The sequence below is a fragment of the Schistocerca cancellata genome, chromosome 2, assembly GCF_023864275.1.
Source record: "Schistocerca cancellata isolate TAMUIC-IGC-003103 chromosome 2, iqSchCanc2.1, whole genome shotgun sequence".
Lineage (NCBI taxonomy): Eukaryota > Metazoa > Arthropoda > Insecta > Orthoptera > Acrididae > Schistocerca > Schistocerca cancellata.
In genome coordinates, this window is record NC_064627.1 from 211,764,280 (window position 1) to 212,340,995 (window position 576,716).

Here is a 576,716-nt window from a genome sequence, read left to right on the forward strand (position 1 = left end):
AAAATACAAAACATTAACACCAGATCACCAATGACTAGTCTTAGATAGGAGGCAAAAGTAAATTTTTAGGTTTTATAAAATGACGACAAGCACTCCCATAGATTGTGTAGCAGAAAAGACAATCACTCACTCATTGAAAATACACTGATTGAAATACATTTTATTTGGCTGCATGTTGTGCTTAAAGATCCCACAGTTATACAACACTTGAAGTCTCAAAACTGCACAGTTTTTACATTTTCTGGTGTAGATTTTAAGCTGTTTTGTACAACACATTCTAACAATTTTTCTGTAGGAATTCATCACTGTGGCTCTAAAGTGTTTCACTGTAACCTGTCATACATTCATTCAAAGTTGGATCACAGATTTCATTGTCACTGTGGAATTACAGTTTAGGTACAACAATCTATACCTTTTCATGTGCCTGTTCGCTGCTCGATACTTCCACATGGGGCTTTCCACTGTCATATAAATATAATGATGGCTATTTTTGTATTGTTGGTTGGTTCGTTGGTTGTTTGGGGAAGGAGACCAGACAGCGTGGTCATCGGTCTCATCGAATTAGGGAAGGATGGGGAAGGAAGTCGGCCGTGCCCTTTCAGAGGAACCATCCCGGCATTTGCCTGGAGTGATTTAGGGAAATCACGGAAAACCTAAATCAGGATGGCCGTTTTGTATTGTTATTTAAAATAAATATTTGTTTGCGATTTTGTCACTATTAATGTTCTCTGCACTCCCGTATCAAGTATACCAGTCTTAGAGGTTTTAAGAAATGTAAAGGTCTCTTTACCCAGAGGAAAGAAACATCTGGTTGTCCAAAGCGCTTGACATGACTACAGGTTTTCTTCTGTTTTACTGATACTTACAATTACTAAAGCCAAATTGGGCAGGTATTACCATTTTCCTAAAGTCAACATAACTCCACTGGTTTTACATATGGAACACACAAGTGCATCAACTTATGCATTTAAATGTTGATACGTCATAAAATTATGAGACAGGACTGCTGGCCATTACATAACTTCAGGAGCTGAAATTTCAGTAGTGGCACAGGTAGTGAGAAAAGTGTACACTATCCTAGTGTTTTGTACTAATAGTTCCTTCCTTGCAGAAGAAGGAGATAGGGGTGGTGATAGATTAAAATGAAGTCAATTGTTAAAAATGAAGGCAATGTCACTGAGACATCACTATCAATAGAGACAAAGATGGGTCCCTTTCATCCTGCAGTCTGAGAGGCCTGGCCTTCCTCTTCAACCTTCCCCCACCTATCGCTCTTTCCTTTGCATGGAAAGAACTATTTGTTCAAAATTTTGGGACTGTGTATGAACTTTCATATGTGTGTATCAGCAGTACTAAAATTTCACTTCCTGAAGGTACAGACAATCAGCAATTCAGTCATAATTCTATAGATTTTTTGAGTGAATTTTCCTTTTGTTAAACTGCTGATATGTCAGCTGCCTTACTGTATATTTCATACTACCTAAAAAAGTTGAACATTCCTGAGAAGAATTTCATATTATTAATTGATAAAGCTATAAATAAAGCATGTCTTCGTATTTATTTGGAAACGCATAGAAATATTTATAACTTTCTTCTGTACACCAGTAAATTAAAACATATTACAAAGTCAAAAATTAATTTTATAATTGGGAACTCATGTCGCATCATCATTAAATAGACTTTTAATATTCAAGACCAACAAATTTTTGACATCTACCTTTATAATAAATGTGACGGAACCTGATAGCCAGTTACAAAACCATCAATAAACTATATTTGTAGCCACATTAAAGATCCCAATGAAATAAAGTTAATCGATCTCAAAGGCAAACATAAGCTGATTACTTGAAACATATTATTATCTGACTTGTCCTATATTACAAGCACACACCTTTTACAAAATGTTGTCAAATGGGAGAAAATAAAAATCAGTCAATCTGTCACCACAATTTAACCAATTCAAGGAATTCTAGTAATACTTGTTTATGCATTGCCTAATATGATAGCAATCCTTAATGCAGGTTTTAACATGAGTGTTGACATTTGTGTCAAAAACAAAAATAATGAAACTTAATTTACTAATATAAATGGTTGATTCTGCCTTAAACCATTAGATAACATGTCTGAAAGAGATATATTGGGATGATCATATTTCTTCACTTAGTACTGGTTAATGAAATTAGTCATGACACAGTCACTAGTTCTTTTTAGGTAACTAAAGCATACAACGTTTGCTTTGCGATTCACAAGCTTCACTACAGAAGTTAAAGTATTGAAATGGACTGTTCAGTGTTTCTTTGAGACATCATAAAGAAACACTGTTAGTATCACAAAATGTGATGCATTAGTCACCTGCAAGAGTCTTGCTGTTGTAAACAAAACTGTGTTTTTATTTAAATGTTTCATATTTTTATGATTTAAGAATACAAAAGTCAGACATGTGAGTTCCCCAAACAAATTACCTGTAAAGGGGGTAAAACACTTGTGTGGTGTATAAATCATGCTCATGCAGTGGTTTACAATGAACTTAAAAATATAAACATAAGGTATCAAATATTCACATTTGCTGTTGGTCCCAATCTGCAAGTAAAACAGCCATAAAACCCTATAGTTTTATCCTTTTAATAATGAAACTGATACATAAAATAATTTTTTTCAGGGTTACTACCAGCACAAGTATTTTTTTAAGTGTTCACTCAAAGCACAGTCTTTTTTATAGAACATTAAATCATTAAATAATCAATGTTTTCTTTATGTAGAATATTAATTTCTAAGGAAGATTACATAAAATTTATTTTAAGTTATTGTACACTGACACACATTCTTCAAATACATATGCCAATAGTAAAGAATTGTGGTTGTTAGAATCACTTAACATTTTACTGGAAACCATTTTCTGAACTGATGCACATGGACTCAGATTTTGACACAAAAATGAAACTTTAAATGGTATTTCTGACCTTTCCGAAGTCTGTGGAATGGAATCATCCCTGTAATATTTATTAAGTCCTGTAGTGGAGCATAGTTTTCACCAGTATCCATCTCCATAACTAGTTTTTGCAGTGTTAATAATAAAAGTTTATGTGGAAAGGTATATCAAATAATCAATAAAATAAATAATTACACTATTATAAAAACATTACAAAACTCTCCATGTTCAGTTGAAATCAAAATTATTAAGGAAATTATGCACTTTCCAATTCTGATCGACATGCTGCCATTCTGTCATTATCAAAATGCTATGGTTTCCTAAAGCTACAAATTTAACACTAAACAAATTAAAATGTAATGTGGTGCACCCAAAGAAAAATGTAACACTCAAGGATTCATCAAAAACAAGTACTGTGGTGTCTTTTGAACAAAAAAGTGTTTGATGTTTATTGCAAAGAAGATTACGTAATGTTTCATCTCAGTGGTGTAAAATAACCATCAGGAAAAATGTTATAGATCACAGACAGAATGAAAAAAAAGGGAATGTCAATTTCATGTTTTCTGATGTGATAGATGTACATCCGGTCCGAGCACTATTTATTGCAGTAAGAAGTGACAGTAAAAGGTGTAGAAGATTTGTAGTTCTAAGGTACAATCACTTGACATTACAGCTTTCACTTTGCATCAGCATACATAAATGAACAAAATAAATAAACAGAAAGCTCGAGGTATAGTTTTGCACACTGGGAGAGAAAAAGAAAAAGTCATACTTTTTTGCAAAATTAAAAAACTGTCAGCATGCTATACTTCACAGCAGGGGATGCAGCAGAATGAAGGTCAGAAAACATTCCACAGCCACATTTGCAAACAAGGGATTTCCACAGCGAAGATGAAATGGGTAGCAAGAGAATATGTCCATAAATGGTTTCCTGTCACAACCACACTTCTTCACTATTGACTACTAGTCAGACACGTTCACTAGCACCATCAGTAGCTGAGACAATGCAGCTTTCCTCAGCTCCAGAGCTCTTGCCCACAACAAATCCAGATGTTTTTCCCAATGGACTCTGCAAAGTCACTGCTGTACTGGCAGCATTGAAGTAGCCACCAGGTTTAGGCTTTAAGTGCCTGTTGTTCATCTCCATATGAACGATCTTCATAAATTCAATCTGAGCAGCCAGCTTCTGAATCTCTTCCTGCGGAATGCGATTAACAACTAAAAATCTGTCACAGTGTGCAAAAGAACAAAAACAGTAAATTTTTACTGGCATTTTTATACTGCCTGATCCCCAAAATTGATCAGTTAACTCAATTATGTATGAACGCATTTTCCATTGTAGTAATAATCCTGATAACAACATTAGTACTCCAAAAGTGAAAATGCAACAGCTTGTTTATATGATGATTTGATAGTAAATGAGGAATGAGAAGCAACAAGTCCAGTTATGAAGCAGCCTGTCACTTTTACAGCTTCAAAATACTGTTGTCTTATTAAGAGCAGGAGAAATATTTCACCACAGTCTCATTGTAGTACATATTGAGATAAATGGGGTAAACTAGCCAAAGAAAGCTTCAGTATACACCTGCCAATAACATACTTTTATATATCAAAGTATAGAAATCATCAGCAATATATATGTTGTATCACTCATATGCATAGTACATGAGTGTTCCTCTCATAAAACTTGAAACACAAAGATTCCTATACATGTTAGAACTTGCAAACTTACATGCATCTGAACAAGGTAGCACATAAACTGGGGATGTTACAAGATTTCTAAGATAATCACGGCCCCACAAACACACTAAAACTTACAGTTTTGTATAGTACCAAAGAATGATACTTGGAAACTGTTTGGAAAGCTATAAGAACATTAAATGTATCTGCAGTATTGTCCTGGATGATTACTAAGTGTTTAATGCACCGATAAACTACCAAAGGTTGCAATTATTTTTTATTTATCTGACTAGTTTCACCTCATCAGATGTGGTCATCCTTAGATATCCATTGCCCTGGTGCCAACATATCAGAGACTTAAAACACAGTTTAGCAACATCTTGGTGATGGTGCCAAGTGGTGCTTCAAAACATGTAATGCATTGGCACTAGGGTAATAAATATTTGAGGATGTTCACATCTGATAAGTGAAACTTGTAAAATCAGTCAAACAGTGTGTGACCTGCAGTGATTTACCTGTACATTAATTACTATGATGACTTTGACCCCTGCAGGCAATGCTAGTGTTTGCAGTGCATGAAGTAACTATTTTCCCGTGATTTAGTTAATGTCCACTATACAAAAGATTCCCATTCCTTCATCCCAGATACATAAAATTCTATGTTTCTAAGAAAACCAATTCTATAAATAACAATCAAAATACTTCCAACAGTAAGCAGAACCAAACAAATATATAGTTGGCATAGATCTATAAAGTGGAATAGGTGAAAGTAGCAAATAAGAAACCATTATCTTTGAATTGCAATATAGCATCGCTAATTCCATTTAACTGCATAATTTCAACTCCTCATTACACACAGAAGCCTGATTAACATGTTGATCACCATGGGACAACCTGCAGACTCAGCAGGGGTTCACGCCTGATACCGTATGCCCATCAGTGGCCACATACTCAACTCTGTTTAGTACAGTATACTTTTGAGAGGTGTGTTAATTCCAAAAAACAATGTGCAAATATTGAACAAGACATTGTACCTGATTTTTTGTACACCAGTATCAACTCAATGAAGATATAAAAATTAATGCGCAGTACTGCACTATACACTGTATTAAACAGATTCGAGCACACGGCCACTGGTAGACACATGGAATCACGCATGAGACTGTGGCATGTCTGCCAGCAGCCTCATAGCAGTCGGCATGTTAAATAGATAATCAAATGGGGAAAGCCAGTAACTTTCTGATAGTAAATACATGCATTGCATTTTTTCAAGAGGTAAAGCATGTCATACAAGTCCAAGCAAGAGACATCAAGCAACTACCAATACTCAAAAGCAATTTTCACATGGCCACCATTCATGGAGGTAAGCTCTGCAGCTACAGTTAAGGCAAGATTTTTAATCTCTCACTTGAAAAATTGTGTGCTGCTAAAAGCAAGCATGGTTTAAATACGAAGTGCAATTCATGTACTACTATGTTACTTGTAAGGCATTTCTGTTCAGTTAAACATCAAGCTAGTTATTGGTAACAATTAAATGAAAACAGAAATAAAAAATCAGAAATCTTCAAATTGCTGTTCATTTTGACTGCATTCCAATCCTCCCAAAAAATGTACCTTGTTGTTATCTCTTCATATCATTTGTTGAGTTCTTTTTGTTAAATAGTATTGGCAGAGACTTATTTTTCCCTGTAGCATGTATCCCACTTTCATTCATCATGTTAGTGCCTCATTAAAATGCTTGTTTTTCTGAAACCTCAAGACTTTATGAACTACTTTTATTGCTGCATCCTATGCTGCCAGAGATAACTTCAAAATGTAATATTTCCGAAAAGCATACTGTACATGTAATAAAGATAAAAGTGATCTTCAAGCTTAGTTACTTAACGAAACTGAAATGTGTTCAGACTATGTGTAAAATTTAGTAGACAACCTTGCTGCACATTGTCATCCATCTTAAGGTGTACTTCACTCGTAAATTACTTCTGTCACATAGTTTATTTAAATAAAGAACAGAATATTTCATAATTATGTAAGATCATATATATATAAATCTCTTATTTTGTCCCTTGCAGTTAAACGCATGGCTCTAGTGACAGATCAGAGGAATGAATAGTTTTTAAAATCATAATGGAAATGATTGGATCATGAATTGTGATCACCAAAAATTTGTAGAAGACACAAAATCTGCCCTCATATTTTTTTATATTTGCAAAAAGTAGATTAAAATTAAAGGTAAAATCATTTGGGTAATTAATTCACATCACGTTCCTCTTCAATAGATTTGTTTGGAAAAGCACAGGGAAATATCTTTTCATAAGTGGACATGGCACTGGTTTTCAACTGTTCAGGGAACAACAGAAGACACCTGAGGAAGATTCCAGCAGAGGCTCTGAAACATTAAGTTTTGGTGAAGAACTCTGAAAAGGAATATGGTGGCCAATCAACCAGAAGATTTTACCATGAATGACAACAGGCATGAAAGCTAGCAGATTTACATACATTACAACTGATCTGATAACTACCAGAGTCTAGCCTGATGAACGAAAAAAAGAGGAGCAAATGTTACTCTCATGCTGAGGAGTCTACTGAAGTTGAGTAAACAGTGAAATTCTGAAAGTAAATATTTCACACATAACAGTTTTGTGAAATACAACACATAACATAGGGTTGCAAATATATTAAAATCCAAGTTGTGCAAGTACTAATCGAAAGACATATACAGACAACTGTCACAGTACTAGCAGAAATTATGAGTATCCAGTCACACATCATGAATATGATGAATTTTAGCAGTAGCAGATGGACATGTAAATCAATAAATCATCATCTTCTAAGATATGCAGAAGTTTTGCATCAAACAGGACTATAAATGTGACTCATAAAAGATAATATGTAGCACACAATGACTGTCATGAATATACTTGAAAGATCATTTATTACCCTTCTCTGGTCTCCCTACAAATGTCAAGGGAGAATACTATCAACAGAATACCAGTTCACATTAGACGAATGAAGCATTGTTAAGAATAAAAGCCAGAAAACAAAATTTAAAAAAAGCCACAAGAAAGGCAGATGCTTAAATACACACAATAAGTTGTTATGCCACCAAATATTTCCATATCTGTTCCTTAAAATTCTATTTAGAATGATATATTCAAATAAAACTGTGAGCTACACTGTCAGACAACTTACACACATCATGTAAATTTTTACATCTATGTTTTTATTTGTTGTCTGCTGTCCTGGACAATGTAGCTACCTAGATTATGATGGCATTCCTGTGTTGTCTACCAGAATATTTCTCATAAGAACTCAATAATTTGTATTTCTCGGACAACTCTATTGATATTTATTGTGAATGAGGCTGCTATGGCATATTCAGTATGAGATTTACGATGATACTAAGATACATGACCAAATAAGAAATGATTGTTTAGTCATGGTTGCAAATCCCTGAAATGCATGATGAAACAAAGATATCTGAATGACAAAAACATAGGAATCTGGCCAGTGAGTAATGAAAGTCAAGTGAGAATTTTGTCATTACTAGATGTTTAAGAACAGGAAAGTGGAGGCAGATTATATCTTAGAAGCTGAAATGTCCAAGAATTTAGAAGAGCAATATTGCCATTTAATATAAACAATATTTTGAGACAGCACCTTATCTTTAGGATTATTAGAGGTGAGTCAATTGAAATGCAACCTCACTACAGAAACATTGACATGAGGAGGATAGGAGGGGATTTAATGTCATCCAGAGCACCTGCAAGAGAAAGGCATCATAGATTCTACCCTGCATAGCATGGGATGCACAGCTGCAAGTCATGGTTCCCAACATACGGGCTTAGGAAATCTGCTAGTGTTTAGCCATGGTACCAATGCTGGTTGTCAGGATTTGGTGAAATGAAATCTCATGGCTCTGGTGATTACAGTAATTTGCTATATGTATTTTGTGTGTTTCTTTAATGATGGAGGTTTAGGCAGTGAGAGGATCTTGGTCTCTGCATAGTCAATTTTGTGTCCCTCATCTAGACAGTGGTCCACAGCAGTGGATATTTCTTGCTGATGTATTCTTCTGTGATGTCTATGTTATTGCACTAGTCTAACATTGTGGCATGTCTGCCCATGTATGATTTTCCACACTGATTGAGGCCAGCATCTTTTGTGCTCACATAGGATGGAAGCGGTTTTTGAAACACCTGTTGATATTGAATGACACGCCAACCGAAGACTGTTTTTCTGCTATATGTTGACAGTGTGTCATTCAAGACAGAAATTAAGTCACAAATTCTCTCATTAGTCTCAACCTCCAAGGACTTTATCATTAAAGGAACACTCGATACAGGTATAACAAACAACTTAATCAGCAGAGATACATGATTTCCACCCACCAACACATAGGAAACAAAAGTGGTAGTGCTAAGAGAGTGTCAGCCAAAGAGAAAAGAATCTGGCAAAAACATACATTTGAAGCCAGAATGCTAGTGAACAGCATATTCTTTCATCCATGACTTATGGCCAGGATTTGCATACCATACAGTGCGTAGTCTGTAGCTCATTTTCCATTTGAGGTCTTTGGGAATCTAGATCCCTTTTGGTCATTTTAAATTCACTCCCTTCTTCTGCTACATGCACTTTTCTACTGAGCTAACATATAAACTGGCTTGCCCTTATAAATAGCCACAGTTGCTCCTGAAGATGATTAGTGGACAGTTATTTGAAGGATTTGCAGTTTCCACAATTTCAGGTCCTACATTTGAGAGACTTTCACGCAGTTACTACATTGAGAAAACCTCAAACAGCACGCCTCGTCTATTTTCACATTTCATTTTGCAGCACATTCTTTGGACAGTTGTGTTTTGCAGTCTTTCTTTTTGGCAGTCAGTGTACCTTATAAATTCAAACACTTTCTTCATTTTCTATTTTAGGTCCCTCTATGTATCTCATCAGAAAGAAATCTTAGCCTTTTGTTTGTCTTCTCAAAAGATCAGTGCAGTATTGTAATAACAGTATTTCCTAAAGGCCCTGAGACCAGTTCATATTAATGTATCTAATAATAAGCTACAATCTAGACATGTAGTTCTCTTTTTTAATCAGTGTCTTTGAACAGAAAATCATGTACTCATTTTATATGCTGCTAGCTATGGTCACTCATTCCACAAATGGAAAATCTTCTGCATTTCAGTTTTAATCCCGCAGTTGTTATAGATAAATCGAGTAATACAGTGATAATCAGTCTCATTTTAAGATCTACAGTTCAGCAAGCAAAGGAGATCTCATGAATTGTTTAATTAATGATAAATGAATAACTTCAAGTAATAGTCTACAGATGACTAAAGATAATTTAAAATATTTTTTCTTTGCTTTGGCTATGAAATTAATATTAATAAGCTAATAGATGACAAGTTCTGGCATTCAATATATACAAGTGTGTGTGTGTGTGTGTGTGTGTGTGTGTGTGTGTGTGTGTGTGTAAGCGCGTCACGCAGCTCTTCATGTATATATGCAAGACAAATAATATGTCTAAACATTTATGCAGAGTTACTGCAAGTCTATTATAAAGGATGCTTTGTAATCTGGATTTGTGCAAGTAATAATTTGTCATTTACCATGTCAGTGAAATCAGTTCAACAGATACTGCATGAAGTTAATGAATTTATAATTTATTGCTAAACAAAAGAATGAATATTGTTCTTAAAACATCATCAGAAACTTTATGATTATGTGCATTCAGATTTATAATGCATGTTTTTATGGTAAGAATGAGAAAATATTTTACCTCATGTTGATGAAATATTGTCATTGTTTTATTTTAAGTATGAAGAACGTGTTTGCACGATCATATCATCTCTAACAATACTCTGATTTACATATATTTACCTACTACTCAAAATGTAAGGGAGCTATACAACAAAGTATTAAAATAACAGTCATATTGTAAAATAAAATTTTCTTTTTCAGCAATAATAAAATGCTTTGCCTTTCTTATGTTTCATGTCACCATCCTCATTTTTCTATCTTTTGATTAACTGATAGTTTTCAGCAGGGAGCTGCAAACACAAATGTTTTATTTTACCAATAAGTACTGTAAAGAGCTTTGAGTCAGAGTAAGCATCATTATTAATTTCTGTTATGTGTTGTAGGTAAGAAGTGCAGTAGATACAGTGAAGTTGTGAACACGCCTTTGTGACATGTCACTAACATTACTGTGCACATGCACTGGCACTCTGTGTAATCTTGTCCTTGCTAAAGCTACCTTCAGTTCCTCATTTTCCTGGTACAGATCTGGAGTCTCTTCCGGCATCAATCCAATACCATTAAGAGAGAAAGATGCTGTTACTCCCCGTGCACGTGCACGGTTGTCCCATTGATCACCCTGACCACGTAGCACACGCACAATCTGTGTGAAAAAAGCAACACATCTCAATTTTTACCATTTTGAAAAGAAAATCACACTGAAACAAATCATAATTATGATACAACATGCATGAAACAGCTACAAAACCAGTGGGACAACTACCATTCATTCAATACACAGGAAATTGTATGGAGCAAACATTTCATGACCATTTCTTTCTAAAAATGACTTAGTGAGATCATAATATCCAGTAAAGCCTTCAAAGGCAGCCCCCATAAATTATTCTTACTTTGTTTGCATTTCTTATGGAGCAATGTTTATATGAGAGAAGGAACTTTATGGTTTAATGTAAATAATAATTACCAGAGGAGTAGTAATTGGACTGGCCAAGGAAGGTGAAAGAAATAGGCTATGTCTTTCCACTTGACATCCTATGTTACAAATTAAATTTTCAGTCTTAAATATATAATTAGGCTTTGTTGTAAGCATACTATTTGCCTTAAATACATCTCAGTAACTGACATGAAAGAGTAATGTTAGCTAGTTATGAATATATGTCACTGAGTAACTGGTCATTTGATAAGTCCAGATTTTAAATTCACATCCTTGTACTAAGTTTGGTACTGTGTGATTATGAGTTGCTGTTTGTCTGCCTCATAAGGTTTTAGAAGCTCCTGACCATCACAGCCTCAGATGAACCAAAGTATCTGTGCAGTGTCTGTGACATGTAATGTACTGTACCTCATGATATAACATTCTGCATTTAGTGAATTCACAGCAGAACAGTATGAATGTGTTAAAAAACCCTTTGAAACTGACCTCACATAATTTACTGAATGCTAGGTGTTTTCCTGCTCTTAAGTTATTGTCCTGGAAAAATTCAGTGTGAAATGATTAAGGAAAGAGCATTATGAAGAGAAATAGGGAAAAAACTGAAAAGGATAAGAAGAGCAGAAAAAAAGATAACCCTGTGCCACCACACAGATGGAAAATATTTTTAAGAGATGAAGAAAGTTGTAGGAGGATGAGAATCAATAATGCATAGCTTTCAATACTTTCTACAGTAAAGGTTACAGCAAGAATTTCAGGCTGCATCACAATAGCTATTGTCAACTTGTTTTCAGGTTAAAATATATTCAGATATGTGTTTTATCTGACAATGATAGTCAAATGAGAATAAAACGTGATGAGCAGATGGGTTTAGTAAATATTCATACAGTACTTTAAATATTGTTTCCAATTAAAATAAACACAGGAAATTTAAACAGAAGGAAGGACAATGAATGGAAAACACACGAGATTAATACCCATCCTATAAGAAAGAGAGAGCATTGTCTAAGTCAGAGAAGAAGCTGTAAAGAAGAGTTAAATTGCCTTGACAACAGTATTTGAAAATTAACCAGTGTGTTATCAAATAAAGTGAAACATATCTATCATGCAGAAAAAAACAAAATGCTCAAAGATTAACACAAACACAACCATCAGAATGATTAAAACATGAATTAACATAGGTTCCAGGACACTAACTGTGACAAAAATGATGACACATCAAAATATTTACTCACCAAATTCAGTAACTAGTTTTTGGCAATAGCACTGAGAGTAAGATCTACCAACAAACAACTGAATATACATGCGTCATCTCTGGCTAGCAATATTTACCACCATCATACATTAATTTAAAACGATCAACCCCTCTGGTGATTTCAAAAAATAATAGTTGTGTTCCTAATATTAATCATTCTTCATGTTATGATAGCGTACCCAGCAGAATATTGAAATATGATGTTCACCATCCCCCCACCCTGCATGACTTATATTTCTAATCAACAATAAAATAAGGCATAGTTCTGAAAGGCTTAAACGTTAACGCAGTAAACAGACTGCATTTTCCTGTATCTCCACAAATTGTTATGCCCAAGTTTTTGTATAAATTCACTGAATCCAGTTGTGGCTCACTGATATTTGTAGTCATAGGATACAACTCTTTTTAGTTTTATTAAATACACAATTTTACATTTCTGTACATTTCGAGGATGAGGTCAGAGTTTAATTGCATCACTTAGAGGAGCTGAAAGTGCTTTTCCCAGATTCCTTATGGCAGAGGGCATCATCTTTAGTCTATATTTGGAAACCAGGTCATGCATTACACCTTTGTGGAGATTTCAAACAATACTGTACACACCTCATCGATTGTGGAATCATATCCTCTTCCATGTTCTGATGAATTAATTTTGAAACTGCCTGGGGGTCAGAATTTCTCAGTTAGAAGCTTATTTTGCACTTACTTTGGATGAGATTTCCAAAGTCATCCTGGCATTAAATACTCTTTTTGGGCTCCATCAGTATAAAAGGTTATCTTTCAACACTGCTATTTAGTCACAGTGTAAATGAACTATGTCCTGCAGCTCTGTCATGGCATTAGTAAAAATGTACCTGTAGATGCACACGCACACGCACGCGCCCACACACACACACACACACACACACACACACACACACACACACAATAGGTGGCTGCGGGTCACTACAGCTAGCTCACTAGCAATATTTCAGAAATTTCTAGAATAAACTATGGCCAACAATGCACAATGTGTCAATCATCTGGGTGGTATAGTAATGACAGGAATACGTCAGATGCAGCATGCATCAAATCTCCAGCAGTATTTTCAGTTCTTTTGAAAACCATACGAGGGCGGTTCAGAAAGTAACCTCCGATCGGTCACAGTGCGGGTTGCGGGGGGAGTAGCGACGCCATCTGTGCGTTCACGCACTCAACAGGTCAGTCGGCATCAAGCCGTGGTCGAGTGAACGTCGTACCTGCGCTAGTTTAGTTTTTGTGGCAGTTTGAAATGTGTGCTGCAATAGAAAACCCCGCCAAATGTGAAGTGCGTGCTGTCATAAGGTTTTTTACAGGCAAAGGATATTCTGCAGCAGCTATTCATCGTGAGCTTTGTGCCGTGTACGGACCAAGAGTTATGAGTGAAGGAGTTGTCTGTGAATGGGTACGTTTATTTAAAAGTGGACGAGAAAACGTTCATGATGAAGAGAGGAGTGGTAGACCATCATTGGTGACTGACGAACTCGTTCAGACAGTTGATGCAAAAGTTCGCGAAAATCGACGTTTCTCAATGTCGGAGTTGTCTACTGGTTTTCCACAGATTTCTAAGACTCTCTTGTACGAGATAGTGACAGCAAGATTGGGTTACCGTAAGTTCTGTGCACGATGGGTGCCCAAAATTCTTACCGACCACCACAAAACTCAAAGAATGGCCTCTGCATTAGACTTTCTGTCACGTTATGAGGACGAAGGAGAACCATTGTTAAACAGAATCGTGACCGGTGACGAAACCTGGATTAAGTACGTGAACCCTGAGACAAAAGAACAATCAAAGATGTGGGCACATTCAAATTCGCCTACCAAACCAAGAAAAGCCTCGCAAGATTTTTCTGCCAGAAAACTGATGGCAACGGTGTTTTGGGATGCCAAAGGGGTGTTGTTGGTTGAATTCATGGAACGTGGTACGACCATTAATCAAGACGTGTACTGTGAAACAATAAAAAAGTTACGACGGGCTATACAGAACAAACGCCGTGGTATGCTGACTTCCGGTATCGTTTTTTTGCACGATAACGCCCGTCCTCACTCTGCTCGCAGAACTACGGCCCTTCTTGAGTCCTTCAAGTGGGATGTTATCAACCATCCACCTTACAGCCCAGACCTGGCGCCAAGTGATTATCACCTCTTCATGCATTTGAAGAAATGGCTCGGGTCACAGCGGTTTGATGACGACGAAGAGCTCAAAGATGCGGTCACAGGCTGGCTCCAGGCACAAGCGGGTGATTTTTATGCAGAAGGAATTTCAAAGCTTGTGAAGAGATACGATAAGTGCCTCAATCGCTATGGAGACTATGTAGAAAAAATAGTGCAAAGATGTAGTTGTAAGATGTATATATTAAAATATTTTTATTTAACTTGGTGCATTTTTTTAAATCAACCGGAGGTTACTTTCTGAACAGCCCTCGTATTAAAGAGTAAGTTGTCAAAATTCTCCTCCTTTCAGTCTTCTGTTAAGTATGAGGACTGTTCAAAAAATTCCGGAACATTCGTAATTTTGTGCCAATGGTGTTTTGGAGTGTAATGCATTTGGCATCCGTGAACATGCCTGTGTTTAATGTCTAACTGCAAGAAGTTTCATTGTTGTATGTCTGTTAGGCATTGTTCAGTGCTGCACTCAGTAGAATTTTGTCACACATTTTGAGAATTTTAAGATGGCATAGCTAGAGGAGCAACGTTTCTGCATTAAATTTTACATGAAACTCAAGAAAACCTTTACAGAGGCACAACAAATGATCCAGGAAACCTATAGTGATGAGTGCTTAAGTTGTACTCAGTGTCACACATTAGTCACACAGCTTAAAAATGGCTGGACCCAAGTTAAAGACGACCCTCAATGTCTACCAACAGCTCATGTCAGGAACATCGACGAAGGTGTGCATGCCAATCAAAGACTGACTTTCTGAGATATTGCAGAAGAATGTAACATTTCAGTTGGATCATGTCATGACACCCTGACATGGCATCTTGAAATGTATCATGCTGCCACCAAGTTTGATCCACAGTTCGTGAGTCAAGATCAGAAAGACATTCACCTCGCAATCTGTGAGGAGCTTCTGGAGCATGCAAATGAGAGTGAGATGTTTCTTAAGAGAATCATAACTCATGATGAGATGTGGTCTACAGTTATGATGTTCAGACTAAGGTTCAATCTTCACAATGGGTGGGGAAAGGTTCTCCAAGATCAAAGGAACCTTGTCAGGTCAGGTCAAATGTCAAAACCATGCTGATAGTTTCCTTTGACTTTGAAGGATTAGTTCATCATGGATTCATGGAAAAGGGACAATTGATGGTACTATCAGGACGTGTTGTAATGACTGCAAGAAAATGTGGGAAGGAAATGGCCAGAAACGTGGCGAGACAATTCATGGCTCTTGCATCACAATAACACACCTGCACATTCAGCACACAAAACGAAATCACTGTGCTGCCTCATCGTCCATACTCTCCACACCTGGCCCCTGTGGACTTTTTTTATTTCATAAGTTGAAAACCCAATTGAAAGGACGAAGACTTGCAACAGGCGATATGAAAGAAAACTCGCTGACAGCACTTTACACGATCTAGCAAGAGGTGTACCAATGCTGCTTCCAGAAGTGGAAGTGGCACTGGGAGCAGTGTATCAATGTTGTGGGAGAGTATTTCGAAGGACACCATGCACAATAAGTAAAAGGTAAGTGTAGACAAATTTTGTGGACAAAATTCTGAAATTATTTGAACAGAGCTCATATGTACGATATATTCTTAGGTGGAAAGCCCTTAAACTGACATCAGGGAATGTGCCAGCCATTTCTCTTATTCCAACAATGAACAAGTTAAGGTAACCACAGGTCTTTATGGACAAGGTTACATATTATCTGAGTTATTCCTCAAATTGAAACAATAGCCCAATAGTTGAATCAGTTGCAGGGAAAAGAGGTCCCTTTCCAATGGCCCACAGGTTGTCACCAAGCATTTCTTAAGCTGAAGAAATTTCTCCAAACTGCTTCTTTCACGACCTTGTATTAGCCACATTTACCTCTAATGTTGGCCACAGACATGGTGTTTGGGCTGTTCTATCACGCAAGTACCCACATGGTTCAAAATGGTCTATCGCATTATCCTCTAATACATTCACTACAGCACAAGAAAATTATTACCAGATAGAGAAGCAGGTACTGGCAAGTGGTGTCCAGAAGTTCTGCATTCTCTTGTATGGTAACAAATTTCATCTGGTCACATATCATGAGCCACTGTTGCTCATATTTAGCCCCATATCAATGATGCCTTACTGGACTTCTCAGAGGTTTCCAAACTGGGCACTTTTTATATAAAATTATCAGTATTCCATTTATTACCACACATCAACCCAGAACGCAAAGGCAAACGTACTATGGTTCCCTATGGATGTTGATGAGGATTGTGATAAACAAGAAACTCTTCACTTTCACACTGATTCACAACTGGAACAGACAGTAGAAGGTTTTCCCATTGCTTCCAGGCATGTCACAGCAGTCAGCCATAAGGATCAGTCCTTGAGATACCTTTACCAGTTTGCACAACTGGCTGGCTACAGGCCTTTCCTTTGGCAGCTTGCCCAGAAATTCACTGTTTCTTTTCATGAAGCCCTGCTCTTCATTTTCTAAAAGGCATCCTATTGATGAATCAATATGACTGTCAGTGTTGAGTGGTGATTCCAGAGGTTCAGCACTCCTGCGTAAGTCCTACTAGTACATTTCGAGCACAAATAATCATGCCTGGTGACATTTGTGTTAGCTATGAGTTTATGAGGATATTGTGTATATGGCTCAACAATGTCAAACTTGTCAAAAGCAACAACCTACATCATCCCAAGCCCCCCCCCCCCCCCAAGACATGGGTCTACACCTACCCAGCCATGGGATTGTGCACCTGAAGATTTTGTGGGTTCATTCCATGGGACCATGTGTTTGATTTTAACAGACAATTATTCTCATTTCCCACGTGTCATCAGAATGCAACAGACAATGATTGATAATACCACTAACATCCTCATCCTCATTACCGATTCTTCTCTTGAAGGAGCCCAACGAAACCCTTGTCAACAATAAAGGACTGCAGTTTGCATCCCCCTTTCAATGGTTTTCCACCCAGAATGGAAACAAGCATATTACCACAGCTCTGTTTCATCCTGTCTCTTAAAGGTATGGCCACACATTTTGGGTGAACATTTAAAACACAGAAGTTAAAAACTGTTAACATCCAAATGTATCAATTTAGCATTGTCTTCTTTTTTATTCTCTTAACAGTGCAATAATGATCTACAATCAAAGCCCGGTGGAACTCTTGCAAGGATGCACTCATCCTTCCTTGTTAGATCTCTAGCACCTACCATTCATAGAAGTAGGAGCAGTTGCACCCTTTAAAGGCAACATCTCCATCTGGGCACACGTTTGGGCATATGCGTGGCTAGATTCAGGGCCTCATTACTGCCCAGCAAGGCTGCCAGCTGAACTTCTTTTCCTCATTATTTTTGACATATTTCCTATTTATCAATAAATTTTAACACTAATTCATAATTTCCAGCCTTCCATAGTTTTTTGTGTGCCAAATATTTTACTAATGATTCATCTTCCCAGTATTTTTAATTTATTTGGATTATAGTGCAATGATAGACATGTACTTACATATAGATATTCTGGCTTCATTACTGTATTGTAATGTCTTGGTGTTGCATTTGTAGACAGGATTTTTATTGTAAAGGTCTTTAGTTTTGGCACATGCCCTTCACATTTTATGTATCCTTTCTTCAGTAGCAGCTTTTTCCAGGCTATTTCCTTGCATTTTCAGTCCAAGGTATTTAAGTTTACAATTTTCTATTTGTCCAACATCAGTTTACAGAAATTTAGGTGCATTTTTAATGGTTACAATTTTTTTTCTTTACATGTTCTGCTGGCTATTTCTTTTAAATTTTAAAAGGTTAATTTTCTGATAGGTGGCACTGTTTATCACAGGATGCAGTTTTTCCTGTGTGCCAGAATGCATAATACAATATGTCATTCAGTCTGTTCATTGCTCTGAATGGGGCACATATCAATATTCTTGACTGATACTACATTATGGCTGCACATCTGTTCCTTGCTCTATATTGGGCATATAAAACACATTTCCAAAATGAAATATTCACTCTGCAGCAGAGTGTGTGTTGATGTAAAACTTTATGGCAGATTAAAACTCTGTGCCAGATGAAGACTCAAACTCAGGACCTTTGCCTTTCACGGGCAATTGCTCTAGCATCTGAGCTGCCCAAGTATGACTCACTACCCATCCTCACAGTTTCAATGCCGCCAGTAACGTGTCTGTTACCATCCAAACTTCTGCCAAGAAGTTTCATATCAGCGCACACTCTGGTGCAGAGTGAAAATTTCATTTTGGAAACATCCCCCAGGCTGTGGCTAAACCATGTCTTCGTGATATTCTTTCTTCCAGGAGTGCAAGGTTTGCAGGAGAGCTTCTGTAAAGTTTGGAAGGTAGGAGACAAGGTACTGATGAAACTGCAGCTGAGAGAACAGGTTGTAAGTCATGATGGGTAGCTCACATGGTAGAGCACTTGCTCACAAAAGGCAAACATTCTGAGTCTGAGTCTCGGTCCGGCACACAGTTTTAATCTACCAGGAAGTTTCATATCAGCGCACACCCTGCTGCAGGCTGAAAAATTTCATTCTGGAAATTTTCCCAGGCTGTGACTACGCCAAGTCTCCGCAATACCTTTTCTTCCAGGAGTGCTAATTCTGCAAGGTTCGCAGGAAAGATTCTCTGAAGTTTGGAAGGTAGGAGAGAAGGTACTGGCAGAATTGAAACTGTGAGGACGGGTTGCGAGTCATACTTGGGTAGCTCAGATTGTAGAGCACTTGTCCACGAAAGGCAAGGGTCCCGAGTTCGAGTCTCAGTCTGGCACACAGTTTTAATCTGCCAGGAAGTTTCATAAAACTTTATGCTCAAGAATTATGATGTTTTTGAAAAATGAACATCTCCTCTATAAAAATTAACATGGATTCTGCAAACAGAGATGCTGCGAAACCCACCTCACTCTATTCCCCCATGAGGTCCAAAGCACAGTGGACAATGGCTCTACATCTACATCTACATTTATACTCCGCAAGCCACCCAACGGTGTGTGGCGGAGGGCACTTTACGTGCCACTGTCATTACCTCCCTTTCCTGTTCCAGTCGCGTATGGTTCGCGGGAAAAACGACTGTCCGAAAGCCTCCGTGCGCGCTATAATCTCTCTAATTTTACATTCGTGATCTCCTCGGGAGGTATAAGTAGGGGGAAGCAATATATTCGATACCTCATCCAGAAACGCACCCTCTTGAAACCTGGCGAGCAAGCTACACCGCGACGCAGAGCACCTCTCTTGCAGAGTCTGCCACTTGAGTTTGTTAAACATCTCCGTAACGCTATCACGGTTACCAAATAACCCTGTGATGAAACGCGCCGCTCTTCTTTGGATCTTCTCTATCTCCTCCGTCAACCCGATCTGGTACGGATTCCACACTGATGAGCAATACTCAAGTATAGGTCGAACGAGTGTTTTATAAGCCACCTCCTTTGTTGATGGACTACATTTTTTAAGGACTCTCCCAATGAATCTCAACCTGGTACACGCCTTACCAACAATTAATTTTATATGATCATTCCACTTCAAATCGTTCCGCACACATACTCCCAGATATTTTACAGAAGTAACTGCTACCAGTGTTTGTTCCGCTATCATATAATCATACAATAAAGGATCCTTTTTTCTATATATTCGCAATACATTACATTTGTATGTATTGCGATGGCGTGTTCCTTGATTTCAGTAAGGCAAATGACACAGTTCTGCATTGCCATTTAATGGCAGAGTATCAGAACAGACCTGTGATTGTTTCAAGACTTTCTTGCAGATGGAACTCAACACGACACTCTTAATGATACTAAATCAACAGATGTAAAGGTAATATCCGGAGTACCACAGGGAAGTGTGATAAGGACCATTGTGTTTCAGGGTGTATATGCAGACAAGGAAAAAAAATTCCCAGAATTCTCCTGGATTTCCTGGTTAAAAATACACTTTCTCCCGGGTGGAAACATAGTTTTTCCCTGTTAATTGACAGTATATTTTCTCTCAGAACTGTATAACTTCTCAATTCTTTGAGTGGTTATGGTTTTATATATGCGCGTAGAATTTCCTGGTGGTTTAGAAAACGAAGCTCGTGAAAAAACACCTTTAGGAAAGATGTTTGATGTGCAGTAACATGTATGCTGCATATTTTCATATTACGAAAGTATAAATTCGAATTCCACCAAACACCACATTTACTTTCCGAAGCACTGAAATCGAGATTGCGATGCGTATTCGTAAGCCAGTCATAGCTCATGTCTCGTGATCTCGCCAGCCGATGATAGCGGATATTCATAGCTTCGGACACGTGGTGTAGTCAGCCAATAGCAACATCACTGTTAAATACCGCGAACACACGAACAGGAAAAGTTAATGGTTTAAATAAATATATATAATGTTGCTACAAGAAAAACAAAGCTTTCACATATAATATTGGTCTCTAAGGCCAATACGCAGCAAGAGAAGCTAAGCTTTCACATATAATTTTGGTCTTTTATACACGTATTACATTTAAAGATGTATCACACAACTGTGCCAGTAAATTTTTAATAATGACATAAAATTGTGATCTTCTGGGCTATAAATTCTTCTACATGGCTCGTCATCAAAGAGCTGATTTTTAAATGAGTCCAGATTCCCAGTGAAGTAGGCGTCAACCTGATAAGCTTTTCAATGTGGTTTCAGGATGTAAATTTCCTTGGGTACCAGTACTTTGTTATCTCATGTCTGGTTCTTTGTTATGGCATAATGCTATACGTGCTAGAAGACGAAAATGTACACTTAAAATGCACCGAACAGTTGAAACCAACCAATAGTCTGAAATTAAACGCTTTTTTTCAAATACATTGACTGCCTCAGTGGAAAAGATTAATAGAAGAAAATTTCTTCAGCAAACCGATAAAAATAACTTCATTGTTTTGCATGGCAATTAATGCTTGACTGTCAGATAGGTGGAAATAAAATAAAATCTGAAACTAATAACGTATTTTAGCCTTCCGTAATTATGTGATTGTATTTTAATTCACATGATAGCTTCCGGCCAAAGAAATCAATTTTGTTTTCATTTGATGTGAGTGCAGCAGACAAAGAGGAAACAGCAAAATCACTAAATGTAAACACGGGTCACGTGGAGACTACCCGTTTCCCTATTATAACTCAGACTGCTCTGTGCATCAGACCCATATCTACAGTATTTCTGAACCGGGGCAATAGTAGATAGTGGCGTCTCTCGAGCATTTGAGATAGGATGTCAAAAATTAAAAAAAAAAATCGAATTTTCAAAAAACGTTAATTTTGTAGCGCACATCTTTCTGAAGAGTCTGATACATAAAACATACTTGTCTGAGGAATTGTAAGACATCTTTTTTGATCTTAAGAAAGTGCAGCGCCACACCTCTTCACACAGCATTCTTCTATCGCACATCATTGTATTTCGGTCTGTGGAAATGAAACGTGTATATTTTGTACTGGATGCCATCAAACTATATTCAGGACAGTGGAAATTAAAATGTTCTATGGTGCCTCTCCTGCTTCCAGATGGCCTCTTAAGAAAATTTGCACTCTTTACTCCCTATTAGCTAAAAACTTGCTGCTTTGTGTGACATAAAGTTAAGTATAGGATACATAAAACCAGTAAAGAGAAGAGACAAGCAAGACAGTACACATTTCTTCAATGCTTAGCTCCTAGAATTTTTTTTCTCTCTAATCTTCCTACAGCTTTACATGGCATGCTTTCCTTTCTGCAAAAGGATCATCAAAGTTCATCAAATGCTTTGCTACATGAAAAATCGATATGTCGCTGTCTAATACTGAAAAAGCTGTAATTACAAATAGGCCCAAGACTGGTGTGGTTTATGGACCTGATTACCTGTATTTTGGTCACTGTCTGCGAGATAAAACTAAATAGGCCTTAATAATACTGCAGCAATTGTAACACACGCCAAATAAACGAGACTGTTTTGGCAGAAATGATCATTTTTATAACACGGCAGAATATAATTCACAAAGTACCAATATCAAATGCCTATTAGGCCTACTACAAGCAAAAAGCTTTACGTTAGGAAATAGTTTTACACTTCATTCATACGCTCCAGTTTCTCAAGCATGAGATCGAAAAGTAGTAGTGCGAAATTTTTATATAAATTTGGAATTGTCATATTCTTCCATAATTTAAGTGATGTTACCGTTTCTTCTCCTTCCTCATTCTAACAAACGATGTTGTCATTACTAATTCTGTATCTATTCCTGCCAGTGTCAAAGCTTATTCACCGGTTAACTTGACTAACTCTGCCAGAATCACCAGTTTAGTTATCCCGTGATTATTCTCCGGTTAGGTGTCATTACGTGTTCGTACAACGCGTTTTCCACACTACTTCCAGAATAGACCTTAAACCGGCTGCTAGCCGGAGACTGTACAATTGGCCCTTGCTAGTATATTGACATGGCCAAAAATTTTCTGTCAAAATTCCATTTTCTTGGATACACCGAGAAGATAATACGTAATCTTTCTTACCTGTTATTCTTGTTAGTCGTTTATTCGCACTCTGGTAGTCTGAATCTATGGATTTCACTGGTAATCATAACAATGCTCATCATTCGCAAACCCAACGAACCACATAATCAGACAGTGGTTGGCTTTCTTTTTTCGGCTATACTCTGCTCAGCTCGTATAGCCTCTTTTGTCTGCAGGAAAGTTTATTTCTAGTTGTGACGAGGATTCCACTGACAGAGACATCACGTACATTATGCATACATTCAGAAATCAACTTATGATTCATTCAGAAATCAACTTAGAATGTGTTCAACAATGTTCAAAAACCGACAGGGACACGTTTCAAAGTCATACGAATAATCGATAGACCAATGTGCGCTGGGTGCTAGGCGCTTTGTGAAACAAGGTTTTTTCCTCAGGAATGTGAATTGCCTCCCCCCTCCCTCCCATACACACACACACACTCCTAAATCCAGGGCTGCTGCGCAATGTGGCAGCTTGGCCATGCCAGCTTTTTTACACAGCTAACAGCCACGTTTCTATAGCCACAAGCGGAAGAAGATACTACTCAACTGCGCATGCTCATGATCCCACTCGTAACTGCTAAAACAAATCTAATGTTGTGGCATCATGCTCATTGGAGGCAATTTGTTGTTACGAAGCATTGCATAATCTTCCTAAAGCCTTTGACACATTTTGCTGTTGGCAGACGCTTGTATGAGCACTGTGTTTTGTTACTGTATATGGCGCATTTCCTTCGCAATTTAAGTTTTATTTCAGTTTTTTCTCTTGTTCATGTTTTATTACTGCAGTATTATTCTGCAGTAGCAGGATACAGTAATATCCTTTGTTAGAGTATTGTTTCTTACCAATCAAAATTACAAAAATTTAACTGAGAACAAAAACAATGAAAAATTCCCGGAATTCAAAAAAATTCCCGGGTTTTTCCCGGTTGTCCCAGGTCATAGAAACCCTGTGTTTACAATATATATAAATGACCTAGTAGAAAGCATTGTATGCTCTTTAAGGCTATTCGGAGATGATGCAGTTGTCTATACTGAAGTAGCAATGCCAGAAGATAGTAAGAATTTGCAGAACAACCTGCAGAGAATTGATGAATGGCAGTTGACCCTGAATGTAAATAAAGGTAACATACTGCACATACATAGGAAAAGAAATCCACTACTGTACAACTACACTATTGATGACAATCAGCTAGAGACAGCATCTGCCATAAAATATCTAGGCCTAACTATCCAGAGTGAACTTATGACCATATAAAACAGGTAGTGGGAAAAGCAGACACCACACTCAGATTCATCAGAAGAATCTTAAGGAAATGTAGCTCATCCATGCAAAAAGTGGCTTGTAAGGCACTTTTTCACCTGATTCTTGAGTACTGTTCATCTATCTGGGATCCCTGTCAGGTAGGACTGATAGAGGACAAAGAGAATATCCAACGAAGAGCGGTGCATTTCATCACAGGATAATTTAGCTGGCAAGAGAGCATTACGGAGATGCTAAACAAACTTAACTGGCAGACGTTACAAGAGAGCAAGATAGGCGTTGTGCATCACAGAGAATTTACTACTGAAATTTTGAGACAGCACTTTTCAGGAGTCGGACAACATATACTCCCCCCTGCCACACATACATCTCATGTACTGACCACTAGGAGAAAGGAGAAAATTCGAGAAATTACAGCCAATGCAGAGGCTTACCGACAATCATTCTTCCTACGCACTATACGCAAGTGGAACAGGGTTGGACGGATCAGATAGTTGTACCAAAAGTACCCTCCGCCACACACCATTAGGTGGCTTGCGGAGTATGATGTAGATGAAAACCCGTTGTTATTAAGTGGTGTGATGTTACTGCACAGTGTGTATGACATATTTACGAGTTTCAATAACAAAGGTTTGTCTTCCTAAACATACACTGGTGTAATGACCCATTATGTCATGTTTGCCATTACCTGGTTTATCTACTTCTTCAGGTAGTGCTTATGTAATGTTTCATCAAATTATAACTTGCAAAGCTCTTTCTTTTAGTCACTTTCTTTCACAAGTATGTGTTTTACTGATGACAATGATTCTTTACCTAATCTTGTGACAGACACTGCACTTATTATATTAGCTGCTAGTAGTATTTTTCTTCATTTACCTCTTGCTAAATTTGCCAACGTGTTTTACACCGTTTTCCCTTTTATGTGCAATTTTCTGTAACATTGCACATCTGAAGATTGCTACTGGCTCAGTCAAAACTAATTATCAATGACTGTTAAAATAATGTGATCTCATCTATAAAGGATTTTATATAAAAAAACTGCATGTTTAACATTTTTATAAATCACTTCTCTCCACCCTGGACATGTCAGGAAATAACTCCACTTTTAATTTATTTGACTTTTTTCCCCAAATCATGTTCCAAGAAATTAGAACTTTTTTAAATGAAAAACATCCTATAACGAATGACGTTACACATAAGCATATAAAGAAGGCTTTGAAAGCTCAGAATAACGAGTTACAAAATTTTCAAAATTGCCAATAGTAAAATCCTGAAATATTCGTGCATTGGATTTTGACCAAAATATCTGTGTGGCTATGAAGTCAAACCATGTATTTCCCAATGGTTTCCTGTGAATAAACATCTTGGAGGAGCTGGCTGGAGCACAGCGGGAAACACTTGTCACTGGCAAACACTTGTCACTGAACTGACAAACTGTCATCACTTTTGGTCTCTAACGAAATAAAATCACATTCTTCTTCACTTTCTGAGGTGTTGAATTCAATGACAAACAAAGAATCAGAACCATAATCCTTTTTTGAAAGCATTGTCTAAACAACAATACAGGAGAGTCTGAAAGGGCTGTTTTGTTGTCGAGCATCCAAAGCTACACACAGTACAGATGATATCTCGTGCCAACCACCTAAACCAAAACACAACAGGCAAGAGAGATAACAGTTTTTGGTTAAGAGATTAATCCAGTATTACTTCTCACTCCACTCTGTCCTTTCTATCATCCTAGAACAAGAGGTGGCACCTCATGCTCTTTCTGACACTTTCCCTACCTTACCTTTCCCTCACAATAGGTGGCTCCCGTTCAACTGAGCCTGAGTGACATGTTTCCTTCCCCTCCCCTTTTTCACCCCAGTCCTTTCCATCCTGCCCCAAGGAATTACTCTTTCCTCCCAAGAGATGTGCAGACAAGCACTGAAAGTGTAAGCTAAGATTAGTATTATCTGCTTTTAAGAGTTTCTGTTGTTAGTACCATGGAATTTCACATCCTGAAGGTGAGTGATGGCCAATCATTCTATCTCCTTGTGACAAAAGGATTGTCTGACAGGTTTGCATATTGGCTGTTGTTCATAGGCACCTCAAAACAGACAGGCATTCTCTTTGGTTACATCTTGATACATTTACTGTTAAACATATTCAAAGCTAATAATAAAATTTAGTTTCAGATTGACTCTGACATGAATAAGAAAACAAGATACAAAATCATATCTGGTGGCCACTCTGTGCTCCTGTTAGAGTCATGAAATGGAGATCTTTATTCTAGTGCAAACATTTGTTAAGATGTTCCCCACTGACATTGTCCAGAAATTCTAGACACTTAAAAAAAAAATTACAAGCATGTCTTAACAGTCACTTCTACAATTTAAATGAAAATCTGAACACTTAACCCTACAGAATTACCTTCCCATGGTTAGGCTGCCGTTTACACCAGAAAACTAATGGCTGCACTCGGAGCGGTGTCATGACTGGGTAGCATGGAATGATGATAAATCACACCACATTGTGTCCACAATGAAATGTGGTTCCACACGCTTCCCCAGATGACCACCATCAGTGAATGTGGGAGTGACCTATAGAGAAGTCTGATACTTCCAATGTTTTGGAGAGGCAGAGCAGTGTTACTCCTGGCATTATGCTGTAGGAAGTCATTAGATATGAATTCAAGTCATGCCTGGTAGTGACTGAGGGAACTGTGGTTGGGTAAAGGTACATAACAGGCATCTTGCTTCTTCATGCATTACCGTATTTTCGAATCTAAGCCACACTCAAATCTACGCCGCACCTGTAAAATGAGACTCGAAATCAAGGAAACAAAATTTTCCCGAATCTAAGCCGCACCTGAAATGTGAGACTCGAAATTCAAGGGGAGAGAAAAGTTTTAGGCTGCACCTCCAAATCGAAACAAAGTTGGTCCATTGTAATATGAGACACAATTTAGCTTGAATGAATGACGATACAGCTACAGTAGTTCGGTTCGAGTCATAAGCTTAGCAGTTCAGCTTTATCAGGTAGCCATTGCTATGCGTCAGGCGCTCCGTCCATATTTATACGGGTAGCCTTCCTTTTTCACGTGCTTAGTCTGGTTTGAATTGACTGCTTATTTTTCTTTGATCTGATAAGTGCCGTCTTCTTTGTTATACGTGTTTACGTCACTCTAAGCTGAAAATGCATTACTGTACTGTGTCATGCATTATTTGTCGCATTCTGATAATGTGTGTTTACGACCTGTCGCCGCTCGCGGCATGGCTTGCTTTTGTACGCGCTACCGCTGCTTACAATTAAAAAACAAAAGAGAGCAATTGTCTCATTAGCGAAACAATGGCAAGAGACTGCTATTTGTTGTGACTTACACTGCTGCTTTCTTCGATAATGATCAACAAGAACCAAATAATAGACTGTATATGATAGAAGATGTTCTGAATGAGAATTTAGTAAAAATTTTTCTCCGTTTGAAAATCTTTGCAGATGCCTCTTTAGTACATTACTTTCTGCACAGAAATTAGAGTCATCTTAGATTTAAAAAACTAGTCAATTGCCGTGCTTCATTTCTGACTGTACCACTATTAGGCATAAGAATAATACCAATATAAACGTGACATGATATGTATATTCTTCCGCGCTTGCTGTTGGCTCACTCTAGTTTCGTAGTTTATTAGGCAGACAGGATTTAAATGAGATGGCAGCAAACACAAAACAATACATGGCAAAATGTTTATATTCATATTATTCTTATGGTGAAGAGAATACTGCATGTGATTCACAATACATAAAAGTTCCTATTAGCAACCATCTCTTCTCACAGGTAGGAAAAAATTCAGAACGTAGAGTTGGCCATATTGACAAACGTCCCAAACAGTCTTGCCAGTCAGATTTTCGTAGTACATTGAAATGCTGCTACATTCAAATATGAACAATATGGAATTTGTATTTACTTCGTTGGATAATGTATGAAAATGCAGCGGTCGAAACTCGGGGCGGAGAAAAAAAGCTCATCTTCCACCTTTTCTTTAAATTTATTTACTGACGCAGAAGTATTGGCGCCAGTATTTATCTTTGTGCCTGCAAAGCATGCCTGTGTAGTGCTACATATATTTGACGGCAGAACTTAGTTGTGGTGGCACCTACCAACATTTTTCAGAACTTCCGCTTACTTTGCACTCGATTCTAAGCCGCAGGCGGTTTTTTGCATTACAAAAACCAGAAAAAAATGCGGCTTAGATTCGAGTAAATACGGTACCTCTCAGGTGACAGTCTTGTGGTGCCATTTTTCAATAGAACAGTGCTCATCCACACACAACACACATCTGTCTACAAGATGCTGAGATACTTCTGTGGCCAACTAGATCCCCAGATCCGTCTCCAATAGAACATGTGAGGGACCAGATCAGACATCAGCTCTTTGAACTGTCTAGGAACATTGTGCGTAAAATATATACTATAGCAAGAGAAAACAAAATACAAACAGAATTATTAGGTAAACTCAGTTGTGAAAATGAAACGGGGTTTAGTGATTTTCCTGATGAGATCTACTTTGAAGCTCATTCTCTTGTAGAAGTTATTATTTATGACAAAAATGACTTGTCTGCTGAGGCATCTTCAGACACCAAGACAGAAGGCACAGCTGAATGCATCATCCAAAGGAAGAAATTGTAATAACTGGAGAACAAAACTTCCTAGAAGAGCTCATCCTGTTGCTGATTACATTGTAGTTCTTGCAAAACCATTCATGGAGAACATTCCCAAACCAACTAAATGAGCCACCAGCACAAGAGAGATTTGATATGTCCACATTAAAAGTGTCAGTGTGTGGGGAATGCGGCAACCCTTACTGCCCTCAACATAGTTGATTCATTCGTTCATTGAGATTTGTGCACGGCATCGCAGACTTTGAAAACAGCCACTACTCCTCATCCTTTACCACTTAGCTGCATTTTTATCTAATACTTCAAACAAAGCATTTACGTAACTTTATGGCAGACCACTATCAGCTGTCTATACACTGGCAAGGTCAGGATCTATCTAATACAAAAATTAGGATTATCCAGAATTTACATTCTTAAGCCCAAATATTCCAATAAATTGTATAATGAGTGACTAATCAGCAATTCTTTTACTTTGTTTTTTTAATATTTAGAGATGTCCAATTTCCTGCCTGATGTTCACTGGCAACCAAAACTCTATTCTGAATCAAGAGAGGGTTGCATACTCTATTTGTAAATTACTTCTTCTTTTAGTATTATAGTTATGTATTGCTGATTTTGTCCTAAATTCGCACTTGTTATTAACTGCAACTACCATTAAGGAGTCTATGTATATTGAGGAGTATAAATGTAAGAATTCCTCGACCCCCAAAAGGTTTCTGCACGACATTCGGTTATCAGCTGTGCACAATATTTTTATTGTACCATTCTGTAGAATAAATACTTTTTTCACCTAGGGTGCAATGTCCCAGATGATAATGACAAAGTACAGAAATGAGTGAAAATATACTACAAATACTGTCTGCATGTCAATACAATGAGCTTTTTGGTTCACTTATCCACATGATGCTGCCATTCAGTTTATTACTCATCTGAATGTACAGAAAAATTGCACATGATGCCTCATCCAGTGTCTGTGCATTCTAAGATGTGCTACAGGTGCGGAAAGAGTAACGGTCGGATGCATCCAGTGTATGTGCATTCTAAAATGTGCCACAGGTGTGAAAATACTAATGGTCGGTTTTGGATAAGAAAACATACCTATACCATTAATGAGTTTCATTGTAATTTATTTAAATTAAATTTATTTTCTTCTATATCACTACTGTGTGTTGGTCTCATAAAATATTGTGAATATTCATCTTATTTGCATAAAGTAATGGTGGGTCACTGCAACCAGTGTACACTTTGAGTGTCACCCGAGAGGTGTACAGTACTAGCATTAACATACATAGGTTTCAGATTAAATGTTGCAGTACAATAAGCCCTCACTAAACTGAACTTTGCTGATGTGAAATTCACAATAATTCAGACTGGTTGCTTATCACAAAGTGAAAAGCTGTCTTAGTATACTAGAAATGTTTGCTCCAAGCCCATTTATTACAAAATGTTGAACACATCCTCTTCCCTTTCCAATCACTTCATCAATGGTTGATAATGAATACGGTATGTATCAGTGTTGGTCGTAAGCATGCAAAGAAGTTTGTGATATTATTGGATTTCAGACATTTTGCATATGAGAAAAGGATAGCCATCGAGCTGCAGTTTGTAATGATACTAAGCATGACAACGCGAGAGTAAAGAAACAAAATCTGTTTATAATGTGCGCCTATACAAAGACGCGCGGCCAGCGTTTAAAAGGTACTTTTAAATACTATGACTCGCTGGGCGCAGATATTTAAAATCATTGCCGCAGCGCTTGATAGCAAGAAGCTGCGAAACAGAAGAAAGAACAATTTATCATTTGTTAGGAAAACTCTAGAGTCTTTATAGTTAGCTGTACTTCTGGTCGCCGATATGTTAACATGTACTTCATTACCTTTGATGTTTGGTTGCCGACTTGTTAAGACGTGTTGTGTAGCACCGCTACAAGTTATATTTCTTTTGGTGTGAAAAACCACGTTATCACCAAGAAAACAAAAACGCTTTTATAAACTTTGTGACGATAAAAAATATTTACGCGCACGCCAGGACATTTAATTTTTATAAAATATCACACATACAGAAGCAGCGATTGTTGGACTGCTCCATGTACGAGAAAAACATAAAAATGTAAGTTTTGTATACATTGTAAATTTGTTAATGTTTATAGTTTAACGCCTTTGTTCTTTACGAACATATTGAAGCTTCACTATACAGAAAATCTATGCTTATTCTTTTCTTTAAATCAACCACAAATAATGTTTATGTTTAAATGAACTTTGTTACAGGTTCGCTCTTTATCGCGGTGTCTCGATTGTATTTGGGAGACCATTAACGTGTTCAATTTCCGATCTGACAACTTTTCTTACAAAATTTCACTGTTTTGCATTCATTTCCAATTTTTTTATTATTCAAATAGGTCCCTTAGGTAATTTCATTGAAGAGTCTGATTGCGTGAAAGCAATCCGGGTTAAGAGGTCATTTGAGAAACTATTTTCACGCAATCAATCCGTACGTCTCCTAAACACAACCGAGAACCGACGCATCGTCGATCATTCATTAATTTTTCTCTTTTTCCAAGTCGTACCAAGAAACGGCCAAGGAGAACTGCCGTGAGTACGCAATCTAGTGTTAAAAGGTTGCATTCTTTATCTTGTCGGCAAACATTGCCATGAATTATCAACATCAATGTTATATTTGGTTAAATATGAAAAGCCAAGACAACAAAAAAAAAAAAAACTTTTAACGCTAGATGTGGCGCCCGAACAGGGACTCGACTAAAAAACTAATTTGTTCTTTTTATTTTCATGCTACCATCTGGAGAAAATTGGAAGCCTAAAACAGTGATAAAAAAGGACGTATATGCAGAAAATCGCAGTAAGAATCCACAACAGCAATAAATAGCAGCGCGCAAGACAACTAATGTGAGTACGATTTTTCATTCCGTTTGAAGCTTTGCGTACCGAGCATTCAGTCGGCTCGTGACATTCACTCTCTACGCTTTTTTCCTTTTCCTCAAGCAATTTAATTTCCAAATTTCTGTTTCCTTTTGCTATTATATCCGCCTCTATCACATCATTTCGCTCACAATAGTTAGAAATAGTTAGCAAGAATTTCCATTGTTGTGCATTTTAGTAAATCACAATGGCCGCCAGTTTCAGTGCTCTATAAGTGTTTTTCATTTATTTTATCTCTCTCGTTGCCATATTGGCATTTTCGTGTGTCAGAGTTTCAATTGTTTATAACGCGCAAGCAATATCTGTGAAATCAGGACGCGAAATCCTTGGCGCACCTGACAAGTGAAAATCATAATTTAAAAAAAAAATTATCTTTTCTAGCTCGTGCAGTGTAACTACTTTAAATTTACGATGGCTGATGAGCAACCAAGGCAACTTAGACCGCGCGCGGGTGTAAACAAACCTGAATCTCGTAGTGAGGGAACAACAGACGACGAAGCGACACGTGAGCTGTCGGCGCCACAGACCGCGTCGCAGTCACATGAATGCTCGCTGTCAGATATACTAAAATTGTTTGCTGATATGAAAACCAGTTTTGAAGCAAACATGGCACAGTTAAGAAACCAAAGTGACAATATTGAAACGCAAATCAGTCAGTTAACAAACCAAAGTGACAATATTGAAACGCAAATCAGTCAGTTGACAAACCAAAGTGACAATATTGAAACGCAAATCAGTCAGTTAGCAAACCAAAGTGACAGCAGGTTCAACAGTTTAGAATCAAGGGTAGAGGACACTCAAGTGCGAATGAACAATATAAATTCTGTTATTACCGACATCCAAGCACAAATCAAAAAATCGAATGACACCATGGAGGAAAAAATTAAAGCCATTACCACTGCTTACGCAAGCGAGCTAAACGCAACCGTACGCGCAAAAATTGATAGTGTTCTTTCGATGGTGGAATCCGCCGAGAACAATATTGGTAGCAAGTTCATAGATATGCAGGCCCAAATAGATGTGTGTAAATCAACTGCGAGTGACTCTTTGAAACATTACAGTGATGTTTCAAAGAGAGTAAGCCAATTGACAGAAAGTGTCAACCACGTTGACGAGCGAGTCGAAGACCTTGCTCAGCAAATATCCGATGTCAATATTGACAAAAAGATCGCAGATGTCAACACCGGTATAAGCAATACACTTAATAGGGAATTTGAAGAGTGGATGCAATCCAAAGAACAGTACATTGTCAGCAAGGTACACGCTGAACTAAAGGGTACGGTTAAATCTGCTACAGCAGAAATCTTAACCGCTCCCGGTACTTCTGGTGACACTTTAACCAGTGAATTAGGTGAAATCAGACGAGCATTTAGCCACGATCTTCCGGAATGGAAACGTCAGCTAAGCAATGATATAGATCAACTAAAACGACAAGTTACGGAATTGCAAGGTGACAATCAAAGTGAGTATTCGCTACCGCCAGAACACGATAATCGTCAATATCGCGAGTGTCAGGTACAATTCTCACCAACAGTAAATAATACGCGTTGCGAAACTTCTACGTCACGTAGTCATGCCGATCAACTAACATTCGTTGAACTAATGCGAGACGAGAGTGTGCTAAAACACCGAGTTTTTCAGCCATTTATACCTGAAAAACGAAATATACATCCCATAGTATTTCTAAAATCATTCACAGGTGCTTTTCCAGAATCATGGAACGACAGGCAGCGGATACAGTTCATCTTAGGCTATGTACACGGTGAAGGATCAATTTGGGGTACAGAAATAATAAACAAATGTCACACCTATGCAGATTTTGAAAAGCATTTTTTGAATAAATTCTGGAGTTCAGGTATACAACAAAGACTCCGAAAAGAGGTTTACAACGCCGAACCTTTCAACACCAAAGGAGGAGGTTTGAGACGTTATTTTGAAAAATATCTACGTAAAATTCAGTATTGGGACACGCCCATTTCAACCAAAGATGTAATTATGATCTTAAAGTCAAAACTTCCTGTGTCAATAAGAGAAAAACTAGTTAATGTGAGTGAAGAAGACCTAGAAGCCTTTCTTTCTGTTCTTGACAATTTGGATATGATCTATGAGGATGTGCGTGCGAGCGCGCGGAATAATTATAATAATGGACCGCCCGCTCCGCAGCAGCACATAACAAATTGCGTCAATGGAATGTCATACCAACATAACACGGGACAACCAAACGCTCAGCCTTACGGCAATCATAACAGTTTTAACCGCCGTAATGGAAAACAATATAACAAATATCCGCACCAGAATAGATACAATCCGATTTATCAAAACACACAGCAACAATACGGTAATTCACCGATAAATCATAACGGTAATTACCAGTACCAGAACAACAAGACGAATAATGGAAATCGTCACAAGGGAAAGAAATGGAACAATTATAACAATCCACCACAGTACAGTCAGCCGAGTCACTTCACTCCCTCTCAGCAAATAAATTTTTCACAGCCGAAAAATGCGACATTTTCTCACCAACCCAACCAACAGTTCAGGAACAATAGTCAGGACAATTCGTCGGATGCTTTTCCTGACACCGCCGGTTATAATAACCAAGGAAATCCGACTATTGTTTACACACAGGCGAACCAAGCACCAGATGCGATGTCAAATAACACGCAATCAACAGATGCACAAGTCGTATGGGATACGAACGCAAATTTTCGACCTGGTAGGTCGCAAAATACTAGTCAAATAAAAATAACTGACATTTCAGCTCCACCCCAGTCGGAAAACCATTAGCAGCTCCTTTAGGCCTCCACGGGGAAGCTGCGGAACCAATAAGCTCTCTTATCTTTAACCACTCACGCCAACCTAAGAAAAATGGCGCATGACAAACACATTAGCAAAGTCTTATCGTATCGTATAAATGAACGAGTGCTATTAAAGACCCACTTCAAACCATCTTTGATTCATTATAAGAATCGCAAGTGGCAGCACTTGTATGAAGGACCATATATTATCTTAAGAAAGCCGCACATTGGTTGCTATCTATTAGCTGACCCTGTATCTGGACGAATAAAAGGATTGTTTCATCACGCAGACTTGAAGAAATACCGAGTCAACCATTGAAAATATCTGTTAAGTTAAGCTGCTAAAAGAAAATATACACACACACACACTATAAGTTGTCATACTATGTGTGAAGTACCAACGTATGTAAGAGTAATGCACAGGACTAACACCCTGTCGACCTGCCACAACAAGATAAGTAATTTATATGAGCACCTTAAGTAAAACACATTTATTGTAGGAGAGCAAGATTTGCCTTAGATGTAAGTTAGTTTTAAGTTAATTGAGCCATGAACGGCCGCAGCCGAAAGAGCTGACATATATTATAGTAGGGACGTGCTAAGTGCCACCTGCTATCACTAGTTTTAAGTATAGCAAAGCTCTCTCCTCTTGAATGAAATAAATTAAAATGATCATTCAGACCAAAATGATTGCTCGTAGGTTAAAAAAAAATTATTAATGTCGCTTACTCTAATGAGGTAAATGTTATGTTATGCATAAGGAGTGTGTGACAACAAATTTTTTGAGACCACCTATGAAAAGCAGCAGGCAAAAAGCAGCATCTTAGCACATAAGAATCAAGTAAGTCAATACCGATCCAGGTAGTAGGAAAGAAGTGCGCAACTCAATTATTTTATTATAATACGGAGGAAACCGTATACTCTCATAACAATTATACGACACAGTGCAGCTGAAATACAAAGATCATTTACAAATAAATTAGTTTAGTACTAGAAATATCTATTTCAGGTCCTCGAGCTACGACGATAAAAAAAAAAAAAAAAAAACAATTTTACGATACATGGAACAGAAGATAGTTAACAGACACAGTTCACTGCTAATGCATGGTTTAAGTAATTTTAGATATGCATAGAAAATTGTTTAGAGAGCTGGATCAGACGACACTGAAACTACTGTATCGATTTAATTATACTATTTGTCATGAAAAACTAAGGTGATAATAATTTATGTTAAGCTCATCATATCATACGTCATTAACACTGTATCTTCAAATTTCTTCACTCCATAAAAGTCTTTTGTGTTTTCCTCTAACCAGTATCCTTACCATCCTACCTTATCCAGTAGAGAAGTGAATTTTACGGGCTGGTTGCATGATTGGTACATACAGGCTATTCGAATGGATAGTCGTGACACATTGGTTGTCGACGGGCTATGCTTATTCTTCGCAAATTGCGAGTTCAATTAAGATTTGTTATGTGCAATTGCACGACAGGGAACACCAAGCTTCCCAATTACCCTAATGGTAGTTTGAACACGAACTGTTCATCACGTAAACGAAGCCACATTGACTATGTCTTCAAACTAACGACGTAATAGAGAGAAAATAAAAGAGCTGAACTTGCGAAAAGAGTAACTATTGTAAAAAGAAAAGAATAACAAGATTTCGAACAAAGTGTAAACCTAAAGTGCCTTGGAAGCACAAACTACGAACAAGAGACACGCTTTTCGTCAGGCCTTGTAGTCACAGAGACTAAACATTTCTTTGTAAATAATTTTTAGACATGATATGTATACTAAATGTTAACTGTACTTTGTAGTAATAATGCAGTCAGTAATAAATGGACACGTATATGCTGCTGCGTGTGAACCGACTATAGACAAGTAATTAATGGACACGTATAAAAGTGGTGCGTGTGAACCTTAACATGACGACCAAATAAATGTGAACACGAATTAACAATAACGTGTGAACTGAAAAGGTGATAACTCCAAGGGCACGTGTGAAATACCGCGTGTGAAGTAATGTTATAAGTACTTGTACCACGAAACCGCGATGTAGAAAGCCGAAGAGTGAAAGTGAATAAGTGTTGTACTTACCACAAACGATACTGTACGCCTTTCCACGGACACATTCTTCGAAACAGCTGCGGGAGTCGCCGCATCTGGCTGCTTCCGTAATCCAGAGTCGATGAAAAACTGTGTATAAACTCACACCACGGCTAGTAGACACCTAACGCTCTGCTTCTCGCAGAATACTGCTGCTAGCGTTGTGGAACTGTCAAGTTATTATCACGTGATTGTGACCAACGGACGTAACACTGTGTACGCTGAGCGCTCAACAATCATTTTTCCTTGCACAACGAGCGCGGATGCCAAATGTGTTTCAAATGCATTCAAAATAAAATATGATAAAGCAATGAATTAAGCACTCATGTACCTTGTGAAATTATAAAGACACTAATCGGAAGAGTCTTAAGCTCGATTTTGACAATAGCTACCGAATTTACTGACCAGGCCGAGTAATGACGAAAACGTGTCGAACCAAATAAAATCAGAAAAATAGATAAATATGAGAACTAAGCATTCCTAAGAGAATGAGACCTTATGTACATAAACAATTGTTATCCTTACCTAACCCAATTTTCTTTTAGACTAAGTTATTAGTAAGTAAGCACATTCTAATACAGATTTTTTTTTCTGTATTTTTCATGTACGAAAACATAAATGGAAGCACGGACAAGTGTCAAGTGAAATAGAGACCGCCACCATACGGCTCAACATGTTGCAGAACCAGTCTTCCAGTTCCTGACCCACGACGTATTTCCAACGCAACATCACACCCCGACCACTCCAACTTCCACAGTGAAAGTGATGCCCTACTTTTCCTCCACTGTGAAAGTGTAATCAATTTCCCCACTCAAGTGCAGTGCTATCATTTATACCCGAAGTTCTACCACTCTCAGTGCAACTCATACCTACCCAAGTGTAGTGAAACATTTTTTTTGCAGGTCATAAAAGCCACAAATAAGTAAAGTGCTACGTATTTACTGCAAGAAATCTTCGACGAAACAACGACAAAAATATTCCTGTAATATGCCATTGTAAAACAAGAATGTCAATCTTTTGTAACATATTTTTTCCACGAGTGCACACAGCACCCAGACTTCCTGCGAAGTCAAGTAATTTATTTCTTTGTTATTTTTTTAATATTTATTATGCCATGTATAATGTATCGATGTATGTGTATCTTTATCTTAATTTCATTATCTTTTACCGAGAAATGAACATTTGTTATCCTTGTACAATACATTAGAAAGGGCACCGTTCAATTGTCATGTAGTTACCCTATGGACAAATTACTATCAATTTCAGTCGTACGAATATACTTACCTGATACTCTGTATGTTAACCACTTTGCCTGATGTAGCGTGTAAAATCTATTGTAAAGAATTTTTGCAAGTAATACTAACTTGTTTCACGAAAGCAATAATATCACGACTACGCGTGAGTCGCGATGATCCTGACGGAGTCATCGCTCCTCACGCGGGAAGCAATGTGATATTATTGGATTTCAGACATTTTGCATATGAGAAAAGGATAGCCATCGAGCTGCAGTTTGTAATGATACTAAGCATGACAACGCGAGAGTAAAGAAACAAAATCTGTTTATAATGTGCGCCTATACAAAGACGCGCGGCCAGCGTTTAAAAGGTACTTTTAAATACTATGACTCGCTGGGCGCAGATATTTAAAATCATTGCCGCAGCGCTTGATAGCAAGAAGCTGCGAAACAGAAGAAAGAACAATTTATCATTTGTTAGGAAAACTCTAAGAGTCTTTATAGTTAGCTGTACTTCTGGTCGCCGATATGTTAACATGTACTTCATTACCTTTGATGTTTGGTTGCCGACTTGTTAAGACGTGTTGTGTAGCACCGCTACAAGTTATATTTCTTTTGGTGTGAAAAACCACGTTATCACCAAGAAAACAAAAACGCTTTTATAAACTTTGTGACGATAAAAAATATTTACGCGCACGCCAGGACATTTAATTTTTATAAAATATCACACATACAGAAGCAGCGATTGTTGGACTGCTCCATGTACGAGAAAAACATAAAAATGTAAGTTTTGTATACATTGTAAATTTGTTAATGTTTATAGTTTAACGCCTTTGTTCTTTACGAACATATTGAAGCTTCACTATACAGAAAATCTATGCTTATTCTTTTCTTTAAATCAACCACAAATAATGTTTATGTTTAAATGAACTTTGTTACAGGTTCGCTCTTTATCGCGGTGTCTCGATTGTATTTGGGAGACCATTAACGTGTTCAATTTCCGATCTGACAACTTTTCTTACAAAATTTCACTGTTTTGCATTCATTTCCAATTTTTTTATTATTCAAATAGGTCCCTTAGGTAATTTCATTGAAGAGTCTGATTGCGTGAAAGCAATCCGGGTTAAGAGGTCATTTGAGAAACTATTTTCACGCAATCAATCCGTACGTCTCCTAAACACAACCGAGAACCGACGCATCGTCGATCATTCATTAATTTTTCTCTTTTTCCAAGTCGTACCAAGAAACGGCCAAGGAGAACTGCCGTGAGTACGCAATCTAGTGTTAAAAGGTTGCATTCTTTATCTTGTCGGCAAACATTGCCATGAATTATCAACATCAATGTTATATTTGGTTAAATATGAAAAGCCAAGACAACAAAAAAAAAAACCTTTTAACGCTAGAAGTTGACGTTCATTCAGTTTGATGCTGAAACCCACAAGATACATTGTGCTAAATTTCGTCTCTGTGATCAATTAAAAGACTTTTAAACTGCTGTACAGCACACACAGTAAACAGGATGAGTGTTAGGAGTAAATGCAAAGCATTAAATGAAGAAGGTAAAACAAGTGAGGCTTGATAAAATCCATGCCAGTACTTCTGTCCATATTCTTCTGACAGTTTAGCACTGGTAATTTGATATTTTATGATGTTAAGAAAAACAATAATAAATCTTTGGACTTGGTGCTAAAACAAGACAAACAAGTCAAGAATAAAATCAATCAGGAAAAACAATAATAAATCTTTGGACTTGGTGCTAAAACAAGACAAACAAGTCAAGAATAAAATCAATCAGTTGGACCAAAACTGACTACCACTGACAATGCTGTCTAAATTATGTACAAACAAGAACACACTGTCAGAATTATTGTAAGTGTGTAGTACTGGAAGGCTGTTTTGATTCTATAATCGGCACAATATCTCTAACAGACAAGTGTGTTGAAAATGTTTAAGTGCAGATGTTGCAAGTGTTCAACCATTTTCTAAAGAATTAAAGACTAGTTTAGAAGAGAGAAATCTCTCTTTGGCAATGTTCTACAACACAGATGAAACTGGCTTGCTTAGGAAATTCACTCCTGATAATACACAGACAAGTCAACACCTGTAACTGAGTTAGAAAGAATCACTGATCTTTAGTGTGCTAATGCTGTTGATTCACACTGTTTAAAATCACTTGCAACTGGGAAATTTGCAAAACTGATGGCACTCAAAAGTATTATGTAGCATCTCAGTTACTGACACGGCTAATGGAGCTAATAAAAGAGTAATTTTTTTCCAAAAGATAAATGGAATTTATTCTTGAAGGAATAGATGATTCAGATTTCCAGGGTTCATTTGGAGCTATAACCATGGAGGACATTTGACGGTGGCTGGATAAAGATGAAGTTTTGTAATCAAATACTGAGGACAAAATAATGGATGGTGTACAAGGTGTTTCTAGTGATGAAGAGGAAGTCAATGATATTAGTGAATGTAAATGTAACAGACCAAATCCAACATTTAACACTTTGTTGACTAAGCCTGTTAACAACTTGGGCTACAAAGGACCACATATGAGTATATCTCAGCCACAATGTACAACAAAGCATGAGCCACCGGCCACTCGAAAAATGGACTGGTTTCTTATGAGACCACTGTATGAACATCTCACTACTTGTCAACTGACAGGTGCTGCCCTATGTTTTTAGTTTCTGAAGTTACTTTGAAAGAAGCAGTAGCAAACAAAAGATATGTTATTATGGCTGACTGAACTATTGTGTGCTTGCTTTGTCATGAGATTTGTGCGTGTATTCACTACGTTTTGCTGTTTGCTGTAATTCTACTACAAATATGAGACATTTTCTCAATGAGCAAGACATTTCAGAAGTTCTAGATGATGAACTGAGTGGTTCTGGTTTGGAGGGAGAAATATCTCAGTGGGAATAGACTGAAGAAGACTTCTATTCGGATAAGCTGTGGTCTGACATATTTTTTGTCACTAATATTGTTGCTGCAGATGCTGCTGCCATAATTACAATTTCATTCTGTTTTATTTATCTTCATATCATCTTTCTTACAGATGAATCTGGTGACAATGCACCATCCAATATAGGTTTGCTAGATTTGTTTGGAGAAGACGAAACAATCTTCTGGAAAATTAAGCGGGAAGGGACAAATTGCTATTGTAATGAAAGCAATGTACCTCTCTGCGGGCCAGAATACTTCAGACTTTTACATAAAAATGTCAGTTATGTGTGAAATTGCTCAAGAACTCACCTCACCCTTTTTGAAGGATGTTTATTCTTTTTGTCATCATTATTGTAAAATTTGAAGTCTGTCATAGAAATCAAATGAAGATGAAGCTTGAATTTTGGTTTTTCTTTCACGTGTATTATCCTACAAGATATGTCACCCACAAATCTACAACTAACAATTTAAATAATAGTATAAATGGCTTGTTTCCTGGTCCTAAATTTTTCTAAGTGACTGGAGCTCAAAGTGTTAAACTGTCAAACCGTAAGGGATAATTCTGACACTCTTAGCAATTTTACTGGCATTAATCCAGATTGTCAAAAGTATTACCTTTCTAAATGTTAATAACGAAAGTTTACAGGGTTTTTTCTTATTTTTATTGTTAATCAAATGCCCACTTTCTTATCTATCAGTTTTTTTCCTGTTTTACTAATTGGTATGCAGATGTGGCTCTGCTGCCTCAGGCATTATTAACACCATATCCTAAATTTCATTCTCACAAGGATAATTGTTATTTAAATGAGTGATAAGTGGAAGAGCTATTCATATACTGTACCTTAGGACCAAATACGAGCCCCACTGTGACAGATGTACTCAGCTGAGTTCGGATGAAACCTAGCAGATACTTGATGTCAGGGCCAGCATGAGGAAAGATGAACAAGCTGTGGAATCAATGAAAATACATGATTAACACAAACACAAGAGTAGGTTAATCTTCATGATATATGATTACACTTGCATCAATAACCGTTTCTTGTAACTGTTATGAAGATACAAGTCAGATAAAACACAAGAAGTTAGGATAAATTACTGTGTTAATATAATTGACTGGATTTTAAAAAAGCCAAGTAGCTGCAAACAAACAGGTAGTAGACGTTCCTTGGTGCATTTATTCCAAATGACATGTTTCCGGCTCTGCCCATCATCAGATTCTGTGGTGTAAATAAAGTACCAAATAATTAGTTACACATTATTTTAAACTCCAAATGTTAACAAGGGTGCGCAAAATTGAACTAAGTGTCAGAATCAATACATACCATTTCATATCAAAAATAACTTCGACATTGTTTTCCTTACTCATACGTTCAAGAATCTATTTGTTTGTGACTATTCAGCTTTTCTAAAATCCAGTCAATCATATTAATAATAATGGTCGCATACCTCTACCAGTAGTTTCAGACCAACTTACATAAAATTACTATATTTTCTTAAATAAATCAAAATGAAAAGATGTAAGGACAGACCACATCTTAAGGTACAAACAAAGCATTCAAAGTGGGAAGGTAAGTAATGAAATGATTAAAGACATAAGTAGGTAATGTGTGTTATTCAATGACTTACAAAGTTTTTAAACTATCAGGAAAATAATATTTATACCACAATGTAAAGTGTCTGTCTGTTTCATCACATGCTGCAAGTCTCTGTCCACTTAACTGGGTTTAAGGATGAAAAATGATAACTGGAACACAAATCCATTGAATATGGCATACATAATTGTTCTTAAGAATAAAGCTCATGCACTTTAGCAGGAATGACATGAGGCCACATTATCATGATGGAAGACAATTGTCTTCTGCATAGTAAGTAGCCATTTTTATCTATACAATAACTTTCATTATCTGCAGGAGATGAGGATAAAACTGTGAAGCAACCTTGTGGACATGGACTATGAGCATTAGACCATAAGTATGCTTGTTGTTGTTGTTGTTGCAGTCTTCAGTCCAAAGATTGGTTCGATGCAGCTCTCCATGCTACTCTATCCTGTGCAAGCCTCTTCATCTCTGAATAATTACTGAAACTTGCATCCAACTGAATCTGCTTAGCGTGTTTGTCTCTTGGTCTCCCTATATGACTTTTATCCTCCACACTTCTCTCCAGTACTAAATTCGTGATTCCTCGATGCCTCAGAAAGTGTCCTAGCAACCAATCTCTTCTTCTTGTCAAGTCGTACCACAAATTCCTCTTCTCCCCAATTCTACTCTGTACCTCCTCATTAGTTATGCGATCTACCCATCTAATCTTCAGCATTCTTCTGTAGCACCACATTTCGAAAGCTTCTATTCCCTTCTTGTCTAAACTGTTATCGTCCATGTTTCACTTCCATACATGGCTACACTCCATACACATACGTTCAGAAAAGATATCCTGACACTTAAATCTCTAATCGATGTTAACAAAATTTTCTGTCAGAAACATTTTCCTTGCCTTAGCTAGTCTACATTTTATATCCTCTCTACTCTGACCATCATCACTTACTTTGCTCCACAAATAACGAAACTCATTTACCACTTTAAGTGTCTCATTCCCTAATCTAATACCCTCAGCATCACCTGATTTAATTTGACTACATTCCATTATTCTCGTTTTGATTTTGTTGACGTTCATCTTATATCCTCCTTTCAAGACATTGTCCATTCTGTTCAATTGCTCTTCCAGGTCCTTTGCTCTGCCTGACAGAATTACAATGTCATTGGCAAACCTCAAAGTTTTTATTTCTTCTCCATGGATTTTAATTCCTACTCCAAATTTTGCTTTTGTTTCCTTTACTGCTTGCTCAATATACAGTTTGAATAACATCGAGAATATAATACAACCCTGTCGCACTCCCTTCTCAACCACTGCTTCCCTTTCATGCCCCTTGACTCTTACAACTGCCATCTGGTTTTTTTAAAATTGTAAATAGCCTTTTGCTCCCTGTATTTGACCCCTGTCACCTCCAGAATCTGAAAGAGAGTATTCCAGTCAACACTGTTGAAAGCTGTCTCTAAGTCTACAAGTGCTAGAAACATAGGTTTGCTTTCCTTAAACTATATTTTAGTCGTAGGGTCAGTATTGCCTCACATGCTACAGCATTTCTATGGAATCCAAACTGATGTTCCCCAAGATCAGCTTCTACCAGTTTTTTTACTTCCCTGTAGAGAATTTGTGTTAGTATTTTGTGACTATGACTTATTAAATAGACAGTTCGGTAATTTTTACATCTGTCAACTTCGGCTTTCTTTGGGATTGGAATTATTACATTCTTCTTGAAGTCTGAGGGTATTTCACCTGTCTCATACATCTTGTTCACCAGATGGAAGAGTTTTGTCATGACTGGCTCTCCCAAGCCTATCAGTAGTTCCACTGGAATGTTCCCTACACCCAGGGTCTTGTTTTGAATTAGGTCTTTTAGTGCTCTGTCAAATTCTTCACACAGTATCATATTTCCCATTCCATATTCATCTACGTCCTCTTCCATTTCTGTAATATTGCCCTCAAGTACATTGCCCTTGTATAGACCCTCTATATACTCCTTCTACCTTTCTGCTTTCCCTGCTTTGCTTAGGATGGGTTTTCCAACTGAGCTCTTGGTATTCATACAGGTGGTTCTCTTTGCTCCAAATTCTCTTTAATTTTCCTGTTGCCAGTATCTGTCTTACCCCTAGTGATACACGCTTCTACATCCTTACATTTGTCTCTAGCCATCCCTGCTTAGCCATTTTTCACTTTCTGTCGATCTCATTTTTGAGACATTTGTATTCATTTCTGTCTCCTTCATGTACTGCATGTTTAAATTTTCTCCTTTCATCAATTAAATTCAATATCTCTTCTGTTACCCAAGGGGTTTCTACTATCCCCCTTCTTTTTACCTGCTTGATCCTGTGCTGCCTTCACTATTTCATCTCTCAAAGCTACCAATTCATCTTCTACAGTATTTCTTTTCCCTGTTATAGTCAATCATTTCCTAATAGTCTCTCTGAAACTCTCCATAACCTCTCGTTCTTTCACTTTATCCAGGTCTCATCTCCTTAAATTCCTACCTTTTTGCAGTTTATTCAGTTTCAATCTACAGTTCACAACCAATAAATTGTGGCCAGAGTCCACATCTGCCCCTGGAAATGTTTACAATTTAAGACCTGGTTCCTAAATCTCTGTCTTACCATTATATAATCTATCTGAAACCTTCCAGTGTCTCCAGGCCTTTTCTATGTATACAACCTTCTTTCATGATTCTTAAACCAAGTGTTAGCTATGATCAAGTTATGCTCTGTGCAAATTTCTACCAGGCAGCTTACCCACTGTCCATATTCGCTTATTACTTTTCCTTCTCTTCCTTTCCCTGCAATCGCATTTGAGTCAACCATGACTACTAAATTTTCATCTCTCTTAACTACCTGAATAATTTCTTTTATCACATCGTACATTTTTTCAATATCTTCATCATGTGCAGTGCTAGTGGGCATATACATTTGTACTACTGTGTTAGGCATGGATTTTGCGTCTATCTTAGCTACAATAATGCATTCACTATGCTGTTCATAGTAAAATATCCACGTTCCTATTTTTTATTCATTATTAAACCCACTCCTGCATTACCAGCATTTGATTATGTATTTATAGCCCTGTATTCACCTGACCAGAAGTCCTGTTCCTCCTGCCACCGAACTTCACTAATTCCCACTATATCTAGCTTTAACTTATCCATTACCCTTTTTAAATTTTCTAACCTACCTGTCCGATTAAGGGATCTGACATTCCATGCTCCGATATGTAGAAGGCATTTTCTTTCTCCTGATAACGACATCCTCCTGAGTAGTCCCCGCCCTGACATCCAAATGGGGGACTATTTTACCTCCAGAATATTTTACCCATCATCACTTAACCATACAATAAATCTGATTGCCCTCAGGAAAATTACAGCTGTAATTTCCCCTCGCTTTCAGCCGTTTGCAGTATAAGCACAGCAAGGCTGTTTTGGTTGATGTTACAAGGCCATATCAATCAATCATCCAGACCGTTGCCCCTGCAACTACAGAAAAGGCTGCTGCCTCACTTCAGGAACCACGTGTTTGTCTAGCCTCTCAACAGATACCCTTGCATTGTGGTTGCACCTATGATACAGCTATCTGTATTGCTGAGGCATGCAAACCTCCCCACCAACGGCACTGTCCATGGTTAGTGGGGGAGGGGGATCACAGAAAATTATAACCATTATTTTTCCAATAGGTATAACCAAACGTTGATTTCTTTGGTGAACTTTTAATCACCTAGTTTTAATTGCTGCTCTGTCTCTGACATGCTATGATAGATCCATTTTTTAATTATTTTTCTGCAACTCTTGAGAAAGTCACTACAACAGTACTTAAACATGTTTAACAATTCTTGAGCAGTATTGCTTTTACGTGTTGATGTTTACAAAATTGCAACATCCAACCAGCTGAAAGCTTAGTAACACCCAAAACTTCTTTGTAATGTCAGCAAGTTTAAGCACCTTCAATTAACAATAATTGTGAATTCTTACTCTGCTCTCATCAGTTGTACGTATATTTTTATGTCTTTGTACACCTTTAGCAATCATCATCTTAAATAGGTGAACAACATCATTTAAATTCAATGGCCCAGGTAGCAACAGTCAAACACTAAGGATGAGATCCTTTAACATTGAATCTCATTTCTCTATCATATTCATAAGGTGTGTATCAGATGGCAGTAGAAGCCTGACAAAAGTTATCTGGTTGCATATAATAGGTCTAGGTAAAATCAAGTTAGTTGTTTAATGTTTTACTGGCTATTCAATTCTGCTGTCATCATTTCAGAAAGTCTATAGCTAGTGGCGCAGATATACTAAGATCATGCAGTATTAATTGGAAGGGACTTTAACGTAGCAAGCATAGACTGGGATGCATATGAATTCATTGCAGGAGCACATACAAGCAGTCTTGCGAAGTTATTTTCAACACGTTTTCTGAAAACTGTCTTGCACAGTTCTACAGCCCACACAAAATGGAAAAGTTTTAGACCTTGTTGCTACAAACAGGTCTGATCTAATCGACACCATCAGTACAGAGATAGGGAACAGTGACCATCATGTTGGTTACTGAAGTTAGTAAATCAATGAAGAAGGCTAGAAGTGTAATTCACTAAAAAGAGCAGATATACCGTTGTTAGCATCCCACTGAGACAATCAATTGACAGCATTTAGTTCCAGTATTATGGACATAGAGGATTATGAGCAAAGTTTAAACAGATTGTAAATATGGAAAACTACACACCAAGTAAGTGGATTGTTGTTGTTGTGGTCTTCAGTCCTGAGACTGGTTTGATGCAGCTCTCCATGCTACCCTATCCTGTGCAAGTTTCTTCATCTCCCAGTACCTACTGCAACCTACAACCTTCTGAATCTGCTTAGTGTATTCATCTCTTGGTCTCCCTCTATGATTTTTACCCTCCACGCTGCCCTCCAAGGCTAAATTTGTGATCCCTTGATGCCTCAGAACATGTCCTACCAACCGGTCCCTTCTTCTGGTCAAGTTGTGCCACAAATTCCTCCTCTCCCCAATCCTATTCAATACCTCCTCATTAGTTATGTGATCTACCCATCTAATCTTCAGCATTCTTCTGTAGCACCACATTTCGAAAGCTTCTATTCTCTTCCTGTCCAAACTATTTATTGTCCATGTTTCACTTCCATACATGGCTACACTCCATACAAATACTTTCAGAAATGACTTCCTGACACTTAAATCTATACTCGATGTTAACAAATTTCTCTTCTTCAGAAACGCTTACCTTGCCACTGCCAGTCTACATTTTATATCTTCTCTACTTCGACCATCATCAGTTATTTTGCTCCCCAAATAGCAAAACTCCTTTACTACTTTAAGTGTCTCATTTCCTAATCTAATTCCCTCAGCATCACCCGACTTAATTTGACTACATTCCATTATCCTCGTTTTGCTTTTGTTTATTTTCAACTTATATCCTCCTTTCAAGACACTGTCCATTCTGTTCAACTGCTCTTCCAAGTCCTTTGCTGTCTCTGACAGAATTACAATGTCATCGGCAAACCTCAAAGTTTTTATTTCTTCTCCATGGATTTAATAACTACTCTGAATTTTTCTTTTATTTCCTTTACTGCTTGCTCAATATACAGATTGAATAACTTTGGGGAGAGGCTACAACCCTGTCTCACTCCCTTCCCAACCACTGCTTCCCTTTCATGCCCCTCGACTCTTATAACTGCCAATTTACAAATTGTAAATAACCTTTCGCTCCCTGTATTTTACCCCTGCCACCTTTAGAATTTGAAAGAGAGTATTCCAGTCAACATTGTCAAAAGCTTTCTATAAGTCCACAAATGCTAGAAACGTAGGTTTGCCTTTCCTTAATCTTCCTTCTAAGATAAGTCGTAAGGTCAGTATTGCCTCACGTGTTCCAATATTTCTATGGAATCCAAACTTATCTTCCCCGAGGTCGGTTTCTATCAGTTTTTCCATTCATCCATAAAGAATTCGTGTTAGTATTTTGCAGCCATGACTTATTAAACTGATAGTTCGGTAATTTTCACATCTGTCAACACCTGCTTTCTTTGGGATTGGAATTATTATATTCTTCTTGAAGTCTGAGGGTACTTCACCTGTCTCATACATCTTGCTCACCAGATGGTAGAGTTTTGTCAGGACTGGCTCTCCCAAGGCCGTCAGTAGTTCTAATGGAATGTTGTCTACTCCCAGGGCCTTGTTTCGGCTCAGGTCTTTCAGTGCTCTGTCAAACTCTTGACGCAGTATCGTATCTCCCATTTCATCTTCATCTACATTCTCTTCCATTTCTATAATATTGTCCTCAAGTACATCACCCTTGTATAGACCCTCTATATACTCCTTCCACCTTTCTGCTTTCCCTTCTTTGGTTAGGACTGGGTTTCCATCTGAACTCTTGATATTCATACAAGTGGTTCTCTTTTCTTCAAAGGTTTCTTTAATTTTCCTGTAGGCAGTATCTATCTTACCCCTAGTGAGATAAGCCCCTACATCCTTACATTGGTCCTCTAGCCATCCCTGCTTAGCCATTTTGCACTTCCTGTCGATCTCATTTTTGAGACGTTTGTATTCCTTTTTACCTGCTTTATTTACTGCGTTTTTATGTTTCCTCCTTTCATCAATTAAATTCAATATTTCTTCTGTTACCCAAGGATTTCTACTATCCCTCGTCTTTTTACCTACTTGATCCTCTGCTGCCTTCACTACTTCATCCCTCAGAGCTAGCCATTCTTCTTCTACTGTACTTCTTTCCCCCACTGCTGTCAATTGTTCCCTTAAGCTCTCCTGAAACTCTGCACAACCTCTGGTTTAGTCAGTTTATCCAGGTCCCATCTCCTTAAATTCCCACCTTTTTGCAGTTTCTTCACTTTTAATCTGCATTTCATAACCAATAGATTGTGGTCAGAGTCCACACCTGCCCCTGGAAACGTCTTACAATTTAAAACCTGGTTCCTAAATCTCTGTCTTACCATTATATAATCTACCTGATACCTTTTAGTTTCTCTGGGCTTCTTCCATGTATACAACCTTGTTTTAAGATTCTTGAACCAAGTGTTAGCTATGATTAAGTTATGCTCTGTGCAAAATTCTAACAGACAGCTTCCTCTTTCATTTCTTACCCCCAATCCATATTCATCTACTATGTTTCCTTCTCTCCCTTTTCCTACACCAAATTCCAGTCACCCATGACTATTAAATTTTCGTCTCCCTTCACTATCTGAATAATTTCTTTTATCTCATCATACATTTCATCAATTTCTTCATCATCTGCAGAGCTAGTTGGCATATAAACTTGTACTACTGTGTTAGGCGTGGGCTTCATGTCTATCTTGGCCACAATAATGCGTTCACTATGCTGTTTGTAGTAGCTTACCCGCACTCCTATTTTTTTATTAATTATTAAACCTACTCCTGCATTACCCCTATTTGATTTTGTATTTATAACCCTGTATTCACCTGACCAAAAGTCTTGTTCCTCCTGCCACCAAACGTCACTAATTCCCACTATATCTAACTTTAACCTATCCATTTCCCTTTTAAAATTTTCTAACCTACCTTCCTGATTAAGGGATCTGACATTCCACGCTCCGATCCGTAGAACACCAGTTTTCTTTCTCCTGATAATGATGTCCTCTTGAGAAGTCCCCGCCCAGAGATCCGAATGGGGGACTATTTTACCTCCGGAATATTTTACCCAAGAGGACACCATCATCATTTAACCATACAGTAAAGCTGCATGCCCTCGGGAAAAATTACAGCTGTAGTTTCCCCTTGCTTTCAGCCGTTCGCAGTACCAGCACAGCAAGACCGTTTTGGTTATTGTTGCAAGGCCAGATCAGTCAATCATCCAGACTGTTGCCCCTGCAACTACTGAAAAGGCTGCTGTCCCTCTTCAGGAACCACACGTTTGTCTGGCCTCTCAACAGATACCTCTCCGTTGTGGTTGCACCTACGGTATGGCCATCTGTATCGCTGAGGCATGCAAGCCTCCCCACCAGCGGCAAGGTCCATGGTTCATGGGGGGAAGGTAAGTGGATTAAGGAAAGAAAAGTCTCACCGTGGTTCAACAACAAAATTCAAAAAATGATAAGGAAGCAAAAGATGTTGTACTCTTGGTTCAAAAAAGAATGCACAAATGACGACACGAAAAAGTTAATAGAACTTTGTACGTCTGTACAAAGATTGATGCACAAAGATTTCAACAACTATCACTTTCATAACTTAGCAACAGATCTTGGCAACAACACAAGAAAATTCTGATCGAATGTAAAATTGCTACGTGGGTCTAAGGCTTCTACCCAGTCACTCGTTGACTATTCTTATGTGGCAGTAGAGGACAGCAAAATGTAAAGCTGAAGTTTTAAATTTCGCACTTAAGAAAATGTTTATGCAGGAGAATCATACAAACATACGAGTAGAATCATACAAACATACCATCAGTTGACCATTGCACAGGGTCTTACATGGAGGACATACTAATAAGCATCACTGATGTGGAGGAACAACTGAAAGCAAATATGTCACCAGGTCCTGATGTAATCCCAATTCAGTTCTACACACGTTACTCTACAGCACTGACCCCTAAATGAGTTTGCATTCATCACGAATTACTCGTCCAGTGGAAATTCCCAAGGGAATGGAAAAAGTTGCAGGAGGAGGATAAAAGAATATGTAAATATGAGGAGGATAAAAGAACAGACACACAAAATTACAGACCAATATCTTTAACATCTGATTGCTGCAGTAGTCTTGAAAATGCTCTCAGTTTCAATATAATAAATTTCCTTGAGAGCGAAAAGCTTCTGTCCACAAATGAGCATAGTTTTAGCAAGTATCATCACTCATGTAAAACTCAGCTTGCCTTTTTCTCACATGAGATCCTGTGAACCATGGATGTAGTGCGACATGTGGATTCCATATTCTTACATTTCTGTGAAGCATTTGATACCATGTCACACTGCCGATTGTTAACAAAGGTGCAAGCATATGAATAGGTTCCCAGGTATGTGAGTGGCTCGACGGCCTCTTAAGTAACAGAAATCAGTATGTTGTCGTTGATGGTAAGTGTTCATCAGAGACAAGGGTATCATCAAGAGTGCTCCAGGGAAGTGTGTAGGAGTAGGATAACTGTTACTTTCTATGTACATAAATGAGTTGGTGGTCAGAGTAAGCAGCAGTCTGTAACTGTTTGCTAATGATGCTATGTTTTATGGGAAGGTGTCGTAGTTGAGTGACTGAAGGAGGATACGAGATGACTTAGACAAAATTTCTAGTTGGTGTGTTGAATGGCAGCTAGCTCTAAATAAGTTAATGTGGATGGGGAAAAACAAACCCATTACCTTTGAATACGGAATTAATAGTGTGCTACTTGAAAAAGTCATAGCGATTAAATATCTACGAGTAACATTGCAAAGAAATATGAAATGGAATGAATAAGTACAAACTGTAGTAGGTAAGGCAAATGCTCAACTTCAGCTTATTGGGAGAATTTAAGGAAGGTGTAGGTCATTTGTAAAGAACATTGAATATAGGATACTAGGGCGACCCATTGTTGAGTACTGTTCGAGTGTCTGGGATTCACACCAGTTTGGACTACAGGAAGGCATTGAAACCATTCAGAGGTGGACTGCTTGATGTGTTATCAGTAGGTTTGAACAACACGTAAGCATGATGGAGATGCTTCAGGAACACAAATAGGAATCACTGGAGGGATGGCAAAGTTCTTGTCAAGGAGCCGACAACATCCATTTTGCATTAGATCCATGAATGTAAGATTAGAGAAATTAGGACTCTACTTTGAGTGGGACAGAAAAGGAAATGACTGGTAGTGATACAGGGTACCCTCCACCACGCACCATATGGTAACTTGAAGAAGTACATATGTAGATGTAGATGGTTGTTCACATCATGACCGTAAACCAGTAACTAGACATATGTCCTTGGAACTTTACAGTCAATATGGGTAAAGAATTATATGTTTCTGAAAGATCATACTATTTTTGTTGCATTCATTCTATCTTTTGGGTAAGATGAGAATGTTTTGCACATCCTTCTAGTGAGGAAAATAAATTACTCATACAGTGTTGATGAATTTTTTTCTCTGAAATTGTGTGTACATGACATTCTGATGCACCATTGTGTAGATAATATACTGTGTTAGGAAATTTATTTTTCATTCTGCTGTTCAGCGTACATGGCATGAAGTACAACTGGCACATTAATATTATCCTTGACTGGGGTTCAAATCCAAGTTCTCCCTGAGAATAAAGGAATCAGACGTGGGGTTTAAGTATTTGTTTGTTGTCTGGAGTTTGATTCCTGACAAGGAAATGTTCACAATTGTAAAAAAAAAAAAAAGATTTTTACTTTTCACATGCATTCACACTGATGGACGCTGGATAGCTAATAAAATAACAGCACTGCTTGCAACAGGCAAGGTACTGCATTTGACTCCTCATCAATCAAACACAGATTCGCCTCAATGAGCAATGGATCCACCACATTCAGTGCGGTTGCACAATTACATCCGACCTCCTATGGGAATCTCTAAGTAGTGAGCATGAAGGACATGGACAGGGTTTGCAGATAGGTCATGCTTGGTGGGAATGTGGGTCAGCCGAGAGGACTGCCAAGATAGTCTGTGCAGTTGGAATAAACTCTTTGTCTGGGTGGAGCAGTGGTTAACGCAACTGATTAGCAAGCAGGAGATCCTGGACTTGAATCCTGGTCCGGCACACACTTCCACCCACTACTGTTGATAGCACATGAAGTCCTGATGTAGATGATATAAGCAATCCCTACCCTTTGCTTCCTTTCTCGCCCCACCTCCTTCAGTTTACATAACAGGAAATTATTTCACTTAACATTTATTGTAATACACACGGATACACATATTTTGCAAGGGAAGATTGCACAATTACATTAAATGAAAATTGGAAATATCACAATGTTAAGTGCAGTTGAAACTTGTTACAAATGTGTGCCAGAGCAGAACTTGAACCACATATTTCATGAGGCAGAGGCTTGGAATTCATCTGCTTCAAGTTGAAGAGACTTTTGTAGCAATTATATCAATAGCTGTTGCTATTGCACCAGCTGCTGCTGTTGGTACAGAAACAAACCAATTCAGAGTCCATATTACCGAACAACTATCTTTTTCCTCATTGCAAATGCTATACCCACAATAAGTGGATATCAATGCAAGTGTCAGAAACTAGGAGAGAAATGGAAATGGCAAGGTGAAAGTGCAGCCTGCAGAAGAGCAAATGATACCAAGCTGTAGTCAAGTTTGATAAAACTGATCAATGGCAGACATGACACAACTAGGACAAGCCCAAAGCAATCGATGCAGCAACAACATACAAAGTGAGAACCTTCACCACAATGATATCAACAGACCAGGAACAAAGAGAGAGGCAATCCAAACATGACTGTAAAGAAGAACCAAGTGCCAAGTGAGGTTATTATCAAATAGTCCACTGTACAGTGCTGATAGCAACTGATAATATCAGGTGCAAGTACAGAAGTGGTCCAGTACACATTTCCATTCGCTGGGTTACAGTATTTATACAGGCCATCAGAAACACTATTGGCCAGCATATTCATGTGGCGAGATGGATGGCATGCTCGTTATGCAAGCACAGCACTACTATTCCTTCCAATGACCATCTTGGTGATTTACAATGGCAGTCATTCAGCTTCCTGGAGTTCACTACCAGAATACCCTTACCAAAAGAAACAAGAAACAAATCACTAGTCCCTCATCAGTAATACACAACTCTTTACTTTTAATAGCTCTCCATTTTGAACAAGCACATTTACCTATGTCATATATATTCTATGCACTAATTATCAAATTTGTAGACCTGAGCTACATCAATCCAGAAAAGGGAAGGTATCAATACGTATGGCTAAAACTCAAAAACTACTACAAGAGCAGACAGTTCATTCACTGTACAATTTAAAATATTGAGTAATGTGCTGCCACATCATCAGAAAGTAAATGGTGATTTCTCCAACAACAATCAAAGACGAGTTGATACAAAAAACATACATACCCCACACTCTTCATTCTCTCTTTTTTCCTTTCCCCACCCCCTCACCTACTGCCACAGTGTGAGAAGTGTTTCCAAATTTAATTACTGTGTGTGTGTGTGTGTGTGTGTGTGAACGCACACAAGGTTGTATGTCTGTTACTTTGTACTGGGAATGGTTGTCTGTCATCATAGAATTGTTTAACAAAGAATTTATTATTTTCTTTACTATATTATGAGGCAATTTAGTTTTTACTTATTTCTTATTTAGTTTGTTCTATTAGAATTTCTCACATACTTACTGGAATGCAATCATAGTAATGTTCACAATTGCAATATTGTAAATGGCATAGCTGATGAGTCGGGCCTCATTGTACAGTGATTCCGCATTGCGAACATTATAGCAGACTCTTATACCCCATGCCAGGAAAAGCACTTCACCTGTTTGAAACAACAATAGTGCCTTAAACATAACAAAAATTTTATTTTGCACATGGAAACTAAAATCAAATAATCATATGGCAGTTCTTAGTTATGTTCAAATCAATTAATTGTTTGTGCTAATCATGAATAGCTGGTGAAAAAATGCTGTATGATATAAAAAAAAAAAAAAAAAAAAAAAAAAAAAAATCCTTACAAACATTCACAGTTTATATCTGTAGTTTTCATTATCATTTACAGTATTCATAGTTTTTGGTATGGAGACTGGATCCACTAGTTATGAAAGAACTTATAACAGACTTCTTGCAAACTTGCTTAAATGACTTGACAACATTATTTATTATTTTAGAACCTACCTATAGCTAGACTGTGATCCCACCAGTTGTAGGAGCATTGCTTAAACCTAAGGCCTATGCTATCATGTATTTCTTCTGCTGTAGGTGGAGCACTCAGAGTCCATGTTCCCAAGTAGATGAGCATAACTAGCAGAATGGGAAACATCCACTGGAGCAATTGTTTGTCTGTCAGCTTCACCTTATGTGCTGACTTTACCCTGTATGTTAGTGATACCCTAAAACACAATGAAACTCATATTAAAACATTATATTTGATATTGGAAAAACACACACACACACACACACACACACACACACACACACACACACACACACACAGAGAGAGAGAGAGAGAGAGAGAGAGAGGGGGGGGGGTGGGAGATGAGGTGTGCTAGTGCACAGTCTGCTACATGTTCTCAATGCCAGTGCAAGTTTACAAGCTGTGCTACCATGCTCCTTTTCTGTGCATGTTTGTACCTGTTGCATGGTGAGTGGTTATCTTAACCTCTTCTGTTTTGACAAATTAAATATAATCATTAAACAATATTTTCACAATAAAGAAGAGAAATATTAACATAGAATACATTGTGCAACACTAAATATTCTAAACACTTTGATGGTTGGTTGATTTAGGAGATTCTACACACTATGGATAGATACATTAGCCTCAAAAGTGAAATCTAGGATGACAACATCTGTAAAAAGTTTCAAACATTACTTTAACAGGCAGTATGGACAAAACATCTCCCAGAAAATGAAAATCAGATTCAAGTAGCTGATGCTGGTGAATAATTTTGTTAGTTCAGTCATACATTGGTTTTTGTATCATTTGTTGTTTCTCATATATGACTTCTGGAAATAAGCTCTACTGTTTTCTGATTTAGTAATCATAATCCTTGTTTCTCATCATTTCAATATTAGGGCGGGTAATTTCCTGGTTAGGCCACTATTTTGATTTCTCCTTGACTTAACAAAAAGTCATCCAATCCAGATTAGGTAGCATGTTAAAATCAAGTGCAAACCTGACAAGCCAAGCACATTTTGAAAACAGTATAACATTTACATGAGAGTGGTATTGGGAAATTGGCTTACAAAAGCCAATTTTGGGATTCCCTCACAATCATAGTGTATGTGAAAGATACACATTGTATTCAACCACAACACATGATCGAAAGCATGAACTAAAGCTGATAAAGTGACAGATCATTACTGGACTTTTTGACATAAACAGTTAGTAAGCATAAATGCCATTTTTGCAGTGAACCTTGGTTATTGTACAGCTGATCACATTTTTGCCTACAGACCAGAACACATTGTCATTTTCAGTAATAAGAGGTCCAAAATGATCTCCGTAGCGTATCTGAACTTCTTGTTCTGACCTGGGATTAAATGGAAGTGAAAGAGATATGCTTAAGAGAGTTTTATATCGATTTAAGCAATTGTTTCAGCTGTATACAGTATGATTTTGTTAAATGGGAATAAATTGCAGGAAATGCTACTTTAGAGGAGAAGGAACAAAAAACATCACAGGAACACATGGCCGAAAATGCATTCCAAGGGGGTACACCCACATGAAGGCGAAGATCTTTCACAGTCTAGATTTCATTGACTGAAAGCTCACAACAGAACATGTCATGCAAGTAAAAATATTCTTTCTGTATAGTGTATTAAATCCACTCTCAAGAGGGCAGTGAGCTGGAGCACCATCATGTGGTAATCATATTGTTCTTTGGACCACCAAACCCATGTCTTTCAGTAGGGGAGGCCAGGTCACCTGCAGGAAGCACAGATATGTCTAGCTTGTGAGACACTGTGGAAGGATGACAGGTCTCACAACATTGTCCCCAATAATTCCTACCCACATGATGAAGCTGAACCAATATGTATGGTTTGCTGCTTCCATAACATGTAGATTCTCCATAGCCCACAGGTGGGTGTTGGTAAGGTTGATGATCTCACTTCTTGTAATGATAGCCTCATCTGTGAATATGGTAGATGAAAGAAATCACAGCACTGCAGTAGCCTGTGTGATCAACTAATGACAAACCATCACTGCTGAGTAAGTCCAGAGGTAATAAGGCCTGTACACTTTGTAAGTGACGTAGACAGTTGTAGCTGGCGTGGAGAATGTTCCACACAGTCATCTGGCTTACTCCTTTGCTGGTGGGCCGCCTGCCTGGTACTGATACTGAGGTCACTAGGTAAGATCTTTTACCTCCAATTTCAGGTGGATGTACCTCCATTGGAATGCATTACTGCCCATGCGACCATTTCACATTTTTTGTTCCTTATCCTCCCACGCACCATTCCTTACAGTTTGTCCCCATTTAGCAAAATCATCACGTATGTGACTTACCAATCACTACAGAATACGTGAAAAGCATTTTTCAGGAAAAACAAAGTTAGGCCTAGTTATTGTAGGGTAATAACACATTAAAAACGTAAATAGTACCAGTTTTTTTTTTACTGATCCCATGGTGTAGAAGAGGGTTCATAGAAACTATGGGCATAAAGAAGAGTCCCATATGGAATGAGCACTGGGTATATTGGTGTGCAATCGTACAGTATTTAAATGGAACTAGACTATTGTCTTAGTCCATGATGGTTCATTCGGTAGGTGACTGCATCATATTTATGACTAATTAAAGGTTCTGCTTGGTTCTGGCACATACTCTGAAACTTTGCAAAGGATCCACTCTCTTATTCTGAGATACACCTACTGCAGGGAGATGCAGAGTTTCACTTAGGATAGGAAATGTACACTCCCAGCCCCTTATCTCTCTGCTACGTGATATGTTTATGTAATATGTATGAAAATAGTCATTGTAAAACAAAAAGAAAACTGTATCTGTCAATCCAAAACATTTCCAATGTTGATGCTATAGCACAATGTAAGAAATACTGCAAAATATTAAAGACTGTAATACAGATGTCAAAGCAAATATATTACAAGGAAAAGATAGTCATATCAGATAACAAAATAAAGACAATATGGGATATAGTGAAGGAGGAGACCGGTAGAACCAGACATGAAGAGGAACAAATAGCATTAAGAGTAAATGATACATTGGTGACAGATGTGTATAGTGTTGCAGAACTTTTTAACAAACATTTTATAACTGTTACTGAAAAGATGGGGTTGTCAGGTTCGGTAGATGCTGCTATGGATTACCTTAGACCAAACATTTCAAGGAACTTCCATAATATGAATTTGACCCTCACTACCCCAACAGAAATAATTTCCATCATAAAATCTTTAAAATCAAAAACATCTAGTGGGTATGATGAAATATCAACAAAGTTAATTAAAGAATGTGATTCTGAGCTAAGTAACATATTAAGCTATCTGTGTAACCAGTTGTTTATCAGTGGAATATTTCCTGAATGGCTGAAATATGCTGAAGTTAAGCCACTGTTTAAGAAGGGAGATAAAGAAATAGCATCAAATTTCCGTCCAATTTCACTGTTGCCAGCATTTTCAAAAATTTTCGAAAAAGTAATGTACAGTCGTCTTTATAACCATCTTATCTCAAATAACATACTGTCAAAGTCACAGTTTGGATTTCTCAAAGGTTCTGATATTGAGAAGGCTATCTACACTTACAGTGAAAATGTGCTTAATTCATTAGACAAAAAATTGCAGGCAACTGGTATATTTTGTGATCTGTCAAAGGCATTTGACTGTGTAAATCACAATATCCTTTTAAGTAAACTAGAATATTATAGTGTAACAGGAAATGCTGCAAAATGGTTCAAATCTTATATCTCTGGCAGGAAACAAAGGGTGTTATTAGGAAAGAGACATGTATCAAGCTATCAGGCATCATCCAACTTGGGGCACTTACTTTCTCTTGTGTATATCAATGACCTTTCATCAGTAACATTACCAGATGCCAAGTTTGTTTTGTTTGCCGATGATACAAACATTGCAATAAATAGCAAATCAAGTGTAGTCTTAGAAAGATCAGCCAATAAAATATTTGTGGACATTAATCACTGGTTCCTTGCCAATTCTTTGTCACTAAACTTTGAAAAAACACACTACAAGCAGTCCAGAACTTGTAAGGGGTGTCCCAAGAGTATATGTCTAACATACGATGACAAGAAGATAGAAGAAGTGGACAGTGTTAAATTCTTGGGATTACAGCTTGATAATAAATTCAACTGGGAGGAGCACACCACAGAACTGCTGAAGCGTCTTAACAAATCTCTGTTTGCAATGCGAATTTTGTCAGACATAGGGGATATAAAAATGAAAAAGCTGGCATACTATGCTTACTTTCATTCCATAATGTCATATGGGATTATTTTTTGGGTTAATTCATCAAGCCAAGCTAAAGTTTTCCAGGCACAAAAACGTGCAGTAAGAATTATATGTGGTGTGAACTCAAGAACATCCTGCAGAAGCCTGTTTAGGGAACTAGGGATACTAACTGCAGCTTCCCAATATATTTATTCCTTAATGAAATTTGTCATTAAAAATATATCACTTTTTCAAACCAACAGCTCAATTCATGGAATCAATACTAGAAATAAGAATAATCTTCACAAGGATTTAAAGTCACTTAGTCTTGTACAAAAAGGTGTGCATTATTCAGGAACACACATTTTCAATAACTTGCCAGCAGCCATAAAAAGCTTAACAACCAATGAAATTCAGTTTAAGAGAAGCCTAAAGGATTTATTGGTGGCCAACTCCTTCTACTCCATTGATGAATTTCTTAGTAAAACCAACTGATTTGTATATAAGTACAACATAACTTCTGCACAATTTCAGTGCAGTAATGTGTTCACTCAAAATTTGTGTGTCTGTGTGTGTGTGTGTGTGTGTGTGTGTGTGTGTGTGTGTGTGTGTGTGTGTAAGTATAATCTAACTTCTGCACCATTTCAGTGCAGTAATGTGTTCATTGTAAATAAGTATTACAGTAGTTGTATTACATGTTTATTACCTTATAAATAAATAAAAAACTTTTTTTGTTTTAAATTCAGTGCATTATTATCTGTAAAATGACTCTTAGAGTTCATTAGAAAATGACGATCATTCCACTTGGGACCTGTGGAATGGTACATTAGCTTATTTGTTTTAGCTGTAAATATTTGTCATGTATTGATGTTTTTCTGACATGTTCCACATCCTGGAGGACCTCCTCACTACGGATCAATTGGAATGAAAGTAAATCTAATCTAATCTAAGAGATTTCGCTGTCACGTAATAACACTTTTCTGAATTTAGCTTGCACTTTAAAGTACACATAAAGAGAAGTGTGTTAAATATGGAACAAAAGGGATAAATTAATAACCACTTTTCAGGGGCTAAAGAACTGACCAAAAAGTTTTTATACCTGTTAACTCCAAATTATGTAGCATGTTGTCCTAAAAGCTAGATGAAACCATCCACTCTGATTTACTGAACTAAACAGCAAAATCGAAAAAAATTATACACTCCACAGCTAAGTAAAATACGAATCACAATTCAACCCAACGTTCTACCATGTATGCTGCACTGTATATGTAAAATAAGAATATTAATTCCACCTGACATTCTAACTGTATATTTTGTCAGTCCTCACTCATATGAAAATGTCACGGAGAACGTCAGTAAGGTAGAAGAACTACTGCACTGATGAAAAATAAGCTAAATGACAGCTATCGCTGGATTCACGCTATGGAGAAGGTGGACAATGAATCAGTAGCTGAGCTCCATTAATTCTGGAGCAGAGGATACTACAGCCTCTCAAATTAAATTATTAAATATATAAGAAAATAAATTCTAATCCCATAGACACAACAAGTAATAAAAGTTTCAATCAAAGTACTCTTCAAGAACGTTTGACAATACACTACTTGTATCCAACCAACACATAAGAAAGGTGATGTATCATCTCTGTATAACTATCAATCTCTATCACTTACACCAGTCACATGAAAAATGATCGTATGCTGCATGCATAAAACGATAACACAATATTTTGACTCTAATGATATACTCAGCTCCTCACAACATGGATTCGGGTCAGCCTTTCTACAACCAAGTCGATTAAGTGGTAGAAAAGGCATAATATGGTGTTTTGAAAACATAGATTACCTTCGCAACAATGTAGGACCTAAGGACAGCAGTGTCGCCAATTTAATTGTTTCCCAACTAGATCTAGTTTTTCTAAAGGCCATCTGGTTGACACATTGTAGATCTGGTTGTTAGTGGGAAATTTAGTCTTTTTAAAAATATTGTCTGGTTGAATTCTAGTCTTTTTAATATATTCTTCGAAAAAATTATTTTGTTCATTTCCAAAGATTAGTGTTGAATTTCAATATCTTCAACTTGCTCTTAATAGGTTATAGAAAATTTGCTTTCCTGTAACTGCTTAAACAATAAAATCATTTAAAAAACACAAGCGTAATTACTACTGGTACTCAACAAAGTAACTAACGAGTTCAAGAATACGATACGTTAGGTACGAAACTATTATACTTTATTTTGTATTATTTAAAGGTATAAGCGTAACATTCAAATTTCTAAAACAAAATGTTCAGTATTTTAAAAGTTGGAAATAGTGATTTGAATAATGCACGATGCGATACAATATTTCAATTATAATTATTGCATTTCCATTGCCGAGGACCGAGCAGTTGAGCCAAATGCAACTTCGCGAGTGCTGCATGTCAGTAGTAGCCGCACCTGTGCTAGTCAGAGCGATTGATTATAGTTTTGTTGAAATGGGTAAAGTTAAACCCCAATACACCCAAAAGTTTAGGGAAGAGTGGTTAAGAAATCCGAAATTTGTGCATTGGCATTCCGTAAAGTGTGCCGCTGTACTACAAGAGCTCGGTTAGCTGGTGCAGAAAATCGCGCAGAAAGATAAAAACATAAATCTGCAGTTTCTTTCTTTTCCTCCCAAGAGAGGCAAAAATTATTTTCAAAGTCGTGGAGGATTCCGTAGGATGAAACGAAACTGAAGAGTCACATCCGGGTTCAAAGATGTTGTTATTACAAACTGGATTAAGTAACATCGTACGAAGTGTAGTGTTGTTATCAAGAATGTTCTTGGGCCCTATTTTGCGAAAGATCTCGAAATTGATGTTGAGGCTATGTACAGTATTTTAATTGACGAATAAACTGATATTAGTGTCATTGAAGTTGTAGCAAAACATCTCAAAAAACACTTCTTACACTAGCCGAGCTTGAAAAATGCAATGCTGAGCCTACTGTATCAGCTGCTAAAGTAGCTTTGAAGGAAGTTAACCTACGTTTAAAGAAATTGCAGGGAATAGGAACAGATAATGCTAGTGTGATGGCTGGTATTAATAATGGAGTGTATGAAGTAAGTTACTTAAAATGGAGGCTCCACATTCGATACTTATAAAAGAATAGGGACATATAATGCTAGTGTGTTGGTTGGTATTAATAATGGAGTGCTTGAAGTGCCTAAATGGAGGTTCCACATCTGATACCGTACTTATAAAAGTGTCTGTCATTCCATTCTGTTGGCAACGTCTGCAGCAACTGTAGAATGTCTTACAGGAAAAATGGACTTCTCGATTAGGGAAAGCTACGACTGGTTTTCTTGATAATCTTCACGACAGCTCTTTTACCGCCAGATTTTCCCAGTCCTAAATGGTGGGGAGGAACTACTGAAAATCCCCCAAGCTTGTGACAGTAGATGGTTATCTACTAAACCTGCGGTATGTGGAATAATTGATACATGGCTCTATTTAAAAACTCTTGAAATCGTTAGACTCAGCGAAAAATGCTACATAGCTGAAACACCCTTTACGATGTTCAGTGACGAACTTAATTTAGTATATTTTGCTATTTTTGTGACCTAACCTTTCATGTCCTCAGAGAGTCGACAAGCAATTCAAGTCAAATGGTATGGACCCATGCAACTTACTAGAGGACTTGGTAGTTCTCATTCAAGCTTTTCTTGTGCAAGTTGCCATTCCTACCTACCCCGTTTAAGAAAATATCTTGCCAATGATATCGAAAATCAGCTAGATTCAAAGCCATATCTTGGATACTCGTTCGAAAAAGAATCTGAAATTAGAAATAAAATAACCGAAGAAGAAGAAAAAAATTAGAGAAAGATGTGGGAAATTTGTTTGTCGTTAAACAGTTACAGAAAAGACTGCGTGATAAAACTGAAGTCTTGAGGAAATTACCTCTTTTCGTAATTTCAAAGGCGCTTGTAGTGACAAAAGAACCCTTAATTCACCTCTTAGAAAGCTCTCAGTTGGATAATGATATAGTCGCCAGAACTGAATTACAGTGACAAAAACTGACCATCGTCCAATAGGATAACATTAACAATTCTGTCAATTTCTGGTGTGAGCTTTCCAATTACCAGGACGCCAATGAAGAAAATCCTTTCAAAGAATTTGCATTATGAAGGCTCGTACTTCTTTGGTCGGACGGCAGGGTCGAAAGACTACCTTGTGAGTGTGCCGTGAACCGTATAGTCTTTTCACTGGTTCTTCTGTGAAAACCAAGCATTGCAAAATGAATCAGCTAAATCTGATATTCACATTTTATTTTCTCAAAAGACAATGATGTCACCTTTGATTTGATGTGTGTGGAATTAGGAGACCACAACGAAAATCTTTTTCTCGTGGCATCAAGCACAAGAATCGAAATTAATTGAAGACCTCTATTGTAAACAATGATATGGGACAAGATGGTTGTCTGGGGAAACTGTACAGTAAAGAGTCAACAGAATCTCACAAATAAAATATTTCAAGTACATCCGTTATGATTTTTTTTATTCAAGTAAGTAGTTTTCAAATATTTCTAGAGTAATGGCAGATTTTTAAAATCGTAAATTCTGCTCTGAATTTTATTCTTAAGAAGCCAGTACGTCTGAGCGACTTTCCATTGTTTACTTGCAAACTGAGTACATTTAACACGAGTTACCGTTGACTGACCAATGTTTACCTGTGTGGTGAGTTAACGAAACATTGTGTGAAACCTCTCAAAAATAAAAATTTAAACGGTTCGAATTGTTTCAGTTTAGGATACCAAGATTTCCATTACCATGTTTTGAACCAATGAACTATAACAACCTCCACAATCAATCCATAGGGGTTTCGACAAAACCATAGAAGCACCACAAAGACAATGCACTACCATGCCTAATACGGTGTAGGAAACCCTCTGGCAGTTAAAACCGCTTCCTGTCCTTTCGCAATGGATAAATACAGGTTCGGGCTTGTTTCTCAACCTTGTACCATTCTTTCTACAAAACAATGGCGAGTTCAGGTAACAATGATGAAGGCGGATAGTGTACATGCACCTTCTCTCCAAAGTAGACCAGAAAGACTCAATAATATTGAGATTTGGTGACTGTGGTGACGATGGGATGCGTGATGATTCATACTCACAAAACTAGTCCTGGTTGATGCCAGCTGTATGAATGGAGGCCCCGTCGCCTTGGAACACGGCATCACCACTGGGGAACAAACACTGTACCATGGGATGGACCTGATCAGCCAAAATCGTTAATTCTTGGCGGCACGACAATACTGCTGCCCAAATCACCACCGAACCCCTATCACGTTTCACTCTTGGAACGTAAACTCAGCCAGAAGTTGGAAACGGTAATACAAAACTCATCTGACCACAAAATCTTCTTTCATTGCTCCATAGTCTAGGTTTAATAGTTTTGGCACCACGTTTTCCTGTTACGGGCGATTGTATCACTGATGAGTCGTTCTATAATTCCAGCTTTTCCTACTGTTCCCTGCTTATGCAGCTCACTTCGTGTTGTTAAAGTGCTGACAGGGTTCGCGAGCGCGAATTTAGTCCTGCGGTGACTTTACAGCTGCCGTCCTCTGTCCCTCTCTTTCTTTCTCTTATCCGTTACAGCTTCTTCAATGATTGTCCCATAAGATTTCACACCCAGGTGCTGTTCGTGGACAAATACAACAGCGTAACCTTCAGGCTTGTCTAGCATCTGCATTTACCGTATGTTCAAGAATACATTTCTCAGGGTGCTGCATATTTTTGTCCAGCCCCTGTATGCTATGTATTTCTGCCATCACAGTGTCCTGTAAATTCAAAGACAAAATATTGTTTACTTCCTTAAGGAGTTATTCATATTTACCAGATAAGCAACGCCTTTTGAAGCGCGTTTGCATTCAGGAACATATTTAGGATCTATATCTGAGACGTAGTTGTCCTCTTTATCCTCGGATTTGTCCAAATCGTCCCTGAAAAGCATTTTCCTGTCACGGAAACCGCACGTTTTACTACTACTACTACTGCTACTACAGTGGACTATTGTAGCCCTCACCAACATACATATTGCAGCAAGGATGGAGGTCAGCAGTATCTGTACGTTCAGTGTTTCCATGCGATATCGTGTGTTCACGAGTGATTTCACTCTTTTAGAGAAAGATCAGTGTGTGTTTTGTAGTGAGAGTAAAGCAGGAGCAAGGGCCTACACTTGTCGGTGTGCGTAAAGGGCGACAGACAGACGACAATATATTAAAATTGTCGTACTGAACATACTTCACTTTTTACCCATCTGTCCATCTGTGAAGAATCAGGGAATAACGTAAATTTTGCTCAGATTTATAACTGACAGCAAAAGCTTGGTGTGCTCCGTATTAAGAGTGCAGTAACATCAGCAGAATCTCCAAATGTAAGCTCGTGGTCTTATTTTTCAAGAAAGACATGTAAAAGAAAATGAAAAACTGCAGAATTTAACGATTTTAAAGCATAGTTAGTGCGTAGAACTGCACTTGATTACTAGGAGAGAGAATAGCACCCGACGGCTAGAAAAATATAGGCTGACGTCATGAAAAAATTAGTTATTGTGGCTCAGTGAGCTCTGTTCCTCGTCTTCTCCAAAATTGTTCAAATGTATGTGAAATCTTATGGGACTTAACTGCTAAGGTCATCAGTTCCTAAGCTTACACACTACTTAACCTAAGTTATCCTACCAATATACAGTCCATGTTTTAGAAAATACTGCGAATAACTACTTAAACATAAAAAAGACTATATATAATCAAGAAAGAGTCAGAGTACATGCTAAAACCACTTTTATATTTATGTCAATGGCTTTATCACAAGTTACATTTGGCGATGGGTATGAAGAGCAGGACGTGCGAGGAGGGAGGGAGCGAAACTTTCACACTTCAGCCGGGGCCAGGAGAGTCTAACCAACTAATGTTTTTTTTTGCTGTGAAGAAAGTAATGATTAAAGTCGATCGTTGTGCAATCTTACCTCCACGTCTTCATCAGGAGAGCCGTGTACGTTATGCAGAAACCAAGGTGCCGACTCCACTTCGTAGCGATGCAGGAGTACATATCCAGCACAGGGAAAATGGCGGCCATCTGCAATCATCATACTGCTGTAAAGATATTAACAGTAACGGAAAACTCGAGAAGAAAAGCCTATTTATTCAGTATTGCTTAAGGCCCGTCCGCACGCAACGATCTGTCTGCGCAAATGTCTGTGCACCTCACATCTGCGCAGACAGATAGTTGCGTGTGGATAGGAGATTTGCACCGACATGAGGTGTGTGCAAACCTGGAAGTTGGAGTTGGAGTTTTGAGCGAATCGTCTCAAATCTGTGGGTTCAAACCACATCTGCGCAGACAAGGTGGAGCATGTGGACAGGAGATCGCCGCAAATCTGGCGCGAAACAGCTGCTTGTTCAGTCTAGTGTTTGTCTTTGTGCGCACGGAGCATTAAAATGGCTGACGCTCGTCAGTGTTCTAGACAGTTTATCACTGAATTCATTGAACTTTATAGAAATGACCCATGTTTGTGGAAGATTAAAAGTAAAGAGTACAGTGACCGGAACAAAAAGACAGCTGCATACAATGCATTAATTGAAAAATTACTAGAAGTTGACGCACTGGCGAACTGAGAAACGGTAATAATAAAAATCGTTGTGGACTGTTTACTGTAAATAGTTATCAAAAGTTCAAAAATCTCGAAGATCTGGAGTTGGAGTGGATGAAATATACCAGCCAAGTTTGTGGTATTTTGTGGCTCAAGCACGTCTAAAACGGCAAAAATATTGTGATTCTTCATCAGCAAAAATGTTATTTGTAACTTGACAGAATTAATGTACTTGACTTGCCTTCATGAACTCATCCTTCAGGACAGCGTAAATAGCTTCACTTGTGTTGGGTATAATTGCACTCAATGCTTGTTTAGAAATTGCAGTTGAAAATTTAAAGTCCTTATAGCTCCTTCCTGTTGCCAGGAATCTTAATGTTACCGTCAGCCGTTCATGGAGAGAAATTGCTCTTCTCATTCAAGTACACTCCTGGAAATGGAAAAAAGAACACATTGACACCGGTGTGTCAGACCCACAATACTTGCTCCGGACACTGCGAGAGGGCTGTACAAGCAATGATCACACGCACGGCACAGCGGATACACCAGGAACCGCGGTGTTGGCCGTCGAATGGCGCTAGCTGCGCAGCATTTGTGCACCGCCGCCGTCAGTGTCAGCCAGTTTGCCGTGGCATACGGAGCTCCATCGCAGTCTTTAACACTGGTAGCATGCCGCGACAGCGTGGACGTGAACCGTATGTGCAGTTGACGGACTTTGAGCGAGGGCGTATAGTGGGCATGCAGGAGGCCGGGTGGACGTACCGCCGAATTGCTCAACACGTGGGGCGTGAGGTCTCCACAGTACATCGATGTTGTCGCCAGTGGTCGGCGGAAGGTGCACGTGCCCGTCGACCTGGGACCGGACCGCAGCGACGCACGGATGCACGCCAAGACTGTAGGATCCTACGCAGTGCCGTAGGGGACCGCACCGCCACTTCCCAGCAAATTAGGGACACTGTTGCTCCTGGGGTATCGGCGAGGACCATTCGCAACCGTCTCCATGAAGCTGGGCTACGGTCCCGCACACCGTTAGGCCGTCTTCCGCTCACGCCCCAACATCGTGCAGCCCGCCTCCAGTGGTGTCGCGACAGGCGTGAATGGAGGGACGAATGGAGACGTGTCGTCTTCAGCGATTAGAGTCGCTTCTGCCTTGGTGCCAATGATGGTCGTATGCGTGTTTGGCGCCGTGCAGGTGAGCGCCACAATCAGGACTGCATACGACCGAGGCACACAGGGCCAACACCCGGCATCATGGTGTGGGGAGCGATCTCCTACACTGGCCGTACACCACTGGTGATCGTCGAGGGGACGCTGAATAGTGCACGGTACATCCAAACCGTCATCGAACCCATCGTTCTACCATTCCTAGACCGGCAAGGGAACTTGCTGTTCCAACAGGACAGTGCACATCCGCATGTATCCCGTGCCACCCAACGTGCTCTAGAAGGTGTAAGTCAACTACCCTGGCCAGCAAGATCTCCGGATCTGTCCCCCATTGAGCATGTTTGGGACTGGATGAAGCGTCGTCTCACGCGGTCTGCACGTCCAGCACGAACGCTGGTCCAACTGAGGCGCCAGGTGGAAATGGCATGGCAAGCCGTTCCACAGGAATACATCCAGCATCTCTACGATCGTCTCCATGGGAGAATAGCAGCCTGCATTGCTGCGAAAGGTGGATATACACTGTACTAGTGCCGACATTGTGCATGCTCTGTTGCCTGTGTCTATGTGCCTGTGGTTCTGTCAGTGTGATCATGTGATGTATCTGACCCCAGGAATGTGTCAATAAAGTTTCCCCTTCCTGGGACAATGAATTCACGGTGTTCTTATTTCAATTTCCAGGAGTGTATTATTTCGTATAATATGAGAGGCTACGAGCGTTAAGAGACATCCATCTGTAAATAATTACGCCAGTCGGGGTGGCCCTGCAACTCTCGCAGAAAATGTACGTGCGAAAAATGCTTTCGCTTTAGCAGCCACTATGTATACAATTTTGAACGCTCTCTCTGTTTCCTGCGTTTTGTCTGAATGTCTTTTGCAACACAAGTTGCGAGCACAGACCACAACAGAATTTCTTCAATTCCTAAATTTCAAAATAAATTAATTAAACTTTCGCTTGCCACTGATATTTCTTTTCTACATCGACAGATGGCAGGCGAGTAGTAGATTGGAGTTTGTGTCGTGTGAACACAACACATTTGCAGCGATCTTTTGCATGTACAGACATCTGCGCCGATATCTGCACAGACAGATCGTTGCGTGTGGACCGGCCTTTACAACATGTAAGGATTCACTGAATATTCTGTATAGTGAAAACGCAGAACTCTTAGTATGTTGTAATGGCTCGACCCTCTGTTAGGTGACATTCTTCGAAGACAGTATTATTATTTATTTTAAGTTATATAACATGTTTAAAATGTTTGTTTTTTTACCTATGCAGCAGTATGTTCATGTTACCTGTAAATTTATTTATTTCTCTGGGGGATATTTGTAGTGGGTATTACACCTGTCTCATACATCTTGGATACTAGGGGGAATAGTTTTGCCATGGTATGTTCTCCGAAGGTTCTCAGTCGTTTTGTGGAAATGTCTGCTCCAGGTACCTTATTCAGACTTAGGTCTTTCAGTGTTCTGTCAAATTTTTGTCGCAGTTTCATATCTTCAACCTCATCTTTACAACTTCTTCCTTTCTATAACGTTCTGTACAAGTTCGTTTCCGTTGTATTACTAATACTTTATATTTTTTCTACCTTTCTGATTTCCCTTTTTTTATTAGCACTAGCTTGCAACTCAAGCTTTTAATACTCACACAATTGCTTCTCTTTTTTTCTAAAATTCTCTTTAACTTTCTTAAAGACAGGGTCTATCTTTCTCACAGACGCGTGTCCTTCTACAACTTTACCTTTTATCTCTCTCCATTCCTTCTTTGCCATTTTCCACTTACTGTCAAACTCATATTTTAGATGCCTGTATTTCCTTTTGCTTGCTTCTTTTGCTGAATTTTTATATTTTTTATTTTCATCAGTTAAATTTAATATCGTAGGTGTTATCCATAGGTTTTTACAGGTCCTTGTTTCTATTTTTGCCTATTTCTTACTAATTTGATTTTATAAGTGCCAACGATAGTTACATATGTAAAGAAATTACACATTTATTTTTATACCAATAATGAGCTTGCTCACAGGCTGCTAACCAGTCTTGTTCTCAGTCTCTTTTTTAATAACAGGCTCTTTCAGGACTCCGTCGCAACTGCAACTGTGTTAACATGTCAGCGAGGTGAAACATCCAGCAAATAATTGAGGACGTGGTTGCAAGTGCTAATCTGTGATGAAGAGGTTAGACAGGAGAGGAATTTTTTATCAAACGAGTAAGAAGCTGTGTAAACTTCGCTTTATTTTGGGAACAAAATTTAATATGGCAACAAGAGAAATGCATGTGTCACTGAGAATTCCCCACAGATAATGCTTCTAAGTCAGGAGACCGAAAGGCCACGGCTGTTGCAGTTTCGTCGGGATATTGTGACTCAGTGTGTTTTTTTTAATGAGCAAGTAGCACTGAGATCTGCCAAATGATTTTCTTTTTGCACTTCAGTGACATGGGAAATATGAAAAAACACAATAAATGGTATATTATCTTTTTGTTCGTTTGTTCGTATGCCTGTAAAGAGTGAATGATTAACTTATTTCATTTCAAATGTCTTATAATTGGTCATGGATGTCGAGAATCTATTTTTAGCTTAACGAGTAGTCAATAGAGAGACCTGCATGTCGTCAGTGTGTATCACAGCTTCAGCGACATAAATTTTTCATTGCAAACTATTCGAATTTCATGCGGTGGCGTCCTTGATTTCGAAATATAACAATAACTACGATCAGTAAAGAAATGATTAGTAGTTCACATGCTTGAATAAGATAAATTTTTGAAATAAAATATTTTAGAATTTGTCGCATTTTGTGGAACTTAATCGGGAATTTCATCAGATTTTGTACTACTTCTACATCGGAATAACATGGCTTTCGGAACAATCTTTTTCTGCAAAAAACGCTAAAGGTAAAGTTGTCATGAACCCAAAGATTGGTTTAAAACCCCAGCGTTTTTCTGGGGAAAATACTATTGGAGGCGGTTTGCCTTCGCCTCCTGCAGCATCTGAATGATTAATCCAGCCAGTTATAACGGGAACTGCTGCTTAACATGGACTCCGAACTACGGTGAAACTCGGCATTTGTTACATTAATAACATTAGCAGAGGTGGGACGAGTGAAAAGTGACTTACAGAAACCCTATGACCAACTGTGAGTCGAATCCGGACCATGTAAGTTCTCTTTGCACTGCAGCGAATGAAATCGAACGTAAGTGAATGTGCATTCACAGACAATTCGTCAGTCTTCACAACTGTTAGCTTATATTTGTGATCAAGCCTTTATACTAGATGGAACAGAAGACAACACTAAATACCTAAAGTAACCTGACCAATGTGTTACTGTTTTTTGGCGCTAATAATCGGCACACAGGATTCTACAATGCGGCTGAATGAATTAATTTCTGCAATTGGTTAGAAACCGTTACAAATGTTAAAAATTATTCTTTGCTATTTTCCAGATTTTGATAGGTCGACTTACAAGGTTTTTGTCGCTAAACAGCCTTTCTTAATTTTTGATCTTAATATGCCTTGAAGATAAAACGCTGTGGAAACAGTAATCCACTCTTACTTATCAGTGGCATTGTTCTATACGGATGTGTCATAGCATTAATCCATTGAAGAGCAAATTCTATCCTTTTTCGCTTCGAAATGATAAAGTGCAGTTTGCTCGCAGTTCTTTCACGAAACCTGACCGATCGGCGTTAGACACAGACGATGTGGAGATAAAAGCAAGCCTCGTCTTTACGTCAGCTAGGAATTAAATGCACCTCCTCTACACTTTTACTTGAAGTAAATTTCATTGTTTTGCGACTTGCTATACTGCATGTTCTTTTTTAATTTGCTTAACCAGTTCGAAGAAAACTTGAAATCAGCAGTAAAAACAGTAATCTCACAAACTGAGTCCGCCTTGATGCAAAATATTATTGAAATCAGCAGTGCATATCTCTGTCGGGATCGGAGGGCCAAGTCTAGCAGATCTCCAGCGATAGTGCTCCATTCCCTCTCACTAGCAGCTCTACATATTTCACATCTAAAAAAAATCTTGTAAGGAACTGTTGGTTATTAATGGGGGAATGGTACTTTGTGGCTACCCTGTACAGCAAATGTTTCAGACACTTTTGCTTTCACACTTTTGCGAGTTTAATTTTGGTGCATGTTTATTACTTCGTGTAAGTCTTTCTTCAATTCAAACAGTTTACAGTCAGATTTTACGAAGTGGAACCGAGTTTCGACACCGCTTAACATTAAGTGTTAAACACAGTGAATATTAATCCAGTTTTATCTCCGTTATTAAGTTATGCTAAGGGAATACAAACGTCTCAAAAACGAGATCGACAGAAAGTGCAAAATGGCTAAGCAGTTAAGGCTAGAGGACAAATGTAAGGATGTAGAGGCTTATCGCACTAGGGGTAAAATAGATACTGCCTACAGGAAAATTAAAGAGATCTTTGGAGAAAAGAAAGCGACTTGTATGAATATCAAGAGCTCAGATGTAAACCCAGTTCTAAGCAAAGAAGGGAAAGCAGAAAGGTGGAAGGAGTACATTGGGGGTCTATACAAGGGCGATGTACTTGAGGACAATATTATAGAAATGGAAGAGGATGTAGAAGAAGTTGAAATGGGAGACACGATACTGCGTGAAGAGTTTGACAGAGCACTGAAAGACCTGAGTCGAAACAAGGCCCCGGGAGTAGACAACATTCCATTGGAACTACTGACGGCCTTAGGAGAGCCAGTCCTGACAAAACTCTACCATCTGGCGAGCAAGATGTATGAGACAGGCGAAATACCCTCAGACTTCAAGAAGAATATAATAATTCCAATCCCAAAGAAAGCAGGTGTTGACAGATGTGAAAATTACCGAACTATCAGTTTAATAAACCACGGCTGCAAAATACTAACGAGTATTCTTTATAGACGAATGGAAAAACTGGTAGAAGCCGACCTCGGGGAAGATCAGTTTGGATTCCGTAGAAATGTTGGAACACGTGAGGCAATACTGATCCTATGACTTATCTTAGAAGGAAGATTAAGGAAAGGCAAACCTACATTTCTAGCATCTGTAGACTTAGAGAAAGCTTTTGACAATGTTGACTGGAATACTCTCTTTCAAATTCTGAAGGTGGCAGGGGTAAAATACAGGGAGCGAAAGGCTGTTTACAATTTGTACAGAAACCAGATGGCAGTTACAAGAGTCGAGGGGCATGGAGGGGAAGCAGCGGTTGGGAAGGGAGTGAGACAGGGTTGTAGCCTGTCCCCGATGTTATTCAATCTGTATATTGAGCAAGCAGTGAACGAAACAAAAGAAAAATTCGGAGTAGGTATTAAAGTCCATGGAGAAGAAATAAAAACATTGAGGTTCGCCGATGACATTGTAAATCTGTCAGAGACAGCAAAGGACTTGGAAGAGTAGTTGAACGGAATAGACAGTGTCTTGAAAGGACGAGGATAACGGAATGTAGTCGAATTAAGTCGGGTGATGCTGAGGGAATTAGATTAGGAAATGAGACACTTAAAGTAGTAAAGGAGTTTTGCTATTTGGGGAGCAAAATAACTGATGATGGTCGAAGTAGAGAAGATATAAAATGTAGACTGGCAGTGGCAAGGTAAGCGTTTCTGAAGAAGAGAAATTTGTTAACATCGAGTATAGATTTAAGTGTCAGGAAGTCATTTCTGAAAGTATTTGTATGGAGTGTAGCCATGTATGGAAGTGAAACATGGACAATAAATAGTTTGGACAGGAAGAGAATAGAAGCTTTCGAAATGTGGTGCTACAGAAGAATGCTGAAGATTAGATGGGTAGATCACATAACTAATGAGGAGGTATTGAATAGGATTGGGGAGAGGAGGAATTTGTGGCACAGCTTGACCAGAAGAAGGGACCGGTTGGTAGGACATGTTCTGAGGCATCAAGGGATCACAAATTTAGCCTTGGAGGGCAGCGTGGAGGGTAAAAATCATAGAGGGAGACCAAGAGATGAATACACTAAGCAGATTCAGAAGGATGTAGGTTGCAGTAAGTACTGGGAGATGAAGAAGCTTGCACAGGATAGAGTAGCATGGAGAGCTGCATCAAACCAGTATCAGGACTGAAGACAACAACAACAACAACAACAACAACAACACAATAGCAACTGGTAATCACTATGGATATTAAATGAGTTGCGAATTCGGGCGATCAGTAACGGTGTACATTTGTTTTAGAGAAAGAATCAACGAAAAGTGAAATTTGCTTCGAAAATTGCCATCGTGCCGAGTCGAGTTACATGTTCGCCAATACATGGTTAACCAGCCTGCCATGTTGCGCATACGCCGTCGGCTACAGCTCCTGTAGGGGATGTACCTTCTCCATCCGCTGGCGAGCCACGAATTTGGCAGCTTTCAACTTTTTTTCTTATAATACTTGCAGTGCGTCTTAGCAGATAAAATTTTGTCAGGATCTTTCTTTCGGTGTATTCTTCCTGTATACAGTATTTTAGGGCCTGTCTTACCATGTCAGATTGGACCATTCTCTTGTCAGTTGCTGGTTGCCTATCTACCGACTTCCAGGAGCAACAAAATCTGATTTTCGGTATTGACCGAATTTAAAGTCTAAAATGCCGTCATAATCGAAACGTCAGAATCAACTAGTGATTTTAGTTTAGAGGTTTAAGTCATACATTAAAGATAGAAACTAGGTGTATATCTTGAGGCATGGTAACTCACAGCGCCCAAATTACCAAGACTGTATTCATCACGTATTTGAGAATCAGAGCACTTAGCGACTTACTACAAACTCTATACAAAAAACCGTCTCAAATTTTTGTCTCGATGTCACAACCTAGAAAAGAGAGAAAGGGAAAAAAAAGATTGTTGCTCATAATAATTTTGCTGTCCATGGAGTAAAAATTCAGTATCATGCATGATGTTTCAATTTACATTTCTTCACTACTAACTCTATTCGCAAAACATTTTACAGACAGTATCCACATATTCCACTGAATGTAACTGCAAAATTATATCATTGTACGACTCATAGTTCAGTAGATATGACGTCATAAGCACTGAAATGAGTGAAAAATTATCTTTTCTTAAAACAGAGCACAAATTATCCAGATTATACTCATGCATTGTTTGATAATGAGAGTACTTAATTAACTCCAACAAACTTTAAACATAATTTATAATCATTCTTAAGCTTACAGGCCACAAAATAATGAAAGGAAAACAGTTTATCGCTTACTAAATTTTAGTCTACGGGTGAGTAATCCGAAATCAATAAAGCCAGCATAAGTAGAGTTTTTCCTATTCTACCATAAAGATTTTAATGCTTAACGTCAAATGTAAAGCATATTAACTTATTTATAAAGTAATCAGACTTCTAAAGAAGTTTTATACATTCTTCAAATATTGCAGGTGAGGTGTTAGATATTATTTTAGAATGAGCGAAGATAATTACTGATTCCAAGTAGATATTGTCCGACCACTATATTCCAACTAGAAAAGTATTTCCACCGTGCAAGAAGTTATCATTTGGTGTTAAGTGAACATCATAATTTCCAACATCATTTGTCTTTGAAGGGTCGGAAGTATGTCTTTCTCGGTAGTACTGAGAAAGTAGGAATTTCCTTTTCAATTTCATCCGCTATTCATTGTAGTTTGGCAACGGCCTTGTCGCAGTGGATACACCGGTTCCCGTAAGATCACCGAAGTTAAGCGCTGTTGGGCGTGGCCAGCACTTGGATGGGTGACCATCCAGCCGCCATGCGCTGTTGCCATTTTTCGGGGTGCACTCAACCTCGTGATACCAATTGGGGAGCTACTCGACCGAATAGTAGCGGCTTCGGTCAAGAATACCATCTTAACGGCCGGGAGAGCGGTGTGCTGACCCCACGCCCCTCCTATCCGCATCCTCCTCTGAGGATAACACGGCGGTCGGATAGTCCCGGTACGCCACTCGTGGCCTGAAGACGGAGTGCTTATTCATTGTAGCCTACGCTCGTTGAAAGCGGTATGTATTTTTTTTAATACTCTTTCACTATACATTTGTTGCAAGATTCTTTATTTGTTACGTCAATGAAACAGATGTTGTTCATGCCGGTTCGAATGGCTAGTACGTGACGCCAAGCTCCATTTTTATTGTAAAATATCAAAAGGCACCTAGTTTAAGCTTTTCTGAGTCTATGTACACAAAAAACGTTGTTGCATACTGTCACAGGGCGTGACATTAGTACTTTACCTCGAGATACATGATGGAACATCCGAGTAACGTGATGCCCAGGAAAATGGGGCTCGCCACCTTGAACACCTTGAGCCTTCTGTGCTGGTAGACGTAACAGACCAGGCCCAGGGTGCACAGTGCGCACAGCACCGAAAACGACAGCAGCGTCAGCCTGGAACATAATAGCGAGAATGCTTACTGTTCGTAGTCTATCCCAGCTTGTGCCGAGCAATTGCATTAAATGCAACCGCTGAAGACAGCTGCCTACGAGTACATTACCTTCTCATATGTGAAGTTGAAACAGTACTACATTTAGATTATTATCTCACTTTTCTGTCATGATAACTTAATGTCAATTGTATTTTGTATACCTCGACTATAAAACCAAGGATTAACTTGTGAGTGTGTGTCTGTTTTATTTTGTCAAGTTGTGCAATGGATTGATCTAACAAGTACCCTTTGGTTCCTGCAAGAAACAATTTCCACCTCACACTACTACAGAAGTCAGACAGACACTCCTAATTTACTAACAAGAACTGCTTGAAAAACAATCAGCAACAAATATCTTCTGAGGTCATCCGCTGTAATGACACGACACAAAAATATTCTTTATTCTTACGTAACTAGTGGTATACTTGGGTACTGGAGTATTGCTAGTTAGTGTAAGAAAAACATTAAAAGAAGGCAAAATATTATTTATTGCAAAAAATTCTGAGAAATCAAGTGAAAGTTTTTCTTAAAAATTTCCTAACTGCCAACGGGTTCCACAGTAATGTTGAGTTATAACGTAAGGAAGTCAATTTACTTTATGAAATTTATAAATTACTTTTACAATAAGTTGAGGCATATAATAACAATAATTACTTAGCAAATATTTTATGGCAATATTTTATGAAAACATAATTAAAATGTTTTTCGAAACTCCTCCCACCTACCACCCAACGTGAAAGGGTCGACTACCAACGAATACATGCTTCTGTACGGCGTCTGATTTCCCTTATCTTGTTTTCGCAGTTCTTACGTGAGATGTACATTGGTGGTAATACAGTCCTTTCGGTCTGTCAGGAAAATGAGGCATTTCTAAACTTTCTCGACAGTGTTTCAGGAAAAGGACGTCTTCTTCCCTCCAGGGTTTCCCATTTGAGTTCACGTAGCATTGCCGCATTACTCGCATGGTGACTGAAAGTACCGGTGGCAAATCTATCATATCATCATTATAACCTTTTTCCAAGGACTCATCTTCCCGTTTAACTGATCGTCCAACTCCTTTGCCGACTCTGATAAAACTCCATTGTTACAGGTAGACCTCACAATTTTAAATTTTTCTCCCAGAATGTTAAATCCCTCTCAAACTGCTCCTTGGTTTCCTTCACAGCTTTCTCAATGTACAGATTGAATAACAGCTAGTATACGCCAAAAATTAGTCGCATTCTTTTCTCAATTACCGCTTCTTTGTCATGTTCTCGACTTGTCGTTTATAAGGCGCTGTGAGCTGTGTGTTCATTTCACTTAAACCAAGATTCCGCCACCACAAATTTCGTCTGAAGTCAGGCAGTTATATACCGAATGTCGAATTCACCCCTACGAAAGTTTATGGCTCCCCAACAAAAATTAATATAAATTTGACTTTAACTGATATGTACAGATAAGATATTGCAGTGCTTGTGTTTGTAAAAATTATGATGCAATGTTCCTTCCGACATGCATACATGTGCGAAGTAACATTACATGGTACTTCCTACAAACACAGCCACTGCAATATCGTACTCATCCGCCGATATCAGGCTAGCGGCTTTTGACTGTATGTCTGCTCCATAAAGGAATTAAGGTAAGTGTATAAGTGTACGAGTGCACGACACATGGACGACACGCATTGAAGTATAGGTCTGGCCGTGAAGCGTGCAATGACAGCAGAAATTTTTCAGGCGACAAGCAGGAAATCTGGGTTCGAGTACCGGTCCGGCACAAATTTTCAATGTCGTCATTCCATTCTACAGTTAGAAGTTGCCCGTATTCGCATCTGCGAATATATTTCCTGGTTTTGTACAGAGTTGGTTTAAATACATCAGCAACATGAGAGAAAAAAAAACATGTTCTATTTAAAAAAGTTATGAGTCCTTGCTGTAACTCTTTGGCAAATAACTAAATAAACTACGTTCATAACTCCTGGAGAGAGAATAACATTCCTAACGTTTACCTACCTAAATAAATATTCCTTTCACATATTATGTTGTAAGTTACAGGGAAAAATACCCACCTGACGCACCGTGGAGACTCTTTCGTTCGTGTGTTAGTCATGTCGTTAATTATTTTTCTCCATTCCCTTCGTCACATAAAGCTACCTCTTTGCTGACTTCATTACGTAAATGGATCCCTGTTCACTTCATGCAGTACTCCGTCATAAACGAAACCAAAGGCATACGAGCGCGAAGCCGTTCTCGCACGTAATAACGACGTGAAAAATTCACAACAATAAGGCATGAATTAATGAGTGCTCCACACCTGAAATACTTCTATGTTAGCTGCAGTGAATGTCGATTCTATGCTTGAGCTGTAGTAAATTTTCCGAAGCGTGAGAAGGTGGGTAGAGCTGAAGGGGAGGGGGGGGGAGGAGGTTATAAATCGATATTTGTCTATTAGGGCCAACGCTTTAACTTTCTACCAAAGGTGTCATAAATTTCCACCGCTACCTATTGATTGCGGTAGCTGTTCCCGATTGGGAAGTGTATTTATATAACCACTAAAGTTGACGTATTTTATTCGACGATACGACTAAAGTACTTCTACGACTTCAGAAAATCTCGTAATATTTCAGCAAGGGTGTTGGCTGTAAATTATTGTCTCTTTAAATTTATCCCCCCCCCCCCCAAATTAATAGAATAATGAACTTCCATGCTGTTACAAGTCAAACAGTGCACTTAACGGACTATTAATTTTATATTGATGACAGTTGTTTATTTGGCAGCATATTAACAGGAAGAAAGGTTAATCAATTTCAAACTGATGAAACGCAACTTAATGTCGTATCTGCGTCGAGATTTCGGGTATGCGATAATGTATGTTTGCATCGTGAAGTTGCTCCCTTCGTAATATGATATATTAAGTAAAGAAGCTACATGGCGAACAGTCTACCTACATGACATTCCTTCTTATTATATTCGACGTCACTGGCACAAAATTTAGTTTACTGCTTTTTTACAAAACGCATACATACACTTTTCACTTCTGACAAGTTTAGTGGTGGAGTCAAGTGTGGTCTGATTAAGAATATATCCGCCTAATTCATAGTAAATAAATAAGAACTGGAATTCTCTGTTTTTGAATACGAATCAATCTTGTTTTATCTGAGTCATCCCAACAACATAAAGAAACTGTCTTCCGTAGATGTTCTTTTTTTTTCGTACGTGCTTCGAGAAGCAAAATTACTTTTCCCTTCCAAATACAATCTACGGGTGAACGATTCATTTCTAAAATAATTCTGTGGGGTAGGAGGTATACATCACGCCTCTATTGTTCATCAGGTAACATACAAATGTAGGCTACTTTGGAATATTACTATACTGAAACACTGCTACTCTTTCTGGAAACATACAAGAGAGCTTTAATTATGCACAAAAGAGTGGAAAAAATACGTAGGGAACGCTTGACATGCGGTAGTGTGATTAATGGACCCACCCTCAACCTTTTATTAGTAGCGGAGTTCAAGACGGCCGAAAGTTCTCTACTCGTCAAGTACCACCTCTTCGTGCTGTACACACTATCTTGCGATGTAGTGTGCTTATCCACGCTTACAAATAACTAAGTGTCACTAAATGTAATTACTGACTGACGCTGATAATTAACATGCTTAATAAAAACATGGGAGGATCCGGTCGATCTGCTGTTCGATCGTCAGTTACTACTGCAATATCCATTTCAATCTGTTCACTATATTCGAACCTTGGCCTCTTATCTATAGCTTTTAGTCATCACACCTCCCTACACAACCAAATTAACTATTTCTTGATATCTCAGGATGCGCTCTATTAACTGATACCTTCTTTCAGTCGTGCTGTACCATTTTTTTCCTGAGTTCGATTCAGTGCCTTCTCAACACTTATTCGATCTATCCATCTAATCTTCACCATTTTTCGGTAGCATCCCACATCAAAAGCATGTATTATCTTCTTGTCTCTGTTACTTACGTCCGTAGAATGTTACACTCTAGAAAAGTACTTTCAGAAAATACTTCCTAATACATTTATAATTGATTAGCTATTACTTGGAGTTGCATTCGCATACCAGTAGTTTTGTCATGATGAGTGATGGTGCGTAAGTAAGCTATCGTAGGTGCAGTCACGTCAGCTGCCCTCGTATGTTCAGGTAAGTATAAGTCATGCATTCCCAGTCGCTGCACAGCGGTGCGTGTGGAGGTGTGTGTGCAGGAGTGCAAGTTTGTCGACAGCCCTGTTTGAGTATCTATACGTTATACAACGTGTACATTATACAAGAAATTTAATAATTTTTTAGCATGGTTTATGTTCAATGATCTTAAAAAAATTCCATTCCCTGCTTCGCCCTCTAAGTGGTCTATTCTTCAGGGTTTGAGCTGTCTCCTCTGGATACAAAACTTCATCGACATCGGTTCAGCGGGTTGGGAAACGTAACATACAGAGTCGCTTTCGCATTTATAAAATTATTATATATGATAAGACATTTCTCCTTTTCGGAAATGCTTTATTTGTCTTTCCACGTCTGCATTTTATGTCCTCTCTACGTCGGCGATAATCACTGATTTTGCTATCGCAGTTCCTGATCCAGTTCTCTTATCACCGCGTGACTGAATTAGGCTACATTCTATTACCCTTGTTTTACCTCCACATCCTTTAACGTTTACGACAGAAATACAATGCCATCAGCAATTCTCATAGTTTTTATTTCTTCTGTCTGAATTTTAGTTCCCTTTCCAGATTTCTCTTTGATTTCCTTCGCAGCTTGCTCAGTGTATAGGTTGAACAACAATAGCAAAGGGCTACAACCTTAACTTCCCTTAATGACTAGTTCCCTTTCATATCCTCTAACTCCTTTAAATGCAGCCTGGTTTCTGTACAAAGTGTCAGTAAGATTTTCCAGTTTGTGTTTCTCCAGTCGGTATTGTCGGAAGCTTTCTCTAGATCTGCAGATGCTATAAACGCAAGTTTTCCTTTCTTTAACCTATCACCTATCACCTTCTTCGTAACACAAACTGATCTTTGCTTAGGTCAGCCTCTACCAGTATTTCCAACAAGTCCTGTCACTATTTTACTAAACTGGTAGGTAATTCCGTAATATTCAGACTTGTCAGTGTCAACACCATCACCTTTTTGGAATTATGATTATAACATTCTTCTTGACAATCGAGAGCATTTCACCTGCTTCATATATCCAGCATACAGGTGGAATAACCTTGTCTCTGGCTCTTCTAAAGGTCTCAGTAATTCTGAGGAATGTCACCTACTCCCGTTGCCTTATATCTTTCAGTGCTCCGTCAAATTCTTCTCGCAGTGTCATATATCCCGTCTCATATTCATCTACACCTTTTTAGAGTTTTCCAATTCATTCAACATTTACTGTCGCAACACTGCATGTGGAGTACGTGAAATAATTGCTGTTACACATCAGCAGCACAAACTGTTCCGAGGTACCAAGTACCGACCGATGCTTAAACACCCGTATTACTACGTGAGGCAGCCTCCTCGCGTGGTAGTGCAGGCGCTGACTGTGGCATCCAGTCGGTCGTACAAATGGCGAATACTGTCCTAGGCTACGTTATGCCAGATCTGCTCGATCTGTTCGCGTAGGTCTTAAGAATTGTTCGCAGACAAGACGCACGAGTCTCTTGTCGCATCGTATCCCACACATGCTCGGTTGACGGTAAGTCCGGAGATCGTGCTAGCCAGGGAATTTGCTGCACGTCTCGCAGAGCACGTTGAGTTTAACGGGCGAGCGTTATCCTGTTGGAACAACACATCATCTTCCTGTTGCAAGAACGCCAGAAGAACGGATGTAACAACATTCTGCACGTACTGAGCGCTAGTCAGCGTCTCCTTCAGAAACGCCAAAGGCGAACCAGAGTTGTAACATACCACACCCCAGACCATAAGACGTGGGGTGGGCCAGAGTGTCTTGGATGGATGCACTTTACGGGACAGAGCTCACCAGGCCTACATTGTACACGCTAACAACCATCACTTGCGTGCAGGCAGGATCTGCTTTCATCACCGAAGACTACGACGACCCATTCTGTCCTCCAAGCGATTGACGGCACAAGCTGAGCCGCGCACGTAAATGCAGTGACGTGAGTGGAAGACGCGCTGGAGCTGTGTGTGCCCATAGTCCTGCTGCTAATAACGGGTTCGCAACAGTTCGTGTTGACACGTATGGGCTCACAAGTCCTCTTACCTGTTTTGTGGTAGCTGTACGATCTGCCACTGTTGCCCTTACAATACGACGATCCTGGCGGGCGTCTGTGCTGCGTGGACGTCTAAAACCTCGTCTACAAGTGTGAGAATGTTCACGTGACCACTGATATTAGAGCCGTCGCACAAGTGACGCAGTACGTCCAACTTGTGTGACAGTTCTCCAAAACGGCCATCCCGCCACTCGGGAGGCCGCAATTTGACCCCTTTCAAACACACTCGGTTGACTATAGGAAGTACTAGTGCGTCTCCATGGCGTGGTTGCCTGCTTGCTTCACATGTTTGTACCACACTGAGTCTTTTGCCTGTGAGCACTCTCTATTAACCGGCCGTGGTGGCCAACGGTTCTAGGCGCTTCAGTCTGGAACCGCGTCACCGCTACGGTCGCAGGTTCGAATCCTGCCTCGGGCATGGATGTGTGTGACGTCCTTAGGTTAGTTAGGTTTAAGTACTTCTAAGTTCTAAGGGACTGATGACCTCAGCTGTTAAGTCCCATAGTGCTCAGAGCCTTTTGAAGCATTTTTGGACTCCCTATTAAAGGGTAGACACATATGGCGGTCTGGTAGCTATGTCACTACGCCATCTGTTTACGGACGACGTTGAAACCATTATCAATAGGTCTATTATTCCCCAGGTGGCAATATGCGGTCGTTGTTTTAGTAGTCTTCAGTCCAGGGACTGATTTCATGCAGCACTCCATGCCACTTTATCCTGTGCAAGCTTCTTCATCTCCCAGTACCTACTGCAACCTACATCCTTCTGAATCTGCTTAGTGTATTCGTCTCTTGGTCTCCCTCTACGACTTTTACCCTCCACGCTGCCCTCCAATACTAAATTGGTGATCCCTTGATGCCTCAGAACATGTCCTACCAACCGATCCCTTCTTCCAGTCAACGCGTGCCACAAATTTCTCTTCTCCCTAATTATATTCAATACCTCCTCATCAGTTATGTGTTTTACCCATGTAGTCTTCAGCATTATTCTGTAGCACCACATTTCGAAAGCTTCTATTTTCTTCTTGTCCAAACTATTTATTATCCACTTTTCACTTCCATACATGGCCACACTCCATACAAATACTTTCAGAAACGCCTTCCTGACACTTAAATCTATATTCGATGTTAACAAATTTCTCTTCTTCAGAAACGCTTTCCTTGCCGTTGCCAGTCTACATTTTATATCCACTCTACTTCGACCATCATCAGTTATTTTGCTCTCCAAATAGCAAAACTCATTTACTACTTTAAGCGTCTCATTTCCTAATCTAATACCCTCAGCATCAACCGATTTAATTCGACTACATTCCATTATCCTCGTTTTGCTTTTGTTGATGTTCATCTTATATCCTCCTTTCAAGACACTGTCCATTCCCTTCAGCTGCTCTTTCAGGTCCCTTGCTGTCTCTGACAGAATTACAATGTCATCGGCGTCATCGGATCAAAATCTTCCCAGGTGAGCTAATTTTTTTTTTTTTTTTTTTTTTTTTTTTTGTTGTTCGATGGAATACTTCCCCTTCCCGTTCTACGTATGATACTGCTTCCCTAGTATAGCGCTTCTATACATTCCTCCTATTTTTCAACTTTCTCTTCTTTCAGTACGAAACGTCAGCCTACGGTGGAAAGAAATGAGTATTGAGACAGATCTCAGAGCACGCACGGTTCTTGAGCGTCCACGAACAGCTGTCCTTTAAGCGGTCGATGCGTCGCGACCGTTTGGCGACAGTACGGATGCACTGGCGCCAGTTCTTTTCGCTGGTGGCGGTTGGCGCTTGCCGCGGGACGGTGGGAGATCAGGATGCCCGATATCGCTGTAATGGCGCCATTAGGACCAGCGCGGCCCACCGACTGAAGCGTCCTCGTTGCCGGAGCCATCTGGCGAGCACCTGGCGCCCCTAAAGCCCTCTAGCCACGGATATAGAACAACAAATCTGCGAGGCGCCTCAGTCCGGCAAACAATCGACTTCTCATACAGTGCTGGCCTTTAAAACTGCAACGACAGGAAGGTGAGCAAATGACAGTTTGTGCGTATACAGAATAGTGGAAAAATATTGGCTTAAATTTTTATGTGGTCTGAAGGTAATGAAATGCGAAATTTAGTGTACAAAACTGCCACTTCTAGCTGCTGCTACAATATCACACCGGCTGGGCATCGGGTGTAACAGAAGAGAATGAAAGGTATGTAATCCCTTGTAAGGAGTTCGTATACCACTAGGGAAAAGCTAGATACCACCTACAGGAAAATAAAAGAGACCTTGGAGAAAAAACAAGCAGCTATATGAATGTACTAAGCAAAGAAGGAAAAGCTGGATGGTAGAAGAAGTATAGTGAGTCTATACAAGGGAGATGAAGGCAGTATTATATAAATGGAGCAGGACTTGTTGTCAGATGGACATGAGATGGGAGATATGACACTGAAAGAAGAATTTGACAGAAAACTGAAAGACCCATGTCAAAACAAGGCCCCGAGAGTAGACGACATTCCGCCTTGAGAAAGATGTATGTGACAGGCGAAACACCCTCATATATCAGGAAGAATGTAATAATTTCAATTCGAAAGAAAGGGGGTACTGAGAGGTGTAAACATTACCGAGCTATCAGATTAATAAGATATGACTGCAAAATTCTTTACAAAAGAATGCAAAAACTGATAGAAGCCGAAGTTGGGGAAGATCATTTTGCATTTCGGAGGAATGTAACAACATGCGAGGCAATGCTGACCCTGCGGCTTATCGCAGAAGAGAGGTTAACGAAAGGCAAACCTACGTTTGTAGCAATTGTAGACTTAGAGAAAGCTTTTGACGAATGTGACAGGAATATTCTCTTTGACATTCATGAGGCACCAGTGGTAAAATGTAGGGAGCGAAAGGCTATTTACAACTGGTAAATAAACCAAATTGTAATTAAAAGAGTTGAAGGGAATGAAGGGGAAGCAGTCGTTCAGAAGGGAGAGAGACAGGGCTGTAGTATTACCGATGTTATTTAGTTTGTGCATTGACCAAACAGTAAACGAAAACGAAAGAAAGATTTGGAGCAGGAATTGAAATTCATGGAAAAGAAATGAGAATATCGAAGTTTGCCGACGGCATTGCAATTCTGTCGGAGGCAGCAAATGACTTGGAAGAGTTGTTGAACAGAATGGACAGTGCCTCGAAAGGAGTATATAAGATGAAAATTAACAAAACCAAAACAAGGATAATGGAATGTAGTCGAATTAAATCAGGTGACGCTGAGGGAATGTTATTAGGAAACGAGACACTTAAAGTAGTAGTGGAGTTTTACTTTTTTGGTAGTAAAATAACTGGTGATGGCCGAAGTAGAGAGAGTATAAAATGTACTGGCAATTATACGAAAATTCCTTTGACGAAGAGATGTTGATTTAAGTGTGGGGAGGTCTTTCCTGAAAGTATTTGTATGGCATTTAGCCATGTATAAATGTGAAAACTGGAGGATAAACAGTTCACACAAGAAGAGAATAGAAGCTTCTGAAAATAGTGCTACAGAAAAATGCTGCGGATTGGAAGGTTAGATCACGTAACTGATGAGAAGCTACTGAATAGAATTTGAACTTCATCTTTAAGATGGGATCGATTAATAAGGCATATTCTGAGACATGAAGGGAACATCAGTTGAGTATTGGAGGGAAGTGTGTATGTGGGGGGGGGGGGGGGGGGGTGTAAGCAGGTTCGAATGGATGAAAGTTGCAATAGTTATTCGGAGATGAAGAGACTTGCACAGCATAGAGCTCCATGGAGAGTTGGATAAAACCAGTCTTAGGACTGAATACCATAACAACAGTAACAATTACATGCTACTTCAGCTCTTTGTCAGAGATCGTCAGTTACACTTGCTAGCGAGTGTAGGCATGCAAGTCTCTTGGCACCCCATGATCAGATGCTTCAAGCTGGTGTGAGACTTCGAGAACTTACTGGTCAGAACAAGAGTTGAACCCCTCTGCATCAACGTAGGTCAGGACAGCAAGAGCATGAGGCGTTCTTAGGTTACTGAGAGATATCATCATGGAGACTTTAGAGATAGAGCATAGCCGGCCTTACGAATCAGAAATGTGAACCAGAGGCGAAAGCGTGAACTCACAGGTAACCCTTACCATCACTCCACGAATACAATTTGGCAGTGTTCGTTCTCCTCTGAGCCTCTGTACACCGATGTATTCATCGTGATGCTTTACACAAAACTGGGACATGTTTGAAAGGAGGACATGGTGCCACACCTGTGGACCGGTGTTGTCACTTCGCACAATTGTGTTGGCGCATCTCGCTCTGCTGCCATGACAAGAAAGGTTATAAGCAGCAACGTTTGCTTTTCTGATAGACCAGAGAGGCCGTGGTACTACAGATATCGTCGAAATGTTCATCTGAATACTTGTCGTACTACAAACAAGCTCATTCCCAGACTCATGAGACATGATGGTTGCTGAATGATCCTCCACAGCCGAGTGACCAGTATTTCTGTCTTCTTACACGCTAGTCACATGGGGCCATTGAAATCCTGTATAGCGTTGAGTGTGGCTCTCCTGAATATAATGAGCCCTGACTGGTGTGCAGCAATATCGCGGAATGAGAAACAGCGATCTCAATAGCATACTATCCTACGACTGTCGAGTTCTTATGTGCGCTTTCTCCTTCTTACAACAGGCGTAACACCATCTCCCTACAAACATCCTTAACTAACATCCGATTTCTGAATGAAAAACTGTCTGCGCCTGCTTTCCATACACACAGAGAATGTACATGGCGTCACTGCTACCCACTTTGAGCTATTGCACTGAAATTGTAATAGTTTGCATATTCACACATACAGTACACTTTATGCTAATTTTACATGTGTAATATTCTGCCTTCGTAGTGTTGCAATTTAAGTTGCTTGCTGTGTACGTTACTATCTGAAAGATGGGTACTGTTGGAAAAGAAGGGAAATTAGAAGACAAATAGATGGCAGAGTTGTATACATAGAGGTGACATTGTTGGGAGATCGTTACAAATTGGAAAGAGACTTGCAGATGAGTGGTGCCTGGCGTGAGGACTGGCAGCTGACACTTATCATACATAAATGTACATCCATATTGTAGCAGTGCCAGGAAAGGCAAGGGCCCATTGCCTTAATCATACTGCTTGCAGTAATCGAGTGGCACAATGTCTCGGCATATTCCCTGTAACAATGCAACAACACGACTGTCCAGTCAATGATCAGTGAAGTTACCATAATCTGGGACGCTTTGTCAGCATTTTGGCAAGTGGTGTAAGCTGTTAGGTGTCAGACAAATAACACACCTTAAACTGAATTCCTGAGGCAATTCTGGTTAAATCGATATGTCACACGACATAGTTAGGTGAAAGTGTACGAATTTTATTGATAGGGAAATCGACTAAACAATCCAACATTTCGTGAATATAAACCACAAACACTCACACTAGCAATTGCATGGAAGTAATTTCAAAAAACCGAGCTATGAGATGCAGTTATGAGGAAAGGGGAATTTTACAACGGCAACATCTGTCCCGTGCTCGGCCGAAACCTTCAGAGTGGGACATAACAGCGGACAGAATGCGATGCCAGAGCCACTGCGCAGGCTGGCGGCAAAAGCTGCTCTTGTCACTGCTTTTAACAACGACACTTCGGAAAGCCTTTCTGCAGGAACACGGCTGGAGATGGCAGATAAACGCCCAGAGAAGTCCAACGCAAAACATTGGTGACTCACTGTGGCCACCTGCGTAAAAACCCACGTGGAAAAAACCTGTTTGTCTCATTGTCAGTATTACGTAGCAGAAGTTAAACCCTGCCCTACAAAAGAAACGACGCCTTTGATAGGCTACAGAAACCTAAGTTAGTGGAGCTACAACAAGTACGAACGCTCTGATTGATCAGAAAGAAAATGCGTGGCTCCTAGCTTTGATATAGGCAAAATGCAGACAGAAACATTCTCTCTTCTCTTGCAGCAAATAGTCGAGTGTTTGAGCAAGGCGACTCGCGCCACGGTGAGACGATAGGGAGAACACTTGTTCACAGGTTCGTCTTATCTCTTAACGAGTTAAACTGCAAAGTCTCCTAATATGGAGAACTGCACCGAGCACTGACAGTTAACGCTTGCGAGCGATTTGAGGGCAACGACGTACATGCTATTCCAATCAAATAGCGCGTACCATGCCAATAAACTTAGTTAGGGAAAAGGTAGGAGTCTCGGTTTCACCGAAGATGTAGGGAATGTATCAGACATACGTTTAACAGTCGAGAGAGATTCAGAATAGATTCTCAGGTTCACAGCTCATGTTGACAGCAGTAACTGCCGCCGCTGACGAAAGGTAAACACGAGCACTCGCACTACGCCAGCAAGTGATATTCAATTGACACTGAGAACTGCAGTCGTCTCCGTCTCTCCAAATTTTTCGTACATTCAACCATGACCTGTAGTTAAACATATTCATGACTGTCGGGCTTAATTGAAGCAGAAACGCGAGATATCCGATGCAACGGAAAGAACTGACCAGCCTCTGCAGAGTACTTTATAATCTGAAATTATTGAACTGTTGTTGTTGTGAATTATATTTGCGGTGATGTTTACATACTCTGTACATACCCCATTCAATTTTGGGTATTTTCATTGTGCTTTTTTAGCTAGATATCTGTGACCCAAATTGTATTTAACTTGTTTGTATTTTATCGACCCCAGACATGTTCTCCAACCGTCTTACTATTAAAGAACCTCAGAATAGTTAGGAATTTCGCTTTACAGTTGTGAATACCCAATATCAATATTTTCCCATCCTGTACATATTATAATTATGATGGTCGGCTGATGTCTTCCTGCACTGCAGGCCGTAGGTTCAACACAAATTCCTAAAACACTCACAGCGTGTCCTTGCGCAGCTGTGATAGGAAGACAGATCAGAATCAGTCTCACACTTGTTAGAAAGTGACACCTGGAGCGACCACTCAACAGCAAGCCCACTCTGGCATCTACAAATACTGGTCGACAGGCCAGACTGGGCATGGAATCGGGGTCAGGGATTTTCTCGGCCTCGTGATGACTGGGTGTTGTGTGATGTCCTTAGGTTAGTTAGGTTTAAGTAGTTCTAAGTTCTAGGGGACTGATGACCATAGATGTTAAGTCCCATAGTGCTCAGAGCCATTTGAACCATTTGGGCATGGAATCGGTGGTTTTTCGAAACTGTTTCTGTTGTAATGTAGGCTCTGACTGTGAGGTTGCCATCTCTCAGCTGTCATCCTGACATGATCAGCTGTCTGGGAAGCCAACCAAAGCATTGATGGGCTGAGGGTTGAATTGACGGCCTCCAAGCCACTGAGCCACTGGGCGTCCACTGGTACCAGACACTGCCAGCCAGATGCAGGTGAAGGGTCTGTACCAAGATGCCTCTACTGCCAATGCTGGAGCTAGCCACCAGCCAGTCTCGCCTGTGGCCTAGCTTGGCCAAGTCTTCTCCACCACAACCGATGGACTCATTTTCAATTATCCTTACCTTCGATTTGTTTTGTACTTTTACCTACTGCGCACAGAGGACAGTTCTCGTTCCCACAACCGTCTGTTATTCTTCTTCGGCACTAAGGCCCTTAGTGGGCTTTAGCATCCTGAGCAATCTTCCTCCATACTCTCTGTTCTCAGCTTTTATCTTCCATCTACGGATCCCCATTGTTATACGCAGTAGGTTACACTTACTAATACTGAGAGATAACTGCCAGTCATTACACCAGACATTTATTTTTTGCAAATCCTCATTGTTTTGTTCACAACTTTCGTGTGATACTTCTTTCCTGTAGACTACAGCATCATCGGCAAACAGTCTAATGCCGCTGTCAGTACCATCAAGCAGATTGTTTACGTAAATCGTAAAAAGCAGCGGACCTATTACGCTGCCCTGGGGCACACCTGATGTTACGCTTGTTTCTGTTGAAGTCTCCCCATTCAGGACGACATACTGCTCTCTATCTGTTAGAAAACTTTCTGTCCAACAGCATATGCCATCGGATAGACCGTAAGCGCGCACTTTTTGGAGCAAGCGATAGTGCGGAACTCAGTCGAACGCCTTTCGAAAGTCGAGGAATATCCTGCGGGGGTGGCTGTGCAGACCTTACTTTCAGCCGTGGAGGCACACAACCTAATTATAAAACGAACGGGGACGTCTTGCTTCCTCTCTTCGTGCTCAGCCGTGACTCGTTCGTTTACCGAGCCTTATTCGTTCTTTCTTCCCACCATGAACCATGGACCTTGCCGTTGGTGGGGAGGCTTGCGTGCCTCAGCGATACGGATGGCCGTACCGTAGGTGCAACCACAACGGAGGGGTATCTGTTGAGAGGCCAGACAAACGTGTGGTTCCTGAAGAGGGGTAGCAGTCTTTTCAGTAGTTGCAGGGGCAACAGTCTGGATGATTGACTGATCTGGCCTTGTAACACCAACCAAAACGGCCTTGCTGTGCTGGGACTGCGAACGGCTGAAAGCAAGGGGAAACTACAGCCGTAATTTTTCCCGAGGGCATGCAGCTTTACTGTGTGGTTAAATGATGATGGCGTCCTCTTGGGTAAAATATTCCGGAGGTAAAATAGTCCCCGATTCGGATATCCGGGTGGAGACTACTCAGGAGGACGTCGTTATCAGGAGAAAGAAAACTGGCGTTCTACGGATCGGAGCGTGGAATGTCAGATCCCTTAATCGGGCAGGTAGGTTGGACAATTTAAAAAGGGAAATGGATAGGTTAAAGTTAGATATAGTGGGAATTAGTGAAGTTCAGTGGCAGGAGGAACAAGACACGCCCACTACAGTAGTACAAGTTTATATGCCAACTAGCTCTGCAGATGATGAAGAAATTGATGAAATGTATGATGACATAACAGAAATTATTCAGGTAGTGAAGGGAGACGAAAATTTAGTAGTCATGGGTGACTGGCATTCGAGAGTAGGAAAAAGGAGAGAAGGACGCCATCTGGTAGAATTTTGCACAGAGCATAACTTGATCATAGCTAACACTTGGTTCAAGAATCATAAAAGAAGGTCGTATACATGGAAGAATCCTGGAGATACTAGCAGGTATCAGACTTATTATATAATGGTAAGACAAAGATTTAAGAACCAGGTTTTAAATTGTAAGACATTTCCAGGGGCAGATGTGGAATCTGACAGAAAGGTGGAAGGAGTATATAGAGGGTCTATACAGGGGCGATGTACTTAGGACAATATTATGCAAATGGAGGAGGATGTAGATGAAGATGAAGATGAAACGGGAGATACGATACTGCGTGAAGAGTATGACAGAGCACTGAAAGGCCTGAGTCGAAACAAGGCCCCGGGAATAGACAACATAGGCCTTGGGAGAGCCAGTCCTGACAAAACTCTACCATCTGTTGAGCTAGATGTATAAGACAGGCGAAATACCCTCAGACTACAAGAAGAATATAATAATTCCAATCCCAAAGAAAGCAGGTGTTGACCGATGTGAAAATTACCAAACTATCAGTTTTATAACTTACAGCTGCAAAATACTAACACGAATTCTTAACAGACGAATTGAAAAACTAGTAGAAGCTGACCTCGGGGAAGATCAGTTTGGATTCCGAAGAAATATTGAAATACATGAGGCAATACTGACCTTACGACTTATCTTAGAAGAAAGATTAAGGAAAGGCAAACCTACGTTTCTAGCATTTGTAGACTTAGAGAAAGCTTTTGACAATGTTTACTGAAATACTCTCTTTCAAGTTCTGAAGGTGGCAGGGATAAAATACAGGGAGCGAAAGGCTGTTTACAATTTGTACAGAAACCAGATGCCACTTATAAGAGTCGAGGGGCATGAAAGGGAAGCAGTGGTTGGGAAGAGAGTGAGACAGGTTGGTAGGTTCTCCCCGATGTTATTCAATCTGTATATTGAGCAAGCAGTAAAGGAAACAAAAGAAAAATTCGGAGTAGGAATTAAAAGACATTAAAATCCATGGAGAAGAAATAAAAACTTTGAGGTTCGCCGATGACATTGTAATTCAGTCAGAGACAACAAAGGACTTAGTAGACCAGTTGAACGCAATGGACAGTGTCTTGAAAGGAGGATATAAGATGAACATCAACAAAAGCAAAACGAGGATAATGGAATGTAGACGAATCAAGTCGGGGATCCTGAGGGAATTTGATTAGGAAATGAGACACTTAAAGTAGTAAAGGAGTTTTGCTATTTGGGGAGCAACATAACTGATGATGGTCGAAGTAGAGAAGATACAAAATGTAGACTGGCAATGGCAAGGAAAGCGTTTCTGAAGAAGAGAAATTTGTTAACATCGAGTATAGATTTAAGTATGAAGAAGTCATTTCTGAAAGTATTTGTATGGAGTGTAGCCATGTATGGAAGTGAAACATGGACGAAAATAGTATGGACAAGAAAAGAATAGAAGCTTTCGAAATGTGGTGCTAAAGAAGAAAAAAATGGTTCAAATGGCTCTGAGCACTATGGGACTTAACTTCTGAGGTCATCAGTCCCCTGGAACTTAGAGCTACTTAAACGTAACTAAGCTAAGGCCATCACACACATCCATGCCCGAGGCAGGATTCGAACCTGTTACCGTAGCGGTCACGCTGTTCCAGACTGAAGCGCCTAGAACCGCACGGCCACACCGGCCGCGCGCTACTGAAGAATGCTGAAGATTAGATGGGTAGATCACATAACTAGTGAGGAGGTATTAAATATACACTCCTGGAAATGGAAAAAGATCACATTGACACCGGTGTGTCAGACCCACCATACTTGCTCCGGACACTGCGAGAGGGCTGTACAAGCAATGATCACACGCACGGCACAGCGGACACACCAGGAACCGCGGTGTTGGCCGTCGAATGGCGCTAGCTGCGCAGCATTTGTGCACCGCTGCCGTCGGTGTCAGCCAGTTTGCCGTGGCATACGGAGCTCCATCGCAGTCTTTAACACTGGTAGCATGCCGCGACAGCGTGGACGTGAACCGTATGTGCAGTTGACGGACTTTGAGCGAGGGCGTATAGTGGGCATGCGGGAGGCCGGGTGGACGTACCGCCGAATTGCTCAACACGTGGGGCGTGAGGTCTCCACAGTACATCGAAGTTGTCGCCAGTGGTCGGCGGAAGGTGCACGTGCCCGTCGACCTGGGACTGGACCGCAGCGACGCACGGATGCACGCCAAGACCGTAGGATCCTACGCAGTGCCGTAGGGGACCACACCGCCACTTCCCAGCAAATTAGGGACACTGTTGCTCCTGGGGTATCGGCGAGAACCATTCGCAACCGTCTCCATGAAGCTGGGCTACGGTCCCGCACACCGTTAGGCCGTCTTCCGCTCACGCCCCAACATCGTGCAGCCCGCCTCCAGTGGTGTCGCGACAGGCGTGAATGGAGGGACGAATGGAGACGTGTCGTCTTCAGCGATGAGAGTCGCTTCTGCCTTGGTGCCAATGATGGTCGTATGCGTGTTTGGCGCCGTGCAGGTGAGCGCCACAATCAGGACTGCATACGACCGAGGCACACAGGGCCAACACCCGGCATCATGGTGTGGGGAGCGATCTCCTACACTGGCCGTACACCACTGGTGATCGTCGAGGGGACACTGAATAGTGCACGGTACATCCAAACCGTCATCGAACCCATCGTTCTACCATTCCTAGACCGGCAAGGGAACTTGCTGTTCCAACAGGACAATGCACGTCCGCATGTATCCCGTGCCACCCAACGTGCTCTAGAAGGTGTAAGTCAAGTACCCTGGCCAGCAAGATCTCCGGATCTGTCCCCCATTGAGCATGTTTGGGACTGGATGAAGCGTCGTCTCACGCGGTCTGCACGTCCAGCACGAACGCTGGTCCAACTGAGGCGCCAGGTGGAAATGGCATGGCAAGCCGTTCCACAGGACTACATCCAGCATCTCTACGATTGTCTCCATGGGCGAATAGCAGCCTGCATTGCTGCGAAAGGTGGATATACACTGTACTAGTGCCGACATTGTGCATGCTCTGTTGCCTGTGTCTATGTGCCTGTGGTTCTGTCAGTGTGATCATGTGATGTATCTGACCCCAGGAATGTGTCAATAAAGTTTCCCCTTCCTGGGACAATGAATTCACGGTGTTCTTATTTCAATTTCCAGGAGTGTAATTAGGGAGAAGAGGTTTTTGGCGTAACTTGACAAGGAGAAGGGACCGGTTGGTAGGACATGTTCTGAGGCATCAAGAGATCACAAATTTAGCATTCGAGGGGAGCGTGGAGGGTAAAAAACGTAGAGGGAGACCAATAGATGAATACACTAAGCAGATTCAGAAGGATGTAGGTTGCAGTAAGCAATGGGAGATGAAGAAGCTTACACAGGATAGAGTAGCTTGGAGAGCTGCATCAAACCAGTATCAGGACTGAAGACCACAACAACAACAATAACAATTCGTTCTTTATTAACACAAAGATCGGCGTCGTTAGGTAACAGCATCAGGAATCACAAACGATGTCCGTATACTCGCTTTAAACTTGCGAGCAAGTCCTGTGGCGTCATTTCTGAACTCACCGTCTTTGTGTGCCCGTAGACTCGACTCGTGGGTCTGCACCCCAACTCTCACGTCACCTGAGGCTGTTGTCGGGCATACAAGTGAACTCTACGTACTTAGAAAGGAGAGCGAATACAGGAATTCGCAAGTATAAACGTGCTCTAGTTGCATTCCCGCTACATATACAATCGCTTTTGAAAGAAATTTCTGCCATTAAACAGTAAATTACTATTCCTTTACTTCGTAAAATCATGATTTCGGCCTTACATCTATTCTCAAATGCAAGCTGAAATGTCACAAAATGTCCGGTCTGCCGAAAAAGTTATCTACCAACAGAACGACCGACCGGTTAGCAGTGAATATTGTCCTGCTTATACATAAATTTATATAGATAAGACTTTTCGAAGAAATTTATTTTAATATGTAATATCTATTCAGAGCACATCCGCCGGCCGTTGTGGCCGAGCGTTTCTAGGCGCTTAAGTCTGGAACCCCGAGACTGCTACGGTCGCAGGTTCGAATTCTGCCTCGGGCATGGATCTGTGTGATGTCCTTAGGTTAGTTAGGTTTAAGTAGTTCTAAGTTCTAGGGGACTGATGACCTCAGATGTTAAGTCCCATAGTGCTCAGAGCCATTTTTGAAGAGAACATCCAACGATTACGATAACATGTACAAATTTTCGATGTGTTGCCGGGTCTGTAACGACAGCACCAGAAAATATGAGATGAGATCAAGTATAATCTCTAAATTGTGATTAATTATTATTAAAATACATTACGTAAATGAATGATAAGTTATACATCTCGCTGCTAGCCCATAAACGCAAGTTGTCATATCCAAATGAATACAGAAATAGCGCCCTTTTTTGTAGCAGGGATATAACACTGACGCTGCTCTGTGCCCAATTTTCGTTTGAAACAGCACATAGACTATGTTTTCTCATCAAGAAGGTGGAGTAAACAAGAATACAAACAATTTATTTGCATTGGACGAAATTTGTATTATTTTCGTCTGAAGCGTGGACTATAGCGTATTCCCGGCATCAACCTCACTCTCATGGAACACATTCGCAGTTGTGGACTTTGCTTCAGTTAACTTTCGTCTTTCACCCTCCACAGTCTTACAAAACCACAACCCGTCATTTCGCCTTGTCAGTGCTACTTTACAGCAGCAAGATTGTGTACTCACCTCCAGTGTTAAAGTGAGTCACAACTAGCTTTACACACCTCCACGCTTCAGTAAGAGAGAACGAATCGACGAGTAGGAAGTGAGTGCAGCGCCAGAGTTCTTACGTTAGATCCGTCATACTCGCGAACTACAGCGGGCACGAAGGACTCCCGTTAGCACCGACGCAACATCGGCGCCTTGATTTGTGAAATGTGAAGCCCGAACATTAGACACGTACTGGCACCGTTTCTAAGATGCACCCCGAACGTCAGACTCGTTCTGGCTCAGTATCTAATCTATAAACAGCATGCTATAACCTCCATTACCCCGGAGTCAGACTTGCAGAGTCAAACCTTGTTATCAATTCAGTGTTTGGGATCGACGTACGCCAGAGTTTAAGCCACACACGCCTGGGGTCGAAGCTACAAGCTACCGGCAACCCACGTGTTGTAGCTAAGCTATGCCACTCTTTGCAACGAATCTCGAGAACTCTAGGCTACTTAACATTCCATTTCTCTCTGTGTGAAGTCATCCCCTCCCCTCCCCTACCCCCACTCCCCTACCACCCTATCACCAGAGTGTGAAGCATCGTGTTTGTTTCCTCCACAAGGAAGGTAGTTGCTTTGTCTGCTAGCATATTGCCGTCCCGTTGTAATATGATATGGGCTCGGATGAGTAAACTTCAATGTCTTCAATGTTTCATCTCAAGTATATCCTCGTGTGTAACGGGGCTATTTCCACAGATAATCCGGCATTGTGAATTAGTGGCTCCATTAATGAGAAAGCTGCCTGATATTTCGTTTGTGTCGACGAATATATCCAAATTATATAACTGTTTATTGCATGTAACCGTCCCACCCATCCCAGTATATTCATTCATACAGCACATTTCAGCAGAAACGCCTGCAGTACTATGAGGAGTCTGACGCTTCGAGGATCAGCTGACAGGAGAAGACAGATAAGATACTGCTTTCTGGGATTAGGGAAGGAAGTGGCTGTCAGGGAAAGATCAGTCTCAAGATCTACAAAGGGTTTGTTTAGTCTACGCTAAGAGTCATAAGATTGCTCAGTAAACTGCAGTGGGAAATGTTAAGGCGCTGTACATCGCGTAGAGCCTGAAAAAATTACGGAATCTAAAGTTCCACAACAAGTCAATAAAAATACTATCTTGCTTTTGGAGTCATAAGTCACCTGACTGGTTTGATGTGGCCCGTGACTACTTCCTCTCCTGCGCCAACCTCCTCATCTCAGAGTGGACATTACAACCAACGACCGCTTTTATTTGTTAAGTATATTCCGATCTCTGTCTTCTCCCACAATTTTTATGTTTGCAGATCTCTCTGGAACCGTGAAAGTTGCTTTCTGATCTCTTAACAGATGTCGTGTCATCCCGTCCTTTCTTCTTGTCAGTGTTTCTCGTCTGTTCCTTGACGGTTCTGTGGAGAACCACCACATTCATCATCAGCACTCGTAATTTTCAACACTTTTTATAGCTCCACATCTCAGGTATGCTTTGATTCTTCTTATTTCCCCCACAGTCCATGATTCACTTCAATGCAGTTATGAGCTCCAAACCGACATACTCAGAAATTTCTTTCTCAAATTAAAGCCAATATTTTAAACTAAAAGATTTCTTTTGGCCAGGAATGTCCTCTTCCTGTGTGCTAGCCTACTTTCGATGTCCTCCCTGCTTGGTATGTTTCGTGTTAGTTTGCTTCCAGTGTAGCAGAACTCCTACAACTCATGTATTCGTTGGTCATCACTTTTGACGTTGTCAGCTAATGTCATTTCTGTTATTGCTCATTAGTTGGGTCTTTCTTCCATTTATTGTCTATCAGTATTCTGTACTCATTAGACTGTTCATTCCATTCAACAGATTCTGTAGTTCTTCTTCCCTTTGACTGAGAACAGCAGGTTCATCGGCGAATCTTACAATTCATAAAACAACTTCGTTCTTTCTCTTCCATACTTCTTGCACCTTCCTGGTTCTTGTACATTTAGTTTTTTAACCGATTTTCTGTATAGCTTACTCATATGTCTCTCATAATTTCCAACATCTTGCACCTGCCGAAAACGTGTCTAATTTTTCTTAAGTATTGCTTCCATTATCAGGCTGTGTCAGAACTGTCTGTCTTGTACCTTTACCTTTCCTAAAGCGAAACTGATCCTCATATAACAGATCTATCAGTCCAGTTTTGTCTTTCTCATTCTTCTCTGTATTATTCTACTGAATGCTTGAGTTGTTAGATGACTGTACGACACTTTTCACACTTATCGCCTTTGCTATCTTCGGGATGCGCTATGGTATTGTCAAGTCTCAGACATTCTACAAATCAGACTGAGTTGTCGTTTGATCCCCAATTCTGTCACTATTTTATAAGTCCGAAGGAGCATTATCTGTGCCTTCCTTTTTATTTTATCTCTTGTCCCCCAAAAGCTCTGTTAATACTACTCACTGCAGCACACATGTAGCGTAATGACTACGACACTAAAATTAGAGCATTTAGGGCTCATACAGAAGGGTCCTGACAGTCCTTCATTCCGGCTGCTATTCGTAAGTAGTAACTGAAAAGGGCAAAATGAGACTGGTTCCCTGTGTACCGTCCACCACAGACTGCACGTTCGTTCGCGGAGTACCGATATAGATGTTTGTCGTGAACATGTTCAAATGCATCGAATATTTGTGTGAGATGGAAAACAAATGGGGTACCCACTGAGAGATAGTGTGGGAAGGCTCTGTCGCTAAGTTTACTGTCAGTCCAGTCTAATGCAATTTCTCAAATTTGCGTATCTTCAACATTCTCGTGGAGGCTATAAACGAAATAATGAAACTCAAATTGCAGCATTGTGGAAACATTCGGCCATTCGGAATGAGCTCGGGGCAGATACGGAATAAGATCTATCAAAATGGAAATTAAAATATCGATCCCATCTGTAATGAATACTGGGGGCTATCAAGCATACATAACATAAATGGGTCACCTACCAGAGTGTTTAATATGTAATGAAACAGATCACGTTAAATAAAACTGTCCCAGAAGAAAACTCCGCCTTTAACTCGATCTAACTAAACCTAAACCTTTATTTTTTATCCTCTTAGTAGGAATAAGTAGTGAACCGGATGAGGACAGTGCCACTCTAAATAATAAGCTTGAACACAGTAGTGATGTTCCAAACGTGCCAATAGAAAGCGTTTCTCCGCCTTTATGGGTACGTGGAAAGAGTCAGACCGATTTAGGAACGGGTGAATACTGACCTATTACCTGATGGTCACATTTATGTCAGTAGTATAGCTAAAGATGACAACGCAGCTGATATTAGCCCAGTCGAGACAACAAACGGTACACTATCCGACTCTCAAAGAACATTGCAGTTGCGGTCACACATTTTCCAACAACCAACACAGAAATGACAGCGATGGACGTAGTGCTTTGTGACGCGATAGGCGGTGCTCAGGAGCCAAGCCTTGAAACTGTATCGATGATACATCCAGCGGAAACATCTGCGGATTCACCGTCAGAATCAACAGAAAAATCGCAGTTGGACGCAACTGTGTCTTCTGGTACGGAAAAGTTGCGCCACGTTCCGACTAAAAAGTCTAAGACGAAAATCTCAGTGAGTAGTAACAAAGGGGGGATGGGGGAAGTGGACGAAACAGTATAAATAAGGAGTACAACCCAATTTCCATTAGTGACCCAGGGTAAAGCGAGATTGAAAATATAACAATGTCTGACTCAGGAGCTAACTCACATGCGAACATAAATTGTCTGTGGCCAATTGTACTGGAGGAAAGAAAGCACAGAAGCTGGGAATCGCGGGGTCAAGTAGATCAAGAGGAAATATAGGTAAAGAGAAGCGAAGCCTACTCTCAATCAAAAATCAAAACAAATTACAAGCTCAGGAACAAGAAGTGTAAACATGGAACCTGAAAAACAATAATTAATCGAATACTAGCCGTGTCACTTTTTTTCTTGTGCCTTTTAAACTAGCATTCACCTCTTTATGAGGTGGAGAAACGCATTTCAAAATATGACAATTTCAGACTGTCAAAATCTGCTTCCCTCCGATTAGCAATCGCAATTCTTACTCTTAATTCATTGCAAATTTTTCGAACAACGGGCAGTGAGTTACCCTTCTCCGAAGTATCGAAATAAATGTGACCAACAATAAAAAGATAACCCCCTGATCAACAGGGTGTGAAGTGGGTGCTACTAATTAAAATAATCAAAGGCATATTTAACCAATAGTTTCTACATCTACATCTATATCCACACACCGCAAGCCACCTGACGGTGTGTGGCGGAGGGTACTTTGAGTACCTCTCTCGGTTCTCCCTTCTATCCCAGTCTCGTATTGTTCGTGGAAAGAAAAATTGTCGGTATGCCTCTGAGTGGGATCTAATCTCTCTGATTTTATCTTCATGGTCTCTTCGCGAGATATATGTAGGAGGGAGCAATATACTGCTTGACTCCTCGGTGAAGGTATGTTCTCGAAACTTCAACAAAAGCCCGTACCGAACTACTGAACGTCTCTCTTGCAGAGTCTTCCACTGGAGTTTATCTGCCATCTCCGTAACGCTTTCGCGATTACTAAATGATCCTGTAAAGAAGCGCGCTGCTCTCTGTTGGATCTTCTCTATCTCTTCTATCAACCCTATCTGGTACGGATCCCACACCGGTGAGCAGTATTCAAACAGTGGGCGAACAAGTGTACTGTAACCTACTTCCTTTGTTTTCGGATGCATGTGCTTAGGATTCTTCCAATGAATCTCAGTCTGGCATCTGCTTTACCGGCGATTAATTTTATGTGGTCATTCCATTTTAAATCACTCCTAATGCCTGTTCTTGTTGTGGTTTTCAGTCCTCAGACTGGTTGGATGCAGCTCTCCATGCTACTCTATCCTCTGCAAGCTTCTTCATCTCCCAGTACCTACTGCAGCCTACATCCTTCTGAATCTGCTTAGTGTATTCATCTCTTGGTCTCCCTCTACGACTTTTACCCTCCACGCTGCCCTCCAATACTAAATTGGTGATCCCTTGATGCCTCAGAACATGTCCTACCAACCGATCCCTTCTTCTGGTCAAGTTGTGCCACAAACTTCTCTTCTCCCCAATCCTATTCAATACTTCCTCATTAGTTATGTGATCTACCCATCTAATCTTCAGCATTCTTCTGTAGCACCACATTTCGAAAGCTTCTATTCTCTTCTTGTCTAAACTATTTATCGTCCATGTTTCACTTCCATACATCGCTACACTCCATACAAATACTTTCAGAAACGACTTCCTGACACTTAAATCTATCGTCGATGGTAACAAATTTCTCTTGTTCAGAAACGCTTTCCTTGCCATTGCCAGTCTACATTTTATATCCTCTCTACTTCGAAAATCATCAGTTATTTTGCTCCCCAAATAGCAAAACACCCTTACTACTTTAAGTGTCTCATTTCCTAATCTAATTCTCTCAGCATCACCCGACTTAATTCGGCTACATTCCATTATCCTCGTTTTGCTTTTGTTGATGTTCATCTAATATCCTCCCTTCAAGACACCATCCATTCCGTTCAACTGCTCTTCCAAGTCCTTTGCTGTCTCTGACAGAATTACAATGTCATCGGGGAACCTCAAAGTTTTTATTTCTTCACCATGGATTTTAATACCTACTCCAAATTTTTCTTTTGTTTCCTTACTGCTTGCTCAATATACAGATTGAATAACATCGGGGAGAGGCTACAACCCTGTCTTACTCCCTTCCCAACCACTGCTTCCCTTTCATGTCCCTCGACTCATATAACTGCCATCTGGTTTCTGTACAAATTGTAAATAGCCTTTTGCTCCCTGTATTTTACCCCTGCCACCTTTAGAATTTGAAAGAGAGTATTTCAGTCAACATTGTCAAAAGCTTTCTCTAAGTCTACAAATGCTAGAAACATAGGTTTGCCTTTCCTTAATCTTTCTTCTAAGATAAGTCGTAAGGTCAGTATTGCCTCACGTGTTCCAGTATTTCTACGGAATCCAAACTGATCTTCCCTGAGGTCAGCGTCTACTAGTTTTTCCATACGTCTGTAAAGAATTCGTGTTAGTATTTTGCAGCTGTGGCTTATTAAACTGATTGTTCGGTAATTTTCACATCTGTCAACACCTGCTTTCTTTGGGATTGGAATTATTATATTCTTATTGAAGTCTGAGGGTATTTCGCCTGTTTCATACATCATGCTCACAAGATGGTAGAGTTTAGTCAGGACTGGCTCTCCCAAGGCCGTCAGTAGTTCCAATGGAATGTTGTCTATTCCGGGGGCCTTGTTTCGACTCAGGTCTTCCAGTGCTCTGTCAAACTCTTCACGCAGTATCGTATCTCCCATTTCATCTTTATCTACATCCTCTTCCATTTCCATAATATTGTCCTCAAGTACATTGCCCTTGTATAGACCCTCTATATACTCCTTCCACCTTTCTGCTTTTCCTTCTTTGCTTAGAACTGGGTTTCCATCTGAGCTCTTTCCTAATGCCTACTCCCAGATAATTTATGGAATTAACTGCTTCCAGTTGCTGACCTGCTATATTGTAGTTAAATGATAAAGGATCTTTCTTTCTATGTATTCGCAGCACATTACACTTGTCTACATTTGAGATTCAATTGCCGTTCCCTGCACCATGCGTCAATTCGTTGCAGATTCTCCTGCATTTCAGTACAATTTTCCATTGTTACAACCTCTCGATATACTACAGCATCATCCGCAAAAAGCCTCAGGGAACTTTCGATGTTATCCACAAGGTCATTTATGTATACTGTGAATAGCAACGGTCCTACGACACTCCCCTGCGGCACACCTGAAATCACTCTTACTTCGGAAGACTTCTCTCCATTGAGAATGACATGCTGCGTTCTGTTGTCTAGGAACTCTTCAATCCAATCACACAATTTGTCTGATAGTCCATACGCTCTTACTTTGTTCATTAAACGACTGTGGGGAACTGTATCAAACACCTTGCGGAAGTCAAGAAACATGGCATCCACCTGGGAACCCGTGTCTATGGCCCCCTGAGTCTCGTGGACGAATAGCGCGAGCTGGGTTTCACACGATCGTCTTTTTCGAAACCCATGCTGATTCCTACAGAGTAGATTTCTGGTCTCCAGAAAAGTCTTTTTACTCGAACATAACACGTGTTCCAAAATTCTACAACTGATCGACGTTAGAGATATAAGTCTATAGTTCTGCACATCTGTTCGACGTCCCTTCTTGAAAACGGGGATGACCTGTGGCCTTTTCCAATCCTTTGGAACGCTACGTTCTTCTAGAGACCTACGGTACACCGCTTCAAGAAGGGGAGCAAGTTCTTTCGCGTACTCGGCAGAAAATCGAACTGGTATCCCATCCCAGTTCGATTTTACACGTTGTACGCGAAGGAACTTGCCCCCCTTCTTGCAGCGGTGTAGGTCTCTCGAAGAACGTAGCGTTCCAAAGGATTGGAAAAGGGCACAGGTCATCCACGTTTTCCCGGTAATCGTCTGAGAACAGTTATGTAGTCCACAATACTAGGTATTTTATTTTTTTATGCTACAAGTTAAACGTTTTACGAAACACTACTTCAGCAACTTCGCTTAGTTTACATATTTGTTCTTTCTGCAGCATAACAGATGACTCAACTTTCAGCTTTCTGCTTTCATTGAATCAAACCTACATGTGGACACGATTATTTGTTTGGTACGGCAAAGAAGTCTGTCATAAAGAGTGCACGGCAAAGGATTGTAGCCTTGAATATCAACAGAGCATCACAGTGTGTACTAAGCCTCACAGGAGGAGTGCTTGAACGCAAGCTAAACATGTTTTTTTCTTATTTATTCTTTTATTTGTCGGAAATCCTTCAATACATATTGAAATACTAGGATGGTTCAAATGGCTCTGAGCACTATGGGACTCAACATCTGAGGTCATCAGTCCCCTAGAACTTAGAACTACTTAAACCTAACTAACCTAAGGACATCACACACATCCATGCCCGAGGCAGGATTCGAACCTGCGACCGTAGCGGTCTCCCGGTTCCAGACTGTAGCGCCTAGAACCGCACGGCCATTCCGGCCGGCTTCTTCTAGTGAGACACACGCATGGTGCATGTAGTATCAGTGAGCGCGCTGTCAGTGTGTAGAATGGGGAAGACGCGCGATCTGTCTGAGTTTGGCCGAGGACAGATTGTAATGGCACGGAGGCTCGGCACGAGCATATCGGAAACTGCACGACTTTTTGGGTGTTCGAGGCGTGCCGCCGTGAGTGTCCTCGACACGTGGCGAAACAAAGATGAAACGTCGTCCAGACGTCGTGGGGTCGGGTGGCTACCCCTCATTACAAATATCGGACGTCGTAGGCTGGGCAGACTGGTAAAACAGAACAGGCGGCGAACGGTGGTGAAACTGATATCAGACTTTAATGCTGGGCAGAGTACAACTGTGTCTAAAAACGTAGTGCATCAACATTCCTAACGAAGGGCTTCCGCAGCCGACGACTCGTGCATGTGCCAATGATAATACCGCGACATCGGCAACTACGACTGATAAGGGAACCTCCCCACCGCACCCCTCTCAGATTTAGTTATAAGTTGGCACAGTGGATAGGCCTTGGAAAACTGAACACAGGTCAATCGAGAAAATAGGAAGAAGTTGTGTGGAACTATGAAAAAAATAAGCAAAATATACAAACTGAGTAGTCAATGCGCAAGATATACAACAACAAGGACACTATAAGCTCAGGAGCGCCGTGGTCCCGTGGTTAGCGTGAGCAGCTGTGAAACGAGAGGTCCTTGGATCAAGTCTTCCCTCGAGTGAAAAGTTTAATTTTTATATTTTCGCAAAGTCATGATCTGTCCGTTCGTTCATTGACGTCTCTGTTCACTGTAATATGTTTAGTGTCTGTGTTTTGCGATCGCACCGCAAAACCGTGCGATTAGTAGACGAAAGGACGTGCCTCTCCAATGGGAACCGAAAACATTTAATCGCAAGGTTATACGTCAACCGATTCCTTCACAGGAAAACACGTCTGATATATTCTATACGGCATGTGCGTCACATGACAGGAATATGTTGTCTACCCATCTATCTTGTGTACTTGGCGAGTGGGTAAAAAGATTCTTCTACCTTGCCCTATTTAGGTTTTTTTGTGCATGTGATAATCACTCCTAAAAAAGTGATGAGAACATAAGAGTTTGTCACATAAACTGCAAAAAATGAATTGTCTGAATATTAAAAAAAATTAAACTTTTCACTCGAGGGAAGACTTGACCCAAGGACCTCTCGTTCCACAACTGCTCACGCTAAACACGTGACCACGGCGCTCCTGAGCTTATTCTGTCCTTGATGTTGTATATCATGCGCATGGACTACTCAGTTTGTATATTTTGCTATTTTTTTCATAGTTCCACATAACTTCTTCCTGTTTTCTCGATTGATCTGTGTTCAGTCTTTCAAGGCCTATCCACTGTGACAATTTATAACGAAATCTGAGGGGGGTGCGATGGGGAGGTTCCTTTGTGAGATGGGTACGTGACCATCGGTACTGGACGTTGGCGCAGTGGCAGAGCGTAATATGGTCTAATGGATCCCGATACCATCCTCGTCATGTCGATGGCAGGGCACGAACCCGTCGTTTTCCAGGGGAACAGCTCCGTGACACCTGTACTGCCGGACGGAGAGAAGTTGGTGGCAGCTCCATTATGGTTCTGGGGAACATTCACGCCGGCATCCTTTAGTCCAATGGAGCATCATGACGGCAAGGAGTGTCGTACACTGATTGCAAACCACGTACATCCCGTCATGACGATCATGTTTCTCGACGGCAGAGGCATTTTTCAACAAGATAATGTGCCATGTCACAACGCCAGGAGCGTGATAGAGTGGTTCGAGGAACACAGTGGTGAGTTAAAATTGATGTGATGGCTACCCACCTCGCCAGATCCGAACCCGATCGAACACATCTGGGACGTGACTGGACGTGGCGTCAGAGGTCATCGCTCCCCTCAACGGAATTTGCGGGAATTAGGTGAGTTTTGTGTGAAGTGAAGACGTGGTGCCAACTCCATCCGGTGACCTACCAGGGCTTCATTGCTTTCATGCCACGACGCGTCACTGCTGTAATCCGTGCTGAACATACCGGCTATTAGGTAGGTAGTCATAATGTTCTGACTGATCAATGTTAGACCTCTGTGCACCTAAGTGCTCGCCCCTTAGGCAGCAGCCTTTCTCACAGAAATCAGAAGACAGCTGAGTGCCCTTCACATCCATGCAATGGAAACGCACTTGCCAATACTTTCAGTTTTCCGTTGCTGAAGAACAGCTTTACTGAACGACAATGATCGGTCTAGAAATCATGCACGCAACACACTTAAAACTCCCGCTCCGGTAGGCTAGACATCGGATATCTGTTACAAATAACAGTGATTGAGAAGTCGCTGTTTTTACAATGGCAGCTTTGCAAAATGTGGCTCCATTTCAGTCGCTACTAGAAGTCCGTGTAGCGACTGGAAGTAGCATTTAACAGTCAACGCTGTGTACCATCTGTTGAACGACGTTTATACTTTTTTATATCAACCTTCTGCCTCAAGCTATGGATGTGTACCCTAATTAACGTAGAAGAAATTAACCAAGAATCTAATTTTCCCTGCGAAACATTTTACAGTAGGTGTTTTATTTGATAGCAACATTGATGTGTTTGACTAGAGTGTTGGACACCTCTCCTTTCCCCTCAACCTACTCCTCGCCCTCCCTCCCTCACCCAACCAGTCCAGACTCTACTTAGGTTAAAATACGATTGAAAGTTGGTCAAGCCAACAAATGTGAACGCCAAATAAACGTTATGATAATACATAGACATACAGCGTACATATTCACGTCACGTTTAAGTGCGCTTAACGCACATCTCTTCATAAAAACTAAAACTGCAAGATTATTTCAGAGAACGTATGTTAGATAATGGACAAGGCTGCGACGAGTATACTGGAATGTATTATACATACATTTCGAAACTAGTAAAAACGCGAATTTTTCCAAATTTTTAACAACGGTGTATTCAAAGAACGGGTATTTTTCAGCACTACGATATGTAGGTGACCTTGTGTGTGTTGCTAAGTATTCCACTGAAACTATTCCTGACGAAAACCGTAGTCAAAAATTTACCGTTTGGAAGAAAAGTAAGTTTGAACATCGGATCACTTTCAACTCTCCCGCATCACAGTAAGAACACAAATTGAAAAGAGGGCGCCATCATCTACCACTGTTGTAATTATAACCTCACATACAATTTTTGTCTGACTACATTCTCTCAACTGGCATGTTCACAACTAGGAGGCTTACTTGTGGGCCATACCTTCGGCTTTGTAGAGGGTGTCCTTCGCCACGTAGAAGAGAATCTGACGACTAGAAACACTGCTCCCCCACGGGTTCCTGAAGAGCACACGGGTCAGAGTTTGTTTGAAGTGGGAGATTTGAAGACATACGATTTTCACACCTATTTTACACCCAAACGATAAATTTCCTGACTTGGGTTCCTTATTAAAACTTTATCTACTGACTCCTCTGCACAATCCCTAGAAGTATGTAATACAAATCCTAAAACACACAGTACAGGTATGAGTGAAAATTAAATCCTGACCTAATTATTACTCAGTTGTCCTGCACTCTTAGAGCAATAATGCTGAGATGTCCTGATTTTGCTTAAAAATAATATGCGACCCTACATACGCAATAGTGCAGCGAAGCCTGTTAATCAATGGCAACACGCAGAAGACGCGTTATGTTTTAGATAATGTGACGAAAGTTCCGTAACATGCGGCAGCAGCACGAAATCGTTAACATTTCGATTCCAAGATGGCGTATAAGCGCCAGAACTCATTTATCTTCTGTGGAGCAACAAACGCTGCGGATTACAAGGCTTGTAGCTGACAGTTTGATGAAACTCGGTACGGCTGGCGGGCAATCGTTAATGGAAATCCAAATATCTGTCCGGAAGATGAATTGTTAAATATTACAGAAGAGAAGAAGACAAAAAAAAAATGGTTCAAATGGCTCTGAACACTATGGGACTCAACAGCTTAGGTCATAAGTCCCCTAGAACTTAGAACTACTTAAACCTAACTAACCTAAGGACATCACACACACCCATGCCCGAGGCAGGATTCGAACCTGCGACCGTAGCAGAAGAAGACAGTAAATATCCAGATTACTGATAGTTACAAAACACTGAACTAGACAAAGCTGCAAGAAAAATTCATTAATTAGCTATTCAAATACCATCGCCTTATTTTATACTGATATCTCTTGGTTTCTTAAAGTTTTCTTATCTAACGTCTGTGATAACCCTATTTAGAGATGCCCATTACTCCACAACTGGACTGTCTACTGTGATATTCACTGTCTCAGTATCTACAGCTTTAGAGAACTTGAAACGCGCCTCATGTTTCTTCAGAATTACTTTCGACGCAGCGAAACGACATGATATGGAATGAGCACATATGATAAATATTGTCGAGAAGAAGAATGGACGACTTCGGTTTCTTGGGAGAAATTTAGGAAAGTGAAACTGATCCATAAATGAGACCGCATGCAGAACGCATACGTATGCGACACGTTCCTTGAGAACTACTCGATTGCTTGGGGTTATCACCAGCTCCGATTAAACATCAAAGATACTCAGATGCTTGCTGCTGGAGTTGTTAACAGTAGTTTAGATCAGTTTGAGATCCTTAAGCAATTGTTCCATGAGTTTAGATGGTGACTCCTGAATTAAAAAAAAAGAAAAAAAAACACTATTTCCTCAAAACAGATGATTCTACAGGATGAGGATAAAGTCTCCCACCTCCCTCCCTCTGAGGAAGCATGCCAGGCGCAACTATGCGGTTTTTTGACAATCGTGGTGGTGGTGGTGGTGGTGGTGGTGGTAGTGGTTGTGGTGGTTGTGGAGGAGGAGTAGGAGAAGATTAGTGTTTAATGTACCGTCGACAGCGAGGTCATTAGAGATTAAGAACGAGCTCGGATTAGGGAAAGATACCCTTTCAAAGGAACCATTCAAGCATTTGCCTGAAACGATTTAGGGAAATCACAAAAAAACCTAAATCAGGATGGCTAGACAGGGGTTTGAACCATTGTCATAGCTAATGCGACTCAAGTGTGCTAACTACTGCTCTACCTGGCTCGGTGGCAATCTTTAGTTAACTCACACTGCCTTTTTAGTGATATACTACAACATTTCTATGAGGATTTTTGCAAATGGTAGGTTAACTCATGTTTTTGTGGATATACTTCAACAGTTGCTCTGACAGCATGGGATTTCCTTTCACTCACAGATACTGCAATTTAGGAGTGTTGCTGTCACAATGGAGTCCATTCAGGACAAAGAGCTATGTGTTTTGTGGTTTCATAAAATACGATCGTCTGTTACGTTTCAGCGACAGTTCACTATGTTCACAGGTACCGCAATTTAGTTCAGTTGTCGAAATCCACCAGATGTAAAGACTCTGGAAGGATAGTATCAGAAGTTTAAAGAAAATGTTTGGTTCACCATTTTCTGTTGTGTAAAATCTTAACGGCAAGAATACGAGATACTGTAGAGGCGCCTACGAAAGAGATTTTGGCAAAGCCACGAAAAGAAATTGTGCGTAACTCAGACATTCTACAGGCAACAAAAGCAACATCTGCGGATGTGTACACATGACAAACTTCATTAGTTAAGATCCTAAGTGCAGACTATGTGGCGTGGTGGATGAAACTGCACCAGTTAAATCTTCCAGTGGGAACTCTGGAGGGCATATGACACAAAATATTGGGGTCAATAATTCCTGAAGAACCTGTGTTTAACAAAGATCTAGTAAAGGGTATCCTACTACTTTTCAGTGGTACTGGCTGGTTTTACTAGGATGACACGGAGAGATTCCGTAGAATCGGTGTGGGCAACAGAGGGATAAGGTCGCTTTGTTTTGTAACCCTGATTAAATCAAATGAAGCTACCATTTTCAACAAACTGCGTAACTGTATCTAGCGCAGTTCCTCAGAAAGATTTTTTTTTATTCAGGGAGAGATCTTATGTCTATCCTGTAGAACTTCCAACGGACCGTAAAGACAAGGAAAGTAATATTAGAGCTTGTACCAAGGCTCACAGGCAGTTGGGTGACCAACCAGTTTGGCTAGAGAAAAGTTTATATAGTGATTTTAGTGCTTCAGGTGTTCTACACAATCTCCTCTCCATTTGGGCAAAACGCACAGAACGTTCATACAACCAATTGAAAACCGTCAGAAAATTTCTTTTTTGGGATGTTTTTCAAGTACTTTTTAATGTCGTTTACGTCTTCAAAGAGCTGATCTTTCTTGAGAATATCTGCACCGAGTCGTATCGTAATCAGTTCATGTTAGTACAACAAGTCTCGTCACCCGTGATGATTTTTTTGAGAAAATGATTGTCCACATTTTGCATATCAACCAGGTCGCAGTAGACGTCCCCGCATCGTTGTTATTGTTTAGCAGTGAAGGTGTACGGGACAAACTTTCCACGCACTTTTCTCATCTTCAGTACATTCTGGAGTATGTTTGCACTTCTGATTTACAGGGAGACCACACGCCAATCTGATTTTTATATGTTTTTTTTATATTTATGGTACGTTAAGTTCATAGCTCAAGTATGTCCACCTAAGCAGATTCATACAATTCTCAAAAGTTCTTTAGAAAATTTACTTTGAAATTTTCTTGGCGCCTCAAATACCCAAAAGTAAGATAAATTTTCAGCAGGCAGCTTGGCTTTGTGGTAGACTGCTTGTGTCGCACATGAGGGTGTGGAATCTATGCGTGGTTGATGTGGAATTTTTAACAAAAATACATATTTTACGAGCATTTCAGTGATGCGTAAAATAAATAAAGATGAAAGAAAAGTTTAATTTGTGATCTTTTTCTTTAAATTTAAACAATCGTTATTAACAGTCTTTTATAAAAGGTCGGTAATTAAGAATTTATATTTGCAACGTAAACAGGATATTTATGTGCGATGTGTAATTAGAAATAAGAGCAAGTGCATTTTTCATAAACGTGACAGTTATACATGTGATAATTAGCATATATTTGAGGAATTATTATGCACATATCAAAAAAATTTGCAATACCCCAGTTCCCAGAACTCCTGCAGATAGACACTGACTGTGGAAACTGTATAGCAAATACAGTCCTTTTGACTATTGAAATATGTCACTAAACCCGCCCAAAGATGTAAAGAACCATGCATTAGCAGCGCCTATTAGACGGAGGGAGGCCGACAGCCGATCAGTTGCAGTCATTCCACCAGGAAGGAGGTACACGGCTGCGATGTGTAATTGTCTGTAGTTCAACTATCCCTAGACGGGCAATACCGCAGTTTGATCACGTCCGCATTGTTTGAGTCAGGAAGGGCTCTCGACAAGGGAAGGGTCCAGGCGTTTCGGAGTGAACCAAAGCGATGTTGTTCGGACATGGAGGAGGTACTGAGAAATAGGAACTGTCGATGATATGCCTCGCTCGAGCCGCCCAAGGGCTACTACTGCAATGAATTAACGCTACCTACGGTTTATGGCTCGGAGGAACCCTGACAGCAACGCCACCATGTTGAATAATGCTTTTCGTGCAGCCACAGGACGTCGTGTTACGACTCAAACTGTGCGCAATAGGGTGCATGATGCGCAACTTCACTCCCGACGTCCATGGCGAGGTCCACCTTTGCAACCACGAGAACATGCAGCGCGGTACAGGTGGGCCCAACAACATGCTGAATGGGTCGCTCAGGAGTGGCATCACGTACTCTTCACCGATGTGTGTCGCATATGCCTTCAACCAGACAATCGTCAGAGACGTGTTTTGAGGCAACACGGTCAGGCTGAACGCCTTAGACACACCGTCCAGTGAGTGCAGCTAGGTGGAGGTTCGCTGATGTTTTGGGGTGGCATTATGTGGGACCGACGTACGCCGCTGGCGGTTATGGAAGGCGCCGTAATGGCTGTACGATACGTAAATGCCATCCTCCGACCGGCAGTGCAACCATATCGGCAGCATATTGGCGAGGCATTCGTCTTAATGGACGACAACTCGCGCCCCCATCGTGCACATCTTGTGAATGACTTCCTTCAGGATAACGACATCGCTCGACTGGAGTGGCCAGCATATTCTCCAGACATGAACGTTATCGAACATGCCTGGGATAGATTGAAAAGCGCTGTTTATGGACGACGTGACCCACCAACCACTCCGAGGGATCTACCCCGAATCGCCGTTGAGGAGTGAGACAATCTGGACAAACAGTGCCTTGATGAACTTGTGGATAGTATGTCACGACAATACAGGCATGCATCAATGCAAGAGGACGTGCTATTGGGTATTAGAGGTACCGGTGTGTACAGCAATCTGGATCACCACCTCTGAAGGTCTCGCTGTATGGTGGTACAACATGCAATGTGTGGTTTTCATGAACAATAGAAAGGGCGGAAATAATGTTTATGTTGATCTCTACTCCAATTTTCCGTACAGTTTCCGGAACTTTCGGAACCGAGGTGATGCAAAGCTTTTTTGATGTGTGTAGGAGGGGCATTCAATAAGTAATGTATAACATTTTCTGAAAGGGGGTTGGTTTTATTCAGGATTCCAATACACCATATTATTCCCCACTCTTTTGGCTACAAAACCCTCTGTTTCAGTATAATCTCCGTTCAATGAGGCAGCGTTACGCCACCTTACTGGGAGGTCCTGTAAGCCCGCATGGTTTCACTCTACTGGACGACGCCAAAGCCAAAGTCTTGTTGGTGGACGAATGTGTCAGCACTATACACATATATGTCCACTGGCGCAGCGAGGTGTTTGTTTGTGATCCGTCGATCTCTTCGAACGAGAGTATCCGCACGTTTCAGCATTTCGGTAGACACAGCTGTGTCCAACAGCCTGGCACTCGGGAGATCGGACAGGTTTTCGCGATCTTGTTGAGATAATGAAAGAAGCCTCGTCCTATGACAAGCCGTGATTTTGTTCACTACCAGGTCTCCATAGACATTCTGCAGACACCTATGAATATCTACAGTGTTCTGGTTTTCAGTTTAAAGAAACTCAATGACAGCACTCTGCTTGGAACATACCTCCGTTACAGGCACCATTTTGAAACCTACCTATAGCGCCGACACCTATCGGAACTCCAAGGAACTGTAGCAGGTGAAGCGGGAATATTCCATGAAGTCTCGTTACAAATTCCGCATTTTTCAACGGAAAATGACCGAGAAATAAAATGTGTTGCATTACTCATTGAACACCTCATTTAAATGAAATAGGTGTTTGAACTGAACAGAAAAAAAGGAAAAAATAATGACTGAACCGTGGCTCGAATCAACGAATACCAGTCTCGAGCTCCACAGATTTTCTTCGTGTTTATGCATATTGTGGCTCACGGAGATGCATGTACTCACGCAGTTTTTTTAAAAAATTTGGATCAATTGGGAACTGAACCCACGGCCCTCACATGACAGGCTAGCATTACACCACAGAGACACACTATCTCCCAAAATACTGATCAAACCTTAGGGTATTGACTTCAAAGTCGATTTTCTCCAGAATTTACGGGAGTTGCATCGAACTGCTTTGGTTATTGATATTTGGGTGCTGAATTTCACGTGCTACGGGTGTAAAAAATTACAAAAATCCGATTGCCTTGTGGTCTCCCTGTTAAGAAATGTTGCTCCTTTGCGATTTGTGACACAACAACGTTGACACCCCATAGCTGCATGTCCACTTTCTACACTGCCTGCTCATAACCCAGCTGGTCCCGGCGGAAGTTCGAGTCCTCCCTCGGGCATGGGTGTGTGTGTTCGTCCTTAGGATAATTTACGTTTAGTAGTGTGTAAGCTTAGGGACTTATGACCTTTGCAGTTAAGTCCCATAAGATTTCACACACACACAAAATACGCTCATAACTAAGTGGTCGATTGCTCATCTGTTGTTTACAGATGTTGGTTCGAGCTGCCACCGAAGTTATTGCCCTGACGTCACTCATACATCACGAATAAAATCAGTGTCGGAACTTTTCAGACGCACGGTGTAGAACTGGTACCGGGCGGTCATGCGACTGACTCTCCACCGCTAACGCGAGTCATGGCATTGAAGTGGTGTGTGTGCGGCAGTGGGCTGTATGGAAACAGCGCTGTAAAATGGGTCGGCTTGGGGGGTGACTGAATAGCAGAAAAGAGCTGCCGTTCTTCGACGCGCAGGCGACGACACCTCGAAATAAGTTGCCCAATTTGATAGTGCATATAGGTCTATCTCAGTCAGTTTCCGAGTATCATTGTAAAGGGAACTGCATGCAATGGGCACCTCGCAAAAGCCCACTGCTCATAGCAGTTCGTAGAGCTGTACGTTATCAGTGTCCCAAACAGCACAGAACTTGGATGATATCTGACTAGAGCCGAGTAGTGTGGCTCGGCTACTAGCAATGTTACCTTCTTTATAAATGATGGATTACGTTGACTGAACCGGCGACCCATTTTTATAGTTACAGTTCAAGCCGGAGGTGATTATGTCATATTTTCCGACGTGATTTTCGTACCATGACTCGCGCTCACTAATTAAAGTTAACACAGACATGAACCAGGTGTTTATTTCAACATTCCTGGTAACCAAGAGTTGTCCTTTTTTTCTGCCTCTTCGTGAAGAGGGGCACTCCTATCTTCCAAAATGATCACAGCTGTGTTCACAAAATGGCATGCGTGTGTTCCTGATGTGCCGAATAATCAGGCACCAACTTCATCGCATTTCTACTAACCCGCTAAATCACCCAACGTTCCCACAGGAAAATTCTGGGGTTATTTTGACAGTGGGTGAAACGTCGCGATTAGCGTCCAAGCGGTTTGGTATCTCTGCTTGATCTAATCATCAACGGGTGGCTTTAGCTAGATACGGCATTACCGTAACTTGTTGGCTTTTCGAACTGAGACCATTATCAAGACTTCAGACGATGTTACGAGGTATTAGGGTGATGTCTTCTTGTCTACTGACAATATGATTTAGAATATCACATTTGATCCTCAAATCACACTTACTATTAAAAATAAATACCTTTACGCAAGAAATACTTTGGAACATATGTGTAAGACTCTTAAGGTCTTTGAAGGGTCTTCTGCAAGATGTCCAGTTTTCAACTTAACGCTATATATAGGGTGACCATTAATAAAAATTGTAAATTTGTGGTAAGGTCTTATGGGACCAAACTGCTCAGGTCATCGGTCCCTAAGCTTACGCACTACTTAATCTAACTTAAACTAACTTACGCTAAGACACACGCACCTATGCCCGAGGGAGGACTCGAACCTCCGACGGGGAGTCACGCGGACTGTGACAGGGTGCCCCAGACCGCGTTGCTTCCCCCGCACGACCGTTAATAAAACCGACAAACTGCAGGGACAAGTTCCTGTCTGGAAATGGAGGGAAAAAGGCCCTGTGAACATGCGTCCGGAAATGCATCACTGCCACGGTAGATGGCGCTGACGAATGCAAGTTCCTCTGGCCACATGTCGTGTGTTTCTTGTGTGTTGCAGTATGTGTGATTGACGCAGCGTAAGCAGCAGAATGGTCCGGTATTCATGTGGGGAACAAGCCGCGACGGTGTTTGTGTGCGGCCAAGCAGATGGAATCTCTCGAGAGGCAGCACAGTAAAGGCAAAACGAGTAGCCTCACACACACCAACCACATCACACAACATTTCAAGTTATTTTTGGACGTTTGTGTGATCACAGGTCCTTTCAGAGAGATGAACGTTCAGGGGGGCGGCGGACCTTGTGTGCAGTTGGTCTGGAAGATCAGGTTCTGCCTCTCGACCGTTTCCACCTACTTGGCCTACACAGACACGATCTCGACTTGTTCCCTACATGAATATCGTACCATACTGCTGCTTACATTACGCTGCGTCTGTCACACAAACTGCAACAGACAAGGAACACAAGGCACGTTATCGGAGAAACTTTCATTTGTCAGCGCCATCTACCTTGCCAACGATGCATTTCCGGACACGTGTTCATAGGACTTTTTTCGTCCATTTTCAGTCAGGAATCCGTCCCTTAAGTTCGTCGATTTTATTAATGTTCACCTCGTATCTGCTTATTCCAGTCATCTGTAGAATACTTTTTATACTTTACCTGCATTTTCCTGAAAAATTATATCATAGTAGCCGAGAAACCCAATATTGTCTAGGTATGTATCCATTTACAGCTGTGCTGAGACTTCGTATTCTTGGGATTTATTTTTGACCTGTAAACCTTTTTTGTATACAACATTCGACGTGGTATGATCGGGAACATGAACAAAGAGCTTGTTTGCTTCACTAATACGGGAGAGAACCATACAGAGTTGCCCGTGTGAAAAGCAAATAACACTAAGGGACTGCAACACGCAGCCTCAGAACTTGAGCTGTGTTTATTGCCATGTCGTAACATAAGCTCATCGAGCGTTGTTCACGTTTAAAGCAAGAGGATAGATCGTTTGGAATAACTGGAATTCGAAATATGAAAGCTCGAGTGCACGTGCCACTTTTTCGCTTCTACGATGTTACATTAGAGGGAAGTAACTTGAAGCCTCTCTGAATGAAGAGTTCTGAGGAGCGAGGTAAACCATGACACTCCCCAGCAGAGAGACTTACGTTGCCCCTCGCTGTCAGAAGTAGTATCCAAAGAACGAGTAAAAGCCAGATATTTTCAGCTGGAACAAGTCGCGTCTCAGTATCTTCATTGAATTTTTAATCATTCTAATGTATTCGGAAAGACTCGACCGTCTCCTAGACCCTTTTATTCATAAACAAAACGAAATTAAAATGTAATGGGTAGCCACCCTAATCAAAAATCAAAATTAATAAATTAGTTTTTCCTAGTAAAGAATATAAATAAAACCTATCGTTATGTTTTTAATATACAAAAACAAAATAAGTAAATCCGTTTATCTTAACCACGCAAATCCACTGTTAGTTTGTATTTATAATGATAAGATTACGACAATTAAGTCTGTCTCTGACGTAAACTTCCGAAACTACATCTGTCAATGAATTAAAATAACACTAACAATGCCGTCTATTGACTCTCTGGTGTACTACATAACTACCAGTGCCATCTGTTGGTTCCTTAGTGTACTATGCTGTGACGATTAAACATCCGAATTACCAAGCTGAGCAGACTATTTTAGAAAATATTAATTCCGATATACATTTTTCTTTCGTGTTTCGATTTTGACGAAATAAGGCCCGTGTGCTACCCCAAGCTACGATCAAGTTACCGGTGAAAACCGTGTGAAATTCGTATATTTGTTTTGAAGACTAGCACGTTCAAACAGACAGACAGATATGACCATTTTACGTAATACTTTTATCTTTTTCGTTCTCGGGAAACGATTTTGGCGAAATAAAGCCTATACGTTGCCCAAAGCTACGCTCAACTTACCTGTGGAAACGACATGAAAATTCATATAGTAGTTTCGTAGATTGGCGTGTAGAAACAGACAAACTCTCAGACACGACGGGTTTAAGGTTTTATTATTGGTATACCGTACTGAGCAAGAGTATATGAATTAGGCTGGCGATCTTGTGCGTGGGGAAACACAACGAAATTTCTATGTGTAAAGCAGCGAGAACTGAGCATTTTGCATAACTTACGACAAAAGGCAAAAAACCACTCTCTTAGAAAGCAGTAAAAAATTTAACGTGAAACTAGGTTTTGTGAAAGGGTTTTAAACCGGGACGTAGCCCACCATGTTGGAGAAATTTAATTAACGTTCGCCCAGCCACTGCAAAAAGCAATATGTGAGACCAAGCGATAGTTGAGGTGCGCCAGAAAATTTCTAATATAAAAACGGTATACCGGCAGGAACACTGTTGTTAGCAGCCCTCGCAACGTAACGACGTATTCTACAAGAAATGCTTCTTCCAAAATACAAGCCTCCGAAGACGTATACTACGTTCCGTTACAGTAACTGGCAAGTGCGTCTTGAGGAATACCAAATATGGATTTGGGGTAACGCCAGAAACACAATCTGCTGAATGGCGTCGAGAGTATGAGAAATTCACAGACAAATTCTGTTAGAAAATAGCAAAAATTTTCAGACTACACAACATTAACATTGCCTTGACAACACATAACATAAGCAACACACAGCGAGACACAACGCCGGTCGGTGTGGCCGAGCGGTTCTAGGCGCTTCAGTCTGGAACCGCGCGACTGCTACGGTCGCAGGTTCGAATCCTGCCTCGGGCATGGATGTGTGTGATGTCCTTAGGTTAGTTAGGTTTAAGTAGTTCTAAGTTCTAGGGAACTGATGACCTCAGATGTTAAGTCCCATAGTGCTCAGAGCCATTTGAACCTTTTTTAGACACAACATGTTCATACAGACAGATAAATACACACAATCAAGCATTTATAGAATCGTATGTAGTATATGCAAAGCCAAACAGTACGATTTCGAGAAAAGATGAAATGGACATATAAATGCCTGCTACACAGACGATTGTAATAAATCAGCAACAGCTACCCACGTAAGGACACTGGCGACTCATTCCATGATACCGTGAATGATCTTCGTATCTTACAGAAAATAGTCAAGGAACACCAAATGGACTTACGTGAAGAATTAGAGATTTTTGTTCATGGCGCAGTACATGGTAACATGTTACGTAGTTGATAATATAGAAATTAACCGTATCAATGTCTTAAAAAGCTTTTTTAGTGGTGAATGCTTTTTTTTTTAAATTGTTCTTACAAACTAACAGTATTATCTAATATGTGCCATGAAATAAACGTATCCAGATAGAAAAGGGTTTCATCACCACTGTATAGTACTATCTCAGCAATCAAAACTACAGTACCTTATCTTAGCAGTTAAGACTCTTTACAGCGGTTGTAAAAATCCTGTATGTGGAAGTGTTAAGTTGTGGCGTGTTTGTCACCGTGCTCTATGTGCCAGACAAGTAAGCTTCCAACAAAACTGTAAGTAAGTGTCATAATGAAATGATCTACACATGCAAATCATTTAATGTACACACTAAAAGATGTGGATCTTTCTGTATATCATTGTATTCCCATACATAATCTCACTGGCACACGCAGAAAAAGAACCTAATCACACTTCAGATTGTTGTATTGTACGTGTAACTGGCATTCACCTGATGACGGAAGCATGCTGCCGAAACGCGTTGGCCGGCCTGAGTGGCCGTGCGGTTCTAGGCACTACAGTCTGGAACCGAGCGACTGCCACGTTCGCAGGTTCGAATCCTGCCTCGGGCATGGATGTGTGTGATGTCCTTAGGTTAGTTAGGTTTAATTAGTTCTAAGTTCTAGGCGACTGATGACCTCAGTAGTTAAGTCGCATAGTGCTCAGAACCATTTGAAACGCGTTGTGCTAATTAAGTATTAGTAATATTTGACTGAAGCAGCAGAAATTATTTCATAAATTTACAATACAGTCGCAGTTCTCAAAACATTCCACATAGCACGGATAAATTTAAGTGGGAAATTCTATTAAAGGAATTCACGATTGCGCTGGTCTTACATATAATTCAAGTATAACGCAATGTTCAAGTAATATGCAGCATCGACAGAACCATGACTGCTTTTAATTGCTGTTTCTTGAGCGTAGGCCGAAGCAGAAATAAAAAAAGACATGGGAAATTCGACGTCACTGCCGACTAATGGCGCTGAATGTAATGGTGAAGAATGGAAGAATATCAGCTGGGAAACACATACAGGCTTAAATGCGTAATCAGTAGGCATGCATATTAAAGTTATTCGTTGTGAAGACATTTCAGATTTTAGCTTCCTCGGTTTGTCCAAACTCGCTTTAGGAGTAAGCCAGGATGGAGACTTGCTGAGATCACAGAAATCGTGGTCCATCCAGTCATAAAAACAGCTTTCGCTTATCTCAGTCTCAACGAAATCTTAAATATTTTGAGAAGGGAGCAAGGGTATACTCTGTAGGCCTTTAAAATTACACCGTGAATACTAGATGCAACAAACGTCAAATTTGCGTAAAGTGTTCTTCTTCGTCGGATACGCGAATGATTACTATTTCTGCGCAACTGCTCGAAGTGGTTACGAGTAATGCCATCTACACTTAGCTGGATGCATTACGAGTGGGTTTCCAGTCGGAAATTGTTACTCAAGGCATTTCTTTGTGAGGAGATAGTGTTGCTACTCTTATAGGAAACAAAAAAACACGTTTCGGAATTTGCCAACATTGTGGTCTATCGTGATAGCAGTTTATCGTACTGCTGCTGGCGTTGATCGGTATCCCACAACTGTGATGTGAATATACGAGGTGTGGCTAGAAAAAAAACCGGACTAGTACTGGTGAAACAATAAAACGAATACAATAAGGCTGAAAGTCGCGTGGCCTGTCACGTGACTCTCGCTCCGACTACTGCTCGAGTTTCATCTGCCTCCTGCACTCAGTCTGCCCGTGGCGTCTGTTTTAAGTAGTTGACGTTTTGTCTGTGCGTCGGAAAATGTTGAGTGTACAGAAAGAACAGCGTGTTAACATCAAATTTTGTTTCAAACTAGGAAAATCTGCAAGTGAAACGTTTGTAATGTTACAACAAGTGTACGGCGATGATTGTTTATCGCGAACACAAGTGTTTGAGTGGTTTAAACGATTTAAAGATGGGCGCGAAGACACCAGTGATGACACTCGCACTGGCAGACCATTGTCAGCAAAAACTGATGCAAACACTGAAAAAATCGGTAAACTTGTTCGACAAGATCGCCATTTAACAATCAGAGCAGTGTGTGAGTTAACAGTTGACAAGGAAAGTGTTAGGCATATTCTTCATGAAAGTTTCAACATGAACAAAGTGTGTTCAAAAATGGTTCCAAAGTGTCTCACAATTGAACAGAAGGAACGCCGAAGAATGATTTGTTCTGACATCCTGGAAAACATTGAAAGTGATCCCACCTTCTTACAAAATGTTATTACCTGCGATGAATCGTGGATTTTTACTTACGATCCCGAAACTAAACGCCAATCGATGCATTGGAAAACGCCTGGTTCTCCACGACAAAAAAAAGCACGAATGTCAAAATCGAAATTCAAGGCAATGATGATTGTTTTTCTTGACATCAAAGGGATTGTGCACATTGATTGGGTACCAGAGGGACAAACAGTGAATCAGCATTACCACATTAGCGTCCTGGCTACCCTACGTGAGCGAGTACGGAGGAAACGGAACGATTTGTGGAGAAAAAAGTCATGGATCCTTCACCAAGACAATGCCCCAGCTCACAGTGCGTTGTCAGTGAAGACGTTCTTGGCAAAACACAACATTCCCATCTTAGATCATCCACCCTACTCGCCTGATTTGGCCCCCTGTGACTTTTTTCTTTTCCCTAAAGTCAAGTCAGCTTTGAAAGGAACTAGATTGGAGACTGTTGAAGCAGTAAAAGAAAAAGCGACGGAAGTAATGTATGGACTTACCGAAAATGATCTGCAGCATTGCTATGAACACTGGGAAATTCGTATGGAGCGGTGTAGAGACCGAGGAGGAGAGTACATTGAAGGAGATAACATGAAATTGTAAATAAATGTTTTTTCCAGCATCAGTCCGGTTTTTTTCTAGCCGCACCTCGTAGAATCGATTGGTTGAGGTGGGCCACACTTAACGCCGTGCAGGAACTCAAGCGCCCCACGTGACTAGCACCCAAGAGCACATACATGTTACTTGCTCGGCTGTGCTGCATCTGTACAGTCATGCCACGTATTCTGAACCAGGAAATGAGGGTCCATACATCAAGTATCCGCATGAGCAGTGCGATAACGTGTGGAGCACCAATTACTGTCAGCACGGCAACCACTGCGGATTCCATTGATGTGGCAGCAGAATTGATGGACACGGCGGTGGCTCCATGTCGTCTCTCGAGACTATTTTCGGTTCTGCATACAGCATCACGATCGACATATGTGTGTATAGAGGCTCGGAAAAAAAACGAACCTTGCCAGATACTCTTCGTCATCGTCATACGGAAGCAACATCTGGATGGTGGTTCGAGGTGACACTCTGTAGAAAAAAACCGTCACCTCTGGTTCATACACTTGAGAATTTAGACGGAAATTCTTACATTTCTGACATCTCGGTGACTGTGCGCTATCTTCGCGGTCACCGTAATGTAATCTTGCATAAAGACAACGCAAGACTGTACGATGCCCGTGCAGTCCCGATGAAAGTCGATAAAGAGGTTGTTGCTGTTGTCCTGGCCAGCACGTTCTCAAAATCTCTCAACCACAAAAAAGAGCGGATTATGCATTGCCGAGAGCCTGGCACTCCGTAACTCGTCAACCAGTACAACTGAATTCTGACTGAGATGAAATAGCATGGAGTGACGTACTTATATCTGTCATCCAAGATAAATTTGTCTCGACACCCAGCCAAATTAGTGCAGTTGTTGCTGTCAGGACTAGTAAAAAATGGATCAAATGGCTCTAAGCACTAAGGGACTTAACATCTGAGGTCATCATCAAAAGAAAAAAAAAAGTTCAAATGTGTGTGAAATCTTATGGGACTTAACTGCTAAGGTCATCAGTCCCTAAGCTTACACACTACTGAACGTAAATTATCCTAACGACAAACACACACACCCATGCCCGAGGGAGTACTCGAACCTCCGCCGGGACCAGCCGCACAGTCCATGAGTGCAGTGCCTAAGACCGCTCGGTTAATCCCACGCGGTCATCAGTCCCCTAGACTTAGAACTACTTAAACCTAGCTAACTAAGGACATCACACACATCCATGCCCGACGCAGGATTCGAACCTGCGACCGTAGCAGCAGCGCGGTTCCGGACTGAAGGGCCTACAACCGCTCGGTCACAGCGGCCGGCGTCAGAAGTAGGAACTCCGTGTAGTAAATTTCGGAACCTTTTCACCACCATATCACCTACGAATTTAATCATGTATTATTCGGACTGTACTGTATATGCACAATATTTAAAACTTCGTTAATTTCAATCTTTCGTGGTGCTGCTATTTCAACGGCCACCAGTGAAGATTTTCGCGTTTATTAACTTAAATCACTCTGTACTCCTAGATATTTTTACCTCGTCGTTACTTTTAGCTCTTTCTTGTAATCGCTACATAGAACAACGAGAGGAACCGACTGAATTTTTTATAGTCAGTATTTTCGAGATGGCGTTGTCTGTCCAGTAGCATGTCACCTCAGTTCAAGTGCACCAGCGTAGTGTCGGAGAGCCGGCTGCGGTGACCAAGCGGTTCTAGGCGCTTCAGTCCGGAACCATGCGACTGCTACGGTCGCAGGTTCGAATCCTGCCTCGGGCATGCATGTGTGTGACGTTCTTAGGTTAGTTACGTTTAAGTACGCTAGTGGCCATTAAAATTGCTACACCAAGAAGAAATGAGGATGATAAACGGGTATTCATTGGACAAATATATTACACTAGAACTGACATGTGATTACATTTTCACGCAATTTGGGTGCATAGATCCTGAGAAATCAGTACCCAGAACAACCACCTCGGGCCGTAATAACGGCCTTGATACGCCTGGGCATTGAGTCAAGCAGAGCTTGGATGGCGTGTACAGGTACAGCTGCCCATGCAGCTTCAACACGATACCACAGTTCATCAAGAGTAGTGACCGGTGTATTGTGATGAGCCAGTTGCTCGGCCACCACTGACCAGACGTTTTCAATTGGTGAGAGATCTGGAGAATGTGCTGGCCAGGGCAGCAGTCGAACATTATCTGTATCCAGAATGGCCCGTACAGGACCTGCAACTTGAGGTCGTGCATTATCCCGCTGAAATGTAGGGTTTCGCAAGGATCGAATGAAGGGTAGAGCCACGGGTCCTAACACATCTGAAATGTAACGTCCACTGTGTTAAGTGCCGTCAATGCGAGCAAGAGGTGACCGAGACGTGTATCCAATGACACCCCATACCATCACGCCGGGTGATACGCCAGTATGGCGTTGACGAATACACGCTTCCAATGTGCGTTCACCGCGATGTCGCCCAACATAGATGCGACCATCATGATGCTGTAAACAGAATCTGGATCATCTGAAAAAAATGACGTTTTGCAATTCGTGCACCAAGGTTCGTCGTTGAGTACGCCATCGCAGGCGCTCCTGTCTCTGATGGAGCGTCAAGGGTAACCGCAGCCATTGTCTCCGAGCTGACAGTCCATGCTGCTGCAAACGTCGTCGAACTGTTAGTGCAGATGGTTGTTGTCTTGCAAACGTCCCCATCTGTTGACTCAGGGATCGAGACGTGGGTGCACGATCCGTTACAGCCACGCGGATAAGATGCCTTTCATCTCAACTGCTAGTGATACGAGGCCGTTGGGATCAAGCACGGCGTTCCTCATTACCCTCCTGAACGCACCGATTCCATATTCTGCTGACAGTCATTGGATCTCGACCAACGTGAGCAGCAATGTCGCGATACAATAAACCGCAATCGCGATAGGCTGCAATTCGACCTTTATCAAAGTCGGAAACGTGATGGTACGCATTTCTCCTCCTTACACGAGGCATCACAACAACGTTTCACAGGAAACACCGGTCAGCTACTGTTTGTGTATGAGAAACCGGTTGGAAACTTTCCTCATGTCAGCACGTTGTAGGTGTTGCCACCGGCGCCAGCCTTGTGTGAATGCTCTGAACAGCTAATCATTTGCGTATTACAGCATCTTCTTCCTGTCGGTTAAATTTCGCGTCTGTAGCACGTCATCTACGTGGTGTAGCAATTTTAATGGCCAGTAGTGTAGTTTTAAGTTCTAGGGGACTGATGACATCTGCTGTTAAGTCATATAGTGTTCAGAACTATTTGAACCAGTGTCGGAGACAACTACACAAATAAGCAATCAAAGTACAATAAATCTGTTTATTAAAACACTCAAGCAGAACGTAGATCTGTGGTAGGACTGCACACAAGTAGCTATTCCTGGACTTACTAACTTTCAATTAGTTATTCCTCAACTTGACAGTAAATAGAAGTCTGATAGCTCTTCTTTAAAGTCCGTATCTATGTAGTTAAGTTCTCAGTTGGCTTCCTGGAATACAGTGTACTGGCGATGGTACCGTTCTCTGATGTCTACCGCAGACGGTAGCTCGCTGGCTTGTTAGCGTTTACTGTAGCCGTGTACTGGTCGCACCTGAACTCGCTGTGGACTGAGTTTATATTCTCTGCAGAGGGCCAGCGCCGATAGTTAAACTATCATGCGGATGAGTACATTGGCTGCCGCAGGCTGGGATGACAACTGTTTGTTCATTAGCTCTCCGCGTAACGTGATGTCATCTGGAGAGTGATTGTCATCAATGGAGAGCTTGGCAATATAGTTCCATCGTCTGCGGTGCCCACTTGAGGCAACCGTCGCTGTCAGCCTTAGCGAACAGCCGCGCCTGCTGATTAGGCATCCGGTGACGGAACGCGCCGGATGGGGATGAAATGATGATGAAGACAACACAACACCCAGTCCCTGAGCGGAGAAAATCTCCGACCCAGCCGGGAATTGAAGCCGGGCCCGTAAAGCGGCAATCCTTCACGCTGAGCACTCAGCAATCGGGACGGACAACACATACGCTGGTGAGCCATAACATTTTGACCATCAGCTTAATAGCTTGTTTGTCCGTCTTTGGAAAGAAATACATCACTGCTTCTGCGTATCAGGGATCCGACAGCTTCCTGATAAGTTCGTGGAGGAATGTGGCATTAGATGCCTAGGCACAGGTCATGCAATTCAAGCAAACAACGGGCCGTTGATATGCGTACGCGATGATGGCGCCCGATAGCGACCCAGATGGGTTACATAGGATTTACATCAGGCGAATTTGGTCGAAGAGTTATCAACGTTAGCGCCCTATAATGCACGGTTCCGGCTCAGAGAGACGGACAGTCATACTACTGTAAGATGATGTAGCTGTCGGGGAAGGCATCACGCATGATGGGGTGCAAGTGGTTCACAGCTGTCTGCATGTCTTCATGTACGAGGTGCATTCAAGTTCTAAGGCCTCCGATTTTTTTTCTCCGGACTGGAAAGAGATAGAAACATGCGCATTGTTTTAAAATGAGGCCGCATTCATTGTCAATACATCCCAGAGATGGCAGCACCGAACGGCAGATGGAATTTTACCGCCAGCATCGAGAATGAGAACTGTTTTAAATACTTAAAATGGCGACGTTTTCCTTACTTGAACAGCGTGCAATCATTCGTTTTCTGAATTTGCGTGGTGTGAAACCAATTGAAATTCATCGACAGTTGAAGGAGACATGTGGTGACGGAGTTATGGATGTGTCGAAAGTGCGTTCGTGGGTGCGACAGTTTAATGAAGGCAGAACATCGTGTGACAACAAACCGAAACAACCTCGGGCTCGCACAAGCCGGTCTGACTACATGATCGAGAAAGTGGAGAGAATTGTTTTGGAGGATCGCCGAATGACTGTTGAACAGATCGCCTCCAGAGTTGGCATTTCTGTGGGTTCTATGAACACAATTCTACATGACGACCTGAAAATGCGAAAAGTGTCATCCAAGTGGGTGCCACGAATGCTGATGGACGACCACACGGCTGCCCGTGTGGCATGTTGCCGAGCAATGTTGACGCGCAACGACAGCATGAATGGGACTTTCTTTTCGTCGGTTGTGACAATGGATGAGACGTGATGCCATTTTTCAATCCAGAAACAAAGCGCCAGTCAGCTCAATGGAAGCACACAGATTCACCGCCACCAAAAAAATTTCGGGTAACCGCCAGTGCTGAAAAAAATGATGATGTCCATGTTCTGGGACAGCGAGGGCGTAATCCTTACCCATTGCGTTCCAAAGGGCACTACGGTAACAGGTGCAACTACGAAAATGTTTTGAAGAACAAATTCCTTCCTGCACTGCAACAAAAACGTCCGGGAAGGGCTGCGCGTGTGCTGTTTCACCAAGACAACGCACCCGCACATCGAGCTAACGTTACGCAACAGTTTCTTCGTGATAACAACTTTGAAGTGATTCCTCATGCTCCCTACTCACCTGACCTGGCTCCTAGTGACTTTTGGCTTTTTCCAACTATGAAAGACACTCTCCGTGGCCGCACATTCACCAGCCGTGCTGCTATTGCCTCAGCGATTTTCCAGTGGTCAAAACAGACTCCTAAAGAAGCCTTCGCCGCTGCCATGGAATCATGGCGTCAGCGTTGTGAAAAATGTGTACGTCTGCAGGGCGATTACGTCGAGAAGTAACGCCAGTTTCATCGATTTCGGGTGAGTAGTTAATTAGAAAAAAAATCGGAGGCCTTAGAACTTGAATGCACCTCGTACTATCACAGACCCCATGCAAGTGCATAATACTGCTCCCACCAGCCGGCGTCAGTGGCGCGCTGCACGTTTCGAGTCGCCGTTCACCTCGATGACGGCGTTTGTGGAGACGACCATCGGCCTAGTGTAACAAAAATGTGATTCACCCGAAAACCCGATACGTTTCCATTGATCGACGGTCGAACGTAACTGACGACATCGTTGGGTTAACATGTGAACACGTAGGAGTGGTCTGCTGCGGAGCACCGTATTCGACAATGTACGATGAACATTGTACTCTGGAATACTTGTGCGTGCACCAGTATTGAGCTCTTTTGGCAGAGGTGCCACAGATCACCATTTATCCTATTTTACAAAGCAGACAAGCCTCCGAACAAATTCTGTGATGAGTCGTAGACCTCCAACCATCTAGCGCCTAGTGGTAGTTTCACTGTCCTACTGCCTCTTCCCATAGATGCTTACTATTGTAGCACGTAATATTCGACCACCTTCGCCATTTTCGAGATATTCGTTCACAGGATCTGCGCAATAGTAATCTGTCCTTTGTCAGAGTCGCTTATCTCAACGGATTTCCGCACTTGCAGCCCATATCCTCGCTAGTGTGATCCTCCGTCCTTGTCTGGTCAGCTTGCATATATTTGTTACCAAGTGCCCGAAACGCCACCAGGTGGTATCCAACGTCGCAGCAGGCAGTGGTCATAATGTTTTGGGTCGTCAATGTTCGTAACAGTGGAAGTTTGCGATAAAATGTTTCAAGAGAACTATCATCTCTCGCACTTTGAGTTTCTCTTAACATATAGTGTTTTCCCGGATGTTCCCCAAATCGCCTCAGGCAAATGGCGGGATGATTCCTTCGACAGAGCACGGCCGACTTCCTACCCCATACTTCCTAATCCGATGAGACCGATGACCTCGCTCGCTGTTTGGTCTGTTACTCTAAATCAGCCCCCCCCCCCCCCCGGATGTTCTACCTCCCCTTCAGTCGTTCTTTAAACTCGCCTAGTCCGCCTGGCACATTTGCAATCTTCTCACAAAATAATATCTTCTTTTTATGACAGTGCTAACTCCTTCTGGCAAAATAATTCTTCTCAGAAAGACGAAAATATGCTAACAGAAACACATATAAATTACAATAAATTCTTTAAAGTCTCTTGATTTAACACTTTTCCGCAGCAAGTAGGTAAATATTCGTTTAATAATTAAAGCACTTTTTCTTACTCCGATATTACCATTTAATTTCCGAACGCTTTACGCTTTATATATACCATGAGTCAATTTTTTGTTAGGTTTTGTCTGTCCTTCATTTCCCGTCTTGATTTTATAAGTTAAAAGATGCATTTCTACTTTACTAAAGAAAATTCTAACCATATTCGAGTTGCAAATTTTGATTTCCTTGTTTTTCCACACCTTGTTTTGTACACACAACGGTGTGGAACACGAACACATTGATAAATGGAAGACGAGGTGCTAAGGTGCAACACCATGTAATCATCTAGTATTGAAATATTTATAAAAAGCAAAGAGATATCACATTTATTTTGCTGTAAAACTAATGACATCTGCGTGAAATTAATCGACTACATTTATATATATATATAAAAAAAAACATGCTTCCTGGGCAGTAATCAAAGTGAAACGGATGAATATCTTGTTTAGCTGTTTAGCATCTATATCTAGATCTATATTCCATAAACCACAGTCAGGCACTTGGCAGAGGGTACAACCCACTGAAACAAGTGTATTTTCGTCCGCAGTTCGTGGTCTAGTGGCTAGCGTTGGTGCCTCTGGATCACAGGGTCCCGGGCTCGATTCCCGGCGGAGTTGGGGATTTTCTCTGACCGGAGCTAGGTGTTTGTGTTGTCCTCATCATTTCATCATCATCATCATTCGTGTAGTGGCTTGATTGTCCTGCGCAAAGAATTGGAGTGGGAAAATTTGGGACTTTGTACTGGCGCTGATGACCACGCAGTTGAGCGCCCCACAAACCAAACCAAATATCATCTATTTTTTCCCGTGCTATTCTTGTATGAAGTGCGAGCAAAATTACTACTTAGGTGTCTAATCTTGTCTCCGCTGTCTGTACGGGAGTGATAAATAGGGAGGGTAGTAGTTAGTTAGTTACAAGTTCCATAGATTATATGTACGATTTTTTTATCGAAATATCGTGGAAGGAGCCAGTTTGCATGATACGTATACATGATTAGCGTTAACATTAATCAGCCCTACTCATTCAACTACATTTAAAAACTAGGCCTCTTTTTACAGATTATCAATATTTAAATAAAAAGTAACCTCTGGAACAGAAAGAATCGTCCAGATAAATGATTGTAGTTTACATCTGAAGCTTGCTTTGTTACCTGATAGATATTTTAGGAGTATGTAATGCGGCAAATGATTGAATATTTTTGTTCTTGCATACTAAACCCCTTTATGAGCCATTGACAGCTTTAATAACTGATTATAAAGGTCGTTCTTTTGTCTAGTGTTGTAGGGCTGGACATCACTATTCTTCTGAAGTTGTGATGGAATCTTCACCTTTTCCGAATTTCCGTGAAGCTCTCCCGTGAGTCAAACAAACCCGTGACAATTCGTGCTGCCCTTGTTTGTATACATTCTATATCCCCTGCAAGCTCCATTTGTTTTGGGTCGGCACTCTTGATTAATATTTTAGGATGAATCGCACGATTGCTTTCTCAGCAGTCTCTTTGTAGATACCAACAAAGTAATGCAAATCAACCATCAGATTTACCAACGACTAAGCCTACACACTAATCCTCTAGAAATCTTTACACACAAGCAATTATAAGAAAGACTGATTTCATTAGGACTCGTTCGTATTGTTTCTACGTTTTCTGAAATGCCCAACTGAATCCTCGGAATTATTATAACAAAAAAGAAACTATCCGTATCCTACAGTGCATTAGCATCTCAGCGACTAATCTGTGCCAGCGGTATGAAGGCTGCTCCGGCAGAACGTATGGGTAATCTGCATCGAGCGCTCACCATTGGCAAATCGCTTTGGAGCCGGCAAATCCGATTACCTAATAACCGACTCATTAACAGCATGTTCGCATAATCGGATTCGCATCGTTTCATACATAACTGATAACTGAAGAAAGTATCAGTACAGTAGCCTAGTCCAATGGACCATCCTGCACTTCCTACACTTGATTTGTGTTATGTCTGACACATTTTGTAACGGTAGTCAACAACATCTTTGTTAGAATGAATACAGGTGGTCTTCTAATTGCTAAGTCGTGAGTGCAGAATTCGAAAATGAAATCAGGTTTTGGCTATTGGATTCTGTTACATTGTGACACACTGCCCTCTAACTACCGAAATCCTTGAAAGCGCTACATTGTTGGCTTATGGTTTTGATTTAAAAATTCTGCACATTTAAAAGTCGCAAAATTACCAAAATTTCTACAAAGAATTATCATACATTACTCTCAGTTCAGAAATCTTCCTCCGGGAAATGGAGGTGGTTTGGTAGGACACGATGAATTATGCGTCAACGCTTAAGACCACGACGTGTTTGTTGCTACTTGCGTCTGAGCCTTGAGAGTTCTGACAACTACTGGAAGTAACTACTTGTTGTGCGAAGTGAACATTTGTTTGGGAAGTTGGAAAGTTGTGGTAAGATCTTATGGGACCAAACTGCTTAGGTCAGCGGTCCCTAAGCCTACACACTACTTAATCTAACTTAAACTAAATTAAGCTATGGCCAACACACACACCCATGCCAGAGGTAGCACTCGAACCTCCAGCGGAGTGAACGTTTTTGTTTTAGGTCAATAGAAGAAATGCCTCGTGCCAGTAGAGATAGCGCAAATTCGTTTTATTATATCGATGGGGAACTGAACGGAACCTTCATCGTCCAGGAAACAAGTGCTACGAACTTCATTTCGAGTGTTAGGTTGGCGACCAAGACAAAAATCGGGTCCCCCATATATCAGTAAAGCCTGACATGGTCAGGAGGGAAAGACGATGGTTTTAATATGGTGTATTAAATAAAAAAGTTTTAAAAATAAAAATTTTAATGCGTAGACAACAATTTTCCTATCAGAATTAAATTTCGATAACTAGTTTCGATTTCTCTCTGCAACCATCTTCAGATCGTTCAAAATATGAAAATGCGGTGAATAAGCTTCGGAAAGGATCATTATATGAATTCTTTTTGACGTGCATTGTCAGAATGGTGGCGTGCAGCATTCTCATATTATCTTCCAAGTTGTACATATTTTGTAAAGACGACTATGGCATACGTCACGTAGGATGATTCTTGTGTAAGGCAGGCTACGGAACAGCTGTTAGCTTTTGGAACAGTTACCTACACAGCTCTCAAGATAATACCTCAAAAAATGTTCTAATGTGTGTGAAATATTATGGGACTTAACTACTTAGGTCATCAGTCCCTAAGCTTACACACTACTTAACCTAAATTATCCGAAGGACAAACACACACACGCATGCTCGAGGGAGTACTCGAACCTCCGCCGGGACCAGCCGCACAGTCCATGACTGCAGTGCCTTAGACCGCTCGGCTAATCCACACGGCCATGATAATACCTGATACACTATTGCAACTAATGAGTTTTTAATCCAACTTCTACTCGTGCAACTAAACAATTTCTTATATGGACGTCAACCTGCGAAATTACAGTCTACAACCTGGCTTGCTCACGGCGACATTTTCAGCTATCTATTATTATTGTTTTAGTACGTACGAACGCGTGTTGTCGCATGACTACAAAAATTGGTTCAAATGGCTCCAGAGCACTATGGGACTCAACTTCAGAGGTCATCAGTCCCCTAGAACTTAGAACAACTTAAACCTAACTAACCTAAGGACATCACACACATTCATGCCCGAGGCAGGATTCGAACCTGCGACCGTAGCGGTCTCGCGGTTCCAGATTGTAGCGCCAAGAACCGCACTCCCACTCCGGCCGGCGCATGACTACCGCTTACGATTCTTTCCAATGCTTATTCACAACCTCTTCATATTTTGAACGATCTAAAGGTGGTTGCAGATAGCAATCGAAACAAGTTATCGAACTTTAATTGCGGTCAAGGCAGTAAAAATTTTTATTTGTAAAATGTTTTTATTTAATAAATCCCCCATATATGTTTTTCGTCGTGTAGGACTCTCCTAACAATCTAGATAAAAGGATAACCTCACATGTCCTTCGCTGTTCCCATGATCTGATTTTTGCCACACAATGGACTGTTATTTTTGTCTGGCAAAAATAGGTGGAACTAATTTTATTAATTTAACATCTGCTATACGGTCTGTATATTGCAGTGTATAATTGTCAGAGCCAGTATCTCATGAGAATGTGACTTAAAGCGGGAATGCGCCTACTCGACACCACCGCTTGCGCCCAGATTTATGGTATATACAGGGATTGGCTAGAAATGAAAGTGACAGAAGTGGAAGCTCCAAATAGTCAAGCGTTTAGCGAAAATAGCATTTTATGGTGCGGGTCGGACGAGGCTCGGGCCATTTGTATTCGCGTGGTTTCCAGGCCCCAGAAGGCACAACGGAAAGCGTACAGAATGGTAATCCGAGGGTCGTGCATTCGACTTCCTATGCGAGAATTTCCTTTTATATAAAACTTTTTGTTACTTGCATTGGAAATAAATTGATGTAGTGCTCAATATAAGCACTCCGTCTTCAGGCCACAAGTGGCCCCTCGGGACCATCCAACCGCCGTGTCATCCTCACCTGAGGATGCTGATACGAGGGGCGTGTGGTCAGCACACCGTTCTCCCGGTCGTTATGATGGTTTTCTGTGACCGGAGCCGCAACTATTCGGTCGAGCAGCTCCTAAATTGGCAACACGAGGCTGAGTGCACCCAGAATAATGGCAACAGCGCATGGCTGCCCGGACGGTCACCCAACCAAGTGCCAGCCACGCCTAACAGCGCTTAACTTCGGTGATCTGACGAGAACCGGTGTACCCACTGCGGCAAGTCCGTTGCTCGCTCAATATGACGTATTTATTAATATTTTCATGCAAGGCATTAAAAGGAATGGCGGAGGAAAATTCTGGACCGAGGATTCCAGAAACGGTGGATGAACACCCTGAAAAATATAGGAATGCCATCATTACTTGTATTTGTGTTATGGTACATGGGAGTTTTTCGTGGTTGGGGTACTGTCCACTTATTGCGGTTAAGAAGGTTAAGAAACCGATAGATGCGGAACGATATGAGCACGGTTTACACCACTGTGTACTGCGAACTGCAAAGGAACAGTTCGGAAATGATGATTGTATTAGCATGACAGTGCATCGTGTCATAAAGCTGCATGTGCAAGAATACAGCTTATTGACAATAACATTCCTGAAACGGACTGGCCTGCTCAGTATCCTGACCTGAACACAGTGGAACACCTATCTTCTAGAACGTCTCTCCAGACCCCTGTGTCTGGTGTCTGCTGTTGAAGAAGAATGATTTGCCATTCCTCCACAAATTCAGACACCTCATTGAAAGAGTCCTCAAGAGTTCAAGCAGTCATAAGGGCGAGGGATGGACACACCCCTTATTAATGCCCACTGGTGGGTGTCTGTATACTTTTGATCAAATAGTGTTCTTCTTAAACTGGTTTATTGTCGGGCACAATCACATACTATAGAGCCAGGGAATCACCGTTTCCGGCCATCACGACCACGTTGAGAATAAAATAAAACTTCCGAGAACATCGAGAAAGCTGTACTGAAGGGGTGGTCTTTCGTCTTAGGTTTTATATAAGGACGGTGACAGTCGAATTTCTACACTACAGTATTGCCGTTCCTTTGTTATTCAGAAGTACGTTTAAAGTTCCTTCGGACATGTATGCATGTCCGAAGTAAACAAGCACTGCGGCGACAACAGCCATCATGAACTGCACGAAATTTTCCGCATGTTGCAAATATGGCTAACCATCAGTTGTACGATGGAATGACGACAATGAAAATTTGTGCCCCGCCGGGACACGAACTCGGATTTGCCTCTTATCGTGAGCTGTCCGAGCACGACTCACGGTCTGACCAGACTTACATATGTCGTCAACCATGTGTTTACAACTTGTATTCGTACATCCATTACGTATATTCCTGTACAAGGAAGACGTTCTAATTGAATGTCACCTGATTATTGTCGGCGGATGAATACAATATTGCAGTGCCTGTGTAGTTTAAAAGTATGATGTAATGTTCCTTTGGACGTGTGCACCCTGTAGAGATACATGTTCACTTCCACAGAGCTATGTTTACAATGGAGTCAAAGATGATTGTACTAGTAATAATAAATCTGACCGGTATGTCATCTTTGTCTCAGACATAAATGTAGCCCTGCGAAAATTGAAACAACGTTACTGCTTTCACTAGGTGCTCTGAGTACTAGAAATCGGAAAAATAGATTCTCACCATACGTACGTATAGAGTTATATAACTCAACATATGATACGTAAAAGTACAAAAACTGTCGGATCGTAACTCACAGTAAACTTCTCATCAGACATAACCTCACTGGCATATTCAGAAACAACAGGAACACCACACTTGTGATAAATATAGACGTACGAATTACTCTTCCATTAACAGATTGCCACTACATGATCTCAGCACGCTGCCGAAACGCAACGTGCCAAACTAAGGATGTTTATTAAACGAGACTGAAGCAGCAAAATGTGTCTATGGGACTGGGCGCTGATATGAATGGTGAAATCGCTAAAATTGGTGGTAGAATTGGAGTCTAAAAGGCTGCTTGTAACATAAAATATAAGCAACGGAGATAAATGGTTCAAATGGCTCTGAGCACTATGGGACTTAAGTTCTGAGGTCATCAGTCACTTTGAACTACTTAAATCTAACTAACCTAAGGACATCACACACGTCCATGCCCGAGGCAGCCGAGGCAGGATTCGAACCTGCGACCGTAGCAGTCGCACGGTTCCAGACTGTAGCGCTCAGCAACGGAGATAACAATCAGATCTGAAGAAATAAGTGCACATGTGAATAACTGCGATATCAATAAATGATTCGCACGGTATCTCTCGTTACAATTATACAGAGGAGAAAAGGCAGTAAAGGCTTAACAGAGGTACTGCAACTTCTGAGTGAAGCTCAACGCGATTTCAGAACATGTCTTGGCATTCAAGAAGCAGTCATCAACAGAAAGAAAAGATAATCGTCGATTGATAGGAGTTTTATGGTTAGATAAAAACCTACAATATTGTAAGACAAGAAAAAAAATCCTAATCCTCTTAACAGTTTGAAAATGAAATACCAGCGACTAGGGAGTACTTAAAGACGGATAAAAAAGTAACTGGTAAAACTGGAAAACCGGGAAAGTCATGGTTCTAGTACGAAGAGTTTAAGCCACACTACGCCGAAGAGACTATAAAAAATCTGAGAGAGCTGTGAAAATCGAGAACAAAAGTGTAATGTGAAATAGATACTAATGTAAAGTTCTGCAGATGAGACATCACTTCGGCAATAACGTAAAAAGCAGATATGATTTTTAATGTAACGGAGAGTTATTTTGAACAACAAACGCTTTAAAGAGAAAATAAGATAAATTACGATGGTACAACTGAAACAGGTGCTATTGCAGCATATTAAAATTAACTGGTTAATATATAAATGGGAATTTGGACGAGATAGAGAAGAAAACAGTCTTTTGAAAATAATCACTACAATAATTGCCACTTTGCTACGACGTTTCCTTTCACGAGTACTTAATTTCGCTCAGAAGAGGGCCATTGCGAAGCAAAATAATTGGAAGCAAAAAAGAAAAACCATCTTGTTCTCGTGCGAAATAATTAATCAGAACATCAAGACGTAATATGCGAATAGCACCCTTGACTTCAGCACACAGGAAACTTGTTTTATAATTGGTAACACTGAACTGATGACACTTCCGCTGCACATTATAAATTCTCAAAATATAAGAAGCGCACTGTGCCTCACTCGTCATCGTATTCTGTGAAAAAGTTCTAAGATCACTGCTAGTGGCCATGACAGCAAAGACTAAGGCCAGTTTTCTTCTCCTTTGTAACGCATAACACAGTCTCGGAGCTTATAATTACTGAGAGTAATCTGAGAAACCTCATTAATGAACAAGAGTCAGTATGGTATTACTTCACGGAAGAGGGGTATTTTTAGCATTTTTTCCCTAGACCATTCAGTATGTTATACCAGCCAGCCTTCTCTAAACTCTTTAGACCGCTACGGAACCAATACACCGTGTGTACAGCGAATCGCTTTTGCGCAATAAAAGGTTCTGTCACCCATGAGAATGGCGTGTGTTGTCGAAAATTATGATGAGCGATGGGTGGTCATGCACGCGAGATAACATTACCGATGGTGAATGCATTACTGGCTGGCCGAGGGGATATGAGCCGCGAAATTCGAATCGCTTCACAGCAAATGTGATCACGTTTCGATCTACAGGGGGGCCATAAAGTCCCGTCACCCTTACGACAACCCGTTTCGGATTTGTTTCTCTTCAGACGAAATTTCGTAAACAGGTTATGTGGGGAGTGACAAAAGCAGCGGCAAAGAATGCAGAACTGTAGCGTGCTGGTGGAGAGACCGCATGAACTATATGATGGTTGAGGTACGCTCCGGTCAACATTCTACAGCTAAATCATCTACATTTAAATCTAAACCTACGTCAACACTCTACAATCTAGTGTAATGCACATGTCAGAGGGTACTTCTCATTGGAACTCATACTAGGGTTTCTTCCCATTGCCTTCATGTATGGAGCGTGGCAAGATTGATTATTTAAATGCCTCCATGCCCGCTATCTATATTACTAAACCGCTACCCTGGAACCCGGTAACAGTTGCGGGTTGTCTATCGAAAGGAATAAAATTTTATTTTTAATATTTTTTTTGTAATTATTGACCGAATTTAAAAATTTAAAATGCTGTCATAATCTACTCATGAAGCGGTGCAACCTTATGTTAGAGCTTTAACCCAATTAGAATGGTATTACAATTAGAAACTGTGTTTTTCTTGAAGCAGTGCAACCAACAGCCCGCAAATACGCGGACTATATTCATCAAGTGTCTGAGGATGGGAGCACTTAGAAGCCTGCAACATACTTTACACGTAAATTGAAACCTTTGCAAAACTGTTTCTTTCTGACATCCCCCACAAAATGTTGAAAGGAAAGAAAAACGATTATCGGTTACTTCATTTTCGCTTTTCACGCGGTTAACCTTCAACATCAGGCATGACGTTTTAATTTGTTACTGCTGTACTGCCGACACTGTACAATATACAGCTCAGGTGATGAGACGTCATAACTATTTAGAAGCTTTCGCATAAAATGGCGCGCAGGTAAACTCTAGTATCAGGCATGATGTTTTAATTCATTACTCCTTTACTACTGACTCTATTCGAAGCATACTTTGCAGAAACTGTCTACGTATATCACTTAATCTATCTGCAATATTATATAATTGTACGACACATAGTTCAGGAGATATAACGTCGTAAACATTGAGAGGCCTGAAAAACTTGCTTTTGCTTAAAATGGAGCGCAGATTACCCAGACTACATTCACCCAGTGTTTCATAATGAGAGAACTTATCGACTTACAAGTTTGAAGCGTTAATTTCAAATCTTTGCTAGACTTCTCTCGCTTACTCGCTTGAAGTCAATTATTTATTACACTAACTCATATGTGAAAGAGTCAGACGTTTGAAGCAGTTTTATACAAGGGAGTTCGATTCTTTAAATAATCGAGGATTTACCAGTAATTATTCTAATCTACTCTTCACGGTATCTGCTAGTAGATTCCTCATTTATAATTCTCGAAAATATGTAAGAAGGCTTTCGCCAGACGCTTGACGTCTATCTTCGTATGCCTGCCAGACCTGGTCTGCTGCATTTTCGGTGACGCTCTACCTTGGGTCAAACGGATCTGTGTCCATTAGTGCTACCTTTCTTTGTATACGTTAGATATTTCCTATCTGTCCTATCTAGATGTGTGTCCGATGCATAGATGTGTGTCCCATGCATTTGTGCAATAGCCGGCCGGTGTGGCCGAGAGGTTCTAGGGGCTTCACTCTGGAACCGCGCGACCGCTACGGTCGCAGGTTCGAATCCTGCCTCGGGCATGGATGTGTGTGATGTCCTTAAGTTAGTTAGGTTTAAGTAGTTCTAAGTTCTAGGGGACTGATGACCTCAGATGTTAAGTCCCATAGTGCTCAGAGACATTTGAACCATTTTTTGAGCAATATTCTATGATGAATGACACGATTGTTTTGTAAGAAATCTCCTTTGTAGACTCAATGTATGTTTGCAGTATCTTGCCAATGAGCGGCATATCAAACCAGTTCTCATCATCCTCATCTAAAATCCACCTACGGGCTGTTATGAGCAGATTTGTTTGACGAATCATTGTATTGTGGGCTGTTAGAAGTCTGATTCCCTAATATGGGGATAAGACACATTGCAGAGGTGATAAAAAAGTTAGCAGTACAATTGTTTATCCATCAGTTGCAAATGGAAAAATTTCTACTGACCGGTTACTTGACTGGCTCTTTTAATGGCACGTAGCGTCCAAATTTAATGGGCTGGATAGTATAACAAATCAATGAGCTCATTGAAAACCACACCAACGGGGATTAAGAATTTTTTCACCACAAATTCTATATTATTATGTTGATCTTCTGTTTTGTTCTTAAGCGTAACTAATCGTCTGTTTATGGCTGATGTCTTCTTTTTCCACTATTTTACCAGTGGCATAACTGTTTTTGAGGCACCTGTTGCATTGCAATGAATTTCACGTGTTAATGGAATATTTCACAATTTTCAATAACAGAATTTTTTGACATTGTCTCTGAACCGCAGTGTGATGTTCAGGACTTGGTGGATTCTTGAACTAGCGCACGGATCAATCTGTCTGTACTCTCATAGCAGAGTGTGAAATATTTTTATTTATTAAACAATATGTGCGCATTGTTAAGGACGTTATATTTCGCCAACCATAACTGGCGTCATTTTAGTCAGTAAGCTGGAAGTTATCAAAAAATTAACCTGACAATGCGAAGGGTGTGTGGTCTTCGGCCATACACTTTATTAAGTACTTCTGGGCGAAATGTGCAAATTAAGAGAGTAGGTTTAGGTTGCAGTGAGAAACAATTTGGAAGCATCAGGTACACATTATTATAATTCGACGTTGTGAATAATTTCAGCCTGAAAATCGCAGGTTAAGATATTTCCATTCTGTAATGTAGTTTCGTTTACGGCCGCTGATATTCATGTGTGGTGGTTACAGCGCTGGATAATGCGTCTGACCCGCTGTAGTGGCGTTACGCATGCATAACTTCTCCAATTACGAAGACAATAGACGTTAATCCGGCCTGAGGGTGCGCAGAGCGCTGTTATGATCGGCCTGCTAAGAGGATTACACTCCGCCCCTGAGATTCTCGGAAAAGCCGTTGTTGCGAGCGCGCCCAACAATACAATAGTATCATATCTCCTTTGTAGCTGGTCTAAGCTACTGAGCTGTCGTCAAGCCCTCGCAGTAATCTACAACAGAATCTTCTGTTTTGTACACCGTGCTGCAGTTCCCTTTTTGTTCTCTCTTCTCACGTGGAAAACGCACTGCATCGTGTGACGGTCATTGGGATAACCTGGAAGAATTAACCAAATTTCTGTGTCCTCCGGAAGACACGAGACACAGACATACACAGAATAGTACCGAGCTGCCAAGTATTCAGCTGCATCTAACAAGGAGACAACACGACAATCGGATTTCGTATCCATACATACTATAGAACTGGATGTACGTATACACACTGAAGTGACGAAAGCCATGGGATACCTCCTAAAACCGTGTCGGCTCGGCGTAGTGCAGCGACTCAAAGTGGCATGGACTCCACAAGTAGTTGGAAGTCCCCAGCAGAAATACTGAGCCGTGCTGTCTCTATAGCCCTCCATAATTGCGAAAGTGTTGGCGGTGCAGGATTTTGTTCACGAACTGACCTGACGATTGCGTGGCCAAATCGTCACGCTCGAATGGCCCAGAATGTTTTTCAAACAAACCGTGAACAATTGTGGACCGGTGTCATCGCGCATTGTCATCCACCAAAATTCCATCGTTGTTTGGGAACATGAAGTCCATGAATGGCTACGAATTGTCTCCAATTAGCCTAACGCAACTTTCCAGCCAATGATCGGGTCAGTGGGATCAGACGATCCAGTTCGTTGCATGTAAACACAACACACACCATTATGGAGTCAACACCAGCTTGTACGGTGCCTTGTTGACAACTTGGGTCTGCACCACACTCCAATCCTGCCAACTGAAATCGGGACTCATCTGACCAGACCACGGTTTTCCCGTCGTCTAGGGTCCAACCGATATCGACACGAGCCAAGGAGAGGCGCTGCAGACGATGTCTTGCTATTAGCAAAGGGCAATCGCGTAGATCGTCTGCTGCCATTGCCCATTAACGCCAAATTCTGCTGCATTGTCCTAACGGGTATTATCGTCGTATGTCCCGCATTGATTTATGTGGTTATTTCACGCAGTGTTACTTGTCTGTTAGCACTGACAACTCTACGCAACGCCACTGCTGTCGGTAGTTATGTGATGGTATCAACCACTGCGTTGTCCATGGTGACTGGTAACGCCTGAAATTTGGTATTTTCGGTACACCCTCGACACTGAGGATCTAGCAATATTGAATTACCTAACGATTTCCGAAATGGAATGCTTCTAGCTCCATCTACAATTCCACGTTCAGAATCTGTTAGTTCCAGTAAAGCGGCCCTAATAACGCCGGAAACCTTTTCACATGGATCACCAGGGTACACATGATGGCTCCGCCAATGAATTGCCCTTTTACATCTTGTGTACGCGACACTACTGCCACCTGTGTATGTGCATATAGCCAACCCGTTACTTGTGTTACCACAGCGTGTGTATGTGGTCTAATTGTGCTGCAGTTTGTCGCCTTCGTGCAGCACTGGTATCCATCTTTTTCACGAGTGCCTTTGATCGCGTTAGACGTCCATTCCTCCTCATGGTGGCGACACGTATGGGGTCCCCATTACTCTCTGTCGATGCCATTCGTCGGTTACTATTTCCCGCGGTCTCGATGGTACAAGTCAATGGGAGGCTTGTAGGACCGATTCCTATACGCCGCTCTGTGCGGCAAGGATGCCGTATGTCTACTTTACTATATGCCACTGCACTTGAGCCCCTCATCACTGGTCTTTCCTCTAGACTGCAGGGTCTCACTTTACGTGACTGCACCTTTCACCTCAGGGATTATGCGGACGACCTTCTCTTTCTCACCTGCTCCTCCACGGAACTCGGTGACGCCATCCAATGGATCCACCAGTATGGACGTCTTTCTGGTAGCATTCTTAATGTCCGTAAATCTACTATGATGCACATTGGGTGCGGCCTCCCGGCTATGGTGCCTACCCCACTCCCAATCAGTACCACCCTTCGTTACTTGGGTAACGAATTTACGAGCTCCACACACCGCACATTGGCTCTCCTTTACCGGCGGCTTTTGCAGTCGATTCGGCACCATGTCCGCGGTCAAGTGCACCGTAACTTAAATCAACTCCAACGTGTGTCCTATGTCAACAGGTATGTCGCCCCTAAACTGGTACACGTCGCCCAGATCCTCCCAATGCCGTTACTCCTTCGGAACCGCGTGAATGCTACGGTCGCACGTTCGAATCCTGCCTCGGGCATGAATGTGTGTGATGTCCTTAGGTTAGTTAGGTTTAAGTAGTTCTAAGTTCTAGGGGACTGATGACCATAGATGTTAAGTCCCACAGTGCTCAGAGCCATTTGAACCGTTACTCCTTGGCCGCAGCATCCAATCAGCCTTTGGATATTTCATGTCAGCAGGGGCACTTTTCAAAGTCCGCTACAACACTCTGCCTCCTGCAAAAGGTAGCCTCGGACTCGTCAACGTGCGGGCACGATCTTCTGCACTCTTTGTCCATAGTATGTTGCGGCACTGGCGGGGGCCGATCACGTCCTTAACACGCAGCCATATCCTCCGACCAGCTTCACTCGATCCACCGATCAATGTGACACCTATTTCTCCATTATTGTACCACGTCGCTAAGTGTTTCATAGAACTCAGCTACGTTCGGGCCGATCTTCCAGTCACCCGTCCTCCCCGTACAAAAGATTATTATCGTTTGTTTATGCTGTCCAACCCTTGAGACACCATGGTGCTACAGCATCCTGACATTAACTGGCGAACGGTTTGGGGGTGTGTGCATGCACCCTTTTTACCGTCGTCTGTCTCTGCACTCTGTTATGTTTTAGTCTATGGCAAATTCCCGACTAATAGCCGACTTTATCGCATAGGACTGGCCACCTCCCCACTCTGCCCTGACTGTCAGCTCGAAGACACCGACGAACACCATCTGACGCGCCCCCTCAAACGAAACGTATGGCTCCTCATCCAACGAATCGTGGGCTTTCACCTCCGTGCCCCGCCAACGACGGTAACCCCAGGTTTCTTGTTGTTGCCCCAGACATTTCACTACCCTCTTGCTAAGCACCATACACTCATCTGGTTTCGGGGACAGGCTTTAGAGTAACTCTTTCAGAGTGGTCCGCATACATTTCTTGACTTCTCGTACAAAGTTGTGGCAGCGCATAGCACCCTCACCCGAAAACCATTTTACCGCCAAACCTTTGCCGGTTATCTCCACAGCGTCTTCCTTGACCCCCCTCAAAGTTGGGGTGTGCCATGCCTACCCTCACACGATGCAACACCCTTATCCACGTTCTTATGCATCGACCAGAAAAAAGCAGACAGAATATGTTGTATTATTTTATATTTTGTTGTATTTAATGTTATTCTAATATTTTTGTTTAACTAACAATCATTTGTATATGGTACTTCGAAGAACTGTTGCATTGTGTGTATATATACGTACTGTTAGTTTGTTTAATAAAGATTACGGCACAAAAAAGAGTTGCTAGCGTTGCTGCCTCTGGATCATGGGGTCCCGGGTTCTATTCCCATCCGGGTTGGGGATTTTTTTTTCTACCCGGAGACTGGGTGTTTGTGTTGTCATCATCATCATCATCATCATCATTATTCGTGACATTGGCTCGCTTGGACTGTGTAAAAACTGAACTATGCAAAAATTGGGACTTTGTACGGGCGCTGATAACCGCGCACTTGAGCGCCCCACAAACCGAACATCATCATTATCATCACAGCCTATATATATTCCACATCTCTCCCTAAACCACAGGATTGATTCCAATCTAACTTGGTAAACGTATCACTTCCTGTCTGGAAAGATACCTCTGTGGGCGATAACCACGTATCGAGGGACTGCGGTGGGGGTGAAAAAGTAGCGTAGCTCAGGGCGTGCAAATTCGCAAAGTGAGAATGAGAGCACTTGCAACGAACCTTACACATCATTTCAAACCTTTGCGAGTCTTTTTTAGCTGACAATCCCGGTAATATGGTACAAGGAAAAAAGTTAATGCTTACTGCATTTTCACTGTTCATGCAGCAAAACTACCGGTTCAGGCATTACGTTTTAATTTATCACTTCAGTGTTACTAATTGTGTGGACGACACATTTTGCAGACAGTATTAACATGTACCATTAAATGTATCTGCAGAATTACATCTTTGTACGACACACAGTTCAGCAAATATGACGCGATAAACACTTAGATGCGTAGACAACTGCCACATCAGACATTCTTTACTAACAACTTTATTCGCAACAGATTTCACAGTTAGTAACTACATATTCCAATAAATGTTCCTACTAAAATATATCATCATCAGTCACGTATTTCAGAAGATGTGACGTCAAATATTGATATGCGTGAGAAACTGCAGCATTGTGTTTGACGTTTTAAGTTATTACTTCTTTATTACTAACTCTATTCAGAACACGTTTTGAATACACCAGCCATATATACCACTGGATGTACGTGCAAAATTATATCACTGTGCGACTCAGAGTTCAGGAGATATGACGTCATAAACATTTAGCTGCCTGAAAATGAAACCGCAGGGTTTAATTCACTAGAGATGCAGGTGAAATATGTGTAGCAACACATGTGAAATATCTTAAATATATGTGAAACGTATTTGACATGAGGATACGTGGGGAAAGCCATATGTAACAAAAGCACATCCTAAATATGTGGAACTATTGGTTGAAGATTTCAACCATATTTGGTACATATATTAATTACAATCTGGAAAGACATATTGTTGGGGATAGAACCACCAGCCTCCTATTGATGTGAGGGTGACAACGTGGAGAGATAAGGGGGGCGGCGAAGAGGAGATGGCCTGACAGAGATGGGGAACAAGGAGGTGGACAGAGATAATGGGGAGAAGAAGTTCGATAAAGAGAGGGGGAGAGGGGAATGGAGCGAGAGGAGAAGAGGTGATGGACAGAGAAAGGAAAGAGGAGTGATCGGAGACAGGGGTAGGAAAAGACAGGCTGAGGGAGAGGGGAGACAGGAAGATGAACACAGAGAGGGGACGAGGAAATGTACACAGAAAGGCAAGAAGAGGAGAGGGACAGAGAGACGGGGAGGAGGGATGGGCAGAGTGGGAGAGGTGGAGATGGACAAAGGGAGAGAAAGGGGCAGATGAACAGGATGAGGGGGTGAAGGAGATGGATATACAGGGGATGCAGGAGGAGATGCACAGAGAGAGGAGGAAGAAGGAGGTTAACTAATACGTTGTTGGAATAAATACATGCCCAGACAACGCCAAATATTCAGCGATTTATTTTTCATATTTATGTTACGTGAAGTTCAGAAGTTAAATATCAATCAGTCCAAGCAACTCGATGCAAGATGATAAGCATTTTTCGTAAGAATGAGAATTCGGTGTGTGTTATTTATGACATATTTTGAAAAGTCTATGATCAAATGACGTAGCTGTTCAAACTGAGAGAAGAAAAAAAGCAATCAAAAAAGCTAATGGACAGAGTGAGACTCGAACCAATGACCACCACTCTCAAGCGATACTGATTTTTTTCCGTCTTCATGTATTTACGCTTCACGGAAATGCTAGTAGAACATGCAATTTTGTTTAAAAATCTGCATGATCTGGGAATAAAATATAGAGCCCCAAAACGGCAGGCGAACGTTGTACCGCACAGTTATATTGCCTGTCTAGAATATCGATCCTACCTCAGGGTATTAAAGACGATCGGAAAATTTCAAAGTTGATTTTCTCGAGAATGTTTTAGAGCTGTGTCGATTTGCTTTGACAATATCTGAATTCTGAATTTCACGTGCCATAAATATAAAAAATACAAAAATTCGATAGCTTTGTGATCTTCTTATGAGCCTATAACAGTTAGCAGTATCCGTGAAGGCCTATTGTATGCGTTTCTCCTTAAGTAATAGAAATAGCTTCCAAGTGACGCCAGTCCACCAAACTTGGATATAAGCCGACACACGGCTTCACTAAAATCAGTAGCAACAGTATCGTACAGTGCCATAAGTATGTCAGGACAGCATCAGGACAAAACTACAGTAACCCCAAGAAGAGCAAAGCTTGACATTGTTCAAATGATGGCAGTTATCGTTCACAGGATTCAGGACTAGGCCAAACTTAAAGACGGATCAGTGCAGGTGAACCTTGAACTACTGTCACACACCATCTTGCTACTGCAGTAAATTAATATTTGTAGTCCGCAGCTCGTGGTCGTGCGGTAGCGTTCTCGCTTCCCGCGCCCGGGTTCCCGGGTTCGATTCCCGGCGGTGTCAGGGATTTTCTCTGCCTCGTGATGACTGGGTGTTGTGTGATGTCCTTAGGTTAGTTAGATTTAAGTAGTTCTAAGTTCTAGGGAACTGATGACCATAGATGTTAAGTCCCATAGTGCTCAGAGCCATTACATTACATTAATATTTGTAAAGTTTATTTTGATAAATTATTCTGAACTGTTGGTAATCTGTTTTGCAAACCTATTTGGCCCTACGATGAGGCTGTAGAGTTTCTGCAGGCAAAGAAATCACCTAAGAACAGAAACTGCTTTCAGTTGGAAAGGGACTCTCTTCCAGCCAAGTATTTAAGTTGGACACCAAGAGTATTTGGTGAATACAACAGAAATGTAAAAAAGATAAAGTAGCAACAGAAGATCAGCCATTTTTCCGTAATTTGGACGTAGCCGAAAGTAACACATTCCCTGAAGTCAGTTTTTGTAAACGACAGGCTTTCTTTAGCAAGTTTGGTTGGGATACAGACGTCATTTCAGTGTTCTGTAAGCTCTGAGCATCAAAAGAGAAGCTTTGGTTGCAAACGGAAGTGCTCTCTTATTGGAGTATACCATTCTGACAGCGGTGAACAAGAAATTACTTGAAAATATACATCAACTAATTACTTTTTGTAAAAGTTCATTTTTGCTTAAACACGTTATAAGTTTTCATTTTCTTCCAATTTATGTAATACATTTAAGACTTCATCATTGTTGTCTTTATTTATATTTTATTTTGAACGCTGCAGCTGTTCTGAGCAAAATAACATTTTCTTTACCAATCACATTAGACAGGAATTAAGAATTGTAAATATCCTGACGTCTGCGATGATGTAAACGATTTGTATAAGTTTTCGCTAGAACTATCCCCGAAGTTAATTCATAACTGTGTGTGTTACACAAAGTTATACATTATTCTTGGACAAACAACAAGGCATATTCTCTGATAAACAAAAGATAAGTGTACAAACAGATTTTCATGTTCACAGAAGAGGAAGCAGCTGGAGTCATTTTTAGGCCTTTTGGTCACTTTATAGATAACAAAAAATAAAAGAATGCCATGTGGACTTCGTTAAGATAAAGGCCTATCCAAAACACATGCTATATCATCCTGCTGTGAGTACCGGTTTTTCTCTAGCGACAGATACCTCATCGATAGGTTTCTCATGCTGTTTATTCCAAACTAAACAAGTGAATGGCAAAACTGTCGTCCATACCATCAGTTTTTCGAGGCTTTTTTCTATATTTATGCACGTACCTATTCCACAATAGTGTTAGAAACAATTGCAATAGTGAAGGCATTTAAGTGTTTCACCTATTATTCAACTGGACACCACAGGAAAGTATACTATGACCGTAAAGCTCTAAGCTCTTTGATTGTACGCTTTTGCACTTGTGGCAAGTGCATTGTTCACTGTCACTGTTGCAATACGATTTTGAGATAACATGCGTGAAGTGAACAGCTAAAAGCCAACACAATTTTGAGATGATCACAAGAATTAATAAATCTCATTTGTAACCTAGACGACGAAAATGATATTCAAGTGTTGCTCATGAAGTACACAACGTACAGAACATGTTTTCCGGATCATTTCAGTAACTTGTCAGAACTGAAAGATACTGATTGTACCAAACAAGAGTATTTGTGATACATTGTATGTCGTACAGCAAGTGTCGTCGCTCCTCATAACAAATTCACTTTAAATGAAACAGCGTTTAATTCTGTGTGTATCACTAAAATTTATTTTATCCACTACGCGATTCGATGAATAATCTTTATCGTCAAGTGGAAGGCGACCTCTACGTAGTCGTCGTTAGTGGAAAGTTTTGATGATCTTGTGCAGTAATATGAGAGACGGCCATGAGGGTATATTGTGACTGGCTCAGTTGATAAGTAAGCGATCATCCACAGAACTTACAGATGCGATATAGCAGGTGGTTTAAAGATATTGTAGGTACTTACAGAGCAAGTGAAGCAGTATTTGTGGTACATTTTGCCACTTAAAATCACAGTTTCTTCCCGCTGTGCAATAGTCACGTAAGGTTTTTTTTTTACATAGCAAAGAAGTTACATTTTTTGGCAAAGATACTCAAAACTACAGATTTTACACAATTGAACCATTGAAAAAGTGAGACTGATTAAGGCAAGTATGTACATTTCCTATGTTACTGAGGCTCAGTGAAAGAAACATGTTCTAAATTTATTTAACAAGAGTATGAATTGAAAAAATTACTTCTGTATGTTGCACCATCCAACTGTTATAAATTTCGATATAATAGCATAATGAAAATGAAATATAGCTATGTAAATTGTGAAACTTTTTACAGGTGCACCATTATAGTAATAATTGTTATCACTTAACCATAAGACTAAAATTCTGTACATATAAAAACATGTAACTATACTGTCATGGCCGGCCGCGGTGGCCGAGCGGTTCTAGGCGCTTCAGTCCGGAACCGCGCGACTGCTACAGTCGCAGGTTCGAATCCTGCCTCGGGCATGGATGTGTGTGATGTCCTTAGGTTAGTTAGGTTTAAGTAATTCTAAGTTCTAGGGGACTGATGACCTTCAGTCCGGAACCGCGCGACTGCTACAGTCGCAGGTTCGAATCCTGCCTCGGGCATGGATGTGTGTGATGTCCTTAGGTTAGTTAGGTTTAAGTAATTCTAAGTTCTAGGGGACTGATGACCTCAGATGTTAAGTCCCATACTTTGTCATAACATTACAACGTAGAAATTTGTAAGTGCCTATTGCTGTAGATATTCCCACATTTTACAAAGCTATATTTCATTTTCATTATGCTATTACGCAGAAACGGGCAACACAAAGAATAATTTAATCAGTTCGTCTTGTTATTAAATGTATCTGAAACATAATTCTTGTCAATGAGCCACTGTGACACAAGAAATGTATACACATTATTTATTCAGTCTCCAGTTTGCAATGGTTCTGTTAGATAATAGAGATAAAAATTTATTTGGCGAAAAATGTAACTTTTTGGCTATATTATAACAACACTGCGAGACAGATGTAGAACGGAAAGGAAATGCGATATTCAGTGCAATTTTTTTTGCACAAATACTACCTCAATTGCTCTGTAAGTACTTATAATATCTCTAACCAGACAAGAGCAAACTTTTGTGACTTGCAGGTCTGATTCGCATAATTAAGCTCGTGGGCAGCCTCGTCACGTGACTGGACAGCAGCGCTCTTAGTGCATGAAGTCAGAACTATAGCGTTCATGGAGTAATGCACCGATCTGAATGGCACCCGTTCCCGACACGCCATGCCAACAAATTATGCCTTAAATCTGCCGTTTTTGAAAGAATATTCATTTTATGTTCATCCAATCTTGAGATGTTTACATTTATTTAAGCATCGTGAACAATGACATTTTACAACAGCTGTCTTAAGACTTACGCTGCGAAATTCTATAACGCCGTTAGTGAAGAAACAATGCTCAAAATGTAAACACCGAAAACTGAATGTCAGGCATCTTGAAATATCAGAATGGAAAAATAAATGTCTATAAAAGTAATTGGTTGCGGCCAGTTCATTAAAAATTCCCTTTAGTATCAACAGCTGCAATATTCTAACACGTCCATGCGCTGTCTTCCCCGAATTTTTTTCCGCGGGCCGGATTTAAACGAACTGCGAGCCGGATCTGACCCGTCGGCCACCGGTTGCCCACCCGTACTCTAAACCGGTATACCGGGTGATCAAAAAGTCAGTATAAATTTGAAAACTTAATAAACCACGGAATAATGTAGATAGAGAGGTAAAAATTGACACACATGCTTGGAATGACATGAGGTTTTATTAGAAGCAAAAAAAACGAAGTTCACAAAATGTCTGACAGATGGCTCTGGACAGCAAAACGTCAGTGACTGCGCATGACAATCGTTTATAAAAGGAGCTGTAATGAGAGAGAGAATCAGATGCGCCAGCAGTCGCAGCATGTTGACGTTACCTGAAAAGGCGCTTTTAGTGAAGCTGTATTATCAGAATGGGGAATGCACTAGTTCATCGTTACGAGCCTATCGCCACAGAATGGGGATTCGAACGGGTAAAGGTCCGTTGGCAAATGCAGTTGTGACGAGAATGATTTCGAAGTTCGAAGCCACGGGTTGTTTAAACGATAGACCCCGTAGTGGCCGACCGAGCGCAAAGCGTAATGCTGTTGAGACAGTTCAGGAAGAAATGGAGACTGTAGCGGGTTTGTCTATGCACGGGGAAGTCAGCGCTCGTGCACCGGCATTCCATACACTACTGTTTGGTTGGCACTTAGGCGTACCCTCCGATGCTATCCGTACAAAATCCATCGACATCATGAACTGTTACCTGGCGATTTAGTGAAGCGGAGGGCATTTGCGGTGTGGGCGTTTCAAAAGATGGCGGAAGATGACGATTGGTTGAGTAACGTGTTGTGGACCGACATTTCACGCTCCGAGGATCTGTCAACGCCCACAACTGCAGAATTTGGGCTACCGAAAATCCTAGAACTGTCGTGGAAACTCCATTGCACGACGAGAAAGTCACGGTATGTGTTGGATTTACCACATCTACCGTTATCGAGCCATTTTTCTTCGAGGAAATGCGTGATTCTGGTTTTGTAACACCGTGACGGGTGATAGGTACGCCGATATGTTACAGAATCTCATCATTCCCAGCCTGGCTGATAAGCACATGCTGGAACGTACGATGTTTATGCAGGATGGCGCTCCACCCCATATTGCTAGACGGGGGAAAGATCTCTTGCGCGCAACGTTTGGTGATGATCGTGTGCTCAGCCGCCACTTTCGTCATGCTTGGCCTCCCAGGTCCCCAGACCTCAGTCGTTGCGATTATTGGATTTGGGGTTACCTGAAGTCGCAAGTGTATCGTGATCGACAGACATCTCTAGGGATGCTGAAAGACAACATTCGACGCAATGCCTCACCATAACTCCGTACATGCTTTGCAGTGCTGTTCAAAACATTATTCCTCGACTACAGGTATTGTTGAGGAATGATGGTGGACATATTGAGCATTTCCTGTAAAGAACATAATCTTTGCTTTGTCTTACTTTGTTATGCTAATTATTGCTATTCTGATCAGATGAAGCGCCATCTGTCGGATATTTTGTGAACTTCTGTATTTTTTTCGGTTCTAATAAAATCCCATGTCATTCCAAGCATGTGTGTCAATTTGTACCTCTCTATCTACATTATTCCGTGAATTATTCAGTTTTCAAATTTGTACTGACTTTTTGATCACCCGGCACACTGGCCCTACGGTTACATGAAGGAAAGAGAAATCGTCACTGAAGCAGGCATAGCGGTGGCGTCTCACCTGAAGGGCCAGTTGTAGGGCGCCAGGCAGGGCGAAGGGTCGCGGCAGGTGGCACAGCCGGGCGCGCAGCGGAAGCACCGGAACAGCTCGTCGTACAGCGAGCTCACGTTCTGTTCGCGCTCCTGCCATGCCGCTGCAACACCATTTGTCTGCGTTATGGACTGTTACACATGATATCTACCATAAGTTGTATTTTCTACAGTTACGTTAAGTTGAACAATCACGAAGTAGCTACAGCAAAATAACACTGTTACTGTTACTACAGGGTGGACATAAAGTTCCTCCTTCACTTCTTATTCTAATATTTTTATAACACAAATTTTTTGTAAAAAAAAGCAAATTACCACATTTGAATACATGATATGGGCAGTCATCTGTCCATTTTTTCAGTATTTGCACTGCGTCTCGCTTGCATCCTAAAGTCTGGCCCACAGACTGCGCTATAGGATTTTGGTCGGGTCTGCTTCCAGGCCAGTCATTCCAAGCATCAGCGAATGTTCTCTTCCGAAGCACTGTTATTTGGGTGTGTTAGCTGTTGCTTCGTCTTCCATAAGAAGAGCGTTGTCTGGCTTTGGGGAAAGATCATTCTGGAGTGCTTCAGCATAAGACGGGAGCAATCCTTTCCTGACAATGATCAACACTGACGGTCTTTTTTGCATCAGCCGCGTGCAGTCTAAGGACTGCCAGCAGTGAATATTATCTTGTTTTCGTTTGTGGACTGGGGAAATTTTCTCTGGATCATGTATAGGATTAGGCAGTTTGATCGTTTGACTCTGCATAGACCTGTATCTTTAAACAAAATGCCCATCCTTTGGCTCTTTCCTTCAGCGTTGGCATCGCTGGGACCATCAGACATTCTTCTTTCGCAAAATGCCTGATGATCAACAATTTTTTTCTGACAGCATAGGTTTTGTTGATAGGACATAAGTGTGTTCTTTTATGCCCATCTTTCTGACAAGGTTTGAGGGACTTCGGCCGTTCACTTATGTAACTAAATGGAACATCCACAGTCGTCCTTTCGATGTTATTTATTATATGGCTACCAGTTTCGGTGATTCAATACGCCATCCTCAGGCCTTAACAGACGCTGAGGGGGCTAACTACAATTATCAGCTACCAAATAGTTGATGGTAGGAGACACAGCCTCTTTGTTATAGTCTACGGAAACCAGTTCACAGATGTTGGCCCCTGATGGAATCGTAAACTATTGCAGTTAAGCCCCTCAGCGTCAGTTGAGGCTTGAACATGGTGTATTGAATCTCCGAAACTGGTAGTCCAATGATAAATAATATCGAAAGGACGGCTGTGGGTGTGCCATTTTACTACGTAAGTATGTTTTGTCTATCTGTTACAGTTGTCCAACGGATGGTCTGCTGTGTTTACTGTCAGTCAACTGCTCGACTACCAACGCCATGTCCTTTACCATTTGCCTAATTTTATTTAATGTTTTGTGGGACTATTGTTGGTCGTCTAACTCTGTTCCTGTTTCTAACATTACAGTCACCTCTGTGTATCCAAATTCTGACGGTTGTTGAATCAACGTTGGATGTTTTAGCCATTTCTGTATTAGAAACTCTAGTGGCAGGGTGGCCTTGAATCTTGAAACGAATATGTTCTCGTTTTGGTCCTGTTTTTAATTGGAGCCTTAAAATAGACGAAAAACACAAATAACCATACAGCAGCAAAAAGACAACCTTAAAAATTAATTTAAATAAGCAGTGTGTAAATCCATTAAATTGAAGAAACTTAATCTTTTACAACAATGTCTTTTTTATCTCCTTAATTAAAATTTAGAGGTGACATTAATTTTTTCCGTTCTTCCATTGGATAAATACATGAGAGTACCTAACGAAACTATTTAGCGATAAATTTTCGTTAACTTCTCAGGTACAAGTGTGTTAAACATATAAAAATAATCTTCTAAAAAGAATTGCACCACAACAACAACATTTACCAATAGCAGACAAACAACTGTCGGAATGTGTTCATTACTATTCATCAAGTAAAACACAATAGCATAAAGTTCATACAGCCAAAGTGGTAGTAACATCAAACGTTGGTGGCTTTGTTTACAAAAAAAGGGCAACTGCTAGTAGGACTCGTCCACTGAGGGTTCCGTGAAAACTTAACTATCTATATGGGAATCGAGAATCGCAATGATTTTTACCTTTTATCAGTATAGATCCTGGCGGGATACTGGTCCTGGGAATTCCAAGACCGTATCAAAATCTCTACAGTAGTTCCTCAGACTAGCCTGGACATACAAAAGGAAGTGAGGAAGGGACTTCAGCTTATGCACATAGAGGGAGAAGATGTAATAAAACATTTTTATTTACTTACTAAAACATGACTACAACTTCTATTTTATGTCCACGTGCAATAATGTTCGTCTATTATGATTTGACGGATGATGAATGCAGTAATTGTTCAAACTGCAAAAGATACTTTTTGTGTCATATCAACAATTCAACAAGTTAAAGATTTTTTTTACTTTACTTGTGCTATGAATCCTATCTTCCTGCCGAATTTTTTGATTCCAGGTCAACGGGAAGAATCATACAGGTTTTTGTGAGTGAATTTGCTGATATCAAAATTTGTGGGATAAATGACCGAATCTTTTGGTTGCTTATGGCTTAGTAGCTTAAAATTTTTACACCGCCAAACAACCATAACTTAAATATGTGACATAAATCTGAACTCGATACGCCAACCTGTCCCAGAGAAAAAGACGTTTTCAAATACGGTCAGATAGACATATGGGTAAACAATGAGAAAAAAAGTCCTATGATATTTTCGGATGTTGTCCTGAACGTGTTCTGTGAAACCTTGCATCTTGCCAAATTTCATGATTCTAGGTCAACAGGAAGCACCCCACATCTTTTGATGAGTGAGTTTCGAGTATAAAAATATGAGATATAAATGGTCGTATCTTTTTGACTGAAGTGACTTAGAAGCTTAAAATTTTTACACCTACAATGGACAACAGACGTAAATACGTAATACGTGACGTAAATTTGAACTCGATCCGTCGGTCTGTTCCTGAGAAAAAGTGTTCTTAACAGACAGGCAGATACACAGACAGACAGACGAAAAAAGGAGCGATCCTATAAGGGCTGCGATTTCATAGATTGAGGCACGGAACACAAGAAAGGGACAAACTTTCCGTCAACCCTGTATTAGTAATGTTAACGACCATATTATTACAGAATGGCAGTTAATTAATTAATGATCACATCGGCACTGCATGTTCTGTGGTAAGAATTTTGAGCCATGTACGCCTCCGATACGTGTCGAAAGCGCGGTTAGTAACAGCCTACGCACGTGGTCCGTCGCGTCGACTTAACGCTGCACAGAATCAACTCGGCCTCAGTTGCTGTCGATTGTTAACAGGAGGACGGCCATTCAACAGCAGCTCCTTGCAGTTATATGACACATGGCCGCCGCGATCAATTGCCGGATCTGAGTAGCACTTAGAGAGTCTGCATTACTGATGTGTGAATTACATGCCTGAGAAATGTGACACTCGAATTTGGTGGAAGACGACCTTGGTACTGAGTGTGTTGTGTCACAGCTACATACAGTACAGACAGGGTGGAATATCTGTGCCATATGGACTTGATTCGTCTATCTGTTCCTGAGAAAAAGGGTTCTTAACAGACAGACGGTTTGTGACCATCTTTGTGTGTAAACTCTACGTGAAGCTATTTGTAGTTACCTGTCGTGCCGAGTGGTTACCGTTTGTGTGTTTTGAGTTTCCTTTAACGCCAGTGTTGTTAAGATGCGTTTGTCGGTAGTCTTGTTGATAAACTTGCCTTTGCTCTACGCTTATTTCTTTCTGTTGCCTTTGTGTTCCCTAGATAATTTATGAATATTACTAGTCATTCCTGTAATGTGTGCTCAGCATAGAGGCAGATTCAATTTTCTGTCTTAGTGCAAGCTGTGTGCGTGTTATTGTTTAAAATTTTATTATACACCTTTCTAACGGAATATGAACACAAACCCCTGGTCTCCGTCTGTTCATGTTATAAATATTCCTGCTGCAATTTTGTCAAATAAAGAGATGATTGGTGACCGTGGCTGTTATACGAAAACTGCTGACGGTGTACAGCAACCAGCCACAAATTGGCTTTAGGTTACTTTATACAAAAGGTAGCGGTGCTGGTTTCGAATTTATACGGCTGATCATCAGACGGCTTTCCTGTTTTCGTCAAACGCATGAACGTAAAGCCTAGTTTACACTACTGCAATAAGCCGGAGACGTAAGTACAGAAACCCGTACCTGTATATTACAAGTACTGACTGTGGCTGTTGAGACACTTGTCCCACTGTGACACAAGGCGGTGAATGGTTGTCTCACAAAGTTCCCGGGCCTGCGATGTTAACCAGTTCCACAGGTACAGCTGGATGTCGTCGTCCGAGTTGAATCGTTTGTCCCTCAGAGCCTTTTTAAGGGGACCAAAAATGGCGTAATCACAGATAGAGAGGTCCGGGCTGTATGGAGGGTGGCCGAGAACCTCCCATTTGAATTTCTGCAAGAGTGTTGGCGATATGAGGCTTTACATTGTCGTGGAGCACAATGACCCCACGAGTGAGATTGCCTGGTCGTTTTGATTTGATCGCTTGGCGCAGGGTGGTAAGGTTTGCGAGTAACGCTGGGCACTCACTGTTATCCCGTGCTGCAGGAAGTGAATCGGAAGGGGCCCGTCTTGCTGAAAGGAGAATGTCAGCATAACCTTTCCTGCACTCGTGTGGACGGCGACGTCTAGCTGTACGTGCGGAACTGGTTAACATCGCAGCCCCGGGAACTTCATGAGACAGCCGTTCACCACCTTGTGTGTCAATGGGAAAAGTGTCTCAGCAGCTAGGGTCAATACTTCTAAGATACAGGTCTTGGTTTGTGTAATTATGCCTCCGGATCGTTTCTCTTCGAACGCCCCTTATATATGTATACACATAATGTAAAGCACCATTAACACACGATGAAGATTCACCGCATATATGGAAGTGCTTCATATAGTCTTCGCTGCTGCATGAACACAAGCATTCAACACTGGAATGCAAGGGCGCGCATTTTTCAAAGGTACCACCAACCCAAGGAAATTTTATCATTTGGGAAAACAAAAAGTGAAAGCTAATGTAAAATGTATCTTAACGTGAACGAGCCATCTGATGATGGACCTGTCGGTTCTAAACCGTTAACGGCCGTATTTAAATAATGAATAGCATTATAAAAATACCGAGCAAGGTGGCGCAGTGGTTAGCACACTGGACTCGCATTCGGGAGGACGACGGTTCAATCCCTTCTCCAGCCATTCTGATTTAGGTTTTCCGTGACTTCCCTAAATCGCTTCAGGCAAATGCCGGGATGGTTCCTTTGAAAGGGCACGGCCGATTTCCTTCCCCATCTTTTCCTCACCCGAGCTTGCGCTCCGTCTCTAATGACCTCGTTGTCGACGGGACGTTAAACACCAATCTCCTCCTCCTCCATTATAAAAAGTGGCTGTTTGCTGCTATCTTCTCTGTAGGAGCCCACCTATATTCACATTTCCTTTTATCCAGTTACGTGAATAAACAGAATGTTTGATCACGGTCTGGACAAATCCCACGTGAGATTCGTGAACGCCCTTTACATTTCATAGACGTTACCGTATGGTGCGCAGTATGAAGACCAAGGATAACAGGCTCATAGATTTTTGAAACGAAAATAGTATTACTTTAATTGTTAATGACGACCGTTAAAAACAGATATCTAGAGAATATTTAATTTCTGAGCTATAGAGTCGGAACTCCTAACATGGGAACATTTTCTTTCAGCAAGACGTTTCAACAAGCCGTGAAAGTCTTTAGACAAGGAAATTATTGCAAAAGACATTTGCAATGTGATCAAGTATTTGGAGATTTGGTGACATTCATTGGCCTCCCAGATATTTGTTGTGGGGTTTAGTCTAAAGTATATGTCAATAAACCAACAACTAAGAGGATCTGAAAATAGCAATAAGAAATGAAATTCAGTTGATACCAATGGTAAAATCTGGAAAAGTTATGGAAAAAGTATTTGTTTATAATTGTTTGGAAGGCTTACGATTCAACAGACGGTACCCAAATTCTGCGATTTTCAAAAAATAAAGATGTTTACTACTTTTGTGCATTTTCGCTTATCATTCTAATTACTACTTCAGTTTTTTAGCTGAAAGTGTAAGACGAATAAAATTACAATAAATATAAATGCGGTCGTTAGTCGTTATCGGACACTACAACCTGTTCTCCACACGCTAAGTTTCAAGGGAGATAGTAGCAGACAAAGGAATCTCCACCTATCTGCACCAAACATAGGGATGGTTCGGGTAAGAGTGACCGTGTGTGTGTGTGTGTGTGTGTGGACGGGGGGGGGGGGGGGGAGGGAGGAGGGGAACAGGCTGCGCTCTCTTCGCGAATTCCTGGCACTACACACTTACTTACTGCTTCTGCATGGTTCGCGTGATATAAAAACGGAAATCATTAATATGAAATACGTATTTGCCTTAGAAGTAGGTAGATATGTAGGCGAGTATATTACTGGTACAACAAGGGATTAGCGCTTGTTTTAAAACGCTGATCTCTCACTCTCTCTCCCACTCTCTTGTCGGGACCTCTGTACTAGAAAGTCGCAAAAGACGGGAGCGCTGAACGCAGAATGATATTATTACAAAGAAACATAACAATGTATAAATAATACTAAATAAGATCAAATACTTAAAAGCTTCAAATTCTGCGTCAGCGTTATTACTTGCCATACCGAACCTACGACTTATCTTAAAGGTTAGCTTAAGGAAAGGCAAATCTAAGTTTATAGCATTTGTAGACTCAGAAAAAGCTTTTAACAAAGTTGACTGGAACACTCTGTTTGAAATTCTGAAGGTAGTAGAGGTAAAATACAGGAGACGAAAGGTTATTTACAACTTGTACAGAAACCTGACGGCAGTTATAAGAGTCGAGGGGCATGAAAGGGAAGCAGTCGTCCAGAGTGAGTGAGACAGAGCTGTAGCCTATCACCAAAGAAATATTTGGAGTAGAAGTTGAAGTTCAGGGAAAAGAAGGGACTGCCGATGGCACTTTAATTCTGTCAGAGAAAGCAAAGGACTTGGGAGAGAGTTGAACGGAATTGACAGTGTCTTGAAAGGAGGATATAAGATGAACATCAATAAAAACAAAACATAATGGAATGTAGTCGAATTAAATCAGGTGATGCTGAGGGAATTAGGTTAGGAAACGAGACACTTAAAGTAGTAGATGAGTTTTAGTGTCTGGGCAGCAAAATAACTGATGACGGCCGAAGTAGAGCGCATATAAAATGTAGACTGTATATAGCATGAAAAGCATTTCTGAAAAATAGAAATTTGCTGACGTCGAATAAGTGTTAGGAATTCCGTTCTGAAGGTGTTTGTCTGGAGTGTAGCCATGTATGGAAGTGAAACATGGACATTTAACAATGTAGACAAGAAGAGAGCAGACGGTTTTAAAATGTGGTGCTACAGAAGTATACTGAAGATTAAAGGGGTAGATCACGTAACTAATAAGAAGGTACAGAACAGAATTGGGGAGAAGAGGAATTTGCGGCACAACCTGGCTAGAAGAAGGTATCGGTTGTTAGGACACATTCTTAGAGATCAAGGGATGACCAGTTTAGTATTGGAGGAAACTCTGGGGGCTGAAAATCGTAAAGGGAGACCAAGGGATGAACGCAGTAAGAAGGTTCAGAATGATTTAGGTTGCAGAAGTTATTCGAAGATGAAGATGCTTGTACAGGATAGAGCAGTGTGGAGATCTACACCAAACAAGTCTTCGAACTGAAGACCACAACAACACCCTCCTCTTCCTCCTATACAACTATCTTTCACGATTTTCAAACAATGCATTAGTAAAGCAAAGCCCCTTATCCTGGCCTTCATGGTCCAATTGGACCCGACCGACAGCCGTGTCATCCATTGACAGTTGCGTCATGGGATGTGATGTGGAGGGGACGGGGTCAATACTCGGTTCTCCTAGGTATTGGCGGCTTTCTTGACATCGGAATCGCTATTTCTCATTCAAGGAGCTCCTCAGTTATTTTCACGACTCTGACTCCTTTCCATACCAACCCTCCTGCCATGGAAAAATCCCCAGCAGTACCGGGAATGAAACCCGGGTCATCCGAATAGTAGCCAAACACGCTGACCAAGGAGCTACGTAAGCTGACCAACAAAGTATTAGGAATTATTAAATTGTCATCTGTGAAAAACGCTTCTCGGCAACATTCGGATCCGTTCCTCTCTCCTCTTTTATTCCTTTCCCCCAGCCACGTTCTCTTACTACTTTCCATTTTGTTCTATTTCATACCATCGGATTCCAGTCCCCTACCACAATTAAATTTTCGTCTCGCTTCACTATCTGCAACGTACTTCATTTGAACACTGGCGGTGAAAGTGGCCGCAAGTGTAAGAGAAAAGAATTACTGAGGGTTGGTAGTTTGAGACTCCACCACACAACCGTTCGCATACGATTATCTAACAGAGTGAACGGTTACGAAATGTAGGTTCCGTAACGTCCAGAGCTCACACAGGGCTTTGTGGACAATCTGACGCCATTCTGCTGATACGAGCTTATTCTCAGCATTATTGCCGAGACACTATCGATGGGACTGTGATAGCCACATTCTATCACAAAAGGCCCTCGCCTTAGCGGAGAGAAATGAGAGAGAGAGAACAAGTAAATGCAGTGTTCCGTGTCCGTACCTCTATGACCCAGGTAGGCGTTTGAAAGTCCCTGACCAGATCGCACGCCAGCCTAGAGCGGAAAGCTGTGCCACGGGCCATTAGTTGGACTTTCGCTGTGCCGCTGAGCCGTCCAATCTGATCAAAGTCTGGCTGGCGAGGGAGCAAATTTCGTACAGCGCATTGCATCGAGTGATCGATGTTTCTGGCTGTACTCTGCACACTGCAGAAGTCCGTTGGCGGCTACTGCCTGTTTCATCATTCATTCGTTCCAAAAAGATTGTACTCACTCTCAAGCGTGTCCTCCCATCACAACATTAAACAACACAAATGAAGGATGTTAACAGCTGAACATGATCTGTAGAAATATTGAAAAGTTATATAAAATGTGAAACAGCGTCCCAGTCAAATCAGCTATACACGAAGACACCTTAATTAAACGTTTCTATGGTTCACGACATCGAGTGAAACAGGTGTTTGATATGCTCTCACCGAACTACTTTGATTTAACCTCACAGTTCACAAACTTATGTTACTTAGACTTGTTCCGTAGAGAATTAGAAGACAATGTAATTGCGATGAGCTTAGTTACTCAATACGCTTAGGTATAATCCATCAAGGGGATGTACAAAAAGACATATTTCCAAAAGAAAGAATTCTAAAGATTATCGTCATTGTTCCTTTTGAGCCAACTGCAGAGATTTTTGCGCATCGTCAGATTAAAAGTGTCAGCTTTTTAGGTGCTTTTACATACATACTCCAGCCGCCTTTCACTTTTTAGGCTTCATAGCAGTAAATCGTATATGACAAATAATCAGTGCGAACAATGAAGTTCTAAAACGACAATCAGTCAAGAAAACGTTTGTAAGAATAATAGGCTATTTTTAGATGAGAATTTTCGATAAGAGAAGTAGTATAAAATACTGTAATTTGAAGTGAGATATACAAATTATTCGCCAAACAAATCTTCTTATGCAGTGTGAAAACGAGCAAGTGTTACAAGACCTTTGAATGGAATTTATAATCTGTTGAGCACAGGATATACGTCGAAAGTAAATCAAAGTAATACAGAAGTATTAAGGAGCTCATGGATTGAGATAGGTAACAAAATTAATATCGAAAATGGGGTCTTGTAGTGCACAAAATGAAAAAAATTCGGTTACCTTCAAAGAAGCAACGAGGACATAACTACTAAACTAGCACAGACAAAAAGAACATTTGTCATCAAAAGGTGCCAACCAGAATCAAACATATCTCATAAATTGAGAACGGAATTTCTCAGAATGTACATCTGGGGCGCAATATGGTACGGAACTTAATCATGAAATGTTGGAAAACCAGAAGACAAATGATGTTTGAGACGCTGTATTAAAGAAGTACGCTGAAAATTAGGTGGTTTTATGCAGAACTCGCGAGTAGAGGAATGTGGAGAAAAATGAAATTAGAAGTACGGATAGGTCGGTAGGTCATGTGACAAGACAGCAGGCAACAACTTATACGGTACTAGAAACAACGGTGTATGGTAAAAATTGCAGTGAAACCCAGTAACTGCAATATATACAACGTATAATAGATACAATGTGTGTAAGTGGTACTCAGAGATTAAAAGGTTGGAACAAGAATGGAAATTATAGCAGTTCGTATCAATGGAAAAATAATACCGAAGCTAAAGTTGTGCGACTTGTTACACATGTTGTTGTCTGATGCAACTCTGCACGACAGTCTACATGCATAAGCCTGTGTATCTCTGCGAAACTACTGCAACCGACATCCATTTGAATCTTCTTGCTGTGTTCGAGCCTTGGTCTCCGTCTACAATTATTACCATTCACACTTCATTCCACACCGAAATTGACAATTTCTTGATGTCTGAGAATATGTTCTATCAAAGTAGCTCGTCTTTTGGTCAAATTGCGCCACAGACTTCTTTCCATTTCCATTAAGTACCTCCTGAAGTTATTTGATCTATCCGTATGATATTCAGCATTTTTCTGTAGCATCACATTTGAGAAGCTTCTTGTTCTACTGTTTATCATCCACGTTTTACTTCCTCAGAGCGTCCGCCTCCGTAGCGAAGCGATAGCGTTACCGCCTACAACGCAAGAGGGCCCGGGTTCGATTCCCGGCAGGGGACTTGGTGTTGTGTGTCCTTCGTCACCATTTTCAGCATCACTGACACGAAGTCGCCGCAGCGGAGTCAATTAAAAACACTTGCAATACGGCGGCCAAACCCCGAAAGGGATATCCCGCCCAAAAAAAGCCATACGATCATATCATTTCCTCACAGCGTTATACTACAAATGTTTTCAAAATACACTTCCTAACAACCAAATTTATATGTGATGTTGAAAACTTCCGGTTTTCTAGAAATGTTTTCTTATGGCGATTGCCAGTCGGCATTTCACAGTATATCTCCTCTAGATCTACCCTCAGATATCTTGCCACCTGACTAAAAAATCTCATATATACTCTTAGTGTCCCATTTCCTAATATACACTCCTGGAAATTGAAATAAGAACACCGTGAATTCATTGTCCCAGGAAGGGGAAACTTTATTGACACATTCCTGGGGTCAGATACATCACATGATCACACTGACAGAACCACAGGCACATAGACACAGGCAACAGAGCATGCACAATGTCGGCACTAGTACAGTGTATATCCATCTTTCGCAGCAATGCAGGCTGCTATTCTCCCATGGAGATGATCGTAGAGATGCTGGATGTAGTCCTGTGGAACGGCTTGCCATGCCATTTCCACCTGGCGCCTCAGTTGGACCAGCGTTCGTGCTGGACGTGCAGACCGCGTGAGACGACGCTTCATCCAGTTCCAAACATGCTCAATGGGGGACAGATCCGGAGATCTTGCTGGCCAGGGTAGTTGACTTACACATTCTAGAGCACGTTGGGCGGTACGGGATACATGCGGACGTGCATTGTCCTGTTGGAACAGCAAGTTCCCTTGCCGGTCTAGGAATGGTAGAACGATGGGTTCGATGACGGTTTGGATGTACCGTGCACTATTCAGTGTCCCCTCGACGATCACCAGTGGTGTACGGCCAGTGTAGGAGATCGCTCCCCACACCATGATGCCGGGTGTTGGCCCTGTGTGCCTCGGTTGTATGCAGTCCTGATTGTGGCGCTCACCTGCACGGCGCCAAACACGCATACGACCATCATTGGCACCAAGGCAGAAGCGACTCTCATCGCTGAAGACGACACGTCTCCATTCGTCCCTCCATTCACGCCTGTCGCGACACCACTGGAGGCGGGCTGCACGATGTTGGGGCGTGAGCGGAAGACGGCCTAACGGTGTGCGGGACCGTAGCCCAGCTTCATGGAGACGGTTGCGAATGGTCCTCGCCGATACCCCAGGAGCAACAGTGTCCCTAATTTGCTGGGAAGTGGCGGTGCGGTCCCCTACGGCACTGCGTAGGATCCTACGGTCTTGGCGTGCATCCGTGCGTCACTGCGGTCCGGTCCCAGGTCGACGGGCACGTGCACCTTCCGCCGACCACTGGCGACAACATCGATGTACTGTGGAGACCTCACGCCCCACGTGTTGAGCAATTCGGCGGTACGTCCACCCGGCCTCCCGCATGCCCACTATACGCCCTCGCTCAAAGTCCGTCAACTGCACATACGGTTCACGTCCACGCTGTCGCGGCATGCTACCAGTGTTAAAGACTGCGATGGAGCTCCGTATGCCACGGCAAACTGGCTGACACTGACGGCGGCGGTGCACAAATGCTGCGCAGCTAGCGCCATTCGACGGCCAACACCGCGGTTCCTGGTGTGTCCGCTGTGCCGTGCGTGTGATCATTGCTTGTACAGCCCTCTCGCAGTGTCCGGAGCAAGTATGGTGGGTCTGACACACCGGTGTCAATGTGTTCTTTTTTCCATTTCCAGGAGTGTAGTTCCCTTATTATCCCTGATTTATTTCCAATTTATTCCATCATGCTCATTTTACTTTTGGTTACATCTTATAACTTCTTTTCCGTACACGTCTACGCCACCTCGTATAATGTCGTCTGCAACATATAATTTCTCGTGCCTGAATATTAATTCGCTGTCCAAACTTCTCCTTAGTGTTTCTCACCGGTTGCTCGAAGTAACGTCAGGGATTTGTTACAAATATATCTCACTCCCTTTTTCAACCACCGTTTCCACTTCATGTCCTCTGACTTACATAACTGCAGTCTCGTTTCTGTACGGTTTGTAGACAACCTTTCGCTCCTCGTGCTTATCTATGCTACTGTCATTATTGTAAATGGTGCGTTCTTGTCAGAATTGTCAAAATGTCTGACTAAATCAACGAATTCTACAAGTGTGGGTTACCTTGAACTGTCTTCTAGGATAACTGAACTAGCGTGTTGCTATAATTTTCCGGAACCAAAATTTATATTCCCAGAGATTGGCTTCTACTACAGTGATCAAAATAAAAGTTGCACATTGCCGAGACTTTGATACGTGTATGTTACTATGTGATCCAGAAATACGTTCTGATATCAATACATTAGTTTATTTCTGATGTTATTCCAGGGGAAACAGTCCCATGCTTCTACCACGAGGGGGCAGTATGTGCACTCTACGGCAAACGTGTCACATATAAACATTGTAGTACATGTGCAGTGTGTTATTACGAGGATTCTGTTTCTTCAGGATGATTCGGAAAACAATAATTAACGGTCAGAGGCTCAGTACAGACACTTCAGTGGAGCAGGGAATGACACAGGTGGACGTCGCTGTGAGTCAAAGTGATGTCTCTAGAAACTGGAAGAAGTTTCTCGCCACAGGATCAGTTGAGGAGAGTCGCAGAAGTGGCTGTGGAAGGAAAACAGTAGGTGTGCAGGTTCGATATCAGAAAGCCTCAACACGATGCTACAGCAGCAGTTACAAACAGCCACACGAGTGCAATTGTCAACACAAACGATACGAAATAGGGTCAGTGAGCAGGGATTAGGTCCCGAATGTCCTCTCAAGGCTCCTACTCTAAATCGGGTACGGTATGGTTCAAACGGTTCAAATGGCTCTGAGCACTATGGGACTCAACATCTGAGGTCATCAGTCCCCCAGAACGTAGAACTACTTAAACCTAACTAACCTAAGGACATCACACACATCCATGCCAGAGGCAGGATTCGAACCTGCGACCATAGCAGCAGCGTGGTTCCGAACTGAAGCGCCTAGAAGCGCTTGGCCACAGCGGCCGGCTCACATTGGCATGAAACAGCTTTTTGTGGACTAGGCAGCAGTGGGACACAACGAGCCGGCCGCAGTGCCGAGCGGTTTTAGGCGCTTCAGTCTGGAACCGCGCGACCGCTATGGTCGCAGGTTCGAATCCTGCCTCGGGTATGGATGTGTGTGATGTCCTTAGGTTGGTTAGGTTTACGTAGTTCTAAGTTCTAGGGGACTGATGACCTCAGATGTTAAGTCCCATAGTGCTCAGAGCTATTTTAACCATTTTGGGACACAACGCTCTTTTTTGATGAAACCCAAATCAGTCTCCACCCTGACAATATTAATATTGGTGTGGGGAGGCATCGAGGGCAACTTTTACATCGTAACTATACCGCATACAGCTACCCTTATGAAGGTGGTTCAGTCACGTTTTGGCATGGAGTCATGAGTGGCCGCAGGACACGTCTTTTGCCAATACGTGGGTGGGTGACTGGTGTGAAGTATAGGGACGACATCCTTGTTCGCGTTGTGGCTCCATTTGGTCAACATATTGGAGCGGGATTTACGCTTATGGACGGTAATGGTCATCCTCATCGTTACAATCTTGTGAACACCTTCCTAGTGGAACGCAGAATCAGTGGGTCGGAGTGGACTCCAAATCCTCCAGATCTTAACCTCGCTCTGAGTGCATGGGTCATGCTAAAACGAGCGGTTTGCAATAGTCTCGTTACAACACCAAAGAACTTACAGGGCATCAAAGAGATCGCTGTGAAGGAATACAGCAATATGTCACAGATTTATCTGGACAATTTGGGAAGAAGCTTGCTTAACTGCATTAGAGAAGTGTGTCCAGTTACGAGGAGCCGGCCGGTGTGGCCGAGCAGTTCTAGACGCTTCAATCTGGAATCGCGTGACCGCTACGGTCACAGGTTCGAATCCTGCCTCGGGCATGGATTTTGTGATGTCCTTAGGTTAGTTAGGTTTAAGTAGTTCTAAGTTCTAGAGGACTGATGACCTCCGATGTTAAGTCCCATAGTGCTCAGAGCCATTTCAACTATTTTTAGTTACGAGGAGGGCGTACTGGTTCGTAAACAATGTGTTATGCAATATGACACTGAGAAGAAACTGTACTGTTCAAAGTGGAATCTATTGTTAGGATTTGTTTTTATTATTTATCACGTGGAATTGTGCCGACGGCCATCCCACAGTGGTAGCTCCGCTCCCCGTCAGATCGCGGAAGTTAAAAGTTAAGCGCTGTCGGGATGGGCTAGGATTTGGATGGGTGGCCATCCGGTCTGCCTAGCGGTGTTGGCAAGCGGGGTGCACTCAGGCCTGGTGAGGCAAACTGAGGAGCTGCTTGATTGGGAAGTAGCGGCTCCGATCTCGTAAACTGACATGCGGCCGGGAGAGCGGTGTTATGACCAAATGCCCCTCCATCTCCGCATCCAGTGACGCCTGTGGGCTGAGGACGAACGGCGGCCGGTCGGTATCCGTTGGGCCTTCCAAGGCCCGTTCGGAAGTTAGTTTAAGTGAAATTGTGCTTATCTTCTTTGTTTTTGTCTTCTTATCACTCGACTTTAGAAAAATCAAGTAAGCTTTGTTTATTATTATGTCCAGTATCACAAAAAAGCAACAACCAACACTATTTTAACCACTGCACTTTTTCTGCTGTTCTGCAAACAGCTGTGTCGGCACTTTGCAACGACGAGTCACCGGACTGATACTACGGTGTCATTTACACCAGTCAGAACCTGCCTTCTTTAGAACTGGTTATTGAACTACGTAACGTGTATCCACAGGACATGTGGCCTGTAATTGAAGAAGTGTCATGATGATCTCTCCATTGGCAAAAGATTCCGGAATAGTCCCCATTCGGATCTCCGGGAGGGGACTGCCAAGGGGGAGGTTACCATGAGAAAAAGATTGAATAATCTACGAAAGGATAACGTTCTACGAGTCGGGGCGTGGAATGTCAGAAGCTTGAACGTGGTAGGGAAACTAGAAAATCTGGAAAGGGAAATGCAAAGGCTCAATCTAGATATAGTAGGGTTCAGTGAAGTGAAGTGGAAGGAAGACAAGGATTTTTGGTCAGATGAGTATCGGGTAATATCAACAGCAGCAGAAAATGGTGTAACAGGTGTAGGATTCGTTATGAATAGGAAGGTAGGGCAGAGGGTGTGTTACTGTGAACAGTTCAGTGATTGGGTTGTTCTAATCAGAATCGACAACAGACGAACACCGACAACGATAGTTCAGGTATACATGCCGTCGTCGCAAGCTGAAGATGAGCAGATAGAGAAAGTGTATGAGGATACTGAAAGGGTAATGCAGTATGTAAAGGGAGACGAAAATCTAATAGTCTTGGGCGACTGGAATACTACGGTGTTACTGTGAACAGTTCAGTGACCGGGTTGTTCTAATCAGAATCGACAGCAGACCAACACCGACAACGATAGTTCAGGTATACATGCCGACGTCGCAAGCTGAAGATGAACAGATAGAGAAAGTGTATGAGGATATTGAAAGAGTAATGCAGTATGTAAAGGGGGACGAAAATCTAATAGTCTTGGTCGCCTGGAATGCAGTTGTAGGGGAAGGAGTAGAAGGAAAGGTTACAGGGGAATATGGGCTTGGGACAAGGAATGAAAGAGGAGAAAGACTACTTGAGTTCTGTAACAAGTTTCAGCTAGTAATAGCGAATACCCTGTTCAAGAATCACAAGAGGAGGAGGTATACATGGAAAATGCCGGGAGATACGGGAAGATTTCAATTAAATTACATCATGGTCAGACAGAGATTCTGAAATCAGATACTGGATTGTAAGGCGTACCCAGGAGCAGATATAGACTCAGATCACAATATAGTAGTGATGAAGAGTAGGCTGAAGTTCAAGACATTAGTCAGGAAGAATCAATACGCAATGAAGTGGGATACGGAAGTACTAAGGAATGACGAGATACGTTTGAAGTTCTCTAACGCTATAGATACAGCAATAAGGAATTGCGCAGTAGGCAGTACAGTTGAAGAGGAATGGACTTCTCTAAAAACGGTCATCACAGAAGTTGGGAAGGAAAACATAGGTACAAAGAAGATAGCTGCGAAGAAACCATGGGTAACAGAAGAAATACTTCAGTTGACTGATGAAAGGAGGAAGTACAAACATGTTCCGGGAAAATCAGGAATACAGAAATACAAGTCGCTGAGGAATGAAATAAATAGGAAGTGCAGGGAAGCTAAGACGAAATGGCTGCAGGAAAAATGTGAAGACATCGAAAAAGATATGATTGTCGGAAGGACAGACTCAGCATACAGGAAAGTCAAAACAACCTTTGGTGACATTAAAAGCAACGGTGGTAACATTAAGAGTGCAACGGGAATTCCACTGTTAAATGCAGAAGAGAGAGCAGATAGGTGGAAAGAATACATTGAAAGCCTCTATGAGGGAGAAGATTTGTCTGATGTGATAGAAGAAGAAACAGGAGTCGATTTAGAAGACATAGGGGATCCAGTATTAGAATCGGAATTTAAAAAAGCTTTGGAGGACTTACGGTCAAATAAGGCAGAAGGGATAGATAACATTCCATCAGAATTTATAAAATCATTGGGGGAAGTGGCAACAAAACGACTATTCACGTTATTGTGTAGAATATATGAGTCTGGTGATATACCATCTGACTTTCGGAAAAGCATCATCCACACAATTCCGAAGGCGGCAAGAGCTGACAAGTGCGAGAATTATCGCACAATCAGCTTAACAGCTCATGCATCGAAGATGCTTATAGGAATAATATACAGAAGAATGGAAAAGAAAATTGAGAATGCGCTAGGTGACGATCAGTTTGGCTTTAGGAAGAGTAAAGGGACGAGAGAGGCAATTCTGACGTTACGGCTAATAATGGAAGCAAGGCTAAAGAAAAATCAAGACACTTTCATAGGATTTGTCGACCTGGAAAAAGCGTTCGACAATATTAAATGGTGCAAGCTGTTCGAGATTCTGAAAAAAGTAGGGGTAAGCTATAGGGAGAGACGGGTCATATACAATATGTACATTAACCAAGAGGGAATAATAAGAGTGGACGATCAAGAAGTAAGTGCTCGTATTAAGAAGGGTGTAGGACAAGGCTGTAGCCTTTCGCCCCTACTCTTCAATCTGTACATCGAGGAAGCAATGATGGAAATAAAAGAAAGGTTCAGGAGTGGAATTAAAATACAAGGTGAAAGGATATCAATGATACGATTCTCTAAAGACATTGCTATCCTGAGTGAAAGTGAATAAGTATTAAATGATCTACTGAACGGAATGAACAGTCTAATGAGTACACAGTATGGTTTGAGAGTAAATCGGAGAAAGACGAAGGTAATGAGAAGTAGTAGAAATGAGAACAGCGAGAAACTTACATCAGGATTGATGGTCACGAAGTCAATGAAGTTAAGGAATTCTGCTACCTAGGCAGTAAAATAACCAATGACGGACGGAGCAAGGACATCAAAAGCAGACTCGCTATGGCAAAAAAGGCATTTCTGGCCAAGACAAGTCTACTAATATCAAATACCGGCCTTAATTTGAGGAAGAAATTTCTGAGGATGTACGTCTGGAGTACAGCACTGTATGGTAGTGAAACATGGACTGTGGGAAAACCGGAACAGAAGAGAATCGAAGCATTTGAGATGTGGTGCTATAGACGAATGTTGAAAATTAGGTGACCTGATAAGGTAAGGAATGAGGAGGTGCTACGCAGAATCGGAGAGGAAAGGAATATGTGGAAAACACTGATAAGGAGAAGGGACAGGATGCTAGGGCATCTGCTAAGACATGAGGGAATGACTTCCACGGTAGTAGAGGGAGCTGTAGAGGGCAAAAACTGTAGAGGAAGACAGAGATTGGAATACGTCAAGCAAATAATTGAGGACGTAGGTTGCAAGTGCTACTCTGAGATGAAGAGGTTATCACAGGAAAGGAATTTGTGGCGGGCCGCATCAAACCAGTCAGTAGACTGATGACAAAAAAAATTGAACTAAAATCTCCGGAATGGCAAACAGCCTCACACGCGTGCTGTTTTAGTGTGACATTTCCCCCGTAAGTAGGTTGCGGGCGAAGTTAAGAGAAAAGAGAATTTAGTGGCGAGCGACAGGCGGTAGAACATCAGAAAACGCAACAGGAACGCGTAATCGAGTTTCCGCCGGCGAGCGCTCCGCGGTCCGCCCGCTTATCTACTTTCCGCCTAATTTAAAGTTTCCACTGGCCGTAATTTATTTAATAGGAACCGCCCAGCCCCCTGAGCGTCCTGCCATTAGCGCGAGATAAGGCCGCATCAGATCCACTTAGGGCCCGGCCCTGTCCGCTAACGCCCGCCTGTTCCCCGTAATACGAGGGCCGTCGCGGGACGAGACGAGCAGGCGCAGAAGCTTGTTGACGGCTCCAGGCCGGGGGGAACCCCGACTGTGATCTCCACAGCTGTCAACATACAGCACAGTGAGCTGAACGACGGAGAGGCGAGGAAAAAATTATACCGCAGAAACATATACACTGAGGTGAGAAAAGTCATGGAACGCCTCCTTACAACGCGTCGGACCTCCTATTGCCCGGCGTAGCGTAACATCTCGATGTGGTATGGACTCAACAGGTCGTTGGAAGTTCCCTGCAGGAATATTGAATCATGTTGCCTCTAAAGCTGTCCATAATTACGATAGCGTTGTCAGTGCAGGATGTTGTGCACAGACTGACCTCTCGGTTACGTCGCATAAATTTTTGGTGGAATTTATGTTGGGGGGGGGGGGGGGCCAATCTGGGTGGCCAAATCATTCGCTCGAACTGTCCAGAATGTTCTTCAAACCAGTTGCGAACAACTGTGGCCTGGGGAATGGCGCATCGTTGTCTGGGAACATGAAGTTCGACAATGGCTGCAGATGATTTCCAGGCAGCCGAACATAATCATGTGCAGTGAATGAACGGTTCAGTTGGACCAGCTGACCAAGTCCATTCCATGTAAACACAGTCCGCACAATCATGTAAGCACTACCAGCTTCCACAGTGGTTGCTGACAACTTGGATCCACGGCTTCGAGTGGACTACACCACACTCGAACCCTACCATCAGCTCATACTAACTGATTTAATTTCTTTTTTTTTTGTCATCAGTCTTCTGACTGGTTTGATCGACTCGCCACTAATTTCTCTCCTGTGCTAACCTCTTCACCTCAAAGTAGCACTTGCAACCTACGTCCTCAATTATTTGCTAGATGTATTCCAATCTCTGTCTTCCTCTACAGTTTTTGCCCTCTACAGCTCCCTCTAGTACCATGGAAGACATACCCTTATGTCTTAACAGATGTCCTACCATCCTATCCCTTCTCCTTATCAGTGTTTCTCACATGTTCCTTTCCTCTCCCATTCTGCGCAGAGCCTTCTCATTCCTTACATTATAAGTCCACCTAATTTTCAACATTCGTTTGTAGCACCACATCTCAAATGCTTCGATTCTCTTCTGTTCCGGTTTTCCCACAACCCATGTTTCACAACCATACAGTGCTGTACTCCAGACGTACATTCTCAGAAATTTATTCCTCAAATTGAGGCTGATATTTGATATTAGTAGACTTCCCTTGGCCAGGAATGCCCTTTTTCCCATTGTCAGTCTGCTTTTGATGTCCTCCTTGCTCCGTCCGTAATTGGCTATTTTCTGCCTAGGTAGCAGAATTCCTTAACTTCATCTACTCTTGTCCTAGGGGTGGGAAACTACCCCTAAAGGCGGAAGAATCAACAATGATCAACGGTAAGAGGAAGCAGAAAGCAACGTAAAGACACGTAACGTGTATCCATAGGATATGTTGCCTGTAACTGAAGAAGTGTCATGATGATCTCTGCACTGGCAAAGTATTCCGAAATAGTCCCCCTTTCGGATCTCATGGATGAGACTGCCAAGGTGGAGGTTGCCATGAGAAAAAGATTGAATGAACAACGAAAGGATAACGTTCTACGAGTCGGGGCGTGGACTGTCAGAAGCTTGGACGTGGTAGGGAAACTAGAAAATCTGAAAAGGACAGAATCTAGATATAGTAGGGGTCAGTGAAGTGAAGTGGGAAGAAGACAAAAATTTATGGTCAGATGAGTGTAGGGTAGTATCAACAGCAGCAGAAAATGGTGTAACAGGAGTAGGATGTTTTATAAATAGGAAGGAAGGACAGAGAGTGTGTTACTGTGAACAGTTCAGTGACAGGGTTGTTCTTACCAGAATCGACAGCAAACCAACATCGCAAACGATAGTTCAGGTATATATGCCGACGCCGCAAGCTGAAGATGAAAAGATAGAGAAAGTGAATGAGGATATTGAAAGAGTTATACAGTATGTAAAGGGAGATGAAAATCTAATAGTCATGGGGTACTGGAATGCTGTTGTAGGGGAGGGAGTAGAAGAGAAGGTTACAGGAGAGTATGGCCTTGGGACAAGGAATGACAAAGTAGAAAGACTAATTGAGTTCTGTAACAAGTTTCAGCTAGTAACAGCGAATACTCAGAACAAAAATCGCAAGAGGAGGGGGTATATTTGAAAACGGCCGGGTGATACGAGAAGATTTCAGTTAGATTACATCATGGTCAGACAGAAATTCCGAAATCAGATACTGGATTGTAAGGTGTACCTAGGAGCAGATATAGACTCTAATCAAAATATAGTAGTGATGAAGAGTGGGCTGAAATTTAAGACATTATTCAGGTAGAATTAATACGCAGAGAACTGGGATAATGAAGTACTAAGGAATGACGAGATACGGTTGAATTTCTCTAAGGCTATAGATACAGCAATGAGCAATAGCTCAGTAGGCAGTATAGTTGAAGAGGATGGACATCTCTAAAACGGGCCATCACAGAAGTGGGGAAGGAAAACATAGGTAAAAAGAAGGTAACTTCGAAGAAACTATGGATAACAGAAGAAATACTTCAATTGATCGATGAAAGCAGGAAGTATTAGAATGTTCCGGGAAACTCAGAAATACAGAAATACAAATCGCTGAGGAATGAAATAAATAGGAAGTGCAGGAAAGCTAAGACGAAATGGCTGCAGGAAAAATATGAAGACATTAAAAAAAGGCAATGATTGTCGGGAGCACAGACTCAACATACAGGAAAGTCAAAACAACTTTCGTTGACTTTAAAAGCAAGGGTGATAACATTAAGAGTGAAACGGGAATCCCACTGTTAAATGCAGAGGAGAGAGTGGATAGGTGGAAAGAATACATTGAAAGCCTCTATGAGGGAGAAGATTTGTCCGATGTGATAGAAGAAGAAACAGGAGTAGCCCGCATCTCGTGGTCGTGCGGTAGCGTTCTCGCTTCCCACGCTCGGGTTCCCGGGTTCGATTCCCGGCGGGGTCAGGGATTTTCTCTGCCTCGTGATGTCTGGGTGTTGTGTGCTGCCCTTAGGTTAGTTAGGTTTAAGTAGTTCTAAGTTCTAGGGGACTGATGACCATAGATGTTAAGTCCCATAGTGCTCAGAGCCATTTGAACCCAGAAACAGGAGTCGATTTAGAAGACATAGGGGATCCAGGATTAGAATCAGAATTTAAAAGAGCTTTGGAGGACTTAAGATCAAATAAGATAGAAGGGATAGATAATATTTCATCAGAATTTCTAAAATCATTGGTGGAAGTGGCAGCAATACGACTATTCACGTTGGTATGTAGAATGTATGAGTCTGGTGACAAACCATCTGTCTTTCGGAAAAGCATCATCCACACCATTCCGAAGACAGTAAGAGCTGACAAGTGCGACACGTATCGCACAATAAGCTTAACAGTTAATGCATCCAAGTTACTTACAAGAATGATGTACAGAATAATGGAAAAGAAAACTGAGGCTGCGCCAGATGACTATCAGTTTGGCTTTAGGAAAGGTAAAGACACGAGAGACAATTCTGACTTTGTGGTTAATAAGGGCAGCAAGACTAAAGCAAAATCAAGACACGTTTCATAGGATTCTTCGACTTGGAAAAAGCTTCAGACAATGTAAAATGGTGCAAATGTTCGATAGTCTGAAAAAAAGTAGGGGTAAACTATAGCTGAGACGGGTAATACACAATATGTACAATAGCCAAGAGGGAATAATAAGAGTGGACGACCAAGAACGAAGTGCCCGCATTAAAAAAGGGTGTAAGACAAGGATGTAGCCTTTCGCCCCTACTGTTCAACCTGTACATCGAGGAAGCAATAATGGAAATAAAAAAAAGATTCAGAATAGGAAGTAACATTCAAGGTGAAAGGATATCAATGATGTGATTCACTGATGACATTGCTGTCTTGAGTGAAAGTGAAGAAGAATTACATCATCTGCTGAACGGAATGAACAACCTAATGAGTACAGAGTACGGACTCAGAGTAAGTCGAAGAAAGACGAAGGTAATGAGAAGTAGCAGAGATGAGAACAGTGAGAAACTTAACCGACTGATGCAGGGATTCATCTGACCTATCGACCAGAGTTTTACAGTCGCCTAGGGTCCAACAGATACTGTCACGAGCCCAGGAGAGGCGCAGCAGGCGGCGTCGTCCTGTCAGCAAAGGAACTCGCACAGGTCGCCTGCCCAGTCATAGCCTGTTAACGCCAAATTTACTCGCACTATCTTAACGGATACGTTCATCGTACGTCCCTGATTGATTTCACGTTGATTTTCCGTTAGCACTCACTGACAAATCCAGGCAACGCCGCTGCTCTCAGTCGTTAAGTGAAGGCCGTCGGCCACTGCATTGTCCGTGGAGAGAGCTAGTGCCTCAAATTTTTGAATTCTCGGCACTCCCTTGACACTGTGGATCTCGGAATATTGAACTCAGTAACGATTTCCGAAGTGGAATGTCCCATTCGTTTAGTTGCAACTACCATTCCGCATTAAAAACTTGTTAATGTCCGTAGTGAGGCCATAATATCGTCGGAAACCTTCTCACGTGGCTCACACGAGTACAAACGACAGCTCCGGCAATGCCCTGATGCCCTACCCTTTTACGCCTTGTGTACGCGGAACTACCGCCATCTGTATATGTGTATATCGCTATCAAAAAAATGTTCAAATGTGTGTGAACTGCTAGGGGACCAAACTGCTGAGGTCATCGGTCCCTAGACTTACACACTAATCAAACTAACGCTAAGGACAACACTCACACCCATGCCCGAAGGAGGACTCGAACCTCACGCGGGAGGGGCCGCACGACTTGTGACTTGGCGCCTCTAACCGCGCGGCCACTCCGCGCGTACATATCGCTATCCATGACTTTTGTTACCTCAGTGTATAGACTGCTCACGCCACCTGTATTATAAATTGGAGTCACCCGTTGCGTTTTCTTGAATGTGTGTGAAGGCTAATCTCAAAACTGTTGTAGAAATTTTGATACCGTTCTCAATAATTGATGGAATGTTCAAAAGAAAGGTTTGCGTATACATTTATAGCGAAGGTAATGAGGATTGTGTAAAATATGAATTGTTATCTGTTACAATTTAATTGGAATTTGGCGTGACATCCTGTGGCGATGACTGAAGCTGTAAGCTGGTCATTTCTAGAGCAGGTGATATCTGGCGAGAAAAGCAGTAAATCGACTTCGCAGCTCCAGAGAGCAACGAAAGTTGAACAGAAATTCTACATTTGTACATATTATAAACTAACTGAGAAACCAGCGTTGCCGTTCTACACTACTGGCCATTAAAATTGCTACACAACCAAGATGACGCGCTGCAGACGCGAAATTTAACCGACAGGAAGAAGATGCTGTGATATGCAAATGATTAGCTTTTCAGAGGTTGGCGCCGGTGGCGACACCTACAACGTGCTGACACGAGGAAAGTTTTCAACCGATTTCTCATACACAAATAGCAGTTGACCAGCGTTGCCTGGTGAAACGTTATTGTGATGCCTCGTGTAAGGAGGAGAAGTGCGTACTATCACCTTCCCGACTTTGATAAAGGTCGGATTGTAGCCCATCGCGATTGCGGTTCATCGTATCGCAACATTGCTGCTCGCGTTGGTCGAGATCCAATGACTGTTAGCGGAATATGGAATCGGTGGGTTCAGAAGGGTAACACGGAACGCCGTGCTGGATCCCAATGGCCTCGTATCACTAGCAGTCGAGATGACAGGCATCTTATCCGCATGGCTGTAACGGATCGTGTAGCCACGCCTCGATCCTTGAGTCAACAGATGGGGGCGTTTGCAAGACAACAACCATCTCCATGAACAGTTCGACGACGTTTGCAGCAGCAAGGACTATCAGCTCGGAGACCATGACTGCAGTTAGCCTTGACGCTGCATCAAAGACAGAAGCGCCTGCGATGGTGTACTCAACGACGAACCTGGGTGCACGAATGGCAAAACATCATTTTTTCGGATGAATCCAGGTTCTGTTTACAGCATCATGAGGGTGCATCCGTGTTTGGCGACATTGCGGTGAACGCACAATGGAAGCGTGTATTCGTCATCGCCGTACTGGCGTATCACCCGGCGTGATGGTATGGGGTGCCATTGGTTACACGTCTCGGTCACCTCTTGTTCACATTGACGATATTTTGAATAGTGGACTTACATTTCAGATATCTTACAACCCGTGGCTCTACCCTTCATTCGATCCCTGCGATATCCTACATTTCAGCACGATAATGCACGATCGCATGTTGCAGGTCATGTACGGGCCTTTCTGGATACAGAAAATGTTCGACTGCTGCTCTGGCCAGCACTTTCTCCGGATCTCTCACCAGCTGCAAACATCTGGCCAAAGGTGGACTGGAAAATGGCTCGTCACAATACACGAGTCACTACTCTTGATGAACTGTGGTATCGTGTTGAAGCTGCATGGGTAGCTGTACCTGTACGCGCCATCCAAGCTCTATTTGACTCAATGCCCAGGCGTATCAAGGCCGTTATTACGGCCAGAGGTGGTTGTTCTGGGTCCTGATTTCTCAGAATCGATGCACCCAAAGTGCGTGGTAATATTATCACACGTCAGATCTAGTATAATATATTTGTCCACTGAAAACCCGTTTATCATCCGCATTTCTTCTTGGTGTGGTAATTTTAATGGCCAGTAGTGTATACTAAAAGGTATCAGATAGATTATATAACGGTAAGACAGAGATTTAGGAATCAGGTTTTAAATTGTAAGACATTTCCAGGGGCAGATGTGGACTCTGACCACAATCTATTGGTTATGACCTGTAGATTAAAACTGAAGAAACTGCAAAAAGGTGGCAATTTAAGGAGATGGGACCTGGATAAACTGAAAGAACCAGAGGTTGTACAGAGTTTCAGGGAGAGCATAAGGGAACAATTGACAGGAATGGGGGAAAGAAATACAGTAGAAGAAGAATGGGTAGCTTTGAGGAATGAAGTAGTGAAGGCAGCAGAGGATCAAGTAGGTAAAAAGACGAGGGCTAGTAGAAATCCTTGAGTAACAGAAGAAATATTGAATTTAATTGATGAAAGGAGACAATATAAAAATGCAGTAAATGAAGCAGGCAAAAAGGAATACAAACGTCTCAAAAATGAGATCGACAGGAAGTGCAAAATCGCTAAGCAGGGATGGCTAGAGGACAAATGTAAGGATGTAGAGGCTTATCTCACTAGGGGTAAGATAGATACTGCCTACAGGAAACTTAAAGAGACCTTTGGAGATAAGAGAACCACTTGTATGAACATCAAGAGTTTAGATGGAAACCCAGTTCTAAGCAAAGAAGGGAAAGCAGAAAGGTGGAAGGAGTATATAGAGGGTCTATACAAGGGCGATGCACTTGAGGACAATATTATGGAAATGGAAGAGGATGTAGATGAAGATGAAATGGGAGATACGATACTGCGTGAAGAGTTTGACAGAGCACTGAAAGACCTGAGTCGAAACAAGGCCCCCGGAGTAGACAACATTCCATTGGAACTACTGACGGCCTTGGGAGAGCCAGTCCTGACAGAACTCTACCGTCTGGTGAGCAAGATGTATGAAACAGGCGAAATACCCTCAGACTTCAAGAAGAATATAATAATTCCAATCCCAAAGAAAGCAGGTGTTGAAAGATGTGAAAATTACCGAACAATCAGTTTAATAAGCCACAGCTGCAAAATACTAACACGAATTCTTTACAGACGAATGGAAAAACTGGTAGAATCCGACCTCGGGGAAGATCAGTTTGGATTCCGTAGAAATGTTGGAACACGTGAGGCAATACTGACCTTACGACTTATCTTAGAAGAAAGATTAAGGAAAGGCAAAACTACGTTTCTAGCATTTGTGGACTTAGAGAAAGCTTTTGACAATGTTGACTGGAATACTCTCTTTCAAATTCTAAAGGTGGCAGGGGTAAAATACAGGGAGCGAAAGGCTATTTACAATTTGTACAGAAACCAGATGGCAGTTATAAGAGTCGAGGGACATGAAAGGGAAGCAGTGGTTAAGAAGGGAGTAAGACAGGGTTGTAGCCTCTCCCCGATGTTATTCAATCTGTATATTGAGCAAGCAGTAAAGGAAACAAAAGAAAAATTCGGAGTAGGTATTAAAATCCATGGAGAAGAAATAAAAACTTTGAGGTTCGCCGATGACATTGTAATTCTGTCAGAGACAGCAAAGGACTTGGAAGAGCAGTTGAACGGAATGGATGGTGTCTTGAAGGGAGGATATAAGATGAACATCAACAAAAACAAAACGAGGATAATGGAATGTAGTCGAATTAAGTCGGGTGATGTTGAGGGTATTAGATTAGGAAATTAGACACTTAAAGTAGTAAAGGAGTTTTGCTATTTGGGTAGCAAAATAACTGATGATGGTCGAAGTAGAGAGGATATAAAATGTAGACTGGCAATGGCAAGGAAAGCGTTTCTGAAGAAGAGAAATTTGTTAACATCGACTATAGATTTAAGTGTCAGGAAGTCATTTCTGAAAGTATTTGTATGGAGTGTAGCCATGTATGGAAGTGAAACATGGACGGTAAATAGTTTGGATAAGAAGAGAATAGAAGCTTTCGAAATGTGGTGCTACAGAAGAATGCTGAAGATTAGATGGGTAGATCACATAACTAATGAGGAAGTATTGAATAGGATTGGGGAGAAGAGAAGTTTGTGGCACAACTTGACCAGAAGAAGGGATCGGTTGGTAGGACATGTTCTGAGGCATCAAGGGATCACCAATTTAGTTCAAATGGTTCAAATGGCTCTGAGCACTATGGGACTCAACATATTAGGTCATAAGTCCCCTAGAACTTAGAACTACTTAAACCTAACTAACCTAAGGACATCACACACACCCATGCCCGAGGCAGTATTCGAACCTGCGACCGTAGCACCAATTTAGTATTGGAGATCAGCGTGGAGGGTAAAAATCGTAGGGGGAGACCAAGAGATGAATACACTAAGCAGATTCAGAAGAATGTAGATTGCCGTAGGTACTGGGAGATGAAGTAGCTTGCACAGGATAGAGTAGCATGGAGAGCTGCATCAAACCAGTCTCAGGACTGAAGACCATAACAACAACAACAGTGTATTTATTTATAGTTGTCCTCGAGACTTGGTATGCGTGGAATTTAATTTTGACTTATAAAGCTTTTTTGTAAACAATGTTTGGAGTAGTATGGCTGGGAACATGAGCGAAGAGTAGTTTGCTTCACTAACATGGGAGAGGCACATAGAACTGGCCGTGCAGATGCAAATGACGCTAAGGTCCACTCGTGCGACAAGCAGCGTCTGGCCTTTTGTTCGCTTTATGAGATAACATAAGCACACCGAGAATTGTAGAAGTTTAAATCGAAATGGTTAATTGGCAGGGATAAGAGGAATTTGTTGTTAAAAACTGCGCAGCTTCCCATCAAAATTACCGCTTCTATGATGTTATGCTGGAGCATAGTAACCTTAAGCCTCTGTGAGTGAAGGGCTCCGCGGAGCGAGACAGTGCATAAACACTCTCGACCAGAGTTGCGCTGCGCCACGCTTTCCAAGGAGCGAGTTAAGGCCTGATATTTTGAGCAGCAACAAATCTGGCTTCACGTTCTTTAGTGGTTTCTTAAGAGCGCACATTACTCAGTCTGTTAACCATTCTGGTGTATCAGAAGGATTAGGACGTTTTCTAGACATTTTTGTTCACTAACGAAACGAAATCATAATGTAATGAGTAAGCATAAAATCACAAAGCAGACTTAATTATCTCATATTTTTTATAGCAAACAATATAAATACAACCTATCGGAAGAAGCAAAGAAATATCGTGAATGTTTCCAAAATGAAATTTTTACTCCACAGCGGAGTGTGCACTGACATGAACCTTGCTGGTAGCCGGCCGGAGTGGCCGAGCGGTTCTAGGCGCTTCAATCTGGAACCGCGCGACCGCTACGGTTGCAGGTTCGAATCCTGCCTCGGCCATGCATGTGTGTGATATCCTTAGGTTAGTCAGGTTTAAGTAGTTCTAAGTTCTAGGGGCCTGATGTCCTCAGATGTTAAGTCCCATAGTGCTCAGAGCCATTTGAACCATTTGAACCTTCCTGGTAGATTAAAGCTGTGTGCTGGACCGAGGCTCCAACACAGAACCTTTGCCTTTCACGGGCAAAGGCTCTACCAACTGAGCTACCAAAGCACGACGCGGCGTGAAACTTCCTGGTAGTTTAAAACTGTGTGTCGGACCAAGACTCAAAATCGGGACCTTTGCCTTTCGCGGGCAAGTGCTCTACGAACTAAGCTATCCAAGCACGACGGGGCGTGATTCGTTCTAGGCTCTAGAGTGAAAATTTCATTCTGGAAACATCCCCCAGGCTGTGGCAAAGCCCGGCCTCCGCAATGTCCTTTCTTCCAGCAGTAGTAGTTCTGCAAGTTTCGCAGAAGAGCTTCTGTGAAGTTTGGAAGGTAGGAACAAGGTACTGGCGGAATTGAAGCTGTGAGGACGGGGCGTGAGTCGTGCTTGGGTAGGTTAGATGGCCGACTTTAAATTGGAAAGTTGCAGCAGAGAAAGAGAATTTAACTCGATATACGAACCAAGTTCAAAGGACAAAGTATATCAACTTTTGCATCTTTGCTAAAGCTTATTATATTTCCCAACTGTTTCCAGTACCAAGAACGACAGCGAGGAGAATAATGTCCAAAATCACAAACCTTTTGTGGAAAGATAAAGTGTTAGAGTACCTGCTAAAGTAGCCACATTAGATCCTAAAAAATGGTTCAAATGGCTCTGAGCACTGTGGGACTTAACATCTATGGTCATCAGTCCCCTAGAACTTAGAACTACTTAAACCTAACTAACCTAAGGACGGCACACAACACCCAGTCATCACAAGGCAGAGAAAATCCCTGACCCCGCCGGGAATCGAACCCGGGCACGGGAAGCGAGAACGCTACCACACGACCACGAGCTGCGGACTGATCCTAAAAATGGTGGACTGATATAACGGATAAAGCGTCTGCACTTTTTATCAAAGACAAGTTAATTTAATAAGAGACTCTCGAGGGAGCATAACCAGCCAACGTTTCGCGATCAGTAAACCTCGAAGCCTACTTCCCCCGACTGACGCGCAGAATATCAACAGTTGTTTACAGCATGTGAGGGTTTCCTATGTTGAATTCAGTTATGTAAGTGCCGAAATCAGTCAGTGACGACACTTAATATCAAGAGCCGTACTGGGGGGACGAAAGAAAAGCGAAGGACAGTTTCCAAACGTTGATTGGACTGAGTTTTGGAAAAACTTTAGTTCTAATGTGCTCACGTCTAATATAAAAACGTCATGGTACAAGACAGTTAACAACATAGCACCAACGAAAGACTGTACGCAGTCGGACTCTGTGAAACAAATTTATGTCAACGATGCCATCTAGTCGACACAATAATTCATAGATAAACTTACAGCGGCCACGTGAATAGTTGGCAGTGGATGCGAGAGCAAATAGCTCGGATTACAAGGACCACCCTGGAGAATATATCTCTATCATTGGTACACAGACGTGAAGTACGCTTTTTCCCAGAGGCAAAAATAATGCTGTATACTGATTGCTGGTAGATTTCGTTAATTACGTCATTAACAAACTAGGATCGGACAGCACCGTAGAGTTCAAGGTACACTAGCTGTGTGAATACTACAAAATTAGTAGGTATTCGAATCACAAGAAACAGTTCGGCATTATTGGGTTAGATAGAGCAGCAATCAGTCGTAGAATTAAGTTGCTTTAATATAACATTTATAGTCACAACGCAGATCAGATTTCGACGTGTGTCAGGTCATTATCAATGCTAAAACAAATACAAGAGTATATATTACAATGTGATTTACAAAAGTTATAAGTCCATCACATCGTTGTCTTTTAATGTTAACATTACATACCAGTGCGGAATTGTAGCAGTTGTTCGTGCTCAAGTGAATGCTTACACAGTTCAACCATAACTGTCGTAAAATTATATGTTGGTTTCACACTACACATCGGTTTTGCGTATGGCGTCCTCTATGAGCTGCGCCTGAAGTTTACTGTTTTGACGACATTTTTTGTAATATTTATGTTGTATAGTAACTAAGTAGTAACATGAAATTATTATGAGTAAAACTATGTAAAATTACAATTCTTACTTTTTCTCATGTCTATAATGTGCTAGCTGTTTAAAATTACTATAGCACGTAACAGTGACAGTTTACGCCTCATGGGCTAAAATTAATCATAAAACTGATATGGCTACGTAAAGTATGTTATAGGAAGTATTGCATGGAGGGCAACCTGATGAAGTTCGGCATTATGTTAAATATTATATTTGAAAGAATGCGCATTCGTTAATATAAAGAAGAAGACTGTTGACAGTGATGTACTGTATTTACCTTAAAGATATTATTTAAATTTTTACTGTAAATTTTTGGTGTGTGCTTTTTCTACTTCAGAAAGTAGTTTTCGAAATTTCTAATCTACAGAACTTATGTGATAGTCAGATTGTGTGTCTAACAGTGTCAAAACACAAAACGTTAAAGCTGCACTATTGGTTTATAGTATAAATATGAAAATTGACAGTTTTCATGTAATGCCTTTGTCGATTGGTTAAAATCGTAAGCTTGTTACTGATATAATGTAATATTTATTCAACGGCTGGCAGATTGCCCTGTTCATTTTTTCACTGTGATGTGTAAGACAGTTTTCTCTTATATAGGTCTGATCGCTTCAGATAATTAACATTCCATTAATGTCCACAAAGTGTAATTGGAAGGCTAGTCATCTTTATAACATATTTCTTCCACCATTGTGAAGTATTTAAGAAATTGTCTAATGTGATTTGTTTTTATGTGCGATGGGCATAAATCTTCCATATTCTGTATAAGTTTTGGTGACTTCCATACAACTGTGTGAAATGCTCATAGCTAGTCTGACTGAGCTGAGAAGGTCAAAGATCAGTTTCTTCCCTTAATCTGTCTCTCACTGAGACGATTTCAGGCTGATATCCTTCAATAAAGTGCTGTTTATGCTTCTGTAAAGATTGGAGCACATGTCATTCAAAGTGCAGTTTTTTTATTTATTCACGTTTGAAGAAGTTTGAATGTCTTTAAACAACTTTTCTTGATGTTCAAATTAATTCGTTTTGAAAAGTTAGTCAGAAACACAATTTTCTATTGTATTTCTTTAACATCAGCTTAATTGCCAAGATCAAGCAGTTGTTTTTTAAATCTTTTCATGTATAAGATGTGTGCATGGTTAGTACATGTACGTAGTACGTATTTGGAATGTGTAACATTGTTCCTTAAATAAATGTTAAAAAAAACAAAGATGGTAGAGCACTTGCCCACGAAAGGCAAAGGTTCCGAGTTCGAGTCTCGGTCCAGCACACGGTTTTCATCTGCCAGGAAGTTTCATATCAGCGCACACTCCGCTGCAGAATGAAAATTTCATTCTGAAAACACCCCCAGGCTGTGGCAAAGCCATGTCTCCGCAATATCCCTTCTTCTTGGAGTGCTGGTTCTGCAAGGTTCACAGAAGAGCTTCTGTGAAGTTTGGAAGGTAGGAGAAGAGGTACTGATGGAATTGAAGCTGTGAGGGCAGGCCGTGAGTCGTGCTTGGGTAGCTCAGATGGTAGAGCACTTGCCCGCGAAAGGCAAAGTTCCCGACTTTGAGTCTCGGTCGGGCACACAATTTTAATCTGCCAGGAAGTTTCAACCACTGATTTTAACAACTGAACTGCGTGTTATATTAGTATTACACATGTGTTAGTTTGGTTAACCTGGTTTCTACGAAATTCCCAATATCAACGCGATGATTAATTTTCTGTAGCTGGGCAGGTGAAACATTGAAACTTTGTACTGACACTTCTTTATATTTTTTTACTAACAACAAAATTACAGTCCTTCATTGAACTCCTGTCACTGTTGCACTGTAACTCATTTAGTTCAAAGTTTTACAAGAGTAGAAGTCGAAATATTAGTTTGGCAGGAAGCATTTAATTCTGTGATGATTCCTCAGCAATCCGTATAAAACGTTTTATTACCTTTTATAAGAAATAAGTCCATTTCTATCCATAATGTCCTCTTTTTACACAAACTAACTGTTTCTATTTCATGACTTTTGCTTTATCCAGTACAGATCCCGAAACAGACTGTTGTACCAAACTTAGACGAAAGTAGCTTTCGCTTGTTGTTACTGGCAAGTAACATAGCTCGATGAAGCTTGTACCATACTTAGGTAGAGCTGATATAGTGTAGAACAGAAAGTAACCGAAAAAAAATTACGCGATGAGAAGAACGGAAACGACACCTTCATTCAAAGGCAATAATTAAACTGAAATTACCACGATTCATGCTGATCCCTTGGACGTTACAAACAGGGGAATGCATGCTCTGCAACTTATTTCCATGGTGGCCACAATGTTGGTAAGGAGTTCTTGTGGACTGGCGGTCCATTCCTCCACCAACGTGGTTAACAACTGCTGGCTGGTCGTGGAGTGCACATGTGGGTATTTAGGTTAGAGAAATCCCTCCCTAAGCCCGACAAGACGCCTCCTGAGACGTGAAAAAGTAGCAGTAGGCAAAACGCAACAGGAAAAGACAATATTAATGTGGTAATAGTAAACTGCAGGAGCGTCTATAGGAAGGTCCCAGAACTGTTCTCATCAATAAACGGTCACAATGCCCACATAGTACTAGTGACGGAATGTTGATTGAAACCAGATGTAAACAGTAATGAAATTCTAAACTCAGATTGGAATGTATACCGCAGGGGCAGGCTGGACAGTGAAGGGGGAGACGTATTTATGGCGATAAAAAGTGCAACAGTATCGAAGGAAATTGACGGAGATGTGTAATGTGAAATAATTTGGGTGAAGGTCACGGTTAAAGCAGGCTCAGACATGGTAATTGGATGTCTCTATAGTCCCCCTGGCTCAGCAGCTGTTGTGGCAGAACACCTGAAGAAAAATTTGGAAAATATTTCAAGTAGATTTCCCGACCATGTTACAGATCAGGGTGGAGATTGTAATTTTTCCAGATTTAGACTTGGAGGCTCAAACGTTTATAACGGCAGGGACAAAGAATCCAGTGAAAATTTTTTAAGTGCATTATCTGAAAACTACCTTGAGCAGTTAAACAGATAACCGACTTGTGGCGATAACATATTGGATCTTAGACCTTCTGGTGACAAACAGACCAGAACTCTTTGAAACAGTTAATGCACAACAGGGAATCAGTGCTCACAAAGCGGTTACAGTATCAGTGAGTTCAGCCGTAATTAGAAATATTAAAAAAGGTAGGAAGATTTTTCTGTTTAGCAAAAGTGACAAAAAGCAGATTTCAGAGTACTTGACGGCTCAACACAAAAGTTTTGTCTCAAGTACAAATAGTGTTGAAGATCAGTGGACAGAGTTCAAAACCATCGTTCAATATCCATTAGATGAGTATGTGCCAAGCAAGATCGTTAGAGATGGATAAGAGCCACAGTTGTACGACAACCGAGTTAGAAAACTGCAAAGGGAACTTCACAGCAGACATAAACACAGCCAAAGCCTTGCAGACAAACAAAAATTACACGAAGCGAAATATTGGGTGAGGAGGGCTATGCGAAAGGCGTTCAGTGAATTCGAAAGTAAAGTTCTGTATGTACTGACTTGGCAGAAAATCCTAAGAAATTTCGGTCTTATGTCAAAGCGGTAGGTGGATAAAAACAAAATGTCCAGAAACTCTGTGACCAAAATAGTACTGAAACAGAGGATGTCCGACTAAAGGCCGAAATACTAAATGTCTTTTTCCAAAGCTGTTTCACTGACGAAGACTGCACTGTAGTTCCTTCTCTAGATTGTCGCACAGATGACAAAATGGTAGATATCGAAATAGATGACAGAGGGATAGAAAAACAATTAAAATCGCTCAAAAGAGGAAAGGCCGATGGACCTGATCGGATACCAGTTCGATTTTACACAGAGTACGCGAAGGAACTTGCCCCTCTTCTTGCAGCGGTGTACCGTAGGTCTCTAGAAGAGCGTAGCGTTCCAAAAGATTCGAAGACGGCGCAGATCATCCCCGTTTTCAAGAAGGGACGTCGAACAGATGTGCAGAACTGTAGACCTATACCTCTAACGTCGATCAGTTGTAGAATTTTGGAACACGTATTACGTTCGAGTATAATGACTTTCCTCGAGACTAGAAATCTACTCTGTAGGAATCAGCATGGGTTTCGAAAAAGACGATCGTGCGAAACCCGGCTCACGCTATTCGTCCACGAGACTCATAGGGCCATAGACACGGGTTCCCACGTTGATGCCGCGTTTCTTGACTTCCGCAAGGCGTTTGATACAGTTCCCCACAGTCGTTTAATGAAGAAAGTAAGAGCATATTGAATATCAGACCAATTGTGTGATTGGATTGAAGAGTTCCTAGATAACATAACGCAGTTTGTCAATCTGAATGGAGAGAAGTCTTCCGAAGTAAGAGTGATTTCAGGTGTGCCGCAGGGGAGTGTCGTAGGACCGTTGCTATTCACAATGTATATAAATGACCTTGTGGATAACATCGGAAGTTCACTGACGCTTTTTGCGGATGATGCTGTGATATATCGAGAGGTTGTAACAATGGAAAATTGTACTGAAATGCAGGAGGATCTGCAACGAATTGACGCATGGTGCCGGGAATGGCAACTGAATCTCAATGTAGACAAGTGTAATGTGCTGCGAATACATAGAAAGAAAAATCCTTTATCATTTAGTTAAAATATAGCAGGTCAGCAACTGGAAGCAGTTAATTCCATAAATTATCTGGGAGTAGGCTTTAGGAGTGATTGAAAATGGAATGACCATATAAAATTAATCGTCGGTAAAGCAGATGCCAGACTGATATTCATTGGAAGAATCCTAAGTAAATGCAATCATAAACAAAGGAAGTAGGTTACAGTACACTTGTTCGCCCACTGCTCGAATACTGCTCACCAGTGTGGGATCCGTACCAGATAGGGTTAATGGAAGAGATAGAGAAGATCCAACGGAGAGCAGCACGCTTCGTTACAGGATCAACGCGAAAGCGTTACAGAGATGATAGATTAACTCCAGTGGAAGACTCTGCAAGAGAGACGCTCAGTAGCTCGGTACGGGCTTTTGCTGAAGTTTCGAGAACATACCTTCACCGAGGAGTCAAGCAGTATATTGCTCCCTCCCACGTATATCTCGCGAAGAGACCATAAGTATAAAATCAGAGAGATTGGAGCCCACACAGAGGCATATCGACAATCTTCCTTTCCACGAACAGTACGAGACTGGAATAGCACACGCCGTCAGGTGGCTTGCGGAGTATGGATGTAGATGTAGATGTAGACCATATGGACGTGCTGCAATAGGTCTCCCAAACGCATCCCACATGTGCTCGGGGAAATGAGCAGGCCAGTTAATTCCCCGAATATCGTTCCAAGAGTTCCTCCATCTAAGCTTTCGCGCATTGTCATCCATAAAAATCAAGTCAGAGTCGAATGCACTCCTGAAGAGTCGCACGTGAGGAACGAGTACGGTGCCACAGTACCGTTGACAGGCGTATATACCATTTCCAAGATGGCATGCCCCCCTGACCCCAATGAACCATGGACCTTGCCGTTGGTGGGGGGGGGGGGGGGGGGCTTGCGTGCCTCAGCGATACAGATGGCCGTACCATAGGTGCAAGCACAATGGAGGGGTATCTGTTGAGAGGCCAGACAAACGTGTGGTTCCTGAAGAGGGGCAGCAGCCTTTTCAGTGGCTGCAGGGGCAACAGTCTGGATGATTGACTGATCTGGCCTTGTAACAATAACCAAAACGGCCTTGCTGTGCTGGTACTGCGAACGGCTGAAAGCAAGGGGAAACTACAGCCGGTATTTTTCCCGAGGGCATGCAGCTTTATTGTACGGTTAAATGATGATGGCGTCCTCTTGGGTAAAATATTCCGGAGGTAAAATAGTCCCCATTCGGATCTCCGGGCGGGGACTACTCAAGAGGACGTTGTTATCAGGAGAAAGAAAACTGGTGTTCTACGGATCGGAGAGTGGAATGTCAGATCCCTTAGTCGGACAGGTAGGATAGAAAATTTAAAAAGGGAAATGGACAGGTTAAAGTTAGATATAGTGGGAATTAGTGAAGTTCCGTGGCAGGAGGAACAAGACTTTTGGTCAGGTGAATACAGGGTTATAAATACAAAATCAAATAGGGGTAATGCAAGAGTGGGTTTAATAATGAATAAAAAAATAGGAGAGCGGGTAAGCTACTACAAACAGCATAGTTAACGCATTGTTGTGGCCAAGATAGACACGAAGCCCACGCCTACTACAGTAGTACAAGTTTATATGCCAACTAGCTCTGCAGATGATGAAGAAATTTATGAAATGTATGATGAGATAAAAGAAATTATTCAGGTAGTGAAGGGGGACGACAATTTAATAGTCATGGGTGACTGGTAATAGAGAGTAGGAAAAGGGAGAGAAGGAAACATAGTAGGTGAGTATGGATTGGGGGTAAGTAATGAAAGAGGAAGCCGTCTGTTTTAATTTTTCACAGATCATAACTTAATCATAGCTAACACTTGGTTCAAGAATCATAAAAGAAGGTTGTATACATGTATAGCTAACACTTGATTCAAGAATCATAAAAGAAGGTTGTATACATGTAAGAATCTCGGAGATACTAAAAGGTATCAGATAGATTATATAATGGTACGACAGAGATTGAGGAACCAAGTTTTAAATTGTAAGACATTTCCAGGGGCAGATGTGGACTCCGACCACAATCTATTGGTTATGAACTGCAGATTAAAACTGAAGAAACTGCAAAAAGTTGGGAATTTAAGGAGATGGGACCTGGATAAGCTGACAAACCAAAGGTTGTACAGAGTTTCAGGGAGAGCATAAGGGAACAATTGTCAGCAGTGGGGGAAAGAAGTACAGTAGAAGAAGAATGGGTAGCTCTGAGGGATGAAGTAGTGAAGGCAGCAGAGGATCAAGTAGGTAAAAAGACGAGGGCTAGTAGAAATACTTGGGTAACAGAAGAAATATTGAATTTAATTGATGAAAGGAGAAAATATAAAAATGCAGTAAATGAAGCAGGCAAAAAGGAATACAAACGTCTCAAAAATGAGATCGACAGGAAGTGCAAAATGGCTAAGCAGGGATGGCTAGAGGACAAATGTAAGGATGTAGAGGCTTATCTCACTAGGGGTAAGGTAGATACTGCCTACAGGAAAATTATAGAGACCTTTGGAGAAAAGAGAACCACTTGTATGAATATCAAGAGCTCAGATGGAAACCGAGTTCTAAGCAAAGAAGGGAAAGCAGAAAGGGGAAGGAGTACATAGAGGGCCTATACGAGGGCGATATTATAGAGATGGAAGTGGATGTAGATGAAGATGAAATGGGAGATTTGATACTACGTGAAGAGTTTGACAGAGCACTGAAAGACCTAAGTCGAAACAAGGCCCCCAGAGTAGACAACATTCCATTAGAACTACTGATGGTCTTGGGAGAGCCAGTCCTGACAAAACTTTTACCATCTGGTGAGCAAGATGTATGAAACAGGCGAAGTACCGTCAGACTTCAAGAAGAATATAATAATTCCAATCCCAAAGAAAACAGGTGTTGACAGATGTGAAAATTACGGAACTATCAGTTTAATAAGTCACAGCTGCAAAATACTAACACGAATTCTTTACAGACGAATGGAAAAACTGGTCGGGGAAGATCAGTTTGGATTCCGTAGAAATATTGGAATACGTGAGGCAATACTGACCTTACGACTTATCTTAGAAGGAAGATTAAGGAAAGGCAAACCTACGTTTCTAGCATTTGTAGACTTAGAGAAAGCTTTTGACAATGTTGACTGGAATACTCTCTTTCAAATTCTAAAGGTGGCAGGGGTAAAATACAGGGAGCGAAAGGCTATTACAATTTGTACAGATACCAGATGACAGTTATAAGAGTCGAGGGACATGAAAGGGAAGCAGTGGTTGGTAAGGGAGTGAGACAGGGTTGTAGCCTTTCACCGATGTTATTCAATCTGTATATTGAGCAAGCAATAATGGAAACAAAAGAAAAATTCGGAGTAGGTATTAAAATCCATGGAGAAGAAATAAAAACTTTGAGGTTCGCCGATGACATTGTAATTCTGTCAGAGATAGCAAAGGACTTGGAAGAGCAGTTGAACGGAACGGACAGTGTCTTGAAAGGAGGATATAAGATGAACATCAACAACAGCAAAACGAGGATAATGGAATGTAGTCGAATTAAGTCGGGTGATGCTGAGGGAATTAGATTAGGAAATGAGACACTTAAAGTAGTAAAGGAGTATTGCTATTTGGGGAGCAAAATAACTGATGATGGTCGAAGCAGAGAAGATGTAAAATGTAGACTGGCAATGGCAAGGAAAGCATTTCTGAAGAAGGGAAATTTGTTAACATCGAATATAGATTTAAGTGTCAGGAAGGCGTTTCTGAAAGTATTTGTATGGAGTGTAGCCATGTATGGATGTGAAACATGGACGATAAATAGTTTGGACAGGAAGAGAATAGAAGCTTTCGAAATGTGGTGCTACAGAAGAATGCTGAAGATTAGATGGGTATATCACATAACTAATGATGAGGTATTGAATAGAATTGGGGAGAAGAGGAGTATGTGGCACAACTTGAGAAGAAGAAGGGACCGGTTGGTAGGAAATGTTCTGAGGCATCAAGGGATCACAAATTTAGCATTGGAAGGCAGCATGGAAGGTAAAAATCGTAGAGGCAGACCAAGAGATGAATACACTAAGCAGATTCAGAAGGATGTAGGTTGCAGTAGGTACTGGGAGATGAAGAATCTTGCACAGGATAGGGTAGCATGGAGAGCTGCATCAAACCAGTCTCAGGACTGAAGACTACAACGACTACGACAACAACAACATGCCCATGCAACATTATGCCTCTCCACACCGTAACACGTGGACCACCAAAAACGATCATGTTCCTGCGTGCATTACACCCCCCTCTCCCCCCTACCTACCCTCCTTATGTTCCATCTGTAGAAAATGATCGTTTTGGTGCTCCAGGTGTTAGGTTGTGGGGAGGCATAATTTTGCATGGGCTTGCTGACCTCCAGACCCTTGATAAAGGTACACCCACTGGTCAACGTTGTTTTGACACTGCACTTCTTTCCCGTGTGAGTTTCGACGGCACTGAACAGCGCTGGAGAAGGGGCTCTTGGAACAAGAGAATATTTTGCGAATGGGCTGGCCTACCCGTTTTCCAGGCTGAAATCGCATCGAGCACGTATGGGATGCGTTTGGGAGACGTATTTCAGTATATCGACACCCACCAACGACAACCACAGTTGTCAACCGCGCTCGTAGAGGAGTAGAACGTCGTACCGCAAGAATTCCTTAGCAACCTTCTGGCTACCATGGGAGCAGTTTGCAGAGCATGCATTGCTATCCGTGATGATCTCACACCCGATTAACAACCATGTCCTGCCTTTTGTAATGTTCATAAATCACGGTAAAGAAAGTGTAATTACTGTCTTTCTGCTCGTCTCATGGCGTATTTCACTTGAGTAGCTCTTTCTACGTATGGTCAAAGTTTTGTCGAGCTATGTTACTTGGCAGTGACTTCATGTGAAAGTTACTTTCGCCCTGAAGTTTTTCACAGGATTGTAACATCACAATAAGAATCATAATGTAATAGAAAATGTTGGATATGGAACATCTCTTGCATGATTTAGGTATTAACATCAAAATCTTGTCCTTCGTCGAGCATTATATCTGAGGGAACAACATACGTTTTAACTTTCAACTGATGGAAACAGATTTTTAAATACTCTTTGTATATAGTTTGGTTTAGTCATTTGTCTTAAAATTCTCGCTTTTCAAACCATGGATCCAAATATTCGTTCATGCTTCTTCAGATGGAAAACTGTAACCGATTTTAAAACTATTTAGAAACAAATTTATGGAGCTGAACAGAAAACACAATCGAAAAAATACCTTACAATTAATATTTCATTAACTTCAGCATGTATGTTTTCGAGACAGGTATATAATGACATTTGTGATCCATTTCGTAAGTTTTAGACATAAACAAATGCTTTCAAATAGAAGGCCATTCGCATGTGCCTGATAATGATATCACTCCATAGCTTCAGCCAGCAGATTTACTGACTTAATCTCGAAAAATATGTTCTTTTTTTTGTATTTTTGAATCATTACTCGTAGAACGAAATATTACTATGTGCTGCATATCTTTCGAGGCAACGAGATTTGACCATTGTAATAAGAAACTTTGCTGAAAATAGTATAATTAAGATAGAAATATAAGACTCGCTAGCAGATTAAAGCACTTTGATTTTCGCGTGCTAGCGGTCTGCCTAATGAGCTACCCAAGCACGACTCTCGACCTGTACTTACAGCTTTACTTTCTCTATTATCTCGTCTCCTACCTTCCTAACTTCAAGGACTAAGGTTCCGGGTTTGAGTCTCAATCCGGCATACAAGCATAATCTGCCACAAAATTTCATATAAACGCACATCGATACCGTTTCCATTCTTCTATTTATTATCCTTTCCAGCAACTTGCAAACATAATCTGCTAAGTTGATTGTACGGTAGTTCGCACATTGATTTCCGTTTGCTGTATTCTGGAATGTGGGTCTCGTCATCTCTCCTAAGTAGAGCAACATACATCCACCACTGTGAGTCATCTACCGAGGGCAGCAACACTTTGGTGACAGGGATCTTCGTCCAATGTGACCTATTGTAACATCAGGACAGAAAACCACAGAAAAGCACTCGGCAATATACTACTGAGCAACATCCTGTGAGCAGCCGTACCATCCAGAACCACTTCGCTATGAAGTACAGAAGACTCCCTCCCAAAATATAACACTTGTTCCTCACGCCACAGACTGTGTAAAATCACGCAAAGACAGAAAGATCGGAATGGATGCAGGGAAACTGCCACTTGGTAACTGAAACGTGAATACATGAAATCTCCGAATCTCCAAGCAGGAAATAGAGGTATTCTAGAAGTAGGAGCTATACTTGGAATGTATCATAAGGCAGCATCATCTGGTGTACCAAGCCACATGCTACTGCCATATGATGATCTGACAGACTTGCGTATGTATAATACATCGATTACTATGCTATGTGCCTGAGACTGAAGCCTTTTGTGCTTTGAGACAGATCTCCATAATGAATAACAATAAATACGACTGAATGGAGAAAAATATGTAATAAAAGAGAATCAAGTGCAACTATCATACTCGAAATACATTTAAGTTAGGCAGTTGTTGAGCAGGGTGTGAAACAGGTTTCCAGACTATCATCAATGTTATTACATCGCTACACTAAGCAGGAAGTGAAGGAAGCCAAAGAGAAATGTGGACTGGTAATTTAAGTTTAGAGGGAAGAAATAAAAATGTTTTTGAGTAACCAATGAAATTGTAATTCTGCGCGATACGGCTAATCGCTTGGAAGATCAGCTGAACAGAATGGGTGATATCTCGGGCTGAGGATATGAGACGAATATCAACAAAAGCTAAACAAGGGTAATGATGTGCATAAAATCAGGTAAAGCAGAGGAAAATTAGTTGGGTAATGAGACCGAAGAGGTAGACGAGTTTTGGTATTTGGCAATCAAAGAACTAACTACGGTTAACGTAGGGAGTAGAGAGGATATTAAAAATGCAGGGTGGCAACAACAAGGCAAACTTTTTTGGAAAACGATATATAAATTTCAGAGTTAGAATGTATTCGTATGGAGTGTAACCTTGTAGGAAAGTGATATGTGGATGATAAGTAGTACAGAAAAGAACTGCAGATTTTGAAACGTGGTCCGACAGAACAATGCTGAAGATAAGATGGGTCGATTGAATAACTATTGACAAGGTACAGACTGGCAGTGGCGAGGAAACAAATTTATGGCACAACTTGCATACAAGAAGGGATCGGTTGGCAGGACACACCCTAAGTCATGGAAGGGGAGTGTGATGCGTAGAAATTGTAGAAGTGATTCAAGGTTTGACTACAGTAAGAAAGTGCAGGTAGATGGAGATGATGAGGTTAAGGTGTACGAGATCTGCGACCATTATGTATACCTGAGCACGCAAGGTCGCTAAAATCAACAGATCACTTGTTAAAAACTTTACAGGATTCTGAAACAGTCTGAAAAGCTTGTAAGAGCATTGCAGGGTAGGTTGTGCTGAGAAATTATCGTTAAGGAAAAAATCCCGTAAGTTGCGCCGTTCCCGAGTTAACTGAAGTTAGCCAATCAGGCCGATGCACTCGCAAATTCAAGGGCCCGCCAGGTGCAGTTAGAGTCAATTGTTCTTACAGTTACGATGAAAGCGCGCGAGACTGCTCAGCCTTGTGGCTCGGGTTCCATCCATACTATCTTCCCATGTCTAGATTTTGTATCGCTCTCTTGTTCGGTTTTAGGAAACCAAACGGAGAATACCATCTGTGGCGGGGCGCTTCAATTTACGCGAAACTGCCAGACTGGCTAACTTCAGTGATAATTAACTCGGAAACGGTGCAACGTATCGAATTATTTTCTGAACCATTATTTCTCAGCCGAATCTACCCTGCAAAACCCTAATAAACTCTTCAGTCCCCTTCTGACTACCATGCACAAATACCCGAGGCAACCCTCCCCCCCCCCCTTCCCCACTAAGCCGTGCCCAATCAGACGACACATCATTACCTTTCTCATTACTGTGAAGAATGGCCTTCTGCCGTCCTTAAAGTATTAGGGTAACTCATTGTGACTTACTTCTCTTCAAATGGCTCTAGGCATTATGGGACTTAACACCTGAGGTCATCAGTCCCCAAGACTTAGAACTACTTAAACCTAAATAACCTAAGGACATCACAGGCATCCATGCGCGAGGCAGGATTCGAACCTGCGACCGCAGCAGCAGCGCGGTTCCGGACTGAAGCGCCTAGAACCGCTCGTCCACAGCGGCCGGCTTAATTCTCTTATTCAACAACAGTCCAATTTCTGCTGTAATATTTTGTGATTAGACAATCTACATCTACATCTACGTGACTACTGTACAATTCACGCCTAATTGCCTGTCATAAGGTTCACAGAACCATTTTCACATTATTTCTCTACGTTCCACTCTCCAACGATGGGCGGTAAAAACGAGTACTTAAATGTTGCTGTGGTAGCTCTGATTTATTTTATTACGATGATCATTTCTCCGTATGTAAAAGGGCGTCAACAAAATATTTTCATGTACAGAACGTGCCGCAACGAAAAACGCCTTGTTTTAATAATTGCCAATGCAACTCGCGTATCATGTCTGTGACACTCTCTTCCCTACTTCATGATGCACAAGATGAGGTGTCCTTCCTTGCACTTTTTCGATGTCTTCCCTCATAGTATTCTGTCACATAATTACATTCTCTACGTTGGCGCACAACTAGATGTCATGCATGTAATTACACGACGAAATACTAAGTATTAAAGCATTTCATACGATTTTCTAATGGTGGTTACGCCCGAACCGCAGCATCAAATGTAATTATTAACAAGTAATTCGTTGACTTGACCGATCTAATAAAGTAGTGATATAATGCGTGAAGAGGATTGCACAAGACAGAGTAATGTGGAGAGCTGCATTAAACCAGGCTTCTGACTGAAACTACAACAACCACAACAACTCCTCTCTATAGTAAGATATGTAGCAGCTGACGTCCCCATTACTTCCAACACTATGGAAGCAATAAGACAGCAGAGGCTAGTCTTAACCATTTCCCTGTTTCCCTCGATCCCACTCCAAAAATCTACGACAGCAGTGCTGTATCCAGTACTGTTAAGGCCAATGGAAAATTTATCAATTTTGTTGCGTCAAACGTTTGCGAACACCTAATGTTCCTCATTTTACTATCGTGACGCAGGTGAAATCGAATATTTTATAGCGTGTTGCCCGTTCTCAGTTTAAAGTCAATGCAGACACACGTAATAATGGCTCAAGTTTTGTGAGAAAATATGCTCTCAGCGTTCATGCTTATTACCAAAACGCCATATGTGTTTGCGGAAAATGTATGTTTTCCACAGTTCCTTACGTCTCACCATTACTTTCGGCTTCGAGATTACCGAACACAAGTCGTGAAAATGATGTAGCCAACTCATTTCGAACCTTCTCCGTTCTCCTTTAACGTTAATTAACTTGCGTACTCAAACTGCCATCTTGGAACTGTGCCAGTCGCGACCTCTGCCGCTTTCAGCTTTAGCGCTTTCAGCTTTAACTGTTTTCTTAAGGCGTATTCAGTCTGGTTGCTAAATATGTGAGAATTCTGGCAAGAAGCAGGAACACTAGGGTTTAACTTTACATCGACGACAAGGTCGCTCGCCACGGATCGCAGATTGATACTGGACAAGGACGCGGAGGGAATTGGTCGCATCCTGTTTAATCACTCATTGACTTATCCTGAGTGGTTTATTGAAGCAACATAAAATCTGAAAGTCTCCCCAAGTGTGTGTACAATGGTTTAAGCAACCGTGCCCCAGCACAAGGTACTACTCGGACGAACAGCTATGGAAAACAACATCTGAAAACCGCCATGACACATGGCAGTTATACGATATATCATATACCAACTCCACCATTACGTCTTAAACAACTATGCAACCTACCAGCAGCAAACATATTCCTTAAAACAGGACCGGCCACGGCTTGCCAAACTCCAGGTGGTGGTGGTGGTGGTTAGTGTTTAACGTCCCATCGACAACGAGGTCATTAGAGACGGAGCGCAAGCTCGTGTTAGGGAAGGATTGGGAAGGAAATCGGCCGTGCCCTTTCAAAGGAACCATCCCGGCATTTGCCTGAAACGATTTAGGGAAATCACGGAAAACCTAAATCAGGATGGTTGGAGACGGGATTGAACCGTCGTCCTCCCGAATGCGAGTCCAGTGTGCTAACCACTGCGCCACCTCGCTCGGTGCCAAACTCCAGACAGGCAGAGTGTGCCGGCCACAAGCGGGCCAAGGATCTGCTTGTCTCTGCTTTGCTCGTTCCTTCTCGTAAGTACTCGGCACAGCGCAACGTTTAGTACTGATATGTGGCATTTTTCGGTCGGCACAACTCTCTTCAGTTCGGCAGAATCGTGATTAAAGCTCTGTTTACCCACTGCTATTTGTTCGTGGTATGAAGTACGTTCAGGGGTCCAATGGATGGTTGCACGAAAAGAAGCAGTGAAGCGATCAGTAGTCATAAGCCTTTAAAAATGCAGCGGAGTGACAGAATAGAGGGATGAGAACTCTCGGTATTTATTAAGCATTCGCATTACTGCAAATGTACTGCAAATTTTCTGTGAAACAATAACACCATGCAGAAAGAATTTGAAGAACTAATTGAAGATGAAGCAGCAAGAAATTACGACTGACAGACGGGATTATTTGTTCAGTAGATCAAGAATCAGTATATGCGAAATTGGCAGGCATGCAGCTTGTGAAGAAACATGTGGTAAGAATAGTGAAGTTTTTGAAGTAACATGCATTATTCCACTCCGGGTTGCAACAGTGTTCAGTGAAATTGAACAAAAAGTATGGACACTTTAAAGGAGGCGTATTCGGAAAGTCAGATCCAACTTGGCGCGAAATTGAAACCACTGTGAAAATCTGATGAAGCTCTGCACAGATGTGTTGGGCAGTGTCTGTAGTATGCCCACGATCTCGTCACATTGCTTTTTTCAGTTCTGAGGGCACAGTGAGCGCGTAGAGATGCCTACAACAACAGTGCCTCCCACCAAGTATGGGAGCCTGGTGAGAGGTTTCGCCTGAAGCTATGCAGCCCACATAACATAAATGTCATGCGTTTCTTTCTTGAAGACAATTCTCAGCCGCATTCTGCAGGGGCAATAAAGACGCTCTTGCAGCGTTTTAGATGGGAAGTGTTTATCACCCATAATACAGCCCTTAATTGGTTCCTTTCGATGTTCATCTATGCTCACATGAACCTCTGGCTACGAAGACAACACTTTGGCACAAACAACGAAAGGCAGACGAGCGTAGAGAACTGGTGGAAAGCACAGGCGGCTGCTTTCTGTGGTGAGGGTATTGGAACGTTTGTACAGCACCACAACAAATGTCTAAGTCGGAGTGGCGAATATTTAGAGAGGTAGCTGGAAGGTGTGGCTAACAGTTGCGAATAAAAATTTTTTGATTTTCACTGTTTTTTTTTTTTTTTCATTTCGCGTCCGATCGGACCTTACCTACCGAACAGCCCTCGTATATTACAGTGAAGTTCGTTGTTTAAGCGAAGAGACATGCCTGGAACCATTACGAGACGTAATGGTGGAGTTGGTATATGATATATCGGATAACTGCCATGTGTCATGGCGGTTTTCATTTCAGTGAGACATCTGTGTGTGTCTCGCCTGATCTTACTATTCAACACATTTACTTGCGACAGTAATGTGGTGTCACCGCCAGACACCACACTTGTTAGGTGGTAGCTTTTAAATCGGCCGCGGCCCGCTAGTATACGACGGACCCGCGTGTCGCCACTGTCAGTGATGGCAGACCGAGCGCCGCCACACGGCAGGTCTAGAGAGACGTACTAGCACTCGCCCCAGTTGTACAGCCGACTTTGCTAGCGATGCTACATTGACAACTACGCTCTCATTTGCCGAGACGATAGTTAGCATAGACTTCAGCTACGTCATTTGCTACGACCTAGCAAGGCGCCATAGCATTTGATATTGAGATTATAACATGTACCGTCAAGAGCGATGTACACAAATTATGGATTAAAGTTAAGTATTATATCAGCTACGTACTTTATTTGCTACTATTAGTTCCCTTAACTGTTCCAGACCTCGCGCCAGTCAGCGTGTAATTAAACGCGTGCATTTCGGCCTCCTCTAGCAACACTTCAAGTAATGTGTTCTTACCCCTTGAATCATATTCTATGAACAATGTATAGTATGACAACTGCCAAGACTACAGAAAGAGAGCAAACATTTCAGTGACCGGACGGACAATGTTGTGGAAAAAAAAATTGCGCGAGGGTTTTGAATGCGGCTCGCCCGCATGGCATTCCTTTACTTAGTTTTTTATCTCAGAAAACAACCAACCGTCTGACAGAATACGCTCATCAATCGATCCGGCTCCAGTTAACCACGGCCGCTCTTTATTACACTTCTTGTTCTTTGAACGGTCACTGTTTCTGTTTTGCTTTTTTTCAGAGTTCAGTAAATCTTCTTCCTGTTTTCATGCTTGATCCGTTTTCAGGTTTTGATGGGCTATTCACAGGGCCATGTTACCACAAATCTCATGGGGAGTTTCCATTGCAAGTCGAATTGACTGAACACTGCGCACAGTAAGACATGGCAAGATGAGAAACAACGTAATGTAAAAAGAGAGAACAGTTTTCAGACACAGATTTTAACTTTATGTCAAACAATAAAACTAGGACACACGACGTTTTATAGATCAAAGACTGCCTGACTACAAATCCATAACAGTACCAAAAGATTAACAAAATATGCTAACAAGAATTAAAATATTATATTAACAATCAACACCATAGTAGAGAACAGTTAAATAAGCTAAATAATGATACACCAAGGTTAAAAACCAAACTTCAGAAATTGTATTGAATATTGACGATCGGATTTTTAACATATACAATTGCAAAAATTAACAACACTAGCTCCCCTTTTACAAAGAGTATCAATTTTTGTTGTTTAATTTGGCTGCCATTGACATCCATCTTGGTACAAGAAAATCTAGCTATATCCTCACATACAGCATATGCAGTACATGAAACAAAGCAATGATTTACCTGAAACAGTTCATAATGAGGCACAGAACGCAGCAATCCTCTATCAACATTAATAACGTGCATGTAGCCAGTTATACCCTACAGCCGGTCTCTTTAATACACTCTGTTGTAAGAGCCTGCGTTTAAGAATTTACTTAACATTGTCTGTGACGAGTTAGGTATACACAATAAGTTACGGAAGTCTGCTCTTGATAAAACTGTTTCCATGGCCTTACAAAAATCTCAGTTCACTTTAACCGCTCAAACACTTTCTTTCTTAGAACAGCTAGTCATTTCCATGTATTGGTTACGCCATAGCACAGCGTGTCCAAAATGGTAGAAAACGCGGCCGTTTCTGGAATCCAACTTAAGAAAGCCATATGTTCCGCCACTCCAAGTGTGTGCTTTTCCAACAAGGGAACGAAATAGCTTCACTGCGTTCGCGCATTCTCAGAAGTGGAACAAATCCAGCATTCAGCTCGCAGCAAACTTAGATATTGTAGGCCGAATCCACAGTCAACAGACTCGCAGTTCAGCTCACAAAACACTCTCTTCTTACCCACTCGGTGCCACCACGTTCTACATCTTCCGTAAGAGAGGGCTCATTGTCTTACTGGAGTAGTGCCAACCTCTCTACTAATAGGAAACAAAGCGCTACCCTTGGCACAATGTCTATGCCAACATCACTTCCGTAACTGCCTCTATAGCATCACTTATTCACGCCGCAGGAGTTTACATATCAGCAGCTGGTAAACTGATCACTTTATCCTTTATGTAACAGCATAGAAAAGGCGGAACGGGTTTTGTCTGGTGAACATGTTAGCCATGATGTTGGACCACCTCTGCCAATCCATCTGTCCGGAAACGTTTCATCCTAGAACACTTACTCAGGCGGTGCTCAATCTTATCGAAACGCTATTCACGGTTGAAATTTCTGTAACTGGATGCAACGTGAAGTTCCAACACGTCCCAGTAGACCAGGCTGTTCCAACCGAGCTCCAGGGAGCCGGAGCGCTCCGGAGCGCTCACTGCGGCAGCTCGGAGCCCGCGTGGAGGGGGAAAGCGAACTCACTGCCCCCTGGCCGCATGCAGCCGCAACTGACGCAATAATCCGTGTTCAATGACAGCTATGATTAGCCGCGGGAGCCCTGTACCTCTATTGGAGGATACCTTAATATTCATTGAGAGGGATGGTCGTCCGCAGTGTCTTGTATGTCATAAAGTAATTAATTCTGCGAAGAGGTACAATATACAACGACATTATACACGTCTTCATGCAGCGCACTACGATCAGGTAGAAGGCGTTGCACGCAGAGAACTGGTGGCCAGGCTTAAGAACGACATACCAGGAGACATTAAGTTTAAAAACGGTTTCGTAATACGGAGGGTATCAAAACATGCAACATAGTTCGTGATCTGTAATGCGTTTATAATTTTCAGGTGAATGAGAGCGGAGAAAACACTACTGAGTCTGCAAATCGAGCAAGCTGCAGGGTGGCTCACATCACTGCGACGAGTGGCAAGCCGTTTTCGGTGGGACCACTCGTAAAATCGTGCATGGTAGCCGTTGCAGAATGTTTGTTTCCAAGGGAGGTGCAGGCAATTGAAGGGGTTTGCCTGTCGAAGCAAACAATGTCTCGTCGAATCCTAGACATGGCAGCGGATTTAGAGACACAGCTCAGGAAAAAGGCGGAGAGCTTTGTTGCATTTTCGCTAGTGCTTGACGAAAGCACCGACATATCGGACTGTGCTCAGCTTGCAGTTTTTGTGCGTGGAGCTGCAAGTAACTCAAGAACTCTTGGATGTGGTGCCACTCGATTACACCGCAACAGGACGTGACATTTTTGAAGCTGTTTGTGAATCAGTGGACAATATGAATTTGCCGTGGGATAAGCTCCATTCTGTAGCGACAGACGGTGCACCACAAACGATCGGGTGTCACCAAGGTTATGCTTCTCGTTTGAAAAATAAACTCAGGGACGAATTCGGGAAAGACATTTTGACTCTTCATTGTTTTATTCACCAAGAGGCACTGTGCGCTGAAACAATAGAGCTAGGTGGCGTAATGAAAGATGTCGTGAAGTGTGTGAATTTTGTGCGGCGTCACGGTATGAATCATCGCCAATTCAAAGGATTCCTGAAAGATATGGAAGCGGAGTATGGGGATATACCTTACCACAGTACAGTTCGTTGGCTGAGTCGGGGAAAATTTCTTGATGTTTTCATTGCCATTCGTGAGGAAATAACCCTTTTTCTCGAAATGAAAGGGGAAGAAATGAGTTTTCTGAAAGATATAAAATGGATATCAGAGCTGGCGTTCCTAGCTGACGTAACTATGCATCTAAATAATGTAAATCTGTCATTGCAGGGCAAAGGGCAGCTAATAGTTGACATGCACGACCAGATCAAAGCGTTCATGCAAAAGTTACGTTTATTTGAGAGGCATATGAATAATGGACATTTAACGTTCTTCAATCGTCTTGCTTCTTTAAAACTACCTGAAGGTACTACTTTCGGCGATTACCAAGCAAAGTTAAAGCAGCTCATCACGTCGTTTGAAACACGATTCCGAGACCTCACTAGTTTTGAAATGGAACTTAAGGTGTTCAGCATTCCTTTTTCAGTTTCCCCCGATGACTTGTCATCATCACTTCATTTGGAGATTATTGATTAGCAAAATTCAACTTTGTTGAAAGACAGGTGCTACAACACGTTGGATTTGTCATGATGGTATCGTTCATTACAGCAAAAAACATTTCCCAAGCTTCACAACAATGCTGCTTAGATCATGGGCATGTTTGGATCTACGTATTGTTGTGAGCAGCTTTTCTCAGCAATGAAAAGAGTAAAAAGTAAGGAACGATCGTTTCTTCAGGATGCAACAATGAAGGCCATCCTCCGCATTACCGCTGTGAACACTTTGACGCCTGATATTTTCGATCTCGTAATGAAAAGAAAAGTCAAGCTACAGAGGCACAATAAATTTAGTATGCAATTTCTTATAAAACAGTTGTTTCTTATTTATTTCCTGAACATCGTATTTCCTGGTGTAGCATGTCACCACGTCTTAGGAGCTAAAAGTATGAGGTTGTCGATCTTGTAAGACGCAACTGGCACATCAAAACGCTTGCCTTGCCGCCTGCCTCAGCCTGCCGTGCCACCTGCCGGCGTGCGGGCCCACTTGAATGGTCACAGCGAGCGACACGGCTCCCTGGAGCAGGGAGCGCTCCGCGGCTCACAACGGAGCCGACGAGCTGGAACAGCCTGCAGTAGACTGTTACCATAATGGTAGGCTCAGTCAAAAATAATTGTGTTGTTCATTGAGCCGTACCACACATTCACTTTTCTGCTGTCCCTTACCTTCTGTGCCACAATTTGTGGAGTCGGAGGGCATTATGCCTGTTTTCCTCTCCGCGGATATGAAACACCGCTTCAGCAGAAAAACGAATTTTACTAAACTAGGCATTGCCAACACCGACTCGTCGCACCGTCTTCTTAGCACACTTTCCACTTCTGGGTCTATCAGCTAGCTGCAAAGTTTGCAGGAGTTAAAAAAAAATGATACAGATGGCTCCAAACACTATGGGACTTAACATCAGAGGTCATCAGTCCCCTAGACTCAGAACTATGGAAACGTAACTAACTAAGGACGTCACACACATCCATGCCCGAGGCAGGATTTGAACCTGCGACCGTAGCAGCCGCGTGGTTCCGGACTGAAGGGCTTAGAACCACTCGGCCACAGCGGCCGGCTTGCAGGAGTTAAACTTTAGATGCATGTAAACGTAGCTATTTGTGTCAAATCTTCACCAGTGTGCTCTGAGGCATGCCTGTTACTTGGAAACAAGGCGCTTCGATTTTCGCGGATTGCGTTGAAATGTTGTGCCCACAGTTCAACAGTGTCGTAACTCGCTCCGGGTCTGCCGCTTCTGGCGTGTCACTAACACTGGCCGTCTCTTTATATGTTTCGTTGCCGTCCTCCGATGCTCCCCATATCTGGCAGATCTTGAACAGAGGCGTATCGCATTGAACTGTAATAGGCGACCGTGTTTCACTACACCTCAAAACACATTGTGCTATCTCCTCCAAAGACAATGCTGCTGCTGCTGCAGCAATCGTAAACAACGCTGCTTGGAACAAGAGAGAAAGAAAAGATATCCGATGCAGTCATAGCACATGTGTAAGTGTGCCCATGACATTTCATCACTTTATCTACTATTTGCAGCAAACCGCATAGCTGTATTTACCGCAGTCGTGCCTTACAAAATAGTTTCTGGTAATCATGGAAATACTTTGTGCTTACCTGTGCATTCACTAGCAGTCGGCTACTTGAGTTCAGTACATAGTACGTTGATTCACATTACATACACAAATTCGCAGTTTCAAAAGTGTGATAATGATGGTTGCACTACAAACTCGTGCTAGGACGCGGCTTGCGTGGAATAACCGCCGAGCGCGTTTGTTTTCGTCTTCCTTCAACGAACGTAAACAATAATATAACTATGCCTAATGTGAAAACTCCAAGAGCAATATAAACGTTATACATCGGAGAACCACGGTGAAATCAAATGTTGTAACCAGTCATTTCGCAGAAGCTTCATTCGAACTCGACTTTGTAGATCAACCATAATTCTCACATTTTTGAAACTGTGCACTTCTGTTGATCCTGAGAAAACTCGCCAATAAACGAACTTGCCACGTATTGTGATACAAGCAGCTATGCCGTCTGACGGTGGATACATACGCAGTAACTTCAGAAAGCAAGCTACATTTGTCGCCCCACACGCTACAGTCGCCGAATTACAACACCGAATTTATTTATTTATTTAATCGAACTACGCAAGTTTTTCTGTGGCATTTGAAAGAATTTTCAAATTCATAACAGCGCACCAAACCACTGTCCCGCCCACAGGAGAAAAAATTGACTCTGAGCACTATGGGACTTAACATCTGAGGTAATCAGTCCCCTAGAACTTAAAACTACTTAAACCTAACTAACCTAAGGACATCACACATATCCATGTCCGAGGCAGGATTTGAACCTGTGACCGTAGCGGCCGCGCGGTTCCAGACTGTAGCGCCTAGAACCGCTCGGCCAATCCGGCCCCACAGGAGAAGAGATGTTCCAAAAAACATCTGCCCCTTATACCTAATGTAAGTAAACACGTAACGCAGGTGTGGTTCGTGTGTTCATTATCATGGCTGTCATAACCAGTGGTCAAAATGTTGACCTTGAGCATTGCTGCACACTGTGAAGTAATTCTGGAGAAACAAAACTGCATGTTGAGTTTCATCTGGAGTTACGGGAACACGAGCCTGAGATACAAAGCATGTCATACCTTAGGGAGTTTCGTAATAGACCTCTTGCTTTAATTTTCGCCGCAGATAAAAGTATAGAAGCCTTAAGTTTCGTGAATGTGCAGACCATTTGGTGTTTCCTGGACGACCGTTCCAACACTCTCCACACGTTTTCGTAAGAGGGCTGTCTTTAAATGAGAGGAGTAGGATGGACATCCGTCATGTTGGTACCACACTGATTACCTTATGTCCAGTACGTCCAGTGGGGTGTCTCGGAATAACTGTGCCAGCGGCATATTTTAGGAATTCGAACTATTTGGGTGTATTTACATTCCCATAAATAAAACGAGGATCAATGAGGCAGGCCTTGAAACATAAGCACCAGATGCTGACATACCAAGAGTGATGTTTTGACCCACATCTTTGAGTCAGCGTGTATTTTTAACTGAGTAGCAGTGCCTGTTGCGAAAGTTGACTTGCGCATGGTTTATGAACGACGTTTCTTCCTTAAACAAAATTATACGTAGATGTGCCGCATCACTTTGTACTTATGGTAGATAACATTCGGAGAAATGTAACCAATTTTGGAAGTCATCGCAATGAAGCCGCAGATTCAATGAAATGTGAAGAGGATGAAATGTGGTGGAATGCAGAACACTCGTTTCGTTCTTCCATCTCGAACTTCCGAGATACCTCTTAACGACATCTGTATTGTGTATTGCTGCTGCTGAAGTGTTATTTTTTTATCTTTCAGCACTTGTTCTTTTTTATCCTTGGTGTATTTTAAACATCAAAAGTCCGGTTTTTAGAAATCTTTGCACGTATTCTACGCAAAGAAAGATTCTGAGTGCTAGGTGCGATCTGGATACTTTTCAGCGTACAACCGTACGTTAGTCTAGCAGTTTGGCGATATTCGCCACAAACGATATTCACTTTTTCGACTGTCGTATACACTGTGAATGACTCAATGGTTTTACGAGCAATTTATCTGAGAGATATAACATAAGAACATGGACCGATGGACTTCAACCGCGATGGTAAACACAAGTACAAAACCAGAGTTACGTGTCGGCTCACATTTGGAATAATAGGGCAGACGTTTGTGGAACCTCTTCTCCTGGTGGCATGATACTGATGCGCGGCGCTGTTGTCTTGATGCTATTTTATCAAGTCCCTTACATGTTATATCGTGGAACTTCTGTCATAAACTTTTTTTAAATTCCATAGAAAAAGATATATAGTTCCATCAGAAAAAAACGATAAAAATTTATTGTAAACGTCAGGAAATTCGCCATATTGTCTGCCATAACTTGGCGAAAACTGCACCTCGATGTATTAATTCATTCTCGATATATTTGAGGTGGCCTGTCTTAGCTGCCTCTTCCTGTGTACAGTATGCAGATGACGCCATATGGCAGAGAATCACAAGACGGCCAAATATCACCCATACAGTCTTCTGGGCCTCACTGCTAAGTTACTTTACATATAGTTTGGCTGTTAGTATAGTCTCATGCTGAAACTGACAGCTAAGTGTGAGAGCACCAGTGCAGAAGCTTGAAACCAGTTCAGAAAACCTATGATTGCATCGTGGAGGATAAGGACGTTTGAAAATTATTCGATCTCGGTTCACTGAGATGCGCAGAAATAGTGTCCGTGCACACAGGCTGGTTTGTGCTAGCGGGCGTATTCCTTTACGACAGGTAGGAGCAGGAATGCGGCTTGCGAACCGTGCCCTGCTACGAATGCCATAGGCACAACCTGGCTACACATTTGAGAGCGAGGAAGGGGAAGAGGGAAAACTGCGAACTGGCCGCATTTAAATGCCGGTGCCGCCACGCTGCATGAGATTTGGATTTATATTTCGTAACTACATATATCACTTGCAAAACACATTTCCAGTATTATTTAGTTAATTTTGGTGCCTGGAAGATATAATTTTTATCCGGTACAAACTATCGGCTTACGGGCAGACACACAGAATTTCATAGATTTTCACACACAGTTTGCCACGTGCTGTGATCAGACAAAACTACTTTGATCCAGCCATAACTGTGGGTTCGTTGATTGCTCTGGGAGACAGCTTATCAAATTTGAGCACGTGAAATTTTAGTTCACTTTATTACATAAAATGAATAAAAGACTTACTTCGACACGGTTCTTTGCCACCGGAGTGCTTGATAATTTACAACAGTAACTGACTATGAAAGATTAATAAACTGTTCTCTTACAGTACAAAATGCGATATTTATTAAAGTATATTTCATGAGAAACTTTAGCTATCATTGTCCTACATGATGATGTTGACTGCTGCAGCAGAGTTAACGAACTGGGGCAGAGCTCTTGCACACTCGACACTATATTGACCACAGCGCGATGGCGCTGGCGTGTAGAGAGGGAGGCATGGTTTTCTGGAGCGCCTCCTATTCACTTTTGCGGGTCGCAGCGCCACCTTGCTAATGCCTGGGGCCTCGATTCGGTTTGCTGACATCGGTGTGGCATCGCGATCTATGGATGATACCACACCACGTAATCGTGATATATTTTGTTTCATAAGCGGAAAAATGTCTTCCACACCAATATGTCGATCGAATTATTGTACAGTTTTGAAATATCATTACGGAGACGTGGAAACTCTACATGAGGAAAGCAATGTAGACGTCCTGGACAATGTTAACGTAAAAGGATTTGTCATCAAATGGGAATTATCTTGCAGATTAATCAGTTCCACACGCACAAGGGCGCTTTTTGTTGAAGCGGCAATCGGTCTCGAAAACAGCACGAAAACGGATGTAACAGTGGCAGCGTTCTCAAAACGTTTAGGAAGTCGTACGAGTAATTATTTGAAAGTCCCAACGATTTCTTATTCAAAAATATATAATTACTTTCTGGTATCTCGAACTCAGTCAATCGATACAGTCCTTTCATCCTACTGGCCAGTACCATCGCAAAACAGTGGTAGCAAAGTGTGGTTGATTGCCTAATTAGTGGTATAGTATAATGAATTAATTTCGCTTGATATTCTGATTTGATATTTTTCAGACTGCCTAGTATTGTAAGGAATCCAGCATTCCTTAACTGGTTTACGAAGTACTAAGAAGCAGGTTAGAATCAGGAAATGTTCATAATCTAGTTGAGCCAGTACTCCAGAATGGTAATTTGTTTGTCATACAATGGATTATCAAGCCCATTGAGGTAACTTTGGCTGCTGCAGCAATTTGTGCCGCTTTGGGGGATATTTTGTAGATTATGCAATGTGAAGGTAGGATTTAATCAACCCAACCTTTAACCCTACTAGCCAATACTGCCACAATATCGAGAAAGTTAAGTACTGCGTAATCGTTCTACGGGCAACAAACAGAACACATGTGGGAGTGTATACACAAAAACTGCACGGGTTAAGCTACCGTTATCTACAAACCCTAAAGCTATACCTAGCATAGTTTCTGAGAAATATTGTTTTTTTAACCAGGGAAAGACTATATGTTCACTCAGAGCAAATACGTAAGTGCTAAAAACGTAAGCCAAAGATTGAAATACACTTCTGGAAATGGAAAAAAGAACACATTGACACCGGTGTGTCAGACCCAACATACTTGCTCCGGACACTGCGAGAGGGCTGTACAAGCAATGATCACACGCACGGCACAGCGGACACACCAGGAACCGCGGTGTTGGCCGTCGAATGGCGCTAGCTGCGCAGCATTTGTGCACCGCCGCCGTCAGTGTCAGCCAGTTTGCCGTGGCATACGGAGCTCCATCGTAGTCTTTAACACTGGTAGCATGCCGCGACAGCGTGGACGCGAGCCGTATGTGCAGTTGACGGACTTTGAGCGAGGGCGTATAGTGGGCATGCGGGAGGCCGGGTGGACGTACCGCCGAATTGCTCAACACGTGGGGCGTGAGGTCTCCACAGTACATCGATGTTGTCGCCAGTGGTCGGCGGAAGGTGCACGTGCCCGCCGACCTGGGACCGGACCGCAGCGACGCACGGATGCACGCCAAGACCGTAGGATCCTACGCAGTGCCGTAGGGGACCGCACCGCCACTTCCCAGCAAATTAGGCACACTGTTGCTCCTGGGGTATCGGCAAGGACCATTCACAACCGTCTCCATGAAGCTGGGCTACGGTCCCGCACACCGTTAGGCCGTCTTCCGCTCACGCCCCAACATCGTGCAGCCCGCCTCCAGTGGTGTCGCGACAGGCGTGAATGGAGGGACGAATGGAGACGTGTCGTCTTCAGCGATGAGAGTCGCTTCTGCCTTGGTGCCAATGATGGTCGTATGCGTGTTTGGCGCCGTGCAGGTGAGCGCCACAATCAGGACTGCATACGACCGAGGCACACAGGGCCAACACCCGGCATCATGGTGGGGGGAGCGATCTCCTACACTGGCCGTACACCACTGGTGATCGTCGAGGGGACACTGAATAGTGCACGGTACATCCAAACCGTCATCGAACCCATCGTTCTACCATTCCTAGACCGGCAAGGGAACTTGCTGTTCCAACGGGACAATGCACGTCCGCATGTATCCCGTGCCACCCAACGTGCTCTAGAAGGTGTAAGTCAACTTCCCTGGCCAGCAAGATCTCCGGATCTGTCCCCCATTGAGCATGTTTGGGACTGGATGAAGCGTCGTCTCACGCGGTCTGCACGTCCAGCACGAACGCTGGTCCAACTGAGGCGCCAGGTGGAAATGGCATGGCAAGCCGTTCCACAGGACTACATCCAGCATCTCTACGATCGTCTCCATGGGAGAATAGCAGCCTGCATTGCTGCGAAAGGTGGATATACACTGTACTAGTGCCGACATTGTGCATGCTCTGTTGCCTGTGTCTATGTGCCTGTGGTTCTGTCAGTGTGATCATGTGATGTATCTGACCCCAGGAATGTGTCAATAAAGTTTCCCCTTCCTGGGACAATGAATTCACGGTGTTCTTATTTCAATTTCCAGGAGTGTATTCTGTACCACACAAAAGCTACGGTTTTCTGATAATGACATTGACAAAATCCAAGTGCTAGTCGCCAGCATGACTAATTCTGAGTATTAAAACAGCTGGCAGAAAAAGCAGCTTCCATTTGTCTTGGAATGGATAAATGTAAGTCCTGTATAGTTTTAAAGGGAATCGTTTACAAAGCTTGCTGCAAAAAGGTCACTAGTTCAGGTAACGGTGGTGGAGGTGGATAGCGATTACGCATCCTTCTCTCAAGAGTAGACAGCAAAGGCTGAGTAATACTGATATCTGTTGCGTGTTGTGGCCAGGGGACACACAACAGTTCAGTCTCGTGCTCACAAAACCAGTCCTGGACAATGCGTGCTGTGTGAAGAGGCGCTCTGTCCTCTTGGAACACATCATCACTTTGTACCATTGGATGAATCTCAACCATAATGGCTACACAACCCTTGGCAGTAATGCGATCTAACAGAGTAACGAAAGGGCTCATGGAATACCATGATAGGTTGCGCAAATCATCACAGAACACACGCCACGTTTCACCCTTTGGACGTAAGATTAACCAGAAGTTGGAATTAATGTGTAACAAGAGTCAACAGTTTAAAGGACACTTTCTTAAAACGCTCCATAGTCCCGGTTTTATGGCTTTGCCACCTCGTTTTCCTGTTACGGGTAATCATTGCTGAATAACTTTGGAACTCCAGCTCACTCGGAAATTCCGTTATTATGGAGCTGCCTTGGTTTTTTTTGGTGCTGACGCGGTTCGTGAGTGCGATATTCAATTCTGCAGTGAGTTTTTCAGCTGTCGTCTTTCTATTTTTCGTCGCAATGCTGTTTAATGATCGTCTGTCACGATTATTCACCATACACTTTCGTCCGCGTCCGCGTTGTGACATGTGGATGATGTTTTGCTGCTTTATAAGTATCTTTATTTATTTTTTATTTTACACGTCTAGGTCCATAGGACCAAATTTAGGAGCAAATTTCCAGGGTCGTGAACGTGTCAGTACATGAAATTACAATAATATATAAAATAAAATGCTTATGAACCGATAGAAGACAAGTTATAAGTTTATGTAAACGCAATCAACAATATAACACAAGAACCAGCTTAATTTTTCAAGGAACTCCTCGTCAGAGTTGAAGAAGTGACCAATGAGAAAACTCTTAAGTTTCTATTTGAAAGCGCGTTGATTACTGTTAAGATTTTTCTATTCATGTGGTAGCTTACTGAAAATGGATGCAGCAGTATACTGCACGCCTTTCTGCACAAGATTCAATGACGTACAATCCAAATGCAGATTTGATTTCTGCTTAATATTAACCGAATGAAACCTGCTAATTCTTGGTAATAAGCCGATGCTGTTAAGAAGAGACGACAGTATATATTGAGAGGACAATGTCAGAATACGCAGACTAATGAACAGGGATCGACAAGAGGCTTGCGAACTTACACCACTTATTGCCCGAACCGCTCCTTTCTGAGCCAAAAATATCATTTCGGAATGGTAAGAGTTACCACAAAATAAAACACCATAACTCATACGCGAATGAAACTAAGGAAAGTAGACTACTTTTTGTGCTGAACTATCACTTACATCAGATACCGTTCGAATAGTAGAAATGGCAGCATTAAGTCTTTGAACAAGATCCTGAACGTGGGCTTTCTACGACAAGCTATATGAACACCTAGAAATTTAAACTGTTCAGTTTCACTAATCATATGCCCATTCTGTGAAATTAAAACGTCAGATATTGTTGAACTGTGTCTCAGAAACTGTAAAAACTAAATCTTACGGTGATTTTGCGTTGGTTTATTTTCTGCAACCCATGAAGTTGTGTCTTGAACTGCACTATTTGAAACAGTGTCAACGGTGCACACATCCTATACTACCAAGCTAGTGTCATCAGCAAACAGAAATATTTTAGAATCACCTGTAATACTAGAGAGCATATCATTTATATAAATAAAGAACAGGAGTGGCCCCAACACTGGTCCCTGGAGCAAGCCACGTTTAACCGTGTCCTACTCAGACCCCACGTCATAGCCAATCTCAACACTGCGGAGAATGACCTTTTGCTGTCTCTTATTGAAGTAAGAGGTGAACCAGTTATGCGTTACTCCCCGTATTCCTTAATTGTCCAACTTCTGGAGCAATATTTTGTGATCAACACAATCAAACGCATTGATTAAATCAAAAAAGATGACTGCCCTTTGTTTAATCCATTCAGCATCTTACAAAGAATAGAGAATATAGCATTTTCAGTTGTTAAACCAATTCTAAAACTGAACTGTACATTTGATAGCAAGTTAAGCAAAATAAAATGATCAGTTACCCTTACATACACAACATGTGGTGTCTTTTGAAACACCAAACACTTCGGCTACTTTGGTTACGAAAGCACGCACCATACGAGCACCAACAGTTTGCCAACGTTCGAATTCACTGAAGTCAGACGTAATGCACCATAACAACATTATTATGACCACGACTAGCACTTCCAATGTACTGACGGCATTCAATTGGCGCCATTCGTGGTCAAATGCAACAGCACCATCTAAAGGATTGACTAGCATCTGCATTTAAGTTCGAGTATGGATTTCTCGCTGTTTTTCCGTATTTTTGTCCAGCACCTGTATACCCGACAGCTGATACCCACAGCAGACAGACAAGTACTCACCTTCCACCAGCGTGCCGTTGAAGACGCCGCCGTGGTGCGGCGAGTAGAAGCCCTCCCGGCAGCGGCAAACGTAGCCGCCACGCACCCAGCCGGGGCTCGGCCGGAGCTCGCACTGCAAAGTGAACACGAGAGAGCGTCGAGTAGGGGTGCACCTTAAAAGTTCAGCGTGTTTAAGAAAATTCAAAGATTCCAACATTAGGCAGTATTAGGGAAAAGTGGGAGAAAAATTCTTATAACTGCACTATCCAGTTACACTCGCCTGTGATTATCATCACCGTGGAATAACCACTCACAGACGGCGCGTGATAGCACTAGCAACGGAGGGTAACAAAGGCGTATGGGGGACGTGGAAAATCGTGCAGTTGTCGCTGTAAGCGGAAACGGAGCGATTTATCTGACGTCCAGAAGGGCATGGTCATTGGCTTTCGGCCCAACGGTGGGAGCATTTCCGAAACGGCTAAGTTTGTAAAAAGGTTGGCTGTCTCCATGGTTAATGTATACCCTCTAGGGTAAAATGGCGCTACGTAAAACCGACGCCGTGGTGCACCACGGGCCATAGATGATACGGGTGAAAACGGTTGCGACAGATGGCCGTTGGCTTGTAGGGCGCGAATTATCTGAAAGCAAACAACCTGGAACTAGGAGGGAGTATTTCGGTCTGGGGAACGTTTTAGTGGCATTCTGGAAGCCACAATGGATCAACACAGGCATGCAGTTATCATTGGGGACCATGTCCGCCCCTTATGTGGGGTTTGTCTTTCCTCGGCATCTTCCAGCAGGACAATACAACGCTCACAGTGTACGTGCGTGGTTCGAAGAGTACTGGATGATTTACTTTTCTCCCCTGGCCACCAGACTCACCATCTCGATTTGGCTTTTGGCGCCATGGATCCTCAACCAAGAAACCTAGCTTGGCTGAGTACAGCACTAGAGTTGCATGGGTCCACGTTTCTGTCGGTACCTTTCAGAACCTCACTGACACTTTTCCTGCACGCCCTGCAGCGGTCCGCGCTGCAGAAGTGGATACTCAGACTTTTGAAAGATGGTCACATTAAGGGGGGGTAGGACGTCAAAAGGGCCGACTTGGAGCAGGAATGGCCCTAGAGTACATTTAGTTTCCACTGTCTCTTCTTTTACAAATAAATACATAAAACTTTGTCAGCATGACCAGGAAGGATTCAGAATTCACACTCATAGCAGTGGAAGTTCAAAAACATAACAAAATAATTTTTTTGCATGTGAAATTTCATCATTTTTTTCACTTACTATTGGTTGCATTTGTTGCTATAGGTACACTTTTCTACATAAGTAAGAGAGATTCTTCGATGAATTTTGCACAGCATACAAACCATACTTACAGGTGTATGAAACTCAAGAATTTATTTAATTTATGAAAAAATGAATGTGCTGTTACAGTTTAAACTTCATGTTTAGAAAGAACTCAAATTTCATAGTTTATTAAAATGTAATGGCTCATTATTTTTTCATAAATTAGATAAATTCTAGAGTTTCATACACCTGTAAGTGTGGTTTGTGTACTGACAAAATTCGTCGAAGAATCTCTCTTACTTATGAAGAAAGGTGCACCTGTAGCAACAAATGCAGCCAATAGTAAGTGAAAAAACGATGAAATTTCACATGTAAAAAATTATTTTGTTATGTTTTTGAACTTCCACTTCCGTGAATGTGAATTCTGAATCCTTCCTGGTCACGCTGACAAAGTTTTATGAATTTATTTGTGAAAGTATAGACAGTGAAAATTAAAATGTCCTGTGGTGTCCCTCTCGCTCCAAGTCAGCCCGTTTGTCGTCCTATATCCCTTAATAAGACTGGACAGTTGGGAAACCAATAGCTGTAGAGAGTAACGTGTAGTACTGGATGCGGTAGGCTGTCCGAAGTCTGTAATTTGCAGGACTCTGATGATGGCGCTGGTACCAGTTACAGCAGGGCAACAATCTGCTACTTGAAACGTTTGAGGTTGTGCTGCTCCTTCACTACCTTAGAAGCACAAGATCAATTGTTCCGTTCAAAGTGAGCAAACTGTACTGTAAACAGTTGCAAGAAAGCCTTCTGTTCCACGAGGGAAATGGCAGGCATGGACTTCTCTTACGTTTTAGCTGAAGGTAGTAATCGTCAAGCAAGTGGAAGGTATGCCGAACGACATCCAAAAAGCGCCATTCCATACGCAAGAATATAATTGCGTAGGCTTCCGCGGCCAGAGCCAGTCGACATAAAAGTTATCTGGGTATGGTACCGCGTCATAATGTAAAACAAAAAAATACTGCTGCTGGAGAAAAAGCTTCGTTTCGGCCACGGTTGCAGCGGCCTTCTGGGTCTAATGGGCCGCTGCAACCTTGTCTGAAACGTTGGTATTTTCCAGAGCAGTAATTTTTTTTTTACTTTATGACGCGGTACCATACCAAGAAAACTTTTATGTCGACATACGCAAGAATGTTCAGCAGGCTATTCCAGCGGCTTGCGAAGACTAAATCGTTTGCAGCAAGGACAACGGACCACGGCAGGTCTTGCACAATTCGCACACTGGAGATGAAGATAGAGATGTAGAAGATGATGGTCAAAGAAGTGTGCGTATGACTGGAGTTGCCGTGGTCAGTTCCGCACGAGCAGTTGATTTATCCATACCGCATGAGACTTCCGCATTTTCTTCTACTAGTAGAACACCATGACCGATTACAGAGTGCCACCAATAATTTATAGAACGATCGCTGAAGATCCGTATTTCACAGATTGCTTTTAGTTTACATATGAGACAGAACTCACAAAATATGATATAGTAAACTATCACAATGCGTACATGTGCGCAGACTCAGATCCTTCAGCAATTATGAAAGTGAAGCATCAGGATCGCATCAGAATCAGTGTGTGGGCAGGATTGTCGGTGACATCGGCGATGGATTAATCGAGGAGGTCCAGTTGCATGGCGACAAATCTGAGTCTTTTGCATTTCCGGCCATGGAGACATTTAAAGGCATTAGTGCATGCCAAAACTAACGATAATGTGTAGACGTTATAGTAGCGTATGACTAATGCATGTAACGCAACCTGAATGGAATCCAACGTGTCTGAAAGAGGGCATGATTCACAAGGAAGAAGGGCTGAAGGATGTGTCAGGATATGAAATATCCACTCACAGGACTTTTCCATCGTGCATAAATCCACTCCAGCTGTGCTTGACAAAGGCTTTATTTTGATAAAATCGTATACACAACCAGGGTTACAAGATGTAAATCCCGTTTTCAGGAACATGATTGCGACCTGGGCTTCCACGACGTGCGGAATGCTGGTACTTATATCGCCCCGTTTACACCATGCTCACTGATAATTATACTGGACTTAATATGCGTCTAGTACGATTTAATTTTACGCAGTGAAGCGTCTGAAGATGAAATTTATATCTGGAATATCGGGTCGTCTGTACGATTTCCCCAAATACAATATTTAGCAAGTACAATCGGAGCGGATTTATTCATCATGAAAAATTTTTTCAACAGTTGTGGGTATCCCCAAAAGAGAGTGTTATTTACAGGACTGCCTATAATGATTGCTTCAACGTCAAAAACGTATGGGATTGAGAGGACAGACTGGCCCACATATCGACAGGTTTTGGTTTCTGGACATCTCACTTCTTAATCTTCTTTGATCAACATTACTTCTTGTGGGTATATGTGCCACTTCTTGTTTAAACACTTGTATACATCGATATTTCTTTCGATGGAGTATAATGCATGGCGCCATCGATACTGTGTCATTTACCAAAAAATGTATGGATGTTTCCAATAAATTGATTGTGTTTCTACATATGGATACAGATATGGTTTAGCTTGAAAGCTGAGGAAAACAGATAATTTCATAAAGTTTAACACCTTTTATAAGAAATGACTAAGACACTTATAACAAAAACTAAAGTTCTCTAAAAATCTCAATATTTTTTTCTACGCATCGCAACAACCGGGTTTGACTCAATCTGTTGTCATCTCGGTCAACCCATGCCGATCCTGTACCACTGCGTGACAAATACACAAGAGAAATCAGGGGAGAGGATTCAATATGTTATCCTTCTATAGGTTTCCTTGTCCATCTAAAACTTACACCACCTGTGAAAAAGTCTCTCAGATTGAACCGATGTCCCGAGCACTGTCAAATATTTAAATGCGCTTTTATAATTTTTGGAAATTGTATTTTAAAATGTTTCTGAATTACCAAAGGATTTTCGTCTTTCTTTAAGAGTTTTGAGATAAACTGAAAGTTCATCAGAAAAAGTCTTCATTTATTACTCTTCCAGGTTCAGTGTACTAATTTTTGGTGAAGAAAACTGGGGACCTATTAGATGACGATCAGTTTGGCTTTTGGAAAGGTAAAGGCACCAGACAAGCAGTTCAGACGTTATGCTCGTCAACGGAAGCGAGAGTCAAGGAAAATTAAGATACCTTCATAGGATTTGTCGACTTAGAAAAAGCATTCGGCAACATACATTGGTGGAAGATATTCGAAATTCTCCGTAAAAGAACAGTAAGCTGTAGGGAAAAACAGGAACTGTGCAGTTCACGCAAGAAACCAGAGGGAAAATTAAGAATGGAAAACCAAAAATGAAACGGTTGGATTTAAAAGGGTGTAAGACAAAGATGCAGTCTTTCGGCCCTATTGTTCGATCCATACGTCTAAGAAGCAATGACGGAAATAAAAGAAAAGTTCAGATGTAAGATTAAAACACAGGGCGATAAGATATCAATGATAAGGTTCACTGATGAAGTTGCCATCCTCAGTGAGAGGACAGAATATGGATTGCGAGTAAATCGAAGTAAATCGAAGAAAGACGAAAGTAATGAGAAGTACCAGAAATGAAAACAACGAGGACTTAGCTTCGTAATTGGTAATTACAAAGTAGACAAAGTTAAGGAATTTTGCAACCTAGGAAGCAAAATAACCCGTGAAAGAGGACATAAAAACCCGACTAGCACTATCAAAAAGGGCATTTCTGGTCAGGAGAAGTATGCTAGTATCAAACGTAATTTCTGAGAATGTACGTTTGGAACACAGCACTGTTTGGCATTGAGGCATGGACTTTGGGAAAACCGGAACGGAAGAGAGTCAAGGCGTTTGTGATGTGGTGCTACAGCAGAACGTTGAAAATTAAGTGAACCGATAAAGCAAGAAATGGAGAAAATGGGGAGAGGAATACGTGGAAAACATTGACAAGAATAAGTGGCAGGATGAAACGATACGTGGTACCATATCAAGGTAGAGCCTCCATGGTACTTGAGAGTGCTCTGGAGATATTCAGGAAATAATGGAGACCGTCAGTGTTAGTGATTGCGATGAAGAAGTTGCCCAGAAAAGAAGTTCACGTCGGTTCACTACAAACCAGTTTGAAGGCTAAGACACAACCATCCCTCCCCCACCCCCACCCCCAGAAAAAAAATGATGTAAACAAACTAGTCACGGCTCGCACAACCTGGTCACACCCCAGCGCCCCCTTTTCGTCTCACCTCCCTATCGGTAAATTAAAATGCCGCGGCCCCTCACTCACTCCCTTGCCCCTCGCCCTCAGAACGACAAAGTCCAAGATGAGGACCACTCAGACATATTTTGGTTAGTAAATGTCACACAACGGTCTCTGCGGACTTACCTGCGTGGTGTCATTGTGGCACTTGTGCGTACTGTGGAATGCCCGCAGCTCGGAGCGCGGAGGTGGCTCGCTGCTTGCCTCGCACTGGTTCACCTCCAACGGCGTCACGTTCACGTCAAGTGACAAGTAGCCCTTCGTCCTGCAACACAAATAGGTCCTCGGTTCTAATAGCGGTACACTGTGGCTCTGGGATGTGACGCAACGGGTATTATGCCGTATCGATACACGAGAAAAATTACTCACTCCCGCACCCAGTGTCATTGACGCATGCCTGTGTGGTGGCATTCGAGGAGGGTACTAATTAAACGAAATGAAACTTCACGGATTGAGATGGTACGTAATGTTATGTCAGTGAGTGTAAAATCGAATGTACAAAGGACTTGGGAAATACGACGTCGCATCCTATCTGATCAGGATGCATGCTCATATTCGGATGGGAAAGGGGTCAAAAAACCGTTGTTACTTATCCTGAGGCAACATGGCCCACAACTATTGTACTGTGTCAATGATATGCTGAGTACTGGCCCTCGGACGGCATTGAAGTCTGAGCAGGTCCACACATGCTCTGCTAGGGACAGTTCAGGAGATCTTCCTGGTCACGGCAGTACCCGTCAACATCAAGCAGACAGTTCACAGAGACATGCACCATTTGTGAATTACTATTGTCCTTTTCAAAAACAGCTTCACAGTAGTATCGCATGAGACGTAACACATGAGGACAAAGGACGTACGTGACATACCACTGTGCCGGCCGTGGTGACCGAGCGGTTCTAGGCGCTTCGGTCCGGAACCGCGCTGCTGCTATGGTCACAGGTTCGAATCCTGCCTCGGCCATGGATGTGTGTGATGTCCTTAGGTTAGTTAGGTTTGAGTAGTTCTAAGTTCTAGGGGATTGATGACCTCAGATGTTAAGTCCCATAGTGGTCAGAGCCATTTGAACCATTTTTGAACACACCACTGTGCCGGCAGAGTGCGCCTAGTCACTGCCAGTCACGAACTGAAGTCATACTCGATGGCTTCCCAGATTATGACGCTAGATGTGACACCGCTGCGACCTTACAGACACTGGATAATGGGGTCTCGCCCAGGTTACCTTCACACCCGTCGACGATGGTCATCCGGAGTGGTGTAGAACCTAGATTCGTAGCTGACCACATAACAGTGTGACGCTGTCCAACAGCAGTCCATGCTCCCCTGTCGCGGCACCACTCCAAACGCACCTGTTTGTGCTGTCAGGTTAAGGGCAGAGTATACATAGGATGATGATTTCCTAGTCTGGCTGCTGGCAATGTCCGACCAGTGGTGCATGATGACACATAACTTTGCAGGAAGTCCACTACTTGTTCTCAGATGGCAGGCGTTTATGTTATGTTATGTACTTGGTGCACAATACGGCGATCGTTCCTTGTGGTGGTCAGACGTTGTCGACTAGAACCTTGAATTACGAGTCCTCTCGAATCATGGACCATAACATCAGATCATTGTCACATCCAAACACTCCACAAATCGGAATACTGCACGTTTCGACGATCGGGCCAAATAGAGATACAAAATTAGACCTCTTTCACCCTCTGGCAGGTGTTGGTTACGCTGCCTCACACAAGTACGTGTCATCTTCGTGTTCTTCACTGTGATGACTGGAGATCTGACCCTGTTTCTGCCGGCCGCGGTGGTCTCGCGGTTCTAGGCGCGCAGTCCGGAACCGCGCGACTGCTACGGTCGCAGGTTCGAATCCTGCCTCGGGCATGGATGTGTGTGATGTCCTTAGGTTAGTTAGGTTTAAGTAGTTCTAAGTTCTATGGGACTGATGACCACAGCTGTTAAGTCCCATAGTGCTCAGAGCCATTTGAACCATTTGACCCTGTTTCTGCCCGTTAGATATCCTACCAGCGCTGATAACAACACCTAACACGAATACCACTAATGCACTCTGGTAGCTGTTAATTGCATCACAGAGAACAGCAACGTTCCTCCTTGATGATGTGTCCCTCTACGAAGTTACTTTGATATCCGACCGTGCCTTCTTGGTGTTTAACCTTTTTTGTCAGTAGTGTACAATGCTACGTGACTTAAAGAGGCATCAGTGCTTGGATTAAAAAAAAAAAGAGACCGATGAAACTTATTTTAACATAGAAGTGTTGCAATAGCAAGGTTCGAAACAATACACCATGAAGGACTTATCCGAATGGGACTGAAATCGGTAGATGCGACATACATGTACAGACATACAAATGATTACATTTTCAGAAAAACTGGATTATCTATTCAAGAGAATAAGTTTCACAAAATTGAGCAAGTCAAGAACGCGTCGGTATACGTTTTGCGGCAGTTAGTCGCCTCGGCATAGATTGACAGAGTTGTTGGATGTCCTCTTGAGGGATATCGTCCCAAATTCTGTCCAAATGAAGCGTTAGATAGTCAAAATCCCAAGATGGTTGGAGGGTTCTACCCATAATGGTCCAAACGTTCTCAATTGGAGAGAGATTTGGCTACTTTGCTGGCCAAGGTAGGGTTTGGCAAGCACGAAGACCAGCATTAGAAACCCTTGTTGTGCGCGGGCGGCCATTATATTGCTGAAATGTCTCCAACATGTCTTCGCTGGTCATCGGGGCTCAGGCGGAAGCGGGACTCATCACTGAACACAGTTCTACTCCAGTCAATGAGATACGCGTGGCGACGCCTCGGACTGCGGTGTGATACCAACCTGCCTGTCGTCCACCATACGATCAGACAACCAGAAGTGATATTTGGGGTGCCACTTCATTTCATAGCAGGATCCCACTGGTTGTCATCAGCAAGACCCTTACAGCCCAGTAGACGATATTCTACACCGCGTTTTGTTGCCCTTCATGGTAATGCATACTGGGTTTTACATTTCAGTAAAACAATGCCCGCCCATACGCGGTGAGAGTTTCTACTATATATTTTCGTGCTAACCAAACACTATCTCGGCCAGCAATGTACCCATATCCGTCTCCAATTGAGAACGTTAGGGGCATTATGGGGAGGCCCCTAGAAGCGGCTCGGGATTTTGACGACCTAACTCGCCAACTGGACAGACTTTGGTACGATATCCCTTAGGAGGATATCCAACAGGTCTTTCAATCAATGCCAAGTCGAGTAACGCAATTTGTGTTTATATAACTGTAAGTTTCAAAACAGTAGGAAAGTATTTGCTTTTTAACATTATTGCCCATATCTGTCAAGAACTGCCTGATAATTCGTGTGAAATCATGGAGAAATTTGGAAACGACATTAAAGTTCAGGGGAAAAAAATAAAAATAACACTGCAATTCTATTAGAGACGACTGAGGACTTGGAAGATATTTAGTGCTTATGGAATTAAAAAGAATACAGAATGTACTTTATTTTTCTCTTGTAGTGTGACATAACTATTCGTATTTAAGTTTTGTGAATGAAATTAACTAATACCAGCTGAATTCTGAGATCTTGTCAACTCGTAGGAACCAACTAATCGAATATCTTTCAAAATACATATGATTTATTTTTTAAAAAAATGTGGTTGTCAGTCCATCCCAGCAAGTTTGATGATGCAATAACATTATATATAGTTAAATTGTTAAAAGATCTGGTCTTATAGCTTAACTCGCAGCGGGTTATCTTGCGAGACAAGGCGCTGAGAAAAACGAGTACGCAGATCGAATTCATACAATGATTTATCGACCGTTGGTATGTGAAACCGGTCAGTCTTGGTTGTGGTTGTAAGCGGTTTTCCGTTTTGGTATGCTGAGCTGATGCCTAATCTCCGCCTCAGAAAATACGATATGAAATCACTTTAAATACCATAACGCGAAGAACGAAGTTTACATAATTCACAGACAGATGGCCCAACTTCTCTCTCTCTGGCGGCAAGAAAGGCATCCGCACCACAAAATATGGAGAAAACATGTAATAATGTAAACTCCGGACCCCATATGAAAGAGAGAGGTTTAAAATTAATACGAATATACGTTTGAAAAATGTATACGTTTCTTAAAGCATGAAGCAGTCTGGAGGTCACAGCGTATGATGGCAGATATGGCTCTTACGCCTGCAAAGTATGCATGCAGCATATGTAACTAGGCACTAGAGAGTATGAGAAACACACATAGAGGTCATCCACCATTCTTAGCTGAGAGATATGAATATTACCGAACCATCACTTTAATACGGTAAGTCACGGCTGAAGTATACTAAAACGAGTTAATTACAGAGGAATGAGGAAACTGTCAAAACTCGCTCACGAGAACGATCAGTAAGAGCTTCCAACGAAATGTAGGAACACTGGATGCAGTACTGATCCTACTCACATTTATAGTATTTGCAGGTTTAAGAAAACTTTTGATAGTTTTTTGACTGGCGTTCACTTCGGATAGATCAGAATAAAATACGTGGGTGGGGGGGAGGGGTCAATTGTTATCAACAACTTCTAAAGAAATCAGTTTGTAATTTTGATAGCCAAATGACATCAAAGGGAGGCAAGTGCTTGAAAAGGGAGTCAAAGAAGTTAGCAGCCTATCCATTATGACGTTCAGCCTATGCACTGGTCGTGCATTGAAAGAAACCATGGAGAAATTTGGAAAGGATATTAAAGTTCAGGAGTAAGAAATAAAAATGATTAAACGGAATGGGTAGCATCTTGAAAAGAGGTAAAGAGGTTATAAGGTGAAAATCAAAGAAATGAAACAAAGATAATGGAATGTAGTCGAATTAAATCAGGTGGTGGTAACGGAATTAGGTTAAGAGATTTTTGCTATTTGGGAAGGAAAATAATGGGAAAAGTAAATATAAAATTCATGTATGCAACAGGAAGAAGAGCGTTTCTGAGAATGAGCAGGTTTTTAACATCAGTATAAATATAATTCTAGGAAGTAAATTTAGGGAGTCTTACCTGAAAGCGTTTCTTTGGAACATAGCCTTGTACAGAAGGGAAATGTGGACGATAAACGGTACAGATAGAGAGCAGAGTAGCTACTCAATTGTAGTGCTACAGAAGAATACTGAAGATTAAGCTGTAGATCACATAGCTAATGAAAGGATGGTGTATCTAACAGAGAAGAAAATAACTTGACGGCACAACTTGACTAAAAGAAACGATAGGTTGAGGGCACACATTCCGAAGCATCGAGCAGAAGTTGACATGCTCATGCAGGGAAGTCTGTGGTGTAAAAATTGCATAGGAAGATCAAGGCTTGGTTGGCGTAACCAGGCCCAACTGCAAATAGGTTGGAATTGTCATGCCGAGATGAAGAAACTTGCAAAGAATAGAGGCAGGCTATCGCACAGAGCTCTATCGAGCAAATTTTTGGACTATTGACCACATCAACAACATTTAATATATAGCCGTAGCGGAAATGTGACTCATTTAATTCCTTTGCTAATAAGTACAGAAACACTAAAAAATTTAGATTCATGCACTTTCTAAATCTTAGTCATTCACTGAATTTATCACTGGCATTGTACTCTCCTCATGTGCAGAGTTCAGTATACGCGGGCTATTCGGAAAGCAGGGTCCGACCGATCGCGAAATAGAAAGTACTGCAAAAATCAAAAATATTTTCCATTGTTCCTTATCTGTGCCACAACGGTGTTTTTCATAGCCAGCGGTTCACGTGAGCACAGATGAACATCAAAGGGAGCCAAGTCGGACTATATGGTCGGTGGTCAAATATTTCCTATCGGCAACGCTCCAATGGCATCCTCATTGCCCCTGCAGTGTGAGGCCGAGAATTGTCTTAACGAAGTAAATGCATAACAGGTCCATTTTCGAGGGTTGCATAAAATCAGGCGAAACATCTCGGCGGGCACCCATACTTGGTGGGAGACAATATTGTTTTAGACATCTGTACATGCTCACTATAGTCTCAGAACTGTAAAGAGCGACTTGGTGCGATCGACACTAGAGACACCGCCCTACACGTCTGTGCAGAACTTCATCGGATTTTGACGTTGGTTCCATTTCGCGACTTATCGGACCTTATTTTCCGAATAGCCCTAGTACTTACTTTATGAGAATTAAGGGAGAAATCGTACTGAATACAGTGCAATAATTCTTTTAAGTACGTCACCTTTAATGTCGTTTGTTGTTCTGATATGTCATCTGCCCCTGAACATCATATTAAAAAGAAAGACGTTCTCGAAAAAATAATTAATTAATTCTTGTAGAATACGATTCATTTTTACACTAGTCAGAAAGCTGGGTTCTTCCCCTATAATAGGACTATTTATCCTATATTACGGTTTTCTTCTCAGTTTGTTCTAATGAGATTCGAACTTTATTCACTCTCTGTCTCGTAAAATCTACTTCTGTTGGGCCCTAAATACTCTGCTACATTGCACCAAAAGTGTCAGTTGCAATTTATCATTTACTGTGAACTAAACGTTAAATATTGTTTGTGACTACATTTCTTCTACCTCGACGTCTCTAGATGCAAATTCCTCTTTGCTGATTGGCATCTGAAGTCGATGAGCCAATGTGCGTCAGCGTCTGTCAAATAAAATGAGCGCCATTAAAGGGCTGTGACGACCCTCGGCGATAGCGATTCGATATCGGAAACATGTAACTAATCAGGAATCTAAAGACCAGGAATATCCGGTAGTAACTGACGCTTGGGTGGAATGAATTTTTACCAAGCGAAATATTCGTAGCTCGAGCCACTAGATAATGGATAAAAATAATCATCACGATTGGCTACAGATATGTTTACTTCTGCTGAAATCAAACAAAAACTTAATACAAATGTATAAAGGTGCGGAATTCAACGCGTAGATAATGCTAAAACATCTATCCTCGCACATTAAATGTGTTGATGCAGAGTGATTTATACGAGTATATGCTGCAACGCTTTTTATTCCTTGAGTTCTGCACCAGTGCCTTTATCGCATTCGGGAGGACGACGGTTCAATCCCGTCTCCGGCCATCCTGATTTAGGTTCTCCGTGATTTCCCTAAATCGCTTCAGGCAAATGCCGGGATGGTTCCTTTGAAAGGGCACGGCCGATTTCCTTCCACATCCTTCCCTCACCCGAGCTTGCGCTCCGTTTCTAATGACCTCGTTGTCGACGGGACGTTAAACACTAATCTCCTCCTCCTCCACCAGTGCGTTTATTGCGTCCTAGGTGTTTTCACCATTTCTTATAAGTTCAAGACAATTTATTCATGACGGTATGTCAGAGGCTGCAACCGTCTCTCATACCACGACAACTTCAAGCATCTTTCCACTGATTCCTCCTAAAGTAAGTGAATGTTTGTGTATCTCCAAGGCCATCCGTCGTAGGTAAGAAGCAACACTAAATTTTTAACCTTTGCTGTCGACAGACATGATTAAACTATTCACTGACAGATCGAAAATAACTGATCATGCAAACATGAGTGTCACTTCATTTCTCCTGACCTCTAAGCAGACACATTCCCTCCTTCCGAACAAACCAGCATTTACCGCAGAGGCAGTGGCTATCATGTATACAGTTTTGATGGTCAGGTCACCTGGACTATACAAGATACCTGACTAATTAGGTGTAGTATCGACGCTCAACACCCAGCAATTCGGACGGACAACATCGTTCATCTTATGAACATAATGCGGAAGGTGAATGAGCTACAGTGCGATGAAACATGGGTGAAATTCCTGTGATGACATCGCACTAAGGTCTCCAACAAAATGAGCACGTGGTGACACCACATCATCTGGCTACGTCAAAATTGATTGAAACTGAAATTCGTGATTGAAATTCTCACTGTCTTTCGCAATAATGGGATGTTAAATACTGTATAATGACTATAGAAGATTGTTATTTTATAGTACTTTATGTATGAAATATCAAAATATTTGACTATATTTTTTGTAGTATGTCTCATGAGATTTAAATATGGAAGTGACGGATACCACTAAACTGAAACCCTGTCCGAACATACCTCAGAAGGCACAACGGTACCGACCGACCGTAGTGTCAATCTCAGCTGACAGTCATCAATAGGTACGAACATGCAGTGGCTTGTGGCTAGCACATCTTTCTCCCGGCCATATCGATTTTCGTGACCAGAGCTGCTACTTGCCAATAAATTAGCTCCTTAATATTGGCCTCAGAAAGGCTAAGTGCACACCGCTTGTCAAAAGCGCTCAGTGGATCGGGACAGCTTGCGTCCAAGTGGTAGCCAAGCCTGACAGCACTTAACTTATGTGATCTGATGGGAACCGGTATTACCACTACGGTAAGGCCGTTTTCTGGCGAATGCCACAATTACGTCATATTGTATGCCAGTACCACGTCACACCCATCTGCTAGCGGTTAACAGAAACAACAGTCGATTACTAAGAATTTGAAATCAATAAATGCGGTACTTAGGAGGCTAGACAGCAAGATTTGTCAGGTCATATTATTAAATCCGAGGTCAAAAATGCTAAAGATGAAAAATTGCTGTATATTGCCTATTTACATATACTTCTACACGACTGCTCCGCATTTCACACTTCGGTGTTCTGACATTATTTCTCGAATAGCACGTTGGGTACATAACACTTAAATCTTCCCGTGCGAGCTCTGGTTTCTCTACTTTATTACGATGGCCATTTTATCCTATAGAAGTGAGAGCCAACAAAATATTTTGGCATTCGGAGGAGAAAGTTGGTTATTGAAATTTAGTAAAAAGATATCGCCACAAAGTAAGACATCTTTGTTCTAATGATTACCACACAAACTCTGCTATCATATCCGTAACTCTCTCTCCCTCATTTCACTATAACACAACTCGAGCGGCCCTTCATAGAAAAAGTTTGATGTTCTGCATCATCTGTAATTAACTGATTGGTTCAAATGGTTAAAATGGCTCTGAGCACTATGAGACTTAAGATCTGAGGTTATCAGTCCCCTCTAACTTAGAACTACTTAACCCTAACTAACCTAAGGACATCACACTCATCCATGCCCGAGCATGATTCGAACCTGCGACCGTGGCAGTCGCGCGGTTCCAGACTGAAGTGCCTAGAACGGCTCGGCCACAGTGGCCGGCACCTAATTGGAACCAGAAAAAAATAGAAGATCGCTGAAAATGGGGTAATGCAAAAACGAGTATGGATGTATTGCGGCTGATGGCCCACATTTCCACGCAACATCGGGACATGGATTTACCAGGTACTGCGGTAGACTAGCTGCAGCAAGAAGACCAGATTGTGTCTACGCTGAAATCAGCGGGACGCTTGTAGCAAGCGCTACTATGAAAAAAGTTAAAAAATAAAGTGTGTGTGCTAGGGACGGCACCAACAATAAGTATTGTAAAGCAGACTGGCTTGATGAAACAAGGTTTTGCGTCTGAAGGTGAAGCATTCCTGTAGTCGATTGATGCTACTTGCATTATGAAGAGTGTTCCTAGGATCTCAACTGGGGAGCGTGTGGGAAAGGGGCCACTCATACAGTATTAGCTTCGTGGGAGAGGGATGGATGGAGTAAGCGAAGCACAGTTTCTTATAAAATGAAATGCAAAACTGTTGAAATACTGTGTTTATTAATCATCAAACATATTAATCGAATATAGCAACAAGTTTACTGTAACCTGTCACGATTTATTTCCTTCCATGACTCTTTTAGTGGTTTAAATCTCAATCATCAGTTAGGTTTAAATCTCCATCATCAGTTGTGTTATATCAGTGGCAGTGTCTCATAGAAGAGGAAAACAAAATTTTTTGTGTATGGTTCGTAGTTTTCTAGAGGTCTTTGATTGAAAGGATGAACGAAAGCATTATTTAAAACTAAAAATACTTCCAACGAACACAGATTCTTTTTCCTGTACTGTTACATTATATGTAAAATCGCGCTTTGTAAACACTGAAGGGAGCAAAAATTGCGTGTAGAATCTAATAAGTGCAAAGATCATACACCAAAACAAATGTTTTTTGGCAGAATAACTTCATTCATCACTGGGGTCACTCACTACCGACTTCATACATCCAACACTATTAGTACATCAGCTCTGCCCTACAGGATCGTTGAGGATCTCGGTAGCAGTATTCAAGTACTCTTTTGTAAATTCGTTGCATATTCCGTTTTGCTAACAAAACGCAGTCTGGTTCGCCTTCCCGGCAGCATTTTCTTTGTGACTATCCCAGTTTAAGTTGTTCGTAGTTGCGATCCACAGGTATTTTGTTGACACGTTGTTGTTGTGGTCTTCAGTTCTGAGACTGGTTTGATGCAGATCTCCATGCTACTCTATCCTGGTTAAGCTTCTTCATCTCCCAGTACCTACTGCAACCTACATCCTTCTGAAACTGCTTAGTGTATTTACCTCTTGGTCTCTCTCTACGATTTTTAGTCTCCACGCTGCCCTCCAATACTAAATTGGTGATCCCTTGATGCCTCAGAACATGTCCTACCAACCGATCCCTTCTTCTAGTCAAGTTGTACCACAAAATCCTCTTCTCCCCAATTCTATTCAATACCTCCTCATTAGTTATGTGATCTACTCATCTAATCTTCAGCATTCTTCTGTAGCACCACATTTCGAAAGCTTCTATTCTCTTCTTGTCTAAAATATTTATCGTTTATGTTTCACTTCCATACATGGCTACAATTAACACAAATACTTTCAGAAACGACTTCCTGACACTTAAATCTATACTCCATGTTAAAAAATTTCTCTTTTTCAGAAACGCTTTTCTTGCCATTGCCAGTCTACATTTTATATTCTCTCTACTTCGACCATCATCAGTTATTTTGCTCCCCAAATAGCAAAACTCCTTTACTACTTCAAGTGTCTCATTTCCTAATCTAATTCCCTCAGCATCACCCGACTTAATTCGACTACATTCCATTATCCTCGTTTTGCTTTTGTTGATGTTCATCTTATATCCTCCTTTCAAGACACTATCCATAACGTTCAACTGCTTTTCCAAATCCTTTGCTGTCTCTGACAGAATTACAATGTCATCGGCAAACCTCAAAGTTTTTATTACTTCTCCATGGATTTTAATACCTACTCTGAATTTTTCTTTTGTTTCCTTCACTGCTTGCTGAATATAAAGATTGAATAACATCGGGGAAAGGCTAGAACACTGCTTCCCTTTCATGTCCCTCGGCTCTTATAACTGCAAATTGTAACTACAAATTGTAAATAGCCTTTCGCTCCTTATATTTTACCCCTGCCACCCTCAGAATTTGAAAGAGAGAATTCCAGTCAACATTGTCAAAAGCTTTCTTTAAGTCTACAAATGCTAGGAACGTAGGTTTGGCTTTTCTTAATCTAGCTTCTAAGATAAGTCGTAGGGTCAGTATTACCTCACGTGTTCCCATATTTCTATGGAATCCAAACTGATCTTCCCCGAGGTCGGCTTCTACCAGTTTTTCCATTCCTCTGTAAAGAATTCGCGTTAGTATTTTGCAGTCGTGGCTTATTATTCTTTGGTGAGACGTCATAAGAGCGTGACTGCGTGTGAGATCGCTCTCCAAGTTTTTATATATTTTTAGGTTTCAGATACATATTTTAACGGTTTTTGTGATAATATTTACTATATAAGTGACTTATTAGTGGTTTCTTCATTCACCTCCACCTTTCTTGTGTTGTGACCTGATATTTGTGAGTGTTTCGTATCGAGCAACTTACCTGTGTTTACATTCCACGCTGACCAGTTGCAGCTGTACCGGCATATCGAAAGGTAAGTATTAATTAATTGTTTGTGTATAGTGGTTTATTTGGGAACTTTAGTACTCTTCAACCGGTGTTCTTGGTGTTTTCTGGTGAAATAATTTCAGAAGAAATTTTCGGGAACTGTTTTCAGTTTCATTACTGCGTCATTCATTAGACGTCTGATTTTCTTTCTGTGTTAGTCTTTTGTTATATTCTCATTTGCTGTTGATTAATACTGTTAATAATAGTAGTTACTTCCCTTGCAGAGTAAGTTTGTGATTATTGTAGTCAGTTTTTTAACATCCTCTTATTGTACTAGGGGAACTTAGATAAAGTAGTTTTCTTGTTCCAATAACTGTAAAATTTTACCATGAGTGAGAAGTGTGGGCTTTGCCGTAGGTTCGTGAGTAGTGAATTGCGGTGTGAGACTTGTTCGAAGTATTTTCACTGGGGGGAATGCAGTGGGGAAGCCAGTGGGCATTCTGGTGAGATCCTCTCCTGGAACTGCAGGTTATATAGCAAGAGTAAGTTGATAGAGGAACAGGAGTGTAAGATCTGTGCCCTTCAGGTGCAGTTGAAAAACGCACAGGAGGAGCTAGATAGGATGAGGAGGGAGAAGGGGGTTGGGGAATGGGAGCTGGCTGTTGGCAAGAGATCTGCTAGGAGAAGGAGATTTTCAGATAGTTTTACTATTGGTGTTTGCAATGGATATGACCAACTATCAGAGTCTAGTGGAGAGGAATCTCTAGTAGCTGTAGATGTAGGAAGTATGCAGCAGACCTCAGCAATTACGGTGGCTAGGACAGTTGCAAAGTCTAAGAGAAAGAAGAAGATTCTGCTGTTAGGTAGTTCTCATGGTAGAGGTGTAGGCCAGCAGTTGCAGGAAGTGTTGGGGAGTGAGTACCATGTCACCAGCATTGTGAAGCCTAATGCAGGATTGGCTCAGGTGACTGTTAACATAGGGGGGTTATGAAGGGATTTTACTAAAGAGGATCAGGTAGTGATTGTGGGTGTGGCTGGTTGTAGTATTGATAGGGATGGGGAGTATGACATGGATGGTGACCTGGAAAAGATAGCCACTCAGACTGGCAACACGAATGTACATTTCGTCGAACTGTTCCAGCGTCACGATCGGCCTCATCTTAATACAGTCGTCAAGACTTGGGGGTGCGCTGATGACAGAAGGCATGAGTCACATTTCAGTGGTGTCGGTGGAGTCTATCAGCAGGACGGGTTTCACTAGACATGGCCTGCACCACAACAGGTATGGAAAGGGGAGGTTGGCAAAACTTATAGGTGACAGCATAGGTGGGGGTGGTGGGATCACTCATGGGAAAATTCCTGTACTAGTGGGTGTTAGAGCTGCACCTTTTTTTTAGATTGAAGTCAGCTGATAGGTATTCCTGCTTGAGGGTAGTCTCTCTAACAAAGAAATCACTTTCGACAAAGCTTAGGTATCCGAGTAATGAGGGAATTAGTATATTTCATCAAAATATACAAGGTATTACAGATAAAGTTAGTGAACTGCTTATAGATGTTGACTCTGAAATTATTGGTATATCTGAACACTTCTTAAATAAGGAGATAATTCAGAGGCTTCCTTTACAAGGGTACAGGTTGGCTGGCAGCTTTTTTAGGAGCTCTTTCCGGTGTGGTGGAGTAGCCATATATGTGAAAAACGGTATCCCATTTGAGTCAATTGATGTTTCAAAGTACTGCACTGAAAAAGTGTTTGAATGTTGTGCAGGTGTGGTTAAATTTAGTGAGTTAAACTTCTAACTGTTGTTATTTATAGATCCCCAGACTCCGATTTCACAACATTTTTGCAAAAGCTAGAGGAGGTTCTTGGTTCACTTTATAGGAAATACAAAATGTTAGTTATATGTGGTGACTTCAACATTAATTGTATAAGTGATTGTGCAAGGAAAAGGCTGCTGGTAGACCTCCTTAATTCATATAATCTTATGCAAACCGTATTCTTTCCAACGAGAGTGCAAGGGAACAATAGAACAACCATAGACAACACTTTTGTTCATTCCTCATTACTAGAAGAGCAATCTGTTAGTAGAAAAGTGAATGGCCTTAAAGATCATGATGCACAAGTTTTAACTCTAAAAGATTTTTGTGCTGCAACACATGTCAAATATAGTTATCAACTTTTTAGGAAAGCTGATTTAGTTGCTGTAGAGACCTTTGTAAACCTTATCAAGGAACAAGAGTGGCAAGATGTTTATAGTGCTGATACAGTAGACGATTAATATAATGCTTTCCTCAAGACTTTTCTCGTGCTCTTTGAAAGTTGCTTTCCGTTAGAACGTTCAAAACAGGGTACTAGCAGAAACAGGCAGCCTGGGTGGCTGACTAGAGGGATAAGAATATCCTGTAGAACAAAGTGGGAATTATATCAAAACGTTAGAAACAGTCAAAATCTAAGTGCAGCAGACCATTAGCAACAGTATTGTAAGGTGCTTAAAAAGTTATTAGGAAGGCAAAAAGTATGTGGTATGCAGGTAGAATAGCTAAGTCTCAGGATACAATTAAAACCACATGGTCAGTCGTAAAGGAAGTGGCTGGTCTGCAGAGACAGGTCGAGGATGTAGAATCAGTGCGTAGTGGGAATGTCTGTGTTACTGATAAGTCGCATATATGTACAGTATTTAATAATCACTTTCTGAATATAGCAGGTGAACTAAATAGAAACCTAGTCCCAACAGGGAATCATATAGCGCTCGTAGAAAAAAGTGTTTCGAGACTGTTACCTGAAATGCTCCTCCATGATACTGACAAGAGGGAGATTGAGTTAATAATTAAACCACTAAAGACCAAGAACTCTCATGGATATGATGGGGTATCTAGCAGAATACTGAAGTATTGTTCTATGTATGTTAGCCCAGTACTTAGCCATATCTGTAACTTTTTCTTTCGGAGTGGTCGATTTCCTGAGCGAATAAAGTACTCGGTAGTGAAGCCACTTTATAAAAAGGGAGACAGGGATAATGTTGACAATTATAGACCTATTTCTATGCCATCGGTGTTTGCTAAAGTTATCGAGAAGGTTGTATATACAAGGTTACTGGAGCATTTAAATTCATATAATTTGCTGTCAAATGTACAGTTTGGTTTTAGAAATGGTTTAACAACTGAAAATTCTATATTCTCTTTTCTCTGTGAGGTTTTGGACGGATTAAATAAAAGGTTGAGAACGCTAGGTGTTTTCTTTGATTTAACGAAGGCTTTTGACTGTGTTGACCACAAAATGTTGCTGCAGAAGTTGGACTGTTATGGAGTAAGGGGAGTAGCTTACAATTGGTTCGCCTCTTACTTTAAGAACAGAAAGCAGAAGGTAATTCTCCGCAATATTGAGAGTGGTAGTGATGTTCAGTCCCAATGGGGCACTGTTAAGTGGGGCGTTCCCCAAGGGTCGGTGCTGAGACCACTGCTGTTTCTTATTTATATAAATGATACGCCTTCTAGTGTTACAGGTGATTCAAAAATATTTCTGTTTGCTGATGACACCAGCTTGGTAGTGAAGGATCTTGTGTGTAATATTGAAACATTATCAAATAATGTAGTTCATGAAATAAGTTCAGGATTGTGGAAAACAATTTGATGCTAAATCACAGTAAGACTCAGTTTTTACAGTTTCTAACTCACAATTCAACAAGAACTGATATTTTGATCAGACAGAATGGGCATATTCTAAGCGAGACGGAACAGTTCAAGTTCCTAGGCGTTCGGATAGATAGTAAGCTGTTGTGGAAAGCCCATGTTCAGGATGTTGTTCAGAAACTAAATGCTGCTTTATTTACCATTAGAACAGTATCTGAAATAAGTGACACTTCAACACGAAAAGTAGTCTACTTCGCATATTTTCATATGCTTATGTCATATGGTATTATTTTTTGGGGTTATTCTTCTGATTCAAAAAGGGTATTTTTGGCTCAAAAACGGGCTGTTCGAGTTATATGTGGTGTAAGTTCGATAACCTCTTGTCGACCCCTATTCAATAGTCTGGGAATTCTGACATTTCCCTCACAGTATATATTTTCTTTAATGTCGTTTGTTGTTAGCAATATTAGCTTATTCCCAAGAGTTAGCAGCTTTCACTAAGTTAATACTAGGCAGAAATCAAATCTGCATGTGGAATGCACTTTCTTGACTCTTGTGCAGAAAGGAGTGCACTATTCTGCTGCATCCATTTTCAATAAGCTACCACAAGAATTCAAAAACCTTAGCAGTAGCGCAAACGCTTTTAAGTCTAAACTGAAGAGTTTCCTCATGGCTCACTCCTTCTATTCTGTCGAGGAGCTCCTGGAAGAGCTGGAAAATTAAGCAAATTCCGGTGTTACATTGTTCATTTTCTTTACTTAAACCTACGAATTGTCGCCTGAATACGTTTCTTGTATTTCATTTTATCTGTTTCTACTATCGTGTTATAATTTCATGTATTGACTCGCTCCATGACCATGGAGACTTCTCCTTAATTTGGTCCCACGGAACAATAAATAAATAAATAAAAATAAATAAAATAGTTCGGTAATTTTCACATCTGTCAACACCTGCTTTCTTTGGGACTGGAATTATTATATTCTTCTTGGAGGCTGAGGGTATTTCGCCTGTCTCATACATTTTGCTCATCAGATGATAGAGTTTTGTCAGGACTGGCTCTCCAAAGGCTGTCAGTAGTCCTAATGAAATGTTGTCTACTCCCGGGGCCTTATTTTGACTTAGGTCTTTGAAACAATGAACTTCAAAAGTGTGTGATCCATCGTGTAACCGAAGCATAAAGTAATTTTTTAGTACTTATCCGGAGCACTTCCCTGAACGGTTAACGGTATCATCATCTGAAACAATCTAAACTAGCTACTCAGATTGCCTCCTAGACCGTTTATAAAGATTAAGATCAGCAGAGGCCATATAACACTTCATTGGGCAACTCCATGTATCACTTCGGTTTCACGAGGTGCCATCTCATCTATTTGTTCGAACTGTGACCTTTCGGGAAGAAAATCACGAAATCAGTCACTCACCGGATAAGCAATACGACTGTGAGTAATGGTGTGAAAAACTTTTTGAAAATTTACAAATACGGATCAATTTGAAATGCGCTGTCGATATTCGTGTGAATAAAGAGACAGTTTTGTTTCACAAGAACGATATGTTCTGAATTTCTGCCGGTTGTGCCTCAATACATCGTTCTCTCGGAGGTATTTCATTATGTTTGAACATTCCAAACCATTAAGCAAATTTTCAGAATTTGCTTGTCTGTCATCTACAATTCTCGCAATTACTTTAAATTTATTAACATTATTCGGTTTTTTTGTGTACGTGACAGGTCATAAACTTAGCTGCTGCGTCGAATGCCAGAAAATGAAATTGCAACGTGTGAGAAAACGTCCATTTAGATACGCCAGCGGGCATCAGTAGATTTGCCTGGTGCATTACTAGCTACTGGCCGGTCCGTGGCAGCGCGCCGCCTCACTTGGGAGTTAGTGCGTAGCGGCTTATCTAACTGCCACGGGCCTCAGCGAGACCTAACTTGGCGGCTCAGTTTTACGACTGTGCACAAGTTGCCCCGCCCCAGTTGAGAGGGACGCGAAACTACCGCCAGTGGCTCGCAGCGAAATGACTTTGCGGCCGACTTGAGTGGACAGCAGTCCATGGATTATCCACTGCTACTGCTACTGACCAAACACGCTGGGGACCTCGGCACGTGAAGCCGCGTTATGTAACTGAGTAAACTGTGACGACCGACATTTAGAAAGTGCACGCGATGCTTAAATGTGCTCAAAAATATTTCAGTCGCGTTGCAGCTAGGCTGATTCCTTGGAGAGACTTCACGATCGAGGTTGTATGCCACTGTAAAAAGTAATTGCTTTGAAAGGTCGTGATATAACAATTTGACCATATGCTGTCTATCAGTCATCTTTCAGAAAATACACTACTGGCCATTAAAATTGGTACACCACGAAGATGACGTGCTACAGACGCGAAATTTAATCCAATGACTGTTAGCAGAATATGGAACCGGTGGATTCAGGAGGGTAATACGGAACGCCGTGCTGGATCTGTACAATACAGAGCGTAGGAGCCCCTTGTTCTCGAGCCAATCTTATTTTCAAAATAGTTCAGCACACCCTATCCTTTAGCCTACTGTTTACATCGATAATAAAGTACCTTTATGTTCTGATGTATAATAAATCTCATTGTAATATTTAAGCCACATATCATTTCGTAGATAGATACACAATCCCATTTCCTGTCCTTTATTATGATAAAATTCCCTTCTTTAAATGAGTAGATTACGATTTTTTTTTAAATTATTGTGAGTGCGCACTCCTTATTTTGCCAACTGGCAGGGTTCACCATAAATTCCTTTCGTTACCGTTGTGCACATAATTAGTTAGGTAGTAGGTGAGGAGGGGGTCGATTGCATGTCTAGTTCTCACGCAAAATTAGCCAGAATTAAAGACGTAAAACTCTTTTTCACCCTGGCACCTCGCACACTCAAGACCTCAACGTGCAAGATACACTAATGTCTCTGGTTTCGGCTCTTGAGGAAGAATGGGCTGCCACTCCTCCACCCTCCCCGGTCATTCAGACACCTCGTTGAAAATGTGTCCAGGAGAGTTGAAGCAGCCGGAAAGCCGAAGGTTGGACACACCTCAAATTAATCTCCACTAGGGACTGATAACCTCAGAAGTTAAGTCTCAGTGCTCAGAGCCAGCCAATCTCCACTAACAGGTGTCCAAACACTTTCGATCAGAAAGTAAATGTAGCGTTCCTATCATCTGAATATATAAAACTTAAAAACTTTCCACCAATCAGAGCTACATTTTGCAGCTCAATACTTCGGATATGTCTGGGAAAAATTACCACTGCTTTAGCACTCCAATAATATTAATATCATTAAGAAAACGTGTTTAACATTTCCGTCCGACAAATTAAATAATTATTTACTTTCTAGTCCGTCACGTCGCGGTATGTAAGCTACAAATTTTACCATGGACGTCATTAGATGGTGGATACATTAGCGCCACATGGTCATAAAAATCCGAATAACTAGCAGCAGCCAGTGAGTTAATCGTTTTATCGTAGTCTTTAGTAGAGCTTACAAAATAAATTGAGGATGAAAATCGATTCGAACATGACGAAAAGGAACAGGGTGGATTGGAACGTCGGAAAAGTCCACAATGCAGTTCAAGTGGCGGCATTTTAAGAGGCGGGGAACGGAACGGGTTGGAACGTAACTGGAGTCAACGTCAAGGCTTTTGAGGAAGAAATATGTTGACGTTGACGTTGGGGGGGGGGGGGGGGGACAACGGTGTCGTCGTTTGCTAAAATCGGAAGTTAATCTAATCCCGTCGCGCTCACCCTTGTTATAGCAGTGGATTTTGTGCTTTTGTTTCTTCTTAATCTTTCCTGAACATATTGAGATTCACAGCTGATAATGGTTAATATTAATAAGAAATCACCACAGATCCGTTGATATACATCTATTGCGTCATGACTGGTTTCCTGCAAAAGAACATCATCAGTTCACAGTGCCAAAACTCAAGGTATTAGCACAGCTGTGTGGAAATTTGTTATGAAGAATGTTGGAAGTTTAACCCGCTGATGTTCTGGGTGCTTTCTCATAAATATCCTTATCTTTATTTTATAATTTGTTTTGTTTTCGTGACGTTGTGCGAATGCTTCATCAGCTATTGGTTATTTCTTTCCATTTTTGTACTTCCAGAAACGAGGTCAGATATCTGAAAATGAAGAATTATTTCGGCTTTACAGTGCCTGGGCAAAGAAAAACCGTACAACATACAAAAATAAGAATACGACTAATGAAACAATTTTCGTTAAACTTTTTTTAACAATGAGAAATTCAGCTCTGTTGAAGGAGAAAAATTCATTTACTTTTGATTATGGTACTTAGGAGAAAATACGTGAATGAGGTAAAAATGCTTTATGTATTGCCTTATAAATACTGTTTGATGTGACTCGGAAGTTAGCTGGTTCGAATCCTGGTCGTGGATGAAAGTGACACTGCCAGTATTTGGCCGGCAAGTGGAGGAGAGGTGGTCGCGTAGTGTTCCTGATCACACATCTCTGCACGAACGTCCTGGATAAAAATCCAAAGCTCTCCGCAGCGTCTTATGAAGTGAGGGCATGCGACACTGTTGATGGTGATCCGTCCTGATGGGGACGTTAACCTCGGCGGCCCCCTTGGTAATATTCGAGAGGAGTAGGGTACGTGCCGGCACTGGGTTTCCCATTTCCCCTTCTCATCATTATCGTCATCATCATTATCAACATCATCATCATAACCTTCATCATCCAACACAAGTATAATACTACACTATACACGCATCCATTACACTCACTTACGCTCCACGAATACACATATGACAGCTCTCACATATGCGCATGGAAAGGGGCCAGTGTGCGTGGAGGAGGAACAACTTTTCCGGCTAGGCGGCTGAAGCCACCTCGTGTGATTTCCCAGTCAACATACCCCAAACGATATTTAGCTTAATTTGTGTATGTTTTCTCTAGAAAATAAATGTCGATGTTGTGATAGAAACAAAAAATCCCGACACCAATAAATAATTAATGTAGAGAAACGAAGTTTCGAGAATACGTTTGTCTAGGTAACATATTTACGTTATTAACGTTGCAAGATTACAGATTAATGTAAGCGCGGGATAAGCCTTTGCCAGTGAGAAATTCTGGTGCATTAATAATCAGTGTAACCGCCAAATGTTGAATGCAAGCTTGCAGACCTGTATGCACTGCGTCGCAAAGGTGCCGGATGTTGCATTGCGGGGTGGGGCTCCACGCCTGTTGCACATAGTCGGTCACTACAGGGACAGTTAATGCTGGTTGTCGATGGCACCGAAGCCGTCGCCCGACGATGTTCCATACGTGCTCGGTAGGGGACAGATCTGGTGATCGATCAGAACACTGTGTACAGCATGCTGGGCTACAACAACGGTATGTCGGCGAAAACACCGCGTAGAATTCTATTCATGAATGGCACTACAACAGGTCGAATCACCAGACTAACTTACAAATTTGCAGTCAGGCTGACTGGGATAACCACGAGAGTGTTCCTGCTGTCATACTAAATGGCGCCCTAGGCCATAACTCCAGGTTTCACAAGTTGCGACATTGTCGCGAATAAAACAGTGACCCGTAAATACAAAAAATTACCTTTAATTTACTTGTATGGTCACAAGCTTTTTGTTAGCAGATTACCGGTTTAGTTCTATAATGACCATCATCAGATCTGTTTTCATCTGATGATGGTCATTTTAGACCGAAACCGGTAATCTGTTAAGAAAAAGTTTGTGACCATAGACTTAAATTAAAGGAAACTTATTATAACCCCAAGAGTAGGTCCAGTGTGTCTACGCCGCAGACAGGTTGGTTGAAGGCGCTCACCAGGCCTCCTTATAAACAACACACAGCCATCACTGGTACCGAGGCAGAACGGGATTTCATCAGAAAACACAATGGACCTCCACTCCGTTCGCAAATCATCTAACTCGTGACATCACTGAAGTCACAAATGGCGATGGTTCGGGGGTAGTGGAATGCACTCTACACGGCGTCTGTCTCGGAGCCGTGCTTGAACTAACAGACTGATTACGATTCCTTGTGTCACTGTGGTGACAACAGCTGCTCGAATTGCTGCTGCGGACGCAGAACGATACGAACGGCCATACGGTGAACATGATGGTCTTCCCTGTCGATAGTGCCAGTTAACTGTCCACTGTACCTTTCCGTGACCACCACTGCCAGCAATCATGTACAGCGGGCACATTCGTGCCAAATATTTCTGCAGTGTCGCGGAACGAATCTCCAGCTTCTTCTAGCGACAGCAGTACCTTCCCGTGGCCACCACTGCCAGTAATCATGTACAGAGGGCACATTCTTGCCAAATATCTCTGCAGTGTCGCGGAACGAATCTCCAGCTTCTCGTAGCCCTGTTACAGGATCTTGTTCAAAGTTGATGATAATGGCGTTTTCGTCGTCTTAAAGGTGTTCTTTACTAACATCAACTCGTTATGTCCAGTCTGCAAAATAACTAACGTACACGACGTTACAGTACATATTTAAAACAAATCTGATTTGCAACCTCATATCGGCGCTACTAGCGCCACATAGAGTGGAGCGAAATTTGAACAGACGTCATCTTTCAGATGTAGTGAAACAACTACCAACTTTCGTTTGTCTCCCATAACTGCTTCTTGGTGTTGGAATTTATTTTTCCGTCCGTGTGTATTAGGACTGCACTTTTTCTATTGTTTTACTTCTCAGCAGTTCTGCAAAAACACTGTCAAGAACACCCAGAATGAACACGCCAACATTGGATGGCGATGTCTCCTTGCGTTTCAATGCTGTCGACCTTGAATCGGCCTGAAGTCTTACAGAGCCAGTGGTGCAGGTTCAAAGCGAGATCGCACAGTTCAAACAAACAACAAATATACAGTTAAGTAGGATATTAATATAATAAATGTTTCTTTTGTATTCCACTGCAGACGTCTAATGTAACTGGGTGAAACATCTTCGGTTAAAGGCAATAGTGAAATATCTGGAAGGGACAATTAATAATTTTTATTTCATACAGAAGGGCAACAGCCTTGCCGCAGTGGATACACCTTTTCCTGTGAGATCACCGAAGTTAAGCGCTGTCGGGCGTGGTCGGCACTTGGATGGGTGAGCATCCAGGCTGCCATGCGCTGTTGCCATTTTTCGGGGTGCACTTAGCCTCGTGATGCCAATTGAGGTGCTACTCGACCGAATAGTAGCGGCTTCGGTCAAGAATACCATCTTACGACTGGGAGAGCGGTGTGCTGACCCCACGCCCCTCCTATCCGCATCCTCCACCGAGGATGACACGGCAGTCGGATGGTCCCGGTAGGCCACTCGTGGCCTGAAGACGGAGTACTTTTATTTCATACAGAAAGATAAACAACGTTTGATTAATGGTAATGCTGATTATTTAGACAAATGATACTGACAGATAAAAGTTAACATTCAAATCCCTTGCAACTGAGCATTTGCTCAAATGTCTCACAAAAGTCAAATTATCCACATGAGAGGTTAAATCCGTGTGAATGAAAGTTGTAATGGTAGACGGGGCTGCGGAATTAATTAATATTTTTGTTTCGGCTTCTACATCAAGGCAACGCCCTTGTGTGGCCACAGTACCATATATCATCTCTCTTATCAATGACGTGGAATATCTGTGAACTTAGGTTGCATTGTTTACTTGCGTTGCTTAATCTGTGTAAATTCGTACATGGGCTAAATTATTAATAATCTAACGGTGGGACTAAATTCTGTTTCTATTTTCATGTAACACATAAGTAAGATTTCATTCCCAGTTCAATAACTACGATATTTTCAACATAACCTGTTATTAAGATCTTGATTGACTGATAATAAAAAGAAGTGAGTTTTAGAATAATACTGACATTTCGGTAATAAGTTTAGCTACAACGAATTTTTGTCATAGGTACTGGGAAACTTCAAAATTACGATAGGGGACAAATGACAATTTTGTAAAATGTATGATGTGGAATTCGTAGCTTTTCGGCCGAGGTTTGATTAAATCTGAGTTGCAGACATATTCTAACCTCAGTTCAGACCATTTTAATTTACTAAACTGAAAATCAAAAAGCCTTCCAAGTCTGAAGACACATCTCGTGTGTGACGAACGTACTACAGTTTTGAGTAGGACAGAAATTATAGTAGCAGTCAAATAAAATATTTAATCAGCTTAAAACAAGGGATCCATATGAAGAATTACTATATTGTTTAGTTTTAGTTATTACAATGACAAATGCAAGACTTCCTAAAAATATAATTACGAATAATGAAAAGATCTTTCTCTATGGTACGTGAGCAATGTAAACTGAATTCGGTGCCACCACTCGTCTGTTGATGACATGACCTGAATTTTTAAACTAGTTACCAGAAATTCTCTGTGATATGTGAGGTTAAGTATAAGAAATTCGAGTGTACTCTAACGCTTGTTAGTTACATTTTGTATTATTATTATTATTATTATTATTATTATTATTATTATTATTATTATTATCACCCAACAACATTTTAAGAATTTTGTATGTAATATGTTTACCGCATTTTTCTCAAACTTTCAGAGTATGTGCACATCTAGAATCGAATTTTTCTGTAACATTAGATACCATTTGGACAGTAATGGGATAAAAATCGTGCTTTTTTGCAATCAGATGTGATCTATATCATACATCTAAAGATCTGTATTGTTTAAAAACGAACTCTGTTTTGTTTATTTCATCCGAAGTTCAAACCAGCATTTCCTCTGTAAAAGTAACTACCGACATTGTTGCTTTTTTTTTTCTTTTACAAATAGTCTTTGTTAGTAGTACGACATAAGTGAAATAAAATATCATCAATTATTTGTTGGATATATAAATGAACCATTAGTGTTCAAAGTTCTATATTTTCCAGAGTGTTACTTGTAGAAATATAATTAATGAATAAACAGAACCGAAAACTTACAGAGTTGGCATTGTTTCCATCAGTCGCCGCTACGATGGCAGCGCGTTGACGAAATGGCGACAAAGCAAGACAAGAATTTTTGTGTGTTGAAATATGCGACGTATTTATTCGTTATAAAAGCGCAGAGTGCATTCAAAAGGAATTTAGGAACAGGACCGCCATGTAAACAAAGCACTGTACGTTTGTATTTACAATTTAGGCACGCTGGTTGGCTCTGTAAAGAGAAAACTATCTATCGAACAAATGTACCATATGCAACCGTCGAGAGGGTGATGGAAAGTTTCATATGCAGTCCAAAACTGTCAATAGTCAGTGAAAGCCACAAATCAGGATTACCCCAGAAAACTGTGTGGAAGATTTTGCTGCGGCAACTGTAACATTTAAAAAAGTACTGTCTGCGGCTCGTGTAGCAATTAAAACCGAAAGGTTATGACCGATGCCTTCACTTTTGCATGACAATGTAGGAAGCACTTGAACGTTTCGCCACGACGCTGATATTCGGCAGTGAAGCAACCTTTCATTTATCTGCAAAGATTAATCGCCACAATGTGAGAGTGCGAGGCTTGGAAAATCCTCAAGGAGCTCAGGACGAGAGCCGCTGAAAGTTAATGTTTTCTATTCAGCGTCGCAGACGAAGCTGTACGGAAAATTATTCTTCTAAGAGAATACTCTGAGGGGTATCTCTTTCACGGATATGTTGTAGTTCTGGTTGTTTCCAAATTGACTGTTGTTCCCGACAATTTCACCTTCCAGCAAGACATGGCAGCCCCTCATTGGAGCATCGATGAACTTCCACATGGCTGGTTTGCGCGTCATGGCGAAGATGACGGGGCTGTGTTCCCTTGGTCCGCTAAACCATCTAACCTAACGCCTAGTGACTTTTTCCTTTGGGGATACATCAATAAATATGTTTACGTACCTCCGCTGTCAAGAACAGTCCAGAGAGCGCATCAATACAGCTGTGATGACGACTGAAAGGGTGCTAATACATAGGGTATCGAACGAACTTTACTACCGCTTGGACGTCTGTTGTGTGACCAGAGAGTCACTCAAAATAGAGTGAAAAATTCAAACTTGCAAACTTGGTAAGTTACGGTTGTGTTCACGTATCAATTATTTTTTTACATGTAATACTTTGGAAAATATAGAGCTCTGAAAGCGAATCAATCATTTATAGTAATCTTGTATTCCGGTCTATGTCTTCCGCTATACTTTTTACCTTCTCCTACTCCCTTAAGTGCCACGAAAGTTACTGCTTGATGGCTTAACACATGTTCTACAATTCTGTGTCTTCTACCTGTCAGTGTTTTCCTCATGTTTATTTCATAGCCTATTCTGCGAACAACCACTCTGTATCTACTTGATGATGACGAGACGGCAGGACTGTGAAATGATTTAGAGCAGATACAGCTATCTACGCAGTCCTCTTAGATCGTTTGCACATTATTCCGTCGTTTACTGTCCGGTAAAGTCATAACAAGATCAAAAACAATTGCGAGCTTATTTAAAGATACACACTGCCCTCCATAAGTATGGAAACAAACTACTGCGTATTACAACGGAGCAAAATGGAAGTGATCTATGTGAGTTATTGGTTAGAATACGGAATAGCAAGCTCAAATAACGGTTAATAATGACACGTGCAGTATTCCACACTTAATTATTGTACATATACATACATATTGGAACATACTAGTATTGCTCCGTTTTATGTAAACCGACGTTCTCCTAAACACGGCAGGTGGCGCGAGTAGACCGCATGGCTATGTAGAGGTACGATGTTTACATTTCTGTTCACTTGTAGTTGCGTTTCCATAAAGGTGTAACACGCCGCGAAAGTAATTGCAAATGGCCCCAAAGTACCAGATTCATTATGAATCGCGGGTAATGATAATCACTTTGCACCAAGAAGGCAATAGTGTCCGACAAATAGCAAAGAAACTGATGATTTCCATCAGCGGAGGTGTCAAAACCATACACCGGTATCGAGAAACAGGCTCCTATGGAGATCGTCCTCGCTCAGGAGCACCCAGGAAAATATCAGAACGCCAGAAAAAGTATTTAGTAATGACCAGTAAACGTAACAGATTAAAAACTGTCCGTGAATTGACTGCTGAACTAAACGCAACGAGGGATACACCGGAGAGTGAGTCAACAGTGAGACGAAGCCTGGTAGACAACAACCTCCGAGGTTATGTAGAAACAAGGAAACCACTGTTGCGCCCTGTTAACAAGAAGAAAAGGCTTCAGTGGGCTAAGACATACCAACATTGGACATCGGGGGATTGGGAAAGAGTCTTATTCACTGATGAATCCAAGTTCGAAATATTTGGAAGTAAACGCCGTCATTTAGTACGCCGTTTACCCCATGAACGCTTGAATCTTCAGTGCGTAATTCCAACTGTAAAGCATGGAGGGGGTTCTGTGATGGTATGGGGATCCTTTGGAGGGAATAAAGTCGGAGATTTGGTGAAAATAGATGGAAAACTGAGCCAAAAGGATTATCACGCCATTCTACAGTGACATGCGAAGACATCTGGTTTGCGTCTGATTGGGAAAGGGTTTGTCTTGCAGCAAGACAACGACCCGAAACATATGTCTCGCTTGTGTCAGAACTACGTGAAGTCTCTTGAGGTTCGTAAAATATTGAAAAACATGGAATGGCCGCCCCAATCCCCTGATTGTAACCCAATCGAGCTGCTATGGGATGTATTGGACAGAAGGATCCGAAAACGAGAAATCAGGAGTGGGTCACAATTGTGTGAGGTGCTGCAGCAAGAATGGAAATTAATTCCAACTGAAACCTTGGCGTAAGTGACATGCCGAGAGTATGCAAGGCAGTGATGAAAGCAAAGAGTGGCTAATTTGAGGAATCGAAAATTTAATTGTTGCATCTTCCTGTGTATTATTTGAAATTTATAAACATTTGGAAAAGAACAAAATGCATTTTTATAGTGTATTTCCTTTCCATTGTCTATAATTACTAGGTGTTTCCAGACTTATGGAGGGTAGCGTATGTATGGTGCAAAAAGTGTTAACTGAATATAAAAAAGTGGGAGGCCAACCACATGAGTACTAAAAGGAATCGTTTAAAATTAGGCTACACGATGAATCACACCAATCTAAAGGCTGTCAATCGAACTAAATACTTAGCGACTACAATTTAGAACAACTGAAAATGGAATGATCACACAGCGAGTTTTGTCAAGAACGCGAACCAAAAACTGTGTTTCATAGGAAGAACTCTCAGAAGATACATGAGGTCTATTAAAGAGACTGCCTACACTACGCGGGCCTTGCTCTTCTGGAGTACTGTGGCGCGATTTGGGATCCTTACCAGATCAAAGAAGAGCAGTTTGTTTTTTACTATCGTGAATTGGAGGAGAGAATATCATAGATGTAATGCACAAGATGACTTTTCACGAAATTTCAATCATGGTCTTCCTCCTCCGAATGCGAAAACATTTTGCTGACGCCCAGCTTCACAGGGAGAAATAATACTCGTAATAAAATAAGAGAGAGTGGTGATTATACAGCGTGCTGTTCGAGGGAGTAATGGTAGAAAAATAGTCTGAAAGTGGTTCAATGAAACCTTCGCCAAGCACTTAAGCGTGAATTGCAGAGTAGTCATGTGAATTGCGGCAGGAGCACTTTATACATCTCACTGCGGTGCAAACGATAGACTCGGCCTGTGCAATAGTGCTCACATTTACATTACACTTGAAATGCAGCTTATTTCCCAACCGCCTGATGTTACCGTTACAGATGGAGATACGCAAGTTACTCTGTCTCCAAATGTTCCTCAAAACCTGGAAATCCATTTCGCAAGCTCCGGGGAGAGAGATTAATAGCCCTCCGGCGGGAAGGTCGGACATTTCCTGGCTCGAGTTCTTCTCTAGATGACATTCCGAAGGAAAATCCCATTTACGTTCGGAGCACAAGAGATTTTTCCTCGCAGTAATCCATTTCACGCAAGACAGAGCGTCTAAATGAAAAACACGGCGGAAAATGCAGAGCTCCGATCGGCGAGAGTCGATCTTTCTAACTTCAGGCAAAGTTCCACAGAATTGAGGAGTTTGGGACTTAGAGGCACAGATACGTATCAAGTGGCTGCGAAGAGTTACTCATGACTCCCCAGCCTTCTCAGCGGGAAAGAGCAGAGCGATGAAAGGTGACGGTGTCAATTGCGATAGCGCCACGTGGATGAAGCAAATTCGAACGAAACCGTTTTTATGAAATCATAAGATCATTCCTCCGTTTTCTTATCTTGAGGCGGAAGCAATAACTACTATACAGTTTACGGGGGCCACAACGTGGCTCAGGCCAAAAAAAATCGATTTTCGGTTTTCATCACATTTCGATGGATTAAGTACTCTGAAAAGGATTTTGCTGAAAAAACTTTTTTTTAAAGTATTTAAAGAGCATTTTCCTACCACGTGTGTTTATGTGCCACCCCCCCCCCCCTTTTCTGTCACCCACTTTTCTGTATATACACTCCTGGAAATGGAAAAAAGAACACATTGACACCGGTGTGTCAGACCCACCATACTTGCTCCGGACACTGCGAGAGGGCTGTACAAGCAATGATCACACGCACGGCGCAGCGGACACACCAGGAACCGCGGTGTTGGACGTCGAATGGCGCTAGCTGCGCAGCATTTGTGCACCGCCGCCGTCAGTGTCAGCCAGTTTGCCGTGGCATACGGAGCTCCATCGCAGTCTTTAACACTGGTAGCATGCCGCGACAGCGTGGACGTGAACCGTATGTGCAGTTGACGGACTTTGAGCGAGGGCGTATAGTGGGCATGCGGGAGGCCGGGTGGACGTACCGCCGAATTGCTCAACACGTGGGGCGTGAGGTCTCCACAGTGCATCGATGTTGTCGCCAGTGGTCGGCGGAAGGTGCACGTGCCCGTCGACCTGGGACCGGACCGCAGCGACGCACGGATGCATGCCAAAAAATGGTTCAAATGGCTCTGAGCACTATGGGACTCAACTGCTGAGGTCATTAGTCCCCTAGAACTTAGAAGTAGTTAAACCTAACTAACCTAAGGACATCACAAACATCCATGCCCGAGGCAGGATTCGAACCTGCGACCGTAGCGGTCTTGCGGTTCCAGACTGCAGCGCCTTTAACCGCACGGCCACTTCGGCCGGCGATGCATGCCAAGACCGAAGGATCCTACGCAGTGCCGTAGGGGACCGCACCGCCACTTCCCAGCAAATTAGGGACACTGTTGCTCCTGGGGTATCGGCGAGGACCATTCGCAACCGTCTCCATGAAGCTGGGCTACGGTCCCGCACACCGTTAGGCCGTCTTCCGCTCACGCCCCAACATCGTGCAGCCCGCCTCCAGTGTTGTCGCGACAGGCGTGAATGGAGGGACGAATGGAGACGTGTCGTCTTCAGCGATGAGAGTCGCTTCTGCCTTGGTGCCAATGATGGTCGTATGCGTGTTTGGCGCCGTGCAGGTGAGCGCCACAATCAGGACTGCATACGACCGAGGCACACAGGGCCAACACCCGGCATCATGGTGTGGGGAGCGATCTCTTACATTGGCCGTACACCACTGGTGATCGTCGAGGGGACACTGAATAGTGCACGGTACATCCAAACCGTCATCGAACCCATCGTTCTACCATTCCTAGACCGGCAAGGGAACTTGCTGTTCCAACAGGACAATGCACGTCCGCATGTATCCCGTGCCACCCAACGTGCTCTAGAAGGTGTAAGTCAACTACCCTGGCCAGCAAGATCTCCGGATCTGTCCCCCATTGAGCATGTTTGGGACTGGATGAAACGTCGTCTCACGCGGTCTGCACGTCCAGCACGAACGCTGGTCCAACTGAGGCGCCAGGTGGAAATGGCATGGCAAGCCGTTCCACAGGACTACATGCAGCATCTCTACGATCGTCTCCATGGGAGAATAGCAGCCTGCATTGCTGCGAAAGGTGGATATACACTGTACTAGTGCCGACATTGTGCATGCTCTGTTGCCTGTGTTATATGTGCCTGTGGTTCTGTCAGTGTGATCATCTGATGTATCTGACCCCAGGAATGTGTCAATAAAGTTTCCCCTTCCTGGGACAATGAATTCACGGTGTTCTTATTTCAATTTCCAGGAGTGTATTTTAGATATTTACATCCCCTACATTGCACGTGAGGGATTTTTTTTTTTACTCCCGAATGTGTTGGCTATCCTTGGAATGCAATGGTCAGTATTCTTTTGTTTCTTCTGTTTGTAAACAACACGCTTTCAAACACGCTGTTAGTTTTGTTCAAATGTGATTGCGAGTAGTTGTTACAGAGAACTTGAAGGTATACTATGGCTAGGCAATTAGGAGAAATAAAGAAAATCTGGAGGCAATGAAGAGAGATGTTTGGGCCATATTCTTCCATAAGTCCTCTACTGATGATAAGCCATGTCATGGATTGTGTCTATCAGGAGAAAATTCGTGAAGCAAATACAATAGGGCTCAGGCAACTGGAGAATCGTATTCTCACCAGCATTCTCTTCCTGCTGCTGTTATTACAGCAATTAAACCTATTTTCAGAGACTTGGCTCATCCTGACCTTCTAAGGTAATGTCTGCATGGGCAGACACAGAACACAAATGAATGATTCAACAGCATAATTTGGAACTGGCTTCCTAAAACTGTATTTCTAGGCATGCATGCAATGAAACTAGGAGTTCGTGATGTTGTTATTAAATTCAATTGTGGTAATGTTGGGAAGTGTTCGGTACTGAAAAAGCTGGGAATTAATCCTAGTGAAAATATGATCACTGGGCTGCAACACTGCGATAAAATGAGGATAGCCGATGCAGATAGGTCTTCATCTAATATGGCCAAGAAAGCAAACATCCAGGAAGGTGAAAAAGAAGGTGGAAGACTTGCTAGAGGTCAAAGAATTGCCATCATATGCAACAGGATAGTTTTAGTTAACTGTAAGTAACAAATTTCAAAAGTTTTTTCTTTAAAGTCAATTTCCCGCACACTAAAATTTTCAGTACATACGCCCCGTTATATAAGAAGCTGTCATAGATAAATGAATGAAATTTTCAGAGACTTTGCATAACATAAAAAGCCACCTCTCGTGCTACATTCATTAATATTCCCCCATTAGGAAGTTAAAAAAATACTTTCTGCAGAAAAAACTTAATATTTTTTGTTAATAAATTTAAAAAAAGTATTTCTTAAAAACTATAAAAAGGATAAAGTAGATTTTAGTACAGTTGACTCTGTTAGCATCATGTGATATACAGTAAAATTTTTAAGGTCCTGCATCAAATAGTTTTTTCAGAAATGGGTCAAATACTTGCCTAAATTAACATGGGTTGGATAGGCAGGGTGTGGTCCCCTTAAGTGTGAGTTATTTTATTTGAGATATAATGGTGATTAAGGGCAGATAAATGCGAGAACTTTAACACAACCAGCTTAACATCTCTTGCGCCCATGTTGCCTACATGAATAATATACAGAAGAATGGAAAAGAAAATTGAGGCTCTGTTAGAAGGGGCTAAGTTTGGATTTAGGATAGATAAAGGTACCACGGAAGTGGGTCAGACATTGCTTTTGATAGTGGAAGCAAGACTGAAGAAATATTAATATACTTTCATAGGACTTGTCGGAAGAGAAACACTGACAGTGCGAAATGGTGCAAGATGCTCGAAATTCTGAAGAAAATAGGCTAAGCTCTAACGAAAGACAAGAACCGAGAGGGAACAATAAGACGGAAGATCAAGAACGAAGTGCTCGGATTAAAGACAGTTAAAGAGAGAGTAAGAAAAGAATGCAGCCTTTCACCCCTGCCTTTAAATCTATACATCGAAGAAGCTATGGCGGAAATAAAAGATAGGAGTGGGTTCAAAATTCAGGGTGAAAGTGTGTAGTCCTAAGGCACCGACTTTACACCGACTAGGGCAGCGCCTCGAAACGTCATCAAGAAGCCGCGGATTCTCTCCAGTCTTGTTTGCGTCGGTACTGACTACCACAGTAGCCGACACAGCAGAAAGGACATCAGTGACAAAATTCTCTGATGACGTTGCTTTCCACAGTGAAAATGAACAATTGCAGGACAGACTGAATGGAGTGAATAGTCAATGAGTACAGACTATGGGTTGAGAGTAAACAGAGTAAACCAAAGAAAGTCGAAAGTGATTGGGTGTGGCAGAAATGAGATTATTGATGAATCTAACATCAACCACAGAACAGACGAAATTAAAGAATTGTGCAGAAATGAGATTATTGATGAATTTAACATCAACCACAGAACAGACGAAATTAGAGAATTGTGCTTCCTTCGAAGCAAAATTACTCTTGTTGGACGAAGCAAGGAGGATATACAGGGTCCAAACGCGTTGATATGACCAATTCCCATGTACGACGTCAGCGTGCAATAATCGCTCACAGACATTAGGTGTCACCACACAAGCAATGGAGGGTATACGAGTATAGTCACCTTAGTACAACAACTAAGTTACTTAAAGTAGCTGTTACTGAAAGAAATGCGTTTAAAAATTTCACTGTAAACGAAGTGTTTGAAATAATTTAGATCTAGTGTTCTTATTTAGTTTCGAATAGCCAGTACTTTGGGTTATTTCTCATTTTCCTTTCAAACCTGATTTCTTTTTACTAAAGAAGGGGATATCTACTTCATATATTGATCCAGATGGCGTGTTACCTACTTGTGATTCCCAAAATAAACTAACTGCCAACTGCGAGGTACAGTTGCTGTGCTGTGAGGCGATCGGTATGGTTGAAAATGAACACACTTCGTACGCCGCAACCGCAGTGTCGACATTTTTATTGTTCCAAGATGACCGGTTTCAACAGTCTTATGTTGCCATCATCAGACCCCACGTACACATATCTTGATAAAAATCCAGCCGATAAAATGCACACAGCTGATAAAATTCACACAGTTTATAAAATGCATAGGTGACAAAGCTTGTGAGAATCATGTTCGCCACCAGGATGTATGGACAATACGAGGATTGTGTCTACTGTGTGCATTTTAACCATCTGTGTGTATTTTGTCAACTGTGAGCATTTTATCAACTTGATTTTTATCAAGACATGCATACCTGGATGTACCACATGATCACAGGACATTAATCATTACTTTGTATCCATATACCTGGAACATTGCCCGATAATTGGTCTAAAGGGGGAGTATTTCTTTCAGGATGACAGGTGGGTGTCTTCAGTCATCTGTGCTCATTCCCCAATCTTTGTAAGGAAGACGATGACGCCTGATTCATATATGAGACTAGATGTAGTAAGTATGTTTTTATAAATTTTGTGATAAAGATAGTCAATTTATTTTTCGATTTAGGTTGTTCTTTAGGTAGAGTTATACATTCAGGTTACGCGATTTTAGAGATTCTATTATGTCCCTGGAAGATTAATAAATTTACAGTAAGATCGTTGTTGTACAATGGTTCATATGTTTTGAATGACCGATGTGACTAAATTAAGAATCTTTTACATGACGATCAGTTTGGCTTTAGAAAAGGTAAGTGCAACTTCAATCATTGTGGTTGATAACGAAAGGAAGGCTTCGACAAAATCAACACAGGTTCATAGGGTTTATCCACGAAGAAAGAGTTTTCGACAGTACAAAGTGGTGGAAGATGTTTGAAATCATTAGAAGAGTGTTTATACAGTACAGAGAATGATAGATAGTATAGTATATGCTGTAGAGAAAAATAGATAACATACAATCCTTATGAGAACTTAGAAGGAAAAACAAGAATATAAGACCACGACCAAAATGCTCGGATTCCGGCTGCGTTATCCAGTAATGCAGTCTTTCTCCTCTCCTGTTCAGATTGTATATCGAAACGGCACACAAACAAAATACAGGACAGGTTCTTAAGAAGAAACTTATGAGAATGCACGTCTTGAATACAGAAGGCATGGAAGTCATTCATGAATTGTAGGGACACTGGAAAAGAAGAGGAAGCATTTGAGGTATGATATAACAGAATTATGTTGAAAATTAAGTGGACTGATAAGAAATGATGAGTTTCTCGACAGAAGTAGGCATGAAAGTAATGTATGGGAGTTTCTTTCTGTTGAATTGAAGAGCATTTTTTTTTGAATATTTACAGTATGGGAGAGAACAACAGTCGTATTAGAGAACAGAGGCCTTTGAAGAGTGAAAATTTCAAAGACTTGAAATTATCAACTACACTGTATGGAATATTTGCAAGTGTAATACTCAGAATTGAAATTACAGATGAATCTTGCAGGCTGAATGGCGGAGACGCTAAACGTTTCTTAACGAGTTTTCTTTCCGTTTCTTGAAAGTGACGGTACATTATTTTCTTTTCAGTCAAGACATATTCACAAGTTTCCAATAGTAAAGCTATATGTCAAACAACTGAGCTATTAGCATGTTCGTGTTTTCGAGGAGCAGCGACTGATCCATTAAATTTCTAGCCTGCCGCTTCAAAATTATGTTTCTTCTCCTAATATTTGCCCATATAGCTTTAGGCCATCATGAGAATGAGCTCACAGAGTGACTTTACTTCTTTCTGGACAATGATGATAATTTTTTAAAAGTTTACGGAAGTCATTATATTAAAGTTAAAATATGCTCATTAATGATAATGAGAATGATGCTATAGTGTAATAGTGATTATGTTGTTGTGGCGGAGGTGGAATGATGAGTATGACTATGGGGCTCTGTGGAATCGTAGATTCAAAGTGAGGAAAGTGGAGGGATATAGATTGAAGCATGGTGTGAGGAGAAACATTGTGACAAGTGTTGGCAAGAGTGATGGATTTTATCATTGGGGAGAGGGAGCTGATTGAAATTCTGCTAGAAGAGGATGGATAAGGCATGAAAGTGCATGGAAGGTGGAATATGGATATAATAGCGCAGGAGGGTATTCGTATTGGCGATTAATGGGTGGGACATTGTGCAGTGACTAGGCTTTCCTGACATATGAGGGAAGTATGTTGTCTAAAACAGGACAAATCTTAACCAAGCACAAAAAGAAAGTGATTTTTCGCCATCCACCGGAGACAGTAGCACGTTAGCTTTATGTCAAAGATGATTTGATGGTCGGAAACGCTGAGGTTTATCAGATCCCCTGCAGGTGTGACTTTTCGTACATATTTCAGTTCATTACAGACGCACGCAACACCGTAGGCATACCAGGCCATTAAGACCCAATAAATCGATTGTGGAAGGGCACTGAAACGGTGTCACTAAAGGAGGTATGAAAGTATCGAAATTCTAGTGTTCATCTTTTTCCGACTCGGCGGTGAAAGAGGAAGCTGAAAATTTGGCCAAGAATTTAATTAACAGAGATAACAGTTTCAATTCGGACATATAATGGAATCCGATGCATTCTTTAATAAACTTGCAAAGACATCCCTCCAGTGCTGCTCATAATGATACATCGATATCCCAGCATGAATCAACCGCGTAGCCACAAATTCAGTTATGCATACTCCTTTGCCACCGATCTACACGAGCTTGCTGAAAAGTAACACCTCCCAATTTTTACGTGAAAACTCTTACAGATTTTTAAATGAAACAGACGTTAATAACATTCTACATCGTTATCCTTCATGTTCACATGTTTGCAGCCCTCTGTTGCTAGATGGCTTCGAACTGTAGCATGTGACAAGGCGGTGTGCGAGAAAAGCGTGCTGTAATCGAGTTTCGAATTCGAAGAGTTCGTCAAGACATGTAGCACCTGTTTCGTCATCATGACAATGCTAGACCACACACGAGCGCTGCGGCATCAGTCCGATGTCTTGGGTTCACTGTCATCGATTATCCTCCAAGCAGTCCAATCTTGGCCCCATTCGATTTCCATCTGTTTCCAAAACTTAAAGAACACCATCGAGGACTTCACTTTGTTAGTGATGAAGTGGTGCAAGCAGAGGTGAGATTATAGCTCCATCAGCCGAGTCAAAAACTCTACATTGATGGTACCAACAAACCAATCTCTCGTTGGCAGGACTGTGTTCGCCGCCACGGTGACTATATTGAGAAATGAACATGTAGACATGAATAACAGAGATGGGGAATCTTAATAACTTTAATTTTATTTAAAAAACTTTAAGAGTTTTCATATAAAATATTCTGGGACATTACTTTTCAGCATGCCCTCGTACGTATCAATGGCCGCATGCGTAGAGGGACAGTCCATGGGTTGGAAAGGATGGAGCGACTGCTGTAGCGTCAGTCTGTAGGCTCAATCTGAAGATGACTCGAAGGTGTACGGCTAAAATATAAGGAGAAAAATACACTTTATGCGGCTGCACGTGTGAAATTTAATGGATCAACTGAGCTACGATTCCGAAGTAGCGTAAACTGCATTGATGCTTGTAACGGTGGCAAGAGATGTTGCGGACTGACGTACTCTTTTATATCCAACGCATAGCTGCACTTATGGGCACACAGATTACTAAATGACCAATTTTCAATATAATTTTGAAGTTTCCAGGAAACTATACCAGGTTAACCGACAGCTAGTGAGTAGCTTTATGCGTCTGTACTCTGGCTGTGCTGCAGCGATGTGTGACTTGGTTATTACAGATTAAACTGATTAACCTATTGGAAAGTATTAGGACATCGACGTTCAGGCGTTTCGCAAGCGATGTTACTCGAAACTTACTTTCCCAATAAAGTAGTGGTAACACTTCTACAGGTAGCAGCAGCTAGGTAAACACTGGAAAATACTTAAATGCTTAAAATACATGCCTACTTACTTTAATACAGGTAACAATATTCGTAACTACACAGTAGAATTAGAAAATCATAAATAATCTCAGTCATAAGAGCGTCCGTGAGTGGAGACAGACTTCCCCAGTGAGTCAGAAAGTAAGTATTCCAAAATTTCTAATAAGTAGAAACGATGTCTTTAACTTGCTACTCTTTACAAGTGTTCAGATAAAATATACTGCTAAATGCAGAAGTCAGTTAAAATTGCTTTACTGCAGTTGATAGATTCGACCTGGAATCTCATTGACTGGAGTAAATTGTCTTCAGTGTCTCACTTCGAGTCCCCAGCACGTGGTCTCGCCGTCGCGTTCTCGCTTCCCGAGCGCGGTGTCCCGTTTTCGATTCCCGGCGGCGTCATGGATTTTCACCTGCCTTGAGGTTACTGATTGTTTGTGTTGCCCTCATCGTTTCACCATCATTCATGAAAGTGGCGAGTTTGGACTGAGCAAAGGCTGGGAATTTGTACGGGCGCTGATAACCGCGTAGTTGAGCGCCCCACAAACCAAACATCACCACTATCATCACTTCCAATTCAGCCCTGATGATCGGCGAAGACGTGTCCGGAGACGCTCCTTACAGCACTGCGTTACCAACCTGACCATAGCGAGCCGTAAGGCCTGGCAATCTGGAGTGATGTTCCGGGGTATCATTTATTTTCACAGCAGGTTCTCCTTGGTTGTCATCTGCAGCATCTTTACAGCCCAGCTGTAAGGCGACGTTATTCTACGTCCCGTTTTGGTGTACTTCGCAACAAGGCATAATGGGCTTAGATTCCAGCACGATATTGCCCTCTCGCACACAGCGAGAGTCTCTACTGCTTGTGGTCATGCCTGTGAAACCGTTCTTTGGCCAGCTAGTTCGCCGGATCTCTCCCCAATTGAGAACGTCTGGAGCATTATAGGAAGGGCCCACAAACACAGCATGTTGTTCTCAATGGAGAGACGTCTACAGGCGTTAAAGTAACCTCTGGTGTGCCGCAGGGGAGTGTTATGGGACCATTGCTTTTCACAATATATATAAATGACCTAGTAGATAGTGTCGGAAGTTCCATGCGGCTGTTCGCGGATGATGCTGTAGTATACAGAGAAGTTGCAGCATTAGAAAATTGCAGCAAAATGCAGGAAGATCTGCAGCGGTTAGGCACCACTTGATGCAGATAGTAGCAACTGACCCTTCACATAGACAAATGTAATGTATTGCTAATACATAGAAAGAAGGATCCTTTATTGTACGATTATATGACAGCGGATCGAACACTGGTAGCAGTTACTTCTGTAAAATATCTGGGAATATCCGTACGGAACGATTTGAGGTGGAATGATCATATAAAATTAATTGTTGGTAAGGCGGGTGCCAGGTTGAGATTCATTGGGGTTGGGTTGTTTTGGGGGAGGAGAGCAGACAGCAAGGTTATCGGTCTCATCGGATTAGGAAAGGAAGTCGGCCGTACCCTTTCGAAGGAGCCATCCCGGCGTTTGCCTGGAGCGATGTAGGAAAATCACGGAAAACCTAAATCAGGATGGCCGGACACGGGATTGAACCGTCGTCCTCCCGAATGCGAGTCCAGAGTGCTGGCCACTGCGCCACCTCGCTCGGTGAGATTCATTGGGAGAGTCCTTAAAATACGTAGTCCATCAGCAAAGGAGGTGGCTTACAAAACAATCGTTTGACCTATACTTGAGTATTGCTCATCAGTGTGGGATCTGTACCAGGTCGGGTTGACAGAGGAGATAGAGAAGATCCAAAGAAGAGCGGCGCGTTTCGTCACAGGGTTATTTGGTGAGCGTGATAGCGTTACGGAGATGTTTAGCAAACTCAAGTGGCAGATTCTGCAAGACGGGCGCTCTGCATCGCGGTGTAGCTTGTTGTCCAGGTTTCGAGATGGTGCGTTTCTGGATGAGGATTATATTGCTTCCCCCTACTTATACCTCCCGAGGAGATCACGAATGTAAAATTAGAGAGATTCGAGCGCGCACGGAGGCTTTCCGGCAGTCGTTTTTCCCGCGAACCATACGCGAGTGGAACAGGAAAGGGAGGTAGTGACAGTGGCACGCAAAGTGCCCTCCGCCACACACCGTTGGGTGGCTTGCGGAGTATAAATGTAGATGTAGAAACGAGTTAGGAATTTTGACGGTCTTACGCGCCAATTCGACAGAATTTGGCACGATATCCCTCAGGAGGACACTTAACATCTCTAGCAATCAATGCCAAACTGAATAATAGCTTGAATAAAAGCAGAGGTGGACCAATGCGGCCACGCGGATTGGCCTCGCTGTTAGAAGTGCCATGTCACGAATCGTGCGGCCCCTCACGCCGGAAGTTCGATTCCTCCCTCGGGCATGGGTGTGTGTTTTTCCTTAGCGTAGGTTAGTTTAAGTTAGTTTAAGTAGTGTGTAAGTCGAGCGAGCGACGACCTCAGCAGTTTGGTCCCTTAGGAATTTACACACATTTGAACATTTGGACCAAGGCGTTGTTGACTTGTTCAGTCTGTGAAGATCTTTCTCTCGAATAAATCATCAAATTTCCATTCTATTGGGCTAATTCCCTCATGGTGTGTCGTTTTTTTCTGTGTTAGAGTCTATATGTGAAGCACAAAATGTTTTTTTTTTAGCAAGGCTGGTGTTGGAAAATGACGCAGTGGTGGATGCTGCGCGCCGCTGCAGCGGCTGCAAACTCACCCCCGGTGCGACGAGGGCTGGATGGCGATGCTGTAGGAGACGAGCCAGAGGCGCACGTGGCACGAGTAGTAGGGGTAGGTCCACCAGCCGCGGTACGAGGCGTTCACGGGCGACGGCACGAACTTGGGCGAGCGGAGCGCAGGACTGGAGGCGGCATCCTCGAACCAGGGCAGGTGTGCGTCGGGGCGGCGTCCAGCCACGGGGGCGGCGTCGTCGCGCGTCGGGCCCGCCAGCGCGGGCGCCGGGCCGCGGGCGCGCTGCCACGCTGACACCGCCAGCACCGAGCCGGACGAGTCGTCCAGCGACAGCAGCCGCGCCGCCACCACGTGCCGGTCCGACATCACCAGGCTGCGCACCAGCGCGTCCAGCAGGCCTGTCAACAACGCAAAGTACTCCCTAAATCATCACAGCCCGTCAACAGTCACGATAACATTACTAGCACTGAGCCTGAGGCGTCGTCCAGCGACTGTAGTCGCGCCGTCACCACATGCCTGTTAGGCATCACCAGGATATGCACCAGCGTATTCAGCACGCCTGCCAACAATGTAAAATAGTCCCTCAGTCATCAGCGCCTGCAAACAAACAATCACTATGACACCACCACCACCAAGCCTCAGGCGTCGTCCATGCAGTAGCAGCCACGCTGTCACCACGTGCCGGTCCGACATCACCAGGCTGCGCACCAGCGCGTCCTGCAGGCCTGTCAACCACGCAAAGTAGTCCCTAAATCATCACAGCCCGTAAACAGTCACGATGACACCACTAGCACCGAGCCTGAGGCATTGTCCAGCGACTGTAGTCGCGCCGTCACCACATGCCTGTTAGGCATCACTAGGATATGCACCAGCGTATTGAGCACGCCTGCCAACAATGTAAAATAGTCCCTAAGCCATCACAGCCTGCAAACAAACAATCACTATGACACCACCACCACCAAGTCTGAGGCGTCGTCCATGCAACAGCAGCCACACTGTCACCACGCGCCGGTCCGACATCACCAGGCTGCGCACCAGCGCGTCCTGCAGGCCTGTCAACCACGCAAAGTAGTCCCTAAATCATCACAGCCCGTAAACAGTCACGATGACACCACTAGCACCGAGCCTGAGGCATTGTCCAGCGACTGTAGTCGCGCCGTCACCACATGCCTGTTAGGCATCACTAGGATATGCACCAGCGTATTGAGCACGCCTGCCAACAATGTAAAATAGTCCCTAAGCCATCACAGCCTGCAAACAAACAATCACTATGACACCACCACCACCAAGTCTGAGGCGTCGTCCATGCAACAGCAGCCACACTGTCACCACGCGCCGGTCCGACATCACCAGGCTGCGCACCAGCGCGTCCTGCAGGCCTGTCAACCACGCAAAGTAGTCCCTAAATCATCACAGCCCGTAAACAGTCACGATGACACCACTAGCACCGAGCCTGAGGCATTGTCCAGCGACTGTAGTCGCGCCGTCACCACATGCCTGTTAGGCATCACTAGGATATGCACCAGCGTATTGAGCACGCCTGCCAACAATGTAAAATAGTCCCTAAGTTATCACAGCCTGCAAACAAACAATCACTATGACACCACCAGCACCAAGCCTCAGGCGTCGTTCACACAACAGCAGCTACGCTGTCCGCACTGAGGCAAAAGATGACTTGTCCGTCTTCAGCGTCGGCGCATTTGAGGTCGCCACGTCAGTCCAGTGGGCCGCGCCGTATAGCGAAGGGTAGTGGCTTCGCGGCCGACACGAGAGCAACAGAAGTCAATCCACGACATCGGTCTGGTCGGGGCGAGCTGCGACGCCGTGACACGCGAGGTCGGCGCGCCTTCCTGCGTCCGTTGAAGCGGCTGGCAGCGGACGTTTCGGGAGAGCGTTTTGGGGGTGCTACGCCAGGTCTTCGCCAGACATCGCAGTTTATTAGAAGTTAAGTGATTCGTGATATGTTGTTTCATTTACTTGTTAAATTCTACCTTGTCCCCAGCTTCCTAATCTGTCTCCCGTCCGCATTTGTTAGACAGTTAGTGCCTGCCTGTCTGTCTGTCGTTCTGCCGTACGTTAATAGCTGCCTCTGTCGTGTTTTCCGGATTCGGTGTTAACGAATTTATTGCTTAAGGTGTAAAGGCCAAATTCCTGAAATACGTTTTTATCTTGCCTATCATCTTGAGAGGCGGTGTATGTGTAATGTAGAGCATGTTTGTACATTTTATGTAAGACTGCATTTCATGGGTTTTTATTTAAATGGTCATTTTAGTACATAAAGTTTCCACCCTTCCACCGTAAGAGTTTTCTTTTAAAAACAAGTTACACTTTCGGTGGCAAGTATTTTTTTAAATGTCAGTGTTTTGTACCATTTCCATCCCTCCTAAGGGGTGCATAGTTTATGTGTTTGTGTTAGTTGTTAAAATTTTTAGTTTAAAGCAAAAAAAAAAAAAATGGCTCTGAGCACTATGGGACTTAACATCTATGGTCATCAGTCCCCTAGAACTTAGAACTACTTAAACCTAACTAACCTAAGGACATCACAGAATACCCAGCCATCACGAGGCAGAGAAAATCCCTGATCCCGCCGGGAATCGAACCCGGGCGTGGGAAGCGAGAACGCTACCGCACGACCACGAGCTGCGGGCGTTTAAACCAATCTGGTATGTTGCAGATTTGCGCCGGCCGGAGTGGCCGTGCGGTTCTAGGCGCTACAGTCTGGAACCGAGCGACCGCTACGGTCGCGGGTTCGAATCCTGCCTCGGGCATGGATGTGTATGATGTCCTTAGGTTAGTTAGGTTTAAGTAGTTCTAAGTTCTAGGGGACTGATGACCTCAGATGTTAAGTCCCATAGTGCTCAGAGCCATTTGAAACATTTTTTAAAATGTTCCATCGAAATAGCAATCGCGAGCTCGCTTAGGGCCAAACACTGCATCAAACAACCGCTACCGTCACAAAAGACGGCCAAAAATGCCAAGGCACCGACGAGCTGGACACGAAAACAGATTAGCGTCATCTAGCAAAAAGTGCTCGAATCACAGACAAGAGCAAATGAGGCACTGCAGAAACAATTTTAAACATTACAGGCAACAACAGGACCAGTGCATGGAAGTTACAACATACCGTAACGGTTTTATTTTACAAAAGAATGTACATACAAAAGAATGTACATAGAAAATATGAAAATGTAAAAGAAAACGGCGTTTAAGAGTCTACATTGAGGAGAGTATCGCCATTCATATCGTTTTTAGGTTATCGGCTCTATACCTTGAAAAAAGTTTTTGCTGCGTATTTGCAACTGTTCGTTAAGTATAAGACCGTCGCTCAGAAATAGGTGTTTAAAAACCTCTAACTCTTGTAAGATGTTAAGCCTAAAGCCTTTTTTCTCCGGGTACAAGACCTGGACGTCTTTTACACCTTTAGGATTACGTCCTGTGATTAACAAATGGTCAGCGAGAGTTGAATTGTGAACACTGGTGACTTTTTTTTTTGCCTAGAAGCTGTTCCTTGAAATTTGTCGAAATAGCTCGGCCTGCTTGGCCTATGTAATAGGCGAGACGATTGCCGCAAATAATTGTATAGATATCAGAATTCGGCATGGGGACAACGTAGGTTTCAAGTTATGTATGATGTTACTTTTTAAAGAATTATTAGTGGAGAAGATTACTCTACAGCTATAATTATTTTTAAGCATACCAAGAACTGGTATAAAGAAGATTTTTTTTTTCATTTCATTAGGTTCGTTATTAGCAAGGCCGTTCTTATTGGTTTTCCTGTTAAGAATACTATCTACTATAGAGGGATTATACCATTATTGGCAACAGCAGTTTTAATCAGATTGAGTGCAGAATTGAGTTTTTCAGAAGAAAGGCGGGGGTGGAGGTGGCTCTATGAATAACTGAATGAAAAAAGGCTATCTTACGAGAATGCGGGTGTACTGAAGTGACTGGTATAGTATGATCAGAACTGGTTTCCTTATGGAAGACCATGCTTCAGTCACCTCGGTTGCAAAAAATTGTTGTGAAATTGACCATGGTCGAAACCGTGGCCAATTTGACAACAATTTTGTGCAACCGAGGTGACTATACATATATTTTGTAATTAAGTTAAAGCACGGTTGCTGGATCTCCGCCAATAAAAATGCTTAATACTGAAAAAATACTAATTACTTCAAAATATTGATGCAGGCCCCCGTGATCTTATCTGGAAGGATAGAATTTGAGATTCGCTATTCAGACTAATTTTTATTATTCTGATCGATGAACGTTCCACACGTGCTAAATCTAAACATTCAGCTTAAGGCCTACAATAATTAAAAAAGTTATCCAATACCAATTGGTGCCGGGAAAGACGGGTGTTACTGTCTTACTGAATGCTAGTTCTCGGGAACGAAGCCGCGCGGTGTGGCCGTGCGGTCTGAGGCGCCATGTCACGGACTGCGCGGCTCCTCCCGCCGGAGGTTCGAGTCCTCCCTCGGGCATGGGTGTGTGTGTTGTTCTAAGCAAAAGTTAGTTTAAGCACTGTGTAAATCTAGCAGTTTGGTCCCTTAGGAACTCACACGCATTTGAACATTTGAACATTCGGAAACAAAGCACAGTTCTCGGCAAGCGTTATTGTAATATGACACTTTTCTGAGTTCATGCATATTATTAAGTGGTTAATCCGACAATGTTACCGAAGATGCAAAACCGAAAATGCTTCCTAACCGTGGCAATCCAACTTTTGCAATGGTACCACACGCATAGGCATATCCAGATATTACCTTATTTACTATTTTCGCAGCTGCAGCATTACAATTCCAAAATCAGGCCTCCACATCAAGTTTAGACCAACGCTCGACACAAAGTGCTCACCAGGGGACAGACTACTCGACATCAGCTTAAACTTTGGAATCCAGAGTTTCTCCTTTGTACAAAGACTTGCAAAAGTGCTTTCTGTGGCAAATATGACAAATATCACAGACAGAACCACAGTCTAACACAACAGTGGCGACTCTACGACTCTTTTTTGTTACCCACAGAGATAGCAGCGCACCAAGCGGTCAGCAAGTGGCGCTCCTGATTACGATATCGGATGAGAGCGAGTGCTAACGTTTACATTGATTTCTAACATAGTTTGTACATTAAGGTGTATTAATAGTGCCGCAACAATTGACAATTACTAAAAATGACGTCACATTTGTCATCATCTAGTTTCCTAAGGACCCTGACAAGTACGAAGCAGTACATTACAGGACAGTCAGTTTACGATTCTCTTATAATTTACAGGCATTTACTGAATAATGTCGTTTTTCATTAGTAACAAAAAATTGTTAGTAAACACCAGACAACCTGACCTTTTTGTAATACCTACATTATTTAACGTTCCAAATAAACCACCACAACCTTAAGGGAACCCCACATACACGTGATAAAAATGGTCAAAACAAACAGAAATATTTCCCAACACGGAAGAAAGAAATTCCACAATTGTTGTTAAATCTGAGCCACAAACGGCAGGAATCTTCACTACACTCGCCTTTGAAGAGAAAATAATTACATTTACAAAAATATTCGCCTATTAGAAAGTCGAGTGAAGCGCAAGAATAGTCGAATCATTATACTCTATAAAAATACAACAACTAGTTCGTTAATTAAGTAGAAAAATAATTGAAAACAAACGTTATCCTTGCGGCGCATTTGACTTTCTCAATGCTTTTCAACGCTATAGTGCCACCCCAGCTGTAAAATTATAACAACTTTCGCTTCAGAGTGTCGTGACTGCATGTATTAGACTCTGGACAGAACTATCGCTTCGCCTAATGTAGAAGACTTACACACTTGATGACCACAAACTTCTTGAACTCAGTTTTATATTGCACTGCATTTATAGGTGTAAGAGTGGTGTATTTCTCGAAAGAGTTAATAAAACTAAAAGTAGTGCTTGAGGTGTGTGTGACTTGCGTTCATGTCGTTTGGTCTTTGGCACTTTGTCACATTGAGTGGCGTCTTGTTTCTTCCTCACTTACTGGCGTAACGCAGTTGCTGGATTGCCTCCTTGTGTGGCAGCAGCAGCGCCTGTCGTTGGTGTGACCGCTAGTTTTTTTCGGGTGGTGGTGGTGTGTGGTGGTCAGTCAGTTGGGACAGATCAGCGAGGAAGTCTCCATGGTGCGGGGCCAGGCCAGGACTGCTGGCAGTGTGCATGTGCTGTCGAGTCGTGAGGCGCTAGCTGTGAGAGCGACAAAGTTCGTTGCCCACCGAACCTGGATGCTGAAGTTGAGTGATCAGTTATGAAACCTCAACTATTGGGACATCTCTTCGTTCATTTGTGGGTTGTTGCTCCATGGGTCGTTTGGGCTAGCAGTTCGAGTCGGCGAAATCTTGCAGCTATATTCCTATATTGCGATTAATTACTAAATTGACTGTTACTTGCCAGTGAAGTGTACCAGTGGTATTTTCTGCCCTGTGGCCATTAATGCCCCAGCTACCTGCCCTGGACGTGAGCGTAATTTTCCTGCAGTGCACCTTTCCTCGTCGTGTTGATGCTGTCGGGCATGGCATGTAGTTCGACAGCCTTTTAAGTTGTTTGGTTCATATTTTGTTTAGAGTGGTTATTGTTCCCTTGGCTGTTTTTGGACGTCAATTTCTGAAGACGTAGTGCTGTTCGTATCCTCGTCCCCGGCCGATATTTTCCATCGTTGTGCCGTTGGTCGGACGGAAGGGAATTGGTTAAATTGTTGGTCGGTCCTTGGGCCGTCCCTAGTCTGGGTTGCCATCCGATTATTTAACTTGGCTGCCTGTCTCATCTCACATTACGTTTGAGGTACCTTCTCAGGCGACCCTTGGAACACTTTTGAGTACTACTTGTTCTATTTGTTTTACATTGTGATTTTAATTTTAGTTTGAAGCATTGTGCGAGGCATCCGGCCTTGTATTAATTTAGTTCTTTTTAAATTTTGTATAAAGGCCTTCAGTCATGTTAAATAGAAATTTTGAAGATCGATTTTATTCTTTAAAAAATAATTTTCCTTAAAATTTGTTCTATCTGAAATTGTTTGTAATCCAGACCCTAAGCCGTTAGTTGTTCGATGTGTTATGTCTGGCCTTCATCCAAGGGTTTACGTGAACCTCTTTTAATAAGGCCTTTAGACGTTCGTATTCTTTAAAGGAATTTTTTTTTATTAGAAGGAAGGGGTTTATTTTAAATTGTTTGTGTGACTTGTTGTCCAGACCTTCAGCCGTTGTTTCAAATTTGTTTGTGGCCTTAAGCCGTGCAACAAGTTAATATTTCTTTGATTAGGCTTTCAGCCGTTCTGTTGTAAGTTTAAAAAGAAATTTCTTGGTTAGAAATAAATGTTTATTAGTGTATTTTAATTATAGTTGTCCTTCAGACGTGTAGTGTAGGCCTTCGTCCGCTAATTGTTTTCAATTGCATGTTTTTTTTTTAATTACCTTCTACTTTTAATAACTATTGCTTCCTAAGCCTTCAGCCGTTCTTGTTTTTGGTGTGGTTTTGGGCCTTCAGCCCAGAAAGCATCTCAAGTTTTCTTTAATTAGGCCTTCAGCCGTATTGTCTAATTGTGGTCTTTTAAAGCAGTGTGTAAATAAGTGGTTCTTAGAAAAATAAAGTTGTGTTTTTGATTGTGCAACTCACAGTAACTGTTTACGGTCCCATCCACATCGTAACTTTATCCTGTGCGCTCTCTGAGTACCTACCAACCAGGTTTCAGTGCTTTTGACAATAGTGAACTAATACGACGGGACTTCAAATAGTAAGTTACACATTATTATAGCACGCCAAGCTACTTTTATTGAATGCTGCACCAACTTGAAAGTGACATAGATACATGACACTATTTTCCAACGTAGTCACCAAGTCTCTGTAAAAAACAGTGGGTACACTCTACCAATAATTTATTTCCTCGACAAGAGATATCCGCTCTTTGGCCACAGAGACATTCCAGGGCCTCCATGTGGACGTCATCACCTTAGAAAGACGTCTTTCCCCCAAGATCTCCTTCCAGCTTGCCGAAAACTGGAAATCGCATGATGTAAGATCAGAATTTATATTCAGCATCACTCATATCTGTGCAGCCTTCGTCAAATTGTTGGCTACAGCTGGACGCGACTTTGCGTTTGGTCCGTATATCACGAGAATTTCACGGTGGGTCTGTGTGCAATTTAGACTTTCTGCCCACAAGAATCGTAATGTCCTGCGTACGTCAGCCTTAGAGTACCTTTCCAGTTGGTACGCCATTTCAATCACACACTGCAATGCACCTGGTATCTGTACCGAAGCAAAACTGTATCTGCAAGAAACCGGGAACTTGCAATCTCTTGTGACAGTGTGCCACTCTTGTTGGGCAGCAACGGCCTTACTGTGAGACAACATCTGTAACTTACTTTCTGAGGCACTATGTAATATTTCTTCCGGAGCCCCTAGCATAAACTAAAAACAAATTGAAACAGCGCCTAACTCTAGTTGCGAAATTCTCTCCTGTTAAGTGTAAACACGGGGAAAAGAAAGCACTGAAAAGAAATAAGATGGAATGCGTCCAAGTTTCGCACCCTCTTCCGGAGCACCTCTCGAGAGCGAAGTAGCGGCATATGGACGGTGGGAGTTGGCTGGAAGTTTGTTCGCGAGCAGGGCCACAGTTCATGAGAGCGGAGACCTCTCTCTCGCACGAAATGAGTTCTTGCCGGGCTAAGACCTCGAAACACTCAAACGACACTCCGACTTCACACTTGCGATAACCAACGTAAAATAATGTATTCACAATATTCCATAGGAAAGTTCTTTATCAATATTTCAAAATAAGCGTTAACACGCGACCTGAAAATAGTAAACAGTTCGTTACTCCCACGATTAAATAATTAGGAATTTATGTTGGAAAGTGAAGTTAGAGTTTAGCGACCCGTCGATATCGTCGTGATTATAGACGCAGCGAAATATAAGCGGATAAGAGCGGGAAAGCCTAGCCATTGAGCGAAGGAACACTACAGTATTCACGTAATGCGACTCTGGAAAATACAAGAAAATCAGGATTGCTACACGAGACTCTGAATCGCAATACTCCGGAATTTGAGCCTTGTGTAGCACACACATTCATTCTCTATTTAAAAAATTTCCTACAGTGGCGTACCGATGGTAACCACCACCTTGGTACACTGCTCCTTGCATATCTACTGGCACGGGCTGTGCATTTTATAGCACTTGTTATTAACATCTGAATCAACCGCGTTCTCATAAATTTTCGATTTCACATTTCTGAAACTTGTACAGAAGCTGCCAATCTTCGACCATTGTGGAATCTGACTGTATACTTCTTCAGTTTGTTTTTCAGGTAGTACTTCATTACACGTAGCTCCATCATCTGGAAAAAGTATGTGGTTATTGAATGCCCGGTCACTGAAATACAACAAGGACAGCAAGGATCCCAACACAAGATAACGTGCTGTATCCTCTCTGCCAACAAATCCGTAGTGCAGTTACATATTTTTCTCATACCCCATTTAATCGTACTTTCGCTAATACTCATTGATACGCTAACGACTGTAATGTTGCTGGGAAATCAAGAAGTACTGCAGCCATCATCACAGATATACACGGCTTTCAACATATTATGTGAGAACAGCAGAAGTTGGTTTATAACATGACTGATGTTTTCGGAATGCATGCTGGCTGCCACGGAGGCGGTCATTTTGTTCGAGATTCCTTATTACGTGTGGTAACTGAATATGATGCGGGATTCGACAATAGATGGATGTCAGTGAGATAGGACGGTAGTTCAAATGGCTCTAAGCACTATGGGACTAAACATCTGAGGTCATCAGTCCCCTCGACTTAGAACTACTTGTACTTAACTAACCTAAGGACATCACACACATCCATGACCGAGGCAGAATTCGAACCTGCGACCGTAGAAGCAGCGCGGTTCCGAACTGAAACGCCTAGAACGGCTTGGCCACAGCGTCCGGCTAGGACGGTAGTTCTGAGGGTATCTTCTGCAACTCTGCTCCATAACCTAATTAATAATCCACTACTCCAAATTAAGACTAACAAATCAATTGAAATTATTACTGACGCATCAAAGTGCGGATGTAAGTGAAAGAAACACCGGTAATTGCGAAACTAACAAGCGTTTTCCGGTTTCATTTCTATTCGGTGAAAGATAAGTGTCACATTTTTCTGCAAGCTGGGTCCGCTGGCTGAATGTGTAAAGGTTAATACTGCAGGGGTACAACGGCAAGCGAGTCGTAAAACTGTTCCTCGTACACAGGATGATTTATGAGCTAGGCCGACACGGGAAGGACGGGCTCTGTCCCAGACGATGTCCCACGCTCCGATAAGAGCATCGGGAGGGCTAGACGTGGCATTTACCAGGCTGTAAACCGTTGTGAGAAGCAGCGTAAAGAGAGCTTTCTAAAGATAGAAATCTACGCAGGGGATGGGAAAATAGCTGTTGGGCTCAAAGGAGATCAGCAGCAGCTTCTGTTTGAATTTTGTAAGGGAGTTCTAGTAGCAGTAGCTGCTGTTTAAATTTTTTAAGGAGAGCCGGAGGTGGTCAAATCCAAAAAATTACGATTTTTTTTTTGCTACCGAAAATTAATTGGAACATTTCTCTCTAATGTAAACTTTGAATTATTGTTCTACTCGCCCTAGAAGTGGAGTTGTTACCATTTTCCCCCACGCCTGCAGAGGAAATGGCAAGGCGCTGAATGCATCTAACACCCTCTCGTGAGTTCCTGGCGAACTGCTTGACATTTTTTTTGCCTGTTACGCATACAGCGCCTTATGTTACGCATACAGCGAGTGTGCAAGGGTTGGCTACATTGTTTTCTGTGACAAATGAAGCGCTAAGAGCGCGGAACATCGTCTCCTCGCTGTTTACCGTTTCGAATTAGTTCAGTGTTGCGCCTGTTGTTGGTATTATTATACTTCTTGTATAAAGCGTTGTTCTGGTTACGATGCCACGTTTTAGTAACCGTGTATATAAGAAGAGGAAGAACGTAGGTAAAAGAAAATTAACACTAATACCAAGTTGCGATACTACAATTACTGAAACAGTGCGTTCTTCTGCTAAGCAACACATGGCCGGCCATAGCCCTGTGACATCTTCTAGCAAGAAGCTGACTGGTGGAAGTGACAGATTTCGTGAATATGTTAGTGACAGTGATGATATTTTTCATGACTTAGCACAGCCAATACACAAATGTCTACACGGAAAGACGCAGAATCCTAATGCGAGCATAAATAATTTGATTTGGAAAGTGATTCCTAAAAGGGTGTTTGTAAGCATAAAAACACTGCACTTTGGCATTTATGATGCAATAGCAACCTACAACCAAGGGAACAGTGTGAAGTGTGAAGTTCTGAAGGCATTAGGATTTACAGCTGGGGTGTACGAGCACTAAGAGCACTAAGAAATATTGATAGAGAAAGGATAAGAGGAGCAGAAAGAAGAGAAAGGCATATGAAGTATGATGGAACAACAGGCCAGAAAAGGAGACAGAAGAGGAAGATTTTGGAGGATGAAGAAGAAGACCCTGATAATCGATGCTATAGTGCAGGAATGTATTGAGAAACTTTGATAGCCATTTCCCGTAAATTAGAATTTTTCGAATATAAGGAACATTTTCTCAAAATCCACTCAAGCTAGAGAGATGAAATTTTTATACAGCACTACTAGTGGTCAAAATTACATTGTAACAAAGCCATTTGGCAATATGTTCGGTAGTTTCATTTCAGTTTAATTATAAAGCAATTATTTGTAAAAAAATTTGGCTCATTAATAAAAAAAATAATTGGAAGGAAACTAGAAAAGATACTGCAAAATCCCTCTGTCATAACTGCAATACTAAACCACTCTATATGAAAAAAAATTCAAATTTTTCTATTTGGTAGTTTATTCATAAATGTTCCTCAAACTTAGTGATTTTAACATGAGCAGCATAGGCACCTCCGGCTCCCCTTAAGGGAGTTCTGAATTAGTTCACCAAAATTATTTTTAGTGCAGGATGAAGACTCGAGGGTACAATCGTGCAGGACGTATCACTGAATAAAACATGAAGTCATTATCGTAGTGGGAGGGAATTTCTGTTTCACTTCCACACTCTAAAAGACAAACGTATGTTAACTGGTTAGTCACAGCAGATACTTTAGGGGAAGGGAGAGTGTTGCTATTGTTCTAAATTTTTCGTTGGTTGCAACTTGGAAGGTCTACAGCGAATTGTTAACGCAAACCCTGTACTGGCAGAACCAGCAAGATTTTGAGAAGCAAATGAAAAATAGTTCAGCTGGCCGGTGTGGCCGTGCGGTTAAAGGCGCTTCAGTCTGGAACCGCGTGACCGCAACGGTCGCAGGTTCGAATCCTGCCTCGGGCATGGATGTGTGTGATGTCCTTAGGTTAGTTAGGTTTAATTTGTTCTATGTTCTAGGCGACTAATGACCTCAGAAGTTGAGTCGCATAGTGCTCAGAGCCATTTTTTGAAAAATAGTTCAAATGGCTCTGAGCACTATGGGACTTAACATCTGAGCTTATCAGTCCCCTAGAACTTAAAACTACTTAAACCTAACTAACCCAAAGACATTACACACATCCATGCCCAAGGCAGGATTCGAACCTGCGACCGTGACGGTCGCGCGGTTCCAGACTGTAGCGCCTAGAACCGCTCGGCCACTTTGGCCGGCTTTTGAGAAGCAGAGCATATACACATTCGTCTTAGGTCTCCAGACTGGGAACTTCTTCGTCTTGAAACCGCAAGAGGGTGATATACCTTCTCCATATAGCTGCTGAGAGGAGGAGTTCGTCCTAGAGCTGATCATCGATAGGGCTGAACTTGTATGTCTCAGCTACTACTTCAGATATCCTCTGAATTTTGGAAGTGTTAAGCATGAACGACATTTGCGTGACGAGGGGACCATGAAGTTGTTTGTTCCAAATTAGTGTTGTGCTTTTCAAAATTAATTTAAGGAGTCAGATAGTTGAAAATATGCGCTTAGGCAAGGGAACTTGTATGTACTTTTCTTGGCCTTTTCTTTAATCTGTTGACTAATTCAGCAGTCACGAGGAGGTTTACGTTAACACAGCTAATTATATCACTTCATTCGCAATCATACCCACCTGTACTAAAATATTATCGTACATGTTCAGTAATTCATTTGAACCTTGAGCATTTCATAATTAATTGTTTTGCCTAACTAATGACAGGAATCAAGTTAATCTTGGTAAAAAAAAAAAGGAACTGGATTTTTGTGTGACCATTGGTTTCATGTCGTAGTTTGATGAGACTCGTATCTCATAAAACACTGACGGAAAAAAATTCACACCACCAAGAAGGAGTTCTGCGCCATAAACGAAAGTTGGGAGACGTGTTTATAAACTTCAAAAGTAATATCTATTCATACACTCCTGGAAATGGAAAAAAGAACACATTGACACCGGTGTGTCAGACCCACCATACTTGCTCCGGACACTGCGAGAGGGCTGTACAAGCAATGATCACACGCACGGCACAGCGGACACACCAGGAACCGCGGTGTTGGCCGTCGAATGGCGCTAGCTGCGCAGCATTTGTGCACCGCCGCCGTCAGTGTCAGCCAGTTTGCCATGGCATACGGAGCTCCATCGCAGTCTTTAACACTGGTAGCATGCAGCGACAGCGTGGACGTGAACCGTATGTGCAGTTGACGGACTTTGAGCGAGGGCGTATAGTGGGCATGCTGGAGGCCGGGTGGACGTACCGCCGAATTGCTCAACACGTGGGGCGTGAGGTCTCCACAGTACATCGATGTTGTCGCCAGTGGTCGGCGGAAGGTGCACGTGCCCGTCGACCTGGGACCGGACCGCAGCGACGCACGGATGCACGCCAAGACCGTAGGATCCTACGCAGTGCCGTAGGGGACCGCACCGCCACTTCCCAGCAAATTAGGGACACTGTTGATCCTGGGGTATCGGCGAGGACCATTCGCAACCGTCTCCATGAAGCTGGGCTATGGTCCCGCACACCGTTAGGCCGTCTTCCGCTCACGCCCCAACATCGTGCAGCCCGCCTCCAGTGGTGTCGCGACAGGCGTGAATGGAGGGACGAATGGAGACGTGTCGTCTTCAGCGATGAGAGTCGCTTCTGCCTTGGTGCCAATGATGGTCGTATGCGTGTTTGGCGCCGTGCAGGTGAGCGCCACAATCAGGACTGCATACGATCGAGGCACACAGGGCCAACACCCTGCATCATGGTGTGGGGAGCGATCTCCTACACTGGCCGTACACCACTGGTGATCGTCGAGGGGACACTGAATAGTGCACGGTACATCCAAACCGTCATCGAACCCATCGTTCTACCATTCCTAGACCGGCAAGGGAACTTGCTGTTCCAACAGGACAATGCACGTCCGCATGTATCCCGTGCCACCCAACGTGCTCTAGAAGGTGTAAGTCAACTACCCTGGCCAGCAAGATCTCCGGATCTGTCTCCCATTGAGCATGTTTGGGACTGGATGAAGCGTCGTCTCACGCGGTCTGCACGTCCAGCACGAACGCTGGTCCAACTGAGGTGCCAGGTGGAAATGGCATGGCAAGTCGTTCCACAGGACTACATCCAGCATCTCTACGATCGTCTCCATGGGAGAACAGCAGCCTGCATTGCTGCGAAAGGTGGATATACACTGTACTAGTGCCGACACTGTGCATGCTCTGTTGCCTGTGTCTATGTGCCTGTGGTTCTGTCAGTGTGATCATGTGATGTATCTGACCCCAGGAATGTGTCAATAAAGTTTCCCCTTCCTGGGACAATGAATTCATGGTGTTCTTATTTCAATTTCCAGGAGTGTATTTCGCATCTGTAGCATAAAACTGGAGTTAGCAGGCAGGTTTGTTTTAATTGCACGCTGTTACGGTCGTGAGCGTTAGTCTGAGATTGGATGTGGTGAACTGATGTTAGTCAAGTATACCATCTAAGGAGACAAAGACGCCATTAGCAACACCTCAGTGAGTTTGAACAATGGGATACGAGAAGCCGGAAGGTCCTTCTGCAGTACTGCAGAAAGATGTGGCAGGAATTTAGCCACTGGACATGACTGCAGGCAGCGGTGGTCAGGAGAATGTACGGTCTGCAGACGACCCCATGGCACCACCAGGGCGGAAGACCATCGTGTTCGGCGTATGGCTCTGGCGCATCGTGCTGCATCTGCAGCAGCAGTTTGAACAGCAGCTGGCACCAGAGTGACACAACATACACATCGGTTACTTTAAGGACAGCTCCGAGGCAGACGCCCTTTGGCGAGCATTCCACTGACCCCAAACCTCAGCCGTTTGCGACTCCAGAGGTGCCGAGTGAGGACGCATTGGAGGTCTGTTGTATTTTCTGACGAAAGCCGCGGTTCTGCCTCGGCGCCAGAGATGAACGTGTTTTGGTACGGAGGAGGTCAGCTGAGCGCCGGAAATCAACCTACCTGTGTGTCAGACACACTGGACCTATACCTACAGTTGTGGTCAGGAGTGCAATTTCATATGACAGTAGGAGCACTCTCGGTGGTTATTCCACACATTCTGACTGCAAATTTCTACATCAATCTGGTGATTCGACCTGCTGTTGTGCAGCCTTTCATGAACAGCATTGCAGGGGGTGTTTTTCAACAAGATAATGCTCGCCCACGTACCGCTGTTGTAACCCAACATGCTCTGCAACGTGTCGACATGTTGCCTTGGCCTGTTCCACCACCACATCTTTCTCTAATCGAGCACATATGGGACATTATCAGACGAGAACTCCAGCACATCCACAAACAGCACTGACCGTCACTGTATTGACCAATCCAGTGCAACAGGCGTGGAACTCCATCTGACAGGCTGACATCTGGCACCTGGATAACGCAGTGCATAGATGCTTCCTTACTTGCATTCAACATTCTGGCGGTTATTTCGGTCATTAATGTACTAGCATTTCACATTTCCAATGACTTATCTCGAGCTTAATTAACCTATTATCTTGCAATGTTAATAATTTACATATGTTAACTAGAGAAATGGATTCACGAAATTTCATTACTTTACATTAATTATTTTTTGGTGTTGTGTTAGAGTTTTTATGTTGTGTCAGTCTACCTATGTGAGCTATGGTACCCATTTTCATTTTGAATTGGGCCACCAATGTTTAGATTCCGATGGTCGTTAGCTTCCGTTGACCGACTTTTTCCTAATATTTTTGTGGTCTCATGGTGCGGCCTGTTCACAGCACAGGTCATCAGTTTCAGATCTTGTTAACATCTCAGGGGCGTGGTTGATGCTCAACTGTAGTCTGCCCGCATCTCGTGGTCGTGCGGTAGCGTTCTCGCTTCCCACGCCCGGGTTCCCGGGTTCGATTCCCGGCGGGGTCAGGGATTTTCTCTGCCTCGTGATGGCTGGGTGTTGTGTGCTGTCCTTAGGTTAGTTAGGTTTAAGTAGTTCTAAGTTCTAGGGGACTGATGACCGTAGCAGTTGAGTCCCATAGTGCTCAGATCCATTTGAACCATTTTTGAACTATAGTCTCGCGTTGTAGGCGAGGCTGATTGTCGTTTCTTTAAATGACTGGACACAGTTTTTTGTGTAGTTATTTACAGTATATTGTTGCCAAACTGGGAGCTAAGTCAGTTGAAAGCTTTGCATAGGATCTAATAGGGATCCCATCGCGCCCTGAAGCGTTACTTGATTTTAAACGACTTCAGTTTTTTACCAACGCCAGTGAGAGTAATATCGACATCACTCATCTGTGCACTCATTCCAGAAGTAAACTGGGGTAGTACTTCGGGATGTCTGTCCTTATTGTAAGTCATGTCAAATCTGAAAAAAAACATCATTTTGGATGATCGACCTAATATTTACAGGTCACACAATTTCTAAATTTGTTTTTAATTTGTAGACGGGCCATTCGAGCTCGTGTTCTGTTTTATGTGTTACAAAAATATCGGCACCATATAAAAGATTGTTTACAACTGTATCCTTACTTGCTTTTGTGTCAGAATTTACCTCTGTGTTGTATTTTTTTTAAATACTGTCAGCCTTCATATTAAAACGAGTGAATGATTTACTGCACCCTTGTCCTAGTCTGTGTGCTGCTCATAGTTTACTACCCTTATTCTTATGATATTAGCAGTCATGTGTCCTAAATTTTGTTTTGAAAATTCGAATGAGATGATGCCAGTATCCTTCGGCATTCAGTAAGTTCCACATTTTAGTTCTGTTCAGTCTTTCAAAAACTTGTAAACACTATAAATCTACCGTGTGTAACATCATTCTCGACTCTTATATTTCTTTAAAATTGTGCACTGTAGCCATGAAAAAAAGATGCAGTTTATTATGGGCTAATCTTATGAAATGACGAATGTCTGTTGCTGCTGCACACACACACACACACACACACACACACACACACACACACACACACACACACACACACCTACCCAGCTGAAGATGGTAGCAGTCTAAATCATTTAAGAACATGAATCTGTTTCTCAGGATGATGAAACATGTAAGACAATCATCGCAATGGAATAAAGAGAATTCCACTGCAAACATAGGGTAAAGAGACAATAGATGTACTCACGTTAAATTTTCAAAACAATTACGTATTAATGTTATATGCTGCGATAAGTAAACAACAGCGGAATGTGAACAGTAATCACCAGTAACTAGTAACTGTGAGTGATCTCGTAACACTGTTCTCATCTTCATAAACGGCATTCTTGTAATGTATAATGTATTTCATGCAACAAGACTGTGTTGAAACACAGTGAGCTAATGTTATGAGTCTAAGTATAAAGCCCCTCAAAAAGGAGAAACACTGTACTAATGTCGAAATGCAGGCTAATATTCTGTATTCAGGGGGTTCGTAGACGACAATGACTTGCACCAGGCGAGCGGTCTACCTGACGGGAGGCCCTAGCCACACGACATTTCACCACAGCTTGCTACTCAGAACTTAGTACGTAAATGCATGGAGGATGAGAGCATTTATCTGCTGTCGTTAGTGGGCTTTCAACATCACTCGGAATTGCATCGACGAAAAGCTGGACTAATTAAAACGTCGTATCGGTATTTACGCGCTATTTACGACTAGTCCTGCATTGTATAACATCCTCGTCAGTGACGTACCATGTTATGAATAAATAATTTACGTTTCTGCAGCCACTATGATTTTAATGAATCACGTTTGGAACGCGTACTGATTGCTTTTCGGCGTCACAGCGAATAATGATCTACTTCACAGCCGAGAGGGTGAGACGATTTGAGCATATGCCAATTAACTTTTCCCCGCTCATTATTTAATTCAGTCTGTTGGAATTAGTACTTCAGAAGTACTTTCTGTTTTTTGTTTCTTACCTTTCGCCTAATCCCCATATTCCTTTTTCCACCTAAATCTCAATGTGACACTGCGTGCCGCTTTGCGGTACCTGGAACTATGTCATTCGTTTGAAGTAATAAAACGTTAATGAAATTTTTTCTGTTACGTACTTTAAAAAGGAAGAGCTGCAAAAATTGATAAATAATACGTGTACCAAATAAAGTTTCACAGGAAGTATAGTCTCTATCTAACATTTATTCCTTCCTACGACACAAGAACCTGAGAAGTTTGAATTTACGAAGCTTCTTTTACGCCTCATTAATAGTCTAATTTTTTCATGAAGTGATGAGCGGAACTTTCGACGACCAATTTGCGAGGGAAGGAAAGGAATGGAATTCTTTTAACATTTATTACACGTATCAGGGGAAGTTTCACACTACGAGACACTGGCGTTAATTAGTTCTGCTTGTATTTAGCTAGCACGAGCAAGATATAGCAGTGAAGTTTGAAGCTCTCTGGAGATATTTTTTCGTGCACCGTTGAAACTGTAGCAACGTCTTGTCTCAAGGGAAAAAAACGTAATGGAAGACCATCATGAAGTTCCTTGACAGATATTTTAGGTGGAGAGAACAGCAGAAAATGAGTTTCTAGAGACGTGCAAAAGATGCTACTTGCTGAGTTCCTTACAGCCATTTTCGCCATTTTAGTTTTCAGCAATTCGTTTCCTGAACGGGAGCGAGAGACTGCAGCTGCCGCCTTCTCATTAAAAATAGACAGCGTTAGTGTACAGCTCGGTGGGTTGAGCAATTAGAGAAATGAATATTTGACACGCAAGGTATCGATTGATACTAGATACTAAACTAAAAGTGAACTCCATCCGAATAGGCCTTGGAAAGCCCGACGGTACCTACCGGCCGCCGTGTCATCCTCAACCACAGGCGTCACGGGATGCGGATATGGAGGGGCAATGTGCTCAGTACACCGCTCTCCCGGCCGTATGTCAGTTTACGAGACCGGAGCCGCTACTTCTCGGTCAAGTAGCTCTTCAGTTTGCCTCACAAGGGCTGAGTGCACACCGCTTGCCGACAGCGCTCGGCAGACCGTATGGTCACCCATCTAAGTGCTAGCCCAGCCCGACAGCGCTTAACTTCGGTATTCTGACGGGAACCAATGTTACCTCTGCGGCAAGGCCGTCGGCATCGTTGCGAAATAATTAATTAAAATGGCTAGTACTTGGAATACAATTTTGAATCTTATACGCAATAATTGTAAATTGACAGAACAGCTTGTCATCTCATTGAAACTGTCACCTCAGTTCTACTTTCGTCCCGTTAAGTGCAATATCGACGCCACGTTTATTTGAATTGTCAGTAATGTTGCATTTAAGGGCAGGAAACCTACTCCTAAAGTGTAGGTGCGGTAAGAAAGGCCAAGATTTTTGCCGTTAGGCGCATAGATATCTAGATTCCCGACAGCCGTGCACGTAGGGAAGAGCACAGCACTCGGGGTGCCCCACGTCTTCCCAACGGTGTGAGTTGCTTGCCTTTGACTTGGGCAAGATTGGAATCGGAATTGGTTGCCTCAAGTCACTCTCTTGGTCTCGAATCAGGAGCCAGGTGGTGGAGGACATAGCAACGACGCTATAAAGGCTTAAGTGTCTCGTTGTTAAAAGGTCAGTTAAGATATATTCACATCACAGAAATCTGACGCGCTTGTTCGAATCGCGCGTTCATACGTCTTACATTCAGCTTACTGAACTCACATGATCGCATGAGCAACGTTTACGCTAAAAGTCTCTAGATGCTTTCTATCGCGCGTTGACGCGTGAATAAAAAGATAGACAGTGGCTGTTTGCTGTTCAATTGACCGAGCTTTTCCGTCGTCACCAGACGTGTTTTGTGAGTGTTTCTATTACTTCTGTTTGTTGGACTTTGCGGAAAGTGTGTGAAACCGAAGGTGGGAGTGTTGACATCGTGCTACTAACTGACGAAGTAGGAAGAAGGCCAGCAGTTTGGAATATAGCATGGGAAATGTATAAAATATATGAGAGATCTAGTAGATGCTTCAAAGTCCATGAATACAGGTCACAGAAGAATTAAAACAAATAATTAATTTGAACATGTTGATGAGGCAACACAAATCAAGGGCCATGTCGGGGAGGCTATGAAACTGAGGGCAAGGAAGATGGAAATGGCTTTTTCGTTGACGGAAGAGATCAGTTTCTCTTAAGCAAAGCTATGGTATTATGTCACACTAGATAATAAAACCAGCAGTCGAATGCTTGGACTTGAGTAATACAACTACAAATCTTCGAAAAGAAAGCTAAATAGTGGGGCCAGCAATTGCAATTAAAGTCAGCTTATGAGCTATCCGAACCCATATTTTTCCCTTGGATCATTTTCCACACAGAAGATAAAAACCACAACTTCTCAAGTTTGCGACCCAAAATTTTATTTTTATACGTCTCGTATCTCATAGTGTCTGCCTGCAAGTGAGCGCTGCTTTTAGCCCGAAAAACCGTTGGCCTTTCTTTAGCAGTTGGCTTCAGAAAAATTCTGCGGCCATGCATCCGAATGGTGTCTTTCCAGATCTTCTGACCACTTCTCTCCAATATTCTTTCCTTTTTTATTTTTAAGTTTTTTTGAGATATGGGAATCTAAAAGCTTCTATCGAAACGTATTCTCATCCGAACTAGACGACCGTAAAACATCATTCTACATTTCCTCATAGTTACCTTTAGTTGTTCAGCTTCCGTGTACAGATGTTCACTACTTTCCTTCGTATACTCACCGTTGCGTTTTGCTGGCCCCACTATTTAGCTTTCTTTTCGAAGATTTGTAGTTGTATTACTCAAGTCCAAGCATTCGACTGCTGGTTTTATTATCTAGTGTGACATAATACCATAGCTTTGATTAAGAGAAACTGATCTCTTCCGTCAACGAAAAAGCCATTTCCATCTTCCTTGCCCTCAGTTTCATAGCCTCCCCGACATGGCCCTTGATTTGTGTTGCCTCATCAACATGTTCAAATTAATTATTTGTTTTAATTCTTCTGTGACCTGTATTCATGGACTTTGAAGCATCTACTAGATCTCTCATATATTCTATTTTCGCATAAGGTGTGTGAAGGCCTGGATTTGTTGCCAGTGTTCCTAAATGCTTATTTTTCTTGTTAACATAGCAGTGTCTCCGAACAGTATTACCAGATCACAGGCAAAATCTAAACATGAAATTCTAAGATTTTTATTTTTATAGTTCACTTTTTTGGAGAACTGTAGAACTCCTCTTGATAGGTCGCGGCTGAACAAGGCAACGGAAACACCTACTGGAGTAGCAGGGTACTTGTGGAGTACACATAGGAGTTTTCTAGGCCAGGCGGAAGTTTGAGATCCTCTGATGAACACTCGACAGTCGAGACGCATGTGACAAAATCAGATCACGTTCAGAGTGAATACGGCGGGGTCAAGGATTTTCACGTGCCTCGAGATGACTGGATGTTCGTGTTGTCCTCATCATTTCATCATCATTCATGAAAGTGGAGAGATTGGACTGAGCAAAGGTTGAGAATTTGTACGGGCGCTGATAACAGTGCAGTTGAGCACCCCACCAGCCACACATCATGATCATCATTCAAAGAAAGTCCATTCTCAGTAGCACAGTACTAATTGGACGAGACTTTAACGTACAAAATATGGACTGGGACATCTATAGTTTCATTGAAGTGGATATAGACAGGCAGTCTTGTAAATGACTTTTGAACATCCTTTCCAGAAACTGTCTTGAACAGGTAGTTGAACAATCCACACGCAACAGAAATACTTTAAACCTTGTAACTACAAACAGGCGTTACCTTACCGACGGTGACAGTGTGGAGACATAGATAGGTGATCATGAGGTCATCATAGCGACGCAGCTTATTAATGATAATAAATCAATTAAGAAGGGTAGGAGAGTATTTTTGCTAGAAAGAGCAGATAATCAGTTGTTAGCATCCCACTTATACAATGAATGGACATAATTTAGTGCCAGTATCTTGGACGAGAGGAATTATGGACAAGGTTTAAATGGACTGTAAATCGCACTCTGGAGAAGTATGTGCCTAGTAGGTGGATTTAGGACGGGAAAGACAAATTGTCGTTTAGTAACAAAATTTGGAAAATTCTCAGAAACCGAAAAAGTTGTACTTTCGGTTCAAAAGAGAATGCGCAAGTGACACTAGGCAAAAGTTGGTGCAGATGCGTGTGTCTGTAAGAAGATCGATGCCCGAAGAGTATAACTACCACCGTCATACCGTAGCACTACACTTGCGGAGAACCCGAGGAAATGTTGGTCCTACATAAAATCTATGACCAGGACAAATTCAATCACTTGTCGTCTAGTCCGGTGTGACAACGGAAGGTAGAAAAAGAAAAGTTGAAGTTTTAAATTTCGCATTAGGAAGTAGTTCACGCAGGAGGGCCGCGTAGACATATCGTTGTATGATCATTACACAGGCTCCCCCATGCAGGACATAGTAATAGGCAAACCTGGCGTAGAGGAAAATCTGAATAAGTGGAAAACAAATAAATCGCAAGGTCCACAGGTCCAGACGGAATCCCGACTCGGTTTTGCAAAGAGTATTGTACGGTACTGGCCTCCTACTTATCTTGTATTTATCGCGAATCTCTCGCTTAGCGCTAATTCCCAAGCAATGGGAAATCTTCCGTATATAAAAAGGGTGAAAGAACGGATCCATAAAATTGCAGACGAACGTACGTAATATCTTTTGCTGCAGAATTCCTGAACATATCCTCAGTTCAAATATAATACATTTCTTGAGACGGAAAAGTTTTTGACCACTCTTGCGAAATCAGTTTGTCCTTTTCTCAAATTAACCGTGAATAAAGGGCAATAGGCAGATTACATATTCCTAGATTTCAGGAAAGCGTTTGACACAGTGCTTCACTGCAGACTGTTACAGAAGCTAAGAGCATACGGAATAGATTCCCAGATATGCGAATGGCTTAAAATCTTCGTAAATAATAAAACACTGTACATTGCCCTCGGCGGTGAGTTTTCGTCAGAGACGAGAGAATCCGGAGTGCCCCAGGGAAGTGTGATAGGACTGCTATTATTTTCTTTCTACATAAACGATCTGGCGGACAGGGTGGTCAGCAACTGCGCTTATTTGCTGCTGCTGATGATGATGATGCGGTGTCCAGGAAGGTGTCGTAATTGAGTGACTGTAGGAGAATACAAGATGGCTTATACAAAATTTGTAATTGGTGTGATGAATGGCAGCTTGCTCTAAATGTAGAAAAATATAAATTAATGCAGGTGACTAGCATAAACAATCCTGTAACGTTCGAATACAGCATTAGAGCAGTAGTAGTGAATTTATGCAGTTGACTGGCATAAACAATCCCGTAAAGTTCGGATACAGCATTAGGAGTGTGCTGCGCGCTATAGTCATGTCGATTAAATACACTCCTGGAAATGGAAAAAAGAACACATTGACACCGGTGTGTCAGACCCACCATACTTTCTCCGGACACTGCGAGAGGGCTGTACACGCAATGATCACACGCACGACACAGCGGACACACCAGGAACCGCGGTGTTGGCCGTCGAATGGCGCTAGCTGCGCAGCGTTTGTGCACCGCCGCCGTTAGTGTCAGCCAGTTTGCCGTGGCATACGGAGCTCCATCGCAGTCTTTAACACTGGTAGCATGCCGCGACAGCGTGGACGTGAACCGTATGTGCAGTTGACGGACTTTGAGCGAGGGCGTATAGTGGATATGCGGGAGGCCGGGTGGACGTACCGCCGAATTGCTCAACACGTGGGGCGTAAGGTCTCCACAGTACATCGATGTTGTCGCCAGTGGTCGGCGGAAGGTGCACGTGCCCGTCGACCTGGGACCGGACCGCAGCAACGCACGGATGCACGCCAAGACCGTAGGATCCTACGCAGTGCCGTAGGGGACCGCACCGCCACTTCCCAGCAAATTAGGGACACTGTTGCTCCTGGGGTATCGGCGAGGACCATTCGCAACCGTCTCCATGAAGCTGGGCTACGGTCCCGCACACCGTTAGGCCGTCTTCCGCTCACGCCCCAACATCGTGCAGCCCGCCTCCAGTGGTGTCACGACAGGCGTGTATGGAGGGACGAATGGAGACGTGTCGTCTTCAGCGATGAGAGTCGCTTCTGCCTTGGTGCCAATGATGGTCGTATGCGTGTTTGGCGCCGTGCAGGTGAGCGCCACAATCAGGACTGCATACGACCGAGGCACACAGGGCCAACACCCGGCATCATGGTGTGTGGAGCGATCTCCTACACTGGCCGTACACCACTGGTGATCGTCGAGGGGACACTGAATAGTGCACGGTACATCCAAACCGTCATCGAACCCATCGTTCTACCATTCCTAGACCGGCAAGGGAACTTGCTGTTCCAACAGGACAATGCACGTCCGCATGTATCCCGTGCCACCCAACGTGCTCTAGAAGGTGTAAGTCAACTACCCTGGCCAGCAAGATCTCCGGATCTGTCCCCCATTGAGCATGTTTGGGACTGGATGAAGCGTCGTCTCATGCAGTCTGCACGTCCAGCACGAACGCTGGTCCAACTGAGGCGCCAGGTGGAAATGGCATGGCAAGCCGTTCCACAAGACTACATCCAGCATCTCTACGATCGTCTCCATGGGAGAATAGCAGCCTGCATTGCTGCGAAAGGTGGATATACACTGTACTAGTGCCGACATTGTGCATGCTCTGTTGCCTGTGTCTATGTGCCTGTGGTTCTGTCAGTGTGATCATGTGATGTATCTGACCCCAGGAATGTGTCAATAAAGTTTCCCCTTCCTGGGACAATGAATTCACGGTGTTCTTATTTCAATTTCCAGGAGTGTATATAGGCGTAACGTTGCAATGTGATACGAAATGGAACGAGCATATGAGAATGGCAGTAGGGAAAGCGAATGGTCGACTTCGTTTTATTGCAAGAATTTTAGGAAAGTGTGGTTCATCAACAAAGGAGAATTGTAAGAAAGAGAGGTTCATCTGTAATGAAGACCGGATGCAGAACAGTCAAAGCATTCTTGATTACTGCTCGAATATTTAGGTGGCCCACCAGGTTGAATTAAAGAAAGTTATCGATAAAATAGAAAGCTAACTCACAGATTTCTTATCGGTAGGTTCGATCAATGCTCGAGCATTTCGGAGAAGGATCATGAACTCAAATGGAAATCGTTGGAGGGAAGACGAAATTCTTTACGCGGAACACTATTGAGAAAATTTACATAACCGGCATTTGAAACAGACTCCAGAAAGAATTCTACTGCAGCCAACGTACATTCGCCTAAGGGCTACATAGAGAAATTGGCCCTCGCACAGAGGCATATAGACGGCCAATTTTCCACCCAATCTATTTGCGAGTGGAACAGGTCAGAAAATGACTAGTAGTGATACAAGGTACCCACCGCCGCGCACCACACAGCGGCTTTTGGAGTACGTATGTAGATGTAGAGTTCCACCTGTTCATTTACACCACACTTTTTGAGTTCTGCTACCTAGTCTCTCATCACCTTTTCAAGCAAACCACTGAAAAAATGTGGTATAGAGCACCTGCTTGTCTAAAATCTGTTCGCACATCTAAAGCTTCAGATCATCTCTCATAAATATTTACCTTTAGATTTTGTGTTTATTTTTCTTCTTCCTTTATTATAATGGGCAATTTCAGGTGGAGGCTGAAAGAGGGGTACACCCGAAAAGTGAAAGTTTTACAGACGGTTTCATCGACTTTCACATTATCGATATGTGAAAAGCAAATTACATAGAGTGATATGAAGATCGAATTAATTTGGTTTGAAGATGGCGTATTCCTCTATTTTATTAAAGATTATCTGATAGTGACTGCCAATACATGAAGTAATTATCGGCAATTTTATTTCTTGAGGATTACGTTTGGCTGGGCTGGTCATTTCAGAGACAGACAGCGGATAAAAGCAGGCCTAATGGGATCATCAACTTAAAGCGGTTTGATGCATATAAAGCAAATGTAGATCTCAAGAGCGGTTGTAGGAAGCAACATGCTGTAACACAGTTGGTTCAAATGGCTCTGAGCACTATGGGACTTAACATTTGAGGTCATCAGTCCCCTAGAACAGAACTACTTAAACCTAACTAACCTAAGGACATCACACACCCATGCCCTAGGCAGGATTCGAACCTGCGACCGTAGCAGTCGCGCGGTTCCGGACTGAAGTGCCTAGAACCGCTCGGCCACCGCGGCCGGCAATCACTATCGTCAAACCGAGGAAACGCATGAGTGTGCTAATTACGTAATTAACTACCAGTCGGTTCCTTGTTTTGAATCTCTGCCAGCCTTAGATACTTCGAAGTGTTTCACGTTCTTATGATAATTTATCATTTAATAGGATGTTATTAAACATGTTCATGTACTTCAGTGCAACTATTGTGCTTGTTTTGCCTGAGGAAGTATAATCAACAATAGTTACAGTAACTTTGACTTTCATTACATATATACACTGAAGCGCCAAAGAAACTGGTACACGCATACATATTCAAATACAGAGGTATGCAAACAGGCCGAATACGGCGCTGCGGTCGTTAACGCCTATATAAGACAACAACTGTCTGGCACAGTTGTCACATCGATTACTGCTGCTACAATCGCAGGTTATCAAGATTTAAGTGAGTTTGAACGTGGTGTTACAGTCGGTGTAGGAGCGACGGGACCAACAGCTCCGATGTAGCGATGAAGTGGTAATTTTCCCGTACGAGCAGTTCACGAGGGTACCGTGAATATCAGGAATCCAGCAAAACATCAAATCTCCGACATCGCTGCGGCGGCCGGAAAAAAGATCCTGCAAGAACGGGATAAATGACACCTAAAGAGAATCCTTCAACGTGACAGAAGTGCAACCCTTCCGCAAAATACTACAGATTTCAGTGTTGGGCCATCAAGAAGTGTCAGCTTGTGAAACGTTCAAGGAAACATCATCGATATCGGCTTTCGGAGCCGAATTCCCTCTCATGTACCATTGATGACTGCACAACACAAAGCCTTACGACTGGGCCCGTCAACACCGACATTGGGCTGTTGATGACTGGAAACATGTCGCCTGGTCGGACGAGTCTCGTTTCAAATTGTATCGAGCGGATGGATGTGTACGGGTATGGAGACAACCTCATGAATCTATGGACCGTGCATGTCAGCAGGGGACTGTTGAAGCTGATGGAGGCTTTGTAATGGTGTGGGACGTGTGCAGTTTCAGTCATATGGAATTCCTGATACGTCTAGTTACGAGTCTGACAGGTGACACGTACGTAAACATCTTGTCTGATCACCTGAATCCATTCATGTCCATTGTCGATGGGCTTGGTCAATTCCAGCAGGACAATGCTACACCATACACGTCCAAAATTGCTACGGGGTGGCTCCAGGAACACTCTTCTGAGTTCAAACACCTCCGCTGGCCACCAACCTCCCCAGACATGAACGTTATTGAGCATATCTCGGAAGCCTTGCAACATGCTGTTATCTCCATCCACTGGTGAGTGGATTTATGGACAACCAGCAGGATTCATGGTGTCAGTTCCCTCCAGCACTACTTAGGATATTAGTCGAGTCCATGCCAAGACGTACTGAGGCACTTCTGCGTGCTAGCGGGGGCTCTGCGCGATATTAGGCAGGTGTACCAGTTTCTTTGGCTCTTCGGTGTATTTACTGATACAGGTTAATGACATAATGGCGAAGGCGGTGGAGTAGTACAGGTTGTTCCTCGAAGTAAGATGTACTACTGTACCGTGTCATTGCTTAACGTAAAGCCTGATCTGCACATAGTGACAGAGGCGGCATAGTTCCAGAGATGTGGCTGAAATATTCGATGTAGCGAGCGCTCAGCGTAGCGCGGCTGTGCCGAGTTAACCAATTCGGACAGCCTGGTGCAAAAGAAAACAAGCGACCAGCTGATTCAGCAACTAAGTGGCACAGTAATTGCATTCGCTGCGCAGGGGTGGCCCTACCCAGGCCTCTCGTCGCCACGGCTGAGGGGCTGTGACGGAGGAGGATGGAGGAGGGCACTTTAACGACTCCTCCCCTCTCCTCCCTCGCAAAGCTACCCCCCAACCCTCCCAGATGGCGACCGAAGCGTTCCGCGCAATAATATTGCAGCCGCTCCGCTCGACGCGCGCGCCGTAATCCGTTTACGCGAAACAAGTTTAACTGGCGTTCTTCTCCCTGGAGGCGGCGGAGGCGGCCGCAAGCGCTGAACGCCGCCCCACCCCCAAGTCCTCGCCACGTCATCAGGGGCGGCAGAGTGCCGTGGCAGATTTTATTTTTTTCGGCCGTTGTTAAATGCGGAAATGTCGGGCTGGCAGGCAGTGTCCCCTGCGACCAAGCTGTTATTACGCACTTATCTTGTTTGTAGGCTCCTGTAACGCGGAATGATTTCAGACTGCCGTGCAGTTTCGTAAGTCTATAGAAGAAAACCACTGCATGCAAGCAACTGATAGTCCAATGAAGGCAAGAGTCGGGGGAACCCGAAGCACCGCTGAATATTTCCAGCACAGCTGTGGACGAAATAGTAGTAATGGATAAGTTTCATTGCGTATGGCCCTTCGACCCTGAATACTCAACAAGCTAGAAACAATTGTTGACTTTCCCACCCTTGCAGGGTTTTTATAAATTAGTTACACAAAAATGACCTGTAATTGCTGAAAAGATTAATAACTTACAGAAATCTCTGATACAGCACTGAACGCAGTGTATCTTCAAGTTTTATTTACAGCTCCTCGTCATAAATATGGCGCTGATTGCACTGTTGTCAGGGATGTGCAATCCATTTTTGCAGCAGTCATTGTGCATATGTTTTTCGCAGTTTGAATCCACTAGGTGCTGTCAGTGAGTGTTTGGAGAATGGTATAGTCAACAAAACGGTTCAATGTGGCTATCTTTCCCTTTCGTAACACAAAAAATGTCCCTCCTGTAATTAGTTTCTTTCCAAATCCTATGAAGCAAGTGTGGATGTATGGTCACAACTGCTTGTGTTATCATTTTTCGCAGCTCGTCGATCTCTCCTCACCGGCCGGAGTGGCCGTGCGGTTCTGGGCGCTGCAGTCTGGAGCCGAGCGACCGCTACGGTCGCAGGTTCGAATCCTGCCTCGAGCATGGATGTCTGTGATGTCCTTAGGTTAGTTAGGTTTAAATAGTTCTAAGTTCTAGGCGACTGATGGCCTCAGAAGTTAAGTCGCATAGTGCTCAGAGCCATTTTTTTTATCTCTCCCCAGAAGAGCAGGAACAAATATTCTGTCTTTAATGTAACACCATACACAGAAGTCCATTGGGGTTAAATCAGGTGATCGTGGTGGACGCGATATTGTTTCATCACATCCAGTCCAAGTTGCCACACTCCTATGGAGACATACGTCAACTTCACGAAGATAGTGTGGTGACGTGCCAGTTGGCTGGAAAATAAATTCTGTGCTCATAGTCTGTAGTAAGTGAGGCAGTAGATAATTTCCAGTCATGTCCAGGAACGATATGCCTGTTACGGTATACTCAGTGAAAAAGTAAGCATCATAAATTTTATTACAAATGATCTGCGTCCTATACGATACACAGGCGGTTTCAGTGAAACGACTGTACCAATTAATGACAGTTTGTCTTTGAGGTGGTGGCTTTCCCTGAAATGTCTCTGAACTGTAGTACCGGATTTGGATTCATGAAACAGTAAACAACACTGAGCACGCTTTGCACCGTTACACGACTCCATGATGACTGTTGGACTAACTCATTTGCGCATGCCACCTAGCGGAAACGTAGGGAACAAACAGTGCTAGGTGAGGATAAAACTTGAAGATATACTGCATTCAGTACTGTATCAAGCATTTCAGTAAGTTATCTACACTTTTCACAATTAAAGGTACTTTTGTGTAACAAATTTATAGACATTCTGTATAAGGAACATGCATTCTTTATACGACAACTTCGTGGTACAAGTAATACTGTCTTTCTCCCCTGCTGCGCAACCTCTGTAAGCAGTAACACGCTGCTGGCCTCTAAAATTGTAAGATCAAAAAGAATAGCAAATAAAGAAATTAGGGTATGTAGATTGTGAAATTTTGTTTCAGAAAGGTGTCCACACTGGTAACAGCACTGGCTTTCCGCTGGGTGGGCACAGAGTCGAATCGAGTTTGAACGACAGATATGACTAAGCGATTCCATGTTGCTTCATTCTGTGCTACAGTTTTAACAGTCGTGGTTCTGAGTGGGTGGAGATCTTGAGAATCAATAGAACACTTCACGAACGCGCGGTCCTATGTAGCCTTCTTAAAAGTCATAACAGCCATCGGTCTTTAGACGTCAGAAACTACTAACTACTGCTGTCCAAGTTAGTTGCTATGCGAAGAAGAGATGATGGTATTGTGTGCCCAGTGCTATTCCACACCATCACACCAGTTTCTGGACATGTATGACAATGACGAATGCAATCTGCAAACACTCGTTGTTCTTGGAGGCTGTACACATGGATACGTCCGTCCTGATGTTGTTTGCAGAACGCGGTCTCATCTGAAGATATTATGTGGCGCCCCTCCTGTGTCTAGGATAGTCGTTGGCAGCACCACAGTTGACTCATAGCGATAGTGGCTCTGAGCACTATGGGACTTAACATCTGAGGTCATCAGTCCCCTAGAACTTAGAACTACTTAAACCTAACTAACCTAAGGACATCACAAACATCCATGCCCCTGGCAGGATTCGAACCTGCGACCGTAGCAGTCGCGCGGTTCCGGACTGAAGCGCCTAGAACCGCTCTGCCACCGCGGCCGGCCAGTTGACTCAAAAAGAGTCGCAACAATGATAAACATTTATGTATCCAAGCATGAGTGACATCTCATACCAGACTGACATTCGTTGTATGCTGCTTTAAGGTATTGCAGTTGTAATGGTCACTATAAAATTTTCAAATGAAACTATATAGATCCAGAGAACGTTTGAAATCTCCAACACCTATGATGCATATAAGGAAGCAGACGTTATGAACGAAAATTCGCACCAAGGCTCGAATTTGAAACAGGGTCACCTGCTCACTAGGCAGATGCGCTAACCAGTCTTCCACCCTGGAACAGCGGCTTTGCACAACCGCACAGACCTACCCTAGCATGTCTACAATCCACATTCCGATTGATGTCTCAGATTACTTGGTGTTATCCCTCAAATGCTGTTCGACTGTAGAGGGAATACCAGCTAAGACGTCAATGAAAATTTGTTTTCAGGAGGGAGGCGTGCTAGTGTAGTCCGTGCAATTGTGCAAAACAACAGTGACAGGATGGCCTAGTGGTTAGTGCATCTCCCCAGATAGCAGGAGACCTGGATTCGAATCCTAACCTTGGTACAAATTTTCATTCTTACCGTCAGTCTGCATATATACACACTCTGTGAAATATCCGGAACCGCCCCCCCCCCCCCCCCCAAAAAAAAAAAATTACGTTCTTCATGTTACGTGCATTGTCCCGCCACCTGCTGCCAGGTACTCCATATCAGCGACGTCAGTAGTCATTAGACATCGTGAGACAGCAGAATAGGGCGCTCTTCGGGACTCACGGACTTCGAACGTGATCATGTGATTGGGTGTCACTTACGTCAAACGTCTGCACGCGAGATTTTTACACTCCTAAACATCCCTAGGTCCACTGTTTCGGATGTGATAGTGAAGAACATGAAGAGACACGTACAGCACAAAAGTGTACAGGCCGACCAAGTCTGTTGACTGACAGAGACTGCTGACGGTTGAAGAGGGTCGTAATGTGAAATATGCAGACATCTATCTAGACCATCACGCAGGAACTCCAAACTGCATGAGGATCCATTGCAAGTACTATGAGAGTTAGACGGGGGTGAGAAAACTTGTATTTCATGGTCGAGCGGCTGCTCATCAGCCACACATCACGCTGGTGAATGCCAAATTACGCCTCGCTTGGTGTAAGGAGCGTAAACATTGGACGATTGAACAGTAGGAAAACGTTATGTGGAGTGACGAACAACGGTACACAATGTGGCGATCCGTTTGCAGGGTGTAGGTATGGCGAATGGCCGGTGAATGTCATCTGTCAACGTATGTAGTGCCAAGAGTAAAATTCGGAGGCGGTGGTGTTATGCTGTGGTCGTGTTTTTCGTGGAGGGGGCTTGCACCCCTTATTGTTTTGCGTGGCACTATCACAGCACATGCCTACACTGATGTTTTAAGAACCTTCTTGCTTCCCATGGTTGAAAAGCAACGACACGACTTTGTAAGTGATTTTCAGCCAGGTGTCCGGATACTTTTGATCACATCGTGTATATCACAGATATTTGTGACTTGAAAAGGTCTCTGGTACGAAATAGTTTCGTTTGATTAAAGATTAGATTAGATTAGATTGTAGCGGGTGTGGAACATGTCAGAAAGTATAGCATAAAAAACATTTGAATATAATACTTACTACCCTGATCATTCGTCAGTACATTCTCAAAAAAAGATAAATACGTTACAGTAAGCTGGAACAGCTAATATTTACACGATTAATATACTGTCAAAATGAAAACTTTTAATAAATTTATCATACACAAAATACCTAACGTCGACTGTTGTGATCAAGTGCTGTCAAAATTTAAATCTAATAGTAATTTTTTCTTAATCTTATATGGCAGTCCCTCTTAAGATATTCATCTATAGAGTAGAAGGGGTTGCCCATCAAAAAGTGTTTCAAACCCTCTTTAAACCGTGCTTTATCTGAAACCAAGTTTTTAATGGATGCTGGCAATTTATTTAAAATGTGTGTTCCTGAAGATTGGACCCCTTTTTCGACCAAGGTAAGTGATTTTAGGTCTTTATGAAGACTGTTCTTATTCCTAGTATTGGTAAAACGTAATGAGCTACTGGTTGGAAATAAAGATATTCATTAAGGAATAAATATACTGAGAAGCAATGGTTAGAATACAAAGTTCTTTGAACAAGTTTCTACATGATGTTCTTGAACTGACGTCACAAATGATTCTTGCTATACACTTTTGGACGCTAAAAACTTTTGCTCTGTTAGATGAGTTACCCCAGAAAATTATCCCACATGACGTAATAGAATGCAAGTAAGCAAAGTATGCAAGCTTTTTTACATTGATATCTCCTACATCTGACATCATTCTCACTGCAAATACACGCTTCTTTAAGCGCTTCAGCAATTCTGTGGTATACTCTATCCTACTGAATTTATTATCGAGTTGTAATCCCAGAAATTTAACAGTATCAGAACTGCGTATTGTAAGCCTTTTCAAGGTTTAATGACAGTAAATTAGCTTTAAACCATTTATTAATGTCACTGAAAATTTGATTAGCAGCTTGCGTTAAATGCTCAGCTGCAGTTCCAGTACAGTTAAAGAAGCTCTTCAATATCAATTGGGCTGAGGTGTGAATGGGAATTTGGACTGAGGAGGAAGACTGCTAGGATCATGCACCTCTGATTTCTCTAATTTTATTATGATGGTCATGTCTCCACACAAATTGTGGGGTTGAGCAAAATATTTTCGCAATCGGGGGAGAGAGTTGTCTGTTGAAATGCTGTGAAAAGACCTCACTGAAGGAAAAAAAAACGCCTTTATTTTAATGATCGCGTGTCATATCCGTAACATTCTCTCCCCTATTTGTGATAATACAAAACGAGCTGCCCTTCTTTGAACTTTTTCGACGTCCTCCGACAATCCTATCCAGTAAGGTGCCCATACCGCACAGTAATACACTAGAAGAGTTTCGACAAGAGTAGTGTAGGCAGTCTCTTTCGCAATTGTATTGCATCCTGCAAGTGTTCTGACAACAAAATGCAGCATCTGTTTCACCTTCCCCATAACCTTCTCTAAGTGACCTCCATAATTTAAGTTTTTCACACTTGTAAACCCTAGGTATTTAGCTGAGTCGACTACTTTTAAATTTATGTGATTTATCTTGTAATCGAAATTTAACGGATTGTTTGGTACTCTTGTGGATGACCGCACACTTTTATTATTAATTGTCACTCTTCCCACCATGCAGATATATTAGCTAAATTACTTTACACTACTTTTTAATCTAATGACTTTACTGGGAGGGGTTCTCAGATTGACTCTTAAAAGCATCATCCAGATTAAGAACTAGATGGCCTACAACACTTTCTCAAGGAACCTCAGATATCACGTAGTTTCGCTCTATGACTTCCCGTCACTCACTCCGAATTGCGACCTTTCCGACAGAAAATCAGGTATCAGTCGTACAAATCATACGACACTCCATAAGCCCGCACTTTGAAGCTGCTGGTGACGAATTTGTCAAAAGCCTTCTGGAAATCTTAAAGTATGGTATCAACTTGAGAGTAGCTGTCGATGCTCTCGTTGCCTCTTACGAATAATGAGCAAGTTGTCTTTCACAAGGAGGATATTTCCCGAATCCGTGCTGGTCATGGGTCAATTCATGTTTTTTTTCGAGGTATTTCTCAACGTTCTAGCAAAACACATGTTCCAAAACCCTACTTAAAAGCGATGTTAATGATATCGCTCTGTAACTCACCGAATTGCTGCTGTTTTTATTTAGTCTGTGTGTTCAGGTGTTTCTCACGTGCCTTTCAAAATCGTGATAAATTTATCCTGTTTTAGTCTACGTACGATCCTCCTCCGACTAATATTTGGAAAGCATCCCTCATGCCCTATAATTGTACGTGTTGCTAATCGTGTCAATGTGACTGGGCAGAAAGCCTAGACGTCACTTCATCCTGCCAGCGGGAAAAGAATTCTGTTGCTTGGGTATGACGCTCCTGACAGGATGCTTTTCAGCCAGGATCCTAGTCTTAGTAGAGCTTAGCCATGGGCAGGCGGTACTATTCTGTCGGAACAGGGAAAGCGACTGCCTCACTTTAGTGTGAAGAGGGTGAGATTCACCCGGGACAGCTGAAATTCTTGATGTCCATCGCACTTTGTTCGTAATGGTTCACTTGTGGCCTTGTTGAGCAAACTGACTTTACGTTAAACGTCAGAAAGAATCGTGCTTAGATCTAATTCCTAAAATGCTAAGGTATCATACAGGGCAACAAGTTTCCTTCCACCAATTCGATCAGCTAGCAGGTTTTCAGCTTCCTCCAAATTCATGCCCATGGACTGAACTCCTTTGCAAAAGTTTATTTCCAGGTGTTAAAGGTCTGCCTCTACTTCTCTATCCATCCAATAGTTCCCACAGCAGTGTTAATTGGAAATTCTTCCATCTGTCATGCGTACAATAAGCACCGAAATCGTCAGTTGCTTTGTGCAAGCTACGTACATGGCACATCTCAGGACTTCAGATTTGAAACTGATTTTCAAAATTCGCTTCAAGCGTTGTTGATGAAAAACACTGAGCCCGTAATAAAATTTTCCATGTCTCGCATGAGTGTACGGCGGTAGGATGACAGAGGAGTGCAGCCGAAGCTTTATGGATACACTTGTGGAGTAGCACTTAGTTTATTCGTATCCGAACCACTGAGTAACTCAGTCCGCAGCGTTTTCAGCACAGACCGCTTTGTGGTCGTATATTATACCCACAAAATATGACTGACGGTGTTACACAGCGATCCACTGCGCGGCTACGAAGCAAGCACGACTGATAGTCGAGAGATACCGAGCCACGTAACAACATGACGATACGCTAACTCAACATCGCTACAGCTGCCCCACCCACATCATATCACTGATATGCATGAATAAGAGCCTAAATTATTTTTGCTACACCAGGTTAGACTGGCATGAATATTTGTGTGACATCTTCTTTCTTTCATGTTAGCAGAAGGTACACGAACCTTACCTGCTCAATACTTAATAAAGACAGTAATATATTCCTTACCTACAGTTATATTTATTGGTATTAGTTTTATACACTATCGTTTTCAAAGCAAGGTAGCTATATATTCAAGTGCCTTGGCCGGACTCATGATTCAATGAAGAACAGCAAACACCGAACATATACTAACACCGAGTGTATACTCCCGATTAGCATGTACCAACTTGGAAGACCATATAATTACGTAACTGCCGGAAACATTCAGACAAATGTTATATTGCAGAACGACTAGCTGAAGACAAAGAAATAAATTTACCTTTCATCTGTTTGACTTTTAAGGTAATATCAGAAATTTGTTTGACAATAAGTTATGTTAAAAAAGTTCTTAAGTTCTCACTTTTCACTTTCAAAGGTAAGGGGAATGAGTCGCAGTCAAACAGTGCTTTCAGCCGCCCGAGCAGCCCTAACCCTCTTACTTGTTGGATTTACGTTATTTTGTGAGGTACAAAGGAGACTTTATATTTTTTAGTTTGTGCGGTACATTCTCAAAAGTTACGATTCTCACGAATTCGAAAACTTCAAGAGAAAAAAACCAGATAGAATATGACTCGTCAAGACCAAATCGAAGACACTGCAACCTCTTAAGAAGGAATAGCCTAATGAATCGCTGGAAAGCATTTAGTATTTCAAAGCCCTAAAAAATTTCTAAACAGAAAAAATAAGAAGTAACACATCATAGTCTAATTGAAACTTATTAACACAACTACCGTAAGCCACTTAAAAATCGGAAGAAAAACGGAAATTCTGCAATAACAGAACCTGCCGATATTGATTTCAGAGGAGGACGTCTGGTTTTATCACAACATAAGACAAGGGTATGTAAGTCTAGATGTGATTACAAGGAGCTACAAAGAAAAGAGTTGATGCGAAAACCCCATTTTTAATGTCAATAAAACGACACCAATCTAGACCGTTTGCAGTAACATAGTCACTTTAAATATTTCAAGAAATCAAACAAAGTTTTAGGAAGGTGAGTGCACAAAAAATGATGAGTATTTTGTTGCATTATAAACGCTCGTAACATTTTCGCCTATCGAGGTATCGAAGAAACCAATCATTTATTATTTTTCTTCATTAATTGTAGAAGAGGAAAACCACTAAGACTCTTGTCAGATTTGAGCCTGAATGACAAAAACAGACAATTTTTTTTTTAGGGTCATCAGTCTTCTGACTGGTTTGATGCTGCCCGCCACGAATTTCTCTCCTGTGCCAACCTCTTTATTCCGGAGTAGCACTTGCAACCTACGTCCTCAACTATTAGCTGGATGTATTCGAGTCTGTCTTCCTCTACTGTTTTTGCCCTCTACCGCTCCCTCTAGTACCATGAAGTCATTCCATGATGTCTTAACAGATGTCCTAGCATCCTGTCCCTTGTCCTTGTCAGCGTTTCACACATATTCCTTTCCTCTCCGATTTTGGCAGAACCTCCTTACCCCTTACCTTATCAGGCCATCTAATTTTTAACATCTCAAATACTTCAATTCTCTTCTGTTCAGGTTTTCCCACAGTCCATGTTCCATTACCAAACAATGCTGTGCTCCAGACCTACAGTCTCAGAAATTTCTTCCTCAAATTAAGACCTACGTTTGATACTAGTAGACTTCCCTTGGGCAGGAATGCCCTTTTCGCCAGTGCTAGTCTGCTTTTGATGTCCTCCTTGCTCCGTCCGTCATTTGTTATTTCGCTGTCTATGCAACAGAATACCATAATTTCATACATTTTGTAAACATCATTTCTGATGTTAAGGTTCTCGCTGTTGCCATTTTGCTGCTTATCATTACTTTCGTCTTTCTTCAATTTACTCTCACTCCATATTCTGTACTGATTAGATTCCATTCAGCATATCATGTAATTCTTCTTCTCTTTCACTCAGGGTAGCAATGTCATCAGCGAATCGTATCATTGATATCCTTACACCTTGAATTTTAACTCCACTCCCGAATAACGAACAATCAATTATTCGATAGGGCAGGCTATATTAGCGTATTATATTTCAAAGATATTCTACTTCAAAATTACTAAAAACAAAGCAGAAGCTACATTTATTTCTCGACTATAAGCAGCTGTGATAAACAGCTTTTTTAAGCATATGACGCTATCTACTGGGAACATGCAGGAACGAAAACTAGCGCTCCACTGAAAGAACAAGGTGTAGTATATGCTACAATCAGGCTCGGCGTGTTTGGTTTATTCCCCGAGCCGGGAAAAACGAGAAAAAATGAATGTAGTGTAAAGGCAGGTGAAAGCTTGCTTACAGTGCTTCAAGAACCAGGATTGAGTGAACCATCGAGAAATGTACTCATACAGGAGTACAGAAGGGCTAATTACGGCACTTACAGAAGAATCCAAGGAGTCATTCTCCATCCATGAATGGGGCAGGAAGGGACCCAAACAGGTAGTACCGTGGGTACTACCTGCTGCAATGCACCTCACAGTGGTTTGCAGACTATGAATGCATATGAAGATGATGTAAAGAAACAGAACATTTTACTTTAGATGCAGCAGTGTTGAATTGTGCGATCTGATGAAGTACAGGGCCCTCGCTGGCTCGAATTCTCTTGCGTTGAGTAACACCGGAACGCCCAAGTACTCACAGCCAAGAGCAGCGGCAATGTAAGAACTCTACGGTAGGTAGGAAGGAAGGATGGAAGAGAAGCATTGCGGGCGAATGGCTTTTCCGGGTCGACCCAGTTCCGTGTGCGGCCGCGGACTCTGCAGATAACGGCCATCGATCGCTTTGTTTACGCCTCCCAGCCAGGCCAGTCAAAACTTTCCAACGCATATCGACTGCTCGTCGGCTGGTTGGCTCTTACCTGTCTTCCGTCGGTCTGGCGTGAGGCACAAAAAGTAAATAAAATAAACATAACTTGCAGTTTCGCTTTGTTTACTAGTCTCACAGTCTACACAAAGCATTTCAGTCAGAAGAGTCTTAAACAATGTGTAGCCAAAGGAGAAGAAAAAAGAAAAGAAAAAACTTCAGCCAACTGGTATCGCTTGACACCTTTGAAGAACTTCACAAGCAGGGTACCATTTTACCAAACAGCCTCCAAGCAGCAGTAATTTCGATATATTCTTCTACACAAATGAAACTAGATGGAACCTTTCCATTACGGAAAGGACTGTTAGTGGAAATAGCCGTGTTACACATGGGAAAATAATGAAATTGAAAAAGTTGTATTGGGCAGAAATTTATATCCGTGCAATAATGTTTTGTTGAACACCATCAGCATATGCACCTGGATCATATAACGGTACTTTGCGGGCAGGCGTGTCAGTTAGCACCACATTAATTAAAATCGGGGATCAATAGACTTTATTTTGGAAGAATTAAGAAGGGGAAAGTAACACGAAACTTTAATAACGCACAGTATTACTAAGAATCAATATAATGAAAAGTAATAAAAACCAAAGTAGCAAAGACCAAGCGGAACAGCAAGATATTGGGGCGCGTTTGTTTTTTAATTCATATAAAAGAACATGTAACACATTATTGAGCTCTCTGGTTCAAATGGCTCTGAGCACTAAGGGACTTAACATCTGTGGTCATCAGTCCCCTAGAACTTAGAACTACTTAAACCTAACTAACCTAAGGACATCACACACATCCATGCCCGAGGCAGGATTCGAACCTGCGACCGTAGCAGTCGCGCGGTTCCGGACTGAGCGCCTAGAACCGCGGCCGGCAATGAGCTCTCTACCTTCAGTTATCGCGATCGGGCTAGTCGATGAAAAGATGGTACGCGACTGCGAAATTCGTTAAGGAGATTATTTAAAGACTCTTCAAGCACGTTTAAAATACATTACGTGTGACGAAGTGATCAGAGACGTTTATTGTCGGGTGAAGTGAAAATGAATCCGACAACATAATTCGAACTTTGTGTTAGCTGCGAAAAATACTCTTGGGAAACTGTTATGGTTGTGGAACCCACGAAAGCTGTGCGCAACGGAAAGCTATAGTTTACGTAATTCTGCATTTTATAAAATGGTGAAACGCGTGTGCGCCGAACATTAATAGAATCTTATCCTTGGACGGTTGCGGGGGTAACTGATACAAACAACGCGCCAGGATAAAAATAGTTCGCTTATTAACTACCAGATATTAATTAACGGGGACCTAAAATACTAAAAAAGAAGGATAGGATCATCACCTCCAATCCCGATTCATATTTCATATGTAATTAGTGGAAAGAGAAGTGTTAATAAACAAACTACATTTCAATTTTATCCACGATTTTGGCTTCATTACGTAGTCTCGACTACATGATAAACAATGTGACTTCTGAAGTTTTCCCGGCGTATTTCTTCTTCTAATAATTTCCGGGTATGCAGCTGGATCCCGTCGACATTCTGCCACGATATTTCGGCCCAGAGACGTCCGGCCATCATCAGGTGAGTACACAACTACTGAAGAGCCCAGGTGCAGTCGCGGTATTTATGCCGAATATCGCGCATGTGAAATATACTGGCATCCTACAGCGCATGCGTCAGATGTTGACATGCGCAGCATAGCCCAGTTGTACGTGCTGCCCTCGGTGGTGGAAATAAAGTTTCATCTAGTCATTGAGCATCGAATGACACTGTCGATTCCGCTGTGATTGTATAATTTTAATAACAGGATTCCAATTTTTATCCAGCTGAAAGCCGTTGTCACGATTTATAAGATTATTGGCAAGACGTATTTCCACTGATTCCTTGATTACGGAATCCCAAAAACCGGAAACCGGGGATAAAATTTTTGTTACATTGTATTCCATTGAATGTCCCAAAGAAATACAGTGCTCTGCTACTGCCGATTTTGACGGTTGCCGCAGACGGGTGTATCTTTCATGTTCTATACATCGTTCATGGACAGTTCTTGTCGTCTGGCCAATATATGCAGCGCCACATTCACAGGGAATTTTGTAGACGCCTGCCTTCTTCAGTTGTAAATCGTCTTTAACGGATCCAACCAGGGCCCGGTTCTTTGCTGGTGGACGAAAGATAACCTTGATTTTATTTTTCTTCAGTAATCGGCCTATTTTCGACGACACATTCCCGGCGTATGGAAGGAACGCAGTTGATTTAAAGTCATCTTCTGCGTCCTCAGTGCGTTGCTTCTTGTTATGATAGTTGCGCATGGCCTTCCTTATTTGGCGAGAAGTGTAGCCATTCTCTTTGAAAACCTTCTCCAAGTGTTCTAATTCTGCGTGGAGGCTTTCATCATCCGATATTATATGCGCTCGATGTATTAAGGTACTGAGAACACCGGCTGTTTGTGCTGGGTGATGGCAGCTTGACGCCTGGAGATACAGATCTGTGTGAGTCGCTTTCCTGTACACAGAATGTCCTAATGACCCATCATTTTTACGGCGTACTAGCACGTCTAGAAATGGTAAAGTGCCCTCTTTTTCAATCTCCATCGTAAATTTGATGTTCTCATGTAATGAGTTTAAGTGATGAAGGAATTTCTCCAGTTCCTGTCTGCCATGAGGCCATACAGCAAAAGTATCATCTACGTACCGCCAGAAGACCGTAGGCTTTAAAACAGCAGACTCAAGTGCTTTCTCCTCAAAGTCCTCCATAAAGAGATTAGCTACCACAGGCGACAAAGGGCTCCCCATGGCGACGCCGTCTGTTTGTTCAAAGAATTCGTCATTGAATAAAAAGTACGTTGAGGAGAGTATATGTTCAAACAAGGCCGTCATTTCTGCACTGAATAAGTTACCAATAAGATGTAATGATTCCATTAAAGGCACTTTGGTAAAAAGTGAGACCACATCAAAGCTGACTAATAAATCCGAGCTGCTAAGCTTAATTTCCTTCAAGCGACTGACAAAATCCTCGGAATTACGTATATGGTGGCAACACTTACCCACATACGGCTTTAGTAACGAGGCCAGATATTTTGCTGTAGAATAGGTCGCAGCACCAATATTACTCACTATTAATCGTAGTGGGGCACCATCCTTGTGTATCTTCGGAAGACCGTAGAGTCTTGGTGGTACTGCATTGTGTGGTCTCAAACTCTTGATAACTTCTTCAGGTAGAGAACAGTCGTTCAAAAGGGTAGTAGTTTTCCTTGATATTCGGCTTGTTGGGTCCTTTTCAATTCTACGGTACGTAGAATCATTTAGCTGACAATATATCTTCTCGTTGTAGGCTTCTCTTGTCAGAAGAACTGTGGCGTTACCCTTATCCGCAGGCAGTACGACTGTGCTAGTATCTTCTCTCAGGCTGCGGAGAGCAGCTCTTTCAGCTGGCGAGATGTTACTCCGTTGTGGCGCACATTTCAACAACGTTCGGCAAGATTCACGTCGAATTTCGTCTGCAGAATCCACAGGGAGACGTCTAATGGCTTCCTCAATGGAACTGATGAAATCCGTTAAAGGCAGTGAGGCAGGTGTAGGAGCGAAGTTTAAACCTTTCGCAAGCACTGACATCGTCCCATCGTCAAAAGATTTCTCCGTGAGGTTCACCACGGATCGTCCAGAGATAGCTTCTTGCGGTTTTCGTGTTACGAGTTGGCTAAACTTCGCACTTTGTCTGTTCGTACTGTCCCAGTGAGCCCAGTCTGCCTTGGCCCAGGATTGGGACTGGATTGACGGCGTATCCTGAAGCGCCTGGAAACGCTCGGCCATACCGCCCGGCCAATGAGACTTGTTAATTAGCTGTAAGAAATCTGGTTAGTCGTTGCAGAGGCAGCATAGTCCGTGGCGCTTACCAGCCTAGCAACAGCACGTATACGTTTTCATCTGGAGAGAACCAACAGCAGTTAAGTGCTTCAGAAAATACATTTTTACCATCAGCTGTTTTATTTAATCTATGTATGATCTACCAGTTCTTGTCACAGACCATCACCAATGGATGTAAGGTAAAACAGATCAGTTAAAAGCATATCCCGTTTCCCTTTCAAGGTGTCACAACATCAAGGTTGTCACAGTGACACCATCTAAACAATTATCGTAACCCGTCCCTTCAAATACTAAGCCGGCCGAAGTGACCGAGGGGTTCTAGGCGCTACAGTCTGGAACCGCGCGACCGCTAGGGTCGCAGGTTCGAATCCTGCCTCGGGCATGGATGTGTGCTATGTCCTTAGGTTAGGTTTAAGTAGTTCTAAGTTCTAGGGGACTGATGACCTCAAATGGCTCAGACCCATTTGAACCATTTTTCAAATACTAAAGAACGTATCTCACAATCCTTCAAGTCAAATAGACAGCGTTCCATAGAAGAAAGAGACTAACATATAAGGTATGCACTTTCTAAAGCACGTAGCTGTCCAGCAGCACATGGCATTGACTGCTGGCATGTGTGGTTTCAACTCTGGCAACCTACGATACCATATTCTTACGACGCGTCTGAATTTATAACTTGGCTGGACTGTGCAGGTCTTACTCCAAGGTAATGGAGGTCGGAGCACGCTTTCATCTAGCATGGAAGCAGACTGCTCTGCAAATGTTCACGGCAACTAAGATCGAATCATCAACTGCAAACGAACGAGAAGCATGAGCGGAGCATGTTGTCTCAGGTTGTTTAATGAACTGCGTAGTGTGCTTACATGGATAAAGACGTAGTTCACATTTCTAACTTGCAGTCAAGCAGCGCTGATCTACTCCTATCACGTCTTCATTGTGGGAGAGAGGACTTTTTGAGCTTTAGGGTTGTTCCTCCCTGTGTGGCGCCAACGCTTGAACATGTGGATAAATGTTTCCCTCTGCGATCTATTGGAAGTTTTAATAAAAATTTTTCATGGCAATCGCACAATTTTTGTGAAGTCACAGTCGTGTAGTCGTATCTTTCCACAATACATTGTTAGTCCCCAAAGTTTACGCAGTATTAATTTATTCATAGATAAAGCATATTAGTTTTATGTACGAGCGTGATGTACAAGAAATCAACCTGTGATTGCTGCCATTTGATGCAAAATTTCATCAGCTGTCCGGATCTGTGATTGGAATTCAAGTGAAGTGATTTATAACTCGCTGTTTCTTCTTATGGAATAGACGTAAAGGTCGGCTTGGCTTCGTCAGTGTGAGTATGAATCGGTCTGGAAAAACCCTGTGATTTAGAACCTACTGATTATTACTTCCTTTTATCCGGAGTTTATACTGTCGTTAATTGCCCTATATCATTTTGGTATGTAGAAGGGACGACGGAGCTGGCAACCGAAAAAATACTTGTTTTTAAGATAAGACTGCTGAACTCTCAGTATTACTTCTGCTAGATATTTGAAGACATTTACGTTAATTTTTATGACTGTGTGCTAAGTTCCAAAAGATAAATGTTCGTCACACTGCTGAAGGAAATAAGAATAGGTGAATGTGAGAAGCACCGCGCAATAAGTCTGACACTTCACGTTTCTTACCTACAGGTTACAAAAACGCAGTAATAAGAGTAACCATAATTAAAAGGTTGCAGAAGAGAAAGTAAATGTCTATTTTTTAAAGAATGTTGGACATGTAATATTTTAGTCCCGCGTAAAGTTTCACCATAAACAGCAAAACCATTTATAACAATAACAAATGGCAATGACAAGACCGTATTTTTAGCTATATAACAATAAATTTACGAAGTTCACAACGTATGAAAACTTTACAAAACTAACAACAGTCGAGAGTGTATCATTAAATAATTTACAGTACTCTGACGTCACACTCATGTGCTTTTTGGAAGTATCTGCATTTCTGAAATTACTTGATCTCACTGAAAATGTCTGACTGCCAACAGAGTGGCTGCATCTAGAGACCATCAATATTGTTAAAAGTTGTTAGCCGGCCTCTGTGGCCGAGCGGTTCTAGGCGCTTCAGTCCGGAACCGCGCTGCTCCTACGGTCGCAGGTTCGAATCCTGCATCGGGCATGGATGTGTGTGATGTCCTAAGGTTAGTTAGGTTTAAGTCGTTCCAAGTCTAGGGGACTGATGACCACAGATGTTAAGTCCCATAGTACTTAGAGACATTTCAACCATTTCTTGAAAAGTTGTTGGAAACTCATTTAAATTCCACATTAGTGTAAACAACTACGTAGAATGTGAAAAAACGTCATAGTGCTTCATTTATGCAGTATCTTGGTTGTGAAAATAACGGTAGTTGCTTCCTGAATCTTTCAGTGAGTTGTGAGACTGAGTGACATGATCAGGTGTTATTGTAAATCATTTAAAAATACATTTTTCCCAGACATATTGAAATATACCATGGTTAGGCCCATCTATGAGAAAGGGTGACTCCACAGATGTCAATAACCGATAACTACCATCCAGCGATACCCCTTACATTACTTCTATAATTTTTAAAAAGTGTTATTATCTGAGTAATAAAGGAATACATGCAGAAAGTTACCCTAGGCTGTTGAAGTAGTACAAAAGGCGATTTCACATCATCTACATGGAGAGGAATTACAGTGGGAGTCACAAAGTTTTCGATCACTGGTCCAGTAATGTTCTTGTTTTATGTTAATGAACTGCCACTTTATTTGAATCAGAAGGCAGAATTAGTCTTACTATTAAGACAAGCATTTTTGTGAAGTCGAACAAAGAAGCATGGGGTATTGTGAAAGATCCTGAGTGATTTGCACAAATAAGCTATCGTAAAAATTTGAATAAAAAAATGGCTCAAATGGCTCTGAGCACTATGAGACTTAACATCTATGGTAATCAGTCCCCTAGAACTTAGAACTACTTAAACCTAACTAACCTAAGGACATCACACAACACCCAGTCATCACGAGGCAGAGAAAATCCCTGACCCGCCAGGAATCGAACCCGGGAACCCGGGCGCGGGAAGCGAGAACGCTACCGCACGACCACGAGCTGCGGACAAAATTTGAATAAACGTCATCCAATTTTATCTTCACTTTAAAAAAAATGGTATGCATTGTACAAAAGGAAGAAATTCGAATTGTGTGAGGGATTCACGCATGTACAGTTTGAGACATCTTTTGAAGCTTGTTAATCATAGCCTCATAATATATTTATTCAGTTATGAAAGTTGTCATCAACAATCCATCTGAGGTTGAGAGTAACACAGCCACTTACAGCACTAGAAACTATTTGATAGATAGCTGAATTGTTTTCAAAGGTAGATTAGAAATGTTTTCCCTTATCCAGTTTTTCTGTACCACAGAGGAAATCTTGAATAACAATAACTAGCCGTTACTGTGGATAAAACCTGTAGCAATGGAAATTTTTCATCTTTTTTTAAGACACACTTCAAGCCCAAAAAGAAAAAAAAATCCCCACGAAGTAATTATCCGAATTGGACGGAAATAGGTAGCTGTGAGGGGCATGTACTAACAAATAGATTCCTAAAATTTCAGAAAACAAATTGATGATTTATTCAAGATAAAGAGCTTCTCAAATTTAGCAAGTCAATAACGCTTTGGCCCATCTCTGGCCATTTTGGAAGCAGTCATGCAGCTGACAGAGTTGCTGGATGTCCTCCTGAGGGATATCTTGCCAAATTCTGTCCAATTGGCAAGCTAGGTCGTCAAACTCTTGAGCTAGTTGGTGGGCCCTGCCGATAACACTCGAAACGTTCTCGACTGGGGAGAGACTCGGTGACCTTTCTGGCCAATGTAGGGCTCGGCAGGCACTGAGGTAAGTAGTATGAAGTCTCGCAGTACACGGGCGGGCATTATCTTGTTGAAATGAAAACCCAGGATCGCTTTCGATGAAGGGCAACGAAACAGGGTGTAGAGTATCGTCGCCGTACCATTGTACTGAAAGGGTGCAGTGGATGACGACCAAATGAGCCCTGCTATGAAATGGCATTCCAGACCATCGCTCCTGTTGGTCGGGCCGTATGGAGAGCGATGGTGAGGTTGGGGTCCCACCACTGTCCGGAGTGTCTGCTGGTCGTCGGAGCTCGGTTAGAAGCGAGACTCATCACTGAAGACAATTCTACTCCATTCAAACAGATTCCAGGTCCAATGTGCCCAACACCACTGTGGATGGACTTGTTGGTGGACAGAGGTCAGTAGTAAGTGGTGCAAGAGGCGCCTTGAGCTCAGCCATCTTTCTGTGAGCCACTATTAATGGCCGTTGTGGTCACCGATGCACAATTGCACTTCGGATCGATGGTAACGTTGAATCCTGGGCCCTTAGCGCCTCTCTGGAGATTGCTCGATCCTCACATTCTGTCATCTCTGTTGCTCGACCGCTTCCTTCTTGACACTGTGCGCGGCCACGGATCACCCTTTCCTGTGACACTGTCGGATAGTGGCGTCGCCTCTACTTAAATGTCGAGCTATTCTCCGATTACAAAAACCGACTTCATTGAACCCAATTACACGTGCTCTCAAATGCTGACGTCCGCGTATATTGTTCACGCGCCCGATGCGAGGCATGGTTACTGTTCAGGTGAGAACGCCGAGTGAGATTCGCAAAGACTTCTTGCCTTGGTATCGACATGTCCCCGATTTACTATCATTGCCAGGTTTGAATGAAATTGCGCTGCATCGTCGCACATTCATCCACATCCATCGGCTGCCAAATTTACATTCTTATCATTTTCCGTAGATACCTGTATGAACATGTTTGTGATCAATTTGCATAACTCCTTCATGGTGCGTGGTTGCATTCTTTTTTTTTTTTACCTTAGGATGTATTTTCTATTACTTCATTCCTGATGTGTGTGGGGTAATATTCTGGGGTAACTCTTCGTTTAGGGAAAAAGTATTCATTGTACAACAGAAGGCAATTAGAATTATGTGTACGTACCTACAGCTCGAGGCATCTGTTCAAGCTAATACCAAACATTGTCTCGCAATATATACATTCACTTAAGAAGTTTGTCATCAAAACCCTGTATGAGTTTGAGAGTAACAGAGATATTTACAACACTAGAAGCAAAAATGGTCTGCATTACCGTTTAGTGAATCTAACTGTTGCACAAAAAGGAGTGAAACATGCATCTATAGTACTCATTGAGTATCTTCCCATGGGAAAAAATAACAGACAGCGGAATTCTTTTCAGCAGTAGAATAAAATTATTATTCCTTAACCATTTCTTCTATGCCATAGAGGAAATGTTGAATACTAATATCTAGTCATTATTACAGAAATACCTTTAAATGAAGGACTATAAACTTTTTTCATCCTTTTTTAAGGTAAAATGTATATGTGTTGTATGTTTTGCTGACGCGTTCCACGTCATGAAGTCTGGTATTAATAAGGTCCATGGAAACTAATACTATGCGATTACCAAAAAATAACTTCTGTATCATGCAGAGACTTTTCTCATATACAAAGAGAAAAGTAAATAATCTTGGACCATAGTTTTTACTTTCATGCTAGTAAAATAGAATAAAAGAGCTAGCTACTGCGTGGTTTACTAGATATTTATAAAAATTTAAAAGGCTATCATATTAGCTTTGAATGTAGTACTTATTTAGTTAGAAATCAAAAATACGAGCTCATATTCATAAAGTGTCTAACTCTTATCGCATCGGGAGGTTAGTATTTTACAGATCTTTGAAACGAATCAAAGAAGTAATATTTGGATGTACTAACTTAAACTCTGGACAATCGCCGAAACTCGGTATGAGGCTTTAGCACTGAAGCTTGCAACAAGACTTTCCTCGGTCTAAGAAACGAAGAAGTTAAACTGAATACCGTAAACTCGTCGCTTATTGTTTTTCCGGTAGCATTTTTGTCTTATTTATACTCTCAGTGTAATATCCGCCATACATAAAATGGCATAAAAACAGTTGAATATAACTTTACAACTCGCCAAAATATTAGTACCATCCACTCTTTTACGGCGTGCCATTAAATTTTGAAACGCTCGCGGCTCTGAACTTGGAAGTACCGACGGCGATGTTGCGCCTTCTGCGGCGTCTGCAAGAACGACCCTCCGGTTGTTTGGAGGGCGGTGACCGCGACGAGGAGCGTGGTATTATTTCCGTCTAGTCCTCGGCGGCCCACTCCCAAGATTGAACAATATCTCCTCTCTCCACATTCGTCAACGACTGGCGTAGGACAATGCCGCCACCCGTTCCTTTAAAGTAGTTTGACTGCGCCTGATCTCCAGGTTTAATGCTTCGAGGTCCAGCCCGTTTTATTAACTCCTCTCTTGTTTGCATCTGTTCCCGCGAACAAAAACGGACATTTGCTCCCGGCGCGTCGTCGACGCGGTTTTTACGACATGGAGGGCCTCGGGCAGACCGGGTGAGGGGTCGAGGGTAGGGGGGAGGGGGGGAGAAGATAAAAGGTGCCCATACCGCGCCCGGCAGTGCAGGTCGTAAAATTGCCCTGTGGTATGTCAGAGGTTATCAGTGACGAGCAGTGTCAAGGACGGTGGCTGAGCGCGCTCTCCGTCAGTGAGGACTCAAAGCTGACTGATTCTTATCAGCTGCACGAAGGCGTAAGGCCTTGCAATACCATCAGAGACAGGCACAAAATGCCACAATAGCGTTATTCTTCCGAGGAAGTAGTCAGGATTTTGTCAAAGGAGTGGTACGATTTCCGAGTTGTACATACTTTTCTTCCGAGGGGGGGGGGGCAATATACAAATAGCAATTGGTCTATAAAACTGAGCAAGAAAAGTTTTTCACCATCGGTGTTTGGCCGATATTTCCTTTGATCAACACGATTTTTGGGCGACACAAGTTAATCCAAATGTATTTTTATGTACTGCTTTTAATATAATGTTCTTTTTAATTATGTTTACAGTTCCACTGCCTTATGAAATACTGAAATATTGCAACCCCAATGTTCTACCACTTTCCAAATCACGACTTCAGTGCTAACATTAAACCTGTAGATAGGTAATTACGCTATTGTAGGAATGGGTACGTATTTTTTAACATAACGCTCGTGGACGAATCAAAATTGGTTTTCTTCGTCGTTCTTGTCACAAACGTATCCATAATTAGAAACTTCCACAACAACACACGAACAATAAAAGACGGCACGTACGTTATATTCAAGTGCAAGTAAGAAATGAGCTGAGTAACAAAACAACTGACCTCGAGTAAGACAACAATACACATTAGTTTGTGTTGCCCAAAATAGCGGTGGGCGATCACCGATAGTGCTATCGGTATATCGTGAGGTTTAATCTATCGATCGTCTTGTTTCCTATCAATAACGCCTATCTGAAACTTCCTGGCAGATTAAAACTGTGTGCCAGACCGAGACTCGAACTCGGGACCCTTGCCTTTCGCGGGCAAGTGCTCTACCAACTGAGCTACCCAGGCACAGCTTTTACTTGTGCCAGTACCTCGTCTCCTACCTTCCAGACTCTACTCTGGAAACACCTATCTCTTTCGGTCGTACGACCGGAAATCAAAATACCTTTCAGTTCCAATACACGGCACCTAGGTCGTGCATAACTTTATTTAGGTGACATGGTGATGTCCGGACCCCTGACACGCCGCCTCCCTTTGGCTACGTCCTTGTTTCCTGTGTCGTTACTATGGGATACTGTGGCAGTGATAGTTTGGATTTCAAAAGCACCACTGCTTTGTGTTAGCTATTAATACACTTACTGAGCTCACAATAAAATTTTTAATGATAAAATTTCACCATTTGGGATGTTTCGTGACTTATCGAAGTCATTTGATTATGTCACTCATTGCGCTCTGTTGGAGAAGTTCTTTTGGAATATATACTTCAGCACACAACTGGCTCAGTTCTTATTTAAGGAACATGAGGCAGAAAGTTACCATAAGCTGTTCGAATAGTACAAAGACGGACTACTCCACATCACATGCGTGGGGAGAAATTACAAGAGGTGTCTCAAAGGATATGATCGTTACCCCACAGGTATTAATCCATTATGTTGATGATCTGTCATATTATTTGAATCAGGAGGCAGAATTAGTCCTATATGCAGATGATAAAAGAATTTTTGTCAAGTGAAGCAAAGAATTATCAATAAAGAAGACAGTAGTGAAGTTTTTTGAAAGCTGATGACTGGTTCTGCACAAAAACACGGTAGCTATAGACTTTGTAAAACCGCCTCACCATGTTTTGTACCGTCAGAAAGTTTCCCATCTCCTAGAACGTAGTATTAGGCAACGGCCTTGCGCAGTGGATACACCGATTCCCGTGAGATCACCGAAGTTAGGCACTGTCGGGCGTGGTCGGCACTTGGATGGGTGGCCATCCAGGCCGCCATGCGCTGTTGCCATTTTTCGGGGTGCACTCAGCCTCGTGATGCCAATTGAGGAGCTATTCGACCGAATAGTAGCGGCTTCGGTCAAGAATACCATCATAACGACCGGGAGAGCGGTGTGCTGACCCCACGCCCCTCCTATCCGCATCCTCCACTGAGAGTGACACGACGGTCGATGGTCCCGGTAGGCCACTCGTGGCCTGAAGACGGAGTGCTTTATAACGGTAGTATTACAACAAGAAATAATTAACAGAATAGAAAATTCTAAGTATTTACCAATGCATATTGATGAAAACGTAAAGTGGAAAAAAATGTGGTGGACCTTTAAAACTTATAGATGTTGCTACCCATACCGGTCACAGATCTAGGAGAGAGATACTGGGAGTCATGAGCCATGCACCCCACCCCCCCTCCCTTCCGCTCCCAACCCTGAGAAGTGTTTATATTTCGACGTATACAATATAAATTTCCCAATATCTCAGCCAACATTCGGAGAATGAAGTAACATGAAACGCAGAAGTCTGAAAATGGCGAGCAATTCTAGTAAATTGCAAGGTGTGTTCGAAACAGTATAATTATCAGCTTATTGCCCACGTGGATGGGCTTGCGCCCTGACTACCTACGGAGAACATTGCGATCAGCTCAGTACACTCCTCCGCAGGCTGTATGCAACTACTGCTGACAAGATGTGACGACACAATCAACAGGCGGAATCGGCAACAACTGGAAGAAGAAAATCCCTCCCCTCCTGCCTCCCTCTGCTCACCACCTCAGCCGTAAACACACACACACACACACACACACACACACACACACACACACATATATATATATATATATATATATATATATATATATATATATATATACGGCCAAACTTTCAGGAAACATTCCTCACACACAAATAAAGAAAAGATGTTATGTGGACATGTGTCCGTAAACGCTTACTTTCCATGTTAGAGCTCATTTTGGTATGTACTGTACTTCCTCGATTCACCGCCAGTTGGCTCAATTAAAGGAAGGTAATGTTGACTTCGGTGCTTGTGTTGACATGCGACTCATTGCTCTACAGTACTAGCATCAAGCACATCAGTACGTAGCATCAACAGGTTAGTGTTCATCACGAACGTGGTTTTGCAGTCAGTGCAATGTTTACAAATGCGGAGTTGGCAGTTGCCCATTTGATGTATGGATTAGCACGGGGCAATAGCCGTGGCGTGGTACGTTTGTATCGAGACAGATTTCCAGAACGAAGGTGTCCCGACAGGAAGACGTTCGAAGCAATTGATCGGCGTCTTTGGGAGCACGGAACATTCCAGCCTATGACTCGCGACTGGGGAAGACCTAGAACGACGAGGACACCTGCAATGGACGAGACAATTCTTCGTGCAGTTGACGATAACCTTAATGTCAGCGTCAGAGGAGTTGCTGCTGTACAAGGTAACGTTGACCACGTCACTGTATGGAGAGTGCTACGGGAGAACCAGTTGTTTCCGTACCATGTACAGCGTGTGCAGGCACTATCAGCAGCTGATTGGCCTCCACGGGTACACTTCTGCGAATGGTTCATCCGACAATGTGTCAATCCTCATTTCGGTGCAAATGTTCTCTTTACGGATGAGGCTTCATTCCAACGTGATCATATTGTACATTTTCACAATCAACATGTGTGGGCTGACGAGAATCCGCACGAAATTGAGCAATCACGTCATCAACACAGATTTTCTGTGAACGTTTGGGCAGGCATTGTTGGTGATGTCTTGATTGGACCCCATGTTCTTCCACCTACGCTCAATGGAGCACATTATCATGATTTCATACGGGATACTCTATCTGTGCTGCTAGAACATGTGCCTTTACAAGTACGACACAACATGTGGTTCATGCACGATGGAGCTCCTGCACATTTCAGTCGAAGTGTTCGTACGCTTCTCAACAACAGATTCGGTGACCGATGGATTGGTAGAGGCGGACCAATTCCATGGCCTCCACGCTCTCCTGACCTCAACCCTCTTGACTTTCATTTGAAAGCTCTTGTCTACGCAACCCCGGTACCAAATGTAGAGACTCTTCGTGGTCGTATAGTGGACGGCTGTGATACAATACGCCATTCTCCAGGGCTGCATCAGCGCATCAGGGATTCCATGCGACGAAGGGTGGATGCATGTATCCTCACTAACGGAGGACATTTTGAACATTTCCTGTAACCAAGTGTTTGAAGTCACGCTGGTACGTTCTGTTGCTGTGTATTTCCATTCCATGATTAATGTGATTTGAAGAGAAGTAATAAAATGAGCTCTAACATGGAAAGTAAGCGTTTCCGGACACATGTCCACATAACATATTTTCTTTATTTGTGTGTGAGGAATGATTCCTGAAAGTTTGGCCGTACCTTTTTGTAACACGCTGTATATGCATGAAGACTAAAGAACGATTGAATGAAATAGCGCTTCCCTCATTTGCAGACCTTTGTTCTCGATCGAATTGCTGTGTAATGTACTGAAAATGACGAATACACATTGTCATCTTACGTTCTGAAAATTTTGATGCTGTCAGAGCTGTGAGAATTTGTTGCTACTGTGCTACGTATACCAAAAGCATATACGTATAAAAAAATTTTGAACGATTGTTATTCAAATACTGTATTTTTCTTATCTACAAATTCCTTGGAAATTATACTGAAGAGATGTACTAAACACCGATGTAAACATAATATGATGATTATTTTTATAATAAACCATTTCATCGTCATCGTTATTATTATTATTATTATTATTATTGTTATTATTATAGTGAAGGAAAATACGTTTGTTGGGAAGGGAGAGGGGCGAGGGGAGGAAGAGTGTAACAATAATTTACACATCCCGTTCGATGCTATGAGTGGCGAACTGTCAGAAGACACCATATACCTGGAACAGTACGATGCTTGGAGGCCAAGCATCGAAACTCCAGACAGATCGCAGGTGAAGTTCTGGCCGTAAATGGATCAAACGTAGTGTCGCGTCTGCCCGCAGTGAAATGGTGCCAAGAATTTGACCAAGACCACTTATAACGTGAGTGATGCTGGTCAGAAAGGGAGATCATCAGCATCGACCACAGACGACATTGTCCAGACACTTGTGGACATTGCTCAGCAGACTCGATCTCGATAGGTAGTGCTCATTCCATCGCCCGAGAGCCTCTGCAGTGCCACTAACTGTGCTCAAGACGAGTTCCACAAAAAGGCACAGGGTTTGTTGTCTCTGTGGACTTCCTTGAGCGCTACTCCGTGACAGGCAATGGTCTTCTAAGCAGTACCATTTCGGGCGATGAGACCAGCGTTTCACACCTACAACAATGAGAGCGTCTGTGAGACAGACACACTTCCCCGCCTCCGTGGTGAGAAAGCAGTCATGCCGTCAACAGTTGTTGTCAAGTCATCGACGTACACACTCCACAAAAAATTCACGGGATACAGGCATTGATGACTCTGTTAAAGCATGCATCGGTGTTTTTGTGGATAGGGGCCTAAAGATGGTACTAATGAGATGCCGAAACTGGTACCGCACATAAATTCTGAAAACATATGGCTGATTGATGATTTTTCTTTGGTAAAAATCAGCTGGCAACGTGAAGACCCCCAGTTTCTTCGACTATGAAAGAGCCGTGTACACTGAGACTATGGCAAAATGTACAAAAATTAATGCCGATGCTTACTGTGAAACACTGACATCGTTACGCGACGGCATAAGGAACAAGGGCTGTGAAAAACTAAGCATTGTTCTCGCGCAAGAAAATGCTACACCACGCGCACAACACGAGCTTTCTTTAGGAGCATCAGCCATGAAGTCCAGATGTTGCATCATGCGATTTCTATCCTTTCCGTAACCGCGAGTGGCGGGGGTAGGGGTGGGGGAGAGGGGGAGATTTTCCATTGATGAGGATGTTCACACAGCAGTTCTCGAATGCCTCTCTGACGAATAAAGAGCAGATTTCCGTTACCGAGGAACTGAACACTGTTAGACGCTTCGGCCGTTAGTTACAGAGCTTTGTAGACTATGTTGAAAAATAATCACGTGTCTCACCTCGAACTGTAGTGCGGCATTCAACAAATCTTATTTGGGCTGTCATAATAACGCGTAACTTATTGTCTGAAATCCCCTCGTAATACAAATTACTGATAGCACTTTTGTATCAGATGAGTTAACCTGACATCCTCCAGTAATTTAAAGCGAAAAAAATTCAACATAATGATGGAGAAATTGGAAAACGAAGCTATAAAAATTTCTCAAATGATATCTGCGTTCGTACGCCAATATTGTGGTCAAATGGTAGCGTGTTTAACAACCTTTCGCAACTGACTGGGTACCAGATTCCAACCAAATCATTAGATTTTGATTAAAAAACAATCCGCGTTGACTGCATAAGATTATCGGCGTAGGTAATCACCTAAGATTATCGGCGTAGGTAATCACACTCATTTTACCAATGACCTTATCAAAAGAGGACGGAGGATCTTAAAGAGGTTCAGTGCATGATCTTGCCCTTGAGGTCTGAATGGTGACGGTTGGGGGTGAAATTGTACTAAAGGAGAAGGAAGAAGTGATCAACGGGATGCAAAAGGTAACTGGAAACACTGCGTAAAAGATACGTAATTTGTATTTGCAGGAAATGGGGCTCCAATTAAAAATATTTGCCATGGCTATCCTTCGATTCGCGGAGGATGCCAGATTAATCCCTCGTGCGTCTCTCTGGGAGGGTACTGCTTAGAAAGAGGCAACCACGTGTAGAAGGTAGAAGAACCAACGAAACGGTTAACATTCTAGCAGTCGGAGCGTGGAATGACATAACTCAGAATGTGATGGGAAGCTGGAAAATCTGAAAAAGAAAATGGAAAGGCTTAGGACTCAAGAAATGGAAAAAATATAATGATTGCTGATAAGACAAATGTATAGGGTACTACCAACATGTGGTGCCGTAAACACAGAATGCACCATCAGGCAGCACCACAGGCATCGATAGGTCGAGAACCCACTCCAGAGAAGGCATATAGTCCAGAGATTGCCGCATCAAGAATTCGCAGCGGTAGCGCCGCCAGAGAAGTGATACACGCCGGCGCTACTGGAGAGTGGGCATTTCTAAGTCAGCTCGACTACCGAGCAGACCGTCTTTTACTTGTGTACATCTCGCCACATCGTTTGTTTCCAGCGATTCCTCACCAGCCAATTTTCAGTGAACACTCTAGTGGGACGAGAACTGTTTACTATCCAGTCTTAGCTTCTGGAGTAGTAGTTTAATTTCAGGATCTGCTGCCTGAGCCGATCTGTATAAAGTTGAGTATTCGCCAATAAATGTGTGTGATATTGTCACTAAACGTTATCAGTGTTACAATGTTCTTCTCGTTCACCTTAGGGGACTATAAACGATTCAGAGTAGCAACGAGTAAAACCTCCTTCTGTAGTTGTATCAAAAGCGCGATACAACACAACAGCAGCAGAAAATAGCGTAGCAGAAGTACGATTTCATCTAGACAGTCTTGCCTGCAAGATGAAGCGCATCTCACTATCTGTAACTTCGTCGACAGGGCAGACTGCGAAGCTTTGACACAGAGACGAGTGGTGGGACTGAATCAAGCGGTTCTGCAACAGTACAGTTGTCAGATTTCTTCATTTTAACCATAGGGTGCAGTGGTATCAGGATCCTCTTAATAGTTTAGGAATTGTTACGCACGGGAGAAGGCTACAGGTGTGGGGTACACTGGCCCGTTTTTCACGTTGCAGAGTTCGGAAAAGTACAAACAGGGCTTCAATATCGACGGGCGCAGGTGAAACACAGGACACGGTAAACAGTGGTAATAGTCACTGACGGAACAATGCATTTGACTAGGTAACATATTTAAGTGATTAACATTGCAACGTCACTGGTTAATATAAGTACGAGAAATATAATCGCAAACGTGAAATACTGGTACATTAATTGCTGCAGTCACCACAGACGCCTACTGCAGCGGCAACACCTCAGACCTATGTGGGTTGCCGACTCCGCTGCGAAGTCTGGCCGACGCAAGGGTGTTTACAAGCAAGTCCCACAGTTGACAACAAACACGTAGGTGCGGCGAAAGTCCAACAGAGGGCATCAACCAGCAGCAGAGGAAGGGGGCGCGACGATCAACGAACTATTTCCTGGCGATCACGTGGTACAAATAGTCCCGGAAATATTCTTCCGCCCTGGGCTAAATAAGCCGGCGCCGGGCCGTTCATCAGGTAGTTGTCCACTCGCCGAGTGAGGAGAATATCGGCCATCTCCTCATCTGCAACGATTGTGATACGTCGCTTCCGTCGTGTTAAGGTGTCTACCAGCTGCTAATAGCAGACTTCGATGGCTCAAATGGCTCTGAGCACTATGGGACTTAATTTCTGAGGTCATCAGTCCCCTAGAACTTAGAAGTACTTAAACCTAACTAACCTAAGGACATCACACACAGCCATGCCCGAGGCAGGATTCGAACCTGCGACCGTAGCGGTCGCGCGGTTCCAGACTGTAGCGCCTAGAACCGCTCGGCCACCCCGACCGGCGCAGACTTCGATGTGGAACCGTTGTACGGATATAGAGTCCACGGAAACCCTGATTATAGGAATTAGTTATTTGCTTGATCCGCAGAAGGGACTCTTAGTATTTTTTGGTTTTGCAGAGTGTGTTACTGTTTGTGGTTAGTTGTAGTTCCCTTAATAAAAAAAAGTTGGCAAAACAAGTTGGTTTTTCCTGTGTAGATTTAGTGTTAATAGTCCGTGTAACCGCTTGACTGATGAATGCAAGCAAGCAAACGTGCATGCATTGTGTTGGACGTGTGCCGGATATCAGTTTGTGGGATGGAGCTCCATGACTGTTGGACTTGGTCGGTCAGTGCAGGGACGGTTAATGCTATTCGTGGATGACCTGGAATTGTCGTCGGATGATGTCCCACGTGTGGTCGTCTGGAGAAAGATCTGGTGATCCAAAGACAACGCCGGCCGGAGTGGCCGAGCGGTTCTAGGCGCTACAGTCTAGAACCGCGCGACCGCTACGGTCGCAGGTTTGAATCCTGCCTCGGGCATGGATGTGTGTGATGTCCTTAGGTTAGTCACGCTTAAGTAGTTCTAAGTTCTAAGTGACTTATGACCTCAGATGTTAAGTCCCATAGTGCTCAGAGCCATTTGAACCAAAGATAACATATTGACACCCTCTAGAGCATATTGGGATACAACAGCGGTATGTCGGCGAGCGTTACCCTGTACGAACCCCCCCCCCCCCCCCCCCCGGAATGCTGTTCGCAAGCAGCAGCACATCAGGTCGAATCACAAAACTGATCTATAAATTCACAGTCAGAGACCGAAGGATAACCGCGAGAGTGCTCCTGCTGTCATACGAAATCGCATCCCAGACCGTAACTCGAGGTGTAGGTCCAGTGTGTTCGGAGACAAAGAGCGCTCCAGCTGCTCGTAGAGAGCACTGAACAAGTAGTAATTTAGAGGCACTATAAGCTGGCTAAAGCTGGAGATTAGTTCAGCGGAAGTTCTTACGAAGTACCTAACGGTGTCCAAAAGGAGGGAATTAATTCAGGTGGCGGTGGTGTGTTTTTTTATGGTTGCTGCGGCTAGTAATGGATAGAGGATATAATGGACAAGGGGTATAAGTTAACAACTGGCTCCTTTTACCTAGACATGATACAGATGACATAATTGCTGGAACGTTCAAGGAAAATTTGAACATTTCGAACTGATAGCGAACTCTACTTCAATCTATTCTCGACATTTTGGGGAAAATTCATGTTTAAAGTCTGTGGTAGGCATACTTTATCTAGGAAATTGTATTAAACGCTTTCTCCCTGAATTATTATGAGCAACTAATTCAGAAGTCCACACTTAGGATAAATGGTTGCATTAATGAACTAGACCTCTTAACAGCAAACAAAACCGAAAAAATACAGAGCATCATGTCTGACACAGGAGATAGCGACCACATGGTCGTAGCAACAAGTGTGTGTACCTTAAATCCACTAAAAATAAAGGCAAGGTACATCTACCTAAAAACGCACATGAGAATTTCCGTGACGCCTTTCTAACAGGCAGTCTGAATTTCTTCCAAGTCGAGTCAATGAGAGCGTCGAACAGTGTTCACGGGAAATGAGATTTTCTTACAACGTAAATTAATAAGAGAGGGAACATATTCCCAACGACACACATAACAGGGCAGGACACTGTTGCAAAAGCAAAGAAGAAAGAATGCTAGATATAAAAGAACGCAAAATCTCCATGATGACAATATTTTACGGAAACTTGAAACTTAGCGAGGACTTCAAATGCGAAATGTTTTTAATAGTTCCCACAACGAAACTCAGTCTAAAAATGTGGCAGAGAATTCGGAGAGATCGTATTTAATGCATACCAGCAGCAAGCCATACTGCCTGATAGCAATGGTAATGTTAACGACGACAGTGGCTCTAAAGCGGCGTTGCTAAACACGGCTTTCCGAAATTCTTTCAGCAAAGATGAAGTAAATATTTCGGAATCCGAATCCAAAACAACTACCGACATGAGCAATATGGAAGTTGGTACCGTCGGTGAAACGAAACGACTTAAGTGACTTAATAAAAGCAAGTGCTCCGGTCCAGATTGTATAATAATTAGGTTCCGTTCGGAATACGCATTCCGTTCGGAATACATATTGGGACTGGTAGCAGAGAAGTGTTGAAACAGTAAGTGTAGGATTCAACCCCACCTGACAAGAATATAAGATTACCACCGTTAAAAATAGTCGTATGCTGGCAATGGATAAGGAACAAAACTATTCAACAATTGTGTCCATATGGACACTCCGGGAAGTTAAACTTTTTAATAATTGTGATACTCACTTCCAGCCTTAATCTGTCATCACACCTGCTCTGTTCCAGTGTGATTGTGAAGACAGTGTCGTATCACTCGTGTAGTACTCGATGAAGTCGATGTTATAGGCAGGGTCAGAGTAGCGAACAGGGTAGAGGGTGTTAACTTCAAACCAAAATAGTTGGATATACTTTCTGTAATATACGGGGTTATTCAAAAATTAGGAACAGATTTTAAGTATTTACCTCTCAAACAACACAAAAAATACAAACACAACTCTAGTATTCCTACACAGAGAACAGATGAAAGTTCTGAAGAGTCCATGTAGAAATTTAAGTCAAAACCACAGGGGCGCTGTTGCTTGTGTGTATGGAACTGGTGAGACCACTGGAACGGTAGTTTTGTGTGCTGCATCTCAGCAAAATTACAGTCCATTGGTAATGAGCAACGTGCGCCTCTCCGGCAGTTCCACAGAGAGCCGTCTTGTCATAAGAAATTTAATGGGGTGCATCGTTAACTCGTAGATGGTTACATGTGCAGACGGGAAAACACGGGTCGTCCACGCAAATCTGATGAATATATCTAGCGTATCCGCGGAACTTACGAAAGGAGCGCTACGAAATCCACAACACGAGGAAGAAATGGACTTAAAGCGCCTCAACCAACAATACGGCGTGAGCTGAAACACCGTACTTCATCTGCAGTCATATAAACCGCAGTCATTTGAAGTACTGCATCCTGACGACCACAGACAAAGGTTCAAATGGCTCTGAGCAGTATGGGACTTAACTTCTGAGGTCATCAGTCCCCTAGAACTTAGAACTACTTAAACCAACTAACCGAAGGACATCACACACATCCATGCCCGAGGCAGGATTCAAACCTGCGACCGTAGCGGTTGCGCGGTTCCAGACTGAAGGCGCCTAGAACCGCTCGGCCACTTCGGACGACTCACAGACATATGTACGAAATTTGCATAGCGTTTCTAGAGGACATGGAAGAGGACAATTTTTTTAAGCAATTAATTTCTTCTGATGAATTCACTCTTCATCTTTCTGTTACAGTTAATCTCCGCCATGTCAGATTTTGGGTGAGTGAAAATCCTATGGTAGTTACTCAGCATGAAAGAGACTCGCCCAAGGTTAACGCCTTCTGTGTCATTTTCGTAAGCTAAGTCTGGCCATTATGTTTTATTGAAAATACTGTCACAGAAATCTTCTCTACAGAGATTGAGCTGTGGCGGCATTGAGTTAGTTGACTGTTCTGTCTGGTGCCACTCGCTCAGGTTTAGTATCTCGGCTATCCCCCTTGCGGCCCCATTGCCATTATTTATGAGGAAGAGTTCGTATCTGTGGTTTGTGTCCTTAGAAGGTCTTATCTTGCATATATATATATATATATATACAGGGTGTTACAAAAAGGTACGGCCAAACTTTCAGGAAACATTCCTCACACACAAATAAAGAAAAGATGTTATGTGGACATGTGTCCGGAAACGCTTAATTTCCATGTTAGAGCTCATTTTAGTTTCGTCAGTATGTTCTTCCACCTACGCACAATGGAGCACGTTATCATGATTTCATAGGGATACTCTACCTGTGCTGCTAGAACATGTGCCTTTACAAGTACGATACAACATGTGGTTCATGCACGATGGAGCTCCTGCACATTTCAGTCGAAGTGTTCGTACGCTTCTCAACAACAGATTCGGTGACCGATGGATTGGTAGAAGCGGACCAATTCCATGGCCTCCACGCTCTCCTGACCTCAACGCTCTTGACTTTCATTTATGGGGGCATTTGAAAGCTCTTGTCTACGCAACCCGGTACCAAATGTAGAGACTCTTCGTGCTCGTATTGTGGACGGATGTGATACAATACGCCATTCTCCAGGGCTGCATCAGCGCATCAGGAATTCCATGCGACGGAGGGTGGATGCATGTATCCTCGCTAACGGAGGACATTTTGAACATTTCCTGTAACTGTTTGAAGTCACGCTGGTACGTTCTGTTGCTGTGTGTTTCCATTCCATCATTAATGTGATTTGAAGAGAAGTAATAAAATGAGCTTAACATGGAAAGTAAGCGTTTCCGGACACATGTCCACATAACATATTTTCTTTCTTTGTGTGTGAGGAATGTTTCCTGAAAGTTTGGCCGTACCTTTTTGTAACACCCTGTATATACAGGGTGAGTCACCTAACGTTACCGCTGGATATATTTCGTAAACCACATCAAATACTGACGAACCGATTCCACAGACCGAACGTGAGGAGAGGGGCTAGTGTAATTGTTTAATACAAACCATACAAAAATGCACGGAAGTATGTTTTTTAACACAAACATACGTTTTTTTAAATGGAACCACGTTAGCTTTGTTAGCACATCTGAACATGTAAACAAATACGTAATCAGTGCCGTTTGTTGCATTGTAAAATGTTAATTACATCAGGAGATATTGTAACCTAAAGTTGACGCTTGAAACCTCCGACGTTCAGTTGCGTGTTGTAACAAACACGGGCCACGGTCGGCGAACAGCATCTGCAGGGACATGTTTACGATGACGACTGTGTTTACGGGTGTCTCTGTAGTGCACTGTTGTGGTTTGGTCTAGCTGTCGCAGTGTCCGCATGTAGCGCTTGCTACTGTTGTTATTCTGCTGTCTTCTCCGCACGCAGACCAACTGTAGTACACCGTGTTACCAGATGTATGTGATAGTGTAGTGTTGTAGGAACTGTGACCATGGTGTATTTGAACTCTGCTGTTGCCATGAACCCACACATGAGTACACGGGACATTGCGAGAGCCGGTGGACTGAGTCAAAGTAGTGTCATGCGCATACTGCATCGTCACCGCTTTCACGCATTTCATGTGTCGCTACATCAGCAATTACATGGTGATGACTTTAATCATCGAGTGCAATTCTGCCAATGGGCATTAACAGAGAATGCGTTGCAGTTCTACCTGTTTACCGATGAAGCGGGTTTCACAAACCACGGGGCAGTGAATCTACGGAATATGCATTACTGGTCCGTGGACAATCCTCGCTGGCTTAGACAGGTAGAGCGACAGTGACCGTGGACTGTAAATGTATGGTGCGGAATCATTGGCGACCACCTCATTGGTCCTCACTTCATTGCAGGGGCCCAAACAGCTGCAACATACATCGCGTTTCTACAGAATGATCTGCCAACGTTGCTCGAAAATGTCCCACTGGAAACGCGTCGACGTATGTCGTATCAGCATGATGGTACAACTGCACATTCCGCAATTAACACTAGGCTGACCCTTGACAGGATGTTCGACGGGCGTTTCATAGGACGTGGAGGACGCATAAATTGGCCAGCCCGTTCTCCTGATCTTACACCTCTGGACTTCTTTCTGTGGGGTACGTTAAAGGAAAATGTGTACCGTGATGTGCCTACAACCCCAGAGGATATGAAACAACGTATTGTGGCAGCCTGCGGCGACATTACACCAGATGCACTGCGGCGTGTACGACATTTATTACGCCAGAGATTGCAACTGTGTGCAGCAAATGATGGCCACTACATTGAACATCTATTGGCCTGACATGTCGGGACACACTCTGTTCCACTCCGTAATTGAAAACGGAAACCACATGTGTAGGTGTACCTCACGCCTCATGGTAATGTACATGTGCGTCAGTGAAAAAGACCAATAAAAAGGTGTTAGTATGTGGACGTAATGTGCTGTTCCAGTCTCTTCTGTACCTAAGGTCCATCACCGTTCCCTTTGGATCCCTACGTAATTCAGTGCTCTCCGAAACACACAATCGAACAGCGGGGGAGTGGTACTCAAGCGTCAACTTTAAGTTACAATATCTCCGGATGTAATTAACATTTTACAATGCAACAAACGGCACTGATTACGTATTTATTTATATGTTCAGATGTGCTAACAAAACTAACGGGGTTCCATTTAAAAAAAACGTAGGTTTGTTTTAAAAAACATAGTTCCGTGCATTTTTTTATGGTTTGTATTAACCAATTACTCTAGCTCCTCTCCTCACGTTCGGTCTGTGGAATCGATTCGTCAGTATTTGATGTTTACGAAATATATCCAGCGCTAATGTTAGGTGACTCACCCCCTGTGTATATATATATATATATATATATATATATATACGGGGTTCGCTGGCCCGAGAAGGAGGCACGAAGTTTGGGGACTGGCGGTAGCGTCGCGACGAGAGGTGGTCACGAGGTCCGAGCGGCCGAAGCCACCGACAAGGAGGGCCTGCGCAGAGCGAAGATACCGGAGTACTTCACCGGAGTCAGCGTCGTCTACAAGCAGCAGGCCGACATCCCGTAGGTTGGTTGGCAACATTCGTGTCTGACCGCTCGTGGCCTGGCTGCCCTCTTCTACCTGGCTTTCATAGGCACCGCTCAGTGACCACCGCGACGCATCGTGGATCCATAGAGCTGCTTGCTGATAAAGCGGAGTACCATTCTGTAATCCTCGTGGTGATTTGTGTCATTGTCTACCTGCCCTCATTATTTTCTGGTTTATAACCGACCCACAGTGTTTTACTCGTTCGGCTCTTTCGTCGTAAATACAGACACTAGCTGCCGTTTGAAAAATTGTTCCGCTATTATACTGCTTTTCCTTTCTGGTTTATACTCGATCATTAATGTTCTAATGAATCAGCACCTGGTCGTAAATACTGCCGGAGCAGTTATACTAAGGCATAGATTGCCGTTAAACAAAACAGGGGCCTTGTGGTTAGATTTAGACGTTAACCGGTTCAATTCTTTGATTGTTAATGCATTTCTCAGTCATTAATTATAATCTGAATAACCTGTTGTAATAAGCTGTGCGTTGCAGTGTTTCAAAGACCTGGTCATTATTGGTGTATTTTAACTGGATCTTGTGGTTCTTCCGTCTGAGTTCTCTTGTAATAAGTGTCCACAAGTAATGTTTTAAGACTTTCCTTCAGAGCGGTCTTAATAACTGACAATCGGTTTAACTTTGAAAATATTAACAGCCAACTGTTACCAGTGCTTTAGTCAAAATAAAATAGTCAGAAGGGACGGGTTGGGATCCAGTAGCACCTTGGTTGCCGATTGAAATTAAGAGGTTGGTTGCCTTGCAGTAAGCCTTATCATTGTCATATTGTTTCCTACTCTGTTTAACCTTTAAGCACAGGTGCGTTTCTTAACCCCGAACCTTTCGACATAGAGCTTTCAAATTGAAAGTTACATCGTCTGTTTTGAGTAACTGAATCACTCTTGTCATCAAAGGTGCTTATATAGTTTGCATGTGTTGCATAAGGGCATTTAATAAGAGAGACTGCGTCTAGCGCTGTAGTAACAACCGCTGTTTCACTCGATAACGGGCGGGCTGCAGGTTCGGCCGTCTTGTAATCATTGTCATATTGTTTGCCGCTTTGATTTCTTCTGCAAAAGGTTATTCATCTTAAGGTTTAAAGTCGAAAGAATTTTGCAAATTTGTTCACTTTGTAAAAAAAAATATCGTTAATATTGTTAAATAAACAGAGTGTGTTAAAAGAAAGTTATATTGGTGTGTCCTCCCTTCCACGTTTTCCTTAACTCAAGTAAGTACCACGTCTTAGAGATGCTACAAAATTGGCATTCTTCGCAATGTCAAAGTGATTCACGTAACTTCTTCAACCATGCCCGACGATACCTGAGTAAAACCATTCCAGAACGTTGGACTGGAAGAGAAGGAGAATAAGACGAGTTTCATCGACGGTGGCCTTCCAGCTTACCAAGCCCTCACCCCCTGCGAGTCTTATCTGCGGGGGTGCTTGTGTCCCAACTACGCCTCATACTCTTCAAAATCTGGTACATCGAATTGTTGAAACTGTGAATGCGGTAACTACTAACCAAATAATTCGTGTTTGGCAAGAACTGGGCTACTTCGGCTACAGCGTTATATTATAGTGAAATATGGACTCTGGGGAAACCGAAACATAAGACAATCGAAGCATCTGAGAGGTGGCTCTACAGAAGAAAAAAATGGTTCAAATGGCTCTGAGCATTATGCGACTTAACATCTGTGGTCATCAGTCCCCTAGAACTGAGAACTACTTAAACCTAACTAACATAAGGACATCACACACATCCATGCCCGAGGCAGGTTTCGAACCTGCGACCGTAGCAGTCGCGCGGTTCCGGACTGAGCACCTAGAACCGCTAGACCACCGCGGCCGGCGCTACAGAAGGATGTTGAAAACTATGTAGGGAGGGGGGGGGGGATAAAGTAAGAAGTGAACAGGTTCTCCACAGAATCGACGAGGAAAGGAATATGTGACAAAGACTGACTAGAAGAAGGGACAGAATGATAGGACGTTTCTTAAGACATCAGGGAATAACTTCCATAGCACTAGAGGGAGCTATAGAGGGTAAAAACTGTACAAGACTTAGACTGGAAGACATCTAGCAAATGGTTGAGGACGTAGGTTGTAAGAGTGTCACTCCGAGGTGAAAAGCAGCAGTTCGTTGCGTGCCGCATCAAAGAACTCGGGAGAGTGATCACTCAAAGAAAAATGTCATACATCGTTCTCTCCTTGAGCATATAACCGTTTCAAACTTGAAATTTGAACCAAAGTTGGAATGATGCTTCTACCCTTTGCAGTTTGAACAAAAGAATTTTTTTGAAATCTGCTCCTCGTTTTTGAGTAAACTTGTGTATCTGGTGTAATGACCATGACCCTAAAATTAGAGAATCTCAGACTCCTACAACACGACAGCAACTTAATTTCTTCTCGTGTGCTGTCCGCGAATGGAACATGAAGGCTGAGTGGGAATGACAGTGATATATTGTGTACCCTCCGCCACGCACTTCGCGGTGGCTTGCAGAATACAGATGCAGGTGTAAAAAGAAAGAGATGGAGAGAGAGAGAGAGAGAGAGGACGAGCAAGCTGAGAAGGTCAAGTGCTACCTTACGAGGCCGCCTCCTAATGGCCGCTTCTCTTGTTGAATAAAACGGACACGTACAGCTTCCCTTTAGCGAAAGAGTTGCATAGGTCAAGCGCAACTGTTCCTCTTTATGAAATGAGAACGCCAGGCAACTTGCGCTGCTGGTCTTCTGGCAGACGCTTCGCCCTCAGATAATAGCCCTTAACTTTGCATACGTCTGTCTTAGCCAGCTCGTTTAGCTCTGGATTAAGTTTCGTGACGCAGAACTAGAACCACGAAACGATGGACAGCCGGAGAAGAGCTGCAACACCTGTCGACCTGTAAGCGTACCGAATTCTAGCCGTCTGCTTCAAGAGGGAGTTCAAAGGAGAAAGACAAACACCGCCCTGAGTAATGGTAGACCAACGATGGGAGGCCTTTTCAATAAAAGCGGCTTTATCTTGTGGCTTGCTGAAACTTAACATAATGCCAAAAGAGGGGTATTACTCACCATTTTTTCTTACAATTAACACAGGGTATAAGAACCCAGTAACTCCACCCCCGTATTCTTTAAATAATCAGAGTCCCACATAGAAAACTGCTTCAAAGGTCTGATAACAAGAGAGATGAAGACGCAAAACTCTAATTACTTTGGTTTTATCAGTTTCGGTTTATTCATCCGTATACTATTGAACAAGACCATAACGCGTAAAGAAAAAAAATTAATAATGACTTCATATATTCATGTAAGGCCTAGTTTTTAATAAGTAGTGCGTACTACTGGAACTCGCTAAATATTTCATTATTGAATAGTGTATGAGTAGAGTTTGGGTAATTTCCACTCCATTTTACGAAAAGTTGGTTCTTCGCACATCCCGCTGTTTATGACGTCATATCTCGTGAATTATGTATCACAAATGGATATAGTTTTTCAGGTACGTTCAGTGGTAAAAGCAAATGTCTTGCGATGGGAGTTAGTAGTAAAGAAGTACGAGGGTGAGTCATATGAAAACCTTAAATATTTTTTCAAATATTGTTTATTGTGCAGAACTGGTACAAAGCTGTATCACTTTTCAGCATTATGTCCCCCACGCTCAATGTAAGTCCTCCAGCGCTTACAAAGTGTATAAATTCCTTTAGAAAAATGTTGTTTTGGTAGTCCGCGCAACCACTGATTCACCGCGTGGCGTACCTCTTCATGAGAATGGAACTTCTTTCCTCCCATTGCGTCTTTGAGTGGTCCATACATATATAAATCACTTGGTGATGAAGAATGGCGCCATTCCTTGCTCGCTTCTTCGTTTCCGGTTGGTAGAAGTGAACCCAGGTTTCGCCTCCAGTAACGATTCTTGCAAGAAAGCCATCACCTCCTCGTTCAAAGTGCCGAAGAAGTTCTTCACAGGCATCAACAAGTCTCATTTCAGGAGTCAGCTGCCGTGGCACTCATCTTGCAGACACTTCGTGAAACTGGACCACATAATGCACAATGTGGTGTGCTGACCCATACTAATCTGTAATCATGCTGCTATGTCATTAAGTGTCACTCGGCGGTTTTCCTCACCATGGCTTCAACTGCTGCAGTGTTCTGTGGAGTCACAACTCGGTGTACCTGACCCGGACGAGGAGCATCTTCCACTGAAGTCAACCTTCGCGAACTTCCTACTCCATTCATAGACTTGCTGGTGTGACAAACCTTCATTCGTCGATGAATTTCAATAGGTTTCACACCTATGTAAAAACCGAATAACAGAACGCTATTCTTCCCAGGTGCAAGTCGCAAGTGGGGTGGCCATCTTTATACTTAGTCTGCGACGGTATGTGCGCATCTGCACTACGCTGCCACCTACAGGCCAATCTGCACTCTCTTTGTAGCACGCTTACCAACTTACAGGATAGCTGCGTGAAATTTCGATTTGTTATTACAAATTTAAGGTTTTCATTTGACTCACCCTCGTAATAAATTAAACTTCACGTCTGATACTAAATGTTACTATATGGACAGTAATCTTTTCTATAGGAGGTGTCAACAAGCAATGTTTAAAAAAGTTTTTACATTATGCATAACGTCTATTGGCATTAGCTCAGTGCTGTCATTCTCAAATTCTGGATGGATACAGTCTGGGTAATCTATGCGCCGTGAGTTACGCTGCTTCGAGACATAGACACAGTTTATAGGTTTAATTACTGACTTCTTGTGTTAAACCATTAACGTAAGATTATATCTCTTAGTGAGTAGATTATGAGAGCATTTTCAATGTTTAAATTCAGTCAGTAACTACATGAAATACTGAAAATCGATTTTTTGCTGCCCCTGGAAGCCAGGTTCCTGATTACGGATTTAAGGGGACTGAACATCTAACGGAAATAAAGTCTACTAGTCACACACATGACGGTATACGTGTACTCCAAATGTTTGCGTCGACAGTAAATTCCATGTTAGTGCGACGAAGATTTTTTTTTTAATGTTCGCATATTATGTATCTGAGGATGCCAGCCCGGTATTCATATGTCCCGACATGGGAAACAGCCTATAAATCACGTCCAGGCTCTTCGTCAAGCCACCGGGAATATTCGAACCAGTACCGCCTGTTTCTCCTGCCGGCCGCGGTGGTCTCGCGGTTCTAGGCGCGCAGTCCGGAACCGCGCGACTGCTACGGTCGCAGGTTCGAATCCTGCCTCGGGCATGGATGTGTGTGATGTCCTTAGGTTAGTTAGGTTTAAGTAGTTCTAAGTTCTAGGGGACTGATGACCACAGCTGTTAAGTCCATAGTGCTCAGAGCCATTTTTTGAACCTGCTTCCCCTTCGCGGAGGCGGCCGCTTTAATGCTCACGGCTGTCTGGGCGGGCCCCTGGATGTCGTTAGATAGCTATACTGCCACTTTGGATGGTCATTTAATGATATAGACTGCATTTTAGCTATTTTAACAGCATTTAATTCACTATTTCAGTTAATAATAACGTGAAATGGAAATATCTGTAGCAGTGATTGGATTGGTTAACTATGTTTTCTAACGACTACATCAAACCCTTTTTGTGTCTTCTTTTTGCGAAAGAAACTCACGAACTCCGCCCCCTCCTGCCCCGCTCCCCTCCCCCGCCCCTTTGTGATATCCTTAGCCATAGATGGAGATTGTTTCAGACCGAACATTCGAAAACTAGTGTTTCATTCCGGGCATGAATTAATAATAACTGTGACTGAGAGGGAGGCTTGCCTGTCATTCAAGGAGGCAACAAAGGGAACTGTAGGTTGTTTGCTGGGAAAGTTCTACATGTGAGGCTGTTTGGTAAGTTTCCAGAATCACGTCTTGGTTAGTAACCTCGATTTTTTCCGTTAAATCTTACGGGGTGTGAGGTACAATGGGGAGCGCTTTCATCAAGACATCACGTGAGTTTAATTCAGTATCATTGCTGCTTGAACACTGATATGATGGGACACTACTGTTGGCCTCATCATCGAGACCTACAAGTAAGTTATCTGCGAAAGAGCAATATTAGATGCTTTAAAGAGAAAAGTGAAACGAAGCATAAGTCAAACGACACATAATTCCTGCGTAATAAAGAGGTGTTCTAGTTTATACTTAAATGAAACCAATCACGAGTACGTATCATTTGCTAACAAAGAGACTGTGTGAGGAAAAAATGAAAAACACTTTACATATGCTGTGCCACCGCTCATTAACTTGGCATTTCTAACCCACGGCTAACCAAATGGATAGCTGTCACAACGTGCTGACCCAAAGTACGTGAACGAGCCACAAGAAGCATCAGTCGGACTGTGCTGACTAGGATTGTTGATATTTTCAAAAATATCGGAATTCCAGTAAATCAATATTTAAAAAATTAACATTATTGGCCATCGACAAATCGACAAAATGTATCGGTGTATCGAAGGAAGAAACATCGACATATCGGCCTATAAAACTGTCGGCTGCACATTGTAGATATACTGTCTGTTTCAGAGTTATATATTTAAGTATTGATTTATTACTGAATATTCCGTACATCAACAAGATAGCAGTCTGCCTGTTTCCCTTAGAGCGAGGAAAGAAATAAAAACACTTAATTTGAAAATCTGGATGTTAATAAGGGAATTTGTGCAAATAAAAAGAATGTCGTGTGACGAGGGCTTCCTGTCGGGTAGACAGTTCGCCGGGTGCAAGTTTTTCAATTTGACGCCACTTCGGATACTTTGGCGTCGATGGGAATGAAATGATGATGATGATGACAACACAACAACCAGTCCCTGAGCGGAGAAAATCTCCGGCTCAGCCGGGAATCGAACCCGGGCCCTTAGCATTGACATTCTGTCGCGCTGACCACGCAGCTACCGGGGGCGGACATGTCTGTAAATGAAAAGCTTGTATTAGAATATTTTTTGTTCGGCTGTTGTGTAGTTAATTAACAACTGTGTACATGGTGTACTGTAATCAATTATATCGTTCCGGTGAATCTATCATACCTTATTTTCTTAATTTGCCATTGGCTACATGTCGAAATAAATCTTTTTTCACGATAATGTAGGAAAATTGCCTCATGGAGATAAACACTGAAGTTTCTCTTGGTAACACCGATCACCGATTACGTCTGAATTTCACTTCACACGTCTCCACCTGCCGCAAAGACCAATCCTACCATGTAGATTTTTGTTCATCATTTTCAGCAAATGATTTTGAAGAAACTGAGCGCTATCGGGTTTGGCTAGCAGTTGGATAGGTCACCGTCTGTGTCTGCCGAGTATTGCAGCTGAGGGGAGTGCACTCAGCCCTTGTGAGGCCAGTTGAGGAGCGACATCGGGCACGGAAATTGACAACGACTGGGATAGAGGTGTGCTGACCACATGCCACTCCGTGTCCGCATCCGGTGACGCCTAAGGGCTGGGGATGCCACGGCGGGCGGTCGATACCGTAGGACCTTCAAGGCCTGTCCGGACGGTGTTTTAGTTCATATCCTTAGGGAGTTTCTGAGAGAAAGTAGTCGTGGGCTGCCCCTACCCAGTTTACTTTGAGAGCGAGCACTGGACGTACTTGCGTGGTGTGTGAGGCCCAGGTCCTGCAGCATGGAGGCGGCCATGTCGGCCTTCTGGCGAGCGCCCTCGTAGCGGCTGGTGTCGAGCCCGGCGGGCAGCGAGCGGTAGGGCTCGGTGACGCACAGCGCGCCCAGGTTCTCCGTCGCCACGTCGTGCACCACCTGCAGCGCCGCCTCCGCTCTAGCCTGCAACACAAAGCGCTCGCTAAGTCACCACGTAGCGGCTCGTGTAGAGTCTGGCGGGCAGCGATCGGTAGGGCACGGTGACGCACAGTGCACCAAAGTTCCCCAACACAACATCACACTCTATCGCGTCGCCCCCACTATAGCCTGCAATACATAGGGCGTTTTAAGGGGAGCCGGAGGTGCCTATGCTGCCCATGTTAAAATCACTAAGTTTGAGGAACATTTATGAATAAACTACCAAATAGAAAAATTTGAATTTTTTTTTTACATATAGAGTGGTTTAGTATTGCAGTTATGACAGAGGGATTTTGGAGTATCTTTTCTAGTTTCCTTCCAATTATTTTTTTTATTAATGACCCAAATTTTTTTACAAATAATTGCTTTATAATTAAACTGAAATGAAACTACTGAACATATTGCTAAATGGCTGTGTTACAATGTAAGTTTGACCACTAGGAGTGCTGTATAAAAATTTCATCTCTCTAGCTTGAGTGGATTTTGAGAAAATGTTCCTTATATTCGAAAAATTCTAATTTACAGGAAATGGCTATCAAAGTTTCTCAATACATTCCTGCACTTCATCCTCCAAAAGCTTCCTCTTCTGTCTCCTTTCCTGGCCTGTTGTTCCATCATACTTCATATGCCTTTCTCTTCTTTCTGCTCCTCTTATCCTTTCTCTGTCAATATTTCTTAGTGCTCGTACAGTGTTCACCCCAGCTGTAAATCCTAATGCCTTCAGAACTTCACACTTCACACTGTTCCCTTGGTTGTTGGTTGCTATTGCATCATAAATGCCAAAGTGCAGTGTTTTTATGCTTACAAATACCCTTTTAGGAATCACTTTCCAAATCAAATTATTTATGCTCTCATTAGGATTCTGCGTCTTTCCGTGTAGACATTTGTGTAACAATTCTGGCTGTGCTAAGTCATGAAAAATATCATCACTGTCACTAACATATTCACGAAATCTGTCACTTCCACCAGTCAGCTTCTTGCTAGAAGATGTCACAGGGCTATGGCCGGCCATGTGTTGCTTAGCAGAAGAACGCACTGTTTCAGTAATTGTAGTATCGCAACTTGGTATTAGTGTTAATTTTCTTTTACCTACGTTCTTCCTCTTCTTATATACATGGTTACTAAAACGTGGCATCGTAACCAGAACAACGCTTTACACAAGAAGTATAGTACTACCAACAACAGGCGCAACACTGAACTAATTCGAAACGGTAAACAGCAAAGAGACGACGTTCCGCGCTCTTAGCGCTACATTTGTCACAGAAAACAATGTAGCCAACCCTTGCACACTCGCTGTATGCGTAACATAAGGCGCTGTATGCGTAACAGGCCGAGAAAATTCCAAGCAGTTCGCCAGGAAGTCACGAGAGGGTGTTAGATGCATTGAGCGCCCGCCCATTTCCTCTGCAGGCGTGGGGGAAAATGGTAATAACTCCACTTCTAGGGCGAGTAGAACAATAATTCAAAGTTAACATTAAAGAGGAATGTTCCAATTAATTTTCGGTAGCAAAAAAAAAAATCGTAATTTTTTGGATTTGACCACCTCCGGCTCCCCTTAAGTTACCACATAGGGGCTGGGGTCGAGTTAGACCGGCAGCGATCAGCAGGGCGCGCTGCGAACATTAGTGCATGCAGTAATCAACAGGACTCAGTGACGCACAGCACATCAAGGTTGTCCATCGCTACACAGTGCACTGCCTAGAGTGCCACCTGCACTCTAACTTACAACACACAGTATCGTCAGTCGTCCACGAAATACATAAAGGTCCAAGGCTTCCATTCAGTCCCTTGTTGACCAGTCTTATGTGGCAGTTGGAGATAGCAAAACGAAGGCTGAAGTCTTAAATTTCACATTCAAGAAATCGATCACACAGGAGAATCGGACAAAAATACCGTCATTTGACCATCGCACGGATTCCCGTATGGACGACATAGAAATAAGCATCTCTGGCATAGAGAAACAACTGAAGCAAATATATCTCCAGTTCAGATGGAGTCCTAATTCGGCTCTGCAAAGAGTAATCTGCGAACATTAGCCCCTTACTTAGCTTGTCTTTATTGCCAATCTTTCGCCCAGCACAAAGTTCCAAGTGACTGGAAAAAAACGCAGGTGAGCAGAAGAGTAGAAGAACTGAGCCGCGCGCGGGATTAGCCGAGCGGTGTAGGGGGCTGCAGTCACGAACTGTGCGGCTGGTCCCGGCGGAGGTTTGAGTCCTCCCTCGGGCATGGGTGTGTGTGTTTGTCCTTAGGATAATTTAGGTTAAATAGTGTCTAAGCTTAGGGACTGATGACCTTAGTAGTTAAGTCCCATAAAATTTCACACACATTTGAACGGAGCCGCAAAATTACAGACCAATAGCTTTACTTCGATTTGCTCAGAATCCCTGAAAATATTCTGGGTTGGAAGACAATAAACTTTCTTGAAACAGAGAAGCGTTTGTCCATGAATCAGCATGGTTTCAGAAAGCGTCATTCGTGTAAGACTCGACTTGCCCTTTTCTCACATGATAGACTTTGAACTATGGACGAATATTATTTCTAGGTTTCCGGTAAGCATTTGACTCGTTGTCCCATTGCAGGCTGTTAATGAAGGTACGAGTATATGGAATAAGTTCACAGATAAGCTAGTGTTTCGAAGACTTCTTAAGTAATAGACCCCAGTATGTTGTCCTCGAGCCTGCCGGAGTGGCCGAGCGGTTCTAGGCGCTTCAGTCCGGAAGCGCCCAACCGCTACGGTCGCAGGTTCGAATCCTGCCTCGGGCATTGATGTGTATGATGTCCTCAGGTTGGTTAGGTTTAAGTAGTTCTAAGTTCTAGGGGAATGATGACCTCAGATGTTAAGTCCCATAGTGCTCAGAGCCATTTTTTTCTTGTCCTCGACGGTGAATGTTGATCAGAGACAAGGGTATCGTCAGGTGTGATCCACCGAAGCGTGGTAGGACTGCTGTTGTTCTCTAGATATGTAAATGATTTGGCGGACGGGGTGGGCAGCAATCTGTGGGTGTTTGCTGATGATGCTGCCGTATACAGTAAGGTATCGAAGTTGAGTGACTGTTGGAAGATACAAGACGACTTAAGCAAAATTTCCAGTTGGTAGGATGAATGCCAGCTAGTTATCAATGTGGAAAAATGTAATGCGAATGGGTAGGAAGAACAAACCTACAATGTTCGGTTACGGTATTAATAGTCTGCTGCCTGATACAGACAAGTCGTTTAAATATCTGGGCGTAATGGAACAATCATGTGACAACTGTGGTAGAGAAGGCGAATGGTCGACATTGGTTTATTGGGAGAAATATCGGAAAGAATGGTTCACCTGAAAAAGAGGGCTTCTCTTGAGTACTGCTCGCGTGTTTGGGATACGCACCAGGTCGGATTGAAGGAAGACATCAAAGCAGCTCAGAGGGTGGGGGGGGGGGGGGGGCGGCTATACTTGATACCAGTAGGTTCGAATAACATGTAAGTGTTACGGAGATGCTTCGGGAACTCAAACGGGAATCCCTGGGAGAATTTCTTTTCCAGAAACACTGTTGAGAAAGCTTAGAGAATCGGCATTTGAAGCCGACTGCCGAATCATTTTACTGCCGCCAACATACGTTAAGGACCACAAAGGTAAGATTCGAGAAATTGGGACATAGCGCTCCCTCGCTGCCTCACTCTTTTTAGTACTGGAAGACGAAAGGGAAGGACTACAGTGTACCCACCGCTACGCACCGTGTAGTGGCTTGCGGAGTATCTGTGTGGATATAGATGTAGAAATATGTCAACGGAATGACGGTATTAGCGTCATACGGCGGCATAGTTAGCATACAGAAACAGAGCTCCACCTTGACTGTTTCAGAGCAGGTGCAAGTTCCATTCCAGTAACATTTCTTGATTTTTAAGTAAGGATTCTTCATTTCAACTCGGAAACTTCAAGATTCAAACTGTATCATTTATGGTTGTGTGCCTTTCACACGTAGTTATATACTGAAGCGCCTAAAAAAATTGTATAGGCATACGTTTTTAAATACGGAGATATGTAAACAAGTAGAATACGGCGCTGCGGTCGGCAATGCCTATTTAAGACAAGTGTCCGGAGTAGTTGTTAGATCGGTTTCTGCTGCTACTTATCAAAATTTAAGTAAGTCTGAACGTGGTGTTATAGTCGGCGCACGAGTGATGGGACACGGCATTTCGGAGGTAGCGATGAAGTGGGGATTTTCCCTTACGACCATTTCACGAGTGTACTGTGAATATCAGGAATCCGGTAAAATATCAAATCTTCGACATTGCTGCGCCCGGAAAACGATCCTGCAAGAACGGGACCAACGACGACTGAAGAGAATCGTTCAACGCGATGGAAGTGCAACCCTTCCGCAAATTGCTGCAGGTTTCAGTGCTGGGCCATCAACAAGTGTCAGCATGCGAACCATTCAACGAAACAGCATCGATATGGGCTTTCGGAGCCGAAGGCCAACTCGTGTACCCTTGATGGTTTCACGACACAAAGCTTTACGCTTCGCGTGGGTCCGTCAACATAGACATTGGACTGTTGATGTCTGGAAACATGCTGCCTGATCAGACAAGTCACGTTTCGAGTTGTATCGAGCGGATGGACGCGTACAGGTGTAGAGATTACCTCATGATTCCAAGGACCCTGCATGTCAGCAGGAAACTATTGAAGCTGGTGGAGGCTCTGTAATGGTGTGGGGCGTGTGCATTTGGGGTGATATGGGACCTCTGATCGTGTCTGACCACCTGCAACTATTCATGTTCAGTGCGCATTCCGACGGACTTGTGCAATCCCAGGAGGACAATGCCAGACTCCACAGGTCCACAATTGCGACAGACTGGCTCCAGGAACAGTCGTCTGAGTTTAAACATTTCCACTGCCCGCCAAACTCCCCAGACATGAACATTATTGAGCATGTCTTGGATGCCTTACAACGTGCTGTCCAGAAGAGATCTCCACCCCCTCGTACTCTTAAGGATTTGTGGATAGCCCTGCAGGATTCGTGGTGTCAATTTCCTCCAGCACTACTTCAGACATTAGTCGAGCCCATTCCACGTCGTGTTGCGGCACTTCTGCGTCATCGCAGGGGCCCTACACGATATTAGGCAGGAGTAACAGTTTCTTTGGCTCTTCAGCTTATTTTGCTTAGCAATACTTTAGGCACCCAGGAAAATGTTTTTCGTGTATGATGAGTGTCACGATGTGAGGCTTCCATAAAAAACACTGAATGCCAAACAGACTGGCAATTTGAGAGTTCGAGTTTATAGTCAAGGGCAAAAATGGAGCTGTAAGAGCGTGACAATACAAATTATTCACAACACGTATTCAATACAGTGTATGCCGAGTATCCAAAAATCTGCACTAGTGCTACCATACGATTGACTTCAGAGACTGCATGATTCAACAATGATTTGACACTCGACTGCAAACAACACTTCATCCCACATAAAACAGTCTGCCAGGAATTCCGATCATGTAGTTTCTTCAATGTTAGCACTGTGTATGTACAGTGAATTTTTTTATCTCAAAAATAGTATTATCATGCATGCTGCGCTACAATTACTTTCTCTTCACCTGTCATATTCCATTATCCTTTCTTTTTCTTCCTAATTCTAGACCATTTCTTTACTTGAGCTTTTTCCCTACTCTGTCCCCTTTTCGTATTTCTGTCTATTCCTCTTTCCATTTCTGTTCAATTTCTCTGTACGTTTCCCATTTCTAGTTTCTCTTTTAGCTGCCTAAAGCCCATTTTTGTATTTGGATTAGTATTATAAGTATAGTTTCTCTTCTCCTATAATTTTCTTTATTCTTTATTTTTCCACTTTTTTGCCGTTTCACTACCTCAGTTACTTTCTCTAAACGATTGATTCCTCTGTGTCTCTAATTCTTCCTCTTTCGTACGTTGTTAATTCCTGTGTATAGTATTGAATTTGCTACCTCTTCTTCAGTCCAACACATGTCATCCTTAGCTTTTTCCCTTGTGTCTGTTTGTTTCCCTATCACTTTTTTATTTGCTGCTTCATATCATTATCCTAGATTTTGCTGCTCCTTTTTCCCTAGTGTTTCCCTAAAATGTCTATGCCTTCCCCTTTCCCCACTAACCCTTTCCCTTCTTCCCTTCCCTACCTCCATCATTCTTCTTACTCTTTCCCCTTTATTTACTCCTTTAACTTTCTCTACACTTCCCTTTTCACTACTCTTCCCTCTTTCCTCCTCCTTTCCCCTTTTCATTACTCTTTTTTGGAGTCTCCATTCCTACCCATTTCCCTATCTCTACCCTTTCCCTACTCTTTCCCTTTTTCTACTCCTGCCCTTTCTATACTCCTTCCATTTTCCCTGCTCTTTCCCCTTAAACTTCTGCTCTCACTTTCTACTCTCTTTCCCCTGAACCCATACTGCTAGCACTTCCACTACTCCTTTCCATTTCACTACTCCTTCCACCTTTCCTAGTCTCTCATTATCGCTAATCTTTCGCTATTCCTAGTCCTTCCCATATTCTTTTCCCTTTAGCTACTTCTTTCCCCTTTCAATTCTCCTCCCCGCGTGTTGGTTGTATACAGAATCGCCCCACGAGTAGTTGCTGTTAATTTCGCCTTGGTGGGATGTTAACAAGCTTCTTTAAATCCTCCGTTTCAACACTGGAGTTTAAAAGGAGACACCTAAAATGAAGGAGCGGTCACTACCCGTCAACGTTGCAGAGAAGACGTGAACTCCGGTGACAGAGCGTGTTGCCGCGTGACCGTGGCATGCTGGGTACGCTGGCGACGTGTGCGGGGTCGGATGTGTGGATCCTTGCCATCGGACGTCGTGTACTGCCTGTTCGAGCGTAATTGCAAGTTAAGTTCGTGGAAGGTTTAATCATTAAGTAATAATTTTGTGTAACCAGCGTCTCTTCTGCCTTGTGGCTCTCGGCGACCGGGTTTCCTGTCCCTGGCACCGGTGTAATTGAAGACAGTGATCTTTCCTCTCCCTCTCGTTACTGTCCGATGGGAGGTGTAGTTTTGGCAGTTTAATTGTTTCGCTATTCTGTCGTGGGTTATGAGTAAATTCATGCTTCTTGTTGGTTGATCATGTGGTCGCTCATTCTGGACTGCCTGGTGTAATGTTTCCTTGCACGAGGTTAGTTCTAATTCTGTCAGCACGTTAACCCATCTTATAACAAGTTTTCGCTGGCTAAAAGTCGGTGCAGTGACCAGCTTGAGAGTGGCAATTATGATTACGGGCGTATTTAAATTGGTCAGTATTCTGTCTAGCCTGAGCATCCCTGAATGGTTGATTTGTGGCCGCCTTACACGGGTCCGTCATATCTGTTTTGTACTAATGATATTCCAGGACACTTTTGTTTAAAAATTTTTTAAATTCCTCCAAGTTCGTAAATTCCTTTTGTTACTATTAATCGTGTGTTTGCTGAGACCTGTTTAATTTTTTAATGGCGGTGTTGGTAGCTTCACTACCTCACCGTACTTTATTAACAAAGTTCTTTATTTACTTAGTAGCCTGTTCACTAATGTTCTTTAAATTTTTTAAATTGTTGTATTGCTATAAATTACTTTGATTGGCATTAGCGGCGTGTTTTAAAAGGTAGTTTATTGCCGTACTGCTAGCTTCTGTGTTTCTTTTTTTTTAAATTTTGCTTGATTGCCGTTAGCGGCGTGTTTAAAAACGCTGTTTATTGCCGTACTGCTAGTTTCTGTAAGATACGAATAAAACATTTGTGAAAATCTCAACTCGACAGTAAACCACTAGAAATTTGGCACTGTTTCCCTACTGGTGGTGTGGCTTGTAGTAACCGTAACCACTGTGTGTGTCAGCTCTGGTAGCAGAGCGTGGTTACGGTCTCTTGGTCAGTTGCTTACTGTCGAGTTCGAGAAATTGTTTTATTGTCTGATATATTTGTGTGGTGCAAAAGCTGATTACTTTGTTCTGTTTCAGCGTCCTAGTAATTATGGAACCGTGAAAGTTCCCTGGAATAAACTTTTTGAAGAGGGAACATTTGTTATATGAATTGGCCATCCGCCAGCAGCCCACGGAAGGATGTGTGTCGGAGCCGGCAGCGCGTTTACGGTCTGCACTTTCGTCTCCGGTGGTCATCACGCCGGAAGTGACTGGTGAGTGTAAGGTGGCAGCAAAATTCTTGGGTGAAGTGGTTGATCGTCTCAGAGATATTATATCCTTCTTAGAGGATGCTCAGCCTAGTGGTAGGCAATTAGATAGGGTGCGGGCGCAGTTAGCTCACCTCGGTAAATGGGTACGTCATTTAGGGTCAGTTGAATTAATTGGCTCAGATAAGCAGTCGTGGGTGAGGTTGCAGGAGAGAATAAGTGCATTCCAACTTGATCTTGGTTGTTTGGAACTAAGGAAGGGACTCCCTGAGGGAAGAGAGGAATTAGAGTCCCGCGATGGGATGAGTCGTGAGTGGTTGTGACTCTGTAAGTGCCGGACAGGCGGCGTATTCCAAGTTACCTAATCCGATCATGTATTTGTTTAAGGATATCAGGGAGTTACGTATAGATCATCTTGAACAAGTAGAAGATTTCTTGTGGTTGTTGGTTCGGCTCGAACAGCATGCACAAGCATTTAGAGTTTCTTATCAGCTGATCTTGGGGCTCTTGTATCCGTTAGCGGGAGATGAGTTAAGGCAATTTATCTCGCAAGCAATGGAAGGAGGTTTGTCTTTAACTCAGTTAAGGCAGCGGGTCATTGATAAAAAATTAACCAGAGGACTCCGGCAACAGCTGGAGTGTAATTATATTTGGCGTATGCAGCGGAAGGACGAGGGGATGCGACAATATGTTGACAGAGTCAGGTTAGCGTCATCAGCGTTGTTAGTAGGGCTTCCGGAGGAAGAACTGGTTTCGATAGTTTTAAGAGGCATACGAGCGGTGGATAAATCTGATTTCGTCTTCAGGTAGCGTCCTGTCAATTGGCAGGAGTTGGATGAGGCAGTGGGTAGTATCTCAGCATTGTTTCTTGAGAACCGGCTGCCCGAGGGTAGGAAGCAGTTATCTCAAACTGATCCACAGGTTAAAGAGAGACGGGGAATTTGCAGCGATGTAAATAAGCAGGAGGATCGACGATGTTTCAGATGTGGAAGCGCAGGGCATTTTGTTACGGAATGTAGTGCTCCTCGAACGCCGAGAGCTAACAGATGACGCCAGGTTGTTGGTAAAAGAAGAACTCGGAGTTATCGAGCCAGGTGTGCCCGACTGATTGCTGCGCCGATCTCCTCGTTGCCATATATTTGCTGTAGTGTGGGAGGTGAACCTGTCTGGGGGATGTTGGATTCCGGAAGTTCTGTTTCCTTGTTGAATTTAGATTGTTACTTGGAGTTTGCACATGTTACTCGCCTTAGATCGATTCCATCCATGGGTCAGAGATGTCGTTTGGCTGATGGGCATCTGTTACCTCTGCAAGGATGGGTTCGTGGGGGTTTGTCCGTGGGAGAATTTTCTTGGCCCATATGTTTTGCTTTGGTGAAAGGATTGTCGGCTAACTTGATTCTTGGGTGTGACTTTATTAATAAAACTCGTTTGGTTTTGGATTGTGTGGGGCATACCTTTTTCTTTAAGTTTAAGCCTGAACTGAAGTTTGGTTTTTGTGTATGTAAGCAGCGGGTGCAATGTGCGGGTCCTAAGGCCTTGGCGGTCGAAGCAGGCAAGTTTGATCTGGGGCATCTCTCGGTGGAGCAGGCTTCTCGTCTTGGTAGGTTGTTAGCTGATTTTCCCCAGCTTCTCTGCGATCGACTAGGAGTTACCAAAATTCTTCAATATAAGATTTGCCTTAGTGAACCGATTCCAGTTAGTCAGTCTTCTTATCGTTTGTCACCACCTAAGGTCAAGGTTTCGAGGTCTAAAATATCTAAAATGCTCGAAGAGGGAGTCATTAGAGCCTCGACTTCGTCCTACGTCTCCGGTGTTCCTCGTGCACAAGAATCAAGGGCGGGACTTCAGAGTTGTTGTTGATTATCGTCGCCTGAATAACAAGGTGGTGTTGGAGTTGGTTCCTCTTCCTGACCTTCATAATTCGTTCACTTGGTTTGCGGGTGTAAATTGGTTCACGGTCCTTGATCTTAATCAGGCGTATTACCAAATTCCTCCAACGGAGGACTGTAAGCATGTCACCGCCTTTTGCACAGATTGGAATCTGTTCGAATTTAATAGGGTTCCCTTTGGTCTCGCTGCCGGGGCAGCTGTATTGACGTGATTGTTGGACAATGTCTTAGGTGATTTGAAGTTGGTTTGTGTGTATAATTATTTAGACGACTTGGTCATCTGTAGTAAGTCATTTGAAGAACATGTTGACCATATCCGGCAGGTATTCATTAGTTTGCAGAGTGCCGGTTTGACAGTCAAACCCGAAAAGGTCACCTTCGCTCGTCCGCAGATCTCGTTTTGGGACACCTAGTATCGGGCGGAAGTATACGTATTTACCAGGACCGTACAAAGGCCTTAAGAACACTACCGCCCCCTAGAGATAAAAGGGGAATTGCCAAATTTATTGGCATGGCTAATTATTTTAGGCGCTTTGTCCCCCGCTTCGCTCAATTGGCGGCACCCCTTAATGAACTTCGTTGGAAGGGAGTTAAATTTGAATGGGGAACCGCACAGCAGGCAGCCTTCGACCAGATCAAAGAAGCGATTGCCAGTCCTCCGCTATTGGGCGTTCCTGATTTTAGTAAGAGGCTTATTGTGCAAACTGACGCTTCTAACTCCGGGGTTTCTGCGGTTCTTCTCCAAGAAGGGGATGGGTAGAGGCAGCCGCTAGCATATGCGTCGCGCCGGTTAACGAATGCCGAACTCAAGTATTCAGTGTATGAGTGCGAGGGGTTGGCGGTCCTCTTTGCTTTAGGAAAGTATCGATTCTATTTGGAGCATCGACCCTTTGATCTCGAAACTGATAATCAGGCCCTGAGTTGGGTTTTGGCTCGCCCACGTAAAATAGGGAGAAAGCGAGGTGGGCTGTGCGAATTTCCGCCTTTCAGTTTACTGTTATACATATCAGGGGAACTGACAATGGCGAGGCCGACGTGCGAAGTCGGATGTTTGACAGTTCACCAAGTGTTGATCACAGTCAGGAGAGCGGGGAAGAGGATTTTAGTTGTACGGTGTTGGGAGAGATTCCCCAGCTTTACGTCGATCTACGTACGCAACAGGAACAGGACCCTAACCTCGGTGACATTATTAGAAGGCTGAAAGCGGGCGAGGAGGTAGGCCCCTATGTTGTGAACAAAGGGGTTCTGTGTAAAAAAAGGGGGAGATGGTCAGAAACTTAGAATTTGTTTATCAGCAACCTTAGTACGACCAGTGTTTCAGCATTTTCATCAGTCTGTTCTCGGGGGACATTTAGGCACAGAAAGTGAAGGAATTCCTCACTTGGCCTCGTATGGAACGAGATGTAAGGCAGATGGTAGCACAGTGTCGGGAATGCTGTATTGCTAAGCCTTGTAATGCTTTGGGGCAAGAGTTGCTCAGTTCGGAGCGTGAGGCTTGCCCTATGGACAAATTTTACATCGATTATGTTGGTCCGTTACCCCGGACTAAGCAGGGTAACCAATATATTCTAGTAGTGATCGATGCCTTATCTAGGTTTACTTGGCTTATAGCGAGTCGAAATGTAAATGCTGTCACTACCATTGCTCATTTACTCAACATCTTCAGTGTATTCGGACCGCCTGAACAAATGGTTAGCGATAACGCTCCCACTTATCTTTCAGCTCAGTTTAGAACGTTTACCTTCAAGAACGGGATAAAGCATATTACCACAACTCCATATTATCCTCAGGGATCTTTTGCGAAAGGGTGAAACGCAATTTGAAATCCGCTCTTATTATTTACCATCAGGAATCTCCTAGGAAGTGGGATTCAAATCTCTGGTGGATTAGTGTCGCCTTCAACACCGCGTGTCATGAATCCATCAAGGCAACCCCTGCTTCTCTGATGTTTACTTTTCCTGCTAATTCTCCCCTTACTAATTTGTGGAAGATTCAGGACCTAATTCTGGCAGTTATTACCCCCCAGCTTATTAAAGAAAACTGGGGTAGGGCCAGGCGTAATATCCTCGCTGCTCATAACAGACAAGCAGTTCGTTATAACCGGGGTCGGTGTCAGTTTCAGGGGAAGCCTGGTGATCAAGTTCGTAATTATCCGGGGAGAGACACACGAATCGACAGGCTGGGAAAATTGACTCCTCGTTTTATTGGGCCGTGTACCATTGAGATTGGGTCCAAGTGAATCTCTTAGTTCGGGACAATCAAGCGGGAAAGCAGTATCGAGTTCATCTGAGTCGGGTTAAGTTGAGGTGAACATTTCTCTAGTAGGGTTTGGAAAGCTGTGCTTCCAGTTTAAGAAGGGGAGGTTGAGCTGTGTATCGACTCGTGCTACACCTTGTGTTTAGATTGCATTGGTTTTCCTTTTCTTCCCCTGACATGTTTGTTTGATATGTTGTCTGTCATTAAGTGGCTGCTTGGTTGTCTTTTCCCACTGCTATCGATATCACCGTTTTTGCTTCCGGGAAACTGCTATGGAGGAAGTGAGATCTTTGACCAGTTGTAAACTAGGGTGGAGGCGTGGAAGTAGGGGCGTTGCGCGCAGAGAGTGTGGTGGAGACAGAAGGTGTGTGGCTCTTCAACGCGAAGCAGGCGTGGTCGGTTGTACCGAGTCGCCCCGTGATGTATGTCGGTTGTGTGTAACGAGCGGGTCGAGTTGACGAAAGAGATCCCCGCGTATTGGTTGTATACAGAATCGCCACACTAGTAGTTGCTGTTAGTTGGTGGGACGTTAACAAGCTTCTTTAAATCCTCCGTTTTAAAAGGAGACACCTAACATGAAGGAGCGGCCACTACCCGTCAGCGTTGCAGAGAAGACGTGAATTCCGGTGACAGAGCGTGTTGTCGCGTGATCGTGGCATGTTGAGTACGCTGGCGACGTGTGCGCGGTTGGATGTGTGGATCCTTGCCATCGGAGGTCGTGTACTGCCTGTTCGAGCATAATTGCAAGTTAAATTCGTGGAAGGTTTAGTCATTAAGTAATAATTTTGTGTAACCAGCGTCTCTTCTGCCTTCTGCCTTCGGCGACCGGAATTCCTGTCCCTGGCACCGGTGTATTGAAGACAGTGATCTTTCCTCTCCCTCTCGTTACTGTCCGATGGGAGGTGTAGTTTTGGCAGTTTAATTGTTTCGCTATTCTGTCGTGGGTTATGAGTAAATTCATGCTTCTTGTTGGTTGATCATGTGGTCGCTCATTCTGGACTGCCTGGTGTAATGTTTCCTTGCACGAGGTTAGCTCTAATTCTGTCCTCACGTTAACCCATTTTATAACAAGTTTTCGCTGGCTAAATGTGGGTGCAGTGACCAGCTTGAGAGTGGTAATTGTGTTTACGGGCGTATTTAAATTGGCCAGTATTCTGTCTAGCCTGAGTTTCCCTGAGTGGTTGATTTGTGGCCGCCTTACACGGGTCCGTCATATCTGTTTTGTTCTAATGATATTCCAGGACACTTTTGTTTAAAAATTTTTTAAATTCCTCCAAGTTCGTAAATTCCTTTTGTTACTATTAATCGTGTGTTTGCTGAGACCTGTTTAATTTTTTAATGGCGGTGTTGGTAGCTTCACTACCTCACCGTACTTTATTAACAAAGTTCTGTATTTACTTAGTAGCCTGTTTACTAATGTTCTTTAAATTTTTTAAATTGTTGTATTGCTATAAATTACTTTGATTGGCATTAGCGGCGTGTTTTAAAAGGTAGTTTATTGCCGTACTGCTAGCTTCTTTGTTTTTTTTTTTTTAAATTTAAATGGTTGTATTGCTATAAATTACATGATTGCCGTTAGCGGCGTGTTTAAAACGCTGTTTATTGCCTTACAGCTAGTTTCTGTAAGATACGAATAAAACATGTGTGAAAATCTCAACTCGACAGTAAACTACTAGAAATTTGGCACCGTTTCCCAACTTGTGGTGTGGCTTGTAGTAACCGTAACCACTGTGTGTGTCACCATGTATGACAGTTGTGCTAAAGCAGAGTTACTAAACACAGCCTTCCGAAATTCCTTCACCAAAAAAGACGAATTAAATAATCCAGAATTCGAATCAAGAACAGTTGACAACATAAGTGGCTTAGAAGTAGATGCCCTCGGTGTAATGAAGCAGCTTAAATCGCTAAATAAAAGCAAGTCTTCCGGTCCAGACTGTTTACGAATTAGGTTTCTTACACAGTTCGCTGGTGTAATAGCTCCATACTTAACAATCGTATACAACCGCTTGCTCCGCGAAAGATTCATACTCAAAGATTGGAAAGTTGCAGAGGTTACACCAATATTCAAGAAAGACAATAGGAGTAATCCACTAAGTTACAGGCCTGTAACCATCAAAGTTGATATGCAGCAGGATTCAGGAACGTCTGCTGTGTTCGAACACTATGAATTATCTCGAAGAGTGCGGTATATTGACACACAGTCAACACGGATTTAGAAAACATCCTTCGTGTGAAAGACAACTAGCTGTTTACTCATACGAAGTGTTGACTGCTATTGACAAAGGATTTAAAATCGATTCTGTATTTCTAGATTTTCAAAATGCTTTTGACCCTGACGTCACAAGCGGCTTGTAATCAAATTGCGTATGGAATATCGTCTCAGTTATGCGACTGGATTCGTGACTTCCTGAGTCGGAAAATTATCGAGTAAAGCAGAAGTGATTCCTGGCGTTCTCCAAGGTAGTGTTCCCTACCTATATAGACGACTTAGGAGACAATTTGAGCAGCAGTCTTAGGATGTCGATGCAGATGTAAATAATTAACTTCGTAACTAACTTAATTACACGTGAATCATATTGACACCTGGGAAATGTTATGCTTATGTGGTGATTCTGCATTGCTTTTTTGCTTGGGAAGTTTCACCTTCTTATGCCTTTGGTGCAACTGATGAATCAGACGAACTGTGCTCTATCAAGAAAATTTCCATCGTATCAGGATAACAAAGAAAACAGCATGGGACCCGAAATATATGTGAAGTGACATACGATCTGAAAAAGGAAACTGAAAGAAGATCGACTACATACGAGAAAAGACTCAGATTACCCCGATTGAAATTAAAAAAAATTCCATCAGTTCAAAGTTGTTTTATATTTGACAATTTCTTAAATACTTATTCGTGTTCCATAGAGCACGAGTGTTGCAGTGTTCGTCCTAACCTCATAGCTGGTAAGTACATTGCCTGAAGAAGGCAGGAAAGGCAGAAAAAACATAACATCATTTACGACTAAATTTATGCTTTGTACTACATTTATACTTGATACTACCATTACCGAAGTAAGTGTGATTTCGTTTTTTCAGTTACAACAAGGCGAAAATTAAGTACTTTGTGATGCTCAGTTTTGAACCTGTGCTTATCAGACTTAATGGAACGGCAATAACCGGAAACGAATAGTTGGATTTGATGATATATTGTCTATAATTTAATAGGATTATTTGCCCCCTATGAACCATAGACCTTGCCGTTGGTGGGGAGGCTTGCGTGCCTCAGCGATACAGATAGCCGTACCGTAGGTACAACCACAACGGAGGGGTATCTGTTGAGAGGCCAGACAAACGTGAGGTTCCTGAAGAGGGGCAGCAGCCTTTTCAGTAGTTGCAAGGGCAACAGTCTGGATGATTGACTGATCTGGCCTTGTAACAATAACCAAATCGGCCTTGCTGTGCTGGTACTGCAAACGGCTGAAAGCAAGGGGAAACTACGGCCGTTATTTTTCCCGAGGGCATGCAGCTTTACTGTATGATTAAATGATGATGGCGTCCTCTAGGGTAAAATATTCCGGAGGTAAAATAGTCCCCCATTCGGATCTCCGGGCGGGGACTACTCAAGAGGATGTCGTTATCAGGAGAAAGAAAACTGGCGTTCTACGGATCGGAGCGTGGGATGTCAGATCCCTTAACCGGGCAGATAGGTTAGAAAATTTAAAAAGGGAAATGGATAGGTTAAAGCTAGATATAGTGGGAATTAGTGAATTTCGGTGGCAGGAGGAACAAGACTTCTGGTCAGGTGACTACAGGGTTATAAACACAAAATCAAATAGGGGTAATGCAGGAGTAGGTTTAATAACGAATAGGAAAATAGGAATGCGGGTAAGCTACTACAAACAGCATAGTGAACGCATTATTGTGGCCAAGATAGATACGAAGCCCACACCTACTACATTAGTACAAGTTTATATGCCAACTAGCACTGCAGATGACGAAGAAATTGAAGAAATGTATGTTGAAATAAAAGAAATTATTCAGACAGTGAAGGGACACGAAAATTTAATAGTCATGGGTGACTGGAATTCGAGTGTAGGAAAAGGGAGAGAAGGAAACGTAGTAGGTGATTATGGATTGGGGGTAAGAAATGAAAGAGGAAGCCGGCTGGTAGAATTTTGCACAGAGCACAACTTAATCATAGCTAACACTTGGTTTAAGAATCATGATAGAAGGTTGTATACATGGAAGAACCCTGGAGATACTAAAAGGTATCAGATAGATTATATAATGGTAAGACAGAGATTTAGGAACCAGGTTTTAAATTGTAAGACATTTCCAGGGGCAGATGTGGACTCTGACCACAATCTATTGGTTGTGACCTGTAGATTAAAACTGAAGAAACTGCAAAAAGGTGGGAATTTAAGGAGATGGGACCTGGATAAACTGAAAGAACCAGAGGTTGTACAGAGTTTCAGGGAGAGCATAAGGGAACAATTGACAGGAATGGGGGAAAGAAATACAGTAGAAGAAGAATGGGTAGCTCTGAGGGATGAAGTAGTGAAGGCAGCAGAGGATCAAGTAGGTAAAAAGACGAGGGCTAGTAGAAATCCTTGGGTAACAGAAGAAATATTGAATTTAATTGATGAAAGGAGAAAATATAAAAATGCAGTAAATGAAGCAGGGAAAAAGGAATACAAACGTCTCAAAAATGAGATAGACAGGAAGTGCAAAATGGCTAAGCAGGGATGGCTAGAGGTCAAATGTAAGGATGTAGAGGCTTATCTCACTAGGGGTAAGATAGATACTGCCTACAGGAAAATTAAAGAGACCTTTGGAGATAAGAGAACCACTTGTATGAACATCAAGAGCTCAGATGGAAACCCAGTTCTAAGCAAAGAAGGGAAAGCAGAAAGGTGGAAGGAGTATATAGAGGGTCTATACAAGGGCGATGTACTTGAGGACAATATTATGGAAATGGAAGAAGATGTAGATGAAGATGAAAGGGGAGATACGATACTGCGTGAAGAGTTTGACAGAGCACTGAAAGACCTGAGTCGAAACAAGGCCCCCGGAGTAGACAACATTCCATTGGAACTACTGACGGCCTTGGGAGAGCCAGTCCTGACAAAACTCTACCATCTGGTGAGCAAGATGTATGAAACAGGCGAAATACCCTCAGACTTCAAGAAGAATATAATAATTCCAATCCCAAAGAAAGCAGGTGTTGACAGATGTGAAAATTACCGAACAATCAGTTTAATAAGCCACAGCTGCAAAATACTAACACGAATACTTTGCAGACGAATGGAAAAACTAGTAGAAGCCGACCTCGGGGAAGATCAGTTTGGATTCCGTAGAAATACTGGAACACGTGAGGCAATACTGACCTTACGACTTATCTTAGAAGAAAGATTACGGAAAGGCAAATCTACGTTTCTAGCATTTGTAGACTTAGAGAAAGCTTTTGACAATGTTGACTGGAATACTCTCTTTCAAATTCTAAAGGTGGCAGGGGTAAAATACAGGGAGAGAAAGGTTATTTACAATTTGTACAGAAACCAGATGGCAGTTATAAGAGTCGAGGGACATGAAAGGGAAGCAGTGGTTGGGAAGGGAGTAAGACAGGGATGTAGCCTCTCCCCGGTGTTATTCAATCTGTATATTGAGCAAGCAGTAAAGGAAACAAAAGAAAAATTCGGAGTAGGTATTAAAATCCATGGAGAATAAATAAAAACTTTGAGGTTCGCCGATGACATTGTAATTCTGTCAGAGACAGCAAAGGACTTGGAAGAGCAGTTGAACGGAATGGACAGTGTCCTGAAAGAAGGATATAAGATGAACATCAACAAAAGCAAAACGAGGATAATGGAATGTAGTCGAATTAAGTCGGGTGATGTTGAGGGTATTAGATTAGGAAATGAGACACTTAAAGTAGTAAAGGAGTTTTGCTATTTGGGGAGCAAAATAACTGATGATGGTCGAAGTAGAGAGGATATCAAATGTAGACTGGCAATGGCAAGGAAAGCGTTTCTGAAGAAGAGAAATTTGTTAACATCGAGTATAGATTTAAGTGTCAGGAAGTCATTTCTGAAAGTATTTGTATGGAGTGTAGCCATGTATGGAAGTGAAACCTGGATGGTAAATAGTTTGGACAAGAAGAGAATAGAAGCTTTCGAAATGTGGTGCTACAGAAGAATGCTGAAGATTAGATGGGTAGATCACATAACTAATGAGGAAGTATTGAATAGGATTGGGGAGAAGAGAAGTTTGTGGCACAACTTGACCAGAAGAAGGGATCGGTTGATAGGACATGTTCTGAGGCATCAAGGGATCACCAATTTAGTATTGGAGGGCAGTGTGGAGGGTAAAAATCGTAGGGGGAGACCAAGAGATGAATACACTAAGCAGATTCAGAAGGATGTAGGTTGCAGTAGGTACTGGGAGATGAAGAAGCTTGCACAGGATAGAGTAGCATGGAGAGCTGCATCAAACCAGTCTCAGGACTGAAGACCACAACAACAACAGGATTATTTGCCCACGTAAAAATGCTTCGGTATCAAAATTGCTGCAGGTGAATGCAACTCTGACAATGGAAAATTGAGTAGATGAAAAAAAAAAAGCAAATGGCACACACTGATGCAGATAATTCCTTCAATTTATTGCGTAATCACTCAAACAATTAACAATAAGCTTTTACATTTTGCGCTATTATTAATTCACGTTCAGTCCAAAACAATAGGAATTCATGCATCGGTATTTACAGTAATCCGAAATTCCATTTCGAAGGTCGCTGGAATATTTATGGAACACGAACAGCTGCAAGGGGTGAGCTGTTGGCGAGCAATGCTAGAGCTTCAACGAGGTGAGGAAGTAATTATATTACACAACAGGAAATAATTTTTCTCAGAATTATGGCGACTATAATGACATATCGATATACTACGGTACGGGTACGGTACTCAGAGCATATATTGCTAACAATCAACGTAGACAAAATTAAAATGTGATACAAAAATATAGTGTGGACGGAGAATTAATCAGCTATACGTGACGTTAATATATAGGCTAAAACATTACCAGTCAAACCTGGATAATAAATTAAAATGGAGTCAACGAATAGATGAACTGATAAAGAATCTCGGTTCAGCGTTTTTTCCCCTTACTGTGTCGACCGTAACTACGAGACTATTGACTTGTTTTGCATACTTTTGACTCCCTACTGCTATACGGAATTGTCTTCTGGGACACTGCACCTGAAGTACAGAAGCTATTTATCAGCAAAAGCGACCAGTAAGAATATAGTGTAAAGTAGATAACTGTATTTCTTGCAGTAACCTTTCTAAAAGATTTCGAATTCTAACACTGATTTCGCAAAACGTTTACTCCTCGATTGTTATGGTTTCTGACAAAAAAAAAAATGCTGGTGAAATGTGTTGTACGCAGTCAAAACAGTGGACACAGAAAGTAATTTTCACTAGAATTTGCCTCCGTATGTAGTGTTCGGAATGGAGTTACGTACTGTCGTGCAAAGGCAGTAATAAAGGGCCCATGTAACACATAAAAAAATTGGAATTCTCAACAGATTCAAAAGAAAATTGAAAGCATACATCATTAATCACTCATTCTACAAGCTACGTGAATATCTAGAATTAAAAGTGTACTTAAATGGCAGATCGCAGTCTTCGTTGAAAGGCAACATGAAAAGTAGCTAGGTACCGTAAAAAGGACATACTTTCTTTGAGAAACACCAATGCAGTCAAATAAATTTGAAACTACAAATAGGAAATAAGAGAGAGCTGCTTCAAAAATTGAGGAGACAGCAGCTTTTTTCCAAAACAACAGTTTTCTCTCTAACTGACATGCGTCAGAGCATGAGTGGTATCAAACAGATAATGACTTAATTAAATTTAGTCGTCAAAGTATGAATGGCATCAACCAGATTAGTATTAGTTCATTTTTAATGCAGTCTAAGACGAACTTTCTGTGATTTTCTCGCCTCCACATCTCCGAAGGCTTCCCGTCTTGAAGCGGACTATAGAACAAGATGAACTGATGACTGTATTAATTAGTTAATTAATTGACATATCTGAACTATTCAGTATAGTGCACTGAGATTCGCCTAATACAAAGAAGTTAGGGTATCATTTCGACTACTTTATTAACAATGGTTGGTTAGTTATTTTGGGGAAGGAGACCAGACAGCGAGGTCATCGGTCTCATCGGATTAGTTAAGGACGGGGAAGGAAGTCGGCCGTGCCCTTTCAAAGGAACCATCCCGGCATTTGTCTGGAGTGATTTAGGGAACTTTATTAACATTTATGTAATAGTGAAGCAGTCACCACTACCAAAGATAAGTGTAGTTCACTCCTTTCATAATCTGTCCATCTCATTTTTTCACTGTTATCGGTTGTTTCCAGTAAATGAAGGGAACAATTACGGTAAAGGAAAGATGTATCTACCAATCGATGACGATGCTATTGGGGTAAAAGTCCGGTTCGAGAAGGACAGGGAAGGGAAACAATTGTGGCTTCTGGAAGAAACTATCCTGGCATTCGGGTAATCAGAATTGGGGAAAACACAGAACCTCTGAATCTGGATGATCGGATATGGATTTGAAAACTAATCCACCCGAATGTGAGTCGCTCGCAATGAGACTGATGCGAGCAGAGGAAGCAGATTCTACAGGATGAAATCTTATACTTATTTCACTGGACCTAAACTTTTTGAGGGGACACAAGTTTCCAGTTTCCACTTATATGTTGTTGAATACTAGAAGGTTAGGGCGGTACACCTGCGTAATATCGTGTAGGGCCCCCGCGGGCACGCAGAAGTGCCGCAGAATGACGTAGCATGGACTCGACTGATGTCTAAAGTAGTGCTGGAGAGAACTGACACCATTAATCCTGCAGGGCCTTCCATAAATCCGTAAGAATACGAAGGGGTGGAGATCTTTTCTCAACAGCAAGTTGCAAGCCATCTCAGGTTTGCTGAATAATGTTCATTTCTGGGGAGTTTCCTTGCCACTGAAAGTGTTTAAGCTCAGGAGAGTGTGCTTTGAGCCACCTCGTAGCAATTATGGACGTGTGCAGCGTCGCATTGTCCTGCTGGAATTGCCTAAGTCCGTCGGAATGCACAATGGACATGAATGGATACAGGTGATCAGACAGGATGCTTACGTACGTATCATCTGTCAGAGTCATACCTAGACCTGTCAGGGGACCCATATCACTCTAACTGTACACACGCCACGCCATTACAGAGCCTCCACCAGCTTGAACATTCCCCTGCTCACATGCAGGGTTCATTGACTCATGAGGTTGTCTCCGAACTTCTACAAGTCCATCTGTTCGATACAATTTGAAACGAAACTCGTCCGACCAGACAGTATGCTTCGGGCCCAGGCGAGGCGTAAAGCTTTGTGGCGTGAAGTCATCACGTGTACACGACAGAGTCTTCGGCTCCGAAAACTTATATCGAAGATGTTTCGTCGAATGGCTCGGACGCTGACACTTATTGATGCCCAGCATTGGAATCTGTAGCAATCTGCTGAAGGCTTGCACTTCTGCCACGTTGAACGACTCTCCTCTGTCGTCGTTGGTCCCGTTCTTGCAGGACCATTTTCCGGCCGCAGTGATGTCGGAGATTCGATGTTTTATCGGATTCCTGGTATCGACGGTACACTCGTGAAATGGTCGTACGGGAAAATCCCCACTTCATCGTTACCTCGGAGATGCTATATCCCATCGCTCTGGGCCGACTATAACACCGCGTTCAAACTCACTTGAATTTTGATAAGCTGCCACTGTAACAGCCAGACACTTGTTGTCTTATACAGGTGTTGACGACCCCAGCGCCGTATTCAGCCTGCATACATATCTCCGATTTGAATACGCTTGCCTATACCAGTTTCTTTCGCACTTTAGCGTATTTTCTAAAATTTAAATTTATATTCGGTGTTAACCACCTTCCCTTTTTCAGATACTGCTATTGCTAAACCTGCTTCATATATCTTCTCTGTTTCGGTCATCATCAGTAATTTTAATACCCAAAAACCAAACATGACATACTATTTTTAATGTCTCGTTTCTTGATTTAACTTTCTCACCATTGCCTGATTTAATGCAACAGTATTTTATTATCTTAATTTTCCGTTCAAGTCCCTTTTTACAACTTCCTTTACAGAAAGTAACCACTCCGTTCCATCGGTCCTCCACGTCCTGCGACGTCTCTGACAGAATTACGGTACCATTAGCAACCCTAAAACGTTAGATTCTTTACGTTGCGTCGATGGAACTTACTCAGTGTAAGATAGAATAACGTCGCGTGGAGGTTAAAAGCCTATGTCACTCCCTTATGAACTAAAGTCTTCCTTTCACGTCGTTCCAGTTGTATAGTTGCAGTCAATTGTGAACAACGTTCCGTCCCTGTATTTAATCCCCGATAATTTCATAATATTAGTGTATGTCTCTAAATCTGCAGTTGCAGTGAACGTTGTCTTTCTTTCCGGTTAGTCGTAGCGACCCAAGACCTCGCTTGTTCCCACATTTCTTCGCAACCGAAACAGGTAGTTCCCGAGAATGGTGTGCAACAGTACGTCCTTTCTTTTGCTTATAATTCGTGCCAGTAGTTCCAACACTCTTTATTATACACAGTTCGGTGATGGATAAAAAAAAATCCTCTGAGTCGTAAGGCCATATCATGTTCTTCTACAGGCTTCTCTACCGTCCTACATTCTTACCCCCTCTGGAGAAACCTTCTTCAGGATTCCAATAATGTTCCTGCATGGCTGAATACTGTCGAAAGAAGGCGTAGCGTAAAAGGCTATCTCTCCGCACATTTTCGGAGAAGTATGATTACTGGGTAAAAGTCACCCGGCTGCTATTGGTGAATTGTCATCATTGCGTAAAATGCTGAACCTGAGTGATACTGAGGCAACTCCTGAATGTTTGTGGGGTTATCCTTTGTTTCTAACCGACCGCATACTCCTCAGAAGAAGTTTTTAAGGACCACGTTTATAAGTCAATGAAGATAAAAGGCTTCTTCCGACGTACAATGGATATGCGTGATCTGTTGACGTATGGTTGTGGTAAGACATATCTGCATGTACATCCACATAATCCATAAGGCACTGTATGGTTCGTAGCGGAGGATACCTCGTACCACTACTTGTCATTTTCTTTCCTGTTCCACTAGCAAATAAACCGAGGGGAAAGCCACCCGAAATGTAGGCTGGTGGCAGTAGAATCGTTCTGCAGTCAGCTACAAGATGAATTTTCATAATAGTGTTCCTTGAAAAGAACGACGTCTTTCCTCATGAGATTCCCATTTCAACTCTCGGAGCATTTCCGTAGAACTTACGTGTTATTCGAACCTACCGGTAATAAATCTGTCCGTCGGCCTCTGAATTGTTGCGATGTCTTCCTTCGATCTGACCTGGTGTGGATCCCAAACACCCGAGAAGCACTCAAGAACAGGTAGCCTAACGTACTATATGGGGTATCCTTTACAGATGAAACACACTTACCAAAAATTCTCCAAATAAACCGGAGTCGACCATTCGCCTTCCCTACAGCGATTCTCATATGCCCGTTCCTTTTCATTACGCTTTGCATCATTACGCCCAGATATTTAAACGACAAGACTGTGTCAAGCAGGAAACTCCAGTGGTGGCAGGTCACTAAATTGTTGGAGAATTAAAGAGTGTATTTTTATGGAATTTTCTCTCGAAACGATCTTTCTAACAGTCTTTAGCAAGTCGAGAGTATTTTGAAATTAGTTTTCATGAAAATTTTAGCGTGCCTTTAAAAATAAACGTCACAGGTTTGGCAAAATAGAATACATTTATGTGGGAAAATTTAATGATTTTCTGTACGATGAAATTACAAACAAACAAAAACAAAAAAAATGCAGGGGCAATGTGCAGCTGGAAGATTTTTATCAAGTAATTACATTTCTCAGAAAAATCGCGGGAAAATAAGTGAATTCATCTTTCGACTGTGTCCATTCATCCAGGGACACCAGTGGAAATCCTAGGGCAATCGAAAATTCGTGCAGTAAAGATATTTGAAGAAGTATTGACACAGCCAACGAAGCAAGTTACCGAGGGTTCGACGGCCGCGATAGCCTGTAACACTACCCTACCAAGAAGTAGGAAATCTGACGCAGTGGAGTCCCGCTCGACACGGTGATGGAGCGCCCGACATTTCGCTGCCCCCGCTACTGTCACGCACCGGACGCGACTGTTCCACAGGACAATGGCTACCGTGCGGTTGTTGGCTCTTTTAACGAGAGAGAGCTGAAGCACCAAACCGTGACCCATTCCATTAAAATTCAGTGCTTCGACTCGCCATTTTCTGCAGATAGGAATCTTCGGATCGTTCCCCAAAACTTTCGCTGACCTGTATGTTCGGCAAGCACGAATCACGTTAGCGCTACAATACAAGTGTTGAACATAGCTAGTGACCTCTATCAGTGTCCCAGTTGCAGGATGCTTATTTAACGGCTTTCAGGAGCTACAAAATCTTTATTTATAATATTGAAAATAATTACTGAGCAAATTTAAGAGTCTAAGCGGGGGACGTAGGCAAAACTGGTCAAAACTGATAAAAACAATTGCCACCAGCATGTAGCATGTTAGAAATACTGTCTCCAATATTCACAGATTAATTCGAACTGCAAATGATAAAAAAGATGTCTTGTTTCAATCACTGCGCAGCGCCACGCCCTCTTTTCTAGACGACACTCTTCTTATTTGCGATGTTTTATTACTTCCTGCTATTATAAAAGCATCGGAAGAGTATAGAACGCTGTGGACCCGTTTACGTCGTGTTATCTTTGCCTTCCACTAGCTATCTTTGGCAGCTGTTATTGTCTGTGGTGTAGAAATATAGACATTTCAGTTCTGCTGTTAGTGTGAGAACTACGACTGTGTTCATGCTTTTTGTATGATTTACCGTTTAAAAAGCCAAAATATAGTGGTAAAGTGTTTAAGAAAGTGGCTAAAGCTCGCCATTTACGTGTGAAAAAACAGTTTATACAAAAAGAGTCAACATAATTCAGCGGAAGATAATTGTGAAGCTAGGACGACGAGCAATTCACAGAAGAAACTTGGAACTGATGTAGAGTTTCAGTCTACTAAAGACGAAGTGAATAGTGTTTTTAGGATAATTGATTTAGAAGTTACGTGTTCTATTATTAAAAATTCTTGAGCATGTGCTAACTGTGGCACTAAATATTTAAGATTATCTGACAGCAGTCACACAGATGGTATTATGTGTAATATGCACTTGTCTTGTGACAGCTGTCAAACTGATATTCAATTCAAAACATCAGCTGCTAAGAATTGGGTGTATGAAGCCAACATAAGATTCTGCTATGGGATGAGATGTGTTGATGTTGGAAAGGATGGTAGCAATTTGTTTTATGCAATAATGAATATGCCATCTCCGCCTGCCTCGTAATCAACACTAAACAATCATCTTCTGAACGCCTTGGGAACAGAATATAATAGCAGTTTGTCAGCAGCAGTAAAACAGGCAGTTTTATTTAACAAAGACATTCAGACAGAAGTAAATGACTATTTGCCTTCCACAGATCTATATGTTTCAAGTGATTGCACATGGATGAAAAGGGGCCAACCCTCCCTACACGGTGTTTCATCAGTTATAAACGCTGACACAGGGAAAGTTTTGGATTTGCTGGTGATGTCTGAACATTGCTCTATCTGTGCATAGAGGAAGTTGTTAGACAATAAGGAAGAAGAGAGACAATGGCAAACAAAACACAAAATAATTATGCTGGTTCTAGTGGTGGTATGGAGCCAGTAGGAATGTAATTAATATTTCATCGGAGCGAAATGAGGCATGGAGTTAGATATGTGAAATATCTTGGTTGTGGGGATTCTAGTGCTTTCAAATCTGCCGTAGAAAGCAACCCATATGAAAATGGATGCAACATTGAAAATCTAAAGTGTGTGGGGCACATACAGAAGAGGATGGGCAGGAGACTTTTGAAACTGAAACGAGAACAAGAAGGTGTGAAACTCAAAGATAGAACGCCACTAGGTGTGCCGCAACGGCAGACTAACAAAGACATCCACAATTTGCAAATATATGATGGCAAAGCGTTAAGGCAAAACAGTGGAGATTTGAAGCCAATGCAGAAGGCAGTGTGGGCAAAATTTTTTCACAAGTTGTAAACTGATGAGAAGCCGGTACATGAATTGTCTGGTATATCTTGGTGCAAATATAAGCAGGCAAAAGCAGAAAACAAAACCTATTCACATAAACACAGACTTCCTGAACAGTCTTAAACACCATGAAGCAAATATTCCAATTTCGATCTCATCTAGATTTCATGGTGTGGGTTCCTGTAGTCATGTCCTAGTTCATGAACCACGGGCAACGTATGAGTGGCCAAGTAAGTGGTCCCGACAGTCGGGATACCAGTTACTTTGGAATAAGGCTGGGCATCTCGGACATATTCTGAGTCGTGGTCACCTTTGTGCTCATACGGCAAAGACTACCAAATCCACCGGTTAGTCCCTCAGCCGTTAGGGGTAAAACCCAATGGGACTCGGGGCAAGTAAGGCTAGCAACCTGCTTCCCTGGTACTTTAAATATGATGCTGGCAACAATCAGAGCAAAATGCCTCGGACCTTTGGAGGTGACGGAGTCCCACCTCTAACTGACAAACCAGGGACTCCTAAGATACGACTTGGCAAACAAACGGTAATGAGATGGGGAGCTATTAATATCAATGGGGGCTACTCTGGGAAGAAGGTAGAGCTGGCAGAGGCTGCAAGTAAGATGGGGCTGGACGTTTTAGCTGTTAGTGACATTCGGGTAAGGGGTGAGAAAGAAGAGGAAGTGGGAGAATACAAGGTCTACCTGTCAGGAGTCAAAGCAGGAATAGCACAATGGGGTGTAGGGCTTTACATCAGGAAAGAAATGGAACCCAGCGTAGTTGCAATAAGGTATGTAAACGAACGACTGATGTGGATAGATTTGACAGTGTCTAGCAAGAAAATTAGGATTGTGTCAGTATATTCGCATTGTGAAGGGACAGATCAAGATAAGATGGATAGTTTTTATGAGGCACTCAGTGATGTAGTTGTTAGAGTAAAGGACAAGGACAGTGTTCTGCTCATGGGTGATTTTAACGCCAGGATTGGAAATCGAACAGAAGGGTATGAAAAGGTTATGGGTAAATTTGGAGAGGATATGGAGACCAACAGGAATGGGAAACAACTCTTGGATTTCTGTGACAGTATGGGCTTAGTAATCACAAACTCCTTTTTTAAACATAAGAACATTCACCGGTATACTTGGGAAGGCAGGGGAACCAGATCTGTCATTGACTATATAATAACAGATCAGGAATTCAGGAAGGCTGTGAGGGACACACGTGTATTCAGGGGATTCTTTGATGACACTGATCATTATTTAATCTGCAGTGAAATTGGGATTGTGAGGCCGAAAGTGCAGGAGGTCAGGTCCATATGTAGGAGGATAAGAGTGGAGAAACTTCAGGATAAGGAAATCAGGCACAAGTACATAACAGCGATCTCAGAAAGGTACAAGTTAGTTGAATGTAGCCAATTACAGTCATTGGAAAAGGAATGGACAAGGTACAGGGACACAGTACTAGAAGTGGCTAAAGAATGTCTTGGAACAGTAGTGTGTAAAAGTAGGATGAAGCAAACAGCTTGGTGGAATGATACAGTCAAGGCAGCCTGTAAAAGGAAAAAGAAGGCGTATCAAAAATGGCTACAAAAATGGTTCAAATGGCTCTGAGGACTATGGGACTTAACATCTGTGGTCATCAGTCCCCTAGAACTTAGAACTACTTAAACCTAACTAACCTAAGGACATCACACATCCATGCCCGAGGCAGGATTCGAACCTGCGACCGGAGCGGTCACGCGGTTCCAGACTGAAGCGCCTTTAACCGCACGGCCACACCGGCCGGCTAAAAATGGCTACATACCAGATGCCAGGTAGACAGACAAAGTTATGTTGAAGAAAGAAACAAAGCCAAACAGATAATTGCAGCATCCAAGAAGAAATTGTGGGAAGACTTTGGAAACAGGTTGGAGACTATGGGTCAAGCTACTGGAAAACCATTCTGGAGTGTAATTAGCAGTCTTCGAAAGGGAGGTAAGAAGGAAATGACAAGTATTTTGGACAGGTCAGGAAAACTGCTGGTGAATCCTGTGGATGCCTTGGGCAGATGGAGGGAATATTTTGAAGAGTTGCTCAATGTAGGTGAAAATGCGATCAGTAATGTTTCAGATTTCGAGGTAGAATGGGATAGGAATGATGATGAAAATAGGATCACATTTGAGGAAGTGGTAAAAATGGTCAATAGATTGCAGTGCAATAAAGCGGCTGGGGTGGATGAAATTAAGTCGGAACTCATCAAATACAGTGGAATGTCAGGTCTTAAATGGCTACACAGGATAATTGAAATGGCCTGGGAGTTGGGACAGGTTCCATCAGACTGGACAAAAGCAGTAATCACACCAATCTTTAAACATGGAAACAGAAAAGATTGTAACAACTACAGAGGTATCTCTTTAATCAGCGTTGTGGTTAAAATCTTCTCAGGTATTGTTGAAAGGAAAGTGCGAGTACTAGTTGAGGACCAATTGGATGAAAATCAGTGTGGGCTTAGGCCTCTTAGAGGTTGTCAGGACCAGATCTTTAGCTTACGGCAAATAATGGAGAAGTGTTATGAGTGGAACAGGGAATTGTATCTATGCTTTATATATCTAGAAAAGGCATATGACCGGGTTCCTAGGAGGAAGTTATTGTCTGTTCTACAAGATTATGGAATAGGAGGCAAACTTTTGCAAGCAATTAAAGGTCTTTACATGGATAGTCAGGCAGCAGTTAGAGTTGACGGTAAATTGAGTTCATGGTTCAGAGTAGTTTCAGGGGTAAGACAAGGCTGCAACCTGTCTCCACTGTTGTTCATATTATTTATGGATCATATGTTGAAAACAATAGACTGGCTGGGTGAGATTAAGATATGTGAACACAAAATAAGCAGTCTTGCATATGCGGATGACTTAGTTGTGATGGCAGATTCGATTGAAAGTTTGCAAAGTAATATTTCAGAGCTAGATCAGAAATGTAAGGACTATGGTATGAAGATTAGCATCTCCAAAATGAAAGTAATGTCAGTGGGAAAGAAATATAAACGGATTGAGTGCCAAATAGGAGGAACAAAGTTAGAACAGGTGGACGGTTTCAAGTACTTAGGATGCATATTCTCACAGGATGGCAACATAGTGGAAGAACTGGAAGCGAGGTGCAGCAAAGCTAATGCAGTGAGCGCTCAGCTACGATCTACTCTCTTCTGCAAGAAGGAAGTCAGTACCAAGACTGAGTTATCTGTGCACCGTTCAATCTTTCGACCAACTTTGTTGTATGGGAGCGAAAGCTGGGTGGGTTCAGGTTATTTCGTATTCGTATGCTCTTTTCTATTATTTACTTTGTTTTGTTTTACTATTATTATTATTATTTGCGTAACAACGCATATACGAAAAGAGCCGCGAAATACCTTTTAGTAATGCTGTGCTATGAATTTCTTTGTAGTCATTAATTTTCAACAAAACAGAATATATTGGGTTCTTATTGTTCTGTATCTGGCTTTCTATTAAAGGAACATTTTTCGTTACTGTAACTCACTCTAAAAGTCAACATATCTTCCCTACTTTACAGTTATTGAAAATGAAAATTACTTTGTTATGAATACTGCTGTTACAGTTCCTCAGTACTATCAGGATCGTTTCCTCTGACTCGCTTGCAGTAGTGCGTTTTTTCATGAAAGAATGTTTGTACATTCATTAATACATGGCATTAATCATGATACACATACATATATATAACAATAGACACTGAAAAGAAAATACATAAAACAATTATTTTCGTGGCCACTGCAAATTCGGGCCCCGCGTTTTTGGGCGACAGTTTCGTATTTGTATGCTCTTTTCTATTATTTGCTTTGTTTTGTTTTACTATTATTATTATTATTTGCGTAACAACGCATATATGAAAAGAGCCGCGAAATACCTTTTAGTAATGCTGTGCTATGAATTTCTTTATAATCATTAATTTTCAACAAAACAGAATATATTGGGTTCTTATTGTTCTGTATCTGGCTTTCTATTAAAGGAACATTTTTCGTTACTGTAACTCACTCTAAAAGTCAACATATCTTCCCTACTTTACAGTTATTGAAAATGAAAATTACTTTGTTATGAATACTGTTGTTACAGTTCGCATGATTGTTCAACAACAAAATTTTGCAGTGGATTTTGGTTATCAGTAAAACACCATTCAGTACCACGACTAGCACAAGAACATGAGACTATTATCGGAGAAAAATACATTTTCACTATAGGGTTTGCCAGACCAGAACCAAGCACAGCAAGATTCCTATTATATTACGAAGGTAAATTATCCTTTTGTACTGTTAGTTATATATATTATCAGCGGCCCGCGTCAACCTGCAACACATCATAAAATCTGCTGCTCTGCTCTGCAAGTCCGGAAGCTGAAAGAAATAATTTTATTTCACTATTACCTTCCCGCTTCTTTGCGGTATGATAGATTTCATTTAAGGTAGTTTGAATACGCCGCGGCAGCGGCTCGTTCGTTCCTAGCGCAGCTCGGCACCACGGCTAATATTTAAATAACTGAAAATGTCTCAAAAGGATGGGATAATATGCCAAGCAAGCTATTACAAATAATAATGCAAGGTTTCATTTAAATAACTCTATTCAAAACATTTAAATATGTTAACTATTACACACCTTTAAGTGAGTACGTAATGGCGTACATCTCTCAGTCTTGACAAAAGAAGGCTACGCTAGCGTACAATACAACGTCACAGGCTATCCTACTCGCTTAACTCCAAGAAGAAGAAGACAGAGAAATTAATGTTCGCTCTGTATTATTTATACTAGTTGCACATTCTCATCTTTGTTTGATATTTATCGTCTGTGGCGGTTTCAGTACTCGCCGACACAGATATTATCTAAAATAAATAATAAAAAAATAATTTTATAAAATAACAAAATATGATACACAAGGTTTTCTCGTTACTACATAATATGTCTTTTGCTAACAGACGTTACAGTTACATTATCAACAAGGTTGAGGTTACGGATATGAAAGCAGGTACTAGTAGATGGGAACAATGGCAGGAGGGTGCCCACAATGAGGAAATCAAAGAAAAACTGGGAATGAACTCTATAGATGTAGCAGTCAGGGCGAACAGGCTTAGATGGTGGGGTCATGTTACACGCATGGGTCCGCCGCTCGTGGTCTCGCGGTAGCGTTCTCGCTTCCCGAGCACGGGGTCCCGGGTTCGATTCCCGGCGGGGTCAGGGATTTTCACCTGCCTCGAGATGACTGGGTGTTTGTGTTGTCCTCATCATTTCATCATCATCCAGGAAAGTGACGAAATTGGACTGAGCAAAGATTGGGTAATTGCACGGGCGCTGATAACCACGCAGTTGAGCGCCCCACAAACCAAACATCATCATCACATACACGCATGGGAGAAGCAAGGTTACCCAACAGACTGATGGATTCAGCAGTAGAGGGTAGGAGGAGTCGGGGCAGACCGAGGAGAAGGTACCTGGATTCGGTTAAGAATGATTTTGAAGTAATAGGTTTAACATCAGAAGAGGCACCAATGTTAGCACTGAATAGGGGATCATGGAGGAACTGTATAAGGGGGGCTATGCTCCAGACTGAACGCTGAAAGGCATAATCAGTCTTAAATGATGATGATGATGATGATGACTAGATTTGTTAAAGAAATGAAACCATGGTGGAACACAAAACAGTCTCATTTGGAAGAGATGCTCAAAAACAACATTTAGCTCACCTACTGCTGTTAAAATTGCCACATATGATGCATGTCTGGTTTTTAATGATGGTAACATTGGAAGATTAAGGACCCTTACTGGACTAGGATTTGTTGCAGGTTGCTTCACCGAGAACCTATTGAAGAAGAAAGATACCGCACGTGTTGCACGTTCTGAACTGTCTGTGAAAGATATAGCCAAAAGGGCAGGCCAGAAACATCAGATAAAAAGTAAACAGCTAAACGAGAAGTAAGAAGACCAAATGTTTGGTTATGGACAACATAAATGTACTAGTTTATGGTGTAGATCATTGTTGTTGTTGTCTTCAGTCCTGAGACTGGTTTGATGCAGCTCTCCATGCTACTCTATCCTGTGCAAGCTTCTTCATCTTCCAGTACCTACTGCAACCTACATCCTTCTGAATCTGCTTAGTGTACTCATCTCTTGGTCTCCCCCTACGATTTTTACCCTCCACGCTGCCTTCCAATACTAAATTGGTGATCCCTTGATGCCTCAGAACATGTCCTACCAACCGATCCCTTCTTCTGGTCAAGTTGTGCCACAAACTTCTCTTCTCCCCAATCCTATTCAATACTTCCTCATTAGTTATGTGATCTACCCATCTAATCTTCAGCATTCTTCTGTAGCACCACATTTCAAAAGCTTCTATTCTCTTCTTGTCCAAACTATTTACCGTCCATGTTTCACTTCCATACATGGCTACACTCCATACAAATACTTTCAGAAATGACTTTCTGACACTTAAATCTATACTCAATGTTAACAAATTTCTCTTCTTCAGAAACGCTTTCCTTGCCATTGCCAGTAGATCATTATGAAATCTTTTATGTGCATTTTCCGGAACTTCCATTTTTCGGTGTGTAGATGACATTTTCCCCTGAACCATTGGAGATAGAAAAGTGAAATTTTCTGCAGACTTTTTTCGTAGTATAACATAACTTCCTGTGGTACAAATTTTTTCTAAGTGTGTTTATTTACTTTTCTGTGAAATTGAAATTGCTTTGATTCAAACGCATAATTTTTTAAAATAAATTGTAAGACCAGTAAAACTGATATTAAAAAACTGCTCCAAACGTTTTCTTATCTGATTACTATGATTTGCCTACCACAATACGAAAGTTGTAAGTTAAGTAATTTTTGTCAAAATCTTCCTTGCGTGTTAGCATGTGTTGCGAAAATTTCCAACAATGCCATGATCAAATTGTTTGAGAAAAAATTTGAAAATATTCCTGTATGTAGCCCATAACATAATTACCTCACGTGCAAAATTTGGTTCTGTTATCTTTCAAACACCAAAAACTGTGTTAGATTATGTAAACATGTCCATTTTCTCCTGCGTCCCCCTGAGGAGATATAATCTTACGTTAGAGATCAGGGCAGTAAGTTATGTATTAAATTTTAAACTGTGTATACAAGTTGATTGCGCGATGATGTTTCAAACTTTCAGGGTCTATGGAGAATGATAAACGTATCAGTTCGGACCCTAGTCCAGAAAAGACCGATTCGAAAGTTATAAGCGAAAGTCTACTCGTTTTCCGCCTTAGCCCCACGAAGTACCCCAACACCAGAACCCTGATCATTACGTACAGAATATTAGCTGAATACTCTCCAATGCCATCAGATAATTTCCCTGCTAATGGACTTGTAACGGCGCACGTAACTTCTTGCCAGAGAGACTGAAAATTCTATCTACAGTACAGCATTATGAATTCTGTTTAACCGTACAAGTTTCATAAGCTGCTACATTTACAACAGTTGCTCAAAATGCTGTCCCCCAGCGCCAGCGCAGGGAGGCATCGCTGCACAAAATTCTTGGGTACCTGTTGTAATATCGACGGTGTTGTCTGAACAGTGTCGCAGAAGCGACAATACTTGCCAGGCGATCAACTTGGTGCTCGACAAGTATCTCGCACACAAGACGTTTCACGTGGCCTCACCAGGAGAAATCAATTGGAATGACGTCAGGTGAACGTTCTGGCCTTGGAACAGGACCTCCTCTACCTATCCACTTCTCAAGGAATGGCTGAACCAGGTTTTTATAAACCCTCAGTCCAAAGTGAGATAGGGCACCATCATGCTGGAACCAAGTCCGTTGGCAAAGAACGTGGGGGATATGTTGCAGGAACCTGTTTAGTGGCATTTAAGTGTGCACAAGAGGAAATGGGTCTAGCACGTAAACAAGGACTACAGCTTGTAACACCATAGCTCTACTGCTCTACTGATTTATTTTGCGTTTTGTTTTATTTAATGTTATATCGTTGAGTTTCTGTAAATGTTGTTGGATTGAATCCATACCATGAGAGTGTTTATTCTTTTCTCTGTTATCAACTTTGATGTCTTTTAGAATGTGGGAAGTTTGACCTATGTAATATGTACGATATGAGCAAATGATATGTTTGTCTTTCTCACTTAATGTCTTTGGTTATCTTTGAGACTGAGTAATTTTGGTTAAATAATTTTTTGTAGAAATACCAATATTTGCAAATGTTCTGTTTTAATTAATTTGTTTGGCTGTTGTTGAACTTAGGGTTCTTAGTTATTTTGTATGTAAAAGGTAGTGTGGTTCCCCTCGGGAACGTAACTGTGTAGCGCGTGCAAATTATTGTTGGCCTAGGTAGAAAAGGTGGAACCAAGAGTCAGTCGGGGATGAGCTATCAAACTATCAGCTGCTCATGTAAAAGTTGGGTATTGTGCTGGTTCCGAGAGAGGCTTTTCTGATGCTTTCCAATGCCTCGAATGGATGGATAAAGAGCTGGAACTATTCTGGAATTGGTATCTATATCGCCACCAAGAAATGACACAGTCCAACAATTCTACCTGCAAATACACCTACCAACATGCAGTCGCCATCACATTGCGCTATCACTCTAATGGAACACTATAGTAATGTACAGTGAAGAATCAACTCATTGGATGTTTCAGTGTGCACAAACATAAGGTAACTTATACTCGAACTCTTATACCTACCTTGATTTTTTATCCTTAGTCACGCAACCACTTAGGGTCCTTCCCACGCTAAAGTGATTACCGAGTGTCCTTATTTAAAGAACATTAAAGCTCAGGGTTTCAGCAGAACTCAGTAATATAGTGAATAATGCTTGCTGAAAATAATTTTTCTATTGAAACTGCTTATTAAAATTTTGTTGCCAACTTCTAAAGTGAAAGTTCTCAAAACTGAAGCTTACAAAGTTTTCCTTAGTAAGTGATCACAGTTCAGTCGGTTGAAAACCAACCAAACGTGAGCTATTGTCTTATAACCACATCAAGTTGTGTTCTACTGCAGTAAGAGTTGAGAACTAATACTCTTGAAGGTTACATGTTCATACTTGTTAAGGGCTCGTTTCTTTATTGTACTGAAAGTGTGTTTAGTATGCTCTGCTGCAGTGGTCAAGATTAAGGGCCTCCTCCACTGAAAGTAGTTCAAATGCACAAAGTTACTTAATTATAGGAAGTTTCAATTACTCTTCCTATTCAAGTGAACTTCTGTACAATATTGGACTCCTCTTGTGTATTAAAAGTGCATATTAATGGTGTAACAGGATCAACAGTTTGTCTACTGTGCTCATGCTAGATAATGATTAATAGAAAAACCACTATCTATGAAAACAATAATTTCTTTATTCAAAAGAGGGTGAGAAATACTCTGTTAGTGAATTCCATTTAATTTTCATTCTAAATAAAAAGGTATTTAGCTGAGAGAGACTTAACCTATGACCAGTTTATAAGTTTGCAGTGAAATACATTTACAATTTTTTGTCAGATAGGAAAATGTTTGAAAAGCAATATCGAACTTATGCCCAATTCTCTCTCTGGTGAAACACGATTTATCCGTAAAAATGCAGAAGCAGGAAAATGAGGATCGTCTGTAAAAAAATATATATATAAATAAAAAAGAAAAGTCGTCTGTAAGACGTAGCAAGGGGCTGAACACGACACGAGGTGCGAAGTCAGTTGGGAACATATCGTGCACTTTCTGCGGATGGTAGGGGTGTAGCTGCATTTTCCGTAATACTCGCCATACAGTACTCTGCGAAACATTCATTTCAAGTGCAACTTATCAAGTGCCTGTTGAAGGCGCCTCCTCGGTCATTGTACGAGGGGCATTCAAGTTCTAAGGCCTCTGATTTTTTTTCTCCGGACTGGAAAGAGATAGAAACATGCGCATTGTTTTAAAATGAGGCCGCGTTCATTGTCAATACGTCCCAGAGATCGCAGCACCGTATGGCAGATGGAATTTTACTGCCAGCGGCGAGAATGAGAACTGTTTCAAATACTTAAAATGGCGACGTTTTCCTTACTTGAACAGCGTCCAATCATTCGTTTTCTGAATTTGCGTGGTGTGAAACCAATTGAAATTCATCGACAGTTGAAGGAGACATGTGGTGATGAGTTATGGATGTGTCGAAAGTGTGTTCGTGGGTGCGACAGTTTAATGAAGGCAGAACATTGTGTGACAACAAACCGAAACAACCTCGGGCTTGCACAAGCCGGTCTGACGACATGATCGAGAAAGTGGAGAGAATTGTTTTGGGGGATCGCCGAATGACTGTTGAACAGATCACCTCCAGAGCTGGCATTTCTGTGGGTTCTGTGCACACAATCCTGAAAATGCGAAAAGCGTCATTCAGGTGGGTGCCACGAATGCTGACGGACGGCCACATGGCTGCCCGTGTGTCATGTCGCCAAGCAATGTTGACACGCAACGACAGCATGAATGGGACTTACTTTTCGTCAGTTGTGACAATGGATGAGACGTGGATGCCATTTTTCAATCCAGAAACAAAGCGCCAGTCAGCTCAATGGAAGCACACAGATTCACGGGATTTCCTACCCTAGAATTTTAGTAACAACAATACCGGTACATGTGTTCCACAGCCAGAGGTATCAGAACGATTGTCGCTTAAAATTTTCGAATCTGTCGTTGCTGGACCAAGGTCTCTTACCTCGGATTGATACATTTAACCTTCGCCATCATCCCTGGATGTTTGTAACACAATCACAAAATCGCCCTGTATGTCTTAGGGCAGCATAGCTCATGGTGCGAAAATCACCCTCACTAGATTTTTATTATATGAGATTCTCATTATATGAGAATGAGAGCACTTTGCAATTTCGAATAGAACGTAACCCATTACTTCAAGCCTTTTCCAGAGTTTTTCATGCTATAATGCCCTCCTCGCTCCCTCCCCCCCAAAAAAAGGAAAGGAAAAAATATTGTCGCTTAGCACATTTTAGCTGTTCTTGCAGCAAAAATTCTGTATCTCGCATGACGTTTCAGTTTATTACTTCTTTGCCACCAACTGTATTGGCAAAACATTTTGAACGGTATCAACATAAGCTAATGAATGTAACCACAAAATTATACAGGGCGTTAGGGGTACAGGTATAGATATAGTGATCGCTGATACCTTAGTATGTACCAGCTTCAGAGTATTACTAGTTTTTGCTTTGTATCCACTAGTTTTCCCAGAAACACATAAGATACACTCCTGGAAATGGAAAAAAGAACACATTGACACCGGTGTGTCAGACCCACCATACTTGCTCCGGACACTGCGAGAGGGCTGTACAAGCAATGATCACACGCACGGCACAGCGGACACACCAGGACCCGCGGTGTTGGCCGTCGAATGGCGCTAGCTGCGCAGCATTTGTGCACCGCCGCCGTCAGTGTCAGCCAGTTTGCCGTGGCATACGGAGCTCCATCGCAGTCTTTAACACTGGTAGCATGCCGCGACAGTGTGGACGTGAACCGTATGTGCAGTTGACGGACTTTGAGCGAGGGCGTATAGTGGGCATGCGGGAGGCCGGGTGGACGTACCGCCGAATTGCTCAACACGTGGGGCGTGAGGTCTCCACAGTACATCGATGTTGTCGCCAGTGGTCGGCGGAAGGTGCACGTGCCCGTCGACCTGGGACCGGACCGCAGCGACGCACGGATGCACGCCAAGACCGTAGGATCCTACGCAGTGCCGTAGGGGACCGCACCGCCACTTCCCAGCAAATTAGGGACACTGTTGCTCCTGGGGTATCGGCGAGGACCATTCGCAACCGTCTCCATGAAGCTGGGCTACGGTCCCGCACACCGTTAGGCCGTCTTCCGCTCACGCCCCAACATCGTGCAGCCCGCCTCCAGTGGTGTCGCGACAGGCGTGAATGGAGGGACGAATGGAGACGTGTCGTCTTCAGCGATGAGAGTCGCTTCTGCATTGGTGCCAATGATGGTCGTATGCGTGTTTGGCGCCGTGCAGGTGAGCGCCACAATCAGGACTGCATACGACCGAGGCACACAGGGCCAACACCCGGCATCATGGTGTGGGGAGCGATCTCCTACACTGGCCGTACACCACTGGTGATCGTCGAGGGGACACTGAATAGTGCACGGTACATCCAAACCGTCATCGAACCCATCGTTCTACCATTCCTAGACCGGCAAGGGAACTTGCTGTTCCAACAGGACAACGCACGTCCGCATGTATCCCGTGCCACCCAACGTGCTCTAGAAGGTGTAAGTCAACTACCCTGGCCAGCAAGATCTCCGGATCTGTCCCCCATTGAGCATGTTTGGGACTGGATGAAGCGTCGTCTCACGCGGTCTGCACGTCCAGCACGAACGCTGGTCCAACTGAGGCGCCAGGTGGAAATGGCATGGCAAGCCGTTCCACAGGACTACATCCAGCATCTCTACGATCGTCTCCATGGGAGAATAGCAGCCTGCATTGCTGCGAAAGGTGGATATACACTGTACTAGTGCCGACATTGTGCATGCTCTGTTGCCTGTGTCTATGTGCCTGTGGTTCTGTCAGTGTGATCATGTGATGTATCTGACCCCAGGAATGTGTCAATAAAGTTTCCCTTTCCTGGGACAATGAATTCACGGTGTTCTTATTTCAATTTCCAGGAGTGTAATTTACTGCCTGATGTTTTCTGCGCGGCAGTAACCGCACCGTGAAGTGGACCTTGCCTGACAGTATAGACTGCCCGTTTTGCTTCCACGTGTCCACACCTCAATAGCTGATGTGTTGCCCAAGGGAACGTAAGCATTAATAGCTTGTTCTTGCTATATACAGGGTGGTCCATTGATAGCGACCAGGCCAAATATCTCACGAAATAAGCATCAAACGGAGAAACTACAAAGAACGAAACTAGCTTGAATATTACATATTCGTGTAGTACGTAAAGAAATATGATAGTTTTAGGTGGACCAATTTTTTCGCTTTGTGATAGATGGCGCTGTAATAGTCACAAACGTATAAGTACGTGGTATCACATACCATTCCGCCAGTGCGGACGGTATTAGCTTCGTGATACATTACCCGTGTTATAATGCACCGTTTACCAATAGCAGAAAAGGTCGATATCGTGTTGATGTATGGCTATTGTGATCAAAATGTCCAACGGGCGTGTGCTATGTATGCTACTCGGTATCCTGGACGACATCATCCAAGTGTCCAGACCGTTCGCCGGATAGTTACGTTATTTAAGGAATCAGGAAGTGTTCAGCCACATGTGAAACGTCAACCATGACCTGAACAAATGATGATGCCCAAGTAGGTGTTTTAATTGCTGTCGCGGCTAATCGGCACGTCAGTAGTAGACAAATTGCACGAGAATCGGGAATCTCAAAAACGTCGGTGTTAAGAATACTACATCAACATCGATTGCACCCGTAGCATATTTCTATGCACCAGGAATTGTATGGCGACGACTTTGAACGTTGTGTACAGTTCTGCCACTGGGCACAAGAGAAATTACGGGACGACGACAGATTTTTTGCACGTTTTCTATTTAGTAACTAGGCGTCATTTACCAAAAACGGTAACGTAAACCGGCATAATATGCACTACTGGGCAACGGAATATCCACGATGGCTGCCACTAGTGGAACGTCAGCGACCTTTGCGGGTTCATGTATGGTGCGGCATTATTGGAGGAAGGATAATTGGCCCCATTTTATCGATGGCAATCTAAATGGTGCAATGTATGCTGATTTCCTACGTAATGTTCTACCGATGTTACTACAAGATGTTTCACAGCATGACCGAATGGCGATGTACTTCCAGCATGATGGATATCCGGCACATAGCTCGCGTGCGGTTGAAGCGGTACTGAATAGCATATTTCATGACAGGTGAATTGGACGTCGAAGCACCATACCATGGCCCGCACGTTCACCGGATCTGGCGTCCCCGGATTTCTTTCTATGGGAAAATTGTCAATGCATGTGCGAACATTACGGAAGGCGAACTACTCGCTGTTGAGAGGAATGCCATTAGACGTATTGCCAAATGCATTGAGGTTGATGGACATATTTTGAGCATTTATTGCATTAATGTGGTATTTACAGGTAATCACGCTGTAATAGCATGCGTTCTCAGAAATGATAAGTTCACAAAGGTACATGTATCACATTGGAACAACCGAAATAAAATGTTCTAAGGTACCTACATTCTGTATTTTAATTTAAAAAACCTACCTGTTACCAACCGTTGGTCTAAAATTGTGAGCCATATGTTTGTGACTATTACATCACCATCTATCACAAAGCGAAAAAAGTGGTCCAACTAAAACATTCATGTTTCTTTACGTACTACACGAATATATAATAAAAAATGGGGGTTACTATTTAAAAAAAACGCATTTGATATCCGTTTTACCTATGACAGCGCCATGTAGCGGGCCAACCATAGCACCATCTGGTTTTGCCCCTTCAAGCTAGACAAGTTTCGTTCTTTGTAGTTTTTTCGTTCGACGCTTAATTCGTGAGATATTTGGCCCGGTCACGATCAATGGACCACCCTGTATACTTCGTGATACTAACCTACCTAAAACATACTTCTCATAATAGCTACAATTATTAGCCTGCAAATGAAGTAAATGCTGATGTAATGTTGTTTGGTACACTGTCGTGAAACATAAATAAAAATATCTACACTTATACCCCTAACAATCTGTCCGAGAAATAGTTCAGTTAAACATTGAGATGCGTCAAAAACTGCCTTTTCGTAAAACAGAGCTGTTTTATACTCATACATGAGAGTTTGATTCTATAAGCAATCGTAAGTTGGAGGGAGGGGGAAGGGAGGGAGGGGTTTACTGGTGTAATTCTACATTGTGGTGTGGATGTAGAAAAAGACAGTGATATTGTTCTACTAAGTAGATCGTGGACAAGCATCGTAAGTGAGGATGTATCGTCACGTAAGCACATAGAACAAAAAGATTAGTCTCGCACAGCGACATCACGCCAATACCATGTAGCATTGCGTCTAGCCATGATAATGGCCTCAGTCCGCCGTGGAATTTTTTTAAATGCACCAGATAAAGTGATGATTAGATCCCGCACGCCTACAAACATACATTCACCAGTAATCCCCCACTCCCCCCTTCTCGAACCCCATCCTTCAGCATTCCATTCATTAAAAAATTATTTCTAATATATGATTACCTTTCGAATTACTCAATGTGATCACTATACTGTGGAACCGTAAGCGGGAGACGTATTAGAATGGGTTTGAAATTATGTTTTAAGATTGTTGGTAGTCGCTAAATGTTCTTATTATCAAACACAGGTAGAGTGTAGTAGTGTAATTTTATCTCCGTTTAAAGAAAAGCTAGCTTTTCACGAATCTCAATATCTATGGCACCATCAATCCGAAATATATGTTGTGTAATGATATAATTCTGTAGGTAACTTCAATGGTATATGCATATACTGTCTGCGGAATGTGTTGCGAATAGTAAACAAAAAAGTAAATAAAAACGTCACATCTGACGCTGAAGTTCTACTACATGTACAGCAAAGATGTAGTAGCTAATAAACATTTATCCTTTCATTTTTTTTCTAAGGGTGATAGCGAGAAAAAGTCTCTAAAAGATTTGAAATTATGAGTACAATTTGTTGGAAGTCACTGAGCGATGTCATCCTCGGGATTAATGTCATCTCGGTAATATGTGCGCTGTGAGTTATTTTGGCCCAAGACATATACTTAGTTTCTAGCTTTAATACTTTACTTATTGTGTTAAACCTTTGGTGTAAGACTGTACCTCTTAATGAGTAGGTTATGACATTATTTTAAATTTTTAAATTCGGCCGTTAATTACGAGATTTGGAGAAATATAGCCGGATTAGGGATGTAACATTGTTCATTTTTACTTCATCGCATCTCTTACAGTATCACCTTCGAAGTACATCCCTCCATGTTCATTGCACAGCCCATGCGAATTTTTCACTGCCAGACCAGAGTATGAAGTTAGCTTCTGAAAACATGTTAATGGCGTTGGTCGCTGTTTCTTTTACAACTTTGTCTCAAATCTTGTTTCATTCAGTGCTGAAAAAAGTCGCACGGAGCAATATCTGGTAAGCAGAGTGGATGTTCCAGCACACGGATCCAGTGCTAAGCCAAAAACGACTTCGGAGGTTTCAGCTTATTGTACAACATTTTTGAACCGTTTCTTTATCGTGTAGTACAATAGCAGCAACCAGACGAATACTCAACCGACGGTCTTTTCGGATTAAAGCTGTAATTTCTTTTCTCTCTTTTCGTCCGTTGTTGACTTTGAGCGCCGCACTGAACGTGAATCATCTTCAATCTTTTCTCGTTCTCTCTATTTCGGTCTTTCCAAGTTTCACTCAAAATTTCACAATCTGGTGCTCTTTCAAATTTTTTTCGACGGGCTGCGGAGACGCCGTCTGACACAAACGAACGCCATAGCCCGACTGAGGACGGGGCAGGTGAATGGGCAGCGGACTGTAGGGAAGGGATGGTTCAAAATGGTTCAAATGGCTCTGAGCACTATGGGACTTAACATCTGTGGTCATCAGTCCCCTAGAACTTAGAACTACTTAAACCTAACTAACCTAAGGACATCACACACATCCATGCCCAAGGCAGGATTCGAACCTGCGATCGTAGCGGTTTAGCGGTCAAAAAGTCGGTCCGGTAGCATTTTAGCCACACCTCGCCTATGAAATACTGAAAATCGAATTTTTGTTTCCGCTGGAAGCCATTAGATAGGCTACCTACAACTGGGGTTGGATAACCGATTTAAACATTTACTAATACCGATAGGGCTTGTTAACTTGTCGGAAATTAATATGATGTTCGCAGCTCGTGGTCGTGCGGTAGCGTGGTGGTGGTGGTGGTGTGTTGGGGCTTATGGGCGCTCAACATCGAGGGCATCAGTGCCCTGACACACATTAAAAGGAACGAATGTGGACAGACCTAAGAAAACAAAAGCACACACTCAAAGAAAGCAGGAAAAGAAGGAAAATGCTACACAAGAAAGTAAAACTAAGGAAAGGGGAAACATAGCAACAAGAATGTCACAGGAAGTTGTTATTGTTTTACTTTGCCTGCCTTGCATATGGGGGATACTGTCCTACATTTTAGAGACACAGTGCGGTTTCTGGGCCTAATTTTTGACTCCAGGTTGTCATGGCTGCCACACCTACGTGACTTGAAAGCCAGAACTCTGAAGGCACTGAACATCCTCAAGTGCCTCAGCCACAGGTCTTGAGGCGCGGACAGGGCGCGTCTCCTACATTTTTATGGAGCTTTTGTGCGTTCACGGCTGGACTATGGATGCACAGTATATGGGTCAGCGAGGCCATCTTATCTGCGGATCCTTGACGCTGTTCACCATGCTGGGATTCGACTGGCCACGGGTGCTTATCGGACCAGTCCCGTACCCAGCCTCTGTGCTGAGTCTGGCGAACCGCCACTTACCACCCGGCGGCAGCTCCTGCTGGTGCGCCAGGCTTGTAAGTTTCTTGCAGCTCCCAGCTCGCCTGCTCACCGTCTTGTTGCCCATCCACCTCTGGACCGCCTTTTTTCCCGCCGTCCCCGGGCTACGTTGCCGTTTGGGATCCGTGTGCAACGTGTACTAGAGTCCCTCGGTGTGGAGTCTGTACAACCCCAAATCCAGGGTTTTAACCGCCTGCCACACTGGTTACTGAAGAGGCCCGGAGTGATTTTAGATTTATTGCAGTACAAGAGAGATTGCACTCCTGCCACCGTTTTTAATGCAGCATTTTCTGCCATTTTATCTGAGCACCACGATTATGTAGCTGTTTTTACGGATGGGTCGAAACAAGGGGATTCTGTTGGTTGCTCAGTTGTTTTTCCGGATCGTGTCCTCAAGGTCCGACTGCCTCAGACTTTTAATGTCTTTGATGCAGAATTGTTTGCGATCTTGCGGGCACTGGAGCACATGAGACATTCTTCCTCTCCTAAATTTCTTGTCTGTTCCGATTCACTCTGTGCCCTTCACTCATTGCAACGTTTGTATCCGGCAGACAAAATTGTCCAGACCATCCAGGATGCCCTCCTCCGACTACAGCGACTGGGGAAGGTTGTAGCTTTCTGCTGGGTTCCGGGGCATGTCGGCATTGCTGGGAATGAAAGGGCAGATCTCGCAGCCAAGGAGGCGTATCTCGATCCACAAGTATCTCAGTGTGCTATCCCCTTGCACGCACGCACATCGCTGTTGAGCTCACGGGTCATGCGTCGGTGGGAGGATGAGTGGCTGGAAGTGACTGACAATAAGCTCCGTGTAGTCAAGCCCACAACGCGTGTGTGGTGTACTTCCTTTCAGCCCCATCGACGGGACGAGGTTCTCCTCACTCGGCTTCGAATAGGCCACAGCCCTATGACGCATGGCTTCCTGCTCCGGCGAGAGGACCTTCCGATGTGTGGTGCTTGCGGCGTCCAGGTCACTGTGCGCCACTTCTCGCTTCCCACGCCCGAGTTCCCGGGTTCGATTCCCGGCGGGGTCAGGGATTTTCTCTGCCTCGTGATGACTGGGTGTTGTGTGATGTCCTTAGGTTAGTTAGGTTTAAGTAGTTCTAAGTTCTAGGGGACTGATGACCATAGATGTTAAGTCCCATAGTGCTCAGAGCCAATTAAGATGATGAAAATATCAAGCTCATCAAGCAAACTAACTTCAAATTCTTTTTATGATAATCGCTGGTGTTCTATAGATACTTGTCCTACATGTGCAGCATTTCCTTTTACATAGCGTAAGGTTGTTCAAGTCGTATCACTTAAGGAAAGTGTAATTCGTTTTGCGAACAGCGAATCTTTATTTTTTAAGCTATCAAACAGCTTCCACACAAATCAGAAATCTTTTCGCAATATGAGTCTTCAGCCTTCTTCAAACCTATATCTTCGGTACGATTGAAGCACCTGGTTTCCTAATGTGTACCCCCTACAGCCTGAGTCGTACTTAGGATAAGAAGTCAGCGACGACATAAGAAATCCATGAAATACAATAATTTAGCAAAACATCGCAATAACAAATTACAAAGTATGAACGTAACGTTACTTCCATAGTTACATATAATGAAATTACACATAGCAAATAAAATATAAATTCTTAACAAAGCGAATTGCTTTAGTTGGCATATCGAAAATCGGTTGGAACTCAGATATCACAGAAATATTTCTTAATTTTATCTTCCATGCAAGCGCATAGGTCATCTATCCAAGATTCACAATTCATACACTGAATCATGTCGTCTTCTCGATCTTCCTTACACAGCTGACTTAAGCAATTCACTTTCCTTTATTTTTTTATTCTTGTTTAAGTTTACATTAATCTGTCTCATTTTTATAGGTTTATATACAGGTTTCTTCTTTCCCTTTGCCTTTATTTGCCTCTATTTGCTTTCTGTAAGGACTTGATGATAATTTCATTGTTGGTTTTGGTCGTTTCGTATTTTGCTTGATAAGTGTTGTTATGCACAGGATAGTAGGTAAAGTGTTCAAGTAAGAGTATAGTTGTTAGCTGTTGCGATGTTGTTAAACATTCAGTGGTGTTGCAACATTAGGCGGCCTTCTAGATTTTCGCTTTGTTACTTCAGTTCCATCAGCCGATTCTCGGTCTGACAGATCAACAATATGTGCAGTAGTAGTTACAACTTTCTCTTCTTCGATCATATTTCTGTCACATGCATGGCCACAAGAATGTTTGCTTAAAACCTTTTAGTGTTGTGTCCATACAAGCAGATCTGAATTATGCATTACGCAGGAGTCCTGCAGTGTTAGTTTGTTTTATGACACTACCAGGCCAGGACTTGAACGTAACCACAAGGTGCCGCTTAATAGTAGCTGGCTTTTAGTGTTTTGAAGAACGTTCTGTCCAGTGGCTGTAGACGATGCGTCGTGTGAGCAGGATATGATAACGTGATTGTACTATAATCACGAGCCAGCTGAACTGCCTCTGCGTGTTTGATTCTGCTGTGTCCACCTCGTAAAAGTAAAAATTTTTTTGGTGGCTGTGTTTCTACTTTTGTGCATTTTATGAAATATTCTACTCATAGGACAAACAGCTCTGATGTTATCCATCCCAATGGCGTGTTTGGTGGTGCTCCCCTTTATAAGACATCATTCATTCTACTGAACTAAATTATTAACATATGACTTATGAATGAGCCTGTCGAGTTCATTGCACACCCACAATATCGTTGTATGACCTCTTTCTCCGCTTGTGATTATACCCACTTGGTGTGTGCCGTTTGACAGTTTGTGTATTGTTGATAGTGTAGATTCATCCGCGTTATATACCTGTATCTGGTCAGCAGTAAACATTTGTTCCTGGTGTATTTCCTCATTTTTATCAGAAAAACTCATTAGCACGCCCTTAATTAAACCCTTTCCTTCCTGCCATCGATATTGCATCGGGATCTCGCAAGAACGCAGCTGAATGATCTTTCATGAACCTGTAATATCATTATTTACCGGCTGTTCTTTTTTCCTCGTTGAAGTCATGCGGTAGATGATAGATCGCAGTAAGAAGGTAGCTAAGATTGCTTAATTCAGCAATAGTTACTCCAGAAAAACTGCAGTTTAAATTAATTATAGACTGTGCTAATTCATCTTCCGTCTCTGCCGTCATATGACCAGGTCTTCCAGATTTTGATGTTTTATTTAACTATCAATTAAACAGAAGACTTCATAGTGTAGGCTTTGGTCTATAATATCTTCTACACTTTTCATTACACAAAGTTTCACCATTCCGATGTTTCAGTAAAGCTTCGTCCACTTCTCCCACTTATTGTACGCTCTCTTCGTCATACTAATCAGCTGAAACAAGCAGTTTTTTAGTTCGTATGTAATTTCTACCAAAGCGTGAGTCGCACCGGTACGATTAATGATTTCTCCCCAGGCAATGCGACTTCTCCCGTTTCAACTAGAGCCTCAGGCATAACCTGAAAGTTTTCCTCCGTTTGATTATGCGTAAATGAATGGAAAAATACCATGAAAATACACATGATATGAAATAATTTCTTTATCATCATATTCCTCTCTGTAATTCCTTACAAATCAGCGACAGAATGTAATGAAAATAGCCAAAAGAACATCTGTTAATTATTTTTCTGTTACGACAGTCGACGGTCAGTTCACTTGTTTCCGCTTACTCGCACTAATATTTACTTAAGTTTTACACCACTTTATATGGCCGTTTATAAATGTACGAGCAGATATTACTGCAGCACTACTTGGGCTGTGGTACGACTATCGCAGCTATTCCCTACTTTGCTCTCTACTTTGATTTACTATGTATTCTGCAGGATCACCGTAAATGGGTCAAAGAATCGTGGAACATAACAGATTAACTGAGCAGGAATCAAAGGCATTCAGTATTAAGAAGAATAATAGCAATAATAGCGGAATCTTGATATGAATTATATCAAGCAGCCACCATTATTCCATCAGTCTGAGACAATATTAGTTTGCAGAGTTCATATCCTGTTCTAAAACTATTTACCGACTGTATTGCACAACTATCACCACTTACGATCTGAAACTCTTATATTCATCTGCACCGCCGTATTTATAGTTCTAATATTCCATCTAGCTGTTCTTTTACGGCATTGGTTTTTAATGCTTTTTCCCTAATAGCACTACATAAAATGGTATCTGTGATATCTGAGATTAAATGTAAGCTAGTGAAGGCAATTAAAGGTACAGCGATAGCTGTTTGGAAACAATTTGCGTTATATTTGGTAGGTTCCAGTTCATTTGCACTTTCAGTTTTTTGTTCGCAATATTTTTCCTTTCATTTTAAGTTGCAAGTTTATCTTTGCTTTACATTGTGTGTTTATGCTATGGCCAGCTTCGATTAACTGAAATAAGCTCTTTGAGCTATCACGTTGTGTTCCATAATGAAATTTGTATCTTTGGGAGCCTGTTCAGATCATCAACCACTGGGGAACGATTGCGGTTGTGGAATCACGAGGCGATATAGTTTCCAATGAATTTTCGCTGTTCTATTATTGTTTTTCTGTTTGGGAGACTGTCTCGTCTATTCTGCTTCTTGCTTTGTCTAGTGTAGATGCGAGCTGGTTCAGAGTTCTACAACGATGAATGTTATGATGATATCTTTCCAATTACTTGTCGTGGGCCGCAATAGGTTAAGTATCGGTTATTTCACAAGTTCATTCTGAATATTTGCTTAACGTATCCTTCCACGTGATGAAACAGAGCTTCATAATTTGTTCACTTCTCGTTAAATGGGAGCTCATTGTAGGATCGGGTATCATATTTTCAATCAGTCGTGTGTAGATTCAATCTTGTCACTCAAGAGCGCACACACGGTAGTTTTAGGGGGTGGAGGCAAATAAGGACGTATGATGATTTTTAATATTTTGGAAGACGAAAGTCGACTTGTGAGTCACCATAATAAAGTACTAGTTCTATCCTGTTGAAAACCTGTGTAGTACTGACTTTTAAATCATGTTTTTGGAAGGAAAGCACCTGACTACACTATATGTTTTCTTTTCTCACAGAACTAGGGGAAGCATTTTGCCCGCGGTTCTGGGCGCCCTTGTTGTCATCCTCTCCTGCGTCGTAAATCACTTGCTGTCTTGCTAGAGTCGTATAATGGGAATTTGTAATCTCGTTACCCCTTTCGAAAATTTTATTGTGTTAGCTACATTGCGACCTCCTGTGGACTTCGTGAATTATCTGCACTGTTTTGCGAATAATCAGTACATCATTCGTAAATTTTCTGTGAATAATTATGTTCAGTTATTTCATTTAACATCTTACGTAATACAGCTACATGTTACTATGCTGCCACCCGCTGCTGCATGCCCCGTCACGTCTAGCCTCAGATATGACATCAACAGTTAACTGACTAAATCATATGCTATCATTGTAAATTACCAGCAATAAATGCGCCGTTCTCTGCGTGGATGAATCAGACAAGTGGAGAAAGGTAAGTCGCTGGATGCTCCTGTGAAAACTGATGATTTCCAAATGCAACGCACAGTACTCTGGTATATCAGCGATACATTTTGTGAAATACATTACAGCGGGGGTCTTCCTGTTTGCAATGGTATTTGTAGATTTTGTGCGTAAATCATATGATTTAGTGAAATGTTTGAGTAAACATTCTTTTAACGACTAAATTCAGTGATTACAGTTACGAGGGATCTTCATCATCGAGAGTCATCAGTTTTACTCATTCCCTGTGAATGAGAAAACAAAAACTAATTTAAACGCACCCAACAAGGATACAGATATTGAAATAAATACTGGTGATGGACGGTTTCATCTGAATCATGCATAAATATACATGAACTTTAAAACTGTTATAGCTAATCCAGATGGATCAGAATCAGATTATCCAACATATGACGGAAAATCCAATAAAAAATTAATCGATAATTAAGTGGCAAAGCTGTTTGATTTTGTGAGCATAAAGAAAGAATCGCACATCTTTTTACTCCATCAACAGCTACGTTATATTTGACTTCATCTCTTGCTGATAAAATAAGCTTAAAAGGACATATTCTTAATAATGGAAAAATATAGAGTATGAAAAATGAACTACTTTATCCATTATCAGCTTTTGGTGAATTTCTTAATGGAGATTTAACTGTAACTCTTACTAGCTCTTTTAGTTCTGGAGATGCAATTCTTAGAAGGCCTGATTATAATGATGTTAGAGTTGAAATTAAAGATACGCTTCCAAAGGAAGGAAAAATTGTAATAAAATCGATGGAGATAATTTCATAACAAATTATCTTCATCATAGCACGACTTTGGTTGTAAGCTTATAACATACACGTTGTATAACTTTTGGGACGGGTACCAGTTGAGTGAGTAGCTACTGTCAGATGCTTGAATATCTACCTCGGCAAAATTCATTTGCTTTGCTGCTACTGTGAGAAAGTTCGTATGACTGTGACTGTTTCGTTCGTTAAATGTTTGTGGTCTAATCACGTTTTCAGTTTTTTCTCTGCGGCACAAATATTCATACAGTACAGCAAGTCTTAAAGGTTGAGGTCTCCATATAACTGTTCTTGGAAATCGCTAAGTTTTATTGCACAACACACCTCTTAAAGTTCACGAATTTAACCATGTCCGAGTCTGACTTCCGACTTGATCATTCTACAGTAACTAGAATGAATTCGAATAATATACCCTCAGCCGTTATGTGTACGTAACTGCGCTATGACAAGATTAGATAATTCATTTGGTGTAGTGGATTAGTACTATTGCTGAAGACCAACACAAAAATTTCAAATTCGTAAAGAAAAAAAGCCTGTTAACATCATTCAAAATCATCAGTAGAGCAGACCACCCGTCAAAGCTATATGAGTGACTGAGATCTGGCGGATATCATCTTATCAGCCTGAGAAATTTTTTTTCCAAAATTAAAGTCACCACAATTAGAAACATAGCGTGTCCGACAGACCTCAGGCAGAAGGAAACGTATATGGCCAGAAAATGACAGTGTGCCGGCGGAAGTGGCCGTGCGGTTAAAGGCGCTGCAGTCTGGAACCGCAAGACCGCTACGGTCGCAGGTTCGAATCCTGCCTCGTGCATGGATATTTGTGATGTCCTTAGGTTAGTTAGGTTTAACTAGTTCTAAGTTCTAGGGGACTAATGACCTCAGCAGTTGAGTCCCATAGTGCTCAGAGCCATTTGAACCAATGACAGTGTTGGTAGCGAACCCCTGCGTCTGAGTAATAACAATCAAGTCAACAAAGGAAATTTCGGCACAAAGGCGGTATTGATAACGGTTACACGTATCTCTGCTGTACTGGTTTTATTCATAGTCCAAAACCAACAACGTACACATCATAAGTTATGCATCTCTAGTGAACTACTACCGGTTATTCCAACTTCAGTATTCAATATTGCTGCACTCCTATGAAAACAAACATCATCTGATTCAGTTGTCGCTATGTGATATGACTGTTGAGACAGTACACACAGCAGTCACTTTTCTTAATGTCTTTGAGCGTATCCTATTTTTGCCTTTTTTATTTAGAGGCTATAACTAATATTAATTATGTACCTGAAATCATGGTATCCGTGAGTATGAGCTACACATAGTAGTTCACCTCAATCATTCCAACGTGTACTGTTTCTTATAATTCCTGATGGTATCTATGTGGTCTGAAAGTAGTTTCGTGACCTAAACTGCTCGTCGACAAATAAATACGCATTGAAGCAGCTTTTGGTGGTTTCGTGATGTCGTTCTTTTAATTACTGCAACATGTTTGTGTACATTTTTTCCTCAACGTGATATACACATGATCTCTCCAAACTGCAATAGGCAGTGAATGGCAGCGTAAGTGAAGCGTCAATCAGACTGGCAGAGGCTCCCGGGTCGTTTGTCAGAGCGCTTTCCTATTGCTGCTCAGCTCCACGAAGACACAAGAGTGAGAGGAGTGACGGGGGGTGCGGGAGGGCGAAACACCGACGAGGAGCTGCCAGCGCTTGCCTCCGCACCGTCGGTCTGGGAATTTGCGCGACGCTCCCGGCGCGGTGAGTGGTTCGCGAATCCTACCTCCAAAATGCCGCCTTTGAAGTCGGCACGGTGCTTGCAGCCACCGGGGACATCCTAGCAAACTGCTCCTCTGATCACAGAGGGAAAGTCGAACTACTGCACAGTGCGTGCGAGATTTAGACCAAGTCTTCCTGTGATATGACGGCGATAAAAGATCATCTACTCCCTGATGCGAGAGTAAGGTTGAAATGACAGTACCGTGCTTATTACGTCGAACGTGATAGAACCCTTTGTCGATTTCTGTAAATACGATCTAATCAGATGTTACGCGCACCGTTTTGGGACTCTCCCGTTTTCTGCCGTACACAACTTGACAAAAGAAGTGAAGCACCCACAAGACATGGTCGGATGCGAACGTAACTTCGATTTAGTTTTCTGATTCTCTGTGACAGAACTGCCACCAGAGTGGGTTAGTGTTGTTCCTACGGCCGGCCGGGGTGGCCGAGCGGTTCTAGGCGCTACAGTCTGGAACCGCGCGACTGCTACGGTCGCAGGTTCGAATCCTGCCTCGGACATGGAAGTGTGTGATGTCCTTAGGTTAGTTAGGTTTAAGTTGTTCTAAGTTCTAGGGGACTGATGACCTAAGAAGTTAAGCCCCATAGTGCTCAGAGCCATTTTTGTTGTTGTTCCAATTTAGTGTTATTTCTGCCTCCGGTAGTGTACAAAATGGGCGTGAAAAGCGTCAGATGCCGAGAGATCACTGTGAAGGACACAGGGGTGCCGCGTAGTCGTGTGGGACAGCGTTATCAGCACCTGATAAGAGTCTGAAAGTTGCCTCATGCTGCGTCACCATGAGGTAAGCAGGTTTGTGTGGCATTCGGATGTGACAGTGTCCTAATGCTGGGCCACGTGGGAATGTGAAACCAGGTATACTCGTCGTAAAATTTAGGGTGGCTACATCTGTTCGTCGCACTGTGTAACGGGCACATTGTAATCACATCTGCGCCAGCCACCTGAGACGAAGTAATGATTGCCTCGCAACATTATGTGTCATTGCACACCACAGATTGGAGACTAGCAACAGCCGGACTAGGGAATTACCGTTCCATTCGTAGGTTGCCGTTAATACCACAGTGGGATAGAAACTACATCTATGGAAGTAGAAAGCACCACTCCACTACGCGCCATATCGCTGTTGCTATGACGTAATCCAGCCAATCAGAAGCTGTCCTTTGCATATAAAAGTGGGAGTCTCGCTAGTTTACGACACTCAGTTGTAGCCCTGACGACTACCATGGAGGTAATGGTCGAAAGCTTGGAGTTAACTCCTCAATTGACGCGGCATGTACACCAAGGGATTTTTATTCTAGAAATACGTCGCGAAAGACTTCATAGCCACAGCAAAAATGGCTGACCCGGAGTGGACCCGTGCCTGGAAAGCATCGACTACTGGTGAGGGGGATCACACTGTGTTCAGCCATGAATCGCGGTCCTGCGTTACCCTAGATGGCCTTCTTGGATGAGCATGGTGGAGAGAGGTCCCAAATATCCAAGGTTTTGGAGAAGGGCAGAGGCATATATGTAGGATGCCCCAGAAACGTTGCGACGAACTGCGAGGGGTTGGAGAATGCGTTCTGGGGAACAATTCGACGATAGGAATCCATCAGTAGAACGAAAAACCATTCCAAATTGCAAATTTTTAATTATTATTCATTCGATGACTAGTTTTGGACCGAGACCCATTTTTAAATCATCATGACAAAGTCGATAATGGCACTTTGAAGATGTCAGAAATGGCACATGATGTGCAGTAGTCAAGAACACAAAGTACCAACGATATTTCTCGAACTTCCTCCCGAGCGCTTTCCACAACCTCTCTCGCAGTTAGATCATCCATGTAAGGAGCAGCTGACATATGACCCTTCTTCCATTTACAAATACGATCCCTCTCAACGGTTATTCACACACACTTCCGAGAACACGTGCATCGGTGATCTACTGACGAGTCGCCACCACGCTGGATCTTCTTTCCCGCTGATGTCGGAGGCGATAGCCTGTCTTTGCGTGTACGTGCTTGTGAAAACGGTCATGGATTTATTTATGCTAAAATAAAAATAAATAAATAAATAAATTGAAAAGCAAGACAGGACCTTCCGTATCTTCCATGTATCTTCCTTTCCTGTTCTTTTTTCCCTTCCTTTTTTCTTGGTAGAAGTTACTGGGGTGTCTTGCGCTAGGGGCCAACGCCTGAAGTAGTGGAGCTTTTCTTTTGAGGCTTCTTCTTAAATACTTAGGGCAAAAGTGCCGGTGCATTAGCTTTCTTTTTTGTAGTTTTTAGTTTTAGGTAATTTCAGGATGTTCCAGCAATACATAATCAAAAAGTGACTACCGTTCGAGATCTGTAATACGAACGTGAATGAAGCGACGGTTCCACTCCCACCCAAAGTTGAATATTTTAATATATATTTTTTCATCACTGGTCATGTTATGTAATTTATTTATTAAAAAAAAGTATTTTTGTTTGAAGCTTTAAATTCATGTTACTTGACTAATTACTATTTAATTAAATTTAATTAGTAGAACAAACATGTTTATGACTATCGACAAGTAAATGCAGAAACGCATAGAGTTTTCCTGAAAATGTATGCCTGTCGTGATTTGCAAAATCCTTATATATGCAATCTGATAAGGTACCCGGACCTGCGTAACACCTCGACGCTTCGAGCTGCAGACACAAGGGCAGGCCCCATTTGGCAGGCAACCTGCATAGAGATGAGACTTTGCTGATGTAGCAAGAACTAACAGTGCACGTACAAATTTTTTAAATACCGCAGGATTTACAATTGTGTTATAAAAATGAGAGTCTGAGCGGGAGCCAAATTGTCGCCACATACACATTCGTCTTACGAATCGCGAACGCGAAGCACTTTTTTCTTTTTTGATCAATCTCATTTTGTTCCTTAATGGTCGCTGTATTTTTTCGGGGCGGAGGTCCCTTGACGCTTGTTCAAGTTCATCGTTGATCCATTAACTGAGGTTTCTTTTTTTTTTATTACAGAGGGCAGCTAAACCTCTGACCGAACACGCTGAGCTAACTTGCTGGCACCACTGAACCACCGTGAACTCTAATGTTCGGCACCTACGTACAAAGTAACAGACAAATAATAGACGCACAAAACTTCTCTTGTGGTTTTCTCGGAATTGCCAGAGTAGTACACCTTACTACTTGTTCATTATATTGTTTTTAATGGTCTACTAAGAGAGTACAAAATTTGAAATAAATCCATGGCCCCAACGTCGTGCCCTCCCCTTGTTAGATACGTTAAGAAAATTCAGGCCTCAGTCACCACACGTTTTATTCGAAACCTGAAGGACGGTAACATGGCTGCTGTCAGCTTGCCTGTTACTGGGGGAATGCGAATGAAAATTAAATGAAATTTAAAAATAGAACTTTTGAATACGGTACTAGACGCTAGGACGCACACTGAAGCACGTAGACATTTTTCCCTCGCCTAATATGTGAACGGTTCAAATGGTTCTGAGCACTATAGGACTTAACATTTGAGGTCATCAGTCACCTAGAACTTAGAACTACTCAACCCTAACTGACCTAAGGACACCACACACATCCATGCCCGAGGCAGGATTCGAACGTGCGACCGTAGCGGTTGCGCGGTTCCAGACTGAAGCGCCTAGAACCGCTCAGCCACACCGGCCGGCTAGCTTCTCACGGGTGTAGACTTTTACCATATCTTCATAGCGCTGCATTTCCACGTATTTAGCTCGTTTCAAAACTCCCTACCACGATCCGACATTTCTATCAGATTTTCGCCGCAATCTGTCTTGTAACATCACAATAGGTGTCGTTACATGAGTAAAAATGTGAGTGATGCAACTAATTAATCTCTGCCTAAACAACCGCATGCCTATAAAAGCAATATGGGTCCACGCATTTCTTTTTTCATTCTTATTTGCACGTGCTGTGTCCTGATTTCCATTTTTCACCCTTCCTGAAAGTGTGTGGACAAGTGTGAATAATTTGAATGCAGTACCAGACGAACCAGAGAAGCGGTAGGTTTCTTAATCTTCTACCAACCTAAACGGTGTCATTGGAAGGCAGAGAGCAGGAACAGGTGGGCTTGGCCAAATATGAGTAAAGCAAAACGTTTTCCTAGCAGAGGTTGGTCATGATCCTCCCCCACCACCTCGGGCGGTCCGGAGAGAGCTCCGTGCGACGGTTACAGGTTGAGTTGTTCTGAAGATAGGTAAGCGACCAGACGTTCCTTCAGAAAGTCTGTGTCGAACAAGGGACAAAAGGTATTTGCATCTGTTAAAAATAATATGTTAATCTCTACAATCTCTTCTCCTAGCCATTTTTTGAATTACCATTAAGGTTCTGGTTACAATTTTTGGTTCAGTTGATCAGTGTCATAATTATGTGATTTCCATTAGGCGCGACCAAGTGGTCTATAGATTTAAAGTTACTGCTTCCCATATTATTTTATTTGTGCGGGACATTTTAAACTATCAATAAAACTGTACCGAGCGTATATTCGGCAAGATGAATCGATTTGATTCCAAGCACTTCACGCAAAGATATGCAGCCACCAAAATTCTGCTCGATGCCACCCACGAAGTGCATACAATTCTTCCCACTAATAAATGCTTTCGACATTTTGTTTGCCGTGTGAATTAGTGCATGTGAATGTCTGTGTTACAAACTTCAGCAGTGACCACGTGCTCCCCAGAATTTCCCACCCTACAGAACTTAAGCCATAGGATACTATATAAATGTACCAGGAATGTTTTGTCCGTCTATTAAATATAAAAAGATTACTGTTAACATGCGAAATATTTGTCAAAAATGTTTTATCATTTGGAGCTATTTCCGTGATCGTTAATTTATTTTCAATACATCTGAAAATTGTGTCGCATTTGTAGTATTGATGATTACGATCCTAAAATCCAAAGTGCTTGGCTCAAGTTTAGCTAGCGGTACGTAGCTGTCTCTGACTGCCCCATAGAATATCATAGCGTTATCCGTTGCGACCTTAATAAATTCAATCAGCGAAGGAATTGTTCCTAAAATTTAGATGGGCCTACATCTATTTCAAATAACGGGCAAAACGATTCAGAGAAGGTTACGTCGCCAAAGAAAATTAAGCGCGAATGTGGACAGTATATGCCGTCATAGCAGGCTGGAACAAAAGAAATAATAATAATCAAAAGAAGCTCCTGCTAGTGAAAGTAAGTAACCCTCCACAGGCTGCCATTCAATGAATAGTAAGATGCCAGTGGTGCAGTGGTGAGTTATAGTGTATCTGTAATCCCTTAAGGTATGGAACTTAAGTGAGTACAGATTCTGAGGCGGCCGGAGCGGCCGAGTGGTTCTAGGCGCTACAGTCTGGAACCGCGTGACCGATACGGTCGCAGGTTCAAATCCTTCCTCGGGCATGGATGCTTGTGATGTCCTTAGTTTAGTTGGGTTTAAGTAGTTCTACGTTCTTGGGGACTGATGACCTCAGAAGTTACGTCCCATAGTGCTCAGAGCCATTTGAGCTATTTGAACAGATTTTGACTAAAACAATGTAAGAAAAATATTTGCCTTTAAGATTTACATATTTTTGAATGTGTTCAAACGAATTCTGGTATACTACAATGATGTTGTTACCTCAAGGACGTGGTTTGAGGGATGAAATCTTCTCGGGGTATCATCTGAGAGGTGGTGTCGTGTTCTCGCAAAGTTTCGACGAACTTTCTTCTCGTCATCTTCACGCGAAGTGTCAGATTCATATCCTTCTCGTTCCAGTTTAGCCGCTGGACCACCCAACGAGACGGCCAATCGCGTGCGTGTTTCTGGAAGGGATGTCGCGGCCGGTGGCACGTGACTGGCCCACCCCTCGGGCGGTACAGCGACAGTAAGGTTGCTATTAGCTGAGGGGCGCTAGTGGCGCCGCTCATGACGTCACCAGTGAAAATGAACATAGAAAACTGTTTTGTGATACGTTAGTATCCAGCGGATAATGTGTTAACTGGTGAACTGCTTTAGTGTTGCACATTCAGTGTTGTTACCGAGCCTGCTTGGGTATATAGCAGTTCAGTCAACGGAGTGTTACCAGTGGATTGAAACAATAACAACCGATTCTGAATCAGAACCTGCAGACCCTCAGGGATAGGGCAGCGCTGGGGTTCGGAGGAGGGGGGAGGGGGAAGTTTGGCCGATGGGTGGGATGGGATGAACTTCAATATATCTCACCCAACTGCCTAAGTTGTAAACTGACACGCCTCTTCAAGGACAAGTATAACCTGACACTACAAATGTAACCTCATACTCAAAGTCAAGGTTGTCTCGCATTTCCATACCTCCACTGCTGCTTACCAGTTACAGTATTATCTTATGACCAGAAGTGAAATGTCGCTCTATGTTCACCAGTCTTCTTTCTTTCCCTGACCCATTACATCAGCTTGTCTTCTAGAATTAACTATTTAATTAAAAATGGAAATATTATTCATTATAGAACAAGAGGAAGTATTAGAAAGTGTACTGATTCTTTAGGATTGTATATGTATACCAGATGATCAAAAAGTCAGTATAAATTTGAAAAGTTAATAAATCACGGAATATGTAGATAGAGAGGTAAAAATTGACATACATGCTTGGAATGACATGGGGTTTTATTAGAACCAAAAAAATTGCTAGACGCGTGAAAGATCTCTTGCGCGCGTCGTTTGGTGATGATCGTGTGCTCAGCCGCCACTTTCATCATTCTTGGCCTCCCAGGTCCCCAAACCTCAGTCCGTGCGATTATTGGCTTTGGGGTTGCATGAAGTCGCAAATATATCGTGATCGACCGACATCTCTAGGGATGCTGAAAGACAACATTCGACGCCAATGCCTTACCGTAACTCTGGACATGCTTTACAGCGCTGTTTACAACATTATTCCTCGACTACAGCTATTGTTGAGGAATGATGGTGGACATATTGAGCGTTTCCTGTAAAGAACTTCATCTTTGCTGTCTTACTTTGTTATGTTAATTATTGCTATTCTGATCAGAGGAAGCGCCATCTGTCGGACATTTTGTGAACTTTTGTATTTTTTTTGTTCTAATAAAACCCCATGTCATTCCAAGCATGTGTGTCAATTTGTACCTGTCTATCTACATTATTCAGCGATTTATTCAGTTCTTTTTGATCACCCTATATATATATACAGGGCTATTACAAATGATTGAAGTGACTTCATAAATTCACTGTAGGTCCATTCATTGACATATGGTCACGACACGCTACAGATACGTAGAAAAACTCATAAAGTTTTGTTCGGCTGAAGCCACACTTCAGGTTTCTGCCGCCAGAGCGCTCGAGAGCGCATTGAGACAAAACATCAGTCAGTCATAACAGTGCAACGAGACTTCAGGACGAAGTTCAACAAAGATCCGCCAACTGCTAACTCCATTCGGCGATGGTATGCGCAGTTTAAAGCTTTTGGATGCCTCTGTAAGGGGAAATCAACGGGTCGGCCTGCAGTGAGCGAAGAAACGGTTGAACGCGTGCGGCCAAGTTTCACGCGTAGCCCGCGGAAGTCGACGAATAAAGCAAGCAGGGAGCTAAACGTACCACAGGATGGTGCTCCACCGCACTTCCATCATGATGTTCGGCATTTCTTAAACAGGAGACTGGAAAACCGATGGATCGGTCGTGGTGGAGATCATGATCAGCAATTCATGTTATGGCCTCCACGCTCTCCCGACTTAACCCCATGCGATTTCTTTCTGTAGGGTTATGTGAAAGATTCAGTGTTTAAACCTCCTCTACCAAGAAACGTGCCAGAACTGCGAGCTCGCATCAACGATGCTTTCGAACTCATTGATGGGAACATGCTGCACCGAGTGTGGGAGGAACTTGATTATCGGCTTGATGTCTGCCGAATCACTAAATGGGCACATATCGAACATTTGTGAATGCCTAAAAAAGCTTTTTGAGTTTTTGTATGTGTGTTCAAAGCATTGTGAAAATATCTCAAATAATAAAGTTATTGTAGAGCTGTGAAATCGCTTCAATCATTTGTAATAACCCTATATATATATATATATATATATATATATATATATATATATATATAAGTTTTGGTACCTGAATTAGCCGCGCGGGATATTAGCCGAGCGGTCTATGGCGCTGGTCCCGGCGGAGGTTCGAGTCCTCCATCGGGCATGAGTGTGTGTGTTTGTCCTTAGGATAATTTAGGTTAAGTAGTGTGTAAGCTTAGGGACTGATGACCTTAGCAGTTAAGTCCCATAAGATTTCACAAACATTTGATTTTTTTTTGGTACCCAAAACTTAAATATTCAATATGCCACACTAAGTAAAACAGTTCGTTATAGCACCAAGTACAAGCACTTTGTAGTGCAAACACAGTCACTCGAACAAAGCAACTGGCGCCTGTAAGACAAGAAAAGTGCACTCTCTTCCTTAATAGAAATATAACAGGGTAAAACATAGTTTCCTGGTTGCCATTCGTGTAATTTGTGTAGTGTTCTAAGGTTCTCTTGCATTACTTTTGTATAGTTTTTCTAACACTTCCCCTTTTTCTAAAACGAATCATATTTCGATTTTTAATGAAATAGTTAACTGCAGGGGATAAACTGTTGTAATGTGGCAGGGAGGAAAAGAACACAGGTAAACATCGGGCGACGTATCACTTCCGGTCATCCCCTTCCTAGTAATACTTAATGTGTATGATGTGGTTATTCCGTTTCTGCCTTACATCAGATGTGATGATTGCAGTCTGACTAAATGCGTTATGCGTGCGAAAAGATACGATGCGATATAGCCTGACAATATTTGTGTAACAAAAACTGAATTTACGTCTCAGAGGTGTCGTGCTGCAGATCCTCGCTTATCTTTATCGCTTGCCTGCATCCGTATGCCGCTCTCATGAAACATTAGTGGAGGGCGACGAATGGATGAAGTTGGTCGTAAAACTTTCGCCTGGCAGGCTGTAACACTCAGAGAGATTACGTACATCCTGGGAGTGAACGGCTGGCAGTGGCCGGCAGGAAGGAGTGCAGACTGAAGGCGCAAGAGTGGATGGGAGCGGAGAGGGCATGTGGATAGGAGAGGAGAGAGGAGAGGGCAGACTCAATAGTGCTGCGGCGGCCGCGCGCTGTGTGGTGCGGGCTTCGGGCGCACGGCCAACTTTTTCCATCAGCGGAGCTGCTCGGCCCGCCTGCCCATTGCCTGGGCCCGCTGTAACCTCAGCGGCAGCGCGCCAGCTAGGGTACCCCCGTGGGGCTGCACGACTGTTGCGCCTCGCAGCGTTACATCTTCTACGGTAACAGAAAACGCCCTGCCACTCATCAGAACCTCCACTAGATGCAGGACGCTGTTTATTAAATTTCTGTCCGTTGCACATATAGTGAAGGTACAGGGTGTTTCAAAAATGACCGGTATATTTGAAACGGCAATAAAAACTAAACGAGCAGCGATAGAAATACACCGTTTGTTGCAATATGCTTGGGACAACAGTACATTTTCAGGCAGACAAACTTTCGAAATTACAGTAGTTACAATTTTCAACAACAGATGGCGCTGCGGTCTGGGAAACTCTATAGTACGATATTTTCCACATATCCACCATGCGTAGCAATAATATGGCGTAGTCTCTGAATGAAATTACCCGAAACCTTTGACAACGTGTCTGGCGGAATGGCTTCACATGCAGATGAGATGTACTGCTTCAGCTGTTCAATTGTTTCTGGATTCTGGCGGTACACCTGGTCTTTCAAGTGTCCCCACAGAAAGAAGTCACAGGGGTTCATGTCTGGTGAATAGGGAGGCCAATCCACGCCGCCTCCTGTATGTTTCGGATAGCCCAAAGCAATCACACGATCATCGAAATATTCATTCAGGAAATTAAGGACGTCGGCCGTGCGATGTGGCCGGGCACCATCTTGCATAAACCACGAGGTGTTCGCAGTGTCGTCTGACGCAGTTTGTACCACCACAAATTCACGAAGAATGTCCAGATAGCGTGATGCAGTAATCGTTTCGGATCTGAAAAACGGGCCAATGATTCCTTTGGAAGAAATGGCGGCCCAGACCAGTACTTTCTGAGGATGCAGGGACAATGGGACTGCAACATGGGGCTTTTCGGTTCCCCATATGCGCCAGTTCTGTTTATTGACGAAGCCGTCCAGGTAAAAATAAGCTTCGTCAGTAAACCAAATGCTGCCCACATGCATATCGCCGTCATCAATCCTGTGCACTATATCGTTAGCGAATGTCTCTCGTGCAGCAATGGTAGCGGCGCTGAGGGGTTGCCGCGTTTGAATTTTGTATGGATAGAGGTGTAAACTCTGGCGCATGAGATGATACATGGACGTTGGCGTCATTTGGACCGCAGCTGCAACACTGCGAACAGAAACCTGAGGCCGCTGTTGGATCACCTGCTGCACTAGCTGCGCGTTGCCCTCTGTGGTTGCCGTACGCGGTCGCCCTACCTTTCCAGCACGTCCATCCGTCACGTTCCCAGTCCGTTGAAATTTTTCAAACAGATCCGTTATTGTATCGCTTTTCGGTCCTTTGATTACATTAAACCTCCGTTGAAAACTTCGTCTTGTTGCAACAACACTGTGTTCTATGCGGTGGAATTCCAACACCAGAAAAATCCTCTGTTCTAAGGAATAAACCATGTTGTCTACAGCACACTTGCACGTTGTGAACAGCACATGCTTACAGCATAAAGACGACGTACCGAATGGCGCACCCACAGACTGCGTTGTCTTCTATATCTTTCACATCACTTGCAGCGCCATCTGTTGTTGAAAAGTGTAACTACTGTAATTTCGAAAGTTTGTCCGCCTGAAAATGTACTGTTGTCCCAAGCATATTGCAACAAACGGTGTATTTCTATCGCTGCTCGTTTAGTTTTTATTGCCGTTTCAAATATACCGGTCATTTTTGAATCACCCTGTAGCAAGGATGAAATACAGAGCGCGAAAGGCTGTTCACAGCTTACACAGGAACCTGACTGCACTGGTAAGACTCGAATGACATGAAAGGGAAGCAGATTCATCCAAAAAGAAACAGTTTCAGATGCAAGTGTCCTCCGGTTACGAGGAAACAATATCAGTTGTACATCACACAGGTAAGTAGAGTCGCCGGTTGGAGTGGCCAAGCGGTTCTAGGCGCTACAGTCTGGAACCACGCTACCGCTACGGTCGCAGGTTCGAATCCTGCCTCGGGCATGGATGTGTGTGATGTCCTTAGGTTAGTTAGGTTTACGTAGTTCTAAGTTCTAGGGGACTGATGACCTCAGAAGTTAAGTCCCACAGTGCTCAGAGCCATTTCTTAAGTAGAGCCGGCGTAGATCTTGTTAGCCATTTCTGAAATCACATCCCTCTCGTCACAGCTCTCAAGGGTATCAACATCTGTAGAAATACTTCTCATCACAGCAACACTTAACTAACCGTTATCATGTCCAACACTGCTGGTATGGAAATCTGACATCTAACAAACACTCAGGGACCAGAAAAGTTTGCGTAGTTCCCTTCACAGCTTTATTATTAACTCTCATATAGCTTAACGTCAAATCAGTGCTCTTGATAAACTTGCACATAGAAGCGCGTTGTAGCCTATCCACGATGGTATTCAATTTATAGGTCTGTCAAGGAAGTCAAGGAGATATTAGAAAAAGGAATTAAAGTTCAGTGAGAAGAAAGAAAATTTTGAGCTTCGTCAATTACATAATTACGTCACAAACGGCAAATGAGTTGGAAGAAGAGTTGAATGGAATGGAAAGGTCTTGAAAAAATGCCATATGTCAACTATCGACAGTAGTAAAACATGGGTAGCAGAATATGGAGAATTAAATCGAGCGATGCTGAGATAATTATATTAGGAACTGAGACACTTAAGCATCCGATTTGTTAGTTGTTTCTGCAGAAAAATAACTGATAATGCCCGAAACAGAGAGGTTGTAGAATGGAAACTACCAATAAGAAGAAACGTGTTTCTAAAAGGATAAATTAGTTGACATCGTATCCACTGAAGCGCCAAAGAAACTAGTATTTTCATGCGTATTCAAATACAGACATATGTAAAATATGCAGAATACGGCTCTACGATTGGCAACGCCTATATAAGACAAGTGTCTGGCGCAGTTGTTGGATCGGTTACTGCTGCTACAATGGCAGGTTATCAAGATGAAAGTGAGTTTGTACAGAGTGTTATAGTGGTGCACGAGCGATGGGACATAGCATCTCCGAGGTGGTTACGAAATAGCGATTTTCCCGTATGACCATTTCACGAGTGTACCGTGAATACCAGGAATCCAACAAAACATCAAATCTCCGACATTGCAGTGGCCGGAAAACGATATTGCAAGAAAAAACCATATTGCAAGAATGGGACCAACGACAACTAAAGAGAATCAGTCAACGTGACAGAAGTGCAACCTTTCTGCAAATTGCTGCAGATTTCAATACTCGGCCACCAACAAGTGTCTGAGTCCGAACCATTCTACGAAACATCGTCGATAAGGACTTTCGGAGCCGAAAGCCCACTCTTTTACTCTTGATGACTGAACGACACAAAGCTTTACACTTCGCCTGCACCCATCAACACCGACATTGGGCTATTGATGAATGGAAACAGGTTGCTTGGACGGACGAGTCTCGTTTCGAATTGCATAAAGCGGATGGACGTGTACGGATATGGAGACAACCTCATGAACCCATCGATCCTGCATGTCAGGAGGGGACTGTTGACACTGGTAGAGACTCTGTAATGGTGTGGAGTGTTTGCAGTTGGAGTGATTTGGGACTCTTGACACGTCTAGATACGACTCTGAGAGGTGACACGTACGTAAGTATCCTGTCTGTTCAGCTGCATCCATTCATGTCCATTGTGCATTCGGACGGACATGGGCAATTTCAGCAGGACAGTGCGACACCCCACACGTCCATAAGTGCTACGCAGAGTGTCTCCAGGAACACTTTTCTGGGCTTATATACTTCCGCTGGCTACCAAACTCCCCAGACATGAACATTACTCAGCATATTTGGGATGCCTTGCAACGTACTGTTCAGAATATATCTCCACCTCCTCGTACTCTTATGGATTTATGCGGCGGACAAGTGTAGCGTTTTCTTTGGCTCCTCAGTGTACTCAAATGGATGTATATATTTATGTTCCACATGTCCTCCTAACACATTTGTCCGATTTTAACCACACTTGGTACACATGTTACTTACTGTCTAGAAATCGTTGCTGTTGGTATAACAACCACCTGCCGGTCACAGGGGAGGCGGTGTGTGGGTGAAAAAGCAGTGTAGTCCACAACGCGTAAATAGCCGTACTTTTAGCCGTCCAGTATTTGAGAATGAGATCAGTTAGTGACCCGGAACAAACTTCACACAAAACCTCAAACCTTAACAAAACGCTTTCCCGCTGGCAACCCCCACAAATTGACGTTAGGGATAAAGCTTATTGATTACTAAATTTTCGCTGTTTATGCAGTAAAATTGCGGCTTGAAGGATGACGTTTAATTTATTGCTTCTTTACTGTATTCGCGACACATTTTACAGACAATATTCATGTATACTTCTTAATGTACCAGCGAATTATATCATTGTGCGACTCATAGTTCAGTATACAGGGTGGTCCCGAATTCATGGTACAAACTTTAATGGTAGGTACAGGACATTGTAACAAGGATTTATTGTATAGGAATGTATAGTCGCAGGTGACGCGGTGAGGCGTAAACAGGGGAAAGAGAAATGGAGTGATCGGTTGGTGTCACTGCCGGTAGAGGGCAGTAGATGAACATGATGTATCGCAGTAGGGACAAGCGCCATTCACAATTGTGCTGCCGTAGACGATGGGTGACTTTACGTATGCAGAAAAAGCAGACATGCATTACATGTACGGCCGTGCAAATGGTAACGCCAGAGCTGCGTTACGAATGTATCGCGCGGAGTATCCTAATCGACGAATGCCGGATCATAGAATTTTTCAACGGTCACATCGTCAACTTTGTGAAACAGGTACGTTCGACGTCAACAGACATGACGCTGGTCGATTAAGAGCTGTACGCACTCCAAGACTGGAAGAACGCATCTTGAACATAGTGGCTGATAGACCCGAGTCAAGCACAAGAACTGTTGCGCGTGACGTACATGTGAGTCATCAGACTGTATGCAGAGTGTTAAATGAAAATCGCTTACACCCCTTCCATTTTCAAAAAGTACAAGCATTGAATCCGGCAGATTATCCTCTTCGCGTGAACTTCTGCCAGTGGTTGTTGCAGCAATGTGCGTTGCAGCCGGATTTCGTAGGTCATGTGCTATTTACAGATGAAGCGACATTTTCACGCGAGGGTGTCTTTAATGCGCACAATTCCCATGTGTGGGCAACAGATAATCCACATGCAACGCGTCCACATGCGTATCAACAACGTTTCGGTATTGATGTGTGGGCTGGTATTGTGAACGACTTTTTGATTGGGCCATACTTACTACCCACGCGACTCTGTGGCGAAAGCTATCGTATTTTTCTGCAAGAAGTGTTACCAGAACTGCTGCGAGATGTTCCGCTCGCCATTCGTAACCGCATGTGGTTTCAGCACGATGGAGCGCCAGCACACTTCAGCACTGCTGTACGGAATTACCTGAATGCCACGTTTGGTGCTAGATGGATTGGGCGTGGTGGACCAGTCCCTTGGCCACCCCGATCTCCTGATTTCTCTTGCCTCGATTACTTTTTATGGGGACATCTTAAGAGTCTTGTTTATGAGACTCCAGTTGACTCAGATGAGGATCTCGTTGCTCGCATATCTGTAGCTGCTGCAGGTGTGCGTGAAATACCAGGCATCTTTGAACGTGTACGCCAATCGCTGCACCGACGCTGTCAAGCATGTATCGCTCATGGTGGACGCAATTTTGAACACTTACTGTAAACATGACACTTGTCAACAACGATTTCAATAAAATCTTTCGTTTTCCTTTCGGCCGTTATTTCCCCTGTTTACGCCTCACCGCGTCACCTGGGACTATACATTCCTATACAATATATCCTTGTTACAATGTCCTGCACCTACCATTAAAGTTTGTACCATGAATTCGGGACCACCCTGTATATTACGTAATGAACACTTAGATGCGTGTAAAAGTACTGCGTCATGCATAACGCTTTAACTTATTACTCCTTTACGACTAATAGTATTCATCAAACATTTCGCAGACAGTAGCCACATATACCACTCTATATACCTGTAAAATTATATCATTGTACGACACTCAGTTCAGGTAATACTACTTCATAAATATTGAGCTGCGTGAAAATGAAACCGCAGAGTGAAATTCGCTAGCGATTCACGTGAAATGTGTGTACAACTACATGTGAAACATGTTAAATGTCTGTGAAGTATACCTGAAATGTACGTAAGCGGACAAACCCGCGAGTAAAAATCTCACTCCGAACAGATGGAACTATTTCAGCTAAATTTGACACCCCTATTAGTTAGGATCTGGAAATAAATCGTGTGAGGGTAAGAACCACCAGCCTCCTGTTGGTGGTGGTGATAACCGTGGAGTGAGAAGGTGGAGGAGGTGATGGGCAATGAGGATAAAGGAGGAGATGGACACAGATAGGTGGGAGATGGACAGAAAGAGGGGGAGTGGAAATTAAAAGAAAAACGGAGAGCAGCTGATGGACAGAGAAAGGGAAGAGGAGGAGAGGGACATAAACAAGGGGTTGGAGATATGTAGAGAGGGCGGGGAGGAGGAGATGGACAGAGAGGGGAGGGGGCCACAGAAAGGGATGAGAAGGAAATAGAGAGAGTAGGATATGGACAGAGAAAGAGAAGATGGACAGGGAGAGGAGAGGACGAGCAGTGAGAGAGGGAGCAGAGGGAGCAGAGATGAACAGAGAGAGAGGGGGTGAGGACAGAGGAGGGAGGAGTGGATGGGCTGAGAGAGGGGGACGCGTAGATTAATGGAGAGGGGGGCACGAGGAGGTGAACTGAGAGAGGGTATGGAGGACATGGGCAGGAATGAGGGGAGTAGGAGGTAGACAGAGAGGCAAGGTAATGGAGTGATAGAAGACTGTAGGCAATACATATTGTGGCAACGCCATGTACTTAGGTAGTACAAATGTAAATATTAGGAAGTATTTTCTGTACGTATTTACCTGGAATGTAACGTTGTGCAGATGTGATAAGCTGATAACAAATACGGGGTGTTCAAAAATTCTCTCCGCGGTGCCGTGTGATTGTTAGCCGCGCGTGCCGTATGTCGCAGTGAATATGCCGAAATGATACTCAGTGAAATACAAGTTATTAATTTATTGAATATTCATTTTTTTCTTAGAAATTTTCACATTAAATGTTGAAAGTTTCCTCTCTGTTGTTGAATACACAATTCAATTCGTCTAATCATGTTTCCAAACACAAACTGTAAAATTTCTTCTGTAACAGAAGCAGTGAAAGTGGATATTACAGTTTTCAATTCTTCGATGGATTTTAGACGGTTTTTATAGACAGTTGCTTTCGCTGCAGCCCAGAAGACAAAGTCAGGTCGTGTTAGGTCAGGCGATCGTGGAGGCCAAAGTCCCTGTGAAATTATGAGATCACCAAAACCATCAGCAAGCAGTTGCACCATCTTGCTGAAAATAGCCGTTCAGTATTCCACTTAACATGAGTCCTCCTATGAATGGGTACAGAATATCAATGCAGTACCGTTGTTCGTTTATAGTTTCGTTTAAAAATATGGGACCCACAATCCGACGTCTAGAAATGGCAATCCAAACTCCTATTTTCACAGAATGAAGTGGTTCCTCATGAATACACAACGGATTTGCAGTAATCCACATACGAGAATTTTGCGAGTTCATGTACCCAGATAAATGAAACAACGCCTCATCAGTGAAAAGGGTTTCATTAAGAATATCCCTTCGATTTTTTGAACGACATTTTTGAACCATTGACAATAATGGAGTCTCTTGCCATGGTCAGTATTTTTCAGTTCTTGCACGACTGTCACTTTGTATGGGAAAAGTTCAAATTTTTTCCTTACAGCTCTGTGGGCCCTTCCGACACTAACATCGATTTCCTGGACGAGTTCTCTTACTGACTTGTTAGGACTCATGGACATTTTGTAGGAAATATCGAGTAGTTTATCCTCAAACAAAACGCAAGGACGACCACTTCTTGGTGCATCTGTCACTGAACCCGTACTTCGAAATTTGTTAGTCAAATCTCGCACAGTATTGCGATGCGGGAGTATTGTCTCTGGGTAAACTGAATTAAATGTTTGACGAACTGAAACTTTGTATTTACCGCCAGATTTGAACGCTTGTTCGACTAAAAACACACGTTCTTCAATGATTAGCATTTTAACAGTGACAAAAACGAAACAAACCAACAAAGGAAATAATCTTAAACGTTCACGTCAACACGTAACGACACACGCCAACGATACTACTAACATTGGCTGAGATAAACGAAACAGTATAATGTTGGATGAGTCCACTTCAAGGGAAGTATCCCAGGTAGGCGAACAATCATATGGCAAGCACGGCTAACAATCATGCGGCACTGCGGAGAGACTTTTTGAACATCCCCGTAATTCAGGTAAGAAGAGAACAGAAGCTTTCGAACATTATTCCAGCAGAAGAATGCTGATATTGATGTGGGTGTATCGAATAACAAATGAGGAGATACCGAATCGAACTGGGAAAAAAGCTGTTCATGGCGCAGGCTGACTGAAAGTAACGGTCAGCTGACACAGCCTGAGACAAAAAGGAATGGCCTGTTAGCTAATGGAGATACGTGACGGCAGTAACATTTGTAGAGTGTTGACCACGGCTCGAATACAGGGACAATGTTCGACTAGGCGTTCAGTAGTTACGTAGAGATAAAGAGCCTTGAACAGGATAGATTAGCATGCAGTTTCGTCATTCGAGTATCCAGATTTAAGAGCACAACAACAACAACAATAGTGGCTAATGTAGGGATCGCTCAAAAAATGGCTCCAAGCACTATGGGACTTAACATCTGAGGTCATCAACCCCTAGACTTAGAACTACTTAAGCCTAACTAAACTAAGGACATCACACACATCCATGCTCGAGGCAGGGTTCGAACCTGCGACCGTAGCGGTCGCGCAGTTCCGGACTGAAGTGCCTAGAACCGCTCGCCCACAGCCGCTGGCTATAGGGATCGTCACCCCTATGGCATCTTTTGACGGTTTCATTCAAAATGGCGGAATCTTCTATTTATTTTTATCAGCGGAGTGTGTTCTAAAGACGTCGACCTACGCCACTCGACTGGGGTGTAGTTGAAGCGAGTGCCCTATTACCACGGTAGGAGTGTTTTTGTATCAGTGCCCCGTTAGACGTTCCTTTTAGCGCACAAGAGTCTGCGGAGTGGCGCAGACTGCGTAACACGTTAACTTCAGTAGACGCATATTGCACCGACCCGAACGCAGTGTAACGATCATAACCAGTCATGATAACGCGAATGCTTTCGATCGAGACGTTGTCTCAGTTCCAATGGGTCATGACTGCCTGAAAGCTGTTCGAGTACTGGCCAACGGATGCTTATAACTAGTCTTCTCTTTGAAGAAAGCAACAAGTAGGTTCCTGCTAGCCCTTTGAAGAGACGATACATCTCATCCTTGTCGAAATTCAATACATCCGAGGTGTAATGGAAAGTAAAAGTGTCTCATTAACCTCTGTTAACTTCAGATTGAAAATGAATAATTGTTCCCTCTTCCATACATGGATCGGATCAAAATATCTACCACTGGCGGTCATATACCGGGTGATCAAAAACTCAGTATAAATTTGAAAACTTAATAAACCACGGAATAATATAGATAGAGAGGTAAAAATTGACACACATTCTTGGAATGACATGGGATTTTATTAGAACCACCCATATTGCTAGACGCGTGAAAGATCTCTTGCGCGCGTCGTTTGGTGATGATCGTGTGCCCAGCCGCCACTTTCGTCATGCTTGGTCTCCCAGGACCACAGACCACAGTCCGTGCGATTATTGGCTTTGGGGTTACCTGAAGTCGCAAGTGTATCGTGAGCGACCGACATCTCTAGGGATGCTGAAAGACAACATCCGACGCCAATGCCTCACCATAACTCCGGACGTGCTTTACAGTGCTGTTCAAAACATTATTCCTCGACTACAGCTATTGTTGAGGAATGATGGTGGACATATTGAGCATTTACTGTAAAGAACATCATCTTTGCTTTGTCTTACTTTGTTATGCTAATTATTGCTATTCTGATCAGATGAAGCGCCATCTGTCGGACATTTTGTGAACTTTTGTATTTTTTTTTGTTCTAATAAGACCCCATGTCATTCCAAGCATGTGTGTCAATTTGTACCTCTCTATCAACATTATTCCGCGATTTATTCAGTTTTCAAATTTATACTGACTCTTGATCACCCGGTACATTATTCGTTGCTATAACTCATGTATACGCGATACCTTGGCTCACATTAAAAGGGAAGTGGCATAGGTAGCATTAAACATGTAATACTGTTACACATATATTGGTGAGATTAAGCTGTATAGCAGATGCAGAAGCACTGTCGGCAGGAACCACACTAAGCACAATATGCTCAATATGTTTGGATGTGTAAATGTGCACATTTAATACCTAGTTGTAAAACAACAGAAGTACACACGAACATTAAATATTTAATAAATGTTTTGCTCAAAATCATAATTGCACTCCCACTGAATTACCAATCAGAGGATTGCAAAAGTTACTCAGTGGACATCCTCCCTCCTTTGACAGTTTATTTACAATATATGTACAATCATCTAGTACACGTTTTCTGAATTTAACTTGCAGTTTTAGTTTTTGTGAAGAACATTGCATTAAATAAGGCAGATTTCGGAGGAATACGGAGCAAGCAAACATTAGACTACGCAGCAGGTATATCAGTTACCATAGCTATTCTTTGTTATTGACATTCGTTAGTTCAAATAGCTCCGAGCACTATGGGACTCAACTACTGAGGTCATTAGTCCCCTAGAACTCAGAACTAGTTAAACCTAACTAACCTAAGGACATCACAAACATCCATGCCCGAGGCAGGATTCGAACCTCCGACCGTAGCGGTCTTGCTGACATTCGTTAGTCTCGCCACCTTAACAACCAGATTATCATATTTCAATGTAACCTAGACCTACGAATATGGTACAGATCCGTCACAACGACCAAGATTTAAGGAAAAGGGGAGAGACAGAAAGACAGAGAGAGAGAGAGAGAGAGAGAGAGAGAGAGAAAGAGAAAGAGAGAGAGAGAGAGACAGCGCAGAGGGTCCAGTATCACACTTTAGCCCAGAGAGGCGCCAAAGTAATGACAAAATTTTGAAAGACATGCGGGTCACAAAGTACTTCTCAGCAGCATAGTGAAACATAGTTCTGACCACTTAAAATGATATTACATTAACTGCTTGTGGCTACCCCAATACAAATAGGTTTTCCAGTCATTGACACAATCCTGAAACATGTCAATATACTTAATACGAACACCGTTAGCCATACGTTTTTACATTGCACACATTGCAGCCACTCCCTACCAGATTAACTATTGTTAATTTTTGAGTTTTTCTTCAAAAATGGTTGAAATGGCTCTGAGCACTATGGGATTTAACTGCTGAGGACATCAGTCCCGTAGAACTTAGAACTATTTAAACCTAACTAACCTAAGGACATCTCACACATCCATGCCCGAGGCAGGATTCGAACCTGCGACCGTAGCGATCGCGCGGTTCCGGACTGTAGCGCCTAGAACCGCTCGGCCACCCTGACCGGCGAATTTTTCTTGAAACTCTATAATTTCCAGCATTTTTAATGTTTGAGCATACTACATTGGATGTTCTACATCTCCGTCTACATCTGTATCAATACTCTGCAAGCCACTTGACGCTGTGTGGCGGAGGGTAGTTCTGGTACCACTAACTGATCCCACTTTTTCTCTTCCACTTGGGAATGGCGCGTGGGAATAATGTCGGTAAAACTCTGTAGCAGCACTTATTTCTCGAATTTTGTCGTCGTGATCATTTCGCGAGAAATATAGGGGTGGAAGTAATACGGTGTCGGACTCTCCCCAGAAAGGACTTTCGCTTTCAATAGTAAACCGCTCCGCGATGCACAATGCCTCTCATGTAATGTCTGCCATTGGAGTTTGTTGAACATCTCCGTAGTGCTCTCGCGCAACTAAACGATCCCGTGACGAAACGCGCCTGTCTTCGTTTGATCTTACCTTTCGCTTCAACTAGTTCTACCTGGTACGGATACCAGGTTGATGAATAATACCTAGGAATCTGTTGACAAGCACAAGTATACCACTTCCTTCGTTGATTTGCTACGTTTCCTTATGATTCTTCTTGTGAATCTCAGTCTGGCATTTGCTTTTCCTACTAACCGTTTTCCGTGGTCATTCCACCTAAGGTCGCTCTGGATAGTTATTCCTAGATACTTTACAGTAGATACTGGCTCCAGTAATTTATCATCAGTAATAAAGCTATACAGCTATGGATTTAATTTCCTGTGTATGCGCAAGATGTTAGATTTATTTACGTTCGGGGTCAACTGCCATAGCCTGCATCATTCATCAATTCTCTGTGGGTCATTTTACAAAGTGACAGTTTATCCTAATTCTAATATAATATAATAGGAGTCAATCCTTTCTTACAGACAACCACAGTCTTAAAACAGCTCCCGACGCTTTATACTACATCATTTACATACGCTGTAAACAGTAACTGTCCTACCACACTTCCATGGGGTACTCTGGAAATTACATCTGTCGGCCTTACCAAAATGAAGGAGACAATGTTGTCAAGTCTGTCAGAATGTGCATATAGTCAAAATACGTTAAAAATTAACAGGCTGTTATTGAGCAAAGTGTTAAGTGAGAAAAATAATTCAGAATTTCTTCATTTCACATTTTGTATCACTGCTACTCAAAACGTTAGATTATCGCTGCAAGAGGTGCTGACAACAGATGGGAAGTAGAAACGTTTGACTTAATTTCATTCTTCATAATTGATGTTTGCCGGCCGGTGTGGCCGTGCGGTTCTAGGCGCTTCAGTCTGGAACCGCGTGACCGCTACGGTCGCAGGTTCGAATCCTGCCTCGGGCATGGTTGTGTGTGATGTCCTTAGGTTAGTTAGGTTTAAGTAGTTCTAAGTTCTAGGGGACTGATGACCATAGATGTTAAGTCCCATAGTGCTCAGAGCCATTTGAACCATTTTTTTTTTTTTTTGAGAAAACCTGAAACTCTGTCATTCATTATTAAAATAACGAAAATGGGCGCCAGTTACCTTTTTTTTTCATGCTTAGCGCGACACGTTTCGAGAATATATTGTCACTGTAAAGTGCAAATGTTTACATATGTATTTTGTCTGATGTTTGCATGTGTTTTATTCTGCCTGTCTTGCACTGTATTAGACTTTTTGTGTTTACCAGGTGGTACTGTGCCTGCTCCAGTACGCAGAAAACAACAGACACGCAAACCACCGCTTACAGTGTTTGTCTGTGAAACCTCACGGAAAATACTTATATAAATATTTACATTTGACAGTGAGAATAAATTCCTGAAACTCATCGAACTAAGCAAGGAAAAAATGCGCAACGGATGCAGTGTTTTATTATTTAAATTGAAAACGTTTGAGCAAACGGAAAGAAGCGTTGGCCAAACAACGAAACACGCGAAGTATGCGTTCGAGTAACGTAAAGGCATCATGACGATCTCGACCATCACGCACACGCTGTAGGGACGGTCTGAAGATCTTTCAAAATACCTTCAATCGAACGAACTTCGTATCAGTCCATGAAAGCGCAGCTGATGACACATGAATGTTGTCGAAGGAAGCAGGAGTGTTCACTCACACGTATTTTTTCGAGTGGAAAGACGTCTCCATATGTGCATCTCAGAGCTCTCGTGGTGCGCTGACGAAGTGATTTCACTAAGAATGAGCATAGAATATGGCAACTTGGCAGAAAGAACACATGAATGCTTTAACTGAAATCGGAAGGAAAGGTCATCACAACAGGAACAAACAGGTTATAACGTTAGACGAAATATTCTGTATGTTAAAAAGAGTGTAGACCGCAAGTAAGAGTGGAGGAAATTAAATAAAAATAAAACTCTTCGTTCACGGTACTGCAGGAAAAGATATGCCGTTGTGACCTAGAAGAGAAGTGGTGCTGGCAGTGAGGATGTATACGAACCGAAATTCGCCGGACAACTTCTCGGAAGAACTAATTGCTTTTCTCACCACAGTGTGCTACTTCGTTACTTTCTGTTTCACCAGGGCCCGTAGTAACTGGTAAATATCCTCATATAAACTCAGTCTATTTTAGAATGAGTGTTCGTATTTTTAAGGGAAGTTATTTTAGACGAAATGTCAAGCATCTCCTCTCCAACCATCTGCTCGCCCATTGTTTCACTCACAGTGACAGTTTCCTTGTTTTTATGTTATTCATTACCACAGTATTATAATTAAGCAGCTGCAGACAAAGCAAGACTTGCTAATTTCTTTTTAGCACTCGACTAGTTACCTACTCAACTACTCGTTCAGTTTTCTTGTATATCCTATCTCGTCATCTCCTGCTTATGACATTGTCATATATCCTTGAAGCAGTGTTGGTTTAAACAAGTGTCCGAGAGATTACGCAACAGTTCAGACTTTTTTTAAAAACATCCACACTTGATTACTAATATCGATCATTAGTTATGATTAGGTTCAGATCCAAAAATAAAATGAAAGAGTAATTTATAACTATTACTGGAGATGGCATAGATAAAAAAATATTTCAAATTAAAAACATTTAAAATTTTACCTGAATATTGCAGTTACTTATACTGACATTAGTTAAATCATAAAATAGTATCTGATTAATCAGATGTAATGAGAAGCTACAAATCTTCAAAAAGAAGAACGTAGTCACAGTTGTACAATAAAGGTAACAACAGCACAAAAGTACGCTTGTGAGAACATTCCATGACATATAACATTATATTGAATCCATTGAGCAGGATGCAGATCCGTGCGTCACGAATAACTGGTAGGAGCGGTAGAAAGGGGGGAATGGAAGGGAAAAATGCTGATACTGTGCATTATTAAAATATAGGAAAGAATTATGTAAAATTTTAATGCGCTTGACATGGTAAAGACTGTGGAACATCGATCTTGATTGTTAATATGATTTTCATTTGTCTTGATTACAAGGTTGTTAAATGGTATTACCGGTTTCAAATGAGCTAGTAGTATTCTTCAGATCATAAAATATCGCTGCAGTGTGTAAGATGTCATATATTGTACATTCAAGTAGTAAATCATGTTTCAGTAACTATTTCAGCCTTGCAATCATTGCTTATGGTGACTTGCTTAAGAATGGCTATTTCATTTTTTTCTATATTTCCCTCTTAATGGTAGCTTAAGCTGTGTGTTAAGTAAAGTAAATACACCATTTCATATACAGTGGGATATCATGACGAAGATGATGTTGGTATGATGAGATCTGCTGAGATCTTAAAACCCAAAGAATTCGGCAGTAGCTCATTCCATTCAGAGTAACCTATCCACTGACTGATAACAAACGATTGCTTCTACTTAATTAATTTGTTTGTTTATCTCCTGCAAATGCTGGATCTACGCCCACCACCTTATTTAGCGACACTTTCGTCAAGAAAACTGATGATCCCTTTGCATTCATGATCTTTTTTTAATCTTTAGCCGTGCTGACCCACGGGCTTTAGAGCTCCCGTGCGGTAATCGGTTGTGACGAGTCCGTTAAATCAGGTGCTCACTATATTATTAATCTAGGCATAACTTCCAAAACGTTTAACACCAACAAGCTCATTGAGTTTCATGAAAAATGGGGAAATTTCTTGGAGCAACATACGGAGTGCAGGTTGGGTATCAAAACTTTATCATCAAAATTGTCTAACAACTCTGGAACTGCAGCAGAGCTATGGTCGGGTGTTGTGTCTGTTGCGTCATACACACGATTTTAGGTTGCTCGCCTTAGTTTTCCGAGCTCCGAGAAAACCACCACTATGCGTTTTCGTGTTGACGGTGTGTTTGAATATTCGATATCTTTTAGATGATGAGGGATGATTCTGTTCGAGTGATTGGCTCTTGGTCTCCAGGACGGAACTCAAGAGAGGCATTTCCAACATGATGTGCTTTAAAATGTCAGTGCTGCTGCTCTTCGTTTTATGGTGTTCAGTCACATGCTAGGGAGCTCATAACGTACAGTTTGGCCATCGACAAGATGTTTGGGTATCGTTTCACCAAGCATAGATCTAGAAGTATTGGCTAGACAAACGTGTAACTCTTCCAAGCCTACGCTTCTGTACTTTTTTCATTGAACATGTCGTCAGTGGTAAGTAACGAGTTTGGTTATTCACATAAGTTTCTATACTGTTTAACAATTATCATCACTTTCTCGCGTCTTTTGGGTCCTGAGATGGTAAGTTGTTTCAACTTCTGAAGATTCAGAACTTGAATCGTATCTCTGAATTCACAGTCGACGCGAATTAATAACACACAGTTAATTTTAATCAGAGTCAGTGTGGTCGATAACAACTTGACACACTACACTGAGGCAACATTTCGAGGAAGCGATTTGATCTTGAATGCTAGCCTAATATACATATGTGCAACAGGACTATGCAACAGGTCGCTACTCCCTCGGTTAGTGGCCTGCTAGACAAAAAGAATATTTACATCAAAATTCTGCTACTTCCCCCTCTCTCTGTCCATCTCCTGCCCCCTTTCTCTCTCTCCATCTCCTCCTCTTCCTCACTCGCCGGCCGCGGTGGCCGTGCGGTTCTAGGCGCTGCAGTCCGGAACCGCGGGACTGCTACGTCGCAGGTTCGAATCCTGCATCGGGCATGGATGTGTGTGATGTCCTTAGGTTAGTTAGGTTTAAGTAGTTCTAAGTTCTAGGGGACTGATGACCTAAGATGTTAAGTCCCATAGTGCTCAGAGCCATTTGAACCATTTTTTCCTCACTCTCTCCTTATCCTCCTTCTCTGTTTATCTATCCATCTCCAAGCTGATGGTTCTCACCTCAAAAGTATTTCTCTCTAGGTAATAAGTAACATGTGTACATAGTTTGGTCGAAATCGACATAGGAGTTTTGGAATAGATTTTTACACGCAGCTCTTCCTGGATTCGAACATGTCACGGTTATTTCATTTATATTTAACATATTTGACACATATTTGTACACATATTTCACCTACGTGTGTAGCGAATTTCGCCCTGCAGTTTCATTTTCACGCAGCTCATATATTTATGATGCCATACAACCGTACTATGTGTTGTATGACGACATAACACTGCAGGCACATTCAGCGGTATGTGAAGATATTGCCTGTGAAATGTGTTGACAATAGAGTCAGTAATAAAGATGTAATAAATTAAATCGTCATGCATGATAAGCAGTTTTTCACGCATCTCAGTGTTGTAAGTAGCAAAGGTTTAATAAATAAAAACGTTATGCCTGATGCGGCACTATTACTGCATGAACGCGGAAAATGAACGAAGCGAAAAAGGTTTTTGCTTTGATCGTTTTGTGGGGATGTCAGCGAGAAAAGTTTCATAACGGGTTGAAACTAAGTATAAAGTTCGTTGCAAGGTACTAAGTGCTCTTTTTCTTAAATACTGAATGAAAATAGTCTGGCTATTTCAGCTTGGTGAACTACACTTGTTTTTCACCCCAACCCGTTTGAGACGTAGGTGATGCTTATGCCCCTCAGTGGTCCTTCCAGACAGTAAGTGATATGTGTACCAAGTTTAGTTGAAATCGATTTAATAGTTTAGGAAGAGATGTGGTACATACACACATTCATCGATATCTATACTCAGTATGGATGTAACATAAATGTCAAATTGTGCAGTTCACAAAATGCAAATACGCAGGAAAATATCAGTAAGTCGTGGCTGCCAATAATCAACTGACAAAAATATACGTGTTTAACTATCTGTGTGAATACGGAAAAAATTACATAGACTCAGTCGTAGGCAGAGCAAATGGCTTGACTTCGGTTCAAATTAGGCGGATACTAGAAAACATAGTGAGCTTAGAAAGGAGATTGCTTACAAAACAATCGTTCAGTACATCCGAGACTGTTGCCTAAGTCTGTGTAACCCGTAACGAAAAGGGCTATAAGAGGATATCGAACCTGTACAAACAATGCCAACACGAATGGTGACAGGTTTGTTTGAGCTATTGGAGAGCATCATTGAGATGATGAATAACTTCAACTGGTAGACCCCTCAATATAGGAGCAAATTGCCCCTAGAGTTATCTGTACTTAGGGAAATAAAAAGCGTTACAACACGAACACTTTAACTCAAAGCTTCCAAATTGATATTCCATTATTTACATTGCAGTGCTGCGCGTCATTGCTGACGAAGCGAATGCGTTCTCGAATCGATTACTACCGGTCGTAAGTAAAATGGTTCAAATGGCTCTGAGCACTATGGGACTTAACATCTATGGTCATCAGTCCCCTAGAACTTAGAACTACTTAAACCTAACTAACCTAAGGACAGCACACAACACCCAGCCATCACGAGGCAGAGAAAAACCCTGACCCCGCCGGGAATCGAACCCGGGAACCCGGGCGTGGGAAGCGAGAACGCTACCGCACGACCACGAGATGCGGTCGTAAGTAAAGGGTGTATGATTATTATCACGAAGGAAAATCGAGCCAGCACAGTGTGGGAATCGTCAGGCTCTTCAACACCAAGAAAAGGCCAACGTTGTTCCATCTGCTGGGAAAGTGATGGTAATGACATTTTTGAATGTCACGGAATGACTTACCAGCATGAAGCCTCTAGAAACTATGTTACAGCAGGATAATACACGTCATTTACTGGGTAAACTAAGGAAGCACCTTGCAAGGAAACGACCATCAGCATATTACACGTCATTAGTAGCTAAACTGAGGAAGCACACTGCATGGAAATGACCAGCACTTTCTCGGAACGGGTGGCGACTTAATCATGACAAGCCGCAAATCAAGTCATGCAGTTTCTGGTTCAATTCAACATTTCCTGTGTGCCGCATTCGCCTTATAATCCCGATCCTGCACCCTGTGGTTCCATTGTTTTTCTCAGTACCAAAGGCAAATCTTCAGGGCAATCTATTTGAGAATTCTGAAGCAGTGCTCAAGAAAAGTGAGACAATACTCAAGGACCTGACAAGATCATATAACACTAAAATGGTGTTATAAGCAAATATGGTTCAAATGGCTCTGAGCACTATGGGACTGAACATCTGAGGTAGATGCCGTGTTTCTTGACTTCTGCAAGGCGTTCGATACAGTTCCCCACAGTCGTTTAATGAGCAAAGTAAGCGCAAATGGACTATCAGACCAATTGTGTGATTGGATTGAAGAGTTCCTAGATAACAGAACGCAGCATGTCATTCTAAAAGGAGAGAAGTCTTCCGAAGTAAGAGTGGTTTCAGGTGTGCCGCAGGGGAGTGTCGTAAGACCGATGCTATTCACAATATACGTAAATGACCTTGTGGATGACATCGGAAGTTCACTGAGGCTTTTGCTGATGATGCTGTGGTATATCGAGAGGTTGTAACAATGGAAAATTGTACTGAAATGCAGGAGGATCTGCAACGAATTGAGACATGGTGCAGGGAATGGAAATTGAGTCCCTATGTAGGTAAGTGTAATGTGCTGCGAATACATAAAAAGAAAGATCCTTTATCATTTAGCTACAATATAGCAGGTCAGCAACTGGAAGCAGTTAATTCCATAAATTATCTGGGAGTAGGCATTAGGAGTGATTTAAAATGGAATGATCATATAAAGTTGATCGTCGGTAAAGCAGATGCCAGACTGAGATTCATTGGAAGAATCCTAAGGACATGCAATCCGAAAACAAAGGAAGTAGGTTACAGTACACTTGTTCGCCCACTGCTTGAATATTGCTCACCAGTGTGGAATCCGTACCAGATAGGGTTGATAGAAGAGATAGAGTAGATCTAACGGAGAGCAGCGCGCTTCGTTACAGGACCATTTAGTAATCGCGAAAGCGTTACGGAGATGATAGATAAACTCCAGTGGAAGACTCTGCAGGAGAGACGCTCTAGCTCGGTACGGGCTTTTGTTGAAGTTTCGAGAACATACCTTCAAAGAGCAGTCAAGCAGTATATTGCTCCCTCCCACGTATATCTCGCGAAGAGACCATGAGGGTAAAAGATTAGAGCCCACACAGAGGCATACCGACAATTTTTCTTTCCACGAACAATACGAGACTGGAATAGAAGGGAGAACCGATAGAGGTACTCAAAGTACCCTCCGCCACACACCGTGAAATGGCTTGCAGAGTATGGATGTAGCTGTAGATGTAGATTAGGTCATCAGTTCCCTAGACTTAGAACTACTCAAACCTTACTAACCTAAGGACATCACACACATCCTTGCCCGAGGCAGGATTCCAACCTGCGACCGTAGCAGCGGCGCGGTTCCGGACTGAAGCGCCTAGAACCGCTCGGCCACAACGGACGGCTGTTATAAACATCTGTGAAAAAGTCTGTCACTGTATTTGTAGATCAGCCTTCTCAAAAGCACGAGCTAGGTCCCAAATCTAATTAACCTATAAGTTTAACAAGAAGATCACGACCTATAGTCCTATATGATTTTGATTTTCGTATATCTTCTAGAAATATTAACTTTTTTTCTTTTAAACTTGAAAACTGTTTCTATTCATCCTATTTTACGGTACCCCTGGATGTGATTACGTCTATAGTTCAAAAATGAAATGAAATTATCGTATGGCATTGTTGGCCGGGAGGCCCCATGTGGGGAAGTTCGGCCGCCGTATTGCAAGTCCTTTTTAGTTGACGCCACTCCGGCGACTTGCGAGCCAATGATGATGAAAGACACACAAAACCCAGTAACCACGAAGCAGAGAAAATTATTGCCCCCGCCGGGAATCGAAAGCGGGACCCCGTGCGCGGGAAGCGAGAACGCTACCGCAAGCCCACGAGCTGCATACTACAGTTCGAAAGTAATATTACAGTGAAACTTTACGATCAGTCGAATATTTCACCCTGTTTACCTTCTCAAAACGACGGCCGTCTGGTAGCGACATGCATCGCGCATCCACAGAGAGGGGCTCCGGCAGCAGACTCGATGGCGGCCGTGGTCTAGCCGACACAGGCCACCGCGTCACAATCTGGCCGGGAATCGATACGCCACGGCACGCTGCTTTGCTGTGCGCTGCGGGTATTGCATTGTTCGGACCGTCACGAGGAGCCAGGGCGTCTGCACCCCCCCCCCCACCCCCCCCCCCACCAGGGTGGGTGCAGATGCGGAGGCATTTGATATAAGCTGCTCACTCCCAGGGGAGACCCATCTGTTGAGCTCGTGGTGGTGCGGTAGCGTTCTCGCTTCCCACGCCCGGGTTCCCGTGTTCGATTCCCGGCGGGGTCAGGGATTTTCTCTGCCTCGTGATGACTGGGTGTTGTGTGATGTCCTTAGGTTAGTTAGGTTTAAGTAGTTCTAAGTTCTAGGGGACTGATGACCATCGATGTTATGTCCCATAGTGCTCAGAGCCATTTGAACCATCTGTTGATTCCAGAGAGAGCCCAAAGAACTTATGGGACTAACAATTTGTCAGGGACAGGCTGGGATCCTGGACTACTGAGGCCACAGAGAACATCTTCGAGAAGAGATGGGGTTGCAGGGAGGATGTTGTACGATTATGGAACGTCCGGCCTCTCCAACTACACTACTGGCCATTAAAATTGCTACACCACGAAGATAAAGTGCTGCAGACACGAAATTTAACCGACACGAAGAAGATGCTTGTTGTTGTTGTTGTGGTCATCAGTCCTTAAACTGGTTTGATGCAGCTCTCCATGCTACTCTATCCTGTGCTTCTTTCTCTCCCAGTACCTCCTGCAGCCTACATCCTTCTGAATCTGCTTATTGTATTCATCTCTTGGTCTCCCTCTACGATTTTTACCCTCCACGCTGCCCTCCAGTACTAAATTTGTGATCCCTTGATGCCTCAGAACATGTCCTACCAACCGATCCCTTCTTCTGGTCAAGTTGTGCCACAAACTACTCTTCTCCCCAATTCTATTCAATACCTCCTCATTAGTTATGTGATTTACCATCTAATCTTCAGCATTCTTCTGTAGCACCACATTTCGAAAGCTTCTATTCTCTTCTTGTCTAAACTATTTATCGTCCATGTTTCACTTCCATACATGGCTACAAATACTTGCAGAAACGACTTCCTATACTCGATGTTAACAAATTTCTCTTCTTCAGAAACGCTTTCTTGCCATTCCCAGTCTACATTTTATATCCTCTGTACTTCGACCATCATCAGTTATTTTGCTCCCCAAATTGCAAAACTCCTTTACTACTTTAAGTGTCTCATTTCCTAATCTAATTCTCTCAGCATCACCCGACTTAATTCGACTACATTCCATTATCCTCGTTTTGATTTTGTTGATGTTCATCTTATACCCTCCTTTCAAGACACAGTCCATTCCGTTCAACTGCTCTTCCAAGTCCTTTGCTGTCTCTGACAGAATTACAATGTAATCGGCGAACCTTAAAGCTTTTATTTCTTATGGATTTCAAAACCTACTCCGAATTTTTCTTTTGTTTCCTTTAGCGCTTGCTCAATATACAGATTGAAAAACATCGGGGAGAGCCTACAACCCTGTCTCATTCTCTTCCCAACCACTGCTTCCCTTTCATGTCCCTCCTCTCTTATAACTGCCATCTGATTTCTGTACCAATTGTAAATAGTCTTTCGATCCCTGTATTTTACCCCTGCCACCTTCAGAATTTGAAAGAGAGTATTCCAGTCAACATTGTCAAAAGCTTTCTCTAAGTCTACAAATTATAGAAACGTAGGTTCGGCTTTTCTTAATCTAGCTTCTAAGATAAGTCGTAGAGTCGGTATTGCCTCACGTATTCCTATATTTCTACGGGATCGAAACTGATCTTCCCCGAGGTCGACTTCTACCAGTTTTTCCATTCGTCTGTAAGATATTCGCGTTAGTATGTTGCAGGCGTGACTTATTAAACTGATTGTTCGGTAATTTTCACATCTGTCAACACCTGCTTTCTTTGGGATTGGAATTATTATATTCTTCTTGAAGTCTGAGGGTATTTCGCCTGTCTCATACATGTTGCTCACCAGATGGTAGAGTTTTGTCTGGACTGGCTCTCCCAAGGCCGTCAGTAGTTCTAATGGAATGTTGTCAACTCCCGGGGCCTTGTTTCGACTTAGGTCTTTCAGTGCTCTGTCAAACTCTCCACGCAGTATCATATATCCCATTTCATCTTCAGCTACCTCCTCTTCATTTCCATAATATTGTCCTCAAGTACATCGCCCCTGTATAGACCCTCTATAGACTCCTTCCACCTTTCTGCTTTCCCTTCTTTGCTTAGAACTGGGTTTCCATTTGAGGTCTTGATATTCATACTAGTGGTTATCTTTTCTCCAAAGGTCTCTTTAATTTTCCTGTAGGCAGTATCTATCTTACCCCTCGTGAGATAAGCCTCTACATCCTTACATTTGTCCTCTAGCCATCCCTGCTTAGTCTTTTTGCACTTCCTGTCGATCTCATTTTTGAGACGTTTGTATTCCTTTTTGCTTGCTTCATTTACTGCATTTTTATATTTTCTCCTTTCATCAATTAAATTCAGTATCTCTTCTGTTACCCAAGGATTTCTACTAGCTCTCGTCTTTTTATCTATTTGATCCTCTGCTGCCTTCACTATTTCATTCCTCAAAGCTACCCATTCTTCTAGTACTGTAGTTCTTTCCCCCATTCCTGTCAATTGTTCCCTTATGCTCTCCCTGAAACTCTGTACAACCTCTGGTTCTTTCAGTTTATCCAGATCCCACCTCCTTAAATTCCCGCCTTTTTGCAGTTTCTTCAGTTTTAATCTATGCTGTGGCATGTAAATGATTAGCTTTTCAGAGCATTCACACAAGGTTGGCGCCGGTGGCGACACCTACAACGTGCTGGCATGGGGAAAGGTTCCAACCGATGTCTCATACACAAACCGCAGTTGACCGGCGTTGCCTGGTGAAACGTTGTTGTGATGCCTCGTGTAAGGAGGAGAAATGCGCACCATCACGTTTCTGACTTTGATAAAGGTCGGATTGTAGCCCATCGCGATTGCGGTTTATCGTATCGCGACATTGCTGCTCGCGTTGGTCGAGATCCAATGACTTTTAGCAGAATATGGAACCGGTGGGTTCAGGAGGGTAATACGGAACGCCGTGCTGGATCCCAACGGCCTCGTATCCCTAGCAGTCGAGATGACAGGCATATTATCCGCATGGCTGTAACGGGTCGTGCAGCCACTTATCGATCTCTGAGTCAACAGATGGCGACGTTTGCAAGACAACAACCATCTGCACGAACAGTTCGACGACGTTTGCAGCAGCATTGACTATCAGCACGGAGACCATAGCTGCAGTTACCCTTGTCGCTGCATCACAGACAGGAGCGCCTTCGATGGTGTACTCAACGACGAACCTGGGTGCACGAATGGCTGAACGTCATTTTTTCGGATGAATCTAGGTTCTGTTTACAGTATCATGATGGTTGCATCCGTGTTTGGCGGCATCGCGGTGAAAGCACACTGCAAGCGTGTATTCGTCATCGCCATACTGGCGTATCACCCGGCGTGATGGTATGGGATGCCATTGGTTACACGTCTCGGTCACCTCTTGTTCGCACTGACCGCACTTAGAACAGTGGACGTTACATTTCAGATGTGTTACGACCCGCGGATCTACCCTTCATTCGATCCCTGCGAAGCCCTACATTTCAGCAGGATAATGCACGACCGCGTGTTGCAGGTCCTGTACGGGCCTTTCTGCATACAGAAAATTGAAAACGTCTGGTCAATGGTGGCCAAGCGACTGGCTCGTCACAATACGCCAGTCACTACTCTTGATGAACTGTGGTATCGTGTTGAAGCTGCATGGGCGGCTGTACCCGTACACGCCATCCAAGCTCTGTTTGACTCAATGCCCAGGCGTATCAAGGCCGTTATTACGGCCAGAGGTGGTTGTTCTGGGTACTGATTTCTCAGGATCTATGCAGCCAAATTGCGTGAAAATGTAATCACATGTCAGTTCTAGTATAATACATTTGTCAAATGAATACCCGTTTATCATCTGCATTTCTTCTTGGTGTAGCAATTTTAATGGCCAGTAGTGTAATTTGTTCATGACGCGGCAGAGCAGTGTTTTCTTTTTCTTTTTTTTTTCAGACAGTCTTCTGATTTCTTTTCAGTCGATCTTCTGACTTGTTCGATGCGGGCCGCCCTGTTGCGCCAGACTCTTCGTCCTTTGCACCCTACTTACTCAATTATTTGTAAGATGCATTTCAATCCCTATCTTTCCTTACAATTTTTACCCTGTACAGATCCCTCTAGTACCATAGACGATCACCATATTTTCAACATCCTTTTATAGCGCCACATCTCAAAGGTTCGATTCACTTCCTTTCCGATGTTCCAACAGTTCGTGATCTACTGCAATGCAATGCTGTGATCCAAACATGTATTCTCAGAAATTTCTTCCTCTGATTAAGGACGATGTTTGATACTAAGACACATCTTAGCCAGGGGATTAGATTGCTATTATAATCTAATCATTAAGGGATGTAATCTTACGTTAATGATGTAACACTATAAGAGACGTATCAAAGTTAGGAACTGTGCATGTCCTGAGGGACCCTAATTCATGGAGTGCAAATTATCCAAACTGTATTCATCAAGAATTTTAGAATGAGAGCGTTTAGTGACTCCCAACAACCTTTTCGCATAATTTCGAACTATTTCGAAACTTTTCTCCGGACGCCCCCTACAAAGTAATGAAAGCAGAGAAGTTAACGTTTCCTTCATTTTCGCTGTTTACATAGTAAAACTTCATCAAGGGGTGTCATGATGATTTATTACTTCTCTGCTATTAACAGTGTTCGCAACACATTTGCAGACAGTACCAATATATACCATTAAAGGTACCTACAAAATTATGTCATTGTGAGGCACATATCCCCGGAGATGTGTGATAAACTTTCAGATGAGCGAAAAACTAGCTGTTTCGCACTGTTTAGACAATCGGGATGAGGTTAGTGATTAATAAATGTTTCTTGCAGAGACAAGTGGAAAAGAGTGTTGAAAGATGTGAACTGGCCCCAATGTTTACCATACATAGTTACAAGTAGAATGTTCACCATTTACGCTTATTAAATTAACGCAAACCTTTCATTTCCTCTTGGAATCACATATACATCGTCCTTGCTGGTTGCAAATAAGTAGAATGACAATTCATGAAATAATTGAGCTAAGATATTTTGAGTACTTTCTGTGTCGCTTAATTTGGAAGCAGATGCTTATTCTGAGCCATGAAATAATCTAATTCATTGCTTCCCTTGCGCACAGGTCTTTTCTAAGTTTGTCTACTACCTATTTTTGTGGCTGTAGTCGCTGCATCTACTTGGAACGGATCTTAGAGTTATAGAGACATTTTTGCCTCGTTTATTTTCGTCCAATGATTTTCCAGTATTTCTGGCTTCCAGCATCTCTACTATTATAGCGGTGTACGGATTTATAAAATTTGGAACCCCTTTCACGAATTATATCAAATCCTCAATATTCTCATGTAACGTTTTTATATGTTTTCAGCTAGTCATGTCGGCATATAAACCCATAGAACGGCCGTTGGTAATGCACTGTATAACAGTTCAGTAAGCATTGTACAGAAAGGTATGCATTTTTCATCACGTTTCATTTTCAGTAGAATTGAGACAACTGAATGAAGTATTCATGTTGAAAGGTTTCCTTGTAGCAGATTCAGTTCTGAGGAGGAGTTAATCGCAGGAATTGGGAATTTGCAAAAAGACCGCTCTAAAACTCTGGGTTGTCCTAAAAAACAGCAATGGTAAGCGAAATCCTTAGCAATTCATTTAAATATGCATTGTCTGGAATGAGCAGTAGGCGTTGATTTATGTTTGGAAGAACAAGGAAGAGTTTAATTACGTTTATTGCATCTATAATTTTTGTACTCCATTTTGAACTTGAGCTACAGTAAATAAACAACATAAATTCGATGAAAAGATATCTGTTAAAAAAGAAACATCTACTAGCAGTGTATAGGAGGTGGATAGCACTTTGCAGCAGTGACGTTTCTTAGCTGGACAAAATAATGGGAAGTGATATTTGAAGAAACTGCTAATTACGTACTACTCGGACTGGGAAGCATGCGAAACAAAATGTACCCAAACTCACCTCTACTCATCTCATGACGTACCACAGATTGAACTATGGACCTCGTGGTTCAATGTATAATGAATATGGCATAAATTTACGCAATTAAATGGGAATTAATAGAAACACAAGAAGCAAAACCCTACCTCGATGTTTTAAACAGATAAGGATTGCCGTACGGGAACATTTAGTGGTATTACGACATAACTGAGCTGTCTACAGCCACGTCAATAGTCAGTGGCTTCAATTCACGCAATAAAACTGGAATCAATATCGAATAAATTATTGAAATACTTCTGCGATACTTCAAACTGTCAAATAGCACTCAGCAGTCTATACAGAGATACATACCAGCTCTTTACCTCAGAACAAAATGTCTCTGAGAAGATTAGTCGCAGCTGTGTCTCCCTCATGTGCCGCCAAATAACAGGTATTCTTTAACCATTGGCTAGTCCTTTTTGTCTCCGCTAGCTATTGATGCCTAGGGAGATTTTACGGTTACATTGCTAATACCAATAACCGCAGCAAAAAGGTTTCTACAGCATAACTTCTTTGGTCAGTGACGTGTTTGCGGACACAGATTCAAAGATATCCTGAAAAGTTCCTTTTCAAATCTGGCAGAATTACTATATGTAGCTAAGTAACAAACTCGGCTGCTATTTCCATACTACCAGTGGGAACATGTCTTGATGTCAGTTCTCGACCTATACAGATCTCCTTCGCCTATTAGCGTCTGCGACTCGAGTTAAGAAACTTGTTTGCGCGTCACTGACTGACCCATCCCAAACGTTTCTTTGTAGTGTGTTGTTTATTTGTATACTCTGTCACACATATTTCGCGTTTTATTAATTCTTTCGTTTATAAATTTTCTATTCAAATTTCTGTAAATTATGTACCGATTCGTTCGTTGATCAAGAAAGTGCAGTTCGCATGGTCCCACGGGACCTGATAGAGCAATAATAAAAATAATTTTCTTCAAGATAGTCAGTATCAAATCTCGTGGAGAGTAAATAAAATTACACAGCCGTTAACACAAAAATGATTTTTTCAAAAAGTAAATAAATAAAGAAGTCTGATATGTGGTTAAAACACGAATGCCGAAGTACTTTATGCGTGGGGTTTCGGCTGCCAGGCTCGCTGAAAGAGAGAACAGTGGAGCGCCCCACCGGCAGTGCAAGTTGGCTGCAGCCGGCGGGCGACTGCGACGGCGGGCCTAACAGAAACGAACGACCCTCGCCGCGCCCCCGGGCGCCCGACGCGCACGTTTCTAATGTTTTCGACCCGGAGACGTTCACGGGGGTGCGGGCAGCCAAAGAGAATTAGCGCCGTCCTCCGGGGGAAGCGAGTGGGACGGGCCGCGCCGAGTTGGAGGGAGGTTAGCTCCGGTTGTTTCTACGGGCCGCAAAGGTCAGAGGGCGGAAAGGGAGAGTCGACTTCTGCCCACTCCGAACAGGTGGGGAGGCCGCGCTCCGGAGGCCGTGGAGACTCCCACGCAACGGTCTTTTCAACTGGAGGGGTAACACCCTTTCTGTGGAAGGTCCAGTGAGTGTGAAGAAAGAAAAACAAGTGTCATTGTTGGGGGGCGCCCGCTGGCGCTTTAGTCTCCTGTCTAGTATAACGTCAGAGTCACTCTACATCTACATCTACCAGTGGCGTTCAATAAGTAATGCAACACATTTGTTTTCTCGAAAAATTTCGGCTTGAAAAATATGTTATGGGACCTCGTGGTACAGTCCCGCTTCAATCACTGTGGTTTCAACGCTTGCAGTGTGTCTACGGAGACCTGGAAGAGTACAAAAGCACGGTGAGTCGTTGGGCGAGTGTCTGTCATCACCGCAACAAGGGAGTGCAAACCCGTCCGATCTCCCGCGTGCCGATCGGCAGCACGCAGCTGCGACTTCTGCAATGTTGGAACTGCGAACACTTCCATTCGGGGTGACGGTGAACCACAGGCACCTTGTTGCTCACCAGGACGTCTCCGTTGACAGCTCTGACACACTGGTCCACCAGCTGGGGTACTCACATGTGTGAGCGCTAGGTTCCTCTGCGCCCCAACTAACAGCAAACAATAAAGAGCAATGAAGTAATCTGTGCGGAACTGCTTGCGCTTTGCGAGACTGATCGTTCCAAATATTTGTCGTACATCGTCATCATGAATACTGGTTCATCGCTTCGAACCGGAAACAAAACGTAGCCCCTCTCCTCCGGAGAAAACGTGCAAAGTCGCACCCTCAGATGGCAAATTGTTCGCAACGGTCTTCTGGGTTTCAGAAGGGATTATTCTTTTCGATGTCCTCCTTCACGATGCAACGATCGTCTCTAAAGTGTTTGTTGCTACCTTCAGGAAACTGAAGAAACGACTTCAACCTGTACGTCGCCATAAAAATCAAATAAACTTCTCCTTCTCCACAACAAACCAAGGCGACACAGAAGTCTGGCACACGAGAGGAGCTCATACACCTTCATTGGACTGTTCCTCCTCATACACTCTAAAGCCCGGAGGTACCATTCTGGTATACAGGCCGTCCCAGTAACAGTGGCATAGGGTCGTAGCATTCAACGGAGATTTTGTTGAAAAACAGGATTTTGTAGCCAGAAGAGTGGGGAATAATATGGTGTATTGGAATCCTGATAAGACTAACCATCTTCACGAAAAACAATGTGTTACATTACTTATTGAACCCCCCCCCCCCCGTACATCTTTACTCTGCAAGCCAGTGTGAAGTGGGTGGCAGATGGTATTTAGGACGGCGTCACATGTTTGCGATTCTTCCCCTTCCAAGTGCGTATGGGTTTTGTATGGGGCGAGGGAAGAAACACTGTTGAAATGAATCTGCGTGTGTTGTAACTAGTCTGTTGTTTTTTTTCCATTGTCCTATGGTGGCGATATGTAGTGAGGGGGTTAATACAGATTCCTGCAACTTTGCAAGTAGCCTTTCGTGGAATTATTTGCGTCTGTCTTAAAGTGTCTGCCATCTGAGGTTTTTTACAACTTTTTCGTGGTGTTCTAACCTGCACTGTGCGTCAAACAAACGTGTGAGCCTTTTCTGTAACCCTCCAGTATCTGGTGTTCGTTCTGCAGAGAAATGTTGTGACAAACTTCGAGTTGTTGAAGAGTGTGCCTTGAGGAACAAATCGAGGATATGAACCCGTGTCCGTAAACTTCATCCAATGACACTACAGAGCATTGAAGTTATAGGCGCCAATGTCTGCCACTACGCCACCCTTCGGCAGCAAATGTGACTCTGTACGCTGATGGACCGTAGGGGAAATTTTCGCAATGTTGTTAGTTATTCAGTGATCGCGACTTGTTGCCCTCTTCACCATTGGAGAAGCTGGAGCTAGCTGTTGTAAATGAAGGCATTCCTTCTTTGAATGCAATGCTCTGTTGCCTTGGTGGATGACGGTTTTGGACAAGGTTTCCATCTGCATTTTATTTATCTCCTGGAAGCCTCTGAAACCTCTAATGTTTTCGATACACGGGAGAAGAGTAAACTCAGTTGTAAACCTGTGTCCAAAACAATCATGCTCCAAGGCAGCACAGCATCGAATTTATAGGAGACAAGTCTGTATACGCAACAGCTAGCTCCATCTACTCCACTGGATATCGTGGTGGCAGTCAGTGATTTTAAAAAAATAAAAATAAAAAAAAAAAAAATAAAAAAAATTGCGAGACGTTTCGCCTACGGCTCTCAAGCATACAGAATCACGTTTACTGCCCAAGGGCTGGCCTAGTGATAGGCGTCGCCGCCTATGACTTCGACGCTCTGTAGCGCTGCTGGACGACATTTCCGGACACAGGTTCCTATCCACAATTTGTTCCTCAATATTCCCTCTACATCTCTTTAAAGTTTGTTGTAACAATTTTGAGACATTTTATTTGGAAAGGGTCTCACCCAGTTGGGCAATAATTGAAGATAGGACTCACAAGTGATTTGTAAGCAGTCCCCTTTGCAAACTGCATTTTACCAGTACTCTGCCTTACCTACAACTGAGCCTATTTGATATTATAGGTCTTACGGCGGCTTCATTACTGTTTAAATTGATATAAATAAGGTGTACTGCCTGTCTCTGTTTTCCTAGAAGCAATTAAAAACACTCTCAAATGCTATTATTCTGTTCTGGTCCATGTACACATCAGCATTCTTCTCTTACAGAAGATGGTTCTATTACCCGTCTTAATGCCTTAATTAATGAAGGGGCAAGGGGGAAACTATATACTTGTAACAGACAAAAAATTGAAATGAAATGTTTCGCAAATAAAAACACGATAAATGCGAGGCAGTCTTGGCAAAACGAATGAAACTTAGCAATCCCACAAGTGTGGGTTATAAGGCGAGATGCTGTAAGACAAGATAAATATACGTGGTAAGCACGAGAAACCAATGAGAAACAGTGATAACTCGTAAAGCCCCTAGAGATAGTGATAACCAGGAAAAACTTAGATGAATTCCGGGAAATGTGGATCATGGAAGAAATTTGTTGGGCATGAAAAGTCGTGTAATATGAGCACATTAACACAGACAGCATGACAGAGCGTACCACATCTGTGTCGATGGAATCGTATTGCCTGTTGCTCGCAGTTGAAACAACGTAACTGTGTAATAACACCAACAAGGTTAGGGTATAGTCCACAGCCCGCCTGTGTAGGTGTTTAAATTACAATAAAGGATATAAAAAATAAGGTATAGTCCCCACCCCGCTCCGGTACAGGACAAGCCCCACCGCCACACCCTCACTCGCCCATGCTAGGCAAAACCCGCTGCCCCGCCACACGGGACAAGCCCCACCGCCACACCATCACCCGCCCATGTTAGGCAAAATTTGCTGCCTCGCCACACCCCTAAAGTGAATTGCAGTGACGCAGTCACTGCCCTGTGGAAATCCACTGCCTCGCCAACACAGTTAGACCGCAATAGACCGGTGATGCTTTCATCAGCATGACAATGGACACTATTTGTGAGGTAATGGCTTGTAGACAATAACATACTCGAAATGGAATGTCCTGCGTAAATGTGTATGACATGAGCCCAATGGAACGGTTAATCCAGATTCCCGAGTCCAACGGCAGTACCATCTATGGCTTCAGTTCCTCTACATCTACATCTACAGTTATACTACGCAAGCCACCCAACGGTGTGTGGCGGAGGCACTTTACGTGCCACTGTCATTACCTCCCTTTTCTGTTCCAGTCGCGTATGGTTCGCGGGAAGAGGTAATGGCTTGTAGACAATAACATACTCGAAATGGAATGTCCTGCGTAAATGTGTATGACATGAGCCCAATGGAACGGTTAATCCAGATTCCCGAGTCCAACGGCAGTACCATCTATGGCTTCAGTTCTTCTACATCTACATCTACAGTTATACTACGCAAGCCACCCAACGGTGTGTGGCGGAGGCACTTTACGTGCCACTGTCATTACCTCCCTTTTCTGTTCCAGTCGCGTATGGTTCGCGGGAAGAGGTAATGGCTTGTAGACAATAACATACTCGAAATGGAATGTCCTGCGTAAATGTGTATGACATGAGCCCAATGGAACGGTTAATCCAGATTCCCGAGTCCAACGGCAGTACCATCTATGGCTTCAGTTCTTCTACATCTACATCTACAGTTATACTACGCAAGCCACCCAACGGTGTGTGGCGGAGGCACTTTACGTGCCACTGTCATTACCTCCCTTTTCTGTTCCAGTCGCGTATGGTTCGCGGGAAGAACGACTCCCGGAAAGCCTCCGTGCGCGCTCGAGTCTCTCTAATTTTACATTCGTGATCTCCTTGGGAGGCATAAGTAGGGGGAATCAATATATTCGATACCTCATCCAGAAACGCACACTCTCGAAACCTGGACAGCACGCTACACCGCGATGCAGAGCGCCTCTCTTGCAGAGACTGCCACTTGAGTTTTCTAAACATCTCCGTAACGCTTACCAAATAACCCTGTGACGAAACGCGCCGCTCTTCTTTGGATCTTCTCTATCTCCTCCATCAATCCGACCTGGTACGGATACCACACTGATTAGCAATCTCAAGTATAGGTCGAACGAGTATTTTGTAAGCCACCTCCTTTGTTGATGGACTACATTTTCTAAGGACTCTCCCAATGAATCTCAACCTGGTACCCGCCTTACCAACAATTAATTTTATATGATCATTCCAGTTCAAATCGTTCCGCACGCATACTCCCAGATATTTTACAGAAGTAACTGCTACCAGCGTTTGTTCCGCTATCATATAATCATACAATAAAGGATCCTTCTTTCTATGTATTCGCAATACATTACATTTGTCTATGTTAAAGGTCAGTTGCCACTCCCTGCACCAAGTGCTTATCCGCTGCAGATCTTTCTGCATTTCGCTACAATTTTCTAATGCTGCAACTTCTCTGTATAGTACAGCATCATCCGCGAAAAGGCGCATGGAACTTCCGACACTATCTACTAGGTCATTTGTATATCTTGTGAAAAGCAATGGTCCCATAACACTCCTCTGTCGCACGCCAGAGATTACTTTAACATCTGTAGACGTCTCTCCATTGAGAACAACATGCTGTGTTCTGATTGCTAAAAACTCTTCAGTCCAGCCACACAGCTGGTCTGATATTCCGCAGGCTCTTACTTTGTTTATCAGGCGACAGTGCGGAACTGTATCGAACGCCTTCCGGAAGTCAAGGAAAATAGCGTCTACCTGGGAGCCTGTATCAAATATTTTCTGGGTCTCATGAACAAATAAAGCGAGTTGGGTCTCACACGACCGGTTTCTGGAATCCATGTTGATTCCTACAGAGTAGATTCTGGGGTTCCATAAACGACATGATACGCGATCGAAAAACATGTTCTAAAATTCTACAACAGATCGACGTCATAGATATAGGTCTATAGTTTTGCGCATCTGCTCGACGACCCTTCTTGAAGACTGGGACTACCTGCTCTTTTCCAATCATTTGGAACCTTCCGTTCCTCTAGAGACTTGCGGTATACAGCTGTTAGAAGGGGGGCACGTTCTTTCGCATACTCTGTGTAGAACTGGTATCCCGTCAGGTCCAGTGGACTTTCCTCTGTTGAGTGATTCCAGTTGCTTTTCTATTCCTTGGACACTTATTTCGATGTCAGCCATTTTTTTGTTTGTGCGAGGATTTAGAGAAGGAACTGCAGTGCGGTCTTCCTCTGTGAAACAGCTTTGAAAAAAGGTGTTTAGTATTTCAGCTTTACGCGTGTCATCCTCTGTTTCAGTGCCATCATCATCCTGGAGTGTCTGTATATGCTGTTTCCAGCCACAAGACCAGAATTTGCTAGAATTTTCTGTCAAGTCGGTACATAGAATTTTACTTTCGAATTCACTGAACGCTTCACGCATAGCCCTCCTTACGCTAACTTGGACATCGTTTAGCTTCTGTTTGTCTGAAAGGTTTTTGCTCCGTTTAAACTTGCAGTGAAGCTCTCTTTGCTTTCGCAGTAGTTTCCAAACTTTGTTGTTGAACCACGAAGGGTTTTTCCCGTCTCTCACAGTTTTATTCGGCACGTACCTGTCTAAAACGCATTTTTTTGAGGAAGAATGGGCTGCCATTCTTACGCGGACATCCCGGCACCAGATTGAAAGCGTCACCAGGAGAATTCAAGTAGTCATAAAGACGAAGGGTGGACACATTAATAGGGACCCAGATATTTTTGATTAGACAGCGAATTTAGAAAATTACCCTAAATCACAAACTGTGATTTCCACCCCCCCTCTCCACCCCCTCCCCCAACCCCCACCCACCTGTGTCTGAGTCTGTGAGGCAGAGGAGAGTTTTATTTCCTTCTAATGAGATGAGCCTGTTTCACTTCTCTCTCCTTTGCTACTGTGCTGAGGAATTCCTGGAATTCCCAACCGCCACTCACCTTTGTCCCTCTCCGCTGGCTTGCCCTGCTCTGTCTGGCGACACGCGACGACCAGCTTAATTTACAGGCACTGCAGGCTTCTCCCCCCACTCCCACCGCCACCCTTCCCGTCACCAGGCCTCATGAATCCTGCCCCGCCCCCCCTCTCCCTGACCCTCCACAGCTGAACGGAGAGCTCGTTCTCCTGCCTGACTACCGCTGCCGCTCGACGTTGACTCGCTCTGACCTTTCGTGAGCTTCGATTTTCCCCCGCCCGCTCGTCTATCCTGATCTTTATCTGTGGAGAAAAAAAAGGAAGCCCCGTTTATGAACAGGCCTCTTGCAAATTACGGCGCACAAGCCTCGCAGGAAGCTAGGGAGCAAACGAGTTGCTTTAAGTGTGTAACAAAGAGCTTTCAACGGCAAGTGCTTTCAAATTTACATTTTTTATCGCAACAAAAGGTTGCAAGTTTCAGAGAATCCCAATGAATAGTTAATAGGACCTAATGTCTTTCGGATGTAAATATACATTCTCGCTTCCTTGTCGACAATCTACCAGGGGTGCTTTTCGGTTCTTTCGCCTTGCTAATAACTGTTTTCATTCATCATTGTTTCCGTTACTAAGAGATTTTCTCCGTCCTCGGTAAAATATTGGTCATCTTTCTTCATTTGTGTGATACCCTAACAATTGCTTCCGAAAACAGGTGTTACCCACTAAATCCTTTGTTCAAATTAATTTTTTGTGGTTTTACCCCTCTTCCTTGCATCCATCTACATCTACCCTACATAACTGCTCTGAAAACCACTGTGAAGTGCAAGGTAGAGGATAAGTCCCATTGCAGCAGTCATTAGAGCTTTTTCGCATTCAGTTCCCAAATGAAGCGCAGGAAGAATGATGGCTTGAAGGTCTCTTTGTGCGCTGTAATTGGTCTAAATTTTTACAGCGTAAAAGAATTTTACTTTGAGGAAGACTGCGTATGTCTTTTCAAATATTTACCCCCTCAGTGTTACCACAGGTTGCATGTCACAATTCACATTTGTATTGATAATGCGGTGGTGCCTAATTGTCTTTACAGCTCTGAGTGAAATGCATGGCGTTTCTGATGAAACTCATCGATCTGCAGTCTTCCATAGGTGTCCCTGGGCGGAAAACGACTTGACGCTATAATGAACAGTTAGCGAGAAACTGATACTACACAAATGACTAGAGACCGGATTATATGCATCATAAAAACCTTAAAATGTGCATCCAAATATGCATGAAAAACGCTTAAAACCCATGAGAAGTGTCGAAATATGCAAGATCAAATATTAAAATAAACATAGTAGTTACTGCGTGCATAATATCGCAAAGTTGAACCTATGCATATCAATTACGAGGTAGAGCGCCGGCCACGCGTACACACTACATTTAGAACGCTGATATCATTTTGTGAATACTTTCTGGTAAAGGTGAGGAAGGGGACCTTTCTGCGATTATTTTCTAAAAATTTGCAAAATGGGGACGCATATCGTGTTTTAAGAATTGTTATTTCTTTGTTGTTGTTGGCGGTAACAAGCGGATGCGGTGTGAGTTAGTCGCAGCGAAACAATCGATATGTACAGGACCAACTTCGAGATATATCGCTCGCAGAGGGGCACGCTCAAAAATCCGTAATATTTTATTTAAAAAAACAACATAAATTCATCAATTTTTTGAACAGCATTAACATTTAATTAATACTATTGGACCGAAGCATCACTTACAATTTATTTTACATTTTTCTACTATTGTAGACATAAACGACAAAGTACTGTTCCAAATGTTCGGTAGTGAAGTTGTATCTTTCATCACTCATAACATTTTTATAAGCAGAAAAGGACCGTTCTACATCAGCTAAGGTAACTGGACATTAATTGAATTTGGGTGTTATGTTGGCACTTATTGTATATAGTAAAAGTTCACACACCCCATTAATAAAACCATCAGTTTAGCACAAGGATTCAAAGCCTGGCTTATTATTTACTGTTTTCAAACTTTTCTTTAAGTTTTCTTGAGAGTATCTTCGGCACTGAGGAGTTCACTAGAATAATTTTTTTCGTTAATGAATAGATTCATTCATCGCCAAAACTTGGCTTTCAAGCTTTGTAATACTTGCAGATATATGGGAAAAATAAGTGCTAATCACAGCAATGCCTTTTTTTAATACCTGAATCATTGAAAGCGTCCTTGCACTGGCAAACTGCCAAAGCCTCTGCACTATCGATGTTGTTTACTATCCCTGCAATGGCCTCGAAATGTTCATTGTGAAACAACACAGCTTCGACAAATGTACCCGAAAAAGTTAGCACTAGTTCTGAAGGTAAAGGCACATGTGGTAATATTTCTCTGTAAGCCTTGATGCGAGCAGAAGCCTTTAGAAAACTTTTATTTTTGGATGAAATCAGTTTATTTACATTCTCAAACACGAAACGTACTTCTTCAGCAAGGCGATGTATTCCATGAGCGAAACACGTCACATGAATCAAATTGGGATAAAATACTCGGAGGGCTTTTCCTGCTTTGATCATATAGAGAGCAGCATATGAAAGAAACAAACATCCTTTCATCTGCAGAATATACTGGAAATATTTTTCTAATACCCTCATTCACAAATCTAGCGATCGTAAAATGATTTACTTTTTCAAGTTCTTTGCAAGCTGCTAAATAGGAAGAAGAAGGCTCTTCCTTTGAAGCACCAACAATTAATTTTACAATGTAACGGCCACAAGTGTCTGCACTTTCGTCAACTGAAATCCACAATTATGCTGTCGTTGAGTGCATTGCGTATTTCTTTCAGAACATTTGCGTAAATTATCGGTACATAATTTTTACACAATGTTGATTCATCTGGTGTATTTTGATTTAAGCAATATTTGTGTTGGATGAATTTGAGGATAGGATTTGTAAGTCTATGAAGAGGAATATTGCTTGCAATGAATGCTTCACATAGATCCATGTTAAACCGACATTTTTGGTTACCTTTGAACCAATCCATTATACTGCAACTTGCTGTTGTCAGAAGTTGTTGTCGCGGTCCTTTCTGCTGCATTCCTGCGATATGAATACTTATCTTGATATGCTGGTCTACCTGAAACGTTTTTATTTTATTATATATATATATATATATATATATATATATATATATATATATATATTTTTTTTATTTATTTTTTTTTTTGCACGAAACGTGTTTCTCGCAAACTCGACAATATAAAACAGCTCCGTCATATGTAAATGTTCCAGGATCGTCATTTTTTCACGAAACGACGTTTCTTTTATTGGGGGGGGGAGGGGGGGGCATGGAGCACAACACCTTACACACTACACGTCGTAAACATGGTCAATTGTGTACAAGTAAATAGAAAGCTGAACTGAAACGACGGACGTGTGACTAAAAGCATACGGTATGACAGCGAAGGGGATTAACCGGGGGCGCGGGTGCAGGATTACTGACTACCTGTTCCTGTTCCTCTTCTGTAATGATTTCGCTGGGCAGTGGTCTTTCGGTTAGCGACTGCACGCAGTTCTAGGTCGCGATCAATCTGTGAGACATTCTAACTAAACCGAGCTGGAGACCACCTGTCTAAATTTTTAAAATACTGTAAACATAGAGCGAAAATATGCATCGTTACTAGTATTAAGTTAGAATATGCAATAATTGGTGAAAGGAGCCAGATATGCAAATGCACATGCTACATGCAAATGCATATAATCCTGTCTCTATAAAATGACTGATTGTTTCACTCTTCTGGGATGCTACCTGTATTTATTCCCGGAGAACACGAGAAACACCTAATTGATTCTTTATCTACCATCTGTTTAACAATTTACTGGTCAACAATAATTTCAAAAAGTCTCTCACTAAACACAGCTAACTGGTCACACATTTACTTATTATTTTGACTGTTGTGGAATTAATATTTCTTTATAGAACTGAAATACAACAGAACACACCATACAACGTGTCTGTGCTTCACGACTGCTCGTTTCGGAATGATTAGGCAGTGCAAAACCATCAGCTAGGGAGCACAGTTTAGACGGAACCTAAAAATACCCGAAGTCCACCGCCTGCCTTTTTATTTAAATTCTGTTCTTAGTTTTTTTCTCAGTCGTACTGACCAACTAGAATCACGTTAATAACTTCAGTTCCTCTTCTTCCTTTGTTGTTGTTTCCTATTTTTCCAGTATTCCCTCATTTTCTCCCCATGAAGTCTCTTCCTTTCTTCTGTCCATGTTGTTCCCGATTTTTTATTTCTTCTGCTTTGAAAGCCTTCCAAATTTAGTATTTTATTTTTAAAACGGTTTCTCTCTGCTATTTCTGATTCTTTGATGCTGTTTCTTTCTAGATCTTTCCTTACTTCTGTAATGCTTACTACTGTCGATTTCTTCCTCCAGAAACATGGGAGTATTTGCTTTGTTAGTCCATTTCCATCCATTCGGTGGAGGTGTCTGAAAAAGGTTAATCTTCGTTTGGCCATTACTTCAGATATTTTCTCTATATTTTTGTAGATCTCCTCATTACTTCTTATTTTCCTACGATATGCAGTCTTTATCGCACGCATTATTTATCTGATAATCCTTCCTTCCAGTACCTCTAGACTGTCCATCTTATAGTTCATCGTTAGGCATTCAGATCCATATAAACATTCTGGTCGTACCACTGTGGTGTAGTGTTTTAGTTTTGTTTTTCTAGATATACATTTCTTGTTGTAAATATTTTTGGTCAAACCATATGCTCTTCCATTTTGTTTATTCTTACACCTATTGCTGATTTTTCTAGTCCATTCTGTTGTATAGTCTCTCCAAGATATTTAAATTTATTTACTCGCTCTATTTTACCTATTTGTGTTTCTATGAATTTTGGCGCATTTTTTATATTTGTCATGAAATTTGTTTTTTCATCTGAAATTTTGAGACCAGTTCTGTTTGCTATTTTGTCCAAAAGGTTTATCTGAATAACTGCTTCCGTCAGTTTTTCTGAAAGTATTGTAAAATCATCAGCAAAAGCCGAGCAGTTTACCTTGGTTGCATTTGTTTTCCTTCCCAGAGTTATTGGTTCAATGTTGTGATTTTTTAGCTCCAAAAGCCAGATCATTACTATTTTATCGAGAACACAATTAAACAGTAAAGGTGATAAACCATCACCTTGTCTAACACCACTTTTATTTCATATGGCTGAGATACTTCTGCCATAAATTTGACTTTAGATATTATGCCTGTTAGTGTTTCACGAATTATATTTGCTAATTTTGATGTAATACCAAATTCTCTAATGACCTTATCTATTGTTTCTCTGTCTATACAATCAAATGCTTTCTTGAAATCAATAAATGACACTGTTATTGGTTTGCTAGTTAACATTGTATGGCGAATTATTGACTTTAAGTTAAAAATTTGTTCTGCACGGGATCTTCCCTTTCTTAAACCACTCTGATATTCTCCCAGTTGTTTGTCTAAAGTATCTACCACTCTCTTCAGAAGAATATTTTATATGCCACTGGCAGAAGTTACACTCCTCTGTAATTACTGACATTATATTTGTCTCCCAGTTACGTAGCGGGCGGATTAATGCTGTTTTCCATTCAACTGGAATCTTTTCAGTTTTACAAATGTCCTCAAGACGCAGTTGTAGGTCCTTTATGATTTTTGAATCTGACCACTTTAATAATTCTGCTGTAATGGAGTCTTCTCCATTTGTTTTAATTTTGAATGTTCTGATGGCTTCATGAATTTCTAACACTGTTGGTGGGAAATCCTCCTCTGGATTTTGAGGTGTCACTGGAAATTCTAATTTATTTGTTGAAACTGGACAGTTTAACAGCTTTTCAAAAAATTTTACTTGGTTCAAAGATGAAAATTGCAAGATGGGTTATGCTTATTATTATCACTTTTGAAATAAGTGGGCGATAGAGGACTATTTAGAGGTAACTGTATTTGAATCTCAAGAAAATGTAATGCATGTTTTTTTATAATATTAATGATTGAAAATTATTGTTTTAGTGCGCTGCCTCCGAACACAGCGGCTAAGCACAGTGATGGACTACAATTCGGACGGTCGTTCCAGCGAAAGGGGTACCGCCGTACCATCTGCTACTGGTACTTCACACTGCTTATTGCGTGTCTGTTTAATGTTGCAATCTCAACTGCTCTGAAGTGTGAATCTTGCAGCTAAATACAATGGCTGCTAAAGTATCCAGTCTTTGCACCCCTTTCAAATGTTTCCAAATTCTGATTGAATATTTGTCCAGCTTCTTTCAGACAGCACGTCAAAGTAGATACCTGCACTATCTGCAAAAAGCCTGAGGTTACAATTGTAATATTGTCTGAAGGTTCATAAACACAAAACGTAACAGTACGTGTCCCAAAACATTTCGCTGTGGTACACCTGAAATTTTTTTACGTTTGTCTATGACTTCCCATCCAGGATAACTTGCTGCCTCCTCCTCACCAAAAAATCGTAGACCAGTCACAAATTTTGCTTGTTACTCGATGCGATCAACTTTTAATAATAAGCTTGGACGTGACACTGAGTCAAACTACTTTCAGAATTTGAGAACACTGCATCCACTCGAGTGCCTTGATTCAAGGCTTCCAGAAAAATGAGAGATGTCTTTCACATGATCGATCCTTTCGGAGTCCGTACTGGTTGGCGAGAAGGGGGTCATTCTGTCCACGAACCACGGACCCTTCCGAAGCAAGATGTCTTCAGTTGCTCCACGAGAAAGATAGCCATACGGTAGGTGCAACCACAGTGGATGGGTATTATTGGAGAGGCAAAACATGTGGTCTTTGAAGAGGGACAGCAGCCTTTTCAGTTGTTGCAGCGACAACAGCCTAGATGATTTCTTGTAAGGTTAGCCATTGCGGTGCTGTACTGCAAACGGCTGAAAGCAAGGGGAAATTACAGCCGCTATTTTTCCCGAGAACATGCAGCACTTCCGTGTGTTTAATGATGATGGCAGCTGATTGGGTAAAACATTCCAGCGATAAAATAGCGCACCATTCAGATCCCCAGTTGATGACCACTCAGAAAAAACAAAACTTTCTACAGGCTGGAGCGTGTAATGTTACGAGTAGATCCCCTAACTAGCTGGGGTCGTTAGAGAATTTTAAAAAGAATGAATTAATGAAGTGCGGTGGCAGGAAGAACACGCCTTATGATTTCGTGATTACAGGTTTATAAATACAAAATTCAATAGGGGTTTACGCAGGAGAGTGGTGGGACTGATGATGGATAAAAAAATAGGAATGTGGTTAAGCTAGTATGATCAGCATAGTTAGCGCATTATGGCTGCCAAGATAGGCTCAAAGCGAATATCCACCACAGTAGTACAAGTATATATGCCGACTAACTCCACTGGTGATGAAGAGATTTGGTTGGGGTTGGGGTGTTTGGGGAAGGAGACCAGACAGCGGGGTCATCGGTCTCATCGGATTAGGGAAGGATGGGAAAGGAAGTCGGCCGTGCCCTTTCCGAGGAACTATCCCGGCATTTGCCTGGAGTGATTTAGGGAAATCACGGGAAACCTAAATCAGGATGGCCGGACACGGGATTGAACCATCGTCCTCCCGAATACGAGTACAGTGTCAGACCACTGCGCCACCTCGCTCGGTGAAGGGATTGAAAAAATATGTGTTGAGACGAGGGAAATTATTTATACGGCTAAGACAGTCACATGATTAACTGTGATGTGGGTCTCAAATACGGTTGTAGATAAAGGAAAAGGACAAATACAAGGAGAATATGTACTGGGGGAAAGGAATCAAAGAGGAATCTCCAGTGCAGAATTTGGCGTGGAGCATATGTAATCATTTCTAACGCTTGCCTTAATAATCATATAAGAACGTCATACACATGAAGGAGGCCTGGAGGCACTGGAAGCTTCCAGATCAAATAATGGTAAGATAGAGCGCCGTTCGAGAGTGGAACGGTAGAGAGACATCTTGAAGGTGGTTCATTGAACCATCTGCCAGGCACTTCATTGTGAATAGCATAGTAATCATGTTGAATGTAGATAGAGAGATCGAAACCAAATTTTAAAATGTAAAACTTGTCCTTGGACAGATGTGGAATCTGACCATAATTTATGATTGTTTTTTATCATATCTGAGGAGTCGCAGGAGTAATTCTCCCACAGACATTCACTGTACAGTGCGGGATGTACTGTAATCGCGGTAGTCACGAGAGAGAGGTCAATCAGATTGGATGGAGAGCAGCCTCAGAACAGCGACGGCGAGTACCGCTGCCTGCGCGGCAAGAGAAGATTGTGGAGTGGATCCGCAGGCGAGGTGGACCAGACGAGACAATGTTTGGATTCTCTGCGGGTGCCGGCAGCGGGTCCTTGGAGTGTCAAGGAAGACACGTCTGTCGGGAGTCGCAGTTGTGATGAAGAAGACAGGAAGTCGTTGTCGATTACATTGGACAGATATCCGATATGCCAACCTTGGAACTTTTGAGGCTTTGTGTCACATGTAGCAGGAAATTCCGGGTTTAAGTCTCGCTAAAGACAATGGACAAAGTAGACGACGACTTCTGGGATAAGAAGTCTTCCTCGTTCAGCCAACGGCCTTGTCAAAGAGGGCAAAGGAGCGGACGGAGTGTCAGGGCACACTCTTGCACTCTGGATGGAAAACTGCCCCTAAACAAGAAAGAATCAGCAATATCAGCGGCATGAGGATGTAGAAGCCAATGGAAACTACTGCATTAAAGACACTTATCGTGTACCCACAGGACATGTGACCTGTAACGAAAAAATTTCCCTGATCTCTCCATTGGCAAAAGCTTTCGAAATAGACCCCGATTCGGATCTCCTGAAGGGTACTAGCAAGGAGGAGGTGACCACGAGAAAAAAAGAAAGGGTTATGGGAGAGTATGGGCTTGGTACTACAAATGAAAGACGAGACAGACTAATTGCGTTCTGCAGTTCATTTCAGCTAGTAATATCGAATACTCTGTTCAAGAATCACAAGAGCAGGAGGTTCACTTGGAAAAGGCCGGAAAATTCAGGAGGACATCAGATTACATCATGGTTAGGCAGAGATTCCGAAATCAGGTACTGGCTTGTAAGGCGTACGCAGTAACAGATACAGACCCAGATCACAGTTTTGTAGTGATGAAGAGTAGGCTGAAGTTTAAGAGATTAGTCTGCACGAATCAATGCACAAAGAAGTGGGATATGCAATGAGAAGAAACGCTTGAAGTTCTAAGAGGCTGTAGATACAGCAGTAAGCAATAGGTCTGTGGGCAGTTCAGCTGAAGGGGAATGTACATTTCTAAAAAGGACAATCACAGAAGTAGGAAAGAAAAATACAGATACAAAGGAGGTAATTCAAAGAAACCATGGGTAACACAAGAAAAATTTCAGTTGATTGATGAAATAAGGAAGTACAAAAGCGTTCAGGGCAGTTCAGGAATACAGAAATACGAGTCACTTAGGGAAGTAAGGCGAAATGCCTACTGGAGAAATGTGAAGAAATAGGAAAAGAAATAAGTGTCGGAAGGACTGACTTCGCATATAGAAACAGTCAAAAGATCCTTCGATGAAATTAAAATCAAGTGTGGTACCATTAACAGTGCGATGGGAATTACGCCGTTAAATGCGGAGGGTAGAGCACATATCGCACAATCAGTTTAACAGCTCATCCATAAAAGTTGAAGACGAGAATAACACACAGAAGACTGGAAAAGAAAATTGAGGATCTGTCAGATGACCATAAGTTTGTCTTTAGGAAACGTAAAGGCACCAGAGAGGCAATTCTGACGTTGTGATTGATAATGGAAGCAAGACTGAAGACACATCAAGATTCATTCATAGGATATGTCGAAGGGGAAAAGCGGTCGACAATGTAAAATGGTGCAAGACGATGAAAATCTCAGGAAAAATTGGGTAAGCTAATATAATACATAATAGGTACGAAAACCAAGACAGAACAATAAGAGTAGGAGACGAAAAACGAAGTGCTCGGATTAAAAAGGGTGTAAGACGGGATGTCGTCAACCACCCCTACTGTTGAATCCATACATCAAAGAAGAAATGTCGGAAGTAAAAGAAACGGTCAAGAGCGGAACTGAAATTCAAGGTGAAAGGATATTAATTATAAGATTCACTGATGACATTACTATCCTCACTGGATGTGAAGAAAAATTACAGGATCTGCGGAATTGAACGAACGGTCTATTGAGTACAGCATATGGACTGAGACAGTAAATCGAAGGAAGACGATAGTAATAAGTAGCAGAAATGAGAACAGTGAGAAACTTAATGTCAGGGATAGTGATCACGAAGTAGAAGAAGTTAAGAAAATATGCCAAGTAGCTGCGAAATAACCCATGACGTTTTGAGCAAGGAGGACATCAAAAGCAGACTAGCACTGGCAAAATGCTCATTCCTGACAAAGAGAAGTCTACTAGCATCAAATATAGATTTTAATTTGAGGAAGATATTTCACAGAAGATATGTTTGGAGCATAGTATTGTACGGTAGTGAAACATGTACTGTGGGAAAACCAGAAAAGAAAAGCGTCGAAGCATTTGAGGTGTGGTGTTACTGAAGAATGCTGAAGTTTAGGTGGAATGATAGGGTAAGGAATGAGGAAGTTGTACGTAGAACCAGTAAGGAAAGAAATATACGGAAAACACCATCAAGAAGAAGGGACTGAATGATATGGCATCTGCTAAGACATCAGAGAATAACTTCCATGATACTGGAGGGAGCTGTAGAAGGTAAAAACGGTGGAGGAAAACAGAGATTGGATACACCCAGCAAATAATTGAGGACGTAGGTTGCAAGTGCTACTCTGAAAGATAAAAAGGTTGGAATGGTGAAGGAAATAGTGGTGGGCCGTGTCAAACCAGTCAGAAGACGACTGACTAAAAGAAAATACGAACATGTCTGTGTTATAAGTATGACGGGATAACGGGAGACTGTATTGAGAAAATCCATTGATCTAAGGACTCCTGAAAAAGGCTTTCCAAGCTACTTGTGTTTTCATTTACACAACCTTCAGTCCGACGACACTTTGCGATGCAGCGTACTGACTTGTATCTTGTGGTATATTTCTAGAGGTGCCTTGTCGATGTCGAGGCCAGACCAAGATGGCATTAGTAATTTTGCGAACTACCAGTGACAGAAGTGACTAAGCGTAAGTAATTCTATTTTCGTCCCAGTCGGGGACATATAAAAGAAAAATGTAAGAAGCTATGTACGTCGTTGTAAAGTGGTTCACTGTGAAACAGCCATCAAACAGAAACTAGGGTTTGTTTTTAATGAAGCCTATCTTGTTTGACTAATTTTCCTCGAATTATGGTCTATAGTTTTAAATATTCTTTTAATTTTAAAAGATTAACATTTATTTGTCTTTTTAAAGGCTTGGAAGATACGAGCACACAAGGTGTTAACGGACATTGTGAATATATTAATACCTTTACACTGATTGGTGAATGTTTCATATTTGTATCTGTGAAAAATTGTTAAAGTGTCTTGAGTTCCATAAAAATTTTGGCGCTCAAAGCACTCAGGCATTACAAAATGCTATTTTTAAAAGCTTTTTAAAAGGGATGTTTATGAAATACTAATTCAAAGTATAGCTTTTAGGAACCTTGGTAGAACATGGTGTCCCTGTTCGGCTAATGTTGTTTTTGCATGTTCGGTTTCAGAGGGTCAATCAAGTGTTAAAGATTCTTTTGACTTTGAGTATACCACCAGTTCACCCCACTCTCCACAAATTCATGTGTGTATCCTGTTCATGAACTGTAAATTAGAACTTAAGAAAATGCAAAATGGTAAGATATTAAGACGTGGGACTTCTGCGAGTTGAAAGAACGAGAGATCATTGAGAGTTTCAGAGGATGCATTAGGTAACGTATGATTAAACGGGGAAGGGTGTCCTGCTAAAAGTGAATGAGTAGTTTTGAGAGATAAAATAGTGAAGGCAGCAGGTAATAAAATTGGTAAGAAGACAAACCCTAACAGAAATCCTTGAATATTGTATTAAATTGATGGAAGAATAAGATATAAAATTCTCAATTACTAGCTGAAATTTGTTACAGAACTCAATTAGTCTTTCTCCTCTCTCTTTCCTTGTCCCAAGCTGATAATCTCCTGCAACTTTTTTCTATTTATTCCCCTACAACTACATTCCAGTCCCCTATGACTATTAACTTTCATCTCCATTTACATACTGTAGCACCTTTTCAATATCCTCATATACATTCTCTATCTCTTCATCTTCAACTTGCGACGTTGGCATGTATACCTGAACAGTCGTTGTCAGTGTTGGTTTGCTGTAGATTCTGCTAAGAACCACCCTATCACTGAACTGTTCACAGTAAGACACTCTCTGCCCTAGCCTCGTATTCATAACGAATCCTACTCCAATTATACCATTTCTTGGTGCTTCTGATATTACCCTATACTCATCTGCTCTTCTTTCCGTTTCACTCCACTGACTCTAGCTATACCTAGATTGAGCCTTCGCATTTCCCTTTCTAGATTTTGTGGCTTCCCTATCACGTTCAAGCTTCTGACACTCCACGCCCCGACTCGTATCACATATCCTTTCGACGATTATTCAATCTTTTTCTGATGGTCACGGTGTTACCCTTAGTATCATGGTGTGATGAGCAATTGAATTTGACTTTAGGTCACAGCTGATAGGATTTGAGGGAATTCTTACTGCATAATGCTATGTCATGGATATCCTGCATTCTAATGTGTTCGCTCTCATGTGACAGTGCTGAGGTGCGGTTTTTCAAAAGAATAATGTACATCGACACATTGTATATGTATCTATGAACTACCTGCATGATGTTGAGCTACACCGCTGATCAGCGAGATCCGCAGATCTGTTCGCAATAGAACATGCATGGAAACAGCTCTGACGTAAACTCCATCCCAGCGCCAGTATCCAAGACTAGTTAAATGAGTGGTAGGGCACCTTTCCTCGGAATAGTATAGAATCTTCCCAACTGAATCAGTGCAAGCGTCCAGGTGAGAGAGGGTGCTGCGTAACACTTAAAGTGGATTCATATTGCTAAGTTAGTTGTAATCGTCGAAATAACATATCGTCTCAACTGGTGATGTTTCATTTCGTTTCCACTCGCCTGCAGGGTGCTCCACATTTCTTTTTTTCAGGACGTGTAAATCAGCATCATACGTCGTGAATACAATACGTAACTGAATCTTGAGGGGATATTCAGGAAATAATGAAGCACAGTTTGAACTACGAGGGTCACTCCAAAAGAAATGCACACTATTTTTTTTTAAATCCATCTTTTATTCTACATGTTTGAAAGTTTTACAGTGTGTAGATACATCCTTTAGGAATAATATTTTCATGTCTCCACATAAATTCCCTCCCCCCTCTCAACTGCCTAACGCCAACTTTGAACCAGCGCCTGTACACCCGCACGGTAAAATTCTGGACCAACCTGCTGGAGCCACTGTTTGGCAGCGTTCACAAGAGAGTCATCATCTTCAAACCTTGCTCCACGAAGAGTGTCTTTCAGTTTCCCAAAGAGATGATAGTCACATGGAGCCAGGTCAGGACTGTAAGGCGGGTGTTTCTATGTTGCCCATTCGAGTTTTGGGATCGCTTCCATGGTTTTTTTGACTGACATGTGGCCGTGCATTGTCGTGCAACAGTGAAACATCCTGCTTTTTCCGATGTGGTCGAACACGATTCAATCGAGCTTTAAGTTACTTCAGTGTCGTCACATACGCATCAGAATTGATGGTGGTTCCACTTGGCATGATGTCCACAAGCAAGAGTCATTCGGAATCGAAAAACACCATAGCCATAACTTTTACAGCAGCAGGTGTGGTTTTGAATTTTTTTTTCTTGGGTGAATTTGCATGATGCCACTCCATTGACTGCCTCTTCGTCTCTGCTGAAAAATGATGGAGCCATGTTTCATCACCTGTCACAATTCTTCCAAAAAATTCATCTCCAGCGGTCTCCTACTGTTCCAAAAGTTCGCTGCATACCGATTTTCTTGTTTCTTTGTGAGCCACTGTCAACATCCTGGGAACCCACCTGGCACAAACCTTTTTTAACGCCAACACTTTCAGTATTCTGCAAACACTTCCTTCCCCTATCCCAACGTAGCGCGACAATTCGTTCACTGTGATCCGTCTGTCAGCAGTCACCAATTCGTTAACTCTCTGTACTTTTTCTGGAGTGTGTGCAGTACGAGGCCTGCCGCTGCGAGGACAATCCTCAATATTGCCGTGCCCGATTTAATCACGTAACCTGCTTGCCCACCGACTAACTGTACTGCGATCAACAGCAGCATATCCATACACCTTTTCAACCTCTTGTGGATGTTTCCCACTGTCTGGTTTTCACAGCACAGGAATTCTATGACAGCACGTCGCTTCCGACGAACGTCAAGTGTAGCAGCCATCTTGAAGACATGCTGTGACGGAGCCACTCACGGGAACAGGTCGACGTAAGTTTGAAAACAAGCGGAAAGGATAGGCATTTGTTGCAGGGAGTGGAAATTGACCCTTAACACAGGGAAATGTAATGTATTGCGAATACATAGAAAGAAGGATCCTTTATTGTATGATTATATGAAAGCGGAACAAACACTGGTAGCAGTTACTTCTGTAAAATATCTGCGAGTATGCGTACGGAACGATTTGGAGTGGAATGATCATATTAAATTAATTGTTGGTAAGGCGGGTGCCAGGTTGAGATTCATTGGGAGAGTCCTTAGAAAATTTAGTCCATCAACAAAGGAAGTGGCTTACAAAACACTCGTTCGGCCTATACTTGAGTATTGGTCATGAGTGTGGGATCCGTACCAGGTCGGGTTGACAGAGGAGATAGAGAAGATCCAAAGAAGAGCAGCGCGTTTCGTCACAGGGTTATTTGGTAAGCATGATAGCGTTACGGAGATGTTTAGCAAACTCAAGTAGCAGACTCTGCAAAGGAGGCGCTCTGCATCGCGGTGTAGCTTGCTGTCCAGGTTTCGAGAGGATGCGTTTCTGGATGAGGCATCGCATATATTGCCTCCCCCTACTTATACCTCCCGAGGAGGTCACGTATGTAAAATTAGAGAGATTCGAGCGCGCACGGAGGCTTTCCGGCAGTCGTTCTTCCGGCGAACCATACGCGAGTGGAACAGGGAAGGGAGGTAATGACAGTGGCACGTAAAGTGCCCTCCGCTACACACCGTTGGGTGGCTTACGGAGTATAAATGTAGATGTAGATGTAGAAAACTTTCATACATGCAGAAATTTTACAAAAATAGTGTGCATTTCTTTTGGAGTGACCCTCGTAGAACATAGGTCGTAATTGTGGCGGCAGTAGGAGTGTGCAGAGTGGCGTCGCGGGCGCACAGTGGTGTGACGTAGCCTGGCTCACCTTTCTCGTGGTCGCGCCGTCCTCTGGCTTGGCGGGCGTCAGGCAGCCGAGCAGCGCGGCCACCAGCAGCAGCAGCGACCTCTGCAGCCAGAGCCGGGACTGGCCCATCGCAAGGCCTCATTGGTCCTGCAACAGAGGAGCCCACCCTCACACAGTGCCACAGCCGTTTACTGCAAACGTCATTTAGAGACGTCACACTGCCATAGCCATTTACAGCGAACATCTGCATACAGACTTCAACAAGTAACACAAGCGTAAAAGTGTAAACTGAATCTCGTAATTTAACATACCAAGTACCGAATTTTGAAGTATTAGATCCCACATCAAATACGACATCCGAGCCACATTTTAGTAAGTTTCTAAATACTCTAATACACTATTGGCCATTAAAATTGCTACACTACGAAGATGACGTGCTACAGACGCGAAATTTAACCGACAGGAAGGAGATGCTGTGATATGCAATTGATTAGCTTTTCAGAGCATCCACACAAGGCTGGCGCCGTTGGCGACACGTACGACGTGCTGACATGAGGAAAGTTTCCAATCGATTTCTCATACACAAACAGCAGTTGACCGGCGTTGCCTGGTGAAACGTTGTTGTGATGCCTCGTGTAAGGAGGAGAAATACGTACCATCACGTTTCCGATTTTGATAAAGGTCGGATTGTAGCCTATCGCGATTGCGGTTTATCGTATCGCGGCATTGCTGCTTGCGTTGGTCGAGATCCAATGACTGTTACCAGAATATGGAATCGGTGGGTTCAGGAGGGTAATACGGAACGCTGTGCTGGATCCCAACGGCCTCGTATCACTAGCAGTCGAGATGACAGGCTTCTTATCCGCATGGCTGTAACGGATCGTGCAGCCACGTCTCGATCCCTGAGTCAATAGATGGGGACGTTTGCAAGACAATAACCATCTGCACGAACAGTTTGCAGCAGCATGGACTATCAGGTCGGACACCATGGCTGCGGTTACCCTTGACGCTGTATCACAGACAGGAACGCCTGCGATGGTGTACTCAACGACGAACCTGGGTGCACGAATGGCAAAACTTCATTTTTTCGGATAAATCCAAGTTCTGTTTACAGCATCATGATGGTCGCATCCGTGTTTGGTGACATTGCGGTGAACGCACAGTGGAAGCGTGCATTCGTCATCATCCGGCGTGATGGTATGGGGTGCCATTGGTTACACGTCTCGGTCACCTCTTGTTCGCATTGACGGCACTTTGAATAGTGGACCTTACATTTCAGATCCGTTACAACCAGTGGCTCTACCCTTCATTCGATCCCTGCGAACCGTACACTTCAGCAGGATAACGCACGACCGCATGTTGCAGGTCCTGTACGGGCCTTTCTGGATACAGAAAATGTTCGACTGCTGCCCTGGCCAGCACATTCTCCAAATCTCCCACCAATAGAAAACGTCTGGTCAATGGTGGCCGAGTAACTGGCTTGTCACAATACGCCAGTGACTACTCTTGATGAACTGTGGTATCGTGTTGAAGCTGCATGGGCAGCTGTACTCGTACACGCCATCCAAGCTCTGTTTGACTCAACGCCCAGGCGTATCAAGGCTGTTATTACGGCCAGAGGTGGTTTTTATGGGTACTGATTTCCCAAGGATCTATGCACCCAAATTGCGTGAAAATGTAATCACATGTCAGTTCTAGTATAATATATTTGTCCAATGAATACCCGTTCGTCATATGCATTTCTTCTTGGTGTAGCAATTTTAATGGCCAGTAGTGTAGTTTTATTTATTTATGTTATTGTCTGTCCAAATGTCAGAAGACTGAGTCTACTGCTAGCATACAACCAAATTCTGCGGACTAACTATGGTGGCAGCTTGAACTGACAACTGTAAACAATAGCTTTGCATTCGATCAGTTCTGGATTAGCCATATAGCAAGAGTTAGCAGTTACTACGAACCTCGTGCATTGAGAACTCTGAGCATACGGTACAAAAAGAAAAATCTAGCAAGTTAGATGTAGATGGTATTTTACGCACTGTCCAATGGAAAGATGGTGGTTTCCGTATCTAAAATGAGCAGTAACAATTTTAGCTCATCACTAAAAGTGGTAGGGCTAAGCTATAGCGACAGACGGGTAATATATTGCAAGCAAAAGAGCCAGGAGGGACAAATAAAGAGTGGAAGAGCAAGAACGAAGGGCTCGGATTAAAAAGGTTGTAAGAACCGGGCTGCGGTCATTCGCCTCTACTGTTTAATCGAAGAAGCAATGATGGAAGTAAAAGAACGGTCCAAGAGTGGAATTAGAATTCATGAAGGGAAATCAATTATATGATTCGCTGATGACATTGCTATCCTCAGCGAAAGTGAAGAATTACAGGACCTGATGAATGGTATGAACTGTCTAATGAGTACAGGATATGGACTGAGAGTAAATCAAAGAAAGACGAAAGTAATGTGAAGTAGCGGAAATGACAACAGTGAGAAACTTAATGTCAGGAATGGTGAACAATAAGTAGATGATGTCACGGAATTCTGCTACCTAGGCAGCAAAGTAAACCTTGAAAGATGGAGCAAGGAAGACATAAAAAGCAGATTAGTACTGGCAGAAAGGGCGTTTCTGTCCAAGGGAAGCTTACTGGTATCAGGCCTTAATTTGAGGAAGACATTTCTGAGAATGTACGTTTGCAGCACAGTGTTACACGCCACGCGGGGTAGCAGCTTGGTCTTGGGCACCTTGCCACGGTTCACGTTGCTCCCACCGTCGGAGGTTCGAATCCTCCCTTGGACATTGGTGTGTGTACTTTCCCTAGCGTACGTTAGGGACCAGTGACCTCAGTAGTTTGGTCCCATAGGAAATTACCACTACCAACAGCGTTATATGGTAGTGAAACATAGATTTTGGGCGAATCGGAACGGAAGAGAATCGATGCATTTGAGGTGTGCTGCAACAGACGATAGTTGGAAATTACATGGAGTGATAAGGTAAGGAATGAGGAGGTTCTGCGCAGAATCGGAAGGGAAACGAATATATGGAAAGTACAGACAAGAAGAAGGGACAGGTGATGGGACATCTGTTAAGACACCGGGGAACAACTGCCATGGTACTAGAGGGAGCTGTAGAGAATGAAAATTGTAGAGGAAGACGGAGATTGGAATACATCCAGCAAATAATTAAGGACGTAGGCTGCAAAGGGGTTACTCTAAGCTTAGTTGGTTGGCAGAGCAGACGAATTCGTGAAGAGTCTCATCCAGTCAGAAGACTGATGACTCGAAACATTAACTACTCGTCACAACATACATTGTGTTTCGTTAATTGTTACGATGGTATTACCTAAAGCTGTTCGAGCTAATCGCAATAACTCGATCAAATAAAACATGATTCTATTGATTACCAACAACAAAGTCATTAGAGGACATTGTATTTATTTTTTAGGTCTACTATTACAGTTGTTCATTCTTTGTACAGTGTACCAGTATTTACTTTCCTTACGGTACTTTTGAGCAAGCCGTTTATCGATGTTTGATCTGATAAAAATTGATCTCGTTATAATTCATTTACTTCCGAATAGTAAATAATTGTTTGCCAGTGAGACACTACGGTGTGACTGATTTTTTTTAAGCTACTGGTACAATGGTGTAGGGTTGGTGCCAGGTTTCACAGAATGCACCAATCCACGCTGGTGGACCCTCGTTTATGAAAATGGGACAAAAATAATTTCTCGCGAGAAAAAAAGCCATTAAAAAAATGAATTTAGTCAGTAGTTCCGTAGAATAACGGCTTAGGTTCAGTGCTCATAAGCTACAGGTCGCATGTTCAGCACTTACAGAAAGGTAATTTTTAAAAATTCTTATCAAAATGATTGTGGTCTTCATTTTTATTCGTTTGATTTGACTTTATAAGCACTGACGCAAAAAATCAGAGCACAAAAATAAAAAAAATGTGGAGTATATGTAAATTGAAGGGGGTGACTGGTATCAGCTGCAGCGGGACATTAAGCGGAATCAGCGGTGACAGGCGAAAATGTGAACCGGATCGTGATTCGAACCCGGGATCTCTTGTTTACTAGGAAGTTGCGAAAACCACTGCATCCTTTTTTATGCCTTGTCCATTTTTAACGCTCTCCCAACTTTTTTAAAAAAATTTTCCAACGCGCTAACTTCTGACCCAATTTTTTTGTTTACTTTTTTAGTTTTTTAAAATTATTTTGTTCTTTTTTCTTTGAATGCTGTATGACTTTTTATTTATTAATTTAATGTTTTTGTTTTTATTTTTTTATTTTTTGTGTCAGTTGAGCGGAGTAAGTTCCACGAAGTTCGCAAATTGTACGAAAGATGCCGTGTCTTTACATAACTTTCAGATTAGGTGGCTTCGCGATGTATCATTGAAAGTGTCTCTGCTCCTAACTTCGGGAACGTCACTGGCCAATCTCACACGGTGCTGTTCGTATATTTCATAAGAATGTATGAAAAGGAAAAGGTCTTCCGTAGAGTAGGGAGTCCTTGAACAGCATAGAATTCGCCATGCGGAGAGTCAGTTTCGGATGTTGCGTCCATGAAAACAGTATTACTCTAAATAATGGAAAATAAAGCTTCGTATCGAACATAATTGCCATGCGGGGCACTGCATGATCGCAGCTGCACAGACTATCTCTGTACGCCTCACGGTCGATCCATACTCCCACCGGGGGGGCCACTTGCCGCAGTCCCTGTCCATTATACTCCTGTCTACTACTTAGAGATTCCCACAGGAGGTCGGAGGTATTTGTTGTACATTCGCACTGAAGAAAGTGGCACCACACCAGCCAGGCTTTTCCCACCATTGGAACCGACACAGAACCAGCTTTCTTCAGAAAACGCAACAGATACCCACTCCGCCCTCCTTTGAGCTCTATCCTGACATCACGGAAGTCGCAGAAGATGATGGGTTGGGGTCAGTGGAGTACACACTACAGGCCGCCGGGATCGGAGCTGTCCTTGAAGTAACCATTTTGTAACAGTTCGTTGTGTCGCTGTGGTGACAACCGCTGCTCGAACTGCTGCTGTCGTAAGCCAAACATTATGGGCTTCCCTCTCGGTACTGCCACGTGGCCACCCGCGCCCTACGTTCTTGCGTCGGTAACTTCCCGTGACCAGCGCTGCCAGTATTGGTTTAGAGGGGTGCGTTCCTGCAAAGTCTTTCTACAGCATTGCAAAAGGAGCATCCAGCTTCTTGTGGGTCTGTTACACGACCTCGTCCAAACTCAGTCGGGCACTGATAATGGCAACTTTGTCACCTTAAAGACGTTCTCGACTAATACGAGGCGTGTTTTTTTTAAGTAAGTACCGATTTGAAATTAAAAAATTTTATTTTCACATGAAAGCCTGTACCTTCATCTACTTTTCTAAAAAATTTCCGTCAATTTTGAGGCACATGTCATAACGTTGTACCAGTTTTCGAATACCCCCGTCATAGAAGTCTGCCGCCTGACTTGTTAACCACTACATCACCACTATTTTGACTTCGTTATCGTCTTGAAGACGCTGACCGCCCAGGTGTTTCTTCAAGTACAGGAACAGATGGCAGTCACTGGGCGTAAGATCGGGGCCGTACTGAGGATGATCTAGAGTTTCCCATCGAAAAGATGTGATGAGATCTTTGGTCTGATTCGCCACATGCGGACGGGCATTGTCTTGAAGCAAAACGATGCCCTTGCTCAACTTCCATGGACTGTTTCTTTGGACTGGTGTGACGTAGGCCGGCCATGTTTCATCACCCTCAACAGTTTGGCTTAAGATTGGTTCAAATGGCCCTGAGCACTATGGGACTTGACCTCCCCTAGATCTTAGAACTACTTAAACCTAACTAACCTAAGGACATCACACACATCCAAGCCCGAGGCAGGATTCGAACCTGCGACCATAGCGGTCGCGCGGTTCCAGACTGAACTGCCTACAACCGCTCGGCCACACCGCCCGGCTCTAAAGATTAGATGTGTTTCTTAGATTCTGTGCTGTATGAAATATTTTAACATTTATGGAACCCAGAAAGATGAATGTAATCTTATAAGCTGGATAAATTAGAATGTCAGATCCATACTAAAACTGTATGATTAAAGAACCGCTCGGCCACGACGGCCGGATTGGCTTAAGAAATCATCACCGTCGTTGTGGTACCGCTCAAGGGAAGTCAATGCACTGTCTAAACGTTTGGTTAAAAAAAATGGCTCTGAGCACTATGGGACAACATCTGAGGTCATAAGCCCCTAGAACATAGAACTACTTAAACCTACCTAACCTAAGGACATCACACACATCCATGCCCGAGGCAGGATTCGAACCTGCGACCGTAGCGGTCGCGCGGTTCCAGACTGTAGCGCCTAGAACCGCTCGGCCACACCGGCCGGCTCTGAACGTTTGGTTTTGTGCACATCCGTCAACATTTTCGTTACCCAACGTGCGCACAGTTTTCGGTAATTCAAGTGTTCGGTCACAATGCCATACAAAGCACTACGAGAAACATTAGTAAAGTCATCCCGCAAGGAGGAAATCGTAAAACCTCTTTTTTCTCTCACATTATTGTCCACTTCCTGCATCTGCCGACTCACGATTATCGGAGGCATCTTAAACACTCAGTACACAACGTAAACAAGGAAGAATGAGACTGTAATGGCGTCAGTGCGTAGATTAAGGTACAGGGTTTCATGCAAAAATAAAATTATTGAGATATCATAGCACGTCTTTTTTTTAATTTCAAAACGGTACTTACTTAACAAACACGCCTCGTATCAGTTCACCACGTCCAGTCTCAATGATGACTAACGCTCACGACCGTTACAGCGTGTGTTTGAAGCAAACCTTATTTGCATCTTCGTAGTGATGCTACTAGGTCTATTCTGATGTGCATATCTTTTCACCGTTTTATTTCGTTTCCTAAGCTTTGAGGCCTAAAACCAAGGGCCATGTTCTTACCATTTGTTACAGTCCCCCACAGCGGCTTAATCCGTCATTGCATTTGACCAGAGAGATATGTGCAGGCGGTATTAAGTAGTGAATGTGTGACCGTAGTGTGTAAAGGTTGTTATGTCACAAACAACAATGGGGCATTATCTCTAAATTAAGACACTCTACAGAATGTTCAGAAGAAGAGAAAATATATGCACAGTTTGTCCTGCACATCTTGACTCTCAAACAAAGAAAACACTCGCGGACGCCTGCTGCGACTTGATTGAAACGCAAAACTCGGATAACTCTTTTTTGGAAAAGCTCCTCATTGGTAACAAGACCTCGTGTTATCCATACGAACGTAACACGAAACGACAAAGTGCAGAAGCCCACATGAAGAGTCATTGCTTTGGCTACATAAACGACACTCAAGGCAATGTGACGTGTGAGACGAATAACATCCCAATGGAGAACTTTTGTGGTGGTATATATTTCCTATTTGTTGCAGTCACGTGAAGGAAGACTACATAGAGCATCTGAAACATTAAAACCACCATCTTAACGATTCTCTATTTTTTTATAAACCCTGTCTCGAAACTTTTTAGACTGATAGGCTATGTTATGACTGAATACAAATAGTGTCATTATTAGCTATCTAAATGGTTCAAATGGGTCTGAGCACTATATGACTTAACTTCTACGGACATCAGTCCCCTAGAACTTAGAACTACTTAAACCTAACTAACCTAAGGACATCACACACATCCATGCCCGAGGCAGGATTCGAACCTGCGACCGTAGCATTCGCGCAGTTCCAGACTGTTACTAAATGGTGTATCTGTCTGCAATGTAAACATGGCCATATTACATAATTATATGTAAGATTCATATAAGAACACGAACATCACATGAAAATATCCGTTCTTGTGCGAATTCTGAAACGTTAGTAAATAATTTAAAGATCGCTACGTTAAGATTTAACAACTCTAAATTCTTAAAAACATTCGTTGTAAGTTTTAAACCAAAATGTTAGGTCACATATTCTTGTGAGTAGCCAGCTGTGCTGCCTTCGTAATGTACGCCAGGGTGCGACGTGTTTGATTTGGCCGGCCGAAGTGGCCGTGCGGTTCTAGGCGCTGCAGTCTGGAACCGCGAGACCGCTACGGTCGCAGGTTCGAATCCTGCCTCGGGCATGGATGTGTGTGATGTCCTTAGGTTAGGTTAGTTAGGTTTAACTAGTTCTAAGTTCTAGGGGACTAATGATCTCAGAAGTTGAGTCCCACAGTGCTCAGAGCCATTTTTTTGTTTGATTTGTAATTAGTCTCAGTAATCACAACTTCACTAATGTTATAATGTCAATAACAAGTGTACTGGTTTTGATTGTTAAAAGTATAGATATGCAGCTGCATCTATCAAGTCAGTGCTTGCAGGCAGCGTATCTGACAAATTACAAATTGGTTGCAGTTCACACTGCTTGGAAAATGTTCTTAGCAGTTTTCATTAAACTTCAATGAAAATATAAAATCATGTTTTATTCAGACTGTCACATTTATGTTACACAAATTTAAAACCTGGACAGTCGCAGAGCACAGCAAAGATATTATAACCACCATTGTTTAAGTGATAATGAATATGTAAGATATGCATTATTCTTCATTTTAATAACATACAACTAATATTTCTATCAAAATTGTGATACTCTCCGCTCTCAGTTATTTCAGAGAAGCAGACAAAAATAATAAAGAACGACTATTTTTACTTTGCGATTGTATTGGAAAATTTTCTCCTATTGACTATAAAGAGCGTGCAGGATTTTACATGAGTATTAATAAAATTCCGCCAATTTTTGGCTACAGGGTAACTGACACAAATTTGAAACATTATTCATCCAAATAAATATCCAGGGATTACAATTATGGACTACGGAAATTGGAACCATCATAAAAATATTCTCGAGAAGGTGATGAAACGACGGCATTTCATTGGCAGAAAACTTAAAAAATGCAACAGATCTACTCAACCCTTGTCCGTCATCCTTTGTAGTACTGTTGTGTGGTGTGGCGTCTCAGCAAGACAGGACTGACAGAGGAAAAAAAAATCAAAGAAGGCTGCTCATTTCCCATAATCACATATACTAGCGCGGATGTCATTAAATTACAAGCGAGTTCGAGATCACACTCATTCAAACAAAGGCTTTTTCATTGCGGCGTAACTTTTTCATGAAACTTCCATCATCAACTTTCTCCTCCGAAGGCCAAAATATTTTAGTGACTCTCACATACACTATGTGATCGAAAGTATCAGGACACCTGCCTGAAAATCACTTACAAGTTCGTGGCGACCTCCATTGGTAATGCTGGAATTCAATACGGTGTTGGCCCACCCTTAGTCTTGATGACAGCTTCCACTGTCACAGGCATATGTTCAATTAGGTGATGGAAGGTTTCTTGGGGAATGGCAGTCCATTGTTCACGGAGTGCTGCGCTGAGGAGATGTATCGATGTTTGTCGGTGGGGCCTGGCACAATGTCGGCGTTCCAAAATATCCAAAGGTGTTCTATAAGATTCAAGTCAGGACTCTGTGCAGGCCAGTCTATTACAGGGATGTTACTGTGGTGCAATCACTCCGCCACAACCCGTGCTCGGTCGTGTAGAATGATGCAATCGCCATCCCCGAATTGCTCTTCAACAGTGGGAAGCAAGAAGGTGCTTAAAATATCATTGTAGGTCTGTGCTGCGATAGTGTCACACAAAATAACAAGGAGTGCAAGCCGTCTCCATGAAAAATACGAGTACACCATAATACCGCCGGCCGAAGTGGCCGAGCGGTTCTAGGCGCTACCGTCTGGAACGGCGCGACCCCTACGGTCGCAGGTTCGAATCCTGCCTTGGGCATGGATGTGTGTGATGTCCTTAGGTTAGTTAGGTTTAAGTAGTTCTAAGTTCTAGGGGACTGATGGCCTCAGAAAGTATGTCCCATAGTGCTCAGAGCCATTTGAGCCATTTGAACACCCTAGCACCACCGTCACCGAATTTTACTGTTGGCATTACACGCGCTGGCAGATGACGTTCACCGGGCATTCGCATACTTACACTCTGCTATCGGATCGCAATATTGCGTACCGTGATTCGTTACTCCACACAAAGTTTTTCCACTGTTAAATGTTTTTGCACTGTTCAGTCGTCCAATGTTTACGCTCCTCATACCAAGCGAGGCGTCGTTTAGCATTTACTGACGTAATGTATGACTTATGAGCAGCCAATCGACCACGAAATCCAAGTTTTATAACCTTCTGCCTAATTGTCATAGTACTTGCAGTGGATCCTGATGCAATTTTGAATTCCTTTGTGATGGTCTAGATAGATGTCTGCCTATTACACATTAGCCCCTCTTCAACTGTCGGTGGTCACTGTCATTCAACAGACGAGGTCGGCCTGTACGCTTTTGTGCTGTACGCGTACCTTCCCGTTTCCACGTCATTATCAGGTCAGGACTCTGTGCAGGCCAGTCCGTTACAGCGATGTTATTGTCGTGTGACCACTCCGCCACAACCCGTTCATTATGAACAGGTGCTCGATCATGTTGAAAGATGCAATCGCCATCCCCGAATTGCTCTTCAACAGTGGGAAGCAAGAAGGAGCTTAAAACATCAATATAGGCCTGTACTGTGATAGTGCCACGCAAAACAAGGGCTGCAAGGCCCCTTGAAAAACACGACCACACCATAACACCACCGCCTCCGAATTTTATTGTTGGCACTAAACACGCTGGCAGATCACGTTCCCCGGGCAATCGCTATACCCACACCCTGCAATCGGATCGCCATATTTTGTACCATCATTCGTCTCTCCATACGAAGTTTTCCACTGTTCAGTCGTCCACAGTTTACGCCCCTTACACCAAGCGAGGCGTCGTTTGGCATTTACCGGCGTGATGTGTGACTTATGAGCAGCCATTCGACCATGAAATCCAAATTTCCTCACCTCCCGCCTAACTGTCATACTACTTGCAGTGGATCCTGATGCAGTTTGGAATTCCTGTGTGATGGTCTACATCGATGTCTGCCTACTACACATTACTACCCTCTTCAACTGTCGGCGGTCTCTGTCAGTCAACAGAGTAGGTCGGCGTGTACGCTTTTGTGCTGTTCGTGTCCCTTCAAGTTTCCACTTTATTGTCACATCGGAAATAGTGGACCTAGGGCTGTTTAGGAGTGTATAAATCTCGCGTACAGACATGTTACAAGTGTCACTGAATCACCTGACCACGTTCGAAGTCCGAGTTCCGTGGAGCGCCCCATTCTACTCTCTCGCGATGTCTACTGACAACTGAGGTCGCTGATATGCATTACCTGGCAGTAGGTGGCAGCACAATGCACCTAGTATGAAAAACGTATGTTTTTGGAGGTGTCTGGACGCTTTTGATCACATAGTGTATGATTCATATCATTGCTGTTCCATTCTCCCGGTGGCAGTTGTGATGTCCTTAGAGCATTTGCACCCATACTAATTTTCCATTTATAGTGGGGATTGAACGAAGGACACAACGTCATCCAGTGATTGATAAATATGTTTTGGTTAATCGTATAACACTTCTCACAGTTATTAGGTGACTACTAAGCACCATCAGTAGACAGTTCAAAATTTTATATACAATATTCTATTAAGAATTGACATGAACAGGTTGAATGGACTTTTCAAATTTTTATATACTCTCTTCCCTTAAAATGGTTGTTAGACACATAACTTATATATTTATGAAATTCAGATTCATGGAGTATTAATTTTTTACTCTCACGAATGAGTGTTTATAAAAAAAATAAACCTCCTAGGAGATGGGCTAGATCCCAGGACCTCATTTTACGCATCATCGTCGATTTTTGAACACGATTTTCATGTCTAAAATGGATCGAATGGGTGAGCAAGCATCCGTCACCTCTCCAGTAACAAGAGAGCTATATACGTTAGCGTTACCGATTTTCGAACTTCTACAGGATAGTATTTATGCAGAAGTGACAGACGCAACTTTGATTGCTGGTGACAAAGCGTGGTTTTGAGTTATACGTACTGAGACCCTCTACAGTACAATGCTGTCCTACATCAGTGATCATGACAGAATAAGAGTCAATTTCAAAATCCAGGAAATCAGTTTAAGAATCACGCAACCGTCTAATTATTTTAATGTTCTTCTTATTTTCACACAATACGATCGTCGCTACAAGGAAGTTGAAAATTCAAATTTTATGCACGTAATTTTACTTCTTACAAGCTACCTAATATCTTTTGTTCCGCGGTTGACAACATCACATTTTTGTCTGCCACTTGCGAAGGATGTCAAAGGTCAGAAAAAGACAATTATTGAGAATTCTGCTCTCTCTCTCTCTCTCTCTCTCTCTCTCTCTGTGTCTGTGTGTGTGTGTGTGTGTATTTACGTAAAGGGGGGGGGGGGGGAGGGTTCTCGGCGATTGGTTTTTGTTTGGTGTACCAAAGGAAAGAACTCGTCTTCAGTACTCACCAGAAACAAAATTTTTAACTGACATCAGACGACCTCCTGCATTCCTGGCAGTGACAAGTGAAGAACGCCAGGCTCTGCCGTCATTCGGAATCCCCGTCGAACGTGATGTTCTTCTCCCGACACCGAAGGGGAGCGTAATCGGCTTACAAGCGGAGTGTCATACATTTATGTCATCGATTTTGATGAACTTTTGCAAAAGAAGTTCCATATTGAAAACAAGGAAACACGTATGTTGGGCTTTTGTTAGACAATCTCGAGTTATTGAAAAAAAAAGACTGAAAATCGTGTTTCCACGCTGTAGTTTGTGTACACGTAAGTCTACGCGTGTAGCTAAGCGACGTTGGCTGTCGAGGTATTAGACCACCAAACCGCTAGTTCGTGTTGCTTTTTTTTGTTCGATATTTCTTTCAGTCCTTCTGATAACATTCTAATGCCTCTGCCTCTCTGCATCGGGCAGTGCACTTAACAACCTGAATCCGATATGTTTTCCTCGAGGCGAGCTGTGAGATTTCATTCGTGTGCTGCGTATGGTGGGAGAACTGTTTATGTTTTGCTGTTTCTATGATAAGTTTGCCCCACTCATGGTGAAAGCGCTCACAAATAGGCGATCAGCTGAGATTGCTAGTAATCTACTTAAGATATATTTTTATTCATACCTCCCGATGTTTTATTTCAATAAAAGGAAAAGAAAAGTACTCAGGTTATCAGAATATTATCACATATGCAGGAAAAAATTTCGAATAAAAGAACCGAAGGACCACGAGTGGAACACGGGTCCACAGTCTGGTAGTGTAACACCTCGACCCCTTCATTGGCGTTTCTGTTTTCTGGTCCTTTGGAGTTTGACGGGGCAGACAACGTGACATTTGCTGTAATTGATCGTTGAATATTTCACTCAGATTTTCGTGCTTCAGAACGTAGCATCTGCTTTGACCGACACGCTGAGCTACCGTGCCGACATCACTTGACTTCCAATACGTGAAGAATTACGTGTAATCGAGCTGCCGCGTGAAAATAAGACTTTCCGTCATTAACTTTGTCCTCGACGTTTTCAGTGACTAGGGAGTGACTAGCAAAGAACCTTAACATGTGTATCTTTATTTTCAGCGTAGAATGTTGTAGCGAAAAATCGGTGGTCTGTATGTCAGAGTCTCTCCTCATCGTATTGGGTGACGATAGGGCGGAATGGTGGTGCAATTCTTAATGTTGCTTACACACAAAATGTAGGTTTTATGTTATTATTGAAAAACAAGAAATAAAAACTTATCATTTGTTTGGATACGATGGCTCGAGAAATTCGTTAATTGCAACTCTGTTCTCTATTGGGCATGATTCTTTCCTCGCTGTCAGACTTTCGAAGTTTATGGAACGTGACTGTGAACGAAAACACTGATTCCTTCATAATGTTTGCGATAATCGTTATTAATACAATTTTAGATTTTTTGCCTTTTAGATGGCGAAAAGACAATGCGATGTATGTAGAAATGCAAGAAAAATGTGACAAAGAGGGTACTCGAACCGTCATTTGTCGTATGTCAGCTGATCAGGCAGTACATTATCTTATCTTATAGCAAAACTCGTTGCTCGAAGCTTTTGGCTAAGATAATCGTGTTTTCTAGTACTAAGCCCCAACAGATGGTCTTTAATTATTTTCATAAGACACCAGCTTTCAATCAATTAGCTGCGGTTGCGAAGGTTCGCAATCGATTGCAGACATTAGTAGTTTTGTATAAGAATTATAAACAAGATTTTGGCTTACATTTGACACTGTATTTCGATTAATCTTCCATAATACGTGCACTTAAGACACGCTACTAATAAAATTAATAGCCAGTGTCGATGGTTTATTTTTCGTTGGGTTCCGTTAGAACATTGTTTCGAGATCGATCTATGACAGCCAGCAGCTTACTATATTCATTACATATCTGTAGAGGAAACTATCGGTTGTGTAAAAACAGCTTGTTTATATTTGTAAGATTTACATTAACATTGTAATTGCAATATCAGTAGAGTAATTTGAAACCAGTGGACGAGACCATTGGACGAGACTTGGCAGATTAAATCTATGTGCCGTACCGAGACTCGAACTCGGGACCTTTGCCTTTCGCGGGCAGATGGTAGAGCACTTGCCCGCGAAAGGCAAAGTTTCCGAGTTCGAGTCCCGGTCCGGCACACATTTTTAATCTGCCAGGAAGTTTCATATCAGCGCACACTCCGCTGGAGAGTAAAAATCTCATTCTGCTTGTAACTTATTTATCCAATATCTTAAAACGATACAAATAATTTCATATAATAATAAGATTGTATGTGCCGTGTTCTGAACTTCAAAAATGTAGCGTAACTGCCGAATGAGACGCCCAGATGCTGGGTACCACAGTATAAATGTGGAATATACTGCTCAAGTAGAGGATAAGAAATACACACACCGCCACCAATAACTAATAATTAGATTTTAGAAATATAGGAAAATCACAATCGCAGTTTTAACTACATAGTTAAACTTAGTATAGCTATAGATGGTGCAAGAAAATGGTTCAAATGGCTCTGAGCACTATGGGATTTAACATCTGAGGTTATCAGTCCCCTAGAACTTAGAACTACTTCAACCTAACTAACCTAACGACATCACACACATCCATGCCCGAGACAGGATTCGAATTTGCGACCGTAGCGGTTGCGCGATGATTCAATACATCCTTTTATATTGATAATTAAAAAACAGTCTCGATCGCAAATTTCTTTTAATCGGAGTGACCCGTTTCAATCCTTAAGGATCATCTTCAGACTCCAGAACGGCAGGTGGACTTGTATGGAGCAATCAGTTCAGCATCGTGGATCGGCGACGCCTGCTCCATGGAAGCCCACCTTCCATTCTGGCGTCTGAACATGATGCTTAATGATTGAAACTGGTCACTCTGATTAAAAGAAATTTTCTATCAACACAGTTTTTTAATTATCATATTAATATAAGATCATTGATAATGTTTTCAAAAATTTTATCCTTTTCTATTGCCTAGTTTCAGCTTTAATGTTCACGTAAGCATACTTGTACAGTTCGTTGTGGGAAGCTGGCCGCGTGGTTTGAAGCGCCATGTCACGGACTGCACGACCCCTACAGCCGGAGGTTCGAGTCCTCCCTCGGGCATGGGTGTCTGTGTTGTTCTTAGCGTAAGTTAGTTTAACTTAGTTTAACTAGTGTGTAAGACAAGGGACCGATGACCTCAGCAGTTTGGTCCCTTAGGAATTCACACACATTTGAACATTTTGAACTGCGTGTGGCGCAGTTTCAACCATATAGCTCAACTACTGAAGGGATACTCAGTAATCTGTTACAGAAACTACAGTGTTATTTCGTGACTGTTAACGGAATCTTATTAACAACTGTAGATGCGTAACTAAAGAACAGTCAAAGAAAATGCCCGCAAAAAGAATGGTACTATTGTCTTTCTTCTAAGAACCATGACACCACAGATATTACCTGTAAAAGCTGCGTTACGAACTGCCACATTTAGTACGACACCAGTCAAAGCTACTGGTCAGAAATATAAAAATTCACTGTGTACGCGAAGGTAGTATACTGACAGTTTGTTAACTAAAACTGATTCCTCATTTGGTGAAAGCATATTTCATTCTTGTTCTTGTAATATATAGGACATTGTACCGACAACCTGAAAAGTTACGTGGCTTCCGTGCTGGCGGTCGTTCCCCGTCGGGGTTCCAATTAATGTCAAGAGTTTTATAATTAATACTTTCGTGCTGAGGCTTCCCGGTGAGGTAGCTGCGCGAGAAGAAATTTCATTTGGACTTGCAGACATTAACAAGTTACGCAGAGGGAGGCATAATTACATTTAAAGCCATATCCTCGAGGAACCTTTAATTACTGTTCACCAGAGGGTTTTCTCGTGAGTTTCAGCAGACATATCAGACACCGCAGCTCCTGTTTTGCTCATGAGATATGGAGGTCACGGTATTATAACACTCGCTACATAAATATGCGGAGAGTCATTGATGTGCCACCAACATACTTCGCCAGTCTGCTGTCTTTACGTTTTTAATTTTACACTTTATGTTTGTAAAAAGAAAACGTCACCGAATATCTACATCTGTGAATGAAAACAATCTGTCTCTTCGGCTGTCATTCGTGCGGTTAAAATATCCTTTTGTAAAACGTCAGTTTCTCGCAGCAGATAAAGTATTCAAAAAACTTACTGGAATGCAGCCGGGTGAGGTTTTCGACAACCACTAATATTTCCACATGTGTACAGGCCATAGTTTTCGCGCTGTGCAAGGAAGCTGAAACCCTTGGTAGTAGGAACTTCTCCATCAAGAACCACATTAAATCATATCAAAAACACAAAACACACATACAAACACACTGTAAACCTCTAACGCCATTACGCAGCCAAATATGACCTATGGCAGAATTTATTGATAATTCCCAACTGGTGGAGGCAGGATTCCAAAGAGAATTTAAGCAAAAGCTATCGTCTCTGTTTGTATGATCACTTGCCAACCTAATCTCAATTGCTCCCGTAATAACGCTATCCTAATAGCTGGAAGTGCGCGCAAAAATCTCTGTTTTGTTGTGCTCCATAGGGAAACAGAATATTGCCTTGATGCCCGCCATCTTATGCAGTGTTCCATAGTAATGTAGAAGGTTGCTTCAGTACATGACGTCCAACTGAATATGACAGAGATATCATCGTGCCCTTGCGCTACTGAGGTAGTGTTATTAAGGTTTCAGTTGAGATTAATTTAACAAGTATAACTTATACGTGTTATTGGGGCGATCTAATGTTGTGATTTGTAATATCCAAGATTGCTTTATGTGAAATAGTTTCTTTCATGGCCAGTTTCGACAGTAATTATACCTCATCCTCAGATTCTCGGATTTCGCCGATACGTTGTTACACGTCAGTCTCGTCGACGTACTGAAAACATGCTCCAGTTGTAATATATCGCTCCACACTCGTTTGTCAAATCTACAACGTGAACATCAAGAAAATCGACAAACTGCAGGGTCGGATTTATGACTGTAAATGGAGGAAAAAAGGTCCTACGAACATGTGATCGGGAATGCATCGTTGCCACCGTAGGTGGCGCTAACGAATGACAGTTCCTCTGACCATGTGCCGTGTGTCCCTTGTATGCTGCAGGCTGTGTGAATGACACAGCGTACTGTATGCAGCAGAATGGTGCGGTATTCATGTCGGAAACAAGCCGAGGTAGTGTTTCTGTACAGCCAAGCAGATGGTCGAGATGCAGGATGGCTATACTAATACAAGAGATACAACACACAGCAGACACCAACCTCAGCACACAGCATCTTGACCCTTTTTGGGAGTTTGTGTGATCATAGGTCCCTTCACACAGACGAACGTGCAGGTAGACAGCGCTCTGTGAGCGTACCAGATTTGGAGGGACATGTTCCACAGGATACTGAGACGAACCCTAGTACAATCTCCAGTCCAGTAGAGCGCCAACATGGTACGAGTGTGTGTGTCATTCATGACAACCAATACTTTCCCTATTACCTGCATTTGAACATCTCTTGTGACGTGGGGGCGACGCACCGACCACTTTTGGACACATGCCCATAGGACCTTCTTTTCCTCCATTTCCACTCGGAAATCCGTCCAGGCAGTTTGTCGGTTTTGTTAATGTTCAGTATGTATATAGGACATGTTGTTTTCCCATGATGGCGAATTGCTCCTGTGTGACGAAAACTGGCGTCGTTGGTACACCAGCTGTGACGTACGTCCTGAGTTCGACTCTTTACACAGAGAAGTGCGGTAAGTTGACTGGAAGAGTAGTTTTTGCAGTGCAGCCGGAGGGAGGATCAAAGGTATTGGAAAATTATACCCCAGCAAGTGTTGGCAGTAAATCACGTGACTGGCCGGAAATTTTAGATGCATGAGAAATAGCCAAGCGTGGAGGAGTGCATTTTTGGACAGTCGCTATGACTCGACCCCACTACGCCGATATTTGGGTTTGAGCGGCCGGGTTTGGACATTCGCGTACATTGTCTTGCAGTCAGAAATAAGATCCATTTAAGATCAATCTTTTTCACCCTGACATTCGGAAACAGACAGGGGAGCCCACGCCCGACTGGCACAGACAGAGGGGTCCCCTTGAGTTAAGCCACTACGATTCATCTCCGACCACCACTGGTTACGATAAGAATACATTGCAGCGTCAGCGATAACTACTTCATTTGTATAGAAGCATCAAACCCTCTATCGGTAGCTGTGCCCCAGTAGGTTGCTTGTCTTCGTTTGCTGCCATCCTCGTGCCTGGGAGTCACTGCATACCTTTCGTTTAACTGTGCGATTTAGTAACAACGATATTGAATCGCTGTAACGAAATTGCCAACCTCATCCATGTCAGAACCTTGCCAACAAGTAGTATCTGTCATTAATGTGTACTACGTTAGTTGGAACTGTTGGCAATGAGTGTTTAATCCCTTCAAGATTTAATATGTCTGTTGTGGAAGAAATTATAAATATTCTATTTTACTGAATGATTTCCGTTTCATAGCCCATGAACCACATGTTTACAGGTAGAAGAAATAGAAGGTTCAGTCAGTCCTACTGAGGATACAGTGCTCAGCGCACCACAACAGATCATGCTTTATTAAATTCCGTGGTGCAACTTATTATTACCGTGTGAGTTCATTTTTCTGAGTCACTTTACTTCAAATGAGACTGTTTCCATTTCCTTCACACTCGAGCCATTTCTAACCAACACGTACCTATACGAGTAGACCCATGTACAGACGTGGACAAAACGAGCGAGACCCCTCGCCTTTTCGTTATGCTGATCCGCACGGCTTTAAAGTCTGCTACACAGCATAACAGGCAAGGCGACGAAGTGCTACCAACATACTATGCACTTGCGTGAAATTGACAAACTATCTGAACTTTTTTAGGCTGTTTTCAATAATTTGTAAGACTATATTAATGCTGATTAGTGTGTTAAATACAACACGTAAATATAAGACAGAACTGAAAGAAGAAACGCTAATTGGTATGAACTGTACCAATAAAAATGAATTTCAACTTATCGAGATAACATAATTGTTTTAGTAATACAAAGAACGCCGGATCGTTACGAATTAGCAAAATATTATCCGCTTTCGGCCGAGAAACGGACTGTGTCAACGTTCAGACCAGTCATACTGGATTACCGTTGCTGACCTACCACGAAAGTGTGCAAATTTAACAATGCGTGAAGATTCATAACGAAATTCAGTTAAAAATCATTCAGTGCCACACTTAAGTTAATTCCATTATTGACAGAAGCGGAAAAAGTAGGCAGTAACATGTATAAAATTCTATGAGAGTGTCATATTGACATGCACAGGGCGCCAGTACAGAATAAAGGTAGCGATAAAACGTATTGGGGCCACGAGAATTTCTTAAAATTGCTTTACTGATATTCTACCTGCCTCCATCGAGATTAGAACCGAAAACAAACCAGACCTTCCTTTCACTACGCTAGCAGACAACCCATGCAGCCCTCTATTATTACCCCAGACATGAATAAGCCACCAATTTCGCAATGAAAATGCAAAATGATCTGCAGTTTCTGTTGCATAGAGCTTTCTGGACTCAAAAACATGAATTTTCTTCCTTTATGTCACCGCTTATGTGACAACCATTCGGGATGTTTATCGAAATAGCAAAATACTGTTCTTAGAAAGTAAATTTAGTAGGATATTTCTGCACCACCCCAGGAAATAAACGGCTACACAGCTGCCAAACGTATTCTACACTGTTTCGAATTCTCCACTAGACTCGCCACAGCCGCAAAACGTTCATTAGCCTAAGTGTTTCTTAAGCTAGCTAGCAATGGGAATGTTCGCACTTCTAAAACGCGGTAGCATTAATACTGGGATGTGAACTACCACGTGTATAGGCAAATGGATTCTATTTGCATTCCTGTAAACGTGATTGGGATCGAAGGCGTAGCTACGATTAATATGCTGATGTATCGACTGCAACTAGAACATTTCGAATAAAGAGTAGGGGGTGTTATTTATGCAGCCCTCATCTTCAGTATCTGTCGTAGCTGTTTTCGTTGTTAGGATTTCGTCACCTAAACCAGTAAAAACGGAACCCTACAAGTCTCACTTTCTTGACCGTCTATCGGTCTACCCAACCTTTAAAACCCGTTTACCTCCAGAACGGGTAGACATAATAAGCGGAAATGTATCGCACTTCTTGTGGTAACCGGTCCCTTGGTGGTGTAAAAAAGTGAGCTTCTATGTCAACGCAATCTAAAGATACGGCCGTTTATGAAAAGAAAATTTACGTGAAAGGTCAAAAAATGGCTCCAAGAACTATGTGACCAAACTGCTTACGTCATCAGCCCCTAGACCTAGAACTACTTAAACCAACCTAACTTAATACAGATCCACGCCCGGGGAAGGATTCGAACTGACAGCGCAAGCAGCAGTGCGATCCGCGATATGACGCCGTTGAAAGCACGGCTAACCCGCGCCGGAAAGCTGTTAATATCATCTGATGTTGCTAACAAGTTATTTACTTGTGGTGAATGATTTTCTGCCCAGTTCATTTAAGATAGAATAACTGAAATCTATTTGATGTTACGGAAGACGAAGGACGCCTAATTCGTTTCCCTCTCTTTACTTATAATGTTACATTCGCAATCTGAGCATACGTATTATCCATAACCACACTTAAGCGTCACACAGATACGTGAATGAAACACATTGGCGTACAGTTTTAGACATAAAAACTGACCGCCGGCCGCCTGCCACAGAGACTATTCACTTAACGTAGCCAATAAAACTGACCGGCCATCTGCACAATCTGGCAACACTGTAAGACGCGGAAGCGTTAGGAGGAAGTGTTGTCTACTTCCGAGATGTTCTCGGATTGTGTGAGCCCGTGGTCTAGTGCTAGCCGGCACGGTACCTCAGCGTGTTCGGTCAGACAGCCGGTTGGCCTCTGTAATAAAAAAACTGAGTGGAAGGATCAACCACCGAACTTGAACAGGATGTCCAGCGACGTCCGCAACGACCAAACACAACGATCAATAATGAACAATAAGAAAAAAAAAGAAAAGAAAAAATGGTAATCGTCATGCATTCTAAGCTTATGGTCGCCTGTTTGTGTCCGACCTTTTTTTTTTTTTACCACATTTCGGTCTAAAGTTATGATTGAGCATCGAAGATAATTCGCTTAACATTCTACCCACCAGCAATGACAAGTATTCCAAAAACAACTCCGCAGGACAGCTCGTGACTGCGCCGCGATCATAACAGCTTACGCTCGAGCGTTTCCTCACGCTGCAGCGGCTACCGGCCACCGGCCAGACGCCACCCGCCGCCTGAAATCCGGCGCCGCCCATGTGAACGCGGCGCCACGCTGTCAGTGTATGTATCAACTGTCATTTTCGAATTTGAAGTTCTAGTTATCATCTTGCAGTTAAACATTCGATTTTGCATACTTGAAAATCATGAACTACAGTTAAGCATTGTAAAATTGAGTCGCAAGTGGAAAAAGGTGTAACACCTGAAACACAACGTTTACTTTTGGTATAACAGAGGGGTGAATGCAGAGGAGGCAACTAGAAAGATTTGAACTGTGTTTGGAGCGAGTGCTTTTGGTAAAAATACGCCAGAAAAAGATATTCGTGTTTCAACAAAGATCGTTCTGGCATGAATGATTTTCCACATTAAGGAAGTCTCGACTACTGATATATGTGATAGATTACCATTTAACCATCATGCGACATTTGCGTTCATCAGGCAAAGTTCAGAAGTCTGGTGTAGGAGTACTGCATGCTCTAATTCGAAACAACAAAAATCAACGGAGTGACTATTATTGAACGTCATCAGGTCACTCATCAAGCATTCCTTTCGATCGGAGTGTAAGAAAATCGAGCAACAAAACTACATCACCTGTGCTACTGCATGATAACGCACTATGTTGATTTGAGAAACAAAACAATCCAGGAGATTGATAGAAAAGTCGTCTGTCAGGCACTTGTATTGATAGGGAAGTCCTCTCTCAAGCACTTGTCCCTCTCGTCATATATTTGTAAAATTTTACCTTTCCCGCTCTTGATCGATCAACCGTCAAGGCAATTCATTTCTAGACCGAAATACTCTTAAAACTACTCTGGTTTAATGACATCGTTAGAACCAGTAGGTTTCTACAGGCGTAGAATTTGTAAACAACTTTAGCATTGTCAGATCGTTTTAGATATCGTGAAAGAAAATTCTGCTGCTGATTAATTTCTCTTTGATAATTACTGTTGCGTTTAGTAAACTAATGGAAAATGCAATTAAAATATTCACTGTACTAATACAAATTAAATTCAGCTTACTACAGAAACATCACGACGGCAGACTATCTTAATAAAGCATTAAGTGTCTATGAGACGATTGAACCTATTTTAACACGAATTAGTAGGATATTACCAACTTTTGACTTCGAAAAGATCTGTATTTATTTCATTTCCTGTACCATTCGCAAGTATTATGAAAATGTGACATTTCATAGATAAAATTATGTATTCACAACAACAAAAAATATGTCGGCAGAAAACAAAAGTGGCATTATGAATTTGGCAGTACCGTAAGGTTTTCGCTCTGACACTAAGAGTTACTGAAAGTAGCAAGACGAATTTTGCTCGAGCGTTGTCTTACGATTCCCTTATTGAGTTTTTATCAGCCTGCTTGTAGCTGTGCTACAAAAGAATTAAAAATCTGGCTTTCAGCGAGTCGCGAATGGCGAACGAAAGCAGCTTGCACCTGTTAGCTAAGCATGTTACCTGGGAACTGGTTTTTTCCTAAAGTGGGAAGACGTCCTTTTGTGGTTGAATTGTTGGCAAATGTCAGTGAGACGTGTGCCGTTGGTCTAAGCGTTTCGGTGTGTTGAATTTGTGCCAATGATTTTTCTACAGGTTTCTTCTGTCCCAAATAGAGAGTTGAAGTCTCCCACTAGTATTTTCACGTCATCCTGGTGAATTTTGCTCATAGTATTTTCGAGTGTGTTCCAGAATTTTTCGACATTTTCGTAGTTTTTCTTATTTTCGATGTTGGTGGGGACACGTGCATTGATGAGCGTATATTTTTTACTGTGGCTCTGAATGAGCATAGTCATAAGTCGCTTGTTGATGGGCCGGCCACGGTGGCCGAGCGGTTCTAGGCGCTTCAGTTCGGAACCGCGCGACTGCTACGGTCGATGGTTCGAATCCAGGCTCGGGCATGGATGTGTGTGATGTCCTTAGGTTAAGTTAGGTTTAATTAGTTCTAAGTTCTAGGGGACTGATGACTTCCGGTGTTAAGTCCCATAGTGCTCAGAGTCATTTGAACCTTTTCATTGTTGATGGGTGTGATTTCTTTGACAGGGTTGATGATAGATCTGTGTTCGAGAAATGCAATGCCGAAGATTGGTACGCCTTTCGCTACCTTTTGTTGTATTTTGCTTTTGAAGACGCAATGGTTTCCCTAATGCAAGGTTTCATTGTCAGTTAGTCGTGGTTTTTGAAGAGCAAGGATGAGAATTTTTTGTCGGTGGATTTCTTTTGTGAGATTATTTAGTTTTCGTGTTTGGATCAATGTATCGATGTTTACTTTTAAATGCATGTTTCTTCCTTGTAGGGAAATTTACCAGAGATCTTCGATATTCTCTGCCGTGCTAACCTGGACTCCCCAGAATCCGAAAATCCAACTGCCGCCTGTCGACAGCTGGGTTGTGTACCACTTGGGGTAAAGTTGACTTTGCTTGCATAGTTCATGTTTGCTTGTGTTTCATTGGTTTGGCTTGGGTGATACGAGGACCGGACAGGACCAGAGGGTGTTGAAGCCTTTGAAGGCAAATATTTTCAGCCAAGCTCATTGAGCTAAGAGACGGTGACCAGAGTAGCGGTGATTTTAACTCAGACGTGTCTGGATTTTGGGTTCAACGGATTTGGTAGCCGTTCAGGATTGTGTTAGTATTTGGTTCACCCCTAGTATTTGATTTCCTCGGTACCACCCATATGGGGGAGGGTTTCCCCTATCCGCCACACGCTATTATTATTATTATTATTATTATTATTATTATTATTATTATTATTGTCATTATGTCATCAGCAAATCCGATATGGTGTATCTTCCCACCACTGAAATAGATGTGTATTGTTCGATTCAGTATTTCCATCACATAAATGTGGGTTATAATTACGTTACATTGCTGCTAGAAGACATATTTCTCACTTTTTCTTAGACAGTTGCTATCTGTTACTCCATCATAGGAATTTATGTGCGCAGCATTGTTGCAATACAGACGTTCAAATTATCCGATTACTGTAATTTCGTTTCGATACCAGATAGTTCTAATCGGATTCAGCTAGGCAGTCTTAATGTGGATATCTGACTACGACTCTGATCATGTGATAGACTGGGCAAATCACATTCTTAATCGGACTGTTGAATATAGATCACTTATCTATGACAGGGCCTGAATTCTTAAACACTGTGGAAAATAATAATCCAATGTGCTTATTACAAATACGTTATTTAAATATAAATACATGGACTAACGAGATAATAGTTTATTTACAGGAGCAGAGCCCCATCCATCATAGTAGAGCAGTGCGAGATTGGTTTCAGGCCCAAGAGAGGATAAAGCTGTTGCCGTTTGTTCCACGATCACCAAACATCAACCAGATGGAGAATATGTGGGCAGAGGTAACAAGGCCATTGCCACGTGGATCTACAAAAGCAAGCGACCTTTGGACAAATATAGAAAACATATGTTGGGAAGTAAACCATCACGCTACACTGTCGACGACTTAATGAAATCAATTCCCTAAGCCTTCGAGAAATCTTACGTAATGATCGTGGGTGGGTTGGTTACTAAAAGTATAAAAATATGTTCAAATGTGTGTGAAGTCTTATGGGAGTCAACTGCTAAGGTCATCAGCACCTAAGCTTACACACTACTTAACCTAAATTATCCTAAGGACAAACACACACACTCATGCCCGAGGGAGGACTCGAACCTCCGCCGGGATCAGCCACGCAGATAATGACTGCAGCGCCCCGGACCGCTCGGCTAATCCCGCGCGGCTACTTAAAGTATACTCGTCCACAAAACCCATGTGGACAATTATCTGATAAACGGTCAAGATTTGCTTTGTGGCAGCTCTTTAGCATACAAGACCATTTACTTTCAGGCTCCTCCTTACAATTCTTGCAATGCAAGGTAATTGAAAAAACTCATCCACTCGACGCCAACTGAGGAGCTGACTGGTGCATGTGTTATTCAACACACAGTAGTTGTCAGCCTCACTAGATCCAATGACTGTGTGTCTGTGTGTGTGTGTGAGTGTGTGTGTGTTTTCGTGTTCATGCACAATCTGAATCAATACTATTAACATTAGAGAGACAACCAACAATAAATAATTCATCAAATATTTTAATGCGATGGGAAGTTACTAACTGAATTTTCACCCAACCCACGTCCTGCATATTACGTTAAGTAAGATGTATTAACTCCATAGTATCGTTAGCAGAGACAGTGCGCTCTTGTTCTCGAGGCTCGCGACAAGCGCAGCGATCAGCAGTGCCCAATGCCGCCGCGATTTGTTTATGTTGGCTGAGCGTGGACACTGCAGCAGACGCTTCGCCATAAACAGAAAGAAATCACCTTGTCTCTGACCGCAGTGAGCGGATATCACTGCCTGCGTGTTCTTATAGTAACCAACGTGAGACTCTACTCACAGGAGCCATGGAGCAATTGCAACGGGTATCATGTCATTAGTCATCAGAATATTAACCAGTGATGAAATGTCCACTCTATATGAATCCCAAGAAAATAGGAACCTTCTCACAAAGGAATGTGAGGTGATATCAAAATTTATCCAACATACAAAAATTAACTGCAGGGCTTTCATGTATGCAGTAGTAGCACACAAGGAAATATTATGTCTTGGAAACGTATATTTCATTTCCTCTTCTCATTTTAATGCCCTTGTTTTAGTATGAAGTAGGAAAATAAATACGAAAAACTCTAGTTCCTGAGAAGCATATAAGTCATTTCCTCTTCTCATATCATAACTTTTGTTTTAGTATGAGGCAAAAAAATGAACAGTTTAGGGTTCTGAAACATAATATGACACCAGATTCTTATCGTAGGCGCTATCGGAAACGCAAAAAGCAGGGAGCTGTCCATTGTTTTGTCCAAAAGTCTGTTTCCTTTCATGCATTACTCACGTTAGGAGATTCTTATTTAAGGACTTGTGGGCATCAAGTTCTTCAGCAGAACAAGCCTTATGTTATTATGCTAATTACGGTATGGAAAAAAATGCAACAAAGACCAGTTCCCTTTGAGCACATGTCTGTATTCAGCAATGACCGCCAGCTGCCACAACACTTCACAGAATCCTTGCGGCAGGCAACACAACTGTGCGTGCACTTCAGACATCATTCAGTAAGACGTCAGGAGTTGGATGGAAACGTCAAAGTCGTATTAAATCCAGAATGAGGTGTTATTAAGATAGTTGAACGTTCTAGCAATTACACTTCTATATTTCCCATATGCGTATTCCCATAGCCAAAAGAACCCGTTAGTGCGAAACCATCTGGAACTGCATTAACATCAAACTGCAAGAACTTGAGACAATACGTGGACTCTTCTCGTCGCTAAGTGACCTGTTACTGATATTTAGGATTCTCTCCGTCCTAGGCGTAGTGGAAATGGAAATTCAGAGGGCGTGGCCCGGGTGGCCGAGCGGTTCTAGGCGCTACAGTCTGGAACAGCGCGACCGCTACGGTCGCAGGTTCGAATCCTGCCTTGGGCATGGATGTGTGTGATGTCCGTAGGTTAGTTAGGTTTAAATAGTTCTAAGTTATAGGGGACTGATGACCTCAGCAGTTAAGTCTCATAGTGCTCAGAGCCATTTGAACCATTTTTTTTTTTTTTGAGCTTGAGAGGCGCTTTCGCTATTCTTGACAAACATGAGAAACTTGTAATCACTGCGAGTCACAACTGCGTGATGATAATGGTTAAGGTTGTCAGTAGTTGTGGTGGTGTATTGCTGTCAAACTGCTTACAGCAACGTTAATGGTGGCGCACATAATTTAGCGCTGACTACCTACTTAAGTAAAGATAGTGTTGTGGCGTCGTCGCTTGTCTTTATTTGGCCTCAGCTTCAGTAATCCGATTTAACGAACATAGTACTACATTCGCGGGCTGCTAATGATACAGTATGACTACAGAGATCATCGTGCGGGTATTACATTAATTCTGCAATGAATTGCTTAAAAAATATTACCCTCAGCTATGTAGCTGGAATGACCCATTACACAGGTACTCTATGTTGCACTTGGTTAAGTGATCAGTTCGCTGCAATCCTGCTTCTTCTGTTTCTAAATACTTGAATACTTCAAAAATGGTTCAAATGGTTCTGAGCGCTATGGGACTTAACGTCTGAGGTGGTCAGTCCGCTAGAACTTAGAACTACTTAAACCTAACTAACCTAAGGACATGAGACACATCCATGTCGGAGACTGGAGTCGAACCTAAGACCGTAGCTCTCGCGCGGTTCCAGACTGTAGCGCCTAGAACCGCTCGGCCACACTGGCCGGCATACTTGTACACTGACCATTCGTTATTTGACTAAATATGGACTACAATCTAATTCGCATGTATATGGCATGGGTTAGCTCCGGCAAGAAGGTATGACTAAGGATTGGATTTTGTTGGAGTCCCGTTATTTTGATGGCAAGACAAATGTTCGCAATTCAGCTCTATTGCCTCAAAAAACAATTGCATCTTAAATATCGAAGGACCGACGTCCACACTGTCACAGCGCGTTGAAATACAGCAACGACGGCAGATGAAAATTTGTGACCGACTGAGCTTCGAACCTAGACCTGCTGCTTACTAGACAGACGTTCTGACCACTGCACTATTACTTTTTTTTAAAGTTTGAGAAGAATTTCAGCACCAGGTAGGCGGAGGCAAAGAGGGCAGGGGTCGAAAATCCGAGGCCTGGCCATAGTGCCTCCCCCATACCTGTCACTGAGCAGCTGCATTATTCACATGTATTCCATGTTTGCACCCATATATTCCTTTAAATTGTTGAACAAAATTGAAGTAGTAATTAAGGTAAAATAAATTACAGATTGTCGCCTCCAATGGCGTGCGTTCCTTGTGGAACATAACTTACAACAGTGAACAGGGTGACGGAAAAATAAATAACAAACATTCATTCAAAAATATATTCACAATTTAAGTTATTATGCACTGGATGCATATGAAGTCTGTAAGGAAGCCATATATTTTTCAACAAATGGTAGAAGTTTCGGAGCCGGAGGGGGTTTGCCAAATTAGAACAGTTGTGATTTAAGAACCGACGTAAAAGAATATTCCAGGAATAAAAAAAAAAGTGAAAGAATAGTATTCTGCTTCTAATCAATAAAACTGTCCATCTCTTTGTAGCCCACATAAAGCAATAGATAAAAAATTTTTAAAACATTCCTTATATTTGTTATTCGTCTTCAGCTTAAAATGTTCTTCTGCAATATAAAACATGCACTCTTCTAAGTTCTAAGTTTTGTTTATTACGACGTACACTCTTTGACATAAAACTCGACCGGCAGCCGGCCGCTTCAGAGGCTAAGTCCGCGCCGATCGCGACATGGGACAAAAAAACTGGCCAACTCGCTAATTCTCTAAGTCCGGTTATCTGCACAATCTGGCAACACTGTAGACTGCGGCACTTCCTGGAGGACAACTTGTCCCAAGATAGAGAGACTCTAGGCTGATTACGCCTGTGGTCTAGCGGTAGCGTGCGTTGTTTCTGTTCATAATGTCAGTGGATCGAGAGCTGCTGGCATAAAATATTTTTATAGCCTCTTCTGTCTGAATGCTGAAGACGTGAATGTAATGGTAGCGCAGATTCAATCTATTTCGCTTTGTGACACACCGATATCAAAATTTTATCTAGTAACGATTTTGCGGCAGATTTCCTGCAGACTGTCCTCCTCTGGACGCCGTATGCGGCAAAGCTCCGGGATCCATTTGCTGGCTACTGGCAGCGGCCGTGGCGACAGCAGCGGCGCTGCACTCCCCCGTTCTTTATCGAAAGCGCCTGCTACCGCTCATCGCTTTTGATGATTTAAAACGCTTTATTATGAAATGTTGCTCCACAGAAAATTTCTACAATTTCCATTCACGCTCAAAAGCAACGGAGACAGACGCCCTGATTAGTAGGCGGGTTATCGGCAAGAGCTGAGTATGGCCCGAAATTAATTTTATAGACTGGGACGAAATTAAACCACCTCACTACATTCGATGAAGTTATAAATGCTTCATACCTCGTTTCTTTTCCTTTCAAACTTAATTATTTGTGCAACTTTTGGTCAATGTTTGGATGTTTTCGTCAAGCCAGAGTGAGCGTCTGCAGTGTAAAGTGTATTACAGTTCTTGTTTCATTCCTTATGGTAAGTCTATGCGATAAACTGTGTGAATACCTTGCAATGCATGCTCTGTAGCAGTGCAGGCACACTGCACATTTCGAGTTCCATGTATGGGTTCATGAAGTATTTATTGATGATTGGAAGTGATAGTTAAGGTCATCAGATTTAAACCAGAAAAATTTGTCGTTTTGAAGGTTTCAGAGAACGGAGAGGAATTGCTAACGCCGGTGTTAGAAAACGTCTACAGTTAAATGCTATTGCAAAAATTTAGAAGATGGGAACTATATTAATGAACATGTGCACTTCATAAACAACCTTCTGACATGTTAGACCTATATGACGAACAAAGCTCATATTTATATTGTTGACAGTCGGTTTGAATCTTTTCAGGACCTATTTTACAGTGAAGCACCTTGGAATTTGCAAAGCAGAAATCCATGATATTAACTTAATTTACTAAGTCGAAATCGGATGAAGATTGATGTTTAAAGGCATTCTTCAGATTTCGCATAAGAAATTTTTACTAGCAGTTTGCAACTCCATTAATTGAAATGGAAAATAAAAGGTTGTAGTCAGCGGCTTCTACCGTGATTCGAACTTATAGTACAAGCACTGCAACGCACAAGGGAACCTCTGAGCTAACGACACACTGGCGGCCAGAGGCGGACTATAGTCACTGCGATGTTGCCTGAGCCTCAATACGCAACCTTAAACACACAAACAGAGGAGGTGGAGATTACTGTTTTAACGTCCCGTCGACAACGATGTCATTAGAGACGGAGCACAAGCTCGGGATTGGGAAGGATGGGGAAGGAAATCGGCCGTGCCCTTCCTAAGGAACCATCCCGGCATTTGCCTGAAGCGATTTAGGGAAATCATTGAAAACCTAAATCAGGATGGCCGGGCGCGGGATTGCACCGTCGTCCTCCCGAATGCACACACAAACAGGTGCTACTTATGTGAAGAACGCCGTTCTTGGAGTCCAGTAATTAAATATACTTTCTAATTGTGTCATCTTGCAGTGGATTATATCGTACGAGTCTTCGATGTGGAAAACGAATGTCAAGTGAATTTAGCGAGGTAACGCCGACCTACACGCGGAAGTAAATGCACTACCAGAGTGTTGACAAATACTTGCTACGACGCTGCCATTTCTCGGCTCTCTGACGAGGCAGCTCTTCAGCGAAATGCTTGCCGTGATTCTCCGATACGGTTCTTCAGAGTGGAGACGTGCGCGCACGTTTGGTTTTTATGCGGCGTTCTCCCCTGATGGTTTCTGACGTCGCCTTGTGGGCTATGTACACATATGAGACATTCAATTATCATTAATCCAGAATGGTACAAGTTTCAGCTTCCGGCGTGGAAGAAGGCTGTTGACGCCGACATTATATCATTTCAACGTAGGGAAAGCAAAACGGATCATTCAATGTTTCTCATTCAACATAAAGCATGTGAGATAAATTTCCGTAACGTTCATAATCATCTAAAAATACAAACGAAGTAAAAATACACCGGAAGCTTATTCCAATTGAATATAATGTAAGATACCAAACGCTTTGCACCTCGATGTCGAATTTGTCCACTTGCAATCGTTTGCAGCATGCACATAGAATGTCATGATTACCACGAGAATGAAGAAATATGTTGGTAAGGATGGAAGCAAGAAGAGACGCAGTCAACAAATATTCTATTCCTCATGTGACACGTAAGAAGAGGTAAAGCGGGAATTTACTTTCGTTAACACGAAAGATATGCCGCACATATTGATAACGAGGAAGTCTGCGTCTTCATACGTTTCCTCCTTGAAATCTGTATGCTCTATTATATACTAAGTAGCCCGATCATTGTTTCAGTAATGTTACCCTCTTGTTTGACCCCGTAACGATGAACAGATTCCAATGCATGTCTCTGCGTGAAAGTAGCTGTTCGAACCCTTCCTGGGTTGTTTTTTGTGTTTTATTGCTTGGAATTCCTGAAGCAGACCACTGTGCCTTCCCCCCTCGTGGGTTAGGTCTCAAAACTAAACCGCTTTGTATCCAATGGCATAATTTATTCATACTGCATCAGCATAAGACTCTTGCGAGTGAGAGAATGACAAGAACAAGCAAATAATGAATTATGTTTATTCCAACGCAGAACGAGAATGGCTTTAAATATAAAAATCTATATCTATATCCATATCTATTGATCTTTGAGTTGGCACAATGCAAATATATTCTTAGCATTTAGTTACTGAATTTAGTTCTGGATGTTTGCAGAGAAAAGGAAAAGTCGGTACTTCTCGCTAGTGTAATATAATGTGAACCAGCAACTACCCTTTCCTTAGAACACGACTCAAGTAGGTCCTCAAGTAGGCACTGCTGCATTCTGTTCCCTGACATTGCTCTGATGACGGTTAATGCAGATAGTTCCGATTATGAAATACAAAACGTATTACAGGTTAGTTCCTAGGATAGTAACATTAAATTTGCGTTGTAGACGGCACATGAACGTGACGACTATCCATATTACTCATCAATATAAAAAGACAATATTTTGGGAATTTAGCAGGATTACTCAAAATGAATTCTGAAATTGGGTGACTGACCGCACAGGTGCTAAACGTCGTCAAGAGTATACGATGTCCTAATCGCATTAGGAATATGAAGATCGTCTTCGACAGCTCGCAACTTTCACATTGCTATCTCCACCCTACTCCAGACGGCTCTCGGTGGAGTTGCACTACGTTGCCGATGTTATGGAAGGCCTTCAAACCGACAACAGACCACATATTGAAAAATACAAGCGAATTCTCTTGCAGCGTAAGCTTATTGTAACTAATCTAAAAATTATTGGAGAGGAACATTGTCCTATTCAAAAAAAGTAAAATGTTACACACTGTTGACGTCAAACGGACATTATCTATGTCCTGTCTTGTGTCCTACTCATCTATAATATCAAGTGTACTATGAAAATGATTATATATAATGGATTATAAGGTAATGCATTGATACCAGATGGTGGGGGCCGGCCGATGTGGCCGTGCGGTTCTAGGCGCTTCAGTCTGGAACCGCGTGACCGCTACGGTCGGGCAACGATGTGTGTGATGTCCTTAGGTTAGTTAGGTTTACGTAGTTCTAAGTTCTAGGGGACTGATGACCTTAGAAGTTAAGTCCTATAGTGCTCAGAGCCATTTGAACTATTTAACACAAAATGACATTAAAAATTTAAGTTATTCACGAGCAGCTAGGTGAGAATATGTATGAACATTAAATGACACGACGAACCGTCTTGTTCTGCATATGGATTCAAACCCAGCTCATGCAGACTAAGCAAAGATTTCGTGACTGACGGAAACTAACAGTCATTCCTGATTAGGCATACAGAGAGTGATATACCTCGATTTTAGACAGTATCAGTTAGCAAATATCAACTTTAAATTGCATAACGCAAACATTTTTAACAGACGCGAATTCCTACCCAGCATCTATTGTCCCTGTTAACGAACTACGAGAGATGTTAAATATTGCTTCTTCACAAGTAACTTACTTGAAATGCCGTGAGGTAAAGCTGTGTGTTGGACACGGATTCGAACCCGGAACCTAATCGGATTGCTATCGAAGCACAGTCAAATGTGATATATCGGAATTTCGCGGCAGTAACTAGATGTTTTAACTGAAATGACGAGACGAAACATTAATTTTTTCCTTCCCAGGACTCCAACCCGGCTCCTATCGCTGTTATATTCTAGAGAAAACTAACGTTAAATATGGGTTTGTTGCACCAGCAGTGACATGTGAGCATGTTTGAACTGAAATAATATGACGAAGAGTTCAGCGCTCACTGGGAATAGAGCCCCACACATATCGTTGTTGACTACACACAAAGAGACGTCAGCTACCGAATTTTTCTCCACCAGCTGCTCAGAATAGCATCTTGAACTTACAGTCATCTCGCAAATAGTTCTGTGTCTCACTGGGAGTTAAAAACGTCAGATATCGTTAGTGTTGACAGCGAATGAAAATACATTAAAAATCAAAATTATTATCCACCAGCAGATAGGTGTTCTCATGCTAGAGCTTGATAATTCATAATTAAATCTTTAGTGCCGGGCCAGGATTCGATCCCATTCACGCAGAATATCTGAAGGTGTTGAGGAATCTGCAGTTTTGAACAAACAACAAATTGTAGCACACCTACCGTGCATCCACGAATATAGCTAAAGTATCAGTTGCTTACTCATGAACAGTAAGATTTGTGCGTGTTTGACCAGAAATAACGACACCTGTTGCGATTGTTGGCAACACATGAACAGGCATTGAAATTGCGCGTTAATTTTCACTAGCAGGTGGGTGTGCACTTGATAAAGCTAGAAATGAAATTATGAATATTTTTGTACTGGATCAGGTTTCAGACCCACATACTTACCTTTGGAGGAGACCTAGAGAAGATTGCAGTCTTGGGAAAAGGAACGAAATGACTGAACTATACTGTTCCGAGAGATTCAGATCCTCGAAAGATTAGATACGAATTCGAATCACAGTCCAGCACCAAATTTTTAAACGTCTCTAGTTCAATCAAGTACAAGTAAAATAAGAGCCCTGTCCCTTTAAATGGCTATCGGTTCATCAAATAAAATAAAATTTTCTAATGTAAGTAAGCTTACTGGCGACTGTATTTCTTTTTACCATGACTTCCGCTGTGTCACTTCCCAACGTAAACCGGCTCTGCCCAGTTGGTAATGAAGGAACGTGATGTTTAATGCGAATTCTGGATTATAACGTCTTTCTCTTGAGGTTACCAGAGGTAAAATAAATCTGTTTGTGCCTCTTAAAAGTAAATGCCTGAACCCACGCATTGCACCTGTGATAGCTCGTTCCACCAGACCATTGTGGCCACATTACCCAGCCCCAGGAGTGTGCTGTAACGGATGATGTGCTTAGCTTACAAAATTAGTCACGGTGGAAAAAATGCGAGTCTATTAAATGGTCAAGTAGAAGCAAGCTTCTGACGCAGATATTATGCTATTCTCATGTCAGCAGGATGTAAAGACTCTTCTAGGCATCATAGGCTGGATGTGACGCCATTTTGATTTTTCACAAATTCAGCAAATTTCTTAGTTCGAGAAAATCCACTGTGAAGTGTGAAGTTGCCGGATAATTCGATTATTACTGTTATTATCACTATCATTTAATTCATACCGCTGATGGAACACGACCGTAGTCTTGAGGTAAAACGCGAGACCAGCTAATATGACGTCTGGCGACCGAAAGCACATATCTACAAAATTTTTATCGCTCCTTTCCTCTCGGTGCTGAAGCTATGAGTGTAATTCAAGCGAATCTACAATATCACATTAGCTGGTCTCGCGTTTAACCTCAAGACTACGGTCGTAGTCAAGAGTAATGTACTAAGACTGGAGTCAAGACTTCCTCTGGGAAGTGCCGCAGTCTACATGTTGCTAGATCGAGCATATTGCCAGACATAGAATTCTGAGAGGAGCATGACTGTATTGTCCACCTTACGTGAACGACTCGACGGTCAATTTTTTGGTCTGAGACTGTATCTACAACACATATTGCACGCTTAAGACCCAGAAATATTTTAAAAAAAAAGTAGTTTATGAGAGCAACGTTAACCATAGCGTTCGAAGTATTCATAGTATTGTATACGTGTGTGTAAACGCCTTCCAATGACCACTCAAGAAAGACAAGGATACACAGTCTAGCTTCAATATTATAAATACGCCTCAGTTTGTGGATGAACTCAGACTTAGGTTGATAATAATTTTGAAAATATAGCAGCACTGTACCCATTGGTGTTAAACTCGTTTTCAACCAATGATTCCCACAGCTACAGGGATACTACTTGTGATACCTCTTAGACAAAATACTTAAGCAGTGTTATCAGATGAAAGATCAACCTGACACAAACTGTGGGAAGTTTGTTTTACAACCTTCGTACCTGGATATTCAGCTTTTTCCTATTTGAGATATCTGTGAACGTTGCTGCTTAAGACGATTTAAGCAGAAACTAAATTCCCTCAGCTTCGACAATGTTTAAAGAAATCGTCTTATCGGCACTAAATCGTGGTTTGTGAATTGTTTACCGGCCGTACTCTTCCGTATTTTGCCGGTTGGAAGGTGTTCCTTTTCCCAAGACTGCAATCTTCTCTAGGTCTCCTCCAAAGGTAAGTATGTGGGTCTGAAACCTGATCCAGTACAAAAATATTCATAATTTCATTTCTAGCTTTATCAAGTGCACACCCACCTGCTAGTGAAAATTAACGCGCAATTTCAATGTCTGTTCATGTGTTGCCAACAATCGCAACAGGTGTCGTTATTTCTGGTCAAACACGCACACATCTTACTGTTCATGAGTAAGCAACTGATACTTTAGCTATATTCGTGGATGCACGGTAGGTGTGCAGTTCGATTGTCGCTTAGGCACAAAAGTTTGTATCCTTATTTTAGATTCAGACACATAGCGGCTCGTAAGAAAAACCGATATGTAACATTTGATTTTTCTTAGTTAACAATCGGATTACGTGTTGGGTTCGTATCTCCGTCACAGAACTTCACATCATGCACTTCATCTTTAAATGCATGCACACTTCGTTACTTCAGAATGGAGGTATATCAGACATCTTTCGTGGTTAGATTACAGGGATGAAAGGGTCTTTATAGGAGTCACGGTTTATTACAAAAATTGTCGTCTTTTATTTTCAAGTTTAGATTTCGTTACTGGTATTGGCAAAAATTTCGGTAATTCATGACTCTTCATGGCTAATCATCAATATGATGTGATTAGATTAGATTAGATTACATTAGATGAACTCTTGTTCCATAGATCATGAATACGACATTTCGTAATGATGTGGAACGTGTCATTTTAATGAAAGATTTCTTTAAATACCATGATTCAATTTCTTTACAACAATTTTTTACACTCTCTCTCATTGCTTTTTATTTCTCTCTCTCTCTCTCTCTCTCTCTCTCTCTCACACACACACACACACACACACACACACACACACATACACGCACACACACACATTCTTTTTTATTTTTATTTGTATGTTGTGCTCGACTATCGGCGAGGCACGAAAACGCCTGTGAATGACTTTCTTAGTTTTGAGTGCACTTACGAAAGAAATATAAAAACAACAATGAGAGTTACTGATTTATGATGCTCAGTTTGCAGTCAGTTCTGAGTATTATTAGTAACTACGCTCCAGTCCCTAAACCTAGTTACAGAAGGCGAATCAGACGCATTACGTATTCCAGGCCGTAGCAGCCGCGACTTAGAGACACTAGCTATGGTCACTTCCCAGACCGCTGTAGGATCACATCGGTTCGTCTTCTTCCTGCTGGTACTGTAACTGAGATTTGGCAACAAGGCAACGTATGTTTGGCAACTCTGTGATCGACGAGTTACTTCCTGGTGTGCACGGAATTAAGCCTCAAAGTTCACTTGATTTTACCTGTCATTTCCATTGAATAATCTGAGTTATTATAGCTTGAAGGGTAACAAAAGATTGAAAATTTACGGTTTTCAGCCCAGGAAAGTCGTTGCAGGTGGAAATCGCAACTAATCTCGACCTTTAAATAGCGGTTTACGAGTTCTAGTTACTATTGCCGTCGTAATAGGAAGCTGAGACCCATACCCCCTCGCCAGCTCTGTGGTAACGTGCTGACCTGTGAAACAGCGTCTGTTACGGTTCGCAGTTCCAGTCTCACTGACTGAAACGTTTTTATCCCTTCTGTGAAAGAGCTACAAGCAGTCAGATCAAACATCAATAAGGAAATCGCAAGAAAATGCTTTCAGCTCATAGTGCAATGTTGAAAAACTTACAATGCTGCACAACAGGTAACGCCTCTTTCCGCTGCTGACAAGCGAATTTTGGGTTTCTAGGAATACGTAACAATATTTATGAAATGCCACATTTACGTACCTCTTGAGTATGACACAGCATACCAATTAAACACAGACCCAATCAAAATCTAAGTGAGTAGTATTTTACTAATTCATGTCGATAGAGGCATGCTTGTGTACAGATACTTTCGTCATAAGGTTATCATGGTTAGTTTTATTTCATTTCTTATAATACAGTGCACAATTTTCGTAAGGTTTCCTTTAGTGTTGTTAAAACAATAGTAAACATGAGAGAGAAATTAATCATCAACGATATATGCGAATTCTCTGATGTTACCTATGACAGTCTGACAATGCACATGCAGTTTATTGATTACATGCATGTAGAAAATTTGTTCTGAGTTAAAGCTGTCAATCAAAGTTTGAAGAAGAATAAAATATCACTACCACACGACGGCTAATGTAGAAAATACTTTTCTGACATATTATGGCACGATGCGCTCTCCCTGCACATCTTCGAGATGCATCTGCTGCCTGCTGTCTATTAAACCTGAATAGAACAAAATGTCACAGTAGTTAGTCCTTTTTCCACATGTGACTACTTTGGGTTGAGAAGTGAAGGGAATTATGTTCAAAGTTCCATTAGATTGATAACTTCAGCAGAGAGCAGAATTGCGTTTTATGAATGGGATCGAATCCTGGCCCGGCACTAAAGATTTAATTATGAATTATCAAGCTCTAGCATGAGAACACCTATCTGCTGGTGGATAATAATTTTGATTTTTAATGTATTTTCATTCGCTGTCAACACTAACGATATCTGACGTTTTTAACTCCCAGTGAGACACAGAACTATTTGCGAGATGACTGTAAGTTCAAGATGCTATTCTGAGCAGCTGGTGGAGAAAAATTCGGTAGCTGACGTCTCTTTGTGTGTAGTCAACAACGATATGTGTAGGGCTCTATTCCCAGTGAGCGCTGAACTCTTCGTCATATTATTTCAGTTCAAACATGCTCACATGTCACTGCTGGTGCAACAAACCCATATTTAACGTTAGTTTTCTCTAGAATATAACAGCGATAGGAGCCGGGTTGGAGTCCTGGGAAGGAAAAAATTAATGTTTCGTCTCGTCATTTCAGTTAAAACATCTAGTTACTGCCGCGAAATTCCGATATATCACATTTGACTGTGCTTCGATAGCAATCCGATTAGGTTCCGGGTTCGAATCCGTGTCCAACACACAGCTTTACCTCACGGCATTTCAAGTAAGTTACTTGTGAAGAAGCAATATTTAACATCTCTCGTAGTTCGTTAACAGGGACAATAGATGCTGGGTAGGAATTCGCGTCTGTTAAAAATGTTTGCGTTATGCAATTTAAAGTTGATATTTGCTAACTGATACTGTCTAAAATCGAGGTATATTACTCTCTGTATGCCTAATCAGAAATGACTGTTAGTTTCCGTCAGTCACGAAATCTTTGCTTAGTCTGCATGAGCTGGGTTTGAATCCATAAGCAGAACAAGACGGTTCGTCGTGTCATTTAATGTTCATACATATTCTCAACTAGCTGCTCGTGAATAACTTAAATTTTTAATGTCATTTTGTGTTAAATACACTCCTGGAAATGAAAAAAAGAACACATTGACACCGGTGTGTCAGACCCACCATACTTGCTCCGGACACTGCGAGAGGGCTGTACAAGCAATGATCACACGCACGGCACAGCGGACACACCAGGAACCGCGGTGTTGGCCGTCGAATGGCGCTAGCTGCGCATCATTTGTGCACCGCCGCCGTCAGTGTCAGCCAGTTTGCCGTGGCATACGGAGCTCCATCGCAGTCTTTAACACTGGTAGCATGCCGCGACAGCGTGGACGTGAACCGTATGTGCAGTTGACGGACTTTGAGCGAGGGCGTATAGTGGGCATGCGGGAGGCCGGGTGGACGTACCGCCGAATTGCTCAACACGTGGAGCGTGAGGTCTCCACAGTACATCGATGTTGTCGCCAGTGGTCGGCGGAAGGTGCACGTGCCCGTCGACCTGGGACCAGACCGCAGCGACGCACGGATGCACGCCAAGACCGTAGGATCCTACGCAGTGCCGTAGGGGACCGCACCGCCACTTCCCAGCAAATTAGGGACACTGTTGCTCCTGGGGTATCGGCGAGGACCATTCGCAACCGTCTCCATGAAGCTGGGCTACGGTACCGCACACCGTTAGGCCGTCTTCCGCTCACGCCCCAACATCGTGCAGCCCGCCTCGAGTGGTGTCGCGACAGGCGTGAATGGAGGGACGAATGGAGACGTGTCGTCTTCAGCGATGAGAGTCGCTTCTGCCTTGGTGCCAATGATGGTTGTATGCGTGTTTGGCGCCGTGCAGGTGAGCGCCACAATCAGGACTGCATACGACCGAGGCACACAGGGCCAACACCCGGCATCATGGTGTGGGGAGCGATCTCCTACACTGGCCGTACACCACTGGTGATCGTCGAGGGGACACTGAATAGTGCACGGTACATCCAAACCGTCATCGAACCCATCGTTCTACCATTCCTAGACCGGCAAGGGATCTTGCTGTTCCAACACGACAATGCACGTCCGCATGTATCCCGTGCCACCCAACGTGCTCTAAAAGGTGTAAGTCAACTACCCTGGCCAGCAAGATCTCCGGATCTGTCCCCCATTGAGCATGTTTGGGACTGGATGAAGCGTCGTCTCACGCGGTCTGCACGTCCAGCACGAACGCTGGTCCAACTGAGGCGCCAGGTGGAAATGGCATGGCAAGCCGTTCCACAGGACTACATCCAGCATCTCTACGATCGTCTCCATGGGAGAATAGCAGCCTGCATTGCTGCGAAAGGTGGATATACACTGTACTAGTGCCGACATTGTGCATGCTCTGTTGCCTGTGTCTATGTGCCTGTGGTTCTGTCAGTGTGATCATGTGATGTATCTGACCCCAGGAATGTGTCAATAAGGTTTCCCCTTCCTGGGACAAGGAATTCACGGTGTTCTTATTTCAATTTCCAGGAGTGTTCAAATGGCTCTGAGCACTATTGGACTTAACTTCTAAGGTCATCAGTCCCCTAGAACTTAGAACTACGTAAACCTAACTAACCTAAGGACATCACACACATCGTTGCCCGAGGCAGGATTCGAACCTGCGACCGTAGCGGTCACGCGGTTCCAGACTGAAGCGCCTAGAACCGCACGGCCACATCGGCCGGCCCCCACCATCTGGTATCAATGCATTACCTTATAATCCATTATATATAATCATTTTCATAGTACACTTGATATTATAGATGAGTAGGACACAAGACAGGACATAGATAATGTCCGTTTGACGTCAACAGTGTGTAACATTTTACTTTTTTTGAATAGGACAATGTTCCTCTCCAATAATTTTTAGATTAGTTACAATAAGCTTACGCTGCAAGAGAATTCGCTTGTATTTTTCAATATGTGGTCTGTTGTCGGTTTGAAGGCCTTCCATAACATCGGCAACGTAGTGCAACTCCACCGAGAGCCGTCTGGAGTAGGGTGGAGATAGCAATGTGAAAGTTGCGAGCTGTCGAAGACGATCTTCATATTCCTAATGCGATTAGGACATCGTATACTCTTGACGACGTTTAGCACCTGTGCGGTCAGTCACCCAATTTCAGAATTCATTTTGAGTAATCCTGCTAAATTCCCAAAATATTGTCTTTTTATATTGATGAGTAATATGGATAGTCGTCACGTTCATGTGCCGTCTACAACGCAAATTTAATGTTACTATCCTAGGAACTAACCTGTAATACGTTTTGTATTTCATAATCGGAACTATCTGCATTAACCGTCATCAGAGCAATGTCAGGGAACAGAATGCAGCAGTGCCTACTTGAGGACCTACTTGAGTCGTGTTCTAAGGAAAGGGTAGTTGCTGGTTCACATTATATTACACTAGCGAGAAGTACCGACTTTTCCTTTTCTCTGCAAACATCCAGAACTAAATTCAGTAACTAAATGCTAAGAATATATTTGCATTGTGCCAACTCAAAGATCAATAGATATGGATATAGATATAGATTTTTATATTTAAAGCCATTCTCGTTCTGCGTTGGAATAAACATAATTCATTATTTGCTTGTTCTTGTCATTCTCTCACTCGCAAGAGTCTTATGCTGATGCAGTATGAATAAATTATGCCATTGGATACAAAGCGGTTTAGTTTTGAGACCTAACCCACGAGGGGGGAAGGCACAGTGGTCTGCTTCAGGAATTCCGAGCAATAAAACACAAAAAACAACCCAGGAAGGGTTCGAACAGCTACTTTCACGCAGAGACATGCATTGGAATCTGTTCATCGTTACGGGGTCAAACAAGAGGGTAACATTACTGAAACAATGATCGGGCTACTTAGTATATAATAGAGCATACAGATTTTAAGGAGGAAACGTATGAAGACGCAGACTTCCTCGTTATCAATATGTGCGGCATATCTTTCGTGTTAACGAAAGTAAATTCCCGCTTTACCTCTTCTTACGTGTCACATGAGGAATAGAATATTTGTTGACTGCATCTCTTCTTGCTTCCTTCCTTACCAACATATTTCTTCATTCTCGTGGTAATCATGACATTCTATGTGCATGCTGCAAACGATTGCAAGTGGACAAATTCGACATCGAGGTGCAAAGCGTTTGGTATCTTACATTATATTCAATTGGAATAAGCTTCCGGTGTATTTTTACTTCGTTTGTATTTTTAGATGATTATGAACGTTACGGAAATTTATCTCACATGCTTTATGTTGAATGAGAAACATTGAATGATCCGTTTTGCTTTCCCTACGTTGAAATGATATAATGTCGGCGTCAACAGCCTTCTTCCACGCCGGAAGCTGAAACTTGTACCATTCTGGATTAATGATAATTGAATGTCTCATATGTGTACATAGCCCACAAGGCGACGTCAGAAACCATCAGGGGAGAACGCCGCATAAAAACCAAACGTGCGCGCGCGTCTCCACTCTGAAGAACCGTATCGGAGAATCACGGCAAGCATTTCGCTGAAGAGCTGCCTCGTCAGAGAGCCGAGAAATGGCAGCGTCGTAGCAAGTATTTGTCAACACTCTGGTAGTGCATTTACTTCCGCGTGTAGGTCGGCGTTACCTCGCTAAATTCACTTGACATTCGTTTTCCACATCGAAGACTCGTACGATATAATCCACTGCAAGATGACACAATTAGAAAGTATATTTAATTACTGGACTCCAAGAACGGCGTTCTTCACATAAGTAGCACCTGTTTGTGTGTGCATTCGGGAGGACGACGGTGCAATCCCGCGCCCGGCCATCCTGATTTAGGTTTTCAATGATTTCCCTAAATCGCTTCAGGCAAATGCCGGGATGGTTCCTTAGGAAGGGCACGGCCGATTTCCTTCCCCATCCTTCCCAATCCCGAGCTTGTGCTCCGTCTCTAATGACATCGTTGTCGACGGGACGTTAAAACAGTAATCTCCACCTCCTCTGTTTGTGTGTTTAAGGTTGCGTATTGAGGCTCAGGCAACATCGCAGTGACTATAGTCCGCCTCTGGCCGCCAGTGTGTCGTTAGCTCAGAGGTTCCCTTGTGCGTTGCAGTGCTTGTACTATAAGTTCGAATCACGGTAGAAGCCGCTGACTACAACCTTTTATTTTCCATTTCAATTAATGGAGTTGCAAACTGCTAGTAAAAATTTCTTATGCGAAATCTGAAGAATGCCTTTAAACATCAATCTTCATCCGATTTCGACTTAGTAAATTAAGTTAATATCATGGATTTCTGCTTTGCAAATTCCAAGGTGCTTCACTGTAAAATAGGTCCTGAAAAGATTCAAACCGACTGTCAACAATATAAATATGAGCTTTGTTCGTCATATAGGTCTAACATGTCAGAAGGTTGTTTATGAAGTGCACATGTTCATTAATATAGTTCCCATCTTCTAAATTTTTGCAATAGCATTTAACTGTAGACGTTTTCTAACACCGGCGTTAGCAATTCCTCTCCGTTCTCTGAAACCTTCAAAACGACAAATTTTTCTGGTTTAAATCTGATGACCTTAACTATCACTTCCAATCATCAATAAATACTTCATGAACCCATACATGGAACTCGAAATGTGCAGTGTGCCTGCACTGCTACAGAGCATGCATTGCAAGGTATTCACACAGTTTATCGCATAGACTTACCATAAGGAATGAAACAAGAACTGTAATACACTTTACACTGCAGACGCTCACTCTGGCTTGACGAAAACATCCAAACATTGACCAAAAGTTGCACAAATAATTAAGTTTGAAAGGAAAAGAAACGAGGTATGAAGCATTTATAACTTCATCGAATGTAGTGAGGTGGTTTAATTTCGTCCCAGTCTATAAAATTAATTTCGGGCCATACTCAGCTCTTGCCGATAACCCGCCTACTAATCAGGGCGTCTGTCTCCGTTGCTTTTGAGCGTGAATGGAAATTGTAGAAATTTTCTGTGGAGCAACATTTCATAATAAAGCGTTTTAAATCATCAAAAGCGATGAGCGGTAGCAGGCGCTTTCGATAAAGAACGGGGGAGTGCAGCGCCGCTGCTGTCGCCACGGCCGCTGCCAGTAGCCAGCAAATGGATCCCGGAGCTTTGCCGCATACGGCGTCCAGAGGAGGACAGTCTGCAGGAAATCTGCCGCAAAATCGTTACTAGATAAAATTTTGATATCGGTGTGTCACAAAGCGAAATAGATTGAATCTGCGCTACCATTACATTCACGTCTTCAGCATTCAGACAGAAGAGGCTATAAAAATATTTTATGCCAGCAGCTCTCGATCCACTGACATTATGAACAGAAACAACGCACGCTACCGCTAGACCACAGGCGTAATCAGCCTAGAGTCTCTCTATCTTGGGACAAGTTGTCCTCCAGGAAGTGCCGCAGTCTACAGTGTTGCCAGATTGTGCAGATAACCGGACTTAGAGAATTAGCGAGTTGGCCAGTTTTTTTGTCCCATGTCGCGATCGGCGCGGACTTAGCCTCTGAAGCGGCCGGCTGCCGGTCGAGTTTTATGTCAAAGAGTGTACGTCGTAATAAACAAAACTTAGAACTTAGAAGAGTGCATGTTTTATATTGCAGAAGAACATTTTAAGCTGAAGACGAATAACAAATATAAGGAATGTTTTAAAAATTTTTTATCTATTGCTTTATGTGGGCTACAAAGAGATGGACAGTTTTATTGATTAGAAGCAGAATACTATTCTTTCACTTTTTTTTTATTCCTGGAATATTCTTTTACGTCGGTTCTTAAATCACAACTGTTCTAATTTGGCAAACCCCCTCCGGCTCCGAAACTTCTACCATTTGTTGAAAAATATATGGCTTCCTTACAGACTTCATATGCATCCAGTGCATAATAACTTAAATTGTGAATATATTTCTGAATGAAAGTTTGTTATTTATTTTCCGTCACCCTGTTCACTGTTATAAGTTATGTTCCACAAGGAACGCACGCCATTGGAGGCGACAATCTGTAATTTATTTTACCTTAATTACTACTTCACTTTTGTTCAACAATTTAAAGGAATATATGAGTGCAAACATGGAATACATGTGAATAATGCAGCTGCTCAGTGACAGGTATGGGGGAGGCACTATGGCCAGGCCTCGGATTTTCGACCCCTGCCCTCTTTGCCTCCGCCTACCTGGTGCTGAAAGACTTCTCAAACTTAAAAAAAAAAAAATAGTAGTGCAGTGGTCAGCACGTCTGTCTAGTAAGCAGCAGGTCTAGGTTCGAAGCTCAGTCGGTCACAAATTTTCATCCTCTGTCGTTGCTGTATTTCAACGCGCTGTGACAGTGCGGACGTCGGCCCTTCGATATTTAAGATGCAATTGTTTTTTGAGGCAATAGAGGTGATTTGCGAACATTAGTCTTGCCATCAAAATAACGGGACTCCAACGGAAACCAATCCTTAGTCATACCTTCGTGCCGGAGCTAACCCATGCCATACACATGCGAATTAGATTGTAGTTCATATTTAGTCAAATAACGAATGGTCAGTATACAAGTATGCCGGCCAGGGTGGCCGAGCGGTTCTAGGCGCTACAGTCTGGAACCGCGCGAGAGCTACGGTCTCAGGTTCGACTCCAGTCTCCGACATGGATGTGTCTGATGTCCTTAGGTTAGTTAGGTTTAAGTAGTTCTAAGTTCTAGCGGACTGACCACCTCAAACGTTAAGTCCCATAGCACTCAGAACCATTTGAACCATTTTTGACGTATACAAGCATTTACAAACAGAAGAAGCAGGATTGCAGCGAACTGATCACTTAACCAAGTGCAACATAGAGTACCTGTGTAATGAGTCATTCCAGCTGCATAGCTGAGGGTAATATTTTTTAAGCAATTCATTGCAGAATTAATGTAATACCCGCACGATGATCTCTGTAGTCATACTGTATCATTAGCAGCCCACGAATGTAGTACTATGTTCGTTAAATCGGATTACTGAAGCTGAGGCCAAATAAAGACAAGCGACGACGCCACAGCACTATCTTTACTTAAGTAGGTAGTCAGCGCTAAATTATGTGCGCCACCATTAACGTTGCCGTAAGCAGTTTGACAGCAATACACCACCACAACTACTGACAACCTGAACCATTATCATCACGCAGTTGTAACTCGCAGTGATTACAAGTTTCTCATGTTTGTCAAGAATAGCGGAAAGCGCCTCTGAAGTTCTGTTTCCATTACGCCTAGGACGGAGAGAATCCTAAATATCAGTAATAGGTCACCTAGTGAAGAGAAGAGTCCAGTATTGTCTCAAGTTCTTGCAGTTTGATGTTAATGCAGTTCCAGATGGTTTCGCACTAACGGGTTCTTTTGGCTATCTGAATACTCATATTGGAATTATATAAGTGTAATTGCTAGAACGTTCAACTACCTTAATAACACCTCATTCTCGGTTGAATACGACTCGGAAAGAAACGTTAATTTTACGTTTCCATCCATCTCCTGACGTCTTACTGAATGAAGTCTGAAGTGCACACACAGTTGTGTTGCCCGCCGCAAGGATTCTGTGAAGTGTTGTGGCAGCTGGCGGTCATTGCTGAATACAGACATGTGCTCCAGGGGAACTCGTCTTTGTTGCATTTTTTTCCATGCCGTAATTAGCACAATAACATAAGGCTTGTTCTGCTGAAGAACTTGAAGCCCACAAGTCCTTAAATAAGAATCTCCTAACGTGAGTAATGCATGAAAGGAAACAGACTTTTGGACAAAACAATGGACAGCTCCCTGCTTTTTGCGTTTCCGATAGCGCCTACGGTAAGAATCTGGTGTCATATTATGTTTCAGAACCCTAAACTTTTTATTTTTTTACCTCATACTAAAACAAAAATTATGATATGAGAAGAGGAAATGACTTATATGCTTCTCAGGAACTTAAGTTTTTCGTGTTTAGCCCGCATCTCGTGGTCGTGTGGTAGCGTTCTCGCTTCCCACGCGCGGGTTCCCGGGTTCGATTCCCGGCGGGGTCAGGGATTTTCTCTGCCTCGTGATGGCTGGGTGTTGTGTGTTGTCCTTAGGTTAGTTAGGTTTAAGTAGTTCTAAGTTCTAGGGGACTGATGACCATAGATGTTAAGTCCCATAGTGCTCAGAGCCATTTGAACCATTTTTTTTCGTGTTTATTTTCCCACTTCATACTAAAACAAGGGCGTTAATATGAGAGCAGGAAATGAAATATACGCTTCCAAGACATAATATTTCCATGTGTGCTACTACTGCATACATGAAAGCCCTGCAGTTAATTTTTGTATGTTGGATAAATTTTGATATCACCTCACATTCCTTTGTGAGAAGGTTCCTATTTTCTTGGGATTCAAATAGAGTGGACATTTCATCACTGGTTAATATTCTGATGACTAACGACAAGATACCCGTTGCAATTGCCCCATGGCTCCTGTGAGTAGAGTCTCACGTTGGTTACTATAAGAACACGCAGGCAGCGATATCCGCTCACTGCGGTCAGAGACAAGGTGATTTCTTTCTGTTTATGGCGAAGCGTCTGCTGCAGTGTCCACGCTCAGCCCACATAAACAAATCGCGGCGGCATTGGGCACTGCTGATCGCTGCGCTTGTCGCGAGCCTCGACAACAAGAGCGCACTGTCTCTGCTAACGATACTATGGAGTTAATACATCTTACTTAACGTAATATGCAGGACGTGGGTTGGGTGAAAATTCAGTTATTAACTTCCCATCGCATTAAAATACTTTACAGTCATATTTGATGAATTATTTATTGTTGGTTGTCTCTCTAATGTTAATAGTATTGATTCAGATTGTGCATGAAAACGAAAACACACACATACACACACAGAGACACACAGTCATTGATTCTAGTGAGGCTGACAACTACTGTGTGTTGAACAACACATGCACCAGTCAGTTCCTCAGTTGGCGTCGAGTGGATGGGATTTTTCAATTACCTTTCATTGCAAGAATTGTAAGGAGGAGCCTGAGAGTAAATTGACTTGTATGCTAAAGAGCTGCGACAAAGCGAAGCTTGACCGATTATCAGATAATTGTCCACGTGGGTTTTGTGGACGAGTATACTTTTAGTAGCCGCGCGGGATTAGCCGAGCGGTCTAGGGCGCTCCAGTCATGGGCTGTGTGGCTGATCCCGGCGGAGGTTCGAGCCCTCCCTCGGGCATGAGTGTGTGTGTTTGTCCTTAGGATAATTTAGGTTAAGTAGTGTGTAAACTTAGGTACTATGCTCATTCAGTAAAAAATATACACTCATCAATGCACGTGTCCCCACCAACATCGAAAATAAGAAAAACACCGAAAATGTCGAAAAATTCTGGTTCAAAATGGTTAAAATGGCTCTGAGCACTATGCGACTTAACTTCTGAGGTCATCAGTCACCTAGAACTTAGAACTAAAAAAACCTAACTAACCTAAGGACATCACACACATCCATACCCGAGGCAGGATTCGAACCTGCGACCGTAGCGGTCGCTCGGTTCCAGACTGTAGCGCTTAGAAGTGCATGGGAAAAATTCTGGAGCCCAGTCGAAAATACTATGAGCAAAATTCACCAGGATGACGTGAAAATACTAATGGGAAACTTCAACTCTTGACTGATTATCAGATAATTGTCCACATGGGTTTTGTGGACGAGTATACTTTAAGTAGCCGCGCGGGATTAGCCGAGCGGTCCGGGGCGCTGCAGTCATTATCTGCGTGGCTGATTCCGGCGGAGGTTCGAGTCCTCCCTCGGGCATGAGTGTGTGTGTTTGTCCTTAGGATAATTTAGGTTAAGTAGTGTGTAAGCTTAGGTGCTGATGACCTTAGCAGTTGACTCCCATAAGACTTCACACACATTTGAACATTTTTTTATACTTTTAGTAACCAACCCACCCACGATCATTACGTAAGATTTCTCGAAGGCTTAGGGAATTGATTTCATTAAGTCGTCGACAGTGTAGCGTGATGGTTTACTTCCCAACATATGTTTTCTATATTTGTCCAAAGGTCGCTTGCTTTTGTAGATCCACGTGGCAATGGCCTTGTTACCTCTGCCCACATATTCTCCATCTGGTTGATGTTTGGTGATCGTGGAACAAACGGCAACAGCTTTATCCTCTCTTGGGCCTGAAACCAATCTCGCACTGCTCTGCTATGATGGATGGGGCTCTGCTCCTGTAAATAAACTATTATCTCGTTAGTCCATGTATTTATATTTAAATAACGTATTTGTAATAAGCACATTGGATTATTATTTTCCACAGTGTTTAAGAATTCAGGCCCTGTCATAGATAAGTGATCTATATTCAACAGTCCGATTAAGAATGTGATTTGCCCAGTCTATCACATGATCAGAGTCGTAGTCAGATATCCACATTAAGACTGCCTAGCTGAATCCGATTAGAACTATCTGGTATCGAAACGAAATTACAGTAATCGGATAATTTGAACGTCTGTATTGCAACAATGTTGCGCACATAAATTCCTATGATGGAGTAACAGATAGCAACTGTCTAAGAAAAAGTGAGAAATATGTCTTCTAGCAGCAATGTAACGTAATTATAACCCACATTTATGTGATGGAAATACTGAATCGAACAATACACATCTATTTCAGTGGTGGGAAGATACACCATATCGGATTTGCTGATGACATAATAACAATAATAATAATAATAATAATAATAATAGCGTGTGGCGGATAGGGGAAACCCTCCCCCATATGGGTGGTACCGAGGAAATCAAATACTAGGGGTGAACCAAATACTAACACAATCCTGAACGGCTACCAAATCCGTTGAACCCAAAATCCAGACACGTCTGAGTTAAAATCACCGCTACTCTGGTCACCGTCTCTTAGCTCAATGAGCTTGGCTGAAAATATTTGCCTTCAAAGGCTTCAACACCCTCTGGTCCTGTCCGGTCCTCGTATCACCCAAGCCAAACCAATGAAACACAAGCAAACATGAACTATGCAAGCAAAGTCAACTTTACCCCAAGTGGTACACAACCCAGCTGTCGACAGGCGGCAGTTGGATTTTCGGATTCTGGGGAGTCCAGGTTAGCACGGCAGAGAATATCGAAGATCTCTGGTAAATTTCCCTACAAGGAAGAAACATGCATTTAAAAGTAAACATCGATACATTGATCCAAACACGAAAACTAAATAATCTCACAAAAGAAATCCACCGACAAAAAATTCTCATCCTTGCTCTTCAAAAACCACGACTAACTGACAATGAAACCTTGCATTAGGGAAACCATTGCGTCTTCAAAAGCAAAATACAACAAAAGGTAGCGAAAGGCGTACCAATCTTCGGCATTGCATTTCTCGAACACAGATCTATCATCAACTCTGTCAAAGAAATCACACCCATCAACAATGAAAAGGTTCAAATGACTCTGAGCACTATGGGACTTAACACCGGAAGTCATCAGTCCCCTAGAACTTAGAACTAATTAAACCTAACTTAACCTAAGGACATCACACACATCCATGCCCGAGCCTGGATTCGAACCATCGACCGTAGCAGTCGCGCGGTTCCGAACTGAAGCGCCTAGAACCGCTCGGCCACCGTGGCCGGCCCATCAACAAGCGACTTATGACTATGCTCATTCAGAGCCACAGTAAAAAATATACGCTCATCAATGCACGTGTCCCCACCAACATCGAAAATAAGAAAAACTACGAAAATGTCGAAAAATTCTGGAACACACTCGAAAATACTATGAGCAAAATTCACCAGGATGACGTGAAAATACTAGTGGGAGACTACAACTCTCTATTTGGGACAGAAGAAACCTGTAGAAAAATCATTGGCACAAATTCAACACACCGAAACGCTTAGACCAACGGCACACGTCTGACTGACATTTGCCAACAATTCAACCACAAAAGGACGTCTTCCCACTTTAGGAAAAAACCAGTTCCCAGGTAACATGCTTAGCTAACAGGTGCAAGCTGCTTTTGTTCGCCATTCGCGACTCGCTGAAAGCCAGATTTTTAATTCTTTTGTAGCACAGCTACAAGCAGGCTGATAAAAACTCAATAAGGGAATCGTAAGACAACGCTCGAGCAAAATTCGTCTTGCTACTTTCAGTAACTCTTAGTGTCAGAGCGAAAACCTTACGGTACTGCCAAATTCATAATGCCACTTTTGTTTTCTGCCGACATATTTTTTGTTGTTGTGAATACATAATTTTATCTATGAAATGTCACATTTTCATAATACTTGCGAATGGTACAGGAAATGAAATAAATACAGATCTTTTCGAAGTCAAAAGTTGGTAATATCCTACTAATTCGTGTTAAAATAGGTTCAATCGTCTCATAGACACTTAATGCTTTATTAAGATAGTCTGCCGTCGTGATGTTTCTGTAGTAAGCTGAATTTAATTTGTATTAGTACAGTGAATATTTTAATTGCATTTTCCATTAGTTTACTAAACGCAACAGTAATTATCAAAGAGAAATTAATCAGCAGCAGAATTTTCTTTCACGATATCTAAAACGATCTGACAATGCTAAAGTTGTTTACAAATTCTACGCCTGTAGAAACCTACTGGTTCTAACGATGTCATTAAACCAGAGTAGTTTTAAGAGTATTTCGGTCTAGAAATGAATTGCCTTGACGGTTGATCGATCAAGAGCGGGAAAGGTAAAATTTTACAAATATATGACGAGAGGGACAAGTGCTTGAGAGAAGACTTCCCTATCAATACAAGTGCCTGACAGACGACTTTTCTATCAATCTCCTGGATTGTTTTGTTTCTCAAATCAACATAGTGCGTTATCATGCAGTAGCACAGGTGATGTAGTTTTGTTGCTCGATTTTCTTACACTGCGAATGAAAGGTGTCTCAGTTGTGGCAACAAATGCCAGCTGTGTTGCACACACCCTGGGGGCAGAATTCGTAGCCCAAAACACACTTTTGGAATTATCAGATGTTAAATATTATGTTCACACTACTCTTTCCTCGAGTTTACGTCTTTTGGTGGGGCACAGCCTTTATTTCTTCTTATGAAGTTGACAATAAAGGCAACAAAATACGTCACCAGTAACAGTACTGCATAGGAATGCTCGGTGAGTGACCTGATGACGTTCAATAATAGTCACTCCATTGATTTTTGATGTTTCGAATTAGAGCATGGCTTAGCCACAGCCCGCGAAAGGCAAAGGTCCCGAGTTCGAGTCTCGGTCGGTCACACAGTTTTAATCTGCCAGGAAGTTTCATATCAGCGCACACTCCGCTGCAGAGCGAAAATCTCATTCTGGAAACATCCCCCAGGCTGTGGTTAAGCCATGTCTCCGCAGTATCCTTTCTTTCAGGAGTGATAGTTCTGCAAGGTTCGCAGGAGAGCTTCTGTAAAGTTTGGAAGGTAGGAGACGAGGTTCTGGCAGAAGTAAAGCTGTGAGTACCGGTCGTGAGTCGTGCTTCGGTAGCTCAGTTGGTAAAGCACTTGCCCGCGAAACGCAAAGGTCCCGAGTTCGAGTCTCGGTCGGGCACACAGTTTTAATCTGCCAGGAAGTTTCATATCAGCGCACACTCCGCTGCAGAGTGAAAATTTCATTCTGGATATCGATTATTGCTCCTCACCATCAACAATAGTTGTTACCCATAGTTTCGTATTTGCTATTTTACCGTCGTTGCCCTTTAGAAACCAACCTGATCTTTCCACAATGCCATTTTTGACTTGCTTCTTAATATGTCCTATAACTACAGATTTGTTGAAAATATTAAGTGTTAAATACGCTATTCCACAAATTAAAAACTTCCAGTTATTCTTCATATCTTGAAACTTATTACCGTTGACTTTCACTGAAGAAAAGATACATGATAATAAAATGAAATCAAAGATTAGAATGTCTAAGCGTAGTGTGAATGGTTAAAATGAAGTGAACTAAAAATCATCTTCTTGTCTAAAAGACGTTACTCTCCCAGAGAACTTCGGCATCTCTCAAAATTTTTTACACCTCTGATGTTTAGCCACATGTGGACAAATAGTGGGTCTCATGATGCAGCACTGTTTAGCCGTCACAAAATAAAGCCTCAAAAATCAGTAAATAAAACTATTCTTCTACTGTTGCTCCGAATCGCATATACCAACCGCCCTCTGCAGCGACAACGACTCAAAGTCTACTGGGTATTTGATTTTTCTCTGCTTTCTCGGGCCTCATTACCTCTCCTTCTAGCCCAACCTTTGTTCTCAAATTACGCCTTCATCGGCGAGCTTCTCCTCACTATTTTTCATTTGTGCTGAATTGTTTTGTACCCTTCTTGCATATACACGTGTGTCATGTATTTTTTACAGACTGCATGAATATATAAGGTGTGTATTTCTTCTCTTGTCAAATTAAATATTACATATTTTGCTGTGAATTAATTTGTTTGTCCACATTCCACTTACTGCGTTTCCTTGAAATTATATAAAATATACGTCTGTAAATAAAGAAAAAACTTGAAACAGTTGTTGCAGCTGATTGGTGAAGGGCTGAAAAAAAAAACCACCTCCGCTGATGCTGCTTAGTATCGCGTATAGCCTCCTTCGGCTTCCACAACAGCTCGAAGTCTGTTGGGCATTGAGCCCACAACTCGAGCCACATAACTAGGAGATTCAAGTAACTCATTCCAAGCGTCATGAATCACATCAGAAAGCTGTCGGCGAGTCGACGGTGACTGCCCCTTTTCTCGTATTACTCTGACCATTTCTGCCCAAATATTCTCAATGGGATTCATGTCAGCTCCTTTACGTGGCCATTCCGTTACAGTAATATTACTATGGTCGTCGAACCACCTCTTAACCACACGTGCCATATGAATAGGCGAGCGATCTTGTTGGAACATGATCTGATCATCGCCAAATCTTGCTGTCACAGAAGGCTACATCACGTTCTCCAGAATTGATATGTAATTGCGCGCATCGAATCTTCCTTCCACTTCCCACAGGAGCCCACACCCTTCGGCAGATATCCATGCCCATGCCGTTACCGACTCCCTGCCATTCCTTCGGCAACTGTAATATATTTTCGATTATACCTAGCACCTTCAGGCCGGTAAACAAGTACTTTTCCGGTTGATGCCGTAGAGAAAACTTTTTCGTCCGTGAAAATCACTCGCCTCCAAAACTGGAGAGGTTTGTCGACATTTTCAGCAGCAAAAGCAAGGCGAGCTTCTCTGTGGGAAACAGTCAATGTCTCTTTCACAGCAGCGCTTCTTGCTCTCAGTCCACCTTCCCTTAGACGACGAGTGACGGTCTTACTACTAACATTGAGACCCAAAGTCTGCTGAATTTGTCGTGGGGTGACAAATGGGTGGTTCTCACTGAAACGGCGTATCTGCTGATCCTGAGCTGCTGTTGTTTTGCGGCGACGCCCATGAGGCCTCCCATTCAGGTTACCACTCTCTTCCTTTCGTCTGATCCACCTGGCTACCGTCGACTTGGGAAGACCCATAGTTCGTGCTGTATAGCCATTTGAAGATCCCTCTGCATGGAGTGCTATTATAGCGCCCTTGTCTTCCTCAGCCAGATGGGCCATTTAGCGTTGACTGAATGATTCGTCGCGGTTAATATCTGCTGCGGAAACAGCGCTAGTAGGAAACAGACTGCCTCCTCCACGACAGCAGCCACAACGCAGTGGCCAAGTATGCGTAACACGGAAATCGTTGGCATAAACGAGAGGTCGCAAGCCCGTACCCGTGTCATTACATAGTGGAGCAACTTAGAATCTGTAATTTTTCTCAGAAGGGACTGGTCCACTCTTGTCATGTCTTATCCTGATAAATATTACATGAAATGAAATGTTTACGTTTTGCATATGCGGCAGGCCTAAAGCAAGAAATATTTCTGAAATATATGAGGCAACCTGAAGAACACTTCGTGAATTTTAGCTGTAGAAGGTTGCCTTATAAGAAGGAAAACGTGTTTATCCTCGCTCGCCGTGTTTCCAAGTGGCGCAGTTTTCTCTGAGGCATACATAATTCTCGCCGGGCGTAAGAAGCGACTCGACTAACGAGGAGAACTCGCCAGGTGTCATAGGCTGATTGTCCAGAAACTTTGCTCAGTGAAGGAGAGGACAAAATAAGCGAACATGTGTTTCGACTTATCTGCAGACACTCAACCGTTTCCGAGAAAACGACGGTCAAAGTTATCAACGCACTCTTGCTATAGTGTAGATACCTTCTGCAGCCGAGAACGCAATTGAAGCGGTGGCTCAGTGGCTACCGTCGTTCCTTCTTAACTTGGATTCCCGTGTTCGAGACCATATTGGGTTTTTTTATTACTGTTTTTTCCTGCCTCTCTATCAGAATTATCTACGAATGTTTTCTTTCTAATTTATGTTGAAATAATGTTGTCATTATTCGCCAATTAACTTTATGTGTAATAAATTAATTAAAAAAATAATAAACGAATGAGACAAACTGATCTAAAATCATCTGGTCTGCCTCATGTATCGTTATATCCAAATGGTTTATAAATGTTAATCTACATTCAGATCCGATGACGGCACCTTTAGTGTGTTGAACCCGGTTACCCAGTAAACAGTATTTAAGCGATCTTGGCTTCTGAATTATTTCTACAACAGAGTGATCGCCCCACTACGCACTATGTGTTCCCTTTTTAACTTATTTCTTTACACAGTAAATTAACTGACGAATAACGACAACAGTGTTTCAACATAAATTGGAATAAACATTCGTAGATAATTCAGACAGTGTGTGTGTGTGTGTGGGGGGGGGGGGGGGGGGAGGAAAAACCGGGTTTCGAGCTCGCAGCGCAAAGTTCCGAAGTCGCTATGGTAGCCGCAGAGCCACCGCTTCAGTTGAACCCTTACCCGCTAAGAGGTATCTACACTATAGCAACAGCGCATTGAAAACTTTGACCGTCGTTTTCTCAGAAGCGGTAGAGTGTAAGCAGATAAGCTAAGACACGTGTTCGCTTATTTTGTCCCCTCTTTCACTGAGGGAAATTTCAGCAAGATCGGGGTATGACGCTTGGCGTGTCCCCTCGTAAGTGGCGTGCGTTGGGATTCAGTAGACAGAATGCGTCCACTTTCCTCGACTACTCATTGACATGTTTGGAAACTTTCTTTCTTGTAGTGGCACTTTGCATTATGAGGGCTGATTTTCCTGATAACGATCTACTAATGGACTTTGCTCCTAATTTACGTTACTGTGTAGTAGACCTACTGCAACTTCTTAAACCGGAAATGTTTATTTATTTGGATACTCCGCTTCTTAGTTGCTACATTTCGCTATAATATTTTCCTTTGTTTCAAAACGGCAAGTTAAGATGACCACTGCAACTTGGTAACATCAGTAACAATTTAATACTTTGAAACAGTTATATGTGGTATAGGAGGAGTGTACTCTGTTGAATGAGGAATACATTAAACACGAAAGCTGCGTTCAATAACAATAATTAACTTTCGGTTACATGACAAAACACAAGTCGAAGCACTGTCAGTTCATCTCAGTACCCAGTAAAACTCAAACTGGAACGATCGAAAACATACTTTTCTGGGGAAGGCAAACGAATGACTGCGTTTTATTGGCCGCACACTAAGAATACGCAACAGGCCAACTGAAAACACTGCCTACACTACGTTTGTCCGTCCACTGCTATAATATCCTTGACAGAAGTGATTGACTGCGCTCGCAAAAACGTCCAAGGAACGGTAGCACGATTTGTAATGTCACGAAATAGGGGAGAGAGGGTGCCAGGTTTGATAATCGAATTGGGGTAACATTCATGAAAACAAAAGCGTTTTTCGTTGCTGCGAGATCTTTTCACGAAATTTCAATCACCAACATCTGTTCTGAATGCCAATCCTCGGGAACTTACACAGGAAGAAACCATAGTAGTAATGTAATTCAAGGCTCGCAAGAAAAGATTTAAGTGGTCCTTTTTCCCGCACACTGTTAATGACTGGGACGGTAGAGAAATAGTCCGAACCTTCTGCCAGGCACGTAAGTCTGGATTGCAAAGAAATCTTGTTGATGTAGTCATGTAGATGTAACAACGAAATTATGTTGTAATTCCAACATGTGACTTTTATTTGATTTGAACATCGAAGTTGTTTGCTATTTATTTACTTTTTGTTCATTAGTTTCAGCCATATACGAACACCTAGGCGCGTTAAATTGATATTGAAATAAAGTGTGATGCATGGACCAATAACAATAAATTCTTACCTACTTGTTATGGTACTGCAGTATCTGCCAGCGTCTTCAGAAGTGAATATCGCATACGACGTTCCTAGGGTGTTTATAAATGGATATTGCAGACGACTTCGAACAAAGTTTGAATGTAGCTTCGTAAAAGTTCCGTGATCAAACGATCTGAGTTGCTGGCGAATACAGTTTATCATTATACATGAGGTGAATAGGGCTCCGCCGGGTGTTGTGGTCGAGCGGTTCCAGGTGCATCAGTCACGAACCGCACGGCTACTTCAGTCGCAGGTTGGAATCCTACCTCGGGCATAGATATCTGCGATGTCCTTAGGCTAGCTAGGTTTAAGTAGTTCTAGGTCTAGGGGCTGATGACATAAGCAGTTTGGTCACATAGTTCTTGAAGCCATTTTTTGACCTTTCGCGTAAATTTTCTTTACATAAACGACCGTATCTTTAGATTGCGTTGACATAGAAGCTCACTTTTTTTACACCACCAAGGGACCGGTTACCGCAAGAAGTGCGATACATTTCCGCTTATTATGTCTACCCGTTCTGGAGGTAAACGGGTTTTAAAGGTTGGGTAGACCGATAGGCGGTCAAGAAAGTGAGACTTGTAGGGTTCCGTTTTTACCGGTTTAGGTGACGAAATCCTAACAACGAAAACAGCTACGACAGATACTGAAGATGAGGGCTGCATAAATAACACCCCCTACTCTTTATTCGAAATGTTCTAGTTGCAGTCGATACATCAGCATATAATTCGTAGCTACGCTTTCGATCCAAATCACGTTTACAGGAATGCAAATACAATCCATTTGCCTATACACGTGGTAGTTCACATCCCAGTATTAATGCTACCGCGTTTTAGAAGTGCGAACATTCCCATTGCTAGCTAGCTTAAGAAACACTTAGGCTAATGAACGTTTTGCGGCTGTGGCGAGTCTAGTGGAGAATTCGAAACAGTGTAGAATACGTTTGGCAGCTGTGTAGCCGTTTATTTCCTGGGGTGGTGCAAAAAAATCCTACTAAATTTACTCTCTAATAACAGTATTTTGCTATTTCGATAAACATCCCGAATGGTTGTCACATAAGCGGTGACATAAAGGAAGAAAATTCATGTTTTTGAGTCCAGAAAGCTCTATGCAACAGAAACTGCAGATCATTTTGCCATTTTCATTGCAAAATTAGTGGCTTATTCATGTCTGGGGTAATAATAGAGGGCTGCATGGGTTGTCTGCTAGCGTAGTGAAAGGAAGGTCTGGTTTGTTTTCGGTTCTAATCTCGATGGAGGCAGGTAGAATATCAGTAAAGCAATTTTAAGAAATTCTCGCGGCCCCAATACGTTTTATCGCTACCTTTATTCTGTACTGGCGCCCTGTGCATGTCAATATGACACTCTTGTAGAATTTCATACATGTTACTGCCTACTTTTTCCGCTTCTGTCCATAATGGAATTGACTTAAGTGTGGCACTGAATGATTTTTAACTGAATTTCGTTATGAATCTTCACGCATTGTTAAATTTGCACACTTTCGTGGTAGGTCAGCAACGGTAATCCAGTATGACTGGTCTGAACGTTGACACAGACCGTTTCGCGGCCGAAAGCGGATAATATTTTGCTAATTCGTAACGATCCGGCGTTCTTTGTATTACTAAAACAATTACGTTATCTCGATAAGTTGAAATTCATTTTTATTGGTACAGTTCATACCAATTAGCGTTTCTTCTTTCAGTTCTGTCTTATATTTACGTGTTGTATTTAACACACTAATCAGCATTAATATAGTCTTACAAATTATTGAAAACAGCCTAAAAAATTTCAGATAGTTTGTCAATTTCACGCAAGTGCATAGTATGTTGGTAGCACTTCGTCGCCTTGCCTGTTATGCTGTGTAGCAGACTTTAAAGCCGTGCGGATCAGCATAACGAAAAGGCGAGGGGTCTCGCTCGTTTTGTCCACGACTGTACATGTAGGGCACAAGTTGTAACGGTTACCAAATGACGACTGTTATTTCGTACATTAGGTAATTGTACAAATAAATAGGGGAGGAGAATGCGGTGAACAATGTTTCTGGGCGGCCTGATGGAGTGATACGTTTGAGGATATTTCATGTATTAATATGTGTAAAAATTGTTATAGAAAAAGTACTACATGCCACACAGTATCCAGAGATGCTGGGGAAGACAAAATTACCTGACCTCGGCTGCGTGAGCAGCGGCAGAAGAACGACAATACTCCAACAACCATGGAGAGTCGGGGTGTCTCTGCTACTAAACAAGAAATATTGAATTGAATTATGTAGAGCAATTCTTTGCAACATATCCTTGATTGACTTACGTGATCCTGTTAACAGGCGGTAAGCTGAGATTCCTACTATTTTATGTCACATTGAAATGCTTTATTTAATGTTAGCTGCTAATAAATACGGCGCATTGCGTGCAATATGTGTTTTCAGAATATCTCAGAACTACATTAGAGCTTTCAATCTCTTTATAATTTGAGGTTCGGAGTTGCTGAAGTGAAAGTATTTCAGTAAGAGTTCTGAATTGAAGACTGATATATTGAACAGTTTTATTATTATTATTTATTCGTTTCGCCCTCTAAGGATTACGCGGAACCATTAACTAGCACTGATCTTCTTAGCTTTCTTGTTCTTCTTTTCTTCCCAAAACTTCCTCATCCTTTTACTATGTGCCTGTCTTCTTTCTTGTGTCCATGCGTTATTCAATTTCAGATTCTTTACCGTCGGGTTTTTGGTTGTGAACTTATGAGAGGTGATTTTCTGTCTGTACGCAGTCCGTGCGGTTTCTAGTGGGTCAATACTGAGTTCCGTGAGGTCATTTTGGGTTTCTGTTAGCCAGCGTGCCCTGGTTTGGCGAGTTCCTTTCATGATAAGGAAGATTTTCTTGGTCATTCTAGAGGCGTCCATTCATGCTAAACCCCCATAGAATTCAATTGTCTTTTCTATGCAACTGACGTGAAACGTTCTGTCCTTGAGTACAGTTTTTCAGAGCTTTTGCGCGTCCCGAAACAATCTTGAATCTTGGGTCCAAACGTTTTCCTGGGTTCACAATTTTCTTGATGTTGGTGGTTAACGATGATGTTTCAGTTGCGTAGAGCTCTTCTGGAAGAGTAACTGTATGATAGTGGTGAAGTTTGGCTTGGGCGGATAGCGATTTCTTATTATTTGTGTTCCAGGTCATTGTATAAGCTTTACGTAATTTTTCTGCTCGTTTTTTGTGAGCTACTTTTTCGTTTCCAGTGTTTCTGATCATTTCACCCAAGTACTTGAAGTCTTAATTTGTTTGATGTCACCATATTTTGTTGCAAGTGGTATCAGATTTTAACTTTTCGAGTCCATGAATTGTGTTTTCTCGTAAGAAATTTCGAGTACGGTTTTGATGGCAACCTCATGAAGTTTCTCGATGGCATGTTTGGCTTCCCCGGGAGTCCGCGTAATTATTGCTAGGTCATCAGCAAAAGCGTTTTATGTTGATTCGGTTGTTCATTGTACCCATATTTATTCCAGGTATTTCTTTCTCCCACGGCTTGATAATCTTGTCCAGTAGCAGGTTAAAGAGGAGTGGGGACATCCCATCACCCAGTCTCACTCCTGTCCTAATTTTAGAAGGTTCAGAAACTTCATCCATGAATTTTACTTCTGAGGTTGTGTCTGTTAAAGTCTGTTCAATGAATGAAGTAGTTTTGTTATCTACACCATATTCACGAAGTGTATTAAACAGACTGGTGCGATGAATCGAGTAGTACGCTTTCTTGAAATCTACGAAGCTGACTGCTGTGCGGTTCGAGTGAATGTGTTGCAATGTCATCTTCAGGCTCCAGATCTGTTTTGCGCAGGATGGATGTGGGCGGAAGCCTGCCTGATATTCACCGATCATCCGTTCTGCCTGTTGTTCTAATCTGGTGAGAAGATCACGTGAGAGCACTTTGCAAGCCACTGGTAGGAGTGAAATGCGTCGATAGTTGTTGGGATCGGTCTTGTCGTCCTTTTTGTGTACGGGGGAATCAAAGCAGTTTTCCAATCTGCTGGTATGACTCCACTTTCCCATATATTTGCAATGATAGTTTTTAGTCTGTTAATCAAGAGTTCACCTCCAATCTTGAGCATTTCGGCAATTACACCGTCTTCCCTTGGTTCTTTGTTGTTTTTCAGATGTGATACAATGTTTCGCATCCCATAATGCTTAGGTGGAGTTGAATCCTGATTTTGGGCTCGCAACATGGAAGTCAAGTTTGTCTGTTGGCGATTCACAGTTGTGTAACTTCTTGGAATGATGTTTAAGGATTTCACTGTATTCATCTCAAGTGTTCCATCAAGGCGCTGAAAAAAAAGACTGGGTGGCTTGAAGGCTGCTAGTTCTTCCCTAAATGTCCTATAAAAGTTTCTCGTGCTGTTTCTTTTAAAATCATTACCGATTTCCTTGTGACAGTATTTGCGTGTAATTTGTCTGATGGTTTTGGATGTTTTCTTCTGTGTTTCCAAAAAGTATTGCCAATTCTCCGGTGTTTGATGGCTGTGTTTGATTGAATGTAAAATTCATGAAAGTTGCCACCTGTTGATTGCTTAATACTTACTGTGCCGAAATTGTACAACAGATGGCGGAATATATGTGAGAGCTGTTGGTGTAAGGTTGCCACCATTTAACTGTGTTAAACGTTAAAGTACTTGTTGCACTAAGGTTGAGCACAGAGTTCAATAAATGTGTAACTAATTCATTAACGTTTGTTGTGTATGTGTTTAGAGTTGTGTGTGGAAGAGTGATTCTTCGAAAAAACTGAGAATTAAATTGTAAGTGTCTTTAGTGATTCATGGGCAGAAACATCAGAAACATTTGGCAACACAGGTGGCTATCACTGTGTTACGATCGATGGCTGTGAAACTGCTCTTACATAAAGTGTAATATGCTAATTGTCTGTTTATCAGTTAATGATGACATGAACCAGCATGATCCACTCCCCACACACCCACTTTGTACTGGCACAGTAGTACGATAAGACAAAGAGACAGAAATAAACGCTAACAAACATTTTATTATATCCACTCTGTTATATACACAGGAGGAAGCTAATTGAACACAAATACCTTAACAGAGAATATTTAAATAAAATGTTGGTACTTCATCAAAGAGGAGTACACTAACTCAGCTACAGATAAATGTCGATCAGAAGCAACTTAATGCCACACAGGGGCAAGTCCATGACCCAGGGGACCATGGTATAGGCCAGGCAATGGACCTGGTAGAGGCCCAGGACCTAACCTCAGGGGAGCTGGTCCAGGCAGAGGGCCAGGTCCAGGCAGGGGGCTTGGTCCAGGCAGGGGGCCTGGTCCACGCAGAGGGCCAGGGCCTAGGTGAAGGGGGGCATAAGCATGCAGAGGTGCATAGACAGGCAAGGGGCCATGGCTGAACCTCAGGGGGCCTGGTCCAGGAAGAGGTCCTGGTCCAGGCAGAGGTCCAGGTCCAGGCAGGGGTCCCGGTCCAGGCAGAATTGGACCATGCAGGGGCCCTAGTCCATGCAGCAGGCCTGCAGAGCTCATGCCCAGCACTGCTAGGAGAACAGCTGTGGTCTGTAAAGAGGAATAAACATTTAGTAATTTACTAGGTACCTTTTCTGCTACACTCACATAATTTAATCACTCCATCCTGCTTAGACTAAAAAGAATTTACTCTGGGGCACAAAATCACCCAATAAATATTTTCTGTGTCAATTATGATTATGGACTCCCTTCATTGGCATCTCCAGACAAATGAACGAGGTGTTTGTTACAGTACTTGCCAGAGCAGCCACCTCATTCTGATATTAGTCTGTGAGCCTCATAATTCAAACTTTGTTTTCATCCTTGGCTGTCTTCCTAATGGTCACATGGTAACATTTTCATATATGTACATTTGCTTTAATTTGCTTGATAAAAAAGAATTTCACACATTCAAATCTCTGCAAGTTTTCCTCTTCGCCACTTCCGTTACTAAACTAACACATGCTTCGTTCACTATGCTGTCTCTCACCCTGTTGAATATTTCGCATTTACTTTTTGGCACTAAAAACACGAGCTTATCGAATATTACATAAGCTATGTGAGTAGCATAGCCCAAAGGGGTCTTAAAGGACGGATACTATTCACAATGTACAAAAATTATCTGTTGGATAACTTCGTAAGTTCCAAGAAGCTGTTACCAAATTCTGATATTATATACAGGAATCGGTTGTACGAAAAAATTTTAAAGGAAAGAAGAAATACTTCCATGCCTGCAGAGAGTCTGCACTTGGTACAGGAATTGGCAGTTGATTCTCATCACAAGTAAATGTAATGTACTGCGCTTCATTTACTGTTCATTTAAGGTATTGGTGATGAAACGCTAGAAACAGTAACAAAATATCTACGTCTCTGCGTCTGAAAGGACATAAATTGAAATGAATACATATGTCAACTTGCAGGAAAAACAAATACACACATCAAAAAAGTACTGCATCACCCTGGTTCCCAGAACTCCTGAAGATAGACGTTGACTGTGTATATTGTATCACAGACGCAGTCCATTTGACCAGAAATGTCACTAAACCCGCATCCCGACCGGTGTGGCCGAGCGGTTCTAGGTGCTTTAGTCTGGAACCACGCGACCGCTACGGTCGCAGGTTCGAATCCTGCCTCGGGCATAGATGAGAGAGATGTCCTTAGGTTAGTTAGGTTTAAGTAGTTCTAAGTTCTAGGGGACTGATAACCCCAGATGTTAAGTCCCTAGTGCTCAGAGCCATTTGAACCATTTTCCTTTAAACCCGCACCAAGATGTAAACAACCATGCAGGAGCAGCATCTATTAGACAGAGGAGGTCTGACAGCTGATCAGTTCCAGTCATCCACCAGGAAGGGGGTACATGTCTCGTGTTGTCTGTAGTTCAACCATGCCTTGACGGTCAATACCGCGGTTCGATCGCGTCCGCATTGTTACTTTGTGCCAGGAAGGGCTCTTTACAAGGGAAATGTCCAGCCGTCTCGGAGTGAACAAAAGCGTTGTCGTTCAGACATGGAGGAGATACAGAGAGACAGAAACTCTCAGGCCGAACAAGGGCTACTACTGCAGTGGATCACCACTACCTACGGATTATGGCTCGGAGGAAAGCTAAATCCAGCATGTTGAATAATGCTCTCTGTGCAGCCACAGGACGTCGTCTTACGACTCGAACTGTGCGCAAATGGATGCATGATGCGCAACTTCACTCATGACGTCCATCGCGAGGTCGATCTTTGCAACCACGAGACCATGCAGTGCGGTACAGATGGGCCCAACAATATGCCAAATGGACCGCTCAGGATTGGCATCACGTTCTCTTCACCGATGAGTGTCGCATATGCCTTCAACTAGACAATCGTCGCAGACGTGTTTAGAGGCAACCCGGTCAGGCCTAACGCCTTAGACACGCTGTCCAGCGAGTGCAACAAGGCGGAGGTTCCCTGCTGTTTTGGGGTGGCATTATATGCGGCCGACGTACGCCGCTGGTGGTCATGGAAGGCGCCGTAACGGCTGTACAATACGTGAATGTCGTCCTCCGACCGATAGCGCAACCATGTCGGCAGCATATTTGCGAGGCATACGTCTTCATGGACGACAATTCGCACCCCCATCGTGCACATCTTGTGAATGACTTCCTTCAGGATAACATCACTCGACCAGAGTGGCCAGCACGTTCTCCAGTCTTGAACCCTATCGAACATGCCTGGGATAGATTGAAAAGGGCTGTCTATGGACAGTGTGAACCACCATCCACTATGAGGTATCCACGCCGAATCGCCGTTGACGAGTGGGACAAACTGGACCAACAGTACCTTGATGAACTTTTGAATAGTATGCCACGACGAATACAGGCTGCATTAATGCAAAAGAACGTGCTACTGGGTATTAGAGATACGGGTGTGTACAGAAATCTGGGCCACCACCTCTGAAGGTCTCGCTGTATGGTGGTACAAGATGCAATGTATGATATATTTGCGTAGGCTTCCGCAGCCAGAGCCAGTCTAGGTATGGTACCGCGTCATAATGTAAAAAATACTGCTGCTGGAGAAGAGACCCAGAAGAAGACGCTGCAATCGTGGCCGAATCGTTGGTTTTTTTCTCCAGCAGCAGTAGTTTTTACATAATGACGCGGTACCATACCCAGAAAACATTTATGTCGAATGCAATGTAAGGTTTTCATAAGCGATAAAAAGGGCGGAAATGATGTTCATGTTGATCTCTATTACAAATTTTCTGTACAGGTTCCGGAACTCTCGGAACCGAGGTGATGCAAAACTTTCTTTGATGTTTGTATAATTAGAAGAAAAGTAAGGATCTGTATCACCCAAGAAACAAGTAGCTTGCAAGAGCATAATTTGAATATTCATATCATCCGTTGTCTTGCCCTTTACTAGCTGGAATTAGTATAGGAGTTTCATACGACAGCTGTGTGTTAAATAATAACCAATCAATAAGTGAATCATTTACGTCAATCAAATATTTGTTTGGCTTAAACAGTTGCATATGTGTACTAAATTACATCTAGGGGGAGATATGACATAGTATGAAATGTTTGAAATGTGAATACCATTAACTTTGGTACACGCAGAAGTTTTATAGTAATGAAGATGGAACTTATAATTTTTGGCAGAGTTGATGAGTCTCTATCAGAACTGATACTCCTATTTTAGCTTGTCGAAACAGTTTCACACAAGCTGAGTGACCTACGGGTTATTGGATAATATTTGAAAATGTAGATATTGCGATAGCCTTATAGTAGAACGTAAATTACAAAGCTGACTACAGTAAATATCATACTGCTACTAAAATAACATGTTGACAGAGACTTTGGAAAGAAAATCTATATCTACGAGATTACTCTTAAATCCATAATTAAGTGCCTAGCATAGGGTTTATCGATCCACTTTGAAGTTCTTTCTCTTTTGTTCCACTCTGGAACGGCCCGCGGAAGAAACGAGCCCTCAAAGCGTTCTATACGAACTCTGAATTCTCTTATTTTAACATGATACTCAGTTCTCGAATGTAGGTGAGCGCTAAGAGAATATTTTGTCTATTGCTGGAGAAAGCTGGTGATCGAAGTTTCACGAGAAGATACAGCTGCATCGAGAAGCGGCTTTGAGTTAAAGATTACCAACACAAATCACAAATCATTTCTGTGGCAGTCTCTCCCACATTTCGCGATAATACAAAACGAGGTAGCCGTTTTTTGAACTTTTTCGATGTCCTCAATCTGTCCCATCTGACGCGGATCCTACACCACACAACAACACTCCACAAGACGGCGGAAAAGCGTGGTGTAAGCAGTCTCTTTACTAGAACCGCTACATTTTCTTTCTGCCAACAAATCACTGTCTTTGGTTTCCTTTCCCCTCAACATTATCTATGTAATCGTACAAATTTAAGTTATTCGTAAATGCAACACTTAAGTATTCAGGTGAATTTACAGCCTTTAGATTTTTGTGATTTACCGTGTAACAGAAATGTAGAGGATTTCCTTTAGTACTCTTGCGGATGACTTCACACTTTACTTAATTAAGAGTCAATTGACACTTTTCGCAACATACTAATACCGTATCTAAATAATTTTGCAATTGGTTTTGATCATCTTATGTCTTTACAAGACGGTAAATGAGAGAATTATCTGGAAACAGTCTAAGAGGGCTGCTCAGATTGTATCCTTAGCCGTTTATGTACGTAGATAAGAAACAGCAGAGGGCCTGTAACACCTCCTCGGGAAAAGCCGGATATTGTATCCATTTTACTCGATGTCTTTCAGTCAATTACTACGAAGTATGACCTTTCTGATAGGAGCTGACGAATCTGACTGCACAACTGAAGTAATACTCCAAAGGTGCGCAATTTCATTAGAAGTCTATTGTAAGGAACGGAGTCAAAAGCCTTCGAGAAATCTAAAAATATGGAATCAATTTGACATCACCTGTCGATAGCACTTGTTACTTCGTGAGAATAAAACGCTAGTTGTGTTTTGAAAGAACGATATTTTCTGAATCCTTGCTGAGTATTTGTCAATAAATGGTTTATTCGAGGTACATCATAATTTAAAACACAATATACGTGTATGTTCCAAACTCCAAATGGAAATCGACGTGAATGATTTGGGTCTGTAATTTAGCGGATTACTCCTATTTCCTTTCTTCGGTATTGGTGTGACTTGTGCAACGTTCCAGTCCTTAGGTAAGGATTTCGATGAACGAGCGATTGTATATGATTGCTAAGTATGGAGCTATTGTATCAGCAAATTCTTTAAGAAACTGGGCCGTTATATTATATAGACCGGAGGTATTGCCTTTGTTAAGTGATTTAAGCTGCTTTTCTGCCCCGACGATATAACTTCTACGTTACTAATATTGGTGGCAGTTCTTGATTCGAATTCTGGAATGTGTACTTAGTCTTCGTTGGCGAAGGAGTTTCGGAAAATCGTGCTTAGTAACTCTGTTTTAGTGTCACTGCACTGTCATCAGTGACATGATCGTTGTCATTGCACAGTGAAAGCCTTTGCCACCGGTTTACTTTACATACAACCACAATCTCTTTGGATTTTCAGCGAGATTTCAGGACAGCGTATCGTTGTGGAAGCACGCTATTAAAAGCATCAATTAGAAGCAAGTTCGTGCTAAATTTAGAGCGTCTGTAAAACTTTACCAATCTTGAGGTTTTGCGTTCTTCTAAATTTGGCATGTTTTTTGCATTGCTTTTGCTACACTGGTCTGAGCCGTTTTGTGTACCATGGAGGAAAGAGACCCATCGCGTATTATTTGGTACATATCTCTCAACTGCTGTCGATATTAGTCCATTATATAAGAGCTCCCTTTATTAAGGAATTACGTGTTTTTATGAAACATGATGGAGAGTAAAATTTTCAAATGTTCTGGTTTGTGAAGAAGTGTTAGCCTTTGAACTTGAAACAGAATTGAACACCTCGACGTTATCTCTAAAGCATAAGTGATATTTGAAGACTGCCGTATGAGAATGGTGCTGCAGCAGTAGTCTGTGACTCACCATTTGGTTCATGCTGCTGCTTGTGGTGTTCGTTGTTGTCGAGTGTGCCCTCCGAGCTGCGGTCCTTGGTTATATATCGGGTGGTGAGCCTCTCACCGCCACTGGTAAGGCACTGTAGTGGGGGGTTACGTGAGAGACTGGTGTCTGCAGGGTATTCGCAAATGATGCTTTCTAAATTCGTGTTGGCTGCAGAGACTTAGCGGGAGAAGGGACTATTCGATTGGACATTTGATATACAGGATTAATTAACTTAGCGCTACACGGCTTTACAGAGAAGAAACACTGTAGCGCAAAGTTTACAATAAGTTATTAGTAGCAGTTATAGTAGTAGTAGTGCGTTTTCTCATCAGTGAATCAGTTTAACAAGGATACTGAACATATCACGGTATTACCGTTTGCGCAGAGACGAATAAAATCTTAATTCATATACATAGGCTTTTATATAGGGTAATCACTGTTTCTGCAATCATGGTGACGAGGTTTATCGCCCGTCAGATATCCGCAAAAGATCAGATACGAAATATTTTATAATGCACAGTAATGGATGGCTAGATCATTCCACTTTGATTGAAAACACCCGGCACAAAATATAATTCATCTACTCAGAAACGATTTCTGATCGTCGATACAGGGTTCCTAGTGAAACAAACATTTACTGACTGCTGATATAATTCAGGAAAGAAGACATTTCTGCCACCGGGTGGTATTACAAAATGTATAGTGACGCCAACGAGCATCAGCAGCTATACATTTGTTATATCGTATGTCTGATGGCTGTTAGCAAATTTATTATAAGAGACTTATTTTCTTGATAATAATGGTAATGACTTTACAATGATAAAAGGTTACATAAAATATCTGTTAAATTCTGGAGTATTACGTGACGCCACACATAGTCAAAAGCTGCAACTACTACTTTAGTGCGATACACCAATCTACATATAAATTAAAATATACAGTAGCAATACCAACATAAATTACAAATTTAAATATAGGCAGTAGGACAGTGGAAGGAGAATATAATATTTTCATTAAAACTGGGGCAGTCCATTTCTCAGGCACAAATCCATTACCAGACAACAACCAATTTGCGCTGTCCAGCTTTCATCAAAAAGAACAATTTTCTGGTCATGAGCACAAACACTTTTTTATGAAACATAGGAAGCATTTCAGTACAAACAAAACTCAGCCGTTGGAGATGATACATTATGTTCACATAACTAAGAAATATTATTTGGTTCCATGTCCACTCGAAGCTACATCATACCGTCTTGTGACACTCTACGAAAGTTATGAACTAAAAGCATAAAATAGTGTAATCGTACATTCCAAACTTTCAAATATGAAATAGAGACAGTATAAATTAGTGGGAGGAGGGGTGGGGGTGGGGGTGATGGGATAGGAAGTTTGCGGGGGGGGGGGAAGGGGAATAGGGGAGGTGCATTATATAAAAGCTAAATGGAAACATGTTAAATAAGAATCACACATTGGTGCTACACAGCCATGCTGACAACAAATCCTGAAAAATATAGAAAATTCATTTCCTGTGGGAACGAATCTCTACATTCAAAATTCCAGAATGGTTAGTGTTAGAATGCTTATATATCTCAATTTCATCCAAAATGTCAAAATCCAAGCACTTCGGCTGTAAGTGTAAGATCTTTAGAGTTTTTCAGTTAAATATAAATGATACTTCGATCAATGAAATGACAACCCATAGCAGCAGAATTTTTGTTTCAGCGATTTCTGAGTCTGGTTAAAAAGCCACATCCTGTCTCTCCAATATAAACACTATTACAGCATCCATAAGTGATTTTATACACCACGGATTTGTAAATTTATTCTGCTTATTGTCAACAGATGTAAGTAAAACTGTCTCAAGTGTCTTTCTCGTCAGGAAACCAATTTCTAAAATGGCTTTTTTAGATGCATTGGCAATTAGTTCTCAGAAAGTCCTGTATAGGACACAGATGCAAAATTTGGATGGATTCTCTGGAGTATCGGCAATAAATTTTTTCCGTCTATTGAAACCCGAATCACAATTGCTACGTATCTCACGTTCAGTGTAACCGTTTTTCTGATCTAAATGTGGGATTATATCTATTTATTCTCTGACACATGTTGGGCTTAGGACAACTTCAGCTAACCTTTCGAGCGCTGACAGGAAGAAAGCACGCTTATACGCGTATGGGTGGAACATTTATATTATTTATGCAGGGTGCTTAAAAAAAGTAATCAATACTAAAAAAAGTAATCAATACTAAAAAAAGTAATCAATACTCAAAAAAGTAATCATACTTTGAGTGGTCGTAATGAGGACCAAAACAAGAAAAAAAATGTCCAGTAGACTTGGGCTCTAAAATGAGCACTTATCATCTTTGCTAGTGTGGAAAACATCTCTTCTACTGGAAACTCTTTACTATTACAGGACGACCTAATGAAAGATGTGAAACGGTTTTACCTTGCACATTTATCTTTGTCCCTACCAGCGTAATGGAACACTGTTATTCCTTACGTGAAAGGCAGACATGATCTTTAGTGAAGGCTCACAAGTTCAGTCCGTATGTAATAGCAAGAACATTATACTGGAGTCTCTGCCGTTTCACAGAAGCTCTTCTGCGAACATGGCAGCACACCTGGAAGAAAGGATATGTTCGAGTCTCGGTCCGGCACACAGTTTTAATCTGCCAGAAGGTTTCATATCAGTGCACACTCCGCTGCAGAGTGAAAATCTCATTCTGGAAATATCCCCCAGGCTGTGGCTGAGTCATGTCTCCACAATATCCTTTCTTCCAGGACTGCTAGTTCTGCTAGGTTCACAGGAGAGCTTCTGTGAAGTTTGGACGGTAGGAGACGAGGTACTGGCAGAACTGAAGCTGTGAGGACGGGGAATGAGTCGTATTTGAGTAGCTCTGATGGTGGAGCTTGTCCGTGAAAGGCAAAGGGCACGAGATCGTGTCTTGGTCCGGCACACAGTTTTAATCAGCCAGGAAGTTTCATATCAGCACACACTCCACTGCAGAGTGAAAATCTCATTCTGGAAAAAAAAGTTTCGGAGTTGGGATTAAAAATGAAAGTATGTCAGTGCTGAGATCTGTTGATGACATCGCTATTCTCATAGAATTTGAGGACGAACTGTAAGATCTGCTGAATAGAGTGAACAGTCTAATGAGCATACATTGTGCATTGAGAGTAAACCAAAGAATGACGGATGTGAAGAGAAGTAGCAAACATGAGAATAGGGATGAACTCAACATTAAACTTTTGGAGAACTATGTAAACGAACTGAAGGAACTCTGTTACGGCGAAACAAGGGTGCAGCAGTAAAAAGACTAGCAAACGCAAAGAGGGTATTACCCGCAACAAGAGATCTACTAGCATCAACATCGATCTTAATTCGAGGATGGAATTCCTGGAAATACACTTTAGGAGAACAGTACTGTATGTTGGTGACGCATGGACAGTAGGAAGAACAGAAAAAAAGAAATCAGTGAGTATCATGTAATTATACATTCTGAAGTAGCCTATATTATTCCTCAGGGATAAAACTATCTTTTTACCAAATTTACTCGAAATCAGTTCTGTGGTTGAGTTGTGGAAACGTAATTTTTTTTTCGTCATTGGATTCTGATTAATTAAAGTCTATACGATGCCTCAAGGTATGTCCAAGTTACCTGGAAGATCCACCATGAAAATTCGTCGAGTTGTTTTGGCGAAGAGCATATTAAAACGAAGAAACAGCCAAATAAGACGATTTTAGATATAACTTGAAATCATGATAGCCTTTTGTTTCCTAGATCAGATTGTGATGGAATAAAGCATGTACGGTGACCCAAGCTAAGCTTATGTTACCTTCGAAAATCTACTGAAAATCTTCTAGTAGATCCGGAGAAGCGTTCCCAAACAAACAGAAATACATGGCACTTTTACAATTTTAGTATTGGTGTAGATACAGAAGATGCAAATTGTATAGCTTCTTTCACTACAACGTGTGGAGTAGTGTGATTGTGGACATGAACGAAGAGCTGTTTGTTTCACTAACATGGGAAGGAGCCATGGAGCTGGCAGTGCGAATAGCAAGTGGCACTAAGCCCCACGCCAGCAACACGCAGCTAAAACAGCTTAAAAACTTCGATTGGATAATTAGTAGAATCATCTTGCCTCACCACTCTATTAACAGGGATATATTCCACATTTTTTCCCTCAACGTGGGTAATTATGTCCTAGTTAATTTCTGCAGCATGATCGTTTCGTGGTGTTAATACAGCTCTCTCACAGAGCAAAGAATTTTCAATGTATGCTGTTCGCATTTTATCAACACAAACAGGAGGACTGAGATCTTGAAGTAAATGTATGGTACGTCACAAAGTAGCGGGTAAAACGATTTCACCATCTTCTTCTCCTCCAATTTTAACGCTAAATTAGAAAACTCCTGTGCATTTGGTTTGCCTCCTTTTAGCGGCCGCATGTTCTGCGTTAAAATATCTATGTGGTGTGTCACTACAGACTTCAGTCTGAGGCTCTCATCTCATAAGCCCTTGTTCTTTGTGGTGCAGTTGGTGATTTCTGTCTAATATCTCCCTCAAAAAATATTGTGACACAACCCAAGGGTTGATCATTTTGTCAAAAATCTCTGAGGGTTCTATCAACCACCTCTATTGATTTTCGATTAACCATGGTGCACTCATCCCATGTTATTAAGCAGCAGTTGTGTAGAACCCTGGATTCTTCACTATTCTTAATAATGTCACACATTGTGTGTTCCGTGAAATCCGAATCTTCTTTTGGTCATCTATTTTCTGAACGTTTTGATGCGGCCCGTCTCTAATTTCCCTCCTATGCCGAACTTTTCATCTCAGAGTAACACAGTCTCAATTATTTGCTGAATGTATTCCAGTCTCTGTCTTTCTCTACAGCTTTTACCCTCTAAAATTCCCCCTAGTACTATGGAAGTTATTCCCTGATGTCTTAACGGGTGTCCTATCTCCTTCTTTTTGTCAGTTATTTTCCATGTATTTCTTTCCTCACCGATTCTGCGGAGAACCTCCTCATTCGTTACCTTATCAGTCCACTTCATTCTCAACGTCTCAAATATTACAACTCAAACGCCTCTATTATCTTCTGTTCTGGTTTTCCCACATATCATTTCTCATACTGTGCTAGAAACATACATTCTCAAAATTTGTTCCTCGAATTAAGGCTTGTGTTTGATACTAGTAGATTTCTCTTGGTCAGGAATGCCCATTTTGCAAATGCTAGTCTTCTTCTAATGCACTCCTAGCTCTTTCCGTGATGGGTTATTTTGCTGCGTAGATACCTCGTGCTCAGCAATTCTAATGTAAATCTTGCCGCGCGGGGTAGACGAGCGCTCTGAGGTGCCTTGTCACGGTCCGCTTGGCTCACCCCGTCGGAGGCTCGAGTCCTCACTCGGGTATAGGTGTGTGTGTCGTCATTAGCGTAAGTCAGTTTAAGTTAGATTAAGTAGTGCGTAAGCTTAGGGACCGATGACCTCAGCGGTTTGGTCCCATAAGACCTTACCAGAAATTTCCAATTTTTAATGTAAAGTTTCTCGCTGGTCTCATGTCTAGTACGCTATCCGTCATTACTTACCTCTTTCTTCGATTTACGCTCATTCCATATGCTCCCATTAGACTGTTCACTGTTCATTCCATGCATCAGCTTCAGTAATTATTCTTTACTTTAATTGAGGACAGCAATATCATTGATATCCTTGAATTTTAATCCCGCAATTGAATTTTCTTTTTTTTGTGTCATTGTTGCTTCGATGAATAGATTGAACAGAAGGGTTGGAAGACTACATCCGTGTCTGACACCATTTTTAAGCCGAATACTTCGTTCTTGGTTCACCTTTCTTATTGTTTTCTCTTGGCTTTTATACACATTATATACTACCCGTCTTTCCTTATAGCTTCCCCTAATTTTATTCGAATTTCAAACATCTTGCACCATTCCTTACCTACTGGAATTTTAAATATTATATGAGCAGTTTCACCACCAGATACCAAAGAGGCTGCTATTACCAACGAAGTCACAGCAAGAGCTACTTTTCCTTAGACTCATAATTATGCTAACACGATTGAAGTGAGGAATGTTTTTCTGTCCCGCCAAGTGCATCCAAAAACATAATTTCTCCCATATTATTATCGACACCGTGAAAAACGCGTTCGAATAATCTGCACTGTTCTTCCCTTGGATTTCGGATACGGTTTTGCAAGGTTTACGTAAGCTCTGCTGACTTATGACTAATCTGCGCTACGTATTCGCTGCTGGTACTATCGTCTTCTAAAAATGGCGCTCGGGAGCCGTAATGAGGAAGAAGATATCCTTGTATATGCGTAACAATATTCTGAATAGCGTACCAGCACTGTTTAAGCACACTGTTGACGCTATCTATAATTAAGCTCGACTCCTATATTTTGTCCCATATTCCTATAAAATTTTTTCTCCAGCTTATCCTGTTACTTTTGCCACAATACCGTAGCTTCAGAAAATGGGCAGAATTCCAGAAAAACGGCACACAAGTGATGCAAGCTGTGTGGACTGTCACTAACGCATGCGTCGGCCAGAGCACCATCCCAGTATTTGGCATCATAAAGTAAGTGCTGCTCTCGGCAATCATGTAGATACGTTGGATATTCGACGCCGTTAACCATTCACCGATCGGGAAAAGAAGTAAGTGCCCTCACTGTATTTAAAAGCATTCGCTGTCTTTCTTCAAGGTGTACGTCGAGATGAATCACAGAGGGAGGTCTTTCGTGATCAGGATAGCTCAAATTACGCCATACTACCTTTGAAGAGTTTATGTATCGGGCCGATTGAAACCTTGTGACTTCGTCGTATTTATTTCTCAACGAAATGTGGCTTCGTTACTGCACTTGGGAATGTATTTAATAGGTTCAACGCTCTTGCGCATTTGAAAATTAACGTGAGCTTGAAATGTTTTAGATAATATCGACGAATAGGGCACGACCAACCTATTGCCCAAAACAACTTGTTGGCCACATGATTTTATTGTAGCTGTGAACTTGCCCTGCTCAGCTGAACGTCGATGATTTCCCGTTATCGTTTGATCTACCAGTGATCTTCGATATCTTTTAGACGATCGGTCGTCCTACATGCAAGTAGAGTTTCAGTTCGACGACCCGCAATAACCATGAACCATAAATGTGTTTACGGTGACAAAGAGTGTTGGATTTGCGATACTGTTCGGGAATTCAACACTTACCAGCTCTTATATATATATATATATATATATATATATATATATATATATATATATATAAACAAAATTCCCCTCAGTTCCCCTGGGGAGGAGAAAGAAATCAATGTTATCAAAACTGTAGCTAAAAATAATGTCTGTACGCCACAAATAATTGACCGCCTAATAAAATTAAAGATAGTAAAGCACCTGCAGAAAATTCACAAGCAGAAGCAGAAAGGGAGCTATTTGCAAGCATTCACTTCCTAGGCACTACGTCATACCAAATTACCAATCTTTTCCGAAGCACAGGAGCTTGTAACGGAACATATTAAAGGCTTTACTGTACCGAAGTATGCGATGCCCTCCAAATTCAACCAGTTTAACGAGTATTTACGATTATAGAAAAGTTATTGTGTATGTTAACAATGATTGCATAACATGTCTGCATAAACAGTCAACCCATTAAATTATACTGAGTAACTGACCCACACAAAAGTTTATATCACTTGATCACTGATACAGCAAATGTCATCATGTAAAAACACTAAGTTCATCTTAAATAATTAATATGAAGTACGAAAAATAGTGGCCAACTTAGGTATTTTGGATCTCCTTAAATAAACATCACTCAGTGAAACCTATTTGTTAACTAGGAGCGTTTTCACTCAGTATTCACGAAATCAATCCTATTTTAGACGAAAACCAATGTAATTCTTAATAATTCATTTTATTTACTTATTTATGCAAATTAGAGAAGTCAATGGACAAACTTCTAAAAAACGGCCTTTTTGTAACAAAGAATTATTCTGTCAAGTCAACAAATCTGTCTGTCATTTTAATAACATGTTAAATTATGTCACTCGATGCAAATTAATAACTTTTCTGCACAAATTATGATAACAGATGTACATGTGACCTGTAAACTATATTTCTTTTTAGTAGTTCTTTGACAATGTTATAAATACAAGCAGCAAGAACGGTCGGGAGGCAGTCGGAATGTCACTTTGGTAAAGTGTGTTTGCGTGTTATTGTTTGAGGTGGATAAACAATGCAAAGAACATGTAACGGAAGTACTACTTGGTGTTGCGTCATGGTCTTTGGTGGACAGTGGAATTAAGATGGCCACCAGAATAATAAATATTTGAAGTTTACATATTTGTTGGTTTCGCTCGTTCTTTATCATCAAAAGCACATAAAAAACACGGGACCTCATGTTTTTAACCCTAGACAACCAGATGTAGAGCCAGCATCAGCATCGAGAGACAGCAGCGATCCAGCAAGTAGCAGCGATTACTACAACACAATGCATTTTAATGGCGCCAACCTAACATCAAGTGCTAACGAGCTCCGTAAATGGGAGTGAAATAGTGCGGTTATAGCAATTAGCAATATCTACAACCAGGCGACCATTACAAAAGTGTGGGCTCGTTCGGGATCTTTAAGTGCATCTATGATAATAGTGCAGCGATAAATTTAGTAAGTGCTTATCATTCCAAAAAAGTTTATTTGTGCAGTGTGGCAACAGTGAAAAGATGTCAAAAAAAAATAAATAAATAAAGTGTGTTTGTGCGACTACGCCGCTCGGAAGATTAACGTCTGGATTATGTCAATGGAATTCATCAATCAAGACTTCAGCTTCGATAAAACCGAATAGAAGTGAAGAAAGCCAACAGGAACACCGATCACGACATCAGAGGATAGCTACATATAGCAAGGTATTTTGTTGTTGTTGTCATTTAAAATAATTAATAGTTAACATGTCTCTACTTGAGAGTGATGAGATCGTAGGAAATGTAAAAATTGAACCAGGGGATGGTGAACAATTGACCTTAACAGAGTGGCTAGCAGAGTTTGCAATGCAAATAAGCTCGCAACTTAAACAATCAAGTGAACAAGTACGTTTGGATGTTAAACAATCAAGTGAACAAGTAAGTTTGAAACTCACAGATAAGTTAAGTTTGGATTTTGATCTATTAAGTACTCATCTCAATGAGAAGTGTGAGGAAATTAAAACTACCCTCAGTAAGGACACTAGAGAACAGTTGAGACACTTCAGAAAAGAATTTCAAGTTAAAGTTGAAAGTTTAAATAAAAACATACAAGCTAACACAGACAGCATTGCTGTCATCTACAACAGAGTAGATACTGAAGTTGAAAGATTAGATCAGAGAATAGACAAAACTTCAGAAAACCTTAAACAAGAATACAACCTGTATACCACTAATGTAGATACAAAAGTAGAAAATATACACACTAAATACACACAATTGGAAGATGCATTGATGTCAAAACAAATGTTTTACAATCAAAATACAATGTATGGGCACATCCAAGTGAAATGCTTTCCTGGTGAAAATCTGCACCCTATTGACTTTATTCACCAATGTAAGGATATGTTTGTTGTAGGAATGTCAGATAAGATAAAAATTAAGTTAGTAAAACGGTTTCTAGAAGGGGAGGCCCTATCCTGGGCAAATGAGAATAATGATTCTTGGAATACTTTTGAAGAGTTTGAAGCTAAGTTTATTTGCAAATTTTGGTCACAATCCATACAAGCCAGATTAAAGTCAGAATTTCTAAATGGACCAGTGTATAGAGGGAAAGTAGGGGGCATACAAAAATTTTGCAGAGATCAATTGAAAAAACTTGCTCACTTGAATAACTCTTTTGATATTATGACACAAATTGATGTTTTAAAAAGAAGGTTACCAGAGAGACTGCAGTGGGAATTGGTCCATGGACCAGACGATTCAATGGAAGAGTTCCTGAAATTTGTAGATAGATTAGATAGGGCCTTGGAAAGAGAAAATAACCAAAGTTTTGGCTTTGGCAACAACCAGTATGGGGGGTGGAACAGGAATGTAAATAGAGATTATTATGGGAGGAGAGACTTTGAAAATTCTGGAAATAATGCTCCAAATAGGGGAGATAGGAGATATGAAAAGGATTTCAGAAACTATACACAGGAGGGAGGATGGAGGAGAGATAACAGGAATGATAGAAATAGGTATTGGAGAAGAGAACAAGATAGAAGGGGGTTTGTTGAAACTAGTGAACAAAACGACAACTACAAACGGACAGACCGAGGGAACCAGCCGGGAAACGGTGGACAGTCCCACTAGATGTCTGTAGTTTTGGGGCTAGACAATATTATGACAGGACAACACATAACCGGAACTGGAAAAGGAGAGGATACAATGTAAAGAGTAAGTATCATGAAAACACTGATGTTGTTAGAATGAATAAATTAGAATTTAATAAAAGGTTTTGGGATACTATGAGTAAAAGTGATACAGTTAATGAAAACAGTGTTCAAGCACAGGTAGTTAGTGAAAGTGCAGAAGTTGAAGGTATTGCAGAGTTCCATAGTTGGGCTGAAAAAGATACTGGTGTTAATAACAAGTCAGACACACCACAAATAGAATCTATTTTGGGGGGTTTATTTGATAAGAGGGGGGATGACGAAGTGTTTAATGGAGCCAAATACTCAATTGCTGAGATTCAGATACATAGGGGGGAAACTGAAGATGGGGTTGTTGTGGAGGAGGAGGAAGAAATAATAGAGGGACATTTAAATAATGATCCTAAATCAAGTGATGGTATTGATGAGAGTGTGGAGGAAGAAATAAAAGTATTTGTAGAATTGAAAAGTGATTATGTGGTAAAGGTAAGTGATGTGACAAACATGGGTAATAATGAGGTTAATTTAAGTGAAATGCAGACTAGGGAATGTGTATCTGAGGACAAGCTATTGCCTATTGGGAACTATGAAACACTAATCTATGAGAATGGTAATAATAATAATATTAAAGAAAATATAAAGGGATGGAATGTAAATGTGTGTTTTCAAGAAAAAGGGGAAAAGTTTTTAGAAGTTTTGTGGAACAACTATGGAAACTGTATAAACAAAGATGCGTTTTGGAAAGAATTAGCAAAGGTAAGTGCAACCTTGTATCCTACATGGTGGACAAGAATCCGTAGTGGACTTTATAAAAAAGGGAGTGAAAACGGTAGTTTGTTAAGTGACAACACAGTGTTAAAAGGAACAGATGAAAACAAAGGTTTATGTTTAAATGTTAATACTTTACAAACAGAGAGGGGTGTGACTAAGTGTAGGAAAGAGACATTAGACTTAGGAACTAAAGAAATTGAAAATGATCTATTGTTTGAAAATACTGAAATAGACAAAGATGTTGAGCTAGGTTGTCCATATGTTAAAGTAAACATTGACATTTGTCCATTTGAAATAAAAGAAAGCCCACATCCTAATGCGTATAAACTTATCTTTCCTAGATCAAGAAGGTTATTTGGATTAAGAAACATCACTGAATTGAAAATATATAAACATGATTAAGCACATTTCCCTGTTTGAATACAGTTACTTACCCATTTTCCATAAAGCATGTTATCAGCAAAGATTTTTACTGGGTGTGTCAAATAGCAACTACCACTCATCCTACAGACCCTGGAAAAGTTCCAGATCTCTGAGAGAATGTTTTTTTTTAATTGTCACTATTGAATATTAAATTTTGAGACATCTTCTTTACTTGCAATGGGCAAGAAGGTAACAAACATTTATTACTTTCCTTTTGTATTGTTGAATATGGGACATACTTGCACCAAATAAAAGACAATGTAAAAATTGTTGTGCAAGACCCATCATTTTGTTACTATTCTTTTCTTAGGCATAAGATTTGTGTACAATTTTCTACAGCTAATCAGATGTTCACCAAGCTTGATGTTTGTGTTATGTTGCGACCAATTTAAGTGTCCAATTTTAGTATTAATATGTTCTTGTACTGTCTTGACTATGTCTCGCAATGGGAGACAATATTTAAAAAACTCTTCCTTTTTTTCAAATGCATATTATATTCATACATGTGACTTCTCTAGTTTTTGTGTTTATATATCATGTCCATACTTATAATTATGTTCTTTGTTTTCATTTCTTTTATGTGGCTCAAAAAGAACAGACAGTTGCAATATTTTCCTATGGACATATGACCTGTCCATCTATGTAATATATTTATGCTCCTTCTATTATCTTGATTAATCTGTGACTCAATGAGAACTGACTTTGAAATAATTTACATATATTGTTTATATATCTGAAAATCGCATGTGATATATTTGTGTCTGTTTTTGATCATTTTCCATGTGGCTCACTGGGAGCAAAGATTAACAGTTTTTTTACTTTCATATATTACTAAATATTTTTATTATGCTGTCATACTGAGAGCCATAACACAAAGTGCATTTGAAACAACACAACTAAAATATTTGCAGGAAAAAGTCATTTTGAAATGGTGTAACGGTCATTGCATACATACACATTATGCATAGTAAAACAAAACAAATTATTAAAGTAGTACTTTTCCAAATTTTAACCATTTGACACATTTGTCCTAGTCGGCTATAACATTAACATTCTGTAAATGATATTACCTGATGGGGGTATTGTAACGGAACATATTAAAGGCTTTACTGTACCGAAGTATGCGATACCCTCCAAATTCAACCAGTTTAACGAGTATTTATGATTATAGAAAAGTTATTGTGTATGTTAACAATGATTGCATAACATGTCTGCATAAACAGTCAACCCATTAAATTATACTGAGTAACTGACCCACACAAAAGTTTATATCACTTGATCACTGATACAGCAAATGTCGTCATGTAAAAACACTAAGTTCATCTTAAATAATTAATATGAAGTACGAAAAATAGTGGCCAACTTAGGTATTTTGGATCTCCTTAAATAAACATCACTCAGTGAAACCTATTTGTTAACTAGGAGCGTTTTCACTCAGTATTCACGAAATCAATCCTATTTTAGACGAAAACCAATGTAATTCTTAATAATTCATGTTATTTACTTATTTATGCAAATTAGAGAAGTCAATGGACAAACTTCTAAAAAACGGCCTTTTTGTAACAAAGAATTATTCTGCCAAGTCAACAAATCTGTCTGTCATTTTAATAACATGTTAAATTATGTCACTCGATGCAAATTAATAACTCTTCTGCACAAATTATGATAACAGATGTACATGTGACTTGTAAACTATATCTCTTTTTAGTAGTTCTTTGACAATGTTATAAATACAAGCAGCAAGAACGGTCGGGAGGCAGTCGGAATGTCACTTTGGTAAAGTGTGTTTGTGTGTTATTGTTTGAGGTGGATAAACAATGCAAAGAACATGTAACGGAAATACTACTTTGTGTTGTGTCATGGTCTTTGGTGGACAGTGGAATTAAGATGGCCACCAGAGTAATAAATATTTGAAGTTTACATATTTGTTGGTTTCGCTCGTTCTTTATCATCAAAAGCACACAAAAAACACGGGACCTCATGTTTTTAACCCTAGACAACCAGATTTAGAGCCAGCATCAGCATCGAGACGCGGCAGCGATCCAGCAAGTAGCAGCGATTACCACAACACAATGCATTTTAATGGCGCCAACCTAACATCAAGTGCTAACAAGATCCGTAAATGGGGGTGAAATACTGCGATTATAGCAATTAGCAATATCTACAACCAGGTGACCATTACAAGCTCAAATAAGTTTCCGCATCAATAACACTGTGCAACTCTATACTACCCGCAGCACCAAAACCACCATCCTAGGCCAAGAGAAATCATGAAATTACAAAATTATTTGTGACAATTTCCCAAACCTTTATCTTGGACAGACGGGCAGAAGCTGCAGTACAAGATATCATGAACACGTGAATGCCTTTAGACTAAAAAATTTAAATAAATCCGCAATAACCACTCACATGAATCAATATGGACACTCTGTTTCTAACATTAATGACGACTTACTGGTATTACATACCACTGACAAAGACAGGAAACCGGATTTCTTGGAAGAACTAGAAATATATATTCACATGCTCAGCTCATCAGAATACATTGAAAATGAGCAGCGGAAGCTAGCCAATAAACATTTTGTAACTAATTTCCTTAGGCTATTGACAGAAATCACACACAAACTGCAGCCGTATCAGTGACACCATAGGAATTTAAGATATCAGTATATAATTGTATAAATGTAAAACACCGTGATGAAAAAATGTATTGCTGCTCTTCCCAACGTCCAGTTTCTTTTTTTTTTTTTTTTTAATTTTGTATTTCCCGCAACTAACTTATAAACTGCAATGATAATCAAATATCTGTGTATATAAATATGTGGACACACATGTCTACTTCATACTATGCAATGAGGTGGCTTTGAAGTATTTCGTCAATAATTTCCACTGGTAGTAAAAAAAGCTACTAAAACCAATTGAATAATAAGTTTACTCTTAAGGTGCAAAATTTTTTCTGTTATTAACATAATGCGTTTTGTACATCCCACACATCATCTTTGCCCTGTCAAAATCCTAGATCAACATTTAAAGAATGATATGTTTCTATGTTTACTTAATAATAATCTTTCTATTGTAAACAAAAGCATCGAGCGCGTAGGACATGTGTGATGATCAATGCTAACATCAAGAATATTATGAAGTTTGCCACAGTAATTTATTTACAGTATGTGTGCTGTATGGATGGAAATCAACAATATATTCACTCACTGCGCCATGGAAGATGTGCTAATTCGTAAAAGAGCGGGAATATGTCAAAAAGTTTTGATTTAAATGTAGCTGAAGCTGCCAGATAAGATGAACAGCTGGTTCCCTTCCTTTACTTCCCGAACTCTGCCCAGCAAATATTCACCTTTTTTGTGCTAAGAAAGGAGCATCTTTCATTCCAGTTATTAACCCTTACTCTACCATAATTGTGACATTAGACTGTCATAACTCGGCAACCGATGTATATTTCTCTTGATCCGGCCGACAACTGATCCGGTGAAGACTTTTTTTATTGTCTTTCGAGCCCTGTTGCTTATGTAGTGGTAACGGATAAGGTTTTCACAAAATAAGAGGACGACCAAATATTTAAATGTATTTCCCTACCTTCCCACAAAATTTGAAAATATTCGCACAGGTTTGAAACACAGAAATGGCGTGAATAAGAAAAAGAAAACACACACAAAAAAGCGTATTTCGCGCGTAAAATACGAATGAAGCTAGATGTTTAAAAGCGAGTTTCATTTTTATCTTACGAATACCACTTTTGTATTTATTTGATTAACTTTAAGCCGTTTCTACGCATTGAGTTCTCGTAAGGACGAATTTTGCATGCTACATTCAGCTCAACTTTCAACCACCGTATCTCGACAACGGATAAAGATTATTATTGGATGAAAAATTTCTTTTTGGCTTTATCCATTTATCTACCTTCCTGCAAAGATTGAATCGACTCGCACAAGTTTAAACTATACAGTGGCGATTTTCAAGAACCTCTCACAAAAATGTGTTATTTGCAGCTAAATCCGAACGAAGCAATATTTTTTTCAAAGGCTTTGTATTTATCCTAGACCAAGGTCCGATATACGGTGGATCATCAGTCTCGCTCCAGTTCGTAGTTATTTAAAGGGAACTGTTTTTTCTCGTAAAATCCGAAAGGTGTACATGCAAATGGTGTCATTAGCTTAGCATTAACTTCGGGTCAGTTAAAACAGGTTTGCAAAAGGAATTTATTGATTCGCACAAATAGCCTCGGCGCCAGATCCAGTTCGTTGTTCTAACTTAGCTTAACATGACTGCAGGAACAGTGATGTTCGGATGCGTGTACAAATGGCCACGATCCGCACTGTAAATGATGAATGGCCCCTGATAAGTATTCCTCCACGTAAAAATTAATTAAAATATTTTAAGTGGAAGCTTTAATCATGTCACTCTAGTGTCCACGTCAAGGAGCTACACCGCTACTTCACTTTACCGACAACGAAATTTCGACTTCAAACTATTATTTCACGAAAGATTTTGGCCTAAGCATGTTGCTGGTAACATCATAAACAATAGCGTGGGTATCAGCTAAGTATCTACTAGACACGACGACATCGCAAACAGCCACCTTATTGTCGAGATAATATGGTCCACAGTAACGTTTTTTCAACCATTTTTCCACCTCAAGCGTTTTCTGTCCTGCCTACAAACAGAAACTTTCCAAGTCACTACAAGAGGAACGAGTCACCACCGCACCCTTTGACTACCCCTCCATTTTATTCTTAGGGACTCTCTTAGGTCTTAAAATATGCAGACGACACCTATATTAACAACTATTTAACTACATCCCACTAGACTAATTGCACTCAGGTTTCACTAAACATCGTGGTAGGGCATTTCCTTTAATAAATCAACAGACGATAGAAAGTTAGCAATGGTCACCCAAGAGGCAACTTACATGATCTTTTTAGATATTAACAAAGCGTTTAATACTAATAACTTCGATACTTTACTTTAGAAGCTTTAAATTTTACTTCACGTGACGTGCCATAGCTTCTCTTCAACGTGACGTGTCGTCAACAATGCTTAATGTGAAGGACCACAACGTCACAATGGACACAGCCGTATCCTAGGGTACAGTATTCAGTCTGATCCTCTTCTCACTGTATGTGAATGCCGCACATGTATGTGGTTGTCCTCCAGGTATACCGCAAAGAAAAGCCATTACACTTGAGGACAGAATCTCAATGTTGACCTGTTAGCGTGATCAACACGTGTACAGAATATAAGGGTCAAGCTCAGTCCATCCAAAACACAAACATTTCTGTATGGTCAGCATAGTATTTCAAAATATTGGAGATCCCTAACATCTATAATCGTAAATGGGACAAAAAAATTTCCGTTTCTCATCAACAAGTCTAGAACTAGTGATAGATGAAAACTTAAACTGGGCTGAGCACAAAACTGCTGTATTCAAGAAGGAGTCAGCACCTCTCTATTTCTTGCAAAAATATAAAAATATCTTCCATTTTGGTCTGAAAAATAAATACGTAGAAACGTTTGCACTTCTAATTGTCGATTACAGCGATATTATACTGCAAGGTCTTTTGCAGAGAAGCCCATGTTACTTTGGAGATGGAAATGAACTTCCTCTTACTATACGTCTATGGTGTTCGATATTTTAATCACATTTCACCATATAATGCACAACTATTCTACACTGAAGAATTTCTTGTAATCCGGTTTCTGCAAGTTAAGGCTAATGCATTCCTAAATGCAAATTAATGCTTAATTAAATCGAATACAAGAACAAAACGTTTAAATATCGTTATAAATGGCTATATATAATTTGAATATAATTATGCCCTTAGATTTTGAAAGTTAGGGGCTATATTTCAATATTGGTGTATTTCACAACATCAGAGCTATTGCTATAGAACAAAAATACTAACGTATTCAGCACCTGTTAAGCATCTATTTTCCAATCAACGCTATAGAATTTCTGTTTATACTTGTTACTTTCACGCAATACAGTTCTGAACAATCACTTAGTAGTTATTCTGAGGTCAGTTAACTGACCATATATAGCCGTGTGCATAGCGTTGTTTATAAGGGGAAATTCAGTTGACTGTGAAAATAGCAAACATGAATCAAATATATCAGTTCTTAGAAACGCCATTTAGTGACAGGACTGACAGTGAAAAAATTCAGACAAAATACACCAGGTCAGCGACTCCCAAATCTGAGTTGCAGCCGCCGGCCGCGGTGGTCTCGCCGTTCTAGGCGCTAAGTCCGGAACCGCGCGACTGCTACGGTCGCAGGTTCGAATCCTGCTTCGGGCATGGATGTGTGTGATGTCCTTAGGTTAGTTAGGTTTAAGTAGTTCTAAGTTCTAGGGAACTGATGACCACAGCTGTTAAGTCCCATAGTGCTCAGAGCCATTTGAACCATTTTGAGTTGCAGCAGCAAACAAGAAATCGATGCCATAAGTTCAGTACAGAAATGTACCAAAAGAACAAATGGATTTGTGCCACTGAAGAAAGAAAAGTTGATTTTCGTTTTCCTTGTGTGTTACTTTGGTAAATGTTCATTGGTGTAAGACTGGAATAACTGATACTTGGAATATATGATCTACAATGAACGTACATGAAATGTCAAAATGACACATGAAAATGTGTCATTTCTAGGCAAAACCAACATTCATCAGAAAATATATTTGCAATATAGACAAACAACTGACAGTGACAACAAAAGGGTAGAAAAGACCAGATCTGCATTGAATTTAATTGTAAACTGCATTCGGTTCTGTGGTGCTTTGGCTCTCAGGGGCCACGATGAATATGACGCCTCTCAAATTAATAAGGATTTTCGTGAGCTAATACAGTTCAGCGCGGAACTGGATAAAGACCTTCAAGTCCATCAGCGTTCAAAGGCATTTCTAAAACTGTTCAGAACGAACTGCTGCAGTGCATGTTGGAAGCGTACCACGATGACGTTCGTAAAGAAATAAAACGTGCCGATTAATTTTCAATAATCAAGGATGAAACAACAGACGTCTCGCGAATTTTAATTGGTTATTGTTTTGCATTATGTTTTTGAGGGAAAACCTGCTGAAAGATTTCGAAACTTCGTTAATCCAGAAAGTCAGAATGCTCATACAATAGCTGAGAGCATTCCGAAAGAAACTGAACCATTAATTAGCGATGACCGAGCAAAACTAACTTAGAGTTACAACGGTGCAAACGTTATGAGTGGCAAGGTGAATAGAGATCAGAAATTAATTATATGGCAGCCTCTGATTGCGCAAAGCCCACATCTTTCAGGTATTTCTAGTTCGCCACATAGATCAAAAGCGTTGCACAGCATTATTCAGAAAAACTTGCCACGTGTGTATGTCACGTGATGGAAATACCATTCACTAGTAGTAAAAGATGTTTTTGGGAACAGGGATAATCTTATTACTGAAACTTGCTGGGACATTAAAACTGTGTGCCAGGCCGAGACTGTAACTCGGGAACTTTGCCTTTCGCGGGCAAGTGCTCTTGCCCGCGAAAGGCTAAGGTCCGGAGTTCGAGTCTCGGCCTGGCACACAGTTTTATTCTGCCAGGAAGTTTCATATCAGTGCACACTCCGCTGCAGAGTGAAAATCTCATTCTGGAAACGTCCCCCTGGCTGTGGCTAAGCCATGTCTCGGCAATACCCTTTCTTTCAGGAGTGCTAGTTCTGCAAGGTTCGCAGGAGATCACCTGTAAAGTTTGGAAGGTAGAAGACGAGGTTCTGGCAGAAGTAAAGTTGTGAGGACGGGGCGTGAGTCGTGCTTGGGTAGCTCAGATGGTAGAGCACTTGCCCGCGAAAGGCAAAGATCCCTAGTTCGAGTCTCGGCCTGGCACACAGTTTTAATCTGCCAGGAAGTTTCATATCAGCGCACACTCCACTGCAGAGTGAAAATCTAATTCTGGAATCTTATTACTGTTAGGGAAGTCATTGAAAGAAGTGAGAGCATAAAATTACCCTCTACTGTTGAAAAAGCTGGTTCATACAAACAAAGACTGCAAGATAACGAAATTATTTTCAGGCTACCATTTTTCAATAAGATAATACCTCATACTGATGTACTTCTTAATCAGCTTCAGAAGAAAATAACCGAACCCACCAAAAGAAAACAAGCCATCCATAACTTTGATGCTGTAATTGAAAACATCAGAGATGACAATGACTATATCCTTAACGAGATTAGTTTGGAAAATGACGAAAAGATGCCTGCCAAGAAGCCACGGATTCTTTGGGCATACAAAGAGAGATGCTTTGGATGTGTATCCACACGATACCTTCTCCTTTTCGTCTCACACCATCAAAAATGGCTCTGAGCACTATGGGACTTAACATCTGTCGTCATCAGTCCCCTAGAACTTAGAACTACTTAAACCTAACTAACCTAAGGACATCACACACATCCATGCCCGAGGCAGGATTCGAGCCTGCGACCGTAGCGGTCACGCGGTTCCAGACTGAAGCGCCTAGAACCGCACTTCGACACCGGCCGGCTCACACCATCCCATGGGCCAATAGAACCATACATCTGGAGTGTAGCCCCATTTTGGCCATTAGATAATCAGACGGTAGCGTCCGCCTTGTGCTCGGCCACGACGTATAAATAAAGTTATGGTGCCTGACAACCTGGAAGAAAAACTTCTAAAATTCCGTAACGTTAAGTACCTCATCATAATAGATCTCTAACTTCGTACTGGCAAATTGCACTACATGAAGATAGGCGTAATTACACTGCTTTTGTCTGTGCGACCAAAATCAATGAATCCTTTGTTGTCCCTTTTGATTTATGCTTCAGTTATGGTGCATTTACTTCTGCTTTAGATCGAGTCTTAGGGATTGAGTTATTGATTAGAGTCACTGTGTATGTTAATGATGGTGTGATTGATACCCACACTTGGTCAGAATACGTAAGTCTCTTGGCTCATGGCTTGCATCGGTTTTCAGAATACAGCCAATCTAATGAAGTCACATTTCCGTAAGAAAAGGGTTAAAGTCCTTGGACAGATAATATTACCTCAAGGCGTACTTCCAGGCCCTAAAAAGCTTGATGCTATCAGACACTGCCCTGTACCTCAAAATAAAAAACAGTTGAAGGGATATCTTCGATTAGTATCTTTCTTCACAAAATTTATACCACAGCAGCTTTTAAGTAGTGATGCTCTAATGAAACTTCTACGGAAGAAGCAGCGTTGGTTATAGACCAAGCAACGCCAAACTGGTTCTGATAACATTAAAGAAGCTCTTTTGCATGTCAACATGTTACATCGTCCTGACATGACCCAGGATTTTTGTACATTTGCAGACGCTTCCTTGCAAGGCCTGGAAGCTTGTTTGTCCAAATCACTGCCACGAATGGGGATCTTACCAAGGTAATTAGTTTTGCTAGTAGGATTCTATCTGAAGCTGAACGAGCATATTTTATGACTGAATTGGAAGCTCTGTCGGTAACACGCTCGTTTAAGAAGTTCTAATATTACCTGTTGGGAAAGCATACCAAGGTGTATTGCGACCATCAGTCTTTGTCCTTCCTTCTCACCTGTAAATTCTTACACAGGATGGTCGCTAGATGGTGTGTCTATTTACAGGAAATTGGTTTTGAAATTGTGTATATCAAAAGTAATCAAAATGTAATTGCTGATCTTCGCCAGAAGATGGGTAGTATGACACTTCCCGAAAAGTCGCGAGATATCAACGCTACCACCCGGCTGAAGACCCGAGAAACCTTCATCAATAGTTTACGCCGGGAAAGCCTACAGTCACATGAATCAAAACTAACTGAACTATACCCGATATTGACGAAAAGACCAAGATAGTTACTTTGGTCGCAACTTGACCGTATCCACAAGGGAAAGGAAATGTGCGATATGATGCTGCGCTGTACGAAGTTTATCACAGTATATGCTGTGCTGTCAGTGACTGTTACCTCCATCATCTCAAGCATTACAACAGATTATCTACCCAGAGTGGGAAATCCGAAAATATTGTTGACGACCAACGCGTCATACTTTACAGGCAACCGATGGAGACAGGTCATGATCACTCACAATGTTAAACATATACTTGTATTGAGATTTCACCTAGAAGCAAGTCCCATAGGATATTTAAGGAATTTAAGATTTATCCGGATTACACATCCCACAAGCACACAAGGTCGATCGAATGCGGTACTCCAGTCCACCAAATTGTCAACAATCTCCCACATAGCTCAACCGCCTTTACGCCTACGGAATTACTGTTTGACAAAAGACAAGTAGAGGATTGGGAAAAACCTGTAGCCAGGTCCGTAGGAAGGAAATATCGCATAAGAAGAAAATACGCCAGACAGTGGTCAGCAACGAAGAAAAGGCTGAGAACAGAAAACAATTGTATGATAGGAAATTAGAACGCTCCGTAGAGTACCATGTGGGACTGCAAATACTCATTAGGACCCATCCAAAATCGACGACGTACTGTAAGTTGAATCGCAAGTGGCAGCTATTGTTCACAGGGCCATTTGTTATATCAAAAATCACTCACCCAAGAGTCTATAAGTTAGTATACTTAAACAGTGGTAAGGAAAAAGAGCTCTAGCCACATCAAGATTTACGTGAATTCGTGCACTAAACAAAATTTGACACTGATCAAGCACGGTTTGGAGGAATGTTTAAAATGGTATGTAACAGACGACCTACTGTCCACTTGAATATACTTATTATAACTCATGTTTAGTATTAAAGAAAGATTTCATTTTTGCCTGTGTCATGTGTGTTGCCTTATTAGGATATAAGTTTTAGTTCCGTGAGATTTTTATTGTACGTTTACAGGCAAGAGTAGCTCAGAAAATATTACCCTCTCCGAGCGCAAGAAATTCTTTAATTTGACACTGTACTGTTTAAACACACGGTTGGCATGCGATTGAGACGCAGCGTATGTTACGTACCGAAATGGGGTGAGGACAGAACTGCGCATGCGCAGTACCTAGCTTTTAGGTTGACAATCTCTGCGAATGCGCACAGCACAGTGTAAGCCGACGGATAGAGGCCTAGCTTATCAAAGAAACGTCAAGCAATCTACATTTAGGAAAACCTTATAATATGAGTTGACTAGCAAGGAAATAAAACGTCTACATTACAGTACTAAACTAAGATTAAGGAATTAGTAAGAGCTAAGCTATACAGAGGACGAAGTAAATGCTATGTACAGAAAACTAGCTACACACTATGATACTATGTACAAGTTATTCACATATATACAAGTTTCTATTTTCACCCTACACGAAATGGGGTGTCTACAAGAGGAATAAAGGAATATATATTAAGTCTTGAGTACACTACGAGAGACAGGATTGTGCCACCCTAAGACAACACTTTTCTTTACAGGTGCAAAAAGATAAGACAAAACGACAACCGCAGTGCCAACAAGTGCACCCTTCCAACAGAAATTGAAGATATGAATACTGGAAGCGTGACGCATTAGTAGCTAGCGAGCAACTATGCACTTAGTTTTAAGCTAGTATTTAAGTGTCCTTACAGTGAAAGATGCAGAGTCACGTCTTGTGTGAAATAGGGAACACAATAGTTAGGTGCCCGCGAAAGGCAAAGGTCCCGAGTTCGAGTCTCGGTCGGGCACACAGTTTTAATCTGCCAGGAAGTTTCACAATAGTTAGGTGTTTGCTACCAAAGCACAAGGGCCGCACCAAAAATAAACGATTGCATGTATAAAAATATGTGTGAATGTGATAGTGTGAATGCATGTATGGCAAAGCTACAGTAAGCCAGATGTATGAAAAAGTTGGACTTAGGGCTTGTGCTCCGAATTCAAAATGGTCATACCACGCATTATAAGTCCAAGTGACAGAGTAGATCGCCAAGCAAGAGTTATTACAATATATTTGCACACGAGCACAAGTTATCTCAATGTTCTTTTACACTTGTTCATTGGCACAATTCTCGTAGAGACATATTAGTGCACAACAGAATACACAAGAGTGATATACTGTAGTAAAATGAAGTATAAGTCACCGACATTGAAGCACACTGTTTACAGTCGATGATGACACTTGTAAAGTGCAGAACTGTACTGTCAGAATGTATTAGTAGATAGCAAACACAAAGTAAGTGGATTAACACGGATAGATAATTGTCAAATGATGTTCTCAATAGTTCTCTCGGATGAACAAAGAATTCCAGTAGTAGAGTAAAAACTAAATGCTCGTTCCAGCAAAACTTATGCACATCATGTGATAATGTTGTAAGCAAATATTTTGTCAATACTGGAAAATGAGACTGAAAAAACGACAACCTGAGAAATGTTAATGTGAAATGAGTCCTTGAATACAGACTGCTCACAAATAAATATTCAAAAGATTAATGTCTGAGAGTAAAATGTGATAAAAATAATATGCAAAAACTGAAAGATGTCGCGTGACATAAAAACAGGAGAAATGTACGTAATATGAAATGTCTTGTATGTATAATTTATGATCAGTGCTTATAACTTTTGTATAACATTTATGTAAAGAAATGTAAACGCAATGTGAAAATGTACTTATACGGAGTAAGAGATATGCAAACCCGGAGTGTCTACATATTTTAAAATGTAAATACTTAGGCTATCGTATCAACGATGAAATGTAAAGACTATGTAAGGCTGAGTATGTTTTACAGATCTGCATGTGAAGAACTGAAACCCATAGCTCCGTGTGTTTATGTGAGAAAACGTATGCCATTTCTGAGTAGTAATTAACGTTTATACCTCCGGTGGACTCGGTTATCGACAAGACATTCTATCTCAGAGAGGATATGGAAACGACTAAAGGCACTGGAGACTTGCCTTGAACCCATTCAAATGTCTTCGGGACACTGATAGAGTGAGCCTGGTTCAACCAACGAAACATGTGAATTATGACAGGAACGGTGCCTGGACCGTAGACGATGAACCTCCTCGCCACAGTATCGATGGTCTCACTATGCACAAGCCTCAGCACACCACGTTGAAGCAATGGGATGAACACTTTTATTGAAACTGTGGCACAATCATGTGCACCGCAACTTAAATGCCGCATTAACTAACTCAAGTGCATGCGCTGGACAATGCCGCAATACAGAGCTTAATTTACAAGAATAAGACTACAGACTCTAAATTCAAATGCGCCTGTTGATGCAACCATTTATAATTTTATGTAATTAATAGTAGTAATAATGTGTAAAGTGTAAATTAAACAAAATTAGCTATATCTATCGTGTAATGACACATTCTGGGAGTAATCGAGGTAAACCTGCTCGCAAATAGTACCTTGACAAGCCAAGAGTTTTTAAAGATGCAAACACTGCATTGCATCACGACTGTATACTGACATCCAGTGATAAGGATCACGCCAGTATACAGTGGGGAGGGTGGGAGGGGGGCAGTTGTGTAGGTTCTTCAAATGGCCTACACATATAAATAAATATTCGCGCCGTTTCCGTGTGACAGATGTCGTAGGGATATATGATTGTATCTCCGCTGACAAAAAAATGGAAGAACAAAAATGGCGGTTATTGTATGTACCTCATTTCTCTTTTTTCACCAGTCTCGCTGTCTGTCGGTCTTGTGAGCTCCTGCGAGAAAGACGACTCTAACGAGTTGTCTCAGTACTGTGTTAAGCAAAAGTTCTAATATGCGGGAGTCGCAAGTTTTTCATTTTACTACCGAGTTACGTCCGCATTTCTTTTTCTCGATGCAATGAAGACTTGCATTTTGAAATACAGCTCTTCCGAGAGGAAGTCAACTCGAAGAAAGAATAGCCACCTCAGCTACGCCAGCATTGCTGTACGTCGTTGGGGAGGAGTGGTAAATTACCGAGCTGCACACTAAAACTACGAGACTGACAATTACTTAATGTTGTAGAACGTGCGTTTCTAAGAAGACAGTTTTTGGTGCTGCTTCCCGATAGTTGATGCATATACCTCTCTCCGACAATCAATATACCTTGCTAATGCCTATGCGGAGGTTTAGTTCAGTGATTAGAACACAGGGGCATGTAACCTGAGAAGAGCTAGAAGCAGACATACTAAACCAGTTTTTGGTGTATTCCACTGATGCAGTCGAATATCAAAAACCTCACCATGGGGTGTTCTATTCATCTGCGTTTCGGTCTCTTCACTGAAACTCCACACGAGCACTTTGACGATGAATAAGAGAAGAAGTAAGACAACACAGCACCTTCTGTATTCGGAAATGTGACTCAGTAAGTCGTAAGAGTGAAAAAGTTTTTTAACACTTTGCCTAATAATATCTCATATATGACTCCTGTGAATCTGCTGGTCTGTTTTCTTCACAACCTTTTCTTCCACACTCTTTATATTCGATTCTCTTCAAATATTGTAGTACACAAATTCAAAGTTTTACACATAAATTGACATGATAACTGGTAGAACAAACACATCTCTGTATTTTAAAATCATTTTCACTCAGTTTTAGGTGTCTGAACTGGGATATTTCCGTCATGAGTGACATATCTGCATCTGTGAGAAACAGTCAAGTGTGTAGATAGAGTCAGAATATGTAAACATAACTAACATAAAACAATACTTGTGTTGGTATGTTACACAAAATTATAACGTAGAGGTTTTTCTTTTAGTGTGATTAAATCGTGTGTTCATTTAAATGCATAAAATAAATGTAGATTACATGAAGTTAACAAACATTTTATTTTTCCACAATATTGCACACAATGAAAGTAATATAACACATCTACTTCAACACAAAACAGGAACACTTTTTACAAACAGTTTTGGTACTTCATAAAGAAAAGAGGACTTGAATAATTTGGGGACAGAAACAGGTCCCTTGAGCTGTAACTTAATGCCACAGAGGAGCAGGTCCATGACCCAGAGGACCAGGGTAAGGACCAGGCAGTGGGCCTGGGAGGGGTCCAGGGCCCAGCCTCAGGTGGCCCAGACCAGGCAGAGGGCCAGGTCCAGGCAAGGGGCCTGGTCCAGGCAAGGGGCCTGGTCCAGGCAAGGGGCCAGGGCCCAGATGCAGGGGGGCATAACCATGCACAGGTGCATAGGCTGGCAGGGGTCCAGGGCCTAGCCTCAGGGGGCCTGGTCCAGGAAGAGGTCCAGGTCCCGGCAGTGGTCCAGGTCCAGGCAGAGGTCCTGGTCCAGGCAGAATTGGGCCATGCAGGGGTCCAAGTCCATGAATCAGGCCTGCAGAGCTCATGCCCAGCACTGCCAGGAAAATGGTTGCGGTCTGTAAAGAGCAACAAACATTTAGTAATATTTACCACTCACTTCTAGAGTAATGAAGTCAAGGTTTAATAGACTTAAGATTCTAGCACATACTGAAACCCACCTGTCTCAATACCATAGCACATTGCTAGAGCAGCCAAAATAAATTGACACATGCCAGTTACATAATGGAGAAAAATGCAGTAATTTGTTTTCTGCATTTGCATCTATGTTGAATTCTTGGATGTACATGCCAACAGTACACTATCACACAACACAGCGGTTAGGTGGCTCTGCTGCTGCTAGTGTGGTTGTGCAAGACAGGATAAGGAATGAGGAATTGGTAGGCCATCAGTTAACAAAGGAGTGGAAATTGGAAAAAGAAGTGGAGAACTGGCTGTTTGAAGACTTATGTATCAGAATGGAGACAATAGTGGAAAATTTGAAAATCACTCATGAATCAGACATGACTAATTTCGTCACCTGCAGGGTCCCACATACAAAAATCTCACTGTTCTGAGGCAACAGTGTAAACATTACAGTGTTTTCAGGCCAATCCACATGTGTTTTCTTTTCCAGCGAAGTGATAACTATGGACGAGGGTTGTGAATATCTGTGTAATCAAGAGACTTCAGAGGAAAGCCAATGGTTAAAACATATGTGTACAACACTCCTAAAAAAGGTAAAAGCACACATCTGCGTTGTGTGCAGGAGAGCCAGGTTTGAATCCCACTCCAGCACAAGTTTTCAATTTGCACCAATGGTATAAATCTGTGTCCACAGGCAGTTGATGTCTTTAATTACTTTTTTGTTAAAGTTTTGTAACTGCCGTCAGTAAATATCGGTGTTCTCTTAAAAGTACATGCTGATAGAAACTTTAGGTAGAAAGTAGCCTTTTAGAACAACGTATTATTACTTTAGGAAAAACAGTGTGTAGTATATTACGTAAGCTTCCTGGATTATGTAAGAAGACTCTGAAGTTGGAACTGGCTTTAATAAGAAGCTTCAATCACTAAACAACAAGAGCAAGGCTGCTTTGTGATAATATCTGGCTAGTGCTGGTGCAGTAGCAATAGTCTGTGACTCACCAGTTGGTTCATGCTGCTGCTTGTGCTCGTCGCTGTCGAGTGTGCCCTCCAAGCGGCTGTCCCGGGTTATATAGCGGGCGGTGAGCCTCTCACCGCCACTGGGAAGGTACCGTAGTGGGGGAGAGCCTACGTCGGAGACCGGTGTAGGCAGGGTGACCGTAAGTGAAGCTTTCTAAATTTGCGGAGGGTTGAAGAGAGAGGACGGAAGCTAACGGGAAGCCTTTTCCAAGAGAAGGGAATAGGTGACTGGGCGTCTGATAATGCACAGAGAGTCAGTTAACTTGGCGCAGGGGGAGGTACTGAGGAAAAACACTGTCCAATAATGACAGACAAAGCTTACATTATGCACAACAGTCTGTCTAGGATGTTGAGTGTCTTAGGTAGGTAGCAGAAAATTAACACAGGATAAAGTATTATAGGACAGCACTGAACCTCTAGATATGCTTACGACTAAAAAACAAAAAAAGAAGGAGAAGAAGAGTAAAAATCTAAAACGGCGTAGCCACATGTTTCGACTAGTGACCCTTAACGTAAGTAAGGAATGGAGCATCATTAAACGCCTTCCATTAAACACTGAAGTTGTTTCAAAAACTTCATTGTCTCAGAATTTATATGAAAATATTTATAAGTCTGCGTTAGCCACCAAACTTTTAACTTCTTGTCCTACGCGTTTCACTGTTTATATAGTTCTGTTTCGTTGTCATTATGATATTACAATTTTTTAAAACAGTCAAATTGCGTTCTTGCGTGCCATAATCCATCTTCTTTTGCCTCTGAATCTGCTATGTAAATTCCTTGACGTTAAAGTCTTCGGTGAAAAATGATTCTTTGCTACAAAACCACAGTATCTGTGTGACTGAGGTCTAGTCAGAATCATGAGCGATTTTCCGCTTCAAAATGTACCACAGATACCATTCTTCTTGCACTGTTAGTACATGCAGTACTTTTACGCTATCTGATACCACACATCTTTGGTGCTATTGCTAATTCAATTATTAACACTGCAAACTGCAACGTAACCACTCTCCCATCTCACATGCGGGTGGAAGAACTAGCCGATGCTTACTGGTAAAAACAATAGTTTTTGAAAGATGCCTGACTGACGGTTTTGCTTTCAATTAATAATAGCAGTGCTCACAACATAGTATATAACGCAACTTCTTTCGTGTTAATGAATTGTCGCAGTCCTCACAGCATAGTCCATAATGCAACTAACTGACATCAGCATTTATAGTAGATGTAGGACCTGAATTCCTCTGGCACCATCACATTGCCAACAGTTTCACCGTGTTTTATATCACTGAATCTGAGATTTCGCGCTGTTATTTTGTGATGCTGCTCATCATAAAGAGGCCATGAATATGCACGTTTGCTTTTTCATCTACTCGTATAGCCCGAAAGTCAATGAACGATTTATGGCGGACGACACTTCTGGTACCATAAAAGTGGTCAGATTTGTGACACTTTTAGCAGTTTTTGTAACGTAACGACACAGAAACATGTACGTGGCAAATTTCATGATACTACGACAGGAACGTAACGACACAGAAACATGTACGTGCCAAATTTCATGATACTACGACAGGGTGAAGTGACCATAAGTTTATAATGAGTGACTGTACAAATACCAATACATGTGACATAAACAGTCTAAATATATGACATAAATTTCAACATGATGCCAAATTTCATGATTCTACGACAGAGGGAAGTGCCCATAAGTTTTTAATGAGTGAGTGTACAAATACCAATACATGTGACATAAACAGTCTAAATATATGACATAAATTTCAACATGATGCCAAATTTCATGATTCTACGACAGAGGGAAGTGCCCATACGTTTTTAATGAGTGAGTGTACAAATATCAATAATGTGACATAAATAGTCTGAATAGATGACATAAATTTGAACTTGATACGTCGACTCGATCGTGAGAAAAAGGGTCTTGAAAATTTAGACAGAGAAGCAGACTGACAGACAACAAAGTGATGTTCCGTGTTTACTGGTTGAATTACGAAACTATAAAATCACGTCACAACACTTCCATATTACCACAGTCTAAGGAAGGTAATTACAGAAAACTGTTACACACATACAAGTTTAGTGGCATGAAAGAAAATAAAATCGTATCACATTTACCACGATATTCTGATCTACTGCATGCTAAATTTAGAAAGAAAGTTATAACTGAATGTAAAACATCGGCTTTTCAATAAATCATTAATAAATATCCCTGACTTCATTAACGAGACTTGTTTTCTACCATTTCAATTGTTACACTTGTTTCTGCAGGTACGTGTGCAGTCATAAAGCTACCCCTCTAAGCTAAGGAAATAACTTCTGTCGCTTTCCAGTGACCGAAGAAAATGTTAGTAAAATTTAACTGTTTTACAGAATGGTCACCGCATATAAGTTTTTATATCGGCATATTTTCAAAGATATAGAGGACAGAGGAGTAATTCGTATAAATGTACGAGCACGATTTTCCATATACAAACAAAGCAGCTGTGTGACCAGCTCAGGAATACTGAAAGTGCGTGTAACTTGCACCACTAATGGTAGCCCCAAGCAAAAACAGATTGCCACAGAACTACCTCCTGCATGTTAACCTGTGTTGGTTTTTTCGTTTCTGGCACGTAAAAAATGAACTGAAAAGACATAAAAGCAGGGAGAAGTGATTATCTACTCTCTAAGACAAACAAAAAGGAAAGACAAAAAAAGCTGCACCTCAAAGGAATTATCCGAATGCAACGGAAATCGGTAGATGAAACTTACATCTAGAGAAAAACAAATGAATCGTTTAGTAAACACAATGGTGGTCGCATATAAGGTGTTAATTTTTATTTTTAGATGACCGGTTTCGACCTTCAAAACGTAGCACAGATCATCATCAGTTGAACGTTCTTTGATGACAGTAGGAATCTCTGGCGTAGAACAGTTCCGTCCGAGCCGGCCGTTGTGGCCATGCTGTTCGGGGGCGCTTCAGTCCGGAACCGCGCTGCTGCTACGGTCGCAGGTTCGAATCCTGCCTCGGGCATGGATGTGTGTGATGTCCTTAGGTTAGTTAGGTTTAAGTAGTTCTAAATCTAGGGGACTGATGACCGCAGATGTTAAGTCCCATAGTGCTTAGAGCCATTTGAATTTTTGAAGTCCCGTCCGTGCTGGTGTGTAGAATTGGAATACGACTGTCTTCAGCGATCAACAATATTCTCCACTCAAATACGGAAGCGCTTGCTCCAAGCCAGCGATTCCTACTGTCATCAAGGAATGTTGATCTCTTGATGACCTCTTTATAAGATTGAAACTGGTCATCTGTAAATAAAAATTACCAGCTTATATGCGACCACGACAGCGTTTACTACTTATGTTATAATTTACGTACGGCTGTTGCCCGATAAATGCCCAATTGTCCATACTGTGTTGCGGATGAAGTGGTGCGAGGAAATGTCAGTGTATCAGAGAAAGGCATCGGTTAACTATGTTTGTACACACACTGACTAAAAAGTCACTCATCTACCGTGATGAAGAATATGCCGGTATGGTGCATGTTTGCGCGTTCTGTTGCGGTAACGCTCCTGCTGCTGTCGAAGCATAGTGTCGGCGCTTTCCGGCACATCGAATTTCTGATCGTTGAGTGTTTACCAAAGTTTTCAGCACATACTCTGTATTGCAAATGTTGTAATGTTTGCTAAATTTTGTACATATCTGCACGTGTTAACGTGGCTATGTAGTGAACATTACAGAAAATAAATAACACTGAACATTAAAAGTGCTCTATCTCGGAAGCGGCGCGGGGTAGCAGAGCGGTCTCAGCGCCTTGTCACGGTTCGCGCGGCTTCCCCCGTTGGAGATTCGAGTCCTCCCTCGGGCGTGTGTGTGTGTATTGTCCTTAGTGTCAGTTAGTTTAAGTTAGAGTAAGTAGTGTGTAAGCTTGGGGACCGAAGACCTCAGCAGTTTGGTCAAGATCTTACCACAAATTTTTTCTATCTCGGAAACAATTCGGAATGGGGTGTATGTCCATTTGAGGTTTCTTACTTCAAATGCTCGTTTCTGTTTCATACCCTTGAATATTAACCATTGCATCCTTGGACACCGTGTACGTTGAGAAAGCAGTGACAGAAATAAGAGACAGGTGCAGGGGTGACACTGAAATTCATTGACAATACACCGTAGGAAAGATAAATTAATGAGGAGTGGCAAAAAAGGAGAATAGCGAGATACTTGTACCTTGGAAGCAATATAGCACATGACGGACGAAGCAAGGATGACATTAAAAGGAAACTAGTACAGGCAGGGAGGGCAGTTCTGAAAAGGGGAGTTACTCTGTTATCAAAACATCGGCCTCAATCTGAGAAAGAAATTTATGAGAAAGTACGTTGTGCAGCGTTGTATGGAAGAAAAGAGAATCGACGCGTTTGAGGTGGATGCCATGGACTAGTTGACAGGAAATGAGTTTCTCTGAAGAATCGGAGGAGAGTAAAATGTGGAAAAGACTGACATGAATAAGGGACAGGATTGTAGGACAACTTCCGATACTAGAGGGAGCTGTAGAGGATGAAAACTGTAGGGAAAGACAGAGAATGAAATGCATCCATCATATACATCGAACCAGTCAGATAGACTAATGACAGCTGACGTCCCCAGTTTGACCTGATATTGCACCATGTTGCCAGCTTCCAGGATCTAGTTCAATGCCGCTTTACTTTCGCCTTTTCTTTCTGCATACTGAGCCAATCTTATGTCCAAAGGTGAAAATATACTATATTGAGAGTCTGAACGATTTGACCAGTCTTACAGCTATTCTCGTAGCTTCCAGAAGTGGTCCTAACCCCCCCCCCCCCGCCCCCTTCCCTCTGCCACCAACACTTAGACCATGATTCTATTGTCGATATGGCAGCCCAGTGCAGTTAAGATAGACGGTGCATTGAACCGGAAACGGTATTATGGCCTACACAGTCAAATATTTATTTGTAACCGTGCAGATGAGAGATTAAAAATCCTGTACAACAGATAATATAAATGTGTGGTCTAAAGTCAAGTGCCGTGTATGATGCACTAATGTTGCAACTAGATACGGCGTGTGGCACAGAGTGTAAACATGATATCTGAGAGTCTACTGTGGATAGGTGTCTGGTTAACATGGTAGCACGTTTGGAGTTAACCGATATTGAGCTTGAGATGATAGTCGGTGCTAGACGCCTGGGCTATAGTATATCGGAGATTACACAATTATCCGGTTTAGGGTGGGTTTTCAGTATCGCAAATCGTCGTACAGAACAACCCACAGTTGCCCAACACATGAACGTCACCTCGCGCAGTCCATGTGCTCCGCCCCATTATCCTGTTAACTCATGTATTAGTTCGTTGCTTTCCTACATACTGTTGTTTTCAAGCAGTTTTTATTACCTCGCACATGTTCTTTAACCGATGTCATTTTATACGCGACTGAAACTAGTGGTTTGTAATACAATGACATAACGCTATTGCTCAAATAATGATTTCTCAAAAATACAGTGTGGGAAAAATAAAAGATGTCTGGAAAACACTTCATGCCCCTTAAGGTAGGACACCCAGCTTACATCATACATTCTAGGTGGAGATAATGTAAGGCGGATTGCCTATCTTAAGGTGCATGAAATATTCCCCAGGCCAGTTTTATTTTACTCATCTTGCATTTTGGAAATGTCAAACACTGGCTCCTTAAAGTAATGTGGGAGTAAATTTTTTGTGCCCCAAGGAACTGTCAGTAGACCACTAGTTTTCGCAACACACCATAAAGATTTCTCGTCATTTTGTGCACGCGATGTGGACTCGCACCTGATGTATGTCATTAATATTAATGAAACACAACTGGGGCTCAGTTTTCTCATAGAAACGCATGGAAATACGTCGAGGAGCATTCAAACAGCTAAGTTTGTGAACTGTTCGAGTGCCACCGTGGTTAAATACCAAGCATGGTAAAATGGGGCTATCCCAAAATGGCGCCAAGGCAGTTCTGCCGCACCAAGGGCCATAGATGACGGGGTGAACGCCGGCTGTACGCGTGTGTACTGGCGAATAGATGTGCAACTATTGAATGACTGACCATACCATGAACCAAGGGGCTACCAAATGAGTCTCTTAAACGAGCGTTCAATGAAACGGGATGCTTTTGGGCCTCCGCAGGAGTCACCTGGTTCATGTACTAAAAATGGCTCTGAGCACTATGGGACTTAACATCTATGGTCATCAGTCCCCTAGAACTAACAACTACTTAAACCTAACTAACCTAAGGACAGCATACAACACCCAGTCATCACGAGGCAGAGAAGGTTCATGTACTCGTACTCACGCCGACTGCTGCTCATCGGCGACGAATGCTTGACTTCTTACGTCACTACCACAACTGGACTTTCACTGAGTGACGACAGGTGACCTTTTCAGATAATCGCTTTTTATGCTCCTTCGGCATGAATGGTCTGGAAGCAAACACCCTGCTACAATTGTCGGAAGGCTGGAGGCCGGAGGAGGGAGCGTAATTAGCTGTGGAGTATTTCTGGGGGCATTCCCTGTGTGATCTCGTCACTCTGGAACGCACAGTAGAGTAGCAAAAGTTTGCATCTATTTTTAGGGCCATGTTCACTTCTAAATACAATTTGTTTTTCTTCGGCATGAAGTGATCTACTAACAGGACTAGCAAGACAATGTCAGACAGCTCGCTTGTTTCTAAGTGCACCTGGGTGAGTTTACCATTCCACCCTGCCCGCCGAGCTCTCCGGATTAAGTTCCTCAGTTGAGGGACCATGGCACGGACAGCCCAATCGAGGTGTGAGACCACCTCGATCTGGCTGGCTGCACCATGGATCTTCAACTGAGAAACTTACTTCAGCTGGCCACCACACCGCAGTTGGCATGGCTCCAAATCCCTCTCGCTTCCTTTCAGATCCCCATTAACTCTCTTCCTGCACGTCCTGCAGAGGTCCGCGCTGTAGAAGGTGGTCATGCAGGCTTTTGAAAGTAGGCCATACTAAGGAGACAGGACACCACATACCATTCGCAACGCAATCGAGTTAATGGAGCAACACGTACTGGGGCTTCCGCTCTTCACCTGCAAGGGTCATCACTTTCATCCAGTGTGTAGTTTTGTGCGTGTAATAGAGGTAGATATGTAACTAGGTAAGGCCTATAAACACACTGCTTGGCAAAAAACGTGAAGCACCTAGAAGACAGTCGGATGACAATGTAACTATGTACATGTACATACTATCGGCCGGTATGTAACCAATTAGAGTTTGCAATTCTCCATGACAGGTATAATGGGCACCACAGTGCATTAATGTTATCCATGTTCAGAATTGTTACCAGGCCTGGCAGATTATGTATGTAGCTAGAAGAGTATTGTAAACTTGAAACGGATCTCTTTTTAAGTCTCCATTTGCCCAGCTGTTCGAACCAGGCAATATCCAGGGTTGAGGGGCATTCAGATGTCGCAGTGGCCATGTGAACGTGAAAGCTTGCACACCCGTCATCAAGATTCCAGTCGACCACATCTGACCACTAGAAGGGAGGTTCGCAGTATTGTGCACCAAGCACATTTAAACCCTTTGTCATCAGTGCAACATTCTGTGTCACCCCACAGCATTGGTCAGACTTCAGAATCATCGCCCCATGCGTAGGCTACCATCAACACAAACAGCTGCATTTGAGGTTCCATAACCATTAAGCATTGATTACTAAAGAATGACGTCAGTTGTATTCCGTGATGGAACGAGGCTCTGCCTGCAAGGTCTCCCAATCTGCCCCTGTTAGAACATGTGTAGGACCGGTTCAGACGTGACTTCTACTCCAATGCCAGTAACCAAGTTACCAATAACTAGTTACAACAGCTGTGAGCCTACTTCCCTCAAGAGATAACGGCTTTACGACAGCTTACTCAACGAAAATAGTGCATGCATCGAGGTGAGAGGTGGTGCAACGCCCTTTTCAATCACTCACTTTTGTAACTGGCACGTAGGTAATGATTTGGTACTAATATTAATACTAATAATAATTACGAATGATCGATTTTGTGAGTCATAGCACCTTTCAGCGAGAAACAATCCATCATAAATTATTTAATAGTTCTCTGTGAGTATCCATTGGCATCTTAATCAACATTTATGGACGATACTGGTTGTTATTTACTCTGATGAGGAAATTGCTGACTTTGCAATTAGAATTAAGAATGTGGTTTCTCGACATGTAAAGTTTTCAATGGCAGTGCGATGAAACCTACACACGATGCTGTGGTGACTAGAAATATAGCAAGAGTGCATGGTGAGAATGTCCCATACCACAGCGATTGTTATCTTCACTCGTTTGATGTATTTAGCTTCACTGGCGGAGAGATTAACTTTACTACCATTGCATCCATTCATTAACACAAAACAGAAACGTTGTCTAAAAGTATAAACCGTGTTCTTGCATTGTACATATTTTCTTTGCTATACTTCTTTTAGAAGTAAGTCATTGATTTACAGATAACTTTGGGACAGGAAGGCTGCGCTTTAATTGGATCTGACTTGTAAATTATATTTTTAAATATTATTATTATTATTATATTATTATTTATATTATATTTTTAAATATTTCCATCCATCTCAGTTCAGTTCAACAAAATTATAAAAAAAGAAACCAAAATAATATTATATATATATATATATATATATATATATATATATATATATATATATATGATAAGTTGAACTGAACTGAGATGGATGGAAATATTTAAAAATCAGTGAATATATTTAAACCATGATAAGGTGGCATCGGACATATACTTTGAGAACTTCGTCGGCGTAAGAAGGAGGTTCGTGGACCACGTTATTTCTGAGCTAAATTGAGATAAGTACTGAAAATACAGTTTACATATAATGTTGAAATCTTAGGATCATGGATTAAACAAATAATGAAATCACAATAGCGTTAATCATAACTATGATTACTGAAGTGCACTATGCTACATACATTGAGAATACAATATTAACCACTAGTGATATGTTGATTATCCGAACGTCGGTATCTCGTCCGTGCGCAGTGGAAATTTCTTTATATAATTACTAGTATGCGCGAGTATGCGCCCTGTAGTACGCAGTGACTTTTTATAAAATTGAAGAGTTTAAATTAGAGCGGCCAATCTAACGTGCGAGGCTCTCCCTCGACTCCATTCCAGAACACATGACAGAAGAAGTAATTAACAAAAGACTAGACATCCTTTCTGTGTCTTACCAGCGATCATATGCGACCGCGCACAAGATAACTTGCATTGGCTTTCATGCTTTATTAAACAGGGTTCTCCGATTCAAAAAAAAAAAAAAAAAAAAAAATAGATTCACATGCTATGGCTAAAAATGTGCCTTCAAAGACTGAAGATATAAACGTCACCCTCCGACCAATGTATTTTCGTTTTGTCATTGATATCTGTTTTATTAAACAACAGTAAGAATACTCCGTCTGTTTCTGCGAATTACGGCCTTTATTCCCTTTACTAAGTCGAAAAGCTACCAATAAGCAAATGCAATAATTCTAACAGTGTTTATCAAATGTTACTCTTCTAAACAAAGGTTTCAGGAGAAGGTGATCAAAGGGGAGCTCTCATCTGTCATTTGCATAAACAGAGACGTTGATTTGGTTGTTTGAAATGCTGAATGAATTCGGATTAAAAGTAGCATCTTCTCGTGTGGTAATACTTTAGGATGACAGCCAGAATGGTCATTAAATGCTTTAGCCCCGCTATAAATTATGTATTCATTACAGAATGTCTTTAATAATTACAAAATCTCTGCAATTCTAATTACTCGAACAACGAAACTCTTAACGTTTCTTTCATTCAGCAGAATCTGATATTTTACACTCGATTTCACAGTCCATGTAATGCAAGTACACTAATTTATTATATGAAAGAGAAAATCTTTGCTTTTTCTTAACTAGCTCCCAATGAGGCCTTGAGGTAATGACTTTCTTTTCAAACGTATACAGGTGACTGACATAAAGCTAATGAAATACACATTCCTTTCTTTGGAATTAATGCAAAAAGTTTACCCAAGAATTAAGAAGTCCACTTGAAAAAATGCACTTTGAAGAAGAAATTAAGTAACATACTCCAAACAAAAAGTAAGCATCAGTTTGGTATCAGTGATGAGAAAAGTGCACCCTCAAATTGTTTCTGGGAATGACAAAATCTATCATTAAACATTTCAGAACTCAGAGAATATAAAAGTTTATTTTTCTTTTGCAGACTGCTGCATTCAGTTAGGTTTGTTGGGGAGAATGAACATTTCTTTCTGTGATATTCTGTTCAAATTTTGTTTGATCACGTTCTGAAGTAAATGTAATATCAAATATTTGAGGAAGTTCCCCTTTACATATTGAGGGTAGTGGACCTCTTTATGGAAAGTACTGTACATTTGTGATGACCAGATATGAATGCAAGTTAGTTTTTAGAATGTTGGTTCAACACATCATAACTTGTTTTGCTTGTCTCTTATGCATTAAACTAAGCTCATAAATCTTAAACTCAGGTTCAGATTTTTAAGTTTATACTGAACTTTCTTGATTTTTCTTTAACCTTTTTTCTCTCATTATTTAGGTTTTGACTTGGCCTGCAAAAGGGTTCATTCTCCACCCTTCAGATCACTTCTTAACTGTTAGTATACTGGCATCTTTATTTTATTTTATTTGGTTTAAGCATGCGCTGATTTATTGGTAAAAATCCTACTGGATGCCTTCCTACCTCTCCTGCTCCCCCCACCCACTTGTTAACAGCTGTACTGGATTAAAGGCCAGAACCAGGTACCCACTCTTATCTTTCAGTGCTCTATTGTTTAGGCCACCAACCACAAGTCACCAGTTAATTCAACACAGGTATCTCCATCGTAATTTCTTCCTTCCAGTGTAGTCACATATGTTTCAAATGGCTCTGAGCACTATGGGACTTAACATCTGTGGTCATCAGTCCCCTAGAACTTAGAACTACTTAAACCTAACTAACCTAAGGACATCACACACATCCATGCCTGAGGCAGGATTCGAACCTGTGACCGTAGTAGTCCCACGGTTCCGGACTGAGCGCCTGAACCGCTAGACCACTGCGGCCGGCGTAGTCACATATAACCTATGTACATCTGCACTCAGGCCCAGTGCATTATGTGTCATGTAAGAAGGAGTGACATTAAATAGCACAGTACATGTAATACATGAGCACAAGTGTTGTAATTCAAACATTTTTTTAGATGCTATCACGTAAAACTCGTGATTGTATTGCATGTTTCATAACATGAATATGAAAGTATATTTTATGATTTTTGCGATTGATGACTTGTTGTACAGAAGATGTGCATGTCTTTTGAAAACAGAAAAATAGAAATATTCCTGGTTACATGTACATATTTTCCTGTTGTTCGTTATTCAGTTTAATTTAAGAATGCATGTAATGAACATTTTGTTTAGCAAGTGCTATCTGTGCCTGTTAGGTACGAGCCATATGTATTTAGGGCTAAATTCTCCTTTACATAACTCACAAGTAGAACTTGTGAAAATTTGTAACTAACTTCAGATAATACAGGCTTTCTGTTTTTTCCTAGTGTAGCATCTGAAGAAGGCAATGTAGTCCGAAACTAGTAATTGCTGTGTCTGAAATAATAGCAGTTCATATTACCTCAGTCTGTGGTCACCTTTGACAGAATGTCATTTCCACCATTAATAATAATCTCACTTCTGTTAGACTATAGTAAATGGATAGACAATTAAAATTTATAAACATTTATTTCTTCAACACCATTTCACACATGGTAGAATTACAACAACAAATAGCATAAAAGAAGTAACAATAATTAATTTAATTACAATTTTGGTTCTGTATAAAGAAGCTGGAGGTGACCAAATCAGGGACTGAGAAGTTTCCCTGAAGCAGCAAGTTAGTGCCACAGAGGAGCAGGTCCATGTCCCAGGGGACCAGGGTAGGGACCAGGCAGGGGTCCAGGTAGAGGACCAGGGCCCAGCCTCAAGGGGCCTGGTCCAGGGAGAGGGCCTGGTCCAGGCAGAGGTCCAGGTCCAGGCAGGGGGCCAGGGCCCAAGTGCAGAGGGGCATAGGCATGCAGGGGGCCAGGCAGGGGGCCGGGCAGGGGGCCGGGCAGTGGACCGGGGCCGAGCCTCAGGAGGCCGGGCAGGGGGCCAGGTCCCGGCAGGGGTCCTGGTCCAGGCAGTGGTCCCAGTCCGTGCAGCAGGCCTGCGGAGCTGAAGCCCAGCACTGCCAGGAAAACTGCTGCTGTCTGCAAAGATGGACAAACATATTAGCACTTTATTGAAAACTATTATACTGCAGACTTCTAAGGTAATGACCAATGTTTTACAAACTGTAACAAGTAACCTGCCGCTGGGCACACTATTGTAAACATCATGTCAGAAGGTGGTCAAGCTCTGTAGTGATCTGCACATTCCCATCCAACCCCCAGCAATCAACTGTGTTCAGTAATGTAATTGAAGACACAACATTTGTGGTCAACATGACCACTTTTAATATAGCAAAGGAAGACACCCATCATCTGAGTCACTCATTATTTCTTATACTCTCTTAGCTGTCGCCGCCCCCCCCCCCCTCCCCCCGCCCCCCTCCACTTTTCCCACAACAATCTATTTTCTCTAAAGATTAAAATGGTTCAAATGGCTCTGAGCACTATAGGACTTAACATGTGACATCAGTCCCATGGAACTTAGAACTACTTAAACCTAGCTAACCTAAGGACATCACACACATCCATACCCAAAGCAGGATTCGAACCTGTGACCGTAGTGGTCGCGCAGTTCCAGACTGAACTGTCTAGAAACGCTCGGCCACACCGGCCAGCTCTAAAGATTAGATGTCTTTCTTAGATTCTCTGTTGTATGAAATATTTTATCATTTATGGAACCCAGAAAGATGAATGTAATCTTCTAAGCTGGATAAATTAGAATGTCAGATCCATACTAAAACTGTTTGATTAAAGGCACATTGTTTGCTAACAAACTGTTTTTCTACACTTAGGTTAACGCGATAAATACAATGTTAGAACTGTGATTTAAAATATATACTATGGGTAAACTTTATAGTCTAACGTAAGAATTACCGTTACCCCGATCATGCGTGATGTGTCCAAAAATTATCGTTACAACATTAGACTTCTGTAACACTAAAATTGTACTAGGTACATGTGACAAATTAAATCACAATTTTTAATTTTTATTTAGGTGGTACTATAGATCTGACGAAAAGTATGGTTGCTACAGCATAAAGCTCAGTGTTCGTCATGGCTCATAGAGACTTAGTCCGATACTCAGCGAAACTTTTGGACACAGGGAACCATCATGCAATTTGTGCTTGACACGCGTCATTAAGGGAAAGATGTAGAGTTCTATATAAATAGACCCTAATGTGGACAAGGTAGGACAGATGTTTGCAAGTAGTCGAACAAATTCAGTGCATACAGAGGCCATAGAGTTGTAATGCTATGACAAGCAGTGCGCGATGTGTTGTGTAAGAGGTTTCGCCTTTAAGCCCGAAAGGTGCAACTACTCCAGGTCCTAACGGCGGCCAACAAACCTCAGGTGAAACAGTTTTTAGTGGATGTGCTGCTCAAGACTGACAAAAACACTAACTTTTATGAAAGATCGTTTCCACGATGAGTCAGTTTTTCATGTATTTCGCATACCGAACCGTCCTAATACCCGTATATGACGTTGAGAATGTTCCAATGTTACTCATTAAATGGAAATAGTCTAAAGATCAGAGTGTTATAGAATGATGATGCACAATTGCAGCAATGATCTACTCTTTTCGAAAGAGTCGCCGTCAACAGAGACGTTCACCTGGTCATGTCACAAGAGGTTGCTTTGTCACAGTTAGAACATTTGAATCCTGACGGCGTTTTCTAGCAGGGTGGGATACCACCATGGAGGTCCGTAAACGTCCGACAATTTTTGGATGAAAAGCTTCCGAATAGATTGGACGAGATGGCCCACTTCAGTGGCTGCCACGATCACCTCACACGACAGTTCTTCCTTTTGGCTTTTGTAAAGGAGCGGTTGTACCAAATTCAGGCTGAACACATACAGGAGCTGCAAACGCTCAATCACACTGCATCTGAATGGATTACCATGGAACGTATATGGAGATAGATGAAATACCGACTGGACATTGCATTTGCCACAGGAGGTGCTGACGCTGACGGGTGCGGGTGAGTAAGCAATAAATTATGTGTTATCTTTCTACGCGTTGAAAACGTTATTATCGAGTATACTTTTAAAATTAATTTACAGGTCACCCGCACAGTCTATATTTTTAGCTACAGACAGTCAGAGACGTAAATAACTTGTTATCGAAACGATTTTCGCGGATAAGACAGCAGTAGGCTTTTGCTCACCAGTTGGTTCATGTTGGTGCTGCTCGTTGGACGCGAGTGTGCCCTGCCAGCGGCAGCCCATGTTTATATAGCAGCAGCAGCAGTGTCCTCTCACCTCACCTCGCCCGCCGCACAGTAGCGGGGAGTTATTCAACGTGCCGGGGCCGCGGGTGGGCGTGGCGAATGGCGACTCCCGCCTGCCCTCCGTCCGTCCATTTCTGGGGACCGCCTCGGTTAATCGACTGCGTCCGTCACAGCCGCTCCGTTTGCTCCTGCCACTGTCGATAATAGCAGGGCAACGATCCCGAATGCCTGTAGATTGCGTGCTACATTCGACACAGCAAGATATTAGTGGCATTCGCGCGGAAACGCATCTAGTTGTGGGACAAGCTAACTTCTTAAGAACCGAAAATATTTCGACGATTCCTGGCAGAACGTTTACGCGATAGCAGTCGAGAACTACGAATGTATGAAAAGAGCTGATTAAATTTACAACGAGCTCACGATTATGCAGTTCACGGATTATCCAGAGGTTTCGGAAATTTGAGAGGAAAAGAAAAAGAAAATAAAACGGAGCTTAGACAATTGTACAATATTTTAAAATTGAACGCAAATAGTCTCTACCACAAAAACATTTGTTTCCGTGGTAAGCGGTTTCGGTCAGTTTTTGACCATCCTCAGGCCCTAATACTATGATAGTAGGCAGTGGCGATGAATGCAGCGGGTTTTGTAACTTCACGTACGTCAACTACTCAAGTTTTTGAACTTTTCAAAGGTTATCTAACAGAATGTTTGCAACAGAAGAAGTAGCAGCTGTTGTTGCTGACTGACAGTCTGGAACGTATCTTGCTAAAAAGAGTCAACAGCCAAGATCAAATAAATTTTTCTCCATTTAAAACAATCGGATTCATCATCAAACCTTAACCCTTTAATGCATATTGTAGCTGATCAGCTACAGACTTCATTTCTTCGATGTATCCCATACTAAGTAACATTTTGTAACAAGTTCGTTATGTAGTTAAGTGTATACACTCTACTGCAGCTGCTATTAGCTCTTCATACCGATCGTAAATGGCAGGATGAACTGAAGCAGTTCGACAATCAGCTGTGGGGATTTACTGCCACGCGTGTGTTTTGGTGGAAAGCAGAGACGTTTTTTTGGTGTTTGTGCATTGATGTGTGGGTTTGAAAATAACTTTTTTATTTTGAAAACGTAAGTAGATATGGTGTAGACAGTTAATTCGAGTGTCCTTGCAACAGATTTGAAATTAGGTCTGTTTTTTTGTGTTTGTAGCGATTGTCAACAATAATGCTATGTTAATTTAACTAAAATATTTTTTCAATATTTTTTTGTAGTGTATGCACTATATACCAAACGTTGTAATTTTTTTGAAGCTCATACTACATTTCCCATTTTCTTACAACCATTTCTGAGAATATTTATTTCTATTATACTTCGTTCCGTTCTACAGATTTAAGTCATAACACACATATTAAACATTCATTCTGTCAACTTATACAAAAGATTTTTCAATTTAGTCACTGTTACTGGCTGTAACGGGTGCTTTATCATAAAACTTTTCACATAGATTCTTCACGTGTTTGAACATCGGGCATAGTGCGATTTAACTTATATGTTACTATGCACAGGGAAACTGCGCAGCGCCTGGGCTTCGATATCCTTTGTTGACAAGTTGCTATATTGTTGCTGTCTTCGATTTCCGCCATTTTGGGAGCATTCTCTCTGACATGTTTAGACAAGGAGTGAATGGCTGCTCTCTTGCGCAGTGTAGGGTTTACTAATGCTCTTCGCATTTCACGTAAAAACATTCTTCGGCAAATCCTCTAGTTGTCGTTAGTTGCACATATCATGAAGGCGTTAATGCCATCAATGTCAGTTATTCTGCGGCTAAATAAGTAGCGCATGTTTCATTTATTGTGTCTCCTCGTGATTTGGACTTATTATATGTTTATAATTTCTGGTTTCTATACTTCTGGTTTCTACACCTACATAATTTCTGGTTTCTTCTCATCCGTGATATTACTGTCAATGACATGGTCATGATGCAAGGATGAAAGGAAGATAACGTTCTTTTTTCCTTTCTTTCGCATATATGAAGCCATGGTACTGTCCTTTGTGAATCCAAAAAAGCTATTTTTTTATTCACTATCTCCGGTGCGAAGAAAATCTGCAGGTAGCTTCCACCTATTCTTTCTAAGAGTTCCATCTACTGTCTGTTTCTTCTTCAGGAGCTCTTCAGCGAGTGCAATGCAACAAAACTAGTTGTCAAGTGTCAAATTTCGCGCTGTCCCTTCAACAGGCAAGGAAGTTTGATATATACTGACGAAAACAGAATTTGTCTTGAAATGCAACCAGTTGTTCATTACACCGTCGTATATTCACAGAACACTCATATTCGGAAAAAAAAACAGAACACCTTGAACGACTAGAGATAGAGCTCTCATGCTCACAGGACATATACATTAGTACATACTGCAGAAATGATTAGCATTTGAACCATGTCGGACAGCGGCTTCAAGGTCAACATCGATATCGCGGCACAAAAGCACCTACCAGTAGAATGTGCCTGCGACTCTCGTTGTCGCTATAAACAGAACGTAATGGGTAAGTGCGACTTGAGCAGACGTGCGGGATACCTCACAGACGTATGCGCGAGCCGTACCGTCAAATCGATGAATTTAGAAGAGGACGCGTTATTGGCATGAGAGAATGTGACGTATCCACCAGGGAAATCGTTACTCGTGTGGGACGAAGTGTTTTGGTAGTGCAACGGATGTGTGCAGAATGGTTCACGGAAAGGCCGTAGAATACAACGAGACGGTTCGGGTCAAATGGCTCTGAGCACTATGGGACTCAACTGCTGAGGTCATTTGTCCCCTAGAACTTAGAACTAGTTAAACCTAACTAACCTAAGGACATCACACACATCCATGCCCGAGGCAGGATTCGAATCTGCGACCGTAGCGGTCTCGCGGTTCCAGACTGCAGCGCCAGAACCGCGCGGCCACTTCGGCGTGCGCGCGGGTCAGGTCGTACCACCCAGACCACCTGTCACGACAAGATCAACACCTCATCCGAATGACACTACAGGACACATCTGCGTCCTCCTCGAGTCTGCCGCTACAGTGGGGCAGCGTAGCACGTCGTACACTGTCAGTGGTGACATTCCGTTGTCGTTTATTACGGCATGGGTTACGTTCCCGTCGTCCACTCCTCAGCTTACCACTGACGAATGTGCACAAACATGCTAGACAGCAGTGGTGTATGAAACGACGTCACTGGGGACAGGAATGGCATTAGGTAGTGTTTTCGGAAGAATCCACGTTCTGTTCGAAAATGATGGTCTTATTTTACCCGCCGCAGACAGGGGTAGCAGCATCTTAGTGACTGTATTTGCTTAAGACATACAGCACCAACTCAAGGCCTTATGTTATGGGGTACTGTTGGGTACATGCTCAGGGCACTGTGACCAGTGTGACCTACGTGAATGAATCCTGTGACACGTAGGCACACCCTTTCTGCACAACAACCCAGATGCTATTTTTCAGCAAGACAATTGCACGACCACAAGTGGCTGCACGAACACGTGCCTTCTTTGTGTCACAGGATGTCAGCCTTTTGCCCTGGCCCTCCAGATCACCAGACTTGTTGCCAGTCGAAAATGTGTGGGATACAGTGAAACGAGGGGTGCAGTGTTGTGTCGCAATGACACGCAACACAGATGAACATTGGAACCAGCTGAATGCAGCATGGATGGCTGTACCATAGGACGTCATTCACACCTTATAGGCGTCGATGCCATCACGCATGGAACAAGTTATCAGGGCCCATGGTGGACAAATGCTGAACCGAAGTGACTGAAGTGCTAATCAGTTCTGCAGAACATACTAATGTACATGTCCTGCGAATATCTACGTCCTATCTATTGTCATTCAAGATATTCTGTTTTTTTTTTCTGAAAATGTGGGTATAAATATTGTTACAGTTAGAAATAAATTACTTCTCTGAATGTAGCTACGTGATCAAGCTCCATATGCTGTGGTCTGTCTAGAAAATCAGAGAATCTCATACAGCGCAGCAAGAAACGAAAGCGCTGCAAGCTCACTGTTGCACGAAACGTTACAATTCCCGTAGGTCCCCCAGATTTTAGCGACCTGCTGGGTAATGCCCTGTAAATATCAATGGAGCCAGAAAGATTTCATTTTCACAACATCGGTTAATTTGGCATATCGGTCTCTTGTAAAATATTATGCAGTACGTTGGACGTAAGTGTTTGTACACGACGTAATTGTTCTAATGATTACATTATTTCTAGTTAGCAGTGTTTGGAGGCTCTGTGGCAACTTTCATACCAGGTAGGTTGAAACATCCCCTTAGAAAAATTAAGAATGGCAGTGCTGGTAAATCTCTTACGTTACGTAGTAAACTGAGACACCTTCTTTTTTTTTTTTTTTTTTTTTTTTTTTTTTTTTTTTTTTTTTTTTTTAGCGCAACGCAATCTGACTTTCAATAATCCCTACAAAAGAATGGCCCTGACTAACAATAACCTATACCTTTCGTGAATCACTTACCTCACAAAAATCTTCGTTACTCAAACTACTGCAATACAGCGTGCGCCAATACTGCCAGCTAAATAAAAGTTTCTAACTACTGATGGCACTAACTACTGATAGGCATAGTTAGCAAATGAAAGATTTTGATAGAGAACAAACAATGTATTTACCATTTACCTTAATAGTGTTCAAAAGTCATTATATATCAGTTCATGACATCCAGTATTACAAATTTCCTTTTTCTGACGGACAGACGTCCAGATCGTCCGCTCTCAAAACTCTGCCATCACTCTCCCCACATCCACCACTGCTGTCGGCTCACCTCCAACTGCGCAACGCTACGCGCTGTTCATATCCAACTGCCCAACACTACAATAGCAAATATTCCAACAATGTAAATAGCCACAGACTGCACACAGCACAGTAAGCGATTTTCATACAGAGCGCTACATGGCATTACCAACATAAAAACCTAAACAGCCTACTTACAAGGTGAATTAAAAGATGTATACTTCGATCTCTAACGTTTGCGACTAGGAGAGTTTTTCATCCATTTGGCAAGTTTATCATTTCGTACAAAAAAATCACGCGTACTTTGACCATCTGCTGGTATTCTAGGTTGTCTTCATCCTCCATTTCATTGTGACTGCGATGAGACAGAAGTCCAAAACTGCCTGTTTGCTCTCCTTCCTCTCCCTCTTCCTCTTCTTCGTAAGATTCATCTAATGCCCCTTTCAGAAGCTGCTGCGTTCTTCACAGTTCTACTTGTTAAGGATCCATTGCTGCGTTAACGGACAAGTAGCTGCTGCAGAATATAACTATAAACTTTCTGGGCGGCCGCGGTGGTCTAGCGGTTCTAGGCGCTCAGTCCGGAACCGCGCGACTGCTACGGTCACAGGTTCGAATCCTGCCTCGGGCATGGATGTGTGTGATGTCCTTAGGTTAGTTAGGTTTAAGTAGTTCTAAGTTCTAGGGGACTGATGACCACAAATGTTAAGTCCCATAGTGCTCAGAGCCATTTGAACTATTTATAAACTATCTGAGTCCTCAGTAACGTAAAGAGAAGCGTGGTGTATTGACAACACCTCAAGGTATATTTCTGCGAGTTTTCTTAGAACTTGGGCTTCCGTTATAGATTATATTAATTTTACTCAAGACTTTCTAGTAAGTTATCAAAGATCATTAAGGTATACTCCTATCCCTTAAGTAATAATAAATCGATAAGAATGACTGGGGATGATTAATATTCTTCTTTGCATCGAACTGCGTTATAATATAAAATACTTTGATTATAAACTTAAAATCAAGGTTTGGGGGATATTGTAACGGCCTTCCTCAGTGTCGTTAGTGAAATTTGAATGCTGGACGGTCGATAAGCTGTTGCTCTGATAATTGCTCTACTTTGCTGCAAGCAGAAGCAAAAAGGTGGCTGAAAAATTTGGCGTCATAGTTCGGAGATTTCGTTCTTAAAAAATATATATTTAAAAAAATTGTCTCTCGTTGCTGTATGCTACCATTCTCTGTATTCAGTGAACAACAATTAGAACTCACATAAAGCCAAAGCCAAAAGAAAATGGAAACATAAATCATTTTGTTTCCTTTTGGAACAATTCTCTTCAGAATTCTTGCTCTGCATTGGTGTGAAATGAAAGCATAATTTTAAACATTGCCAGGATGAATTTATTGTTGACGGTACTTCTCTAGTCACCAGCAGGTATCTGTGACGCTTTAGCATCTAAGACGAATCATTCGTAATTATTGTTAAACTATATGATACTTCGTACTGTTGCTGAAGTTACCGATGATTTGCTTGTGCAGGAAAGATGACAGATAAACATCACGGTCGAAAGAAATTTGATGCTATAATTACGTAATAAAAAGTACTACTCTCCAGTAAATTCTTCCTCAAGATTATGGGAAAATTAAAAAAAAAAGGAAAATGCTATTAAATTTTGCAGTCAAAGTTGACAGCGAAGACGGACCGCAACAGCACGAGTTCAAATGGTTCAAATGGCTCTGAGGACTATGGGACTTAACATCCCCTAGATCTAAGGACATCACACTCATCTATGCCCGAGGTAGGATTCGAACCTGGGACTGTAGCAGCAGCGCGGTACCGGACCGAAGCGCATAGAACCGCTCGGCCTCAGCGGCCTGCACAGCGTAAGTGCCTGAAAAGTTTAACTTACGCGAAACTACATGGATCCTGCACTGGTGATTTCGGCAGAAGAGGTCGGAAAGAGTTCCTAAATCACGTGTGATGTTGATATCGTGGGAGACTGACATCAAACCTATCGACCGAGCGAAAATTGACTGCTTCATCAGGGTGGATAAGTCGATTTAAACATCAGCTTCAGAAACTGCCATCCCGGTCGAGAAACTTAATGGTAAGAAAAGACACAGCGATGCTACGTATTGCTCATTTACATCGAACAGAACAGTGTATTCGCGGGGAAAGTAATTTACAACTCTGATGAAGCTGCGGATTATCCATGTTTTTCGCTAATCCGTCCAGTCTCGGATCTGCATAAACGCACGTAATCGGGAACTTGCTACAGTTAGTAAATGCGTTCAGAGAGATGGACTCTCTTCCTGTCGGCCTTAGAACTTCACCGTTCGTAAGGTGGTCAGTGAATATCTAAGAAAAATGAAAGGAGCAGGTGGAACACCAATAGTGAAAAGGAATTCAAATGGAAATTATAAACATTTTTGAGTTGTGATTCAGCTACCGTACGCTATGTAACTACAGAAACGTATGTACAGCCACTTTTCCTCAGGCGTTTTAAACCATGGTGTGATTACATGTATTCCATGTAACTTTTTATTGTGATGAAGATTGCCCTAGTGCAGTCGTACGCATGGTCAATTTACAAAATTGTGTGCAACCGAAGTGGCTTTACATACGTTTCTGTAACTAAATACAAATGGACTGTTTTGAATTTACATATGATATTGCGATCCCGTCGGAGTTGTTAAAAGAAGAAGCTAATGAAACCGCCCAGCTCGAGGAACATGGAGCTGAAGCAGCAATGAAAAGCTCCACCGAGGTGACATAGTACATAACGAATACCAGGACAGTTACTTAGGGGGCGGCGTACGAAAGAAGAAAAATTTAAAAATTAAGCTATAAGAAGCTTTGAGAGCACGAATCAACAGCATTAATTTAGCATTCGAACTTTCTATGACCGGGAAGGAGAAGAATCTATCGAGCAATGAGACATTAAAACATTACAGCAAAGTGATCCGATAAAGTCTTGTGCCTAGCAGAAAGTCTGAATCTTAAGGGAACAGAATACCCTGGAAAACTACAAACAGCGAAACGAAATGCTCTAAGGAAGAAATAGAAACTCGTGAAGAACAGGAAGAGCTTGATGAGGAAAATAAGCTAACCAGTGAATATCGATAATCTGTTCTCATACTTTTAATTCAAGTTTCCAACGCCACTACAACCATGCTGTATGTGGCAAGAACTGATAGATAGTTTTGTAACAATAGTACGTGTTGAGTATTTGCGTCAAAATTGAATACATGTGACACAGTACTGTGCATTACTTTTATGTGGTATGTATACTTATCTGTCAATGTATCTGAGTGTGTTCACTTTTAACGTCATCTATACGTTGCGTGCACACTTTCATGACAGTTGTGATGTAAATGGCAGATTTTCTGATGAGGAGCTGTGCCCGGAACTCATAAGCAAAGAACCGTTTTTAAAAAGTGAAGTATTAGCGACCGAATAATTCGGTGAGAAAAGGCGAGCTCAGGAAACCTTCAGTCACGCAGCAGCGCTATGCAGCTGTCACGGTCCAGGCAGCGCCCCTCCCGGAAGAACTAGGCCTCGAGAGGGAGCATAGGTCTGTCTGTCCTTGGTACTCCCGCTATATCAGCGGGCGGCGGCGTCACCCCGCTTGTAAACAAAAGGCGAACGCGGCGAGCGGACCGTCTCTCTCACTCGGAACGGGGACCGCCGCTTACTTGTGTCGCACCGTTCACTACGGGAAACGAAAGAAGCCTGGTATCAAATTTAATTTTGCGTCTAAGCGAAACTGTCTACTTCCCTCTCGAGTGCTTCTAACGAGGTACTGCTACGGGTGCAGCTACTCAAATCTCTGCCATTCTCCAGCGGAGATTAATTTCGGGATAATGTGCCAACGTTTGACCTCGGGAATAGCTGCTTGAACCGCTGGTGCTGGCAGAAAATTTTCATAGCCACTACTGACCGGCTGGATAAGGAAACGCAATGGTATAAACTGTTTTCCGTTACTTCGCGCCCGCCTATTGTTAAATGTGCAAACATGAATCAGTACCTTCATGCCACCATTTGTTGGTTGTTTTACTGGCTGCGTTCTTTAGGACCCACGTTACATCTTGTCATCTGCAGCGTTGTTTCAGACGTACCTGTCGTCGTCTGCATATTTCTCTGTTGGGGAAATGCACACATAAACACGCTAAAATAGCTTCGAAGAGCCCAACTCGTATGCTAACACCGTTGCACCCCATAAACCACAACGTCTATTTGTCAGTGTGTGTCCAGTCGCTCTTGATTTTCACTTGTTTCGGCACAAGCGAACATGAACACCGTAGTAGTTTGGAGCCTTTCACTGTAACGTACTGTTTACCGTCTGTGATGTGATTTTTTAAATTTCTTAAAATTTATATCTTTAAATTATATGGTGATTCGTTACACGTCGTAGTTACTTAGGTTCACGTAGTCCCATGGAATGAGATGGAAATAATAAATAAAAAATTAACTTAATATAAGTGTGACATAAAATCATGCAGGAGGCAGGCAACCATTGTTATAATAATCAGTAGTTCTCCATTCAGGCTGACTGGGTCGCAGTGATAAAAGTCAAACACCGCTCAATGAATGACTTTATTGATCATATGACGCGTTTCGGAATTTATCCACCATCAGATATCTAGGAACGATCGCTGCATGTAGGTATGGCGTTTCAAGTTGTATACGAAACAAAAATTCGCAGATTACATCTGCCTGCAGCAATCGCTCCTATGTATCTGGTGATGGATAAATTTCGAAATGCGTCATATGAGCAATAAAGTATTTCTTGCCTGATGTTTGACTTTAATCGTTGCGACCCAGTCAGCCTGAATCTAGAACCGCTGTTTACGAAATTCACTTTTTTTGCAGAAGTTTATGGGAGGAGGGGATGTGGCAGTTGTGAGCCATTTTTAAAGACATCACCTTTCTAATTGGTTCGATGCGGTCCGCCACGAATTCTTCTTTTGTCCCTTTGGAAGCTATACTTGGTATTTAGATACATGCCCTATCATCCCCTTCTTTTTCCTTTCAGTGTTTTCCAATTGTTCCATTTTTGGAAGATTATGAGGAGAACCTCCATAGTACCTATCTTGCAAATCCCCAGAACGTCCTTCTGTAGCACCACTTCGAGTATCTTATTTTCCGGTTTTCCCACAGGTCATGAGTCGTAGCATACAACGCTGTGATCAAAATGTACATTCTGTCAAATTTCTTTCTCAGATTAAAGCCGATGTTTGATACAAAAAATGGCTCTGAGCACTATGGAACTTAACATCTGAGGTCATCAGTCCCCTAGAACTTAGAACTACTTAAACCTAACTAACCTTAGGACATCACACACATCCATACCCGAGGTAGGATTCGAACATGCGACCGTAGCGGTCGCGCGGTTCCAGACTGATGCGCGTAGAACCGCTCGACCACACCGGCCAGCTGTTTGATACAAGCAAACTTCTCTTGGGCAGGCATTCCCTCTTTGTCTGTGATACTCAGCTTTTTATGACCTCCTTGCTTCCAATTTATTGCTATTATTATTATTTTGCTTCCAGGGTAGCAGAATTTCTAAACTTTCTCTGCCTCCTGGTCCTCAGGTTGCTATTGAGTTTATCGCGAATCTTATTTCTGTTTCTCGTCATTACTTTCATCTTTCCTCGGTTTACTCTCAACTCACATTCTGTACTCATAGGACTACATTCCATTCAATACGTACTGTAATTCTTCACTTTCACTTAGGATACCGATGCCTTCAGTGGATCTTATCCCTGATAGCCTTTCACTCCCCATTGCTTCTTCGACATATACGATAGATTTACCAGTCGGTTCGAAAGACTGCACCCCTGTTACAAATTTTTAATCCAAGGATGATCGCTCGTACTTACTGTGGTCTTATATTTGTTGTTAATTTTATTCTCCGCATTACCCTATACCTTATTCCTACTTTACTCACAGTTTCGAACATTTTGCACAATTTTGGACTTTTCCCCACTTCGACAACGCTACTGCTGTTTGTAAATACCCAAACATATATCAGTGAATACTTTTATTCAGTCCTTACCTTTTTTCTCTTGTTGGGTTTTGTAGGAACCTTCCTACATTACTGTCTATCGGTAGATTGTCACGCGCAAAGTTATTTTCGAAATATGTATCCTCATGTGAGTGATTCTCTGTTGTGGAAGTGCACAGAGAAACACGATACGAAGGTTCAGAAGAGCCCCAAAGCTAATGATTTTGCACGTTATAAAACAGCGTGTCTAGCCCAGTTGATTTTCACTAGCTTTGTCACAAGTCAACATCAACATTGTACTATTCTGTAGCCTTTCACTGTAACGCGTTGTATGTTCTACGTATACAACACCACCAATCTTTTTTGAATATAGTTAATTTCTGCAGTTCGGTTTCGACGCATAAATTGTCATATCAGTTTTCTGTGGATTGTATAGAGTAGTTCGTTCAATAACGAAGTAGCTTTGGTTAACACAGTCTCACAGAACATGATGGAAAAATGAAAATAAAATAAACTGCCTCGCTGAGTTTTATAGGGGAAGTGGTGGATGTGGCTCTGTAAATTGCATTACCCTGAGTTTTAACACCACAGCCCCCCTTCATTTTGCAGTCGTGATCAATAATGCAAACAGAACACCGCTCACTATGAGGAATACATCTGTTGGTGGTATCATAAGACCTGTCTTTGACGGCAACTACATCCTAGAAGACAAATACTGCTGTGTAAAGCCAACCAGGTAATAGAGTCGTCACTGAATGAGAATAGGCTGAAGTGCAGCGCCAGTGATTAAAATTAAGTCCATCTGAAACTAACAGGTATGAAACTGAATAAATTGCTCTGCAAAGAGCCACCAGAAGACAGTTTCTTATAATGACACAAACATTATCTAACTATGGATGTTTGTATTATTAATAATGTTGCAGAGTCCGAATAGTATACTTTTTGAAGCTATATGTCGATGTAATCCTATATTACAAAATCTTTTCATTTCTACGTTATGACATTCCCAACATTATCAGCATAATGTGTTTCGCATATACTAGACTTTTTGGGTCTTTTCTGGTTTTCTCCTTTACTGTCCCTGCCAACGCCATTTTAACTATTTCTCAATACTGGAGCAGATGAACCGATAAAACGTCCTTTCTTCTGGTAGGCTTTATTTCATTTCACTACTTCTTCATTTCATGCTTTATCTCTATCGTATTTAGTATACCAATATTTGTATATGTTTTATTCTTACATTAAATACGACCCATGCAAAAAAAAATCGTATGTCTTTCAAAATTGATTATATACAGGGAAATGGTAAAAAATTGAGCTACAGGGTGCGTACCGCTGGACGGCAATAAAACGAAGATACAAAAGGAGAACGTATTTTGATACTGGAGAGGTAAATATGATAACAGGAAGATGAAATGGAGGGTAGAAACGGCCAAAAACGAAACCTGGAGGAAACTGAGGGAAATCTACTAGAAATGTGCAGAATCAGAATTGATAGGAGAAAATCATAAAGGGAGTGAGACACGCTGTAACAGAAAATGTATTGTCAGTCTTGCCAGAAAATATGCGAAAAATGTTCAAATGTGTGTGAAATCTTATGGGACTTAACTGCTAAGGTCATCAGTCCCTAAGCTTACACACTACTTAACCTAACTTATCCAAAGGACAGACACACACACCCATGGCCGAGGGAGGACTTGAACCTCCGCCGGGACCAGCCGCACAGTCCATGACTGCAGCGCCTAAGACCGCTCGGCTAATCCCACGCCGCATCGCCATAGCTGTTAATACATTTATTCGACTGTGACACAGGAGAGTCAATGCCATCATGGAAAAAGGTTTGTGGCTGCCTACGGAAACATGATTGTGCTCAGGCGTACACTTCTTCGTCCGAAGCAAATCGACGGCCACGAATGTAAGGCTTCAAGAACATGGACGTCGCGAGGGGAGGGATCGGGACTGTATGGAGAATGTGTAAGTGCTTCTCAGAGAAACTTCGGCAACGTAGCCGAAAAGACCTTTGCAACATGTGGATGGGCATTATTCTGTAACAAAATAATGTCGTAAATCGACATTCCTCGGTGTTTGAACTTCATGATGCACTTCAGTTTTCAAGAGTGTCCAAGTTCCGTTGTTTAATAATTGCGGCGCATTGTTCCAGAAAGTCAATGGCCAGTGGGCTCTTTCAGTCAAAATGGACATCGTGACTTTCCCGGATTGGTTTGCGGGTGAAAGGGACTATACTGCGTCGTTATCAGTCTCTGCTTTCCCTCAGCTGGAGAGTCTGTTGTTCCAACTACACTGCAGTAGTTTCGCTGGGAAGTCTTGCATATCTTGCACGCAATTCTCTGTCCATGCGATTTCCATATTTGTAGTTCCCTGAAGAAAGACATACCTGATCATCGATTTGCTTGGGACGAAGAGGTGCACGCCTGGGTACTGTCGTGGTTCCGTAGGCAACCGCAAACATTTCCCATGAAGGCGCTCACCGTCTTGTCTCACGGTGGATCAATATACTAACAGTAATGACGATTACTATTGAAAAATATACACTTTACTTGCTTTTTTCATCCGTCGCGTTTTCATCTGACTGCCCCTTATCAATGCTAGCGGTGCGCTGTGCAACTATGCCACGGCGTATATTACACTACTGGCCATTGAAATTGCTACACCAACAAGATGACGTGCTACAGACGCAGAAATTCTACGACAGGAAGAAGATGCTGTGATATGCAAATGATTAGCTTTTCAGAGCATTCACACAAGGTTGGCGACACCTACAACGTGCTGACATGAGGATAGTTTCCAACCGATTTCTCATACACAAACAGCAGTTGACCGGCGTTGCCTGGTGAAACGTTGTTGTGATGCCTCGTGTAAGGAGGAGAAATGCGTACCATCACGTTTCCGACTTTGATAAAGGTCGGATTATAGCCTATGGCGGTTGCGGGTATCGTATCGCTACATTACTGCTCGCGTTGGTCGAGATCCAATGACTGTTAGCAGAATATGGAATCGGCGGCTTCAAGAGGGTAATACGGAACGCCGTGCTGGATCCCAACGGCCTCGTATCACTAGCAGTCGAGATGACAGGCATCTTATCCGCATGGCTGTAACGGATCGTGCAACCACGTCTCGATCCCTGAGTCAGCAGATGGGGACGTTTGCAAGACAACAACCATCTGCACGAACAGTTCGACGACGTTTGCAGCAGCATGGAATATCACCTCGGAGACCATGGCTGCGGTTACCCTTGACGCTGCATCACAGACAGGAGCGCCTGCGATGGTGTACTCAACTAGGAACGTGGGTGCACGAATGGCAAAACGTCATTTTTCCGGATGAATCCAGGTTATGTTTACAGCGTCACGATGGTCGCATCCGTGTTTAGTGACATTGTGATGAACGCACATTGGAAGCGTGTATTCGTCATCGCCATAATGGCGTATCATCTGCCGTGATGGCATGGGGTGCCTTTGGTTACACGGCTCGGTCACCTCTTGTTCGCACTGACGGCACTTTGAACAGTGGACGTTACATTTCAGATGTGTTACGACCCGTGGCTCTATCCTTCATTCAATCCCTGCGAAACCCTACATTTCAGCAGATAATGCACGACCGCATGTTGCAGGTCCTTTATGGGCCTTTCTGGATACAGCAAATGTTCGACTGCTGCCCTGGCCAGCACATTCTCCCGATCGCTCAACAATTGAAAACGTCTGGTCAATGGTGGCCGAGCAACTCGCTCGTTACGATACGCCAGTCACTACTCTCGATGAATCGTGGTATCGTGTTGAGGCTGCATGGGCAGCTGTACCTGTACACGCCATCCAAGCTCTGTTTGACTCAATGCCCAGACGTATCAAGGCCGTTATTACAGCCAGAGTTGGTTTTTCTGCATGAAAATGTAATCACATGTCAGTGTCAGTATAATATATTTGTCCAATGAATACCCTTTTATTATTTGCATTTCTTTTTGGTGTAGCAATTTTAATGGCCCGTAGTGTATGTATTAAAGCTTGGAACGATGATCTATCCACTATTACGTGTGTTTTCTGAATGCCTTGCCGTTTACGTCCATTCGTCTTCCGTGAGCTCCTAAATGATGCTCAATAAACCTGTACAGTACCACAGACAGTAGCGGAATAAAAGAATTAAATGGTCTGCGGCGACTGTTAGCGCAGAATACGAGAGGTAATATGCAGTATTAGAGTGGAAAGAGAAAAATAAATAATGCGAACAAGATGTGAGACAGAAAGAAAGGTGGAAGCGAATTGTGACTTTGAGAGAAGAGTGGAAGGATGATGTGAGAGGAAAAATGGAGTATCAGAGCAGAAAATAAAAATAATAAGGTAGGAAGACATTGGATGAAATTGAATATCGGGCGTGCAGTGCGTGAAATTGTGGCTGTGGTGCAGTGGCGTCAGCCCTAGGTGTCCGCGCAACGACGCCGCGGCGCATTTCGCCTGCCCGTCACGTAGAGACACCGGCGTCGGCGGCTTGTTAATGCTAATTCAGTCTGTCCCATCCTCCCCGCTCACTCTGTCTCTCTCCCTTTGTCTGTGTTCCTTTCCGGCACTGAATATTATGAACTTCAAAGTACTTCTCGCTGCCATCTGTACTCCCCAAAAATTCACTCACTGATGTACAGATCTTCCGACCAGCTTCAAAGACTTTTTTTAAAATTTTTACAATTCGTTCATATCGAAAACATAATTATAAAACTCGCTAGCAGTACAGAGGCAGATAGTTGCTTGTGGATTCTGGGATAAATCCTTCACTCTGCTGTTTTGAAACATCTTGGTAGATTAAAACCGTGTGCCGGAGCGGCTAAGGAGTTATGCCTCGATAACTCGTTCACTAATAATATAATAATAATTATTATATTATTTTCTTACAGCTCAATACCCCGGTATTTTATTTGGGAGGCACTTCGGCGATTTGCGAGTTCCTAGTTTATTCCAGTGATCATGCCGTAGGAGGGGGATCTACAGTTTAACATGGGATCAGAACTAAGTGTCGTTCCGTGTGAATCTTCACATCACTGAATAGTGACGGATACGTCACAGGCAGACTGAAAATTACGTGGTCCGGCTGAAACGCGATCACATGACATTTCGCTTTCCACGCATGTGCCTTACCACGACACCATAAGACCAGACAAATTCGGTTCTTGATCTGAGTCCTGAACCGGCACATAGTTTTAATCTGCAAGTAAATTGCTTAACATATTTCATATTTTTTTAGCAATTTTTAGCATTCTTGTTAATTAATACAATCTGAAGCTGTTGTTATCAGCTTCTACGTAGGTGATTCCTGACTGTGAAACTATAAGGGATGATGAAAAACTTTTGATCCGAAGGCCACGCTGACGCCTTGCATACATACTGGTTCTTATATATCAGCACCGGAGGCGCGATGGGCTACACATACGCTGCACCACTGCACTGAAATGGCTTAACCACGCTTTTATGCGTTTCGACTTTCCGCCATATTCAAAGACAGTGTTATGTCTAACGTATAAATTGCTCATTAGATACATTGTATCACGTCAACATTCTCATGTTTGCACTTGTCTGGTGATTGAGAATATTGACGTGATACAATGTATCTACCGAGCAATTTTTTCACGATTGACATAAGACTGCCTTTGGAAATGATGGAAAGTCGAATCGCGTATGGTTTTTTGGAAAAACAAAAGTGTGGTCAAGAGATATGACAAAGTTATTAAAGTGCATCAAAATGGCCGCTTTGTCTCACAGCTGTTTTCATGACAGTTACAGCGAAAATTTTTTTGATCGCCTATACTGGTAAAAATGCAAAGGCTTCCAGTATTAACAGTATTTTTGCAGTTAGTTTTGTAAGAAACGTTACGTTACAGAAAACTTTAATTTACATTTCATGAAACATTTATTTAAAAATTGTTTTCTCGGCTACTACTTAAGACTGACTGAGAAACTCTACACAGATTATTCAAGTGTGTCATTACATAAGCAATGACTCACAAAATATTCAGTTTTACGGCAGATAACTGCTTAAAACTAAATTACTGTAAATTATTAATTTGCATGTGAATAAACATTACGACGAACTATAAAACTTGCGCTTTCGACACTGCAGTATACGATTCTGGTGAGGAATTCCATAGACTTCACATATAACGTAACAGACAATGTCAAGCAGACATCAGTGACTCTTCTGAAATTGAACTTTTCGTAGAACTGTGAAGAAAACTTTTTTGTTTGTAGCCTACAATTTCTACAAAAATGGTTCAAATGGCTCTGAGCACTATGGGATTTAAATTCTAAGGTCGTCAGTCCCCTAGAACTTAGAACTACTTAAACCTAACCAACGTAAAGACATCACACACATCCATGCCCGAGACAGGTTTCGAACCTGCGACCGTAGCTGTCGCGCAGTGCCAGACTATAGCGCCTAGAACCGCTCGGCACAATTTTTACAAATTTCGGAAATGTATCTCATATATTTCCGAGTTCTATTTCTACATATTCCAGATTCTGAAAGTTTTCTCTTGCAACAATGTGAAATTTTTTAAATTAAATAAAAGAACATCATCACTGTGAACACTAAATGAAGGTATTAGAGTCTCAACGTTTTCTCGAGTCGTGTCATTATGCTAGGCGCACGAGCACTGCGAATCTGAGATCTTTAAAGGCGAATCTTGACAATAGGTTGCATTCGTTACCAAGAAGTGTACGTTGTGATGGATGCCACTGGATGAAAGTGGAAACGGCTGTCACAACGAAGTGTAATAGGACATCTTGTACTCCTAACAAACACAAGCTGTGATTAAGGCACTAGTAATATGCAAAGCATAACCAAAAATCTTATTGCCAAAATAACACTTATTATGTGACAATAAAGCAAATGAGTTAAATTTACATTGACATACTAATAATCAATAGACAAAGCAATCTGACACCTAAGTTTAGTCAGGTGCAGAGCAGCATATGCTCAAAGCCACAAGCAACAACACGAGCTCATTGTCAAGAAACTGATAAGTGAAAGGCTTATAGTGTCAAACGTAAACATAATAGACCTAGCACAAAACGAAAAAAAATTAGATATCAGGAGGGTGATAAAGTCCAAACATAGATAGTTATATATTAGTAACTTTAACGTATCATCCGTACGTGACCAACAAAGAAATATCGAAGGATAGACACATGATTCCACCTTTATCAAAAGATGGGAATACAGAAAGGGTGGAAGCATGGGGAGCTGTTGAAATGAAAGGTAAAGAAAGTAGTATCAGACGAAAGAAAGCATTCATTACATAGCAATAGCAAATATAACATGCGTCACATAGCGCACACAAAGGATGGGAATAAAATATAAAATGCCAACTAAATCGTAATGCAAGTAAATCGTGAAGTATGTTTTGTAAGAAGACGCTCGAACTCTGCATGTGTAACATATAATTTCTCAGTCAGCTAGTATATCAACAGACACAATAAGGAGACGCCCTGGCTGTAAGCGCCATCTCTTAGTCAACATATTACTAAGTCAATTTATTACATACATATTAAATTACACTATAACAAGACATGCAGTAGTGAAAATGATGTGCATCAAGGTTTTCAGGTGCTCACATTCCAAAATGAGTCCGGAAAACAGCAGTTAGAATAGCCATGTTAATAGCTGTAACCAAGTAGTCCAAGGCGCACGATTCATCAACTTTCTACAGATTAGGCAGTGGGATTGATCTTGTACTTCGCCACGTTCACAACGTTAATGAGCCCAGTTTCTCAATTTTTTTTGTTTTTACGCCGGGATACCTCCGTCCTTATGTGCTACAGAATTTTTCAAGTGACCTACAGTAATTAGAGACCCAAAGAAAATTCCTCGCTCAGATTGTTCCATGGGCTTCTTGGAGAATAGTTCCGCCACATTTCTGCTCGGCGTTTATTAGGTGATAATGAGGTAAGCTTTACTTGACTGTAGAAAGCACTTGATTTCAATGTCAGGGGCTGAGGAATGTGCCCAAATACAGGGTGTCTGTTACCTGTATCTTGCTTTTGTTTTTCGGATCACATAGCATTTTCTCTCCTTACTTCTGGGAGAGCTATACCCATAAGCTGACAGATCTGATTTACAGGAGAAGGGCGAAGATATTCTTTAATGACATCTCCTACCTCTTTCAGAGCTACCTCTAGTTGTTTTGGATGAGAAAAATAAAAGAACTATCAGAAATGAGAATAGCGAGGAACTTAACATCAAGATTAGTGATTACGAAGTAGACGAAGTTAAGGAACTCTGATATCTAGGAAGCAAAATAACTCGTGGCGAATGAAATAAAAGGATATAAAAAGGAAACTAAGAAGGAGTTCATTCTTGGCCAAACGACATCTACTAACATCAAACACAGGCCTTGATATAAGGAAGGAAGTTCTGAGAACGTACGTCTGGAGCAGAGTATTGTATGGTAGTGAATCTATCGTAGTGAATCATGGAAAACGGGAAAATCGGTGCAGAAGTGTCTCGAAGCATTTGAGATTTGGTTCTAAGAAGAATATTGAAAATCAGGTGGACTGATAAGATAAGGACTCATAAGGTTCTCCGGAGAATCGGCCAAGAGACGAACACACGGAAAACACTGAGAAGGAGAAGAGACGGGATGACAGACAAAAACTTTTCGCCAGACGGGGGCCGATTACTATGCGGACGAAACAATGTTAAGGCAAAACAGACACGTGAAGAACCGTGAGTAGTGCTCCCCATTTGCTGTTTTAGTTTTCCGGGAGTACACTTTCATTTTTGTACTCACCCAGTGTTTCTCAGAGGTAAGGGTGCAATCAAGCTTGACTCCCAGATGTTTAAGGTTAGAGAAATGTCAGAGGCCATATCCATTTCATGATACATGAAGTTCTGTCTTTGCCTCTCTGACGTGCAAATGTAAGGCACAGACTTGTGTTTTCCCAGGGTTGGGTTTTAAATGGTTGTTATTGTAATAAAAGGCTGTTATCAAGCTCTGCTTTTCTACCCTCGGGGCACAAGAAAGGAGCCTACGTTTAGATCGTATTTTAAAGACAAAATGACCGTGATCGAGCGTACTCTGGGTAATGTTGGGGAACGCTTCCGACGGCAAATTCTTTAACCACCGAGGTGTCTTTACTAACAAATTGAGTATGGGAACTAATGTCCGGAAACGTCACCCAACGCCGCAACGGAGTGTCGGATGTGTAAGGGTCAATGACTGCCTCTAGGCTTCCTCTTGGGCAGCTAACATGGAAATTGGCAGAAACTGAGCGGAGTTCCTCGCAGCTGGAGTGATAACGTTAAACGGCGCCGAATGTGGACATGTTCATCACAAAATCGCTGGAAAGAGCAAAAGCAAAGTAGCGTCAAATACGCTGGTGTACAGTGTCTCGTTCGCTGCTACACCGGTTGCCTAGTGACAGGCAAATAGCATAAAAAAATGGTTCAAATGGCTCTGAGCACTATGGGATTCAACTGCTGAGGTCATTAGTCCCCTAGAACTTAGAACTAGTTAAACCTAACTAACCTAAGGACATCACAAACATCCATGCCCGAGGGAGGATTCGAACCTGCGACCGTAGCGGTCTTGCGGTTCCAGACTGCAGCGCCTTTAACCGCACGGCCACTTCGGCCGGCGCAAATAGCATCCTTAAGTTCAACGTTCATTAGAGTCATTAGCTGATGTTTCTGCAGAAGAGTTGTTATCTTCAAATTTTTTCTCATAGTTGCCGCTTTAAAGCGTCTTAATTCGATGGGATCCTTTTCTTAGAAGCTGTATGTTTGAAGCCAATCTTCACTAACTCTGAGGTGGGTCCATTGGTGTGTGTATATAAGGTTATGTTAATACGAAGTTTTAAGTAAGGTGAAGAAAGACAACTGCATCGATTTGAGATCAAGAAATCTGGTCTAGAAACGATCGAGCCACTAATGTGCTGTGGGATAACGCTTCCGGTGGAACGCAAACTGTTGTTACCACGATGTAATAAACTGACATATTATATACAGAGTTGCTAGCAATTTGAGCTGACAAATCCGTCCGACATACAAGTGTACAAGATAAAGGGTAGTGTTTCGCGTCCAATTCGTTTACCTGATCTGGACCCATTTTATGAATTACGTGTTCTGTGAGATCACGTCCAAATTCTTTTGTTCAAGACACTTATTAAGACTGAATATGATTCCACGGCAAGAACTCGCTGGCTGCGTCCGCTGTACATTTGGTGCGACAGAACCTTTTCTGTGAGGGCATCTAGTGCTGATAAGTACAATTACTGTCGTTCAGTGGACATCGTTATCGGTAGAGCAAAGGAAAATTTGAATTTTTCTCGATGTTGCTTACAACTTCGACCAAGTCGTTACCAGATCAGAGTTACAGATCCATTTTCAGTTCTCCATAATCTACGTCTATACTTCACTAGCCAGATCACGGTATGTAGCGGAAGTTATTGCTTTATTGCTGCTACATCTATCTCTTTCTCTCCCTTCCTGTTCCGTTCAAGAATGGTGCAAAGATAGAATGATTGTCAGCGAAGATTCATGTGAGCTTTAATATCTCTGATTTCGTTGTGGCCGTTCTATGGGAATTACATGGGGCTCTTTTTGGGAGATAATCTCTCCAAATTTCGTCAGTAAGCGTCTCCGTGATACATAATTCCTTTCTACTATCTTCTACACGATCTCATGAGGAAACGCGCCGTTGTTCGTGGATCTTCTATATATCATCTATTAATCCTGCTCAGTATGGTCGTCCTCACTCGGGATGAGGCAGCTAAAGTTGAGGCGGACACAAGTGGAATATACGATTGCGGATCACAGGACCAGCTGGTTAACGTGGTTTTACGCTCTCAGCACTCCACAGCGTCAGTTGTCGGCTTTTTTTGGCTTGCAAACCATATAGCTTATTTACAAAACTGGACGTGCGTAAAATTCCTCGTTAAATCTATTAAAACGTACATAAATAAAATCTTGAGTATGCGTGAACATATAAGAAGTCAAAAAGAAACGATACATGTCAACTCAGTAACGACAACAGCTTATATAAGTTCACAAAATGGAACGTAGTCACTTCTGACACAGAACGCCCTTACACTTACATAAAATCAGATATCATAGAAATTATTCCTATTAATTTATTGAGGAAGTCCCGAAGCTTCTTACAAAACACGAACGTGAGAAAAACCTTCATATAGAGGGTTGTTTGGTAACGTGGCGCCCCTACTAAGAACGCTATATTGAAATTTTGCGCTAGAGGCATTGTATTTCATTTTACGTTTTTCTGAATGCTTTAATCGGCGATGGTTATAATTGAGATTTATAAGAATTTAACCAAGAACAACATGTTTTTAACGATTCTTCAATGTGCTGTTGATTTAAAACGGCATACATCCATAACACCCGAGCTAAGAAAATAACTAAATAACTAAATACGAAAACTCATTGACAACCAATATGATGTCTCCCGTAATTTTGTTAAAACAAATCGTACGAATAACAACGTAATCCTGAGAGAGTCTGTGTGCTGGTAGTTACAAACAGCATGTGTTCATAGGAAGTAAGATCCAACATAAAATGCACAAATACGGGCTTCAAGTGAATACGGCATTACAGCACGACTTCTCACAAATTCTGCATGTGACTTAGCTTTCTTGCTTGTTATTGGTTCTAGTTTACGTGGCACGTTGCCGAAATATCGCAGAACTTACTTTGTGTTTCACGTGATGACATGATGAAGTGGTTCCTCAGGAAGTGACGACACAAAACTCGTACAGCGCCACGCCAACGTTAGCTAACTCGTCACGTGTGACGACGTCTTAACGGTTCGAGATTCGTGGTCTGTACTCAAGAATCGGCCGAACGAGTGTTCTGTAAGCCGCTCTTTTGCGAATGAATTACATTCCCTTAAGATTCTCCCAATGCATCTCGGCCTGGTGCCTGCTGTTTCTACCATTTGTTTTAGATGGT

The 576,716-nt window shown here is 41.9% G+C and overlaps 2 protein-coding genes and 2 pseudogenes across 2 annotated transcripts; 1 reads left to right on the forward strand and 3 right to left on the reverse strand.

Annotated features, from left to right (window-relative positions):
* Nucleotides 1–3,883: 3,883 nt before the first annotated feature.
* LOC126161541 (probable G-protein coupled receptor CG31760) lies at nt 3,884–443,269 on the reverse strand. Its single transcript, XM_049917466.1, has 13 exons — nt 443,142–443,269; nt 331,479–331,665; nt 259,504–259,876; nt 219,917–220,055; nt 214,270–214,381; nt 152,240–152,372; nt 76,768–76,921; nt 66,785–66,894; nt 55,584–55,798; nt 55,089–55,227; nt 42,010–42,115; nt 10,866–11,009; nt 3,884–4,127 (listed from the first exon to the last, which is right to left on the reverse strand). Exons 1-13 carry the CDS (start codon nt 443,247–443,249, stop codon nt 3,897–3,899), a joined length of 2,151 nt encoding a protein of 716 aa, XP_049773423.1. The 5' UTR covers nt 443,250–443,269; the 3' UTR covers nt 3,884–3,896.
* On the forward strand, nt 76,190–76,306 carry LOC126163459 (5S ribosomal RNA; annotated as a pseudogene).
* Nucleotides 278,856–278,973, reverse strand: LOC126163672 (5S ribosomal RNA; annotated as a pseudogene).
* A 108,115-nt stretch (nt 443,270–551,384) lies between the features above and the next one.
* Nucleotides 551,385–553,934, reverse strand: LOC126161542 (tetra-peptide repeat homeobox protein 1-like). The gene is made up of 2 exons (XM_049917467.1): nt 553,915–553,934; nt 551,385–551,787 (listed from the first exon to the last, which is right to left on the reverse strand). Exons 1-2 carry the CDS (start codon nt 553,924–553,926, stop codon nt 551,434–551,436), a joined length of 366 nt encoding a protein of 121 aa, XP_049773424.1. The 5' UTR covers nt 553,927–553,934; the 3' UTR covers nt 551,385–551,433.
* Between the last annotated feature and the right edge of the window lie 22,782 nt (nt 553,935–576,716).

Coding starts and splice junctions, on each gene's coding strand:
- LOC126161541 (XM_049917466.1), bottom strand. CDS start 443,249: ATGGGCCAGTCCCGGCTCTGGCTGCAGAGGTCGCTGCTGCTGCTGGTG. Junction 76,922..152,239: donor CCCTACAACTGGCCCTTCAG/GTGAGACGCCAC, acceptor ATTATGTTCCAG/GCTGACGCTGCTGTCGTTTT. Junction 4,128..10,865: donor AGGAAAATGAGGAACTGAAG/GTAGCTTTAGCA, acceptor CGCATTCCGCAG/GAAGAGATTCAGAAGCTGGC.